The sequence below is a fragment of the Homo sapiens genome, chromosome X (assembly GCF_000001405.40).
Source record: "Homo sapiens chromosome X, GRCh38.p14 Primary Assembly".
NCBI lineage: Eukaryota > Metazoa > Chordata > Mammalia > Primates > Hominidae > Homo > Homo sapiens.
The window spans coordinates 134,429,453-134,958,496 of NC_000023.11; the positions used below are offsets into that span (position 1 = coordinate 134,429,453).

The 529,044-nt window shown below is 42.1% G+C and overlaps 5 protein-coding genes, 3 long non-coding RNA genes, 6 other non-coding genes and 5 pseudogenes across 91 annotated transcripts, besides 25 other annotated features; 7 read left to right on the forward strand and 12 right to left on the reverse strand.

Annotated features, from left to right (window-relative positions):
• Positions 30,585-30,704: a silencer, noted in NCBI's record as "silent region_21008". NCBI's record gives its function as "represses an Ori minimal core promoter by ATAC-STARR-seq in GM12878 lymphoblastoid cells {active_cell/tissue: GM12878}" and the evidence as "EXISTENCE:reporter gene assay evidence [ECO:0000049][PMID:35858748]".
• Positions 30,630-30,964: an origin of replication, noted in NCBI's record as "335 bp fragment for promoter/exon 1; confers replication ability to mouse-human fusion construct as measured by quantitative PCR of nascent strands". NCBI's record gives the evidence for it as "EXISTENCE:genetic transformation evidence [ECO:0005027][PMID:12616531]".
• Positions 30,630-36,239: a biological region, named in NCBI's record as "origin of replication in promoter/intron 1 of HPRT1".
• HPRT1 (hypoxanthine phosphoribosyltransferase 1) lies at positions 30,713-71,216 on the forward strand. Its single transcript, NM_000194.3, has 9 exons — positions 30,713-30,886; positions 43,907-44,013; positions 45,729-45,912; positions 57,013-57,078; positions 60,736-60,753; positions 64,056-64,138; positions 68,938-68,984; positions 69,156-69,232; positions 70,578-71,216. Exons 1-9 carry the CDS (start codon positions 30,860-30,862, stop codon positions 70,623-70,625), a joined length of 657 nt encoding a protein of 218 aa, NP_000185.1. The 5' UTR covers positions 30,713-30,859; the 3' UTR covers positions 70,626-71,216.
• Positions 30,805-30,984: a silencer, noted in NCBI's record as "silent region_21009". NCBI's record gives its function as "represses an Ori minimal core promoter by ATAC-STARR-seq in GM12878 lymphoblastoid cells {active_cell/tissue: GM12878}" and the evidence as "EXISTENCE:reporter gene assay evidence [ECO:0000049][PMID:35858748]".
• Positions 31,029-31,526: an origin of replication, noted in NCBI's record as "amplicons 6 and 7; peak of endogenous synthesis determined by quantitative PCR of size-fractionated nascent strands". NCBI's record gives the evidence for it as "EXISTENCE:fractionation evidence [ECO:0000100][PMID:11948690]".
• Positions 33,819-36,239: a matrix attachment site, noted in NCBI's record as "HindIII/BglII fragment; binds nuclear matrix". NCBI's record gives the evidence for it as "EXISTENCE:fractionation evidence [ECO:0000100][PMID:2841570]".
• Positions 33,819-36,239: an origin of replication, noted in NCBI's record as "HindIII/BglII fragment; supports extrachromosomal replication of a plasmid in yeast cells". NCBI's record gives the evidence for it as "EXISTENCE:genetic transformation evidence [ECO:0005027][PMID:2841570]".
• Positions 34,717-35,289: an origin of replication, noted in NCBI's record as "HPT385 fragment; supports extrachromosomal replication of a plasmid in yeast cells". NCBI's record gives the evidence for it as "EXISTENCE:genetic transformation evidence [ECO:0005027][PMID:2841570]".
• Positions 93,248-93,548, forward strand: RPL36AP54 (ribosomal protein L36a pseudogene 54; annotated as a pseudogene).
• Positions 99,672-99,771: a silencer, noted in NCBI's record as "silent region_21010". NCBI's record gives its function as "represses an Ori minimal core promoter by ATAC-STARR-seq in GM12878 lymphoblastoid cells {active_cell/tissue: GM12878}" and the evidence as "EXISTENCE:reporter gene assay evidence [ECO:0000049][PMID:35858748]".
• MIR450B (microRNA 450b) lies at positions 110,733-110,810 on the reverse strand. The gene has a single exon (NR_030587.1). It is a non-coding gene; the product is annotated as a microRNA 450b (primary transcript).
• A 78-nt stretch (positions 110,811-110,888) lies between these two features.
• On the reverse strand, positions 110,889-110,979 carry MIR450A1 (microRNA 450a-1). The gene has a single exon (NR_029962.1). It is a non-coding gene; the product is annotated as a microRNA 450a-1 (primary transcript).
• Positions 110,980-111,055: 76 nt separating this feature from the next.
• Positions 111,056-111,155, reverse strand: MIR450A2 (microRNA 450a-2). Its single transcript, NR_030227.1, has one exon. It is a non-coding gene; the product is annotated as a microRNA 450a-2 (primary transcript).
• A 733-nt stretch (positions 111,156-111,888) lies between these two features.
• Positions 111,889-111,985, reverse strand: MIR542 (microRNA 542). Its single transcript, NR_030399.1, has one exon. It is a non-coding gene; the product is annotated as a microRNA 542 (primary transcript).
• Positions 111,986-113,924: 1,939 nt separating this feature from the next.
• On the reverse strand, positions 113,925-117,178 carry MIR503HG (MIR503 host gene). The gene is made up of 3 exons (NR_024607.1): positions 117,100-117,178; positions 115,262-115,345; positions 113,925-114,547 (listed from the first exon to the last, which is right to left on the reverse strand). It is a non-coding gene; the product is annotated as an MIR503 host gene (long non-coding RNA).
• Positions 116,876-116,946, reverse strand: MIR503 (microRNA 503). The gene has a single exon (NR_030228.1). It is a non-coding gene; the product is annotated as a microRNA 503 (primary transcript).
• MIR424 (microRNA 424) lies at positions 117,162-117,259 on the reverse strand. Its single transcript, NR_029946.1, has one exon. It is a non-coding gene; the product is annotated as a microRNA 424 (primary transcript).
• Positions 120,023-120,072: a silencer, noted in NCBI's record as "silent region_21011". NCBI's record gives its function as "represses an Ori minimal core promoter by ATAC-STARR-seq in GM12878 lymphoblastoid cells {active_cell/tissue: GM12878}" and the evidence as "EXISTENCE:reporter gene assay evidence [ECO:0000049][PMID:35858748]".
• Positions 120,083-120,362: a silencer, noted in NCBI's record as "silent region_21012". NCBI's record gives its function as "represses an Ori minimal core promoter by ATAC-STARR-seq in GM12878 lymphoblastoid cells {active_cell/tissue: GM12878}" and the evidence as "EXISTENCE:reporter gene assay evidence [ECO:0000049][PMID:35858748]".
• Positions 120,572-130,946, forward strand: LINC00629 (long intergenic non-protein coding RNA 629). The gene is made up of 3 exons (NR_038998.1): positions 120,572-120,773; positions 128,928-129,045; positions 129,934-130,946. It is a non-coding gene; the product is annotated as a long intergenic non-protein coding RNA 629 (long non-coding RNA).
• Positions 120,607-121,236: an enhancer, noted in NCBI's record as "H3K4me1 hESC enhancer chrX:133684089-133684718 (GRCh37/hg19 assembly coordinates)". NCBI's record gives its function as "activates a minimal SCP1, AML or CMV promoter by ChIP-STARR-seq in primed H9 embryonic stem cells {active_cell/tissue: H9 hESC(primed)}" and the evidence as "EXISTENCE:reporter gene assay evidence [ECO:0000049][PMID:30033119]".
• Positions 121,237-121,865: an enhancer, noted in NCBI's record as "H3K4me1 hESC enhancer chrX:133684719-133685347 (GRCh37/hg19 assembly coordinates)". NCBI's record gives its function as "activates a minimal SCP1, AML or CMV promoter by ChIP-STARR-seq in naive H9 embryonic stem cells {active_cell/tissue: H9 hESC(naive)}" and the evidence as "EXISTENCE:reporter gene assay evidence [ECO:0000049][PMID:30033119]".
• A 5,439-nt stretch (positions 130,947-136,385) lies between the features above and the next one.
• PLAC1 (placenta enriched 1) lies at positions 136,386-334,870 on the reverse strand. Of its 7 annotated transcripts, NM_001316887.2 has the most exons (4): positions 334,782-334,870; positions 303,983-304,067; positions 172,599-172,670; positions 136,386-137,288 (listed from the first exon to the last, which is right to left on the reverse strand). In NM_001316887.2, the coding sequence occupies exon 4, from the start codon at positions 137,228-137,230 to the stop codon at positions 136,592-136,594; it is 639 nt and encodes a 212-aa protein (NP_001303816.1). In that variant the 5' UTR covers positions 137,231-137,288; positions 172,599-172,670; positions 303,983-304,067; positions 334,782-334,870; the 3' UTR covers positions 136,386-136,591. The 7 variants fall into 7 exon arrangements, with proteins under 7 accessions (NP_001303816.1, XP_011529559.1, NP_001303817.1 ...); XM_011531257.3 differs by lacking the exon at positions 303,983-304,067; NM_001316888.2 differs by lacking the exon at positions 334,782-334,870 and having other exon boundaries at positions 303,983-304,184.
• Positions 174,504-175,703: an enhancer, noted in NCBI's record as "MED14-independent group 3 enhancer chrX:133737986-133739185 (GRCh37/hg19 assembly coordinates)". NCBI's record gives its function as "activates an origin of replication core promoter dependent on BRD2, BRD4, P300/CBP and CDK7 cofactors, and independent of MED14, by STARR-seq in HCT116 cells {active_cell/tissue: HCT116}" and the evidence as "EXISTENCE:reporter gene assay evidence [ECO:0000049][PMID:35650434]".
• RPL21P133 (ribosomal protein L21 pseudogene 133) lies at positions 177,660-178,219 on the forward strand (annotated as a pseudogene).
• On the forward strand, positions 221,331-221,992 carry RPS7P12 (ribosomal protein S7 pseudogene 12; annotated as a pseudogene).
• Positions 330,754-330,896, reverse strand: RNU4-44P (RNA, U4 small nuclear 44, pseudogene; annotated as a pseudogene).
• On the reverse strand, positions 340,114-367,753 carry PABIR2 (PABIR family member 2). Of its 26 annotated transcripts, none has more exons than NM_001166600.3 (11): positions 367,669-367,753; positions 366,656-366,903; positions 364,363-364,441; positions 360,128-360,184; positions 359,771-359,814; positions 359,633-359,687; positions 359,278-359,379; positions 358,020-358,081; positions 356,434-356,495; positions 352,369-352,465; positions 340,114-341,902 (listed from the first exon to the last, which is right to left on the reverse strand). In NM_001166600.3, the coding sequence occupies exons 2-11, from the start codon at positions 366,751-366,753 to the stop codon at positions 341,833-341,835; spliced, it is 726 nt and encodes a 241-aa protein (NP_001160072.1). In that variant the 5' UTR covers positions 366,754-366,903; positions 367,669-367,753; the 3' UTR covers positions 340,114-341,832. The 26 variants fall into 26 exon arrangements, with proteins under 26 accessions (NP_001160072.1, XP_011529587.1, XP_011529586.1 ...); XM_011531285.3 differs by adding an exon at positions 342,691-342,831 and having other exon boundaries at positions 366,656-367,753; XM_011531284.3 differs by adding an exon at positions 342,691-342,831 and having other exon boundaries at positions 356,434-356,498; positions 366,656-367,753.
• On the forward strand, positions 366,912-435,319 carry PABIR3 (PABIR family member 3). Of its 42 annotated transcripts, none has more exons than XM_005262382.2 (12): positions 367,325-367,412; positions 374,649-374,794; positions 378,088-378,256; positions 385,319-385,397; positions 399,774-399,830; positions 415,753-415,796; positions 415,895-415,949; positions 417,931-418,023; positions 418,431-418,519; positions 419,715-419,776; positions 423,348-423,444; positions 424,639-425,380. In XM_005262382.2, exons 2-12 carry the CDS (start codon positions 374,746-374,748, stop codon positions 424,763-424,765), a joined length of 921 nt encoding a protein of 306 aa, XP_005262439.1. In that variant the 5' UTR covers positions 367,325-367,412; positions 374,649-374,745; the 3' UTR covers positions 424,766-425,380. The 42 variants fall into 42 exon arrangements, 39 of the variants coding, with proteins under 39 accessions (NP_001375375.1, NP_001352673.1, NP_001164251.1 ...); XM_011531295.2 differs by having other exon boundaries at positions 418,434-418,519; NR_158606.2 differs by lacking the exons at positions 367,325-367,412; positions 374,649-374,794 and adding exons at positions 377,785-377,889; positions 409,275-410,151.
• Positions 367,309-367,358: a silencer, noted in NCBI's record as "silent region_21013". NCBI's record gives its function as "represses an Ori minimal core promoter by ATAC-STARR-seq in GM12878 lymphoblastoid cells {active_cell/tissue: GM12878}" and the evidence as "EXISTENCE:reporter gene assay evidence [ECO:0000049][PMID:35858748]".
• Positions 367,449-367,528: a silencer, noted in NCBI's record as "silent region_21014". NCBI's record gives its function as "represses an Ori minimal core promoter by ATAC-STARR-seq in GM12878 lymphoblastoid cells {active_cell/tissue: GM12878}" and the evidence as "EXISTENCE:reporter gene assay evidence [ECO:0000049][PMID:35858748]".
• Positions 378,142-378,301: an enhancer, noted in NCBI's record as "active region_29977". NCBI's record gives its function as "activates an Ori minimal core promoter by ATAC-STARR-seq in GM12878 lymphoblastoid cells {active_cell/tissue: GM12878}" and the evidence as "EXISTENCE:reporter gene assay evidence [ECO:0000049][PMID:35858748]".
• Positions 378,687-379,643: an enhancer, noted in NCBI's record as "H3K27ac-H3K4me1 hESC enhancer chrX:133942169-133943125 (GRCh37/hg19 assembly coordinates)". NCBI's record gives its function as "activates a minimal SCP1, AML or CMV promoter by ChIP-STARR-seq in primed H9 embryonic stem cells {active_cell/tissue: H9 hESC(primed)}" and the evidence as "EXISTENCE:reporter gene assay evidence [ECO:0000049][PMID:30033119]".
• Positions 381,179-381,248: a silencer, noted in NCBI's record as "silent region_21015". NCBI's record gives its function as "represses an Ori minimal core promoter by ATAC-STARR-seq in GM12878 lymphoblastoid cells {active_cell/tissue: GM12878}" and the evidence as "EXISTENCE:reporter gene assay evidence [ECO:0000049][PMID:35858748]".
• Positions 402,618-402,832: a silencer, noted in NCBI's record as "fragment chrX:133966100-133966314 (GRCh37/hg19 assembly coordinates)". NCBI's record gives its function as "represses an EF-1alpha promoter that drives an FKBP-Casp9 reporter gene in an ReSE screen in phorbol 12-myristate 13-acetate-treated (for megakaryocytic differentiation) K562 erythroleukemia cells {active_cell/tissue: K562(+PMA)}" and the evidence as "EXISTENCE:reporter gene assay evidence [ECO:0000049][PMID:32094911]".
• MOSPD1 (motile sperm domain containing 1) lies at positions 458,180-485,805 on the reverse strand. 6 transcript variants are annotated; one of them, XM_017029653.2, is made up of 7 exons: positions 485,730-485,805; positions 484,624-484,846; positions 469,828-470,082; positions 469,638-469,713; positions 467,365-467,582; positions 462,027-462,188; positions 458,180-459,740 (listed from the first exon to the last, which is right to left on the reverse strand). In XM_017029653.2, exons 3-7 carry the CDS (start codon positions 469,979-469,981, stop codon positions 459,709-459,711), a joined length of 642 nt encoding a protein of 213 aa, XP_016885142.1. In that variant the 5' UTR covers positions 469,982-470,082; positions 484,624-484,846; positions 485,730-485,805; the 3' UTR covers positions 458,180-459,708. The 6 variants fall into 6 exon arrangements, with proteins under 6 accessions (XP_016885142.1, NP_062456.1, XP_047298214.1 ...); NM_019556.3 differs by lacking the exon at positions 484,624-484,846; XM_047442258.1 differs by lacking the exon at positions 462,027-462,188.
• Positions 478,967-479,261: a silencer, noted in NCBI's record as "tiled region #6850; HepG2 Repressive non-DNase unmatched - State 24:Quies, and K562 Repressive DNase unmatched - State 8:EnhW". NCBI's record gives its function as "represses a minimal TATA promoter and a strong SV40 promoter by Sharpr-MPRA in HepG2 and K562 cells {active_cell/tissue: HepG2 | K562}" and the evidence as "EXISTENCE:reporter gene assay evidence [ECO:0000049][PMID:27701403]".
• Positions 478,967-479,695: a biological region, named in NCBI's record as "Sharpr-MPRA regulatory region 6850".
• Positions 479,152-479,695: an enhancer, noted in NCBI's record as "H3K4me1 hESC enhancer chrX:134042634-134043177 (GRCh37/hg19 assembly coordinates)". NCBI's record gives its function as "activates a minimal SCP1, AML or CMV promoter by ChIP-STARR-seq in naive H9 embryonic stem cells {active_cell/tissue: H9 hESC(naive)}" and the evidence as "EXISTENCE:reporter gene assay evidence [ECO:0000049][PMID:30033119]".
• Positions 485,469-485,638: a silencer, noted in NCBI's record as "silent region_21016". NCBI's record gives its function as "represses an Ori minimal core promoter by ATAC-STARR-seq in GM12878 lymphoblastoid cells {active_cell/tissue: GM12878}" and the evidence as "EXISTENCE:reporter gene assay evidence [ECO:0000049][PMID:35858748]".
• On the reverse strand, positions 488,858-488,964 carry RNU6-616P (RNA, U6 small nuclear 616, pseudogene; annotated as a pseudogene).
• Positions 504,573-504,773: a silencer, noted in NCBI's record as "peak7431 fragment used in MPRA reporter construct". NCBI's record gives its function as "represses an SCP1 promoter by STARR-seq MPRAs in K562 erythroleukemia cells {active_cell/tissue: K562}" and the evidence as "EXISTENCE:reporter gene assay evidence [ECO:0000049][PMID:32103011]".
• Positions 520,097-523,930, forward strand: LINC02243 (long intergenic non-protein coding RNA 2243). The gene is made up of 3 exons (NR_134925.1): positions 520,097-520,203; positions 520,748-521,083; positions 523,413-523,930. It is a non-coding gene; the product is annotated as a long intergenic non-protein coding RNA 2243 (long non-coding RNA).
• Positions 523,931-529,044: the final 5,114 nt, after the last annotated feature.

The window sequence follows — 529,044 nt, forward strand, 5'->3', positions numbered from 1 at the left end:
TCCATTATTAAGTCTCATTTTAATTGCCACCAATTTTTAAAGTCTCATTTTAATTGCCATAAAAATATGGAGATGGGGAGTTATGTGCTATTCTTTAGCTAATTGAAACTATTTAAGCTGGTTTTTGTTTTTGTTTTTTTTTCCAGCTGCAGTCACCAGCAATTGCTAAGGTTACTCCAAAGGATGGACCTGGTAGAATTTCTTAGGAAAATTCTATGGCCAGCAGATGGCTAGTTTATCTTTTTAAGAGAAAAACCCAATCCCTTTTACATTTACATATTAGACTAAGTCCTCAGTTGTGTAGGCAAAATGGTACTTTATACATCAACCAATGTTACATAATACTGCCTTGTTCAGATAGTGAGGTAACTGAATATTAATGATGTAAAGCAAAAATGTATTTGTGATTTTTATTCAGAAGATGAAAACTATAAAATAACCAATTACTGTACAAGTTAATGGTGGCATTTGGAAAGTGTTACACGATAGCAGACATGCTCTACATACGGTCAGTGTACTGAAGTCAGTCAACCAGACCTGCATCCTCGTCAAAAGACAGCAGATCCGTAAACATCCAAATTATACCTTTGCCTATACCTCTCAGTGGCTGTAAGTGGGTTTTTATGCTGGTTGTGGGGCAGTGGTGAGGAGATAGGGAAAATAAAATGTAGCTGGGCAAAGAGCTAGCTAGCTCTACTGTGTGAACGATAATATTCCAATGAAAACAAGAGTACTGTTTGAGAGGGTAGCCTTTTAAATGGAACCTGAGAAACTAGATATTGAAGACAGTATTAGGAATTGGGAGACAGAAACTATGCTTTTATATGAGACTGGATTTAGAGTTGTTGTTGAGTTTCTATAAAGTAATTGGTACAGAAGGGTAAGTTGTTTCTGAGTGTTTTAAAAATCAGACCTGTTTACAGATTTTGTATTAAAGTAATATATGGTCATAAAAAGGAATGAATTACTGATACATATGCCAGTGTGTATGAGCCTTGAAAACATTATGCTAAGAAGCCAGGCACAGAGGTCACATATTGTATGATTCCATTTATACGAATTGTTCAGAGAGGCAAATCCATAGAGATGGAATACAGATTAATGGCTCCCAGGGACTGCAAACATGGGGGAATGAGAAATGACTTTTATTGGTTATACTGTTTCTTTTTGGGGGTGGTGAAATGTCTGGAATTAGGTACTGGTTGATGGTTGCACGACTTTGTGAATATACTAAAAATCATAAATTATACCCTTTAAAAGAGTGGATTTATTTATTTATTTATTTATTTATTTTTGAGATGGAGTTTCGCTCTTGTTGCCCAGGCTGGAGTGCAATGGCCCGATCTCTCCGCTCACCACAACCTCTGCCTCCCGGGTTCAAGCGATTCTCCTACCTCAGCCTCCCAGGTAGCTGGGATTACAGGCAGCTGGGATTACGTGCCCGGCGAATTTTCTATTTTTTTTAGTAGAGACGGGGGTTTCTCCATGTTGGTCAGGCTGGTCTCGAACTCCCGACCTCAGGTGATCCACCTGCCTCGGCCTCCCAAAGTGCTGGGATTACAGTCGTGAGCCACCACATCCGGCAAGAGTGGATTTTATATTAATTTTATCTCAATTTTTAAAGTGCTATGTAGCCATTTTACAAAATTAAAATACAAAGGTATATAAAGCAAAATGTGAAAACCCCCCCTTCTGTACAAGTCTACTCCCTAGAAGTATTTGATACATATTCTTCTAAATGCTTCTGTACATATATAACATAAACACTTTTTTTACATAAACAGAATCATGCATAACATAAATAGAATCATGCATAAAAAATAGAATATTTTTACCATAAATAGAATCATACATACAGTTCTGCACCTCGTCTTTTTTACTTGAACAACATTACAAGGTGTCAGTACCTCTAGATTTCTCAATTTTTTTTTTTAAATAGCTCCATGGTATTTCAGTATATGGATGAACTGAAATTGTTCTCTCCAGCCTTACATATATCCTTTATGCAAGTAATTTCTTAGGATAAACTTCCAGAAGTAGAACTGCTAAGTCAAGGGTATGTACATTTAAAGTTTTGATAAAAATTGCCAGCCGTCCATTTTTGGCTCACATCTGTAATCCCAGCACTTTGGGAGGCTGAGGCAGGAGGATTGCCCAGGAGTTCAAGACCAGCCTGGGCAACATAGTGAGAACCCCATCTCTACAAAAAAAAAAAAAAAAAAAACCAGAAAAAATAGCCACACGTGGTGGCATGCGCTTGTAGTCCCAGCTGTTCAGGAGGCTGAGGTGGGAGGATCGCTTAAGCCTGGGAAGTCACAGTTGCAGTGAGCCGTGTTGGCTCCACGGCATTCCAGCCTGGGCAACAGAGCAAGACTCTACCTCAAAAAAAAAAAAAAAATTACCCATCCATTCCAGGGATTAAGCTTGCCCACTTCTCCATTCCAGAAGAGTGCTTTTAAGTGTGGTGCCTTTAAGAAAAAACACACACACTCCAGAAAATTCTATGGGGTTTGATTGTATTGTAAAACCCATATAGACTGTATCTGAAAGTGACATATGAATCATCATTGAGAAATGGGGCACTACATTTCATTTGTGAAAAGGCTAAATTGAAAGGTTTATTTCGTATGTATTAACAGCAGTAGCTGGTGAATCACTTCCCTTCCTGCTTTCTGAAAAGTAATAGATTGCTCATCACTGTCTGTTGTTTCCAGATGGACCTGCCCGGTGTCCAGAGTCATATGTAGCTCAGTTCAGGACACCTGAAGGGGCTGTGTACTGTTTTGTTGAAGAACTCCTATGACCTTTATCTGTCATATGATGGTTCTTATTCCCAAAATTATGACTGTGCCTAACAAATGGTCAGTTACATGAAACAAGATGAAGTCATCTGAAGTTTTCACTTCAAGTAGTTGTTTTGTCCTTTTATGAATAAAATCTAAGCCTAATCAGAAAAATTGTCAAGATACTTTCAGCTCATTTGCCAAAAATGAGCTATTATTTTTGTCATTTAGCAATTTCAAGCAACAGTCACCTGCATGTCTGAAAATAAATTGGTAAAAATAACATGGGTACTGAATTATGCTGGTCAGTCAGCATGGAAGTTTTAAAATAAAGAATAAATTGAATGTAGTGAAGGATGAATTAATGCTACATGAAAATTAGTTTTAAAATTCTCAAAATCACATTTGTCGCTAATTAGTATTTATAACATTAGCCAAGCAACAATTTTATTGAAAAAGGTTTGTAACTTAGAACTGTAGCAATCATGGAGACTGCTGTTATTTTTATTTCAGAGGCTAGCCAGACAATTTAACACAAAGGCTTATTTTCAAACGTTCCTGATCCTTAAGCCCAATAGGCTTATGCTCTATATTTAGTATTGATTTAGTATTACCAGGAAGCAATAATTATTTGGACCCTGTTCTCATATGTTCCTGGTTAGAGAGCAAGCACAAAAGATAAGCAGTTTCTGAAAGTTCCAGATCAAAGAGCTGGTATTTTGGCATTATCCTTAAATACAACATTCTTTCTGGACGTCCCTTAGAAGAATTGTTATTAAGCGCTTCAACCTATTCCATGTGCCCAAACAGCTTAGGGCAGCTAGCCAGTGTGCTGGGGATGCAGGGGGGGAAAAAAGCATTAAAGAAAACGTATGTTGCTTAGCAAAGAGGCAGGGTAGGAGAGAAAAACTTTAGGCAGCTTTTACTGTGGTCTTTGGAGCATTTAATAACTGGGGACACACCATTGCATGGAACTTGGAAATGCACCCTACAGTTTATAGGCCACTTCCTAGAAAGATTGATGCAAAACTTCAGTCACAACTTTATTCTTTTTTTCCTTTGATGCCTTCCGGGAAACTCTCTTTCCTTAGTTCCCGTATCTGTACCACCCCTTCAAGACCACTCCTTTTCTGACTCTTCTCCCTACCCCTAACATAAGTGTCACCTGGTTCTGGTCTTTGCCATCTTGGATTATTCTTCCCTATCACCACGATCTGCTTACAGGTGCCACCTGTGTGTTCCACATGATCATCTTCCACTCACTGCAGCTTCAGGCTAAGTCTCAACACTTCTTCTGGACATGTCTACCCAATCTGGTGGCTACCCAAATGTGAGTCCCAAACTAAGTTGTCCTGAGCTGAATTTTATCTATTTGTTAATGACACCATCAGTCAGTAGGGTTACAATTGGTCTACTTGGATTTCCACATCCACTTGCTAAGTTCCACAAAATCTACCACTCTGCCTTTTGGATCCATCCTCTCCATTCTTATTGCTGATAAGCTAGTGTGGTTTCTACTTTTTTTTTTTTTTTTTTTTTTGAGACGGCGTCTCACTCTTGTTGCCGAGGCTGCAGTGCAATGGTGCCATCTCAGCTCACTGCAACCTCCACCTCCCAGGTTCAAACCATTCTCCTCCCTCAGCCTCCCGAGTAGCTGAGATTACAGGCGTGCACCACCACGCCCAGCTAATTTTGTATTTTTAGTCGAGGCAGGATTTCACCATGTTGGCCAGGCTGGTCTCAAACTCCTGACCTCAGGTGATCCACCCGCCTCGGCCTCCCAAAGTGCTGGGATTACAGACGTGAGCCACCGCACCCAGCCGTCCATTAATTACTTCTTGATACTACTGACCTCACCTTTCCACTTCTCTCATTTTACCTCCCCATGCCTAGAATTCACCCCACTCTTATATCTGGGGAAGATGACCTGCTAAAGAAAACCACAACAATGCAGACTGATGCCACCGCAGACATTTGGCATTTGGTCTCAGGTTCTCCACATCAGTCTTCTGTCCTTTTTACCTACTTGTCTTTCCCATTATAGTACCTAGAAACTATTACAAACATAAGCGTGCAGACTCTAGATTTTGGTGGCCCGGATTCAAATTCCATGGAAGCTTGCTTAATTTATTAAGCCTCTCTCCACTTCCATGATCTCATCTTTAAAATGCAGATAGAGGCAAGGCACGGTGGCTCACACATGTAATCGTAGTAATAACTGATTTGGGCAAGAGTCATCAATGGGTGCTAAAAGTAGTGGGTGAAGGCTCGATGAGGAATAGGATACTTACCCCCAAACTAAGCCACAAGTTGTTAATTACAAAGTGGAAAGTAGTAATTTTACAATGGCAAGACACCACTGTAAATGGATAATGAAAGAACATCAACAATAATGGGAAAAAAATGATGCTATTTACCTCCTGCTATGCTGCTCTGAGAACAAATATAATTTCTGTGGTAGTCCTCCAAAAATGCATAACCTGAGTCTGTTCGTGGGGAAGCATCAGACAAACCCAAATTGAGGGACATTCTACAAAACAACTGGCCTATATGCGTCAAAAATGCCAATGTCATGAAAGGCAAAGTCTGGGGAACTCTTCCTGATTCAGGAGACAATTTAATGTGTGATCCTGGACTGTGAAAAAAGTAACTATAAAGGATGGTATTGAAACAGTTGTCAAGATTGGAGTACAGTAGTAACATCAAGGCTAAATTTTCTGATTGTTCTCTGGTGTGTAAAAGAATGTCTTTGTTAGAAAATACACACTGAAATACTCACAGGTCAAGGAGAACAATAGCTCCAATTTACAAACGGTTCTGAAAATATATATATACAGACACATACCGGTAGAGAGACAGAGCGAGAAGGCAAATGATAAAGCAAGTGGGACAAGATTTTTTAAAACTGGTGAATCTGAGCAAAGGGTATTCAGGAATTCTTTGTACTATTGTTGCAACATTTCTGTAAGTTTGACCTTACATCAAAATTTAAAGTTTAAAAAGGAAATAAGGCATAAACAATATTAAAAATAAAACAGAACATTACTATAGATGTAGTAGAGATTTTAAAGATCATGAGGAAAACACTAGAAATAAGAGTGTATCTTTTAGATATACATACTGAAATACTTATTGTAAAGTGGTGGGATAGCTGAGATTTCCTTAAATAATTCAGGGGGCCAGGTGCGGTGGCTCACGCCTGTAATCCCAGCACTTTGGGAGGCTGAGGTGGGCGGATCACTTGAGGTCAGGAGTTTGAGACTAGCCAGGGCAACGTGGTGAAACCCTGTCTCTACTAAAAATACAAAAATTAGCCAGACGTGGTGGTGAGTGCCTGTTATCCCAGCTACTCGGGAGGCAGAGGCAGGAGAATTGCTTGAACCAGGGAGGCGGATGCTGCAACACTGCAACCTGGGCGACAGAGCTCAAAATAATAAATAAATAACTCTAAATAAATAAAATGCAGATAGAAATCATATTTCACTCATAGACTTGTGAGGATTAACGGAGTGAGCATAGACCCAAGACTCTCCCATCCCCCAATACACTGGCCCTTGTACCTGTGTTCCCAAGTCTAGCTTTTCTCCTCTTCTCATATAATTCCCATTTCTCTCCTCATATAATTTTCTTGAAAGTCAAGTTACCACTTGATATCTCCATTTCTCTATTTTTATTATTTGTTCATCAACCCACTGCACTCACTTCTGTCTCCCCACCTTCACTTCTCTCAACTACACAAAAACTGCCCCAGCAAAGTTTACCAATGACTGTTGCGAAAACCAGTAGGTGTTTTTCCAGTTCTTTTTTTTTTTTTTTGAGACAGGGTTTTGCTTTGTCACCCAGGCTGGAGTGCAGTGTACAATCACAGCTCACTGCAGTCTTAACTTCCTGGGCTCAAGCAATCCTCCTGATTCAGCCTCCCAAGTAGCTAGGACTACAGGCATGTATCACCACGCCTAGCCCTTTTTTTTTTCGAGACAGAGTCTCGCTCTTGTCGTCCAGGCTGGAGTGTAATGGTGTGATCTTGGCTCACTGCAACCTCTACGTCCTGGGTTCAAGTGATTCTCCTGCCTCAGCCTCCTGAGTAGCTGGGATTACAGGCGCGTGCCACCACACCTGGCTAATTTTTGTATTTTTAGTAGAGGCGAGGTTTCACCATATTGGCCAGGCTAGTCTTGAACCCCTGACCTTGTGATCCTCCCACCTCAGCCTCCCAAAGTGCTGAGATTACAGGCGTGAGCCACCGCGCCCAGCCTGCTTTTTTTTTTTTTTTTTTTAATTTTTGTAGAGATGAGGTTCTGGTATGTTGCCCAGACTGGTCTCAAACTCTTGAGCTCAAGCAATCCTCTCACCTCAGCCTCCCAAAGTGCTGGGTTTACAGGCATGAGCTACTGCGCCCAGCCAGTTATCTTACATCTTGACTCTACTTGATGTCGCTGACAATCCAAGTGCTGTCGTTTGGTCCTCTGCTAATCTGCTCTTGCAGGTGACCCAAGAATAGAAGTAACACATTTAATAATAAAACCAACGTTGCAAAGTTCACTGGCTGGGACCCTCCCTGAACTATCTACCCACCTGCTTCCCTGCTCGCAGAGATTTAATAGGAATCTACATAAATTCTGCTATTTCCTTGGCAAAGGTAAAATGTCTAGATGAAGGGTGGGGTGAACTATACAGGGAGGTGAAAGGGTAGAAGAGAATTGAGAAAAGTGGGAGGTTGGGGCCAGTAATATCCAGGGGTAATGGAGGTGATTAACCAATTTGCTTATGAAAAATGCCACATGGCAGAGACAACTCAAAGCTCGAGGTGCATTGGGAAACCAAAATGCATTTGTGTACATATGTAGACATATGTAATTCTTGTCTAGTCAAGAAAAGAACAGTTGAAACACATACCTTCTTATGAAACTGTGAAAATCACCAGATGAAAGGTTGTGAGACCAAAATATGGAGAATTTTAGTCAAGATTCCAAGCCCCATATCCAGATGGAGTCAGGCAGCAGACAGCTGAAAAATGGTGCTGCCATTCTTCTCCAGGAGCCCTTTCTGCCACATCCCTCAATGACATCTGCCTTCTACTGCAACATTTCTAGGTACAGAGAGTTCAGCCCATTTCACAATTCTTCAATTCTGCTGTTCAAAAAATCGCCTCCTTATGCCTGTCATCCCAGCACTTTGGGAGGCTGAGGCAGGAGGATCATTTGAGCCCAGGAATTTGAGACCAACATGGGCAACATAGTGAGGCCTCATCTCTACAAAAAATTAAAAAATTAGCCTGGGCAACATGGCAAAACCATGTCTCTACAAGAAATACAAAAATTAGCAAGGCATGGTGGCATGCACCTGCGGCCCCAGCTACTCGGGAGGCTGAGGTGGGAGGATTGTTTAAGCCCAGGAGTGAGGCTGCAGTAAGCTGAGACCATGCCACTGCATTCCAGCCTGGAAAACAAAGTGAGACCCTATCTCAAAAAAAGAAAAAATTAGTCGAGAATGGCAGCACGTGCCTGTAGTCTCATCTACTGGGGAGGCTGAGGCGGGACAATCGCTTAAGCCCAGGAGGTCAAGGCTGCAATAAGCCATGATCACGCCACTGCACTCCAGCCTGGACAACAGAGCAAGACCCTGTCTCAAAAAAAAAAATCAACTTCTTGTAACTTCCACCTGTTGATTCTCCTAGCCCTGCCTTTCAGGAGGCTACACAGGAGCAATGTGAGGTGGAGAAAAATAAGGGTTTTATAGTCTGAAAGACCTGGGTTTGAAAACTAGATTGGCCACTCATAACTGATAACTCTAAGCAAGGTACCATTCCCCTTCTCTCAGCCTCAGCCACCACCCCGTCTGTCAAAATGGGGGTGATATCCCTTAAACGACTGCATTGTCTTAAGGAATATAGAAGATAAAGTGATTGTAAGTGAAATTAGCTGGTTCGTAATAGTAAGTCGTTTTTATTCTTTTTTTTTTAACAGAAAAGTAATTTGTATTCCCTTTTCCACACCGTGATCCTTCACATATAAAATCAAGAAGCTAGCCTCATTTTAAGTGTATTTTTTTTTTACTATTAACAGGTGAATTGATGTTTATTACACATAAATTATACAGATAAGTAAAAATAAAAATTTTAAATATCCCATAATTCTAGTACCCGTAGGCCACAATTGTATGTTTTGTAAAATCTTTCAGACATTTCTACAAAAAATAGGTTCATACCTATTAAGTTATAATCTACTTTTTTCACTTAAAAATTGGAAGTATCTTACCAGGTCAGTATACTCTGTCATTCTTATTGGCCGCATAATAGTCCATTTTGTGGATGTATCATAGTTTACTTAACCATTTCCCTATCATTGGACAGTTGTTTCCAGGTTTTATGGTTGCCATTTTGTTGTTGCAAATAGTGCTGATCTAATCACCAAGAAATAGCCGAGACTCCCAGATGGAAAGATGTTCCACAGAACGACTGGCCTGTACTCCTCAAAAAAAAAAAAAAAATGTCCTGAGAAACAAAGAAAGGCTGAGGAACTGTTCCAGACTAAAGGTGACTAAAGACACATGACAACTAAAAGTAATGCTTCATCCTGAATTGGATGCCAATTCGGGGTCGGGGGAACCCTTGCTCTGAAGGACATTTTGGGGACTATTGGCTAAATGTAAATATGAATTGAATATTACATAATATTGTGTCAATGTTAGTTTCCTGATTCTAATCATTGTACTGTAGTTATATAAGAGAATATCCTTATTCTTAGAAAATGCATACTGAAGTATTTAGGAGTAATGAAGTGTCATGTCTACAATTTAACTGGTTCAGGAAAAAAATGTGTGTGTATATACGAAAAGATAAAGCAAATGGGGCAAAATGTCACAAGTTGGTGAACCTTCGTGAAGGATATACAGGAATTATTTGTGCTTTTCTTGCAACTTTTCTATAATTTTCTTTCTAAAATTTTATTTTATTGATTGATTGATTGATTGAGACAGTGTCTTGCACTGTCACCCAGCCTGGAGTGCAGTGGCATGATTGTGGCTCACTACAGCCTCAACTACCTGGGCTCAAGCCATCCTTCCACCTCAGCCTCCCGAGTAGCTGGAACCACAGGCACGCACCACCACACCCCGCTAATTTTTGTATTATTTGTAGAGATGGGGTTTTACCATGTTGCCAAGGCTGGTCTCAAACTCCTGAGCTCAAGCAATCCTCCTCCCTCAGCCTCCAGAAGTGCTCAGATTACAGGCATGAGCCACCACGCCCAGCACCTTTTCTATAATTTTTCAATTTTGCTTAAAAGTTAAACACACCAGCAGAAACAGCAGCTCTTTCCAAGGGAGTCTGAAGAAGTTCAAAACTAGGGTCAGCAAACTCAAGGAACAGGAATAAGCCTTGAGGAGGTCATCAGGATATTTAACTAAAGAGCCATCTGAAGGAAAGAGTACAAACTATTTGGTTCAGATGAGCTAGAGAGAACATTCTTCTTCCCCAGTACTCAGAATGATTCTCAACCTTTTCCACTGAAGTGCACTCAAAATAGAGGAAATTGACCTTCTGCACTGTTTTCACCCTTAACTTGTGACTGTTTTGTTTTGTTTGTATCTCCTGTCCTCATCTATCTTAGATTCCTTTTTCATTTTGCTGAAGTAACACTTCTTTTTTTCTTATAGGACACGTGGGTAATAAACATCTAAAAATAAACAATGCTGAGATGAACATTCTTGTACATAGAGCTTTCTGCCCTTCTCTGATTTTTCCCTTAAGATAAATTTCTAGAACAGAAATTCCCAAGTCAAAGAGTTTTTGTTGTTGTTGTTGTTTTGAGATGGAGTCTCACTCTGTCACCCAGGCTGGAGTGCAGTGTCATGATCTCGGCTCACTGCAGCCTCCGCCTCCTGGGTCGAAGCGATTCTCCTGCCTCAGCCTCCTGAGTAGTTGGGACTACAGGCATGCACCACCACGCCCGGCTAATTTTTGTATTTTTAGTAGAGACGGGGTTTCACCATGTTGGTCAGCCTGGTCTCGAACTCCTGACTTCAAATGATCCACCCGCCTCAGCCTCCCAAAGTGCTGGGATTACAGGCCTGAGCCACTGCGGCTGGCCACCAAAGTTTTATACATATTTTTTAAAGTCTATTGATTCATATCACTAAATGCCCTGCAGAAAGTTTTTACCATGAACACATTACCCAGCTTCAACAATTATGAACTAATTTCCCATCTGGTTTCATATATATTCCTCCCAATTCCCTGTCCCCACACACCATGGTTTATTTTGAAGCAAATTCCAAAGACATCATTTCATCCTCATATATATCATTATATGTCTCTAAGATGCATACTTTTAAAAAATGCAATCACAATACTATTATTGAACACCCCTTCCCCACCAATTTTTAACAATCATCTCTGGTTGTCTTCAAACATCCGGTGTTTAAATTTCTCCAATGGTGAATGTTATTAAGTGTTTGCCATTGTTATGGAAATCTCTGCAGATGGTGGGAGGAGCAAATGCATGTTCTTGGAGTTTTCTTTGAAATCGAGGTGAAAATTCACATTATATTTACTATCTACATATTATTTGTCATATATATTACAATTTATATATGTAAAGATATGTATGAATATAGGCATATACTACAGGCAATTCTGGTAGACTGTATCAAATCAAATGCTCATTATTCTAGTTTTATACTAATTTAAACTTCCCAAAGACACTTAAGAATATTAGGAGATGCAATCAAAATAACAGATAAAAGACAATTGCTAAATAATTATTAGAAAAAGGTGTCAGGAGGCCGGGTGGAGTGGCTCATGGCTGTAATCCCAGCACTTTGGGAGGCCAAGGCAGGTGGATCACTTGAGGTCAGGAGTTCGTGACCAGCCTGGCCAACATGGTGAAACCCCATCTCTACTAAAAATACAAAAATTAGCCAGGCATGGTGGCGCATGCCTGTAGTCCCAGCTACTCAGGAGGCTGAGGCAGGAGAATCGCTTGAACCCAGGAGGCGGAGGTTGCAGTGAGCTGAGGTTGTGCTACTGCACTCCAGCCTGGGCAACAGAGTGAGACTCCATCTCCAAAAAAGAAAAAGAAAAAGATGTCAGGTATTAAGTCTTTAAAAGTCCACCCACAAAGTGGAAGTAGAAACATTTCTATATCATGTAGTTTTTATAGTTTTATCTAGATTCACCTATTAAAATAAGCTATTTTAAAAGGCTTTTTAAATTCCCTTTTTTTTTTTTAGATGGAGTCTTGCTCTGTTGCCCAGGCTAGAGTGCAGTGGCGTGATCTTGGCTCATTGAAACCTCTGCCTCCCAGATTCAAGTGATTCTTCTGCCTCAGCCTCCCAAGTAGCTGGGATAACAGGTGCCCACCACCATGCCTGGCAAATTTTTGTATTTCTAGTGGAGACGGGGTTTCACCATGGTGGCCAGGCTGGTGTCGAACTCCTGACCTCAAATGATCCACCAGCCTCGGCCTTCCAAAGTGCTGAGATTACAGGCATGAGCCACTGAGCCCAGCCAAGGCTTTTAAAATTTCTAACAAATGGGCCAGGCGCGGTGGCTCACGCCTGTAATCCCAGCACTTTGGGAGGCCAAGGTGGGCAGATCAACTGAGGTCAGGAGTTCGAGACCAGCCTGGCCAACATGGTGAAACCCCGTCTCTACTAAAAATACAAAAATTAGCTGGCCATGGTGGTGCACACTTGTAATCCCAGCTACTTGAGAGGCTGAGGCAGGAGAATCACTTGAACCCAGGACGCATAGGTTGCAGCAAGCCGAATTTGCACCACTGCACTCCAGCCTGGGTGACAAGAGTGAAACTCCATCTCAAAATAAATAAATAAATAAATAAATTTCTAACAAATGGTGGAAAATAGGCATAGTCTTAATTATACAGTACACATAGTCTTTATTAGCATTATATTCATGCAGATATTATTCCTTTAAACTGGTTTCTTATGAAGGTATTTCCAAATATATCCATGGTGACTTATGTTCAGTAGTATCCATTTGATGTAGCCTGTGGACCTGGGTGTAGTAGATGCTATTGGTGCCCTGCCCGGCTCTCTTCACCGGCTAGCACCCCATCCCACATCTGTTTCAAGTGCAGCTTACTTCTGCGACCTCTGATTATCTGCCCTTGCCTGATGGGAACCTAGGAAGCTATACTCCCCTTATAGCCAATGAATGATTCTGGGATACAAAATCCCTGGCCCCTGCCTCAAGCAGGACTACTGCAAATGTTTCCCGCTGTGGACGCCAAGGCTAAACTGTATCTAAGACCATGTCCTTTCTCAGTTCTCTACCGTTCCCTATCCCACTTCGCGTCCTCCCTCATAAGTTTTCTTTAAGTGCACCCCTTCCAAAAATCAGATAACTGAAATATCATACCATCCAAGGAAGGAATTGTGCTTTTAGTTTAGAAGTTTAAGTTTTGGTTGGAGGTCTACTGGTAATGAACTTTTGAGAGAATGTGTTCGTCCCAATGGCATTGTTACAGACTATAAAACTGAGCGTTAGAAATTGAGAAAGAACAGCCTGGGTAACGTGGTGAAACTCGGTCTCTACAAAAATTAGAAAAATTAGCTGGGCATAGTGGTGCACACCTGTAGTCCCAGCTACTTGGGGGGCTGAGGTGGGAGGATTGCTTGAGCCCAGGAGGTAGAGACTGCAGTGAACCATGATTGTACAGCTGCACTCCAGCCTGGGTGACAGAATGAGACCCTCTCAAAACAACAACAACAACAACAAAGAAGCGGAGCAAGAAAGAAAGGGGCTTTGTCTATGCCTGTCAGAAAATAGAACATAAAAACCAATTCCCAGGCAACCACAACTAGATTTCTGTTACTGATTTACTCAGCCCTACTTCGTCTTCCAATTTTAGTAGCAGTCTACCTTCATGAAGCCATCTGCCTCTAGGCTAAAATAGTTCTGGAAATCCTGAGTCTTAGGTGCACTGGAGCAGTCTGTCAGTTTTATGCACCTGGTAGCAGTATCAGCTTACACTGAGAAGCCTGTTTCTAGTATAGTCCTTCCTCCTGAGGTTCTGAGACTATTCTTTGTCATTCTTTCCAGAAGACTGACTCTCTGGCCCAGGGCTGCTGCACAGGATTTTCCACAATGATGAAAATGCTCCATGTCTGCACTGTCCGATGCAGTAACCACTAGCTATAAGTGGCTATTGAACATTTGAAATGTGGCCAGTAGGATTGAGGAACCAAATGTAACATTTTAATTTTAATTAATTTAAACCTAGATTTAAATAGCCATGTGTGTGGCTAGTGGCTGCTATATTGGGCAGCACAGCTCTAATTTTCTAGCAAGGACATTTAGGCCATTGTGAAGGGAAAGCAGAGACCGCCTACTGAAAGGCCAGATTGTTCTGGCTTCTTGCTTATAGTAACCAAAAGTATCCAAATGGAAGCAATGAATGGGCCTACCTGTAACTATTTAGTCTATGATAACCATGGGGGCAAGAACACGGGAACAGAGAAGGCCTAGTGAAATCTTCAGGGTGTTAGAATCTGTCCTGTACAGAGTGTACTATGATCAGTAGCAAACAATAGAAGTATTTTAAACTTAGCAATCACATGTTTACAAGTTGATTTGTTAAGTTACTTTGTTAGCCCTGACATGTGAACGTGAGTTTGTCCTACCCTGCTTGAAAAGATATAATTTCATTATAATATTTTACCTACACAAAATTAACCTAAAGAAAGTTGAACCTTTTTTTTAATTTGATGGCTTTCCCTATATTGTGAGCCTGAAATATAAAAGTTTACTATAGAGTTCATAAAGAAAATGAAGCAGCCAGGCGAGGTGGCTCACACCTGTAATCCTAACAATTTGGGAGGCCAAGGCAGGAGGATTGATTGAGTCCAGGAGCTTGAGACCAGCCTGGGCAACAAAGCAAGACCCTGTCTCTACAAAAAAAAAAAAATCTTTTTAAAAGTACCTGGGTGTGGTAGGGCATGCCTTTAGTCCTAGCTACTCAGAAGGCTGAGGTGGGAGGATCACCTGAGCTCAGGAGGTGGAGGCTGCAGTGAGCCATGATCACGCGACTGCATCCCAGCCTGGGTGACAGAGCAAGACCCTGTCTCTCTCTCTCTGTCTCTCTCTCTCTGTCTCTCTCTCTCTATCTATCTATATATATATATATGCAGACCTATCATACCTATTTATTTACTTATTTATTTTGAGATGGAGTCTCACTCTGTCACTCAGGCTGGAGTGCAGTGGCACAATCTCAGTTCACTGCAACCTCCGCCTCCTGGGTTCAAGCAATTATTCTGCCTTAGTCCGCCAAGTAGCTGCGATTACAGGCGCGTGCGACCATGCCCAGCTAATTTTTGTATTTTTAGTAGAGACGGGGTTTCACCGTGTTGGCCAGGCTGGTCTCAAACTCCTGCCCTCAAGTGATCTGCCCACCTCGCCCTCCCAAAGTGCTGGGATTACAGGCGTGAGCCACTGACCTGGCCCCTAATTATTTCTAATACATGTCCTACCCCCATTTTTGCTTGTGATGCCATTGTGGGTCACAGGATGAGGAAGCAAGCAGCCGTCTAGGAGAATGCAAAAGATGGTTTGGGTGTAAGATACTGTAATAGGAAAAAACAAAAAAACCTGTTTTCCTACTCTCTTCTCTTACTCAGCACAGAACACATCTGTGACAAGATGTGTTGGGGTTTTCCCCACACACCAAGCTATTCTCCAGCAAACACCAGCTAGATGCCCTATAATTCAGTTCAGTTCAATTCTAACACTACCTGGAGATAGCATCAGATGCCACAAGGTAAGGGCTCAGTCCCACAAGACTGCCCCCACCCCACTTCAGACGCCAATTGCAAGTCCCAGGTTGTGACCTTTACTTCTGACCAACCAGCTGTAAACTGGGGATTCCCATTCAATTAATTTGCTAGGACAGCTTACAGAACTCAGGGAAGCATTACTTAACATTTACCAGGATATTTCAAAGGGTACAAATGAACAGCCAGATGGAAGAGTGTCAGGGCAAGGTGTCAGGGAAGGGCATGGAAGCCCCATGCCTTCAACTGGTGCTATCCTCCAGTACCTCCACGTGTTCAGCAACCCAGAAGCTTATCAAATCTTTCAGTTTTTGTAGAGCTTGATCTCTAGCCCACCCCTCTGCACCTGCCAGGGGTGGGGCTGAAAATTCCAACCCTCTAATCACTTGGTCTTTCAGGTGACCAGCCTCATCCTGAGATTATCTAGGAGCTCTATCCAAAGTCATCTTTTAGCCTAAACTCAGGTATGATCAAAAGGGGCTCATGAGGCCAGGCACAGTGGCTCAAGCCTGTAATCTCAGCACTTTGGGAGGCCAAGGCTGGCAGATCACCTGAGGTCAGGAGTTCGAGACCAGCCTGGACAACATGATGAAACCCTGTCTCCACTAGAAATACAAAAATTAGCCCAGCATGCTGGCGCACGCCTGTAGTCCCATAGTTGGGAGGCTGAGGCAGGAGAATCGCATGAGTCCAGGAAGCGGAGGTTGCAGTGAGCCAAGATCGCACCACTGCACTCTAGCCTGGGTGACAGAGGGAGACTGTCTCAAAAAAGGGGTGCAGGGAGGGGGCGGGGCTCATGAATAACAAAAGTCATTCCTATCACTAGGAAATCCTAAGGGTTTTGGGTACTCTGTCAGGAACCAGGGACAAAGACCAAATATATTTATCATACTACAGATACCTTGTCAGTTTTATTCTGAATTTGGGGCCTGATCCTGAAAAAGAGCAACATTCTAAAGAGATGTCTGGTCAGAATACAGATACCTGAGAACTCCAAGTAGCCACAGCCTTATCTATATTAATAACCAAAGTGACGATGCTTTCTGAAAACCACAAGAGAAGGTAACATAACCTTAAGGATTTTAGCTCCTCTAGAAGTTAGGAACCCTTACTATTGTTTTGTTTGCTGATTTTTGTATAGTTTTCTATAGCAGAAGCATTCAAATGCAGCACGTAAACATGAAAACTAGCAGATATATATATATTTTTTTATTTTTATTTTTTATTTTTTAAGGTTTTAGATTTTTCTTTTTCCCTAGACTTCTCAGCAGAATGCAGACCTTTTAAAGAGTACACGTTTAAGTTAGGGGAGGTAAAACCTCTCTGCTTTCTATGTGGAAAGTGAATTCTGTTGGGGGTGGGTGGTGTGCCCCTGTAGTCCAAGCTACTTAGAAGGCTGAGGTGGGAGGATGGCTTGAGCCAAGGAGTTTGAGACCAGCATGGGCAACACAGCGAGGCCCTGCCTCCAAAGGAAAAAAAAAAAAAAAAAAAGACAGTAATTGATTGCCTGATTGACAGAGTCCCACTCTGTCACCGAGGCTGGAGTGCAGTGGCGTAGTCATAGCTCACTGCAGCCTCGACATCCTGGACTCAAGCGATTTTCCTGACTCAGCCTACCAAGTAACTGGGACTATAGGCGTGCACCACCATGCTCCACTAATTTAAAAAAAAATTGTTTTGTAAAGACAGGGTCTCTATGTTGCCCAGGCTGGTCTGGAACTCCTGGCCTCAAGCAATCTTCTGTCCTCAGCCTCCCAAAGTCCAAAAAGGATTACAAGCGCGAGCCACTGCACCTGACCAGGAATTTTTAAAATTGATACATAATAGAGGTACACATTTTCAGGATACATGTCATAATTTTTTTTTTCTTTTTGAGATAGGGTCTCACTCTGTTGCCCAGGCTGGAGTACAGTGGCAGGATCATAGCTCACTGCAGCCTCAGCCTCTTGAGTTCAAGTGATCTTTATGCCTGAGCCACCCAAGCAGCTAGGACCACAGGTGCCCACCACCACGCCTGGCTAATTTGTTATTTTCTGCAGAGATGATGTCTTGCTATGTTTCCCAGGCTGGTCTCAAACTCCTGGGCTCAAGCAATCCTCCCACCTCAGCCTTCCAAAGTGCTGGGATTACAGGTGTGAGCCACTGTGCCTGGCCTTCATGTGATAATTTAATATATTCATATAATTTGTTTTCTTTGGAGTGTTTTTTTTTTTGTTTTTTGTTTGTTTGTTTTGTTTTGTTTTGTTTTGTTTGATGGAGTTTTCGCTCTTGTTGCCCAGACTGGAGTGCAATGGCGCAATCTCGGCTCTCTGCAACCTCTGCCTCCCAGGTTCAAGCGATTCTCGTGCCTCAGCTTCCCGAGTAGCTGGGACTACAGGTGCCCGCCACCACGCCCAGCTAATTTTTTGTATTTTGAGACGGGGTTTCACCATGTTCGCCAAGCTGGTCTCGAACTCCTGATCTCAGGTGATCCACCCGCCTCAGCCTCCCAAAGTGCTGGGATTACAGGCATGAGCCACGGTGCCCAGCCCATTCATATAATTTGTAAAGATCAAATCAGTGTAATTGGTATATCCACCACCTTAGAAAGTAAATTCTTTATTGTCTTACATTGAGAAAAAACTGTATTTTCAATGCAGTCTCAATATTTTTATTGATGAGCTACTAGTTTTCTTTATTGTACATATGTTTCTCTTTTTCTAAATGAATTTAATATACCTCAATATATACATATTTAAATATACGAATTTCAACATACATATACTAAATAATGATAGGGTGCATTATTTAAGCTTTAAACCTTAGTTTTAAAATACAGTTACTCTTAAAAAGCTTATTATAAGACACTGTTAATTTTTACATCATAGCTGGGCGCGGTGGCTCACGCCTGTAATCCCAGCACTTTGGGAGGCTGAGGCAGGTGGATCACGAGGTCAGGAGATGGAGACCATCCTGGCTAACACGGTGAAACCCCGTCTCTACTAAAAATACAAAAAACAATTAGCCGGGCGTGGTGGTGGGCGCCTGTAGTCCCAGCTACTCAGGAGGCTGAGGCAGGAGAATGGCGTGAACCCGGGAGGCGGAGCTTGCAGTGAGCCGAGATCGCGCCACTGCACTCCAGACTGGGCGACTGAGCAAGACTCCATCTCAAAAAAAAAATTTTTTTTACATCATAATTTAAATGTTATAACTACTGCCCAGAGCTTGGTTTCTAATAATACCATTTTCCAATATAAGAAACCAGAGCTCCTGGTGCAGCATCTGCTCTGGCCCCTGGTCCCCTCGCTCCCCACCCACCCAGGCCCCTTCCTCCGGAGCTCACCTGGGGCCTCCATCCCAGAAGCTCAGGGCTTATTTTTCTGATTAAAGAAAATAAAAAGTGCCGTGCCACCATTTTTTATAATAGCATCAGGGTTTATAATTTAAACAACAACAACAACAACAAAAACAGAAAAAAAAAACAGAGCTCTTTGTAAAAATGGCTGACTCCAAGGCTAAGGCAGGAAAAGTAAAAGATGAGACTGGAATATCTTGTGGTGCCAGAAATTAAGTAAGTGCTCAAAGAGTGATGAGGACATATTGAAAGGACACAGGAGCCAACATGGAGGGACGCCCAGTAGCCAAATCTTGGACAACCTGGGCAACAAAGTATTAAGTACTACTAATGGATCATTCCCTATAGGATAAAATCAGAATCCCTGAGTTCATGATGATGTAAATAATTTCATTTAAAAAAATGAGGCCTGTTGGCCGGGCGCGGTGGCTCACGCGTGTAATCCCAGCACTTTGGGAGGCCGAGGCGGGTGGATCACGAGGTAAGGAGATCGAGACCATCCTGTCTAACATGGTGAAACCCTGTCTCTACTAAAACTAAAAAAAAAAAAAAAAAAAAAAAAAAGGCCTGTAATACCAGCACTTTGGGAGGCCGAGGCAGGGCAGATCACGAGGTCAGGAGTTCGAGACCAGCCTGGCCAACATGGTGAGACCCTATCTCTGCTAAAAATATAAAAATTAGCCAGGCATGGTGGTGCGTGCCTGTAATCGCAGCTACTCGGGAGGCTGAGGCAGAAGAATTGCTTGAACCCAGGAGGCAGAGATTGCAGTGAGCCGAGATTGCACCACTGCACTCGACCCTGGACAACAAGAACGAGACTCCATCTCAAAAATGAATAAATAAATAAATACACGGGGAGAAGGGAATTCGCTTCATTGCAGTAACATTACATCTAATAAATGAAGAAAGAATGATGATAATGGAAAAATCAACATTCAACACTTCGGTAATAGTTATTTCAGGCAAGAATCATCAATGGAAATGTTAAGTATGTGAGTTGATGGATTTGTTAGACTGGTTTAATCATTCCACAACATATACCAAAACATCACATTGCACCCCATAAATATATATACAATTATTTGTCAAAATAAAATTGAAAAAAATGAATTTTCATGGAAAATAACAGTGAGCATAGATATAAAGATTAGGGGATAACTTCTGGCTTCAAATATTAAAAATACAAGTGCAAAAGACTTATGGGAAAATAAAAAATAAAAGTAAAAATAAAATATTTAAAATACTTTCTAGTAAACTACCTGGTACACAGTAGAGTTCTAAATGCAGAAAGGATTCTACATGTAATTGGGATTACAGGTGTGTGATCCCAAAGGATTCTAAATGTAATGATTAAGGGTGCATTCCAAAAAAACAAAACAACAAAAACAAAAAAGGTCCATTCCATTGTTTCTCAATTTCTCCTCTCAAATGCATGACCACAGCTTCAGAATTCAACTTGCTTATAATTCACTTCTTCTTCTTTTTTTTTTAGACAGAGTCTCACTCTGTTGCCCAGGCTGGAGTGCAGTGGTGCAGTGGCGCAAGATCAGCTCACTGCAACCTCTGCCTCCCGGGTTCAAGCGATTCTCCTGCCTCAGCCTCCCGAGTAGCTGGGATTACAGACATGTGCCACAATGTCTGGCTAATTTTTTTTATTTTTAGTAGAGACGGGGCCTTATCATGTTGGCCAGGCTGGTCTCGAACTCCTGACCTCAGATGATCTGCCTGCCTTGGCCTCCCAAAGTGCTAGGATTACAGGAATGAGCCACTGTGCCCGGCCTATAATTCACTTCTTAAATTGAAAAGTACACACACAAGAAGAATCATCAATGGATGCTAAAATTAGTGGGTCAAAGTTTGATGAGGAACAGAATATTTACACAGTCTCAAACTATCATTCCTCGTATTAATTACAAAGGGAAAAATAGTATGTTTATACTGGAGATCTGGCAGAGGCTGTCTTGACAAAGTAATCCAGATTAACATCATCATTAATGAAACAAATTGACATCTCGGGCCTCCTAATATGAAGCACTGTGAAGGACAGGCACACTATTACTACTGTTGTATTTCTGGCCCAAAATGGAACACATGAAATTTTGTTGTTTTATTTGTTTTGTTTTGTTTTTTAGATGGAGTATCTCTCTGTCGCCCAGGCTGGAGTGCAGTCGCACAATCTTGGCTCACTGCAGCCTCTGTCTCCTGGGTTCAAGCAATTCTCCTGCCTCAGCCTCCCGAGTAGCTGGGATTACAGACATGTGCCACCATGCCTGGCTAATTTTTTGTATTTTCAGTAGAGATGGGGCTTTACCATGTTGGCCAGGCTGGTCTCGAACTCCTGACCTCAGATTATCTTCCTGCCTCGGCCTCCCAAAGTGCTGGGATTACAGGTGTGAGCCACCGCACCCGGCCCGTTTACACTGGATGTTAACAACACTGAAGAAGGATAAACTGAAAAGTCTGAGAGCGAGTGAGCGTGCGAACTCATGAGCAGGAAGAAATAGGGAAGTACAGAAGGAGGATCAGGAAGGTGGCATTCCAGAAGCCAAAGAAACAGATTCAAAATCAAAGTGGTAAATTTTATCAAATGCAATAGAAAGGACAGTTATATAAGGCCAAAAAAGTGTCCACTGGATTTGGCAAGAAAGCAGTCACGCAGTCAATGATGTCTTTTGCCAACAGTTTTGTACAATGGTGGGTGCAGAAGACAGATCACAAAGAGTTTGAGGAGAAAATGGAAAATGAGGAATTGGATAGAGCAAGTAAGGACAACTCAAAAAGCCAGCTGTAACCAGAGGAAGATGCATCGTCAAGAGAGGGCTTTAAACATGTTCATTCATTCAATTATTTGTTTACTTACCTTATTTTTAGGATAGGAAAAACTTGAGTGTTTACAAACCTAAGGGGAAAAACTAGAAGGAAGGATAAACAAAAGCTATGGGAGAATAAAATCAGCATTTGATAGAGGCAAGTACCAAAGGTGATGGAATGCAGGGCACAGATGGATCTGCTGGCCAGAGAAGGGACACCTCACCCCTAGGCCTGGAGGAAAGCGGGGAAGAAGCAGTGTAGATGTGGATGGAAAGAAATGGATGTGGTTCACACTTGAATCCTTCAATCTCTTCATAAACTAATGGGTTGAGTCTATTTTTCTACAGTGAGGATGGTGGAGGTTGAATGGGGATGCATGTTTACATTACTTTTTAAAAAGTCTTCACATCTGTAATGCCAGCACTTTGGGAGGCTGAGGCAGGAGGATCACTTGAGCCCAGGAGTTCAAGACCAGCTTGGGCAACACAGTGAGATTCCGTCTCTATAATTTTTTTTTTTGAGACGGAATTTCCCTCTTGTTGCCCAGGCTGGAGTGCAATGGTGCAATCTCGGCTCACTGCAACCTCCGCCTCCCGGGTTCAAGCAATTCTCCTGCCTCAGCCTCCCGAGTAGCTGGGATTACAGGCATGTGCCATCACGCCCGGCTAATTTTGTATTTTTAGTAGAGACAGGGTTTCTCCATGCTTGGCCTCCCAAAGTGCTGGGATTACAGGCATGAGCCACTGCACCTGGCCCTCTATAAAATTTTTTTAAAAAATTAGCCAGGCATGGTGGCACACGCCTATAGTTTCAGCCACTCAGGAGGCTGAGGTGGGAGGCACCTGAGCCCAGGAAGTCGAGGCTGCAGTGAGCTATGATTGTGCCACTGTACTCCAGCCTGGGCGACAGAGCAAGACCATGTCTTGAAAGAAAAAGGGGAGAGAGAGAGAGAGAGAGAGAGAGAGAGAGAGAGAGAGAGAGAGAGAAGAGGGGGAGGGAGGGAGGAAGAGGAAAAAGGGAGGGAGAGAGGGAAGAAAGGAAAGAGGGAGGGAGGGAGGAAAGAAGGAAGGAAGGAAGGCAAGAAGGGAGGGAGGGAGGGAAGGTCATGGTTTGGTCCAGGCATGGTGATTCACACCTGGTAATCCCAACACACTGGGAGGCCAAGGTGGGAGGATCCATTGAGGCCAGGAGTACAAGACCAGCCTGGGCAACATAGCAAGACCCTGTCTCTAAAAAAAAAAATTAGCCAGGCTAAGCAGGATCACTTGAGCCCAGGATGTCAAGGCTGCAGTGAAGTGAGCTATCATTATGCCCACTGGACTCCAGCCTAGGTAACAGAGCAAGACCCTGTCTCAAAACATTTTTGCCTTTTTTAACCTTTTTTTTTTCCTTCAGGGAGGTATGGCCTTAGACTATTCAGAACGTTACTGGTGGGAATAACAAAGGGAGCTGACCGAGGATTTATACAGGACCGTGGAGGGGTGTTTAGAGCCAAGTTGAGATCTGAGCCCATGAATCTGTACCAGTCTCCATGGTTGTGGGGTTTTCTCCAGCAGTACTCAGCAGCCTAGTATATGGACAGAGAAAATGGGGTGTGTTTTGAGCCAGGGTGTGGCTTAGCCATCTTGGCAGAGCTGAATCATAGGGTACAAAGGGCTTCCAGGAGTCAGGGAGAGTGATTCAGGTGGGATCCAAACAGAACTGGTAAGTAAAGGAAGTCAGGAACAGGGTGGGAGACCGTAGAATTGGAGATCTCCATGAATCTGAAGCACAATTAGGGTGGCTAGAGAGAACCGGAGAGGAAGCAAATCGCAGTCAGAGATTAGGATACTACAGTTTAAGGGCTGCCATGAGCAGCACTGGAAAGCGTCCCCATACCTTATACCACTGTAGGAGGCTATACATTCTAGTTTCCCTGAGACAGTCCCAGTTTACATGTTATTCTAACATTTTGTCTAATTTAGCATTTGTCCCAAACTTCATTTTCTAACAAAGTTTAAGTATTAATAGTTGCATTTAAATAAGCCAGGATGAGTCTGTTGGGCCACCATATTTTTATTTTTAGAGACAGCGTCTCGCTCTATCACCCAAGCTAGAGTGCAGTGGTGCAATCACTGTAACCTAGAATTCCTGGGCTCAAGCGATCCTCCCACCTCAACCTCCCAAGCAGCTAAGACTACAGGCACGCACCACCATGCATGGCTATTTTTTTTATTTTTTTGTAGAGACAAGGTCTCGCCATGTTGCCCACTCTGGTCTGGAATTCCTGGCCTCAAACGATCCTCTCACCACAGCCTCCCAAAGTGTTGGGATTACAGGGGTGAGCCACCTTGCCCAGCCTAGGACCACAACTTTTTAATTCCAACTTCTGCCTTGGTCTCATCTACTAGTTTGTGAGATGCATATACAGAGAACCAAGTTCTCACTTTAACACAGGGTTAAACCTAAAAGACAACCAGTGATAACCCTTCTCCCTTTCTCTAATCTTTTCCAAATACAATATAACTAACACCTCCCGCTCAAGGATAGCATGTAGGGCGTTCACTGATAACAAAGCAAGTGCAATCAGGCACTAGGGGTTAGGGACAACGAACTCATTTTATTCCCAGGTGGGAAGTGAGAGGAGTATTCACCATTGTGCGCCTTGCTGAATATGTGGTGTACCAGCCAGCTGTCCCCATGCCAAAGCCTGCAAGATACAGGAAGCTGCCAGGCCACCAGTTGGTAAGTCAGTGGATGCAGGAAATTATACATTTACATGTATGTAAAATATATTCCGGAAATAAAGGCAGAGGAGTCCTGCCATAGAACATATATCGAGTAGTCTGAATACTTTTGGTATAACAGTTATTCATTATACAATGTGTATCTACAACTCATGTTTTTATTTTTTTATTTTTATTTTTTTTTCTGAGATGGGGTTTCACTCTCCACCCAGGCTGGAGTGCAATGGTATCATCTCGACTCACTGCAACCTCTGCCTCCTGGGTTCAAGTTATTCTCCTGTCTCAGCCTCCTGAGTAGCTGAGATTACAGGTGCCCGCCACCACGCCCAGTTAATTTTCATATTTTTAGTAGAGATGGGGTTTCACCATGTTGGCCAGGCTGGTCTCAAACTCCTGACCTCAGATGATCCACCCACCTCGGCCTCCCAAAGTGCTGGGATTATAGGAGTGAGCCACCACACCTGGCCCAACTCACGTTTATAATAATTTTTTTTTCTAGAAACAGAGTATCACATTGTTGCCCAGGCTGGTCTTGAACTCTTGGCCTCAAGCGATCCTACTGCCTTGGCCTCCCAACACTGGGATTACAGGTGTGAGCCACTGTGCCTGGCCTATTTTATTGTTTGATAATGCTTTTTTAAATTTTGGAAACAACTTTTCCAGCATATAAGTTCAAAAACTAAAGTGCATAATTAATGAAAAAGTAAATACTGAATCTCTTTCTCAAGAAAGTTGATGATAAATGTATAACATGCATAAATCATTTGTCCGCATTTATCAGCCACTCACAGGGCACAATGATGTCACTGACCACATGAAAATCAGAAGACATAAATCTGCAGAGAAAGCATCAGTATCTACCTCAAAAGTTTGTCGGTTTTTTTTGTTTGTTTTGTTTTTTGAGACAGAGTCTCGCACTGTCGCCCAGGCTGGAGTGCAGTGGCGCAATCCCGGCTCACTGCAACCTCTGCCTCCCGGGTTCAAGCAATTCTCCTGCCCCAGCTTCCCAAGTACCTGGGATTACAGGCGCCCGCCACCACGCCCAGCTAATTTTTTGTATTTTTAGTTAGAGTCAGGGTTTCGCCATGTTGGCCAGGCTGGTTTCGAACTCCTGACCTCGTGATTCACCTGCCTTGGCCTCCCAAAGTGCTGGGATTTCAGGCGTGAGCCACCGCGCCAGGCCGGTTTGTAGTTATTTTAAGACTGTGGCCAAAGAGGTACAGCTGCAGAGAGGTATTTACATACTGCTCTGTGAAGGACTTTTGTTTAGATCAAATGACTTATTTAGATCAAAATTCATTGGCTCATTTTCCATTTTATGTTGCCTTGTACATGATGAAAAGTGAAGCACTACTTGTAATGCGTAGCTCTATTAGCAGAACTTCACAGTTAAATGATGCCAGTTTAATGTTGATATCTTTAGATGGTTCCAATAGAAAATCAGTTGTATTAGTCGGGGTTCTCCACAAAAACAGAAGCAACAGGATGTACCTGGATCTATCTCGATCTATCTATATGTCTATATGCGAGGTTGGGAGAGATTCATTTATTTTAAGGAATTGGCTCACGCAATTGTGGAGGCTTGTTGAGTCCAAAATCTGAAGGTGTAGGCCTGCGGTCTGAAGACTCAGGGAGGAGTTGCAGTTCCAATCCAAAGGCAATGTGCTGGAGAATGCCTTCTTGATCAGGGGAGGTCAGTGTTTGTTCTATTAAGGCCTTTAGCTGATGAGGCCCACTCACATTATGGAGGGTAATATGCTTTCTCAAAACCCACCGATTTAAATATTAATCTCATACAAAAAACACCTTCACAGAAACATCCAGAAGAATGTTTGACCAAATATATGGGCCAAGTTGACACATAAAACTAACCATCATGGCCAGGCACGGTGGCTCACGCCTGTAATCCCAGCGCTTTGGGAGACTGAGGCAGGCAGATCACGAGGTCAGGAGTTTCAGACCGGCCTGGCCAACATGGTGAAACCCCATCTCTACTAAAAATACAAAAATTAGCCCGACGTGGTGGCACACACCTGTAATTCCAGCTACTCAGGAGGCTAAGGCAGGAGAATTGCTTGAACCCGGGAGGTGGAGGTTGCAGTGAGCCCAGATCGCGCCATTGCACTCCAGCCTGGGTCACAGGGCAAGACTTTGTCTCAAAAAAAAAGAAAAAGAAAGAAATTAACCATCATGTTAGTTAATTCCAATTATGGTTCAATTTTACACCCCATTTATGGAATAAAAGTAAAGTTTATGGAGGCCGGGCACGGTGGCTCATGTCTGTAATCCCAGCATTTTGGGAGGCCGAGGCGGGCAGATCACCTAAGGTCAGGAGATCGAGACCATTCTGGCTAACACGGTGAAACCCCGTCTCTACTAAAAAATACAAAAAAAATTAGCCAGGCGTGGTGGCAGGTGCCTGTAGTCCCAGCTACTCGGGAGGCTGAGGTAGGAGAATGGCGTGAACCCGGGAGGCAGAGCTTGCAGTGAGCCGAGATCGCGCCACTGCACTCCAGCCTGGGTGACAGAGCGAGACTCCGTATCAAAAAAAAAAAAAAAAAAAAAGTAAAGCTTATGGAAAGTTATTCTGATGAAAGTGAAACATCTGGCATTATTGAGAAAACCATTATCAACTCATTGAAAAAGTAAACATTTAGTATAAATATTTTTGTGATGATTGTTTTTCATAGAAATACAAATTTTGGCGGAGCACAGCACCATGGTTAAAAACAGACTTCTTAATAAAGAAATTTCTAGAGAAGAAATACAGTTGGACTTGGTTGTGGCGCACAAATAATTCATAATTGTGTTCAAACAAGTCGATTACAAAATTGTTTCTGGCTGGGTGCAGTGGTTCATGCCTGTAATCCCACCACTTTGGGAGGCCGAGGCAGGCGGATCACCTGAGGTCAGGAGTTCGAGACCAGCCTGATCAATATGGTGAAACCCTGTCTCTATTAAAGATACAAAAATTAGCCGGGTGTGGTGGCGTGCAACTGTAGTCCCAGCTATTCGGGAGGCTGAGAAAGGAGAATTGCTTGAACCTGGAAGGCAGAGGTTGCAGTGAGCTGAGATCACACCGCTGGACTCCAGCCTGGGTGACAGAGCAAGACTCCATCTCAAAAAAAAAAAAATTGTTTCTGGAAAGGCATCGGGAAGAGGAATCTTAGGTTACACTCATGCTTTCCTTATTTCTTCCTGCATGCAGATATTCCAGTAAAGAACAGTGACATACCTAGCATATAGGACGTCCAGAGTAGATAATTTTTTAACATTTTTCACCTCTATGACAAAATCATTTTCAATAATAATCATATAATAATTAGGAATAATTATTTTCTTGCTTTTGTCTGTAGTGGGAAAACAATATTTTAGAAGAATACATTTCCACTTTAAATATAATGTGGAAATTCAGTAAACCATTTCATATGTGAACCAGATTTTCACTTACCAAGAAAAAGTCTTACATCTTGCAGATTGCAGTGTTTGCTGTTTTCCATTTTAAATACAAATAAAAAGTCCAAATTGTCACACAGAATGACAAGATTGAAAGAACAGTACTGTTTCTTTGTTTTTACAATCATCTGGCTATCATTATTTGTTTCAAATCCACTATTAAAATACAGGAGTATCTGGTACTGCAGGATTTGGAGAAAGGAACTGCAAGCCAGAGGCAAGCTGGAAGGATTCTGAATTGTTGGGTACCTAATTTAGAAACAAATTTGAGTAGCTGAGACCACATGTGTCAGGGGACGAATATATAACCGGAAGTTCTCTGAATTAACTTCCTGATAGAACACAATGTTTGTTAAAAGGATAAGTAATGAAAATGTTCTAATATGAATTTCAAGTTCTATGCCAAATAGAAATGCATTCATATATTCACCAAAAGATATGTACAAAATGTTCATAGTAGCATTATTTCTAATAGCCCAAACCTGGAAACTGCCCAAATGTCCATCAACAGGGGAATGGATAAGAAGTCTTAGAGGCAGGCTGGGCGTGGTGGCTCACATCTGTAATCTCACCACTTTGGGAAGCCAAAATGGGCGGATCACCTGGGGTCAGGAGTTCAAGACCAGCCTGGCCAACATGGTGAAACCCCATTTTCTACTAAAAATACAAACATTAGCCAGGTCTGGTGTCACACGCCTGTAGTCCCAGCTACTCGGGAAGCTGAGGCAGGAGAATTGCTTGAACCCGGGAGGCAGAGGTTGCAGTGAGCTGAGATCATTCAACTGCACTCCAGCAGAGCAGCAGAGCGAGACTCTGTCTCAAAAAAAAAAAAAAAAGTCTTAGAGGCTAGAAGAAAGTGAACTGTTTAAGGCAAAATTATTATGGAACACGTAACATTGGTATCATCATGTATTGAGCCAAGCTCTATGCTAGGCACTTTTGCATATATTATTTTGTTTAATCTTCACCACACTCTGTGACAGAGATATTAACCTCATTTGACGTATAAGAAACCAAGCACGCAGGGACCAAGGATCTTGCCCAAAGTCAAAATGCTATAATAGTGGGGAACCCAGGATTTGAACTCAGTCCAAAGCCCATACATCCCTTTTCCATTACAGCCTGCTGCCTCTCCAGGATAAAGAGGGAAGACAGGGAAAGTAGGGAAGTATGGACTTCACAAATTCATACATGCTAAAATTATAACAGCTACTGTTTCTTGAGCACCTATTATGTGGCAAATACTATATGAGGTACTTTACATAAATGATTTTTAGAATTCTCGTAAAACTCTTCATGGCAGTAGTTATTATTCTCTCTCTCTCTCTTTTTCTTTTTTCTTGAGACAGGATATTTCTCTGTTGCCCAGGCTGGAGTGCAGTGGCACAGTCTTGGCTCACTGCAGCCTGGACCTCCTGGGCTCAAGCCATCCTCCCACCTCAGCCTCCCAAGTAGCTGGGGCTACAGGCACATGGCCACCAGGCCCAGATAATTTTTCATTTTTGTAGAGACTGAGTCTCACCATGTTACCCAGGTTTATTATTCTCATTTTTTAGATGAAGAGACTGAGGTCCAGAGAAGCTCAATGACTTGCCTAGTTTTACAAATCTCCTGCCATCACATACCCCTCAGCGTCCTTAATAAGAGGGAGGCCACCAACTATGTGCTGGGCACTGTGGTGGATGCTGGAGCTATAGGGTTGAGTATATAAGAAATGGTGTTGCTGGAGCAACTGTTGCTTGCTTACCTGACCTATCTGAGAATTAATTAGCAGGGGAACATATTTTTGTTTTCAGATTCAATATAAGAACTTGTGTGGGCAAAAATAAAGATCAGTAGTAATAACAGTAGTTCCCATTTGCTGACTGTACTGTCCTAAGTGCATATATATATACATACACACACGCATACCTATACTCCTCTAATACTCAAAATGATCCTGTTTATGTATTGTTAATATGCTCATTTTATTTTTAAATTTTTATTTATTTTTATTTTTATTTATTTTTGAGACGGAGTCTCATTCTGTCGCGGAGGCTGAAGTGCAGTGGTGCGATCTCAGCTCAGTGCGACCTCCGCCTCCCGGGTTCAAGTGATTCTCCTGCCTCAGCCTCCGGACTAGCTGGGATTACAGGCGCCCGCCTCCACGCCCAGCTAATTTTTGTATTTTTAGTAGAGATGGGGTTTCGCCATGTTGGCCAGGCTGGTCTCGTACTCCTGACCTTGAGTGATCCACCTGCCTCGGCCTCCCAAAGTGCTGGGATTACAGGCATGAGCCACCGCGCCGGGCTAATATGCTCATTTTAGTGAGGCAAAAATAGAGGCTCAGAGTCTGATTTGTACAAAACTACAGAGCAGTTAAGTGTCCTCTCAGATGTGTACCCTGATCTGGGTGACTCTAGGACTCTAGGTCTCAACTGTTACAACCAGTTAAGGGTTTGGGGAAGCACTGGGCCAAGAGTCAGGAAAATGGAAGCCACAGGTAGTGCAAGGTCTTGGGAATGGGACGTCTGGTCCAAGGATTCACGCGATGACTGGAACCCGAAGAGCCGGGGCCCGGTTTACGGCCGCCATGAAGCAACGCGCGCCGGTAGGTTTGGGAATCAGGGAGCCCTCTGAATAGGAGACTGAGTTGGGAGGGAAAGGGGCTTCGCTGGGGGAGCCTCGGCTTCTTCTGGGAGAAAATTCCCACGGCTACCTAGTGAGCCTGCAAACTGGTAGGCGCCGGCGTAGGCGCGCGGGCGGGGCCGGGGGCGGGGCCTGCGGGGCGTGGCGGGGCGGGCAGAGGGCGGGGCCTGCTTCTCCTCAGCTTCAGGCGGCTGCGACGAGCCCTCAGGCGAACCTCTCGGCTTTCCCGCGCGGCGCCGCCTCTTGCTGCGCCTCCGCCTCCTCCTCTGCTCCGCCACCGGCTTCCTCCTCCTGAGCAGTCAGCCCGCGCGCCGGCCGGCTCCGTTATGGCGACCCGCAGCCCTGGCGTCGTGGTGAGCAGCTCGGCCTGCCGGCCCTGGCCGGTTCAGGCCCACGCGGCAGGTGGCGGCCGGGCCCTGAGGCGCGGGATCCGCAGTGCGGGCTCGGGCGGCCGGGCCCAGGGAACCCCGCAGGCGGGGGCGGCCAGTTTCCCGGGTTCGGCTTTACGTCACGCGAGGGCGGCAGGGAGGACGGAATGGCGGGGTTTGGGGTGGGTCCCTCCTCGGGGGAGCCCTGGGAAAAGAGGACTGCGTGTGGGAAGAGAAGGTGGAAATGGCGTTTTGGTTGACATGTGCCGCCTGCGAGCGTGCTGCGGGGAGGGGCCGAGGGCAGATTCGGGAATGATGGCGCGGGGTGGGGGCGTGGGGGCTTTCTCGGGAGAGGCCCTTCCCTGGAAGTTTGGGGTGCGATGGTGAGGTTCTCGGGGCACCTCTGGAGGGGCCTCGGCACGGAAAGCGACCACCTGGGAGGGCGTGTGGGGACCAGGTTTTGCCTTTAGTTTTGCACACACTGTAGTTCATCTTTATGGAGATGCTCATGGCCTCATTGAAGCCCCACTACAGCTCTGGTAGCGGTAACCATGCGTATTTGACACACGAAGGAACTAGGGAAAAGGCATTAGGTCATTTCAAGCCGAAATTCACATGTGCTAGAATCCAGATTCCATGCTGACCGATGCCCCAGGATATAGAAAATGAGAATCTGGTCCTTACCTTCAAGAACATTCTTAACCGTAATCAGCCTCTGGTATCTTAGCTCCACCCTCACTGGTTTTTTCTTGTTTGTTGAACCGGCCAAGCTGCTGGCCTCCCTCCTCAACCGTTCTGATCATGCTTGCTAAAATAGTCAAAACCCCGGCCAGTTAAATATGCTTTAGCCTGCTTTATTATGATTATTTTTGTTGTTTTGGCAATGACCTGGTTACCTGTTGTTTCTCCCACTAAAACTTTTTAAGGGCAGGAATCACCGCCGTAACTCTAGCACTTAGCACAGTACTTGGCTTGTAAGAGGTCCTCGATGATGGTTTGTTGAATGAATACATTAAATAATTAACCACTTGAACCCTAAGAAAGAAGCGATTCTATTTCATATTAGGCATTGTAATGACTTAAGGTAAAGAGCAGTGCTATTAACGGAGTCTAACTGGGAATCCAGCTTGTTTGGGCTATTTACTAGTTGTGTGGCTGTGGGCAACTTACTTCACCTCTCTGGGCTTAAGTCATTTTATGTATATCTGAGGTGCTGGCTACCTCTTGGAGTTATTGAGAGGATTATAAGACAGTCTATGTGAATCAGCAACCCTTGCATGGCCCCTGGCGGGGAACAGTAATAATAGCCATCATCATGTTTACTTACATAGTCCTAATTAGTCTTCAAAACAGCCCTGTAGCAATGGTATGATTATTACCATTTTACAGATGAGGAACCTTTGAAGCCTCAGAGAGGCTAACAGACATACCCTAGGTCATACAGTTATTAAGAGAAGGAGCTCTGTCTCGAACCTAGCTCTCTCTCTCTCGAGTAATACCAGTTAAAAAATAGGCTACAAATAGGTACTCAAAAAAATGGTAGTGGCTGTTGTTTTTATTCAGTTGCTGAGGAAAAAATGTTGATTTTTCATCTCTAAACATCAACTTACTTAATTCTGCCAATTTCTTTTTTTTGAGACAGGGTCTCACTCTGTCACCTAGGATGGAGTGCAGTGGCACAATCACTGCTCACTGCAGCCTCGACTTCCCGGGCTCGGGTGATTCTCCCCAGGCTCAGGGGATTCTCCCACTTCAGCCTCCCAAGTAGCTGGGACTACAGGTGCGCACCACCATCCCTGGCTAATATTTGTACTTTATTTTATTTATTTATTTATTTATTTTTTGAGATGGAGTTTCGCTCTTGTTGCCCGGGCTGGAGTACAGTGGCATGATCTCGGCTCAGTGCAACCTCTGCCTCCCGGGTTCAAGCGATTCTCCTACCTCATCCCCCTGAGTAGCTGGGATTACAGGCGCCTGCCACCATGCCTGGCTAATTTTTTGTATTTTTAATAGAGACGAGGTTTCACCATGTTGGCCAGGCTACTCTCGAACTCCTGATCTCAGGTGATCCACCCGCCTTGGCCTCCCAAAGTGCTGGGATTACAGGCGTGAGCCACTGCGCCCGGCCTAATATTTGTATTTTTTGTAGAGATGGTGTTTTGCCATGTTGTCCAGGCTGGTCTTGAACTCCTGAGCTCAAGCGATCTGCCCGCCTCTGCTTCCCAAAGTGCTGGGATTACAGGCATGAGCCACCGTGCCTGGCCTAGGTAGACGCTTTTAGCTTTGGGGTGTGATGCCTGCCCCAGTATATAGTGAATTTAATTATTGCTAGAGCTGGCTGTTTGTTAGTTTTCTTTGAACATAAGATACTCATTGTTTTTAGTTTGCAAATCCCTCTTCCTTTTTAAAAAATTTCTTTCCCTTAAATTGTTTGCATGTTAGCAATAACAAATGCTTAAATGGTGCTATGTGCTAGATACTCTTCTAAGCCCTGTTATGTATATTAACTAATTTTTTAAATTACACAAATCAGAGAGGTTAAGTAACTTGCCCAAGATTACCCAACAATACTAGGATTTGAACCTAAGTTTGTCTCACCCCAGATTCTGCTCTTAATCTCTAAACTTTTAAGTTAGTAGTGACAATAGTAGGTATTTATTGAATACTTAACTATGTTTTAGGCGTTGAAGTAAATATTTTGCAGGCATTATCTAATGTAAACACCCTAAAGTTACATAACAGGTACCCTTTAGGTAAATAAACACTAGTATGACCTTGGAGGCACAGATAGTTGAAGTAACTTGCCCAATATCACTTACATGAAATTGGCCCTCAAATGTGTCTGATACAACCCATGCTGCTTGTAACTATCGTTTTAAACTGCCAGGGTAAACTTGGACACACTTGAGCTAAGAAAAAGCTTTTAGATTTTTGCAAATTAATGTGAAAGATATGCTTTATGTGGATATAATATCTTCTAAATTTCGGGGATGGTAGTCCTAGAAATGTAATCCTGCCCTAGCCGAGCTTACCCTGCCAATAATTTTTTACAGAATTGGTAAAACGGAGCACCTTTTTTTTGTCCTTGGCCACACTGTTATCAACAGGGTGTAGATTGACATCAATCTGTAGGTGTAAACCAGAATTACTCTTTGTGACCACCAGGAAATAGAGCAGTTCAGTTCAGGGGTTTCTTTCTGTGAATTTAGCACTGTGACCTGCATACTACAAGTCTACTTTGTTTTCTATCCATTGTTTGTATCTGGGTATTGCAAAAGGTAGGAAAAGGACCAACCAGATCAGCAGAGAAGAGTTGCCTTGGAGTTTTCTTTTAGTTTTCTGCAGTTCATTAGATAGTAACTAGGCCATGTCATTTTACTCCCTTGTAGTGAAGATATGTTGAAGTTGTACTGGTATACTCTTCTACCTTTCTGTAATTTTATATTGTGTAGACTTGATAAAATTTATGTGTCAATCACCACCATTAATATCAATATTGAGCCTCAATTCTTATTTTTCTGCCCAGTGGCTGCCAAATTACTAACATTTACAATAATTCACTACTACTAAGATAATCTACTAGTTCGATCACATACTTCAAATTGTTATGGAACTACTGTCTTCAGCATTGTGCTTCTGATAACTGATAAGTATAATTTTTTTTTTGTCCAGAGTGAACATGTCTATTCTTCCACTGTACACACTAATAAAAGGAAAAATTGTAATATTGGGTAAATTCATGTCCTTACACATGTAGTAGTTATGAGCCCATGTCCCTAGAATGAGTAATAATTTATCCCTCCCTTGGTTGAATAGTCAAGAATGCTGATTTTAATTCTTCTAACAGCTTTATCCCTCAGAAGGGAAGGCAAGCAAGTTATATATGTAGTTTATTTGTAAGACTGATATGAAATTGGAAGATGAATCTACTATTAGCTTTAATTATTTTTACATTTAGGAATATTGCATCAGTAACTCATAATTTTGGTTTTCTGTTATCCTGAGTTAACACAAATTATCCAAGGAGATGGCGGATCATCTGCTTTGAGGTGTTTTTTTTTGAGAATTTTAATGTATCTGAATATAAAAGGTAAAAATATGCCAACTAGCAATTTCTGCCCATTCCAGAAGTTTGGAAATATTACTCATTACTAGGAATTAAATAAAATATGGTTTATCTATTGTTATACCTCTTTTAATTCACATAGCTCATTTTTATCTTTTATTTTTGTTTGTTTTTTTTGAGATGGAGTCTTGCTCTGTCACCAGGCAGGAGTGCAGTGATGCAATCTCGGCTCACTCTAGCCACCGACTCCCTGGTTCAAGCGATTCTCCTGCCTGAGCCTTCTGAGTAGCTGGGATTACAGGCAGGCACCACCACGCCCAGCTAATTTTTGTAGAGACAGGATTTCACCGTGTTGGCCAGGATGGTCTCCATCTCCTGACCTCATGATCTGCCTGCTTCGGCCTCCCAAAGTGCTGGGATTACAGGTGGGAGCCACTACGCCTGGCCCACATAGCTCATTTTTAGACTCACTTCCATTAAGTCTTGTTTGGACCCACGAACATTGTCTTTTTTTTTTTAAGATGGAGTTTCACTTTTGTTGCCCAGACTGTAGTGCAATGGTGCAATCTCAGCTCACTGCAATCTCTGCCTCCTGGGTTCTAGCAATTCTCCTGCCTCAGCCTCCCGAGTAGCTGGAATTACAGGCGCCCGCCACCACGCCCAGCTAATTTTTGTGTTTTTAGTAGAGACGGGGTTTCACCATGTTGGGCAGGCCAGGGGTGATCCGCCCACCTCAGCCTCCCAAAGTGCTGGGATTACAGGTGTGAGCCACCGCATCTGGCCAACATGTCTTTTTTTTTTTTTTCCTTTTTAACCACAAAGAGACTTAAGCAGTCCTTGTCACAGATGATGAATTGATGTTGCAAGTATTGTCTTAGCTTGGATTAATTTTCTTGCTTACTGTAATTTTAGATAATATAGCTTTGTAATTAGAGATTTTATGTGTAAACCACAAAAATGTTTACATGAAGGCCATTATTACAGATGTGACGTGCATAATTATTAGTAATTTGTATGTTTACATGGGTCAGTCTGGCAAAAAATTATGAAGTTTTAAAAATTAAAAAAAATTATAATGCCAGTTTTACTGGAAAGTAAAATTATTTCAGTAATCGATTATAGCAAAAGTATTGATTTTCATTCCAGACAAAAGTCAGAATGAAAGGTAATTTCTCAATACTCTTTCAGATTAATAAAAGTACCTGTAGCGATTTTTATCATTCACAAGTATATCACAAGTAAGTTAGAATTTGAGAACTGTGTTCTAGATCTCTGAGGAGATGCAGTCAGATTTCTGAACTGTCTCAGCAAATGGTAAGTAACTTAGAGCTAGTAATTAATAACCTGTCCTTTGATTTCTGATTCAGCCAAGAATGGCCATATTTGGGAAAGGCAGATCTGGAGAGTAACCACGTTTTCATTCATTTACCACTTCTAGGCCCCTCCAGAGCTCTCAGATATTTTGGGGTTGAGCCCTTCCCCAAAGCCATACAGGACCTTTTTTTTGTGATCTGTTCTAGCCATTTTTATGTTGGGTGCTTGTTATGGACTGAGCATTTATGTCCTCCCACACCCCCCCCATACCTTTTTTGAAGTCCTAACCCCCAGTGTGATGGTATTTGGAGACAGGGCCTTTGGAAGGTAATTACAGTTAGAAGAAGTCGGGAGGGTTGGGCCCAGGTCTGATTGGATTAGTGCCCTTATATGAAAAGACACCAGGACGGGCGCAGTGGCTCACACCTGTAATCCCAGCACTTTGGGAGGCCAAGGTGGGTGGATCACGAGGTCAGGAGTTTGAGACCAGCCTGGCCAATGTAGTGAAACACCATCTCTACTAAAAATACAAAAATTAGCTGGGTGTGGTAGCGGGCTCCTGTCATCCAAGCTACTCGGGAGGGTGAGGCATGAGAATCACTTGAACCCGGGAGTTGGAGGTTGCAGTGAGCCCAGATTGTGCCACTGTACTCCAGCCTGGGTGACAGAGTGAGACTCTGTCTCAAAAAAGAAAAAAAAAAAAAAAGAGACACCAGAGAGCTTGTTAGAAGAGGTCATGTGAGCACACAGTTAGAAGACCTTCAAGCCAAAGAAGAGGCCTGAGATTGAAACCTACCTTGCAGGTACCTTAATTTTGGACTTCCCAGCCTCCAAAACTGTGAGAAATAAGTTTCTGTTAAGTCACTCAGTCTGTGGTATTTTGTTATGGCAGCCTGAGCAGGTAGTTGTTCTTTCAGAAGGTGTTGATAATAACCACATGCAACACCAAGTCACAAATAATAAAACAGATGTAACTTATATTCATACAGAAAGTTGGGCACTGCCATTGCCTTGTTGGTTTACACGGCTGTGCTAGTTCAGTAGCAGAAAGGTGCTGGTCTCCTTTACTCAGTTTACAATCTAGGCAGTAGAATGTAATCACTGCTTTAAACTTGATACTGCTTAGGGAGAGAATCATTGGTGCTGGGTAACTTTGGGTTCTAGGTTTACTTTTTGTGTATATATAACTGTTTTTGGTAAATCACAAGTTTCTGGGCTTGTCGAATTAGATTTTGTTACAGATTATGAGCTTTATTATGCTATACAGTTAGTTGTATGTATATATGCCTTTCCCACTAGATTTTAAGCTTTTTTTTTTTTTTTTTTTTTGTGACGGAGTCTTGCTCTTGTCGCCCAGGCTGAAGTGGAGTGCAGTGGCACAATCTCGGCTCACTGCAGCCTCCACCTCCTAGGTTCAAGCGATTCTCCTGCCTCGGCCTCCCAAGTAACTGGGACTACAGGCACGTGCCACCACACCCGGCTAATTTTTGTATTTTTTGTAGAGACAGGGTTTCGCCATGTTGGCTAGGCTGGTCTTGAACTTCTGGCCTCAGGTGATCCACCCGCCTCAGCCTCCCAAAGTGCTGGGATTTACAGGCATGAGCCACCACGCCCAGCTATAAGCTCTTTAAGGGTTGTAAATTTATAATCATTCTTTTACTCTCCTGCAAATTCTGTTGCACACTGCCTTAATCAAGGTAGATGCTGAATGCATTTTTGTATAATTGAATATGTTGCAATCCCCAACTCTCTCCAACTGTTCCTGTCAAAGCAGCCACTGGATTGTTAACTAATCCATATTAGATGGGGTTAATTAATATCAGATGGGACAAGTAAGGGCTAATAAGATTATAGGCCACCAAGTAGATTTCTGTCTAGCTCTTATAGAGATTGAGTTTATTGGACCTGTTTGATAGGAAGTTTTGGTGTTTGGGATGATTAAAACTGAAGTTCCTATTTATTGAATTATACCTATTTATATTATTTCATATCAGTGGTCCACATGCAAGTGAGGCTTCTGAGACAGAGTTTGAGTTCTCTCTTCAACTACCATAACACTTAACCTGTATCTTTTTTTTTTTTTTTTTTTTTAGACGGAGTCTCGCTCTGTCACTCAGGCTGGAGTGTAGTGGTATGATCTCGGCTCACTGTAACCTCTGCCTCCTGGATTCAAGCAGTTCTCCATGTCTCAGCCTCCCTAGTAGCTGGGATTACAGGCCTGTGCCACCATGCCTGGCTAATTTTTTTTTTGTATTTTTAGTAGAGACGGGGTTTTACCACGTTGGCCAGGCTGGTCTCGAACTCTTGACCTCGAGCGATCAACTTGCCTTGGCCTCCCAAAGTGCTGGGATTACAGGCATGAGCCACAGCGCCCAGCCGTCTTTTTTTTTAAATAGCAATTTAACACTGTTCACAGTTACTCATGTACATGTCATGCCATCTATTACACTGTAAGTTCTGTGAGGGTAGCTGTATCAAATTTATCTAACTCTCTCTAGTATGCATGACATAGTAAGTATTCAATAAATATTTGCATATTAGTGATAAGGATACAGGTTCTGAATAGTGGGTCCTTACCATTTAAGAATTAGTATTTGATGGCCGGGCGGGGTGGCTCACGCCTGTAATCCCAGCACTTTGGGAGGCTGAGGCGGGCGGATCATGAGATCAGGAGATCGAGACCATCCTGGCTAACATGGTGAAATCCCGTCTTTACAAAAAAAATACAAAAGAATTAACCAAGTGTGGTGGTGGGTGCCTGTAGTCCCAGCTACTGCTTTGTGAGGCTGAGGCAGGCAGATCACCTGAGGTGGGAAATTCAAGACCAGCCTGACCAACATGGAGAAACCCCATCTCTACTAAAAATACAAAATTAGCCGGGCGTGGTGGCGCATGTCTGTAATCCCAGCTACTCGGGAGGCTGAGGCAGGAGAATGGCGTGAACCCGGGAGGCGGAGCTTGCAGTGAGCCAGGATCGCGCCACTGCACTCCAGCCTGGGCGACAGAGCGAGACTCCGTCTCAAAAAAAAAAAAAAAAAAAAAATTAGTATTTGATATTTGATCATTAAATATGAATTAAGAGGACTTAGACTTTTTGTTAAATGTCAAGCTGGGAAAAGTTGTCATTTAAATGAATTGCCTCTTATTTAATTTCGTCTGATGATACATTTTGTTTTTATTTTGTAAAAAATTATTTTTTTTCTTTTTGGAGACAGGGTCTTGCTCTGTTGCCCAGGCTGGTCACAAACTCCTGACCTCAAGCAATCCTCCTGCCTTAGCCTCCCAAAATGCTGGGATTACAGGCGTGAGCCACCTCGCCCGGCCTTGTATTATGATACATTTTGAACAACTACAAGTAGACTTGGTATAATGAACCTGCACGTACCCATTGCCAAGTTCTGACAACTGTCTGTCTATAGCCAATTATGCATTTCTTAAATTAGAACCCCCCCAATATACCCAAATATATATATATGTGTGCATATATATAGTAAGTTGTAACAAAGTTGTGAATTCATACCTGAAGTATCTCAAGTGATGCAAGTTTTATGAATTTTTGTTTATGCCTTTTGGGAAGAGTTGTATTGACAAATTTTTTATGCTTAAAGTAAACCATAAATCAAAAAAATAAAATCTAGGATGCAATAAAACAAAACAACTTCTTGACATAAGTATGGTATGTAAATCTGTTTTGATTGGAAATCAATTTGTTATATTGCCAGAATTCCTGTTTTAGAATACATCTCTGCTGATCTGTCTGTATTCTTAGACTGCATATCTGGGATGAACTCTGGGCAGAATTCACATGGGCTTCCTTTGAAATAAACAAGACTTTTCAAATTCTTAGTCGATCTGCAGAACCTGTAGCCAGGCACTGAACCATTTTGATAGATGCAGTAATCGTTGCAAGTGTATATTTCAAGGAGTTCTGGCTGGGTCCTAGTTTATGCTTGTGGCAGAAGCAGTGAGTAACTGGGAGGAAGTTGGTGAGTAAGCTTCAAGGAAGAAGTCATTTTTAGTACTCTGGATCTTCCTGATTTTAAAGCACTACAAAATGGTGCATTTTCATTCTTGTCAAGTGATAACAGATATATTCTGATGAGCCTGAAATGAATATATATTGTATCATTTTTATAATATCTAGCAAGGTTTGTATTTTCCTAGAACTTGAACTAAATTTCAGTTCATAAAATTTATAAAATACTTAGTTGTTGTAAAATATTTTTGGAATGTTCACATAGGTGACACACAAATGTCCCATTTTCATTCTTTCTATAGTAAATATGTTCTGATATGTGAAGGTTTAGCAGATGCATCAGCATTTAATCCTAGAGGATCTGGCATAATCTTTTCCCCCAAGAATAGAAATTTTTTCTGCTTATGAAAGTAGTACATGTTTCTTTAAAAACAAATCAATATTGACTTCTGCCTGCTGTATAGCACTATGCCTCCACCTGGCCATGACCAGGGGCATGTCCTGGTCCACCTACCTGAAAATGTTTGCAACCAGCCTCCTGGCCATGTGCACAGGGGCTGAAGTTGTCCCACAGGTATTACGGGCCAACCTGACAATACATGAAGTTCCACCAAAGTCTGAGAACTCAGAACTGAGCTTTGGGGACTGAAAGACAGCACAAACCTCAAATTTCTCAGCACTGGAAACCTCAAAATATAACTGAATTCCATAAATAAGATTTTAAGTCTTAAATATGTATTTTTAAATGTATTAAAAGTCAAGCTGCTTGTATTTAAGCACCTAATACAATGCTTAGGTTGTAAAAGGAGATGCTCAATAGGTACTAACTGATATATTGAGATTTAATTATGGTTTGACCAATATTTATTGGAAACCGCCAAAGCTTAAATCATCAGCTTCTTGAATGTGATTTGAAAGGTAATTTAGTATTGAATAGCATGTGAGCTAGAGTATTTCATTCTTTCTGGTTTATTTCTTCAAATAGACTTTGAATATAATGGTGAATGGGTATTATAAATTAACTAATAAAAATGACATTGAAAATGAAAAAATATATATATTAAAGTGTAGAAAGTGACCAGGCGTGGTGGCTCACACCTGTAATCCAAGCACCTTGGGAGGCTGAGGCAGGAGGATCTCTTGATCCCAGGAGTTCAAGACCAGCCTGGGCAACATAGCGAGACTTCGTCTCTAAAAAAAAAAAAGAGAGAGAAAAAAATTTTTTTTATTTAAAAAAAGTGTAGAAAGTGTCAAGACCCCACTTCTTACCATTATTTGGTATATTTCTCTATACCCACCCACCCTTCCTCCTTACTCCCTCCCTCCCTTCCCAATCTTTTTATCTTTTTGTATTCTGATTTTTTGTTTGTATATTTTGCTTTAATTTAATGTATCCTTTAAAAATTTCCCATACATTTTATATGTATATATAAAAACGCATGCTGCCAAAGATAATTTATAAGAAAGACCATTGAATTTTTTTAAAAGTGATATATATTCATTGAAAAAAATTTAGAATATATAGCAAAGCAATAAAGAACTAAATAAAATTGCTGTAACTCCTCTTTCAAAGATAAGTGCTTTTATGATTTTGTTGTATTTTTTTCTGTATATAGGTACATATATAGTATTTATAAAGCTGTACTCATAGTACATTTTCACATCACAGGTACCATATCAGTGTTATTAAATATTTTGTATGCCAGGGGCTAGACATACCAAGACAACCAATATGTGGTTCTACTTAAATAATATTAGAGTATCTTTTATGATGACACTTCATGAGTTGACTATAATAATCTTAGACTTCTAAGAGTTTGGGTTTTCAAAAGATCACTTAGCTTTTTTGGGTGATTTTTCCCCCTTACTGTGAGATGAGAGAGGCTGTTTGGATTTGGGATTGGGGTAGCGGGGACAGCAACTTTTCTTTTCTTTTTCTTTTTTATTTTGAGGTAGGGTATTGCTGTGTCACCCAGGCTGGAGTGCAGTGGTGTGATCTCGGCTCACTGCAACCTCCACCTCCCGGGCTCAGGTGATCCTCCTGCTTCAGCCTCCCCAGTAACTGGGACTACAGGCGCGTGCCACATGCCTGGCTAATTTTGTATTTTTAGTAGAGATGGGGTTTCACCATGTTGGCCAGGCTGGTCTCTAACTCCTGACCTCAGGTGATACGCCCACCTGGGCCTCCCAAAATACTGGGATTACAGGCATGAGCCGCTGCATCAGCCAGCAGTTTTTCTTGTGGTTTTTTTTGTTTGTTTTGTTTTGTTTTGTTTTTGAGATAGGGTCTTACTCTGTTGTCCACGCTGGAGTGCTGTGGTATGATCGTAGCTCACTGCAGCCTCAAACTCCTGGGCTCAAGTGATTCCTTCTGCCTCCGCCTCCCGAGTAGCTGGGACTACAGGTATGCACCACCATACCTGGCAAATTTTTACAAAGTTTTTTGTAGGGACGGGGTCTTGCTACATTCCCCATGTCGGTCTTGAACTCCTGGCCTCAAGCAACTCTCCTGTCTCAGCCTCCCAAAGCACTGGGATTACAAGTGTGAGCCACCACACCATGCCAGTTTTTCCTGTTCAGTGTGATATTTTATCTTGTTAGACTACAGTGTGTTAAAACTTGTTTTACTAAATTTTCAAACATACTCAAAAGTGGAGAGAATAGTATAATGAATACCCGTATGTTCATCACCCATGTTTAGAATATTATTAAATATAAAGATTTTGCTGCGTTTGTCTTAGCTCTTTAAAATTTTTCTTTTTCTCTTTGTGACCTAAAGGAAATTCCATATCTTATCACTTTACTTCTACATTCTTGACTAAGATGACTAAGACATATAGTTACATGGTTTTTTGTTTTGTTTTTTGTTTTTTAAAGACGAAATCTCGCTCTTGTCCCCCAGGCTGGAGTGCAATGGTGCCATCTCAGCTCAGTGCAACCTCTGCCTTCTGGGTACAAGCGATTCTCCTGCCTCAGCCTCCCAAGTAGCTGGGATTACAGGCTCCTGCCACCACGCCTGGCTAATTTTTGTATTTTTAGTAGAGACGGCGGGGGGAGGTTTCACCATGTTGACAAGGCTGGTCTGGAACTCCTGACCTCAGGTGATCCACCCGCCTCGGCCTCCCAAAGTGCTGGGATTACAGGCGTGAGCCACCGCGCCCAGCCTGTTTTTTTGTTTGTTTGTTTTGTTTTTTTTGAGACAGAGTCTTGCTCTGTTTCCCAGGCTGGAGTGAAGTGGCGCATTCTTGGCTCACTGCAACCTTCACCTCCCAGGTTCAAGTGATTCTCCTGCCTCAGCCTCCCAAGTAGCTGGGACTACAGGCATGTGTCACCACACCCGGCTAATTTTTTTGTATTTTTAGTAGAGACGGGATTTCACCGTGTTGCCCAGGCTGGTCTCGAACTCCTGAGCTCAGGCAGTCTGCCTGCCTCAGCCTCCCAAAGTGCTGGGATTACACGTGTGAACCAACCCGCCCGGCCTGTTGTTTTCTTACATAATTCATTATCATACCTACAAAGTTAACAGTTACTAATATCATCTTACACCTAAATTTCTCTGATAGACTAAGGTTATTTTTTAACATCTTAATCCAATCAAATGTTTGTATCCTGTAATGCTCTCATTGAAACAGCTATATTTCTTTTTCAGATTAGTGATGATGAACCAGGTTATGACCTTGATTTATTTTGCATACCTAATCATTATGCTGAGGATTTGGAAAGGGTGTTTATTCCTCATGGACTAATTATGGACAGGTAAGTAAGATCTTAAAATGAGGTTTTTTACTTTTTCTTGTGTTAATTTCAAACATCAGCAGCTGTTCTGAGTACTTGCTATTTGAACATAAACTAGGCCAACTTATTAAATAACTGATGCTTTCTAAAATCTTCTTTATTAAAAATAAAAGAGGAGGGCCTTACTAATTACTTAGTATCAGTTGTGGTATAGTGGGACTCTGTAGGGACCAGAACAAAGTAAACATTGAAGGGAGATGGAAGAAGGAACTCTAGCCAGAGTCTTGCATTTCTCAGTCCTAAACAGGGTAATGGACTGGGGCTGAATCACATGAAGGCAAGGTCAGATTTTTATTATTATGCACATCTAGCTTGAAAATTTTCTGTTAAGTCAATTACAGTGAAAAACCTTACCTGGTATTGAATGCTTGCATTGTATGTCTGGCTATTCTGTGTTTTTATTTTAAAATTATAATATCAAAATATTTGTGTTATAAAATATTCTAACTATGGAGGCCATAAACAAGAAGACTAAAGTTCTCTCCTTTCAGCCTTCTGTACACATTTCTTCTCAAGCACTGGCTATGCATGTATACTATATGCAAAAGTACATATATACATTTATATTTTAACGTATGAGTATAGTTTTAAATGTTATTGGACACTTTTAATATTAGTGTGTCTAGAGCTATCTAATATATTTTAAAGGTTGCATAGCATTCTGTCTTATGGAGATACCATAACTGATTTAACCAGTCCACTATTGATAGACACTATTTTGTTCTTACCGACTGTACTAGAAGAAACATTCTTTTACATGTTTGGTACTTGTTCAGCTTTATTCAAGTGGAATTTCTGGGTCAAGGGGAAAGAGTTTATTGAATATTTTGGTATTGCCAAATTTTCCTCTAAGAAGTTGAATCATTTTATACTCCTGATGTTATATGAGAGTACCTTTCTCTTCACAATTTGTCTCTTTTTTTTTTTTTTTTGAGACAAGGTCTCTGTTGCCCAGGCTGGGGTGCAGTGCAGCAGAATGATCACAGTTCACTGCAGTCTCAACCTCCTGGGTTCAAGCGATCCTTCCACCTCAGCCTCCTGAGTAGCTGGGACTATAGGTGTGCGCCACCACTCCCAGCTAATATTTTTATTTTGTAGAAACAGGGTTCGCCATGTTACCCAGCCTCCCAAAGTGCTGGGATTACAGGCATGAGCCACTGGCCCAGTTTCTACAGTCTCTCTTAATATTGTATATTATCCAAGAAATTTCATTTAATCAGAACCTGCCAGTCTGATAGGTGAAAATGGTATCTTGTTTTTATTTGCATTTAAAAAAAATTATGATAGTGGTATGCTTGGTTTTTTTGAAGGTATCAAATTTTTTACCTTATGAAACATGAGGGCAAAGGATGTGTTACGTGGAAGATTTAAAAAAAATTTTTAATGCATTTTTTTGAGACAAGGTCTTGCTCTATTGTCCAGGCTGGAGTGCAGTGGCACAATCACAGTTCACTCCAGCCTCAACATCCTGCACTAAAGTGATTTTCCCACCTCACCTCTCAAGTAGCTGGGACTACAGGTACATGCTACCATGCCTGGCTAATTTTTTTTTTTTTGCAGGCATGGGGTCTCACTATATTGCCCAGGTTGGTGTGGAAGTTTAATGACTAAGAGGTGTTTGTTATAAAGTTTAATGTATGAAACTTTCTATTAAATTCCTGATTTTATTTCTGTAGGACTGAACGTCTTGCTCGAGATGTGATGAAGGAGATGGGAGGCCATCACATTGTAGCCCTCTGTGTGCTCAAGGGGGGCTATAAATTCTTTGCTGACCTGCTGGATTACATCAAAGCACTGAATAGAAATAGTGATAGATCCATTCCTATGACTGTAGATTTTATCAGACTGAAGAGCTATTGTGTGAGTATATTTAATATATGATTCTTTTTAGTGGCAACAGTAGGTTTTCTTATATTTTCTTTGAATCTCTGCAAACCATACTTGCTTTCATTTCACTTGGTTACAGTGAGATTTTTCTAACATATTCACTAGTACTTTACATCAAAGCCAATACTGTTTTTTTAAAACTAGTCACCTTGGAGGATATATACTTATTTTACAGGTGTGTGTGGTTTTTTAAATAAACTCCTTTTAGGAATTGCTGTTGGGACTTGGGATACTTTTTTCACTATACATACTGGTGACAGATACCCTCTCTTGAGCTACATCGGTTTGTGGGGAGTCAAAAGTCCTTTGGAGCTAGGTTTGACAAATAAGGTGGGTTAACACTTGTTTCCTAGAAAGCACATGGAGAGCTAGAGTATTGGCGAATTGAAGAAATCCCCCTTTTTTTTTAACACACTTAAGAAAGGGGACTGCAGGTATACTCAAGAGAGTAAGTCGCACCAGAAACCACTTTTGATCCACAGTCTGCCTGTGTCACACAATTGAAATGCATCACAACATTGACACTGTGGATGAAACAAAATCAGTGTGAATTTTAGTAGTGAATTTCATTCATAATTTGATCGTGCAAACGTTTGATTTTTATTACTTTAGACTATTGTTTCTGATTTTATGTTGGGTTGGTATTTCCTGTGAGTTACTGTTTTCCTTTAAAATAGGAATTTTTCATACTCTTCAAAGATTAGAACAAATGTCCAGTTTTTGCTGTTTCATGAATGAGTCCTGTCCATCTTTGTAGAAACTCGCCTTATGTTCACATTTTTATTGAGAATAAGACCACTTATCTACATTTAACTATCAACCTCATCCTCTCCATTAATCATCTATTTTAGTGACCCAAGTTTTTGACCTTTTCCATGTTTACATCAATCCTGTAGGTGATTGGGCAGCCATTTAAGTATTATTATAGACATTTTCACTATCCCATTAAAACCCTTTATGCCCATACATCATAACACTACTTCCTACCCATAAGCTCCTTTTAACTTGTTAAAGTCTTGCTTGAATTAAAGACTTGTTTAAACACAAAATTTAGACTTTTACTCAACAAAAGTGATTGATTGATTGATTGATTGATTGATGGTTTACAGTAGGACTTCATTCTAGTCATTATAGCTGCTGGCAGTATAACTGGCCAGCCTTTAATACATTGCTGCTTAGAGTCAAAGCATGTACTTAGAGTTGGTATGATTTATCTTTTTGGTCTTCTATAGCCTCCTTCCCCATCCCCATCAGTCTTAATCAGTCTTGTTACGTTATGACTAATCTTTGGGGATTTGTGCAGAATGTTATTTTAGATAAGCAAAAACGAGCAAAATAGGGGAGTTTAACTTTAATATTTTCTTTTAAAAAGCATTTCATGTTATAAGATCAATTCTGAGTGGTAGAAATGCTTTGACATTTTATTTCCATTTTCTACTTTTAGTTTTTTTCCTATTTGTTTAAGATCTTAGAGGATTATTAAGCTGAACTCCTCAACTGATAAAAAGCATGACATCTTAAACATAAGCAAAGCATATTTTTAGGTTAATTTTCACATAGAAAACAGTTTATTTTATGTGAAATTCTATGTAGATATACTATTTTTTTGGTATTTATTGATATGTTTATTTTATTTTATTTTATTTTATTTTATTTTATTTTATTTTATTTATTTATTTTTTTTTTTGAGACAGAGTCTCACTCTGTTGCCCAGGCTGGAGTGCAGTGGCATGATCGTAGCTCACTGCAACCTCCACCTCCCGGGTTCAAGCAATTCTTCTGTCTCAGCCTCCCGAGTAGCTGGGACTACAGGTGCCTGCCACTATGCCCGGCTAATTTTTGTGTTTTTAGTAGAGATGGGGTTTCACCTTGTTGGTCAGGCTGGTCTCGAACCCCTGACCTCAGGTGATCCACCCACCTCAGCCTCCCAAAGTGCTGGGATTATAGGCATGAGCCACCGTGCCCGGCCGACATGTTAATTTTTTAAAAAAGGCTTTACTGGGGTATATTTTATATAATATAATAATCACATGTTTTAACTATACAATTCCAAGCTTTTTAGTATATTTATAGGGCTATGCAAGGAAGATATACTGTTAAACAGTAGAAATTGAGAAAGCTCTTCTGATAATATCTCTTGATTTGATGATGGCTCATGCCTGTAATCTCAGTGCTTTGGAAGGCCAAGACAGCAGAATCACTTGAGGCCAGGGGTTCGAGACCAGCCTGGGCAACACAGCAATACCCTATCTTTACAAATAATAAAAATATCTGTTGATTTGAAGTAAAGTTTTTTTTTAAAGACAAGGTCTCATTCTGTCACCCAGGCTGGAATGCAGTAGCAAGATCACAGCTCACTGTGGCCTTGACCTTCTGGGCTCAAGTGATTCTCCCACTTCGGCCTCCCGAGTAGCTGGGACTAACAGGTGTGCACCACCATGGCTGGCTAATTTTTTTTTATGTTTGTAGAGATTGGGTCTTACTGTGTTGCCCAGGCTGATCCCGAACTCCTGGGCTCAAGCAGTCTTCCTGCCTCAGCCTCTAAAATTGCTGGGATTACAGGCTTGAGTCACCATGCCCAGCCTGAAGTAGCATTTCTACCCTGTTTAATAATTCAGCAGCTTGTCATGTAAGATATTCATATATGCATATAAAACATTAGGCAGCTTAATTTGGTAAAACTGTAAAATGGAAATTTTAAATTGTTTGCAGCATCAATAACATTGATGTCAGTATGATTTTTACATGCTGATCTTGACCAATTTGAAACAGTGAGTTAAAATCTGGCTGATCCGTACTAATCCTAAAGAAATATTCTATGAACTATTAAATGTTTCCAGAATATATAAAGAAACATTATGATGTCAACACACCCATCTATTTTTTTTTGGAAATAAAAACTCCATTTTTCTTATTAAAGAAAACATGCTTATTAGAAAACATACGGCTGGGTGCAGTGGCACACATGTAATTCCAGTGCTTTGGGAGATCGAGGTGGGAGAATCACTTGAGGCCAGGAGTTTGAGACCAGCCTAGACAACATAATGAGACCCCCTCTCTACACAAAAAGAATTAGTTGTGCATGGTGGCGTGCACCTGTAGTCCCAGCTACTTGGGAGGCAGAGGCAGGAGCATCCCTTGAGCCTAGGAGTTTGAGACTGCAGGAGTTCGAGACTGAGTGGAATGCAGTGGAACTGCATTCCAGCCTGAGTGACAGAGGGAGACCCTGTCTTAAAAAAATAAGAAAGAAAACACAACTGCAGAAAATTATAAAGGATTTAAGTCATTCCAAATATCACTGCCACTTTTTATTTAGAATATTCTAAAGAATTCTCTCTCTGTGTACACACACACATATGCGTACTCTTAATCCAAGTAGCTTGGTAGGATTTTATTTACCTAGTGCCTAGATGGGAAATTGCCTGGGGATTCCAAATACCTATTTCATTAAATTAAAGATGTCACTGATTTTAAGACTTAACACTATTTTTCATACTGCCAAGAAAGAAAACACTACCAGTTATAAATGTAAATTGCCATCAATTGTAATACATCAATTTTAGAGCTATTATTAATAAAATGTGAATGTGCATCTTAGAGCAATGAAATATAGTACTATATATTTGATGACCTTTTCTGCCCTGTGATATTCAGAAAGTGAAAGTTAAATATGGGCTGAGCATGGTGGCTCACACCTGTAATCCCAGTACTTTGGGAAGTCAAGACGGGAGGCTGGCTTGAACCCAGGAGTTCAAGACCAGCCTAGGCAATGTAGCGAGACGCCATCTCAAAATATTAAAAATAAGTAAATAAGTAAATAAAAAGAAGGTTAAGTATACAAATGTATTTCCTTTGTTGTGAATTTATTTCAATTTTATAGTGATTTTTTTTTTTTGAGACGAAGTCTCACTCTTGTCCCCCAGGCTGGAGTGCGATGGCGTGATCTCAGCTCACTGCAACCTCTGCCTCCCAGGTTCAAGCTATACTCCTGCCTTGGCCCCCCGAGTAGCTGGGATTACAGGCGCCTGCTACCATGCCTGGCTAATTTTTGTATTTTTAGTTGAGATGGGGTTTCACCATGTTGGCCAGGCTGGTCTAGAACTCTTGACCTCTGGTGATCCACCCGCCTCGGACTCCCAAAATGCTGGGATTACAGGCGTGAGCCACCGTGCCTGGCCAGTGGTTTTTTGTTGTTGTTGTTGTTGTTGTTTTGTTTTTGTTTTTGTTTTTGTTTTGAGACAGGATCTTGCTCTGTCACCCAGGCTGGAGTGCAGTGGTGCCATCTTGGTTCACTGCAACCTCTGCGTGGGCTCAAGCAATCCTCCCACCTCCCTTTCCAGAGTAGCGGGGACCACAGGTGTGTGCCACCACACCTGACTAATTTTTGCATTTTTTTTTGTAGAAACAGGGTTTTGCCATGTTGCCCAGGTTGGTCTGAAACTCCTGAGCTCAAACAATCCAACTGCCTTGGCTTCCCTAAGTGAAATTACAGGCATGGGCCACTGTACCCAGTCTAGTGATTTTTTTATTTTTATTTTTATTTTATTTTATTTTATTTTTTTACCAAAAAAACAACAAAGCCTCAGGAGGAAAAGTTGATACACAAGTAAATTTTATTGGAAATGTTTTTGTGTGGACCTTAAGCAGAGGGAAAATTAGTCTGCATTATGGTGTATCCAGACTAAATGACTGATATTAAAATGAAATTATTCTTAGGATTTGCAATCTTAGAGAAAACTTTTTCATTTTTATTTTTTTGAGTTACAAATTATCTTCATTTACATTTGAGAACAGTGAGTCACAGAGGGATTAAGTAACTTACTCAAGATCATACAAGTCTTTGATTTGAACCCAATCTTTTAACTCTGCAGAACTCAGAGTCACTCTTATTTGGAAAAACTTTTTAACTGATGTGGATCCTCTAATATGGGCTTCCTATTATTCATTCTCTATTAGTCAGAAGTTTTGCAAGCAGACAGAATTCATTTTGCCAATTACGGGATTTTCCCTCAGTTGCAGTCAAGGTTCATAAAACTATAACTCTTTATCTTTAATTAGAAATGTTTTTTTTTTTGAGACAAGGTCTTGCTCTGTTGCCCAGACTGGAATGCAGTGGCATAGTGGCCCATTGCAGCTTTGAACTCCTGGGCTCAAGGGATCCTCTGCCTCAGCCTCCCAAGTATCTGAGACTACAAGTGCGTGCCATCACCCATGGCTATTTTAAAAAAAAAAAAAATTGTAGAGATAGGGTCTTGCTGTGTTGCCCAGGCTGGTCTCAAACTCCTGGTCTCAAGCAATCCTTCTGCCTTGGTCTCCCAAAGTGCTGAGATTACAGGTGTCAGCCGTTGCACCTGGCCAAAACGATAACTTAAAATACACACACACACACACACACACAAACACATATGTGTATTTGTGTGTGTGTGTGTGTGTGTGTGTCTCAAAAGGTATCAAAAGAGAATAGCTATAACTTTAGTGTTGATCTTGATAGTGACTTGATTAGGCTCTGTTTAACATCAAAGATGCAAATTAATACTTTCTTTGAACATATTAAAAATGCAGAAAATATTGGAGTATTTTATTTTAAATAAATTGTATTCTGTATATTTAAGGTATACAACATGATGTTATGGGATACATATAGGTGGTTAAAAGATTACTGCAGTGAAGCAAATTAACGTATCCCTCAACTCACATAGTTACCCATTTTTTTTTTGTTTTGGTGGCAAGAGGAGCTTAAAATCTCATTTAGTGTGAATCCCAAATACAGCACAATTTTATTACCTATATACTTCATGTTGTACATTATATTTCTAGACTTGTTCATCCTACATATCTGCTACTTTGTATCCTCTGAGCTACATCTCCCCATTTTCTCACTTGCCCCCCAAGTAGTTTCTTAAAGTGTCTCATGTAAGAGGGCAGTAGCTTTCAGCTTAAACTTTTTCTCTGTATGTAGTCGATTTCTTTGAGGTATACTTTTCTCTCCAGAATAGTTAGATGTAGGTATACCACTTTGATGTTGACACTAGTTTACCTAGAACTTATCTTCTGTAAATCTGTCTCTATTTCCATCTCTGTCTCCATCTTTGTCTCTATCTCTATCTGTCTATCTCTATCTATCTATCTATCTATCTATCTATCTATCTATCTATCTATCTATCTATCTAAAGCAAATTCATGCCCTTCTCCTATTTATTGAATCGAGACCATAGACAGGGGTGAGAGAAAGAATTTGGCAGGAATGGGGATGTGTATTATCTGTGGCATAAGGAAACTTTACAGAACTAGGTTCAAAAGTATACTTTCTAGTTCTTTCCCATGGCTTTTCACTTTGATGTAGTCCTTATCAGGTAACTGAGGTTTTATATAAGTCCCCTGATTCTTAGAACATGAAGGTGTAGTAGTCAAGGTTGGTCCCTTGAAACCACAAATTTTGTGAAAAAAAATTAAGAAAATTGAATAATTTCCTCAGCAAATACATATTGATCATCTGTTATACAGCCATGAGAAGTGGTTCTGTTGCACACGTTTATTTTATCAGATCCTAATCCCAAACCAGGCATAAAATGGAAACCATGAAGATAGGATGAAATAACTTCTGAATGTTTGAATGTTTGAAAATAGTGTACTTAAAAATACCAGGTGGTTTTTGTTTGTTTTTTGTTTTTTTCTTTTTTTGAGACAGGGTCTCACTCTGTCACCCAGGCTGGAGTGTAGTGGTGCAATCTCATCTCATTGCAGTCTTGACCTCCCAGGCTCAGGTTATCTCCCACCTCAGCCTCCCAAGTAGCTGGGACTACAGGCACATGCCACCACGCCCAGCTAATTTTTTGTATTTTTTGTAGAGACGGGGTTTCACCCTGTTGCCCAGGCTGGTCTAGAACTCCTGGGCTTAAGCGATCCTCCCACCTCAGCCTCCCAAAGTGCTAGGATTACAGGCATGAGCCACCATGCCTGGCAGAAAATACCAGGTTTTTAAGTATCAGCACTTACTCTTCAATCTTTTCTATTACTATGTTGTGCTAAATGGTATTTTTTATTTAATTAGAGCAATGCTGTTCAATAGAACTTTCTTTGAGGATGGAAATCTTTTATGTTTCTGCTATGTGGTACAGAGCCACTAGTGACATGTGGCTTTTGAGCGCTTGACACATCTTGTGCAACACAGGAACTGAATTTTTAAGTAATTTATATTGCCACATGTGGCTACCGTATGGGACAGTGTAGTACTAGATGATCTGTAAGGGCTGTGCTTCATCAGTGTCGTTTTTTAACTGACAAAAACCTTTAGTTTTTTTTTTAGTAATGTGTTTATTTAAAAGAATTCATAAAATACAAGTAAACAAATTAACTTGTTACCTGAGCATATGTCCTTTCATACTTATTTTTTCTGCATACATATTTTGGAAAATGGAATATCTGCCCTTTTTTTTTATCTGAGATACAGTCTACCTCTAAAAATACATGATTCTAACATTCTCACTTTTGTTGGCATTTGATCAGGGTATAGAAAAACAGTTAAAAGGACAGAGAATGGTTGAGAGATTATGATATGAAGAGAAAATGTGATTGAGTGTGGTAGACTTGGGGCCTGCTTGAATGTTGAGAGAATGACTGTTTTCCGATAAAAAAAAAAAGTCCATTCTAGGATCCTAAAAGAAGGGTCTGAAGTTCACTGCAGAAAGCAAGCTACATAGTACTAAGCCACTAAGGGGACATGGAGCCCTTAGTAATTCCTACCTTAGTAATAGTCTCATCATGCCCTCTTGGGAACCCAGCCTTGTTGATTAGCCTCTCTGCTTTCTCTCCTTATAGTTCAACCTCCCTGTTTGTTCCAAGCAGTTCTTTTCCTGCCCATTTATTATGCATTTCTATACAGCTTTCCTCCTCTTTTTCTATACCATGCTGCAGTTCTTATTGCTACCTAGAGGTTTTCAAAATTCCTAGGGGCGGATAAGTAGGCATAAACAAAGTTCTTCCCTATTATCCTTCCTATTTTTTCACCTAGACTGAAGAGGTAGACAAAATAGAAATAAAGACATTAAGGGTATGTGTTTGTAGTCCCAAAGAGCTTCTCTGGCAATTTTATGTAGTTGACAGTGACGCTCTGAGTTCAGGACAGATTGGACTCCTTGGCTGAGAGGAGTGAGGAGATAGGACGGTAGAGGAGAGGGTAGAGCAACTCTGGAGGAAGCTTTCCCCTCACCTTTGCCAGTCCTGTTATCCTAGACTTAACCATAATTAAAGATGAGGGAGGCACTCAGTAAAGGGATCTAGTGGGAAGCTTGTTCCAGACAGCCAAGGAGGGAGGTTCGCGCAGTTCCTTTGGCCACCCAGGTGGGGTAATTGATCCATGTATGCCATTCATGTACAATGTAGGCACTTATACCTGTATTCCAATGTAGTGAACTATACCATTACTCTTAAATTAATATTCTTTATTAGCTTCCATGGTGGCTATAGGCCAGGCAAGAGAGTTAAGAAAAAATAAATAGCCAGGTATGGTGACTCAAGCCTGTAATCTCGGCACTTTAGGAGGCCGAGGCAGGAGGATCGCTTGAGTCCAGGAGTTCAAGACCAGCCTGAGCAAAATAGTGAGATCCTGTCTCTATTTTTTAAAAAAGCCTTGGGGCAAACAGGAGTATGGAGGTTTGGATGCTAATAGAACAGCAGTGTCTTACTGCTTGGAGTTCTCTTGTTTCTTGTCCTATCACCGTAGCCTTTGGATCACAGCAATTTTTCCATGACTCCATACTTTTCAGTTCTTGAATATTTTTTCCTTTATTCCTCTTGTCTCTGTAAAGACATCAACTGGAGTTGGACTGTAATACCAGGTATCTCCAGAAGATGGCACTATTTAACAGATTTTATAAATAATTTGATGTGAGTCACTGTCATCTGAAGCTTGTTGCCTTTTCTTTCTTTCTTCTTTCTTTTTTTTCCCCATCAATTCTGTATGTTTGAAATGCTGGGTTTTAAGTTAGTTAGAATAAGGGATGTCTGTAATTTCCCTAAATTGAGAAGTAATATGCAAAGGTTGATATCAGAAGTCATATGCTCACCTTGCAACACCAAATAATACTGGCCCATTTGTGATTTTTGAAAGTAACACTCCATAATAAATGGATGTATATATAGAAGCATAACAAAAATAGAAGCACATAAAAGTGAAAAGTCTCATAAACGCCATTGTCACTACTCATGTAATTGCTGTTACAAATTTGTTTAAATGTTGAATAAAAATGGTGTCATAGGCAACACAGTGTTCCACTACTTGGTGTTTTTAATAGCATTATTCTGTCTCAGTGTGCTTTGGATTATCAGGTGCTTTTTAATAGTTGCATGGTATTACATTGTGTAGATGAACTTGATTAATTTAAATGGTTCCCTGTTAATGGACATGTTGGTTTGTTTTTGTGAACAACTGATACAGTGAACATTTATTTTTTAAATAAAAAAAAGAGAGACAGGGTCTTGCTGTGTTTCTCGGGCTGGCCTTGAACTCCTGGGGTCAAGCGATCGTCTTGCCTCTGCCTCCCTGGGATTACAGGCATGAAGCCACCGCACCCGGCCCAGTGAACACTCTTGAATGTATCTTTGTATACTTGTCAGTGTTTTTGTAGCATTGATTCCCAGAAGTGGGATTACTGGATTAAGTGACATGCATGTTTGCAATTTTAACAGGTATTGCTATGTCATTTTCAAAAGAAGCTATGCCAATTAATACTCTCACCAACAAGAGTGCTTATTTCCCCTCAGCATATTATCAGGCTTAAGTTTTGCCAGTATGGGTGGGAGAACAGTAGAATCACATTGTTTTAGTGTTTGTTTCTCAGATAGATATAATTTTACACCTTATAACCTTCTCTTCTATAAATTGTCTATTTGTGTTCATTCTCCATTTTCCTATGGGTTCTTATTGTTGGAGCCCAATATATAAAAGGGGGTATTTGTTACAGAACCTCTTCAGTTTTGGTTCATGTCATGCCTGGGTTTTTACCCTTTCTACGGATGTTAAAAAAAATTCTCTATTTTCTTCCAGTCCACTTATGGCTTTATTTTTTACATTTAGATTTTAATCCGTCTGGAATTTATTTTTGTGTATGCTGTGAGGTAGGGACCATACTTTTATTTTTTCCCAAATGGGTTACTAGTTGGCCAAACATCATTTATTGAATAATTCATCTTTTCCCTACTGACTCGAAATACCATCTTTATTGTATACTAAATCCTCATATAGTTCTGGGTCTGTTTCTGGGCTCTACTTTGTTCATTTACTGTGCTGGTACTGCACCGTTGTAATTGCTGTGGCTTTGTGGTATGGTATGGCTTGCTCTCTGCTAGGGCAAGTCGAAGCTCTTTTGTTCACCTGCTCTTTCACCCAAATTTTCTGTCCTGAATCCAGCACAGCCAAATTATGGTCATTGTCACCACCAACTACAGTGGGTGTTGAGCATTTCCCATTGAATCTCCTGTAAGGGTTTTATTGGATTCTGTGATAGCAGTAAAATGGGAGCCTAAGAGGTATTCCTTAAAGGACTACTAATCAGACCTGGTTTCCCAGATGATGCTGAAGATGACGGGGCCTGGGCTAGACTTTTGAGGGACATATCCTTGGGGTTGGGTGTGATATAGACCAGCCCTTACAATTTGCTTGACTCATGGGAATCGTACAGGGCCAGAACCAGACACCTGTCATGCTAATAACTTCCCTCACAATTCAGAAATCACTGTGATTGAAGATGGGTGGCTGTTATAATACTACCCACTTAAAAATGGATGTAACCCATTTTTTAGGACTCTTAAAAACATCAAATCAGTAATGGCCGATTAGGACTTTTTAATTTTTACTAATCTCTACTTGAAAGTTTTCTAGTCATTCATTTCAGGAAACCTAATTCTTATAATTCATATCATTTAGAATATCATAATGCTATGGATATTAGCTAGCTAACTTCTCAAATCTTCTAGTTCTCATTTAATTTGAAGTTTGTGTGTGTACATAAGGATATACATATACATATGTGTGTGTAGATATATATATATATAGTTTTTTTTTTTTTTAACTAGAATGACCAGTCAACAGGGGACATAAAAGTAATTGGTGGAGATGATCTCTCAACTTTAACTGGAAAGGTATGTATCTTGAAAGGGAAGAAAAAAAAGCACTTCATACCGAGTCAATTAGTAACAGTGTGCTTTCAATCAATCACTAAGAGATAATTTACATAGTATAACTAAATGGGTTATTTAACCCTTGGAAGCAGTCTAGGTTAATTATCGTTCCCTAGGTCATGTAGTAAAAAGACAGTAGAATCCAACATTAACCTTAAATGTCCATATTGTCAAGTACTGCTGTCTGCCTCTGTGGGACTCTAATTTGGGATCCTTCAAAAAACATTGATGGGGGAAAAGATAGCCTTTAAAAAAAAAAAAAAAACAAACCTATGTGAGTCTATGTGAGGTAGACTCACATAGTTTCCTAAAAGATAGCAAAGCAGTATTATGTAGTGGCTGAAAGTGTGAGTTCCGGAGCCTGACAACTGATTCAAAGCATGGCTTAGTACTTCCTAACTCTGACCTTGGGCAAGTTACTTAACCTCTCTGTGTCCCATATGTGATTAGGGTGAGGTTGATAATAGCAGCCATAGAGTTAAGAGGATTAAGTGCTATAATGCAAGTAGAGCTCTTACAACAGTTTCTGGTAAATCACTCAATAAATTCAGACATACTATTATTTTAAGAAATCTCAAAGAGTTTTCTTGTACCTTAAAATTCTCCTAGTGTGAACCATTGGTTTTGGTATATTGTGCTTCCATGTAGTTTAATATCAAGATGTTTTTAGATTTCCCTTTTAATTTATTTGTTGACCCATTGGTTGTTCAGGAGCATGCTGTTTACCTGAAAATAATGGAGATATTAAGGTATTTGAATATTTATCTTCTAGTACATTGAAAAACTTTTTGAGAGTAACCAATAATAAATGATGGAATGCTACTGCTTTTTTTTTTTGAAGCTGCCAGTTATTGTTTACTTACACTATGCCAAATATAAAGGCATTAATCTCATAAAAGTTTCACAACAATCCTGTGAGGGAGACGATATCCCCATTTTACAAATCAGGAAATTAAGACTTAATAAGGTTAAAAGACTTGCCCAAAGTCACAGAACCAGTAAGTGGTAGAGCTTGAATTTGAATACAGACCTGACTCTAAAGCTCTTTTCTTTCTTTAGATTTTAGTGTTCATTGCTTACTTGAATGAGTATCTATAAGAAAACTTTAACATGTAAAACTTCTGTGAAATTATCTTGTCCCATATCAGGGTCATGTCAAACTAATGTCCTCCTCAGCATCTTTGGAAAACTTCAGAGGAGAAATGAGCTTTGCCCCTCCTGTTCATTTCATATACCACTGTTAGACCTGTCCTTCCCTTTCAGCATGCTTTGTCCATATTTAGAAGCTGTTGAAGCCATTACTTGTCTGGTCAGTTTTTAGTGCTGGAATGGACCTAGCCTTTTAGGCCTTCTGAGATTTAGTTTGATCTCGTCTTTCCCACCTAATGGCTCTGTTCTACTACATAGATTTGATCTGAAACAGTTCTCTGTTTCTAAAATAACTTTCTTTTCATGATAGTCACAGTAAAGTACATTTATTATGGAAAAATCAATAAGTATAACGAGTGAAAGTTATTTCTTGGTGGTAAGATTATGGGATTATTTGAACTTTCTGTTTCATTGTATTTTATTTATTTATTTATTTTTGTGATGGAGTCTCACTCTGCTGCCCAGGCTGGAGTGCAGTAGTACGATCTTGGCTCACTGCAACCTCCCCTTCCCAGTTCAAGTGATTCTCCTGCCTCAGACTCCCAAGTAGCTGGGATTACAGGCGCACGCCACCATGCCTGGCTAATTTTTTTATCTTTAGTAGAGACAGGGTTTCACCATGTTGACCAGGCTGATCTCCAACTCCTGATCTCAGGTATCCACCTGCCTCAGCCTCCCAAAGTACCGGGATTACGGGTGTGAGCCACCCTGCCTGGCCTCATTTTGTCTTTTGGGGGTATTTTTGTGTGCAGATATATATGTATATAAATATTTTTCCCTCTTTTCCCCAGTTAGTATTTGAGCAGATGAACTTTGGACCCGAATACCTGTATTCAAGTCTCTAATACCACTTCTTGGCTATTTTCATTTTATCAAATGGCCTCTTATCCTCGTTTTTCTCATTTATTAAGTAGAGATGTAACTACTTGATATAATTCAAAAACTCAATAATGGCATTCTTTTGTTTTTTAGACTCTAGTGTCTGTACTCGTTGTACCATGCTGGGATTCATTTGAACAATTGCATGGCTTTTTTAGTGTATTATTAAATTTGCAGTTTACTTAGAATTTACTGGGACCTCATACAAATGGGAAAAAAACATAACTGTGTTACTCATTTGCTGTGTGCCTTTGGATTGACCCTATTTTTTGTATTCATTTTCTCCCCATGTCCTGAGTTCCACTTTGAATAAAAAGTAATTTTTTTCCTGCCTGTAAAATAGGCTACCAATAGGCTGCAGTTGTCTATAGTAGCTGCTTCACTGAGGAGAGCTCAGCATGAGAGAAATAGTATGAATTGCTTGCCACAAGTTATGGGCTAGCCTTACTTCATTCTGTACTTGGACCTGTTTAGGCTTCTAAGAGATCTTACCTCCAACAATAAACTGCTTTGAGACATGAAAAGGTGGAAGCTTTACTTGGTTATAACTTTACTTTTAATACCTAGAACAGTGAGTCTTCAAACTTGTATTTGCATGCCCAATTTATAAAAAGTTTCCTGAGCATTTACCCCTAATATATGCATTTTAAATTATATATGATTTATGGTAATAATAATATATATGTTACAAAATACATACAAAAATATAGATTAAACAAGGTGAGGTAAAAAATTTAAAAGTTCTAATCTTTCTTGCAAACCAGTGGATCTTTTGTGCCTTACTCTGGTAAACACTGTCTTAGAAGAATATATAGAACATTAAAATCTTAATGCTATAGTTATATGACAGAGTATGATGAGAGCTACAGATAAACAACACATCATGAATCTTCTTGTGGCAGTGTTTATAACCATTATGTGAAATGCTGCCTCATTCTTATAACTAGCATAAGAACAGATAGGACTTTCTCGATTTTGAGGGGTAATTATTAGATGGTATTTTCTGTTAAGGACTCTTCCAGCTATAAAATTCTTAAATGTAGAAAGCGAAGTGAGGGTTTATGGTGAGAGGAAGCATTGGTATCATGTTTTAGTGTAGTCCAAGAATATGGACACATCCAGAAAATGCAGATCAAGTTTAGCCTAATGAGAAAATATATTTTGGAGTCCATATGGTAAATTAAATTATGTGATTTTTGAGTTATTGTACAAATATAATTCTTAGAATGTTAGAGTCAGGAGACTATAAGAGACCAACTGCTTCAAGTTTCATTTAACACATGGGAAACTAAGGCCAGAGAAATTTCAAGACTTGCCCAAGATTAGACCTCTTGTTAAGTAATGAAAGTGTTTTAAAAACAGGTGGGTCAAATTCTGTTTTTAAAATTTCCATTATGATGAAAATTTCAGTATTACAGGCTTCCAAATCCCAGCAGATGGGCCACTTGTTTAAAGGAGAGTTTGATATAATAAAGCATCTAAAAACAAGAGTTTGGATAATTCCTTAGGGTTGTTATGATGTGATTTGACTTATAATTGGAAATACCGTTTTATTCATTGTACTGATTTTCATTTCTCTTTTTCTTCTAGAATGTCTTGATTGTGGAAGTAAGTTCACATTTACTTTTAATATAACATTTATGACTTTTCTAACTTAGTATGCACCATCCTAAAGGTAAGCCAGGGAGAGAAATTCCTCTGCATCAGTTTTAATGGTGGGCTTGTGTTCTAAAGGAGTGAGATTGGTTTTTTGTAAAGACTACTTAGTAATTTGTTTTTACCAATAATGGAATGGTATACTTCCTACCTCTCTTTTTTTAGTTTGAAGTATTTTCTTTCTAAACATAACTCTCTCTCTCTATTTATCTATATATAATATATACATATATATCTTATATTTTATGTATATATATATATATCTTGCTTAGATTTTGTCTTATGTAATATTTGGTACATAAAAAATAATATTTATAATTTATAGACTATTTTCCATGTGTTATTATGTGCTAAAGTATTTTGTATCTTAGCACCGAGAGGCTAAGCAGTTTCCTAGGGTTACCAGCTAGTAAACTAAGGGAAACCTTTACTTCCTTTAGCTCAGTGGTTCTCAAAATGTGGTTCCCTAGACCAAAAGTATTAATATCAGACAAGAACCTACCGAATCAAAATATCTGTGATGAGGCCCAGCAAGCTATGCTTTAACAAGTTTCCGAGTGATTCTGATGCATGCTAAGGTTTAGGATCCCTTGTTTTTACTCATAAGTCACTTTCTCATTAAGGCCTTCCCTGGCCATCCTATATAAAATCTCATGTTTTCACACCGTCAACTTCGTATTCCTCCTCAATACTTTTATTTTCCTGATCACTTATCACTAACAGCCTCTCTCTCTCTCTCTCTCTCTCTCTATGTATATATATATATATATCACTTATCACTGTCTAACAGCCTCTCTTTATATATATATAATCTATAGATTATATATATATGCAGCATTGTGCAATCATTATCACGCTCAATTTTAAAACATTTTCATTGCCCCACAAAGAAACCCAATCCCCTTAGCCATCACTCCCCATTTCCCCTTCCCCCAGCACCTAGCAAACTGATCATCTACCTACTTGCTGTCTATAAGATTTGCCTATTCTGGACATTTTGTATAAATAGAATCATACAATATGTGGCCTTTTGTATCTGGCTTCTCTCACTTAATGTTTTCAAGGTTCATTCATGTTGTGGAGTATATCTGCACTCATTTCCTTTTTATTGCCAAATTGTATGGATAGACAGGTGTTCCTCAACTGTGTCCTGATAAACCCATCTGAAGTTGAAAATATCATAAGTTGAAAATGGATTTACTACTTTGATAAATCTATCCTAAAGTCAGAAAAATCTCATGTTGAACCATCGTAAGTTGGATACCATCTGAATTACATTTTTGTTATCCATTCACTGGTTGACAGACGTTAGGTTGTTTCCACTGTTTGCTCCTTATTTCTCGTACCTGAAATGTCCTTATTCCCTCCCTTCTTATCCCATGTTTAAGTCATTTAAGACCCAGCTCAAACGTCACCTCCACAAAACCTTCCTTGATACCCCTTTCCTCTTCAATTCACTTGGACCTTTTGCATTTAATTTTAATTTTTATTTTTTTTAAGACAGAGTCTCACTCTGTCACCAGGCTGGAGTGCAGTGGTATGATCTCAGCTCACTAACTACTCTGCCTCCCAGGTTCAAGCAATTCTCATGTCTCAGCCTCCCAAGTAGCTGGGACTACAGGTGTGCGCCACCATGCCTGGCTAATTGTGTGTGTGTGTGTGTGTATGTATGTATGTATATATGTGTGTGTGTGTATATATATATATACACACACATATATAAATATATATACATATATATATATACACACATATATAAATATATATACATATATATATATACACACACACACACATATATATATATATAGTTTTTTTTTTTTTTAAGTAGAGATGGGGTTTTGCCATGTTGGCCAGGCTGGTCTGGCCTCAAGCCATCCTCCCACCTCGGCCTCGCAAAGTGCTGGTATTATAGGCATGAGCCACTGTGCCTGGCCTGCATTTCATTTTAATTATAAAATATTTTGAACTCAGAAAAAAGGGTATGCTGAATACCTACGTACCCACAAAAGTATTAACATTTTGCCATATTTGCTTCTGATCTTATTTTTTTTGAGAAATTAAAGATCATAATACAACTAAAGCCCCATTTCTTTCCCTTCATTCCCAGAAGTATGACAATTATCCTTAAAGTTGATATATATCATTCCCATGCATGTTTTTTATACTTCCCTAGTACAAGTTAGCTGTATCCTCTGCTCAGGGGCTCATCAAGCTGAATCAAGGGACTCATGATCCTCTTCAAAGTTCCTTCAGGTTGTTGGCAGAATTTAGTTCCTTGTGATTGTAGGACTGAGGGCCCGTTTTCTCACTGGCTGCTGGCCAGGGGTTGCTCCCAGATATTTAAAGGCTCATGCCCTAGCCCATGACAGTCTCACAACATGGCAGCTGACTTCTTCAAAACCAGCAGGAGAATCTTGCTCTAGTCTACCACATAACCTAATCACAGGAGCGGCTATCCCGTTATTTTCACAGATCCTGGTCACATTCAAGGGGAGGGAACCCTTCTGTGTGTGTACACCAGGAGGCAGGAATTTTTTTTTTCTTTTTCTTTTTTGTTAAAAAGTCTTAAAGTCTTTTATCCCTAAAGGAGGCAGGAATTTTGAGAGCCATCAGAATTCTGCCTACCACAGCCCAGAAATCTGCATTTTTCACAAGTCTCCAGCCATGATGTTTCTGATGGCTCACACTGCTTTATTCCATTTTTAAAGAGTATTTTTATTGAAAAGCATTAGGGTTATGGTTTAAAAAATATTTTCCCTAACAAAGATGGGTTTGTTTAGAGTCCTACTTTTGACTAAATAGCTGAGATTCACTTTTATGTAAAGTCATTTTATAGCGTTATTAATTTGGGTGCCTTTAAAAATAGTATAAAGCATGTTTCTCGAGTGTAGTCTGTTAGCCACCTATATTGGAGAGTTGGGAGGAGAGAGTCTCTATCTTGAATTTATGGGAAAAATTCTAAAATACTTTTTATAATGAAGGACAACATCATAACTCCCTAATAAAATGTGCATGTATATATTCAAATTTGCTGTCATTGATCCTGCACCTACAAAATCCAGTCCTGGGGGCTGGCATTCTTACTGCTTGCTGAGGGCCAGATGATATAGATTCCAGAATATCTCCATGTAGATTTTGGTGAGAATTACTGTGCTGAAAAGAATGACAGTATTGCAGTTATACATGGGGGTTTTGGTACTTTATATTGTGACTCTGAATTTAAAGCTATGCAATGTCTTCTTTTTTGAAAGGATATAATTGACACTGGCAAAACAATGCAGACTTTGCTTTCCTTGGTCAGGCAGTATAATCCAAAGATGGTCAAGGTCGCAAGGTATGTATGACATTTTGACACAGAATATTTTCCTCATTTGAAGGGGGATTAAGTGATTGCTTCTTTTTAAGGATAAATGTTTTCAACTGTCATTTTATCTTCGAAAAGTAATGTAATCTCATATAAGACTTAAGATATAATCCTTTTAAATAATTTTGTCATGTGTTAATAAAGCTCATAATTACAGTCACTTCCTTGCCTAATATTAACATTTGGTTTTTCAGCATGCTAATTATATCAGTTTGTCCTGAATAGCATGGCAGAGGATTTTGGGCCCCCTTGCAAAATTAAGAATAAGGATTCCAAAGCGGGTGAGGAAGTGATAGGAAGGGGTGGGCCCTGAAGATCTGGACCTCCTGGAATTGAGTGATGAATGCTGCATCTTCTTTGTGTCTGTAGTGAAATTTTATAATGCCTGCTTCCTTTTTTATTAAGTCGGCCTCACCTCCTCACCTTACCTATGCTGTTTTACTTTTGCTTTTATAGTTCTACCTGTGTTTATTTCTCATTTTCGTTTCATCTCTCAACAACTCTGGGGTGGCATTATTATTCCCACTTTTCAGATAAGGTTACTGAGGCATAGGGAATTGTCCAAAGGTACAGAGCTAGTCCGCTATAGAGATGAGATTTGAACCCAGGGAACCTGGCTCACAGTTTATGCTTTTGCTACCTTAAGTTTTTAATAGAGTGACATCAAACAAACATTTAAGAATATGTTTTTCTTTTCCTTTTATAATTTCATTAAAAACATTAAGTCTCTGATCAGTCTGCAGTTTTTATGTAGGGGTCAGGTAATGTTCTAACTTCTGCTTTTTCCTAAGTGATTAACAGGTTTTTATAAGCCCTTTTGAAAAAATCACGGTATCTGTCGAGCATCTTTGAATCAGAGTAAGCCTTCTAGTGAGTCATATGTCAGCAGTTTGACTGTATGGGCTTTTCTAATATCCAGTTCAAGTGTTTATCAGTGAGTTTTTCTTTTAAATAGATTTGGGACAGGTACTATGAGAGTATATAAGTGATACGTTATAGGACACTAACTAGTATCCTATGAAATGGCAAAAACTGCAATCACTTTTGCACCAACCAAATAGAAACTAATCAGTGCACTTGCTTATTTTTCTACATGCTCTTTAGGGTTTTAAATGTCAACCTACTGTGGCATAGACTTTAATCCTCTGGGTATTCTTTTGTTGTTCTTTCCTGGTATATGCTGTGGAATTGAGATAGACTGGTTCGTGAGCGAGAGATTTTGTGTTGCCACAGGTAGGACATGCTCAAACAATACTTGGGTCATTTCTTGACCCAAGTCATCTATTCACCATAGTTTTGTAGCACCGATCTTGCATACATTTCATGTATCTTCTTTGAACCCCACGTCAGTGCTGCTTATATGATACTCAGAAATTAAACACTAAGGAATAAGATTTTCAGGTAGGATTGAGTTTTGGAGGGTCACAAATCTTGTAATGTCTAATATTTCCACTCTCCCTGCTGAGAATTAGTTTTGGCTTCCTTGGAGGTGATATCGCCTCTGTTGAGTATAAGTGGCCTACTGTGATCACACCACTGCACTCCAGCCTGGGTGACAGAGTGAGACCCTGTCTCAGAAAAAAAAAAAAAAAAAAAGAATGCATGGCCTAGATGACTTCTAAGGTTTTTCCCACCCAGTTCCAGTTTTCATGTTCTAGGCAGAGCAGTAAAGTGAGAAACACATGGACTTGGGAGTTTAGTCTCGCATTTCACTGCCACTTAATCTGAGCGACTATTCCATATTTAATCTCTCTGAATGTATTTACTCATCTTTAAAGGGGAATGATTATTAACATCTTTTTCTCAGGGAAACTATATGAGTCAAGGAGATAATATATTTGAAAATCTTTTTAACTGCAAAGCGCTGTTTCACTGTTGGTTATAATGTGATTGATCTCATTGTAGTGAGCAGCTGCTTAATTGCGTTTTAGAATGTAGGGAAGATAGTAATATTTTTCACATTATATATGTAGCTGGTTCTGGAACTGTAAACATACTCCTTTTTTATGGAGATCTGAGTCACGTACCATAAAATTCACTCTTTTAAAGTTGTACAATCCAGTGGTTTTTGATATATTCAGAGTTGTGCATCTGCTACCACTATTTCATTTTGGAACCCAAAGAAACCTTGTACCCATTAGCAGTCATTCTCCCTTCTCCCAGCCCCTGGCAACTACTAATCTACTTTCTACAGAAAGTCCGTACAGATTTGTGTATTATGGACATTCCATATAAATGGACTCATGCAATATCCTGTCTTCTTTCACTTAGCATAGTGTTTTCAAGGTTCATCTAGGTTGGGGCATGTATCAGTACTTCATCCCTTGTTTTGGCTGAATAATATTTCATTGTACAAATATATCACATTTTGCTTATCCATCTGTTGGTGAACATTTGAGTTTCTACCTGTTGGCTTTTATGAATAATGTTGATTTGAATGTTTGTGTACAAGTATGAATACCTGTTTTCAGGTCTCTTGAGTATATAGTTGCTAGGTCATATAGTAACTCTGTGTTTAACATTTTGAGGAATTGCCCGACTATTTAACAAGGTATATGTACTGTTTTACACCAGTAACATATGAGGGTTCCAATATCTCCACATCCTTGACAACACTTGTTACTGTCCTTTTTATTGTAGCCATCCTAGTGGCTATGATGTGGTATCTCATTGTGGTTTTGATTTGTGTTTCTCTGATGCTGATGATGTTGAACATGTTTTCATCTGCTTATTGGCCATTTACATATATCTTCTTAAGAACGGTTACCCATTTACAGTATGGAAAATGCTTCAGATGCAACTCTAGTCATGCCTTAGAGATGGAGCTTTATTAAACATTCAGATCTCTAGGCATATGAAGTGCTGAGTTCTCTTGAACTCCTAATACAGATTGCACTGAGTTTAGTGATACCTTTTCTGGAGCATTCCTGAGTTCAGGTAGGGAGAAGGGTTTTTGCTGTGATTGGCTTGTTATGTTCTTTCTAAATGGAAATAGAATTGAAGTGTCTCCTCTCTCCATTTATTGGAAGAGTCATGAGGGACATAATTAGATGATCCCTTGGAGTCTCCGGCTTAGGTCAGTGGTTATCTACTTAGGCTGCACATTGGAATCACCTGAGAGTTAAAAAACCAGGATAACCTCTGCCTGTGTCTCATCTCCAGCAATTCTGATGTAATTGGTCAGGGCTGTGGCCCGAGTAGGTGAGTTCTGGTTTTTTAAAGCTCCCAGGTGATTCTGATGTGCAATCCAGGTTGAGATCACTTTGGGCCCTTTCCAGCTCTTTAAACATATATATTTATCTAGGAAGGTATGAAAGCATAAGTTTTCTTGAGACTGCCTTTAACATCTGTAAAGGCTTTCAAAGCAGCTTCTGTAGTTTTTTTTAAATGGCTGAATATTTTTCAACAGGCAGCATTTGGGTTATAAAATTAGCTTTTGGTAGAGTTGACTTATACCACCTCCAGCTTTTGTTCCAAAAATAAATACTGGTTCTTTTGGCACACTAGTTGTTTTACCCTAAAGTTCCTCTTTGTAAGCCAGTTATTAAAAGTTGTGATGCAGCCAGGGCGAAGTGGTACACATCTGTAGTCCCAGCTACTCGGAAGGCTGAGGGGGGAGGATCGCTAGAGCCCAAGAAGTCAAGGCTGCAGTGAACTGTGATTACACCACTGCACTGCAGCCTGGGCCACAGAGCGAGACTCATCTCTTTAAAAAAAAGAATGTTGTGAGGCCGGGCGCAGTGGCTCACGCCTGTGATCCCAGCACTTTGGGAGGCCGAGGTGGACGGATCACCTGAGGTTGGGAGTTCGAGACCAGCCTGACCAACATGGAGAAACCCTGTCTCTACTAAAAAAAATACAAAATTAGCCGGGCGTGGTGGCACATGCCTGTAGTCCCAGCTACTCGGCAGGCTGAGGCAGGAGAATCGCTTGAACCTGGGAGGCAGAGGTTGTGGTGAGTTGGGCGAGCCATTGCACTCCAGCCTGGGCAACAAGAGCAAAACTCCATCTCAAAAAAAAGAAAAGAAAAGAAAAGAATGTTGTGGCCAGGCGCGGTGGCTTACGCCTGTAATTTCAGCACTTTGGGAGACCGAGGTGGGCGGATCACGAGGTCAGGAGATCAAGACCATCCTGGCTAACACAGTAAAACCCCATCTCTACTAAATACAAAAAAAAATTAGCCGGGAGTGCTGGCGGGTGCCTGTAGTCCCAGCTACTCAGGAGGCTGAGGCGGGAGAATGGCGTGAACCCAGGAGGCAGAGCTTGCAGTGAGCGGAGATCGCGCCACTGCACTCCAGCCTGGGCAACAGAGCGAGATTCCGTCTAAAAAAAAAAAAAAAGAATGTTGTGATAAAAGGTGATGCTCACCTCTCCCACACCCTTTTATAGTTTAGGGATTGTATTTCCAAGGTTTCTAGACTGAGAGCCCTTTTCATCTTTGCTCATTGACACTCTGTACCCATTAATCCTCCTTATTAGCTCCCCTTCAATGGACACATGGGTAGTCAGGGTGCAGGTCTCAGAACTGTCCTTCAGGTTCCAGGTGATCAACCAAGTGCCTTGTCTGTAGTGTCAACTCATTGCTGCCCCTTCCTAGTAATCCCCATAATTTAGCTCTCCATTTCATAGTCTTTCCTTGGGTGTGTTAAAAGTGACCATGGTACACTCAGCACGGATGAAATGAAACAGTGTTTAGAAACGTCAGTCTTCTCTTTTGTAATGCCCTGTAGTCTCTCTGTATGTTATATGTCACATTTTGTAATTAACAGCTTGCTGGTGAAAAGGACCCCACGAAGTGTTGGATATAAGCCAGACTGTAAGTGAATTACTTTTTTTGTCAATCATTTAACCATCTTTAACCTAAAAGAGTTTTATGTGAAATGGCTTATAATTGCTTAGAGAATATTTGTAGAGAGGCACATTTGCCAGTATTAGATTTAAAAGTGATGTTTTCTTTATCTAAATGATGAATTATGATTCTTTTTAGTTGTTGGATTTGAAATTCCAGACAAGTTTGTTGTAGGATATGCCCTTGACTATAATGAATACTTCAGGGATTTGAATGTAAGTAATTGCTTCTTTTTCTCACTCATTTTTCAAAACACGCATAAAAATTTAGGAAAGAGAATTGTTTTCTCCTTCCAGCACCTCATAATTTGAACAGACTGATGGTTCCCATTAGTCACATAAAGCTGTAGTCTAGTACAGACGTCCTTAGAACTGGAACCTGGCCAGGCTAGGGTGACACTTCTTGTTGGCTGAAATAGTTGAACAGCTTTAATATACAATAATTGTTGCATTATTATTTCAGATGATAAATGTGGTCATAAGTAAGAAATAAATGATCGAGTTTAGTCTTTTAATTCACTGTCCTTTGAATACCTGCCTCTTACTCTGGAGGCAGAAGTCCCATGGATGTGTTTATGAACATGGTTGAGGAAGATTTAGGAAGACTGCAACAGTACACTACCTAAAGCAGGTTTTTTACTCCATCTTTTTTTGCCACGTACACTGGCCTCCCACTTTGATATGCTTGAAATTATCTCCTTGATTTGTCTTTCAAAACTACATATTGAGGCTGGTTGCGGTGGCTCACACCTGTAATCCTAGCACTTTGGGAGGCCAAGCCGGACAGATCACTTGAGGTCAGGAGTTCGAGACCAGCCTGGCAAACATGATGAAACCCCACCTTTACTAAAAATACAAAAATTAGCCAGGCGTAGTGGTGTGTGCCTGTAACCCAGCTACCTGGGAGGCTGAGGCAGGAGAATCACTGGAACCCGGGAGGCAGAGGCTACAGTGAGCCAACATCACGCCACTGCACTCCAGCCTGGGTGACAGAGCAAGACTCTGTCTCAAAACAAAACAAAAAACAAAAAACTACGTATTAAGACAAGAAACAGACTGGGCGCGGTGGCTCACGCCTGTAATCCCAGCACTTTGGGAGGCTGAGGCGGGCGGATCACAAGGTCAGGAGATCGAGACCATCCTGGCTAACACGGTGAAACCCCGTCTCTACTAAAAAATAGAAAAAATTAGCTGGGGTGGTGGCGGGCGCCTATAGTCTCAGCTACTCGGGAGGCTGAGGCAGGAGAATGGCGTGAACCCGGGAGGCAGAGCTTGCAGTGAGCAGAGATCGTGCCACTGCACTCCAGTCTGGGTGACAGAGCAAGACTCCGTCTCAAAAAAAAAAACAAAAACAAGAAACAAATTAAACTAATGTGATAGACTACTGCTTTGTTTTCAAAAGATACACTCCCCAAAAGTTACTGATCTAAAATACAGTAGTACTATCTCTGTTTAGTAAGAACCCTGACAACTAATAGTGTTCTTATATGTAAAATGCTATTCTTGCCTTTCATTTCAGAATATACTTTTTAAATGTGAATTTCTGGATTTTTTTTTATAGCATGTTTGTGTCATTAGTGAAACTGGAAAAGCAAAATACAAAGCCTAAGATGAGAGTTCAAGTTGAGTTTGGAAACATCTGGAGTCCTATTGACATCGCCAGTAAAATTATCAATGTTCTAGTTCTGTGGCCATCTGCTTAGTAGAGCTTTTTGCATGTATCTTCTAAGAATTTTATCTGTTTTGTACTTTAGAAATGTCAGTTGCTGCATTCCTAAACTGTTTATTTGCACTATGAGCCTATAGACTATCAGTTCCCTTTGGGCGGATTGTTGTTTAACTTGTAAATGAAAAAATTCTCTTAAACCACAGCACTATTGAGTGAAACATTGAACTCATATCTGTAAGAAATAAAGAGAAGATATATTAGTTTTTTAATTGGTATTTTAATTTTTATATATGCAGGAAAGAATAGAAGTGATTGAATATTGTTAATTATACCACCGTGTGTTAGAAAAGTAAGAAGCAGTCAATTTTCACATCAAAGACAGCATCTAAGAAGTTTTGTTCTGTCCTGGAATTATTTTAGTAGTGTTTCAGTAATGTTGACTGTATTTTCCAACTTGTTCAAATTATTACCAGTGAATCTTTGTCAGCAGTTCCCTTTTAAATGCAAATCAATAAATTCCCAAAAATTTAACTGCTTTATGAATTCAATTTAAAAATCCTTAAAATAAGTCCTGTCTCTTTAAAAAAACCTATGCATAGTTATCATTTCTCTACAAATTAACCTAGTTTAGTTTTCTGTTGGTTCCATTTTCCTTGTTTGTTAAGTTTTAGTAGCTAGTTTAATTGTAATCTCAATGATTATGTGGTAGAATGGGTTGGCGGAGCTACAAAAATTCCTAGCTACTTCAGAGACATTAAATTTCAGACACATGGTACACTTTATATTACATTTTACTATGCTAAAATAACACGGCTTTCTTTTGGAATTCTGTTCAGTTTTTCAGATTGTAATCTCAGCTACATCTCAACAGATTGTTCTCAGATATGTCCTATTACCTTCTTTGTGTAGATAGTGCTTTATTGACTAAGAACAATGACAACAACACCTTTTGTTTTCTGGGAATAGGAGAAAAGTTTTAAGCCAAAACTCTTAATTGCTTATCTGCTCCACGTGAGGTATGAACTATCAAACTTAGGAGCCATCTAGCTTACACGTGTTCCTTAAAAAGTTTGCTGTAGGCCGGGCACAGTGGCTCGTACCTGTAGTCCCAGCACTTTTGGGAGCCCAGGGTGGGGGATCACTTGAGCTCAGGAGTTCAAGACCAGCCTGGGCAACATGGCAAAACGCCATCTCTACAAAAATACAAAAAAAAAAAAAAACGCTGGGTGTGGTGGCGCACAACTGTAGTCCCAGCTACTTGGGAGGCTGAGGTGGGAGGATTGCTTGAGCTTGGGAGGTGAAGGCTGCAGTGAGCCTTGACAGTGCCACTACACTCCAGCCTGGATGACAGAGTGAGACCCTGTCTCAAAAAAAAGAGTTTGCTGTAATTCCCAGCAACAAAGTAGGAGACTCAAACTAAATAATTTTCTATAGTCCTAGAACTTCTTAGTTTACAAAACATTTTTACTTCTGTTATCTCATTTGATCTTCATACCCATGTAAGGTTGAGGTAGATGTTACCACATGTGAGTGCAATATCCAGAACTCCTGAATCCCCTTCTTCCCCTAAAATGTCAGCCCGCTGAGGTCCACTTGGCTACCCTCTTGAATACTGCATCCAGCTTCCCACTGCTGAACCTCTTTACTCTTTTTTTTTCAGTTGCACTTACCACCTTCTAGTAAGTTGAACCATATGAAATTACCATTTTTGCAGGTAAAAAATGGCCGGTGATAGGCAGTTTGGCGTCGTATAACCCAATAACATGTTATATAATTTACCCACAAGTGGTGGGTTGCTATGTCCTGGAGGAGTCAGCTTCAGACTCTAGCTAAATGATTGTATAACCTTGCAGCTCTCCCCTAAGTGAGGAGGCAATGTTGAAAGTCCCATGTCTTATCAGAACCAGGGAGGCAGATGAGAAACTGCCTTATGGCAGCTCCCACAACATAGGGAGGTGGGTGACAAATGGCCTTGGGACAGCTTCTTCCCAAGACTGGTTATGTTACAGTGTTCCTGGGAGGATCACATGGCATTCCTCCAAGATGGGTCAGACTGCTGTTGGCCTTGTCTGTGTGGCGTATGTGAAGACATTCATGGCAGAGCTGTTCCCTTAGAAGCATCTACTAAATTGATCTTTTCCTTTCTTACTTACTGTCTGTCTCCCTTAGTAGGCTGTCAGCTCCGTGAGTGCAGGACCTTGCCAGTCCTGGTCACTGCTATATCCCCAGCACCTACAAGAGTGCCTGGAAAATTGTAGTGCTCAATAAATATTTGTTGGATAAATGATAGAATGATAGGAAGTTAAAAAGCAATTAAAATACTTGAAAAGAAGCAAAACATTTTTCATGTTAAGCAAAAAAAAAAAAAAAACTTATTAAGGATAGCTAACATGTATTGAATTCTATATGCAATGGAATGATACTTAGCGCCTTTGAATCCTTATGATAACCCTATAAGGTAGGTTGTTTGGGTTTTTTTAATTGTCCCAACTTTACAGATGAAGAAGTGCAGGTCCAGAGAGGTCACATAATTTGCCCAGGATCACACAGCTAGTAAGTAGCAGATGAGGAATTTGAACCCAGGCAGTTGTATTCCACCATCTGCCCTCTTAGTTCATTGCCACTTAACCTATAATGCCCAGCTCTTGTGTAGAAATTAATACACTGATAACATAGAGGAAAACATTAAGCTCATTGAATGTAATAAGTCCAGATGACTTGTACATTAAACACAGCTTTTTGAGGTCACAGCTGATCTCTAAGAATGTAAACTGATTTCCTCTGGCACTAAAAAGCATTTTCAAAGACTGTTAAGAGAGTTTCTCCAACATTCTCTTCAGATTTTTCTGCTGGCTTATTTTATGATTCTGTGGACAGCTTCAGACAAAATAACTTTCTGGTATGAAGGATTGTGTTTACTCTGCTTTTTTTTTTGTTGTTTTTTGGGTTTTTTGTTTTGTTTTGTTTTGTTTTTGAGACAGTGCCTTGCTCTGCTGCTGCCCAGGCTGAGTGCAATGGCATGATCTCGGCTCACTGCAACCTCTGCCTCCCTGGGCTCAGGCCAGGTGTATGCTACCACTCTCAGCTAATTTTTAATTTATTTTTTTAGAGATACGGTCCCACTCTGTTTCCCAGGCTGGTCTCAGAACTCCTGGGCTCAGACAGTCCCCCGCCATGGCCTCCCACAGTGCTGGGATTACAGGCATCAGCCACCATGCTCAGCTTGTTCTGCCATTTTCAAATGTGAATTTTATAGACACTTTAAACCACTTGAAAGAGTGATGATGTTTTAATGATTTTCATTATTATTTGCAACTTCAAGCATTAAACACTGCCAAATTAAGTTTCAAGTTTTCTCTTTACACAATATGGATGTACTTCATAATGGACTTCCTCATCATGATTAATGAGTGAAGTGACATTCAAACTTGGTAGCTTTTCAGTAGAACTTCCTTTCCCAACATTTTTTCTGTTCCTTTAATTATGGCAATATCTGAGAGCTCTGAACATAAGTCAAAGGTTTGATTATTTTTCATGTGGCTTCCTCTGCTTGGAACTTTCTGCCCCGCATCTTCCCGTTGCCCCCTGTGTCCTCTTGTCATGCCCCTACCCTTTTTTGAGTGTGTCTATTTTCTGGCACTACAAGACATAACAGGCTCATCTTGTGTTTTCCCTACCCTGACCCAGAATCAGCCATTACTTCAAGGAGCCCTGGTTCCATTATTGGAGAATACTATTAGAAACCAGGATCTGGTGCTAGGCATGCTCATTTCTATTGGAGTGTCATACAAACAATTTGTAAATTGTTTGTAGGTCCTCCCAGTGGATAGGATTAGGAAATAAAACATGCATACTAACCATGCATACACACACATCTACGTCTATTTCTGTATCTGTCTGTATACATATTAAAATAAACATGGGTTGATAACTAATGTTTCTGCTGTAATCCACAGCCTTCATCCTAGCCTGCCACTCTTCTTCTTTTTAGCTTTTTCAACAGTGGGAAATGTGGCTCTTGTTATGTACACTTTATTCACTTATTTGTTTGACCCTAGTATCATAAAGTAGTTCCGTATGCCTGTAACAGATCGACTAACTAGAGTCCATTATTTGCGGAAAGATCTTTTTGTCCGAAGCGTTACCGCAGGGGTGTCCAATCTTTTGGCTTCCCTGGGCCACACTAGAAAAAGAAGAATTGTCTTGGGCCACACGTAAAATACACTAACACTAACGATAGCTGATAAGCTAAAAAAAAAAAATCAAAAAAATTTCATGATGTTTTAAGAAAGTTTACTAATTTGTGTTGGGCCACGTTTAAAGCCATCCCGGGTCGCAGGTTGGACAAGCTTGCCTTACAGTATCCAGTCAAAATAATGTTTTCCAAAATTACTTCTTTTCTTTTTCATCCCTTTCAGTGTGGCCGTTATTTATAATGCAGTTTGGTTCATTAGTGTTTTTATTACAAATACACCCTCAGCCTTCATATCCTAGTTTTAATGAATTATTACGGTGAAACATAATAAGAGTCAGAGCTATACAGAAAGGTCTACTCAGAGGTGCTTTGTTCCCTCCTATTCTGTTCCCACTACTCCTACTTTCCACTGACCCTGTAAGCATCATATTTATTTTTAATGGCAGTTACATTTTTACCAAGTGCTTACTATCTGTAGGCACTTGGTGTGTATTGCTTCTTTTGGTGTTCACAGCAACCTCTTGAGGTAAGCACTATTATTATCCCCCCTTTTTCTTTTTTCTTTCTTTCTTTCTTTTTTTTTTTTTTTTTTTTGACAGTCTTACTCTGTTGCCCAGGCAGGAGTGCAGTGGCGCAATCTCGGCTCACTGCAACCTCTGCCTCCCAGGTTCAAGTGATTCTCCTGCCTCAGCCTCCTGAGTAGCTGCGAGTACAGGCACAAGCCACCACGCCCGGCTAATTTTTGTATTTTTAGTAGGGATGAGGTTTTGCCATGTTGGCCAGGGTGGTCTCGAACTCCTGACCTCAGGTGATCTGCCCGCCTCGACCTCCCAAAGTGCTGGGATTACAGGCACGAACCACTGCACCCGGCTATTATCCCCATTTTTTAGATGAGAAAGCTGAATCCCAGAGAGCATAAGAAGCTTGTCCAGAGTGACATCTCTGATGCATAACCAGTACTCAAACCTATTTTTCTGACACCAAGGCCTGTGTGTAAACTGTAAAGGGGCTGCTTGGCACCTACTTTCCTAAAGTTGTCCTATCCCTTCTCTGTCTGGGTCTTCCTGAAGCTTGGCACTTCTGAAGTCACCTCTCTGAAAACATTCTGGTAACTGTTAAATCCCTTGTTCTAGCTATTCATGTGTTCTGTGTGGTTAAACAAGGTTCACAATGGGCCACCTGGCCTTTGGAACTTGGGTGAAGAGGCTGCCTTCAGTTGATCCTCCCCACTCCCATTTTCAAAACATGGGTTTACATGAGTTATTTGTGAATTAGGAAACATAACCATGTTTTGAGCCTTCATAGAAAACAAACGTCTGGGGTCATACAGGTTAAAAGGAGTAACCAAATTCGGCACTATCATTGTTCTATTCAGTAGACAATTCTGGGGCCTTTCTGTGTCTCAGGTTCTGTACTAGTTGTTTCAGGACTTTGGGATAAATACAAACTATCCCTGCCCTCAGGGGGCTTAAGGTCAGGTGTACAAGTGACTCTAATGTGAGGCAAGGCTGGATTCAGTGCTGCATATCTAATGCTATGGGAATTCAAAGAGGAAGTGATCAGAATGAGAAGGGAGGGATGGATCATTCCAGGAGAAGCTTCAGGGAAAAGCAACATTTAAAATGAGACTTTTGAGAGTGAGGGAAATTTGGACAGGTGGATATAGAGGATGCAAGGCTAGAGGAAAGGTTTTAGCCAGAAAGTCTGCTTGGGCAAATGCCTGGGTAAAAAAAGAAAATCCACTTTGGGAGGACAAGGCGGGCAATCGCCTGAGGTCAGGAGTTCGAGACCAGCCTGGCCAACATGGTGAAACCCCGTCTCTACTAAAAATACAAAAATTAGCTGGGCGTGGTGGTGGGTGCCTGTAATCCCAGCTACTTGGAAGGCTGAGGCAGGAGAATCACTTGAACCCAGGAGGCAGAGGTTTCAGTGAGCCGAGATTGCGCCACTGCACTCCAGCCTGGGCAACAAGAGTGAAACATCTAAAAAAAAAAAAAAGAAAATCACAGGGCAGTGTGGGGAATGGTGAGTATTCTAATTTGGTTGTGGCAGAGAGGATGTAGAAGGAAGTGATAAGAGAGAAAGCCGGATAGGAGGGCCTTTGTGCCAGTTAGGATGTTCTAGACTTCCAGCCAGGTTGCCCAGCTCAAACTGGCTTAAACAATGAGGGGGTTTATTGGCTATGTAATTGGGAAGTGCAGAGGTAGCTCAGGCCAGATCAGTTTGATCCACTGCTCCATTATGATGTCAAAGACCCATGCGATTTCCACCTCATTATTCTGCTGTCCATAGAGCCAACTTCATCCTAAGGCCAGTCCTTGTGGTCAGACAAGGGCTGCCAATAGTAATCTGGGTGCAAGTTTCTTTGAGAAAATCTTTCTGTGTCAACTCTCTTAAAAGGGGTGAAAAATCTCTCCTTAAGTCCCACTGGCCAGAATGGGCCCATGCACCCATTTCTTAACCAGTCACTGGCAACTGGGGGTGGGATTGCCGTTTGCCCAATCAGGTCCATTTCTGGAGCTAAGATTAAACTCCATTTCCCTTGGGACACATTGAACAGAATCAGAATTCGATGAAGAAGGAAGAAGCGGAGAATTGGTTTGGTGTTGGGTAGGCAACCAAAAATAACCTCTGTTGCCTCAAGTGCCAAGAAAGTGGTGTTTTGTGCTTGTTAGGGTAAAAATGGGGATCATGGAAAATATTTTAAGTTTCATAGACCAAAAAATATTCCAGTGTTTCATCAAATCTAAGAGGCTATCAATTATAAGATATACCATTATTTTATGTACCACCAAGGAAGAAAAAATGCTGCCAGTGAAGTTAGGATGTATTGCAGGTTGGGTTCTCTGGGAAGCAGGCTGAAAAGGAGGTGAGAATGCAGGACATTTATGGGAGAACACCCTTGGGATTAATACTGGAGGAGGAGAACCAAGCAGGGTTGGTGGGGCACAGGGAGAAGTTGGGATGCCATGCAGTCACAACAAAGGCCTCAGCCAACCCCACGGGGAGCTCGAGAAGCTGAGATGGCCCTTCAGTGTTGCCCTGCCTTGTGGTGAGTGAATTGGGTCTTCATATCCCCATGTTGACTGGTCATTGGATGTGGGCTCCCTTAGGAATGGGCATCTCTTCAGCAGAGGTAGCTTTCTTCAAAAGAGGTGATTCCAAAGAGTCACCCACTCACTGAGGGCTGTCTGCTGGCAGCATTCTCAGCCACTACTCAAAGATGACCTGTCCAGGAAGGGGAACCTAGGTGGCATGACACATTGTCTATTACAACATGCTACTGATTATAAGAGCCGGGAGGTGGGGGGCAACACAATGTCTGAGATATTAAAATGGAAGTCTCTTAGAAGAAATGGATAATTCTATAATTATAGTTAATCAGAAAGGGGAAGAAGTGGGGAAATGGACCAAGGGCCTGAGAGAGAAAACAGACGCAACAGGCCACTAGAAAGATAGGACACTGGAGGGTGGGAAGCCCTAGCAGTTTCTTCCAGGGTGGGCTGGGCACGGTGGCTCATTCCTGTAATCCCAGAACTTTGGGAGGCCGAGGCGGGCAGATCATTTGAAGTCAGGAGTTGGAGACCAGCCTGGCCAACTCCTGTTTCACCCTGTCTCTGCCAAAAATATAAAAAATTAGCCGGGTGTGGTTGCATGCGCCTGTAATCCCAGCTACTTGGGAAGCTGAGGCAGGAGAATCGCTTGAACCCAGGAGGCAGAGGTTGCAGCGAGGAAAAATCGTGCCACTGCACTTGAGCCTGGGTGACAGAGTGAGACTGTCTCAAAAAAAAAAAAAGTTTCTTCCAGGGTGGCTTCTGTGCCAGAGTCAGGTGCCCCAGCTACCTCTAATTTATGGTCCTCCTGCACTGGGAAACAGATTTTCTACTTTTGGTTTCATGATAAATAACATTTCCCCCTGATTTTAAAAGTTATGGATTTGGCTGGGCATGGTGGCTCATGCCTGTAATCCTAGCACTTTGGGAGGTCAAGGCAGGCAGATCACTTAAGGTCAGGAGTTCCAGACCAGACTGGGCAACATGGTGAAAACCCGTGTCTACCAAAAAAAAAAAAAAAAAAAAAATTAGCCAAGTGTGGTGGTACATGCCAGTAGCCCTAGCTACTCAGGAGACTGAGGTGGGAGGATTACCTGAGCCCAGGAGATCAGGCCTGCAGTGAGCTGTGATTGTGCCATTTTACTCCAGCCTGGGTGACAGAGTAAGACCCTGTCTCAAAAATAATAGTAATAGGCTGGGCGCGGTGGCTCAAGCCTGTAATCCCAACACTTTGGGAGGCCAAGGCGGGCGATCAATTGAGGTCAGGAACTCAAGAACAGCCTTGCCAAAATGGTGAAACTCCGTCTCTACTAAAAATACAAAAATGAGCCGGGTGTGGTGGCGCATGCCTGCATTCCCAGCTACTCAGGAGGCTGAGGCAGGAGAATCGCTTGAACTCGGGAGGCAGAGGTTGCAGTGAGCCGAGATTGCACCACTGCACTCCAGCCTGGGTGACAGAGTGAGACTCCATCTTAATAATAATAAAATAATAAAAATTTTAAAAAGTTATGGATCTGGATGGAGGGAAATGGAATGTATAAAAGAAGTAAACATACACAAGAAGATACAAATACAGAATAAAAGTAAAATGCAACCATCATCCCACTACCCCGATACCAGGGTATCCGTTTTTACATCTTTTCTTTCATTCTTTCTGTCTTTATATAATTGTATAAATGCTGCATAAACCTCCTCTTGCCTGCTGCCTCCTCAAAGACCTCCCTCCCTCCTTCACTGCCCTTCTGCTCCTGGAGAGCCACCCTCTCTCCATTTATCCTTCCTATCAGCTTCAGGTTCTTACCATGTTAACAAAAAGAAAATCTTATAAGCCTGTCACTCTCTACATACGCCGCACCTCCTTTCATTCATAGCCTTTAAAACATATATATAGCAGTTATTGTGGTTATTTTTCTGTTCACAAAATAAAAAAACACTCTTTCTAGAAAACTGGAATATAGAGGCAAGCTTTTTTTTTTTTTCAGACGGAGTTTCGTTCTGTCGCCCAGGCTGGAGTGCAGTAACGAAATTACAGCTTACTGTAACCTCTGCCTCCTGGGTTCAAGATATTCTCTTGCCTCAGCCTCCTGAGTAGCTGGGATTATAGGTGCCTGCCACCACACCCGGCTAATTTTTGTATTTTTAGTGGAAATGGGGTTTCGCCATGTTGGTCAGGCTGGTCTCGAACTCCTGACCTTGTGATCTGCCCATCTCGGCCTTCCAAAGTGCTGGGATTACAGGTGTGAGCCACTGCACCCTGCCGAGGCAAGATTTTTTTTTTTTTTTTTAAGAAAACCCAGTTATTCCATTACCCAATGAAACTCTAAACATGTTGATGTACATCCTTCCAAAATTTCTTTTTATGACAACATGCTTTTTATTTTTAATTATTTTTATTTTATTTTAAGGTCCGGGGTACATGTGAAGGATGTGCAGGTTTGTTACATAGGTAAACGTGTGCCTTGGTGGTTTGCTGCACCTGTCAACCCATCACCTACGTATTAAGCCCCACATGCATTAGCTATTGATCCTGATGCTCTCTCTCCCTGCTGGCTCCCCAGCAGGCCCCGGTGTGTGTTGTTCCCCTCCCTGTTTATGAGAACACTTTCTTGACATAAAGATTTCATTTATTCCCATGGAATTCTAAAGGCTTTTCATACTTGTGAAGGAATAATAGTTTAGAAATAAACTGAACTTTAAAAGATACCATTTTGAAAAATAATATACAGCCATCAAAAATTATATTTATGGGAACTATGCAATAATATTAAACTCTATCATCTGTTGACTGCCTCCTATATTCCAGAAACTTTACATACACCAATTCTAATCCTTACAAGAACGCTGTGTAGGCTTTAGCATTAGATGGACCAGGTTTCACCAACTGTATGGTCTTGGATAAGTACCCAACCTCCTGTCCCTAAGTTTCCTCACCTGTGAAAACACGGTTTCTACCAGCTTTCAAATAAGATGATCAATATAAGGCACTTGGAACAGAACCTGACACATCATAAGCACTCTATAAATGTCTATTATCACCAAATAATTCCAGGTGCCTTGAAAATTTAAATGAAAAACAAAATCAAACCATGACAATACTAGAAGCAAATTTAGGTGAACACTTTTCTAATCCGGGGGTGGGCGGGGGCTGGGGGGAGGCAGGGAGAAGACCTTTTTTTTTTCTTTTTGAGATGGAGTCTTGCTCTGTCCCCAAGCTGGAGTGCAGAGGCGTGATCTCAGCTCACTGCAACCTCTGCCTCCTGGATTCAAGTGATTCTCCTGCCTCAGCCTCCCGAGTAGCTGGGACTATACAGGTGCACACCACCACGGCCAGCTAATTTTTGTATTTTTAGTAGAGATGGGGTTTACACCCTGTTAGCCAGGATGGTCTCAATTTCTTGACCTCGTGATCCCATCCGCGTTGGCCTTCCAAAGTGCTGGGATTACCAGCATGAGCCACCGTGCCCGGCTGGGAGAAGACCTTTCTAAGCATGATACCAAAGGCAGAGACAATAAAGGCAAAGAATTGACAGAATTCACTATCCGATAAAAATCACTTCTGTGGCCGGGCGCGGTGGCTCACACCTGTAATCCCAGCACTGGGAAGCCGAGGTGGGCGGATTGCTTGAGGCCAGGAGTTCAAGACCAGCCTGGCCAACATGGCAAACCTCCTGTCTCTACTAAAAATACAAAAAATTAGCTAGGCATGGTGGCATGCCTGTAGTCCCAGCTACTCAGGAAGCTGAGGCATGAGAATCACTTGAACCTGGGAGGTAGAGGTTGCAGTGAGCCAAGATCATGCCACTGCACTCCAACCTGGGTGACAAAGTGAGACTCTGTCTCAAAAAAAATAACAATTAAAATAAAATCACTTCTGAATGGTGGAAAGCACCACAAAGTTAGAGGTCAAGCAATAATTTGGAGAAAAGAATTAGTAATTTGTTGGACAGACAAAAGACTTTTTTAATATAACAAAAACTTTAAAAATTAAAAAAATACACATTCGAGGACATTTTCCTAAAAACACAGGCAAAGGACATAAACAGCAAAGCAAGAAGACAGCTTGATGTGGCCATTTTATCCAGGGGGACATTTTGGTGAGCCCTATGGACACAGCTGCCATGATGCCAACAATGTGACAGCTGTCCCCTTCAAAATGCGTTAGCCCCAGCTCTTCCTCTCCCCCAACCTCCAGTCCAAAGGACTTGCACTTTCTACTTTACTCCTTTCTGCATTGTTTAATTTTCTTTTACAAATATGTTACTTGTCATCAGAAAAAATAAAGAAATAAATAAACTGTTAGAGTGTTAGCCCCTTAAAGGGGAGCAAGAATCACCTTTCTAAAAGAAAGTTTATGTTAAATATAATATTAGCATATGTGAATCCTGAGAGAAAAGTTAACAGTTTAGTTGAGTTATTTCCTCTGTAGTCTGGAGCTAAAAATAGGGAATCTTATTCTGTCCTAAATCTTTTCCTTCCTCCACCCAGTGTCTGTCTGGATCGAATTCATTCATTCACTCAGTAGGCACTCACTCAGCCAGGCATGGTGCTAGGCCTCAGGACCTCGCTGTGAACCAGAAACTGTCCCTACCCCCATGGTGCAGGCATTCTGCTTGGGAGTTGGAGGAGGAACAGGTAAAAAATAATTAAATATTCAGGTTAACGATATATTGTCAGGTTTGAGGATTGAGGAAAGGGCGCAGAGAGTGGCAAGGGCTGCTGTTTTAGATACAGTGGCCAGGAGGCCTCCGATGAGGTGACCTTTGAGGAGAGACATGCAGGAGATGAGGGGACAGTGAAGAGGATTTCTAAGAACACTCCAGGCAGACAGAACAGCGACAGCCAAGGCCCTGAAGTGGGTAGGGGCCTGGTGTGTGTGAGGAACCTCAGGATTGCCATCATGGCTGGAGCAGAGACATGAAGCAAGAAGGCCATGGAGATGAGGGCAGGGAGATCCCGGAGTGGGGAGATCAGATGGGGCTCTGTGTATCATGCAAAGGACTTTGCATTCTGTTCCAAGAGCTGGGAAGGTTGACATAATTAGGAAAAAAGCCCAGAAAAGCAGAGGTATCCATTTTTCATGGTAAAGATGATAATTTCAATTAAAACACGATTCCTGGATATATGTAATTTGTAGGCCAAATGGTGCCCAATCCCTACCTCCCTCACCCCCTCACTTCCCTATCCCTAAAACCTGTACCTCAACTCCCGTTCGTAAGTGATGGGAGTTAGGAATAGAGAAATCTCCCGGTTGGGTTTTCTGAGCAAAGAGGTAACATAGCAGCTCTGTTATTTCTTTCACGTCTCCAAGGGAACCATGACTCACCCTTAGCTATCCCCCGGGAATGTGGCCCTCAGAGTGTTCTTTTACTGATTCGTGATTTTGTTATGTACACCTGGAGTGATGGAACATACCATACCAGCTTGTCAGGGTTGCTTTGTGCAAAGATCGATGACGTGTGTGAACCCGGATCCATGCTTGGGGTCCTGAGTTTCAGGTGCCATGGCCAGTTGCTAGCAGGTTGTATGTGTGTGACCAGCCCCTATGTGAGTCTCTCAGACCCTGAAACTCCAAACAGGCTTCCCTGGGCAGAGACATTCTGTCCATGCTCTGTGGCTTGCTGCTCGAGAGGGATAGATCACATCCTGTGTGGCTTCTTCTTAAATGAAGAAGGACATTGGAAGCCTGTGCTGGGCTTCTCTGGACCCCCCGATGTATATGTATGTATATTAAAGAGAGACCAGGGTCTCACTCTGTTGGCCAGGCTGGTCTTGAACTGCTAGCCTCAAGAAATCCTCCCGCTTTGGCCTCCCAAAGTGCTGGGATTACAGGCATGAGTCACCATGCCTGATGTATATATTTTTCCAGCTCCCTTCTTTTCTGTATCATTTGCTATTACTACCTCTTAGCTATTAGTATAAACTGATCTTGAGTTGTGTAAATCTTTCTGGTGATTCACTGTGATGGGATGATTGTGTCCTCTCAAAATTCCTATGTTGGAGTCCTGACCCATGGTACCTCAGAAAGTGACTGTATTTGAAGATAGGTCTTTAAAGAGGTCATTGTAAATTAATTAATAAGGTCATTAGGGTGGACTCTAATCCGATATGACTGGTATCCTTATAAGAAAAGGAAATTAGCACACAGACACACAATCAGAGGGAGAAGACAGCCAGTCATCTACAAGCCGAGGAGACAGACCTCAGAAGAAACCAACCCTGCCTGCACCTTGATCTTGGACTTCTAGTCGCCAGAACTGTGAGAAAACAAATCTCATGTTTAAGCCAGAACCTAGCACGTGGTACTTGTTAAGGCATCCCTAGAAAACTAATACACTCACTGAATGAGGCAGGTAGCTGTTTCTTTTATTTTTTGAGACAGAGTCTCACTTTGTCTCCAAGGCCAGAGTGCAGTGGAGCGATCACAGCTCACTGCAGCCCCTGCCTTCCAGGCTCAAGCCATCCTCCCACCTCAGCTTCTCAAGTAGCTGGGACTACAGGCATGCACCACCACGCCCAGCTAATTTTTGTATTTTTTTTTTTTTTTTGTAGAGACGGGGTTCACCGTGTTGCCTAGGCTGGTCTCAAACCCCTGAGCTCAAGCAATCTGCCCTCCTTGGCCTCCCAAAGTGTTGGATTTACAGGCGTGAGCCACTGTGCCTGGATATGGTAACTTTTTCATATGCTATTTGCTTGATGATTATTTTTCTGTTTCTGATATAATGCTTTTTATTAGAGAGTTATCTGTTTGTTTTTATTTTTTAATGTTTGAATTTAAAAAATTAGTATAATTTGCATAATTGAAAAATTATATTTGAATAATTGAAATATATTTGTATAACCTTAAATTTAAAAACTATGATAGCGTATACAGTGAAATTTTCCTCTCATCCCTTTTTTCCATTTAACCAGTGCACTTCCCAACAGCCAACAGATAATTTTAGTTTCCTCACTCCCTGAGCTATTTTATGTATATGCAAGTAGATATGTACATACATATTTCTGCCTTGTAACACAAATAGTAGCATACTATACAACTGCTCTGCTTCTTCCTTTTTTTAGCTAAGAATATTAAAAGAGTGAAAAAGATGTACGCTAACAAAAATCAAAAGAAAACTAGAGTGACATTATAAGAACTGATGATGTAGATTTCAGAGCAATGATTACTGCTAGGAAAAAAGGGTCATTTTACATTGATCAAAGAGGTCAACTCATCAGGAAGACATAATAATCCTAAACACTTATGTACTTAACAGAGCATCAAAATACATGAAGCATAAATGAAAGAACCGTGGGAGAAAGTAGACAAATTAATGACTGTAGTTGAAGATTTCAGTATCCCTCTATGAAAATCAGGGTAGTACAAGTACACAGAAAATTGGTAAAGATATATGACTTGAACAACATTATCAACCAAATTGACCTCATTTACATTTGTGGAATGTTCCAACTAAGAACGTCAGAAAACATACTCTTTTCAAGTGCACATGGAACATTTACCAAGATAGACAATATTTTGGGTCACCGCAAGTCTCAACACATTGAAAGGATTCAGATCATATAAAGTATGCTCCATGACCATGATGGAATTGAATTAGAAACCAATAATGTATCTCTGGAAAATACACAAATATTTGGAAATTAATATGCCTTCTAAAAAATTTATGCATCAAGAAGAAATCAAAAGGGATATTTGAAAGTACTATGAACTGATGGCCAGGCATGGTGGCTCACGCCTGTAATCCCAGCACTTTGGGAGGCCGAGAAAGATGGATGAAGTCAGGAGTTCAAGACCAGCCTGGGCAACATGGCAGAACCCCGTCTCTACTAAAAATACAAAAAATTAGCCGGGCGTGGTGGTGGGCGCCTGTAATCCCAGCTACTCAGGAGGCTGAGGCATGAGAATCGCTTGAAGCTGGGAGGTGGAGGTTGCAGTGAGCCAAGATCACGCCACTGCACTCCAGCCTGGGCAACAAGAGTGAAACTCGGACAAAGAAAGAAAGAAAAGAAAGAGAGAGAGAAGGAAGGAAGGAAGGAAGGAAGGAAGGAAGGAGGGAGGGAGGGAAGGAGGGAAGGAAGGAAGGAAGGAAAGAAGGAAGGAGGGAGGGAGGGAAACAAAAAAGAAAAAGAAAGAGAAAAAGGGAGGAAAGAAAGAAAAGAAAGAAAGAAAAAGAAAGAAAGAAAAGAAAGAAACTAACTCACCATTTAGTAACCATAGTAGTAATAACTGATTTGGGCAAGAGTCATCAATGGGTGAAAGCTTGATGAGGAATAGGATACTTATATACCCCCAAACAAAGCCACAAATTATTAATAACAAAGGGGAAAGTAGTAATTTTACAATGGCAAGACACCACTGTAAACGGATAATGAAAGAACATCAACAATAATGGGAAAAAAATGATGCAATTTACCTCCTGCTATGCTGCTCTGAGAACAAGCATAATTTCTGTGGTAGTCCTCCAAAAATGCATAACCTGAGTCTGTTCGTGGGGAGGCATCAGATAAACCCAAATTGAGGGACATTGTACAAAACAACTGGCCTATATGCATCAAAAATGCCAATGTCACAAAGTCTGGGGAACTCTCCCCAGTTCAGGAGACAATTAAATGTAATGTGTGATCCTGGACTGTGAAAAAAGTAACTATAAAGGATGGTATTGAAACAGTTGTCAAGATTGGAGTATAGTAGTAACAAATCAAGGCTAAATTTTCTTATTGTACTGTCGTGTGTAAAAGAATGTCTTTGTTAGAAAATACACACTGAAATATCCACAGGTGAAGGAGAACAATAGCTCCAATTTACAAATGCTTCTGAAAAAATATATATATACACACACACATACAGAGAGAAGGCAAGTGATAAAGCAAGTGGGGCAAGTTTTTTTAAACTGGTGAATCTGGGTAAAGGATATTCAGGAATTCTTTGTACTATTGTTGCAACATTTCTGTAAGTTTGAAATTTAAAGTTTAAAAAGAAAGAGAGGCCGGACTCAGTGGCTCACGCCTGTAATGCCAGCACTTTGGGAGGCCGAGGCGGGCGGATCACGAGGTCAGGAGATCGAGACCATCCTGGCTAACACGGTGAAACCCCGTCTGTACTAAAAATACAAAAAATTAGCCGGGCGTGGTGGCGGGCGCCTGTAGTCTCAGCTACTCGGGAGGCTGAGGCAGGAGAATGGTGTGAACCCGGGAGGCGGAGCTTGCGGTGAGCCGAGATCGTGTCACTGCACTCCAGCCTGGGCGACAGAGCGAGACTCCATCTCAAAAAAAAAAAAAAAAGGAGAGAGAAGGCATAAACAATATTAAAAATAAAACAGAACATTACTATAGACGTAGTAGAGATTTTAACGATCATGAAGAAAATACTAGAAATAAGTCTTTATGTTTTATTTTATTTTATTTTATTTATTATTATTATTTTTTGAGATGGAGTCTCATTCTGTAGCCCAGGATGGAGTGCAACGGCGCGATCTCTGCTCACTACAACCTCCGCCTCCCAGGCTCAAGCTATTCTCCTGCCTCAGCCTCCCAAGTAGCTGGGATTACAGAAAAGCGCCACCACGCCCAACTAATTTTTGTATTTTTAGTAGAGATGGGGTTTCACCATGTTGGCCAGGCTTATCTTGAACTCCTGACTTCAGGTGATCCACCTGCCTTGGCCTCCCAAAGTGCTGGGATTACAGGCGTAAGACACCGCGCCAAGCCCTTTATCTTTTAGATGTATATACTGAGATACTTATCATAAAATGGTGGGATATCTGGGATTTCCTTGAAGATAATCCAGGGCGCCAGGTATGGTGGCTCACACCTGTAATCCCAGCACTTTGGGAGGCCAAGGCCGGAGGATCACTTCAGCTCAGGAGTTCAAGATCAGCCTGGGCAACATGGGGAAACCCTGTCTCTATTAAAAATACAAAAAGTAGCTAGGTGCGGCGGTAGCACATGCCTGTAGTTCCAGCTACTTGGGAGGCTGAGTTGGGAGGATCACTTAAGCCTAGGAGGTAGAGATCAGCTTCAGCAACATGGCAAAACCCCATCTCTACAAAATATACAAAAATTAGCTGGACTTGGTGGTGCACACCTATAGTCCTAGCTACTTGGGAGGCTGAGGTGGGAGGATTACTTGAGCCCAGGAGGTAGAGGTTTCAGTGAACCGAGATCGTGTGACTGCACTCCATCCTGGATGACAGAGTGAGACCCTGTCTCAAAAAAAAAAACAAAACTGCACTCTTTTATGTATTTTTATACTTTTGAAATGTTCTATAATATTTTTGAAATGTTCTATAATAAGAGAATATTGTGAAGACTTTATAGAAATACATTTGAGAACCTAAATAGAGTAAATTACTAGAATCAAACTAAGGAAAAAATGGAAAATCTGAAAAAAATGCAATAATCATTAAAGAGATTGAATTGTCATTTGAAAGTCTGTCCTCACAAAAGACCTCCTTCCTCTACTGTGGTCAGCATCTTTGGCATACATGAGATAAAATGTATGGTCCAGTCCAGCCTCTAAGCCTGTGCAATTCATTCAGTCATTCAGCAAATATCTATTGAATACTACGTATGGGCCAGGCACTCTTCTGGCTACCGGGGATACATAAGTGAACAACAACAACAACAACAACAACAAAGGAAAAATGTCTCTAATTTTGTGGCACTTAATATACAACAAATAATAATGAATAAGTGATATATAGTATGTTAGGAGGAGAACATTACTATGGAAAAATAGAGGAGGATAAAGGAGACTGAGAGGCAGAAGGATGGGCCAGTTTGTAATTTGAAAGGCAAGGTTGTAGGCAAGGTTCAGATTGGAACACTGAAACACGGATTTCCCACAGAAATGAACAGGTCTCCTTGGAGAGATGGCTAATTCAAGGTCTGGGTCAAGAAGTGTACAGGAAGAGCCTGGAACATTTTGTTGCACCAAAAAGATAAAACAGAACAAAACAAAACTCGGTTAATTAGTTACTGTTGGAAGATGCTAGCAAGCCAGTTCTTTAGTGATTTTTAAAAGACAGATAATTATAAGGAAACTTTTTAATAAACAAGCATTTATACTGTTTTCGACACAGACTACCACTGACTACTCAAATAATACATGAGGGGATATTTCTTTTTATGGAAGTATTCTGGCTAATAAGAAGAATAGAATTAATCACCAGTGGCTGCCAGCACCACAAAAAGAGATACAACTAGATCTTATGTGTTTTACAATTTTTTTATATTTGGGGGGCTGGTCTCTTATATGTCTCTTTTGGAGAAACAGCCCACCACCTGGATTCATCTCCTAGGGCTTCCATAACAAAGTACCATAAAATGAGTGTCTTAAAACAACACATGGCCGGGCACAGTGGCTCATGCCTATAATCCCAGCACTTTGGGAGGCCGAGGCGGGCAGATCACTTGAGGTTAGGAGTTTGAGACCAGCCTGGCCAACAAGGTGAAACCCCGTGTCTACTAAAAATACAAAAATTAGCCAGACATGGTGGCGGGCACCTGTAATCCCAGCTACTCAGGAGGCTGAGGCAGGAGAATCGCTTGAACCTGGGAGGCTGAGGTTGCAGTGAGGTGAGATCTCGCCATTGCACTCCAGCCTTGGCAACAGAGCGAGACTCCATCTCAAAAACAAACAAACAACAACAACAACAAAACACTCACGTTTATTCTCTCAAAGTTCTGGAGGCTAAAACTCTGAAATCAAGGTGTCAATAGAGCTGTGCTCCCTCCAAAGGCTTTAGGGGAGGATCCTTCCTTGCTTCCTCCTAGATTCTGGTGGTTTCTGGCAAGCTTTGATATTCTTTGGCTTATGACTGCATAATTACAACCTCTACCTCCATATTCATGTGGCCATCTTCCCTCTATGGGTGTCTGTGTCCAAATTTCCCTCTTATGGACACCAGTCATATTGGATTAGGCTTCCCCTAATCCAGTATGACCTCATCTTAACTTGATTACATCTACAAAGGCCCTATTTCCAAATAAGGTCACATTCACAGATTCCAGGTAGACATGAAATTTGGGTAACACTATTTAACCCAGTATACCACCTATGAAGTATTCTTTTTATTTTTCTCCTCAGCTTTTATTTTAAGTTCTGGGGTACATGTTTAGGACGTGCAGTTTGTTACATAAGTAAACGTGCCATGGTGGTTTGCTGCACAGATCAACCCATCACCTAGGTATTAAGCCCAGCATCCATTAGCTATTTTTTTCTGATGCTCTCCCACCACCCGCCCCGCCCCCGACAGGCCCCAGTGTGTGTTGTTCCCCTCCCTGTGTCCATGTGTTCTCATTGTTCAGCTCCCACCTATAAGTGAGAACATGCAGTGTTTGGTTTTCTGTTCCTGCATTTGTTTGCTGAGGATAACAGCTTCCAGCTCCATCCATGTCCCTGCAAAGGACATGATCTTCTTCTTCTTTTTTATGGCTGCATAGTATTCTGAAGTATTCTTGACAAAAAGAAAAAATCAACCTGAATCTATTCAAGCCTCTAGAGTCAACTAAAAATTTACAGAAAATACAGGAGACTGAGTAACGTGTTAAATGACATCACAGGGATGCAATTAGCCAACTCCAGACTATGGGAAACTCTACAGGACAAACTACCTGGTATCTTCAACAAATAAATTGCAGGGAATAAAGACATGATGGAGGAACCTAGACTAAAAGAGACTTAAAGATGAACCAGTAGCTATGTTTGGACCTCATTTGGATCCCAATTCAAACAAACTTTAAAATACACACCCATTTATGACACTTATGAGACAATTGGAGATTTGAACACTGACTTGAATATCCATTGATATTAAGGAATTATTTTTGAAAATGCGGAATAATACTAAGGCTATGGTTTTTTTTAGAGAGTCCTTATCTTTTAGAAACATATACTAAATTTGCAGATAAAAATGACTTGATGTTGGGGATTTGTTTCAAAATAATATGGGAGTTGGGGGATGTGGGTGCAGATATGGCTGTGACAAGATGGTTCATGGGCTGATAATTGTTGAAGCTGGGTGATGGGTACATGTGGGAGTTCATGATACTATATTTTTATGTGTTTCAATCTTTCCATAATAAAATTTTTTTTTAGAAAAAAGAAAGAAAGGAAAGAAGGAAAGAAAGAAAAGAAAGAAAGAAAGAAAAAGAAAAGAAAGAAAGAAAGAAAGAAAAAGAAAAAGAAAGAAAGAAAGAAAGAAAGAAAGAAAGAAAGAAAGAAAGAAAGAAAGAAAAAATACGGTATCAGGATAAGCCTAAATAAGAAGGTGACATTTGCTGTGGATCGTTCAGCATGTACAGGGCCCCTGTCACCATCTGGCTTTAAAAATACTAAAAAATAAATCTTGTGTAGGGGCTGTGAGAGATTAAAGACGGCCACAAATTCTTTTTTTAACCCAATTCTCCCATACCATTTATTTTAAAATTTATGCATTTTTATTAATTAATTTATTTATGTATTTAGTTTTAGAGACAGGGTCTCGCTATGTTGCCCAGACTGGCCTTGAACTACTGGGCTCAAGTGATCCTGCCTCAGCCTTCTGAGTAGCTGTAACTACAGGTGCCCACCACTGTGACTAGCCTCTGCCACAAATGCTTTTCTAATTCTCCCCTTACCTAAAGCTAATTCCCCTCCCTTTGAATTTGGCCTGGCCTTAGAGACTGGCTTGACCAATAGATGGCAGCAGAAGTGAAGTTCCAGGGCTTCTGAGGCTAAGTCATAAGAAGCCTTCTAGCTTCTGTTTGGCTCTCTTGGAATATCTCTGGATGTCCTGGGCTACCATATGAGAAGTCGGCTTACCCCAAGTCAGTCATTCTGGAGTCCATTCTCCAGTAAACAGTCCCAGCTGACTCAGTCTTCAACTCAACCCCACCAAGCCTCCAGACTTGGGATGAGAGGACTTCACTAGCACTTCCCAGACTGGCCCATCCGCTGTGTGAAAAGAACAGTCACCCAGCTGAACCCTGCCTGAATTCCTAACCCATAACATCAGGAGATACAATTCAATGGTGGATGCTCTAAGCTACTAGGTTTTGAGGTAGATTTTTTGTTTTGTTTTGTTTTGTTTTTCAGAGTCTCGATCTTGTCACCCATGCTGGAGTGCAGTGGCGTGATCTGGGCTCACTGCAACCTCCACCTCCTAGGTTCAAGCAATTCTCCTACCTCAGCCTCCTGAGTAGCTGGGATTACAGGTGTGCGCCACCACGCCCAGCTAATTTTTGTATTTTTAGTACAGACAGGGTTTCACCATGTTGGCCAGGCTGGTCTCGAACTCCTGACCTCATGATCCACCCGCCTCAGCCTCCCAAAGTGCTGGGATTATAGGCATGAGCCACTGCGCCAGGCTGGTTTTGAGGTAGTTTTTAAGGCAGCAATAGGTGGCCAGAACATAGGTTTATAATATGTGACAAACTATGTTTTGTAAGCAAAGGAATAATAAACACAAAAGCCAGGATAGTGTTTCTTGGGGGAGGTAGGTGCAGGTGGTAGAGGCAGGGGCAATGAGATGTGGAAGAACACAGGTTGAACTAAAGGTATTTCCTAAGAGCCTACTTTGGAGGTTGGGTGTTGTGGTAGATTTTTTTTCTCACTGTTGCCTAGGCTGGAGTGCAGTGGGACAATCACAGCTCACTGCAGCCTTGACCTCCCAGACTCAAGCAATCCTCCCATCTCAGCCTCCTGAGTGGCTGGGACCACAGGCAGGCACCATCGTGCCTGGCTACTTTTTTTCTTTTTGTATTCTTTTGTAGAGACGGGGTTTTGCTATACTGCCCAGGCTGGTCTTCAACTCCTAGGCTCAAGTGATCCTCCTGCCTTGGCCTCCCAAAGAGCTGAAATTACAGGCATGAACTACCACACCCAGCTGGTTTTTATTTTTTTATTTTCATTTTTAGAGACAGGGTCTCACTCTGTCACCCAGGCTGGAGTGCAGTGGCACAATCACAATTCACTGTAGCCTCCAACTCCTGGGCTCAAGTGATCCCCTAGCCTCAGTCTCCCTTGCAGCTGGGACTACACTCATGAGCCACCAGGCTTGGCCGAAATTTCTACTTCTGTAACAAGGAGAGCAGGCAGTGAAGTGCTATTCAGCAATGTTTTAATTAGAAAGGAAATGGGCAGGGCAGAGATACAGATAAATTGCTGTTTTACCATCTTGCCCAACACGGTTGTAATCAAGCCTACACAAGTATAAAGGTCATTAGCCAGTAATTGACTGGCCTATTTCTTCCATCTACAAGAGACTAATTTTAAATATAAAGACGCAGAAAGATTAAAAGGATGAGCTTTTTATGCTGATAGCACTCTCGCAAACCTGGTGAACATTCCTAAAAGTCACCAGACTTTCTGTAAGAAGTTTAGGAATCACCAATACCACAAAGTGACACAGTACAAGAAGGGCAAGCATTCTCTTTATGCCTGGGGAAAGTGGCGTTATGACAGGAAGTAGAGTGGCTATGGTGGGCAGACTAAGTTGATTTTCCGGAAAAAGGCTGAAAGTACTAAGATTATACCGAGACATGAGAGCATTGAGCCCAATTGCTTTTCTCAGAGAATGCAAACATTTTGAACTGGAAGGAGATAAGAAGAGAAAGGGCAAAGTGATCCAGTTCTAGCGTGATCTTTTTTATTGTGAAGAAAATACAATCTTGAGGTTATGTTCACTTCATTTGGTTACAGCTGCCATTTAAAAAACATATATATATATATATACAGAGTCTCACTCTGTCGCCCAGGCTGGAGTGCAGGGGTGCAATCTTGGTTCACTGCAACCTCCACCTCCTGGGTTCAAGTGATTCTCCTGCCTCAGCCTCCTGAGTAGCTGGGATTACAGGCATGTGCTACCACACCTAGCTAATTTTTGTATTTTTTGTAGAGATGGGGTTTCTCCATGTTGCCCAGAATGGTCTCAAACTCCTGGCCTCAAGTGATCCGCCCTCGGCCTCCCAAAGTGCAAGGATTACAAATTTGAGCCACCATGCCCAGCCTACAGTTGGCCTTTGGGGAGGGAATAAGCTAGAGCCATCATTAAAATTCCCTTTGTGGAGAAATTTATGCTTCGTGAAAAAAAGAAAGTAAAAGGATGGAAAAAATGTGCAACAAGTGTAAGAAAGCTTCATGGTTATATTAATATAAGACAAAGTAACTTCAAGACAAAGAGAATTACCCAAAGAAAGACGGCCATTAGATAATATAAAATAAACGATTCACTAGGGACATGACAATCCTAAATATGTATGCACCTAACAACAGAGCAAAACAGTTCATGAGTAAAAACTGACAGCATTATATAGAGAAATAGACATATCCACAATCGTAGTCAGATATTTTAACACCAGTCTCTCAGCAACTGATAGAACAAATAGACAAAAAATATCGGCTGGCTCACGCCTGTAATCCCAGCACTTTGGGAGACCAAGGCGGGCGAATCATGAGGTCAGGAATTCAAGACCAGCCTGGCCAACATGGTGAAACCCTGCCTGTACTAAAAATACAAAAAAATTAGCTGGGCGTAGTGGCCGGCGCCTGTAATCCCACCTACTCAGGAGGCTGAGGCAGGAGAATCGCTTGAACCCGGGAGGTGGAGGTTGCAGTGAGCCAAGATCAACCCACTGCACTCCAGCCCAGGCGACAGAGTGAGACTCTATCTCAAAATAAATAAATAAATAAATAAATCTATAAGGATATAATGGAGATCTGAAATTTACTGTCAACCAACTGCATCTAATTACAGAGCAGTATACCTAACAACAGCAGAATAGACACATTCCTTTCAAGGGCACATAGAATGGTCACCAAGATAGAGCATATTCAGGGAGATACGGTAAGTCTTAAAAATTTTTTTCATCAACTTTTATTTTAAGTTCCAGGGTACATATGCAGGATGTGCAGGCTGGTTACAGAGGTCAACATGTGCCATGGTGATTTGCTGCACAGATCTTCCCATCACCTAGGTATTAAGCCCCGCATTAGCTGTTCTTCCTGATGCGCGCCCTTCCCAGCCCCCCCGACAGGCCCCAGTGTGTGTTGTTCCCCTCCCTGGGTCAATGTGTTCTCATTGTTCAACTCCCACTCATAAGTGAAAACATGCCATGTTTGGTTTTTTGTTCCTGCATTAGTTTGCTGAGGATAATGGCTTTGAAATCTAAAGTATGCTCTCTGATCACGGTGAAATTAAATCATAAATCAACAAAATAGAAAAAAATTCCCACATTGTAGTAAGTCAACTAATACTTCCATGCAACTCATGGATCAAAGGAGAAATTAAATGATAAATTAGATTTACAAATAAATAAAATGCTGTACTTATGTTGCTATTTCCTGATTTTACATTTTATTTTTTTATTTATTTTTAATTTTTAATTTTTTTTTTTGAGACAGGGTCTCACTCTGTCACCTAGGCTGGAGTACAGTGGCATGATCTTGCCTCAGTGGAACCTCTGTCTCCTGGGTTCAAGCAATTCTCCTACCTCAGCCTCCTAAGTGGCTGGGATTACAGGTGGGCATCACCATGCCTGGCTCATCTTTGTATTTTTAGTAGAGACAGGGTTTCACCATGTTGGCCAGGCTGGTCTCAAACTCCTGACCTCAGGTGATCTGCCTGCCTTGGCCTCCCAAAGTGCTGGGATTACAAGTGTGAGCCACCACACCTGGCCTGATGTTACATTTTAAATATTACCAATTGACTGGCAAATATTGAAGATGAGGATTTAACTGTCATATAGGCACACACACATTTATCCTCTTTCCATCCTCCCAACAAAGTTTTAGCAAGTTTTGCTTAATTTACATTTGGTGTTTTCATTAAAATGACTAAATAAACATTGTTCTCTGCTGAGTGAGGTACTGTACTATGATAACATATCCTCTGTTGTACATTGTTTTGCTTTTCTTGTCTCCGCCCACCGCTTCCCTCTCTGTCTCACTCTCTTTCCAAATACCAATGAAGGCAATGTAAGGATATAATCATGAAGAGGGCCTTCACCACGAACTATGCTTTGCTCTGATCTTGGCCCTCTAGCATCCAGAACTGTGAAAAATAAGTTGTTTAAGCCATTATGTCTACGGCATTCTATTATACCAGCCCCAAACCACTGACACGGTGTCTTAAATCTTTATGTGTTTGAGGCCGGGCGCGGTGGCTCATGCCTGTAATCCCAGCACTTTCGGAAGCTGAGACGGAGGATCATTTGAGGTCAGGAGTTCAAGACCAGCCTGACCAACACAGTGAAACCCCGTTTCTACCAAAACCACAAAAATTAGCTGGGTGTGGTGGCAGGCGCCTGTAGTCCCAGCTACCTGGAGGCAGAGGTTACAGTGAACCGAGATTGTGCCACTGCACTCCAGCCTGGGCGACAGACCGTGTCTCAAAACAACAACAACAACAACAACAACAACAACAAAAAACAACATTCATGATGTGAGGTATTTTATTATCTTTGATTATGTGTTGGATATTAAATTTTTTCTTTAAAATTTTCTTATTTTTAAAAATTTCTTGTTTCCAGCAGGGCGCAGTGGCTCACGCCCCAGCACTTTGGGAGGCCGAGGTGGGTGGATCACCTGAGGTCAGGAGTTTGAGACCAGCCTGGCCAACATGGTGAAACCCCGTCTCTACTAAAAATACAAAAATTAACCAAGTGTGCTACTAAAAATATAAAAATTAGCTGGGCGTGGTAGTGGGCACCTGTAGTCCCAGCTACTCGGGAGGCTGAGGCAGGAGAATTGCTTGAACCTGGGAGGCAGAGGTTGCAGTGAGCTGAGATCGCTTCACTGCACTCCAGCCTGGGTGACAGAGTGAGCCTCTGTCTCAAATAAATACATAAATAAATAAATAAATAAATATTCTTGTTTCTTATTGTTTCTTATTTTTCTTTTAATAATTTTTTTTTTCTTACAAACCCTTGTGTCAAAGGCTGACTCTCCATAGATCACAGTGAGAGAACTGCCCCGCTGTGGATGAAACCCTCACACAGAAGCAGGTCATCTACAAATGCTTTAGCGCCAGGTTTTGCACAAACATGCATTGCATGACGTAGACATTAGATTTTATTTTAAATAAATAGTTTGAAGCCCAGGATATTGTTGTATTCCTCCAAAGAATACTTGTACTTTTATCCTCAGGTGTCTGGGGCTACTAGCTATCTGAAATCAACTGAATTTAATTTCAGGGTATGAGATTTTTCTGGGTTACTCGGATGAATGGAATGCAGGCTACAATGCATGTGAGAGCTAGTTTACTTCCAAGTCATCTTTACTCCTAGGGTAGAGTGTTTCAGGATACCACCCCAAAGTAGGGATGGTTTCCCAGAGTCTCCATTATTTATTTATTTATTGAGAGACGGGGGTCTCCATATATTGCCCAGGCTGGTTTCGAACTCCTGAGCTCAAGCAATCCTCCTGCCTCGGCCTCCCCAAATATCTGGACTATGGGCATGAGCCACCGCACTCAGCCAGAGTCTCCATTTTTGACTGACCCTGGACCCTGGCTTTTGTTCCCTATCTCTGAGCAAAAGTGATGCCCAAGATTTGGATTCATCTCTCTGGGTTCTTGCCCTCTTTGGAGCTCGATGCACTACCTTCTCACTGTCTTGTTAAGTATTTTATACTTTTGAGGATATTTGTAAATGATTTTGTCCACCTTCTCTGATATTTTTAGCAGTAGTGTTAGTCCAAATTACCTAGCCTGCGATTTACAAAAGCTGGTGTCTCTCCCTCATTTTGCATTCACCCTCCAGTAGCTTCCTGAGAAAGAGTACAATAAAAGGAATTTCTGAGACTGTGCATGTTTGAAAGTGTTTATATTCAAGCTTCACACTTAATTGTTGGTTTGGCCAGGTATAGAATTCTCTGTTAGATGTTAATTTTCCTTCAGAATATTGAAGGCATTGCTTCCTTATCTTCTGTCTGCCAACACAGTATTTCTCTGGAAAAATCCAAAGCTATTCTGATTCCTGATCCTTTGTGTATAACCTATTTTTCCTTCCGGAATCTCTTAGAATATTTTCTTTTTCTTTTCTTTTCTTCTTTCTTTCTTTTTTTTTCTTTTTCTTTTTTTTTTTTTTTTTTTTTTTTTTGAGATGGAGTCTTGCTCTGTTGCCCAAGCTGGAGTGCAGTGGCACAATCTTGGCTCACTGCAACCTCCGCCTTCCAGGTTCAAGCGATTCTCCTGCCCTTAGCCTCACGAGTAGCTGGAATTACAGGTGTACACCACTACGCCCAGCTAATATTTGTAGTTTTGGTCGAGACGGGGTTTTGGAATCTTATTTAAATTCTTGTTTTTGAAATGTACACAAAAGGTGACTTGATGTGGGCTTTCTTCATTCACTCTGTTGGGCACGCAGTGTTTTTATTATTTGAAAACTGGAACTTTATGTCTTTCAGCTTTGGATATTTTAATGTATCATTTCTTTGATAATATTCTCTCACTTTTTTCTTACCCCCTTTCTGGCACTCTTACATCACATCTGGAACAATCCTCTAATGTCCTTTTCCTTTTCCGGTCTGTTTTACTGTTCTTTGCCTTTTTTGTTCTGCTCTCTGAGTGGTATCTTGAACCTTTAATTTCCTAGAGCTCTTTCTTGTTCTTTAAATGCCCCTTTTTTTTTCTTCTTGGTGAATAAATAAATTATCTTATGCCTCTGAGAATATTGTGGATTTCTAAGAATTGCTCTTTGTTGTTTGCATTGTTTCTTTTTCATCTGAGTTTCTTTTTTTCTATTTGTTTGTTTCAACCTTACAGGCTTTTTATTAGTGTCTTGGCCAGAGCCAGGAGTAGGGTGAGGCAAGCAGAGAGCCCAGGGTGCAAAATGTCAGGGGTCCCTCAGGCTCAGGTCCTGCAAGTGCAGGGTTGGCAATTGAGAGTGAAAGCCTCCTTACGTTTTGCACTCAGAGTGCATTGCTTACCTCACTGATGTCCTAGCCCTGGGCCCTGATCTTGGCTGTCCATACTTAGGGTTGAGATATCCATAAGATGACTGGAAGTTCTGTGGCATGAATGGGGCCTGTCCGCCGGCTTCACTCTAAAATGATTGGACCATGCTGGGCGCGGTGGCTCACGCCTGTAATCCCAGCACTTTGGGAGACCGAGGTGAGTGGATTGCTTGAGCTCAGGAGTTCCATACCAGCCTGGGCAACGTAATGAGACCTCATCTCTACAAAAAACACAAAAATTAGCCTTGCATGGTGGCGCGTGCCTGTAGTCCCAGCTACTCAGGAAGCTGAGAGGGGAGGATCGCCTGAGCCCAGGAGTTCGAGGCTGCAGTGACCCCAGATTGCACCACTGCACTCTAGCCTGGGTGACAGAAGGGGACCCTGTCTCAAAAATAAAACAAAATAAAAATAAAATAAAATAATTGGACCAGAACACAGACATTTAATTATGGCATCTCCAAATGTAGACTATCTTAGTTTGGGTTCCTTTCAAAGCAGAGGCTGAGAAGAGGATTTGAGAACAGGTGGTTTATCTGGGAGTTGGTCCTGGGAAATTGGGGAGAGGGAGCCAAGAGAGTGAGACGGGGAAAGAGGAAAAGCCAGTAAAAAGGTGCATTATGAATGAGGTCATCCCTGTAGGAAACAGGAGGCTTCCTTGGAAACATCCACAAGGCTTTCAGAATTGTCCACTGAAGAACAGGAAGCCAGAGCCTTTAAACCAAAGCCCCCACCCCCATCATGGAGGCTTCTCCCTGGGATGAAGGGAGAATGGTTTAGTCTGCTGTTAAAAGTCAGCCAGTTAAGAGAAGGCCTTGAAACTGAAAGCAGAAAGAGACTTAATGCTCCCTCAAGGGCAAACGCTGTGCTGCCTGCATGAGGTCAGGCTGATCTTGTAGAAGACAGTGCACTTCAGCAGCTGAAATCGGTGGGGCTCAAGGGGAAGGGACAAGAGGTACTAGAGACATCTGCTACGGAGAGTAAAAGCCAGCCTACTCCTCAGGGCAATAAGGTGGTTTCCAGGGAGCTCAATGGGGAAGGGCAGCAGGGGTGGGGATGGTGGGGTTGTCATGCGTTTAGACTTTTACTAATTGTCCCGGTTTTCATTTGACACGTCATTCCCATCCTCAGCTGTGTTAACTGTGACTAGGATCGGGTGTTCTAGAATTCATACTAGTCCCACCCACTCTGCATATTGATGGCCTTCTCAGCCCACTTGGGCCAAGATTTGGCCATGCCAGGCTGCCCTCCACATGTACGCCCGCCCTCTGAACCCTGCTTGGGCTCTGAAACAATGCTCCAGGCCACCCCATGGCATGGATACCCTATATGCCCCACCCACACTCTGACACTCTATGCCAGGCTGCCCCCGACCACATGGGTGAGCTACTGACACCTCAGGATCTGACATCAAACACTAGCCCACCCTCCTTCCCCGGTTTGAGCTCTGACACCCCAGGCCAGGCTACCCATTGGCAGTAGTGTCCTCAGCTGGCTTGGCCTTTGACAGCCACACTGGGCCCCACCCCTGACATGGCTGGCCTCACCTCGCTCACCATGCCGACCCCCAGTGGGTGCCTTTCCCCCACACACACACCCTTTTTTTTGAGACGGAGTTTCACTCTTGTCACCCAGGCTGGAGTGCAGTGGCGCAATCTTGGCTCACTGCAACCTCCACCTCTCAGATTCAAGCGATTCTCCTGCCTTAGCCTCCAGAGTAGCTGGGATTACAGGCGTGCACCACAACGCCCAGCTAATTTTTGTATTTTTAGTAGAGACGGGGTTTTGCTATGTTGGCCAGGCTGGTCTCAAACTCCTGACCTCATCAGGTGATCCACCTGCCTCGGAGTGCTGGGATTACAGGCATGAGCCATTGCTCCCGGCCGCCTTCTCCTTTTATCTCAGGTTTGGAAACCTGCAGGAGGCCACCCCACACCCCTGGCAAACACCCTCCTTACTCCACTTGGGCTCTGGCTTTGCATGCCGAGCGGCCCCTGTGTAGATGCCCTCATGACCCGGCTCATGTCTGACACCGTCTTGCCAGGCTGCCTCTTCAGGGAGATGCTGACTCCCTAGCTCCGCCTCTGACTCTCCAGGACAAGCTGGTCCCCACGTGGACATCCTACTGGCTGCACTTGGACTCTGAGTCCCTCTGCCTGGCTGCCTCCGGCATGGATGTCTTCCTCACTCTGCTTGGGTTCTAGACCTCACATCAGGCTGCCCCTCCACACGGATGCCCTCTCCTCCCTGCTCAGACTCAGATAGTCCCCAGTAGACCATCCTGTGTGGATGCCCTATACACCCTGCTTGCAGACACCATTCTTGACCTTCTAGGGTCCTGTTTTTTTGAGATAGGATCTCGCTCTGTCGCCCAGGCTGGAGTGGAGTGGTGCCATCAAGGCTCACTGCAACGACCTCCCTGGCTCAAACGATCCTCCTACCTCAGCCTCCCAAGTAGCTGGGACCACAGGTGCAAGCCACCATGCCCAGCTTATTTATTTATTTTTGTTTAATTTATTTATATTTGTTTGCAGAGATGAGGTCTCATTATGTTGCCCAGGCTGACCTTCTAGGTTCTAACACCTGTGCCAGGCTAGCCCCATGCGTGGACGCCCTCCTCAGGCTCTGTATGCCACACTGGGTGGCCCCTCCACACGGATGATCTCTTCACCCTTCCTGGGCTCTTACTCCCTGCTCCAGGTCATCCCCCTGTAAGGCCATCATCTTCAACCCACTCAAGCACAGACTCCCGTGATGAGCAGACTCTCCCGACCCCCATGCACTTCGACTCCCTCCTCTTGGTTTTGTTTTGTTTGTTTGTTTGTTTTTTAGATGGAGTCTCACTCTGTTGCCCAGGCAGGAGTGCAGTGGCACGATCTCAGCTCACTGCAACCTCTGCCTCCCAGGTTCAAGCAATTCCCTTGCCTCAGCCTCCTGAGTAGCTGGGATTACAGGCGCCTGCCACCATACTCAGCTAATTTTTTTTATTTTTAGTAGAGATGGGGTTTCCCCATGTTGCCCAGGCTGGTCTTGAACGCCTGACCTAAGCAATCTGCCACCTTGGCCTCTCAAAGTGCTGGGATTACAGGCGTGAGCCACTGTGTCCAGCCATTTATTATTTTTATATAAGTATTTTAAAAATATTTAATATTTTAATTTAAATATTTAATTTCTTAAATTAATTATTTAAATTAATTGACCCTTCCAACATATATTTATTTTTCCCCATTTCTTCTTACTGTGGTTATATTTATATGGCATACAATTGACCATTTTAACCATTTTTAAGTATACAGTTCCCTGACATTAAGCACATTAACATTGTTGTGCAACCAGCACCACCATCCATCTCCAGAACCTTCCCATCATCCCAAATTAAAATTCTATACATATTAAACACTAACTCTATTCTCCCTCCTACCCCAGCCCCTGGCAAGAACCACTCTACTTTCTGTCTCTATGAGTTGTGCTACTCATATGGGGACATAACTCTTATAAGTTGAATCATGCGATATTTGTCCTTTTGGTTCTGGATTATTTTACTTAGCATAATGTCCTCAAGGTTCATCCACCTTGTAGCATGTCTCAGTTTCCTTCCTTTCCAAGGCTGAATAATATTCCATTGTATGGATATTTGGTTCATCCATTCACCCATCAATGGACATTTGGTTTGCTTCCACTTTTTGGCTAATGGGAATCGTGCTGCTATGAACACCGGCATACAAACATCTGTTATAGAGCTTAATATCGCATCAGATTTATGCTACAACAAATGATAAATCCACATTGGCAAAATGTCATCAAAATGTATACATTAAATATGTGCAATTTTGTATATCAATTATACCTCAATAAAGCTGAAAAAATTAATACGGGCAAGAGGGAGTGTTCTGCTTATCAATTGTGACATAACAAACCACACCCAAACTTAGTTTGTTAAAACAACAATGATCATTTCTTTTGCTCACAAATCGGCAGTTTGGGAGGGGTGACTTGCGATATCCGGGATCTTAACTGGAATGACCTTCACCGCTGAGGGCTGAAACAGTTAGGGGCTGCCCAGCAGCTCCTTCTCTCCAAATCGTAGTCTCAGGACCTCTCCATGCCATTGCTTCATGTGGTTTCTCCAGCATGATGCCCGTTGAGTAGGTGGATGCCCACGTGGAAGCTCAAGGCTCCAAGAAGCCAGTGGAAGCTACTAGGCCACTTTGGCCACATTGGGCAGCGAGTCACTGAAGCCAGCCTAAATTTAAGAGGAGGGGATGCAGACCCCATGTCTCTATGGGAGGAATGTCAAAGAATTTGTGGCCATCTTTAATCCACCGGAGGGAGGTCTGTTTGTCTTGCAGGTGCTCCACTCTAAAGAATATGAGTATCTCAGGCAAACAGAGCTGCCCAGGTTGAGTGCCAGTAAAACTGCCTTTGCAAAATTATAACTGAGGAAATTATGACAGTGAAAGAAATCAGACCTAACCAACTGCATCTTGCTTCTAACCTTTAAGCTGTCCTTGTTCATTCCTAGGCATAGGCCAAACTAACTTTGGGAAGGAATTCAGTTCATGGTTTGACTCTGAAACAAAATTGATAATATCCCTTTCCCAAAAAGACCCCTTCTTGCCTGGAGACCAGTCTGCCTTTGCAAGACTAACAAATTAGCTACAAGATTAGAAATTACATTTGGGGGTCATGCAGCCTCTGGCTCCAAGAGTCTGAACCTCCCCAAATTGGTCCTGGGGATAACGTCACTATTGTAAAACCTAAGATGAGTGCTTGAGCTATTTTGCAGACCCTGCACTCAATGGATCAGCTGGCACCACCCAGACCAGTAATCTGGCTCAACCAGTTCTGCCATCACACCCAGGAACAGAAGACAGCAAGAAAAACACACCTCGACCCCCTATGATTCTATCTTCAACCTGACCAATCAGCACTCCCCACTTCCCAAGACCCTACCTGCCGAATTATCTTTAAAAACTCTGATCCTTGGCTGGGCATGGTGGCTCACGCCTGTAATCCCAGCAATTTGGGAAGCTGAGGCAGGCAGATCACCTGAGGTTAGGAGTTTGAGACCAGCCTGGTCAATATGGTGAAACCTCATCTCTACCAAAAATGTAAAAATTAGCTGGGCATGGTGGCAGGCGCCTGTAATCCCAGCTACTCAGAAGTTGAGGCAGGAGAACTGCTTGAACCGGGAGGCGGAGGTTGCAGTGCCTGGGTGACAGAATGAGACTCCATCTCAAAAAACAAACAAACAAATAAACAAAAACTCTGATCCCCGAGTGCTTGGGGAGACTGATTTGGGTAATAATAAAACTCCGGTCTCCCGCACAGCAGGCTCTGCGTGAATTGCTTTTTCTTCATTGCAATTCCTCTGTCTTGATAAATCGGCTCTGTCTAGGCAACGGGCATGGTGAACCCATTGGGTGGTTACACTAGGAGCAGGAGTAGGATGAAGCCACAACTCTGGGGAGACAGAGGTAGAAGAGGAAGATGGAAGGGTGATAGGATGAGGGTGTTTTTTCTTTTGGTTTCCCCTGTGAGGTAGACTTTCACAAACTAAAGCCACTCTGAAAAGAACCATGAAGCAACCCTTTGCTTCATCTGCTAGACCTGAGGTTTGTTCATGTTTGTCTTTGAATTCTTTCTGGTCCTGGACCAGGCCCGTGTGCCTTCCCAGTCCTGGAGGTGCATAACGGTGCTATTTTGCATACCCATGGTGTGAAATAAATGGAGATAATATCTGTGTCTTGTGACAGGCTGGACTGTGGCTTTAATGCTTCATGTGCCAGAGAGTGTGTGGGAGCCTGTTGCAGTTGAGTAGACAAGACTTTCCGGAGTTCTCTAAGGAATACGTTCAGTTCCAAGTGACAGAGCATGGAATTGCAACATAATACTGGTTTTTTAAAAAATGGGTTTTTTGTTGTTGTTGTTTGTTTTGTCTGTTTTTTTAAATACAGATGAGATCTTACTTTTTGGCCAGACTGGTCTCAAGCTTCTGGCCTCAAGTTGTCCTCTCACTGTGACCTCCCAAAGTGCTGGAATTATAAAGTGTGAGCCATCGCACCCTGCCACAATGCTGATTTTTTTTTTTTTTAAACAGAATTTCACTCTGTGCCCAGGCTGGAGCGCACGGGCACAATGTCGGCTCACTGCAACCTCCACTTCCTGGGTTCAGGTGATTCTCCTGCCTCAGCCTCCTGAGTAGCTGAGACTGTGGGCATGAGCCACCATGCCAAGCTAATTTTTGTATTTTTAGTAGAGACAGGGTTCCACCATTTTGGCCAGGCAGGTCTTGAACTCCTGACCTCAAGTGATCTGCCCATCGCAGCCTCCCAAAGTGCTGGGATTACAAGCATGAGCCATCATTCTGGGCCATAATGTGGTTTTGATTGTATAAATACTTTGTCCTATATCAGGAATCTCTTCAACTGGGCTGTGACGACAGCCCCTTTAATATCCTCTAAACAAATATGGTTACAATATATTTTATCATGGGACACTTTTGAGAGTGAAATGAGATGCTACTAATAATTATGACAATAAAGTAGGCCTAAGCCAGGACTGTCCCAGGAAAAGGATTAAGATGGCCTTATCCCCAGGCCATCTATATGCTCAATGTCATCAGTCAACCTGGATGGAGCACCCGCTCTGCTGTGCCGGGAACAGCGCTGGGCTCCATGACAGATTTGGGGGTGAAGAAGGACCTGGTTCTTGGTGCTTCCTGCGGATTTGCAGGAGGCACACCTGTAAAAATGGACATGAGCCAGTGTCTGGACACTGGGTATGGCAGGAGGTCAGACGAGGTTCAGTATGAGTGGGGTGGTCAAGGCAGTCCTCAAAAGAAGGAGGCACATGGAATGGGTCTTGAAAGATAAGTGGAGGCCGGGCGTGGTGGCTCATCCTTGCACTTTGGGAGGCCGAGGTGGGTGGATCACCTGAGGTCCGGAGTTTGAGACCAACCTGGCCAACATGATGAAACCCTGTCTCTACTAAAAATACAAAAAATTAGCTGGGCGTGGTGGCAGGCACCTGTAATCCCAGCTACTCGAGGGACTGAGGCAGGAGAATCACTTGAACCTGGGAGGCGGAGGTTGCAGTGAGCTGAGATCGCGCCACTTCACTCCAGCCTGGGCAACAAGGGTGAAACTCCATCTAAAAAAAAAAAAAAAAAAAAAAAGGTAGGTGGATTGGGGCAGGGAGAGGGAAGCCTTCTCTGCAGCTCACATTGTTCCTATCAGTGGCATGTGGACTCCATGTGCAGACATGTGTGGGTTCGAGGGGAGAGGAATCCAGTGCTAGGTCGGCCTCAAAGCCAAGCAGCAGTGCAGCACACGGGCAGAGGGCGAGAGAGTGGAGCAAGCCGGGAAGGCTGAACCAAAGGACCCAGCCAGGAAAGGATGGGAGGGCAGGAAGAGCTGGGCCTGGAACACTTCCTGGAAGCACTTTATTTTCCTCCCAAATTGGGTTTCCTTCCAGAGACCTTGATTCAGTAGGCCACCTTCTTCATGAGGGTATTTCAAAAATTGAACAAATCAGAGTGCCAGCCACTCTGGCCTTTTTGTAGTCACTGCTTCTAACTTAGCCCAGCCTCAAATCTAGACATTTGTGAAAGATCATGTGATTCCTCTCCTGAAAATATTCAAAGCTCACCCCCCAGCCCTTGTTTATAGTAGTCCTCGGGCTAACATGCAAAGTCTCCCTCTTGTTTATAGCATAGTCCTTAGGCCAACATGTCAAGCCTCCCATGGTCTGGTGGGCAGCACTGTTCCAGTTGCAAGTGACAGAGACAGAGGCACAACTCAATGTGGTAGGGAAACACCACAAGAGCAGGGTCTTTGTCTCTTTTGTTCACCGCTCTTTTTCCATTCCTAGAATAGTGCCCAGCATTTAGAAAGTACTTGATAAGTTTTGCTGAATGAATAAATGAGACTAGCTTAAACAAAAGGGACAATATGTGCTCTGGTCACTGAGGGACAGGAGTGGAGCTGATGCGAGAACCACCTGGGTTCAAGGACTCAAGCAATGTCATTAGCTCTCTCTCTGTCTCTGCTCTCTGTCTGTCGTCTCTCTCTTTTATGTGCATGTTTTACTTTTTTATGTGCATGCTGTTCTCATTCTCTCCTGCTAATATTCCTCGGGTGAGAGACATGGCAGAGCAGGGTTGGGGAGGGCATAGCCATATACAGCTTTAGGTTTAGAAGCCACAGAAGAAAGGGAGGCTCTCTCCATTTCAGCATTGAACATAAAAAACAAAAACAAAAAAACAGGCAAGGCTGAGTATGGTGGCTCACCACTGTAATCCCAACACTTTGGGAGGCTGAGGCTGGAGGATCACTTGAGCCCAGGAGTTCAAGACTAGCCTGGGCAACATAGTGAGATCCCATCTCTAAAAAAAATAAAAAACTTAGCCAGGTGTGGTGGTGCGCCTGTTGTCCCAGCTACTCAGGAGGCTTAGGCGGGAGGATTGCTCAAGCCCAGGAGTTCAAGGCTGAAGCGACCCACATGCACACCGTCACACTCCAGCATGAGTGACAAACTGAAACCCTGTCTCAAAAAAAAAAAAAAAAAAAAAAAAAAAAAAAAAATCCCAGGCAAGTACTTTGAGTGGTTAGGCTGGGGTCACGTGAACTTTCTTTACCACAATCATTGTGGAAGAGAGGATGGGATACTGTGGTTTGCCTGACCTGGGTCACGTGCCTGGTGAAAGGCTCAGCAGTTTACAGAGATGGGCAGCCCTTCCAGAATCCCATGATTGCAGTGGAGGAGGGGCAGTTCAGCAAAGGAAAGAGCCAGGGAACTGTTATCAGAAGACAAGGAGTGCTGGCAGGAAAAACAAACAGCCAAATGCCTAGAGACCAGTGCACAAATACTCCCTCAGAATGAGACTGGAGTGGGAGTCCTAGGACGGCCTGGAGGGGCCTGCAACAAACTGGAAATGATTTTGTGAGGTCTCAGTTTTATCTGTTTAAATTTGTGCTTGTTTTTACAGAAAAACAATGCTGTAAATTATTTATTATGGATACCAAGCTGTGCTCTAGGAAATTGTGCCATCTATATTCTGTGGCTTTTGGCAACCCATGGGACACTGTCTTATACCCTCAAGGGCTTGCATAGCCCACGTTGAGAAGGAAGACTTGACCTTAATTTCCTCCAGATTGCCCTGTGGTGACACCACATCCATTCCTCCAGTGCTTATGTCATTACCCCCTGCCTGGAATGTCCACCCCTGTCCTCTCTGCCTCTTCTGGCCCCACCTATCTTTTTTTTTTTTTTTAAAGAGATAGGGCCTTGCTTTGTTGACTAGGCTGGAGTGCAGTGGCCATTCATAGGCATAATCATGGCGCACTGCAGCCTGGAACTCCTGGGCCCAAGTGATCCTCCTCCCTCAGCCTCTGGCGTAGCTGGGCCTACAGGTGAACACTACCATGCCCAGCCCCACCCACTTTTGCAGGTGCTCATCAAGTCCCATATCCTTCATAGAGTCTTTCCAAGTCACTCCCTGTGTCCTTTAGACCCAGTATATTACAATGGAAAAAGCCCTGAAGCTCAAGGTTCAAGTTGTAACATTGCCCAATTCTCTGCACGACCTCTCTGCAACTTATTTTCTCTCTCTGCAACTTGGTTTTCTCTTCTGTAAAATGAGGGGCTGGACTTGTGTAAAATGAGGGTTTGTACCCTGTTAACAAAGGGAAGCCCTCAGCACCTTCTGCACCTGCCCCTCCTCAACCCCTCTTGGCATACTTCCAACTCTGAGAAGCAATCTCTGTACTGGCCAAATTCTAGGACATTTCACTGGTTCAGAAATTCAGCCGGGCGCAGGGGCTCACGCCTGTAATCCCAATACTTTGGGAGGCTGAGGTGGGAGTATCGCTTGAGCCCAGGAGTTCAAGACTAGCCTGGGCGATATAGTGAGACCCTGTCTCTCTGTCTTTCTCTATATATACATATATAGAAAGAAATTCAGGGGCTGAAGATTTTTTTTTCACTGGTCAACGAAAGGGGCTTAAGATCAATGCTCAATTTGGAATGATTTCTCTCTCTCTCTCTTTCTCAGCCCTAGAGGCGAGACCTCCCATTTAGAAAGGGGTCCCTCCCACACTCTGCCCCTATTCCATACATTTTGTCCAGCAGGGACTAGAGTGAGCCCTAGGGGAAAGGAGGCCACTTAGATGGTTGCTTAGCAAAGCAGATTCTCTGTGTGGTCTGACCTGGCTCAGACGAAGGTCAAAGCCTCAGCTGATCCCTGCTCTGTACCCAGTGGCAGACAAAGTATTCGTGTGTTCAAGGCCTCTCTGGCTCAGTATCACCTTAACCTCCGCTTCTCCCCTACCCGCTCCTCTATCCACAAGTAACTAGCACAGAGGTAGGCACCCAGTAAATATGCTCTGATTGACAGAGTGTGGCAGATAAAAATGCTTATGCTCCTTAAAGAGGAGTACACACATTTAAGCATGGGGACCAGTTTGGTTGTATGATTGTATGTTCTTAAGCAGAACAAGGGCAGGGCATCAGAAAATTGGAGGAATGGTCTCCTGTATCTTTGTAAATGGATATGTGTATATATATTTGCCTCACAACTCAGCTTCTCCTTTAAGGAATATGATGGATCTATTTTGAAAGTAATGTCGGCCGGGCACGGTGGCTCACGCCTGTAATCCCAGCACTTTGGGAGGCCAAGGTGGGCAGATCACGAGATCAGGAGATCGAGACCATCCTGGCTAACACAGTGAAACCCGTCTCTACTAAAAATACAAAAAAATTAGCCAGGCAAGGTGGCGGGCACCTGTAATCCCAGCTACTTGGGAGGCTGAGGCAGGAGAATCGCTTGAACCTGGGAGGCAGAGCTTGCAGTGAGCTGAGATCGCACCATTGCACTCCAGCCAGGGTGACAGAGCCAGCCAGACTCCGTCTCAAAAAAAAAAAAAAAAAAAAGAAAGTAATGTCTAGTCATATGGACTTGCTAGAGTGCCAAATATGTCCTTGGTGGGGGAACAGTTTCCCAAAATGCTACTAAAAAGATAGGAAGGAACTTAGATCCTCCTGTAATGTGTCTCTGTCCAAATCAGTGCCACTGAGGAACGCTAAAACCTTGGTAGGTGCCCTTCAGACCATGGGCCAGGTACGTGACCAAATGGTTCCATCTCTTACCAGAACAAGGATCGCCTAAATTGAGGTGTCACATGTGTTCTGCAACACCAGAGTTACTATGGAGCTCAGCTGAATTTGCGGGAAAATGCAGGGGGGGCTTTACCCGCATCTGCAAGAAGTTGGCTGAGTGGAAATAACCTAAATAAGGTGTTTTCCTGACTTGGGCATATCTCAAACTGGCCAATGCGTCTTGAGGCCCTGGGCGAGCATCCAAGTACCACCTTCCTGAATTGCTACTAGAGGAAAAGGAGCCTGTTTCAGCTTTCTATACTTCTTTAAATGTTACTTTGATTAGACATAGATAGCAGTTTGTTTACTAATATTACTATTATAACTCTGTCGTGGTTATATTTTTTAGTTATACTTTCTCTTTTCTTTGCCAAGAGCAAATGAAAACACATTTGCACTGCAGATCCAACTGAAGTTGTACAAAGGTTTCCCAGATATGTTTGAAAAAGTATTCTAGGCCCACTGCTGGCCAAATAGGAAGTCTTCCCCCACCCTTATGTCAGGGGTTCATGCTTTAAAAAAAATACAAACTCTTTTTAAAAATAAAATGTTTTATTATTGCTATAAAAGCAATGCATTTTATTGTTTATGCAAATATTACTTGGAAAATACATAAAAGTATAAAGAGAAAAACAAACATTACCTATAATTTTATACTATAATACTGTTACAAGTTTTGGTATATTTCTTCCTAGACTTTTCTCCATATGTTGATACAAAACTATGGATGCAAAATGATCCCAATACACTTATATTACATATTCAGGAACATATTGCAAAAATAATTCTGCATCTTACATTTATCACAGAAGTAAACCACAGATAGCCGCTGTTAGATTTTTTGCTTATTCCCTCCATCTTTTCATCTGTATATTGATACAAAACTATACATGCAAAATGTTCCCAATATATTTATAGTGCATATTAGGAACACATCGCAAAAACAGTTTAGTATCGTTTTTGATTGCCTATAGTGACACAAGTCAGCGATAACCACCTCTAGACTTTTGGTATACTTCCTGATAGCCTCTTTTCCCCATATTATTGATACAAAACTATGAATGCAAAATGTCCCCAATACATTTATATTACATATTAGGAACACATCGCAAAAATAGTTTAGCATCTTTCTTTGGTCACCTTTATACCACAACTCAGAGATAATCACAATAAAGTTTTTATATGTTTCCTCCTAGCCTTTTATCTGTATGTTGATACAAAACTATTCATACAGAATGCTCCCTATATACCTATATTGCAGAGATGGGAAAATATTTTGCACCTTTTTTCAATCGCTAAATGTTTTATCAGGAGCACATTCTCATGACATGAAAATTACTTTCAGAAACATTATTTTACATGAAAGCATCCTATTCTATTGTACTAGCTAGCTACGCTGTATTTTATTTGTCTAATCCTTTGTTGTTGGTCATTCAGGATGTTCCTAACTTCCATCCTTAAAATATTGAAATGAGCATCTTTATGCATTTTTTTTAACTGGGGCTTTCTGTTCATGTAGTTTTTATGGTTTTTCTTGACCACTTGTGTGGACTCAACATACTAAAAATGACCCTGTGTCTGTAATGCTTATAGCAAAGTGTTTTCCAGTTGTTTGCTTGAGCATAAATTCTTTATTTTAGCATTCTAGCACAAGTATAAAATCATATACCTTATGTAAGTTTCAATTCATTCAACAAACATTTAAAGCAATAAAGACACAAATAAAGGCATTCCCATTACACTCCTATGAAAACACAACTCATCCTCCCACCCCATCCCATAGCAACCCCTTTCTTCTTTGCTTAGGGCCCACTTTCCTCCTGATCTTTTCATTGATTCGTCTTGTAATACTTACCACATGTTTTGCTATGAAGATGAGTGGCTCCCAGACCTTTCAGTTATCAATCTGTCACAAGTGCACACTGGTATCTCGTGACATGATGATCCCCGAGATGTCTGAGATCTGTGCATCCTTGACCGATCCCAAATTTCTGTATCACCCATGACCCCTAAAGACTTTTTAGAGAATTATATTTTGACAACATAACAAGAAAACGTGGCATCTCACACACACACACACACACACACACACACACACACACACACACACACAAAACCATGAAAAAGTAGAGAAAGAAGAAACTTCAGCTCTAATCCCACCACCCTTAAGTAACAAGTATGTCTGTTTTGCAGGTTTCCTCCAGGTTCTGCTCCTATTTTTCAATCATGGTGTCCATGTGATTTTGTGGCCCTGATTTTTTTTAAGTTGATATCATAAGCATTTTCCAGGTTTCTGTATATTCTCTATCATTATTATTTGCAATGGCTGAAAAAGGTTCCATTGAGTGAGTGACTAGATTAAGTCAACCCCTATAGCTTGACACTTCATTTGTTTCCTTAAGATAATTTGATTGAATCTACAGAAAATAACAAACATGGGACAGAGGTTTAAAATGAATTTAAATCATGCTTTTTTGGTTTGTGCAGATTGACTTGTACACGGCTGGGTAACTTATAGTCACTATTTAGTAATCCTGGGGCCAATCTTGGGCCTCACCCAGGAAGTGTCCAATGTATAGGCCAAAGCTCATCATAAGACTAGCCAGTTTCACCGGGAATTTTTGTAACCAAACACATTCACCTCCATTTCCTGCTCTGGTCACTACTGCATAGTCGGTTCTGATGAACAGGTAATGACATAAGGAACACAGTATGAGGCCTGGAGGAAGAGCCCCCAGAGAGTAGCCTCAGACAAATCCTTAACCTCCAGAGGCCCCAGTTTTCTTGTCTGTAATTATTTTTTGGACTGCCTTAACTCTGTTTGTCTTTCAAGGTTGTCACAAATTAAAAAAAGAAAAAAAAGAAAAAACAAAGTATTTGGAAAAGTATGTAAACACACGATACAAAGGCAAGATGTTGGGATACTGATGATTCTGTGGCCACGCCTTTAGAAGGTCTGGTCTTAGGGTAATAGTCTTGTCTGGATGGCAGGTGGGGGTGGACATGGGGGAACAGGTGAGGGAGCTGCCTTGGGAGACTCAGGCTTCAAAGCAACCCAGACTCTCACTGGCAGGTTGCTGCAGTGTTCTGAGCTCCCTGACTCCAGCAGTGGAGCCAAGGCCATGTTTCCAAACACCCACCAACTGCTCAGATTATAGAGCTCAGTAGTGGAAGGGGGAGTGCTCAAAGGCCCAAGCAACCACAGGAAGTGGAAGTCTTTCGGGGCTCCTCCCTCTTGGCTCAATTTACTATCCCCACAGGGGTTTTAAGCCTGGCTGAACTTGCCAAAGAGATCAGCTGTGGAGCTGGGGAGGAGGGAAAAGGTGGCAGATAGGTGAAATATTATGAAAGAGCTAGCCGATCCTTGTTTATTCACTGAGGAGTAACTAATGGGTGGGCCTGAGTGGGATGTAGGGGGGCAGGGAGATACACGTTTGCTACACTTGATGTATATATACTCTTTTTTGCTTAAGAGTCATGTAATAACTCTAAATACAAATGCATATATAAAATTCTAGGGTTATGAGATTAAGTCATACTGCAGGCCAATGGGAAAAAAGATCTCTAAAAACATATGCCAACTTGCATATAGCCAGACTCAAGTCTTTTAACTTCTATCGATAAACTCATTGATCTTCCCCAAACATATTTTTTGAACCTAGTTTTATTTTCATCTTACACAGCCTCAGGAAAGCTGCCTATAACTCCCATCTCATAGGCTCAGGTTTTCTGCAAATGTTGCCCTGAGCTCTATAGCAGTCCAGGATTCAGGGAACGAACCCAGTCCCCCGCTGCCCCATTTGCCTTGATGAGTTGATAGGTATGGTGTTTTAAAACAATCAGCAAAACAATTTGCACTGCAGAGTCCTTAGGAGTTTTTTTTTTAATTGGACAGTTGCCCATATTAACGGAAATCAAAAGCAGCATACAGTCATTCAATGTCCCAGCACTGGAGTACAGCCCACTGTTTTCCTGTGTGGGGTTCCACTTTAGTTCTTGTCTGTGTGCATGCATACATTTTTACAGAGTTGTGACCACTGCCTTTTTCTGTGACCCTGGTTATTGACATCTAGTTTTCCAAGTAACATTGACACACATCTGTTCAAATCAGTTGAGGTTCCCATCATGACTGACTCATTTGGCGGGAAAACCAAATTTACATGCCAATTGGAACAAAGAAGTGTGGGTATGGGGGAACAGCGGGGGGAAAGAAATGGTGGGAGAGGATTCCTTGGACTTACAGATCATAAAACATTTCCCAATAACATTTTTAAAGGATGTATAATATTACACTGAGTGATTGATTATATATTACCCTTCTATTTGGGACACTTGGGTGGTTTTCAATGCCTAGAGTTTTAAAATGCATATAAATTACAGCCTTTGAGAGATGATTGTATTTTCTTGAAACAGGAGTCTTCTGTGTCCAGGTCCCCGCCAACAGTGTTGATGTAGTGTTCCTTTGTTGGGGGGAAAAAAAATCAGTACTGCTAACTGGAGATGCTGGATGCCTTCAAGAAAAACATTCCTGTGATTTAAATTTTTAAAAAATTATGTTCAATTCTGGTTTATCAAACAACCTGGGTATCTTGTCTCACAACTTACCGAAATGTCGAATTTTAGATTTAGAGTTAGACTAAGCTCTTCCTAGTTTAAGGGCCACGTCTGTCTAATAAACTTTATACAATGCCACGTGCACGCAGCTTCCTCACTAACAAATAACATGTGTTGGGGAAAAAATGAGAAAATAGTGGAAAGGTGCCTCCTTGGAGGTGGTAACATCGGGTCAATTAATCAGCTGAGTATAAATTGATTCACTTTATACAAGTCTCCCACACATTATGATGCACATTTAGCAACGCTGAAAAACAATTTAAAAGAATACCTTAGGGAGTTGTTAAAGAGAATTTATAGTCTGGAACGAATTGCAATCTTCTTAATTGACACAGAAATGTTTGGCTAAAATATTGCTTTATTCACATTTTTGTCCTTGGAGGAAAATCTAGGCACACTGCAACTTGGATCGTGTAAATAAAGGTACAAGGAATGTTTTAAGTCAGAAAAGGGCATCACGCAGTCAGGGGGCTGTGTGGACGAGCTCAATTTCGATGCATCTCGGGAGACCCGGGCAAAAGGCCGCTTGGATTCCGGGAGGCAACGCCCCCAAGTCAGGATCCCTTGCTCGCCGCCCCCAACCGGTCAGGATCCCTGGCTCGCGTCCCCAACCGGTTCCGTGTCTCACCTGGGTCCTGCAGGCGTCCACTGGAGGAAGCCGGATGGCGCGGGCTTGGTCTTTCAGGAAGGCTGGCTGGCACCGGGCTTCCTTCTGGCTCCAGGGGGAACCGTACAGGACGGGGAGAAAGGGGGAAGCTGGTGAGAGGCAGAAGGGGCGTCACAAGGTGGCTCTCCCACCCCCAAGTGCAAAGGCAGGCGGATGCGGGGACCTGTTCGCCGTTTGAGCCTGGAGATTGCGGGCCTGAGGGGCCCTGCGCTGGCCGGCCGGGGCGAGGCGGGAGCAGAATGGGGATTTCTAGGCCGCCGGGTCGGGCTGGTGGGCGGCGCCCCGGGAGCCTGAGGGTCCCCGCCGGCCCGGGAGGGACCCGAGCCGCCCCCGCGCACTGCCCCGGCGCAAGGGAGTCTGGGAGAGCCAGCGTCTCGGGCCGCTGAACCCGACTCCCAGCTCTAGACTTCGGAACCCCGGCCCCACCCCAAACTGGGAAACTTCTAGGGGCCCACTCCTGGCCCCGGGAAGCCCAGTTCCAGGCAGCCCATTCAGACCAGAGGAGTTTGGGTGTCTTTTTTTTTTCTTTAAGGTGACAAAAAGTGTGGGAAAGATTCCACACCTCCCTCCCCACGCCCGCCAATGGTCCTTTACCTGTCCATGTTTCAGATTAAATAATTAGCTCAAGAGATTTGCACAGAAAGCGAATTAGCCCTTTTCTAGTCAGACTGTTAAGCTCTCAGGCGGGCAACTCGGAACCCCGTTTCCTCACCGAAGGCTCAGGAGGCCAGCCCAGTGAGGGATGGAGGTGGCTTTAGAGGGCGACAGTTGTGCAGCACTCATGAGCAACAGTGCCCAGGACTTTTGAAGTCACGAAGGGCTCCTGAAATCGACAGCTCAGGTCCCGCCCCTGGGGCGACAAAGGAGTCTTGGGGGCGTGCCGCCGGGTTGGAATTGTGGTAGCAGATTTTTGGGGGAGGAGGGCGCAAAGCAGCTAGAAACGCACATCCTCATTCTGGAACTATCCCAAGGCCCCCATGCTTCTCAGCAGGCCTCGGGCTCAGATTGGGCGGGTTGGAGCCTTCCACCCCACCTTGGGTTCACCCGCCCGCAAGGCCTCGCGCCTCACCCGATCCTTCTAGAGTGCTGGAGCTCCACGGAGCCTCCCTAACCCCCCAGCAGCGGGGAAGGGAGGGCGAGGGAGTGGGGAAGAGGCCCGTTATTTTGATCTTTCCTGAATTCTTAAGTCCCTTCCATACCCAGGACATGAGCGCGTTTACCAGGAACCGCAGAGAGGTGTAAAGACTTCTTGCAGCTGCTCACCCTTCCTCTCCCCTTACTCCTTTTCCAGTCCTCCCCACCCCCCAGCATTTCGTGGGTGGGGACTGAAGATAGGTTTTCTTCGTTGTCCTGTGGGTGGTATTCTGATTGGGAAGGGATTTTTTTCAATTGTTTACATTCTACCTGAGCAGGGAAAGGGGGTGCCAAAATGAAGCATCATTCACGTCCAGTCACATATGCAGAGACGGGGCAAACGTTTGATGCAATCTTGGGTCTCGCTGCTCCCGGGGCCGACACCGCAGGCGATGGCCTAAGACTTACCTGCTGGGTAGGCCCGAACGGCAGTCCCAGACTTACCCTGGCAGCGGAAACAATACCCCAGAGCACCGATCGCTCACTGCAGAACTGTTCCCGCTGCTAGGGCACGGCTGAGCGCGGGCACCGCGTCTCTCCTCGACTCGCACCGCCTATGCGCCCCAGCCTAGCCAGGAATACTGCCCTCCCCGGACTACAGCCCTGCTGCGTGGACAAGGGCGAGGACCCGCCGGAAACAGAGACGCGAGCCCCCGCCCACCTACCTGCTCCTGAGCCGGCCTCGCGGGGAGCGGGCACCTGGTGGCAGGAACACGCGTCCGGCAGACCCCACCTTCTACCTTCCCCACGAGGGGGTATAGCAGCGCCTCACGTTTTGAACCATTTAGAACACTTCAAAACATGAATTGCTGCTGTATCCCCTCGGAGTCAATGAAGGGGGATCGATCTGGGGGTACCTGCGGGTGAATAAAGACTGGATGACTGAAGGAAGCCCCGCCCCACCCCCTGGCAAGGAATAGGGCAAAACTTATGACTAGGCCACTTCACTCCAAGTTAAGGTACTTCTTATAACTTCACCATTTGATTTCCAGGAGCTGCAGGTGGAGCCGAAAGTGTGGCTCTCAATTTTTTCCCCTGAGGATGAATCTTGGAACAACGTAGTGGGTGAAAAGCAGAGCGATGGGGGATACGAATTAGTGTGGAAGAGAATCTAATTACTTCTGAAGGTAGACGAATAAGGTTAAGTAGAGGCAATTGGACATCTGGATCATTCTTGCCAGTTTCAAAGTCTTGGTGAAACTTCTTCCTGCTGCATATTACAAGTCTCATTCATTGTCCCCATTAAAAAAAAACAAAAAACGAAACAAAAAAACAACCTTTATTGGAAATGGACTCAGATGACTGAAAGAAAATAACCAAAACCTCACCGGTAGCTTCAGCTGATTCTTACACTATCGTTGCGACATATACATCTATCTTTAAAAGCATTAGATGTCCTAACTCACTGCTAGTGTTTTTATTCTTAAACACCCCAGCTGAGTTATTTTAAAGAGCTCCAAACAATGACAGAGAACTTTCTGTAGATGAAATACCAGTTTACATATTAAACTGGTTACTCAAACTTATTTATAATTTATACCTATCAATGTCATCTATCAAAACATAAATCAAAAAGTTTAAATACTTGATGTCAAGTCGCTCCTTCCTGTTTCAAGCAGCTCCACAGAAACTTTCATGTCCTGAAATGGCCGGCACTGCGCATACTCCTTAATGATTAACTCATTAGATACCACTTTTTCCTTTTTAAAATGGACACATATTAGCAACAAGTCACATGCATGCCCTCTTTTTGTTTGAATACAATATTCAATTAAGCATTAAAAAAAAAACCCACTCTGAAATCCTCAATCACAAACCTAAAAGTTAAAACAACAAAATCAGCACTAACTGTAATGGTTTTGAAAGTTAAATACATTTCAGCACAAGTAATAGACATTTAAATTATCCAACTGTAAGTATCTTGTTACACTTACAAATTAAGTCGGTTTTTCAAAACCAGTACAATGAATGTTAAGTGTCCTATTTATTAGTTAATAAAATGTGCAGAGTATTTAATAAGATTAAGTATCGAATTTATAACATCCAGACTGAGATCCAGTGGTAACAAATACACTATGTCATGGTAAAAAAAAAAAGTCATTAGTAACAATAACCCCATTCCCTAAATTGCGACAATCAAGTATCTCTACATTCCATCTTGTTTTGGCAATGATATTTACAAACAACTTTTACACTGACTTTGGGATTAATGGAGAAAAATGTCGTTGACTGCCCTTAAAAAGAAAAAAAAAACATGTTTAGCAAATGTACAATTATCATGTAAAACTCCACAACTTTCTCCCAACATTTTGTTCCACACAAATATACGAGCCATCATGTCAGAAGTTAAAGTCATGCCTAATTTAACATTTCCTTAGTTGACTACTTAGAAAAACAAAAGTTCATTCGAAACAGCATCGGTGTCAAAGGCGAAGGTCCCTTCCAGATTGCTCTTGGAATCAAATTCATTTATACCTTTCACCCTAACCCCTTTCATCTCTCCCAGTGATAGTACAACGAGTTACACCCCTAAAAAGCCACCTCGATCCCCTAGTTTACATATTTCCCCTTAGACTGAAATTTACTTACGAAAAGAGATTACAAAGGGGCGTCTTGTCACTTCAGGAGAGGGTCATTCACTGATACAATAGACAAAGAATCGATACTTTCGAGTTGCCATAGCCCCACCCCCTTCTGAACTGCAATGTGTTTGGCTAAATGATTTAAGAGCCAAAGAATACGCCTCTTCCTCTGTTCATACTCTACAACGTTTTGTCTTTTAATTTTGCATATGCCTTCGTCCCCCACACCCCAAACACACGATGTACCTTCTCTCGGCGCATTCTAGCCAAACTTCCACAATGTCAAGTCCCTACGGGGAAAACTAAACAACCTTTAAAGTTTTAATTCGGGAGAGACAATGTGAAATTAATCACACATTTCTTTCCAAGACATAACTAACTTCTTGCAAATAAGAGGAAAAGTTCATTTACATTCTGTCAAAACCAGTCGCTCCCGACCCTAGCGAGGCTGACAGTCGGTCACTGCCCCTTACTCAGTTTTCTCTCCCCGCCCCTCCATGTTAGTTGTTGTTTTTTTTTTCCCAGTCCGTTTCCTGAGAATTTCCCGGCCGCACTCATTTGTTAAACACTTTAAATGTCAGATTTGCCCCCATCCCGCCCGCAAAACGTGCTTTACAACCCCCCCAAACGCCACAGCACTTTTTTCAGAATTATCACCAGATGTTTTTCTGCCTGCCGTAACCCACGTTACAGTCGGGAAAGACGCCAGCCACCAAGTCCCTTTTTAAAAAATCGCATGTCACCTCTGGCTCCACTCGAAAATGGCGCCGAAATCGAAGAACTTCTTAAATTTCATTGCAAGCTTTTTGCAAAGGTTTCTGGGATTTGCCTGCGAAGCTGTTTCGCCGCGTCCGAGAGCGAGCGAACGTGCAAGCCAGCGAGGGAGACAGGGAGGAAGGAAGGGCTGGGGAGGCGGAGAGACAGACCGAGCGAGCGACACACGGACAGCGACGGACAGCGACAGAAGCGGGGCCCGGGACTTGGGAGACGGCGAGGTTGCGGGGCGCGAGGTGCTGGGCACGGAGCTACAGGGACGGAGAGCCGAGAGCCGGGGTCGCAGCGTGGAGGGGGCGCTGGCTGCTGCCGAAGCTCGGAGAGCGGCGTGGCGGAGGCGGAGCGGAGCCGAGCGAGGGGCCAGCACGGAACGCTCCCTTGGAGGCGAGCGGCGCAGCCGGCGGAGAGGCTCCCGGAGCCGCCCTAGAAAAAGCCGGCTCGGGGGGCGTGGCCACGCGCTGTGGCGCTCCCCGCCCCCCGGTGGCCCCGCTCGGCTCCGGGGCCCGGGGGCGGAAGGGGGGAGGGGAGGAGAGGAGCTGTAGGGAAGGGGGTTGTGCAGGCGCTCGACGCCGCAGCCTTGGCCCGCTGCGGGGGAGGGCCGAGAAGGGCACTGGGCGCCCAGAGTAACCAACACCGAGACGAATAGCGAGGGCTCGGGGAGAAAAAACGGAGGATGGCAAACGGCAAAGCCAAGGGCACGAGGTAGCGCAGCGCGCACCCAGAGGCTCCTGGGACGGACACCACCCCACGCTCACGGGTCCTCTGGCGGTGTCCTTTGAGCTGCCGGGACGGCGCAAGGTGGCTGAGCGAAGCTTTTTGCTCGGTGCTTACAGGGAGTACCTGAGATGGTTTGGGAAAGGAAACAGGGGGTCTCAGACCGCTTGGGTGCAGCGCTCTCCCCATGCGTTTGAGTGCAGATCTGTCGAGACGCCCCAGCCCTCGCCACCCCACCAAGCTCTCAGGTAGAGAGGCCCCGGGACAGGGTGAGCCCCATAGTCCTTTGGTGGGCATAACACAGAGGGAGGAGCAATTGTTTACACATGTGCCCAGTACAAGAAGGGAAACTGATATTTAAGACTGAAGTGGGGAAACGGGAGGGAAAGGAGCCCTTATCCTGGATGTTAGACGCTATTAAGGACCATGCTATTTTGTATTTGTGAGAATGATATTGAAGGTAAGGAGGTCCTTATCCTTGAAGATGCATGCTGAAGTGTACAGAAGTGAAATGTCACGATGTCTGCAGTTTTCAAATGATGCAGCTAACATACGCACACATTATGAGAGAGAGAACAGAAAGGAAGCAAGTATTGCAATATGTTAACAGTTGTTGCATCCTGTTGGGGGTGGGGGGTAAACAGACGTTCGTTGTACCGTTCTTTCAACTTGCCTAAATATTTGCAAAATGCCATAATGAAAATTTTGGAAGAGTTCCCTTATAAAATAGTGCCTGAATGCTAAGAAAATGAACGCGGCTTCTTTTCCTTTCCCTGTCCCGGGTGGGACAAATCTGCGAGCAAGCAGGGCTCAAGGCCAGCGGGGTCTGGACGGGAAGAGCAATGGGTAGAGCCGGCCTGCAGCTGCCATAGCCCTGGGCAGGCCAGGAGGGGCCATCGGAGCCTCGGGGCAGATAGGCTGCCGGGCGCAAAACTATGCGGAGGAGCAGCCGAGCGCGTTGGCCCCGGGGGCGGTGCGGGGTGGGGACTTCCTGGCGGCTCTCAGCAACCCCTGGTCCGACCAGACTCGGTGGGCTCGGCTGCACCACGGATGAGCAAAGAAACCGGCGGGCCGCGGGAACTGAGCCGCGCGCCTGCAGCCGTCGCCACGGCGGCCCGCGGCCTTCCCCCGCATTCCCCGAGGGAGGCCGTAGTTGTCGCGGCCTGCAGACAGCGCGCAGGGTAGCCCAGAACCGCGTGCGGGCGCTGGGGGAAAAAAAATTAGGTGCCGAAAGAAAGCAGCAACGCACGCGCGCGCACACACACACGAAATCAGTTTACAAAAATAAAACCGCGGAATCTGCCGTGCTCGGCGCCCGAGTTTGAGCTACTTAACTCTCGCATGCATTTTACTGTCATATTTCTGTAGAGCTGATGGAAAATCTGAAATGTTTTTGCAAGGGCGATCTCGCAGACCCAAGGCGTTGCAAGCGTTGCGCAGCCTTTCGCTGGCGTCTGCGGCTCTTTTCCGGGGCGCGAGGAGGGAAAAGAGTAGTGTCTTTCAGGGTCTGCAAAGCTGTTTTGAAAAGTTAACCAAAAAGGTTTTAAATAGCAAGATTTTCTTTTCAGGAAAAGTTTTTAAAACGGCTGATACTCGTCCAGTTTTGGTGGGCGCTAAAAAGTCTTATTACTAAGCTACAAGTTTCCCTGTTAAGATTTTCAAAACCCCTCGTGGACAGGGCTGAAAGTTTGCCGGGCTGTGAGACGTGACTGAACACGCTTCTAAATCCTCAGATAGATCATTTATAAAGCTCTGGTGCCCTTGGGATGAAAGGCTTCGCTGAGTTTTTAAGACTTGCCTTCGTGGGTAAATTTGCTTGGGTTGCTACACGTAAGCATTCATTTCCCCACCTAAATTAGTAAAAGGGCAGAAGATTCCAACGACGTAAGATAAAAGTTGGGTTTATGGCATGTTCTCTAAAGACAAATTGCAACAGCTTTCTTTATTAAACTCCTTTTGCTACCTCAGCAAATTGGAGAGCCAGTTGAATATTGATGAATTCTTTGAGGGTGAGTAATATTGCTACAGGCCGGAGAAAGTAAGGGAGGACAAGCTTAAGCATTTACTCAAGTGAACAACCTTCAAATGTTTTTCAACTATGATGTCTCAAGGATTTTCTTAGGACCTTTGAAGCAAACCCTGATTCTGCAAATGGCTTCTTATTTGGTAGGCCCTTCCCAACCTGACAAAACTCACAGGATATAAATTGCCCTAAGAAGTGGTGAGAAACTTACCCTAGCATTGGAAACAGGCACAGCCCACCACCTGGGGTGTTAGGGGGGCCTCCAACTGGTAGTCAGGCAACTTCTCACGGGGCAACTAGGAACCTGAAATGAAAATTGCACACCATCTATTGTTTTTTTTGGTCCCTTCTGAAATATTGTTTCAAGGCAGCTGTTTTCAGGAAAATAGCACATATTTTCCTTTCTCTTTTTGTTCCGTGAAACGTTCGGAAATTATATTGATAAGGAATAATCATAGTCCGCCGAGGGAGCAATAGCTTTGAAGGCTCTGAAGGCACAGCTGAGAAAAATAAATTAGCTCTAGACTAGAGATACTCAGCAAGGAAGTTATGCATAACATGGTATTTGGCATAAATTTTGGAAAATGTTTTCTGGAAAGCAACTGTGAATGAATCTTGGGAAATAGATACTGGAGAATCAAGTTGCATTAAAACTTATTTTTTTGTAAATTACAAAGAAGATTTCTAGAACTTTCCATTTTTATTTTAACTAGAAATGGTGTTTAAGATTGTGTTTTTAATGAAGGCCTTGAGTTAGGGAAACAAGATTTTCCTTATGTTGTAAATATCCAGAAGTCTTTAGAGAGATAAAATCAGGATAGAGTTACAAATTTAACAGAAAGAAAACAACTGGAATTGTGTTATGAAGCTTCTATTGTGTTTTTTTGTAAAGGCTTTTTTTCATGGTTCAAGCAGTGGCTAGCAGTGAGTAGTAACTGTATACTATAATATATAATGTAAGAATGCTTGTCCTACTCTCAGATTAAACAAAAAAGACAGTGTCCTTTGGTAATTTTTATTTTATGAAATTAGTTATAAAAATAGTTATTTGCAAAACTCAGAACTTTGGGAGAAAAACTCTAATCTTAACTTCTCCTACCCCCGTGATCCCATCAGGAAAAAGTAGAATGAATTAGTAAATTTTTCCTTTCTGCCAAAGAGAAGCTTAGTAAGTCATTAGTAGCTGTTGCTTTTGATTTCTAGATCTCTTTTCCCTCCTCAAAGACGCAGAATCACTGCCTTCAGTGCTGCCTGGATTTCTTCTTTAAACCAGGCTTTTTTTTTTTTTTTTCTGGGTGTGTACTATTATTGTCTTAATTATTCCTGGATTTTTGCCCATTAAATCAAAAATTGTCTCAGATGACGGCAATGATTGGAACTTTTTGCTAAGGAGGGCGAGAATGAAGGGGTGTAGGACAGTCTCAGCGTCTCTTTACACCGTGCTGGCCCTATAGTGCAACCTGTAAGTGGGCAGGACTTGCTGTCCTTTGCACAGAGCGTGAACTGACAGAGCAAAATGTAATGACAGGAGCATGGAGACCAAAAACCCATCTCTTGTAGGTGTGGTGGCCATAATGGCGGTTCAAGTATAGTACTAGGCTAGATTTAGTCACTTGCTTTCACCATAAAATTATGGTAATCAGTTTCACCTCACACTTCTAGAACTTTCCTCGAACTTCAGCTAATTACGAAAAAGAGAAAAGAAAAACCCCAATATATCAGTGTCAACCTGTCAAATGCAATCTTGTTGAGGGAAACTGAAGTGCCTTTGGAAGGCACTTCATTGATATCAAAAAAATTGAAACAAACAAACAAAAACACCAACCAAAAGTGATCAGCACCAAGGATATCCTGTAAAAAGCACAGAGCTCTGCTTTGTGATGTCTGAATGACATCGCTTTTGGGATCTTGTTATGTGAAAAGAAAACACTCCTCGGGGCAAATAATATCTTGCTGGGTAGAAAGAATAGGAGGGAACAACAAATTGAAGAGTGCTAAGGGATGCTATCCTTGTTCAAAACCAAGATGCAGCTGGAGTGTTTTCCAAAGCATGAAATACATTGTTGAAATAGCAGAGAGAAAGTGAATGTGCATATCTGAAATGTTCACATGAGAGATGGTAACACGGCATCATCCAGAACTGAACTCACTCGTGGTTGCCATTCTTTCCCCTGAAGCTCCGTTTGCATTTTAAAAAATAAAACTTAAGAGATAGAGTGTCAATTCGCCGGGCATGGTGGTGGATGACTGTAATCCCAGCTACTCGGGAGGCTGAGGCAGGAGAATTGCTTGAACCCGGGAGGTGGAGGTTGTAGTGAACCGAGATCGCACCACTGCACTCCAGCTTGGACACGACTCTGTCAAACAAACAAACAAACAAAAAAAACAGCGATAGAGTGTCTAGGACTGATGGATAATGTCATTTCTTTTGCTTCCTGTTTCTTAAAATTATTCTTGGGCTTACGATCGGGTGGGATTTTGCAGTTCATGACCAGAGTAAGTCCCAGCCCTCCGTGTAGAAGAGGAAGTAGAAATCCAGATCCTGTTTTTAATTTTAGCATTTCTCCTAAACCCAGGGCTTGACAGCTTCTTTAGTCCAGAGTCCCCAGGAATGCCTACGCCATAGGCAGGGAAGAGTGAAAATGAGAGTAGGGTGGAGAGCAAGGGCCAGGGCAGAAGACAGAAAGAAAGAAGATGAAAGAAGAGAAAAAAAAAAACAAGTCCTTCTCCTCTGTCCCTACTATCTGTCCTCAAGTTCAGAGTCTCCACTTGCCACCATGATGTCATCAAGGTGACCTTCTCAGGCCCCCCACTGATCTCTCAGTTGAGTTCTGCTCCTCTCCCAGTGGTCCACGGAGTTCTGCTGGGAAAACACAATTCTGGTCATATTAATCCTCGGCACAAAAGGCAGATGACTAAAAAGCTTAACTCCTTAATGTGGCATTCAGGGCATTCTACAATCTGGCTCCAATCTGCGCTTCTGCTTGCATCTCCTACCCTCCAGCCACACCTTCTTTATGTGTTTATGCTGGATACCCCTGTTCCTCCCATTTCCGCATCCTTCTTAGGCCCAGCTCAAATGCCACCTCTTCCTTGAAGCCTTCTCAGATGGCCTCAGAGTTGGAGTTAACTGCCTCTGTCCTGTCCTGTCACGGCACTTTAATTAACTTAGTTGTTCTGAAATTCTCTTCCTAGCAGACAGTAAGCTCCTAGAGGGTAGGGACATGTCTGTCTATAGGTATCTTCTCAGCGCTTTGCACAATAATTTGCATCCGTTGATGTCCAATACATATTTGTTTTTTTGTTTTGTTTTTTTTGTTTGTTTTTTGAGATAGAATCTCACTCTGTCGCCCAGCCTGGAGTACAGTGGTGCCATCTCGGCTCACTACAAACTCCGCCTCCCAGGTTCAAGCAATTATCATGCCTCCCAAATAGCTGTGATTACAGGCACGCACCATCACACTCGGCTAATTTTTGTATTTTTAGTAGAAACGGGGTTTCACCATGTTGACCAGGCTGGTCTCAAACTCCTGACCTCAAGTGATTCACCTGCCTTGGCCTCCCAAAGTGCTGGAATTACAGGCATGAGCCACTGTGCCCAGCCAAGTTAGAAAGAAATCCAATACATATTTGTTAACTGAACGTATACCTGAGAAGGGAAAAAAGGAACCGGAAGAAGTGAGAACAAGGTGCTGTGCTGGCGGTAAAGATGATGGCTAACATCCTCAAGAGTTGGCTTAGGCACCATTTGGTGTTCTTGGTGCTGACCAAGGGTTGTTGAGCTCATATCTAACATGTTGGCTTCACAAACATCCATCTGGGACTGACACTTGGAACACATCCTCTGGAATAATATAGAATTAATTTGCTTTTAAATTAGCTGCTCAGTACTATAAACTCTCTCCTGAAAATCTATCACCATCATTTTATACTTTTAAGCTTCAAGCTGATCCTTGAAGGGAAGGTGGAATTTGGATGGAATGGGCAAAACAGCATTTTCAGAGGCCAGGAGGCAGAGAAGAACTGAAAGGAGATGGACCTAGTTGGACAGAGCCTTTCTACTGGGGAATTAGAGACTGGGCTGGACAAGTAGGGTGATGTCAGATTATTGGGGGGTGGGGAGGCAGGCGCGGTGGCTCACGCCTGTAATCCCAGCACTTTGGGAGGCCGAGACGGGTGGATTGCTTGAGGCCAAGAGTTCAAGACCAGCCTGGCCAACATGGTGAAAACCCATCTCTACTAAAAAATACAAAAACTAGCCGGGCATGGTGGCGTGTGCCTGTAATCCCAGCTACTCGGGAGGCTGAGGCAGGAGAATGGAGAGTAGCTTAAACCCAGGGGGCAGAGGTTGCAGTGAGTGGAGATCGTGCCACTGCACTCCAGCCTGGGTGACTGAGACTGTCTCAAAAAAAAAAAAAAAAAAAAAAAAAAAAAAAAAAAAAAAAAAAAAAAAAAAGAGGCTGGGCATGGTGACTCACGCCTGTAATCCCAGCACTTTGGGAGGCCAAGGCAGGTGGATCACGAGGTCAGGAGTTCAAGACCATCCTGACCAAGATGATGAAACCCCGTCTGTACTAAAAATACAAAAATTAGCCGAGTATGGTGGCAGGCGCCTGTAATCCCAGCTACTCAGGAGGCTGAGACAGGAGAACTGTTTGAACCCGGGTAGCAGAGGTTGCAGTGAGCCGAGATTGCATCACTGCGCTCTAGCCTGGGCGACAGACTGAGACTCTGTCTCAAAAAAAAAACAAAAAACATTATGGGGGGTCTGGAAGTAGGCAGAGGAGTTGTGACTTTAGTTGCAGGATGGTATAGAACCTTTTTTTTTTTTTTTTTTTTTTTGGTGTGATGCTTTTAAAGGGGCAGGGGCGTGATGTAATGAAAGCCGTGTTTTTTAACAGATTCACCTGGCTTATATGGTATAACCCTATGAACTACAAACTATGGTAAACCTAGGACTATTTGAATAATTAGAATATCCCATTCTCCATGCCACACTGGAGTGAACTTTCTTATTTGAGAAGATAAAGAGTGGAAAAATACTATTTATCATATACCTATTATGTATCAGGAGATGTACTGGATTCTTCCCCCACCCCAGGTATTCCCTCCCTCTCTCCCCCTTCCCTCCCTCCCTCTCTCACACACTTGCACTTGCACACACCAGAAATCCCAACTAGGACTTGATTTTAATTGACCTTTAAAGTAATCAATTTTTTGTTAAATTACTCATACAAAGCATGCTATGAAATACCAGTAAATATCGGGTTAAAAATTAACTGAAAGACAGAAACTTACTATTGTGTGCTGATTTGATGGAACAGAGGAGTGAAAATATAGTACGCACCTTCTGGATTGAGACTGTGGTTTTCGTTTTTGTTTTTGTTTTTTGGTAGTGGCAGAGCTTCAAACTGGAGAATGTTCTTTTTCATGCGCAGTTTTTAAAAATTGTCATTAAATATTTTCACAAAGTTAAAACAACATTGAAAGTAACTTGGGCAACTTAGATATTCCCTGTACTTGCTGTAACTCAAATACCAAAACATATTTAGAGTTTAGGTGCATCTATCATTCGAGGCATGTGATTTCTTTACCTGGGTGAAGCGAAAGAAAGTTAAATCGATGAAATATGAAATGAAAATGAGAATCAATTTGTAGAATGAACCATAAAAGAACGAGATTTTTGAAGAGATTATTTTATTTTGATTGCAGACTGTAAATTATCACAGGGAGTTGCTGTAGGAATGACATTGAGGCTTACTTTTGGGTCAATTTGTTCCTGTCCTGACCCACCCTTGGCAGTGGAGACAGCTAGAATTTCTCTAACTCCATAGAAACCAGTCTCACTGTTGCTTTAGGACTCGATTCTCTCCCTACACTGGGCTTCCTTTAGTGCTTTGTTATGTAAATACAGCTTCAAAAATAGAATAAATATTCTGTAGGCATTACTTGGAAAACGAGCTTTTATTTTAAAGATGTGTGCTTATTTAAGTCGCAGACAGAGCTTTAAAGAGCTCTTGATAGAAAGAAATATATTTGGCGAAGAGTCAAAACTTTTAAAGTAACTTTAAAAGGTGAATAATTTACATTCGTATAGTGTTTACATAATAGGGTGTGTACGACAAAGCCAAAACAACATTGAAAATAACCTGAGCAATTTAAATATTCTTCCTAGTAACTGTAAAATAAAAGTGCCTTCGAATGGTACATTTGCTGGCAGGAAATTTTTTTCATGTTCCCAGGTGGCAAGGATTCTTTCATGTTCCCTTATATTTGAAAACTGGTATTAGCGTTTACTTCTCGGACTCAGACCAATTCCCCCTTACCTGTCAGAGAACATCTAGCAATAAATGCTGACAAAGCTACATAGCAAAGGGCAAACCTGTCACTTCCCTTTCAGAAACCTGTTTATGCACCCTCCTGCAATCCCACCACCTGCCCAGGCCAAGTGAGCCCCTCTCCGCTACTGGTGTTTCATAATGCTGGGAGCTACTTTGATTTCATGCATTGCCCTTCAGGTAAGCCACAGGAACCTCACCACTGGCCATGCCAGATGGTTGTGAATTGGATAAGAACAAAGAAAAATGGAAGTAGCAAGTGGTGGGGAGTTTAGTGTACTATATGACTTACTCATATGCAAGTCAATAAGCAAAGTCCCCTGCCTCTTGTCCTTGGATGCTGGATAATAATAAATATAAATATACATAATATATATGCGTACATATATACATGCATGCACACACACACAGACACACATTACCTGGATCCCCCACCTCCTCACCCCACTTTGAAAAACTTTAGAGTATCGTTGGCCTCATCAGAATTACATTACATTAGAGGATTGTTGAAAGATTTCATATTACTGCTAATGTGGGGAACATAATTAGAACCAACGTTAGCGCCTCTACTCAGTATCATCATTGCTATTATTTTATTTACATCTTATGCTTTTTTCCTTTGGCTTTAACTGTCTTCATCAATCTCCTGTTATAAAAATAAATAAAAGCTTCCTATGGAATTATTTTCACCAGTCAAGTCCTGTAACTTGTTTTCCTTGAAGAGGGAAAATATAACTGATGGACACAAGGAAACAGCAGTGGCATAGCATGTCCTTTTCCACCCAGTCTGTGTTTTGACATCAGTTGTATTTACACACATAAACTGAAGAACGTTGCATTTGTGGAGTTTGCCAGTGTGGTAAGATTGAAGGGGTGGTAGGCAGCCTCTATGCTGGTCCCCACTGATCCCTGCCTTCTGGTGTTCCCACTGTTCTGTAATCCCTCCTAGTACGTGCGCTGGACCTAGAGACTCTTCTAACAAGTAGAATATGGCAGAAGCCATGGGATGTCACTTCTGTGGCTTCTAACTTGGGCCTTTTGTCATCCCCTTCCCCTTCTCTCTATCAGCTGCCATGTTATGAGGACACTTGGAGAAAGCTACAGGAGAGGAACTGAGGTCTCCTGCCATCAGCCACTTGAGTGAGCATGGGAGTGGATTCTCCAAACTCCAGTTAAGACTTGAGATGTCCACAGTGGCAGCCACTAGCTTGACTGCAACTTACGAGAGACCCTGAGCCAGAGGCACTCAGTTAAGTCATACACAGTTTCCTGACCCGTAAAACCTGTGACACAATGAAGGTTTGTTGTTTTGGGGGTAATCCGTTATTCAGCAATAGATAACGAATACAGAAGGCTTGTAATTGTATAACCAACGTGAGTTTATAAGCGGATATCTGACCTCATTTGTTTTCTCCTGAAAAAGTTATAGAAAAATCACAAGACTGCAAGTCACTCTCTCTCTTTCTTTTGTGGGGAATAAACAAGTATAATTACAATTTCTAAACCTATTGTTTTATTCTCAAATATAATTACAATTTAAACAGGATATTGTAGAGCTCCATCATAGGGATTAACACTAATTAGAATTAAAGAACGTTTTTGTGAAAGTCAGCTTTTTTTTTTTAAATAAACACTCGTCCCTTGATAATGTATTTCTTTTTCATAAAATTAAAAAAAAAATGTGGGTTGTAGTAGGTGTATATATTTATGTGGTACATGAGATGTTTTGATACAGGCATGACGTGTAATAATCACATCATGGAAGATGGCGTATCCATCCCCTCAAGCATTTATCCTTTGTGTTACAAACAATCCAGTTACACTCTTTTTGTTATTTAAAAATGTACAATTAAATTATTATTGGCTATAGTCACCCTGTTGTGCTATCAAATATTAGGTCTTATTCATTCATTTAACTATTTTTTTGTACCTATTTATCATCCCCATCCCCGGTTCCCTCCCACCACCCACCCCACTACCCTTCCCGGCCTCTGGTAACCATCCTTCTACTCTCTAGCTCCATGAGCTCCATTGTTTTGATTTTTAGCTCCCACAAATAAATGAGAACATGTAATGTTTGCCTTTCTGTGCCTGACTTATTTCACTTAACATAATGACCTCTAGTTCCCTCTATGTTGTTGCAAATGACAGGATCTGATAATGTATTTCTTATAAACGTGTGTGTGTGTGTGTGTGCTTAATTTAATGCTTGACTAAGCCTTCGTTACTGGTGAAGGAGGGACGGGTGTCTTTCTGTGCATCTCCAAAGTGGGCTATAGGTTCAAAGTAGTGAGAAAAGACTTTTTGCCCTTAACATTTACATATAGTTTACACAGTTTTCTAAAAAACCTGGTTGGCTACTTTCAGGCTACAAGAATAAAAATTTAAACGTTACTTTGAGTTTCCTTTTATGGGTCAAAAATCTCGCTATGGCCCTAAGTTTTAAATATTTGACAAGCAATTATCATAACAAACGGTTTCAGACATTTTTGGCTTTCCCAGAGATTGAAAGGTGAAAATGTTCATTTCTTTTGTTCGCAATGAAGCATTTCATCTTATTATCACAAATATGACTAACACTGTTATGGATTTTTATAAATCATGTCATCTTAAAAATTAAAGAACATTACCACAATAAAGGAGAAAAACACTCTTTTGAAGTGGCATTTCAAAAGGCAAATGAATTAGTCAATTTGAAATGCAGTTTTTTCACAAGGTGTTATCTTCCCATCTTTAGAATGGTTCCTTTAGCTTATGGACTCCCACGCCCTTTCTCATTACCAGTCAGTCAGTCAGTCACCTGGATTGACCATCTATTGGGTACCTTCACCAAGTAATGGAAAAGCAAGGCAAAGCAAACAAACAGGCTGGGTGTGGTGGCTCACGCCTGTAATCCCAGCACTTTGGGAGGCCAAGGCAGGTGGATCACGAAGTCAGGAGATTGAGACCATCCTGGCTAACACAGTGAAACCCCGTCTCTACTAAAAATACAAAAAATTAGCTGGGCATGGTGGCATGCGCTTGTAGTTCCAGCTACTCGGGAGGCTAAGGCAGGAGAATCACTTGAACCCGCGAGGCGGAGGCTGCAGTGAGCCGAGATCGTGCCACTGCACTCTAGCCTGGGTGACAGACAAAAAAAAAAAAAAAAAAAGCAAGGCAAAACAAACAGGAAACAGCCCCCACCCTGCCCCACTCAAGACATACACAATCGAATTGAGAAGATCAAACATGCACCTGAAATGTTTGAAGAACACTTTTTTCTGAGTAATGATATGCCAAGCCAACAAGTGCAGATTACTATTGAATTTTGAAAAATTATGCCTAATTATCCTGAGACATTAACCCATGCAAAATATGATCCTTGACCACAATGTTTCTTCGCATCTTTTTTTTTTTTTCTTGAGACGGGGTCTCTCTGTGTCACCCAGGTTGAAGTGCAGTGGCACAATCTTGGCTCACTGCAACCTCCACCTCCTGGGCTCAAGAAATCCTCCCACCTCAGCCTCCCAAGTATCTGGGACTACAGGCATGCAATGCACCACCACGCTCGGCTGATTTTTTTTTTTCCCGTATTTTTGGTACAAAAATGTAAACATACAGGCTGGTCTTGAACTCCTGAGCTCAAGTGATCTTCCCGCCTCGGCCTCCCAAAGTGCTGGGATTACAGGCATGAGCCACCATGCCTGGCCTGCATCTTTGTTCTTACTGCTTCCTTTGCCTAGGATGCCCTCCTCCTACATCTTCACCTGATTCAATTCTACCTCTCACTTCAGGTCCAATTCAAAGGCTCCCAATTCTGTGAAGCCTGTGCTTACTCCCTCTTGGCTTATCTGTTGTACTAGAGGCTATAGTCTACCCAACTTTCCTCCCTAGAATTTCATGAGTCATATTTCTTCCGTATCTCTGATCACTTCTCTTCTATCTATTTTGATGACTGTTCTTCTCCTGTCCTTTTCCTAACAATGCCATGAGGATTGACTATGAAAAAATTCTCTTTCCTGCACTCATGTAATTTCCCCCAAGGCTTTATCTCCCAGTAATTACATTTCTCGAGCTGATTCCTGGATATATCTACTTGGATGTCACTGTCATCTCAAACTCAACATGTCCAACCTAGATTCATCTTCCCGCCATCCTCTACCATCACCCCAATTTCCTTACTTAAATCCAGGGCTTACCATGTCTTCTGAGCTTCTAGGGCTCTTGATGGTGACATCTTCTTTGAGTCAACATCTTCTTTTTCACATATATCCAGTCAGACAAATCAGAGCATAGCTTAAGTCTTGTCCTCCATGAAATCTGTCTCTCTGCTCTAAGGCCAGGAGCTTTCTACGCTCCAAATTCAATTTCTCTCTTAATCGTGAATGAGGCTTATATAGACATTTAACTGTTTCCTGTAGGCTAGAATGAATGAAGTCCTGTTGTTCTTCACTTGAAATGGGTCTCATTTTCTTCTCTTCCTATCCTTCAACTCCTCCCATCTGCTGTCCTTATCTCCTCTCACCTAGGTTAGAGCAATAGCCCCCTAAGCGGCCTCCCTCCAACACAGTGCCCTTGTCCACCCTGTTCCAGGGGTTATGCCCACAAAGAATACTCTTCATCCTCTTCTCTGCTTAGCCAGGTCCTCCTCATCTTCTAACAGTGGGGTCATTGCCTACCTCTACCAAGAAACCTTCCTGGATCTTCTAGTCCACATGGAAGTCTCTCTTCTCTGGGAGTGAGTGTTGAGCATAGAGGGGAAAGTGGACTTTGGCGCTAGACAAACCTGGGTTTGAGTTCCAGTGATGTCATTTCCTAATGGTACAATCTCCACTTCTCTGAGCCTCAGTTTCCTCATCTATAAAACAGAGAAAATAATTTTCATTTTGTAGAGCTGTTGTGAGGATTAAATGAGATCATATATAATGTGTCTGAAACATAGTAACTCCTGTTATTACCATGGAGGTCTTGAGTCTTTTCTAAGGCTGATACATTATGCAACTTCAGGGCAAGGCTCTGTGAATATCACCCTTGCAGTTGTGAAATGCTCAACTTGCACCTCGTAGCCCAAGTCTAATGTATCTAGATCTAGTATTGGTTGTTTGCAAAGTTGCTTGCCTGTGTTTTGGTATTAAACAATTTGTTAGCTTCAGAAGAGAGGATGGGGGAGGGATGTGCTAGCTTTCTTGTACACAGTCTCATATACCACTCATGCTCTAGCCCCATCACTCACCACCATCACTGCCCCGCTACACTGCCTCCATTGTATTGGACCAGACCACTTGCACTTTCTCTGATGACCTCAGCCCAGGTCCTCACGTCTATGCACAGGCACATTCTCTGGACTGGAGTAGCCTCTATAGCCTCTATCTCTGTAGGCCTCTTTACTTGTCTCCCTCACCCAAATTAGATTGTGTCAGTCTTGTTCCCCATTGCATCCCCAGCATCTAACATAGTGCTTGGCACATAAGACAGGCCCAATAAACATTTGTTGCATGAATACACTGTTTTCAGGGATTATTACTTAGTTTTCCTCAAGAAGAGGCAAGGGATTTTTAAATCTAACCGCTCTGTTTCTTCAACTACCATGACTGAATTTCTAAATCTACTCACCTACTGAAGCACTTTGCCTATATTAAATGTGCAAACATTGTGTCAACATTGTGTAATTTTAATTAATTTATCTTCCAGACAGGGTTTCTGTCATCCAGGCTGGAGTGCAATGGCACGATCATGGCTCACTGCAGCCTTGACCTCCCAAGCTTAAGTGATCCTCCTGCCTCAGCCTCCCGAGTAGCTGGGACTTCAGGCACACATCACCATGCCCGGCTAATTTTAAAAATTTTTTGTAGAGATGAGGTCTCACTATGTTCCTCAGGCTGGGCTCAAACTCCTTGGCTCAATCAATCCTCCGGCTTTGGTCTCACAATATGTTGAGATTACAGGTGCGAACCACTGTGCCTGGCCAAATTAATTTATTTTTAATGACAAATAAAAATTATATATATATGTATATATGGTGTACAATATGATGTTTTGAAATAGTCTACTTCTTAATAGGTATGTGGCCTTGGGCAAGTATCTTAATCACTCTGTGCTTCAGTTTCCTTATTTATAAAATAGATATGAGAAGAGTAGTTCTCTCACAGGTTGTAGTGAAGATTAAATGAGATGCTTTTACTATCTGGAATGTGTTCTCTCCAGATCATCCCAGGACTGGCTCCTTCTTCACATTCAAGACTTAGTTGAAATGACAAGTCTTCAGAGGCCTTTCCTACTCTGGTCCCTTCTCCAGTTTATCTCATATCACTTTATTTTAGTTCTCCATAGCATTTGTTGCAGTCTGAATATTTATTTATTTTCTGTGTGACCTCAATTTTTCTGAGTCCCTTTTTTTTTTCTTGAGATGGAGTCTCACTCTGTCACCCAGGCTGCCGTGCAATGGCGTGGTCTTGGCTCACTGCAACCTCCACCTCCTGGGTGCAAGCGATTCTTCTGCCTCAGCCTCCCGAGTAGCTGGGGCTATAGGTGCCCACCACCATGCCCGGCTAATTTTTATATTTTTAGTACAGATGGGGTTTTACCATATTGGCCAGGCTGGTCTCGAACTCCTGACCTCAGGTGATCTGTCCACCTCGGCCTCCCAAAGTGCTGGGATTACAGACGTGAGCCACCATGCCCGGACTTTTTTTTTTTTTTTTTAGACGGAGTTTTGTTCTGTCGCCCAGGCTGGAGTGCAATGGCATGATCTTGTCTCACGGCAGCCTCCGTCTCCCGGGTTCAAGCAATTCTCCTGCCTCAGCCTCCCAAGTAGCTGGGATTACAGGCGACCACCACCACACCCAGCTAATTTTCATATTTTTAGTAGAGACAGGGTTTCACCATGTTAGCCAGGCTTGTCACGAACTCCTGACCTCAGGTGATCCACCTGCCTCGGCCTCCCAAAGTGCTAGGATTACAGGCATGAGCCACCACTCCTGGCCTCAATAATAAATTTCTGTTGAACAATTCACTTACTCTTACTCCTCCCTTTCTCTCTTACTCCTCCACTTTCTCTCTTACCCCTTTGAGAAAGCTAATAGACAGCCAAACTTTAGCAAACATTTTCTGATCATAGATGTTGGGGGAGAAAAACTCCTTTCAAAGCACTATCAGTCTGTGGCTAAAGCATAAGCTCTGGCTCTCGGCATCAGGAATTTGCTGTCTAGCTGGTGGGTAGTGACGTGAGTGCTTCTTAGAACCATTGATGGTTTATAAATCACCAGTGCAACCTATGCTTTTTGTGGATAAAAAGTGACACAGTTGTAGATTGAACTAAGAAACGATGTGGCTGAGTACTAAGTTAGTGGTGCAGAGTGTAAGGGAAATGGGGATATAGACAGAGGGTCAATTGCAGAAGGCTTTCTTAGAGGAACTTGACAGAGAGGGAAGTCATCCTAGAGAGAAGGGACCAGGCACCAATGTTTGCAAACCACTTAGAACAATGTCTGGCCCATACTAAAAATGAGGTATGTGTCTATTAAATAAAAATGCCCAACATATTTTTATGCGATCAGAATTTTATTTTATTTTTTGTTTACACATGAATATAAAAATATAGAAAAAGGCTTAATTCATGAAGTTGCTATAGGTTTCTCTTTCTCAAAAGTGCTCACATGAGGGTCACAAGAGCACTTATTTGTCAGACATTTGTACACTATATACTAATTCTAGAAATAGCATCTTCAGGAGACCCCAAACCTGAGGATCACATGGACCCAATCATATCATCTGTGTGAAGAGACCAATCCTCAGAAATATCAAGAAAGTGAGATGGCTGCAGAGGTTGAGCCTCCTGAGCCCCTGCTTGGTGACAAGGGACCTGGGTATGCTCTTCTTCACTGAAGACACAAGGTGGACAATCGCAGTTGGGCCTTTGACTGGACTGTGACAAGCTGAACACCTCGTAGCATTTCTCATCCTTCTGGGCTGTGGCCCTGCTCTTGCTGGCTACTCTCATGGAGCAGGGCTTGGTGAGCCATGGGGACTTTTGGGGGGCAGCACATGACACTGGGATCACAAACTTAGATGGCGTGCCCTTAGAAGAGTAGTGTATCTCAGTGCTGTAGATAACCATGTCCTGAGAGACAGCTTTGGCCCTGATGCCACATTCAGTAACACGGTAGGTGAACTGGTAGGCGTGTGGCTGAACATGGTTTGGGGGGCAACCCAGGCCCAAGTGTAGTTCATGAAAGTGTACACACACATCGTTGTTTAGCATGAAGGGGTGCACTGTGACCATGAACCAGTCTATGGAGCACAGCACAGTCATTGGACTTTGTCCTGAACCGGCTGAAAACGCAGAGGTGAGGAGGATCATCAGTCCTATGAACTTAAAAACTTTCATCCCTGCAGCCAATCAGATAATGAACCACAGGAAACAGGAAGCCGTCCAGTGAGGATTTCTAGAGCACAAAAAAACACAAGAGGCAAGTCATCTTATTTTCTATTGAAAGTTCAAACATGATATATTTTTTAAGCAAAGGGCTGTTCCTAAAGCATTAAGAAGAGGAAAACACTCATTTGAGAGAGAACTGAACTTTAATTTCATTGTTGGAACTCACGTGTTTATGGACGATTACAATGGCTTTTTAAAGTGACTTTCCCATGCTGTTCTAGCATAAAACACATATCCCTAATATGTAGAACAACAGTTTACACTGATCAGGAGTGGCATCCTTTTGTGTTTAACCTCAAGATGAACCCAAAACAGAACAGTTTTTGTGTCAAACGTTGAATAAAGAGATAGGAGATAGAGTTTAATTCAAGATGGCAATACTTCCCTCTTTAGGGGCCTCCATGTCCTCTCATAGGCCATACTAATGAACCCTTCCCTATCGCTTTTTTGTTGTTGTTACAACAGATTTGATCAAATAAAAACCTATGAAGGAATTGTGGTTTATTCTTAACAACCAGATATTGAAATTTTGCCGAGTGGCTTACTTAAAATGATCAAACGAATGCTTCATAAACTCTGGCAGCAGCATCATAAGTCATTATGACCAATAGAGTCCCTGATAAATTCTTTAGGACACCTTGTAAAATACTAAAATTGTGGAAACATAAAAACATGCTGGTTTTTAATTTTACATTTTTCAATGCATATTACACATGAAAACTACCGTAAAAGTCTTATATTAAAGAAAGGGGCGGCTTATGCCCATAATCCCAGCATTCTAGGAAGCCAGGGTGGAAGGACTGCTTGAGCCCAGAAGTTCAAGAGCAGCCCGGGCAATATAGTGAGAGCCTGTCTCTATAAAACAATACAAAAAACTAGCTGAGTGTGGTGGTGCACGCCTGTAGTATGAGCTACTCGGGAGGCTGAGGTGGGAGGATCGCTTGAGCCTTGGAGGTTGAGGCTATAGTGAGCCAAGAGTGTGCCACTGCACTCCAGCCTGGGCAACAGAGAGAGAGAGACTCTGTCTCAAAAAAAAAAAAAGGGAAGAAAGAAAAGAAAGGAAAGAAAGAGAGAGAGAGAGGGAGGGAGGGAGGGAGGGAGGGAGAGAGGGAGGATTGAGTTTGTACTTTACACATTGATTGACAAGATATCTCCTAAAATCTTTGCATTACGTCTTTTATTTTCTCTAGCTTTTTATTGTTTTCTTTTTCCATAGGAAGCTCTGTGGCCACTTCCTAGTCCTATTGCTTCTAGCTCTCAAAGAGTGACAGGCAGACCAGTGAGGAGAAAAAGCAGTGCTAGGAATAAGTATCTAAAACATGCTATCAGAAGGAGGTAACAGATGAAGAAAGAAGAAAGCAAGAGCAACATCATCCAATGTTTTCCAACTCAACTTTCATTTTACAAGTGAAAATGACATAAATCACATAGTAAAGTACCTAAAGTTTGGAAGGAAATGTACATGCATATAGGGATTCACTTTTGTTCCCTGCTGAGATAAGTAACCCCTGCACAAATTCATTCTTTGACTAATATTTGTTGAATGCCTACTATGTGCACGGCAATGGGCCAAAAAACGTCCCAAGACATTTCTCTCTTCTCTTTTTCCCCAGTTGCAAAAATACAGCTCTTTCTCTTCCCTTGATAGTGACGAATTTGCTGCATTGTTTAATGGAAACCATGGCACAGGAGCCCGCTAGAAAAACGCACTGGCCTGGATGAAATGTTTTGTTTCTGATTGGTACGGATTGGTCTCACTGTCTTTCACTCTGCCGTTAATGATTCCTCATTCTCTCAGGGGTGTTGTGGGTGTAAAAGAGAAGCCCCACAGGTCTGCCAGGCTCCTTCCTCTTTGTTCCTTCTGAAATGTCTCTTCTGGGACAACTTTTTTGGGTTTTTTTCACAAAGCAAAAGTAGAAGCAGCAGCAACAAACAAAAACCTACTCCCTTTCTCTCCCCCGCACCAAAAATCCCCAAAACAAACAAAAAGGAAACAATAATAACAACACAAATAAGTAAATTCTGATGTGAGCTGGTCCTGGATGACTCAACAGTTAAGTAAAGAAACCACCTGCTCTGGAATACTGCATAACATTTGCTGAGGTGCCTTTTGGAAGCTGAGATAATCACCCCATCACTACTGCACTATTGTCTTGATCTATAGAAGACCACCTTGTCTTAAATGTGCTTTAGGTGGGTTTTCTTTCCCTTCCTGCCTCTCTCTTTTTCTCTCTCTCCTTCTTTCCTTCTTTCTTTAACATCATCCCACAACCTGGGCCTAATTGCCCTGAATGAAAACCTCCTCCTTAAGTAGTTCTGGACTAGGCCAAGGAAACAACTGTTTTTGTTCAAACCCCAAAATTAACACCCAAGTTTAAGGCTACTCTTTTCCAGAGAGCTAAGCCATCCATTTCCTCCCCCTCCCTCAAGCATCTTTCCTGTACTCCTTCTCCTCCTTCCCCAAAGATAATCCAAATATAATTATAAAATGTCTAGAATTTCTGAGAAATGAGACTGTTGTCCCTCAAGCAATCATTTTAGACTACCTCACTTCCCACCCCCACACGTTCACTTCTTGTATTATGTTGCACTGAGTCAGTCTCAAAGGAAGGGGCTCAATAATGTCATTGAGTTTAGGGGTTCATTTAGTACAACTCTCCAAATTTGAACACGGCAGAATCTCTTTCCTCTGACTTTCATAAAGCCAAGAACAGCTCACCATGTGATAGGAGAAATAAACGAAGATGACTAGGCATGTGACAGCACACCCTTCAGCTCAGATAAAGCTTAAAGAAGAGGTCACTGAGACCCAGGTTTAAGGTTGCTCATCTCTAAGGGGAGAGAAAGGAGATTAGGGGGAAAGCAGAATGTACTTTCTAATGAGCTTGCGAATGCCCAGCTCATTGGCACACTTTGAGACTTACTCCTTCTTGCTGAGAACAGATCCTCAAAGCAGGGCAGCCTCCCTTCTCCTGCTACCTGCAATTCCTAGGGAAGGGTAGAGTAGTGTGTGTGTGTGTGTGTGTGTGTGTGTGTGTGTGTGTGTGTGTGTGTTTGTGTGTGTGTGTGTGTGTGTTGGGGGACGGTTATTATTATTATTGTTATTATTTGAGACGGAGTCTTGCTCTGTTGTCCAGGCTGGAGTGCAGTGGCACGACCTTGGCTCACTGCAACCTCCGCCTCCTGGGTTCAAGCGATTCTTCTGCCTCAGCCTCCCAAGTAGCTGGGACTACAGGCAGGCACCCGCCACCATGCCCTGCTAATTTTTGTATTTTTAGTAGAGATAGGGTTTCACCATGTTGGCCAGGCTGCTCTCGAACTCCTGACCTCAGGTGATCCGCCTGCCTTGGCCTCCCAAAGTGCTCGGATTACAGGATTACAGGCGTGAGCCACCACGTCCGGCAGGGGGGATGGTTATAAGTCATTCACAACACAGTGTGAATTCATCAGCTGACTTTTCTAACACCTTGCTGAGATGTGCTGGAAGAATGGGATCCCGAACAAGGGAGGGAGAAAGTGGGCTCTAGTTATTGGGGGCAGAGGGAAAAGAAGGCTGAGGGGTTAGAGATGGGAAGGAGATGCCAGAAGAGAGGGCTGTGTGGGGGTGCCCAGCTGAAGGTATTTTTAGCCATCATGCGGGCCATGCACAGTATCCCAGGAGCTGTGGGCAGAATTCTATTTAAAGTCTTTAGAACTCTTTAGAGCTGACGTGGAGTTGGGGACTGGGGAAGAAATAAATGCAAAGAAGGGAGCACTCATTTTGGGACTACTGTCCAGCTTCTTGGGGAGGCCTCTGTGCTGAGAAAAAAAGCAGTCTCAGGGTCTGTATCACTGTAGCCCCATTTTGACTCGATTGCAAATTAGCCTTGCAACATGCCCGAAGCAATGAGCCTAGATGCATTTGTATAGCCAAGTAGGGCTCAGCTGTTGGTACACAGCGTCCTGAACTGAGCTATAGAGAGGTCAGGCAAACCCAGAGCTTCTAATAACACCTGGATGCAAAATGTTTGCTTTCCTTGAAGCTACAGAGTACAAGTAGCTTTCTGTTTTTTTGTAAATGGAGTTTATGCATATACATTTCCCACTAGCTCCTTTAACAGAGTTTTCCTCTTTCCCTTTTTTTCAAGAACTCCCTAATAAGCCTTAATAAATTTTCTACATTAAAAAATCATAAAACATTTCATTTTGGGAATATAAACTGTATTTCCTTTCTTCCCTCATAAACACATATGCTCTTTTAATTAAGTTCAGAAAAATGCCAGTGTTTATGTTTAAGAGCTATCTATATCAGTCACTGACAGTGATACAATCTGATTAGCAAAGCCAGACTGAGATCTCGTAGTACTTGTGAAACCAAGACAGCCCTTTTCTTCTTATAGACAGGAAGAGAATGGATTGGCCAAAACAAAAAAAGGAAAGAGGAAGAAGAGCTGCCACTTAACTCCCCCATCGTTAAATTTTTTATGCTGAAAATGCTGCTTATAAAGTTCAGCAGTTGTTTTGTTTTTAAATTGACAAATAAAAATTGTATATATTTATGGGATACAGTGTTCTATGTATACATGTAACAATGATCTATGTTTACATTGTGGAATGATTATTTTAGATCAAGCTGGTTAACATGACCATTGCCTTACTTTAAGAAGTAGAGAGTAGAATGGTGGTTATTGGGGTGGAGTGGAAGGGGTAAGGGGAGATACTGGTCAAAAAGTAAAAAGTTGCAGTTAGACAGGAGGAATAAGTTCTAGTGATCTATTGCACAGCATGGTGAGTTCAGCCAATAATAATATATTGTATATTTCAAAATGGCTAAGAGGGTAGATTTTAAGTGTTCTTACCATGAGCTCTATTTCTTAATGTTTTATAATGAAGAGATTGAATATTGGTCTAAGCACAGAGCATTTTTAATCTCAGGACCCCAAAAAAATCCTTTTAAAAAGAGACAAAAGCTGAAGTCCAAATTAGTTTTGTGACGTTAGAGAGAGAATTGAGAAGTGTAAGAGAAATCGCTTTGAAAGCAGACAGGATTTTTTGCCTCCCCATCTCCTCTGATGTCGTTAGAGACACGTATGAACTCTTTGCATGAAGAATGGGAAGGGGAATTAGCTAAACATTTCCACATCTGGTTTTGGAACGGTTTGGAAAAAGAATTCACTCCATAGGCTCCTGGAAGCTTTTTGGGTCGACAGTTATTTATTTTTAAAATTCAGTATACTCGTGACAGCATAGTTATCATTTGTATATTGTTTTCCCAGAAACTTGTTGTCAAAACAAAAGGAAACAGCAGGGAAAAGGAAACTCCAAAGCAGCATGCAATTATCTCAGGGAAATGTAACTGTCAGGGCTTTGATTTGCAGCAAAGTTTGTTCACTCTCTTGCAGCTGATTTAAAGAAAAATGAATCTGAGTCAGAATAAAGATTCTTTTACAAGACAAGAACGGAAAAAAAGGAATCCTAACACTTTGTGGGTGCTTTAGTTTAAACATTCAAGCAGTCACATTCTGACTGTGACCTGCAAACTATCTCAAGGTTTGAGAGCCTTTTAAAATGGAGGTTCTTTTTAAAGCCCAGTTTTAAGGAATTAGTTGGTTCACTGCTCTCAAAGAAAGTGACAATTGTGATTAATACTAATGATGTTGAAAGTACATTAAAGCGAGTTAGAAAATTAAATAACTGCTTTTGTAGAATTTACATTAATTTTAAAGACGCTGAGACCGGTTTAGTTTTCCAACCTCATGAAGCACAGTGTTAAAGTAACCGCACATTATTCATCATTTTGTGTGGAAGAAGAATTATGAACTGCTAATGCTTAACAATGTCCATTTTCTCAGCAGAGAAAAACACCTTGACCGAACCCTTAAAAAGGCTTCATTAAAATTAAACTAAAAAGCAGCCATTAAAAATTTATTTCTGATTCTAAAACTAACTGCAGAAAAATTGGGTGGTGTCGAAAAGAAAAAAGAAGGAAACACCCTTCTCAACCCCCAAATAACCATTGTTAAATTTTTTATATATTTCTAATTTGGGGGGAAAGTATATGTCCACATATATGATTCAAAATTATCTCGGGGGAAAAAAGTCAAGGCTTTTTGAAAGCTGTTTTTAATTTTTGACATTGAATTTTAAAGCAATCAAAGCATTATTTTTGTTTGGGCCATCTGGTTTTGTTCTTATAATCTGTTAAGCTATCAAGCATAGTTTAAATGTCATGGTTCATCTCATACACAAATAAAGGTTGCAAAATAAATAAGAATCCAAGCTCCTTGTAAGAGAGAAATTTCCGCTGGGTCGCAAATTTGGTTACTAAAAGGTGAGTAGTCCAATGTGAAATCAAACCATAATAAGGCTACACAACAAGGGTAAACCATGCCCTGACTGAACATAAATATTCCTAAATAAATACAGAAAGCCATACTTTAGAGGAAATTGCAAAGATCAGGTCATGGGAACTCCTCCCCTTTTGTGCAGAGAAGCTGAGTTGGTTGAATTTTAAACTTGAACAAAGAGATGTATTTCATAATTTCCATGAAGTGTGAGGGACATCCCAAATGTATGCCCCTAATTCAGTTTATGTTTTAACTTAACAATTTATTTGAGTTTGATTTTTTTCAGAAAACTACACCCTTTTCCACAAAGCCCCAGAGTCCCTTCTCATTTTAAAAGACAAGGTAGGTTTGTGTCTGTGCAGACCTCTCAACTCCACGGCAGCCACGGCCACATTTTTAACCCATTAGTAGTCTCTGGGAGTCTGCCAAAACCAGATAAAGGCCCATTTGCCTGAGGTGATCTGAAATCATCAGAAGGCAGAGGATTGAATCAGATGTTCCTTCAAGGGCTTCACCACCTCTTTGATACACCTGTGTCAATAAATGAGGGCTCTAGATGGCTTCCAAAAATGGTCAGGCACATTCCCGTCTCCCTTTCAAAATTGGGATTTTTGAGTACAGGTTTTCTTAAAGTGAGGTGCACGCATATGGCCCCTTAGGTGTGGCCTAAGTCCAAAATAAACCACAGTTGACTTTATAGGCTACTTGGCTGATTTTTCACTGACTTGACCAGAATGCATCTTTCCAAAACCCAAAGCTACCTTGTGCATGCCCCACCCAGAATGTGGTCACTTGGTGCATGTGTATAACATCCTGACTGAGGCCATTCACCATCATTTGGCTCCTGAGACGTAGAGAAGGTTTTAGAAAAGGTTCCTTTGATAGGAAGGCTGTTGGTCATTGTTAGCGAGCCTACAATTTGGGAGGCATGCGTGCATATCGGAGTAGGTAAAGATGCATTGCTTTGTGATGAGGACATTGTAGGAAGATAAATTTTCTCTCTCTCTCTCTGTCTCTCTCTCTCTCTCTCTCACACACACACACACACACACACACAGTGATGGAGAGACAGACACACACACACATACTGAGGAGAAGAAAATCCCCAAATCTGTTTCTTACTATTGCCCTGATCCCTACTATTTCTCCCCATTCCTTAATTATTGTACCATAAATTCCTTTAAAAATGGGGTCTTGATCTACTATAGTATCTGGTACACAGTAAGTACTTAGTAAATATTTTTTAAATGAAAGAAGGAAGAAATTAATGAATGACCACCAGAAATCACCACCTGCCCCTGTGCCTCCTTGTCCAGCCCCTAAGGGCCTGAATCTGGTTATTGGCTAACCCCTTCCCCCACTCCTTCTCTAGTCTACCAGTTGAAGGCCTGGGGTAGCAGTAGAGCCTTTCTATAATAGTTAGAGAGTACAGAGTCCTAACAAGCGTCCTGGCCTGTCCACTTGCACACCTGCTTATCTTCTAGGATCATTGATGCCAAGGGCTCTATGTCTGTCCCATCCAACGGTACCCAATGTCCTGTCAATTAGCTCTTAGTCAGTGACTCCAAGTGCAGCCAGCACTCTTTGTACCCCTTTTCCTCCATCCCTGTGATAAGTCGTCCTCTGGAAAGAAGACAAAGTGGAACTCTCCCCTAGTCTGGCCTTTACATGGGAGGAAAGAAGAAATTATCAAGCCGTATCTAGACCAAGTCCAGGCAATTGAGAGACAGCATAATCAGAAGCAGAAGCCTCAGGTTCACGAGGTACTGAAGAATGGTGGGGTGCCTCGAAGGGGCTTGCTAGAGTCCCCAAGTTTACCCAGGCAAATGGACTTAGCCCTGAGGTTGTCCAAGGATTCCCTTAGCTAGAAAAAGGAACCTAAACCACAGGCTGGATATCTGTTCCTCCTGAGAGCAGACCTACACATCCACTCCCAGTTCCATACACAGATACAGAAATCAGAAAATGCTAGAGGTTCTTGGGAAATCAGAGGCAAGATGGGTGAATTCTCCCCTACCCCAACTTGACCCTTGGCTCCCTCTGGGCTGGGCTTTTCACTCTGCCAACTCTGGACTAAAAGAGAGATCCAGGCTAACTTCACGTCAGTTTGAGTGTCCCCGAGCCTGAATGTTCCCAAAAGTGCTTTGCAGTTGACCCCATATCCACATATGATAGAGTATTGTACTGGTAAATATCACTATACACTTCTCTGATCTGGACTTTCTATATAACGAAGATTTGACTTTGGGTGTGATAGCTCCTTATACTAGCAATATCAAAAAACATAACAATTTTTTAAAAACTAGCTGGATGTGGTGGTGCGCACCTGTTGTCCCAGCTACTTGGCAGGAGGATTGCTTGAGCCCAGAGTGAGACCCTGTCTCCAAAAAAAAACAAACAAAAAAAAAAGAGCAAGAACAGGGTGTTGAGCCGGGCGCAGTGGCTCACGCCTGTAATCCCAGCACTTTAGGAGGCCAAGGCGGGTAGATCATGAGGTCAGGAGATTGAGACCATCCTGGCTAACACAGTGAAACCCCGTCTCTATTAAAAATACAAAAAATTAGCCAGGCGTGGTGGCACGTGCCTGTAGTCCCAGCTACTTGGGAAGCTGAGGCAGGAGAATTGCTTGAACCCAGGAGGCAGAGGTTGCAGTGAGCTGAGATGGCGCCACTGCACTCCAGCGTGGGCGACAGAATAAGACTCCGTCTCAAAAAAAAAAAAAAAAAAGTAGAACAGGGTGTTGGTTTGGTGCCTTTTTCCTGAAATTAATTACTTGTTTAAAAAAAAGCAATTGGTTAAACTTGTGTTCATCATTTGCATATTATAATACATAATATTTTAAAATACACCATATATAATGTTAAAAATAAATATAAAAGTCTTATCATATCTAATAATATATACATATATGATATTAATATAATTATTAACAACAAAAAGGAAGTTTCCCCCCACTGGTAATCTATCTTCCCTTAACAAAGAATGAAGGACTTTCTTTCTGAAATTTTTCTCCAGGACTGAGACTTGAACTTACATCACTGGACTACAAATGTTTAGGAATACCTATCTATGTATTCTATATCTATGTATCTAATATTCTATATATACATTATATATCTATATCTATTCTATATCTATATATTCTATATAGCTAGATAATTATATATACATATATATGTATAAAATTATGTCCTCCCAGCTGGGTGTGGTGGCTCACGCCTGTAATCCCAGCATTTTGGGAAGCTGAGGTGGGTGGATCACAAGGTCAGGAGTTCGAGACCAGCCTGGCCAATATGGTAAAACCCTGTCTCTACTAAAAACACAAAAATTAGCTAGACATGGTGGCACATGCCTGTAGTCCCAGCTACTCAGAGGCTGAGGCAGAAGAATCGCTTGAACCCAGGAGGCGGAGGTTGCAGTGAGCCAAGATCGTGCCACTGCACTCCAGCCTGGGCGACAGAGTGAGACTCTGTCTCAAAAAAAAAAAAAAAAAATTGTGTCCTCCCAAAAAGATATATTGAAGTCTTAACCCCTAGTGTTCAGAATGTGACTTTATTTGGAAATATGCTCTTTACAGAGGTAATCAATATAAAATGAAATCATTATGGTGGGCTCCAATCCAATGACTTATGTCTTTACAAAAGGGGAAAATGTGGACACAGAGACAGACACACACAGAGGTAAGACAATGTGAGACATGTAGGAAGAAGGCGGCCATGTGCATCACTCCAATGATGTGCCTGCAACCCCAGGAACGTCAAGAATTGTCAGCAAATACCAGAACTAGAAGAGGCTTCTCTAGAGCCGTCACACAATATGGCCCTGCTGACACCTTGATTTTGAACTTCCAGCCCCCAGAGCTGTAAGACAATACATTTTTTGTTGTTTTAAGCCACCCAGTTTGTGTACAGCAGCCCTAGCAAACTAACAATTATATCTTCCCAACAAATGGAACAGACACACATGCCTCCTTTCTGAGATAGGAGCCTGCAATTATTAATGTTCTGACTCTGTGTTTTGTTACAATCTTAAATTCCATTTAGAATTAGAAATATGATGAAGCAACAAGGAATAGAGACAAAAACTTAGAAAGAAAGGGGCCAGTTAAAAGTGGTATTGGTGCTGATATTTGATGCCTACAGGAGAAACTGAACTAGAATTGCAGTGTAATATCAGGGAGACGTTCCCAACTATAAAAGTTGTCCAAAAATGGATGGAGAAACCTAGAGTGAAACTAAGATCTCTTTGTTCCCTGTAGGCATTCAGTTAGAGGCTGGCTGTCCACTTGTTGGGGTCACTGGAGAGGGAGATCCTGTCCTACGTCAGAGGCTAGAGTAGATGATCTTTGGCCGGGTGCAGTGGCTCACGCCTGTAATCTCAGCACTTTGGGAGGCCAAGGCGGGCGTATCACCTAAGGTCAGGAGCTCAAGACCAGCCTGGCCAACATGGTGAAGCCCCGTCTCCACTAAAAATGCAAAAATTAGCTGGGCGTGGTGGCGCATGCCTGTAGTCCCAGCTACTCTGGAGGCTGAGGCAGGAGAATCGCTTGAACTGGGGGGCAGAGGTTGCAGTGAGCTGAGGTCGCGCCACTGCACTCCAGCCTGGGCAACAGAGAGAGAGACTCCACCAAAGAAAAAAAAAAGATGGTGTTTAAGGTTCTATCACAGAATGCCTCATGTGTGCATGCATGCGTGTGTGTGTGTGTGTGTGTGTGTGTGTGTGTGTGTAGTGGAGGGATAGATTAGCACATGTATTATGAACAAATGCATGCATGGGAACACACACACATACATACATCATGCACACATACAGAGGTTATTTATGTAGGTCTTCTCTTGAAAGTCTTACAATGTCATTGATGCCTGAAGCCTCTAATCCTGAGATACGGAAGATTATATAACATTTTCTAACAGGGACTTGACCTCTCAGCCAGGTTTTTGTTGTGACTGGATGTGACTGTGTATTGGTGGCAATTACAAGGGGAAGGTGGCAGGGGAGAAGGGAGGGCAGGTCATGATATAGAGGAAAATACTCAGAATGATTCTAAGTATTAGTCATTAAGAAAACAAACCAGCTGGGCGCAGTGGCTCACGCCTGTAATCCCAGCACTTTGGGAGGCCCAGGTGGGCGGATCACAAGGTCAGGAGATGGAGACCATCCTGGCTAACACGGTGAAACCCCGTCTCTACTAAAAATACAAAAAATTAGCCAGGCGTGGTGGCGGGCGCCTGTAGTCCCAGCTACTTGGGAGGCTGAGGCAGGAGAATGGCGTGAACCCGGGAGGCAGAACTTGCAGTGAGCCGAGATCGCACCACTGCACTCCAGCCTGAGTGACAGAGCAAGACTCTGTCTCAAAAAAAAAAAAAAAAAGAAAAGAAAAAAAAACTCAGAATGGAGCTTACTGCCCAGCCCTAAAGCCTGGGGGTGGGGCAGTGGAAATGGTCTTTCTTTCTTTCTTTTTTTTTTTTTTTTTTTTTTGACATAGGGGTTTGCTCTTTGCCCAGGCTGGAGTGTAGTCGTGCAATCACAGTTTACTGCAGCCTCATCTCCTGGGCTCAAGCGATCCTCCTGCCTCAGCCTCCTGAGTAGCTGGGATCGCCTGGCTACTTTTTTTTTGAGGAAATGGTCTTTCTAAGCAGCATGGTCTCTGAAAGCCTGAACTGGGGGTTCATGTGATGCCTGTCTTTGGGGAATTTACAGGAGAGCTGATCAAGAGAGATAACAGGAGGGAGTTATCTACTGGGGTGGGGCTGGGGAAATCTCTAGACAAAAGATATCCAAATTAAAGCAAATTTCTTGCACCGAATTTAAAAGGTTGGGGCTCTGATCCTTGGAACTGCAGTCTATGGAGGCCCTGTCACAGTTATAGGGCAAATGTTCAAAGTAGAAATACTTTCTATTTCACCTAGAAAGTAGTAGTAGTGATGACTTTAAAAATATATATTTATGCTTCTTTGCAATGTCTTAAGTGATTACAGAAACCAGGGGTTCTAAAAAGCTTGTTTAAACGTGTATGGATTACATATGGCAACAAATCTCAAAATACAGCACTTTTGCTTTAATTTGGATATCTTTTGTCTAGAGATTCCCCAGCCCTACCCCAATAGAATGCACTCCCTCCTGTTATCCCTCTTGATCCTTGCAGCTCTCCTGTAAGGGCCCCAAAGACAGGCATCACATGTTAAAACTGTGGAAACGGGGGTCCCAGAAGGGCAGAGAGCCTTGGCCAAGATCAAGGTTAGATAAGTCAATCGGGGCCTCAGGCCTTTCCACCAGCCCACCTTGCTTCTCTGCCTTACAACTCAGAGAAAAATGGCCAGACATTACAATAAATTTAATCACCATGAAAGAAAAGGAAAGTCCTGAGGTGGCTTGGCTTCCGGACTATGGCTCTAAAACACTTGGGTGATTCTGCTTCAGTGTCTGATGGCTGAGTTTTTAGGAGAGGGGACAGAATCAACTTTAAAACTGAGCAAACCAAAGCATAGAGGGGCTGTGGGAGCAATTTCCCATGCATGACTCGGGGAAGCTGAGAGAAGCTCTAAGATGGTATGTGGCAGTGAGAGACAGGGACAAATCTTTCCTGAAAACAACAAGAGGAAGAATGGAGTGTTCTCAGGCTTTCACACAAGACTTGTGTCACAAGTTGGAGAGGGGAGACCCAGATAGACTCCAGCTGAGCGGTGGTTTGTGCTTTCCCGGAAAGCTGAGGCCTCTAGAACTTAGGACAGTGAGGGCAGATGCTCATCCCTAGGAGGACACCCACATCCAAGAAGAGCAGATAATTCCTGTATTCCAAGAGCTCTGTGCACTTCTTTATGAACCTGCCCTGCTTCCACCAAACATAGCTATTTCTCAGGCCAAGCCACCAGTTCTAAAATTGATCGCTCTGCATTTACGCTGGGTATAAATAGATATAGATGGGCCGTTTAATTTCCCACGTGGCTACCTTCCGCCAATTGGAGCACCCTTGGGAGTAGAAGAACAGAAAGAGGTTCAAGGTAGGCAGGCCACTGGGATTTTTGAAACTTGGATATTTTGTCTTATACAAAGAGCAACAACTTTTCTATATGCCCTCAAAAATAATCCTACTTTTTAAAGCTTTCTTTTTACACCTAAGTGATGAGAACAAAGACAGAAACTGGGTCCACCCACTAGACAAAACCTTTCATCATAGGCAGTTGCTTAAACGTAGCGACTGAGATTCCCGCAGAAAGAAGAAAGGAAGGAAAACAGGAAGGAGGGAAATGGATATATATTGAGACACTGTATTACTGTGTTTAGGGCTGTACGTGCAGTATCTCACTTAACCCTCATAGCAACTCTGTGTGGTATTATTATTAGCTTCCTTTTATGGAAGAAGAATTGAGGATCAGAAAGGTTAGGAAATTCATTAAAGACACAAAGGTCATAAGTGGCAAAGCCAGAACGAGAAGCTTCTATAGTTCTCTGTCTAGTCTATGCCAGTGCCAAGAAAGTAAACACAGTGAAGGTGTTCATAACAGAGGACATAAAAGAGTGGCAACGGTTGTTTATGGGTATCAGAGTCTAGGGTGGTGGAGAGGTGGGGAAGTTAATAGCTTTTCAAGCAGGGGAAATTGAGAAAAATAGAGGCAATAAATGGGAGACAGAAATTCAAGGGCATTTAGAGTAGATAATTCTGGACCACTGTTTCTATTTTATCACTCTCTATATTTTGGACTTCTTGTCAGCACACAGTCATTCCTTATTTCAATGTAACACATTTATTCCGTGGGTTGCATGCATACCCAGAACACAATGAACCTCGAGACACACTGTATATTCAGGCCTTCTCAATCTGTTTTGACGAGGGAAATGTGTATGGCTTCTGTACAAAGCCACCAGATACGGCAACCCCAAACTAAGAAGAATGGCCTGTAGACTCACCCAATAAATCTTCCTGAATGGAAAAAGGGTACCACACATTCTCCAACTCTTGCATTTGTTATGGAAGTGGAGAATCACATATTCCTGATTCCACTCTGAGGACAGGGATTGTGTGTCTTTCTGATTTCATCATATCTTTAAAAAGAATGGGCTTCTCTTGCCAAGCCTGAATGTTTGTGACACTCCAGACCTGGATGTCAGGGCTTGGATGGGAGGGAGGGAAAGAGTACAGACAGTCAAATGACTGAATCAATGGGCAATGTCTCATTAGTGCCATGTTGGAAACAACCAGAGCTAGGCAGCCCTAGTTCCCTGGCATAAGTTGGGTTTTTACAAACATTTTAATTTGTAAAAACTGGAAAAAGGGTGGGGGGCACTTACTGAGTTTGAAGAAAGCAGCAGGGTGAAAGCGCCCTTCATTCCTGATTAAAACCACTAGCTTGGGTTGCTGAAGAAAGGAACTGAGTTTATTTCCCCCCAATAATACCATCTGGTGGTTTCTCAGACTCTTTTTTTTTTTTTTTTTTTTGAGTTGGAGTCTCACTCTGTCACCCAGGCTGGAGTACAGTAGTGGGATCTTGGCTCACTGCAACCTCCACCTCCTGGGTTCAAGTGATTCTCCTGCCTCAGCCCCCCGAGTAGCTGGGATTACAGGCACCCGCCACCATGCCTGGCTAATTTTTGTATTTTTACTAAAGACGGAGTTTCACCATGTTGGCCAGGCTGGTCTCAAACTCCTGACCTCAAGTGATCCACCCGCCTCGGCCTCCCAAAGTGCTGGGATTACAGGCGTGAGCCACCGAGCCCGGCCCAGTTTCTCAGACTCTTTATGAAGAATCCTATATTGTTCGAGCTATGAACCAGCTCATAATAAGAGCTGAACAACTGTGGCACCCACCTGTTAGAAATCAAGACTGGGGTATTAAAACCAGAAGTGCTGGCCTATTAGAGGGGCCTGACCATTTTGTGTGGAAAGCAAACCTCGCCTAAACCCAGGGATTAGCATTTTCACATTGGGACAATAACTGAAGCAGGTGCTCATTCTATGGGTTGTTCGGAATCATTTTTCTGACTGCATAGAGGTAGAAGCTGAAATAGAATAAGTTCTCAGAGGGCATGACTCCAAACAGGGAATGGGGAGGGAAGTGAGGCATTCCTTATTCTTTGCTTCCTTGGAAAATGGAAAAAGAAACTCTGGCACAAAATGGCAGCTGCCCTGGCTCATTGGCAGTTCTGCTAAGAAACTAGGGAGCAAAGAGCTGATTAAAGAAGGTCATGTTTATCTAGGGATATGGTAATTGGAACACACCCTCACTAGTGATCTAAGTTTAAATCCCCAGCCTCTAAATAAGCAATACTTTCAAAAGGGCCACCTTATCATTATTTATAAAATAGTCTGATTTTCAGGGAGGAGTACTTCTCTTTTAAGCCTCTCCTTTAGAGATTTTGTATGTGGGAGATTACAGACCTCGGGGAGTATTTTTTTAAACTAAGTTTTAAAGTCACCATAGTGTTTGTAAATAAAATAAGATAAAATAAAATAAATACCAAGTTTTAAGTAGTATTGATTATTTTTAAGTACAAGGGCTTATGGTTTTGCTGACTTCTTAAGATTCTGTGAACCTAGAAGGGTGACTGAAAACTTGGTGTTAGTAGTATTCTTGTTCTGATTTCCCTATATGGACACATCCTTGGAACTTCCAGATCTGTCTAATTGGATATTGGAGATAAGAAGTGATTTGGGTGAGGAGAAAAGGCAAGGTTATGGAGAAGACAATGACTTAGCTCACTCATAGGACAGAAATGAGTGCAATGTATTTGGACAGACTTATAAGGACAGAAAAAAAGGTGAGAAGAAAGTCTAGGGAAAGAAGTTTGGAAGCAATGAGGTCCTGGAGGGTTTGAGGCAGGATAGTCTAGTAGTTGAGTGGCTTTGATGTACCAAGAGAGACTTGGAATAAGACGGCGCTAACTAACTTTGGGAATTACTTTCTAAGCATTGTTTTCATCATTTGTTAATGAGGATAATAATAATAACGATAACACTGCATCGGGTCGTTATGATTATTAAATGACACCATGAGTGTAAAACTGTTTAGTGTAGCTCCTGTCATGCAAGTGCTCAGTAAGTGTTAGTTATTATTAAAATTATTATTGTTGAATATAGAAATTAGACTAAACCACACATGGAAACAGAGTTCATAGCACCTTTTAGAAGCTCCTAAGCTCTCTCTTTTTAAAATGTCTGGACTTTTGATATAATGATAAGGAGGGTTTTCTTGTTTTGTTTTGTTTTAATTTTTTTGTAGAGACAGGGTCTTGATATGTTGCCCATGCTAGACTCAAACTCCTGGCCTCAAGCGATGCTTCTCCTCCGCCTCCCAAAGGATAGGATCACAGGCGTGAGCCACTATGCCTGGCTTTTTTTTTTTTTTTTTTGGCTTACGTCTAAACCACATCTGAGTTGTTTTTTTTTTTTTTAAATGCCCAGAGAATTGGAGATATACAGACCTAAGTTTGAATTGAGGCTCTGTCACTTCCTAGCTGTGTGACCTTGGGTAAGTCCCTTCCCTCTCCTGGCCTCAGTTTCCTCATATAAAATAGGGACAGTTATAATAGCAACCTCAATGGGATTGGAGGAGTGAATGAGGTCTGAAAAACTGCACGTACAGGGCCTGGCACAGAGCAAGTGTCCAATCAATGGGAGCTATAGAATAGGCTCAGGCAGACAGCCTGGCTGCAGGGCTCTTTCCGCCCCCACCTCCCTCCACCCCCTGGTTAGTCCCAACTAGAGTCCCATCAATCTGCCACTCTCCTCAGGGGTTGCTGGAAATTCCTGGCGCAGATGTCTCCTACAGAGACGAGTTTTGGATATTCCTTCATCCACCCCTGTTACCACTGAATTATGGGGAGAGAGAGAAGGAGAGAAGACCCATTGAGAGGGAGAGGAGAAAACAAACGACTTCTGTATACTACTGCCCTGGCTAGCCCAGGCCCATGCCTGAAATAGGTGTTTGGTAAATACTTGAGGAATGTATGTACAAGTGAATGAAAAAAAAAAAAAAGAGGTTGCAGGCAGGCATCTGGGCAGGCAGAGAAAGAAATCCGAGTCATGGCAAACTTTTCCTGACTATGCCTCCACGACATCTGTCTATACAGGGGCCTCCCCTGGCTATCGGTTCACTCAATAACTCCAATTTGCTCCTTCCTTTTGCACAGATCACATGCAACACCCTACACACTTCCTTCAAGAGATCCAGATAGAAGCTTGGGGGCTCACCACTTTGGGGTCAGAGCACTTGAATTGCTTAGCTGTGGGCAGAAATGCTGATCGCAGGCAGCCCAGCAAGGGGTATCCAGATATAACCCCATTCATCATTCTGAGATTCCCTTCTTGTCCTGAGACCAAGTAGTAGGGTGCTAGACAACAGGACCCACCAGTCGACTTCCATTTTCCATTTAACACAGGTAAGCAATATGACTATCAGATTTTGACGTGAAGGATTTGCAAGTGAGTGGACACCTGTGCACACAGGTGGATAAACACGAGCATTGAACGTGCACGCTGACCATCCAAGGGACTGACACTGAAGATTATGCTTTTTCTGGGCAACATTTTAAAACCTTATGTGTGAGGGTTTCTCGGTGCCCTTCATAAGCTCAACTTCTGTTCCAACATTTGTTTCAAATAAGATTTCCTTCCATAAAAGTACCACTTAAGGACACACATGCAGAATATGCATTTGGCTTTTCCTGGGTGTTAAATATTTTATTTGATGTGCTGATTTTGTTACTACATCACTGGAAAATTAATCCACAATGAATTGCCTGTGTGACAAGCTCTCACCACAGAAGCAACAGCGATTTTAATCTTGAATCCTGGATTATTTATCTCTTGCTCCCTGTGAGCTCCTAGCCTCAATTTCATACCTGATTTCCTGTTACCCACAAATTCTGCAACTGACACATAAACACAGGCAGAACGTCTTTCTCCCTAAATAAATAAAAACAACAAGGAATCAGAAAAACGGGGCAAGGATTCCACCTTTCATGATGCCACTTAAAATTTAAAAAGTATTTTAGGCCGGGCGCGGTGGCTCACGCCTGTAATCCCAGCACTTTGGGAGGCTGAAGCGGGCGGATCACGAGGTCAGGAGATCGAGACCATCCTGGCTAACATGGTGAAACCCTGTCTCCACTAAAAGTACAAAAAAAAAAAAAAAAAAAAAAAAGCCGGGCATGGTGGCACGCGCCTGTAGCCCCAGCTACTCGGGAGGCTGAGGCAGGAGAATCGCTTGAACCCCAGGAGGTGGAGGTTGCAGTGAGCTGAGATTGTGCCACTGCACTCCAGCCTGGGTGACAGAGTGAGACTCTGTCTCAAAAAACTTTTTTTTTTTAAAAAGAGAACCATTAAGCCAGATCTTTCTAACACGTGTAACTTCTTGATTAGTTCCACATTCACATCATCTCTGCCTTGAGTTGGTTCTGGGGTCTGACTTAGCAAGCTTTTGTTTTTATCTCATTCCACATGTGCTGAGAGTGAGGGATATCTGTGAGTTGCTCTTTATTGTTTAAGTTAAAAAAAATAGTGAAGACCACAGCTGACTTCCAAAGTGGGCAACTCCAGCTCATGGGTTAATGAATGAGCCCCAGGGAGTGTGTTTATGATGTCCTGAGGTGGGGACCCTGAGGTGGGGGTAATTTTGGCCCAATGGCAGCTGGTTAGGCAGCTGGTAGAGAGCAGCTGCAGGAATGGGACTATTTCTATGGGGGGTAGAATTTAAAGTTGGACTTCTGGATAGAACTGTTCAAGTTGAGCTGCCCCTGGGTTGAATTCTCCCTCTCGGTATAGGTTACCAGCTTATGCTTTGACATCAGATGTACAAGGAGTTGGGGGAGGGAACTAGGGGTGAAAAGAAGGACCCCTGCTGACTTCCTGAGTCACAGCATTGCTGGGGAGAAGTTGGGACCCAAAGGTGCCCATTGCCATGTGCCCTTCTTCCCCTCAACATGCTGTTTTGATGGAACTTAGCATTTGAGAATGTACCGCCAACAGGGCTCTCATTTAAAATGTAAAATGTCCTTTCATAACTGTTGGAAAGGAAGTTTGTATACATAGAGAGCATCTAGGATTTGCCCATTTCTGTGAAAAAAAAAATTCTTCCTGACTGTAAATCCTGTGCTCTGTAAATAATTGTTGGGTCCAAGAAGACCAACAACTGGCATTTTCCTGCCCCACCGCCTGCCCTGCTTTTGAAGCCCACAGCGAGGGGAGGAGGAGAGGGCATCTGGAGGGAGGAGAAGGCAAATGGTCCAAACACACATATTTATTTAGTAAACAAGCTCATCATCTCCTCAATTTTAAAATTCCCTGTGAGCAAATACAAGCACAGACTTCATTTGAAAAAAAAATGTACAGCATTCCCCTTAAAGCGATTTAGTAATTGCAGGAAACAGAGAGCAACATTCCACCCAGGTGCTCACTACAGCACACCTGTGAGTCTGGAAACAAAGTCTCAGCTGTTAAACCCGAGGGGCCGTGAAGCCACCTTTGGATTAGGCCGTGAAAGGAAGAGTGGTAGGGGAAGGACGCAGAGGGCAGCTAGGCCCCTTCTTTCCAGGGGACTCCAAGGTCATCTTGCCGCCTTCTCCCTCTCCTCCTCTTCCTTCTCCTCGCTAACATTTTTTTTTCTTTTTCTTTTCTTTTTTTTTTTTTTTTTTGAGATGGAGCCTCACTCTGTCACCCAGGCTGGAGTGCAATGGCATGATCTTGGCTCACTGCAGCCTCTGCTTCCCATGTTCAGGTGATTCTCCTGCCTCAGCCTCCCGAGTAGCTGGGACTACAGGTGTGCACTACCACGCCCAGCTAATTTGTGTGTGTGTGTGTGTGTGTGTGTGTGTGTGTGTTTGGTAGAGATGGGGTTTCACCATGTTAGCCAGGCTGGCCTCGAACTCCTGACCTCAAGTGACCTGCCCGCCTTAAGCCTCCCAAAGTGCTGGGATTACAGGCATGAGACACCGCGCCCAGCCCACATTAACATTTATGGAGTACTAACAACATGCCAGGCACTGCACTTAGGGCTTTGTGAGCCTTGCTTCATGTAGGCTTCACAGTGTTCTGAGGTAGGGACTGTTATTATTCCCATGTGAGAGAGGAGGAAACTGAGGCCTAGAGACTTTGGATGACTTGCTCATGCAGGTCACATCCTAGTAAGTGACCAGGAGTCAAGGCCAGGCTGAGCTCACTCCACAGCTGGTTCTCTCCCCACAGAAGTCAGACATTTCCTTAAGCCTCCCTTTATGGGCTGGGTGCGGTGGCTGGGGCCTATAATGCCAGCACTTTGTGAAGCCGAGGAAGAAAGATGGACCACTAGAGGCCAGGAGTTTGAGACCAGCTTGGGCAACAAAATGAGACCCCTGTCTTTACAAAAATAAATAAATAAATAAATAAATAAATTTAAAAAATAGCCGGTCATGGTTGTTGGCACCTATAATCCCAGCTACTTGGGAGGCTGAGCTGGGAGGATCGCTTGAGCCTGGGATTTCGAGGCTGCAGTGAGCTATGATTGTGCCACTGCACTCCAGCCTGGGTGACAGAGTGAGACCCTGTTTCAAAAAAAAAAGCCTCCACTTGTGGATCCTGTTAAGATGCAGACTGCTCTAGGGAGGCGTAGCCCTTTAAATCCCTCAGTTCTCCAGAACAATTTCATGAAGAGAGGGCCCAGGTACATCACAGAAAATGGTAAGTAGGGGAGATGGCACCAGTAAGATGCTTCCCAATTTTCCTTTTTCTCTCACTTCATTCAAGTGCTATTCATGGTGGCCTCTGCCGTGGCTCGCAGGCATCTTAAGGTTGTTCATAAGACCCACTAGCTTTCAATGAGGCAGGCAGTGCGGGAAGGGGACAGGGATTAAAATCGATGTTGTTCTGTTACCTCCCTTCATAACCTCCAAACTGTAAGAAAAAGGGCACGTTTCATGCAGAATAAAACAACTGTCAAGATATTTCTTATTTCTATGAACTGGTACAGTTTTACCCCCACTTAAAAATGTGATTGACCCTAGAAAAGCCCAATTTATAAGGTTCTGGTACTTGTTGTATTCTTTCTGAGAGCATTTTGAAGAAGGTTTATATACAAAGAGGATGCATATAGGAAAGTGATATAAAAACACCCTTGAATAGATTTTAACTATGATTTGATTAGCTTACCCCCTCTTTAGGGGGAAAGCTAGCGATTTTCTAGCTGTTTTGCTGAAAAATACTCTCATCTTCAAACTCAGTAATATCTGAATCTTGCACCCTTTTTTTCTAGAACTCTTTATTTTATTTATTTATTTATTTATTTATTTATTTATTTATTTATTTATTTATTGTGAGACAGAGTCTTGCTCTGTTGCCCAGGCTGGAGTGCAGTGGCACGATCTTGGCTCACTGCAACCTCTGCCTCCCGTAGAACCCTCTTTTCTGTTATGTGTGTGCTGGAGTTAGACCCTCCTTGTGTAGGGAACCCACAGGAACCTGTGGTTGTTTGGTGATTGCAAAATGCTGGTGAATAAATGACCGCATCTACAGCTGGGGAGCAGGCCCAGGATGGATGTGGGGTGAGGGTGCTGTGAAGAAAATGATCTCACCAGAGCACCATTGGCCAGGAGAGAGAGGAGCCTGGAGAATACTGAAGGATGGAGAAAACACAAGCTGGAGGAAGTGAGAAGGAGACATTTGAGAGAAGGGATGAATTCAATCAAGAGTAGCAGAGAGCAGAAGAGCAGCTGGGGAAAAATTTGACTGATTTAGGGGCCCAGGGAGAAAAATGAGTTCAAGCAATACAGGGCATCCGATCAAGGGAGGGGTTGAGCAACAGCTCCGGTGTCAGGTGGCCATGAGGAGAGCACTGGATACTGAACATGGAACTCAGCCAGAAAGGACCCTGTTTCCCTGAAGGGACTGGGTGGAGGAGATGCGGGGAACCTAGGTGGCCTGGCACTAAATCATGGTATGTTGAGAAGAAAAGGCAAGCTTATGTGTGAGAGGCTAAACAGGTTGGACTTGTCCCTGAAGTGTTCCGACTTTGAGCATGTTCCCCCAACCCCTCCAGTTTCTCCCACTGGTGGAATCTCTATTTCCTAACTGGCTGGCAGGGAGGGCTCCAATGTGAGTGACAGGGAACTGGAAACCTGGAGAAGCCTGAGGAAGAATATTGGGGTCCTAAAGTCAAAGTCTAAAGTGCAGCCTCCTCTCAAATCCTTTGTGCTTGCCTAATTCGCTTGTTCCCTTGGGGAAAATAAGTATGGGGGATGGAAATCGTAATTTTTAGCTTGAGTAGCAAATGGTTCCATCAACCCCTGGGCTCTACTGGATGATTTCAAGGGATATTTTGTGGGTGGAAAGAAACCCCTCCAGTGATGGATACATGAGTACTGATGTCTGCATTTTCATGTGCAGAAGATTCAGGGCTTGGGATTCTGTACCTCAAAGAACATACAATGGGGCCAGGCGCAGTGGCTCATGCCTGTAATCCCAGCACTTTGGGAGTGGATCACTTGAGGTCACGAGTTCGAGACCAGCCTGGCCAACATGGTGAAACCCCATCTTTACTAAAAATACAAAAATTAGCCGGGCGTGGTGGGGCATGCCTCTACTCCCAGATACTTGGGAGGCTGAGGCAGGAGAATTGCTTGAACCGGGGAGGCAGAGGTTTCAGTGAGCTGAGATCACACCACTGCACTCCAGCCTGGGTGACAGAGCAAGACTCTGTCTCAAAAAAAAAAAAAAAAATACAGTGGACCCCCAGACTCAAAGGGTAGGAAACCATTGCTTTCCTATCATTAGTCCATGTAGTCAAACAGTACTTTTTATTCCAGGGCATCCCTGTAGCTATTCAGTCTTATCCAATGTGGGATAGGGATGTTTTTCCTCTTTTGTAAGAGAGAAAATAAATACAAATGGGCCGGGCGCGGTGGCTCACGCCTGTAATCCCAGCACTTTGGGAGGCCAAGGTGGGCGGATCACAAGGTCAGGAGATCAAGACCATCCTGGCTAACATGGTGAAAACCCATCTGTACTAAAAATACAAAAAATTAGCCGGGCGTGGTGGTACGTGCCTGTAGTCCCAGCTACTTGGGAGGCTGAGGCAGGAGAATTGCTTCAACCTGGGAGGCAGAAGTTGCAATGAGCCAAGATCACGCCACTGCACTCCAGCCTGGGCAACAGAGTGAGACTCCATCTCAAAAATAAATAAATAAATAAATAATAAATAAATAAATTAAAAATGAAAGTTTATTTTTCCTTAACATGATTTTGAGTAACTGTGTTTAAGTCAATCAGGGTCTTATTACCTGGCTTCATTCATCCAACATATACGTACTGAGCACCTTCTTTGGACCAGTATTGTGTTAGGTGCTGGGAATATCAAAAAGGGAACTAACACAGGGTTTCTACATTAATGGAGTTTACAGTCCCAAATGGGAGACACGAAGTAAATAGATAAATTCACACATCATTACTTAGTATTAGATAGTTGATCTCAAAAATGTGTAATTACATTTGCGATAAATGATACAAGGGTTATATGCAAGTGTTATAATAAAGAATGCATAACAGAGGGATCTAACCTATTCTCGGGATCTGGCAAGGCCTCCCTGAAGAAGAGACTTTTTTGTTTTTTTGAGACAGAGTCCCACTCTGTCACCCAGGCTGGAGTGTGATCTTGGCTCACAGCAACCTCTGCCTCCCAGGTTGAAGCGATTTTCCCACCAGCCTCCTGGGTAGCTGGGACTACAGGCTCAAGCCAGGACGCCCAGCTAATTTTTTGTATTTTTAGTAGAGACCGGGTTTCACCATGTTGGCCAGGCTGGTCTCGAACTCCTGACCTCAAGTGATCCACCCTCCCCCCCCACCCCACCCCTTAGCTTTTCACAGTGCTGGGATTACAGGCATGAGCCACCACACCTGGCCAGAAGAGACATTTTAACATCAGTTGTCAGATACAGAGTTGGGGCTGCAGATGGGGAAGACAGCACATGTCGAGAGAATGGCCAAGACCAGCACTACAGAGCTGGAGCCCAGGTCAGCACAATCCTCTTCATGCAACTCTGTGTTATCTTCCTTTCTTCCCTGCTATTTTCCTTATGCCACTACCAACCATCACCCTTTCCCCTCATTCGAGCACAGCTCAGGTAGGTCTCTATCTTTCATCTTTGAAAATGAATCAATACAGGCAAAAATCTCATTGCATGAAAATCTGTCATCTTGGAAATGTGTGTGTGTGTGTGTACACATACACATGTGTGAATATGTGTGTCTTGCAGGTATGGGATAATAATATTTAAGAAACATTGCCTCAGAGATTGCCACTTCTCATACACTGCTACAAAATTGAAATCACCTGGGTGCTTCTTTTGCCAATTTGTCTTTTGAATCCCAATGAATCGAAGCTAGCATGTTTGCAATGGCAGAGGAGTGAGGAGTGGAGATCTTTGTGCAAACAATTTTGGCACTCAAGGTAATACCCTTAAGGTCCATCCAAGTTATTGTCCATTCTTTTTTATTGTAGCACGGTTTGTTTAACTACTCACTTATTGAAGGACATTTTGGTTGTTGCTAGTTTTTTGCTGTTAACAAATAACGCTGTTATAAACATTCATGTATGAGAATTTGTGTGGACATAAGTTTTCATTTCTCTGGGATAAATGCCCAGGAGTGTGATTGCTGGGTCCTATGGTAATTGCATGTTTAGTTTTATATGAAACTGCCAAAGAGTTTTCCAGAGTGGCTGTAGCATTTCACATTCCCACTAGCAATGTCTGAGAGATCCAGTTTCTCTACATTCTCACCAACATTTGGTATTGTCACTGTTTTTTTATTTCAGCTGTTCTAATAGGTATGTAGTGACATCTCATTGAAGTATTAATTTGCATTTCCCTAATGATTAATGATGGTGAACATCTTGTCATGTCTTTACAATCCATGTTTCCTCTTTGGTTAAATGTATCTTTATGTCCTTTGCCCATTTTCTAATTGGATTTTGTTTTACTGTTGAGTTTTTTAAAGTTCTTAACGTATTCTAGATATGTGTCAGTTGTCAGATGTGTGGTTTGAAAATATTTTCTCCCATTATGTTATATAACTTGTCTTTTCATCTTCTTTCACAGAGCAAATGTTTTATATTTTGGTCAGGTCCAATTTATTGATTTTTCCTTTCATGGATTGTGCTTTTGATCAAGTCTAAGACCTTTTTGCCTAAGCTCTAGATCCCAAACATTTTCTACTGTTTATTTAAACATTTTAAAATAGTTTTTATGTTTAACTCCATCATCCATTTTCAGATACTTTTTGTATAAAGTATGAGTCTTAGACTGAGCTTTGTGATGGTTAATTTTATGTGTCAACTTGGCTAGGCCACAGTACCCAGATATTTGGTGAAACACCTCTGAATGTTGCTGTGAGGGTATTTTGTTTTTTAGAGGAGATTAACATGTAAATCAGTAGACTTTGAGTAAAGTAGATTACCTTCCATAATGGGGGTGGGCCTTATCCAATCAGTTGAAGGCCTTAAGGAAAAGACTGACCTCCCCTGAGGAAGAGGGAATTCTGTCAGCTGACTGCCTTTGAACTCAAGTTGCAACATTAACTCTTCCCTGAGTCTCCAGCCTGCTGGCCTGCCCTGCAAATTTTGGACTTGCCAACATCCACAGTTCCATGAGCCAATTCCTTAATCAATCAATCAATCAATCAATCTCTCTCTCTGTGTCTCTTTTTTTTTTTTTTTTTTTTTGAGACAGAGTCTCGCTCTGTCGCCCAGGCTGGAGTGCAGTGACGCGATCTCGGCTCACTGCAAGCTCCACACCTCCCAGGTTCATGCCATTCTCCTGTCTCAGCCTCCAGAGTAGCTGGGACTACAGGTGCCCGCCACCACGCCCGGCTAATTTTTTGTATTTTTTAGTAGAGACGGGGGTTTCACTGTGTTAGCCAGGATGGTCTCGATCTCCTGACCTTGTGATCCGCCCGCCTCAGCCTCCCAAAATGCTGGGATTACAGGCGTGAGCCACCGCGCCCAGCGCTGTGTCTCTTTTTCTCTCTCTAAACAGGCCCCCCAACACACACACATCCTATTGGTTCTGTTTCTCTGGAGAACCGTGACTACTACAAGGTTCTTTTTTCTCTGCCATGGATGTGCAATTTCTCCATCATCATTTGTTTAAAAGGCTATCTTTCCTCCATTGAATTGTGTGTGTATCTTTTAAAAAGTCAGTTGGCCATATTTATATGGGACTATTTCTGGGTTCTGTTCTGTTCTGTTGATTTATGTGTCTGTCCTTCTACCAATACCACACAGTCTTGATTACTGTAGATATATGATAGGGTCAACTGATTCCTCCCACTTTATTCTTCTTTTTCAAACTTGCTTTAGCTATTTGTGTTCCTTTGACTTTTCTGTATAAATTTGACATAAAATTGTACAAAAATCTTGTTGCTGTTTTGATGGGAATTATGTCAAACATGTATATCAATTTGGAAATAATTGACACCTTTATGCTTAATCTTTAAAATGGATTTAAAGCATTTAAAGTACATGGTATGCTTCTCCATTGAGTTAGATATTTGATTTCTTTCCTCAGCATTTTGTAGTTTTCAACATACAAGTCTTATTCATGTTTTGTTAGATATACACCTAAGTCTTTTTTGAGCAATTATAAATGGTGTTGTATTTTTAACTTTGGTGTTTATGTATTCATTATTAATATATAGAAATACAATTGTATGCTTATCTTTTGTTTATGCATGTATCTCCTGACCTTGCTGAACTCATTTATTTGTTTTAGGAGTTTAAAAAAAATAGTTTTCTTGCTATTCTCTATACAGACCATCATGTCATCTGAAAATAAGAAAATGTTCTTTCTTCCTTTCTAATCTGTATGCCTTTTATTTCCTTTTCTGGACTTTCTGTACTAGCTAGAATGTCCAGCACTATGATGAATAAGAGTAGTGAAAGTGCACATCCTTGCCTTTTTCCTGATCTAAGGGTGAAAACAATCAGTTTTTCACCATTAAGTAAAATGTTAGTTGTAGGGGTTTTTTTGCAGATGCTGTTTATCAAGTTGAGGAAATTCCTCTCTATTCCCTGTTTGCTGAGAGATTTTATCATGAATGGATGCTGAATTTTGTCATTTTTTTGGCATCAAATGATATAATCATGTGATTTTTCTTCTTTAGCTGTTAATATGGTGGTTCACACTGATTGATTTTTAAATATTGAACCAGACTTGCATACACGGAATAAACCTCTCTTGGTCATGGTGTATAATTCCTTCATATTGCTGAAGTCTGTTTGCTAATATTTTGTTATTAATTTTTGCATTTACATTCATGAGTGATATTGGTCTGCAGTTTTCTTTTACTGTTTTTGCCTGATTTTAGTATCAGGGTAATATGAGCTTAATAAAATGAATTGGGAAATATTTCCTCTACTTCTATTTTCTGGAAGACATTATGTACAATTGGCATTACTTTTTCTTTAAATGTTTATTCTCCAGTGAAACCATCTGAGCCTAGAGATCTCTGTTTGGGGAGTTTTTAAATTATGAATTTAATTTCCTTAATAGTTATGGAGCTACTACCTGTATTTATATTGGGTGAATTGTGGTAGTTTGTGTTTTTCAAGGAATTGGTTCATTGTTATATTTGTGTGTATAAAGTTGTTAACCTTTTGATGTCTGCAGGGTTTGTAGTAGTATCCCCTGTTCTGTTTCTGATGCTGGTAATTTGTTTCTTCTCTCTCTCTCTCTTTTTTTGATCAGTCTTGCTAGAGGTCTGTCAATTTCATTAAATTTTTTATTTTTTGCAAAGGAACAGGTTTTTGTTTCATTAATTTTCTCTATTGTTTTCCTTTTTTTCAATTTCAACTCTTATCTTTATTATTTCCTTCCTTCTGCTTGCCTTATGTTTATTTGTTCTTTTTCTAGGTTCTTGAGGTGGAAGCTTAGATTACTGACTTGAGACCTTTCCTCTTTTCTAATGTATAATTTAGTGATACAAATTTCCCTTTCAACGTGGCTTTTACTGTGTCCCACAAATTTTGAAATATTATAGTTTTATTTTCAATCCAGTTCAATGTATTTTAAACATTTCTCCTGAGACTTCCTCTTTGACCTATAGATTATTTAGAAGAATGTTGTTTATTTTCCAAGTGTTTGGATGTTTTCCTGTTATCTGTCTGTTATTAATTTCTAATTTGATTCCATTATTGTCAGAGAACACACTATGTACAATTGCAATTCTTCTAAATTTGTTGTGGTTTCTTTTATGGCTCAGAATATGGTCTATCTTGTTCTATGTTCTACAGAATGTGTATTCTGCTTGTGTTGGATGGAGTATTCTATACATGTTGATTAGATCCTGTTATTGTTGGTATTGTTGAGTTCTATATCTTTGCTAATTTTCTGTCTAGTTGTTCTATCAATTGTAAGAGAGGAGTGTTGAAATTTCCAACTATTGTGGCTTTGTGGATTTTCTTCTTTCAGTTCTATCAGTTTTTGCTTCACATATTTTGCTTCACAAACAGCTCTGTTGTTTGGTGCATGAACATTTAGGATGGCTACATCTTTTTGGTGGGTTGAGCCATTTATATATATAATATATATATAATGTGTGTATATATATATATATATCTGATAATTTCTTTCTCTGAAGTCTATCTGATATTAATATAGACACTCATGCTTTGTTTTGACTAATGCTTGTATGATAAATATGTTTCCTTCCTTTTACTTTCAGTTGTCTTATATCATTATATTTAAGGTGAGTTTCTTGTAGAGTACATACTGTCGGGTCATTTTTTCTTATCCACTCTGCCAGTCTCTGTCTTCTAATTGGTGTATTTAGACCTTATATACATTAAATGTAATTGGTGATATGTTAGGATCTAAGTCTGCCATTTTATTTTTAATTTTGTTTTCTTTTTCCTGCCTTCCTATGAGTATTTGAATATTTTGGGGAATATTGTAACATTTTGATTTATCTGTAGTGGTTTTGAGTGTATATCTTTGTATAGATTCTGAGTGGCTCTAGGTATTACATTGTATATACATAACTTATCACAGTCTGCTGGTAATGTTATTTTGCCAGTATGAGTGAAGTATAAAAACCTTACTTCTGTTAATGTCTCTTTATCTCCCTAGTTTATGATATAACCAACTTAAATATTTCCTCTACATGCAATTAGAACTATATCAGACAGTATTATTATTTTTGCTTCAACCATCAAACAAAATTTTGAAGACTCAAAGAGGAAGGAAAGTCTATTGTGTTCATCATATTTTTGCTTATTGTATTATTTCTTGCTTCTTGATGTTCCAAGATTTATTTTATCATTGCTGTTCTGTTTAGATAACTTCCTTTAGCTATTATTTTAGAGTAGCTCTGATGGAGACAGGTTCTCTTAATTTTCCTTCATCTGAGAATGTCTTGATTCCCACTTCATTCCTGAAGGATATTTTTGTGGGATATAGGATTTAGTTCTTTTCTTTCAGCATTTGAAAAATGTGCCAATTCCTTCTGGTCACATGGTTTCTGATGAGAAATCAACTGCCATTTAAATAATTGTTTATCAGTTTCTCTGTCAAATTATTGTTTTTCTTTTCTTTTTTGAGACAGAGCCTCACTCTGTGACTCAGGCTGAAGTTCAGTGTGGCATGATCATGGCTCACTGCAGCCTCTACCTCCCTGGGCTCAGTGATCCTCCTACTTGAGCCTCTCGAGTAGCTGGGACTACAGGTGTGCACCACCACACCTGGCTAATTTTTGTACTTTTTGCAGAGATGGGGTTTCACCATGTTGTCCAGGCTGGTCTCAAACTCCTGGGCTCAAGCAATCCACCCGCCTTGGCCCCCAAAACTGCTGGGATTATAGGCACGAGCCACTCTGCTTGGCCAAATCATTGTTTTTCCTCTGTCTGCTTTCAAGATTGTTTTCTTTGTCTTTAGTTTTCAGAAGTTTGACTATGATATGTCTTAGTGTGGATTTCTTTGGGTTTAGCATGTTTGAGATTCTCTAAGCTTTTTGAATCTGTATGTCTTTTGCCAAATTTGGAAAATTTTCAGCCATTATTCCTTGAAATACTTTTCAGTCCTAGTCTCCTCCTCTCATCCCAGGACTCCAATGACATGAATGTTATATCTTTTGTAATAATTCTACAGGTCCCTGAGACTGTTATTTTTTTCCAGTCTATTTGCTCTCTGCATAATTTCTGTTGTTATATACTCAAGTTCACCGATTTTTTTCCTTTGTCCCCTCCATTCTGTTGTTCACCCTATTCACTGAGATTTTCATTTTGGTTATTGTGTTTTTCAGTTCTAAAGTCTACATTTGGTTCTTTATGTATTCTTATTTGCTTACTGAGACTTTCCGTTTTTATTTGTTCCAAGCATGTTTGTAATTGCTCATTGAAGCATTTTTATGATAGCTGTTTCAAAATCTTTGTCAGATAATTCTATCTCATCATCTTAGTATTGGCATGAATTGACTGTCTTTTTCACTCAGTTTGAAATCTTCCTGGTTCTTGGTATGATGAATGATTTTCAACTGAATACTGTTCATTTTGGATATTATGTCATGAGACTCTGGATCTTATTTAAACCTTAGGTTTTAGTGGTTTTTTTCTGACATTGCTCTAGTAGAAAAAACTGGAAGGGTTGCCTTGTTACTGCCAAATTGGGGTAGAAGTTCAGGCTCACCACTCAGCCTTTGCATGGACAGTTGGAGGTGAGGGTTGCAGTTTTTCCTGTGGTGTTTGGCTATAGTAGAGCAGTAATGGTCTAAAAGTTTTCTGTCTTTCTAGGATGCCCCTTTTCTGGTCCTTTGGCTAGAGAGAGTAGGCTTTTGTTGGGACTTTAGAAAAATCTGTTCCCACTGGTGTTTCTGAATTGCTAGCTTCTCTAGCAGCCAGTCTGGGATATTTGAGGCAAAAAGAAAGCTCAGGGAACTCACGAACTCATGTCACTCTTTGAGTCTCAAGGTCCTTAGTCAGTCTATCTTCTCTCCACCTTTCTTGGTTGTCTTATGTTTGTTGTATATATAATAACTAGGGTTTATAGTTGTACTTAGTGAAAGGAATAGGGAAAAGTACATCTACTCCATCTTTCTAAAAGCAGAAGTTGACTTTTAGGATCCCACGTCTCTGATTAGTTATTAGATCTCATTACTTATCTCTGAAGGTATGGTGTTAAAAACTCACATTTTAATACGTTGTCTTTGTTGAATGAGTGGATCATACTCGTGTAGCTTGTGAGATGTTGAAGCAGAACTATAGACTAAAGTGTCCCCTGAGCTGAGCTCGTCAGCTGCTGAACTGGTGACAGATTCCTTGAGTCTGTACTGCTCTTTAACTAACAGATCTTCAGTATGTGCCCAGAACTGCACTGGGTGTTTAAGAAACTATGAAGAAAGATGTGGCCTCGACTCTCAGGGTATTTGATGTCTATATGGGAAAACAAGAAAAGTGAATTCTCCATTTCAGGGTGTAGAATATAGTAGACACTCAATACATGCTTGTTGCATGAGTGAATGCTGCTGAGCACATGCTAATTGCCCCTGAATGACAAGTGCTAAACTAAACTGTGTGATGCAGATTAAAAGTGCTGTATGAAGCCAGAAGAGAGGCAGCAGTATGGCTGAAGTGGTCGAGAAGGGTTGTTTTTTTAAGGAGGTAGAGGTTGAGTTTCCTTGACAATATGTTAGGACCTGGCGGTAGTTTTTGAAGGAAAAAATTGACAGGACTTGTTAACAGACTGTTTGTGGGGGATGAAATTCAGTAAAAAGCAAAACAGACTTTGGTTCAGATCCTGGGTGACAGGGAGATGAGGGAAACACCATGAGTTTGACTTTGTACCTGATTAGCTTGAGCTGTTAGCAAAACATCCAAGCACAAGTACACAGTAAGTATTTGGAATATTTGGAGCTGAAGGAAAGATTATACTAGAAAAACCCATCTTTTCACTTGAGAGTTTCCAGAAGATATGGGAACTATCACAACTTAGCAGCCAACAAATGATGTGAGCTAAGATAGTTAATAACCCCTCTCTGGGCTTTAGTTTCCTCATGTATAAAATGAGGTGCGATGGTAGGTGGTTTTTTATGAGATAACATTTGGATTAGCATAGTATCTGGTATTTGGAAGGAGCCCTATACTTGCTGGAATATTTTCCTTCCAGATCTAAAGGTCTAGGATTGTGTGATTTCTTTGAAATATGAACTGTCCTTAATACATCTGCTGATATGGTTTGGCTGTGTCACCACCGAAATCTCATGTTGAATTGTAGTTCTCATAATCTCCAAGTGTCGTGGGAGGGACCTGGTGGGAGGTAATTGAATCATGGGGGTGCCTACACTCATGCTGTTCTCGTGATAGTGAGTGAGTTCTTACAGGATCTGATGGTTTTATAAGAGGCTTTTCTCTCTTTTACTCAGCACTTCTCTCTCCTGCCACCACATGAAGAAAGACATGTTTGCTTCCCCTTCCGCCATGAGTGTAAGTTTCCTGAGGCCTCCCCAGCCATGTGGAACTGTGAGTCAATTAAACCTTTTTCCTTTATAAATTACCCAGGCTTGGGTATTTCTGCAGAGCAGCATGAGAACAGACTAATATATCTGCCTTCTATGATTGGGTTTTTCCCCCAGCAGAGCCCAACAGTTTATATCACGTGAAGCTAAGAATCTAGGGGAGGGAGAGTTGTACATGTTATGTCTCAATCTTTTCAGACTTCCTAAGTTTTTCTATCTTTTGAGCATTTGCATTTTTCATGTTTGAATCAGAAAAGCCTCCATTTTGGCTGACTCTAGCCCTTCACTCTGGGGAGTAGAATGGGCAGGTAGCCATTAGTACACAGGAAGGGAGGGATTTGTGGTATCTTAAAGCCATTGGATTTTATTTATTTCCAGTTTGCTCAACATTTGTTCCACAGATCTGGAAAGTTTAAAAAGGGGTGGGGATGGAGAGAAAAGGATGAAAATTAACTAGGCCTAGAGAAAAGGATAAACATATTTTCCTTTCAATATCAAACTAAGGCTCAGAGCATTATTATTATTATTATTATTGAAATAATAATAGGCTGGAGTGCAGTGGCATGATCACAGCTCACTGCAGCCTTGAACTCCTGGGCTCAAGCGATCTTCCTGCCTCAGCCTCCTGAGTAGCTCGGACTACAGGCATATACCACCATGTCTGACTTATTTTTCACATTTTTTTCTTTGTTGAAATGGGGTCTTCCTATGTTGCCCAGGCTGGTCTGGAACTTCTGACCTCAAGCAATCCTCCCACCTCAGCCTCCAGAGTAGCTGGGACTACATGTGCATGTCACCAGACCTGGCTAATTTTTTAAATTTTTTGTATAATGAGGTTTTGCCACGTTGCCCAGGCTGGTCTTGAACACCTAGGCTTAAGTGAGCCACCCACCTTGGCCTCCCAAAGTGGTGGGATTACAGGCATGAGCCACTGTACCCCACCCCTCAGAGCATTTAAATCTGAAATGGCTTCTGGGCTTTATTTAATTTTTCTAAAAACTGACCACTGCCGTAACCATCCACATGTCATCTGAAGAGTTGACACTGAGTTCAAGAGTTTGAGGCTACAGTGAGCTATGATCAGCCCACCGCACTCTAGCATGGGCAACAGAGTGAGACCCGATCTCATTTTTTTTTTTTTTAAGGATGAAGATTTGACACTAGTTGGAGAAATGGTTCTACATCTCATTACTAGGATTTTATGAATGTCAGCCCTCTAGCATAAGTAGTAGTTACTTCTTTCAAATTAAAAAAATTTGGATTTTAAAGTAAGATAAGCTCATTACAAAAATAAGAAAATGAAAATGACTCATAATCCCACAACGTAGGGATAATTATAGCTTTGTGGTTTGTTGTTTAGGGACATGGTCACCCAGGCTGGAGCACGGTGGTGCAATCACAGCTCACTGCAGCCTCAAACTTCAAAGGATCCTCACATCTCAGCCTGCTGAGTAGGTAGGACCACAGGCATGTGCCACCATGGCTGGCTAATCATTGTTAATATTTCTATTATTTCTTTCTAGTCATTTTTTTTCTTCACACACACACACACACACACACACACACACAAACACACTTGGGATTTCACTGTATGTTTGTGTATCCTCCTTTCCCCCACTTAAGTTAGACCATGAGCATTTACTCATGTCATTAAATATTCTTCTAAACATGATTTTAAATAATTACATTGCATTTCATAGTATAAATGTTACTGCATAGGATTTCATAGTATGGACAACTTAAGTTTTTTCCACTTTTTCTCTATTTTAAATATTGCCACAATGAATTTCCATGTATTTGTATTTTTTTGTGCATCTCTATTTCCTTTTAGGATAAATCCTTAGAAGGAGAATTACTGGGTGAAAGGATAAGAACATTGTTAAGGCTTTCGAGCATTTTGCCAAGTTGCCCTGTGGGAGAGTTGTACCAATTTGCATTCCTATTAGTGTTTGAGAATGCCTGACTCACTGCATTAACACAGAATATTTTACCATCATATATACATGACACTCTTTTGGATCATTTCAATTCAAATGGCATTTAGTGAGCACCTACTATATGTAGTGTACTGTGCTAGGCATTAGACTCTCTCCTGTTATACAGCATAAGTGCTAGAGGCATAACACATGTACAAAGATGGTTAAAAATGCAAATGAAATATAACAACACATAAATCTCTATGGCCAGGGCTGACATCATTCAGCCTTTAAATGGCTACTCATTGAGTAAAGACACTATGCTAGCTAATTTAAAAATTAATTTAGATCTTGTAAGCACTTAAAAAACCAGAATGCATTAATATGAATCTTGCAAACAATAGAGGTTCCATTGTGATCACTTACACTCTATTTCCTGGTATAAATTAGAGTAGGAATGGAGAGGAATATTACAAATCCACATCTTTAAAAAAATCAACAATCACAACTCATTTGGGTAAAAGGACAATTTCTGCTTTTGTCAGTTCCCTTTAGAAAGTTAACCTGTTGGTTATCAGAGAAGGGGGACACTGAACACACAGAAAACTAACCTTCTTCTGGCAGCTGGGGATAATTTGTCAGTTTCCTTTGAAATGTGGCTTTGTGCTCACTGGTGAAGGCAGCTGGAACAGAAAAAGCATGACAGACAAAAGCTGAAATCCACATGAAGAAAGGTCTTTTTCCCAAAAACTACTGCCTGAGTTAGCAACGGTCAGAACAGAAAGTACATGCGTATCTTCCCAGCAACAAGCATATCTGGTACTAGAGAAGGCCCCCTATGTGACAGGAGGCATTTAGAATGGCTGTAGCCTTGAATAGGGCTGCTGGACAGCATTTGAGCAAACCTTCCCAACCCCATGAAAAATCACACCCTCAAATTAAATCCGTCTAAAACTGTGACTAAAGAAATGAAAGTATTATGTTTTTCAATCAGTCCAAAGCATTTACTATTCTGAAAAAGAAGACCTACTTACTATATAGTGGATGATGGTGCAAGAAGTAGAGGTTTCAGTATATGATTTTCAGTTAAAAAGTAACCAATAGAATAACTAAAAATAATGCTATCAAACTGGAAACAACTGAAATGGTCTGCAACTGGTGAATGGATAAGCTGTGGTACATCCATGCAGTGGAGTACTATTCAGCAATACAAAAGAATGAACAACACATACATGAATCTCAAAATAGTTATACTGAGTGAAAGAAGTCAGTATCAAAGGGTTATATAGTATATGATTCAATTTCTGGGCATTCTGGAAAAGACAAAATTGTAGCAACAAAACAGATCAGTGTAGGGGGTAAAGGGAGAAGCCAATTACAAAGGGCAGCATGAGGGGATTTGGGGGGTAATGGAACTGTTCTATATCATGATTGTGGTGGCAGTTACATGACTTTATGTATTTGCCTAAACTCATAGAGCTGTACACCAAAAAAGTAAATTTTTAAAATAGCATGCTATTTTAAAAAGTGAATTTTTAAAAATCTCATAAAATATTGCTATCAACCATGGGGAGGCAGAAGAAAGAGAGGCAGTTGGGAGTAATGTTAAGTGAGCTAAATCTTCCATTTTTATAACAGGAGTTAATAGATAATGTCCAAAATGGATAAATCAAGAATGGGAACAGAGTAATATTTAGAGATTCAGAAGTAACTATCAGATGAATTGCCAACAGAATCTGTTAAAAAATGGTTGCCTCTGAGGAGTGGGACTGGGGATGGGGAGGAGTGGGGCAGAGAACTGTTGTTTTTTATTATCAGCTCTCTGTATTTTATATATATATATATATATATATATATATATATATATATATATATTTTTTTTTTTTTTTTTTTTTTTTTTTTTTTTTTTCTTTTTTGAGACAGAGTCTTGCTCTGTCACCCAGGCTGGAGTGCAGTGGCATGATCTCCACTCACTGCAAGCTCCACCTCCCAGGTTCACGCCATTCTCCTGCCTCAGCCTCCCGAGTAGCTGGGACTACAGGTGCCCGCCACCACGCCTGGGTATTTTGTATTTTTAGTAGAGATGGGGTTTCACCGTGTTAGCCAGGATGGTCTCGATCCCCTGACCTCGTGATCCACCCGCCTCAGCCTCCCAAAGTGCTGGGATTACAGGTGTGAGCAACCGCACCCAGCTGCCTATTTGATATTTTTAAACCATGCTCATGTATTACTTGATTTAAAAATAAATGTAGTGGAAAATGCACTGGACTGGGAATCCAGAAACCTGATCTCTAACCCTAATTCTGCACTAATTGATCAAATCCCTTCCCCTTTCTGGACCTTGGTTTCTACATCTGTATGATAAAGGGGTTGGACTATACGATGTTTAAGGTCCCTTTCATACCTAAAGAAAATTATAAAATTAGATTACTTACATATCCACAATTCTTTGTTAAATGCCAAGCTATGAAACATGCATTTTTATTTTTAAAGCCGTAAGAGACTAACTCATCAAATTCAACTGTCTCTTTTCAACTGCTGAAGAAACCAAGACACAGATTCACTAAAAGATTCACTTGGAATGACAGTTAATTGGCAACAGAGCTAGGACTAGAGCTCAGGGCTCCTCATGGCTCTTTCTGTTGCACCACACAGCTTCTCCTAGGCCTAATGGAATCAGTCCTGGGCACCAGGGCTGACAAAAATTCCCTTGGACAACACCAGGGGTGTAATTCACATGCTGAAATGGTTTCATTGGCCTGGGAGATGAGTCAGAATTTTGGAAGTGGTCCCTGACATAAGCATGTATGATGCAATACCATAGGCATTCCAAAGTTGATCAAGGCTATGTTAAAATTCCAATTTTAGGATTCCATTCCCTAATAATTGTCCAATAAGCTGCCCTTGGCAGCTACTGCCAGCCTACTGACTTCCCCTTTTGTGTGACAGGAATCCCACTACTCAGAAATATCACCATTCACATTCTGATGTAAAACAATGGGCTCATCCGTTTTTTCTCATCAGCCTTTCATCTCTAGGGCCTCTCAGCTTGTGGCATGATTCACTGAAATACATCAAACATGACAGAAGATGCAAGCATTTGGAAACTTACATCAGCCATCATCAAATTAAAAAGGTATCTTGATATGATTTAGCAATCATCCTTGGAAGAGAGTTGAAACAGACCCCTGACTTTGACCACACCATCTTCCTAGGGAAGACCTTCCATGTTGACCAGTAAGCAAGCTAAAAGTATGTGTTTTGCCAACCATTTCCTCCCCCTTTGCTGGGGCCTGCAGGCTCACTTGCCCCTCATCGCACAAGGTCTGGGGTTTACAGAATAAGGACACCATTATGCAGGGCTATCATTCTTCCTTAGTGGAAACAACACTGCCCTTTGTAAGCTCCCAGCTAACTTCAAAGGGTGTGGCTATCTTTCTGTGCTCCAAGGGAAGCCTCCTCGGGAAACATTGCTCACAGTGCCTTTCCAGTTCTAGAATCTTCTTGAGCTGATAGTCAGAGCAGGCATTTTCAGGCAGCACCCCCACCCCTGCACCCCCCATTGGTGCTTTGTCTACTTTAGAGGCCAGATTGTGTTTTTTAAAACCTACTTGGAAAGCATTTGTTTGCCAACTTTTGTGCTCCCCTCCTATCAGTGCTCCCTCTCCAGCCTGGCTTTCTGCCCAGTTCTGAATCTTGCCTTACCTACTGCCTGGCGTTTACTTCACAACAGCTGGCCCAGGGATCTCAAGTACTTAGTCTCAGCTGCCAGCTTAGGGAAGGAGAGGCCCCTGTAGTTGAGCCTGTGACAAAGACAGCATTTGTTTCCACACCGGTATTTTCAATGTCAACAGCAGTGACAGGCTCCAAAGGGGATCATACCCAGTCACTGCCCACTTGGTGAGAACTCCACAAGCTCAGGGATGTCCATTCATCCAGCTTCAGCTCTCCCCGCAATGCTATGAGATGACTAGAGACCACTAATAAGATTCCCATTTTTATTTGCCCATGGGGAAAGGAGACAAATGGCTGGAGACTGGGGGACTCGTCTAAAGGAATTAATGATCATTTTGTTCACAAGAAGAATCAGGATAGCTGAGTCTGACAAATGTTGGTTTCTGTGATTTATCCATTTGTGTAGCTAAAAAGTGCTATCAGCTGGCTTGCTCATCATTGAGTGACCTGAAGTGATGGATGATGGAGAGGAGGTTGCTGTGAGGGTAGAGGTGGCTCAGTACCCTGCAGGAGCAATGCAAAGAGAGACTGTGCCCAAGACCATCTCCCCGGGGGGGATGGGTGGCATTCCTGCCTTCCTTCCACCAACAAATGTTGACTGTGCCATGCACTGGGATGACAGAGATGACTCAGATGTGCCCTTGTCCTCAATGTGTTCATGGTTGGATGAGGAGAACACCAGTCTTACTCTAGTGACTGAAGGCTAAGACAAAGACTCCAGCCTCAAACTTGAGGAAGGAAGTTCATGTTTCTTCCTGGGTTGGCCAATAGAAAGTGGTATTTGTGGCCGGGCATGGTGGCTCACGCTTGTAATCCCAGCACTTTGGGAAGCCGAGGCGGGTGGATCACGAGGTCAAGAGATCAAGACCATCCTGGCCAATATGGTGAAACCCTGTCTCTACTAGAGATACAAAAAAATTAGCTGGGTGTGGTGGCATGCACCTGTAGTCCCAGCTACTCAGGAGGCTGAGGCAGGAGAATCGCTTGATCCTGGGAGGCGGAGGCTGCAGTGAGCCAAAATCGCACCACTGCACTCCAGCCCGGGTGACAGAGTGAGACTCCATCTCAAAAAAAAAAAAAAGTTGTATTTGTGTAGTTTTTCTAACTGTAGTGATGTGCGTGTGCTGAATTACTCACTTGGATTCTCCTCCTTGAGAGTAGGGTTCATTTTGTCACTAATCTGGCTAGATTGCTTATCATAATGCTTAAAAATATAGCTTTAAACATACAAGTGGCCAATAAACATGTGAAAAAAACACTCAACATCACTAATCAGAGAAACACAAATTAAAACCACAATGAGATACCATCTTACACCAGTCAGAATGGCTATAATTAAAAAGAAAAATAGATGTTGGTGAGGATGTGGAGAAAAGGGAATGCTTATGTACTGTTGGTTAGAATGTAAATTAGCACAACTTAAGGAAAACAGTAGGGATAGTTCTGAAAGAACAAAAAATAGAAATGTCATTTGATCCATTCTCAAAGAACTAAAATTAGAAATATCATTCGATCCAGGAGTCCCACTACTGGGTATCTACCTACAGGGAAATAAATCATTATATGACAAAGATACTTGCACTCATGTTTATCACTGCACTATTCACAATAGCAAAGATAATGGAACCAACCTAAGCGTCCATCAGTGGTGGATTGGATAAAGAAAATATGGTAGCTATACATCATGGAACACTACCCAGCCATAAAAAAGAATGAAATCATGTGTTTTGCAGAAAATTGCCTATTGTGTACAATGTTCACTATTCGAGTGATGAGTACATCAAAAGCCCAAACTCCACCATGGTACAATATATGCATGTAGGAAGTCTGCACTTGTACCCTCTACATCTGTACAAAATATTTTAAAATATAGCTTCAAGATGTAATTAAAGTCACATATCAGCTGATTTTGAGTTAATAAAAAAGACAGATGATCACTTTTGGCCAGAACCACCATCTTCTAGTATTTTGCCAAAATAATGAACACAAAGGGAAAGAGAAGAGGCACCCAATACGTGTTCTCTAGGCCTTTTAGAGAACGTGGGTTCATTCCTTTGGCCACATACCTGTGAATCTACAAGAAAGGTGATATTGTAGACATCAAGGGAATGGGCACTGTTCAGAAAGGAATACCCCACAAATGTTTTCATGGCAAAACTGGAAGAGCCTACATTGTTACCCAGTGTGCTGTTGGCATTATTTTAAAAACACAAGGTTAAGATTCTTGCCAAGAGAATTAATGTGCATATTGAGCATATTAAGCACTTTATTAAGAGCCAAAAAATAGCATCCTGAATTGCATGAAGGAAACTGTTCAGAGAAAAAGGAAGCCAAAGAGAAAGGTACCTGGGTTCAACTGAAGCACCAGCCCGCTCCACCCAGAGAAGCACACTGTGCAAGAACCAGTGGGAAGGAGCCGGAGCTGCTGGAACCTACTCCGCATGAATTCATGGCATAATAGGTATATATGTAAAAAAAAAAAAAAGGCCTCTGGACTGTAACAAAACATAAAAAACATTATCTTGGGTGGGGCTGATGTAATCAAGTGAAAGCTATTAGCCCTCCCTGAAGAGAGACAGCATTTCCTGCTGGACATGAAGAAGCAAACAAGGTTGTGGAGAGAGGGGCAGCCTCCGGGAGGTGAGAGCCTCGGCACTAGAGCAGCAAGGAACTCAATTCTGTCAACAACCTGAACAACCTTGGATGCGGACCCCAAGCTCCAGATCTCCAGATGAGAATGCATCCTAGACAACACCTGGACTGCAGGCTCATGACACACTGAGCAGAGGACCCAGCTAAGCTGTGCCTGGACTGAACCATAAAAATGGAGACAACAAATGTGTATTCCTTCAAGCTGCAAAAGAAAAATACAAATATATATCTCCATATGATTATGTTTTGGTTGTTGAGTTTTTCTTTACAACAATAAAAGTAGTGCTATTTTCTTGTTCCTCAGTAAGTTAAACACAGAATTACCATATGACCCAGCAAGTCTATTCCTAGATACATATCCAATAGAATTGGAAATAGGTGTTCAAACAAAAACTTGTATCCCAAATGTTTAGCAGCACTATTGATAATAGCCAAGAGGTTGAAACAATCCAAATGTTCATCAGCTGATGAACGGACAAGCAAAATGTAGTCTATCAGTACAATGGAATATTATTCAGCCATAAAAAGGAATGAAGTGCTGATACATGCTACAATTTGGATAAACCTTGAGAACATTATGCTAAGTGAAAGCAGCCAGACACAAAAAGACTGCTATATGATCCCAGTTACATGAAATATCCAGAATGTTCACATCCACAGATACAGAAAATAGATCAGTGGTTATGTAGGGCAAGGAGGAGGGAACAACAGGGAGTGAGTACTTAAAGGGGCATAGGATTTCCTTTGGGATGATGAAAATGTTCTGGAAATAGTGGTGGTGGTTGGAGAACACTGTAAATGTGCTTTATTCCATCAAATTGTATCACTCTTCTTTTTCTTTTTTTCTTTTTTCTTTTTTTTTTTTTTTGAGATGGAGTCTTGCTCTGTCGCCAGGCTGGAGTGCAGTGGCGCCATCTCCGCTCACTGCAATCTCCGCCTCCCAGGTTCAAGTGATTCCCCTGCCTCAGCCTCCCGAGTAGCTGGGACTACAGGCACCCGCCACCATGTCCGGCTAATTTTTTATATTTTAGTAGAGACGGGGTTTCACCATGTTGGTCAGGATGGTCTGTACCTCCTGACCTCATGATTCACCCACCTCGGCCTCTTAAAATGCTGGGATTACAGGAGTGAGCCACCGTGCCCGGCCTCTTTTTCTTTTTTTAGAGACAGTGGTCTCACTCTCCCACCCAGGCTGGAGTGCAGTGGTGCAATCATGGCTCACTGTAGCCTTGACCTCCTGGGCTCAAATGATCCTCCTTCCTCAGCCTCTCAAAGTGTTAGGATTATAGGCATGAGCCACCACACCTGGCCTGTGGTGCCATTCTTTCTGCTAGTAATGTCATTGTCATCTCCCACCATGCCCTGGAAAGCGCATGCACACATACAGGGAAGCCATCTCATCCTCCCTCTTCAGGTCATGGGCCCCTCTTATATCTGTTCATAGCTCCTTCACTTCTTCATTAGCACCACATAACAACTGGAAATAACATCACTATTTATAAGATTATTTGTTCAATATCTGCCTTTTCCATTAGATTGTAAGCTACACGAAGGCAGGGATCATGTCTGCCTTGGTCACTGCTTAGAAGAGTGCCTGGCACATAGCAGGTACTCGGTAATTGTTTGCGGATTTTTCTTAAAGAATGAATAAAATATATTTTCTAACGTAATTCTGAGAGCCATCTGAGAAGCATAAACCATTCTTCTCTAACACTTTCAAAATGTAGGCAATCAGTTGAAGTAAATGGCCAGTGTCTTAGTCTGCTCAGGCCACCATAGCAAAAATATATACAACAGACATTGATTTCTCCCAGTTTTGGAAGCTGGAAAGTCCAAGATCAAGGTGTTGTCCAATTCAGTTCCTGGTGAAGGCCCTCTTCCTGCCTCACGTGGCCTTTCCTTGGTGCATCTGGGTGAAGAGAAAGTGAGGGAGTTCCAAGCTCTGGTCTTTTCCTCTTCTATAAAGGGCACAAATCCCAACACGGGGAACCCACCTTCATGACCTCATCTAAATCTAAGTACCTCCCTGAAGCCCCACCTCCAAATGCCATCACATTTCGGGTTAGAGTTTCAGTATGTGAATTTTGAGGAGACAAAGTTCAGTTCATAGTATAAGCATAGCAGCATTAAATAGACATTGTGCATCAGTGGAAGAAATTTTTTTTTTTTTTGAGACAGTCTCGCTCTGTCACCCAGGCTGGAGTGCAATGGCGCAATCTCAGCTCACTGCAACCTCTGCCTCCCAGGTTCAAGCGATCCTCATGCCTCAGCCTCCTGAGTAGCTGGGATTACAGGCGTGCGCCACCACACCCGGATAATTTTTATATTTTTAGTAGAGACGGGGTTTCACCATGTTGGCCAGGCTGGTCTTGAACTCCTGACCTCATGATCTACCTGCCTTGGCCTCCCAAAGTGCTGGGATTACAGGCGTGAGCCACCGCACCTGGCTGGAAGGGATCTTATTTGTGGGCAAGATGTTAGTGTTGATGCTTTCACTATACCTGGTCCCCCTCAACCCACCAATGGTGTCTCTTCACCTTTGGCTCCTGTACCTCCTAAAATCTCTTCTCGGCCATGGTTTTCCTAGGGTTCCAGTATCATTGCAAAGCTTCCAGGAAACTAGATGAGAACAGTTTTCCTTGGTCCCTAATTTAGACTAGTAATGTTAAATCCTCCCAGGAATCCTTGTCAACGTGGAGGGTCACTCTGGCTGCCTTTGCCATGCCCTGTGCTCAGTCCAGATACTTGCTGCTTGCTCCTTACCCATATGAATAAAACAAGGGCATTTTGCATTGGATAGCATAACAATCCATGCAGATCCCACAGCTCCAAAGCTGGTCGAGGGTGACAGGCTGGGGTGCCAGCAAGTAGGAGAGTGACAAGCTGGAGTTTCTGAACTGATATGACTACAACAACCAGTAATCCTGCCTCATGTAAACAAATTTATTTGAAATAATCCATGTTAAGATGTCTCATCCATCTTAAGCACTCAATAAATGTTAATTATTTTACTTTTGTTGAGGCAGGGTCTCACTCTGTTGCCCCGGCTAGAGTGCAGTGGTATGATCAAGGCTCATGCAAACCTCCACCTCCAAGGCTCAAGTGTTCCTCCTACCCCAGCCTTCTGAGTAGCTTATAGGCTTATAGGTGTGCATCCTCCTACCTCAGCCTTCTGAGTAGCTTATAGGATTATAGGTATGCACCACCATGGCTGGCTAATTTTTGTGTTTTTTTGTAGAGATGGGGTTTTGCCATGTTGCCCAGGGTGGTCTCGAACTCCTGGGCTCAAGTGATTTGCCCACCTTGACCTCCCAAAGTGCTGGGATTACAGGCATCAGCCACCACGCTTGGCCTATACTTTTATGATAAAGGTATTTTATACATCCTTAAAATTATGTTATTGAATACATCTAGGCATATAAGAAAGTTATTAAGTGAAAGGACATTACAAAGAATGTATACAGTGTCATCTCATTTTTATAAAAATGTAATTTATGTATGAGAGATATTGTATAGTACTTTACAGCTCAGGATCTGAAGGTAGGCCTATTTTTAAATCTGTGCACTATCACTTATTAGCTGTCTGACCTAGAGTAATTTCTAAACCTCTCTGAGTGCCTTAGTTTCTTTATCTGTAAAGTGGATATAGATATATAGATTATATATATAGATATATATATACACACACACACATACATATACATATGTATATATGCATATACACATATGTATATATATGCATATATACATATGTATATATATATGCATATATATTTGCAATGATATGCTTGCATATCTAGAAACCCAAGAGGTGTAACTGAATTAAAATTTCGCAAAAGAATGAATAAGAGTTCAATGCGGTAGTTAGATGCACAGTGGACAACCCAAAAATGAAAACTTTCCAGTGTGCCAGAAATAACGAGTTAAAAACTACCATGATAAAAAGGCACGAGACACAAGGCAGGTGTAGGTTTAGTGCAACGAGCTGGTTGTCTGCTCTGCCCAACTCTAGGTCACACTTGAACCCCTGGGCTTAGAAGCAGCTCCATGGGTGCTATGGTTTCTCAGGCCTGTCAGCCTCTGGCTCTTGGCCTTCTTGCACTCAAGGGACTCAAAGTCAAACTCCACTCCATCACCTCACCGTACTTGTTCTCTCTTCAGCCGAGATGTAATTGCTCCAATAGCAAACTAGTTTGCAGAAATGCTACTCTGCCTCCCTGGTAGATGACTTTGTATATCTTCCTCCTTGCAAAGCCATTTTTGCTTCTTGTACCACACCTGATTTCATTAGAAAGTATTTGCTTTAAATTTGCAGGGAGAAGAAACTTAAGTAGTTCTCACAAGGATGTTTTGCACAGTCATTAAGACTACAGTTCAAACCCCAGCTTTCCACCTATTAGCCACCTTGCCTTAATCAAGTCCCTCAACCTCTCTTCCCATCACTTTCCTTCTCTGTAAAATGGAGGACAACAATAGTACCTCACTTTTAAGGACACTGTGAAGATTAAATGAGATTATGTATGTAAAGCGTTTAGCACAGTGCCGGACACATAGGAAGCTCTCAATACATAGGAGATGCTATCATTAAAACAGGAAGAGTTTGTCCTAAATGAATATCAAATGTTTCATCTCTTATAAGCTAAAAACTACTTGCAGCAATTAAACAGGATTTCTCCACCCCTAGTTTCTATCCAGCAAAGTTTCAAACATGTCAGGGTCTTAGTTTTAGCCTGGGGCTCCCAAACACAATTGTGCAGATGTTTGTATATAAGGAAATATATCTATATAGAAACATACATAAGGAAATACACAGTCTCCATACAAGCCTCTCTAAGCCCTGGAGCCACAGGGCACTTCATCCAGCAAGGCAATTCAATCACAACAAAGTCATTTTTATATTCCTTTAAAGTTCGTAAAAACAAAATCCTCCTTTTCCAGCCAGATGAATGTATTGGTACCTTTGCTTTGCCCTGCCCCTGAGCCGGAGTAGCTGAATCTGTGCTGAATCCAGCCTCTAAGAGCAACCTTGGTCAAGTGCATGGACCCCCAGGGGGTCCTATTATCCCATTTGTACTTGAGGGTATATGGGGATTGGGCCAGGCATGGGTTTCTCAGGCACACATAGCAGGTAGAAATGATGCTTCAGAGCCTCAGAGGGGTCTCCACATGAAACCACCTCACTCATATTTCTGAAAGAAATGCTCAAATCTGAGATGGGTTGGGTGGCTAACACTGGTAACCCCAGCAACTCGGGAGGCTGAGTTGGGAGGATCACTTGAGCCTGGGAGTTCCAGATCAGCCTGAACAACATAGTGAGGCCCCATCTCCAAAATAAAAGGAAAAACCTCAAATCTGAGAAAGAAATGCACAGGACGATCCAGGGAACTGAATCCTGAGACCCCTTTGCAGATTTCCCTTTTGTACCTTTCATGCTAAAATGTCAACAGAATTGTGTCCATGTGGGATCAGGTTCATGACTGACCTGTGAAGGCTGAGAGAGCATTTTCCCACCTGAAAAGACTCACAAGACCTGTTACATCAAGTAGAACTATGGGCAGAGGCGGAGGAAGGGGACTGTGGAGGTACTTTGTCATCCCACACCCCAAAGCCTCCCTAGGATGCAGGGCAGTAACTTGCACATAAGTTAGGGCAGTGTCTATGTCAAAAGACCCTCTGTGACTCCTTTGGTGAAGAACCATTGTGCAACATGAAAAGTCATCTCCCAGGCTCTCTCCTTTGCAAGCTGTCTTGCCTGGTTTTCTTCAAGCAGGGCACGTGCTCCTGGATGAAAGAGGCATTTCTCATGCTGTAGAAATATAAAGACCAAAAATGGACTTGCTCCTTACAGAGAGAAAGGTCTTTGTGTTACTCCAAGCAAAGGCTCTAGAGACCAGTGAGCGCTTTCATCCTTCCCCTTTCTCTGTTTCTATGGCTTCGTCCTAGCCCAGACTCTGATCATTGATGGCTAGATTCTTACTCCTGGCTCCCAGCTGGACTCTCCCAACTCCACTGCCTTTTCTTGCCGCTCTGTTGCCATACCTCACAGCCCCTCACCGCCTACGAAATCAAGTCCAGTCCCCTTCCCTTGTTTGAGCAATCAATGCCTTCCATAACCTCTTTAATCAAAATTACCACTATTTCCCAAAGCGACCCCCCGGCTGACCACTGTGTGAGCCCCTCCATTCCCCCAGCCTGCTCATCCCAGCCTCTATGCTCCTGCTTATCTGCCTGCCACACTGCTTCCCTCCACCTCCCTAGCAGCCCAGGGCCCACCTCCTCCAGGAAGCCTTCCCTGGATCCTGCAACCGACCTACATCTTCCCTTTGCTACAGTCTCACAGCTCTTAGCTGTACCAGACCACCCAGTGTCTAGTTATACTTTCTTATGATTTTACTTTCACATATTCTTTTAAAATGTTTATTGCATATATATTTGAGGTGTATAACATGATGTGTATATATATATACAGTAAAATAATACAATCAAGCAAATTAATATATCCATCACTTCACATAAGTACTTTTTTGTGTGGTAAGAGCATCTAAACTCCACTCTCTTAGGAAATTACATATAATGTCATTAACTATAGTCCTTATGCTGTACATCATCAGCTCTTTTTAAAAATTCTACATATAAGTGAGATCATTCAGTATTTTCTTTCTGTGCCTGGTTTATTTCACTTAGCCTAATGTCTTCCAGGTTCAGCCATGTTGTCACAAATGGCAGGATCACCCTCTCTTCTAGGCTGAATAGTATTCTGTATATATGATACACACACACACACACACACAATATACATACATACCACAATTTCATTTTTTATATAGAGATAGAGTCTCACTTTGTTGCCCAGGCTGGAGTGCAGTGGTGCCATCATAGCTCATTGTAGCTTCAAACTCTTGGGCTCAAGCTATCCTCCTACCTCCACCTCCTGAGTAGCTGGCACTACAGATGTGCATTATCATGCCCAGCTAATTTTTTTTCTTTTTCTTTTTTTTTACTTTTGTAAAGATAGGGTGTCACTATATTGCACAGGCTGGTCTCGAACTCCTGGCTTCAAACTATCCTCCTGCCTCGGCCTCCCAAAGCATTGGGATTACAGGCGTGTACCACTGTGCCCGGCCACCACAATTTCTTTATCCATGCATCCATCCATGGACACAAATTGTTTCTGAATCTTGGCTATTGTGATTAATGCTGCAATGAACATGGGAGGACAGATATCTCTACAAGGTGTTGATTTCATTTCCTTTGGGTATATATCCAGAAGGGGAATTGATAGGCCATATGGTAATTCCACTTTTAATTTTTTCAGGAACCTCTATCCTGTTTTCCACAATGGCTTTACTCATTTACATTCCCACCAGCAGTGTACAGGTGGGTCCCTTTTTCTCCACATCTTTGCCAACACTTGTTATCTTTTGACTTGTTGACAATAGCCAACCTAACAGATGTAGGGGATATCTCATTGTGATTTTGATTTGCATCTCCTTAATGATTAGTGATATTGTGCACCTTTTCATATACTTGTTGGCTATTTGTATGTTTTCTTTAGATAAATGTCTATTCAGATCCTTTGCCCATTTTTAAATCAGGTTATTTATTGATTTATTTTGCCATTGAGTTGTGTGTGTTCCTTACATATTTTGGATATTAGCCCCTTATTAGATATATTATTTGCAAATATTTTCCCCCAATCTGTAGGCTGCCTTTTCATTTTGTTGATTATTTTCCTTGCTGTACAGAAGCTTTTAGCTCGATGTAGTCTCACTTCTTTATTTTTGCTTTTGTAATCTGAGCTTTTGGTGTGATATCTGAAATATCATTGCCAAAGCTAATGTCAAGGCGCTTTTCTGCTAGGTTTTCTTCTAGCTTTATGGTTTCAGGTCTTATATGTAGGCCTTTAACCAATTTTGAGTTGATTTGTATGTATGGTATAAAAGTCTAATCTCATTCTTTTGAATGTGGATATCCAGTTTTCCCAACACCATTTGTTGAAGAGATGCCCTTTCCCCATGGTGTCTTCTTGGCACCCTTGTTAAAAATTAGTTGACTGTGTATGCTTGGGTTTATTTATGGGCTCTCTATTCTATTCTATTGGTCTATGTGTTTTTTTAATGCCAGAGTTATACTGTTTTGATTACTATAGATTTTTAATATAATTTTTTTTAAGAGACAGGGTCTTGCTCATCACTCAGGCTAGAGAGCAGTGGCAAAATCATAGCACAGTGTAACCTTGAACTCCTGGGCTCAAGTAATCCTCCTACCTCAGCTTCCCTGGTAGCTAGAACTACAGGCATGCACCACCATGCCCAGCTAATTAAAAAAATTATTTTGTAGAGACAGGATCTTGCTGTGTTTCTGAGGCTGGTTTCAAACTTCTGGACTCAAGCTATCCTCCCACCTTGGCTTCCCAAAGCGCTGGAGTTACAGGCATGAGCCACTGGACCACCTGCCTGTAATATAATTTGAAATCAGAAAGTGCCCCCAACTTTCTCTCTTTTTCCCTCTCAAGATTGCTTCACCTTAGCTGGGCGCAGTGGCTCACGCCTGTAATCCCAGCACTTTGGGAGGCCGAGGCAGGCAGATCACGAGGTCAGGAGATGGAGACCATCCTGGCTAACATGGCGAAACCCCATCTCTACTAAAAATACAAAAAATTAGCTGGGCATGGTGGCGGGCGCCTGTAGTCCCAGCTACTCAGGAGGCTGAGGCAGGAGAATGGTGTGAACCCGGGAGGCAGAGCTTGCAGTGAGCCGAGATTGCGCCACTGCACTCCAGCCTGGGCGACAGAGCAAGACTCCGTCTCAAAACAAAAAAAACAAAACAACAAAAAAAAATTGCTTCAGCTATCTGGGGTCTTTTGTGGTTCCACACAAATTTTAGAATTGTTTTTCTCTTTCTGTGAAAAATGCTGCTGGAATTTTGATAGGGATTACATCAAATCTGAATATCACTTTTTTTTTTTAGACAGAGTCTCGCTCTGTCACCCAGGCTGGAGTGCAGTGGTGCGATCTCGACTCACTGCAGCCTTCGCCTCCTTAGTTCAAGCTATTCTCCTGCCTCAGCCTCCCAAGTAGCTGGGATTATAGGCAGCCGCCATCACGTCATCTACAAAGGCATAATTTTACTTCTTCCTTTCTTTTCTTTCTTTCTTTTTTTTTTTGGTGGGGGGGTGGGGAGACTGGGTCTGGCTCTTTTGCCCAGTCAGGAGTGCACTGGCACGTTCTTGGCTCACTGCAACCTCCACCTCCCGGGTTCAAGCGATTCTCGTGCCTCAGCCTCCCAAGCAGCTGGGACTACAGGTACAAGCCACCATGCCCAGCTTATTTTTGTATTTTTAGTACAGGCAGGGTTTCGTCATGTTGGCCAGGCTGGTCTCGAACTCCTGAACTCAAGTGATCTGCCTGCCTCGGCCTCCCAAAGTGCTGGGATTACAGGCATGAGCCACCATGCCTGGCCTACTTCTTCCTTTCTTATTTGGATGCCTTTCAAAAAAGGTGTGTGGTTGCTCTGGCTAGTACTTCCAATACTATGTTGAATAGAAGTGGCGAGATTGGGATCCTTGCCTAGTACTGGATCTTAGAGGAGGAAAAGCTTCCAGTTTTTCCCCATTGATTATGATGTTAGCTGCAGGCTTTTCACAAATGGTCTTTACTGTGTTGAGGTAAGTTCCTTCTATACTTAATTTGTTGAGAGTTTGTATCAACAAAGGATGTTGAACCTTGTCAAATACTTTGTCTGCATCTATTAAGATGATCAGGTGGTTTTTAGCCTCATTTTGTTAATGAGGTGTATCACATTGACTGATGTGTGTATGTTAAACTCACCTTGCATCCCAGGGATAAATCCCACTTGGTCATGATATATAATCTTTTTGATGCATTGTCATGGAATTCTTGCCACACCAATCTGACTATATAAGCCTTTCCATGTGCCCAGCTCTGTGCTATATTCAGTTATACTCAATAAACTCAATATTCAAAAACGAATACCCAATAAACATTTCCTGCTAACACACGAATTTTACTTATTTACAAACCACTGCATTTTCACAAAGTCCTTAAAACTTCTGGACCTGCTTGTATCATTGCTGCAATAAGTGGCTTCTCCAGCACCTGCTCTGCTTACCTCATATGGCTGTTTTGAGGATAAAATGAGAACAGGGATGGGAAGGCCCTTTGGACACTATTATTGCTGCTGGGTCAAAGCACCGACTGGAACTTTTGAGCTGATGTGACTGCACCAATTGTTCCTCCCTTTTCCCTACATAGAACTTCTGGGTTTAATAGTCAAACATGGTTTCAGGGCTCCTCAACAGTTTCTAGCAGAGTACAAGTGTTGAACAGGCCAAACCCTATGTTTTGAATAAAGTGACAAAGGTCCGACTGTTTTTGTTCCCATGCCCATGGATGGACCACTGAGCATGGCCCCGGGCAGCAAGGTAGCTCCCAGACAGAGCTATCCATATCCTCAGGAAAGAGCTTTGGATCTTCTTAAGAACTTGCTTATCAGCACAGGTACCATTGGCATTGCTATTTATTAAGCACTTACTATGTTTCCAGCACATTATATACATCATCTCACTTTTTTTTTTGAGACAGGTTCTCACTCTGTTGCCCAGGATGGAGTGCAGTGGTGCGATCATGGCTCACTGTAGCCTCAACCTCCCAGGCTCAAGCAATCCTCCCACCTTAGCTTCCTCAGTTGCTGGGACTACAGGTGTGCACCACCATGCCTGGCTAATCTTTTATTTTTATTTTTATTTTAGTAGAGACGTGTTTTCGTTATGTTGCCTAGGCTGGTCTTGAATTCCTGGGCTCCAGCGATCTGCCCACCTCAGCCTCCCAAAGGGCTGTGATTACAGGCGTGAGCCACCATGCCCAGCCTCATCATCTCACTTATAATCCTCACAACAACCCTGTTATTATTCCCATCTGCCAGATGAAAACTGAGGCTCAGAGAGATTAAGTGACTTTCCCAAGGTCACAGAGCTCTCTGATTCTAAAGCTGAAGTCATGCAACAAAGATGTCTGCCTTATAGGCTGTACTCTGGGGTTGACAACTGAGGACAAGGAATTAGAAATGTTATCAAATAATACCTTATTTTAGTCTACAACAATTGCCATTCAACTCCTATTAGCATGGTTAATACCCTGCAAATACGACAGAGAAAAAGTCAAAGCTTGGCACTATGTCCCATGGGTACCTATCCTTCAGAGGCAGCAGAAGGAAGAGAACCAGACCATGCAATTGACAGAGACAAAGCCACCTTCTTAAAAAATTGCAGTTGAAGCTGCATACTTTAGGACTCACAAACACAATTATAGTTCCACCATTTTTTTCACCCAGTTTTTCTTCACCTTTTTGGGTGTTAACCCTTTTGAGAATTTGAGGAAAGCTGTAGATCCTCTCAGAAAAGTATGTAAAAGCAAAAACACAATTCTGCACATAGTTTCAGAAAAATTCACCCAGCTTCCCATAGCTAGTCCAAGAGCAACAGACCCCATGTTTAAAACTCCTGCATTAAGAAAACCTAATTCTGGCTGGACGCGGTGGCTCATGCCTGTAATCCCAGCACTTTGGGAGGGCGAGGTGAGCAGATCACGAGGTCAGGAGTTCAAGACCAGCCTGGCCAACATGGTGAAACCCCATCTCCACTGAAAATACAAAAATTAGCCAGGCATGGTGGCATGCGCCTGTAATCCCAGCTACTTGGGAGGCTGAGGCAGGAGAAGCGTTTGAACCTGGGAGGCGGAGGTTGCAGTGAGCTGAGATTGCGCCACTGCACTTGAGCCTGGGTGACAAAGCAAGACTCCATCTCAAAAAAAAAAAAAAGAAAAAAGAAAAGAAAAAGAAAACCTAATTCTGTGTTTTAGAAAATGATAAACTAGAGATCAATGATTTCTTTAAATAACAAGCCGATCTAGGGCACAAAAATAAGGATTTGCTTTATGAAAATTTTGTTTTCAATGTCTAATTGCCTGCATGAGGTACACTTACAATGAACATATCTCTATTTCCCTAGTGCCCCATGCAATTAGAAATGATGATGGCACAGACGACCATCATAACTGTCCAGAACAGAAAGCTGGAAACTATAGGTACAGTAGGCAGTAAGTTTTTTGTTTGTTTGTTTGTTCATTTGTTTTGTCACTGGAGGGTGGACAGTGACTCATCAGATAGGAATAGCTTTACTGGATGGGGACTAGACTATATGACTTTATTAAACAGCACCATTCAGTATCATGAGTCAAAGGTTCTAAGACCCATGTAAACCTGGAGAAGACTCAGACCACAAGTCTGTTCCTGCTAAACAGCTTATGGCTTCATGAAAGGCCAGACACCTGATGGGACAAACTAAGTAGATACTGGCTGACTTACTTGAGTCTACAGTCAACCTTCTTATAGTGGCCCATGTTATTTCAAATAGCAACTGTTAGTTCCTTGCCAACTAGAGGTCCCATTGTTCTTTTACAAAAATATTAGATAATCCAAACCCAAGTCATTCCAACACCATTTCCCCCTGGCCTCTTGTATTTTGAGTTGACAAGTTCTTACCATAATCTTCAATAGCATTGTTAGTCCTAGCCTGATATTTCTTCTTCTAAGCCCACTTCCAGTGTTTAAGCCCTCATATAAAAGGTGCTTAGTTGTAAGTCATAGATCCTATGTGGTGGTCCTATAGAACTTTCTTCTTTAAAAACCTTTTTCATCTGAAAGTAAGAGGTTGTGTGGTACGTTAGAAGGAGCACTGCATGCGGAGCCCCTAGTTCCATCATCTATTGCCTCTCCACCTCTCCGATACTCAATTCCCTCTATCAGACAGGTGACAGTCCTTACCCTGCCTATCTCACAGGAGCCTCGAAAGATTCAAATAAGATAGTGAGTATACAGATAATGTATTAAGCGTAGTGTTAGAAAATGAGAACTCATAACCATTATTTCATTTAAGCTTCAAACCAACTCCATGAACTACGCAAATCCTTACCATTCTGTCATATATTAATTCACTTTCTTGACATATTCATTCATATATTCATTGCTTTCTTTTTCTCTCTCACTCTCACTTATTCAGAAAACATTATTACTAGGCACTATGTGTAGCTAAAGTATTTACTGAATCAGAAACAGGCTTAGAAAAGTAAGATAACACTTCAAAGCTTACACTTCTTGGGTCACCCTTCACACCCAAGGGAACTGGGACACTCCCTCCTTCCTTCTCCCCTCTCCTCTTGCCAGACCAGTTTGTTTTCCATTACTCCACATTGCCTGTTCCAGAACATTTCCCCCATTAGATGAAGAAATTTTTACTTGCTTATGAAAAATAGATCCTTGGCCAGGCGCAGTGGCTCATGCCTGTAATCCCAGCACTTTGGGAGGCTGAGTCTGGCGGATCACTTAAGGTCTGGAGTTCAAGACCAGCCTGGCCAACATGGTGAAATCCCATCTCTACTAAAACTACAAAAATTAGCCAGGTGTGGTGGTGCGCAACTGTGATCCCAGCTACTTGAGAGGCTGAGGCAGGAGAATCGCTTGAACCCGGGAGGTGGAGGTTGCCGCGAGCCGAGATCGTGCCACTGCACTCCAGCCCGGGCAACAGAGCAGGCTCTGTCTCAAAAAAAAAAAAAAAAAAAAAAAAAAAAAGAAAAGAAAATCCTCGGTCTTGTTTGAGACCTCGGAGGCAGTTAGTCCTGTTTTCTCCTTGTGAGCATGAGGGTGAGGCAGGCCTCTTGGACTTGAATCCTCAATGACTGAACTGTTTGAGTTGTATATGGCTTTCAGAATATGGCTGAGTATGTTCACTCTCTCTTTTTCCCTGCTGCCCTTTTCTATTTTGCAAGTTGTAAATAAAATCTGTCACCCCCAAATGCACCAGGTGTCTTCCACTTTCTAATTGAGCAAGGCAGACTCTTTTCCAGCCAACAGTCTTAAAATATTTACCCAAATTTTGGGTTCACTGGATTACTGCTTTAAGCTGGTGAGCAACCCAACTGAAGGTCAATGTTTGTTTCCTGAAGTTGTCCAATGGCCGTGTGGTACTCAGACCTGAAAATGATAACGTTACTCCAGATTGCAAACTCCCCAAGGTGCATCCTGGAGATGGAAGCCAGCCCACAATATTTTCTGATCGGTCAGCATAAGTGATCCTCTCTTTTGAGTTCAAGGTGGGCTCAGAATTGAAACTGTCTTGAGATAAAGCAGATCAGCCCCAATTCACCCCTGGGCTCTGAGCAGAGGAATGTGAAAGGCCCCTCCAGTCAGGGAAGGCATCTGCTCCGCTTGGCTTTGGGCTGTATCAGTTGGCAGATGAAGCTCTGTGCAAATGCTGGCCAGACCAAAATGGTGCCGAGACAGCCACAATGTTGTTTAGAAAAAAGAAAGGAAACATCTGCAAATCCTGCCTTGGTGCTGAGCGGGGACAGCCTGCTGCTTTTCCTCATGGGCCCACGGTGGGCTACCTCCTGACTGATCAGAAGGGTTCCCTGAAACAAATGCATTTGAAAGATATTTTCCATCCCCCTCCTCCCCCCTCCACAGGAAATTCTTGTGTTTAGTCATCCTTACTACATGGGCTGAGTCAGCAAGCTCTGCTTTAACCACAGCTGCTTTCAAATGGTAAGTTAAGACCAGTTAGTTGAATGAGGAGGCTTGGCTGAAACACTTTGACAGCTGGAGCTCCAAAATCGGATGGGTAAACTAGAGGAATTGCAATTTGGATACTGCTCAACACCTTCGAGTCCTTCTGGGTGGGCCTCAGTTACTTTTTTAGTACATTGATACCATGGAGCATTCCAGAACTAGAAGGGACAGCACTTTGAGTGCCTTAAGAGATAACTAAGGTGCAGTGGCAAGCTGTGTTGGCCTAAGATTTAAATCCTGGTCCTGCTAATAATTTGCTATATGACTATAGGGCAATTATCTCCTCCCTCTGTGTATTAGCATTCTCAATCCTTAAAATAGAGGTTTGGATATGATGACCTCTAAGGGTTCTTCCTGCTCTGGTGGTCTATGAAACAATCTAGGACAGATGGCCAGCCACTCTTTTCCCAATTTACCAGGGGAAGACACTACATAACCTGTTTTGGGAATGTGGCCCAGCATTTTATCTGTGTGTGGTAAAAATGTCTTCCCTGGGTCTAACCACAATCTGTTTTCTCTTGTTTGGGCCTCTGTAGACATGGAGCACCCTCAGGGAACATTCTTTTCTAAAGATCCTTTGTCAACTACAAGAGCCTTCACGTCTGAGCTCTGTTAAATCCTCTGCAATGGCAGACAATTGCTTATTGCTGGGGTCTCAATGAGCACACTTTCCCTCTCGTCAGATAGTTTTTCATATTTTTGGTCATTATCACTGACTTGTGAACCCAGGGACACTAAGGCTGGGCTAGTTGGACAGTAGCTCTATAGAAAAGGGAAAGTCATCTATTCCAGAGCAGATACAAGTTGTTCTCACAAAAGTTGTCCTAGACCACAAAGAGTCTTGGACACAAGAGGGAGGATGGCCCTGTGGAATCCAACCTTTCAACTCCTGGATCCATACTTGGACATTTGAGCCCAATGGACAAATAGTTAACATTTGCCGAGCACTTAATATGTGTGTGCTACACGTTGTTCTAAGCACTTTACATGCCCACGTGATCTTATCTAATCCTTGCAACTGTACTCTGCAGTAGTGTGATTATTATTCGTATTTTACAGATTAGGAACCTGAGGCACAGAAAGGTTAATTAACTCACTGGAGGTAAACAGCTAGTAAGCACTCTAATCCAGGAATGCTAGCTCAGGGATCTCTGCTCCACACCATTATGCTTCTGAGTGGGGCCAGCTGCATGGGAGGACTGAGGCTAGTACTGATGATTCTGGCTCCTGTGAGGGACAGCCCGCCCCACATGCCGCATGTGCCTGCATCTCTTGTCAGGTGTTGGTTCCTGCCCTGGTTCCCGTGGCATTCTGTGCCCCTTCTACATAGAAAGAAGCTTCCTCGTGCAGAGCTGCAAAGTGTTGACTTTACAACACCGGAAATGGGTCATGTTTTCCTTTTAAAAGGGAAACACAGGGAAAGAACATTATATAAAATTAGTTTCCCCAAACTAAAGAAAGAGTTGGAAAATAGCCACATTCCTCTCTGCTGATAAGTGCATTAGATTTATCAAGTGTCAGAGTTTGGGGAGAACTTGTAGCTTGTCTAGTCCAAGTCCTTCGTGTTACATATTAGGAAACTGAGGCTGAGAAAGTGGTATTAGATACATGCAGATCGAGGGCCAGGAGAGCTCTTAAAAGGTTGGGAAATGGACAGAAATGACACAGACTAATTTATAATTGCCCTTTAAGCCAACCCTACAAAGGAATCTGAAGGACGGATTCATCCACACTGGAGCCACTTTTTCCAGTGGGCTTCCCCAACCCCTTGCATAACAGGGATTCCATAAGCATGAGCTTCAAATGCACTGAGATAACACCCAGCTACCACATTCAGATGATCAAGGTCCATGGCTAAACGGTAATGTTCCTATAACCTTCCTTAACAGCAAACCTGCTTTCAGAATAGATCCCACATCAACAATCACAAAGGACTTTGGAAAAAGCCACTTCTGTTGAAAAAGAAGCTGATCAACCACTGGACTAATGACTGTGATACAAAGAAAAGATACCTCTCAAAGCCTACTATAATGAGAGCAGAATGGAGCCATCTTACTTTTCAGTATTGAATGTGCAGATGTTACTGAAATATTTTCAAGCCAAAGGCTTGTAAAGTATTACTTTAAAATAAATTATATGATAGTATAAATTTTCACTGATCTTAACACAGGAGTCAATATAGAAAAGCTAGAAGAAGAACCTGGGGCTTTGTATGTGGTTAAAACTGCCCAGGAATTGGCCCAGGGGAATAGTATCTTAATGGCTGTTTTCAAAGAAAGATCCTCTTGCATTCCCCAGTGTCAACCCACAATGTATTTTCCAGTATCTTCCTCCTAAACTCAGAAAAAAGGTGTCAGCATTTAAAAATACAAAGTACACAATGGGAGATCTTGCCTAATTTGCCTGCTAATGAAGCAGATAGATAGATGACAGATAAATGATAGATAGATAGATAGATAGATAGATAGATAGATAGATAGATAGGAGAAACCTTATTAAGTATCATGTCTCCTAGGTGCAACTACAGCTAGACTCAAACAGATCTTTAAAAGATCCACATCGTATTTTGGGGCATGATCTATTACAGCCTACTGACTTTCCCACATAGAAAGTCAGCCACATACCATCTTACAAATAACCAAATGAACTCCCCTTCATTTTATATGATAGCTGAAGCCTGATTACCTTTCATAATCAGCCAATATCTTAATTCATCCCAGGTTGCAGCTGGGCTCCAGGAACATGGAAGAAGCTTGGTTTAGGAGGGAAGGCAGAGGGTGAGAGAAATGGGGTATATGTGTACATGTGCATGGCACACAGAATCACTTTTGAAGATTTTTATAGGTAGTCAGTACTTCTAAGCTAGAAAAAACCTGCCTTTGTAGTGTTAGGGGATGACATTTCATTGCAAAAATAAATGATTTGGTCATTACCATTTCATGGTTGCTGGCAACCACCCTCCTCTGCTTTCTAACAATTTCCATTTTAGGCACTGACAAGCCCTTCAAAGTGATTCAGCCAAATATCCACCCAAAGTTGCGTATTTGGCAGTTTCAAACTGAGAAATCTGGGTCCTCTGGGCAAAAATGTCAGAAAGGGCTCCCTCCTTCTTTGTCAATTGTGAAACAAACAGATCACCATGAACAGTCACTGGGGGCTCCTTGGGCAGCCATGCCGAAGGAAAGGGAAAGAACGGAAGTTGTTGGCAGGGGCTGCTTCCTTGGCTTCAGTTTTTGCTCTCTCTCCATTGCTGCTTGCACTTTTCCTGAAGGCCAGCACTGCCTCAATCTTTAACCCTAACCAAGGCGAGGCACTGCTTTTCCACAGGCAAGTGTCCCCTGCAGAAAGAAAGTGATGACCAGGAATGGAAATCACTGGGAAATGGGTCTCGGAGGCTGTAGGGTTTAAGAATATTTTGGAAGCTCACCTCATCCAACTGGCTGAAACTCGCAGGCTATCACCATGCATCCTCACTGGGGAACTTTCAGGCTGGTCTCTGGAACCCATCTGGTCCTCTGTGCCCTGAGCAACCACAAAGCCTAGAGCACTTTGGTTTGCACAGTGAGGAGCAAAAAGTGGAGCAGATTTCAGGGAGCCTCCTGCCTGACCAGCGACTTCAAGAGCCTGAATCCCAAAAGTGCTTTCACACACGTTCCCTTCAGCCTGAAAGGTGGCTCCCTTCTCTTTATTCAGAACTCACTCTAAATGCCAGGCCACCATGGCGACACCATCCTGACCCTTAGTCCATGCCCCACCTGTATTTTTTCTTTTGCCATCTGTAATTCTATATTTGTGTGTTTACTTGCTTTTCACTCACCTTGCCTATGAAACAGTAAGCTCCCTGAGGGCAGGGGACACTTCTGTTTTGTTCAACAGTTTACTCCCAGTGTTTATCAAAGTACCTGGCACATAGTAGATGCTCAGTAAATATTTGTCAAGTGAATGAATAAAATAGTGGTATTCTGTACCTAGTTCATTTTGTGGAAATTTAAAAAGTAGGCCTATTGTCTCCACACATAGGTCTCTCCAATAAAAGCTTGCATTGGATTCTGTTGTAACCCATCTCTCTGGGAGAGACAGCTTGCCTCAGCTATCTTCTCTCCCCATCTACTCCCTTCTTCTTACTTGGCTCATGACACCCAGGATCTGGCACCAGGGCCTGGTAGCTTTTTGGCCAGAGGCAGTTAGTACTGGGGAGGTGCCAAGCAGAACTGGCTCTGCTAGCAGTGAATCAAACTTATCACTTGGAGGGACAGACCATTATACTTCATAATAACACTTGAGTTTACCTTCCCTTCCCTTTGGGAGCTGTTTTAAAGAAGTTATTTAAATCCCCTAACTAAAAACAATAGCCAACCTTCTCAACTACAAACAAAATCAAGTTGTTATTATTATATCTGAAAATTGCCCTGTATTCAGTTTGCCAATCTTCCTCCTAGAAGCCTCTCAATAGGCTGTCTATTAAATGACAGCCACACAGGAGGATCACTTGAGCACAGGAATTGGAGGCTACAGTGAGATATGATCACACCACTGCACTCCAGCTTGGGTGACAGAGTGAGACCCTTTCCCTTAAAAAAAAAAATGACAGCCACAGCTATCCAGCTGCTCAACACTTCAGCATAGTTCCCCTTCCCTCAAAATTAAGTAATGAAGAGAGATGAGTTCCCAGTTCTCCATTTGAAAATGGTTCCCAAAAGGGTTACTGTGTCTTCTGTTCCCTTTCTTCCTGTAATTAGCTTCGACAACATTGATGTTGTTTGGTAGGAATGGTATGAAAGGCCTTGTGCTTTTTGATTACACTTTTGAATGATGACCAACTAATTTATTTCTGCTATAGTATATCTACCAAGGAAGGTTCCCTCCCACACCCCTAATTTAAAATAATAATCACTCAACTATGAAAATCTTCCCGAAAAAGTCTATCAAAATTTAAAATATGTTTCTTTCAGGCCAGAAATTCCACTGATTGGAATTGATCTTATATACATACCAGTATACAAAGATATACGTATATCCAGCATGCTCACTAGAACAGTGTTTGTCGTAGTAGTACTCCCACAGATTGAATGCCTAAGCAGTCACAAAAGGTACAAGGCAGATTTATATGTCTTATCATAGGAAGATCTCCACGATATCCTAAATGGCAAAAGCAGATCCTGGCACAGTAAGATCCTATTCGTCTTTGGAGTCTGTCAGTTTCTCCTTCCAGTTCTATTTCACAGAATTCTTTATTTTCATTCCCTTTCATTGGTTCTGCCTCCTAACTGGTTCCTTGGTCCTGGGGCCTATCTTTCCAGTTCACTTTTTCCACCAGCCAGAATGAACATTCTAAAATACCACTTTTGTCAGAGGGAGAGTCTCAAGCAACCAAGCTGTCCCAATTACAGAGGCAGGATGGGGGAGTGTTTCTGTGCTCTGGAATTAAGGGAGACCTGGATTTGAGGGGAGGTTCCACCACTGACTAGCTGTCTGACTTAGGGAAGATGAGTTAACCTCTCTGAGCCTTGGTTTCCTCATCTGAAAAATGGAGGTAGTGCCTACATCACAACTGTAGGATGAAATAAAAAAGGATGAAATAAAGGTAAAAGGAGGAAATAAGAAAACCATGTAAAGAGCTCAGCATGGTGCCTGGCACATCGTAAGTGCTCAATAAATGGTAGCTATTATTAATGTTATTATTAAACCAAGAATTGGTTTACTGGAAGCATTAAAATGCTTTTTAACTTCACAACACCTTCAGAATAAGGTTTGCACACTTCCTTCACATTTACTGGGCATCCCATATCCACTGTGTATAGTAAAGCTGCTTTTTTCAGTCTGTTTTTCCTGATAATCACTGCAAAGGCTGTGCATCTCTCTTGTACTCCAGAATCTGATGAATGTGTCTAACTCCCCTGGATCCACGACCTTCAGGAGTTTCTCTATATACTTTGATTATATGACATCCCTTCTATGCCTTCATCTTCCCCAACTATTTTGCTTTAATCTTTCCTGCCTGGCCTTGTAAGGCAGCTTCCCAATGCCCTTGACCCTTTCCTGGTTTCGTCAAGACCTTCTTTGTGGCTGCCTGTTTGGTGTTTCTCTTTTTTGGATTGGGTGACTGTTTTACTCCACTAATTCTTTAAAATGAACAGGGCTGTTAGCTGGTACTGTGGAATGAAAGGGCATGCCAGTTTGGTGTTTCTTGTAGAATCCTAATGTTATGCCTGTATTGTGAAAGGGCAACAATGTTTTCTATATTCCATTTTGATTCTGCCTCTTTCTTTTAGTGGGTTCCCTGAATTCTGCCTGGAGATGAATTTCCTCTATGACCCTGGGCATGTGTAAGAGACTCCTGTGCCTGTTTCCTTATCAGTGAAGTGAGAATGTTGGATCATAGTTTCTAGTATGTCTTCCAGCTCTGATGTTAGGTGTGGATGGAGTACTGATGGCAGACTAAAGTACTAAAGTCCTCTCGTTATATCCACCCCCATACTGGGGCTGGGCTGGTTCAAGTTGAAATTAGCTATTCTGTGGGACAGTTTCATTTATTTCTAAGAGCCCATCTTTTGAAAATTCCTCTAATGTCCACTAAATATCAAAATAATTGATTTTTCCATTTTTCCATGGCTCACCACAGCTTCAATTTCCAAGTCCCACTTACATTGAGAAAACCCCTGCATGCTGAGCTCCGGTTAGATGTGATGGCAAATAACTTTCTATCACCACCTCTATCTCAGTAATTCTCATCCTCACACATGTACATCCCTTGGTCTCTTACAGGCAAATGCTGACTGGTTGATTATTTGCACTGATGATTGCAGCATGCCCTCACTTGGATTTTGCCTCCAAAGTATTTTTATTGAGAGTTTTTATATTAAACATACAGTAAGTCCCAAGCTTGATTTTTAACTGATCCCACATGAAGGAATGATTTTCAACTCAGAACACATGAGGAACATCTGTTCCATTTATTTGAATTCAGGCGGTCCCATTATTATTATTATTATTATTGAAGCTGACTGTTGAGTATCAATATTTGTCTCTTTCAGTTCCATTGAACTTTCCTGAGTGCCGCTCCCATTTGTGAATTTTTAAAACATATATCCTGAAGTCTTTAAAACAGTGGAACAACTCACATTTTCCTTTTCCTTTTTCTTGAGTTTTATTGCAGAACTTGGGTCAAGCCCTTGTGATTTCTTGTACATGTGGTTGGGACATGAGAGTCCCTGTCAGATGCAGCCAGAGTCACTGCTCAAAAGTCCAGACATGAGGTGCACAGCCTTTGAGGCTGCTTCATGAAGGCCACCCCAGACCTTTGACACAATCCGATCTTCAGTCTTCAGGGAGAACTTCACTGATCTGGGAATTCACCTGCAAACTGGAGGTAACTGAGCTGAGGTGTAGCTCTTTGCAGCCTCTAGATGTGTTTGGACCAAAAATTCTCACCTTTGATGTCAGGACACGTTGGTGTTTGATAATCAGTTATTATTTCTTTCTTTCTTCCTCTTCTTCCCTTTTTTTTTTTTTTTTTTTTGAGACAGAGTTTCGCTCTTGTTGCCCAGGCTGGAGTGCAATGGTGCGATCTAAGCTCACTGCAACCTCCGCCTCCCAGGTTCAAGCCATTCTCCTGCCTCAGACTCCTGAGTAGCTGGGATTACGGGCATGCGCCACCATACCTGGCTAATTTTGTATTTTTAGTAGAGACGCGGTTTCTCCATGTTGGTCAGGCTGGTCTCAAACTCCCGACCTCGGGTGATCTGCCCCCCTCGGCCTCCCAAAGTGCTGGGATTACAGGCGTGAGCCACCACGCCTGGCCTCACTTATTATTTATTTCTAATAATCAAATACCAAAGCTTGCATATGATTTACTTAAAAATAAATTTGAGCAGATTCAAAGATTTCTCTATAAATAACTCTCACTAACATACCCATATGCTTTCATGAGTGGGAGAGAAGGAGGTGGGGTTATATTCAGCTCTCTGGGAACTAAAGAAAACTCTGGGTGTGCCCAAGGGCATATGAATACTAGGGGCACTCATACCAGGCTACTAGCCCTGCCAACACATGGGTATTTTCACAAGGGGCTCATGAGATTATTCCCTTGCCTATGGGGTCTGTCACAGTGGGGATTTAAGGGCGGGCAAGATGGGGCAGGCAGCACATACCACGAAGAGAGTATGTTGCTTCTAAGTAAGTAGACTGGCTCTAAGTAGGGCTGAATACATGATAAATAATGGAAGGACTTGAGTTGGAATCTTAACTACTAGTGCGATCTTGGCCAAGCTACTCAATTTCTCTTAGTCTTGGACTACTCATCTTTGAAATGGGAACATTATTATTATCTACTTTAGAGAGTTGTTGTGAAGATTAAACAGAATGGTGCAAATCAATCACCCAGCATGTGCCTTGATTAAGCTAAGTATTCTAAAAAGCAGTAGCTGCTGCACCTGAGGAGGAATCCTCATGTCTATTACAGTGGGTACTCAAAGAATACTGGCTTGACAACAAAGACCACATACTGTATGATTCCGTTTGTATGAAACGTCCAGAATAGGCAAATCCACAGAGACAGGTAGCAAATTAGTGGTTTCCGGGAGCCGGTACAGGGAGGGGAGGGGATGGGAAATGAGTGCTTAACAGGTATGGGGATCTTCTTTGGCGATGATAAAAATGTTCCAGAACTAAACAAAGGTCATGATGGTATAATATTGTGAACGTACGAAATGCCACTGAATTATGCACGTAAAGGCCTGGGCCCTAGCCCCTGTCTCAATGCAGCTGGTGGTTTGTTGGCCCTCTTGGCCTTGCCCCTGACCTGAGCCCATGTAGGAGGAGAAAGAATAGTAGGAGTGGAAAGGTGCCAGCAAAACCCAGAGCTTTAAGCCAAGGCCCAGCAGAAACAGTGGTGTCCAACTCAAAGCCACCATTCCTTAGGCTGCTCCAAGCTGACCAGCCCTGGTGGAAGCCACGGATGGCCCTACTCTTGAAAAAGGTCACTCTCCACACTTCTGCAGGGAGCACAAGGAGGCTGATGTTATTATTAAGCCCTTACCAAATCCTCCTTGAGCAATCACCCAACACTCCAAACACCAAGATTCTTGAGCTGCAATCAGGAATGTCCCTGGAGTGAATTAGTTTTGGCTGGGGCGTGGGGGTTGGATTGAGCAACGAGCTCCAATCTGGGGTCTAGGGGTAACTGGAGCATTTGAAATTTGTTACCCAATAAAAATCTCTGCTAAGGCTCAAGACTGAAATAACTCAGCTGGGCTCTGGACTCAGCAGGGACCATTCATTAACTAACACTTCTCATCTGTGATAGTTACAGACAGGTTTTTTCATGCCCCCCAAAACGGGCTTTAACGTTGCAGCTGGCAGACAGCTGTGGCCTCACAGTGTTTACATTACCCAGACTAATGCAGTCTGCGCAGGAGACACAGAATGAATCTGATTTAGCTTTTGGAAAATGGGATTTTGAAAAGTTCCGTGGTTTTCTCTCACCCCTCCCTTCCTGAGCTGCAGAAAGACTGAAGGTGGAACGAAATAGGCATGGCTAGGAAAAGGAGACTCTTGTTTCTTGGGCTGACACTCTTCTTTATTTTGGACTTCTTTGTGTGACACCTCCAGGTGGTCAGAGCTGAGTTGAGGCCTTAGGATTAAGACAGCCAAACGGTGGTTCATCACTCCTGAGCTTTGCCTTATTGGTCAGCATGAGCTCCCTGGGGACTTAGCACAGCCGGCACAGAGACAGCTGGGCAAAGTCCCCTCAGCAATGGTCTAGTCCCTTTCACCTCTAGACATGAAAAGTACAGCTGTGCTCATAACCAATTGTCCACAAAGTGCAAATGGAGGCTGGTTAATCCTATTGGGGTCTGTAGGACCTACCACACTGCCTCATGGGGAACCTACTTTGGTTCCACAGTCCTTTTGCATTGTTTCCTCAGGTCAGTGTTAACTAAGGTTCCCAAGTCCTGTCTATTCTTCTTTCAAAATACATCAGACATCCTCCCTTCTTCTCTGTCACCATCGCTACTGCTTTGGGTCAGGGCCATATTTCCTCATCTCCCAGGGCAACATCCTTCTAACTGATCTCCTCTTCCTGCCTTCTCTTCCAGATGGCTCCTCCACAGATCTAACCTTCTATCAAGTCCCATCCCGTCCTGTCCCATCCCATCAACACACATTTCCTGAGTGCTGACCACGTGTTAAACCCTTTGTTAGGCATTAGGGATATATGCATCAACCAGATGTAAGCTGTTCCCACAAGGAAATCAGTTTGAGGGAAGAAGTACAAGGAAGCAGTGAATTACAGGAAAATGTGTAAAGTGCTAGGATAAGGCCCAGGGGGTTGTGGGAGCCCAGAGAATACCAAAACCAGTGTTGAGGGGAGGCTGAAGAGAAGGCTCCCCTGATGTGGTTTTCATCTGGCCACTCACCTCTTCAAAATGCTCCATTTTGCCTCCACAATCTGTCTCCAACCTTCTTTTTCAATCAAACATCCCATTAACTCCCTCAAAAGAAATCTCTATTCCAGAAAGACTAGTCCCCTCAATGTTATTCAACATACATCTACTCTCCTAGCCCTTCAGCTTTGCTCTTGCCCCATGCTCTTGCCCTACACCATGCCTGGTTCACCCTATTTTGGGGGTGTATGGCTCCTGTTGGTAGGCATCATTTCTTCCCCGTCTTGTCTCCCCCTAGCACTGGCATTGTACCTGGCACACAGGGTCTGTTGACTGATGGCCTACTAAGCACATTTTCTTTTCACTGTGGTACTAATAGGACTCCAACAAGCATGATCAATGGTTTTGCTGCTCTTAGGGTTATCAGGAAAATCTGTGAATGCAGATGAAGGAGTTTGGAAAATTGCTGATACATTTCGGTCAGACTGTCCCCAGCTTTGTCCTGACCTCCTGCAAAGGTCAGGTTGTGAATAATCAAGTAGAGATTAGCAGTTTCAAGGGTTCCAGTAGGCGTATAGTTGGATATATTTTCCATTCTGATTTAAATATTAAGCTTAATTTGTTTTTGGCTTTATTATTTTTTGTTTTGTTTTGTTTTGGTCCTGAGCCTGTTGGTCAGGGCTAATTTGTACAGCTGCTTTTTCGTTTGATTTCTTCCAAGAAAGCAAGAGGAAATAAGGTTGCCAGCAAATTTGCAGTTACCAAGGTTTTCCTAAGATGAATATTATTTTTCTCTTCTAATACTGCCAAATACAGTATAAAAAGAAGCATGTGATTATTCCACAAATTTAGTTGTACCAGGGGTCAAATCCTGTACTCCATCCACATCCTGATGTTGGAAGACCTATAATACAGATCTTCTGATCTACTACTTAGGAAAATTGTACCATATTTCCAAAATTGTAAATTCACCCTGATTTTGTGCTTGGATTCTCAGACTTGACTCCTAGATTTTAGCAAGAAGGGCCAAAGGGGCTGATTTGGGCAAGGCAGGGGAAAGGGAAGTAGTGGAGAAGCCAGGACAGGAGAAAGAGCACTGGAGTGGGAGTTAGGAGCATCAGGTTCTGGTCCATGTCCTGCCACTGACTAGCTGTGTGACTTGAGCAAGTCACTTCCTCTTTCTGAGCATCTACACAGAGGGATTGGAGTAGGCAAGCTCTAAGGTTCTTGTCTGTCAATTATTATTGGACTCTGTGGCTCTGGGTTGGATGTTTCTATAAAGGGGGAAAAAAACCCCAAAGGCTTATGGGTATTAACAAGGCTTCTTCCCACTGGTTTGCACTTATGAGGCATTTGCCCAAGTTCATGCTTGCCCATTTTGAAGCCTGAGAAGAGCTCTCTGGAAGAGAGTGCCCATGTCCTTGCTAAAGGAGTGCAAGCCTAACTGGGTAGCTGGTACTGAGTCTGAGTTATGCCTGGAGGCCACACGTTTAATGGCTTTATTGAGATCTAAATTACATTCCATACAATTCACCCATTTAAATGGCACAATTCAGTGGTTTTTAGTATGTTCGTGGAGTTCTGCAACCATCACCACAATCAATTTTAGAACATTTTAATCACCCCCAAAAGAAACTCTGTACCATTAAGCTGTCACTCTTCCATCCCTGAATCCCCACCCTGCTCAGTCCTAGGGAACCAGTAATCTAATTTCTATTTGTATGGATTTGCCTGTTTTGACATTTCCTAGAAATGGAATAATATGATGCAGTCTTTTGTGATGGCATCTTTCACTTAGCATTATGTTTGCAAAGTTCATCCGTGTTGTGGCATATATCAGTTCTCTACTCCTTTTCATGGTTAAATAATATTCCCTTATATGGATATACTACATTTTGTTTATCCATTCATCAGTTGATAGACGTTTGAGTTGTTTCCTCTTCTTGGCTATTATGAATAATACCGCCATGAACATTCATGTACAAGCTATTGTGTAGACATATGTTTTCACTTCTCTCGGGTATATGTGTAGGAGTGGAACTGCTGAGTCATATGGTAACTCTATGTTGAATTGTTTGAGAATTTCCAAACAGTTTTGCAAAGTGTCTGCACCATTTTACAGTCCTGCCAGCAGTGTCTGAGAGCTCCAATTCCTGGAGGTGACGTTTTGATCCTGTCCGATTGGTAGAGGATACTTTCTAGGGTTGGTGGCTTGGAGAAGCCCTTTCCCTGGGATAGTCTGACCATGCAATCTTAAGTTGTTAAGGGAACAACTTTTATAAGCAAGTATTTTTTACACTTGCTTATAAAATATATAATTATAAAACATATTGCTGCCAAACAAGCTGGGAGGTCATGTGAATTATCTGCCCAAGCAAAAGGGAGTGTGGTGTTTTTTAATTAGAATAAGGATGAAGGATATTCAGAACCTTGGTCTGTCAGAGAACTTGGAACACCCAAATGCTATATTTCATTCACATTTCTCTCTCTTTCTCTCTCTGGAGACAGGGTCTCACTCTGTTGCCCAGACTGGAGTGTAGTGGTATGATCATGACTCACTGCAGCCTCAGTCTCCTGGGGTCAAGCAAACCTCCCACCTCAGCCGCCCGAGTAGTTGGGACCACAGTTGTGATCCACTACACCTGGCTAGCTAATTTAAAAAAATCATACAGACAGGGTCTCACTATGTTGCCCAGGCTGGTCTTGAACTCCTGGACCCAAGCAATTCCCCTGCCTCGGCCTCCCAAAGTGTAGGGATTACAGGCATGAGCCACCTCACCCAGCCAAGTTTCTCTCCAAACTTCACCTTATCCGTGGAAGCTTTTCTGCAAAAACTTCCATCCCCTCACTGCACCTCACCCCTCCTCTGAAATGCACTTCCCTGCACTTTGAATCTCATCAGGATTTTGTTTCCACTGTGTGCAATCCTGGCTCCCACAGCCATTCTGAAGCTGTCCTTCAGCAGATTTGAAAGCCCGTTCTTTATCCCAGTGAGATAGAAGCTCATCAACTGCAAAACTCTGTAGTCTTTCTAGCTCTGGGTGTGATCCTGTACATTACATATTTGCTGCCTAAAGCTAAGGTGCTGCCTAAAGCTAAGTTTATTGTACAAACTGGAACACTTTTGTGGGTGAAGGGCACAAATGTGCCTTCGATAATGACACTAGGACAGCAGGTGTAACACAGGACTATCCTGAGCAAACCAGTACCTACGTTCCCCCTACCTAAAACACAAAGTTCCTTTTTAACTTCTATTGTTCCTACCCCAAATCCCAGGAAGTACTGGTTGACACCAAGGCTGAGTAGGCAGATATACCAAAAAACCCTCAACTCCCTCTACCCCAGAAATGATACAATGCTTACAGAAAGTAGCCTTGAAAAGGGTTAAAACTTACATGAGCCCACGACAAACCCTTGGCATCTTAACACAAGTCATTTGACAAAGCATCCTGAAAGTGTTTCTACTGAATTCCTATAGGTCTCAAAGGCCAATGATGGCTTCCTCCAAGTCACCTTTTCCCAGGATCCAATTGCCATATAACAAAATGAGCTATAAAGGCTACAGAGTTTCACATCTTGATAAGGTTCTATCTCACAGGATAAAGAATGGGTCTCAAATCTGCTGAAGGGCAGCTTCAAAATGGCTGTGGGAGCCAAGATTGTATACAGTTGAAGCCAAATGCTGATGAGATTCAAAGCGCAGGGAAGTGCATTTCGGAGGAGGGATGGGATGCAGTGTGGGGATGGAAGTTTATGCAGAAAAGCTTCCATGGATAAGGTGAAACTTAAAGAGAAACTTGAATGAAGTATAGCATTTGGGTGTTCCAAGTTCTCTGACAGACCAAGGTCCCTAATATCCTTCATCCTTACTCTAATTAAAAGATATCACGCTCCCTTGTGCTTGGGCAGACAATTCGCATGACCTCCCAGCTCATTTGGCAATGCTTGGGAGAAACCTGGCCTTGCAATCAGACTAAATGATGTGTTACCCTACACTTAATCTCCACCATCCATCAAAATCCAGGGGCCTTGGCCTCAGCCCCTCGACAAGAGGCCCACAGTACCTGGGTAGGATTTCATTCAGCGAATGAATGCAAAGCCCCTAATTCTCCATCCATCTCAGTCCTCCGTAAACAGTTAAAGACTGCAGCCAACAGCAAAAGAACTGCCAACCCAAATGAAAGCAGTGAGTCAGCAAAATAAAGACAGATGGCAATGGATTAACTGTAGCATAGGCAACAAGAAGCAGGCCCTACTTAGTTCTGACCAGATTGCTTTCCCTCAATTTCAGGCAACCCAGCGCTCACATGGAGTCCCTCATGAGCTATGCTGGAGATAGGGGAAAGCAGCCGCTGCACCCAGGGGTGTGTGTAGCCATAGGGGTGCAAGAGAATACTGCTTTAATCCATAGTTTCCAGGTGGTCCAGGCATGGGGAAGGGGACAGGACAGAAGGAAGAAGACATTGACCAGGCTTTCCCCCAACTGTTCCACCTCCCTTGTCAAAGGGCCATTTCCTTCAATAGCCCTATTTGCAAGTATTCTTCTCTGTTGTCCATTAACCATACTTATTGGATCACATATTCCAGTTTGTGGACACACCACTATCGTCACCATAACTTGCCCTGTTCTTGCCCATCAGCTTACTCAAGCTCAAAGTTTAGAGATAGTAAAGGGTTGAAATTATGCTTACAAAGAATTTGGGGGATTGTAGGCTGGGCACAGTGGCTCATACCTGTAATCCCAGCACTTTGGGAAGCCAAGGCAGCTGGATCACTTGAAGTCATGAGTTCAAGACCAGCCTGGCCAACATGGTCTAACCCTGTTTCTACTAAAAATACAAAAATTAGCCGGGCATGGTGACACATGCCTGTAATCCCAGCTAGTTGGGAGGTTGAGGCAGGAGAATCGCTTGAACCCGGGAGGCAGAGGTTGCAGTGAGCTGAGATCATACCACCGCACTCCAGCCTGGGCAACAGAGTGACACTCCATCTCAAAAGAAAAAAAAATTGGGGGGATTGTATGTGAATTTCCTTTATCCATGCCTATGATGGCGCATCCCTATTACTGTATTTCCTGGAACACAGCAGGTGCTCAATAAATTTTTGTGGAATGAAAGAAAAAATGGATGACTGAAAGCTCTTACACAAAATGTGGTCTGAAGCCCATAAACGAGAGTCTACTGGAGGGGAATCCTTTGTTTAAATGTCCTTTTTTGGTTGTTTTTAAAGTAATGCATTTTTATTTCTCAGAAAGAGGATGATGAACATTTAACTTGCACAAAATATTCACTGGCACGTATCGTTTACTCTGGGAGCAGTAGCCGTGTCATTGACCACACAAATAGCAGAAGACACAAAGCATCAGCTTCTACTTCAAAATTCATTGTTACTTTTACAAAGACTGCTTAAAAATGACCATTTTTCACATGCAGCTATGTTGAGATATTATTTTATAAAACAAGACTTGCCATTTAGACTAAAGAGTTGTTCTCCTTAAGTTTTCTAAGATATTTTTTTGTGAATGAGCAAAAAGTGAGTTGACAGTTGTTGAGGTGTTGACTATTAGCAGAAAAATCTTATAAATAGTTCCATGATGCAAGTATTCTATGAATGTCATACGATGATTCAAATAGAAAATCAGTTAATTATATTTCAGCACTAATTCTATTTTTTTCAGATTTTGTTGCCTTGATATTTGTATTTTTCATTTCATCACTACTTTTCCAAAGGATCTCAGTAGCAGAGTTAGGTAAAGAAAGATTCCCATCCTCTATTTCTCCTGAAGCTCTCTGCTGTGTCAACATCTGCAGCATAATTCCGGGTGGTATAATTCTTTGGTCCTGCTCTTACTCTTGCCATTCCCTCTGCTGGGTGTGCCTTCCTGGCTATTGCCATTGCTGGCTTTTTTAAAAAAAAAAAAAGCAAACAAACAAAACCTTTTATTTTAGGTTCAGGAGTACATGTGTAGGTTTGTTATATAAGTAAACTTTGTGTCACGGGAGTTTGGTGTACAGATTATTTCACCACCCAGGTAATAAGCACAGTACCCAATATGTACTTTTTTGATCCTCACACTCCTCCCACCCTCCACCCTCAGTTAGGCCCCAGTGTCTGCTGTTCCCTTCTTTATGTCCATGTGTACTCAAAGTTTAGCTCCTACTTATCAGTGAGAACATGCAGTATTTGGTTTCCTGTGCCTGTGTTAGTTCACTTAGGATAATGCAAATGTCTTTTTTTACTCAATCAAGGAATCAGTCAATCAACAAGCATTTCCTAGCATCCCCCAGGTACCCAGCATTTTGTATGCACCCATCACCTTGGCTACATCAACATTTTCTGACGACTCTCCTCAAAAGGCCATCTTCTTAAGCTGACATAGGTCTACATGATGGTTTCCATATTCCTAAAATCTTTGATATTTGGGGTTTCTTAGAAGGACTCCCAATAAATTACAACTGCCTTTTTCTGATGAACAGTCCTTAGAGAAGTAGAATATTCTTAAGAATAATTCCAGATGATTCTTGGATATGAACAGGAATGGAGATAGGAATAAACACTTGACTTAGCTGAAGAAAGGAACAAGCATTGGGGAGTGGTGGGGTGGTGGGTAGGGAAGGAAATAGTTCCCACTCTACACCCAGCTAGTCTACCCTTCCCACAACTACCCAGTTTGTCCACAGAATTGAGGCTGTTCTACTTTGACTTTTTCCAAAGTAAAATAATTAACTGAGGTGAAATTCACATAAAATTAAACATTTTAAACTGAATAATTAAGTGGCATTTAGTATATTCACATGTTGCATAACCATCACCTCTATCTAGTTCCAAAACATTTCCATCATTCCAAAGTAAAACCTCTTACCCATTAAGCAGATTCTTCTCATTTCTCCCAGACTCTGGAAATCATCAGTGCCCCAACTCTACAAATTTACCTATCCTGGATATTTCATGTAAATAAAATCATACAATATGAGGCCTCAGTGTCTGGCTTCTGTCCTTTAGCATAATGTTTTCAAGGTTCATCCACATTGTAATCCATATCAGTAAGTTCATTCCTTTTTATAGCCGAATAATATTCCACTGTATAGATATACAATATTTTTTTGTTTATCTATTCACCATGTGATGGATGCTTGGGTTGTTTTCACCTTTTGGCTATTGTGAGTAGTGCTGTTGTGAACACACATGTGCTTGTACTCATTTGAGTCCCTGTTTTCGATTTTTGGGGAGTATATACCTAGAAGTGGAATTGTGGGGTCATATGGTAATTCCATGTTTAACTTTTTGAGGAACCATCAAACTATTTTTCTACCCTATTATTTTAATACCTTCAAGGATGAATAAACACTACAATAAAAGTGACCAATTCAAAGTCACTAGCATCTGTGAAGCTGACCTAGGTATGCCTGAGCTTTTGTCCCATGACTTTGGGAACTGCTTCAGGATTCTAGTTGCTTCAGAGACATCTTGACTGGGAGGGTTGTTTCTGGGGGGTCCAATCAATGATCATCAGGGACTCAAGCATTTCCCTGAGATTGGCTCCTATGAAAGTTACTCAACATCATCTCCAGTCAATATGAAACATTTCTGGGACACCTCATCTAGCCCTTTTTCCTTCCGTCCTTCCCTTCTCCTTTCTTTCCTTCCTTTATTCATCTAACAAATGTTTATTGGGTACCTACCATATTTTAAGTAGTGTGCTAGATGTTGGGGGTACAGATAAATGAGATGCAGTTTCTGTCTCTGGGGCCACTGAAAATGCTGAAGAGATGGTACATATTCAAGTCAAGGTGCCAGATAGCATAGTAGCCAGGAAAGTTCCAAATGTGGACACTGTGTCCCACACAGATACCAGACTATAAGCTCCTCAAGGCAGTAACTGTGTCCTGTTCTTTGCTATATCCCTAGAGCCCAGCACAGTGCCTGGAGCACATTTGCTGTCAACAAAACAACCTTAGAAAGGTCTGAGTAATGGGGCCAGGTGCAGTGGCTCGCACTTGTAATCCCAAAGGTTTGGGACGCTGAGGTGGGAGGATCACTTGAGCCCAGGAGTTTCAGACCAGCTTGGGCAACGTAGTGAGACCCTGTCTCTACAAAGAAGTACAAAATTAGCTGTCGATGGTGGCATGTGCCTGTAGTCCTAGCTACTCTGGAAACTGAGGCGAGAGGATTGATTGAGGCCAAGAGTTTGCCTAGCCTGGGCAACATAGTGAGACCCCATCTCTCCAAAATAAAAAAATAAAAACCTAATTAGCTGGACATGGTGGCACATGCCTGTAATCCCAGATACTCAGAAGGTTGAGGTGGGAAGATCACTGAACTCAGGAGTTCGAGGCTCCAGTGAGCTATGATCACACCACTGTACTCCAGCCTGGGCAACATAGTGAGATCCCATCTCTACAAAAAAAAAGAAGAAGAAGAAAGAAGAAAGAAAAGACTGAGATAGGCTGCCTGGCAGCATCAGTCCATTACCTTTTCCTAGCACCACCATGAGCCTGCATGGTTCCCTGTAGCCATCTCTCTTTCCTTAGTTCTGTCTTAGGCAGGTAGCACAGAGTGGGTATCCTTTGGGTCCTGTATTCTCTGACCTCCCTACAATTTCAGAATGAGTTTTCTTTCAGAAGTGTTTTTATATTTCAGTTTCATGATGCCTTCCTCAAAGAGGAACCCAGATGATGTGAGGAAGTGAGACCATCTTTCCCAGGAAGTAAATTCACAGTGAGCAGGAAAACCCTCAGTCACCAGCTTGATGTTTGTCTCTAGAAATAGTCTTCTATCAGCCTGTAGCTTAGGGTGGAGGTGGGAGCTGAGACGTGGGCAGGAGCCAGCCCTGATGCTGATGGTGTTCCATGATTTGGGTATGCCTCTCTTTCAGTTCGTTCTGTGTTCTGCTTTCCTTGGACCTGAGTGCTAACCACATAAGTTTCCAGAAGAAAACTGAGGGCAGCAGAGCACAGATGTTGCCAATTTCATAAACTACTACTTCAGTTCACATTCTCGAAACACCTCCTGGACACAAGTAATAAAAAACTACAGAGTCAATGGCAAATAAGGGGAGGGAATTGAGAGGAAAGATGAACATAGAGGGAAAGGTGTTTCAGATGAGATTGGAAACAAGAGGAGTGGAAGTGGGGGTGAGGTACCCCAACCTTAACTACAGAGAAGGAAAAGGCTTTCATGCAGGAAGCTGCTTTGAAATAAAGAAGCCCTGGGGCAGCCTGCAGACTCTAACTCTAGTCAGTCTCAGCTCCTTTAGGGCCAACTCTTGGCCTTGTGCCCTTTGGGGTTGAAACCTCTAGATCCATGCTGGAGTGCAGAGGTAGAATGCGCAGAACACGTCCCCAAAGGGTAGACAGACCATGGAATGACACATTTGAAGGGATTTGATTATGTTAAAAATCAAGAAACTAAAGCTACCAAGGGTATTTTTTTCCTTTTTAAAAAAAGACCCCAAACTTCAGGCAACAGACTGTACTAGGAGCTCCTTTGTGAGATCTACCTACCAGCTTATGGGTGGGTTGCTACCTCCAATAAAATTTCCATTTGAACTCCTATTGGGGATGGCAAATATTAATACTATGTTAGGAGCTTGGGGGTACAATTATGAACCAGACACGGTCCCTGCCCTCAAGGAATTTGCAGTCTAATAGGGAAGAGAGATAAAGCAGACAGCTAATTATAACATGGAATGATGAGGTCTGGAAGTTGTTGGGGGAGGACAGAGGATGAGCATTTAAATCACTCTGAAGTGTCAGGGAAGGCTTCCTGAAAGACATGATGCATAAACTGAAGAATGAGTAGGAGTCAGCCAAGTGAAAGGGAAGGGGGAAAGGATATTCTAGACAGATGAGCTTTGCAGGAGTAAGGTTTGCTAAGAAAGATTAAAGCAAAAACTTACAAAATACACAATCATCAAAAATGAAATGTTGATCAATACAAGCAAAAGCCAGCTCTTTGGGAAGACCATGAAAATAGGCAAAGATTAGCAAGTTTGCTAAAAACGAAACAAAACAAACAAACAAAACACATCAACAACCACTCAAGAGTAAAAAGAGGCAGAGAAAGGGAGAGGAAGAAGGATAGGGAGAGGGAGAAGAAGAAGAAAAAGAGAGAGAGAGGACAGAACTGTATTTAGAATATATTAAAAATCAGATATGAAGGGTGGGACTAAACAAAAAATAAAAATAAAAAAGACTATATTAAAAAGTATAAGAGAATATTATTCTTAGTAATTGTGTAAGTCCTGGTACAGGTATAAAATTATAAATAATTGGTATTTTGTATTAATATTTATACCAGTAAATTTGGAACGTAGATGAAATAGACAATTTTCTGGGATACTTTACCAAAATTGGCTTGAGAGCAAGATGAAAATCTGACTGTATCAACAAAACTAGAGAAGAAATGGAAATAGAATCAAAGATGTGTACACCTCAGCCCCCTTAACACACACAAGTAGTCTTTAAAGGTAAAGTGTACAACAGCTTTAAGGAACAGATAATCCCTTTACCAAACAAACAATTTCAGAGCATTAAAAAAGATGAGAAACTTCCAACTTATTTTCCAAAGCTATCATAACACCAATGCCAAATTATATGAGGACCGAAAACTAACTCTATACAAAACCCCTAAATAAATTATTACCAAATCAAATCTCGCACTTTGGAAAAAGAAGACTATACCATAACCAAGTAGGGTTTATCTCAGAAATTCAAGGCTGGTTCACCATTAGAAAATATACCAATGTAATTCATTATATTTGCATAATAAAGGAAAAGATAATATGATCATTTCAATAGATGCAGCAAAAATGTTTGATAAAACTGAGTTGAGTACTCATTTGCTCTTAGAAAGCTCTAAGAAAATTAGAAATACAAGGAAACTTTAACTTGATAAAAAGTACTTTCCAGAAAGGTACAGAAAACTTCATACTTAAAAAGAGGCAGCAAGTGTAGCAGGGTAGTTAAGAACACAGTCTCCAAAGCTAAGCAGTGGAGCTTTGAACACTTGTTGGCTGTGTGACCTTGGGCAAGTTACTTAGCTTTTCTATGCCTCAGTTTTCTTATCTGTAAAAGAGGAATAATAATAATAATAATAATAATAATATCTATTTCATAACATTGTAGGAGGATTAAATAGCCTAATATTTGTAAAGTGTTCATAATAACGTTTCACACACAGAAGCAATACACAAGTGTTTGTTAACAAATTTGGAAATATTAGATGTTTTCACCCTTAAAGTCAAGAACAAGATAGAAATGTCTATTTCTACTGCTACTCTGCTATTCAACATTTTACTAGAGCTCCAAGCCAATGCCATAGAATAAAAAATAGAATTAATAGCATCAGAAAGGAAGAAACAAAATTGTCAATATTTGCAGATAATATAATCATCTAACAAAAAATGAGGTCTGTGTCTGTCAGAAAAGAAGTAAAAGAAGGAAATTCTTCTCTCTAGGGTATTCCAGTATCAACTTTTTTTCTAGACATTTCTATAAATTGAACATTGAGTCCATCATCTTCCTTCCATGTCTACTGCTCTTCTTGACTTCCATTTTTCTGTCAATGGTACCACGACTTTCTTTTTTAAAATTTAATTTAAAGTTCTGGGATACATGTGCAGGATGTGCAGGTTTGTTACATAGGTAAACGTGTGCCATGGTGGTTTGCTGCACCTATTAACCTATCACCTAGGTATTAAGCCCTGCATGCATTAGCTGTTTATCCTGATGCTCTCCTCCCCCTGCCCCCGAGACAGGCCCCAGTGTACGTTGTTCCTCTCCGTGTGTCCATGTGTTTTCATTGTTCAGGTCCCACTTATAAGCAAGAACAATGGCACCACCACTTTTGAAGTCACCTAGACTAAAAACTTTGGAAGACTCTTGGACTCTTCCTTCTTGTTCATCTCCCATATCCAATTACCTACTCTATCTGGTTAGTTTTTCCTACAAAATACTTTTCAAATGTTTTCTATTCTCACTCTCATGTCTCTAGTCCAGGCGCATGTCAACTCATGCCTCAAACAATGGATATCCTCCAGTCCCTCTCCAAGTCATCAAGTGCTCCATAGGCCAATCCTATTCGAAGACTACTATCGTCAAGTCACTCTCTTGCTTAAAAATCTCTGGTGGCTTCTCCCTTCCTATCATATCCAGTCTAAACTCCTCCAGTTGGTAGCCTTTTGCCATCTTGCTGCACCCAATCTAACACAGTTTATTGTCTCCTACTCCCTTTATATGTATGTACTCTCTGCTTTAGCAATACCAGTATTCTCAATATCCTCATCCACCTCCTTTCCTTTTTAATTCAGTACCTTTGTTTAATTCAGCGCCTCGTATTGTCCTGTCTCTCCCCCTGAGTGTCTCCAAATCTTCCCCATTTTTAATGGTTAGCTTAAACAGCACCAAATTTTATTTTCTCAAGTGAGATAATGGATACCATACTGTGCTCATTTAATCTTCTCAGCAACTTTTAAAGTACTTATTCATTTTCACCCCATTTTATGGATCACGTATAGTGATTTGCTCAAGGTTCACATTGCTGATAATGGTAGATCTGGAATTCAAAGCCATGTTTACTGCCCAACCTCAGAGGTCATGCTCCTAACCACCCCTCTGTTCTGACTTTCTGGGATGTCTCCCCTGGCTGCCTCAACCCTCTCTGACCTTCTCTTCCTTTTGTTTGGCTGCTACGCATTGTTGTGTAGTGTGTACAAGTTTAGCTCCCAGCAAAACTGTAAGCTTTTGGAGGTCAGGATCCATTGACTCTGATCTCCTACTTCTCTGTCTCTTCCTCCCTGCAAGAGCTGGGCCCACGATGTACAGTTGATTAATTGGTAAGGTTGATCAAATATAGCTAAATATATAGGAATTTGGCCTTGGTATCCAGTCTTCAAGAAACTTTTTGAGTAGCTTGAGGATAATGCAAGCCTTCCCATTCAAGCGTGAGTTTTTAGGCCCAGGAAGGGAAAGGAGGAGTAGAATTATTACATTTCCCAAGAAATTTCCCCTAGTCCCCTTCCCCGATGATCAGGCTTCTCTCTGCATAGCTTAGGTCAATGTTGCATGACAAATCTTCCCTTTACATACGGTTGGACCAGGCCAGATTTTGTTAGCATGTGCAAATAGAGCCAAACCTGTCAACTTACAATTGTGCAAAATCTGACTCCTGGGAATCTTCCAGAAGTGAGCCGGGGAAAACTAATATCTGTCCTACCTACCTCACAGGGTCATGGTGAGAATCAAATGAGATAATGGATATGAGCACATTTTGAAGAGTAGCAATGAAAAGCAGCTTGCTTCTTGAGCCTGGAGTGGAGCAGTAGGAGCTCTTTGGTGATTTCAAGGCCAGGTGAAGGGTGGAGGCTCTTCTGAAATTCTTGGACTCATCATTTCCCAGTGGTTGTAAGACTTGCTTTCCGGCAATTCTTGGGAAATTTTACTTTATTGTGAGACTTCTCCAACTACATGGGAGTTTGTCCTTGACTTCCCTTTTCCGTTTTCTAATTACCCTTACTCAGCTAGTTCACAGTACTTTGAAGGATTCTACAAGATAAGCTAACTTTCCCTCCTTTTGGTGCATTGAAAAGACAGTATTTTGCTGGTGACTTACATTTAGATTTCGAATCTCTCTCCAACATCAGGAGCAAGTGATACGGGAAAAGCACACTCTGAGATTGATGACTTCCACGATGGTCTATAAATGATAATTAGCCACTGAATGTTATTGGATAAATAAGGAGTGCCTCTCTGCTTCCCCTGGAGAGACCAAATTCCCTCAGAATTCAAGTGTTAGAAGACACAAGAGAACCTAGAAATCTAGAATGGAAGGCTAGAGGTGAGAGTTAGAGAAGATATTTTTGTAAGAAAGAAAGTTTTGGTTCAAAAGATTCCAATTCTGAAAGTGAAGGACTTTGGGGAAAGCCAGGGGAGAGTGAGCTCAGCTTGGACAGGGAAGAGGAAAGAGTGCCGACTGTGCAGGGACCTTGGCCAAACGGCCCTGGATCAAGACTAGACCGGGCTTGCAGAGGTAGCCAGAGGTATTCTGACCAGGGAATTGAGCAAGATTTATTGCCTAAGCTGGCCTCAACTGGACAGAGTTTGGCTTTGGGTCTGTTTTGTGTGTTGGGCATGCATACGTACCTCCTTACAGTTGAAGCTTTCAGATAGTGAGCCATGTCCTCAGCAAAATGGGGCCAAAGGGAGGTTGCTGCTGGTGTCAGAAGTGGGGACAGAACCTGAGAAGCAAAGCTATGGAAAGTACCCCAGGCCTCCGAAGGTAGCCGTGTAGGCAGGAAATAGCAGCCCTCTTGTCCCCCACAGCTCCTGGGCCACTGGCTATCCTATCTACATTTGAACAGTATGCACCCAGCAGACTGGGCAGCTGGCCGAGAAGCTCATTATTGTGCCCCATCCCGTGGCCTTCTGGGCCACCAGGTTCCATGCATCTTATTCCACTGCTCTGCTCTACTTTTGCTTCCATAATACTGACTCTCATGAGCTGCTGTGTTGAACTGAGGGAATGTTGTGGTCTTCTATGTGTGGGCATGCATGCATCTGTGTGTGTGTGTGTGTGTGTGTGTGTGTGTGTGTGTGTGTTGGAGGGGTCCCGAGTGTCCCCCAGCCTCAGCCTCTCTGACTCCAGGCTTCAGAGGGTGCCTGTGCCTATGAACTTTGCTTGGCTAGCCTGCTGGATGGAGAGAGATGAGAGTAAACACCTGCTGGTTCCATCCCACACTCCCCGTTATGATAGGCAGTGAAGCAAATCATTTGGGCAATTGCCTGACCTTAATGGGATAGAAAGGGCTCCTCTCTTGCTTGAAAGGAACATCCAAGCATGTGCTTAGTGTTTAGTTTTCCTGGAAAAATAATTTTTCTGGCATGCTAAAGAGGGTGAATTTGCCTTCAGAAAGGATTGTGTCATATCCATAACCTTTGCAGCCTCTCTATCATTTCCATGGATGAAAACTTTGCATTCAGGGGAAGACGAACCAAACATCTGCTAGAATAAGGTTTCAGTTTTCACTGCAGGAAAACTGTGTTGTGTAAAGAAAAATAGAGATACACCCTTGGGCAGTTTTTTGGGGGTAACCTAGCAACCCATCGAAATCAAGAGATTTTTGAAGGATACTGCAAAGTAGAATCAGGTCTGACTGTTCAGTGTTATGATTTTAAGGGCACTGAGTACAGATAGCACCCCACCCCTCACCCCCAGCACCCTGCCTGGAATTTCAGCTTTTAAAAATTCATTCCTTTTATTTGAAAGACCTTATGTGTCTTCTGGAGTCATGTGTTGAAGAGTAAAATACGCCTGGGAGGAATATCACCTAAAACCCTATCAGCTGATAACAGCTATCTCTTCAGTGAAGATGGAGAGCCTGGGATGGGACAAAATGATCTCTGGGAATAGCAGGAATAGGATGCCTGAGTGACAAGAGGGGACAAGGGAATGAAAGGGAAAATGGAAGACATGGCTAACTTAAGATACCATAAACGGAAGGAACCTCATAGACCATCTATACCAATGCCTTTTAAAAAAACATTTAAAAAACGTGGAGGCTGGGTGCTCACACCTGTAATCTCAGCACTTGGGGAGGCCGAGGTGGGTGGATCACTTGAGGTCAGGAGTTCAAGACCAGCCTGGCCAACATGGCGAAACCCCGTCTCTACTAAAAATACAAAAATCAGCCTAGCATGGTGGCACATGTCTGTAGTCCCAGCTACTCAGGAGGCTGAGGCATGAGAATCGCTTGAACCCAGGAGGCAGAGGTTGCAGTGAGCCGAGATTGTGCCATGGCACTCCAGCCCGGGTGACAGAGCGAGACTCCATCTAAAAAAAAAAGGTTAAAAAATAAAAAACATTGGAACCCTCTCCTCAAACACAGAACCCCATTATGTACGAAATGAATACAAGTGGGGCTGCTCTGGTTAAAGTGGGGGCAAGAGCCTTGGGACCCAGTTTACTCAGACTCTCTACTGCTTAAGCTAAGAGAAAAGTGAGGCAGGACCACACTCACCCAGATAGTGAGAATCGATGGTTCAACATGAATTTTGTGGGCCAGTTTGTTAAATATAGCCATTGTTAAAAGTGAAATGATCTAAACTTACAATTAGGTTATATTAAAGACAAAGCAGGCCGGGCGCAGTGGCTCACGTCTGTAATCCCAGAACTTTGGGAGGCCAAGGTAGGTGGATCATGAGGTCAGGAGTTTGAGACCAGCCTGGCCAACATAGTGAAGCCCCATCTCTACTAAAAATACAAAAAATTAGCAGGGCGTGGTGGCGGGTGCCTGTAATCCCAGCTACTCAGGAGGTTGAGGCAGGAGAATCACTTGAACCTGGGTGGAGGTTGCAGTGAGCAGAGATAGCGCCACTGCACTCCAGCCCAGGTGACAGTGGGAGACTCCATCTCAAAAAAAAAAAAAAAAAAGACAAAGCTAATGAATACTCAAAACTCATCACTTCCTAATTATTTTACTACACTTACTGTTACCTATGCTTTTGAGGTTATTTACATCTATTGTATCTGTATGGTGGAAATACGCTATGATGCCTTGCTGTTGCACATGTATTCCGGACTCCTTGTTCAGTGATGTCATGTCGGGAGCTTGAAATTGGCCATGGTGGGAGCATTTACACCATGGAAATCAGCAAACACTATAAACCAGCATTCCCCTCCCTGCTCAACTGAGGGAGGCCAGCACGCCACTGACTATACTATAATGTAAGTCACCACTTCCTTGGAAGCTATACTTCCAGCAACCTCAACCATGTGGAATGAAGAGGAAATACATCCAAATGGCCAACCATTATCACAAAACACATCCACTTTATACTCCGTGGGAGAGAAAAGCCACTGTAAGGCCCTAGCCTAGGCAAACATGTGTTAAATAACATGGCAGATAAGAAGTGCTGGGCCTCAGAAAATGGTAACCCAAACGATGGCGCTTTGGCATGCTGAGTACTTTGAACTAAAGGAGACTGGAAGGTCTCAGAAGCCACCTCAGAAGCAAAGTCTCTCTCTGACCTTCTCCTACCCTCCTGTCTCCCGCCCCGGGGGGAATCACAGAAACTAGAACCTCTCTCCCCCAAGGCAACCCATACAATCTAGAAAGGTCACTTCTTCCTTGTAGACCCTCATGCCAGAGAGTTCCTGCCCTATACCCTGGAGGAAGGAATGCTACACAGAAAAGCCAAGAAGAATCTAAACAGACAGGCCTTACTGGGTACCCTCTGCCTTCAGTCTATTACCATTAGATCATACCCTTTATCCAATCACATTTCTAAACATTCTTTATAGAATCTAAGCATAAAAATACTCAATTTTCCCTGGGTCTTTGGGTCTTCATTTCTGAAATTTCCCATGTCATGTAAAACTTTGATTAAATAAATTTGTTAAATGCTTTTCTCTTGTTAACTGTCTTTTGTTATAGGAGTGTCGGCCATGACCCTTATGATGGGTTAGGAAAGAGATCACATCTTTCTGCTCCTACAGAAACAACACGGTGACAGCAGCACGGAGAGACAGCTGACACTGGGAAGTCTCGGCACCACAATCTGGAGCCTTTTATTACAAGGGTAAACAACCCGACTTATTCCCGAGACCCTCAAAGACCTCACTGCATCACAGCCCAGCACAGTTTAGGAAGTGGAAGTGTTCATTCTCTGACCCCCTCAAAATGGGCCAAATTATAGGCAGAACAAGTTCCATAAGAAGGCTCCAGGTCTGTCGTGTCCACAGCACCCAACACAGTGCTTAGTGCACAGAAGGCCCTGAATAAACAAATATCTATTTAAAGAATGAAACCAATATTCACAAGCAAACTCCTTGCCTCTTTTACCACTGTTTCCAGAAAAAAGACTCAGGATGTTTAGTTTCAGAAAGCAGTGGAGTGTGAATACATTTCAAAAGCTATCTATCCCAAACTGTGAGACTTGGGCTTCTTCCTAAGCCAGCACTCAGCAAGGAGAAGGCCACGTTCAGTTTGAACACTAGGATCACGAAGCCCAACGGCAAGAAGCCAGACAAGTTCAAGTTCGGCATCTCCCAGGCTCTTCTGGAGCCAAAGATGAACGTGGACCTCAAGGCTCAGCTCAGGGAGCTGAATATCACAGCAGCCAAGGAAACTGAAGTTGGTGGTAGTCAGAAAGCTATCATAATCTTTGTTCCTGTTTCTCGACTGAAATCTTCCCAGAAAATCCAAGTCTGGCTAGTATGTGAATTGGAGAAAAAGTTCAGTGAGAAGCATGTTGTCTTTATTGCTCAGAGGAGAATTCTGCCTAAGCCAACTTGAAAAAGCCATACAAAAAATAAGCAAAAGCATCACAGGAGCTGTACTCTGATAGCTGCGTACCATGCGATCTTGAGGACTTGGTCTTTCCAAGTGAAATTGTGGGCAAGAGAATCCACTTGAAACTGGATGGCAGCTGCCTCGCAAAAGTTCATTTGGACAAAGCACAGCAGAACAATGTGGCACACAAGGTTGAAACTTTTCTGGTGTCTTTAAGAAGCTCATAGGTAACGAAGTTAATTTTGAATTCCCAGAGTTTCACTTGTAAACAAAAATGACTAAATAAGGTATATTCACAGTAAAAACAAACAAATAAACAAATAAAAACAACAAAAAAATGAAACTGAGTTCCAAAAGGATTGATACCCAAAGGGGCCAAATGTCTACTCTTGGATAAATCTTTGGTATGAGAACTCTAATGCCCTAATGATGTCTGATAAACAGGAAATGACTTTATCAAGATGCGGAGCTGTCAGCGCCATGGGTTCTCCCAACTGTCCCTACTCCAAACATCTCTGGCGTCCCTCTTCTCTCCCTTCTGTGCCTGTTCCCTTCACTTTCTAGTCTCTCACCCCCTCACCTTTTTCCCCCCTTTCTTCCTCTGTCCTCCTCATGCCCTCGGCCTGCCAGTCATCCCCCACTTGGCCCCAGTCACCCACCAGGCCAAGTCCTGCCTGAGACCCTCAGGCTGGAGAGATTGCTTCCCCCATACCCAGACAAAATGTGTTCAGTAGACAAATGCATTGTCTCCAGCCTTTACAAAGGAAGCTCACCTAGAGCCAAATACTTTCCTTTTCTCATTTCTTAATTTCTACGGGGGGAGGAGGGTATCATGTGGGTGTGTGTATGAGTATCCCAGACGACTGTGCTGTATCCAAAGTACCTTTTATCCCTGTGTGTCCTTGCAGCCTACTTTGGCCTATCTAAAGTTTATAGTATTGCAGCAGAGGAACTTGAGCCTATTTCCTGATTTTAATTAAGCCTTTTTGGGTTACAGTGACCCAGAGGCAAATATCTAGTTAGTTCAGGCAGACTCGGAAAAGAGCTTAGGCTGGAATTGCTGGGTGAACTGAAGGTTTTCCTCAGAAAACACCCACGTTGGCAAGTCACGTGGCTCAAATAGGATGGATAGTTGGTAGGCTGCCCTTTTCTTCTCTGGCGGCATGGTCAGTAATCTGACTATTGGTCTTCACGGACATTTTGGGGTCCTTCTAGAGGATCTTGTGGTTTGCGGCCAACCCTAGTGAAGTTTGTTATTTCTGTTCTCTGGTTCTACAGGCAACTGCTCCCAGGTGAGTGGTGCAGCTGGCCCTTGGTCAGGTTGACTCCATAGCAGGGCTATCCTAGGAAACCTCATTTGAAGATAAACCTGTCACCACAGGGGTTGAATCAATAGGGAGAGAAAATTCAGAAGTGGGCTTGGGTGAGGAAAAGTAATCTGAAAGAGTCTAGCTGGCCAGCTGACTTCCAGAAATTCTGCTGGAGCAGAGCAGTGCTGGCCAAGTTACTTAATCTCTCTGTGCCTCAGTTTCCACATCTGTAAAATTGGTTAACAATAACATCTACCTCACAGTGCTGTGGTGAGGATTAAATAAATGATATATCCAATATGCTTACTCTAGCATCTGGCACATAATATGTGTTTTTAAAAGCATGGGCGGGGGTGGGGGCAGTTACAGAAAATCAAAACTGTGGATTTCTTAAGAGACATGGCAGAGCTGGAATAAACTGTCATGCAAAATCCTTGAGGCCTGATCCCCCAGATGTGAGGTCCGCGGCTGCTCTCTGCTACTGTGGTCCATCAGTCTGTGTCACTGCATAACAGCGCAGGTGGAAGTGTCCCTGGGCTAGCAGGCTCACTGAAAATTCAAAGCACATGCACTCAGCACAGTCATGGTAATAATAGTGGTAAGGAATTGGAAACTGTGGTGATGGCTTCCCGATTCCACAATCATTACAGTCCAGGTGTGCCTGTGGGGCCATATATGAGAAGAGTCCTGGCCCAGGCCCCTCATACACTCTCCCCAGGCCCTCTCCTCAGGCCTGATGGCTCATCTCTCTCATTCCTGAAGGTTCTACCAGTGGCTCAGGGGCCATGTTGGCAGGCCTGGGTCTTCTTGACACCCTTCCCTCTCCTAACCACCTGCTCACCCTCCAGGCTTACAACAAAAACCAGACACATCACTACCCACCCTTCTCCATTTGGTTTTTAACCTTAAGTGAAAAGCTGCTTGTCTTAAAAAAATTAGAGATCCTGTCTTTACCTCTGAGACACTTTGATTTAGAGAAGACAGGGGACGTCAGTGCTTCACACTGAAATGTGAACATTTCAGGCAGTGTGACAAGCCAATGCAGTCCTCTGCCATTGTGGGTCCCTAAAATGACATTGGGCCTTGCTCTACCTTGTCCCAATGCAGAGGGTGAGTTAGATGCAGAGCTGGGTTTTCTAGGACACCTGAAGAGACCAATATGAGGTCAGCATATGGCTTCATGGGTCTGTGGGCACACAAGGCCCCTCAGAGCTCCTGCTCTTGTCTCAGGATTGTTCTTAAAACATTGTGACTGGGAGTCCTAGGGCCGCTTCTAGTAGGAGTTCAATTCCACAGACCATTAAAAAAGTCATTTCTTAGAAATTCAAGTCCATATCAGGAATGATAAAAGGATGGCTGTCTCCCAAGGTCTGCAAGCTGTGTAGGATTTAGCTGCAAATAAATAAAATAAATAAAGGAATCCAGTCCCTTTTTGTTAATTGTGCCAGTGCTTTCATTTTTCAGGCAATTTCAGTTCAGTCCAGATCTGGTTTCTGGAATCACATTTTTCCAATCATCCTTCCCATTTGCAAGGAGGAGTCTTATGTCCAAGTATGTGATTTGAATTTGCCCAGGTGCTGCCAGTTAGGGAGGGTTTTCATATTCAAAGCTGCACATGCTTTGGAAATGTGACCCCAACGATTGCAAGAGGAGGCAATCATCTCTGGAGGGGAGGGGTTGGGGGAGGAAGCTTGTATGGGAATTAGTGGGCTCCATCCTTGGACTTCAGCATTTCTCAGGCATCTTGCCTGCTCTGTCTATTCTCAGGCCTTTAACTAGCACCATTAGTGGAGCTTCCATCTGTCAGTGCAGTCCTGTCGCTGGAGCCCTAGACCTGGTTCTCCAACTGCGTATGGCAGCACTGCCCTAGCTGGAAAGCTTGTTAGACAAATACCCAAATGATTCTTACGATCAGGCAAGTTCAGGAAGCCTAGGCAATGTTTTTTCTACCCAGATGTTCCACCATCTCCCAAAGCACAATATGATTAAAACCATACTCATCCTAAAAGCAATTCATCCTAAAAACTGTACTGAAAGAATGAGACATAACTGTACTGAAAGAATGAGACAGATCTACACGTGGTTATATGGAACAGTCAGGGTGTGCCTGTGGGGTTCAGATGAGAAGAGTCCTAGCCCAGGCCCCTCATGCACTTGCTGACTTCACCTCTCCCCAAGCCCAATGGCTCACCTCTCTCATTCCTGAAGGTTCTACCAGTGGCTCAGAGGCCATGTTGGCAGACCTAGGCCTTCTTAACACCTCCAAGAAGGCTCCTGAAGTGAAACAAAAAAGCAGGCTGCTGCCATTACAGTGGAAGCTCGCTTAGCTGACGTCTGTGGGGCCAACTCTCACAATTAAAGGATGCTCTCCATTTCCTGTGTAAAATGCACTGATTGATACCCACAGTATTCTGGATGCACTTGGTCACCACTCCCTAGTGGGTCCAAGCACTTCCACTTTTACTGATTTTTAATTAACTAACTACTCTCCCAGTTGAATAGATAAGAGAGTCTACTTGTAGCTAACAAAAAGATGCATAGCATGAACCTATCTATTTATTAACAGAATTTACAAACACATACATAGGCTTGTAAAATGCAGATAACATTTCAAGAAATGTGACCAGTGGTTACTTCTGGGAAGGAGTATTGGGTGTCTGGGGCAGAAAGGTTCCCCCCATACCCTTTTTTACTGTTGTTGTTGTTGTTTTTTACAATGTTCATGCATTATTTTTTCCTGAATTTTATTTTGAAAAAATTCAAACGTACAAATAGATCAAAGAAGTAGAACAATGAACATACATATAACCACCAAGATTCCACAATTAACATTTCAACATAGTTGCTGTGTAGTTCTGTTTCTATCAGTCAATCTATTTACACACACACACACACACACACACACACACACATATATTTGAAGGTCACAGGCATCATAACACATTCCCACTAAATTCTTCAGAATGACTCTTTAAAGAATAAGAAGATTCTCCCTCCTAACCACAATATATTATCACAGCTAAGAAAATAAACAATAATTCCTAATATAATCTAATTTCCAATCCATATTCAAATTGCCCCAATATTCCCCAAATGTCTTTCATAGCTTTGTAAAATCCAGAATCCAAAACCAAGGTTTGTGTATTGCATCTACTTATGTCCCTTTAGTGTCGTTTAATCTAGAACAGTGCATGCTCCTAATTTTTGTGTGTGACACTGAATTTTTGAAGAGTTCAGGCTAGTTGTCTTGTAGAATATCTCATATTCTGAATTTGTCTGTTTTCTTATGGTATGTGTGTTTTTAAAAAAATAAAAAGATTTAATAGCAATAATAATAAAAGAAACCAGGCTCTGTTTTATATAAACAGCAACCTTAAAATGAGTATGCTATCCCAATATGCCTAGTAGCAGCATTGCCCAGTCTTCTGGTTCCCATATCAGATTCTTTAATCATCCCGCTGTCCTTCTTTCTCCTTATTCAGCCAGTTCCCAAGTCTGTGAATTTGCCCTTTGACATGCCTAATGGCTTAATGCCTTCTCTAGTCCCACCATGCCCCTACCCTGGATCAGGCCTTCAATACCTCAGCCCTAAAGTATTGCAACTGCCTCCTAATTGACCCCTCTAGTGCCAGAATCGTCCCCTGAACACCTGCTGCACTGTGAATATAGAAAACACACTGCCTTTTCTACGTCACTCCTATCTGGAAAACCATCAATGGCTATTTCCTATTTCTCATCTTTCTTCAGTCAGAGCCAGCTTTGAATGTAGCCTTCAACACCAGACAGAGACCGATCTCTACCTAAATCCTAGTGCTGCCATTACTTGCTGAGTGGCCTTAGAGAAGTCACTAGGCTTATCTGGCCTTCCATTTTCTTATCTGTAAATTGGAAATAACAGTTGTGCCTACCTCTCAAGTTTGACCAGCATTTGCCCACAGAGCTCCCACCTTTTCTAGGGGTCACTCCAAGCCTCATCCTTTCTTTAAGTCTCAGCTGAAGCCTTGCCTCCTCCAGGAGGACTTCTTATTCACAGCAGCACCCCCTCTCTGAATTTCCATAGCACTTGTGGTCTATAGGGAAGAATTTAGCAGATACTAGTCTTATTGCCCACTCATATTTACATTTTCCTCTTTTTTTCTTTTCTTTTTTGAGATGCGGTTGTGCTCTGTCCCCCAGGCTGGAGTGCAGTGGAGTGATGATGGCTCACTGCAGCTTCGATCTCCTGGGCTCAAGTGATCCTCCCATCTCAGCCTCCTGAGTAGCTAGGACCACAGGTGTGCCCCACCAAGCCTGGATATTTTATTTTTAGTTTTTGTAGAGACGGTGTCTCCCTACATTGCTCAGGCTGGTCTTGAACTCCTGGGCTTAAGTAATCCTCCTGCCTCAGCTTCCCGAAGTGTTGGGATTACAGAAATGAACCACCATGCCCAGCCTTTTTTTTTTCTTTTTTAACATTTGTAGACATTTTCATCTTATCTGCTCATTTGGATGGCCAGGGCCCCTTGAGAGCAGGAGTAGATCTACCCATTGTTTCTCCTAGAGCCTGTTAGAGAGCTAGTGCTATGCTGAGCATCCAGCAGCTCCGAGCTGTCACTTGACCGTGAGAAGATGCTTTGTTCATCTTTAGAGTCCTCCTTTAACTCTGATTGTCTCTAACTCCAGTGAGACAGGAAGGACCAAGGGTTGCGACCATCATCCAAATAATCATAGTAATTCCACCTATTTATAGAGCACCAATTATGTATCCAGCACCTTGAACATACGGATGCTCCTTGACTTATGATGGGGCTATGTCCCGATAAAACCATCACAAATCAAAAATATCATAAATCAAAAATGCATTCAGTACCCTAATAAGCCCGTCATAATGTCAAAAAATTGCAAGCCAAACCATTGCAAGTTGGGGACTGTCTGTATATTCTATTTGATGCCAATTAAGCAGATAAAGAAACAGAAGATCAGAGAGGATAAGCAACTTGCCCAGTGTCACTCAGCTATTAACTGCTGAAGCTGGAACTTGAACCCAAGTTTGTTTAAATACAGAGCCCATATTTGTTCCCTGCTGCCTCTGTAGTAACAGTGATCAGTATATTGATAGAAAGAAGGACAAGTTATTAGAGCTGCTGGGATTAGAATGCAATTTATTCTACTACTCTTTTTATAAATGAGAATGTCCACCCTGAGAGTAACATTGTGCTACCAGTGGTGGTGTAGTTTCTGTGAATCTGTTTCCTCTCAGAATCAAGGTCCAGAGACATGCCTCTCTGTGGTCATGGGAGAGAATGAGACAAAGCAGCTCACAATGGATTTAGGGTCCCTGTCTCTTTCTCAAAGAGTCTGAAACTGATCATCTGGGTTAATAGGAACACACAGCTAAAAGCAATGATAAAGATAAGTAGGAGAGTAAAGGAAGAGAGAATGATGAGATGGCAAGTAAACAGGGGAAAGAATAGGCAGTTAGACTGGGAAATATGTGTAGGGGAATCCCACATGAATCCCTAAAAAATACCCTGTGCAGTTGGGGAGTGGTGCATGTGTGAGTGTGTGTGTGTGTGAATGTATGATATTGATTTTAGATCTATGTGTGTGTGTGTTCAATCTTTAGATTTAAATAAAGAACAGACCAAATTCAGAGTCTAACTGCCTCCTTCTCAGCAGCCACTTCATCACCCCCATGTCACATTTCCCAGCTGGAGGGCAATAATTGCATGGCCAGATCTGGCCCCATCTGGGAAACACCAGGGTCTTCCTGAATCGTCATACACCATGCTGGCTGCCAAGGCATAAGGTGACCTAAGCGAAGCTTTCACACAGGCCATGTGCACAGTCATAAAATCTCGAGAGAATGTGGCAACAGAGACAGACTTGACTTACCTGCCAAATTTCCAAAGGGAAGAAGGAACTTGCTGTGTCTGTATTTGCCCCCAGGATTGGAAAAATGTATCTCAGTCACTGGAACTGAAGAGGGGTGGCCTTTACCTTCATAGGAGAGTCACTCTTTATACAAATCCTTCTGATGGTCTGATATATGTGTGTGTCTTTATATAAATAGAGCTATATACTGACTTTGCCAGATTGCATCAGCTACCTGCTTAACATTTTACTCTGGTGCTTTCGAAACAACACTCTGAAAGTCAGAATAATATGTGGCCTCTGCAGCATTTCCCAGTTTGGCATTTTGTTTACAGAGTAAAAGAAAGCTACTCACCCTTGAGATCATCAGTGATTGAATGATACCTACTGTCATGTGTTAGAAGCCATGTCACCTTGACAGAACTCATTCACAGGAAGAAGGGCGGGGAGGAGGGTTACAACATGGTGGTGGTAATTCTTAGAGAAATCAAGCAGTGAGCTGGCCACTTGTAGTGCTTGCTGTTGCCAAGGCAGTCTTTCGTGTCTTTACTCAGTAAACACATATCAGGCATAGGGAATACAAAAACAAATAATATATGTCCCTTCCCACCAGGAATCCAGCCTTTGTCCCCAGTTCTCTCAAGGAGCCCACTGCCAAATGAGAGGTAAGCCTCTTCAGGAAGAATGCTCAGGGAGAATGAGAACACATGGACCCAGGGAGGGGAAAACACACACTGTGGCCTCTTGGGGGGCTGTGGCGGGTGGAAAGCATCAGGAAAAATAGCTGATGCATGCTGGGCTTAATATGTAGGTGATGGGTTGATCGATGCAGCAAACCACCATGGCACATGTTTACTTACATAACAAACCTGCACATCCTGCACATGTACCCCGGAACTTAAAATTTAAAAAAAAAAGAAAGAATTTTTAGGGATTACTGGTCAGTATGGTTGCCTGAGCTGTTGCAGGAAGCTCCTCCCCTGCTCAAAACACATTGTTTTTTCAAAAATTTAAATATGTTGTAGAGAGCAAAAGCAAAAATAAACATATTCTAGTGCCAGAAATGAAGAGGGAGCTCAAAGCCACAGCAGCAACTACACAGCCCACAGAAGAACCAAAGGTGGTCACATATCCTGGGCGAAGGGTTTGAATGGCAGGGTGGGAACGGGAGTGGAATCTGAGCTCCTATGGAAAGTCAGTAGTGGTAAGTGCTGGCCCATAAGTGGGGATGGGGGAAAAAACACAGTTCAGAAGTGTACTGGCCACTTTGAGCTGAGAGTAGGCAGTCACATAACCCAAAGTACATAAGACTCCAAGGTAAAACAATTCCTGCCAAATAACAGTAATTACACTAGCCAAGTGCTTAATTATGTGCCAGATGCTGTCCTAAGTGCTTGGCTTATATTATTTAGGTTGATGCAAAAGTAATTGCGGTTTTTGCCGTTGAAATTAGTGGCAAAAACTGCAATCATTTTCCACCAACCTAATAACTCATTTGTAGAACAGCCCTGATTTCCAGATACTGAAACTGAAGAACAGAGAGATTAAATAACTTACCTAAGGTCACACAGGTACTAAGTGGCAGAGCCAGAATTCAAACCCAGGTGGTATATAGCACATGAATCTGTGTTTGTATCTATGACTCAGGATGAATGCATAGCTAGAACTTACTAAGTCCGTGAGGAAATAAACCACCATAAGACCAGTGCAACCAATGGAAGAATTCATACCTTAAGAACCACAGCTAATAAGAAAATCTAAAAGGGATTTTAAAATAAGTATGCTGAAAATGTTCAAAGATTTTTTTTTTTTTTTTGAGACAGAGTATTGCTCTATCACCCAGGCTGGAGTGCAATGGTGCGATCTCAGCTCACTGCAACCTCCGCCTCCTGGGTTCAAGCGATTCTTCTGCCTCAGCCTCCTGAGTAGCTGGGATTACAGGTGCCTGCCATCATGCCCAGCTAATTTTTGTATTTTTTAGTAGAGATAGGATTTCATCATGTTGGCCAGGCTGGTCTTGAACTCCTGACCTCGGGTGATCCACCCGCCTCAGCCTCCCAAAGTGCTGGGATTACAGGCGTGAGCCACCATGCCTGGCCGAAAGAGGTTTTAAAAAGGAATAGAAACTAGAAGGCAAGAATAGAATAGTTTGAAAAATACAGGTGAATGCAAAAAAGAACCGAAATATAGGCATTGCAATGGAAAAAAGAACACTCAACAGAGGGATTAAACAACAAACTAAACACAGTTGATGAGAGAATGAGTGAACCAGAAGATAGAGCTGAGGAAATTATCCAGATGCAGAGCAGAGGAATAAAGAGATGAAAAATAAGAAAGGAAAGCTAAGCTACATGGAGGACAGAATGAGAAGTTCCAGTAAGTGTCCAGTTGGAGTTCCAGAAGGAGGGAAGAGAGAGAATGAGAAGAGGCAGTATTTGAAAGATAACAGAGGATATTTTCTGGAGTTGTGGGAAACCATGAGTCCTCTAACTTCCTGTCTTAGTATCAGCCTCTGGAGCCTGCAGGTCTGTAGCTAGTCCTCATGAGAGGAGTCAGCCTCTTAGCTCTGCCACTGCTGTGATAATAGCTCAAGAGCACCAAGTTGTTTATATAAACCAATGTTTCTCAATGTTGTTTTAAAAAAATTATCATCCCCTTCATCCCAGGAGCCTTTTTAGACGTCTTTTTTTTTTCTAATTTCTCCCCCCATTAAATTTTAATACCAAAGAGATGCTGTGTATCTGTGTATGTATTGTATGTGTACCTGTGCTTTGGGCAAGCATCCTATAGGATGTCCCCATCACCTGGAAGGAAGGGTGTTCTACTTCTTTTTGCCTCTTCCTTGGCATGGCTTTCTACTCATTCTTCAGGTGTCAGGTTAAATGCCACATCCTGAATCTCCCAGAATAGATCAGGCCGCTATGTTATATGCTCTCCTTTAAGGTACTAATGTAAAGTATAAGTAAATAATGATCTGCGTAATTACTTATTCAGCAGGGGCCATGTCTCTCTCGCGTTCTGCTGTGTCCCTGGGGCTCAGCACACTGGCGGGCAGTTGGTAGATGCTCAAATAGCTGAATAAATGAATGAGCACCATGAGTGGCATTACCTGAGCAGATGAGAGGAAAATCACAGCCCTGGGAGGAGCCTTGGAAAGCTATTTTAACTCTTCCCCAGTTTATGGGCAGAAGTATTGTGTAACTACTTCTGAAAGAGCAAAGTATGTGCTTTTCTTAAAACCACACTACAGTAGTTCCTTTTTCCTTTAAATAGTTTTCATTATTTGGAAGCAAAAGGTGGTCAGGAAGCAGTTGAGAATAGAGACAGACCTCTTTTTGAAAATACGTAAAAATAACATCTAAAATCATTTCCTATTTTAGAAGAGCCAGGGAAACTCCCAGCTTCAAAGAAACCCTGTAGTAAATTCTTTTGTTACAAGGAATAATGGACCAAATTGAGTGAAGATTCTCTTTTTACCTACTCCCCAACAAAAAAAGACAGGTTGAAATTTGTTATGGTCACAATGGTGTGCTCATACCAACTTACAAGAGACAAATTAATTTTGAGAGCTGAGTTGTTAAATTCAGCCATTATTAGAAATTAAATTATATAACCTTGCAATAAAATAAATTATATGAAAAACAAAGCTTGGCTAGGTGTGGTGGCTCATGCCTGTAATCCCAACACTTTAGGAGGCTGAGGTGGGAGGATCACTCAAGCTGAGGAGTTCCAGACCAGCCTGGGCAACATAGGGAGACCATATCTCTACAAAACATAATTTTTAAAAAATTAGCTGGGTGTGGTGCCACACACCTGTGGTCCCAGCTGAGGCAGGAGGATCGTTTGAGCCCAGGAGGTCAAGGCTGCAGTGAGCTATGATCATGCCACTGCACTCCAGCCTGGGTGACAGAATGAGACCCTGTCTCAAAAAACAAAACCAAAAAAACCCACAAAGCTAATACATATGCGAAACTCATCCCTTTCTAATTATTTGACTACACTTTGCTATTATCCATGCTCTTGAGGTTACTTATATCTTTTATATCAGTATACTGGAAATACTATATAATGTTCTGCCACTGGACATCTCTTCCCAACTCCACATTCTGTGACATCAAGTTGTGTAGCCTGAAGTTGGCCATGGTAGGACTATTTATGTCAGGGAAACTAGCAAATGCTACAAAGCAGTGCTTAATCTATTGTTGTGTTGATTGTCTTGACCAAGAGTTGAGAACTTTCCCCACAGTCTGTTTTTGTGTAGCCCACAAGCAAAGGATGATTTTTACATTTTTAAAGGGTTGTAAAAAAAATGACTATGTGGCTACAAAGCCTGAAATGCTTAGCCAGGCGCAGTGGCTCATGCCTGTAATCTCAGCACTTTGGGAAGCTGAAGCAGGTGGATTGCTCGAGCCCAGGAGTTCGAGACTAGCCTGCTCAACATGATAAAACCTCATCTCTACAAAATAATAAAAAGTATCCAGGCATAGTGGTGCACGACTGTAGTCCCAACTACTTGGGAGGCTGAGGCAGGAGAATTGCTTGAACTTGGGAGGCAGAGTTTGCAATGAGCCGAGATCATGCCACTACACTCCAGCCTTGGTGACAGAGCGAGATCCTGTCTCAAACAAACAAACAAAAAGCCTAAAATATTTACTATCTGGCTCTTTAACAAAATATGTTTGACGACCCCTGATCTAGGCTTAAGAAAGATGGAGGAAATGTTAATAGTGCAGCTGAAACTTAAAAATTGTGTTGTCTCAGTAGCTGTTACATTGTAAACAGCACAAAAAATTTGAGGAAATATCCTTCCAGTATTTAAAGATGATTATCTGATTTAGTAAAGAAGTCATTTATGTCACTATGTGAATCAGAGAAATTTTGACATGCATTTTGTTGTTTTGCTTTTGTCTTATTCATAAATGTAAACCAATGTATCAACCAATACTTATGTCAGAACCATGCTTGTTTGTTAATTGCCACCTTAGGTTGGATATGGATACAAGAGTTAGGTAAAAATCAACTAAGGCATGAGTATGAATGTTAATTAGCTGTATGAAATTTACAAGAATGAATATTGTATATTTTATTATTTTTGGATCACGTGCCACACATTTAAAATAAAGATATGTGTGTGTGTGTGTGCGCGCACGCGCGTGCACGTGTGCACACGTGCAGATTGTTAAGCATTTACCAGAACACACTGGTAAGAAGGGGCATAGGTCTGAGAGGATTCTTTGAGTCTTTGAATAGGTTCATGGTTCCTTTTCTTCAGGGGTTCTGAGCAAAGTTCCTAACCTGAAAACAAACACACATCTGAGCCATCTTAAGGCATTTGAGTTACGGCTGCAAGTTCTAACCCTCTTCATTTGATCATGGTGATGGGGGAGGCTGTCTAGTCCTTGAGGCCTTCAGCTGCCTGGGAAAGTCTTCAGGAAAAGATAACATTTCACTTTGGTGACAAATTTGTTGATTTTACAGATAACATCCACATTTTGCCATCAAGGAGCATTCAACAAGGACATTGGTTTTTATGTTTTTCTCTAAACAGTCATTAGTACAAATTAATAAATCTTTTTGTTGAGGGAACATTGGGCTATATTTCATCTTTGCTCTGCTAACAGAAAAAAAAAAAGAAAAGAAATGTGTTTCCTTGGGTTCAGGATATAAAGAACAAGAGACTTTGAAGTTATATGGACCTGGCGTGTGCCTCTAAGTCATACCAAGGACACAGGACACTGGTTATGCACATGAGCAGAGCACATGTGAATGCATCCTTGCTTTCTCTGGCAGTGGAATTTAGAAACCTCTAGAACAGAGGCTCTCAAACTTAAGGGTGCCTCAGAATCACCTGGAGGGCCTGTTAAAACACAGATGACTGGGTCCCACTCCCAGAGTTTCTTTCACTAGGTCCCTGGTGGGGGCCCCAATTTGCATTTCTAATCAGTTCCCCGGAGATGCTAATGCTGATGCTGTTGGTCTGGGAGCCACACTTTGAGAACCAGCAGTCTAGAAAGAAAGCCCCAGTTTTTTACATGCCTGGTTTTGATTATATTCTGCCTTGAGACATTTCCTACAGGGTCACTTTGACAGCTTGTGGTCATCTAAGCAAGCTGGAAGATGCCTTTCTCTCATAATTCACACAACTGCCAGGCAAAAAGCTTGGCTGCTCTGACTGCTCTGAGCCTGCACCACTTCAGCTTTGGGGAGCATCAGGTACATTCCCATCAGAAAGTCCTTTGGGGCCTGAGTTAGCATGTCAACTCCTGCAAAAGCAGAAGACACAGTGAACCTGGCTTCCTGACCTGGCTGTCCAGAAAGGGAGCCAGAGGCCCAGAAGATGCAGTGCAAGGTGATGTGCAGATGAGGACGTTGACATTTTGGCACTATTAAGCTTCAGGTTTTATCTGAGGGAAGGAGTGAAAGAGAGGTGAGAAGCACTATTTCCAAGAAGGTGGAAATGGTGGTGGAACTTCCTTTCTCCATGAGCCAGAGCAGGACCATAGAGAAGTAGAGCCAAGAGGGCTAGAGAATGCAATGCAATATCTAAAATGTCTCTACTGGGTATCTTTGGGAGATGGGGCCATAGGAGATTTTTTTCTTTCTATTTTTCTGGATTTTCTAAATTTAAAAAACTTAACTTGTACATATGCTAATTAAAAATAAAAAACTCCCCGCTATATTTCCATTTGTAAAAATGCAGCCATAACATACATAGGTAGGTGCATAAAGTGTATTAACCTTAATTGCAAGCTTTGTGATTTTGGAGTGTGTGTGTGTGTGTGTGTGTGTATGTGAGTGTGTTTGTGTGTGTGTGTGTTTGTGTGTATGTGTGTTTGTGTGTGTGTGAGTGATATAACCAGAATCTAGATCAAGATAGAGAACATTTCCAGCTTCTTAGAAGGTTCCCTCATGCCCCTGGTCATTATCCCCTAAGGGTCACCACTGAGTCACTGGCCTTTATCATCACTCATTAGTTCTGTCTATTCTTGCACTTCAGAGAAATGGCATCATACAACATGTATTTTTTGTGTGTCTGGTTTCTTTAGCTCAATCTAATGCTGATGAGATTTACCCATTTTATTGCTGATTAGAATTCCATTGTATGGACCCAGCACAATGTATTTATCCATTCTTCTGTTGATGGGCATTGAGACTATTTCTAGGTTTGGATTATAATGGGTACTTCTATTTCATTTAAAAGTTAGGATATAGCCATGGAAATGATAGATTCCCTAGTAGTAACAGCTCCCTTTGATGGAATGCCTCCTTTGTGGCAGGTATTTTACTTAGTTCTAATCTTTTTACCAACCCTGTGGGATGATGCCATTATTCCCCTGTCACAGGGGAGAAGACACAAGCTGAGAGACGACAGGTTGAGTTCTCTGTGAAGCAGATGCTCTGACAGGTGGGAGTGCAAGAGGTTTAGCGGGAAATACCTGTGAAAGAAAAGGGGAGAAAGCAGGACCAGGCAAGAGGAGCCCAGAGCATGATGCAGACCTGTCAAAGTCTGTGCCCAACAGGGAGCTCTGGAGCAAATACTGCCTTTTAGAGGAGTCTTCTGGGTGGTGGAAATGGGCCTTGTATCACCTCCTTCATCAGTCATTGGCTAGGGGCCACCTCAAGAACAGCATGACCTTGGCTCAAAAGCTGAGGCAGACCCTGAAGGAGCTAACAGCTGGAGACTGTCAAGTAACCACACTCCTTTCAGCTGGTCAACGGGTTCTTTCTTGACAGGGGATCTAAGCAGTGCATCTCTGTGTCTGCCATAGCAAGCAAACGCAGAATCGGGGACTCAAACCCAGGCTGTCTGGTATCAAAGCTCGTCTCCTTTGCACTCTGCCATTCTGCCTTCCCTAACTCAGGAAACCTTATAGTCAAGAGGTCAAGAATCTCCTGAAGGCACGAGTCAGGATCGTCAGTTGCTAGGTAGGGCCAAAGCTAGTGGGAGGTCATGTTCCCTTTCTGTCCTGGGCAGTCTGCTGCAACTGTGAGGTGCTCACTTCCCAGCAAAAGCAGGAAGGACGTGTCCAGAATAAGTCCATTGCCAACTTGCTGGGGGACTGCCCAAAGTGTGAAGCTGTGTGACCGGCAAAGAAGATGCAAGCAAGAGCATTTTTCCTTCGAGAAAAAAAAAATGAAACCAAACCTCTCTGATTTCTGAAATTCTGGGCTCTAACTATAGCTTAAACCGAGAGTGGGCAGTCTTAGGAGGGTGAACATGGGATGAACTTCCCAGCTAAGGGGAAAGGAGAAAAGACTTTTCTTAAACTCATGACGGCATGCTCAGAAAGAGGAATGGAGGTCTACACTGAAGCCTAACTTTCCAGAGAAAGGAAGGTTGGTTCTGCAAATACGTGTAACTTTTCCACATGATCTCCTTCCAGGTTGAGTCATTAGACCTAATGTTGGTGACCACCATTTCCCTGGGCAATGATCCTTTCTCTACTGAGTGGATGGAGGGATAAGAGGCTTCTGGGTGTGCTAGGCTGAGATATTGGGACTATTGTAGGCCCTCCATATCTGATCATTCTTTTCTGTCAGTTAAAAATGTTGTGGACCAGAAATAAACCCTCACGTTTATGGTCAATTTACTTTCAACAAGGGCATCAAGACAATTCAATAGGGGAAAGGATAGTCTTTTAAACAAATGGTGCTGGGACAACTGGATATCCACATGCAAAAGAATGGAACTGGACCTTTATCTTACACCATGTGCAAAAATTAAATAAAAGTATATCAAAGGTCAAAATGCAAGAGCCCAAACTATAAAGCTCTTAGAAATAAACATACGTGTAAATCTTAGATTTGACACCAAAAGCACAAGCAACCATGGAAAAAGTACATCTATTTTTTCTTTGATGAAATGGAGACTTCATGAAAATTAAAAGGCTTTCTGCTTCAAAGCACACAACCAAAAAAGTGAAGAGACCACCCATGGAATGAGAGAAAAATTTTGGAAATTACATATCTCATAAGAGACTTGTATCTAGATTACATGCAAAACACTTAAGACTCCATAAAGCAAAAAGACAAATAACCCAATTAAAAATGATCAAAGGATCTGAACAGACTGTCTTCCAAAGAAGATACATGAATGGCCAATGGAGCACATAAAAATATGCTCGACATCAATAATTAGGGTAATGCAATTCCAAGCTACAGTGAGGTACTACCTCACACCTATTAGGATGGCTGTAATAAAAAATACAATGCAAAATAACAACTGACGGTGAGAATGTGGAGAAATCAGAACCCTTATGCATTGCTGATGGGGTTGTAATATGCAGCTGCTTTGAAAAACAGTTTGGCAGTTCCTCAAAAAGTTAAACATGGACCAGGCACAGTGGCTCACACCTGTAATCCCAGCACTTTGAGAGGTCAAGGCAGTAAGATTACTTGAAGGCAGGAGTTTGAGATCCGCCTGGGCTATGCAGGGAGACCCCCATCTCTATAAAAAAAAAATTTTTTTAAATAGCTGGGTGTGGTGGTGCATGCCTGTAGTCCCAGCTACTCAGGAGGCTGAAGCAGAAGGACTCTGGAGACTAGGAGTTTGAGGCTGCAGTGAGCCAAGGCCCCACCACTGCACTCTAGCCTAAGTGACAGAACAAGACCTTGTCTCAAAAAAAAAAAAAAAGTTAACTGTGGAGTTACCCTATGATCCAGCAATTCCACTCCTAGGTACATACACATCCAGGAGAATTGAACATAGATCCACATAAACACTTGTACACGAATGTTCATAGCAGCAGTATTCTCAATAGCCATAAAGTGGAAACAACCCAAATGCCCATCAACAGACAAATGGATAAACAAAATGTGGTATAGTCATATTATTCAGCCATAAACAGGAATGAAGGACTAATGCATACTACAACATGGATGAACCTTGAAAACATGATGCTAAGTGAAAGAAGCCAGACACAAAGATCACATATACACGATTCCATTTATATGAGATATCCAGAATAGGCAAATCCATACAGACAGAAAGAGATTAGGAACTGCCAGAGGATGGAGTGGGGAGAGAATGGGAAGGACTGTTTAATGGGTACAGTTTCTTTCTGGAGTAATGACAATATTCTGGAACTAGTGATGATGGTTGCACAACTCTAAACCTAAAGTCACACATCTATGAAATGGTAGGGCTAAGATGTCAGTCCATTCAGTCTTACTCCAGCACCCACACCCAGAGTCACTCTGTCTAGAGTTGGATGCTCAGACTTATAATTCAGTATTCTGGATCCTGGGCATCATGTTCTAGTTTTATTTTTTTAAGGGATGTCTGCTTTTTTCCTCAAAAGGGCCTCTAAGGGCCCTGGGAAGGACTAGTGATGGGTCTAAATCCGGCCATAATGGCCAGCTCACACTTGTCTATAGGAATTCCACACAGGTGAAGCTTTCACACAAAGGTTTCAAGGCTGAAGACAGAAAATTCTAGGACCGGGAAAGACTTCCTTCTGGCCTCCCCAAATTTCCCTGAGATTGGGGCAGGATGGGCTAAGTGTGAACACTCCACACAAAGAGGAGCCAAGCCCTCTCCCACCCTACCCACCTCCCCCAGTGAGCAAGTACATTGTGGTCTTTAACCAAAACCAAATGAGAAGTAGTGGCTACACTGGGTGGCAACAGAGCAGGCAGGCCCAGCGAAAATGGGTCTGGCCTTTGAAAATGGCCTCCCAGAGGCTGCCTCCCAACGTGGGGCCTTCGGCATTGTTCTGGCCTTTGTGGTTCCTGGAAATCACCCACAGCAGGATCTGTTAGGCCTGAATACCCATCCACAAGGGCAGGAGGGAGAGGTGTGTGAGTTATTAGGGGTTACCTCTTTTTCTGGCCCATCCCATCTTTCCAGGATCTTCCCTATGGTCTTCCTAGTTTCATGTGGTTCAATTAAGTCCGCCCACATCTCTGGAGTGCCCACTCTGAGAATTCAGGGATGATTTGACTCACCTGCCCTCAAAGAGTTCACTTTCCAGTGGGATATATTTTGGAGCCAGAAAGCTTGGGTTCAAATCCTGATTTCATCATTCCCTAGCCGTGTGATGTTGGGCAAGTTACTTAACCTCTGAATTTCCCAGGGCCCTCATCAATAAAATCAAGATACTGATGTTAATATGTGTAAAGAAGGTAGAACAGTGACTTGCGCATTGTAAGCTGGAGATGGGTGTGAGCTCTTATTCTCTAGAGTGAGAAATGCTGTGGTTGGAGAAAACACAACACTTGGTGGGGGAGCACAGAGGAGAAGGCCAAACTCAGACAGACGGAATACAGGAAGGCTTTCCAAATGAGGTGATCCCGGAGGGGAGCCTTGCAGAATGGGTAGGAGTTAGGAGAGGGAAGCAGTGGGGAAAGAGCACTTGGGATGGGGAAAGGGGCATGAGCAGTGGTAGAGTGGCTGAGAACTGCCTGGTGTGAGCGGGATGCTGGGGCAGCTTGGTGTTTCTGGAGCTGGAGGTCCGCAGTAGCGGAAGACAAGGCTGAAGCGGGTGGTGGGCTTGGCGGTGGAGGGGCCGTACACAGCCCGGCTACTCTCCCCGAAGTCTCCTGTTTCTCCCTCTGAGTCAGGCCAGTCTGCTCTTGGCCATGGGGCTTGCCCTGGATCTCGAAAGAACCTTGGCTGGGGTTCACAGGAGGCTGCAACCATCTCCAGGAAATGCCGAGGTGATGAGGATGGCTCTGCATACGGCTAATGTAACTGTCACTCCAGTCTCCCCACCCCACCCCCACCCTGAGAAACACATTTTTGTCTCTGTCTCTGGAAAACATGTGTGCAAGCAAAGTTTGGCTGGGTGGCAGCTGAAACTTTTTTTTTTGACAACAGAAAGGCACCAACAATCTGGCTCTTGCTACCTGGGAGCTCCCAGCCCAGCCTTCTATGTTCACCTGAAAAGCCCAACACCCCTGGGTGGTCCCATGCCACCCTGGGGACTGTCCTCCATGCATCTGTTTCCTGCTGACCTTACAGCAGAAATCCAGCAGGCAAAGGGACCCAACTGCCTCATGCCTGAGGAATGCCTCCCAAGCCCCCTCCCACCTCCTGCCTCCTAGCTTCCAGAACTCAACAGCTTGCCTCTTGTGGGTCAATGTTTGCAGAAAATGTTTGCAGACTTCATATCATGCCATTTCCAGGAATAATTAGCAGTCAGGCAGTCAGTCTCTCATTCAGGTCTGGTGAACTAAAACCTCAAGAATGTGGAGCTGGGTGGGGGTGGGAATGGGAGTGGGTGAGGTTTGGGGTGCTTGCCCATCTTGCCAGCCTGCCTAGCTGGCTGAGTTCACAAGCCACTGGATCCCAGTCCCTGAGCACACCACCAAGGAACCTGCTCTGACTGGCCTCCATGGAACACAGAATGACTGGTCATTTTGTTGTCCCATGAATGCCAAGTCACAGTGTAGCCTCCAGCCCTGCCATGCAAATAAGACAAGGAGATGCCTTAGCTCATGCAACTCATACCAAGAGCAAGCAGTCACGGGCACCTTTGCCAATCATGACCCATTGCCTTGAGGATTTGGTCTCTGCAAACTCCCTTCCCCCATTCTAACCTAACAAAGACCCTGCAGGTTTCAAGTTCCCAGCCCCAATTCAACCATATGGTGAGCAGTTGGGGATCTTTCTGAGAAGGCTGTTATCTGTAACATGCTTGGGAGTTCCTTGCATTATTTTACTGAGCCAAAGCATAATGTGATTGCCTTGCTTCTTCATTTGTTAAAAAAATTTTTAACCCCATGAGGTGAAACTCCTATGACATCTTGGGTGTCAGGCCTTCAACTTTTGGCTAAGACCAAGTTTCTCTCTGTGATAGCCCAGTGTTATAAGTTTTATAAACAGACCCCTGAGTAAATGCAAAGGACTTTCTGTCCTCCTAAATCACAAACTAGATCAATAGACTGGCATGACAGAGTATTTTTAGCAAAATAATATTTAACAGAAATAAATGTAAAATGTTATAATTTGGTCCAAAAAAATCAATTGCACTAATATAAAACAGGAGAAAACTGACCTAATGGTAAAACATGTTTAAAAGTGGGGAACAGGGGGGAAGGCTTAGGAGTGTCTGTTGACAGTCAGGTCACTGTAAGTCAATGTATGATGCGACCAGTTGTATTAGTCCGTTTTCACACTGCTATAAACAACTACCTAAGACTGGGTAATTTATGAAGAAAAGGGGTTTAATTGACTCATAGTTCCACAGGCTTAACAGGAAGCATGACTGGGAGGCCTCAGGAAACGTACAGTCATGGCGGAAGGTGAAGAGGAAGCAAGCACGTCTTACCATGGTAGAACAGGAGAGAGAGAGAGAGAGAGAGAGAGCAACAGGGAAAGTGCCACACACTTTTAAACCATCAGACCTCGTGAGAACTCACTCAGTATCAGGACAACAGCAAGGGAGAAATCCACCTCGTGATCCAATCACCTCCAACTAGGACCCTCTTCCAATCTGACACGAGATTTGGACAGAGACACAAATCCAAACCATATCACCAGTGAAACAAAAAGCAAAAATTGTTGTAAGTTGCATTCATAAGAGTCTAGTCTTCGGAATAAAGGAGTTCTGCCCTGACCTCATAAATCAAGCAAAACCCTCCCAAGTCATTGGGTTACATTTTGGGCACCACAAACCCATGGGCAAAGGCATACAGAGTGATAGAGCTGGGTGGAGAAAGTTCTGTTCCTTTATTATCTATCTCCTCACTAGAATGGAAACCCCAGGAGGGCAGGGAACCCATTTGTTTCATCCACTGCTGTATCCCCAGTACAAAGTACACTGCCTGTCATATAGTATAAGCTCAATAAATGAAACTGAGAGCCTGAATAAATGAAAAAAAATCCTTTTCAGAGCCATTCAAGAGTGTGAAACCATCTCTGGTGGTGACGACCCTACTATTGGAATAGTCCAAGGAGAGGAAGTATAGCTATTTGGTGTGGGAACTGTACAGGGGATTCCAGGATCATTAGATAACCTCGCAGGGTCCCCTGACAAATTCCAAGGGCTTATCATAACATCCTTTGTGGGGAATGCAGGGGCTGACGGGGTATCTCTGGGTGGTCCCAATACCCTAGCTAGCTGTGTGCTCAGAAGTCCATGAAGCCTGAGTTCTCTTGTGTACTTCCTTGTATACTCTCTCTTGCTCTCTCTTCCCTTCTATTTTGACGTTAAGTAGTGTCTCTGGAGCATCCTGTGGTAGCTGTACTAAAATCAGGCAATACTCAGTTATCTTCCTCTTTGATGGTAATGTTGGTGCTACTAATCTAATTAGCTGCTTGGAGGTACATCCCCACTCTCTGAAGAAAAATACCCTTGATCAATATGAACCTCAATAAGAACTGATGATTCTGATGAAACAGAGCAAAGGATTCTTTCATAAGTCATAAATGTTACCCCAAAAGGGGGCTCCATTTGAAAAAAAATCCACAATATACTATTGAACAAGTTAGGGGCTGATTATTTACTATACATAAGTTGCTGCACTAACAATGCCCTGTAATAGGCAACCGGCTGGTGGGTGAGAAGATTTCAGAATGGATCTGGTGTTTTTCCTCCTTATTGAATGTACTTCTAGGCACCTCCATAAATCCTGTCATTTCAGAGACTCCTTCAGCTATATACTATTAGAGGCAAACTCAAGACTTACTGAGTACTTTGTCAAGGCTCAAACTCCTTATGTAAGTCACAAAAATATGGATTTTCCCCCTCTGTGTCTGCTTAAACTGTAATAGCCATTTTGGAGAATCCAGTAAGTGCTAACAGGGGAAAAGGTGAGAAAGAGAGAAACATCTCAGGCTTGTGAACTTGCTGAAATTAAACTGGGTGAGCCTCTGCAGGCTAAAGTATTTTTAAAATGAAAGAAAAAGAGAAAGGAAAGAAGGAAGACAGGGGAGGAGAGAAGGAAGAAGAGGAAAGAGGGAGGGAGGAGAAGGAAAGGAAAGAATGGAGGAAAGGAGAGAGGGAGGGAAGGAGGGAGGGAGGAATGGAGGAAGGGAAGAAGGAAGGAAGGAGGGAGAGAAGGAAGGAAGGAGGGAAGGGGAAGGGAAGGGAAGGAGGGAGGGAGGAAGGAAGGAAGAGACAGAAGGGAGAGAGAGGGGAGACAGGGAAAAGGGAAATTTGAGTGTATTTGTGTGACAGGATGTGAGGAAGAAAATGGCCCATCATTCTGTGGCCATTTCTTTTCAGCCTAGAAACTCTGTCATGTGAAAGTCTCATCATAGTCTCAATTTTTTTTTTTTTAATAAATGGAGAGGTTTAGTAGACCAAATGATTCCAAATGAAAAGTGGCCATAGGATGCAGAGACCACCCCAGTCCCCAAGCCCTGTGGCCTAATAAGGCTGTTTCAGATTGCTGCCTCCCTCACAGAGAGATGGAATTTGTTGATAGTGAGTGTCAAACACTGGAGAGATTTGTGGATGGTTAGGCTGACACTGTCTTTTGATCTCCATCTGTTGAGGGAGGAAAGGGGCTGGCCTTGCTTTCCAACATAACTTAATCCCAGAATGAGAGCCCAAAAAGCTTCCAACAACCTGACCTAGGTACTGCCAGCCATTTTTCAAATGTCCCTCACTTGCCTTCACTCTTCTGTTCATGAGAAGAAATGTGGCTATAATCTTGTGTGGGGCTGGGTAGGACCGTTCACACGGTCTTTATCTATCCTGCAGATGAAAGGAAAAATGTTCAACAGATGGATATTTCTAAAGCCTACCACCCTTTGCTTTTTTGAAGCTACACATCTGTTGGGTATGATCACAATTCCCTACGGAGTGAAACACAAGATGGCCTACTTGAACACCAAAATCTTGGCCCAACAGCCCACTTGGGAGCCATTTAGGATATGGCCCTTTTATGACACTTCACAAGTTGAATGGTAAAGGAAGATACCAAGGTTGCCCAAATTAGCTGATATCATGGATCTTCTTCAGAAATTCTAGATTCAGGATGACATGTTGAGGAAAAATATTCCAAGCACTGAATCTTAAAACTCATTTTCTCAGCCTTATGCCTCAAATTCTCTTGGGAATCCTGAAACAGACCTGTGGAGACACTCTTAATCTTTGCAATGCCAAGAGAGCCTCCAGCCAAAAGGTCACTCAGGAATGAAATGGAAGGGTTGGGGTAAGGGCAGGGATGTTTCTATGTCTTCAGTAGATCCAAATAAGAAAAGTTCACACAGGCAATAAAAGAAGGCCAAAGTGAGAAAGGACCCAGGACAAAATAAACCTGGTTCCTACAGCATTCAACCCATACATAACCTCAATCACATGCACTGTGACCCACAAGCATCTGTGGTGCACAGACGTAGGTAATTTAGAACTGTAGAAAACAAACATCAACAGCCTCTCAAACAGTGGTTGGCTGGGTCCTCCACTTTCCTATGGGCTATGTTGGTTTCATGTAGATGTGGCCCAAGATAGACCACACTAACTGCTTTGGTACTTCCAGGATGTGGAAGAAACTATTTTGGAGTATTCAAGGAAAACTTGAAATGGGTTCTCATTGGTTTCTCACTCCTTCCTCTTCCTGTCTTTACAGCTGGCAATACAGATCAGACCCAATCTTTCAGCAGAACAGGGAAGAAAGAACTCGGCCTAAGCTCTGCTTTCACAAAAAGAACACAGGACAGGAGTTTGGGAAGAGAAAACTCATTGAGAAAACACTCGTTCTTTATTCTCTTCAATTCTTAGCTGAGGCTCTTTGGACAAATGTAACCTTTGGGACCTCAGTTGTCCTAATCATAGTATGTGGTGAACAAGAACAGTGATCCATGTGAGGCAGGGGAGCTCAATCAGTCGTCACTTAATGCATCGAACTCTGGAGTCTAGGATCAGTGGGCTTTGTTCTGAGCCCATAGACAGCCTCATTGTCTCTGAACTCTGCTAAAGGCTGAGTTGGCTCATAATTAAGAAGAAAAAGTAAGCTATTACACCTGGGCAGAGCCTAAACCTGTCGTCAGGCCTCTTGCTCCTTTTCTGTGCTAGTATTCTAGACCAGGTAAGTCCAAGACAGAAGTTGGTGAGATTGCTTTGTCCCCCCACAGGCCTCCCCAAACATCTCTAACCACGTGACCTGGATAGAAATAAAGTGGCCTGGCCGGGCGTGGTGGCTCACGCCTGTAATCCCAGCATTTCGGGAGGCCGAGGCGGGTGGATCACCTGAGGTCGGGAGTTCAAGACCAGCCTGACCAACATGGAGAAATCCCGTCTCTGCTAAAAATACAAAATTAGCCGGGCCTGGTGGTGCATGCCTGTAATCCCAGCTACTCGGGAGGCTAAGGCAGGAGAATCGCTTGAATCCAGGAGGCAGAGTTTGTGGTGAGCCAAGTTTGTGCCATTGCACTCCAGCCCGGGCAACAAGAGCGAAACTCCATCTCAAAAAAAAAAAAAAAGAAAGTGGCCTTTTTTCCCTCCTGCCATTTATGTCCCCAAAGGATGGAGGCAGAGTTAGAACTCATGGTGTGGGCAACCAATACAGAAAATCTGAGCTCTTGAGATCCATTTTGAAGCAGAGATGAAGAGTCTGAATTCCCAGATGGACCAGGTCACAACACCATTGCTCAACCCTCTGCTGTTCTGAGCGAGGCTAGAGTAGCCCTCTTTCCGTCTCCCCAAAAGGTAGAATACGGGCTCGCAGAGGCAGGAGCAAGAGGGGAGGCTAGAACAAAGGAGTCTTTCTTTAGCAGAGTGACCTTCCATAAGTCACTTAACCCTTCCATGCCCCTTGCTGTCATGTGACTCAAGTCATAATTTATTGGTTAGAAACGTTCAGTTGCTCAATGAAAAGTAATGGAAAAAGGGTGAACTCGTACAGTCATTCTACTAAGGAAACTTTGTCTATTCAATGTTAGGTTACAGAGTGGCCTTTATTTTAATTAAAAAGCATCTGGAAATTGAAAAGCCTGTTTGGCCCGGGGCCTCATTGGAGAGTAACTGAGGCATGTCATCTGGCTGGGCCATCCCCTGGTTCTCTCAGTGGGGGCTGGCGGGAATAGGGGAGTGGAGGCTGCCTGCCGAGGCCTGGTGCACTTTTTGTGACCGGAGCAGATAAGCTCCGCCGCACATACTGCTCCCTCCGCTGACATTATGGGGGCTTCTCTTACACCTCCATCCTCAACTAGGCCAGCAGCAGCAGGCTTCGTCGCCCGTGGCTTTGCTAACTGTCTCCTGAGGGAAGAGGGTCTCCCACTTTAAGCTTGTATTGTCCCAGAGATGATAAGAGATCCCAATACCAGGATGTGTTCCTGCATTCCCTGACAACCAGTGCTGACAGCAAAAACATTTCTAGACAACTTCTTGTGACTTAACTTTTATGTAGGCAGCATACTCCCCGGCCCTGCCCTTTACAGAGCACAGAATGACTGGACAGAATGGAATGCTCATCAGATGGAAAGACGCAAAACCTATCTCATTTCTGATTGTGGCTTTAATCAGGTCCATTGTCTAGTCTGGGTCTCAGTGTCCTTATTGGAGCCAATTTTATGTATGGGTCCCAAACAGCACTGATCACAGAACTTCTTGTGCAGAGTCAGCACAGAGTAGTGGTTAAGAGGACATACTGACTGGGTTTGAATTCTGACTCTACTACTTCCTGCCTGGGTGGCCTTGGGCAAAGTTACTAAATGTCCCTGTGCCTTCGTTTCCTTGGCAGTAAAACTGTAATACTAAAATTACTATTAAAAGGATAAAATGAGTTAATATATGTAAAATACTTAGAATAGTAGCAGTAAGTGCTACATAAGTGTTTGTTACAAACTGAACTTGTTCAAAATGTAGATTTGTGGGCCCGCCCCAGGAGATTTTGATGCAGTAGGCTTGGAAGGGGCCCTGGAAATATGGATTGTTTTAAAAGCCCTCTGGGTGATTCCGACGTCCACTCGCTGGATAGTCCTTAAGCTCCTGTCCAGTTGTGCACTGGGAGAGAGGTTCATTCACTCAACAGATATTAACTGAGGGGCTACTGTGTGCCAGGCACTGTACTAGCTGCTGAGGTCATAGCAGCAAACAAGTCAGACATGAGCCCTGATTCAGGAAGCTTACCTTCTAGTAAGAAAAGACAAGTAGTAAATAAGCCACCATATAAACACATAATAAATCAAACAAATACCTGATATAATTTCAGAGAGTAATACATGCTCTGAAGAAAATAAAAGAAAACAGGGTGACAATCAGGATCCTACTTTCATGAGGGTAATCAGGGAGGCCTCCTGGAGGAGGTGACAGCCGCTGGAAAAAACCATATTACCACCTAGAGGAACAGCTGGTGCAAAGTCCTTGAGGTAGGAACAAACTGGAAGGGTTTAAGGAAAGAAGGCCAGAGTGGCTGGAACGTAGTGAGTAAGGAGAGTGGTAGGGAATGGGGCTGCAGGATAGGTGAGAGTCACATAATGGCGGCCATGGCAGAGTGTTTGGATTTTATTTTAAGTGCACTGGAAAACCATCGCAGGTTTTAAGCCCGGGGGGTGACATGTTCTGACTTATGCTTTAAAAAGTTCGATTTGGCTCTTGTGTCACAAATAGACTGAGGAGGCAAGGGTTGAAGCAGGGAGACCAGTTGGGAGGCTATCATAGTGGACCAGGCAAGAGATAACAGTGGCTAAGACTGAGGGGTAGTGATGGAGGTGATGAGAAATGGTCAAATTCTGGATATATTTTGAATATGAAGCTGAGAGGATTTTTCCAGTGGATTAGATGTGGGGGATAAGGGTAAGAGAGAAATCGGGAATGACTCCTTGAGCAAGGGGATGGATGGAGACAGTGCCTCTCCCTTTCCACAAGCTCGTCTCACTGCCTATACACTTGCCCTGCTGCTATGCCTCCTTCTCCACATCACAGCCAGGCTGATATTTTGAAAATGCAAATCAGGTCATGTCACTCCCCTCATCTGTAGACTCGGTCTAATGGTTTCTTATCACACTTGGAATAAAACCAAAGTTCTTTCCATGGCCCACAACACCCTGCGTGCTCTGGTTCCTACCAACCTCTCCAAACTCATTTCCTGCCACTCTTCTGGTCACTGTCTGTGCAACACCCACTCTGGCCTCCTTGCTTTTTCTCAAACATGTCAAGAATAATCCTTTCTAAAGACCTTTGCACTTTCTGTTCCCTCTGCCTCTAACACCTTTCCCTGACCTTCCCATGTCTGGTTCCAGTGCTTCGGTTCTCTACCTGAACATCACCTCTTCCAAGAGGATTTCCCTGAGCGCCCTATCAAAAGTAGCATACCCCATCATTTTCTATCTTCTTACCCTGTTTTCTTTTTCTCTCTAGCACTTATCACTACCTGACATTCTATATTATATAGTTATCCATTTATTGTCTATCTATCTTCTAACAGTATAATGTAATTTCCACGAGATCAAGGACTTTGCTTTGTTCCCCACTGTATCCCCAGCATCTATAACATTCCTGGTGCATAGTAGGAGTGGTGGGTTGAATGATGGCCCCTAAAAAGATACATCTGTGTCCTAACCGCAGGAACCTGTGAACATGACTTTTTTGGAAGAAGGATTTTTGCAGATGTAATTAAGGATCTCAAGATGAAGTCATTGTGGATTATATAGGTGGCCTCTAAGTCAAATGATGAGTGTCCTTATAAAAGACAGAGGAGAACCACAGGGAGAGAAGAGGAAAAGACCATGTGATGACCAATGCAGAGATCAGAGTGATGCAGCCACAAGCCAAGGAGTACCTGGAGCCAGCAGAAGTTGGAAGAGGCAAGGAAAGATTCTCCCCTAGAATCTTTGGAGGAGGCAAGGCCTTGCTGACACCTTGATTTGGGACTTCTGGCTTCCAGAACTATGAAAGAAAACATTTTCTGTAGTTTAGACCACACCAAGTTTGTGGTAGTTTGTAACAGCAGCCACAGGAAATGAATACACTAGGTGTGCAATATTGTCTAATGCAAGAATGAATGAATGAAGGCAAGAATGAGTTGGAGAAAGGGTAGGCTCAAGAATCAGGAGTTCGGTATTGTCTGAGATGCCTATAACATGTGCAAGAGGGATGTCGAGTAGGCCGTGGATATATAAGACAGGAGTGGGCTGGAGAGGTCAAGTCTAGAGCTCCACATCTGGAAGCCATCAGCCACGGGGTTGGATGATATCACCATTGGAGACAATATAGTGGAGAAGAGTGCTGAAAAGAACTCTGAGGAGCAAGCTACATTTACAGTGCTGCTCCTATTCAGCTGTGCTCTCAACATGAAGTTCTGCCACCCCACCTTACCCCTAGAGCAGACATTTGGCAATGTCTGAAGACATTTTTCGTTGTCACACAACTGAGCAAGCAGGCCAGGGATGCTGCTACACATTCTACAGTGCAATGTGTGGTAATAATTTGTAATGATCTGGCTCAAAATGTCAATAGTGCTAAAGTTGAGAAACCCTGGTGTACAGAGACTAGCTTAAGTCTCCTAGATTCATGGAGTTTGTTTTTGAATCTGTTCTATACTGCACACATTTTGTTTCTCAACTCTTATTCATAAAAGAAGCAGTAAAAAGATCAAGAGGTAGAACTGTCCACCACTAGTTTATTGTGTGACCTTCAGAGATTCACTTCCTTTTTTGGAGTTTCTGGGTCCGTTTGGTGTTGGCGGGTGAAGGTGAGCAAGAGGGTGATTGAATTAGCTGCTCTCTGAGCTTAGAGTTTATGTCTCTGTTCTTTCCGCCATGGAGTGGTATATTCCCACTTGATCAAGCCACTGAGCAGAGTTTTCAGGCAAAGAGCAGAGTGCAAACTGCTTCCTAGGCAGAGACTGAATTTTGTAGGACAGCTCCAGTTTCAAACATGCTACCACCCTGAATCTTCAGAAGGACATGGGTACTCTTGTGTCCCAATATTGCAATTTGGACATTTTTCTCCTAACACTCACAGAGCACCAACTAAGAGCCAGGCACTGTTCTAAGCATCCCTTTGTTTAATTGTCACAACGACCCTAAGAAGTAGTATCATTATTATTCCCTTTTACAGATGAGGAAACTAAGGATCAGAGGTTAAGTGACCTGGCTAAAGTCATGCAGCCAGCGCATGACAGAGCTAAGACTAAGACCCAGGTATCCCTGATGCCAGAGCACACCATCATAGCTACTCTATCACACTGGCTGTCACATCACATGCCAGCGTGCCCTGGAGCTGTTAAGCAGTGAATAGAGGGAAAAGAAGAGGGTCCTGCCTGAAATACTGGCCATTTCTTTGCCTTTGAAAGGGCTTCTGTATGAGCAAGTATTCCTAAACTAAACTGAACTAAACTAAACTGAACTAAACTAAACTAAACTAAACTAAACTAAACTAAACTAAACTAAACTAAACTAAACTAAACACCTTCCTTCCCTGATCCCTTCGTCACTTGTGTGTAGCCTCTTGAGAACATTACCCAGCTAAGGGTTTGGAAAATCAGTTCTATATGTGGTGCATTCGCTGCAATTCTAGGCTTTTCATTTGGGTGCCTTAATTAAGGCCAATATTCAAGTGTCTGTGCACTGCACTTTTAATTAGAGCAGGGCAGACATGGTAGTGCTGGGGCCATTTGAGAAGGCACTGTACTTTCTCAAGCATCCTGGCCATATCCTCTCTTCCTGAAGTCAGGAAGAATGAAGCCTAATAGATAGAAAATTGCAAAGGACCCAAGTGCCCAGAGAACAACTGCTTCATTGTACAGGTGAGTCCAGTGAATTTCAAGGGGCTAAGACTTGACCAGAATCATACCGGCAGATTGGGGGCAGAATTGCAATCAGGCTCATGTGACCAGGCCAGGAAGATTCTGCATGACCAAGGTGCTCATCAGAGAAGGGGCCTCATCTGTCTTCTCAGGGCCTAAAATTGTAATAGCTGCTCTTTTGTTAGGGCATCGTGGTTTTCACAGGGCCCCTGGGAAACTGGAAATCATTTTACCTACCCATATTAATTAGTGGCCCTTAACAGAGTTAAATGAATAAACTACAGTCCCCAAGCTGTCACATACTGTGTATGATGAGATTTAAATGAGTGGTAAACACTTTGGTCGTTAAGAGGAGGGGGTCCTCCTGGGAAGTCATCACTAAGGAAATGAGGCTGCCTTGAAGGATAATGTGAGAGAAGTGGAGATGCTATTTCAAGCAGTGGGGGATAGACTGAGCTACAGTGTAGAAGTGAAATGGCATTATATACACAGTCACGACATGCACACACACACAGATACATACATGTGCACATACACATTCCTTAATTGAAGATAACAACTATTTATTAAAAAGCTATGCTGTGCCAGGTCCTAGAGATATAGCTATTTAGGAGTCTTTGTGCAAAGGAGCACAAATTTTTAAAAAAGGTGAAATGGTAATGATGAGGATGAGGATGAAGAAGGTAAAGATGAAAAAGCATGAAAATAAATATAAGCCCCATGAAGGCAGAGATCTTTTGCTTAATTCACTGATGACTCTTGAGTGCCAAGCACACTATCTGGCACATAGTAGAAACTGAAAAAAAAATTGATTGAAAAAACATGAAGGTATCATCATCACCAACATCATTATGGTTGGAACTAGATGGTGCACCAAGACACCATGGAAAAATATTCTAATCCCAGTTTCAGACTCAGTTCCTTCTCCTTGTTGTGTATCAGTTTCCCAATTTGTGTGACAAGATGCTTTTTCTCCAGCTTTTTGTTTTAAAATGATGTTGTGTCCTCATATTGAGTCACATCAGAAGACACATTATGTAATTTTGCTCCATTGTAGGCTTATTTATTATTGTTGTTAGGGTTGTAATTTCAAAGGGGAAAAAGATAGTTTTATAGTGGAAAAATTGAGCCGATACCACCATAACCAAGAAATCAAACTAACGTAGACTTGCACCCTATAGTTTCAGCATACGTTGATGATCATTGTCTAAATCCATTATTAAGATGATGGTTGCGAAATGGTGATATTTTAATTCTATGATTCCTTCTGTATTTATGCCTTGGCATTCTTCTGGGCAAAGTAATTTTTAAGGCCCTTTCTGACTCAGATGTTCTGTGCTTCTATAATTAAACCGGATTTAGTTTGTCTGGTAGCAGGAACTTTGAAGAATAGGAACTTTGACAAATTATGCTCTTCACAGGGCAGCTGGATGGGGCAAGGAGCCCTGGCTTCTGCTCCAGCCAGGGAGACAAGCAAGCTTAGGTGTGTTCTGAGGGGCTCAAGGGGAAAGGAAGGGTCCTTTGGCCAAATGACTCCTTCTCTTTTCTTCACAGTTATTGGATCCTGGTCTTGCCATGGGTGTCTCAAGTACCTCTCTATCTGCTTTTTTTTTTTCTTTTTTGACATGGAGTCTCGCTCTGTCACCCTGGCTGGAGTGCAGTGGCACGATCTCGGCTCACTGCAACCTCCCTCCGCCTCCTGAGTTCAAGTGATTCTCCTGTCTCAGCCTCCTTAGTAGATGTAATTACAGGTGCCCACCACCACGCCCAGCTAATTTTTGTATTTTTAGTGGAGATGAGGTTTCACCATTTTGGCCAGGGTGGTCTCAAACTCCTGAATTCAGGTGATCTGCCCCCCTCGGCCTCCCAAAGTGCTGAGATTACAGGCATGAGCCACCATGCCCGGCCTCTATCTGCTCTTGACTAGAGGATGTCAGCTAATCAGATGGCCTAGGAGAAGTGCCCCTTAAAAGCCAAACTCAGTAAGTGGAGATAAAGTAAAAGAGCATATGGACTCTTCAACTGTGAAACCAAGATGTCATTTCATCCCTGTTCACTTTATAAGTGGTAGAGACAAGCCCAGGAAATATGTGCAATATTATTTTGTGTGTGATTTATTTGTTCAATTTCAATACTTTCTTCATCCTTCCCTCCATCTCCAGAATTTTCTGTGAAGTCTCAGTACACAAAGAAAAATCAAGAAGTAGATAGCTTTAAAGTTTTCATTTTCTCCTGTGATTGAAGCTGCAATTGATTGATTTGGGGTGTGTGGGTTGAGCAATAAAATGAGATTTGGCTTAATCTAGTGGGCCTTGGAATCATCTCAGGCTTTCCACGGCCATTTCTGCCTCCATCTACAGAGATCCTAGAGATGTCAGTTAGGGTATCTTTTCTCTGTTATTGTGGGCCTACTTATCTCCAACATAAACAACAAAAATAGAGAGGTGAATTCCACAAACTGGTTCAGATGGCCCTACTCAGTGAAGACTAGAAGAGACTCTGGTCTGCTCTCACTGTGTGATGGCACAAAGATCTGAGTGTCACAAATCTTTTCCATCATAGATTGCCAGGGGTTTGCAAACAGTGGCCTTGAACCATTTATCTTTCTCTGCTTCCCATCACAGGCTAATTCGGCCCAGATTGAAAACAGATGATGGGGATGGCTTTTGGTAAAGTCAGGGATGTGGTTCTTCCAGAGTGTTGTCCCTGACACTGAGCCCAAACATGGAGTGTCTATGTGGCTTGAAAAATACTGTGAAACCATCCACACTAGCATTGTGACAAGAGACTTGGAATGATGTACACTTCCATGAAAGGCTGTCTGCTTCCGGAGCTGCCACAAAGTCAATACTGGCTCTGTGCCCAACCTCACTTTGTGCCAACATCAGTCTGTGTGGGTACCATGCATAAGGCCTGAAAATTGAGCTGGGCATCTGCAATCATGTTAGACTAGGTCTGAAAGAAAAAGTTAAATTGGCATGTCCACTACAGGCAAGGTATCAGAAGTCCCTTGCACATTCTCTAGCTAGACTGGTCTGGCTTGGAACGCCCAGTCAGAAAGAGAGGGGGTGATCTTTTGTGGTCCTAATGGGAAGCTGGCCACATCAAGTGATGATCAATCTGGGACTACATTTTGGGAGGAGGGGTGAAATGGGAGAAGGAGACTGAGAATGGGACTCTTCTACAGGATGTGAAAGAGATTGGTAGGCTTACCAAAGTCTCAATCAAATTCCAAAGGAAGGGAGCCCACCTGGTGCTAAAAATTTCTCCATATAACCCTCAATAGAAAAACTACCTTTTGCATAGTTCAGCCTCTCCCCCAACTATATGAAGGCAAATGAATGTCCTTCTAAAACTCCTAGTAGAAACTCAGGAATTGGCATCATTCAGGAAGGAAGAGAGTTCTAGGGATTGAATCTTACCATCTCCTCAATATCCTGAATGTTACTGAGTGCTCTGCCACTAAAAAAAAAAAAAAAAAAAAAACACTCTAGGTTTTTATTTAGTGTCTTTTCATTTACATTTCTGCTGCCCACAAACTGAAAATCTCAGTATTTTCATACTTACATCCTCGAAAGACAGGTCATCTGTCCTAGCTACTTCCCATTGTCCTACTAAGTACAGTTTTTTTTCTTGCTAGGCCACTTCATACAAAAGTCATCCATCAGCTTGGGTCAGGTACTCATCCATAATCTAAGAAGTTACCACTTCATTCTCAAGTAATAATTTAGGGCTATTTTCTTCAGCAAGGGACTGTGCAGTTTCCCTTAGAAGGAAATGGTAGAAATGGTAGTCTCCATGATTGACATGACTGGTCTAGGATTTCTGCCAGCATAATGGCTGGAGGGGGGAGATAATTAGAGCCTTATTGGACAGCCCTTGCATTAAAATGTGGACATGGTCATCTATTTCAGCTACGCCTAAAGCTGGCCCTAGGCATATCCCTCAAATCCCATAAAGTGTACACAAGGTTATCCCTGACTTGGACTATGCAGAAGAAAGACAGTCTTATCCCGATTTTCTCTATTCATGGCAAAAGGTGGTAAAGGAGAATAAATGGCTTTTCCCTGTCTTGGGAGACTGACTAGCTGCTCCAGAGGGCCTCAGCAGAGCAGCTGTCAGTCTCTACAGAGGAGTAGCTTTAGCCCTGCTGAGTGAGTGGCTGTGTGTCATGTTCCCTTCCTGAGGAACATGCTCCAACTTGTGTCCCCTGCTATATTTGAGTTGTTGAAAGTGGATCAAACAGGAACTAGACATCTGCAGCATTAGGTAGCAACACAAGATCATAACTTTTACTGGGCTGAGGCTTGCAGTGAAACAAGAGCTGAGCCTAGCACCAGATACATAGGAATCCCTTCTCAAATTCCTCATCCCAATGCCACAGTTCTACTGCTTAGGTTAGCTCCAAAAATAGTGCCCACACTGGGTCACAGTCTGTTGAATAAGGGGAGGTAAAACATGGAAATATATGGAATACAGCAGGCTGGACAAAATGGCGTCCCTTTTTTTTTTTTTTTTTTTTTTTTTGGTTAGTACTTAGGAAATAGTGCTCACTTCATGTGAATGGAAAAAATGGTAACCAGAATCTAATGCCTCATGGAAGAACAGGTTAAGAGCTCCTCAGAGAAGCTCAAGCTTGGGTTTAAAAGCCAATTTTCTAAGAAACGCAAGGCTTAAAAGGCTATTCAAGTCGGGGACTCTATGTACATCTTCTTTAAAAAGGAAAATTCAATATTTTGTGCATTTGCTCTTGTCGGGGAGCAGGAACTAGGCAACAATAGCTTTTTCACACCCTAAAAGCTTGTGTTCCCTTATTGGGGCTTGTGTAACTGATATTTTTTCTTGTCCAGTATCTAAGGAGTCATTTTGAGACAGACATCTGCTCAGCAATCCGAAAGCCCCAGACAGAAGACAGAGACATTCATTTTCGTTTACTCACAGTGCAGAGGCCAGGGAGGATTGATTTTGTGGCACTGTTCCATCCTGGCCTGGATTGCAACTGATCTGGGGAGAACAATCTAGGATGACACTTAGGCACTATCCACACAGCCTTGGATTATCAAGTGAGGCCGAAAAGCCAATGAAGGAATACTTTAGAACCTGACACACACGTAAGCCAAGAAGTCCTTAATCGGATGTCGGCTATTGATGGAGTCACCTTGTGGTGGGGTGGAAGAGTACTCATCCAGGAATCAGGAAATCTGGGTTCTAGCCCATAACTAAGTCACTGCATGACTTTAAGAAAATCCGTCTCCTTCTCTAGGCCTCTCTGTTCCCCATCCATGCAACTAAGTGTGAGAAGAGATGCGTTTGGAATTCTCTTTCAGTTCTGTCATTCTATGGTTTGAAGATGGGAAAGTTGGTGATCAAGAGTATCTCTTGCAGGGTATAATGACAAACCCAGGGTATACTAAAGAGGGCAGAATTGCTGGTTTGACTCTTCTGTGGGATAGTTTCATGAAAAGTAAATAAACAAAGAAAATATGTTTCCCTGGCTAGAAACCCTCCTTCATCTCAGCTAGCCATCTTGTTTGGTACGGGCAATACTAGGTGAGAGAGTGTGACGTGCTCAGTCTGAGTCTTGTCCACCAATGGAAAAACCCCTTGAAACCCAGTCCTGCTTAGGGTAGGTCAGCAGTGATTAGCTTTGTTAAGGCAGGACAGCACTTATGTTATTGTAACTTTTTAAAGATCCTCCTTCAACCTCTTGTGAATCATAGCAGAAGGCAATGGGTCTTAGTTTAAGTCTCTGCATTGGCCACCTGTACAGACTGCCATGTGTTCAGGGCCAGCGCCGAGGCTTGATAAATTTGGGAAGAAGCCCAGGCTTCTCTTGGTTGCTCCCTTCTAGAGCCCCAATTTCTGCTTGTCTCTTGTCCTGTTTCTTCTTCCAATATGACAAAGAATCATGGTTCTTAGCCTTCATCTTGGAAACCAATGGGATGAATTAATCCCGACACAGAATTGGGTGGTAATGCAAGAAGAGATGATAGTCTACTCTTTCAAGAGACTTGCAATCTAACAAGGGGTAAATGCAAATCATAAAGCTTCTCATTGCCCCTCAAATCCTGTGCCACTCTTAAGATCAATGTTTTAGTGGAAAGATATTATGAAAGGGATATTAGCATCATGGCTCTGTCACAGATCAGTCATGGCAGGGCTAGATAGAATCAAAGTGCAAATTCAAAATCATTGGAAATGCCCAAGAAAAAAATGTGTGTTACAATTTCTTAATTCAAAAGCATCTAAAGAGTAACTGTAAACTTCCTGCCAAAACAAAACTCTCCCCTTGCCCATGTTAAGGGTAGAAAACATCTTTCTAGTTTCCTTTAGGCCAAGCTTGTCCAACTCACAGTTCGTGGGCCACATGTGGCCCAGGATGGCTTTGAATGGGGCCCAACACAATTTGTAAACTTTTTTAAAACCTTACGAGTTTTTGTGTGTGTGATTTTTTTTAAGCTCATCAGCTATCATTAGCGTTAGTGTATTTTATATGTGGCTCAAGACAATTTTTCCTCTTTCAATGTGGCCCAGGGAAGCCAAAAGATTGGACACCCCTGCTTTAGGCCATCAGTGGAGTCTGCCTTAGGGGGCAGATGTAAGGGCCTCTAGGAACTTCACTGCTCAAAAAAATGATGTGAGAGTCTGCTGGTTGCTAGGGTTGATCTGGGTGCTTTTGGCTAGCTAGGTTATACCCCTGTCTTTCCTATCACTTTATGATGAAGGTTGATGTGGTGGAAAGAGTGCCAGACTCGGGTTTGTGCCTTAGTGGAATCTACTTAACCTCTTTAAACGTCACTTTTCTAATCTGTACAATGAAGGGAATAATAGTACTTACCTCATAAGTTTGTTTTAGGACTGAGATAACATATATATATATATATATATATATATATATATATATATATATATATATATATAGCACCTAGCACAACGTCTGACACATTGTCAATTCTCAATACACAATCGTTATTATGAGTCTTAGTGACGCCTCACAGTGGGGACCTGGAGCTGTGCTAGCTCTGGGAACTTAGAGCCTGTAGACTATCAAAAGTGCTGTGAGAAGAGAGAAGACAGGAAGAATGGTGGAAGGGCTAAAAGAGAAACTTCACAAGTTTTCCTGATGACCGGCTCAGACTCCAAGAAAGAATTAAAAGAAAAGGCTCCCACAGTCCTTCTCTCTGTAAAAATGTCCAGAACCTCTGTGAAACCTGCTGTTTTCGCCAATTCAGACAGTTTATTGTAGTTTGACTCATAGAAATCAGAGATGAATTTTTTGGGTTAGCAAGTCCAAGAGTTTTGTCAGTTATGCTTAAGGAGGTATAGCCTTTCATTCACTGAGCAAGTATGTAACAGACAACAGAGCAAATATTGTCCACTCTCCCGTTCTCACTTTGTCAAATTATGTGGTATTACATGATGTCCTGATATGAATCATTCAGGCAGCTGCCATCCTGCATTAATTGCAGAAGAGCTGGATTCCATACAAGGTGTTCCCAAAGGTTCATTACTAAATACTCATCCAGCAGTTCTTTGAAAGGTTGTATTGGGTGACAAGGACACTAAATCCTTCTATGCATTAAAGCTCCAAGAAAAGACAACTGGAAATTACACCATGGTTTTTCTCTTTTTTCTTTCCAGAAGAGAAAATTTATAATTACTCACTTGGGCCAATCCCCACCCTTTCCTTGATGTTTTCTGGCTTTTAAGGCATTTAAATGCTTGTTCTCTTGCGTTCAAAGTCTTACACCACAATTTCTTTATGAAAACAATATGTCTTTCAAATTAATGCTAAACAAAAATGAATATGTCACTAGAACACCATCCTTGTGTAAAGTATCCATATTTAAAATGAGAGTTTAACGGCCTCTTTCCTGTAACCCAAGGGCCAATCTCATATTTCAAGCTGCTTGGAAACTACCTTTACTTGGATGTTTCTTTACCACCTCCAACTCTTTATGTCCAAAACCAAATGTTTCACCTTTGCCCCACATTATTTCTTCTTCCTTTGTTTTTCATTTCAGTTAAGGGCACTACTATGACTCTATCGTCCAGGCTTAAGAATCTTGAATCTGTCCTTTCATGAATGACTAAGTTCTGGCTGTTCTGCCTTTGACTTGCCTTTGAATGAGTCACTGATTTACCTTTGCCTCTTTATTCTTATTCCCACCATCCCAGTTCTGGTCCCTGTCATACCATGGCTGGATTCCTAGAAGAGCCCACTCACTGGTCTGGTTTCATTATATGCATCCTGTTGGTCACTGCTAGATTAACCTTTCTACAAGCCTGCTTTCACCATGTCACGCCTGTGCTCAAAATTCTACAAGGGCTGCCTATTGTTTACTATATCAAGTCCAAATTAATGTATTGTTCGAGAGGCTTCTATTACTTCAAAACATAACTGCTCCAGTTAGGGTTCCATTTTCACTATCTCCATACAAACCAGAAACCAAATTCATTTTTGCTGATAGAGTTTTGTGTTCATGCCCGTTTTCATCTCCTCTGACTTACAAATCCTTCCATCTTTAAGGGCCTTCATCAAGTCCTACTTCCTCCATCAAGCCCTCCCCAACTTCTCTAGCACCCACGGGTGTCTCCTGTGTCTGTTGCCGACACCGTGATATTTGAGCAATGAATCAGATGATATAAATTTGAAAATACTGACAGAGTTGGGAGACCTGGATATCAGTACTGGCCCTGCCACTGACTCAATGTGTGATGTTGGGCAAGTCCCTGCCCTTCTCTGAGCCTTGGTGCCCTCCTAAGTAAAATGAGGGAGTCAAACTACAATCATTTCTCAAACACCAGTCACTTGCACAGCACTTTCCTGATTGCCATATCTGCAGTCCGTCTCTACTTTTACCAACTTTAAACTTCTCTATCTTGCTTTTTAAAGTACATTTTATTGTGGTAAAATATACATAACATAAAATTTACCATTTTAAACATTTTAAGTGTACAATTCAGTGGCATTTGGTACATCACAATGTTGTGCAACCATCACCACCATCTATCTCCAGAACTCTTTTTATTTTCCCCAACTGAAACTCTGTCTTCATAAACACTAACTCCCCATTTCTCCCTCCCTGCAGCCCCTGACAACCACCACTCTACTGTCTCTATAAATTTGACTACTCTAGGTATCTCATATGAGTGAGATCCTTCAGTATTTTGTGTCTGGTATATTTCACTTAGCATAATGTCCTCAAGGTTCATCCATGTTGTAGCATGTGTCAGAATTAAATACACTTTTAATGAAAGAAAAGTATCATATCTGGGAAATCATAGTTTTGTGGAATGGTTATGGTCTTTCTAATACACACTAAAATAAACATATAATTAAAATATGAAGTTTGTGTGTTCCCAGTCCCAAGAGTACTGTGCCTCCCACTCTTCCAGAAACACCTGACTTGTTCACATATATGAGAAGATATGGATCACTGGGGCAGTGGTTTTCAAACATGGCTGATTATTAGAATCCCTCAGGTGGCTTTGAGAAAATACCAAGACAATATCCCAGACCTGCTGAGTCAGAATCTCTGGGGATGACCTGGAAGTCTCTGTGTTAACAAGCTCCTGAGGTATTTTTGGTGATCAACCAGGTTTGGAAGTCACTGTTCCATGGCTGACTTGAAGACAGGGCTCCAGGTCTACACCTTTTTTATATTTCCAATAGTGCAGGGCACAGAGGTCACACTCAAAAATATCATATTGATGGCTCATACCTGTAATCCCAGCACTTTGGGAGGCTGAGGCGGGTGGATCACGAGGTCAGGAGATCCGAAACCATCCTGGCTAACATGGTGAAACCCCGTCTCTACTAAAAATACAAAAAATTAGCTGGGCATGGTGGCAATGGTGGCACACACCTTTAGTCCCAGCTATTCAGGAGGCTGAGGGAGGAGACTTGCTTGAATCCGGGAGGCGGAGATTGCAGTGAGCCGAAATCGCGCCACTGCACTCCAGCCTGGGCGACAGAGCAAGATTCCGTCTCAAAAAAAAAAAAAAAAAAAAAAAAAAAAAAAAAAATATATATATATATATATATATATATATATATATATATATATATATGTATATATCATATTGACTGATATATTGAGAATCTCCAGAAATAGAAAGGAGACAAGACTTTAACTTCTTTCTTTTGAGCAGTGTTTCTTTTTTCTTTTTTTTTTTTTCACAAGTTCCTCTGTAAAATGGGGGTAATACCACCTACCTTACAGGGCTGCTGTGACTCAAATCTGATACATGTGGAGAAGCTATGGCTGTTACTATAAAAATTTCTTGTACATATCCTCTGAGGCCAGCATCATGCCAGGAGTTGTGGAAGAGTGGCAAGAAGTTTAAAACATGATTCCTGCTCTCACAGAGCTCAGGATCTGTTCGAGGAAACCAAACCAACCCAGATGGAACAAATGAGGAGCAATGACTTCCGAGCAGGGCAGGAATTCAAGCCAGGTGTGCTCTGGGCAAGCTTCATGGGTAAGACTTGAGCTGAGCCTTGAAGGAAAAATAAGATTTGGAGAGAGAAGCAGGAGAGGCCAGAATATTCCAAGAGAAAGGAACGGCATCAGACGTGGCTGAGGCGGTTACCCATGTGGTATATTTGAGTTGGCCCAATAAGGCTTGTCTCATCACACAACATGCCGAAATAACTCTGGAAATTTGACTGTTTAGAATTCTGTTCCTTAGGACGGCCCTTCTGGAAATGTAAACACACCTGGCTAGTTCGTGTATGACCTCACTTACACCTTAGTGTGCATTAGTTAAATAAGAATGCGTTCTCTCTAGCAGCTAGATGAGATGGGGGGCACTGAGGGATGAGACTCTGATTGGTAGAGGCCTAAGAAGGGGTCATTTTGAGCCATGGAAACAGTTTCTTCTGGGAATTCAGAAAACAGCCTGGGAGCCTGGAGAAGGTGGCAAGTGGGAGAGTTCTGAATTGTCAGCAACGACATCACTTTGAACATGAGCAAGGGACAAGTCCTAACCAGAATCCATTTCAAGCAGCTTCTTTTGTTGATGTGCTTGGAGGCTTTTGCAAACCAGGATAACATGCAGATGTATATTAGAAAAGCTTTGCACTTCCACATTGGACAAATGAAGATTTGTCACAGATGGGTTATTTCATTTGATGAGCATTTGGGAAGACGGATGGTGACAGGCATGGAGTTGTGGTTCTTCTGAACCAGGGTGTAATAGGCTCTTTCCATTCATTACATACCCAGGCTATCCTTCCCAGTCCCTTCAAAGTTTAACTACTTGGTCTTGACCTCAGGTTAGAAAAAAAGTTTCCTTTGCAAAGACTGTCCTTTTCCCCCCTAGAGACTGCTGCTCTCAGCAGAGCCTGTTTCTTGAATAGCTGTGATTAAAGATAGAGGCTGTTTCTCTTCCTTCTCTGGGCTCTGAGGAAGCTGGTCTTCCCCACAGGGCTGCATTTGGGGCATCTCCTTCTGGACAGTCCTCCATTTCCTGCATTTCCTGGTAAGGACACTAGTTAGCCCAGCCAGCCAGCCAGCCAGCCTTTGTTTGGCTTGGCAGATTCCTGGTTAACAAATGTCTTTAGGCAAAGACATTTAGGAAAATGTTCAAAAAACTTGATTCTGGGGCTTCAGGAATGAGCCTATGACCTATAACCCTGTCCACCTTTCGTTTTACTACATTCCTCACAGAGCCAGTACTCATCCTGTCTAAGGGACACGTTGCTTTTGGTGCTCCAATTAGGCATGCCCATAATCAATCATTGAGTTAACTCATAAATTATTCCTTCAGAGTCCACAATGTGCTAAACTCTGTGTGGCAGACAGAGGAAGTGAAAGGCAGGACCCTATCTTTGGAGAAAAATATTTCTCTCTCTCTCCCCCCACACGCACAACTCAGAGAAAACATTTAGCCTTGAGATAAGGTGGTAGATTAAGGGCAAAATTATTAGGGGGAAGGGGAGCAATCGGTGTCAACAATGTTTGGAAAAGGAAGAGTGAGATGCAGTAGGGGGAAGTGGCTGTAAGCTGGATTTGACAGATGAGCTGAATTTGAAAGTATACTAACTGTTTTATCATCCCATCACCCTTGAGTAAAAAATCTCAAACAATTCTTCACTGCTTCCAGCACCACATCCTGGCATTCAAGGCCTTCAATCACATGGCCCTGGCTTCCTCCTCCAACAGCATATTTTATTATTCCCTTCCACAGGCTTTACTGCCCACCCCCATGTATTTCAGGTCTCTAGACATCCTGACTCATCCATGTCTTGGCTTTCTCCCTGCTTCCACCATCACTCCCTTCCTGCCTCCAGCTCTCCAGTATTACCCATATCTCACCAAGTTCAAAAGTGATCTCACCCATGAACCCCTCCCTGCCAATACACTACTCAGTTATGTACGTTATAACACATAAGGCATGTCTCTTTCATTTGACACATCACATATAAACCACTTGCTGTAATAGTTAATATTGAGGCTTTTATGCTACCAGGCATTAGACTAAGCATTTTGCAAATATCACTGCATTTAATCCACAGAACAATCCTGCAAGGAAGATGCAATTATTATCCTTATTTTATTAGTGAGGAAATGAAGGCTCAGAGGGTTCACTGGGCCAACGTCATACAGTCAGTAAGTGGTGAAGCTCGCCTTCGCATAGCTTCTCCTGTCTTGTTACGTGGGTATGGAGAGGCACATCACAAGTACACCATTCTTATATGAGTTGGCTGATATACAGAAGAAATTGAGAGAGAGAGAGAGAGAGACAGAGAGCAAGATCATGTAAGCAATTGAAAATTATGTGGGCAATCCTAACTATTATTCTACTCAACAAGTTTTGCCCTGGAGTTAAATTGAGTTGAGAGACGTGAATCTGATGTTCCTTCAGATGGTGTCAGTTCCTGTGGGTTTCTCATGGTGAGATTCTCATGCTTAAATATGTGCGCTTTAAAAAATTCAACACAGCCTCTAAGTGCAAGCCAATTGGCTTGGTTCTCAATTAAAGAAAAAGTGATCTGGTACAAGGTTGTAGGGGAAAAAAAACAACTGTGTTTGACTTATTGAAAAATGGTATGTCTGTCTCTAATATTGAACCTCTCAAAGGAATTTTCGAGGTGCGTTTTGTCTATAAATGATTTTTTTTTCTCATCAAGAATCTAACCCCTTATAAGACAGGACTTTGCCATATGGGTCTTGTTTCCTCAACTGGTGTGAAAACTCTGTGTGAGTAGAGCCTGTGTCTAAACTTCTTTGTATCCCTGCCCCTAACAGTGCCTAGGAAAGTAACTTGAAACTAATAGGGGCTCAACAAGTCAATATCAAAAATTATTCATTAGACATGTTAATTTTTTTCAGCAAGTTTAAGGTTCCTAAGATACCCTCCAAGCTCCCTAGAAGATGGAAGGGAAGATTTGTGCAATAGCTTATATCCTATGACCTGTTGGCATCCTCTGTGCTATTTCTAGAAATGGAATCTGTCTGTTCCCATCCCTAGCTGGATCAGCTGAGCACCTGGCAATTTCCTATTGATGCCTGTTCAGCTGTCACCTTCAAACTCCTGGTTCTGTTTGCTCAATGCATCTCCTTGAGCAGGCCTGACTATTTTGGGTGTAAGCTACAGCTGTCAGCGTTTCAGGCATACCTCACGTATTTCTAGAATTAGTCGGAAATATTTGAAGCTTGAAAAAGTAACTATAATGTTCTGAGTACGAAGGAAATATTTAGGCAAGTATCAACTGGCAGCATATAATGCCAGCTAAGAAGAATCAAGTCTCTGGTGATAAAGGGAGATGAGAACAACATAGCCAACCCATCTTGGGTTACTTGCATTTTAGTACCACAGGGTGAGTTACCAAACTATTTATATCATTTTTATTAGCATACGATTGAGGAATTGACCAAATGTGAGATTGTTTGCTATAAATCTGAAATGACAGACTGACTGAATACATTTGCTTTGTCCTATTAGAGATCATCATAATTCCTCAACTAAAAAAGTCATTCTGGCTATACATACATCCTAAGGATGTTTTGAAAGTCAGGTTGTACCTCTTGACCTCATTCTTTTTAATGTTTGATAATCATTTCTGTACTCCAGTCTGATAGGATACAATACTGACCTGGAGCAATTACACTGTGACTCTGTACCAAATTATTAAGATATGATTAGTTCTCTTGGAGTCAGGCCCAGGAAAAGTAGAGAATAAATTTTGTGGAATGGCAAGGCCCCAATGCAAGAGATATAGGTGATAGAGAATTCTTCAGATTCCAAGATCCAGTTAAATTTGGTGATTTAATAGAGGCCAGGTCAATCATTTTTTCTTTTACATCTAATGCTTATTTTGGATGCCTTTATTTGGCTGTGCTGGGGGGGATATCAAATCCCTCTTCAATTTTGCCTTTTAATAAATTACCTTTTATAATATGTAATGGCAGAAACAAAAACTAAAATAACCAGAAAGCTCTCTAGCATTGAGACCCTCCAGATACAAGCTGTTAGTGGAACTAAAGGCTGTGGAAATGGAGGAAGTGATTGTGGTGCCTACAAGACAAAGACCAGGAACTCAAACTTTCAAAGGACCCATTACCTTCACTTTCTGTCTGTATCTACAGACTGCTTTCCAGATGATACTGATGCAGGTAGAATAAAGACTACACTGTGAAAAACACTTCTTTAGAGGCTAAGCCCAGTCATGACCATGGAGGAAAGTAAAACCTTAATGCTTGTCACCTTTAGAATCTTTTAAAAATTTACTTTTCATGGGAATATGTACCTTTGTGATCATTCTAATCCTGTTTCCTTACAGCCAATAAATTATTGATAAAAGTTTGCTGAATTAGATCATGTGCTGGAAAACTTGAAAACTTAAATTTTCAGCCCTAGCACTGATTCGCAGTCTAACCTTGACTTAATCAGTTAGTTATTTTCCCCTTTTGTAAACTGAAAGGCCATCTAAGAAACATCTGGTAAGTTTTAGATGAAAAGCACTGAGAAAACCCTTGTATCACAAGAGGGATTTTTTTTCTCCATCTAGGATTGCCAGATTTAGAAAAAAAAAAGACATCCAGTTAAATTTTAATTTCAGATAAACAATGACTTTTTTTGGTATAAGTATGTCCCATGCAATATTTGGGATATACTTATACAAAAAAAATCCATTGGTTATCCAAAATTCAGATTTAACTGGCTTTCCTGTATTTTATCTGGCAACTCTATCTACCACCACCCTTTTCCTGGAGCCTGCACTTTCCAAGACTTGGGCAATAGCAGAGGGACTTTTGTAACTCAAGGCCAGGAAGGAAATGAGCACTCATTTTGCATGGTACAGTACAGGAGAAATGCTAGCAGGAGACTAACCTCCCATACTGGAGAAATCTAAGTCTTTTCTGTTGATGGGGAGTGGGTGGGTAATGAGGGGGAGTGGAGGGGAGGATAGAGAGAGATTAGGCAAACACATACGTGGAATCCCAAAGAATATCCAATCAATTATTCAAAAAACATAATCCAACTTGTTTTTCTTACAGCCTCAGAGAAAAATAGAAAACCAGGGACTTCTTCATACAGAAGACTGCCTTCATTTTCCACTGCAACCACCAAAGGGAATTAGGCATTTCTATACCAAACAGCACAATCTGGGAGTCGTAGCTTGGCTCCTTTATTAACTCCTGTATCAATACACAACTGAGAATCAAGAATTTAGATTGCAAAATTTACTGTGCTCTAAGTGTTCCACAGGCTCTTCTCCCCAAGGTCAGGCTTGCAAGCGGCCCTCAGCTTCTTGTTCTATGTTGTTCTGCTTTGAAAATGTCTGTTTGGCCGGGCGCGGTGGCTCACGCCTGTAATCCCAGCACTTTGGGAGGCCGAGGCGGGAGGATCACGAGGTCAGGAGATCGAGACCATCCTGGCTAACTCTGTGAAAACCCATCTCTACTAAAAATAGAAAAAAAAAATTAGCCGGGCGGGGTGGCGGGCGCCTGTAGTCCCAACCACTCGGGAGGCTGACACAGGAAGAATGGCGTGAACCCGGGAGGCGGAGCTTGCAGGGAGCCGAGATCGCGCCACTGCACTCCAGCCTGGGCAACAGAGCGAGACTCCATCTCAAAAAAAAAAAAAGGAAAGAAAGAAAGAAAGAAAATCTCAGCTCAACTTTCTTCCAAGGCACAAGTCTTTCTTTCTCACAGTTGCTGTTGACCTTCACTCCTAGTTCACCTTTTCTGCCTCCAGCTCTCCAAGAGACAACATATCTCCCTGTTATCATTCTGATATACCTGCCTAAATATGGATTTTCAGTAGCAAAGCAATTGCTTTGCTCTGAATTCAGCCAAATAGGGGTACTTGGAAGTCATAGGTAACTGATAAAGGTGAGGATGGTTTCAAAAATTAAAAGAATGTTCTTCCTGATAAAAAGAATGTATGGTCATTGTAAAAAAAAAATCTAACACAATACAAAAGAAAGGAAAATAGAAGACCTTTTATCACAGGACCTAGAGATAACCACTCTTAATATTTTGGTTAAAGTTTTATATTCATTCATTCGTTCATTCATTCATTTATTCATTCCTTCAACAAATATTCATCTGTGTCTACTGGATACTTAACACTGTTTTAGGCTCAAGGGATACATCTATAAACAAAGTGGAAAAACAAAACACTAGCTGGGCACAGTGGCTCACACCTATAATCCCAGCAGTTTAGGAGGCCAAGGAGGGAGGATGACTTGAGGTCAGGAGTTCGAGACCAGCCTGGCCAACATGGTGAAACCCCATCTCTACTAAAAATACAAAAATTAGCTGGGCATAGTGGCGCGTGCCTGTAGTCCCAGTTACTTGGGAGGCTGAGACAGGAGAATTGCTTGAACCGGGGCAGCAGAGGTTGCAGTGAGCAGAGATTGCACCACTGCACTCCAGCCTGGGCGACAGAGTGAGACTCTATCTAAAAAAAGAAAAAACAAAAAAACAAAAACTACCATCATGACCCTATTTACATACATGCTCTGACACATACACACATATAATTTTACACTGATGTCTTCATACTATATAGGCTACTTTGTAATCTGCTCTTGCATGTAAGAATGTATTATGGACTTATTTATATGTCAATAAATATTGATTGGTATCATCGTTTTAATGTTTGCCTAGCATATTCTGTTATAAATATATATATATGCATGCCATGATTTAACTATCTCTCTATAGACATTTATTTCCAATTTTTACTATTATAAAAATACTGTGGGCCAGGTGCAGTGGCTCACACCTGTAATCCCTGCATTTTGGGAGGCTGAGGTGGGTGGATCACCTGAGGTCAGGAGTTTGAGACCAGCTTAGCCAAAATGATGAAACCTTGTCTCTACTAAAAATACCAAAAATTAGCCGGGTGTGGTGGCGCACACCTGTAATCCTAGCTACTCAGGAGGCTGAGGCAGGAGAATCTCTTGAACCTTGGAGGGGGAGGTTGCAGTGAGCCGAGATAGTGCCACTGCACTCCAGCGTGGGCAACAAGAGCAAAAACTCCGTCTCAAAAAAGAAAAAAATACTGTGATGAATACACTTCTGCATTTATATCTTTACATGCTTGTCCAGTCATCTTATTAGGATAAATTGCTGGTTCTATCCTATCTTGCTTGCTGTTTCTTCTCAGTCTCTTTTGCTATCTTCCCCTTCTGTGCTTGATCTCTCCATGTTAAAGTATTCCAAGGCTAAGTCCTTAGCCTTCTTTTCTAGTGTCATTACACCCTAGATGATCTCATACAATTCTATGACTTGAGTCATTATCTATATGCTGATGACTACTAAATTGATATTTACAATCTTGACATCTCCCCTTGAGCTCTGGACTCACATATCCAACTGTCTTCTTAAAATATCTGCTTGGATAGCTGCTACAGAATTTCAAATATAATGTGACCAGAAGAGAACCCTTAATTCTGCCCCTAAAATATATTCCCATGCTGGTCTTCCATAATTCAGAAAATGGCATCACCATCCACCCACTTAGGCCCAAAATAAGGCACCAACCCGGTTTCTCCTCTTTTCCTTACCCTCAGCCTCCATATATTGAATCTATCAAGTCTTTTCAAGTCTACCTCCAAAATATACTTCAAATCTCTACCTTTTTGTCTACATTTACTATGATATTCACTTACTGTCATCTTAATCCAAGCCACTTCAATCTCTCATCCAGGCTACAACATTGGCCTCTGATATGGTTTGAATGGTTTTTGTCCCCTCCAAAATTCGTGCAGGAACTTAATCCCCAATCCAACAGTATTAAGAGGTGTGGCCTTTAGGAGGTGATTGAGTCATGAGGAGTCTTCCTTCATGAATGGGATTAAATACTTTCAAAAAAGGGCTCGATAGAGGGAGTTTGTCCCTTATTGCCTCCTCTGCCCTTCTGCCTAATGAGGACACAGCATTCCTCCCCTCCAGAGGATGCAGCAATAAGGCACCATCTTGGAAGTGGAAAAAAGGCCTTCACAGACACCAAGCCTGCCAGTGCCTTGATCTTGGACTTCCCAGTCTCCAGAACTGTGAGAATAAATGCCTATTGTTAAAAAGTAACTACGTGAGATGATGGATATGTTAATCTGCTTCATCACAATAACCATTTTACTATCTATATGTGTCCCATACATCATGCTGTAAACCTCAGATGTACACAATAAAATTTATTTTTTAAAATTTCTGTTGTTGGTTAATTACCCAGTCTGCAGTACATTGTTATAGCAGTGCAAACTGACTAAGACAGCTTCTTAACTGGTCTTTTGGCTTCACCTGTTGCCCTTCTAGAGTCCTGACCCTACACATTAGCCAACGTTATCTTTTAAAAAGTATAAATCAGTTCTTGTTATCCCCATCCTGAAATCCCTTGATTTCAAATCACACTCAAGATCAAATAAAAAATCATTACAAGTCTACAAACCCCCTGTTTCTTCTAGCCCTGGTGTAACTAATCTACCCCATCTCATGTACACTCTCTTCTGCTAATGAAACACCAGTCACAGAGTCCTTTCTATTTCTTCAGCACAGTAAGCTCATTCCTGCCTCAGACCAGAAATGTTTCCTCTGCCCAGAACACTCTCCTTCTGAATTTCCAGGTTCCTGCCTCCTAATTTTTCAGATTGTACCTCATATATCACTGCTCAGAAAGGTCTTTAGTGATTACCTCATATAGACTAGCCTCCACCCCTCAGTTACCCTCTATTTTATAGCTCTGTCTGATTGCCTTCATCATACTTATGATTATCTGAAATTAACTATCTGGTTTATTTATATATTTACTTGTTTCTTCTCCCCTAACTCCATGAGAGCAAAAGATTTGTCTATCTTATTTACTATTATAACTTAAATATACCATTTCAGTAATTGGCCCATAGAAGATGCTCAATACAGTAGAAGTTCTTTTATCTAACTTCTTTACTCATTACTCTCCTGATTAATCAACTCTTTCCATTCCTCCTGTAAAATACATTGTATGACACTATGAATGCTTGAGGAAGTCTTGGCCAGAGCAATCAGGCAAGAGAAAGAAATAAATGGCATCCAAATAGGAAAAGAAGTCAAACTATCTCTCTTCACTGACAATATGAGTCTATACCTAGAAAACCCTAAAGACTCTACTAAAAGTCTCCTGAAACTGATAAAAGACTTCAGTAAAGTTTCAGGATCCAAAATCAGTGTACAAAAATCAGTAGCATTTCTATACACCAATAATGTCCAAGCTAAGAGCCAATTCAATAATGCAATTTCATTTACAATAGCCACAAAAAATAAAATACCTAGGAATACATCTAACCAAAGACATGAAAGATCTCTACAATGAGAACTACAAAACACTGCTAAAAGAAATTATAGATGACTCAAACTAATAGAAAAACATATAATACTCAGGATTGGAAGAATCAATATCTTTAAAATTTCCATATTGCCCAAAGGAATCTACAGATTGAGCACTATTCCTGTGAAATTAACAATGTCATATTTCACATAATTAGAAAAAAATTCTAAAGTTCACATGGAACCAAAAAAGAGCCCGAATAGCCAAAGCAATCCTACACAAAAAGGATAAAGCCAGAGGCATCACATTACACGACTTCAAACTATACTATAAGGCTACAGTAATCAAAACAGTGTGGTACTGGTACAAAAACAGACACATAGATCAATGGAACAGAATAGAGAACCTAGAAATAAAGTTGCACAGGTACAGCCATCTAATCTTTGACAAAGTTAACAAAAATAAGCAATGGGGAAAGGAATCCCTATTCAATAAATGGTGCTGGGATAACTGTCTAACCATATGCAGAAGAATGAAACTGGACCCCTACCTTTTACCATATACAAAAATTAACTCAAGATGGATCAAAAATTTAAATGCAAGACCACATACTATAAAAATTCTAGAAGAAAATCTAGGAAACATCATTCTGGACATCTGCCTTGGGAAAGAATTTATGACTAAGTCCTCAAAAGCAATTGCAACAAAAACAGAAATTGACAAGTGGGACCCAATTAAACAAAAGAGCTTCTACACAGCAAAAGAAATTATCAACAAAGTAAACAGACAACATATAGAATGGGAGAAAATATTCACACACTATGCATCCAACAAAGGTCTAATACCCAAAATCTGTAAGGAATTTAAACAATTCAACAAGCAAAAAACAAATAACGCCATTAAAAAGTGGGCAAAAACATGAGCAGGCACATCTCAAAAGAAGACATACAAGCAGCCAACAAATATTCGAAAAAATACTCCACGTCAGTAATCACTGGAGAGATGCAAATCAAAACCACAATGAGACCAGGCGCAGTGGCTCACGCCTGTAATCCCAGAACTTTGGGAGCCCAAGAAAGGCAGATCTCTTGAGGTCAGGAGTTCGAGACCAGCCTGGCCAACATGGTGAAACACAGTCTCTACTGAAAATACAAAAATTAGCTGGGCGTGGTAGTACACACCTGTAATTCCAGCTACTTGCGGGGGCTAAGTCACGAGAATTGCTTGAGCCCGGGAGGCAGAGGTTGCATTGAGCCAAGATTGTGCCACTGCACTCCAGCCTGGGTGATGGAGTGAGACTCTATCTCAAAAACAAACGAACACAATGAAATACCATCTCACACCAGTCAGAATGGCTATTAATTAAAAAGTGAAAAAGTAACAGATGCTGGTGAGACTGTGGAGAAAAGGGAACATTTATACACTGTTGGTGGGAATGCAAATTAGTTCAGCCACTGTGGAAAGCAGTTTGGAGATTTCTCAGAGAACTTAAAACAGAACTACCATTTATTTGTCCAGCAATCCCATTAATGAGTACATATCCAAAAGAAAACTAAATGTTCTACCAAAATGACACACACACTTGCATGTTCATTGCAGCACTATTCACAATAGCAAATACATGCAATCAACCTAGGTGCCCATCAGTGGTGGACTGGATAAAGAAAATGTGGTGCATATACACCATGGAATACTATGCAGCCATAAGAAAGTAAAGAAATCAAGTCCTTTGCAGCAACATGGATGCAGCTCGAGGCCATTATCCTAAGTGAATGAATGCAGGGACAGAAAACCAAAAACCGCATGTTCTCACTTATAAGTAGGAGCTAAAACATTGAGTACATATGGACATAAAGATGGCAACAATGGACACTGCAGACTACTAGAGTGGGGAGTGAGAGAGGGGGGCAAGGGTTGAAAAATTGTTGGGTACTATGCTTACTACCTGGGTGATGGGATCATTTGTATCCCAAACCTCAGCATCATGCAATATACCCATGCAACAGACCTGCATATGTACCCCCTGAATCTAAAACAAGAGTTGAAATTATTTAGAAAACATTGTGAATGCTCGAAGCTAGTAGGCCATTCTCTAGTACATCCCATGCACTTTTGCTCACACCAGTTAAGTTGGATATTTACTAAGAGCCAATTTTATTTGTTCCTAATCTTGTTTATGATAGCTTTGCTATGTAATTTAAATAAATATTCTGTAAACAGATGATATATGGGTATGAAAATGAAGAGTTATTTCTAAGAAAGTTGAATACTTTAGAGAGGCATAATAGAAAAGAACACAACCAAAAAAGGTGTTAAATTGTGTATAGGCAAGATGGCCATAAAAGACTGAGGGAATAACAACGATGGGAAGGCTGCTATGGTTAGTGTCTTTAGATCTTGATCCACTATTTAAAAACAGAAACTGTAAATTGAAAGCAATGTATTATGAATGTAGTCTAATGTAAAACAATAGGAACTCAGATTGAAGAAGCCCAGATCTTAAGATGAATAAAAATAAATACAAACCTAGACAAATCATAGTGAAAACAAATAGAAAATTTTTAACCAGAGAGAAAAGACAGATGGCATTCAAAAACTAACATTAAAAAATAGACTGACAATAGATAATAAATAATACACTTCCCATCAGCAACAATAGAACTCAAAAAACAATGGAATAATATTTACAAAGTTGAGGGAAAATACCCATTAACTTAAAATTTTACATACAGAAGTTATCATTCACAACTGAGGGTCATTAAAATGAGATCTTTTAAACAAAGACTATGAGAGTTTGTCAGTGATAAGCCTTCACTAAAAAAATATTAAATGATGTACATCAAGAAGAAAACTGAACCTACAATAAAGGACTGGAGTTCAAGAAACAATGGAGCAAAAAACTTGGTAAACATATAGATAAATTTAAATAAACCTCAACTGTAAAAAATAGGGTTTCTTTTGAGATGATGATGTTCTAAAATGGTGATAATTGATATCTCAATAAAGCTGTTTTTTCTTAAAAAAAGAATCCCAATAATAATAAGGTTACAATGACCAATTCCGGGGGGTATTGAAGAGGAAAATGCCACCAAAATGTGGCCCAACAGTCCCACTTAAGATAGAGAGTAGAAGATTAGAGTTAAAACATATTTAGCTTATTTTATTACTCAAAGGATAAATCGAAATATATCTCTATCTCTATCTCTAAATGGAGATATATCTCTATGCAATCTGTTTTCTCTCTCTGGTTAATACCTTTAAAATTTTTACATACACCCACGGACTGCACAAAAATTCAAGTTAATATACACATTAACTTGAATTTTTGTGTGTGTGCAGTCCGTGGGTGTATGTAAAATTTTAAAGGTGACCACTAAATTAACAGAAATACAACTTCCAAAATTTCAGAAGAAGGCAGGGGAAATAAAAACATTAATCAACTCAATCAAGGCAGAAAAAAATAAAAAAGAAGCAATGTAAAACATAGTAATAGAAATATAGGCTGGGCGTGGTGGCTTACACCTGTAATCCCAGCACTTCAGGAGGCTGAGGTCGGCGGATCACTTGAGGTCAGGAATTCGAGACCAGACTGGCCAAAATGGTGAAACCCTGTCTCTATAAAAATACAAAAATTAGCTGGGCGTGGTGTTGCATGCCTGTAATCCCAGCTACACAGGAGGCTGAGGAAGGAGAATCACTTGAACCCGGGAGGCAGAGGTTACAGTGAGCTGAGATTGCAACATTGCACTCCAGCCTGGGCAACACAGTGAGACTCCATCTCAAAAAAAAAAAAACAAAATAACAACAACAAAAAAAAATAAAACATAGTAATAGAAATATAAAACAAAATGAAAAAATAAATCTAAGCATAACAGAAATCACAATAATTACAAACATATTAAAGTATTCTACTTTAATATATATTTATATATTATATAATATTTATATATTATATGAAATATAATATAAAGTATTAAACATATTAAAATATATATATATGGCTGGGCGCAGTGGCTCACACCTGTAATCCCAGCACTTTGGGAGGCCAAGGTGGGCAGATCACGAGGTCAGGAGTTAGAGACCAGCCTGACCAACATGGTGAAACCCCATCTCTACCAAAAAAATACAAAAATTAGCCAGACGTGGTGGCGTGTGTCTGTAATCCCAGCTACTCAGGAGGCTGAGGCAGGAGAATTGCTTGAACCCAGGAGGCAGAGGTTGCAGTGAGCTGAGATCATGCCACTGCACTCCAGCCTGGGCAACAAAGCGAGACTCCAACTCAAAAAAATTATATATATATATATATATATACACACACACACACTAATATATAAAATATATAAATATATAATATATATATATTAGAAAAAGGAAAAAATCATAATTGCAGATGATATGATTGCCTATACAGAAAATGCAAGAGAATCGGCCAGGCACGGTGGCTCACGCCTGTAATCCCAGCACTTTGGGAGGCCGAGGCAGGTGGATCATGAGGTCAGGAGTTCAAGACCAGCCTGGCCAAGATGGTGAAACCTGTCTCTACTAAAAATACAAAAAGTTAGTCGGGTGTGGTGGCAGGCACCTATAATCCCAGCTACTCGGGAGGCTGAGGCAGAGAATTGCTTGAACACAGGAGGCGGAGGTTGCAGTGAGCCAAGATCACATCACTGGATTCCAGCCTGGTGACAGAGTGAGACTCCGTCTCAAAAAAAAAAAAAAAAAAAAGCAAGAGTATCTAGAAACTGTTAGAACTAATAAGAGCATTCAACAAAAGTGCTGGATATATTAATATGAAAAAAATCAGTATCATTTAAATATACCAGAAACAATAAATTAGAATATGTAATTCTTAAAGAGGAGTGATATTATCCAAAATACATATTATTAGCAAAGAGCTAGGAGCGTGAGCAGTGTGTGAGTAGCATTCCAAGAAACAGCTTTTAAACAAGTATATGTAAGTGCTTTATTACATGCATTACAGAGTGGTAACCATTTCCATTCACTGAATTAACACTGTTAACAACATAGTATATATACACACACAACAGTTGTATAAGACCTTTATGGAGAAAATTATTAAAATTTTTGAACGTCATAAAAGATGATCTTATACTTCAGTTTCAAGACAAGATGAAATAAAAGTAATTTTCCCTACTCTTTCTGCCAAGTACGGCTAAAAACCCTGAACATTATGTATAAGGCAGATATAAGATGACTCTGACAGGTAGAGAAAAAAGGGCAGACTGGCTAGGGACCTTGGGAACTGAGGCAACGTATTGGTGAGTTTCTTCTGTCCCCTTTTTGCCTCATATATCCCAGACTGGGTACTAGAGAAGCTAGCAACCCAGTAATACCAACAAGCACAGACAAAAAAAATCCCCAACATAAGCCTGCTTTCGCTAGCCAGTGTATCAGAAAAAGAACAACCGTGTAGAACAGAACACCTTTAACAATAACTGCTCTCTACTCCCGGCAAATATCTACAGAAAAAAACACTCCTATTCATGCCAGCAAAGGCTGAGTGGGGAGGCTGACTTTTCCCCTCCCTAGGCTGTAAGGAAGTATCCCAATCACCTAGCCAGTGTGGTGTTGGAGAGGGCCAAGTGGGAAGCTGTGACTGTAATAAATCTCCTTTCTCCACAGTGACAGTAGCGACCACATAGGGAGCTGTACGTCCATCTCCAGCTGGCAGTAATGAGGTGGTGCCTCCTCTTCCACCACTGGAGCAGCGTCAGAGGAGGCCTGCTAAAACAGAAGATTTCAATAAGAACCAGTCTCATAATGTAGTACCCAAAATGTCAAAGTTGAATAAAAAATCACTTATAATACCAAAAACCAGGAAAATCTCAATTTGAATGAGAAAAGACATTCAACAGATGCCAAGACTGAAATGACACAGATATTACAATTACCTGTCAACGATTTTAAAGCAGCCATCATAAGAACCTTTGAACAAGTAATTATAAATGCACTTGAAACAAAGGGCAAAAAATCTCAACAAAGAAAATAGGAGATATAAAGAAGAACCAAATGGAAATTTTAGAATGAGAAAACAACCAAAATTTTAAAACTTCAATGGATGGGCCCAATAGCAAAATGGAGGAGATAGAGAAAAGAAGCAGTAAGCTCGAAGATACAAAAATAGAAATTACCAAGGACAAACAACAAAGAGAAAGTAGACTGAAAAATATGTATGAACAGAGCCTCAGGGATCCGTGGCACTATAACAAAGCATTTATGTCATCAAAGTCACAGAAGGAGAGGGAATAAAAGGTGAGGCTGAAGATGTATTCAAACAAACAGTGGCTGAAATTTACTCAAATTTGGCAAAAGACAAACCTACAGGTTCAAAAAGCTGAGTAAATCCCAAATACATTAAACCCAAAGAAATCCAGGCCAAAACCCAGTGACTGTAGATTTCTCATCAAAATCTGTGGAGGTTACAAGGAAATGACATGGTATTTTTTAAGTACTGAAAGAAAAGAACTGCCAGCACAGAATTCTACAACCAACAAAAATATCCTTCTTAATGAAGGGAAAATCAAGACATCCTTAGATGCAGGAACACTAACAGAATTTATCACTTGCAAACTAACATTTTTTAAAATTATACTTTAAGTTCTAGGGTACACGTGCACAACGTGCAGATTTGTTACATAGGTATACATGTGCCATGTTGGTTTGCTGCACCCATCAACCTGTCATTTACATTAGGTATTTCTCCTAATGCTATTGCTCCCCCAGCCCTCCATCCTCTGACAGGCCAAGAGAATAGGCCAGGCACAGTGGCTCACGGGGTGTGATGTTCCCCGCCCTGTGTCGAAGTGTTCTCATTGTTCAATACCCACCTATGAGTGAGAACATGGGGTGTTTGGTTTTCTGTCCTTATGATAGCAAACTAACATTTAAAGAATGGCTGAAGGAAGTTCTCCAAACAGAAACAAGTGATAGAAGGAATCTTTGAGCATCAGGAATGAGAAAGAACAAAGAAAGAACAAAAAATATGGATAAATACAATAGGCTGTCCTCTTCTATTGATTTTTTTTTAAAATTATGTTTGATGGTTAAAGCAAAAAGTAAAACATTGTTTGATAGTTTTCTCAATGTATGTAAACAAAATACTTAAGATAATTATAAACTGGAGAAAGTAAAGGAATAAAGTTGCTATACTTTAACTGGTAAAATGATGACACCAGTAGATTGTAATAAGTTATGTGTATGTCACGTTAGACCTAGAGCAACCACAAAAAAAGCTACACAAAGACATAACTCTAAAAATCCTGTAGGTGAACCAAAATAGAATTCTAAAAAATATTCAAGTAACACACAGGAAGGCAAGAAAATGAAAACAGAGAAATAAAAAACAGAGGTAACAAACAGAAAACACTCAAACCAGAAACAACCAAAACGTCCCTCAACAAGTGAACGGGTTCGACCAACTATGGTACATCCATACCAGGAAAGAAGAGAACTGCCAGCACAGAATTCTACACCCAGCAAAAATATTCTTCAAAATGAAGGGGAAATCAAGACATCCTCAGATGAAGGAAAACTAACAGAATTCGTCACTAGCAGACTCGGCAATAGAAAGGAGTAACTATTGACACACACAGCAACTTGCATGAATCTCCAGGGAATGAAGAAAGGTAATCTCAAAAAGTCACATACTGTATTATTTCACTTATATAACATTCTTGAAATGACAAAATTGTAAAGATGAAGACTAGATTAGTGATTTCTGGGGGTTAGAGATAGGGTGGGGTGGGTGTAACCATAAAGGTAGCATGAGGGACATCTTTGTGGTGATGGAATCATTCTGTATCTTTTTTTTTTTTTTTTTTTTGAGACAGAGTTTTGCTCTTGTTGCCCAGGCTGGAGTGCAATATGGCACAATCTCGGCTCACCACAACCCCACCTCCCAGGTTCAAGCAATTCTCCTGCCTCAGCCTCCCAAGTAGCTGGGATTACAGGCATGTGCCACCACGCCTGACTAATTTTGTATTTTTAGTAAAGAAAGGGTTTCCCCATGTTGGTCAGGCTGGTCTCGACCTCCCAAACTCAGGTGATCCGCCCACGTCGGCCTCCCAAAGTGCTGGGATTACAGGTGTGAGCCACTGCGTCTGGCCTTCTGTATCTTACACAAATCTACACCTGTGATAAAAATGGCATAGAATTATATACACACATATTGTATCAATGTCGAATTCTTAGTTTTGATACTGTACTCTAGTTATGTAAAATATAATCATGGGAGAAAGTCAGTGAATGGTACAGGGGGCCTCTCTGTACCATATTTGCATCTTCCCGTGAATCTATAATTATATTGAAATAAAAAGTTTAGAATAAAGTAACCTCAAAAAGGAGATATATGCCATGTTCATGTATGGGAAGGCTCAACACAAATATGGCAATTTTCTTTAAATTGGTCTGTAAATTCTATGCAAGTTCAACCAAAATCACAACAGGATTTTTCTGGATTTTTGACAAGGTAATTTACACAGAAGATTTACACAGAGAATAAGATTGTAACAGAATAGTAAGGCATCAAGAATATACAAGACAATTGTGAAGAAGAGTAGTGAAGGGCACATTGTTAAGGCTTATTATAATGTCATGGCATTAAAACAACGTAGGCCAGGCACAGTGGCTCACGCCTATAATCTGAGAACTGTGGGAGGCCAAGGCGGGCGGATCACTTGAGGTCAAGAGTTTGAGACCAGCCTGGCCAAAATGGTGAAACCTGGTTTCTACTAAAAATATTAAAATTAGGTGGGTGTGGTGGCGTGCACCTGTAGTCCCAGCTACTTGGGAGCCTGAGGCAGGAGAATCGCTTGAACCCGGGATCGCGCCACTGCACTCCAGCCTGGGAGACAGAGCGAGACTCTATCTCAAAAAATAAAAAATAAAACTATATAGTATTGGCAGATGGATAAACAAATAGACCAGTGGAATATAAAAAGGGCCTACAAACAACTCAGGTAAGTCTATGAGAACTAGGTAAAGGACAGAGATTGATTATAAATCGTGGAGGATAAGATATAGATTATTTAATAAATGGCATTAAAATTATTCATATGATAAAAGATACAATTAGATAACTTATTCAAACCCTACATAAAAATCAATTCAAAATGAATTAAAGATCTAACTGTTAAAAGCAAAATTTTACAACACTTTGATGCAAATATAGAATACCTTTATGACCTCAGAATAGAAGAATTCATTAATCACACACACAAAACTTACAAATTTTAGTAGAAAAGACTGGTAAATGTGACCACATTAAACATTATAATGTCTATAAGAAAAAATGACAGTATAAAGTTAAAGATAAGCCATATAGTGGGAGAAGACACTTGCCACACATGTAATTGAAAAAGAAACAGAGTCAAAAAAGACATAAAATAAATGCTATAAGTCAATTTTAAAAGGCAATCAACACAATGGAAAAAGGAGCAAAGAATACCAACAGACAACTGGCAGAAGACACTGGAATGGTCTAGAAATATATGCAAAGATACTTAACCTCACTAGTACTCAAGGAAATAAAAACAACAACAAAACAAGATACTGTCTTTACTCATCAGACAGGCAAAAATTAAAACTCAAAAGTTATCAATGGTATGGTGTCATGGGAGCTCATAAACGACTTATGGGACTGTTACTCGGTAGAGCCACATTGGAGAGCAACCTGCCAGTGCCCAGAAAAACTAAAAGTGTATGTACTCTTTAACCCAGAAATCTTACTTTCTAGAAGGTACATACTCTAGAGAAATTCCAATCCAGTGTGCAAAGACACAGATATCTCAGTGTTTATTGCAAGTTGTTTGTTTCTAATACTAAAAATTTGGAAATAAATATCCACCAAAGGAGGAATGAATAAATTAAATGTGCTGTGGTGGTACTATAGGTTACTGTTCAGCAGTAAGAATGAACTAGACCAATAGGCACCCACATGGACTGATCTCAAGAACATAATGCTAAGTTTAAAAAAATACAAAAGTATATCATAGTTTGGAAGAAAACATACCAAATTAATAAAAATGAGTTGACTGGAGGCAGGAGATAAAGGGGGCCTCAACTTTTCATGTAGCACTTTTTTTTTAATTTAAAAAGAATGGAAGACACAGTAAATACAGTAGTGTATTTCTCCTCTGCATGGTGAGAACACAAGTGTTTGCTATACTCTTCTCTGCACTTTTCTGAATTTTAAAAGTTCTCAATATAAATGAAACGTGTGTTAAATACCCAGTTTGGGAAACCACTGTACTAAGATACTAATAACTCTATATGTTAACCTATCCAGAGGCATTTTTTATTTTTAAAGAAGGCTGCAATATTTAATCCAAAAGTTGAGGCACTGTTGTATTTGTTGTCACTTATGAAGTGTGGGTTTCCAAGGCAAAGCTTCAAAGGGCATCATTTTCCTCCTATGTACTAGTCCTGCAATTTGATTAAGTTACCACCACTTTGACAGAATGATAGTCTTCCCTTAGGTTGGACAGCTCGGAGAAAGGGAACAGAGCACACTTCCCCACTCAATTATGCTTTCATTCTTTATAAATAACTCTGTTTTTAAAACAACACCACATAAAATAAAATTTAGAGCAAGATTTATAGAAACACAGACACTTAAGTGCAAATAAATTCTTTCAAATGTTATCAAGCTCTTATTCTATCTTATTCATCAGCCTTGAGTAGATTTCACACAATTTAAATATTTCTTAGCTTGTCTGCAGAGTATCAAGGCTTGTCTGTGGCTTTGAGACTTCTACTCCCTTCACCCCAATCAACTCCACTAGTTGTTTAAACTGCTCAAATCTTTCTTCAGCCACAGTTTTTTAAGTGAGAGTCTTTTTATTGCTTTGGGCATGTTCCTTTTCCTAGCCAGTGCTCAGAATTTTAACTATCTAACTATTCAATTTCTCTCTGTCGCTTTACATGGAGGAGAAACTGGATTTCTGTTCCACACAGTTTGGCAAAGGCTAGCAGGGAGTGAGAGATTACAGCCAGATGTACATCTGCATGTCAGCAGCAAGAAGGTCTGGGATGGTGCTTTTTCAATCAGAAGGGAGTAGTCATTTTCCCTCTCTCTAAGGAGAGGGCCTCCTCCCTCCCATCAGATATTTGGCTGCTAGATGTTCACTGATTAATTACTGAGGTCGCATCTACACACAATTGGTTTCCTTAACAATTCCAGCAGGCTTCCAGCTCATTCTTGAATGTGCTTCTTATTTTTAGAAGAACTATCCTCTTTTCCTCCAGCATACATTTGAAAAAGAAAATGAAAACTAGTTGAACAGAGCAAAGCATAATTTGTAAACATATAAAAAGAGATTCTACCACAATTTCTAATATTAGAAAATCAAGCAGCAGTGGGAGAGTATTTTTAGGAGCAGGGAAACAGTTCTAGTACCCTTCAAATCAGAACACCAAGCTCATCATTTATTCTATTTTCATGAAAGGTGTCATTTCCAATATTCTAGAAATCCATTTTATATTGGAAAGGTAAGGAAAAGTAGACACTCCTTCTCTGTACCCCAACAGCTCCCCATACCCCATCTGACTTCCCAGTAGAAATAGCATATCAAATCCATTATTAGTAAGTTCCTTTTTCTAGTTTGACTCATGACCGAGAATTTCTATCTGTTTTTCAAGACAGATAAATGTGGTCCCGGCACAATCACCCCACGAAACCTAACCTGGAAGCTACCTCTTGGGTCACATTCTCATTTCTAAGAAGCTCAACATGCAACACAGCCAGTGCTAGAAGTACTTGATTCTGAGAAGTATAATTACAGGTTCTCCAAGACAGGTCAAATTCACAAGTATGAGTTGACAGTCACTACTTTACCTAAGATCACATCTCTGTACTTGGGGAAATACTGGAACCTGATAAACAAGCAGTAGCTCTACATTACTGACAATTAGATCTGCAAAATTTGGGGGCCAATCCACCTGAAACTGTGTTTATGCAAGCTCTGAAAAGCCGTATCTACCCATCCTGCCTCTCCCGGTTCATCTCTCTCCACTCTCCCACATAACACACGCCTTGTAGGCCACTCTGATAATCCTCAACTATGATATAACTGACAGATGATGTGCACATGCATGACACACTCCCATGAGTGTCCTTGGGGAATCCGCAGCTATTAATTGGACCCTTTTCTCTAACTCTCATCAAAACAAACTGAAATGCAAGCAGGTGAGAGTGATGCTATTATTGTAAAGATAACCTTGAATCCACTCTAACTTACAACTAAAGTAAATTATTCAGCAACTCTGGTACATTAATTATTATCAGTAACAAATTACTTGTGTCACACTTTCCAACCAATCACAATACATCAACTGTGGTTGACAATGGCTACCTTTGTCCTATCAGTGACCTGCTCTCTCATGCCTCTGCCCATGCTTGCCCCCTGTTCCCCAAAGGTCCCAAACCCCATATGGTAAGTCCGCAAAAAAGTTTGTTGATGGATTGAATAAATGAATGAATGAAGAGCTTCCGACCTCAGATAAGCCTCACATTGCATTTGCAACACTCATACATTGGGATGCAGCCATGCACCGATGAAAAATAATATTCTGTTATGAATAGTAAAGTCCACTGTGATTATGGGCAATTTTCTTAACCAGAAAGCATTGAGTAGTAAGATGCTTTGCAGCTGTAGATTTTTATTAAAGACTGTTTAAATAAACATAAAACATATTTGCCGGGAGAGGGTAAAAAGACAGATGCAAATTTCAGTCACAAAATAGGTACATTCATTATTTTTTGCATTTGCTTTAAAATGTGCCCCTAAAACAGCAATTACCCTTAGAAGTCATATTTGACCAGCGATAGGGACCAGAAACAGTGACTTAATTTGGGCAGGAGTTCGCTGGGACATAATATGGCTACTGTGCCTGGAGTCTTTCTTGGTCATAAAAGCAGTAAGGAAGTATGACATAATGGTGTGACGGTAAATCACAGCCTAAGCCATTTTGGTTGGCAGAATTTGAAAGACAAATAAACATTACTTCAGGAGCAGAGAAGACGGGCCTAATTACCTCCGTGCCTAGGCTGGGATCCCTGCGGCTTGTGTCGTTCCTGGACTCAGGTGTGTCTACACGGCCAGGGTCCACGTGTACAGGGTCCGGATGGTCCCGTGAAGAGGTGGGTCTGCTAGGGATGTAGGGACTGGCAGCCCCACCTCCACAACCTCCTCTCCAGGGAAATCAGGCAGCTGGAACCGAATGAGAAGGGCAGCCTTGAGGGGCCCCTTGTAGCCTGGAAGGAGTGGGATTGGAGGAAGAGAAGAGTCTGGTCCCACCCACTCTGCCTTGGAAGTGGTGGGGAGTTGAAGAGCTGATTGCACTTGCAAATCTCTGCAATTTTTACCTCAGGCCAGTCCAAATTACCTCCTCCTTCCCTTTTGTGGTCTCCCAGCCAGGCTATAGCTGTGGCCCAAGTGGGCTTTGGGGCTCACCTAGGGATGGAGCCTACTCTCCTTGCTTGTTGCATTTTCAGAGCTGAAAAACCTCCAACTTTTGTATTTTTTGTTTTACACTGACAGCCCAGGCCATTCTCCTTTCCCTCCTCTCCTGCTTCTCTCTCTCTCTATCCCCCCATCCCTCTCCCTCTCTCTCTCCCCTTCCCCTGTATGGAAACTGGCTGCCTTCTCATAGCGGAGTAGAAAATAGAATCCCTGGCTTTCACCAGGGCACTAACCTTTCATGGCTTTTCTCACACATATACCCCCAATCCATCCAAAATTGCAGTAAACACACGCAACATAAAATTTAACGTTTACCATTTTAACCATTTTAAGCGTACGATTCAGTGGCATTCAGTACATTCACAATGTTGTGCCACCAGCGCCACCCTCCATCTCCAGAATTTTTTCATCTTCTCGGATAGAAACTCTGTACCCATCAAACATTAGCTCCCCATTCCCCTCTTTCCCAGCCCCTGGCAACCCCCATTCTACTGTCTGTTTCTATGAATTTAACCATCCTAGAAACTTCATGTAAGTGGAATCTTGCAGTGTTTGTCTTTGAGTGACTGGCTTATTTCACTTAGCATAATGTCCTCAAAGTTCATCTGTATTGTAGTATGCATCAGAATTTCCTTCCTTTTAAAGGCTGAATAGTATTCCATTGCATGTGTGTACCATGTTTTGTTTATCCAATCATCCGTTGATAGACATTTGGGTTGTTTCCACATTTTGAACTCGCCTTTGAACTGTGTAAACATTAGGAATGCACACCCAAAGTGCTGAACATTTCAGGAAGAGAATGAGGTATCCCATCCCCCTCTCTCCACAATCCTCGTCTTTGATCATCACACCCCTCTGTATATATTGATAACACAGATCAGTTGCTAAGCACTTGGCACACTTTATGGCATTTAATCCTCACAACAATGCAGTGAGGTAGGTGTTATCCTCATTTGACAGAAGGTTATACTGAGACTCAGAAAAGCTAAGCAACTTGCCCAAAGTCAAACAGTTATAAGTAGCAGAGCTGAGATTTGAAACTCCCACTCAGGCTTGTCTGACTCCAAAGCCCACTCTAAACCACCACTCTAGTGCCTACCCAAAGCCCAGGGGCCCTTTGCCACCAGTCTCTACTTGCTTCTGATTTGGGGTTGGGTTGGTTTTTAAGAAAAGTAGAGCTGGCGTTAAACACTGACAAACCAGTGGCCACGTGCACTTGGAAGGGTCCTTCAAATCTTCAAATCCTGCCCACGGCCCCCCACCCCCCTAACACACTGAGTTCTGAAACCGTTCTACCTTGGGCTACTGCTATTCAAACCGAGCAGAGAGCATTACTGAGATGCTGGGATTTGTTTTAACCTTGTTTGTCAATTAACAGAAAGACTGACCTAGAAGACCAGGGACTTCATTTGTGTCCTTGGATCTGTAGCTCTTTCATAAGCTATTTGTTTCCCTCTCCTGGGGCCCTCTGCTCTTGTCTGCCTTGAATGGACTAATTAATTACAGAGAAGCCCGGCATTTTGAAATGCTAGAAGAATTAAGCTAGAGGCTGTTGGCAGATGTTTACCTGTTAGTGTCTTAGATACCTGAGTGACACTAGGTTCCACTAAGAGGAAGAAGACCTGAAGAACTTTGTGGCTGAGACTGGGGTGTGTGTGTTACGGAGGGGTGTCCCTGGAGGTGGGAGAAGGCCCAGTGGGGCAGGAAAGTTGCAGACATAAAACACAAACTTCCCTGCCTCAGTTTTGCCAGGAGATGGCTGAGTGCACAGCTCACTCTGACACTGCCCCAAAGGCCGGCCAGAGTGGCCATGCACATGCTGGTCCTCTGGGCAGCAGCAGGCCCAGCTGGGTAAACAGAAGTGCAGGAGCAAAACAAGCCAATCAATCACAGCACAGCTCCAGCCTACCCCAGTCCCCTCCTCCCCTTTCCTTTCCAGCTCCCCCGGGTCTCTCTAGCAAGCAAGTGGGCCCAGGTGGCCTTTGATCTGTCTCCTTTGCTCTTTACAAGGGGGAAATGTATCTATAGGAAGAGTGAGCTCAGCCCCACCTGTGACCCACCCCTAGGGTTCCTTGCGGGGAGCCACGAGCTTCACACATTCAGCTGCTAATGGCAAAAAAGACAGGCAGACCTGGGATGCTTGAAAAACTTAATGTTGGCTTATGGTAGGAGGGCCTGGGGTGGTTGACCTTCAAGGGTTACAGAGATCAGTAGGGCATGTTATCCTTCTCAAGCACTGGAGCATGGGCTATAGCCTATGCTAAGCATACAGAGCCCTGTCAGGGTTGAGCTGAAACTTTGCCATTGCCCTTTTGCCTTGTGGCTTGAGTTTTCCATATACTCCCTGTGTTTAGGCGTGGAGCTCCCACATTTTTGAGATCCCTCATCCTGCTAGCAAATGGATGTATTATCCAGTGTCAAGTCACTGATTCCCAGAGGGCCTTCTTCCAGAGGCCCACACAGTGTCATGTTCCACTGGGCGAAGATCTTCTGACTGCTGTATCCCCAGGGCCTAGAACCATGCTAACACAGAATTTGTGCCGATTAAATACTTGTTGAGTGAATGAATGAACTGGCATAGCGTAACGGTTAAGAGGTTAGTCTCTGGAGTCAAACAGACGGGAATTCCAGCCCAGTTCTGCCAATCTGACCTTGAGAAAGTTTACTTACCTTCCCTTGGCCTTGGTTCCTTGTCTGTAAAATGAGAATAATAGTACATAACAAGACTATTGTGGGAATTAAAAGAGATAATGCATGTAATGCACTTACCCAGTGCCTCACCCATAATAAATCCTCAGTAAAATGATAGCAATTTTCATTATCTTGTATACCAACTCCAAGCAACTGGCCCAGGCTGCTGGGAGTGCTGATCTGAGGATTCTGTGGTCTAAACCTGACTCAGTGAAAAAGAGTACTTACTCTAAGGCCTTCTATGGGTAAAGATGGTAGAAATAGGAAGGCATTTGCTGGGTACATGTGCGTGCTGGGTACGTGTGCGTTCTGGGTAGATGGCCAAACTGAAACCATTTGAAATAGTCTTCAGGGAGAAGTACATTGCGCACATATGACAAGTAGCTTTTTTCTTGAGACAGAGTCTTGCTCTGTCACCCAGGCTGGAGGGCAGTGGTGCAATCTCGGCTCACTGCAATGTCTGCCTGGGTTCAAGGGATTCTCCTGCCTCTGCTTCCAGAGTAGCTGGAATTATAGGTGCGTGCCAAAAATTACCCCTGCTAATTTTTGTCTTTTCAGTAGAGACAGGTTTTCACCATGTTGGCCAGGGTGGTTTACAACCTCCTGACCTCAAGCGATCCGCCTGCCTCAGCCTCCCAAAGTGCTGGGATTACAGGCTTGAGACACCGCACCCAGCCAGACAAGTAGCTTTTATCAGCCACACATGTGGGGGTGAGGAAAGAACTTTGCCTTCAGTGGGGACTGTCCCCCAGAGTGAGGCCTGTCTCCTAAAATTCTAGAGCCATTCATTAGCCCATTACTTGCCTAAGGGTTGGAAATAGCATTCTGATTTTTCGTCAAAAAGGCCCCAGTCTGAGTCTGTTGTCAACAAAGAGGCAGGCCCCAATGAGCAGTCACTCACCTAGTCCTTAGTGGAGTCTTTGCTCTGTAAGCAGAATAGCTGCCTCACCATGTGCTTGAATTTGTCAAATGTCACACACTCTATTTCAAACATGTGAGATTTGACATCATGTGAGCAATATTGCACTCATTTCCAACCCTATTTGAACTTCAAAGGGCATGTCAGCCACACTGGCCCTACCTAAATGTGTGACACTTTTGATCAACTGGTACCTGATGGCCAAGAAGACTTAGAGGCCCATGTGTAATCAGAAGTGGAGCCCAGAAAGGGAATTTTGATTAAAGGTAAATGAACTCAAGTCTTGGAAAGTTTGAGTTAAACTGGAAACACAAAGCACATGAGGTCAGAGCAAGTCTTAAATTCTCTATCTGAAAACACTCCAATGACATCACCTTGCATCTGGGAGTGTCCTTGGGGTCTGGAGAAGTGTAAGCCAGAAAGCCTCCCTGGAGAAAAAAAATTCCCCAGAATCTCTCCAGAGACTTAGCTCCTAATAAAGCTGTGGAGTGGGCTGTAAGGCATACTGTGAGGGTGGGGTGTCACCTTTTTTTTCCCACTGCCTGATCCTGCTTCACTAAATAACAAATTTGCCCATGGGCATTACTTGAAAAGTACGTAAAGATCACCCTGCTCTCCAGAAGTACCTCCTTCTTGGACTTCAGTGAGTCACCGTTTTTACAGCTTTGGGGCTTGACATTCCTCACGTTCAGGGAATTTGGACAGGATAACTTAGGGAGGCCTTAGCAAACAAGAACACGTGGCTCAAGCAAGTGGATGCCATCTGGCCAGTTAGTAAGGCTTGCAGGCAAGGGACACCCAACAGGAAACCAATTATGAAAGTAGTCTCAGGGCCTGCAGCCCCGCCTGGAGGGAAGAGATCTTAGAGATATCCTAGGGCCTGGCTACTTGAGGCCACCAGGGCCTGGATATAGCAGCAGAAAGGGGAGATTTGAGGGCAAAGGAGACAAATGTTTATATTTTGCCTGGAGCCATCCTGGGCAGTCCTCTTCTCATAGTCCCCCTTCTCTAGCAGAAGGAGGGGAGACAGTTGAAAGATTGCCCTCTTCCTTTTCCATGCTCACCTCCCTTTCTTGCCAAATGCAGGAGGTTCAAAAGGGGCCTGTGAATAATTGTGTGGGACAGGCTGCTGACTGGCTGCTGACTGATAAAGAATTTGTGATAGTAATTTTCTAAATAGAGGAAATTTCACCCAAACCCTTTTCACCTCACACCTGGGCAAAAAATATTCAGAATAGGCAAATACATAGAGACAGGAAGCAGATTAGTGGTTGCCAGGGGGAGGGGAGAATGACGGCTTAGTGTGTGTGGGGTTTCCTTTTGTCATGCTGAAAATGTCTTGAAACTACATAGTGGTAAGTATTGCACAACACTGTGAACATAACAAATGTCACTGAGTTGTACACTCTGAAATTGTTGAAATGGCGAATTTTATGTTATCTGTATTTTATCACACAAACACAAAAATCCTCAACAAAATACTACTAAACTGAATCCAACAACAAATAAAATGAATTACGCACAATGACCAAATAAAATTTTTCCTAGGGATGCAAGGTTGGTTCAACATAAGAAAATCAGTCAATGTAGTATGCTGCATTAATGGAACAAAAACTACCTGTTAATCTCCATAGATGCAGAACAAGTGTTTGACAAAATTCAATATTCCTTCATGATAAAAGCACTCAGTAGGCCAGGCGAGGTGTAATCCCAGCACTTTGGGAGGCCTGTAATCCCAGCACTTTGGGAGGCCGAGGCGGGTGGATCACTTGAGGTCAGGAGTTTGAGACCAGCCTGGCCAACATGGCGAAACCCCATCTCTACTAAAAATAAAAAAATTAGCTGGGCGTGGTGATGGGAGCCTGTAATCCCAGCTACTCGGGAGGCTGAGGTGGGAGAATTGCTTGAACCTGGGAGGTGGAGGTTGCAGTGAGCTGAGATCATGCCACTGCCCTCCAGCCTGCATGACAGAGCAAGACTCCGTTTCAATGAAAAACAAACAAACAAACAAAAAACACTCAATAAACAAGAACTAGAAAGTAACTTTTAATCTGGTAAAGAACATCTATGAAAAACCCACAACTAACATCAAATTTAATGGTATAAAACTGTAAGATTTCCCCCTAAGATCAAAAACAATACAAGAATGTCCACTCTTACCACTTCTATTCAATATTATACTGGAAGTTCTAGCTGGGCTAAATAGGCAAGAGAAAAAAATTAAAGACATCCAGATTGGAAAGGAAGAAGTAAAAAATATCTCTATTTGCAGGTGGCACAACCTTAGTTAGAAAATCCTAAAGAATCCACAAAAAACTATTAGAGCTAATAATCAAGTTCAGCAAGGTTGCAGGATGCCAGAAAACACAACAATCAATTCTATGACTAAGCACTAACAATGGACAACTTGAAAATCAAATTAAGAAAACAATTCTATTTGCAATAAAATAATAAACTAATTAGAAATAAATTTAACAAATGAAGTGCAAAACTTGTACACTGAAAACTATAAAACACCATTGACAGAGAATAAAGAAGGCCTTAGTAAATGGAATGACATTTCTTGTTCATGGATTAGAAGACTTAATATTGCTAAGATGGCAGTACTCCCCCAATTGTTCTACGGATTCAGTGTAATCTCTAATAAAATCTCAGCTGGCTTTTTTTTTTTTTGGCAGAAATTGACATGTTGATCTTAAAATGTACACAGTAATGCAACAGACCCAGAGCTAAAAGTGTAACAACTAAAACTAAAACTCAGAAGAAAACATAAGTGTAAATCTTCCTGACCTTGGATTAGGTAAGAAATTCTTAGGATGATAGGACAACAAACACGCAAGTGACAAAGGAAAAAAAAGAGAGATAAATTGGACTATATGAAAATGAAACACTTTTATTTCTAGAGCACAGTGTCATAATCATAGCTTAATGCAGCCTTGACCTCCCGGGCTCAAGCCATCCTTCCACTTCAGCCACTTTAGTAGCTGGGACCACAGGAGTGTGCCACCACACCCAGCTGAATTTTTTTTATTTTTTGTAGAGATGGGCTCTCACTATGTTGCCCAAGCTGTTCTCAAACTCCTGGGCTCAAGTGATCCTCCTGCCTCAGCATCTCGAAGTGTTAGGATTACAGGCATAGGCCACTGTGCCTTCCTAGCATGAAGCACTTTTGTACTGCAAATTAAACCACCCAGAAAGTGAAAAGGCAACATGCAGAATGGGAGAAAATATTTGCAAGTCATATATCTGATAATGGACTTGTATCTAGAGTATCTAGAATTCTCACAACTAAACGATAAAAAGACAAATAACCTAATTAAAAATGGGCAAAGAATCTGAAGAGTCATTTCTCCAAAGAAGATATACAAATGGCCAATAAGTACACGAAAAGATGCTCAACATCATTAGCCATTAAGGAAAGGCATATCAAAACCACAAAGAGATACCTAGTGAAGACATCTATTAGGATGGCTATAATCAAAAAGACAGGCTGGGCATGGTGGCTCACGCCTATAATCCCAGCACTTTGGGAGGCTACAGCAGGAGGATCACTTGAGGCCAGGAGTTTGAGGCCAGCTTGGGCAACATAGAATGACCCCACCTCTGAAAAAAAAATTAAAAAATTAGCCAGTATGGTGGCACACACCTTGTAGTCCCAGCTACTCGGGAGGCTGAGGATTGCTTGAGCCTAGGATTTTGAGGCTACAGTGAGCTATGATCGCTGCCACTGCACTCCAGCCTTGGAAATAGAGTGAGAACTTGTCTCTTAAAAAAAAGACAGGCCGGGCATGGTGGATCACACCTGTAATCCCAGCACTTTGGGAGGCCAAGGCGGGTGGATCACAAGGTCAGAAGTTCAAGATGAGCTTGGCCAAGATGATGAAACCCCGTCTCTACTAAAAATACAAAAATTAGCCAGGCATGGTGGCATGCGCCTGTAATCCCAGCTACTCGGGAGGCTGAGGCAGGAGAATTGCTTGAACCTGGGAGGCAGAGGTTGCAGTGAGCCGAGATCATGCCACTGCACTCCAGCCTGGGTGACACAGCAAGACTCCGTCTCAAAAAAAATAAAAATAAAAATAAAAAAAGGCAGATAATAACAGGAAGTGTTGGCAAGGGTGTGGAAGAATTGGAACGCTCATACATTGCTGGTGAGAATGTAAAGTGGTGCAGCTACTTTGAGAATGTCTGGCATTTCCTCAAAAATTTATAAACATAAATTCCCATATGACCCAGTAAGAGAAACGAAAACATGTGCCCACCGAAAACCTTGTAAATCAATGTGTTCTTTTTATTATTTTAGAGATGAGATCTCTCTGTGTTACCCAGGCTGGGCTTGAACTCCTGGGCTCAAGTGACCCTCCTGCCTCAGTCTCCTGAGTAGCTGGGACTACAGGCACATGTCATTGCACTCGGCATAAATGAATGTCTATAGCATTGCTATTCACAGATAGCCAAAAGATGGAAACAACTCAGATGTCCATCAGCTGACAAATGGATAAAGAAAATTTGGTATATCCATACAATGGAATATTATTCAGGTATAAAAAGGAATGAAGCACTGATTCATGCTACAATGTGGATAAACCTTGAAAACATTCAGCAAAGTGAAATAAGCCAGACACAAAAGGCCACATATTACACGATTCCACTTACATGAAATGACCAGAATGGGCAAATCCAGAGGCCGAAAGATTAATGTTTGCCAGGAGTTGGGGCGAGGAGGAAATGGGGAGTGACTGCTAACATGTAATGAGTTTCTCTTTGGGGATGATGAAAATATTCTGGAATTGAATAGTAGTGATGGTTTTACAACTTTCTAAATATACTAAAACCACTTAATCATATAGTTTAAAGGTGTGCATTCTATGGTATATGAATTATATCTCAATAAAAAACGAAAAAGTTATTTTTGCAGGGAGATAACTGATTTTTGGTTTATAGCCCAGATGTTTATGGAATTACATGACAGTGCTATTATAAAACTTTTAAATTTTCTTCTTCTTACTTATGTAAACAAGTTTATTCAGCCCTTAAATATATTAAAAAATTAGAAATAGAATTGATGCTGAAAGGTGAGAGCATACAGTCCAAGCTACTCAGGAGGCTAAGGCAGGAGGACTGTTTGAGTCCAGGAGTTTGAGTCCAGCCTGGGCAACATAATGAGACTTTGTCTCAAAAAAAAAAAAAGACGTGATTCTGAATACTGTCTCTTTCTAGCAATAAGTATTATTTATCCTAGATACCTGAAAAGAAAGTCCCATTCATTTCATTAAGAGATATATTTAAATAAAAATTTCCTTTTCACAAGTAATAATTATTTTTAAAAAACTTTAAATATACTTGTTTTGATCACTGTGTATAATAATCATAATAATTCTAATAGTGCTTTATGGTAAAAATCAAGTATAAATCAATTTCAATTTATAAAGCATATTTTTGTTACAGAGAAGTCACATAGGGTGAGAATTTTAAGCCTTACCTTTTAGGTATAAAATTGTATTACTTTTTTTTTTTTTTTTTGAGACAAGGTCTCACTCTGCCACCCAGGCTGGAGTGCAGTGGCAGGATCATGGCTCAGCGCAGCCTCAACCTCTCAAGCTCAAGCGATCCTCCCAACTCAGCCTCTGAGTATCTGGGACAGTAGGCACGCACCACCACACCTGGCCGATTTTGTAAAATTTTTGTTTTGTAGATACGGGGCTCTCTCTATGTTGCCCAGAGTGGTCTTGACTCCTGGCCTCAAGCACTCCTCCTGCCTTAGCCTTTCAAAGTGCTGAGATTACAGACATGAGCCCCAGCTCCCAGCCAAGAATGTATTACCTTAAGATAAAATTATCTGAGGAAAGTGGACTAGAAATACAGATTCAAGGAGTAAAATGTTAAATGTTTAAAAAAGATCTTCATGTATTTTAAAATAAAATAATGGTGGGTAAAAATGACTTTGCTATTTAGATTCCATTGAATACCTTTAAAAGAGTGAAGTAATTGCATTTCAAATGCTGATATTTACAACAGATTGGAAATAAACATCTTTGCAACCATTTATGCTTATAATTTTAAAATTGCATGATGAAAGCGTTTAAGGGGACACAGTTATTAAAAGACCAGGGAGTGCTAAGAATGGCATAATATCACTTCTCTGATATTCCTCTCAAAAAACGTGTAACCTCAATCTAATCATGAAAAAAAAAAACATAAAACAAATCTAAATTGAGGGACATTTTACAAAGTAGCTGACCAGGATCTTAGAAAGTGTCAAAGCCACAAAAGACAAAGACTGAAGAACTGTCAAATTGAAGGAGGCTAATGAGACATGACAACGCAATGCCAGGTGGGATCCTAGATTGGCTTCTGGAACAGAAAAAATACATTAGTGGAAAGACCGGGAAAATGTGAATAAACTATGGTTTAGTCAATATTATTGTGCCATTGTTAATTTCCTAGTTTTGATCTGGAAACTGTGCTATGGTTAACTCAGTTAACATTAGAGAAAGCTGGATGAAGGGTGTTTAGGAACTATCTATCTGCACTGATTTTTTTTCCAAACTCCTCCACCAGTTCCCTCACTGCGTGCCAACATGATAAGGCCCTCAGAATCCTCTTGCATGAAATAGCGACAAGCCAGGTGCATTTTTCTTTCTGTGGGTCTGCATTGTGCACTGAGAGGATGCTCACATCTTCCTCAAGTGCACATGTTCAATTTCTTTTCTTTTTCAAAAGGGTGTTTTCCCTGATTACAAAAGCAATATAAACTTCTTAGAGAAATTCTGGAAAACAAAGATAACTACAAAAAAGAAATTAAAAATGCCTGCAATTGCACCACCACAATGAGTATGTTGGGCTATTTCCTCCCAGTCTTTTTCCATGCATATATACATGATTTATGGGTTTTTTCTTTTAATAAAAACAAAACTCGGCTGGGTGCAGTGGCTCATGCCTGTAATCCCAGCACTTTGGGAGGCCAAGGTGGGGGGATCATTTGAGCCCAGGAATTCGAGACCAGCCTGGGCAAGATGACGAAACCCCATCTCTACAAAAAAATACAAAAATTAGCTGGGCATGGTGGAGTGCACCTGTAGTCCCAGCTACTTGGGAGACAGGTGGGAGGATCGCTGGAGCCTGGAAGGCCGAGGCTGCAGTGAGCTGTGATCGTGCCACTGCATTCCAGCCTGGGCGACAGAGCGAGACCCTGTCTCAAAAAAAAAAAAAAATTCCCACTTTAATTGTAAACATCTCTCCACATCACACCATATTTTTACCTTTCTGAGCCCCAGTTTCCTCAGCTGAAAAATAGGATTATAAAGTTGTTGTGAGGATTAAGTAGATTAATATTTGTGAAGTTCTTAGAATAATACCTGGTCCGCAGTAAGCTCTTAATAAATGTAAGCTATTATCATGAATGTCACTGTCACCCAGATTCCTTCTGGATGACCAACCATTTTTATATGGCCTGTGGGTCTTAGTTTAGTGTCATGGCTGTTCCCTCACTTCCCGTCCCCTCCCCTTACCCCCTCTCTTCACTGGAGTTTAGAACTTGCCCCAGGTTATATAGTGGGAGAGCTAGGCTTCCAACCTAGGTGGTCTGTGTAGGGAAGTAGTTCTCCAGCTTGAGCACGCATTGCAGTCACCTGGAGAGCTTGTTAAAACACAGCTGACTGGGGCCTATCTCTAGTTTCTGATTCAGTAGGTCTAGAATGGGGCCCAAGAATTTGCATTTTTAACAAGTTCCCCGTGACACTGAGACTGCTGGTACCTGAACTACACTTTGAACATCACTGATATATAGATTCTGCACTCTTAACTGCCTTACTATACTATCTAGGTCATTCCCCTGTGAAATCCTTTGTTGACTCCCTCATAACCTTCAAGATAAAGCACAGATGCCTCCTTAAAACATGCAGGGCATGCCAGGCACAGTGGCTTACGCCTGTAATCCCAACACTTTGGGAGGCTCAGGTGGGCGGATCGATCACCTGAGGTCAGGAGTTCGAGACCATCCTGGCCAACATGGTGAAACCCTATCTCTACTAAAAATACAAAAATTAACCAGGTGTGGTGGCGGGTGCCTATAATCCCCACTACTTGGGAGGTTGAGGCAGGAGAATAGCTTGAACCCAGGAGGCAGAGGTTGCAGTGAGCTGAAATCATACCACTGCACTCCAGCCTGGGTGACAGAGTGAGACTGTCTCAAAAAACAAGCAAACAAAAACTTGCAGGGCATTTCATGATCTGGCTTTATTTAAATTTCTAATCTAATCTCCTTTGGAACCCTCCATACACCCTATGTCCATCCTCCAAAGCTATTTTTCCGTCTTAGAATGTATCAGAATATACCAGAAGCTCCTTCTGGCTTCTGTTCCTTCTCACTAGGATGTTTGCACCCTCACACACTCCTTTGGCCAATGATGCTTGACAAATTTATTGTGCTTTAAGGTTAGAGATTCATCTCAAGCATTACCTCCTGCTAGAAGCCTTATAAATTCTATTTCCTACCCCTACTCGAAGCTGGAGTGAGGGGTCTCCTTGCAGATCCAGCTCCCTGGCCTTCCCTCAGTCACACTTCTGCTCTCACACTACTGTAATTTTCTATACATTACTTTCCCTTATAATCGGGACCTGTTTTATTCATCTCAGTATTTCTAATGCCTGACACTTGGTACATAATTGTTGAATGAATGTATAAGGTTGATGCTTAAGGAATATTTCAAGAACAAAATAACAATATTAAAAACTTCCTGGCCGGGCGCTGTGGCTCACGCCTGTAATCCCAGCACTTTGGGAGGCCGAGGCGGCCGGATCATGAGGTCAGGAGATCGAGACCATCCTGGCCAACATGGTGAAACCCTGTCTCTACTAAAATACAGAAAATTATCTGGGCGTGGTGGCATGCGCCTGTAGTCCCAGCTACTCAGGAGGCTGAGGCAGGGGAATCACTTGAACCCAGAAGGTGGAGGTTACAGTGAGCCGAGATCACACCACTGCATTCCAGCCTTGCGACAGAGCAAGACTCTGTCTCAAAAAAAAAAAAAAAAAAAAAACTTCCTGGTGAAAATATGGAGTCAGGAAGGGCAAACTACCCGTTGCTCTAAGCCTGCCCCAGTGTCACAGAATTTATTGACCATATTTTATCCCATTACCTACCTCCCTTTCCCCCTTTCTCTCCCTCCTCTTTACCCCCATCCAGTGCTGGAGACACTCTGCCCATGCTCCTCAGGCTACCTTACCAGTCCTTCTGGCCCAGTCTCTGATTACCTCCCAATTTCCTAAGGCTTCCTCCTTTGCTCGGAGAGAGAGCCTCACATAGGCACCCCTGTCTCTGGTAACACCACAGGACCTAGACAACTCCGGTTAGCAGGGGTGTGCTCCCCCTCCCTCAAAAGTAGGGAGGCTTGCAAATAGAAGGAAAGGGCTAGTGGCATCTCTCTCAAGTGACATGGATTTCCATTCTCCTTCTGGATTGTGGCTTATTTCACTAAAAAGGGAGCCTTTAACGCCTCTTAGAAGAGTGGAATGCGTTCTTCTCTCATGCCATGTAAATCTCTCATTTTTTTCTCATTCTGACATAAAGGCAGATAATGAATGCTGATTTGCCTTGTAATTTATGAGTTATTTGAATAAAGGTTGCTCCATGAAGATCTAAGAGGCATCAAGACAAGCTTCATATTTATATCTTGCTTCTCTTAATGCCTGGCTTTAAGTTTCATCAAAAGAGTTGTGGGGCAGCCAAAGCAAACAGTAGGGGGAGTTATACTTTGCAAATTGTAGCTATGAGATAGGACTGGCCAACTCTGGTAGAAGTTCAAACAGAATATGTCACTAAACAAATAACTACTACAACAAGCAGCAACAACAACAAACGCTCAGGAGGACAGAGAATCTGATTTCCAGGATGCCACCTTATAATATTCAAAATGCCCAGTTTTCAACAAAAAATGTATGGGATCTGCAAAGAAATAGCCCATACAAAGGAAAAGAAAACAATCAATAGAAACTGTCCCTGAGGAAGGCCTGATGTTGGACTTTTTACACAAAGATTTAAATCAGCTATTTCAAATAGGTTCAAAGAGTGAAAGGAAACCATGTCTAAAGAACTAAAATATGAGAGTGATATCTCAATAAACAGAAAATATAAATAGAAATTATTTTAAAACAACCAAATAGAAATTTTTGAATTAAAAATATAATAACTAAAATGAAAAATTCACTAAAGATGTTCAATGGCGGATTTGAATGGGGAGAAGAAAGAATCAGCAAATTTGAAGATACTTATATTATCCAGCGTGAGAAACAGAAAGAAAAACGAATGAAGAAAAATGTCAGAGCCTCAGACACCTGTGGGACACCATCCAGCATAACAACGTACACTTAATGGGAGTTTCAGAAGGAGAGGAGAGGAAGAAAGGAGTATAAAGAATGTTTGAAGAAATAATAGGCAGAATCTCCCCAAATTTGATGAAAAACATTAACCTACACATCCAAAAAGCACCACCAACTCCAAGTAGGATAAACTCAAAAATGTCCATATCTAGATACATCGTAATCAAACTGTGACAAGCCAAAGGCAAAGAGAATCTCATAAGCAGCAAGAGGGAAGTGACTCATCACATACAAAAGACCCCCAATAAAATTAACAGTTGATTTCTCATCAGAAACCATGAAGACCAGAAGCCAGTGTGATGACATATTCAAAGTGCTGAAAGGCAAACAACTGTCAACCAAAAATTCTATCCCCAACCAAACTGTTGTTTAAAATAAAGGAGAAATGAAGGCATTCCCAGCTAGATAAAAAGTGAGAGTTTGTTGCTAGGATATCTTCACTACAAGAAATGATAAAGGGAATCTCTCAGGCTGAAATGACGGGACACCAGATAGTAGTTTGAATCCACAGGAAGAAAGAAAAGAACACCAGTAAATTTAATATTTAAAGGTAAATGTTAAAGATTTTAAGGTATTTTGTAACTCCCTTTTTTCCTATCTGATTGAAAAGACAATTGCATAAATCAATAATCATAAATCTATGTTGATGGGCACACAATGTATAAAGATGTAATTATGATGCACATTTTTATAGATGAGGAAACCGAGAAATGGGGAGGTAGTGTACCTTTCCCAACATCACACCTCAGTCAGGAGGCAGAGATGATATGCCTGTCTGATTGCAGAGCCCATAAGTTTAAACCCCTTGCTATGCTACTATGTAAGGAAGAGCCGTGGGCCTCTCCACGTGGCTGCTAGTTGGGCTGTTGGAGGAAACTCAAAACATCCTGCCTAAAAAGCTCCTTGAGAACAGTTCTTCCTTCATAGATTTCTCCTGTATTCCTCACAGTGTCCCCAGCACAATGCTAGGCACACAACAGACACTCAATAATTCCAGTTGAATTGAGTTTCTCTAAAGTGACCTACTTAGTTAAGGGACTTAAAAGAAGAGGTAGCTTTAGCAAGGAAATGATAAGACTAGATACCATTCATTAAGTGCTTCCCATTGTACCCGGCACACAGGCACTCTGCTAAGTGTTTATATGTATTCAAGTTATCTAGATCTACCCACCTAAGAACCCTGTGAATTATGTACTATACTTATCTTGTTTTATAGAACGAGAAAACTGAGGCACCACGCATTGAGTAACTTATGAAAAGTGCCACAGCTAGTAAGTAGCAGAGCTAGAACACGACCCCAGACAGTCTGACTCCAGAGCCCATGCACTTTCCATTTGACCGTGTCAGGGGCAGCTGAGACTTTTCCAGCTATAGTTTCCAAACGGGACTGACACTCAGAGCCAGGAGTATGATTTCAGGAGTGGCAGAAAGGTGCCTTCTCTCAATCTCTCTTTATTAATCCACCCACCTGCTGGCTGATGCCTGAAATTCCACTGTTGGGGTTCTTGTCCCCTGAAACAAAGGCCCAGAAAAGAGCATATGAGCCATTATGATATTCTTTCCATAGAGAAAGGTGTTTTCTGTTTCTTTTTCTTTCTTTCTATCTTTTTTTTTGTTTTGTTTTTCGAGACGGAGTTTCGCTCTTGTTCCCCAGGCTGGTGTGCAATGGCTTGATCTTGGCTCACTGCAACCTCCACCTCCCAGGTTCAAGTGATTCTCCTGCCTTAGCCTCCCAAGTAGCTGGGATTACAGGTGTGCACCACCACACCCGGCTAACTTTGTATTTTTAGTAGAGACGGGGTTTCACCATGTTGGCCAGGCTGGTCTCGAACTCCTGACCTCAAGTGATCCACTTGCCTCAGTCTCCCAAAGTGCTGGGATTACAGATGTGAGCCATCACACCTGGCCCCAGAGAGACAGTTTTGTTGTACACATGTGGACAGCACATGAAGATGCACTCTGATCCAGGGGTGAAAGCACAAGCACATGAGGACCTGAAGGCTCCATATGAGAGAAAGGTGTGAGCTTGCACACTGCAACAGACAAATGTTACCATTTTTGAGAGGGCCAGCCTTTGTCAAGAGAAAGTCATTGCTCTGGAAGCTCTTCTTCACAGCCAGCATTGAGTTTCTGAGAAGGAAAGTGTTTTATGTGAGAGTTTAGAGCAAGGTTTCCCAATGGGAGTGGGTGCTGAAATCCCTAGAGTTGTCTATTTACCACAGAATTCATTCATACTCAATAGCTATGAATAATTACTCAAGATGAATTCTTTTTTTTAAGAGATAGGGGTCTTGCTCTGTCACCCAGGCTGGAGCACAGTGATGCCATCATAGCTTACAGCAGCCTCAAAATCCTGGGCTCAAGCGATCCTCCCGCCTCAGCCTCCCAAGTAGCTAGGACTATAGTTGTGCGCCACTATGCCCAGCTAATTTTTTAAAAATTTTTTTGTAAAGATGGGGTCTCATTATGTTGCCCAGGCTGGTCTCAAATTCCTGGGCTCAGGCAATCCTCCTGCCTCGGCCTCCCAAAGTGCTGGGATTATAAGCATAAGCCACGGTGCCTGTCCCAAACTCCTCTGATTGTCAATACTGTTATTGCTTCCTGGGAAATAACTCCTGTCTGACTGTAAAGTAAGAGAAAGGGGGCGAGGAAAGGATGGAGCCGCCTCTTGGTATGGAAGTTGCAGCTGAAGGAAACGGCAATGGGGGAAGTGCTGTTGCCTGGGCCTGGCTCTGTCCTTGATGGCTGTGTGACCTACAGCAAGTCTTTCTGGCCCTTCCTCTCATCTCCCTCAGCTTCACTTGCCTTCTATATGTTGATGGTGCCCATACCTGTATCATCCTCCTAAAGCTCTCCTCTGAGTGACAGAGCTATTTTCCCACGTGAGGCTGAGAGCTCCTCCAGAGAACACTTATGAAAAGAAACATCCCTTAGTTTTACACATTTATCTATAAGAATATGAATATTCCTGCAGCCTGACTTCACAACCTATGCTCTGTGCTACATTGTTTTTAATTCCAGCACCACTACTTTAGAGCTGTGCAACCGAGATGAATATGCCCGAGCATCAGTTTGTATCTCTATAAAATGGGGATATAATTGTACCTACCTGTCACATGAATGCTTTTCACTGTGCCTGGCACATATTTAATGCTCAATATAAAATGCTCAACTTTTGAAGGTGAATAAATGAGCAATGGTTGGATTTGATTCCCAAATTCATGTTTTTGTCAATAGATTAGGTTCTTGCTCCATTTTTGAGACATTTAAATCAAATAATCAAATAAAAGTCCATTCAAGCATTAGCAACAGCCTTCTCATCTAGACTACAAGCTAGACTACCCTAGGGGCCTGCTCATGAACTTGCAAAAGTACTTGGCCTAGCTGGAACTTCATGAATGCTATCTAGCAATATCGTAGGCCTACTACTGCCGGGGTAGAGCAGAGAGATTGGCACCATCTGACTGGAGACTCAGTGTGGTCTATTTGGTGGGATTTCTGGGGCATTGGGAAGCTCTGCCCCTGTTTTCCCAATCACACCCTTCTGATTCCTGAAATTCCTAAAGTGTCTTCTGATAAGACTCAGTCCAAAAATATCTACACTATGAGTTCTTATCCCAGCACTATGGCCTCCATCCTTGGGAGCTTTTGCCTCCTTGAGACACCTGTCAATATACAAGTATAAAAAATTACCCGGGATTGATGGCAAACACCTGTAGTTCCAGCTACACGGAGGGCTGAGGTGGGAGGATCATTTCAGCCCAGGAGGTCGAGGCTGCAGTAAGCTGTGATTGCACCTGCAAGTCATGCCCCAGGATCTTACCAATGAACTCCCAACTTGTAGTTAATTCCTTAACAGGGCTTGACAGAGTGGGGGCACACAATGGCAACATGAACTAGAGGGATGCCTTCCATCAGTAAGGGGAGTTGTGCAGATGGAGGTGGGGGCTGGTGTGTACATCCTCTGACCCTACCTCACTGCATGCAGCCCTTGTGTCCCTTCCTCCAGATTTCCTAAAGCTCCAGACAGAAATTAAATCCAGCATCTGAGAAGCCCAAGATTAGGCCATCAAGTCATATCAATTTGAGCTAATGGGTGCAGAGGAGGCTGTTCTACATGATGGACCATTTTTCAAAGAGATACAGTTTTATGACTGCCCAGCCGGTACAGTAGCATAGAACTAATAGCTAACCAAGGGCTGCCAAGTTCCAGGCCTGCCAGATCTGTTTTAATCACAAGATAAGAACCATTCATAATTAATGCATTTGGTCTGTATGTGGGCTCTACTACACTCCTCGCCAACAGTTTGTTCCCTGGGTTGTGATGAGCATGTGCCCACGATGCTTACCCCATTTTTTAACAGGATCTCAAAAAAACCCCAATCTTTATGAAGCCCAGCCCCTGAAAAATGCTCTTAAATGCTGAGATAGGGCCATTCAAAGCAATGACTGAGGTTTGGCTGTTGCCAGGTTATCAAAAAGCACGACTGTGGGCGAGGAGAAACCTTGAGCTTTATTAGAATGAAACATCAGCCTCCTGAGTCAGGAACGGATCCTACCTTCCTTATCTGCAAGGAATATGTCCAATGTCCTTGCTAGGAATATGTACAACGTTACCCAAACATCAGCTGAACACATTGTTTTTGTGGGCATCAAGTGGAGAGTGGGAGGTAGTCAGAGAAGCCAGAGATGCAACTCTGTGGTTACTTAACCAGCTTGGAGTAAAAGACGTTCCCAGCAAGCTGGGAAGAGAGACGGCGAGGGGCCCACACCACTGCTTCCTAATACTGCTGGGAATAGACACCCACTGCTGTTTCCTCCCAGGAAAAGTGAATGAACAACAAGGATCCTGTGTGCCTTCTCCTGCCATGGTACACACACTCACACACCCCCTCATACACAAGTCCTTTGTTGAGCCCTGAGGCAGGAAATGGGAAATTCAAAAGGAAGAGCCTGAGAAACCATTTTATTTCATTTCAGGGGGCTTCTCACCATCCCTTGAAGGAGGCAGCCCCAAGTGATATAGACCAGAACCCCTCTCACAGAGTCTTAGTTCACATCCTAGATATAAAACAGAGAACTTCCGGGGCTTAGAAGTTTTGTCTGTTGGGGGAAATCTCTGCAGGCTCAAAAAGTAACCCAGGGTTGGCCTTATGGGTGTGGTGGATTTGTGTTTCAGTGAAGTGAACACAGAAAAGAGGTGAGTATATATGTACACACAGAAATCACAGGAAAAAACTCCAAAAACTCACTTGTGCTAAGTCTTGAGGGCCAGTCCAGCAGAAAGATACTTGCCTTTCTCCTTCAGACTTCGTTGTCAGTCTCGTTTTCTTTGTCCTGTGGAGTAGCGGGGAGATTTGGAGTTCATGAGGATGGACGCACAGGCAGTATGTGCCCCAAAGCCCTTGACCAGGCAGTAATGGGGGCCTCAGGAATAGCTAGGGCTGTTTCCTCAGAGAACTGGTCATGTGAAAGGACAAAGGCTTTGGATCCTCAAAGGGCAAGAGGATTCCAGATGGAGCAAAAGCTTAAAGGCAAATCTGAGCAGGGTGGGTTGGCAGGGGTGCTGGGGATGAGGATGAGGCCTGGTTTGAACAGAAGGCTCAAGGCTGGGAGCAGTGAGAGGTGAGAGGGAAAAAAACCAGATTGTACTTGTCAGATACTGCAGGCTGTTGGCATGAGAGCGTTCACTGCCCTTCCCTTAGAAAAAAAAAGATGTTTGCAGACCGATGTGATTTTATGAACTGCAAGCTTTAGGACCCTGTCTGTTTAGTGGCCTCACCTCTGGGGAATAAATCTCTTGTCTTCAAAGATCTGTAGGGGTCCTAGGAAACCTGATTGAAGTTCTTTCCTGGATGAAACACAGTAAACCAGGACAACTGTGCCTGATATCCCACAAGTAAAACAAGGAGGTCTGTGCCTAGCTGTGCCTTGTTTGGGAGGGGAACATTCTGGAGGGAGCCACAACTCCCATCTGCTGCTCAGCCAGCCCTCTCAAATGTGTTGTTAGGTTGAAGGTTTAGAATAAATCCTCCACGTGAGTTTTCTCCAAACTCCATCCAGGGCAAACTTCCACACTTAGCCTGTTGTCCTCAGTCCATTGGCAATGACCTAGGCCTGATCTCAGAGGCAAAGCCTGGCTGGTTTCGGGAGAACTATTAGCACTGGGAACGCATGGGGCCGGGGGGCTCCCCACAGCTCAGCAGACCCAGTGCTCCCTTTCTCTGCTCTTGGGACCTGCAGGAGTTAAAATGCAGGCTTAGTCCCCCACTCCACACCTGCAGAGAGGACAGCAAGCCTAATCTGCCCCCAATGGCTGGCATACAGGGGCCTTATTCACAATTCACTGTGTTTCAAGGCCTCTCACAGGCTGCTCTTCCATGGGCCTCTTTCTAATGACTTGCTACCGCGAACAGCCAGGCTGCTCTAATCTTGAAGATAGGTCTGAACCTCCCTCCCTCAGCACATTTTTAAGGAATGGCGTTCCCTCCCCTCTCTCTTTTTTTTATCATCATCAAAATATATTCACAAAACACCCACATCTCTGTCCATGCTATAAATCAGGGTGGGGAACCTCTGGCCCACAGCCCAGATCTGGCCCTCAGCTTGATTCATCTGGCATGTGGGGGATACTGTACTTACTGCCACAGCTGCAACCCAGAGAATAATGCCTCCCTCCCCACCACCTCCCACCCCCTGGACTGCTGGGGCCATCCCCTTCCAAATGGAGCCTCGAAAATAGCCAGACTCAGATGGGGGGTGGTGGCTCCTGTGGCTATTTCAGTTGCTATTAAACAGGAAATGGGACTACAAAGCCAAGGAGGTGATTTTCATAATGAGAAAAGTCACCATTCTGTGACCATTTTACTAATTTCCAGGACTGGGCTGAGAAAGCATATCACCTATATTTTCTTGTTTAACCTTCCCAACCCTTTCGCACTAAGAACTTTTGTTTTCATCTGGAGGGTAGGAAGCAGGGGCTCAGGAACCTGCCTAGTGCCACGGCTATAAGGAGCACAGCTGGGGATCAAATTCAGGCCCAGCTCACATCACAGCCTCTGTAACCAGTAGCAATCTCTGTAACCTTACTGGCTGCTGGATAACTTGGAGGTGCTTGCTCTTGCAATTTTTGTCTCATATCTTTTGCTTGTCTCTGCAGTATATGCAATAACCATGTGGTTGTTCTGCAGTGACTATAAATTCTACTCCACTTACTTGTGTGACAACCTCTGCTCTAAAGATTTGTTAAAAAAAAAAAGAAAGAAAAGAAAAAAGAACTGGAGAAAGAATTAGAGGGTCGAAATAGTGTTTAACAGACTACTTAGAATTTTAAAAGGCAGTAAAGCTCTTCTCAAGTCCAGAGCCCAAAAAATGGATTTGCCAGGAGGAGTTTATCACAAATATTCCCCTTTTCTATTTGCTGATATAGGTCATGGCTAGCAGGGAAGAGAGAGAGAAAGCAAGAAAGAGAGAGGAAGAGAGAGAGAGAGAGAGAGAAAACACCCTTTGGTCTTACTCAGCAAGACACCTCTTCAAACCCTCCCATGGTATCTCAACTGGTACAACTCCTCATCTCCTAAAAGACTGCCTTGGGATGGCATCTCTGGACAGGTGAGCTGAAGCCCAAAATTTATGCCCCAACATAATATAGTATGTCTCTGGGCACCAAGAAAGAGGTTATAAATCCAGAATTACCCAGTAGTTGAAAGGCTAAAAACAAAAAGTGGGCAGTGGGTAAGTTCAGAGCCCCCAATGTCATATAATCTGTCTACCTTAAAAAAAAAAAAAAAAAAAGAAGAAGAAGAAGTAAAGGGGCTGGGCGCGGTGGCTCACGCCTGTAATTCCAGCACTTTGGGAGGCCGAGGCAGGCGGATCATAAGATTGAGAGATCGAGACCATCCTGGCCAACATGGTGAAACCCTGTCTCTACTAAAAATACAAAAATTAGCTGGGTGTGGTGGCATGCGCCTGTAGTCCCAGCTACTCGGCAGGCTGAGGCAGGAGAATCGCTTGAACCTGGGAGGCAGAGGTTGCAGTGAGCTGAGATGATTGTGCCACTGCACTCCAGCCTGGTGACAAAGCGAGACTCCATTTCAAAAAAAAAAGAAGAAGAAGAAAAGGGGAATGTAAGCTTTTGCCTGATATGAAATCTGCAAATACCAAAGACCCACAAATACCCTTTGCTGACACTCCAAGGCAGTAGACAACTGCTTGGGTTTAGGAAAAATCAGAGGGAAGTCTAGACTGATCCAGGAAAGAGGCAGCTGCTTAGTGACAGAGCCCCAAACCGCCCCCACCGCCCCGACTCCTGCTTCTTAAGGCCCAAGTGACCAGAGGTATAGAATAAAAGAAAGGGTTGGCTGGGCCCCTGACCCCACCAACAGGGTGGTCTCTGAACCCGACAGCTGGTACAAACAGCCCTGGCAGTGCAATACTCCAAATGAGTACATCTTGTCCTCCCAAGATCCTTGGAAATCGAAGCTTTGCTATGCTCATTACTGAGAAGGCTCTGGCGCCCTTCAACCCATTTGTATCTCTTCAACCTCTCACTAAACATTTGTTGTCTGGCCGGCACAGCTGCAGGCTCCTAAAAGCCATGGCCCCAGACCTCTGGGAAGCTCCCCTGAAAGAGGTCAAGGTGAGGAGTATCCCGAAGGGCATTGTGTTTGATTCTAGAAGCAAGTGGACACCAGGACACCACAAGATTGATCACGAGAAATCCATGCCTCTGTTTTCAGAACTTGCTTGCATCTTTCCCTATGTGGCACTCCAGAAGCCAGTAAGTTGGAGGAGTTTGATTCTACCCAGAGAGAAGTCTATGAAGACTGCAAGAGTCTAAGGAAGTAAATCAAAATAGCAGTGTATCTAGCAGCCCGGTGACCTATTTCCTGAATTGGATGTTGGAATCGTCTTCCCACAGAACAGCCAATTGTGATGTGTTAGTATTTTCATGCTGCGCAGCCCTCTGGCATGGAGGCGCTGCCCCATTCCTTCCCAAGGAAATTCCACTGCAGGCAATGTTATGATTAGTGGACTAATAACACTTGTCGTTGGAACACTCAGACAAAGCTGCAATGTGGACTGGCCTCCAAGTCCCTTAATCACCTATTTCATCATCTCGACACTGAAGCCCTGGCAATAGGGATGGACTTGTGGATCCCAATAATTAAGCAAAGGGACAGCTGCTTGCTTGCATGGGGATCTCCCTTCCTTCCATTCATAATCCCAAGCCAATCCGGGGTGTTAACTGGTGTGGTTACCACATCTAATACTGGATGGCAGCTAGAAAAAGAGACGCTGCAAGCTAATTCTGAAGCAAGTCACCTGCCTGTTCACTCCTAACATTCAGGCACACACATTTTCCTTGTGATTAGCTTGCTGGAGTTCTGGACAGGGGCCAGGGAAGAGGCCAGGAAGTGTGTGTGTGCTAATGCACCTGCCCCTAATTGGGAGCACCACTGATCCCCAACATTCTAGAGGTGTGCTCCATTACCCTTCCTTCTGACATTGCATGGGCAGTTGGAAAGGAGATCTGGAAGCTCTAACCATGCTGAGGTCGACGAAAAAGCTAGTTTGGCTTATGGGAAGTCAGGTGGGGGCGCCGAAAGGAAAGTCCACTCTATTCCTTTATTCTGGTTCCTTTTGATTGAACTTTGAACTAAATCAGAGTTAATTCGCTGAAGGCAAATGCTTATGGTGTTTGAATGAACTGATTTAGAAGTGAGCATGGATAAAAGGAGAATGGACAACACAGACAAGTAGGGGAGGGCGAGGCTGATGCAATCACAGAGGGAGGAAAAGAATCTTCAGGGACTTGCGGATTTCTCAGAACTGCCAGTTATCCTCACACCAGTGCACTTAACCTTCTTTGTGACTCTGAGAGCCATCGGGGCTTCTTGGCCACATCTTTGAGGGAAGACATAAACATATAAAGAGAAAACTAAGACTAGAGAAAGGGGGAGAGTAGTGAGAGCAAGACAGAGAGGGTGAGAAAAAAGAAAATAAAAAGGAGAAAGGTCAATTATTGTTGGAAGGTGGCGTGTTAACAGCGATGTCTGCAAGCCCTTAGCAGAAGCACTGGAGCTCTGGGGTGCCTGGAACTGGCTTCAGGGAGAAGCACTTTCCCAGCGCACAGTATTCAATTATTTGAAACACATCAGCAGTTCTCTCGAAAACAAGACACAAGGCAGACAATCCTCAGCTATTTTATTCCCACAGATGTTCTGTTCTATCTCCAAGGTTCCTGACATAACTACACTGTTCATAGGGTTCAAACGGGCTCGTTCCCAGGGTGAGACAACTGCACCCAAGCCAACTGAGCAAATCCCAGGTTTCCAGCCCCCCTGGACCCAGGTACCCAGAGAGAAGAATTGCTTCTGCTCTCTTCCCCACCCTCTCTGGGAAGTACAAACTGTCCGGGTGACCAGACAGCTCATGGAGCAAAGGCTCAAACATTTTCTGGAAAAGTCCCACCCCAATGTCTTTCCCACTGACCTTTCCAAAATTCATTTGGCTTTGTTTTTGGGCTCCACAAGTTATCTTCCAGGGGAGCCAGAGATGAGGCATTCCCAATGTGGGATTTAGAACTCTTCATTTCCACCAAAATGCCAGAGTAGAGTTGTGGGGCTGTTGTTTCTCCCTCATATTTAGACAATGATGCAAAACCTGTTGATTTGTTTAGACACAATTGTCCCTCAGCAGGACATATGGTATTCAACAGAATGGAATAATTAGGAGATTTAAAAGAAATAATTATGTGGGAAAATATGGTTGGAGTCAAATATGCCTGGTAATCTATATGAGGAATTCTGGCTTAAAATGTGGGTAAAATTTATCATTGTAGATTCTGTTGCCTTGTTATCCTGAAGTATAACTCCTTATCGACAAGAGATGTTTCATATCGTGCTGTTAAAGACAAACATGATTTTTTAAGACTCGTGGGAACAGTGACATGAAATGTTCAGTTTATTTTCATCTCTTCCTGGGGAAACTGAAGTTCCTGGTGAAACAACTTTATGAGGCAATGGCTTAATGACACTAAATGGTTTTAAAAAAATAACACAGCAGGGTGGGAGTGTGTGTGAAAGGGACTGTTTTGTTAAATTGATTTTTTTATTCGACTTCGAGGTGACTTTGGCTTTTCATAGCTCAGGGTCCAAAAGTGGGAACTTTTTTTTGAAACAGACACTTCTTGAAATGCAAGCTTCATGTATAATGCCCTTTCCTAGGCAACATCGCTCCTATGCCTACACTAGTGAGGATAAGAGAGCCTGCCTTCAATGCTATCCCAAGCCAGCTGACTGCTAGAGCAAACAGGAAGCCTCAGTGCAGGGAGGAAGCTGGTTAATTCCAGCTAATGCTCTTGGCCACATGGCTTGCCTCTTGCCTCTCTCCATGGCCAATGCTACCAAGTTCTCTTTTACTTGTGTGATCTGACAAAGACAATGCAGCATGTTTTTGGGGTGTCCGTGCCAGAATGGCAATGTAGAATAAGATCTGCCCCTTTCGAAAGGTCTGGGCACCAGGAGAAATACTGTTTTTTGGATTAGTGGATTTGGGATTATTACATGCATTTTATTTAAGTGAGGCATTACTTAAATCTGGTCTCGATTTCAAAGATTAATTATAACTTAAAAAATCTATAATTCTTTGGCACTGTCTACTGAAGCTGAACATACACATATCCTAGGACCTAAAAATTCCACCCCTGGGTATACCCAATGGAAATATATGCACATTTGCCCCAAGACACAAATACAGGAATATTCATAACCACATTATCGTAATGGTAACACTAAAAGTAATTCAAAGGCCCTTCAAAAGTCGAATGGATCATTGTGATAAAGTCATTCAGGCTGTGCATGGTGGCTCATGCCTGTAATCCCAGCACTTTGTGAGGCTGAGGCGGGCAGATCACCTGAGGTGGGAAATTCAAGACCAACCTGACCAACATGGAGAAACCCCGTCTCTACTAAAAATACAAAATTAGCCGGGCGTGGTGGTGCATGTCTGTAATCCCAGCTACTCGGGAGGCTGAGGCAGGTGTATCGCTTGAACCCGGGAGGCGGAGGTTGCAGTGAGCCAAGATCGCGCCATTGCACTCCAGCCTGGGCAACAACAGTGAAATTCCGTCTCCAAAAAAAAAAAAAAAAACTAATTCAATAGAATACTATACTGCAATGAGAGTGAATGATCAACAGCTGTAAGCAACCATGGAGATCTCATGAGCATGATGTTACGAAAAGAAGCCACACACAAAAGAGTATGGCCTCTATGATTCTATTTATAGAAAACTGAATTGCATGCAAAGCTAATCTATGCTTTTAGAGGTCAGGACAGTGGTTACCTTTGACATGGAAGTCGCTGAGAGGGGTATTAGCTTGAATGGCGGCCCCAGAAAAGATATGACCATGTCCTAGAAGTTGTGAATGTGGCCTTCTTTGGGAAAGGGGCCTTTGCAGATATAACTAAGTTAAGGCTCTCAAGATGAGTTCATCCTGGATTATCTGAGTGGGCCCTAAAGCCAATGACAAGTATCATTATAAGAGATGGCAAAGGAGAAGGCACAGAAGAGGGAGAAGCAGAAGGCCATGTGAAGACAGAGGCAGAGAATTCTGAAGTGATGCAGCCACAAGCCAAGGAATGCCTGGAGCCACTAGCTCCAGGAAGGAAGAGGTAAGGAAGGATTCTCCCCTACAGCCCCTGGAGGAAGCACAGCCCTGCTGACATCTTGCTTTCAGACTTCTGGCCTCTAGAACTGCGAAGGAATACATTTCTGTTGTTTTAAGCCATGAAATTTGTAGTAATGTGTTATGGCAACCACAGAAACTAATATAAGGAAAGTGTTCTGTTTCTTGATCTGGGTATTGGTTACACGGGTATGTTCATTTTGTAAAAATCCATCAAGTTGTACACTAATGATTTGTGTACTTTTTGACATGGATATTATGCTTCGATAACAATTTTATTTTAAAAAATCTATGATTCTATAATCCGGTTTCCAATTACCCACCACTTTGGGTAAACAGAAGCTAGCTTTATGAGGTTTTATTGTTTATGTTTAAGACATGCTTCACAATAGCAGAGCCTTTTTACCAAATCAAAAAAGTATACCCGTAACGAATGTATGTTCATAGTCTTTCCCTCCACTGTAGTACGGTGAGGAGAACTTTGGAAGAAAAAATGTCAGAAGCAATGAGCAAACATCTAATTTTCATACTTTCCTTTTTGTTAAATTAAGTAGCAAGGTAGTTTAGGGGTAACAAGTCTCTGAGACAGGAACTGTCTGGAAATTTTGGATAAGGAATAGACATACCCAATCACCGAGGAGGGAGAGAGTAACAACACCCTATTTTTGCTAAAAGCAGTTCAACTGTGACCCCTTTGTGGTAAACAACCACGATAATAAGCCAAATCCTAACCCCACCTTATTTGGCAATTTTGTAATGGGTGGGAGAAGCACTGTATATAGTTTGTCTGTTATTTAGAATGAGATGCAGAGATGGTGTCCTCTGTCTTGGAAAAAAAAAAAAAAAAAAAGAACACACTTGGCAGCCTATAAACAGTAAACCAGTGGAGGTTTCAGATTTTTCCAAAAGAATGAGATGCCTCCAAACCGAGCATGTTTCCCATTTTCCACTCTCTCCAATCCCAGGCAGATGATTTTGAACGTGCACTCTCCTCTCACTGACTTGGAAGAAGTCAGCCCTTGCCAGAACTGTGGACTCAAGAAGAAAGCCAAGTGCAGATGGAAGTGGCTGTGGAGAGCAGGCCTAAATTCCCTCAGCAGGAATTACTGAGGAACAAAGCTGGCAGAGTGGGGATTTCAAACAGTCACAGGTGCAGGGGCTGGGTGGGGGATGGGCAGTGGGGAAGAGCCTTTTTCCACCCTCATGCAGTCAGTTCTCATGTATGGCTGTCTAAAGCAGGCCACTGCTGTCTAAATCCAGGTATTGAATATGTAAGTTCAAAGAGACCTCATCACTGAAGATGGGCAGACAGGCTTACTGTTCCCTCCATAACAGAGTTGACACTTCCTGATTATCCCTGCCCAGGCACTGAGAGCACAGGACTGTGGCTGCACAGCCTGGAGCATGGAGTACGAAGTAAGGAAGACAACAGTGGGCCGGGCGCAGTGGCTCAAGCCTGTAATCCCAGCACTTTGGGAGGCTGAGGTGGGCGGATCACCTGAGGTCAGGTGTTCGAGACCAGCCTGGCCAATATGGTGAAACCCCATCTCTACTAGAAATACAAAAATGAGCTGGGCATGGTGGCGCATGCCTGTAGTCCCAGCTACTTGGGAAACTGAGGCAGGCGAATCACTTGAACCCAGGAGGCGGAGGTTGCAGTGAGCAGAGATCACGCCACTGCACTCCAGCCTGGGCGACAGAGCGAGACTCTGTTTCAAAAAAAAAAAGAAAGAAAGAAAAGAAAAAAAGACAACAGTGGTCTTCTTTCAACTCTGAGAGGGTTTTTTTAAGTCCAAAGTAGGAATCAATAAAGTTTTGGCAATGGTCTCGGTGCTGACTTCCTTAAGGGGCTAAATTAGGTTCAAATTGATGACTCCTCTGTCCCCTCCTGCATTGGAATCCTCAAATGTGTGTGTTTTGTTCCATTTGGATGTCCTGTCTTTCCCCTTTTAGGGTGTAAGCTACAGCAAGGGCTGGTCCTCCTGTTTCTGTTGTCACCTTCTAGCTGTTGTCATCTACAGGCAGTTGTTAATGTAAAAAGAAAGAAGAAGGAAAGAAAGAGAGAGAGAAAGGAAAGAAAACAGAAACAGAAAGACAAGAAAATAAAAATGAAGACAGAAGTGAAATAGCACATGTTTCACAGCAGGCCACTCTAGGATGGCCACAACAGTGACTTCTTCAGCAAGAAGAAAAACCATGCTCAAGGATTTGTTTGAGAGGGATAAATGTGAAATTACAGGACAAAGAGAAAGAAAAGTCCCACCTAGAAGATGTAACAAGAAAGGCAATGTTTGTGAGGCCAGATAATAACTAACTGACTTGAAAAGAAGTCAAAACATTAGGTAATGCAAAATTCTAAGCCTGAAACCTTGACTCTAACATATATTGCATGTTTTTTCCTAATTCAGTTTTGTCTGTATGACATTCCGGCCAAATGTTCTAACCAAAAGCCCTTGGGGAAAGACTGAACATGAGACAATAGTTCATAATTCAATTCCATCAGCATTCACTGAATGCTTACTATGTGCTCCACTTTCTGTTTGGTGCTGTGGGGAATGTGTAGAAAGCAGAAAATACAGTCAATGCCTGAAAGAAGCTTGTCATTTTATTGGGGGGTGGGGGAGAGAAGACTTCCAAACATAAAACAATTAAAATAATTTAATTAGAAAATAAAGACGTAGTAAAAAACCAAAAGAAACATAAGTTACAGCAAAGATGTATGGTTCAGGCAAGAATGAATAATTAAACACCATAAAAATTCTGAAAACAGTAAGAAGAGGTCTGCAGGATACAAATAAGGTAGCCTCCTGGGATGTAGGGACAAGGCCAGCCAATGTCACTCTCCGAAACAAGAAAAACTCTAGCCATCGATGCTATTAAGACTAGGGTACTATCTCAAAATCAGCAAGAGACTGAGAGTGGTTTCTAAAATCTCAACCACAAGGGATCAATTTAAAGGGCTAACCAATACAAAATAAGTTATCTTGATCTGGTTGTGACGAAAGTTTTTGGTAACCGAACGTGAATACTGAATAAGGACATCTGGATTGTAAGACGTTCTCAGCAAGTGTGTGGCATTGTTTAAGGAAGAGGACGTAAGTTCTTTAGGCCATCAGAAAGATACATTTTGGGCCGGGCGCGGTGGCTCACGCCTGTAATCCCAGCACTTTGGGAGGCCGAGGCGGGTGGATCACCTAAGGATAGGAGTTCGAGACCATCCTGGCCAACATGGCGAAAGCCCCATCTCTACTAAAAATACAAAAATTAGCTGGGTGTGGCACATGCCTGTAATCCCAGCTACTAAGGAGGCTGAGGCAGAAGAATTGCTTGAACCAAGGGGGCAGAGGTTTCAGTGAACTGAGATCATGCCACTGCACTCCAGCCTGAGCAACATAGAGAGACTCCATCTCAAAAAAAAAAAAAAAAGAAAAAGAAAGGTATATTTTGGATGGGACCAGAGGAAACAACCTAGATGCTACTCTTCTCCCCGCTCCCTTCGTTATGATTCCTTAAAGAATAGTGGATACCCTAGAATTATATCAGGTGACCCCGCCACTTATTACCCACATAGCCTTGGGGACTGACTTCATTTCTCCAAGCCTCTGTTGCCACTGCTGTAAAATGGGAATTATCATAATACCTGTCCCCGCTGGGTTATAGTGAGGAGTCAATTAAGTAATAAATGTTGAGTGTTTAGCACAGGGCCAGCCACATAGCAAGGGCTCAGTATATTGTTTTTGTCCATCGGAATAACGTCCTGATTGTCACTAAAGGCTAGATAAACTACTTATGAGTTTTGGCTTTGGACTCAGATCAGAGTCTACCTGTTGACTCTCTGTGCTCTGCTATTTACAAGCTACGTGACTTTGGGCAAACCAGGCTATTGGTTATTATTATTTTTGCAGTTTGCTATTTTTGTACTACCAGCCTGGGTTCCTAGGTACCTTGATACTGGGATTGGAAGTTAGAGGACACAAGCATTTCAGGTCCTGGAAAGACACATACTCCTTGTCATTGAATAAATTGGTGTTCCAGATTACAGTCTCTTCTGAGTCCAGTGTGTGTGTATCAGTCTCCCAGAGTCTCCACTGGGTGATCTGGGAGTCCCTGTCTCAAGGACAAGCCAGACTCTCTTGTCACCATCTACCTTCCAAAATGAGAAAGCTTTTGGCTCATAAAACTAGAAATCCAGAGGCACATGGCTTCAGGGCCAACATAATTCTGTAGCCCTGGTTCCTTTTCCCCACTCTTCTTTTTGTCCTGGCCTCCTCCCCCAGTTGACTTTACCCTCAAGCTTGAGTGAGATGTCTGCAGCAGTTGAAGACCTCACACCCATGTATGACAACATATGGAGTGAGAGAGATCTCTTTCTTAACAATGAGGAAGCTTTCCTCAGAAACCCACTGCAAACTTTCCTTCATCTGTCATTGATATGAATTTAGTCATATGCCCATTCCCAAGCCAATCCTTGTAGCGAGGTATAGCTGAAAAATCCAGAGACATGGCATCACCAAGATTGGCTCAGACTAATCAGGCTCCACCCACTGGAGCTGGAAGCAATCCCCAAAACTATACTTACGTTAAACAATGTAAGAGGTAAAATGGATGGTGGGATGTCAAACCACAATGGCTACCATCTTAAGCGTAGGAGATCTGTACTTCTTAATGTTACAGATAATGAAAAATAACCCTACCATAAATAATTGGCCAGTCCCTGAAAGCCAGTTGAAGTTAAGGTCTATCTCAGTGACCTCTTTGGAACTATAGTCATATCCGCAGTAACAGGAATGTCACTGCCTGGAAAAACAGGGTCCTTTTCTAAAATGGGCTTTCCCTTCTGGCCAGACTCCTTGGTCCAGAACTGCAGTTGATAGGATCTTTGGGAGAGGTTTCCTTGGCCTTTTGTTTGAATATTGTGCCCCCTTTATGATTCTATACATGAAAAGGAAACCAGCCCTTTCCAGCTATGTCAGGACCCTGATTAATGCCTCAGTAGCAAGCACTACCCAAACCACAGTGAGTCCAGTTCCTTCCTTTCCCAGAAGGAAGCTAACATGCTCTCCCTTTGTTGCAAGGTGCTGGGTTAGAAAACACCAGCGTTAGTTTCAGAGGGAGGTAAGTAACCCCTAAAATCTGTTCCCCTCCCCACCTCTCCCTTGTTTTTGTTGAATTTAAAATGAATCAGCTTGAGAATTGAAGACTCACCCAAGCCAAGGTTGAGGATAACACACATTGACATAGGCAAAGCCAGATTACTTGCAGTGCTCAGTGTGACACTCTGTTCTGGAGGGTATACAATCAAAGGCCTGTGGCCTGAGGTTCAGTTCCCATCATCAGCTTCCTCCTTGACCTGTTTTTAATTTTTCAAAACTCCCACCCCTCTTGCAGAATAGTTCCACTTCCTTGTCTGACCTCTGCTTTGTCTCGCTGGGCAGGTTGCCTTGTTCTCCTTCAGCTGGCCAGGCTGGCTGGCTGCCTCATTGTCCCAAGAGACAGGAAGGCACCCTTTACATCTCTCTGCTGTTGGTCCATTTTTACTGCCTTTCTGGAGTTAACATCAAGGACTTTAGAAACATCTTGGTAAAGGCAGATGTAGAGGCTAGATAGGATTGTGGTCACCTTGGCCCTCATTTTTCTTGCTGCTTACAGAGTAGGAAAATTGAATGCTGTTTTTGGACTTGACCCAATACCTCTTCTGTCCAGAAAGCCCATAACTCACTCTCCAATGACTTGTTTGGCTCCACTGGCCATATCACGTATCATATATTATAGATGATATATCACAGTCATTGGCAAAGTTAACTGATGCCCAGGCTCCAGTCACAGATCTCAGCGTCGAGACTGCCAGAGGTAACCATACATTAACATTAGTGAGACATGGTGGGCTGTTAAACCAATCTGCACAATTTGAGGTGAAAGGGTGGAAGTGAATAGACTTCCAAGTCTCTTGGATTAGTATCAGTATAATTTCTTTTGGACTGTAAATACTTCAGAAGATCGTATTTTCTACATTGCTTGGATTTTGTTTTTCAAATCATGTGAATATTGTTTACAGAACATTGTGCTCAATGTTCAAGGGGCTACAGGGTTTCACTAAGGGATACAGGCCACATGCTTCAGAAAAAATAAAAACAGCCCAAGGCAGTATATGCTAAGAGGAATGGTATAGAGTAGGCAATAAGGGGGACAGAAGCACAGAGGACTTTAACCTTAGTTGATGTGTAACAGCTTAAACTCATTTCTAAGCATTGCCCTCAGGCCTTCTCATTCAGGACAATGACATACTCTGGGAGAGGTGGGGTGGAACACCACCGACCACCTAGAGTTAAATGAAACCTCTCATTAACCCATGGCCAATCGGCACCAAGAGCAGCCTGTTTAGTTGCTTGTTTCCTGTGGCTAACACCTGCCTATCCAGGAGGCCAAAAGAGCATATGCCCAAAAGTTTGTGTGGCAGCTTGCATTCTGATGGAGAAGAGAAGATAAATGAGGAGGGGGTGGGGAAAGTGGTGACCTGACCTCCCTGGGAAACACCCTGCTATATTTCGAGTTGCCTGGTCACTCAGCTTAATGATTTTAAAAGAAGACATTATTTTGTTCGGTGGCCTGTAGTGAAGTTTGCACTCTGCCAAGGAAGAGAAAATAAATGTGTGTGGGAGTGGGGAAATTGTAGGGACCTCCTTGGGAAATTATCTGCTAGTCACTCAGCTTATTAATTTTTAAAAGAGACATTATGGGATCAGAAAGAGAATCCTGGCCTGAGAGTCAGGAAACTTGCTGTGTGGTGGTCCTGTGAGCAGATGCACGGAGAACATCAGCCTCTGGGAACCCCAAAGAGGCATTCATAATGATGATAATGCCACAAATATTACAATGTACACCACTTAACACTTTTCAAAGCACTTTTGCATTCACTACCATAAAATCATAGAATATTAAGAGCCAGGAAAGGACTTCAAAATTATCCAGTATGGCTTCCCACCCTAGACAAGAAGCCCTGTGAGAAAGCCAGTTTAGCAAGTAGCACAATCTCCATTTTATAGAAAAACAAACAGGATTTAGAGTTTAAGGCCAAGGTGATCCGGTCAGTTAGTGACAAAATTGGCCTTAGATACGCTAATGCCAGGTTCTCTCTGTGCTATCACATGTCTCTTTTGTTTTTAAAGATACAGGTTCAGCTGCATGCAGTGGCTCACGCCTGTAATCCCAGCATTTTGGGAGGCCGAGGTGGGCGGATCACTTGAGGTCAGGAGTTGGAGACCAGCCCGGCCAACATGGTGAAACCCTGTCTCTACTAAAAACACAAAAATTAGCCGGGCATGGTGGCAGGCGCCTGTAATCTCGGCTACTCAGGAGGCTGAGACAGGAGAATCACTTGAACCCGGGAGGCGGAGGTTGCAGTGGGCCAAGATCACGCCACTGTACTCCAGCCTGGGCGACAAGAGAGAGACTCCATCTCAAAAAAAAAAAAAAAAAAGTACTGGTTCTAGTCACCTTCTGGGCCTTACCATGTAAGTTTACATCTAATTGTTCTCGAATTGCTTTAGAAGCTTCAGATCTGTAAACCCAACTAGAGTACAAATCTTTGAGGGCCAGATTCATATCTGATACCGCTACTGAATCGCCTGTCTTCTCCCCACATCACCAATGGTAAGGGATCTTGGAAGATATTTAACAAATGCCTGGATGAACAAATTGAAATTCTAAAATTTCTGAGTGACTCCTTATCTCTTAGAGGCATGCCAAATTCTACTTTCAGCAGTTTTATTCTCATCTTTGAAAACTTAATTTGGTCGTAGCTACTGGTGTTACTCAGGCAGCTTGAATTACTCTGGTATCAGGGTTTAAATGGGGGGAACGTCTTGATATTTTACAGCAGATGGATGAAATGACTGGCAAGACAATTACCTAGGTCTGATATTGGCAGGTTGAGGCTCTAACATCTGTTTTATTTCTCTTTAAATCCCTAGCTGGAACTATAGAGACTGGAGAAGTCGTATTGTCCCTTACTGGCCACTGGAACATATTGAACAAGACACATTTTGCTTACTTTAAATTTTAATGTTAGAAGAAGAGTTCTAATCAGGGTTACTCACTGTCATGGGTTTTTGACACGAATCAGCCTTTTCTAAGAGTGTTAGGCTGCAATGAAAACAAGAATCAGGCTGGGCATGGTGGCTCACACCTGTAATCCCAGTGCTTTGGGAGGCCAAGGCAGGAGGCTCACTTGAGCCCAGGAGTTCGAGACCAGCCTAGGCAACATGATGAAACCCTGTCTCTACAAAAAATACAACAATTAGGCGGGCTTGGTGGTGCCTGCCTGTAGTCCTAGCTACTTGGGAGGCTGAAGCATGAGGATTGTTGAGCATGGAAGATAGAGGTTGCAGTGAGCCAAGATCGTGCCACTGCACTCCAGCCTGGGCAACAGTGTGAGACTCTGACTCAAAACAAAACAAAACAAACAAACAACAACAACAAACAGGCACGGTGACGTTTGCCTGTAGTCCCAGCTACTCGGGAGGCTAAAGTGGGAGGATCCCTTGAACCTGGGAGGTTGAGGCTGCAGTGAGACATGTTCAGGCCACCGTACTCCAACCTGGGTGACAGAAGAAAACAAGAACCAAATGCCTACACAGAAATATCCACAGGACTGACGAGGTAGCCAAAGAGTGCACTTGTTTCTGAAGTCAAAAATTTGAGCTTGTTGAGATATTTCTATCAAAAAATCAAGATTTTAAATTGCTGCCTAATACCTGGATTTTAAAGAAAACTCTGTTCAGTTCATAATTAATTCTTTTCGTGTTATTAACATATAGAAAAATACTAGCTGATCAGTTTCCATTTCTATCTGCTCATTCCTTTAATTTTTCTCCTTTCCCACAAATAGAAGCTGTATTGCAATAAGCATATCTTGCCCCTGGCCTCCATTCCAAGAACATCTGGAAAGAGTGTTAGTTAAATAGCAATGGGCTTACACAGTGCTATAATTTTTCTAGCTATAAGGAAGCCCCCACCATCTCCACTCCTATCACCAGAGAGGCGTGGGTGAGCTACCCGAAAGCTCTTTTGCTTGGAGAACAAGCAATGGAATCTTGCAGATAACCCTAACCAAACACCACCCAGGCAGAAGGGCCCTAACCTGCCTAGTGAGATTCCTCTAAATACATTTTATACTATCAAGGCTTAAATTCATCAGAAAAAAAAACCAATGGAATTTATCAGAAGATGTTTAAGAGAGAGTAACAGAGCTGCTGGGATATACTCAAACATAACTTTCTAAGCCTAAATTGCATAATATCCTTTTTCCAGATCCTTTTAGTTTGTTTCTTATTCCAGAAAGAACCTTATATGGAATTGCACGCATTTGGCTCAGTACAAATTTGGCCCATGTTGAGCCTCTTAGACTTGGCCCACCACAAACTCATGCTGTCAACCACAGTTTGGTTCCCATCACTGCCCAGTTGTTCCTGATATACCGTATGCTGTGAATATCCCAATCTTTCTCCTCGGGTCCCCAAATCTTCTTCCTCTCAACTCTCCCATTTTTAGTAGATGAGCTTGACAATTCGGTTGCTGAAAACATTTACGCTATGGGTCTGAACTCCCCTAGCTATTGGAGATGTGAGAGCATCTCTCATCAGATGAAGATTTTTCCTAAATACTAAGTTACTGCCTCCTACTCTGCTCTAGAATTCATCTCTTCCCATTTTCTTACTCCCACATTTATTTTCTCCTTATAGACCTCTGCTGTCCTAGATAGTAACCTCTTGCCACGTGTAGCTATTTAAATGTAAATGAATTATGACCGGACGCAGTGGCTCAAGCCTGTAATCCCAGCACTTTGGGAGGCCGAGGCAGGTGGATCACCTGAGGTCAGCAGTTCAAGACCAGCCTGGTTAACATGGTGAAACCCTGTCTCTAATAAAAATACAAAAAAAAAAATATATATATATATATATATATTTATATATATATTTATATATATATATTTTTATATATATATATTTATAAATATATATATATATATTTATATATATATTTATATATATATATTTTTATATATATATATTTATAAATATATATATATATATTTATATATATATATAGCCTGGTGTGGGGGCGCCACCTGTAGTCCCAGCTACTCAGGAGGTTGAGGCAGGAGAATCGCTTGAACCCAGGAGGCAGAGGTTACAGTGAGCCAAGATCATGCCACCGCACTGCAGCCTGGGCAACACAGCAAGGCTCTGTCAAAAAAAAAAAAAAAGGAAAAGAAAAATGTAAATGAATTATAATGAAATAAAGCTAAAAATGAAGTTTCTTGATTGTGCTAGCCACATTTCAAGTACTCAACAGCCACGTGGTGCTGGCGGCTCCTGAATGGGACGGTGCAAATGTATGTAATTCCCATCATCGTGGAAAGTTCTAGTGGACAGCACTGCTCACCAGGGACCTCTGATTTATTTCCTATCCCATTGGCTCTTCAATCTCATGCAGACAACTGCATCACCATCAACAACAACAACAACATCAACAACTGCTCTACAAGTGACCCTCCTACCCTTCCAGCTACCAGTCTCTAGAATGCTGCCAAACTTTTAGAATGAATGCTGCATTCCTTTCTTGCTCCTCTGCAATCTGACTTCCGACCTTCTCGACAGAAATAAAGCCACTAAAGACTTTTGGGGCATCTTCTACCATTTTGTTTTCATTCATCACCCTCCTAAAAATGTCTCCTCTCTATCCTGTTCCTCCCATCTCTTGTCTCTGGCACACTACCAATGCTGAAGAAGTGTTGGTTAAATAAGACAATAAGCTTCCCTCCTTGATCATTCACTCCTCCAGGATCTTTCATCCTACATCTCCCTTCTGTTGCAAAAGCCCGGTCCTCTGCTCTTCTTTTGTCAACCCTTCTCTCATTAGCTCATCTTCTCTCACTTGCCTTTAACTATCTGCTCTGTATAAAAATGGGTCTCAGTTTCACAACTCAAGCTGTCAATTTCTCACTTCCATGACTAGCATTACTGGAGAACACCAAGAATAAATGTTTGTATTATTAATGGCTGCTCCCAGTGATGCAAGGAAACCTGCTTTCCAACCCAGTTAATTCCTATGTCCCTTGCAAAACTGTCAGGGCCAACTCTGTAGAAGTTATCAGTGCTTTCCTGTGAGGCTACATTGTGAGGAGATTTCTGGGCTTGTGAAGAGTTAGGGACTCAAGGGGGCAGAAACAAAGGCTGCAAGATGAAAGACATGGGATGGCTCTGGCTAAAGGAACTTTGTCCATATAACAATTCTGCTACAGTCTTTTCTCAGGACTAGTTTCAAAGTCTCAGGATGATATAGAAGTTCGTTTTTCTTTTCATTTCTTCTTTGTTTGTTTTTTTTTAGAGAGGGAAGTGGGTTAGTAACCTCCACATTGCCTCTTCATTGAGAACTACATAATAGCTATAGATTAAAATGAAAAACCCGTCACTTTCAGAAGGGCAATATCATGCAATAAGCCTGCAGCAAATTATACCTTGGTGTTACATGAAGGAAGTTGACAGGACAACACTTTCTTCCCCTTCTCAAAATGAATGTAGAAAGTACACTCTAACCTTTACCAGCATATGATGTCTATAACTAACATGAAGGAAAGTCAAAACTTTTTTTTCTCCCCTTGGCTTTTTTTTTCTTTCAACAGACACATTGCTCTGCTGATAAGAAAGCTAAGAAAGTGGGTAGGTAGAAATATACAGCTCATTCAATTAAATGAAAATTAATGTAATGCAGACAACACAGTGCAGGCTGCTTGATTTTGTTACATTTAACTTAAAGACTACCAGGCCCTGACAAACATCCTTGAAATGTAAATTCAACATTCAAAACCCACAAGTCACACTAAGAGCACTGGGAAACAGGAGAAATACACACTGGACAGATGCAGGCAGTCCCAAAGCTCGGTGATCTTTTACAGCTAGAAGGTCAAGGCAGTTATTTCACAGTGATTTGTATGAAAAGAAAAATAAATTGAAAAGAGGGCATTCATGTATATATGAGATAATTGACATAGCAAAAATAACTCCCAAAGTGAGCATTTACTAGGCAATTTAGGTTAAAATGGTATAAAAGGCAGATTGTTTGGGCCAGCACATCCGCCTTTCTTGCACTTAAAGATAATTTGTAGATGAAGAAACTGCTCTCTTTAAAAAAAGAAAGAAAAAGAAAATCCTCCTCCACAAAGCCTCCTTTCCCACAGCCTTCTACCAAACAGATTATGTTGCTAGGTAAACATAAGCTACCAACAATTTCTGTACCAATATATATAGCAAATTATACTTCAGAGGAAGCCTGCAAGCTTATGAAACAGATGGCAGATTTGTGTCGTGGCCCGAGAAACAATTGTGTTTTGGTAAAATGAGCCACTGCAAGTCTCCCTGACATTTTCCTAGCCTAATCGACATTGACTTTTCATGTCACGAAGTTGCATGAAAGAGCGGGATCATGTAGAAAAGCAGATAAGCATCAGAAGCAATGGCAAAGATGATGCCCTTTTAGAGCTGGAATCATCAGTTTTAAACTTTGAGTTTAAATATACGATAACAGCAAAAAGTAAACCAACACAGCTCCTAATGTATCGCTCAGACCTGCCATCTGGGCTGGAGTCAAATTTAATAAGCCCAACGACATCAACTCTACTTCTCCAGCACTATAACTAATCTTAGGCTGTTTAAACAATCAGGGGCGGGAACGAGATGGTATAATCTTCTGTGAACTGGATGTAACTGGAGAATATATCCATGCTTATTTAGATTTTATAAAAAGAAATTTCGGAGACTTGAGGTCCTTACAGCTCACATTTCTCATCCAAACTAAACTGTTATTTGTTTAATAAGCAACTGGTTCACAACTGGACTTCAACTGTCCCACCACATCCTGGAACAAAGTGTTGAATCACACTCAGATCCACACTGACATCTGCAGGTAATTGAAACAGGACTTCTGTGAATTGATTTCTCGACTCGGGAGTCTCAAACCATTCTCCAGAGTAGTGTGCTAAACCATAAAACTTAAATACCCCGGATGACACAAAATATTTCTTTAAAAAATACTATCAATGTTTAAGTGCTTCCATAGACTAAAATATTGCATATAGCATCTGAGTTCCATCACATAGAAAACCCCACAAACACACAGCTGTCTCTGCCTGGCGTAATTATGGTGATTTTTATTTTCACTTTAAACTTTTTTCTATTTTTCATTACTTTTCATATATTATCCAATGAGCATATGGTACTTTTACAATACGTTATGGCAAGGTTGCTACCTAAATTTTAACCTCAAACTTTCTGTTGTCCCTATCAATTTATATTCACATTAATCAAAGCTTCAACAAAATCCAGCAGAATATTGTTTTATTGTAATAACTGCTGCTATGCAGCACACTTATTTATATAGGCTATCAAAACTCCTAAACATTCACAAGATAGGGAGTAGATTCAAGCTGCTTTAGGCTAATACATGAGATTTTTCTATAGTGCCTTTCCACTGAGCAAAATTTTAAAGTAACATTTATTGGATCGATCTATAATTATAGTATTAGAAAAAAATGGAATCTGCTACCAAGAGACTCCTTTTACAATGACTGTCTAGGGGGAAGCCTATTTTTCTGGGCTTGTAAAAATCAAGTAACTCGCTCAACTTCTGAGGTAAAAGTCAACATAGATGGAAGGCTTTATTCTATGTGTTGAAAATTAGATGTAATAGAAAAATCCATCAAGGATTTCTAGTGGTAGGAGAAAAAGGGGCAATTTCTTAAGGGCTCATTAACAAATTTAATCAACAGGCACTCATAAACAAGCTGTCTTCCAATTTACAAATGTGCTACATTTCGAACATTTATTGTTCTTTTTTTTTTTTTTTTTTTTTGGTGCCTACAATGCATTTTCTTGAAGAGACAAGATTACGCTGGTTAGAGTTCCAATTTGATTCACAAAAGTAAAGCTAAAATACTGTAGGTTTGCAATGAAACGGTAGGAAGCAGTTTTAGCAATAAGATAAATGTTGGAATGACTTTAACAATAAATTATTTTTCAGTTTTCTTATTTTGGTGCATAAGAAAATAATTATAGAAACATAAGAAAGCAGGCCATTTTAAAGCACTTCAGATGCTAACATCCAATTTATCATGTAAATTTGCAACTTTTCTTATTTTTGATCTAGGCACACATTTTATGAGCATAGGCCATGCTGAAGGTTTTACTTTAGCTAGCATGTGGAAATTAGATGGAAATTAGGGAGAAAAAATAGGAGAGAGAGTTTGCCATGGAAAGTGGGCAAGAACTGAAAGAGAAGCGGGGAGAGAGAACTACAGAAAACATAGATTTAGATTCAATTCCTTGCCTCCACGTTACTCATTCATTCATCCAACTATTAAGTGGTAGCTCTTATTGGTGAGTATAAGTACTCTGTAGTTTGTTTGTTCATTGATTTGACAAATGTTAATTGAGCATTTACTTTGTGCGTGGAGCTGGGGATACCAGTGTGAATAAGATAGTCTTGGTCACTATTCTTATACATTTGGTAACTAGTATGGAAGACAGACATTAAACAATCACTGTAATTACAAGTCAGATAAGTGCCATAAAAGGTGAAGCCCAGGGATATCAAGGAGTGCCTAAATGGGAGAACTTAACCTAACCTGGCATTGCTCCTCCTCTCCAAATGATCCAGATGGTCAAGTTGACTGTGTATTTTAAATATATTTGCATCTCTTACTATGTGTGAAGTTGAGTATCTTTTCATATATTTAAGGATCATTTGTATACTTTCTTCTGTGAACTGTGTATTCATGTTTTTGCCCATTTTCCTCCTGAGACTTTTTAGCCTTTTTTCTTTAGATTTAAAAAGTTCTTTATATGTTTGGGATATTGGACCTTTATTTATGTATACATTATAAGTATTTTCTCAGTTTCATCATCTTTCTTTTCTTTTTCCTTTTCTTTCTTTTTTTTTTTTTTTTTTTTTTTTGAGATGGATTCTTGCTCTGTCACCAGGCTGGAGTGCTCTTGGCTCACTGCAACCTCTGGCTCCCGGGTTCAAGTGATTCTTCTATCTCAGCCTCCCAAGTAGCTGGGACTACAGGTGCCCACCACCACGCCCGGCTAATTTTTTGTATTTTTAGTAGAGACGGGGTTTCACCGTGTTAGCCAGGATGGTCTCTATCTCCTGTCCTCGAGATCCGCCCGCCTTGGCCTCCCAAAGTGTTGGGATTACAGGCATGAGCCACCACGCCCGGCCTTCATCATCTTTCTTTTGACTTTGCCTATCTGATTTTTGCCATGCAAAAAAAGGTTTTTACTTTGATTTTTATGTACTTGAAAATACTCATCATTTTATGGCATTTGGATTTGGAGTCATATTTTAAAAGGCTTTCCCCACACCCAGATTATAAAGAAATTAATCGACGTTTTCTTCTAGTGCCTATATGTTTTTTTTTTTAATATTTGGACCACCTGGTACCTATATGGTTTTATTTTTTATTTTTTAAATATTTTATATAATAAGCTCCATTTGGAGCTTATTCTAGGGTACAATGTGAAGTATGGGACCAAATTACCTTTTTGTCCAAATGGCTATCCAGTTGTGCCAATAGAATTTATTTAAAAAGTCCATCTTTGCCCCAGTAATAAACTGTTTATTAAATATTACATTTTCGGCCGGGCGCGGTGGCTCACGCCTGTAATCCCAGCACTTTGGGAGGCCGAGACAGGCGGATCACGAGGTCAGGGTATCGAGACCATCCTGGCTAACACAGTGAAACCCCGTCTCTACTAAAAATACAAAAAATTGGCCAGGCGTGGTGGCGGGTGCCTGTAGTCCCAGCTACTCAGGAGGCTGAGGCAGGAGAATGGCGTGAACCCGGGAGGCGGAGGTTGCATTGAGCCGAGATTACGCCACTGCACTCCAGCCTGGGGGAAAGAGCAAGACTCCGTCTCAAAAAAAAAAAAAAGATTACATTTTCATATATACTTGGGTCTATTTCTGGACTTTCTGCTTTGTTTTGTTGATCTGTCTATTCAGGCACGAGTCCAATAATGGTAACAGGTTATACAGATTAATTTTAAAAAAGAATTTGAAGTGACATGAAAAACAAAAGGGGTCAGCTTCCTTTACAGACGAATGGATAGCTAATAAATGTGGAAGGAACAACAGAATTGGGAAAACGTACCTTTGCAGCCACTGTGTTAAAAACTGATTCAGATAGGGATTATAATGAATGCTAAAACTATCAGATGAAAATTATTGGGGAACAGAATATTTACATGGTCATACTTTAAAGATATTAATTGAATATTAATTACAAAGGAGGAGAATGTGCCTTTACATGGAGAAATCTGGATTACACTACTTTGGTCAAGTGATCCAACTTGGCAATAGGACAAATTGACATTGTATACACCTCCTGACGTGAGGCAATGGAAACCACCTATGTGGTATCTTTGCCAAAAGTGTTTAACCTGAATATATTCATGAGGGAACAATGTGACAAATCCAAATTTTAGGCCATGATACAAGATAACTGGCCTAGAGTCTTCAAAATGAATATTTCATGAAAGATGAAAAAAGTGGGAAACTTTTATATGAAAGACTACTAGAGATATGACAAGTACATGAATTTGTATGACCTTTGATCCTGAATTTGGGATCCTTGATTGAAACAAACAAAAAAAAGCTCTAAATGACATTATTGGGGCAATCGGGAAATTTGAATATGGGCTATGAATAAAATAATATTCTGTCAATCTTAAATTTCTTGGGTGTGCTAACAAAATTGTGATTATGTAGGTAAACACCCTTGTTTTTAGGCAATACAGGCTGAAAAAGTGTCTTGATATCTCCAACTTAATGTCAAATGGTTCATAAAATATGTATATATATATATGTATGTTCTATGTAGTGTTATATATATGTATACACACAGAGAGAGAACAAATGTGGCAAAATGTAAACAAGTGTTTAATCTTCATGAAGGGTATATGGGTTTTTATTGTACTATTCTTTCAACTTTTCTGTAGGCTTGACTTCTTTTAAAATAAAAAGTTGCAGCATACAAAATCAATGTACAAAAATCATTAGCATTTCTATATGATGGCCAATAATGATCTAGACATGAAAGAAAAGAAGGCAATCCCATTTACAATAGTTACAAAAATAAAATATGTAGGAATAACTTCAAACAAGGAGGTGAAAGATCTCTATAAGGAAAACTACAAACACTGATAAAAGAAATTGAAGATGACATAGACAAATGGAAAAAAAAAACCCATGCTCATGGGTTGGAAAAATTAATCTAGTTAAAATGACCACATTGCCCAAAGCTATCTATAGATTCGATGCAATCCTTATCAAAATACCAACATAATTCTTCACAAAATTAGAAAAAACAATCCTAAAATTCATACAGAACAAAAAAAGAGTCCAAGTAACCAAAACAATCCTGAGCAAAAAGAAAGCTGGAAGCATCACATTACCTGACTTCAAAATATATTGCAAGGCTATAGTAACCAAAACAGCATGGTAATGGTATAAAAACAGACACATATACCAATGGAACAGCATAGAGAACTCAGAAATAAAGCCACATACACAGCCAACTGATTTTTGACAAAGCCAGCAAGAACTTTCCCTGGGGAAAGGACACTTTCTTCAACAAATAGTGCTGGGAAAAATGAATAGCCACATGCAGAATGAAATTGGACCCCTATCTCTTACCATATACAAAAATCGACTCAAAATGGATTAAACATAAGACTTGAAACTATAAAAACACTACAAGAAAACCTATGGAAAACTCTCCTGGACATTGATCTAGACAAAGAATTTATGACTAAGACCTCAAAAGCACAGGCAACAAAAACAAAAATAGGCAAATCAAGCTAAAAATCTTCTGCACAGTAAAGGAAACAATCAATAGAGTTAAGAAACAACCTGTTGAATATGAGAAAATATTTGTAAACTATTCATCTAATGGGGACTTAATATCCAGAATATACCAAGAACTCAAATAATAGGAAAACAACAAATATTCCCACTAAAAAATGGGAAAAGGACATGAATAGACATTTCTTAAAAGAAAACATACAAACAGCCAACAGGTATATGAAAAAATACTCTACATCGCTAATCATCAGATAAATGCAGATCAAAACCACAATGAGATATCATCTTACCCCAGTCAGAATGGCTACTACTGAAAAGACAAAAAATAAGAGATGTTGGTGAGGATGCAGAGAAAAGGAACTCTTTTTTTTTTTTGAGACAGAGTCTCACTCTGTCGCCTAGGCTGGAGTGCAGTGGTGCAATCTCAGCTCGCTGCAACCTCCACCTCCTGGGTTCAAGTGATTCTCCTACCTCAGCCTCCTGAGTAGCTGGGACTACAGGTGTGCGCCACCATGCCTGGCTAATTTTTGTATTTTTAGTAGAGAGAGGGTTTCAGCATATTGTCCGGGCTGGTCTCAAACTCCTGACCTCTTGATCCACCCGCCTCGGCCTCCCAAAGTGCTAGGAGTACAGGCATGAGCCACCAAGCCCGGCCAGGAACTCTTATACATTGGTGGTGGGAATGTAGACTAGTATAGCCACTATGGAAAACAGTATGGAGATTTCTCAAAAAACTAAACATAGAATTGCCATTTGATCTAACAATCCCATGTATCTACCCAAAGGAAAAGAAATCAATATATCAAAGGGATACCTGCACTCCTATGTTTACTGCAGCACTCTTCAAAATAGCAAAGATACAGAATCAACCTAAATGTCCATCAACAGATGAATGGATAAAGAAAATGTGGTACATATACACAATGGAATACTATATAGTTATAAAAAAGAATGAAATCATGTCATTTTCAGCAACATCAATGGAACTAGAAGTCATATCTTAAGTGAAATAAGCTAGGCACAAAAAGACAAATATTGAATGTTCTTACTTATATGTGGGAGCTAAAAAACTTGATCATATGTAGATAGAGAGTGGACAGACAGATAACAGAGACTGGGAAGGGTGAATCGGGGGTAGGGAGGAGGATGAAAAAAAGTGGGTTAAGGGGTACTTACAAATATACAGTAAGACAGAAGGAATAAATTCAGTGTTTGACAGCACATTAGGTTGACTATACTTAACAAAAATATATTGTACTTGGGTTATGGACACCCTAAATACTCTGACTTCATTACAATGCATTATATACATGTAACAAAATTTCACTTATACCCCATCAATTTGTACAAAAAAATAAAAATTTTAAATTATGAACTTCCATTTCTTTTTTCTTCATTTCTATTTTTAGTTTAGTCTCCATACAGACTGTCAAAAAATGCCAACGCCAACTATATTTCAAGCCATCATGGCGGGGTACTGGGAAAAGTTTTCAATTAGCAATAATCACTCCTCAGATAAACCTCACTGGCTATGATGCTGCCACTGCACAAAACTGAACTTCTATTTCTTTAGAGTGGAAAAAAAATTACAAAATTTTCAGTTTAATTTGGAAGTCACTATCAAACATAATAAATATATATACCTTTTGACCCAGTAATTCCACCCCTAGGAATTTATCTGACATATGTTCAATGTTATTCATTGCAGCATTGTTAGATAATAGCAAAAGACTGGAAGCAATATGTTTCCTTCAATAGGGGGCTGGCAAAATGAAATAGAATAAAAAACAAAGAAGCTCTTTGTGGACTAATATGAAGTCATTTCCAAGATACAGTGTTAGGTTAAAAAAAAAAGGTTAAGGTACATAACAATACCTATAGTATTGTATTTGATAGAATAAATGGCCCCAGCTCTTCCCCTCCCTAAGCCCATACACCCTGCAACGTGACTTTGCAGCTCCTCACATTCCTTGAATCCGGGCTAGCTAGCCTGTGGCTTGCTTTGGTCGACAGAATAAGACAGTTACGTTGTGCCAGAGCCAAGTCTAGGCCTCCAGAGGCCTTCTGTGCTTCTGTTCTTGTGGAGTCCTCACACTACGATGGGAACAAGCCCAGACTAGACTGCTTGTGGGTAAGAGACCTCATGGAGTAGAGCTGAACAATCCCAGCTGAAGCCATTCTAGACCAACCAATCCCCAACTGACCCATCAACTGACCAGCCAAGATGATCTGAGCCTGGCCCTGAATAGCAGATACTCCCAGCTTACCCATAGGCTCATGAGAAAAAATGAATAATTGTTTTAAGTCACTTAGGTTTTTGAGGGGAAAAGGAGAGGGAGGTCATGTAGTAATCGCTCATACAAATATGCTGCCATTTGTGTAAAATTTCAGGAAAAAAAAAATATATAGATGGATTTGTTTACATATGCAAACTTTCTCCGTAAGAATGCATTAGAAACTGAAAACACAATTGCTCTGGGGGAAAGGAGCTATGACAGCTAGGGGATGAAAGTGGGAGGCAGACGTTTTGCACCTTTTGAATTCTGAAGCACATTAATGTATTGCCAATGGATGAATGAATAAAACCTGTTCCTTTTTACTCAAATATTTTCAGAACCCCCAAATCATCCCTGGCCAGGGTTCGGGATCGGGGGGAAGGGAACTCTTAAACGCTATTGACGAGATTATAAATTGGTACAATCTTGATGGGGTGGTGGTATGGCTTTAAGCAATGCCTTATAAGGATATGTAAATATATATGCAATGTACACAGTATCTCTGTTAGAACCTGCCAGAAGCTGGTAACACTGGTTGCTTCTGAGAAAGGATCTGATGGGACTGGAGGTCAAGGGTAAGAGGAAAACTGACTTTTCCCTATATGTCCTTTTTATTTGCTATTTGATTTTTTTACACTGAACTTGTCTTACCTTTCCAAAAAGAAAATAATAAAATGCACATGTCCTCTGACCCAGCAATTTATCACTTCTAAGAATCTCTCCTGAAGAAATACATACAGAAGCGGACAAATTTAAATAAATAACAACATTTACTTGTGTATACTAAAAAATTATAAAGAACCTCAATGATCATCATTTGAGGGTTAAATTATGGAATGTTCACACAATTGCTAAAAATGAACCCATAAACAGTCACCTATCTCAGTGCAGAGCATTCGAGAACTTTTGAAGCGCCCTCTAATGCCCACTTCCAGTCATTCACTCTATGAATGATCACAAACGCAATCAACCCAAGTAACCATCACCCAGGTCCACAGAGAACATTCCAGAACTCTTGAGGTGCCCCACAATACCTACTTCCAGTCATTCACTCTTTGAATGCTGACAAAGGGAACCTAAGCAAACATCAGTCAGGTCACATAGAACATTCCAGAACTGTTGAGGCACCCCCCCCCCAATGACCACTTCCAGTCATTCACTCTATGAATGATCACAGACTGAATCAACCCAAGTAACCATCGCCCAGGTCCATAGAGAACATTCCAGAACTCTTGAGTTGTTCCCTACTGGCTCACTTTCTGCCATTTACTCTCCAGGAATTATCACAAATGAATAAACCCATGTAACCATCACCCAGGTCACAGAGAACATTCCCCCAGAAGATCCAGTTTGTGATAATTCATCAACCTGTATACTTTTTGTATATACATTACATTTCCATAAAAATTTTAAAATATGCATGTGCATCTATTACAAATATGTTCGCCTATGTATAGAAAAAGATAACTAGGGCCGGGCACGGTGGCTCACACCTGTAATCCCAGCACTTTGGACTTTGGGAGGCCGAGGCGGGTGGATCACGAGGTCAGGAGTTCAAGAGCAGCCTGGCCAACATGGTGAAACCCCGTCTCTACTAAAAATACAAAAATTAGCCAGGCGCAGTGGCGGGCGCCTATAATCCCAGCTACTCGGGAAGCAGGAGAATCACTTGAACCCGGGCAGCAGAGGTTGCGGTGAGCCGAGATCATGCCACTGCACTCCAGCCTGGGTGACAGAATGAGGCTCTATCTCAAAAAAAAAAAAAAAAAAAAAAAAAAAGAAAAGAAAAGAAAAGAAAAAGATAATTTGGTACACAAATCAAACTATTACATTATAGATGAAAACGCTGAAGGGGGAGTATTTTTTTACTTTGCATACTTCTATGAGGTTTCCACTTTTTGTAACAAGCTTTTCTCCTCCATAATTCAAAAATAAATAAAAATGAATAAAGATGAAAAACAATAACAGAAATTAAACCACTGCTATGAGATGTTAATTTTGTCTCTGAGGTAGAAATATACATGGTCAGGATTACAAATCCTAGAATTATTAACCCCTCACCTACAACAGCCACAGCCTCTCTTCCCCTCTTCCTCCCCGCATCCCACAGGTCTCCGAGGGAGATGGATGCTTACAGGGAAGATTCAAAGAAACACTTCACCAGCTAGGGCTTTCACCCCAGACTACTTCAGTAGTCATGAGGGGAACTAGACTAAAAATTCCTCTTGCCCAAAGAAGGCAGGCCTCAGTGATCCAGACTAGAAGCTCCTTTCTCTGAGGGCTGCATGCTGACATTAGCTCTGGAGTTCTAATCACTTTTTTAGTCAGAAGAGATAGGTAAGCAAACCAGGCCTTAAGTGCTCTTTAGCCCCACTTTACCTCAGCCCCTCATGTTCCCCCCAGAAGCTAAAGGAGAGAGGTTCCTGACCTGTCTTACCACACCTCACAGGAGAAGAAAAGTGCAGAATAGGCTGGGCACGATAGCTCACGCCTATAATCCCAGCACTTTGGGAGGCCGAGGCAGGCGGATCACCTGAGGTCAGAAGTTCGAGACCAGCCTGGCTAACACGGTGAAACCCCATCTCTACTAAAAATACAAAAATTAGTCGGGCGTGGTGGCGGGTGATTGTAATCCCACCTACTCAGGAGGCTGAGGCAGGAGAATTGCTTGAACCCGGGAGGCGGAGGTTGCATTGAGCCGAGACGGCGCCACTGCACTCCAGCCTGGGCAACAAGAAAGAAACTCCGAAAAAAAAAAGAAAGAAAGAAAGAAAGAAAGAAAGAAAGAAAGAGAAAAGAAAAGGGAAAGGAAAAGCGCAGAATCCCAAAAAAGAGGAAATCTAAAAAGAACCCGGCAAGAGCATTCCACACAGATTCCACAGCTTCTAACTTCTTCATACAGACTGTTCCACACACCACTGTGACCCAATACTTTCCTGGATCGAAGTAATTATGTATATTTTAAGATTTGGGCCATATCTGGCTATGGATCGTTCATACTATCATTTACTCAAGACGTATTTAAATTAAGTCACTTTTCCTTTACTATACGACCTGCCAAGTTTACTGTAATAAAAAGCTTCCTATCACTATGATAAATGGAACATCAGTATCACATGCCACAAACATAAGGTACATATTAGGTATATATTAATAAAGATTACCAAAGGGTGGCACTCCTTGACAGACTCCTCGTGTAAGTTTTCCTCGGGAATGTCTGGAAGACAAGAAGCTTCACCCTCCTCCTAGAGGTGAGAGTGTGTGGTTAACACTTCCCCGGAGATTTACTTTCAGCTTCTCCTATAGGTTCATTCCCTAGTGATTTTCTTTCAGCTTCTCCTATAGGTTAGCACTCCCTGTGGTTTTCTTTCAGCTCCCTCTATAGGTGAGAGTGACTTTCTTTTACTCCCTCTATAGGTTAGAGCGTGGGGTTACCTTGTTCAACAAAATTTTATTGAGTGACTATTCTATTTCAGATAGGATAACGTGGGGTTACTTAGTTTAACAAAATTTTATTGAGTGACTGTTCTATTTCAGATAGGATAGCGTGGGGTTACTTAGTTCAACAAAATTTTATTGAGTGTTCTATTTCAGATAGGATAGTGTGGGGTTACTTAGTTCAACAATATTTTATTAAGTGACTGTTCTATTTCTGATAGGATAGTGAGGGGTTACTTAGTTCAACAGAATTTTATTGAGTGACTATTCTATTTCAGATAGGATGCTAGCTGCTGAGGATACAGAAGGAGAAAATGGGAGAGTTTGTATTATGATTGAGCAAGGGTTGGGAAAGAAAAGAAGGGAAAAAAGGAAGTCGGCAAGTGGACGTAGACTATAACATACACTCCTTATCTCTGTCTCCTAAGATTTGGGCCATATCTGGCTATGGATCATTCATACTATCATTTACTCAAGATGTATTTAAATTAAGTCACCTTTCCTTTACTATACAACTTGCCAAGTTTACTGTAATAAAAAGCTTCCTATCACTATGATAAATGGAACATCAGTGTCATATGCCACAAACAGAAGGCTTGTTTAAACCACTGCAATTCAACTTTGGCTCCTTCAACCTCTAACAGTACACTAATGAGAGCCTCCAGAGGACCTTCTAATTTTAAGATCCAATGGGAAAATTTCAGTCCTCATTTCAATTGACCCTGTAGACCACCACTCTCTCCTTATGGTTCACTAGGCCATCCCTTCTTATCTTCAGTCGGCCTCTTTTTTTTTTTTTTTTTAATTGAGACGGAGTCTTGCTCTGTCGCCAGGCTGGAGTGCAGTGGCGCAATCTCGGCTCACTGCAAGCTCTGCCTCCCGGGTTCAAGCAATTCTCCTGCCTCAGCCTCCTGAGTAGCTGGGACTACAGGTGCACACCACCACGCTTGGCTAATTTTTGTATTTTTAGTAGAGACAGGGTTTCACCATGTTGGCCAGGATGGTCTCGATCTCTTGACCTCGTGATCTGTCAGCCTCTTAAATGATGATGCTTATCAGGATTTTGTCCCTAACCTTCTTGTCTGGATGATCTTCCTGTTTACATCTACAGCTATAGCTTCCACCTACATAAGCTAAAGACTCCCAAATCCCCAAAGAACAGATGAGGTCTGTTTTCCTCTCCAGCTGCATCTCCTATATTAGCAAATTACTAGCATTTCTGTAACGGTGCTTTAGTCTCTTCTCACCTGTATCTTATTTCCCTCTACCTAACTCCTTGACTCATGCCAAGTTTGTTCTTCAAGATTCAGCCTTAGTGTTCCCTCTTCTGGGAAGCATGGGGGGGAGGGGGGTGTTCTCCCTTGATGCTCTCCAACACACTCTATCAGTGCGCTTCCAGTAATCAGTGTGCCTGACTATTCTGTTCTACTGCTCTCCTTGAAGCCATGCTTTTTTTTTTTTGAGATGGAGTCTCACTCTGTTGCCCAGGCTGGAGTGCAGTGGCACGATCTTGGCTCACTGCAACCTCAGCCTCCCAGGTTCAAGCAATTCTCCTGCCTCAGCCTCCTTAGTAGCTGGGATTACAGGGGCATGCCACCACACCCAGCTAATTTTTGTATTTTTAGTAGCGACAGGTTTCACCATGTTGGCCAGGCTGGTCTCAAACTCCTGACCTCAGGTGATCCACCTACCTTGGTCTCCCAAAGTGCTGGGATTATAGGCATGAGACACCGTGCCCGGCCAAAGGCATGAAATTAATCTGCATTTACAGTTCACAGCACAGGGCTCAATAAATATTTGTTAAATTGATGAATGTAAGAAATTCCCAAGCTGTGAACAGTCAAGCACAGAAGATAAGGAGCTTGTGGTGGTTGGGGTGGGTGTGAACCAGGGATATTTAAAACTTGAGGACTTAGATCCTCTTTCCTTCCTTCCATCCAGGCAGCCAGGACTGGCAGGCCATCAGGGTCAGAGCCAAGGAGATGGATGGGGCTGAGGAGGCAGGCCGGGTAGCCAGCTGGCAGGGTAGGAAATTGGTTACACATAGGAGAAAGGAGTAATTACACTGAGATAAACACTGGAATGAACCCTGTGGTACTGAATTGGAATCAGAGGTATAGTTTGAACTCATTATATTTAATAAACAAATATAGATGTGTATATACATTTACATGGTGTATATATACACATACATGTGTTTTTCTCTGTGATCTGAGGCCTTTAAACAATGATGCCCCAATAGCGATGATATACCTAGTTCCCCACCTTGGTTTTTAAACATTGTTCTCTATTAAAAGGAATCAAGGGGCTCCTCAGAGAAATGGCTGATCCCAGGGGCTGGGGCAAGCAGAGTATGAATCTGGGACATCTTGAGCCAGAAAAGTAAAAAACTGCTCAGAAACTGATAGGGATTTGTCCAAAGGACACAGGGACAAGTTGGAGGGGCCCTCATTTTCCAAATCTGAGGCAACTTGAATATCAAAACAATCATGGTAATGAAGTAAAACTAACTAAAACAGGAGTCCATGAGTCCACACTGATGCAAAGTGGTGGAGGAGAGTGTGTTCTCCTTTACAGTAGAATGTCAACTAATAAATTAATGATGGAATTAGAGCCAGCATTAGGTAGCCATCATGATACTATCAGGCAGCCATCATAATACCATCAGACAAGAAAGATCAATGAATGCTAAAACTAGGGGGTCAAAGTTTAATGAGTAAACAGGATATTTATAGTCTCAAAGTACCTCCACACAAAATACTTTAATTTCAATGGGAAAAAGACAGTAGACACCACCTTATCCAAGGGATCAAAGTTATCATCACTAGTAACAGGACAAAGTAACACCATGTGCCTCCTCTAGAAGAAATAGGGGTCTCTCCCCTATTGAAGTAGTCTGAATAAAATCTGTGTTGCTAACTATGTCTGGTATTGTTCCTCTTTGACAAGGGCAAGAAGATATATCTCAGAAACAGTATGAAAAGTCATGCTGAAAAATTATATGCAAGGAATGAAAGTAAGCAACAAGTCAAGGTTAACTCCTGGGTTCTTGGTTTGAGTAGCTGGGTGGGTGAGGGTGTCAGTTACTAAGATAAGAAAGTCTCCTCCTCCAGAAGAAAAAAAAAAGATTTTTTCCCTTTTGCCAAAAACGGCATTATCACAACTATAGGCAAAAACTGAATGGGTCTGTAGATCAGAGGCAGTTTAAAAAAATCTTTTTATTTAAAAAAAATATAGATACCAGGGTCTTGCTATGTTGCCCAGGCTGGTCTCAAACTCCTGGACTTAAGTGATCCTCTCGCCTCAGCCTCCCAAAATGCTGGGAGCCACTATGCTCAGCTAATAGATGGCAGTTTTGTGTCAGTTAATTTTCTGATTTTGATAGTTGTAATGTGGTTATGTAGAATATCTTTAAGAAATTTACGCTGAAGCATGTAAGGGCAATGGGGCATCATATGATTCAGGAAAAAAATGTATACGTGCATATATATATATATGTATATACATCCCCCCCACACAGAGAGACACAGGGAGAGACAGAATGATAGTGCATATATAGGAGAGACAGATAGACAAAGCAAATGTGGTTAAATGTTAACAATTAAGGAACCTGGGTGAAGGATATATAGGAGTTATTTGAGCTACTCTTACAACTTTTTTGTAAGTTTGAAATTATTTCAAATTTCAAAATGTAAAGGTTTTTTTTTGTTTTTTTTTTTTTAAACAGTCTCGCTCTGTCACCCAGGCTAGAGTGCAGTGGTGCAATCTCAGCTCACTGCAACCTCTGCCTCCCAGGTTCAAGCGTCAGCCTCCCAAGTAGCTGGGATTACAGGCGCACGCCACCACATCCAGTTAATTTTTGTAATTTTAGTAGAAACAGGGTTTTGCCATGTTGCCCAGGCCGGTCTCAAACTCCTGGCTTCAAGCAATCCACCCGCCTTGGCCTCCCAAAGTGCTGGGATTACAGGCGTGAGCCACCATGCCCAGCCCAAAATGTATTTTAAAATAAAGCAGCTCATGTTATTTCTTAAAAACTGAAGATAGGGCCAGGCGAGGTAGCTCACGCCTGTAATCCCAGCACTTTGGGAGGCTGAGGCAGGTAGATCACCTGAGGTCAGAAGTTTGAGACCAGCCTGGCCAACATGATGAAACTCCATCTCTACTAAAAAATACAAAAATTAGCCAAGCATGGTGGCGGGCGCCTGTAGTCCCAGCTACTCAGGAGGTTGAGGCAGGAAGAAATGCTTGAATCCAGGAGGCAGAGGTTGCAGTGGGCAGAGATTGTGCCACTGCACTCCAGCCTGGTCAACAAGAGCAAAACTTTGCCTCAAAAAAAAAAAAAAAAAAAAGAAACTGAAGATAAACTTAATAATCTGAATCACACATAAAAGGCTTTTTGCCTGTTTTTTGTTTTTTTAAGATGGAGTCTTGTTCTGTCACCAGGCTGGAGTGTAGTGGCACAATCTCGGCTCATAGCAACCTCCGCCTCCCGGATTCAAGCGAGTCTCCTGCCTCAGCCTCCCGAGTAGCTAGGACTACAGGTGTGCACCACCATGTCCAGCTAATTTTTGTATTTTTAGTAGAGACGAGGTTTCACCATGTTGGCCAGGATGGTCTTGATCTCTTGACTTCGTGATCTGCCTGCCTCAGCCTCCCAAAGTGCTAGGATTACAGGCGTGAGCCACTGTGCCCGGACCCTTTTGCCTGTTTATCTACCCTCATCTTTTTCTAAAAATAATTTATAGAGGCTTATCAATATGTAAAAATTTTAACAAGATAAACCAAATTGAAAACGAGGAAGAAAGATGTATGACCCTGGCAAGAACCTTCTAAGTTGTCAAATTCTACAAAATACTCTTGAAAATTTGATTATGTGGAGAGGTTTCACTTCGTTTTGGCAAACAGCCCCAACTTCAACATAGCTATTCGTTCTTTTGTGTTTCTGATATCCTTTTATTCAAACTTGACCTGCAATTAGACACAGAGAATAAACTACTGGGATATAGGGGCAGAAAATAATTATTATTAAGAACAAAGGACAGACTTTTAAAACACTAGTAAATTTTATGCATGTATACACACTTTATTAAATTTGCATTCTAAGATATACACAAGGCCAGCATTTCACAAAACTTCCTATTATTCCAAAAGCAGTAATCATGAAACAGTGATTATATAAGTCAATCAAGCAAAAAACATTATCTATAGGGTTGTATCATATCATCTCTTATACCTGTTTTCAAATAGAAGCCTGAAATATATGATATATATTAGAATAGGAAGAGAGAATTTTACTTTATAACAATCGCTTTTCAAATATTAGACTTTATATAAAAATAAAGGGGTCTTAACAAAGTTCATCTGTGAGTTAGCATATCTCTTTATTTCAAAACAATCCCTGCAAAAACTTAACTTTCCAGTCCATTTAAACAACAAAAACTAAAAATGAAGCTTGGTTTAAATAATAAAGTGAATCATCTTGTCTCCTAGTTCTCACACCATTGGAACAACTTCCATTTCCTGACCTAATTCTATCCCACCATTGAATTTCAAAAATTAATGTAAATACCATCATATTTCAGTTATTTCTTAACAGTGTTAAGTTCGAGCCTAAAAATGATGGCCAAGTGTCCCTTTAAGGCAAAGAAGACAGTAGGTGGATAAATATCCTGAAAGACAAAACCATCTATTATCATTATAGAGGCAGAACATTTTGACATGATCTTTTACAAACAGAATAGATACACTGCATACCATCGAAGAATTTTTTCTTTATAATGGCATACTAGGGGACAAGCTTCATAATAGATTTATGTTACGTTTGAAGAAGTAGAGACTTTTCCCAGATGAGAGCAATACAAGAAATAAAGCCATTAATGGCTGTTATGGTTACAATTTAAAATAAAGGACACATCGGATGCTGTAACAGAAGTACTGCACGCTAAGTGATGCTCTCTTGTAATTGAAAGAGAATGGGTTTCCCTTCAAACCATATGCTATTACTAGTCTCTGAGTGCCTTCAAAGCACATACTCTTCCTTTAAAATCCAAGGATCCTTGCCTTCAAAAGACACAAATGCAGTAGTTTTCATTTCTTACATTCACTTAAAAATGGATTATGATTCCAGCAGGCAAATCTGCATATTAAATATAGACAACCCAACCACAGTATCTGAACGTTAAAAGAAATCTATCACGACAGACATTTTACCTAGTTATAAATAACGTAACAATAGATCACACTCAGATTTCTTAAACAGCTCACTCAGGAGTTTCCTCTTTTAAAAATTAAATAACTTATGGTACCTCACACTTATAGCACATACACAGTTCATAGCTGAAACAGCTTCTTAAAAGCAGAATGCACAATCACATTGACTTTTTCAGCTTCTAAAAGCTTCTTTGTAGATATTAAACTGCCCTCACTACAAGGCAGTATGAACAAGAACTGGATTCTGATTCTGGTGGCAACACAATAACTATAAGGCAGTAAGAACAAGAACTGGATTCTGATTCTGGCAGCAACACAATAACTAAAACACCATTCACCACATGACAAAACAAACAAATCCAATGACAAAAAGGAATCGGAAAAAAAGCAGCAACAGAAACAGTATGTGGCAATCATTCACATAAGGCCCCTCTTCCACCATACCTTATGATATACATCCCTTATAGCATGACAATGTACCCCAAGGCACCTGAGGCCTCATAATACCACTCGAGACACTGACAGCTCCATGGACGCTTTTGTACACAGTGGTTTGTGTGTAAATAACTATTCATTCATTTGTAGATGCTCCACACATCTGGTCAAGGCAGGAATTTCTTCTCCTTGATAACACCACCTAGAAATATCAACAATATTTTATATATTCCTTAGGGCAACAGGTTTGAGGAGAAATATATCAACTGTGGTAGCAAAGTCATAAGAACCTGTGATGACTAATCCAAGCATCCTGTAAGTCCGTTTACATTCTCAGCACTAAAATCAATGCTCACTTCACACACCCCAACAGCAAAGAAGCAATAAGAGTAATGAAAGCAACTACGTATTTCTTCCCCTCTGTGAGAAATGGCATAAGCGGCTCAAACAGGAAAGGGAAACAAAATAATGTACTTGAAGCTGATGCAGAAAAATAAAAATTTAATATAATTAAAAGCAATTTATATATCATCATGAAATAAAGAGAGATTTGAAACTATGTAGTCAACAGAGGACAAAAAAAAATCTCTCAAGCAAGAGAATTTCTGATCAAATCTGTCATATCACTGCTGCGGAAAAGGACCATTAAAGGCAATACACATCAGTGCCTTTCTTAAATGTATAGACTCAAAATAGGTGTTTTTTGAGGCACTAAGAAAAAAGATTCCTCTAAGCAATCAAAAATCAGCATTTGAGATTTAATCACTAAATCCAAAATGAGATCAGCAAAACCAGATACTAGTAAGGTCACTAGGCTCACAAAATTGAACTTTGGAGAAGAGAGATGCCAAAGAGTAATAATAGCATCAGAATGTGTGAAATCTGTAAAACTTTAATCCTCATTATGGATCAAAGTTCTCTGCGTTCCCCACTAAACATTTTATGTAGGAAACAGCAGTTAAAACGTTGAATCAGAAATGGTTAAGTCACTTGGGTGAGAGATCATCCATCAAGATGAACGAAGAGCATGAATTGGAGCATGCTACTGGAGACTCTGCGGTAGCGCTGCCTTTAGCCAGCGGGTCTGAGGATAAGCCACTGCTGCTACTACTGCCATCCAAAATATCTGAACTGAAGACAAAGCAAAAAGAATTATAAGCAAATGCAACTATCAGGGTAAACATAACATGCAATGACACAGTTTCAAGAGCTCACAAATCAGTAAATCACTTGTAAATAATAAAAAAGCATAAAGCCACAGCAATGAACTACATAATATACTACATTATAAAGCCACAGAAATCCAAAGTAAGACTCTTCGAGGTCCTGTATCATTTGATTGTCCCCCCTAGAGGCACCAGACCGCCTAACCTACAATAAACGTTCCTCGTGACATGCCATGGTTTTCGGGAGGGAGTTCCTTCACTTCACTTCAGCTCAAGAAATTTCTATTCTTATGTTTACCTTCCCATCAGGCTTGGAGCAAGAGGAATGGTTACTTATTGAGGTAACCATACTCGGACTATCAGAGGTGTTCGATCAAGTACACTGCCTCATAGTTCCTCTACTCTAAAACAAAGTCTTTCAACTCCCCTAGAGTTATCACTTCCCCATTCCCAAAGGGCCTTCAATTCAAACACATTTTTTAAATGATTTCCCCCTCCAATTCTATGCCATTTATAATTCCTTACACTATTTCCTTTCTTCTTGCTTTCAAAACCCAAAGGTCTATTTCTAGAAGAGTCCCTTTCTTTGATCCCTTCAGTTATTCTCCAGTTAAGCTTCTACAATGAATAATCTACACTTGTGGTCTCAATACCCGTTGTCTATTGCCTCTTTATCCTGACAACTGGCTCCTGTTCCTATCCTTCCAGTAAAACTCCAGATCTGGACATCAAGAACCTCTATACCCAGCCCAGGGATTCCTTCCCTATCCAGCCTGGGGGCTCACTGTTCCCCAACCATCAACCTGGCCTGACTCATGAATCTGGCTCCATACTTCAGCAAGGAACTGAGAGCCTTTACAGTCTGGCATCAAGCTGCCTTTCTGGCTTTGGTTTCCATCAATCCAGTAATAAGCTCTATGCTTTATATTTGCCCTGAATTCAATCATTCACTTATTCTAATATTTACTGAGTGCCTGCCAAGTGCAGGAAGCACACTAGATATTAGAAATACAATGGTGTTTAAAACAGACGTGGTCCCAGCCCTCATTGAATTTACAGTATTGTGCAGGAGACAGACATTTAAATAATCATGCTAATAAATATATAATTATAATTTGCAGTAAAAGTGATAAAGGAAAGATACAAGGGGCTATGAGAATATATAACATGGGTAACCTAACCTAATTCGGAGGAATGAGAAAAGGTTCCCCAGAGATGATATTTGCTATAATCTGAAGGATGAGCAGGTATTAACTAGTTAAGATTTGGGAGGAAGCAAGGGTAGTTCCAGGAATCAGTGACAGACAAATCAGGAGAGGTAATTGGGCAGTTTTAGAATTTACACAGACACTTTTTATTTTTGAAAAGGAAAAAAGCATCGAATTGGAGAAGGAATTATGAATCAGGAAACATGGGTTCTAGTTTAAGTTTGGTCACTAGCTCCTTTGAAAAAGCCCATTCCAGTCTAACATGCTCTGAGTCGAAATGTTAGGAGTCTTTAATATTATCATTTATCTGAATGTCCAAGTTAATGTACTTCTAGTGTTAAAAGTAACCTATGGTACATTAGAAAGTTTCTGGGCCCTGTACTACCCTCAGTGAAATATATCACCCCCACCCTTGCTTCTCTACTCTTCTGCTTTTCTTTAAAATGTCATTTCATTCCATTGCTTGTGGATTGTTTTTAGATGGAGACAGACTACAAATAGGCTTCAGAAAAGTAAAAGTAAAAATGGAAACAGTATATTCCACACTACTCCTACTCTACGCTCACTGCTGTCAAATGCATCATTAATAATACCACTGTTAAGTAAGAAGTTTGGAAATTTTAGCTGGCTCCGATATTTTTTCAACCAAATGGCAAAATGGATCTAAAATATGAATTATTCAAACTACTGAAAGAAAGTTGCACAGATAATCCAAGACATTGGAAAATCAAAAGACCTTTCTATTTGCCTTTGGAACATATGTGATTTTTCCTCCTGCAGCTTTTTGCCTAGACTAATATTAAAATGAATTTACTTTCCTAAAGCACATATTGGCCGGGCAAACGAAGGACACGCTCTTTGCTACTTGGCAGGAAGAAATGGGCTTAGATTAAAACTTGGCCACCAAGCAGATAATCTGAATATAAATAAAGAATTCTTTATTCTAACCACCAGACTTACGGTGAGCCCTGGGTTAAAAGATTCCATTTGTAATAAGGCCTGCTTGCTTGGGTGAATCCTGTATTCATTCAAAAACACAAAACATGACTCATGCAGTGAAATTTGACTTCTAACACTGCTGATTACCTTAAGAGAAATAAGCTAATTGAGGAGCAGAAAAAAAAAGCCCTGAACATTTTATTTCAGAATGTCTTCCCTATTATTAAAATATAAATATATATAATTTTGTTCATTAACAGAAAATAGCACACTTACATTTAGTTTCCACTGCAATTTAGATTCAGAACTTGGTAAATCTTTAACCAGACATTTTCACTTAACTAAAATCTAGTTTCTGTTTGAATTAATCTGGTACAACTACTCATGGTCATGGAAGCAGAGACTTCACGTCACAAATCACTCATTGTTATTCTATCCATGTCAAGTAAGACTTACATGATTTTTTAACCCACAGCAACATCACTGCACAAAAGTAATTTTCACAGTCTACTATTAAATCTTCTACTAGAGCTTCTAAAAGCAACAAGTTCTGGTCTAATTTGAGTTTATCTCTTCTTTCTTTCCTAGCTTAAGCTCTGATGGAAGTGCTAATGAGCCTTACTTAGACTAATGGCCGAAAGCCAGACAACAGTAAAAAAGGATCTGGACAATTCAAATTGGACATAGGAATCCTTGAATCAAAACTGAACAAATTAATTCCAGCCACTGAATATACATATTGAGGCAATATTTGAATCACACAACCAAAAGTACTTATGACTTGGCTGGGCGCGGTGGCTCATGCTTGTAATCCCAGCACTTTGGGAGGCCGAGGTGGGCGGATCACGAAGTCAGGAGATCGAGACCACGGCGAAACCCCGTCTCTACTAAAAATATAAAAAATTAGCCAGGCGTGGTGGCGGGCGCCTGTAGTCCCAGCTACTTGGAGAGGCTGAGGCAGGAGAATGGCGTGAACCCGGGAGGCGGAGCTTGCAGTGAGCTGAGATTGCACCACTGCACTCCAGCCTGGGTGACAGAGCAAGACTCCGTCTCAAAAAAAAAAAAAAAAAAAAAAAGTACTTATGACTTAAAGTAATGCCCTCTGTCTAGAAAAACTAAGGATGAAGTATGAGCAACTCATTAAAACAGTCCAATGATAAAGTAATAACAAAGGTAGGATGTCCAGTGTGATTCATGCTATCACCCCATCTGGCTGAGCCACTTTGTGCCTTGTCTAGTCAATAAGCCGGGTCCTATCAGATTAATGACGGGCAGGTAAATGCACTAGAAATTAGTCACAGCCCTATCAAGCCTAGCACAAATTTTGGTATAAGGTATGACTATAGGGCATCCCCACACCCCTTGCTCTGGGTTAAACTGATATATATGGCATGTTCTCTGGTCTCTACTATCTTATCTTAAGGGTCCCAGTATTATCCTTCTGAATAACCTCTAAGTTTTTAAGATCACATATTTAAATATCAGTCTGCAGTCATGCTGAGGACAGGAGTGTTTTTGTTGTTTTTTCTGTTTTAACTTGCTCATTTTTATGGTGAAGGTAGACAGGAGTTTTAAACTATCAGCACAGATGTCTAAGTTGCTCACATAAACATCTCTAAAGTGTGTGTGTGTGTGTGTGTGTATACACATGTACTTTAGAGATGTGTACAGACATACACATTCCTGTTAATTAATGATTAAAACTTATGTTTTGTACTTGTCACATATTCATGATGAAATTTTGACATGACACATATAACATTAAAAATAGTGTTAGAACCACTAAGACAAATTTAACAAAAAATGTGTTAAAACTATCACATTAACACTGAAGCACGGGGTAAGGAAATTTGTAAGTTTTCCGTTCATAAAAAAGAAAGACTATCATTTAATCATCACCGTATGGCCAGCAGCCCTGAAAACTCCTTTATTTTATATAGTATGCTGCAGACACACACAGTCTCACCCCCAAAAGAATGAAGAGCAGATTAAGAGCTCCCAGTGTGCAGAAAGAATCAAAGGTAGACTTCTGAGTTATGCTCAAATTTTGATGTCCATAAGGACTAAATACAGAATGACATAATTCCTGCCTTGTGGTTGATAATGTCCTCCAGATTTGGTTGGCAAAGACTTGGGAATTTTCGTTTAGTAAAAGAAAAGAAAAGAAAAGAAAAGAAAAAAAAAGTATGCCTAACTGGACACAAACTCCAAATGGGTCCACACTCAAATTTCAAACTTAATTTATGCTTCAAAAGATGTCAGATTTTAAAGATTGTTATCTAGTACATAAACTTTAATCTAAAGGCTGTAAAAGCCATCTCTCCTTTTGTTGGGTGGGGCAGGGAATAGACTATAAATATTTAAATGACAAGATAACATCTAATGATCTGATCCTTTTTCTGCTCTCTAAAAGATAGAGGGCAGTTGTTTCTGTAGTTTCATTAAAATAGGAAATCATTAAAACCATCCAATGATAAAAGTAATCACAAAACTAAGATATCCGGTTTGATTCATGTTATCACCCCATCTGGCTGAACCACTTTGTGTCTTGTTCAGTCAATAAGCTGGGTTCTATCAGATTAACAGCAGGTAGGTAAATAAACAAAAAATTAGCCGCAGCCCTATCAAGCCTAGCACAGATTCCTTAGTTTTGTTATCAAGTAGGTTGCCAACCTTGGTAGCAGAAACCAGAACACAGCTGATTCCTATCTCTATCCCCATTTCTAAGAATATGAACATCTGATTCTGATTAATGAAACTACATTAAAGAGATAAAAGAGCCTGGGTGCGGTGGCTCATGCCTGTAATCCCAACACTTTGGGAGGCCAAGGCACGCAGATCACTTGAGCGCAGGAGTTCAAGACCGGCCTGGGCAACATGGCGAAACCCGGTCTCTACAAAAACAGAAAAATCAGCTGGGCGTGATGGTGCACACCTGTAGTCCCAGCTATTCGGGAGGCCGAGGTGGGTGGATGGCTTGAGCCCGGGAAGCAGAGGTTGCAGTGAGCCATGATCACACTACTGTACTCTAGTCTGGGCAATAGACCAGATCTTGTATCAAAAAAAAAAAAAAAAAAAAAAGGCCAGGTGAGGTGGCTCACGCCTGTAATCCTGTAATCCCAGCACTTTGGGAGGCCGAGGCGGGTGGATCACCTGACGTTGGGAGTTCGAGACCAGCCTGACCAACATGAAGAAACCCCATCTCTACTAAAAATACAAAATTAGCCGGGCGTGGTGGCACATGCCTGTAATCCCAGCTGCTCTCGAGGCTGAGGCAGGAGAATCATTTGAACCCAGGAAGCGGAGGTTGCAGTGAGCCGAGATTGCACCATTGCACTCCAGCCTGGGCAACAAAAGCGAGACTCCGTCTCAAATAAAGTTTCTGCAAAAGCAGGATCCAGTTTTTGTTTGTTTGGTTGGTTTTTTTTTTTTTTTTTTTTTTGAGACAGAGTCTGGCTCTGTTGCCCAGGCTGGATGGAGTGAAGTGGTGTGATCCTGGCTCACTGCTACCTCTGCCACCCAGGTTCAAGCAATTCTCCTGCCTCAGCCTCCCAAGTAGCTGGGATTACAGGCATGCGCACCATGCCCAGCTAGTTTTTGTACTTTTAGTAGAGACGGGGTTTCACCATGTTGTCCAGGCTGGTCTTGAAACTCCCGACCTCAAGTGATCCGCCCACCTCGGCCTCCCAAAGTGTTGGGATTACAGGCGTGAGCCACCGTGCTTGGCCAGGATCCAGTTTTTATATAAAAAAAATCGGGCCGGGCGTGGTGGCTCACGCCTGTAATCCCAGCACTTTGAGAGGCCGAGGCGGGCGGATCACCTGAGGTCAGGAGTTCGATACCAGCCTCAACATGGAGAAACCCTGTCTCTACTAAAAAAAATACAAAATTAGCCGGGCGTGGTGGTGCATGCCTGTAATCCCAGCTACTCGAGAGGCTGAGGTGGGAGAATTGCTTGAACCAGGGAGGCGGAAGTTGCTGTGAGCCGAGATTGCGCCATTGCACTCCAGTCTGGGCAACCAGAGCGAAACTCCGTCTCAAAAAAAAAAAAAAAAAAAATCATATTTAAAAATCTCTTAATTATAGGCAAAAATATCAGCATCATTAGTATATAAGGTGTCCCCAAAGTCTTAGCACAATTGTAAGCTTTAATAACCTCAGGAGTACAGTTGCTGCAAACTGACTAAAAACATCAACTGGAAGTTTAATTAATGACTTAACTATCTTTGACACTTAGTTTTGTGAATTTTGAGTAACAGATTTCTTTTTCAGATTATTTGAACCACACTTGGCTTGTTGACACTCTATGAGTGGCTGTGAATAAAGCAAATGTCTCTTGTGTGACGCAACAACTTTTTTTTTTTTGAGACAGAGTCTCGCTCTGTCGCCCAGGCTGGAGTGCAGTGGTGCGATCTCAGCTCGCTGCAAGCTCTGCCTCCCGGGTTCACGCCATTCTTCCTGCCTCAGCCTCCCGAGTAGCTGGGACTACAGGCGCCCGCCACCATGCCAGGCTAATTTTTTTGTATTTTTAGTAGAGACGAGGTTTCACCGTGTTAGCCAAGATGATCTCGATCTCCTGACCTCGTGATCCACCTGCCTCAGCCTCCCAAAGTGCTGGGATTACAGGCGTGAGCCACTGTGCCCAGCCACAACAGCTTTTTACGTTTAAGAATCAAAAGTTGGCCAGGCGCAGTGGCTCATGCCTATAATCCCAACACTTTGGGAGGCCAAGGTAGGTGGATCACCTGAGGTCAGGAATTCAAGACCAACCTGGAGAACATGGCAAAACTCCATATCTACTAAAAATACAAAAATTAGCCGGGTATGGTGGCACGTGCTTGTAATCCAAGCTACTCAGGAGGCTGAGACAGAATAGCTTGAACCCAGGAGGCGGAGGTTGCAGTGAGTCGAGATTGCACTGCTGCACTCCAGCCTGGGCGACAGAGCGAGACTCTGTCTCAAAAAAATAAAATAAAATAAAAAGTTTCCTTCATCACCAATGTTGACGTTCCCAGGGCTCTCCTAGACATTCACGGGTCTACAGGGTAGGGGAGTAGTGACAAGGAAATAGAAGCCTCACAATAGCCACTGCTAGAGATGGTTTAGGTTGTGCTGCTCGGAGGAATAAATGTCTGGACAATGAGATAAGACCCTTCGTAAATACTGCACCTTCTCTTTCCTTTCTTACTTATTTGCATGAACCTGTTTTACAGCATCCTGCACTGTCAGCCAAAGACAATAAAAAAATAAGTCACCTCACCCTGTATGTTTTTAGCTTGGTAAAATGCTGTCATATCTTTTACTTAACTTGGTCACTTGGTTAGTAACTAGGTAAGCAAACCTATTTATAGCCATGTGCCTATTAAAACACACTTTACCATAAAAGTGAGATGCACTTTCCACTAAGGATAGAGTTTCATCCAATAGTCCTCTTGACAAGCTTCAGAAGTTTTCTCTTTGCCATCATCTACATACCTGGAAAGGCACTCTGTACCAAAATCAGCATACTGAACTAGCAAGGACAGACAGAGATGAGAGGAAAAGAGACCATGGAGCTGAAAATAGCTAGAACAATCTAAAAGGCATCTATCTGTTCCAAGGTTAGAATAGTACTGATCAACAAGACTAACAAACTAGAATAATCTGTGACTTCTTGGTCAACTAGAAGTACAGGTTATTTCACACGAAACAATGAACAAGTGATTTGGGAAGAAGGGATCATCCATTCTTATAGCTTATAAGTGGCTTATACACTCCTTCCATTTAAGGGGTATGATCTTGCTATTTTTAAAGTGAGTGCCCTCATGGGCTTTTTAAAAAGATCTTCAGGCCGGGCACAGTGGCTCACGCCTGTAATCCCAGCACTTTGGGAGGCCGAGGTGGGCGGATCACCTGAGGTCAGGAGTTCGAGACCAGCCTGGCCAACATGGCAAAACCCCATCTCCACTACAAATACAAAAAAAAATAGCTAGGCGTGGTGGCCCATGCCTGTAGTCCCAGCTACTCGGGAGGCTGAGGCAGGAGAATCTCTTGAACCCGGGAGGCAGAGGCTGCAGTGAGCCAAGATCACACCACTGCACTCCAGACTGGGCAACAGAGCGAGCCTATCTCAAAAAAACAAAACAAAAAAAATCCTCAGCTGTAAAACTCAGGGAACAAAAAAAATTCTGAAAAACAGTACACAATTGATTACACAAGTATTCAGTGAGTTGATCAGAACATACTGAAATATTTCAAAATATTACCTGGTCACTGCTACTTATCCCTTCCCCTTCCTTCCAATGTGCACATGAGCACTCAAGTGCTCAACTTCAGGTATAGGAAAAGAAGTTAACGTTCTCATGAAAACACTGAAGGCCCTTAAAGACCTAAACTAGGATGAGTAAGATTTAAAAAACATGTGTGTGACTAGACCGTAAGAATCAGGAAATGTTATTATAAAAATGAAACCTTAGCATTGTTCTGAAATATTTCATAATTTTCTAAAAGATAACAATAGATAATGCTAATCAGAGAATACTATGCTTAAGAGAATCCTGGTATCCTCTGCTAAGTCAAAAGGACTGGATACAAAATGCAGGCAGAGCAGCTACAATCAATACACATTACCCACAGCCACCCAGAGACTCTTTCTCACACCAGCCAGCAGTTGGCACTGCCACACCATTGGCAACTAATGACAGGCTGACCTAACAGGAGCTGGGAACGAAAGCGAAGGTGTCAGAAAGACATATATATTTCCAAATGAAATACTGTTGACTTTGAAATAATCTGTTTTTTCACATTATCCTCCATAGAGATTTCCCCTTCATGGGGGCATGGATAAGAAGTTGAAAATATTTTAAATTAGAATCTTTGGACAATTTTGATGGTAAGGAGCTGGGGGGCAGAAAGCATAATTTTATTGAGCTAAACACCTCAAGTGAAGCTTCTTCAGACTTGAGGTGATGAAAAAATTTTAAAACTTAAAAGAAGAGAAGCTTCTTCATTCACTGTAATAATTTTTAAAAATCTGTTAGTTACCAAGTCACCATGTTTTAGGACCACATTTCTGGATTCCTAGAGAATGCCATTTACTATGACTTGATAAAAATCTAAGTCAACTGCTATTCAGATTCATTTGCTATTAACGAAGCACCTGTATCAACTCTTTCTAATCTCTTTGCAATGGTGTTTTGAGTTTTGTCAGGTATCTGTTTTATAATATTGTCACATCCCCAAAATAATGATATAAAAAATAAATATTAACAAAATTCAAAAAAAAATATTTTAAATTATCCCAATATACTTTCAATGTGGCTCTTTTAAAATGGATTATACTCTAATATACTTTTCATTTTATTTCATTTTTTTACCATGAACTGAGATCAGACAGTTGCGCGGCATCTGGAGATAACATATTGGTAGTGCCTTGGAAGAGTCTCTTGGGCTGACTTTCTGTCTCCATTTCACCTAAAACAGAAAGAGATGATGCTACTATAAAACAATTTTACAAATACAGGCGTGGTGCTAACATATGATGACCTTTGTTTAACCAAAGCTCAGAATACTTCTTCAAACCACTTCTTAAAACTATTTTCCCATGTGCTTTAACATGGAAGAAATATGCTTCCACATAAACTCAATCAAAAAGTTGGCAGCCCTAAAAAACTTCTCACTCATTATCCACAGCGTGCTATGGACATATTCACATTAATAGGAAAGTAGAACACTGACTGCATCAGGCAAAATGAAGCAAGGCTGACCACAGTAGAGATAAGGAATTCCCAAATAACTGAAACTCACAGTCAATATTGTATGCTACATGGTTAGCAAGGCCTATTGGTTTTATATATTTTGATACCTGAACATTTCCTGAGATGGTGTCAAACTGGTTTAAAAATGTGTAGTCTGATAAGTAGTGTATAAGTAAAAAGTTGCTTTCACACTATTTAATGAAAATGAAGATTAAAAAGATAAGTTTGAAAACACACCTGTAATCAAAAGCAAATCTTACTCAATTCACAAAACTGGTATTGTACTGACCACCTCAATCATACAGATCTTCTCAGAATTGCTAATAGAAAAACTTTGCACCAACAGGGATAATGCTTAACATTTTGCTACCAGGAGTACAAAGAGTAAAACCCTAAGTTAGAATAATCTCCTTTAAAATCAGGCTCTGATTTTATTTAAAACATACACATTCCTTGGTTCTGAAGCTCTTCATCTGAGCTTGAAAACGGAATGTTCAAGACAATTTAATTCATGAGCCTGTCTATACTCCAGTAGAAAATTAGTAACTTTGAACTTAAAACTGTACAATTAGAATGAAAAAAGATCAAGCAAGAACAAACGCAACATTCATTTTGTCCATGTTATCAACTAATTCATATTATCTTTCCTCTGGGACTATTCTGAAAATTGCTGAAAATCCTCAAAAGTTGTTTTTTTCCATGCTTTAATATGCAGCTTTTAAAAGTTGCTGCTGGGCTTTTGAGTTCGCCTCACTAGCAAAAGACTTTAGCTCTTTTGAGCAAAGAATTCCTCCATCTGCTGGTGTATTTCGGAATAGCTGTAAAACTAAACAACCATACTAATTCCTTCAACTTCCTGCAACAAATTTTAAGTTAGTAATAATAACAACAATAATAGCTTTATTTCCAACTGTTATTTTCACTTACTGGCTACTGAGAACATTCCTAGGACTACAAATAACTCCCTATAAGATTAAGGAAAGACTGTTTATAAAATAAAACTTATAAACTAAATACAAATATTGTCACCATATCAGGAACTATTTTCCAGAGCACACCATCTTTAATTTTAAGTTGTTTGAAATACAGCACTTTTGGAATCTGTGTATGATCCTATGATTGGAAAGTTTTCAAAGCCACAAATACCTGTTCCCCTAACGTTAGAAAAGTTGGTCTGTTTATTGGCCCTGAAGGTGATCCGCACAAAGAAACCACTTGCTGAATTGCTTTTAAAAGTACGGTTGGCCAGGCACGGTGGCTCACGCCTGTAATCCCAGCATTTTGGGAGGCCGAGGCAGGCAATCACCTGAAGTCAGGAGTTTGAGACCAGCCTGGCCAACATGACAAAACCCCATCTCTACTAAAAATACAAAATTCTCTGGGCGTGGTGGTGTGCACCTGTAATCCCAGCTATTTGGGAGGCTGAGGCAGAAGAATAACTTGAACCCAGGAGGCGGAGGTTGCAGTGAGCCAAGATCATACCACTGCACTCCAGCCTGGGTGACAGAGCAAGACTCCGTCTCAATTAAAAAAAAAAAGTTATTGTTAATGACTGGTCTCAATTAAAAAAAAAAAGTTATTGTTAATGGCTGGGCATGGTGGCTCATACCTGTGTAATCCCTGCAATTTGGGAGGCCAAGGCAGGTGGATCACTTGAGGCCAGGAGTTTGAGGACAGTGTTGCCAACATGGCGAAACCCTGTCTCTACTAAAAATACAAAAATTAGCTGGCCATGGTGGTGTACTCCTGTAATCCCAGGTACTTGGGAGGCTGAGGCAGGAGAATCGCTTGAACCCAGGAGCCCAGGAGGCAGAGGTTGCAGTGAGCTGAGATTGCACCACTGCACTCCAGCATGGGTGACAGAGCAAGACCTTGCCTCAAAAAAAAAAAAAAAAAAGTTATTGTTAAGACTCGTTTAAAATGACACGTTGACACTTGCAATCATGTAGTCATATCCCCAGGAATAATGAATAAACCTGTGTTGCCGGCTGGGCGTGGTGGCTCATACCTGTAATCCCAGCACTTTGGGAGGCCGAGGCAGGTGGATCATCTGAGGTCAGGAGTTCAAGACCAATATGGTGAAACTCTGCCTTTATTAAAAATACAGAAAATTCGCCAGGCGTGGTGGTGGTGGGTGCTTCTAATCCCAGCTACTCGGGAGACTGAGGCAAGAGAATCGCTGAGCCCAGGAGGTGGAGGTTGCAGTGAGCCAAGATCACGCCACTACACTCCAGAGTCTGGGCAACAAGAACGAAATTCGGTCTCAAAAAAAACAAACAAAAACCTGTGTTGCTTTTTTTTTTTTTTGAGACAGGGTCTCACTCTGTGGCCCAGGCTGCCATCTCGGCTCACTGCAACCTCTGCTTCCTGGGCTCAAGGAATTCTCCAGCCTCACCCTCCCAAGTAGCTGTGACAACAGCACAAGCCACCAACGCCTGCTTAATTTTTGTATTTTTTGTAGAGACGTGGTTTTGCCATGTTGCCTAGGCTGGTCTCAAACTCCTGAGCTCAAAGCAATTCTCCTGTCTCGGCCTCCCAAAGTGCTGGTATTACAGACCTGTATTGCCTTTTTAAAGAGATGCCATCAGGTGCCCTTTATAAGCATCTAACACTAGTGTTGACTGATACTAAACTAAACTATTTTAGCCTACTGCTTTGTGGTTCAAAATAAGGTAACTGAGAGCACCCTGTTATATAAAAAACTCCATAGAATTGAATATAAGGCAATTCTTGCTTTGATGAGGCATAATTTGATGAGGGGGTAAACCTTACCTTATATTTGAGTATACAGCACATTTATGGATATGTTTGCTACGGCATTAGCATATATTTCTGCAGTTTATAAACTATGCATCTCTTTCATATTTAGATAACAGAGAGGCAATTTTTTGAATATATAATGATAATATGAATATATGAATAAAACTGTTATGAAGTATAAGAAAATATAGATGTATCAAATAACTCATTTACAAAATTGAGAATCAGCACAGCAAACATTTGGAAGAATACTTTTGAGTTTCCCTAGAACACAAGAGAGCAATGCTGTTAGCTCATTTCAGACAGGAGTTCTAGTTTTTAATTCAAGCTTGGCTAGGTATAAGACCAGAAGCGTGATGCTTATCTTTTTCTTTTTCCCCCCAGCTTTACTGAAGTATAAATGACAAATAAATTTATATATATTTAAGGTATACAATGTGATGATCTGATGTATGTACATACTGTGAAATGATGATCACAGTCAATTTTTTTTTTTTTGAGATGGAGTGTCACTCTGTTGCCCAGGCTGGAGTGCAGTGGTACGATCTCAGCTCACCACAACCTCCGCCTCCCAAGTTCAAGCGATTCTCCTGCCTCAGCCTCCCAAGTAGCTGGGATTACAGGTACCTGCCACCACGCCCAGCTAATTTTTGTATTTTTAGTAGAGATGGGATTTTGTCATATTGGCCAGGCTGGTCTCAAACTCCTGACCCGAGGCGATCCACCTGCCTCGGCCTCCGAAAGTATTGGGATTACAGGCGTGAGCCACCATGCCCAGCCCACGGTCAAGTTTTTAACACATCTTTTGCTTCACCTAGTTACCTTTCGTATGTGTGTGGTAAGAACACTTAAGATCTACTTTCTTAGCAAATTTCAAGTATGTGACACAGTAGCATTAGCTATAGTCACCACGCTGCTACATACCTTTTCTTTTAAGAGGACCAAGAACACTGGGTCTAATGCACTTGACTGGACTCTGACTTCTCCTGCTTTGATGAAAAAACAAACAGGATAATGTGAAGAACATCCACGATGCAAGATAAAACAGCAGTCCAGCCCAACAAATACATAAATAAAATGGACAATCTTATCAATGACTGAAATGGAAAATTCTTCTGTAATTGAGTAACTGAAATCCAATACATGATTTGAACCAGCATATGGCAACCTGGAATAATACAGCATTTTAAGTCCTTTAAAAAATATTCTATATGACAAAATACCCCCAACAGTTTAAAGAAAAAAAGATACCCTATTTAAAAAGTATTTTGGGGCTGGGCCGCAGTGACTCACGCCTGTGATCCCAGCATTTTGAGAGGTCAAGGTAAGCAGATCATCTGAGGTCAGGAGTTCGAGACCAGCCTGACCAACATGGTGAAACTCTATCTCTACTAAAAACACAAAAAATTAGCCAGGCGTGGTGGTGCATGCCTGTAATCCCAGCTACCCAGGAGGCTGAGACAGGAGAATCACTTGAACCCGGGAGGCAGAGGTTGCAGTGAGCTGAGATCGCACCATTGCACTCCAGCCTGGGCAACAGGAGCAAAACTCCGTCGCAAAAATAAATAAATAAAGTAATTTGGATTTGATTGATCTATGAACTTTAACATTTTTTCCTTATTCTTAAAAAGGATGTATTATTGTGGGGGGTATGTATGTGTGTCTTTCCCCACTAAATATAAATCAGCATTAAATTCCCCCTAAAAAACTCTGGGGCTGGGCGCTGTGGCTCACGCCTGTAATCCCAGTACTTTGGGAGGCCGAGGAGGGCACGAGGTCAAGAGATTGAGACCATCCTGGCCAACATGGTGAAACCCTATCTCTACTAAAAATACAAAAATTAGCCGAGGGTGGTGGCGCATGCCTGTAATCCCAGCTACTTGGGAGGCTGAGGGAAGAGAAATGCTTGAACCCAGGAGGCAGAGGTTTCAGTGAGCTGAGATCACACTACTGCACTCTAGCCTGGCGACAGAGTGAGATTCCACCTCAAATACAAAAAAAAAGAAAAGAAAAAACTCTGGTTAAAATGTTAATGGTAGATTATAGGCAGTGGGTATATGGTTGTTCACTGTGAAATTCTTTCACTTTTGATGTCTGAAAATTTCACAGTGAAATATTGGGAAAAAGAGTTAATCTTCTTTTTTTTTTTTTTTTTGAGACAGAGTTTTTGCTCTGTTGCCCAGGCTGGAGTATAATGGTGCGATCTCAGCTCACTGCAACCTCCGCCTGCTTGGTTCAAGCGATTCTCCTGCCTCAGCCTCCCGAGTAACTGGGATTACAGGCGCCTGCCACCAGGCCCAGCTAATTTTTCTATTTTTAGTAGAGACGAGGTTTCACCATGTTGGCCAAGCTGGTCTTGAACTCTTGACCTCAGGTAATCCACCAGCCTCGGCCTTCCAAAGTGCTAGGATTACAGGTGTGAGCCACTGCGCCCAGCCACAAAAAGCTAATCTGAGAGATAAATGTAATGAATGGTACTTCAACCACATTTAAAATTCAAGTTTGCTTACCTTGAAAATCGTCTTGGACTGGGAACTGGACTTGGTGGCAATCCACTGCTGCTCACGAACATCTGTAAGAAGGGTGAAAAACATTACTAGAAAAAACATATTCAATATTAAAATAGTTCTAGCACTCCAGTTTTCTTTCTTTTTTTTTTTTTTTTTTTTTTTTAGAGACAGGGTCTCTCTTTTGCTCAAGCTGGAGTGCAGTGATGCGATCATAGCTTACTGCAGCCTCGAACTCTTGGGCTCAAGCCATCTTCCTGCCCCACCTTCTTGATGAGCTAGGACTACAGGTGTGCGCCACCATGCCCGACTAATTTTTTTGTATCTATTTTTTTTTTTTTAATGTAGAGATGGGGTCTCGCCATGTTGCCCAGGCTGCTCTCGACCTCCTGAGCTCAAGTGATCCTCCCACCTTGGCCTCCCAAAGAGTTGGAATGATTACAGGTATAAGCCACCATACCAGGCCCACAATCATTTTCAAAAGGTTCTTTTCAAAATGACAGAAACAATATCTTTAGAATTGCTTGGCTGTCTGTGTGTCTCATAACTAAATTACATATATATATATGTAATATATATGTAATATACACGTTATATATATGTAATATACACGTTATATGTGTAATATATACACGTTATATATGTGTAATATATACACGTTATATATGTGTAATATATACGTTATATATGTGTAATATATACACGTTATATATGTGTAATATATACACGTTATATATGTGTAATATATACACGTTATATATGTGTAATATATACACGTTATATATGTGTAATATATACACGTTATATATGTGTAATATATACACGTTATATATGTGTAATATATACACGTTATATATGTGTAATATATACACGTTATATATGTGTAATATATACACGTTATATATGTGTAATATATACACGTTATATATGTGTAATATATACACGTTATATATGTGTAATATATACACGTTATATATGTGTTATATATGTTATATATGTGTTATATATACGTTATATATGTAATATATACGTTATATATGTAATATGTTATATATATGTAATATATATGTTATATATATATATATTTTAAGAAGACCAAGAATATACATATATATATGTATATTTTCCAAATTACTGCTGTAGATTTTCATTGATTTTCCTTCAAGGCATTGGATACTTTAAAAGTGGGGTGATTTGTGTGTGTTTTAGAGTAAACAGCTCAGTTTGTGAAATACACTTAATATCTTGTCAGTTATCCTACCTTTCCGAATCCCCTGGTGGGTGAAGGTGCTGGAGAAACTGGAGTGAAGTCAATTCTCTTAGGAGAATATAATTTCTCCGGCTTGTCAAAATCACTGTCACTCTGTAAACATAAAGTGTCATCTCCTCATAATAAATTCAGCACATCACAGCTCTTACTTACTACTATAACACACCCAGATTTTCCAAGGAGAAAGGTATAGACTCTAATATTCTGCTGGAAAAGCAGAGATCAAAAAACAAGTATCAATTTGGAAGTAGAAGGGGAAAGAAGTGTGCGAAAAAATTAATGAACCTAGTGAACAACATAAAAGTTTCTAGAAAATGAAAACCAAACAGACATGAGCAAACTTTACCAGGCTCAAGCTCTCATCCCATGATTGGCTTATCTGCATTGCCGTTTGCATTTCCCTAAAATAAACAAAGGGAAGGGCCGTCAGTGTTTACAAACAAGACACTTATTAGGCTAGGCCCTGCTCTTGCAAAGCACTAACCTTTCATGTGCAGTTTCTCTGTTCACCATATCCAGGCCTTCTTCCTGCAAAGACAAACATATATGCTAAAAAGGCAGGATCACTGACAAAATATTAACTCTTCCACACACTGCAATTTTTATCCACATAGTTCTCTGCTTCAAATAAAATAAAAAGACTTTTTCTACCTCATTGACATAATCACAGTAGAGTGGAACATTCATGCCGCTTGTATATTTTATCTACACGCTCCAGAAGAATTATAATCTGTCTCCAACTAACCAGAGTTGCATCCTAATTCATTTTAATATCTACGTCTTTAAAATAAAAATGTAAAATCCAAAAAATTTCCAATCTGAGCTAGTAAGTAAAATTTACCCTTTTGATCTGATGCAGTCTGCTACTAGGAATACGATTAGGTGAGGATGACAGCAACTGGAAAGAAAAAGTAAACATTTACTATTTTCTGAATCACAAAGCAGCAGTCTGCTGTCAGTACTGGCGTACAACCTCTTCCTAGGTAAGTTTTCATATTCTTCTTCAAAATTTAGCTCTTTAGATCACTGAACGTTAATGCACTAAAGGCAGTACATTTAGTCTTCAAAAAGTACACCAGGTGTCCAACCTCAAAGCGCCATCTGTTGCTAGACAGACACTGACTTCAGCACTTTTCCCAAATGAATGTGAAGCTACGTAAATTTAGAGAAATAAAGACTATGGGCCTTAGAAATATCCATTATCCCACTTATCTAAAATAAAGAACAATATGAGAAGGGAAAGAAAAAAAAACACCAATGTTATTAATTTTTATTATCAATGCAGCAATGGGGGAAGACAGGCTAATAAGTCTAGTATATAATATTTTGTCTATGATTGATGATTTTCAAAAACACTTTAAAACTGCAATAAGGAGGTTTTGCTTTCACGATCCAAATCCATTCTAAAATCTCATCATATGCTATCACTACAAATCTTACTAGTTAACAAAAAACAATTTGGAAAGACAAGGTGTATCTTTAAAATAACTGATGCTTTCCCTTAGATCATCATTTTTTAATAACACAAAGCAGAAATGATTTGGAGGCCAAATTATGTTCCTTCACAATAATTACAAGCTGGTCACAAACTGTAAGACACAATTCATATCAACAGGTCTTAGAGAGTTCTAGTGGTCATAATATAAACGACTACTATTTATTCTATAACGAAATGCAAGTGAACTTGTAATACTATAAAACCAAATAACAATTATCCTGTTTAAGAGGCCCTACACTATTAAAACTTATTTGAATACTAATGTAGTGAGCAGTATAAAATAGTGATAAAATGCTCTAAGTTTCTTTTTATTTTTTTTTGAGACAGAGTTTCGCTCTTGTTGCCCAGGCTGGAATGCAATGGCATGATCTCTGCTCACTGCAACTTCCGCCTCCCAGGTTCAAGTGATTCCCCTGCCTCAGCCTCCTGAGTAGCTGGGACTACAGGCACACACCACCATGCCCAGCGAATTTTTACAACCATTAAGGGAGACTGGAGTATAAGATAAATGTATTTTAGTAGAGACGGGGTTTCATCATGTTGGCTAGGATGATCTCGATCTCCTGACCTCGTGATCCTCCTGCCTTGGCCCTCCAAAGTGCTGGGATTACAGGCGTGAGCCACTGCGCCCAGCCACTGGTGAACTCTTAATAAGATCATTTAGAAAACACCAAGCTACAAGGCAAGCAAATACAGCAGGAAGACTCTCCAACAGGAGACTGTGGAAGAGAGCGCAGACGTGTCACTTAGGGAAACCCAAGAAACTGAAGAAGCAGTGAAATGATCAGGAAAGCTGACATGAGGATGGCCAAAAACTAACTGGGGAGAAAGTCAGAAATTTACATGCTACATTTACATAATATACAACTTGACAATTTTAGACAAAACTGGAAAGAAGACCAGAAAGAAGAACAGAGCAAAGCTGTGTGTAGTACCAGAAACAACAGGGCAATGTGTCGGCTTAAAAAAAAAAAGAAAAGAAAAAGCCAGAACTCCAAGGAGGTGCTGGCTAATGGGGTTAAATAAAGCAAAGAGGTCAAGGGGGATAAGCAACGAGGCCCCTGACATTGGCAGTTAAGTGGGTACTGGTGACTTTTGCAAGAACAGTTTTTTAATGGAGTTGTGGTAGAAGCAGCATGATTACAAACTGGCCAGAAATGAGGAGACAAGGAATTAGAGGCAGTGGAGTGTAGATTATGCTTTGAAAGAACTTGGAGAGGGGAAGGAAAAGGGAAGGAGAGACCTACGAAAAAGAAAACAGTTTGTTTTCCCCCATCAGATGAGTGAGTCTGGAGAAGGTGGAAAGAAGAGAGCCCGTGAGGAATAGGGAAAAGATACAAGATAGAGAGGAGATGATAGACCGAGCAAAGCAACAGGAGAGTCAAAAGCATATGAACCATTGGGGAGAAATGCCATATGTGAAGCTAAAGGCATTTCAAGGCAAAGAAAGCTGACATTTACACAAGATAGGTGTCTGTCTTCTTTGTAAAGTAAGAAGGGTCATCTGCTCAAAGTAAAAAGTGGTTACACTGGAAGCGGACAGAATCTTTTAAAAAAGTGAGAATACTGCTTTGAAGAATATCATGGGGCCAGAGGCACCTTAAATCCAATTATGTCCCAAAGAATTCATCTTTTTCCCCTTCAAACTACCAATCTCTACTCCTACTAAAGGCAGCGCCAACCCCCGGTCACCAAAATACAAAATTTCCATCACTTGGAGTCTTCCTTCTCTTAGTCCTTATATCTAATCAGCTGGTGAGCCATGAAGATCCTACATCTGCATATCCAGTCCATTTCATTTGTAAACACCTTACTCATCACAGGTTACCATGGGACACAGATAAACGTACTAAGATTTATAGCACATCCTGTGATAGAGTGTATATAGTGTAATTAATATTATGATAGTTGTGGAAGCCTGCCCAAAGGAGATATAAGGATTAAACTGAGTTTTGGAAGACCAAAAAGCTAGAAAGGAGAGGGGTAGGAATGAAAAGATGATAAGGATCAACAAAGAGCAGTGAGTCACCATGGCCCTTTCAGAAAACTAGGTATTTCAGTGAGAGATGAACCTAGACCATGGTTGATAAGAATCTTCTCATCTTACAAAAGAGGTAAGTGAAGTGTAGAGAGGCAAATTCACTTTCCCTTCTTTGCTATGCTACTGTTATCAGGAGCATGGCTGTATAACATGTATAAACATTTTTTCATATATCCAGCAAAAATAAGTAATATTTTCCAGTGTCCTCAGAGAAGGAGGTGAAATGAATGAAACCTCCAGATAGCTAACATTTCCCCCTGTAAGTATTTTCAGCCATTTCAGTTGGAAATCTTTCTACAATGTGTTCTATTTTTCCCTTTCTTAAACAAATTATACCAAACAGAATTGCACTGGGAGATCTCTATTCTAATCCCAGTTCTACCACTTACTAATTGTGCGATTCTGAGCAAGTGACTTCTAACGTCTTGAGTTTTAGCTGCTGCTTCTTTTAATTGGGAAAAATATCTTTGCCCTCCCTATTTCATAGGGGCTGTTATGACAATTAAATGTGTGAAAGTACTTTGTAATACGTAAAATACTATGCAAGTGTAGGTATTACTAGAATTTATGAATAAGTTAATGACCCAGGTATCCTTAAGAACGTAAATTATTATATGATTCTACACCAGTGACACGCTTGGGGTGTACTAACAGGCTCTTAGCCCTTATACTAATTAGCCACAAACTAATTTTTTAAAAACATCTGTTTTTCAGTTTTTCCCTCTCCTCCCTTGCTAGCAGCTATTAGTATACTTTTAACCAAAATGCATCTCTTCTAATTTGCTGCTTCTCACACACTATTGGATTGGAAGCTTATTATAATTGTGCATACATTTTAGATGATTCAGAGGTCAGAGGCTCTCCTATAAATAAACCGATGAACCTCTGTGCACAGACTATGGAAATCTAGTTCTGCCATTTAGGGATCTATCTTCTTTCACCTCGGATGTCTTCCAGAGAATTGAAGCTGCTTGATAAGTGAGTTCCACATGTGAACTGCTACTATATAAAAAACCTCATCATAATTTCTCCCAATGCGACCAACTAATAAAGCAATCCCTGACAGCTCTGGCTATAGAGATCAGTCACAATCAGTAACTCTTCAGAGAATATAAATACAAGCATTTTAAAGGAGTCTTCATTTTGGAAAACCAGCATTGTTTAACAGGTAAGTGTCAGAAACAAACACTCTGCTACCTTTAAGTGATTTGTGCATCCTACGACAAATGAAGACCACTGTTCTCAGCTATAATTAGGAGTTAATCCTGACTTACCTCACAAGCCTGATGCAAGTAGTGACAAATAATAATGAACAATTTTAAAAAATACAAAGTCACACAGCAAAGAAAAATTTTTAACCATGTATCCTTTTGGTACCAAAAGCTGAATGGCCACAGCATAAGCAGTAAACAACATAGGTAAAATCAATCTTTTCTTTCTTAAACAATTGTGCATAGCACATCATTTTAAGAAAGAACTCCATTTCAAAGTATTTTCCCCAATCTAAATCACTTCAGATACTTACTTCTATACTTACCAGGCTGTGACGGCTCATAATTGTTGTACTATTCCTCCGAGTTCTAAGTGTGTAAGGTTGGAAAACCTGTGAAAGGTCACTGAAAAAAACAAAAACAAACAAACAAAAAAAACAAAATTAGTAATGTTTTCTAATGGAAGATCTCTTTCAAATACATTAGCATCAGTTATCTAGTTAACAACGAAATCTTCCATGGCTCCTCATTTCATACAGAGAATGAACTCCTCACCGTCCTCTCTGCAGAGCTTCCCAAGTGGTATGCTGTGGATTATGGGTTTGCAGAGATACTGATCTCAGTGGTCGGGGGGCAGCTGGGAGAGGTGATGCAGGCGGAGCTCCAGACTGGTTGACTCTAGCTGCTTCTGGTCAGAGCTACGCCCCCAAACCGGTTACCACCAGACCTGAGCAGCCTCATCTGTTTACCCCAGAGAACCAATGAGTACTGTTTTCTGTGTTTGCCATGATGCGAAAAGGGGTGAGGAGCATTGTTCTACAATATGAGCTGGATCAAGACATCTCCCCTCTCACCCTAAACATGTGTCCTACCTTTGAACACTGCTGTTTGATGGAATAAACATAGCTGAGATTGTTGCCCCTTCTGCCTCAAATGCTCTCCCTCCTGCCAACATCTATTAAAATCCTTCCTGTCCTTCCACATCCATCTTGAATGCCATACCCTTCAGTGAAGGCATGGCACAAACCTCTCTTCAATCCACAAACGGAATGCAATCACTCTCTCCTTTGAACCCAAAGAGTACACTGGGAGATGAGATGCTTCTTGAGACACCTACTTTGTCTCTTAATTAAAGAGAAATGTGGATGTGTCTTAAACCCATTGGTAGAGAGGTGTTTTGTTAATCTTTGTATAATATCCCTGCAGTGCCTAGCAGAGGGCGATGCCCACAATAAGGATGAGAATTCCAGAAGGATTTTCAGAACTGAACTGCACTGGGCTTTCAGGGCCCACTGAGATCACCTAATTCAGCTCTCTTAATTTTCAAAGAGAGAACAGCCTCAGAAAGGTTAAATGACTCATTCGTGATCATAGCTAGTTAGTGAAAACTGGGACCAGGCCTGGTCTCCTTGCCCCTTCTTGTGTCACATCATGCTGTGTTTTCAGTGATTATTTAAATCATGATTCAAAAAACAGTATGTTTTTGCTACAATAGTCTAAATACAGGTCAATAGAATTGCTGAAGTCCCTAGCAATTGCTTGCTTATGAGATTTCAAAAGACAATCAGAAAAAGACCAGTTTATTGTTATAGTAACCAAAATAAATGCAGGGCCAAGGACAGCAACAGGAAAGCAAAAAGTCACTCCTACATTCCCTCAGTTTCAAAATTATACTTAATAAATGAAAAAGTCAACCTGTTTTTTCCCCAAAATATGGATGTTATAATCAGTTCAACAGCAAGGATTATCTCTTTCTTTGCCTTCACTGTGCTTGATTAATATGTTTTTGGCTAATTGTACTCTCATCTCCTTTTTTGGACTAATGCCATTTCTACAGGGTCTCGCAAATTGGCTCTCTACCTAAGATGAATTGTCTCCTTATAAAAGTGAAATACAATAGGCTCAGGAGGTGAGCCAACCTAACCTTCACTATTACAAGATGCTACCTTAAAACAGACCCTCGATGACTTATTGACATGAAAACACAAGACCCTACCACTGAAATTGAAGAGTCGATTCTCTCCACCGTTTTCTAAAACCTGCCTTTTCACTGACCCTAAGCTACAGACCACCCTTCTTTTTTATTCACTGCAATGCATTTCAGGCAGTTTTAGAACCTGAAAACATTAGGGCAAATCCAAATCACGTACTACGATGTGAACATACCACTTAATTACAAGTTATTAGATAAATTGTGATTTATTAAAGTAAACATCTGTTAATGCCAGGATTCCTAAACTAAGCTTAGAAATAGCAGCTCTGAGAGACAGGTGTCAAGTTGCACATCTAGTTCCAGGGGCTTCGATCTGACATTCCCTGGTGTAAGTTAGTCGGGGCAAGCAACCTGTCAGAAGAGCCAGAAGCTTTCTGCAGTTCCTTTTACAGAGGGACAACATGGCCCCAGGTAGAGGGGGACCGTTTCCTCCACACTGCCCAAAGTTGGAGATTAAACTTTCACTCCACCTTGGGACCCAAGTCACTGTCAAGCAAACAAGTCGCCACCCCCTCAGGTTGAAGAGCCCAAATGAGCTCAAACGTGCACTTTAAGGAAGGAAGATTGCTTGCATGGGGGCAAGGAGCCCCTGAATCCTGTACTCCATCCTCCCCAACCCTGCTCACCTGAGCCCATGGATTAGGGGAGCGCTGCTGGATCTCCTCAGGGTTCCCCCATAAGATGTGTCAGGCTCAAGGTCCAGCTCCATTTTCTCCTGAGCCATGTCAGACTTGCAGGCAGGCACAGCGGGCAGTGCTCAGCTCCTGGTGCTTAGCTATGGACTCCCAAGACTCTCACTGCAGGACTGAGCTGCTGGGGACTGGCAGCTGGGGGCGGGGGCTAAGGGGCGGAGGCTTGGGGACGGGGGCGGGGGCTGGGGGCGGAGAAAAGTAGGAGAGGAGGAGGGAAGGAGGATGATGATGAGGAAGGGAGGATGATGGTGAGGCAGGAGAGGAGGACGAAGAGGTAGTGGTGGAAGGTGACAGAATGAAGGAAAAGGATGAAGGAAAGAAGGATGGAGGGAAAACAAGGATGGAGGGAGGAGGGAAGAGGGAGGGAAAAGGATAGGTGGAAAAGCAGGAGGACAGAGAGGATAAGAGGAGGGCAGAGGGGGGAAAGGGAGAGGAAGGGGGCGGAGGAGGGAGGGGAAGGGAGAGGGCAGAGGGGAGGGAGGAGGACAGAGGGTAAGGGAAAAGAAGCGCAGGGGCGGGAAAGAAGGAGGTGGTCTGGGAAGAGGAGAGAGGAGGGAGAAGAGGAGGGGGAGGAAACTAGGCAGCGGCGGAACTCATGCTGCTATCTTTCCGGCTGAGGACCACAAGCGGGGCCGGGCTACAGATGCTGCGGCTGCCCGGGCAGCGCTAGCACCGAGGACCTGACAGTCGGGTAGGACCCGGCCGGGCGGCCTTGGCGGCTCCAGCTCCCCATGCTCGGGGACCCGGTCCAGCCCCCCATGCTCCCGGACCCGGTCCCGGAGGCTCCTCAGCCCTGGGATCGGTGCTTCTCCCCTCCCTGCCCCCCTCCCGCCTCGAGGACAGGTTGGGGGTTCGGCCTCTCAGCCGCCGCCGCGGTGCCTCCTCTTCCTCTCTCGGGTTCTAATGGTCTGGGGGAACCCGTTGGGGCCAAGACCAAAATCTACAACCTGCAGTCTCTTCCGCCTCCCACGCTTCAGAAGCGGGAACCTCCGCTGGGCCAGTTCTTCCGCGTCCGGGCACCCATCGGGTCCTGCGCACGCGTCCAGCGGCCACTCCAATGGGCCCGCGGGCACGGAGCGTGCGTGGGAGCCCCGCCTCGAAATCCGCCTCCAAAGGGGAGGAGCGTTTCCAGGGGGCCCGGCGCCTTCCTCGATGGCATTGGCCTGGGGACCCTGGCGCCCAATTTTGAAAAGAACCAATAGTTTGAAAATGCTGGAGCATCAGCTTTCAGGAGGAGTTTGGGCCAATATTCATGGGAAATAGAGAAAAACATGGGGTTTCCATGTTATTTCACTCCTAATTTGTACGCTCCGACCTCTGTGATCCCCACTCATGCCTTAAATCCCTCGATTTTGTTGGTCTTTGTCTGCAGGGGCTGATTTCTTTTTCAGATCATCCATTCGGATGCACTAGACAAAAGAGAAGTGGGAAAACAAACGCAATGGGTAAAAATAAAGCGAATATCATGACAGTTCGTATAGCTAATGAGAAACTCAGCTCCCTTTTGCAAGCACCTTTAGATTCAACAAAACTAGGAAAAGTCCTGAAGAACGGGTAGCAAGCAGAACCAAATGTTTTTTCTTACTAGGAATTACAGAGTCCCTAACAATCATGCCTCAGCGTGGGTGAGATCTGGATTTTTTTTTTTTTTTTTTTTTTAAACAGAGTCTCGCTCTTTCGCCCAGGCTGGAGGGCAGTGCACGATCTTGTCTCACTGCAACCTCTGCCCCACCCCGCCTGGGTTCAAGCGATTCTCTTGCCTCAGCCTCCCAAGTAGCTGGGATTACAGGCGCCTGCCACCACGCCTGGTTAATTTTTTGTATTTTTAGTAGAGACGGGGTTTCGCCATGTTGGCTAGGCTGGTCTCGAACTCCTGACCTCAGGTGATCCACCCGCCTCGGCCTCCCAAAGTGCTGGGATTACAGGCACGAGCCACCGCGCCCGGTCAAGATTTGGATTTTTTATTTAACAAACACCTACATAACACTTGTTATGTGCTAGGCACTATTCTAAGAGTTATAGAAATATTAACTCTGTCGTGGGTGTGACTGGCCAGTGGTGCAGGTGCTAAAGAAATTTACGGAGACAGTCACAGGTAACGAAAGGCAGATTTATTAGAGAATATATGAAAATATGTTGCAAGGATGCAATGGGCAGCACTGCAGAGGAGCTGTCTGCAAAGAGGCAGGGGCTGGAGGGAAGTTTTATAGGGTCATGCTGGAGGCGGGTAGGTGCAGAAAGAGGTCATGCTGCTGGGGCCACTGTGTGGAAGGTGTGCCCTCTGGTTGTTTGTGTTCATTGTTCTTCCCCACCTGGGGCCCACCTGGCCCCTTTCTCATTGTTGCTTATTCTCAGGACTCCACATCCCACCACCGTAACACCCCTCAGAACACCAATGACAAATCTTTGACACTGGGGCTGAGGTCTCATCTTCCAACTGCTTCCTGCTGATTAGGGGTGTGGAGTTGACCCCACCTATGGTTGTTGGTCTGTCAAGAGACCCTGTGGGTCATTGTCCCAGATTGTGGGACTTAGGATATTGAATCTTGCTGGAGGAAGGGACTCATCACAGAGTGGGAGTATGTCAAGGCAAAACTGGTGACCAGCCGAATCCAGGGGAGACTCATAAAGGTAGCAGGCATCACTGGGGAGAGACTGATATCCCATTTACGCATTACTTGAAAGTGAAACTGCTGAATTCTAGAAGATAAAAGTTTGTTTCTTAAGCCAGTTACTGAAAAGGCAAACAAACAAACAAACAAACCCCACAACCATTTGCAGTGTGACTGTTTTTCCTTATTGGAAGCCCATTTAGTTAGCCTGGAAGTTAAACTCAATGAAAAAGTGTTTAAATGTAATTAGACACAAGAAGAGTGTATTCAGGGTTATGAGTATAGCAGGTGAATACATAACTCTTAGGAAAAGCGTGAAAAGTTTTTTTTTTTACATTGAGAATTTAGACATATTTTTTAAAAGCCAAGCGTACAGAATTAAGTTATATTAGAGGAAAACATTGCTTAATTTTTTTGATTTTCAAGATGAAATATTTTAGCATTAGGCCATAATAACAGAATTGGAGGAAAAAGTTACAGGAGCTGACAAAAAATGAAGGAGAGAGTTATTATCTTTGGCATTCTCCGGGAAGAAAAAGCTGAAAGCAGCAGGGCACAGCAAAAGTTGAACTGAGATATTATTCTGTGAAGCTTTAACTTCTTACAGTTTTATTAAGACCAGATTAATATCTTAAGAAAATCTTGTTTTTAACATAGGGGACCAATGTTAGACTATCCTAAATAATTCCCTTTCAGTTATAACCAACTTAAACACATAGAAAATTCCTTTCATAACTTCTCCTTTGCGAACCTTCTCACTACTTGCACAGACCATTTATGACATGGACTTTCTGACTTGGACATCAGGGCTTTCTGACTTGTCCTAAACACCCCTTTCTTAAACAACAGGTCATTTTACTTTAGGACAAAAATTTGTCATACAAGATCCTTTCTTGGCTGGGCGTGGTGGCTCATGCCTGTAATCCCAGCAATTTGGGAGGCCGAGGCAGGCGGATGACTTGAGGTCAGGAGTTCAAGACCAGCCTGGCCAACATAACATGGTGAAACCCTGTCTCTACTAAAAATACAAAAATTAGCTGGGTGTGGTGGTTGGCACCTGTAATCCCAGCTACTCCGGAGGCTGAGGCAGGAGAATCACTTGAACCTGGGAGGCGGAGGTTGCAGTGAGCTGAGATCACACCACTGCACTCCAGCCTAGGCAGACTTGGTGTCAAAAAAAAAAATCCTTTCTCATATAAAATTTTTATTTAAAACCTTCCTTACCGGCCGGATGCAGTGGCTCACACCTGTAATTCCAGCACTTTGGGAGGCCGAGGTGGGTGGATCGGTGGATCACGAGGTCAGGAGTTCGAGACCAGCCTGGCCAACATGGTGAAACCCTGTCTATACTAAAAACACAAAAGAATTAGCTGGGCATGGTGGCAGGTGCTTGTAGTCCCAGCTACTCGGGGGGCTGAGGCAGGAGAATCGCTTGAACCCGGGAGGTGGAGGTTGCAGTGAGTTGAGATCACACCACGGCACTCCAGCCTGGGCAACAGAGCAAGACTCCATCTCAAAAAAAAAAAAAATAGCCGGGCATGGTGGCATGCGCCTGTAAATCCCAGCTACTCTGGTGGCTGAGGTGGGAGAATTGCTTGAACCTGGGAGGCAGAGATTGCAGTGAGAGATCACGCCACTGCACTCAGCCCGGGCAACAGAACCAATATTTCTGGCTTTGGAACCTTCTACTAAAGGTAACCTCCTATGTGAAATTAAGAAGCCTTGGCCAGGCGTGGTGGCTCACGCCTGTAATCCCAGCACTTTGGGAGGCCGAGGTGGGCGGATCACAAGGTCAAGAGATCGAGACCATCCTGACCAACATGGTGAAACCCCGTCTCTACTAAAAATACAAAACTTAGCAGGGCGTGGTGGTGCTCGTCTGTAGTCCCAGCTACTCAGGAGGCTGAGGCAGGAGAATCGCTTGAACCTGGGAGGTGGAGGTTGTAGTGAGCCAAGATCACACCACTGTACTCCAGCCTTGCGACAGAGCGAGACTCTGCCTCAAAAAAATAAAAAGGAAGCCTTAACTGAGGGGATGATTTAAACATGGACACATGAGGTGTCTCCAAAGAGATGGCAAGCAATTTATAAGATCTAGAACTGCCCGAAAGGTAACTCAGAGAAAAGAAAATTTCAAGACAGGAAATAAGAAGCTGTCCATGGAGGGAAAAATAATCAATACATGGCAAAAGTACCACAAGTATTAAACCACAAAGGACTGACTTTCAAAGCCAGGAATTGAACCCAGGCGCCATTGTGATAGGGCAAAGCCTTAGCAACTGACCTACAGCACAAGGTGACTACTGTTGTTTTACCATGAGTTTAGAGCATTTTCAAGTTTGCAAAAGGTTTTAACTGCTCAAGAGAATTTTCTAAGACTAGCCATGTTACTATTATGCATCCTTCTTTTAATTTAACCATTTTCTTTTCATGGTGCACTCAATTCCAATAGTGACTCAATCTAAATAAAAGTCCAGATAGTAATTTTCCAGGTTTTTACCACATAAGCAAAAGGTATTTCCAGAAAGGGGTAGAGGGGGCATCTCCATGATAGGCAGCATTTTAACTCAAAAGGGAAGTTTATAATACTTGCCACCTCCAGAGTTGCCCTTGGTTTTGTTTTGTTGATGACTCATGTTTGATCTGGAAGCTAGCCAAAGCAGAAAGCCCCCATTCAGCTTAAGGCCTGATGATCATCAGGGGTTGGGATTATGTCCCAGGGACCCTTTGGCCCTCCAGGGCAGTCCCATTTCCAGTGGCCGAGCTTGTGGCAGAGGGGGCAAGCCATGCGGGGGTTTTTCGTCATTCATGCCATAGGGCCAGTTTGCCTTCCAGTGGCCTGGGCTTCTGCACTGATGGCAGTTATCTGGAGGAGTATCCTTAGGGCAGCCTGGAATGGAGGCTGGGGGCTTGCAAAGCAGCCAACAGTTGAGCCTGCTTCTTGTCCCTGCATTTTTCTTTCTCCTTAGCCCTGTCCTTATCCTGCTCTTGGTTATAAAAGACTGAGGAGACTGATTTGAGGTTTTCTGCATAGGGGCCATGCTGTATTACAAAAGAAAATTCGACTTTTTTTTTTTTTTTAATCTGAGGGTTACATTTGTCTCAGCGTTTTGGGATGCAACTCATAGGTGAGTCTGACGGAATAGAGGAGGTTTGTCCCATGGTGGGACTGGAAAACGATGAGCTGCCGGGGACTAACGTCTGCTGCAGACACGAACCACACTCTCTCGCCGCCCCCACCCCCCTGCCCCACCAGGAAGAGGGCTCAACTCACATCTGCTGAGGGATTCCAGTGCACTTTCTTTTCTTTTCTTTTGAGATGGAATCTCGCTTTGTCGCCCAGGCTGGAGTGCAGTGGTGGGATCTCGGCTCACTGCAACCTCCGCCTCCCAGGTTCAAGCGATTCTCCTGTGTCAGCCTCCCAGGTAGCTGGGATTACAGGCATGCACCACTACGTCCAGCTAATTTTTTGTATTTTTAGTAGAGATGGGGTTTCGCCATGTTGGCCAGGCTGGTCTTGAACTCCTGACCTCAGGTGATCCACCCACCTCGGCCTCCCAAAGTGCTGGGATTACAGGCATGAGCCACCGTGCCCGGCCTCAAGTGCACTCTCTAAAGGGGCATCCCACCTATTAGAAAGGACATCTCAGCGCTGGGGCCTTACGCTGGATGGTTAGCCCCGGTACAAGGAAAAAGGGTAAAGGAAGAACTCAGCCTGGTCCCATCCCAGGAGAGAGGACCAGAATGGGGAGACTCACTGCTCTGAGGCTGCTTGCTATCACCTAATTTGGGAACGTCCAGAGCAGGAGGTCTGGCTGTTTTTGCAGGACTATTTAGAGTAAGAAAGAGGGGCTCTGAGCTCCCCAAAACATATGTGCCAATTGCACTACATAGGGATTGCAGACCTTTTCGCCAGAAGAGATAGGAGAGGGCCTTCTTCCCTTCTAGGCAAGGCAGCCAAACCTGTTCACACCCGCTGGCCTTGAGGCCACACCAGGAAATGGCCCTGACCAGTTGCCATCAATTGCCAGAGGGATACTAGAATTTGTCCTCTGGAAGACTGAAAAGTAAAGCAAATTCTGAAGTCTCACAGAATCGTGGGACAGCAGTCTGGTGTCTTTCCACCAGGACCTTCTGGTTCCCTGGGGAGCAGCCCCGGCCAGGGACTTAAAATTATCTCAGGGTTTTGACACTGTCCAACGAGAGGTTGGAATTGGAGGAAAGGGAGAAAGTAGGGGAGAGGCCCATACGAACTACCAAAATGTTGCAGGTGCAGCTGGCCAGTGGCGCAGGTGGTAAAGGAATTGACCAAGACAGTTGTAGGTAAAGAAAGGCAGATTTACTAGAGAAGGTATGGAAGTATGTTGCAAGGAGGCAAAGGGCAGCACTGCAGAGGAGGAGCTGTCTGCAAAGAGGCAGGGGCTGGAGGGAGCTGGAGGGGGCTGCATGTGGAAACAAGTCATGCTGCTGGGGCCACATGTGGAAGGAGGTCTTTGTGCCCTAGGTCTCTCAGAACAATTTTTCATTGTTCTTCCCCACCTGGGGCCCCTTTCTCATTGTTTCTTACTTATCTTATCAGGACTCCACAAACTCTTTTAATCCTCACCACTTGAATGGCCCTGGGGAAGAGAAGGCCATTGCATTGAAATGTAATAGTTCTGAAATTGCTTTCAAAATTCAGCCAGAAATAATAATTTTGCCTGCCTCTTTTCAATTATCCCATACTAAACTTGCCAAGGCCAATTATCATTTTATTCCTCACTGTTTATGCTTTCTGCCTGCAGTATGAGGGATTTGTAAGTACTTTTAGATAGTTTCCTTTAAATTGCCTGTATTTTTCTCCCAGCTAGATTAGAAACAACAACCTCTGTTTTTGAGCAACTTAGGTATCTCTTTTTATCTCAAGGTCTCAGCAACCCTTAAGGCCAGCCCCACCTCCTACTCCCTGCTCAAAAGAAATTATAATACATTCTTTTGTTCACAATAGCTACTAAACAATCATTTGTTGACCACATGCATGCACTGACCTCAGGAGCTTAACAATTTAGGAGAACGCGAGGAGAATAATGCTACTTTGGCCATCATTTCTAGGTTTTATTAACATCATTCTTGCCTGCTAGTTTTTTTTTTTTTTTTAACCTTTCATGTAAATCTTTTGGGAAGGTTTGGGGTGTTTGTGGTTTGTAGATTTGGGTTTGACTTGTATTTGACTTGCTCTTGTGGTAACTAAAGGTTACAACGTAGCTTCAAGGTTGTCATGACAACTGGTAAAATAAAGAGCTGATTATCACATGTTTGTTGGTTCCCTTTTATAGGTGAGGGCCTGGGACAGACGCAGCAGACTGGGATATGCAAAGAGAGGAGTAGCCTAATTGTCAAGTCTAGATCTAACAAAAGCAGTGTCCCAAGATCATGGCATATTTCCCTGGAACTGGAAGGACTGATCAAGAAACACAGCTAGGTTGGTATAATAATGTGTGCGTAGAAATGGGGAGAAGTAAAAACAATTTCTTTAATGTTGTGTTTGCCATTGTAGCATATAGAATTCTTGCTGTTTTTGTATTACTTGTTCCTTTTGATATTCCAATTTGTGTATGTACTATGAGTCCTATTTATATCTTTACAGGTTTGGGGTTCCTGACATGTAGCTGTTCTTTTGTAAAAGAGAGCTCCTTCTCTTTGATAATAGCTGTAAACTTATTACCATCTCATATATTTAGTTATTTCATATTACTCCTTTTCTTAGAAACATAGTCCCTTAGTCACTCTTCCCTTGTCATTTTATTATACCTATTTTCTTAGTGTTGTTGTACTTATTTAAAAATTAGATACTTGTAATGCTTAGGCAGGATGAAATTTTGTCTATTTATTCAAAATATACGTATGAAACCTTACTACCTGCCAAGAATACTAGCAAAAGTTGAAAATTAAAATGAACACAATGGAGGTAAGATTCCCTTGTTCACTGGCCTGCTTCATATTTTTCTGTTATTCAGACAATTTGTTTTTTGACTCTGTTCTGTCTTTAATCACTGCCTTCTGCATTCATCCTGAATTTACTCAGCTTTAACCACCATCTTTTATAAACGTTCAGGTACCCTGGGAATTTTAACAGTGGCTTTTAGGACATCTTGATACTAGCCTGAATTCTCCTGCTATCTAATTATGTGCCATTAATCTCTTTGGAATTTTATCCAACTGTAAAATAGAAATGATTTACCTACTTTACAAGATAACTATGAAAGATAGGCTATTTAAACCTGCATTTATTCATAAAATAATTTCAGAAGTATTTATCAAGTGCTTATGAGTACAGAAATTCAAGGAGATATTCTGAGGCATCTCATTTTTTTTTTTACTTAAACAGAAGGGCAGAGGAATCTTGGCTTTGCCACTTAGTAGTTGCAACTTGAGTAAACCCCTCTGGGCTTTGGTTTCCTCCTGTGAAAAATGGGCATTGTGATGGTGCCTACCTCAAAGAATTATTGTAAACTTTAAATGCAATCACCTATTTAAAGTGATTAGGACAGTACCTGGCACATAGTAAGTGCCCAACAAACGGTAGCTATTACTAATCTGTCTTATATAAGGAATGGAGACTCCACATCATCCTCATGTCTGGGATTTAAGTAATCTAATTCTGCCTAATATACTCAAGTTTGTCTTATTCTATTCCCAGAATGAACAAAGAATACATATTTATTACCTTACATGTCATAACTTGTCACGAACTATCTCAAGACTGTCCCATTATTTTAAGTTCACCACTGGGTAGCTGAGCAGGGTTGATGATTGAACCAATCCAGATAAGTATGTGAAAACATTTTGTAGGCCAGGCGTGGAGGCTCATACCTGTAATCCCAGCACTTTGGGAGGCCGAGGCGGGTGGATCACCTGAGGTCGGGAGTTCGAGACCAGCCTGACCAACATGGAGAAACCCCATCTCTACTAAAAATACAAAATTAGCTGGGAGTGGTGGCACATGCCTGTAATCCCAGCTACTCTGGAGGCTGAGTCAGGAGAATCGCTTGAACCAGGGAGGTGGAGGTTGTGGTGAGCCAAGATTGCGCCATTGCACTCCAGCCTGGGCAACAAGAGCGAAACTCCGTCTCAAAAAAAAAAAAATGTTATCCGTAAAGTGCTATACCAGTGTTATGACTATTTTAATTAATAACTCCCATTTCACTAGGTTTATTTGCCTTGTCTGCCAGTTCTCTATATGGTTACTAAAATGTGTGGTTTTACAAAATTATTAGCATGGAGTTAAGATTTCAGTACTCAGTGTGGCTCATTAAGTGATGGTGAAAATTTCTAAAAGAGTAGTTCTTAAAACGATATGAGCCATGGCAGCATTCTTAGAATGTATGTAGCTTCTAATACTACCTGAAATGAAAACACTGATTTGCATTGATACTAAATTCTGAGATATTTGTTTTTAAAAAAGCCTCACTGCTTTAACTCAAATCTTTGTAAATTAGCTGAGGTCTTTATTTTTTATATGAATAGCTGTGAGGAGCCAGATTATATATAATGTAAAAATACACACTGAGGCAGGCGCGGTGGCTCACGCCTGTAATCCCAGCACTTTGGGAGGACGAGGCGGGCGGATCACCTGAGGTCCAGGAGTTCGAGACCAGCCTGGCCAACATGGTGAAACCCCGTCTCTACTAAAATACAAAAATTAACCAGGCGTGGTGGCGAGCACCTGTAATCCCAGCTACTCGGGAGGCTGAGGCAGGAGAATCGCTTGAACCTGGGAGGTGGAGGTTGCAGTGAGCCGAGATCGCGGCCACTGCACTCCAGCCTGAGCAACAAGAGCGAAATTCCATCTCAAAAAAAAAAAAACAAAAAACTGTACGATTATGGTTTAAAAAAGAAAGAAAGAAACCACACTGAAAACAGTAATTCGTTTGCCAAATGAGCTCAGTTAGGTTAGCACCTTAGCAAGACCCTTTGGGACCAAGTGGCCTCTAAGCACTTAGGTAGCAGTATCTTTTTTTTTTTTTTTTTTTCAGACTTTTGCTTTTCTAAAATTACAAAGGTGTAGTGTGTCTGCTGTTACAGGATGGAAAAATGCATCATAGGAGGTTAGAAGCTTGTTGGCCTCAGTCATAAAGGGATAAGAAAAATGAGAATTAGGCATAGGGCAGGAAGGACCTCACTCCTCCCAACGCTTTCATTTCTAAATAATGCTTAAGGAAACCATGCCAGGGTTAGTAAAAGAGTAGAGGCACAACCACGGTAAGTGGGCATTGGGGAAAGAGGAAGGAGGGCAGGACATGGGGATAAAGCGGTTTCTTAACTGCGCGTGCGCCCCTGGCAAAGCTGACTAAGGCGCCTGAAGTGACGTCATTGCCTGCATCACAACAGGCGTCGTCCGGCTGATAGCTTATCGCAGGCTCTGAGGGGCGGGACCCAACTGATTGTCAAAGGCGGCAGATTGTAGTTTTTGTTTTGGCCGGAAAGGCTTACCATGAGTTGCCAGGGCTGAGAGAGATGGAGAAGGATTCGCGGCGGTGACAGATTAAATTCCCCAGTTACATTATAGACTTGGAGGTGGGGGATCTTCTCATCGTTAGAGGCCCCGATCATGGGAGATAGGCGGTTCGGAGCCAGTTCTGCCTAACTTTGTGTTCACTGATGTTAGGGCTGCTAGGGCTGCAAAGGTGGGCACCCCTACTCGCCTAAGAGCTTTCTCCTCTCTTCTCTTTTTCCCCTTTGCCTCTCTCCTTACATCACCTGCCCACTAAGTAGACTTGTCCTTGTGTGGACGGGAGCCGGAAAGCCTTGAGAACTTATTCCTCGACCCGGACATGGCACAGGAGAAAATGAAACTAGGTTTCAAGTCGCTGCCGAGTTCCACTACCGCAGACGGCAACATTCTGAGAAGAGTCAACAGTGCCCCTTTGATCAATGGACTTGGGTGAGCCGGGTTGAGATACTGGAGGAGGCAAGCGGTGGGGAGGAGGTGTTCGGGAAAGTGATTTCCTATAGAATTCCCGTCCCTTTATTTGTTGAGGTTCTGCAGGTAACTCCCTTGTTCCTGGTGTCCGGAGATCCCACCCTCAACCTTGGGTGGGGGTAGTGGGACGGGCTGACCTGAGGGGGAGCGCGCACCCACCCTGAGGTTGACAAACATCTGAATCTGAACATCCTCCCCTGATAGTCCACTCGGACCCGAAAGTAGCAGCCAGTTGGTGTGGAGCACGGCTTTTTTCTAACTTCAACCCATTTCTTACCCACTCCTTTGAAGAAACTTAGTATCCTCCCCCACTCACCTCCAGATCTTCTGCCATGACTGTAATATTTGTCATTTCAGCTGCTTTGTCACCTCTGACCTTCACCTCCAGCCGCTTGAATGGAAATGGTTGTCAAGCAAATAAGCTTTGGACTTTTTTACATTTTTTTTTTTGTCTTTTTTTGAGACGGAGTCTTGCTCTGTCGCCCAGGCTGGAGTGCATTGGCACGATCTCAGCTTACTGTAACCTCCGCCTCCTGGCTTCAAGCAATTCTCATGCCTCAGCCTCCCTAGTAGCTAGGATTACAGGCGCCCACCACCACACCTGGTAATTTTTTGTATTTTTATTTTTTATTTATTTGTTTATTTATTTTTGAGACGGAGTCTCACTCTGTCGCCCAGGCTGGAGTGCAGTGGCGTGATCTCGGCTCACTGCAAGCTCCACCTCCCGGGTTCACGCCATTCTCCTGACTCAGCCTCCCAAGTAGCTGGGACTACAGGCGCCCACCAACACTCCCGGCTAATTTTTTGTATTTTTAGTAGAGACAGGGTTTCACCGTGTTAGTCAGGATGGTCTTGATCTCCTGACCTCGTGATCCGCCCGCCTCGGCCTCCCAAAGTGCTGGGATTACAGGCGTAAGCCACCGTGCCCGGCCTAATTTTTTGTATTTTTAGTAGAGACAGGGTTTCACCATGTTGGCCAGGCTGGTCTCGAACTCCTGGCCTCAGGGGATCCGCCTGCCTCAGCCTCCCAAAGTGCTGGTATTACAGACGTGAGCCACTGCTCCTGGCCTACACCTATTTTTTATTGGAGCAGAAAGTTTTGGTACCACAGAAGCTTGATCTCCTAAATTACACATTCTCACTGGGTGATACTTCCCCCAAGGGGAAGAGAAAATAGTTCTTGGGGGAGTGTGAAAAATTTTTACTCTTTTTATGTATAAAGCGCAGATATACATACAGTATGTACACAGATATATACTATATATGTGTTATTAAAATTTCACGAAGGGGGAGCAATTAGGGGAAAAATGTCTAAAAAGGCTTTTTAGAGGGTCAATAATGAAAAAAGGATTTAGAAACACTACACTAAATGATGGTTAACTGTATTTCTGAAGATCTGGGATTACTAAATCTTGTTTCCTTTTTTTTTTTTTTTTAAGACGGAGTCTCACTGTGTCGCCCAGGCTGGAGTGCAGTGGCATGATCTCGGCTCACTGCAACCTCTGCCTCCCGGGTTCAAGCGATTCTCCTGCCTCAGACTCCCGAGTAGCTGGGACTTCAGGCACCCGCCACCACGCCCACCTAATTTTTTGTATTTTTAGTAGAGACGGGGTTTCACCGTGTTAGCCAGGATGGTCTTGATCTCCTGACCTTGTGATCCGCCCACCTTGGCCTCCCAAAGTGTTGGGATTACAGGCGTGAGCCACTGCGCCTGGCCTAAATCTTACTTCTTAAACTAGACTTTTAAAATGAGATGTTGGATTTCACATTTCAGTATTATAAGGTTTTCTAGATACCGTAAAAATGTCTGAAAAATGCATTCACTACATATGTTACTAACTTTGCTCTTCACCTTTTGTTGCATCATACTAATTGATAGTTGTAATTCACAGTACCATAGACTATCAGGAAGGGATTCAGAGACCAGCTTTACCCTCCTTGTTTAACATATGAGGAAACTGAGGCCCATAAATCTCCAAAATGACGTTTAGTGGCAGAGCCAGTACTAGGAAGCTCTGTTTCCTGACTCCTAAACTACTGTTCTGGCCACTACTAACCAATACCTAAGCTGATTAACTCTAAATGAATGCAGCTTTTGGGTCATTTGAGGTAGGAGAGAATATATTGTTCACAAAATGAAAAGCAAACTAAGATTGACCAAAAAAAAATACATTACCTTTTTAAAATAGGCAGGTAGAAAAACATAGAAGGGGGACTCTGCATGTTGTGCTGAGAACAAGAACATTTTATTCACTCAGGATTTTGCTCTAATTCTGTTGTGGGAAAAAGGAATTATGGGACCCACTCTACTAGTAGAAGAGAGCAGTAGGGAGAATGTTGGATTTATTGAAGACAATATAAAAAGAAGAAATAGGTTGCAAATAGACGATGGAAGATGTGTACTGGAAGGAACCTGTGGATCCTCTTTAATGTATTAAATACACCAGAGAAGGAGTGGACCCTTCCCTAATCCTTAAAGCCCTGGAAACAGAGAGATCTCAGTTATCCCTTCATACCTTGCTTTGTTCTGCAAAGGATTTTTTTGTTTTGTTTGTTTGTTTTTTGCTTATATTAGAGCATAGCTACAGTGTTACATTCCATAGCTTAAGATCCTGATGCATGAAGTAAAATTTGTACAGAAAGATAAGGGTCACTAGCATATTTCTGTAGTAGGAGTTTAAAGATACAGAAACCACAAAGTGGACGGAGTCCAGGGACTCTAGTCTGTCAGAAAGAAGTAACATAGGAATGATGTGTGACATCCCTGAGATTAGGGGACTTGCCCAGATGATCTGAGGGCATATTTTGTGCTGTTGTAGAAAATGTAGGGCATAGTCAGAGAAGTTATTCTGAAGCAAGAAAAATTTAGAGTAGGATTACACTGAGCCTTAGTTGAATTCATTTTCACCTCAGTTCTCATTTGCATATGTATACTGCTCACTTTTCTCCCTTTTTTTTTCCTTCCTTGGCCCTCTAATACTTGAGTACTTCCTCTTTCTAAACTATACCTGGCCAGTAAAGCATTCTTTTCAGAAAGGTGAAAGTCACTAGCATATTTCTTTAGTAGGAATTAAAGATATAGAAACCACAAAGTGGACAGAGTTCAGAGACTCCAGTCCCTCAGAAAGAAGTAACATAGGAATGATGTGTGACATGCCTGAGGTCAGGGAACTTGCCCAAATGATCTGAGGGGATGTTTTGTGCTGTTGTAGAAAATATTTAGCTTGCTAAACATTGTTGCACCTCTTTCAAGTAATTTTCGAACTTTGCTTGATGTTTCTTCTATATAAAGACCCTCTTGCACCAGCATTTGCAGAATTAAATTCCTTAGGTTTGTTTCTTTCATATCAACTCTTTAATACAGTATTACTGTTTTAAAGAAGTATCTGCACTGTTTTATGTATATCTTGAACTAATAAAAATTCCAACGTCAAAAGTTTTGAACCTCTTGGTTCTTTATACTCTTTATCTCTGTAATTGGCTGACTTTATTACTGGTGTCAATAACTATACTTAAAGCTAGGAGTTTTTTCTTCTCTTTCTCTGACCCTTATTCAAAGACTCAGAGATTAGGTTCTTGTATTCCTGCCAGTGCCTCCCTACCTTAAAAACCTCTACCTTGACCCTGCATTTAAACTGTTACTGCCTCAATTCTTTTTTTTTTTTTTCCTGAGATGGAGTCTTGAGGCTGGAGTGCAGTGGTTCAATCTCGGCTCACTGCAACCTCTGCCTCCTGGGCTCAAGCGATTCTCCTGCCTCAGCCTCCGAGTAGCTGGGACTACAGGCATGCACCACCACGCCAGGCTAATTTTTGTATTTTTAGTAGAGACGGGTTTCACTATGTTGGCCAGGCTAATTTTTGTATTTTTAGTAGAGATGGGTTTCACTATGTTGGCCAGGCTAGTCTTGAACCCTTGACCTTGTGATCCACCCACCTTGGCCTCCCAAAGTGCTGGGATTACAGGCGTGAGCCACCACTCCTGACCCTCAATTCTATTTGAAAGGCAAATTACTGCCCCAGAGCCAAATGCAGCCCACCACCTGGATTTGCAAATAAAATTTTATTGGAATGGAACCATCCCCATTTGTTTAGTTGTTATCTATGGCTACTTTCCCACTGCAGTGGCAGAACTGAGGAGTTGCAACAGATACTGTATGGCCCACAAATCCTAAAATATTTACTCTCTGGCCCTTCGCAGAAAAAGTTTGCCCATCTTCTGGTTTATTGAACTTTTACGAACGTGGAAGAATAGCAGCCATGAGAAATGATTGCTTTGGGAATATAAGTGACATAAATCTATTATAGTTTAGACAGAGCTGTTTATTGATCATTTGATGTGGAACATTGAACATCCATCCAGTTATACTACTTCTGCTTTTTCCGAGTTAAAAGTAGCACTTAGTTCAGATATCAGCTAGGGTTTTATAAATTCATGTTGAATGATGCATACCAGTTGAAGTATATATTGCCTGAATTCTTTCTTTCAGTTATAGTCTTACTAAAATTGGCAAACAAATTTAGGGTAGACTATATCATTGTCAGCCCTAAGTATTAAGCCCCCTACACATGTACACAAAAAAGAATGGAAAGAAATAGCCCATTAGTGTCCCTCCAATTTTCTTATGAGTGACTGCCAGAACATATTCCTATTCTCACAAAGAAAATGACTGGGAAAGTAAGTAGAATTAGATACATCCATATACCTTCCATTCACAAAATATTAAGTTACTGCCTGTTATATGCAAATTATGATGTTGCAAAGATGTATCTCAGGGCTCAATAAGCTTTAATAGGGAATATAAATACTAGAAGGACTTAAATATATGGTAGAGTAAGATAAGTGCGTAGGGAGCTTAAGATAAGTGCGTAGGGAGCTAAATAAAGTGCTAGGGGAATTCAAAGAAGGAAGGGAGAAATTACAGCGGGACTGGTGAGGGAGAAGGAAAAGTTTATGAAGAAGTTGGCATTTGAGATGGGCCTTCATGGATTGATAGGATACACCCTGGAAAAGAGGGGGAACAATGGTTGGGATAGTATTTTAAGTATTATATGTAGAACAGACTTGAAGGCAGAAAAGCATAGATGTGTTCCAGAGAACTGAATGGTCCACTTTGCCTGAACCCCTGACTCCCAGATGTTCATCTGCTGATCAGTGCTGATCTCAGGTGAAGTTTTTACCAATCCGTGCTTTTAAAAGAGTTAAGTACAGCATAATTAAAGATGTCATTATGTAGTTGTTAATTATCTTTCCTGGGCAGGACTGTACTGTACTCTGAGATTGTTATTCTCTTATTTTCTTAATACCAAAGGGTCATTTTACAAATGAAATGATGGTATTGGTCAATGGTGGGATTTAAAAAAAAATGACTTGGCAAAAGAAAAAGGTGGCAACTGTATGTTTCTGCCTAGATTTTGTTTTGAAATTGTACTAGTCCTTGAAATTGAAGAGTCTGGAGCCAAACCGTGGATGGCTTTGAATGTCATAGTAAAGAACGTAACTGAATTTGACAGGCACTGAAGAGAGTCACTGAAAGTTGTGAGCAAACTGTTCTTTAGGAAGATGCCCCTGGTAGTCTGTTAGCCTAGAGAAGGGAAAGAAGAGAGGCGAGGAGCCCAATTAGACTATGCAGTCTGTGGAAAAGGAAAAAGACCTTGAATTGGTTTTTGGCAAGGAGCCTGACAAGAATCAGGTGGTTATCAGAGAGCGAGTATAGAGGTAAAATCTAAAATACTGGCAGTTGATTGGATATAGGCAGCTAAAACAAAAGTATTACAGATGATTTCTCACATTGGAGGAACCTGGATGAAGGGTACATGTGAACCATCTGTATTCTTTTTGCAACTTCTTGTGAGTCTTAAACCGTTTCAAAATAAAAAGTTATAATAAAAAGGAAAAGATGCCGGGCACCGCTGGGATCTGTAGTCCTAGCTACTTGAGAGGCTGAGGCAGGAGCATCGTTGAGCCTAGGAGTTTGAGGGCAGCCTAGGCAATATACAGCGGGACGACATCTCTGAAAAAACAATGAAATGATGATTTCTTCAGGATTACAAGGTCAAATAGGACCAAGTTCACTTGAGTGGGCAACCATCAAAGCTGAGGACACTGACCTGTCTTCAGTGGGCATCAGCTGCACAACTTCAGTCCATTGTTATCATGGGAATGTGGCCCAGTGTTGCAAAATCTTGCAACTTTTCAATAGAAGCCAGAACGTTGGAATCTGGGTGTTTTTTTTTTTTTTAATGTGAAATCTTTCAGTGTGCAAAACAAATTCAAAAACATTTTTAACACTGTAGGCCAAACCAAACACATCTGTGAAAAATCTGAGTTCCATCAACCCCTGCTATTGGTTATTCCTCGTATTCATGTGAAACTTTGGGAGTTGAGAGGGAATTGGTATTTGCACGTTGTATCTCTGACCATAAATTTAAATCATTTACAGGTTTACACTGAAAATGATGTATTTCCAAGTTCACAATAAATTATATTCATTCTCCGTAGCATGATTAGGAGTAAAGTAGTGTGCTTGAGAATTCCTTACCTTATATGGAGACTTGTTTAGGCCCAGCCAACCAAGGCTGTATGTGTGTGTGTGTTTTAATTTCTACCTTTGCACAGCTTGCCTTTACCCTTGCTGTTTAGGTATTTGAAATCTTTAAAAGAATTTTGTGGCCGGGCATGGTGGATCACGCCTGTAATCCCAGCACTTTGGTGGGCCAAGGCGGGTGGATCACCTGAGGTCAGGAGTTCAAGACCAGCCTGGCCAACATGGTGAAACCTCGTCTCTACTAAAAATACAAAAATTAGCTGGGCATGGTGGTGCGTGCCTGTAATCCCAGCTACTAGGGGAGGCTGAGGTAGGAGGATTGCTTGAACCTGGGAGGCAGAGGTTGCAGTGAGCTGAGATCGTGCCACTGCACTCCAGCCTGGGCAACAGAACAGAGCGAGACTCCGTCTCAAAAAAAAAAAAAAAAAGAATTTTGTAATGGATTTTATATAACACATGTTTTTGTTTTTCTTTTTAGTTTTAATTCACAGGTGTTGCAAGCTGACATGTTAAGAATTAGGACAAACAGAACAACATTTAGGAATCGACGCTCTCTGGTAAGGAAATGCTTATAGTGGCCTCCCTGTCTAAGACTTGTGCTTATTGGTCTCAACCAATGGTCTTCAAACTTGAGCATTCACAGGGAGGGCTTATTAAAACACAGATGGCCAGCGGGAGTCTCACCCCCAGGGTTTCTGATTAAGTAGATGGGGGTGGAGCATGAGAATTTGCATTTCTAACAAGTTCCCACTTTGAGAAACACTGCTCTAAACATTACTGAAGGAAAAATAAACACATTGACTACAGTTATGATTGCTGCAGCTGCAACAGAATTAATTTTTAAATCCCATATGGATTTAACATCGAGATTTTATGTATAAGACCATCTGGTTTCCCTTTTTTTTTTTTAAAGAAAATTCTAACTTTGAGAGGAAAATTTGCAGACTCTCCTAAAAGTAATTTTCAGGCTTTTAGACTTTTATCTCACATTTATCTTGAATTGTAAATAAGATTTGCTTTTCATGGTATTATCATGCAATCTCTAAATTATAACTCTTTTCTACTAATTATCCTGTAAACATAGGGAATATACTTGTAGATCAGTAAGCCAAGGTGAATACATGATTCATTATATGATTTTATTGAGGTGAAATTCACATAACATTCAATTAACTGTTTTAAAATATACAATTCAATGGCATTTAGTGTATTCACAATGTTGTTCAACCAGTACCTCTCTCTAGTTTCTAAAGTGCATACATATCCTTGTCTTGTTCCTCATCATTGAATATGATTTTAGCTGTGAGTTTTTGGTAAATGTCCTTTATCATGTTAAGGAAATGTCCTTCTACTCCTACTTGCTGAGTATTTTTCTTTTTCTTTTCTTTTTTTTTTTCTTTTTTTTGAGACAGAGTCTCACTTTGTCACCCAGGCTGGAGTGCAGTGACATGATCTCGGCTCACTGCAACCTCTACCTCCTGGGTTCAAGCTATTCTTCTGGTCAGCCTCCCAAGTAGCTGGGACTACAGGCGTGCACCACCATGCCCAGCTAATTTTTTTGTATTTTTAGTAGAGACAGGATTTCACCATGTTGGCCAGGCTGGTCTCGAACTCTTGACCTCAAGTGATCTGCCCACCTCGGCATCCCAAAGTGCTGGGATTACAGGTGTGAGCCATTGAATCCAGCCTTGCTGAGTATTTTTATCATGAAAGTGTGTTGAATTATTTCAAGTGCTTTTTCTGCATCTCTTGGGATGATCATGTGTTTCCCCACCTTGTTCAATTAATATGGTATATTACATTGATTTTTTTCCATGTTGAATTACCCTTGCATTCCTGGGATAAATCTTTTTGTATCTGTATTCATAAGAGATATTGACCTGTTGTTTTCTTGTGGTATCTTTTGCTAGCTTTGGTATCAGAGTAATGCTGGCGTCATAGAATGTATTAGGAGGTACTCCTTTGTCTTCTACTTTTGTAAGAGCTTGAGTAGGATTTTATGTTGATTCTTGTTTTTTGTTTGTTTGTTTTTGTTTTTGTCTTTTTGAGATGGAGTTTTGCTCTTTTTGCCCAGCTGGAGTGCAGTGGCACGATCTTGGCTCACTGCAATCTCTGCCTCCCGGGTTCAGGCGATTCTCCTGCCTCAGCCTCCTGAGTAGCTGGGATTACAGGCACCCGCCACCACGCCCAGCTAATTTTTTGTACTTTTAGTAGAGACGGGGTTTCATCATGTTGGCCAGGCTAGTCTCAAACTCCTGACCTCAGGTGATCCACCCGCCTTGGCCTCCCAAAGTGCAGGGATTACAGGTGTGAGCCACTGTGCCTGGCCTGGTGTTGATTCTTTAAATGTTTAGTAGAGTTCAGCATTGAAACCATCTGGTCCTGGACATTTCTTTGTTGGGAAGTTTTTGATTACAGACTCTATCTCTTGTTATAGGTTTGTTGAGATTTTCTATTTCTTGAATCAGTTTGGTAATTTATGTGTTATGTGTTATGTATTATAGATTTCTCTTATAATATGATTTGTAATGTGATAGAATCTCTAGAATACATTTTAGTGAAATGTTATAGCTTGATACCAATTTAAAAATATTGCTCGTGGCCAGGCGTGGTGGCTTACACCTGTAATCCCAACACTTTGGGAGGCCAAGGCGGGAGGATCACCTGAGGTCAGGAGTTCAAGACCAGCCTGGCCAACATGGTGAAACCCCATCTCTACCAAAAATACAAAATTAGTTGGATGTGGTGGTGCATGCCTGTAATCCCAGCTACTGGGGAGGCTGAGGCAGGAGAATCGCTTCAACCCGGGAGTTGGAGGTTGTGAGCCAAGATCGCGCCACTGCACTCCAGCCTGGTGACAGAGTGAGACTTTCTCTCAAAACAAACAAACAAACAAACAAAAACAAAAAAAAATATTGCTTGCTAATCTTAAAACTGGACATTTTCTTCTTCATAGAATGATATTCAATATTGTTCCCACAAATGCATTAATTTTATAGTGGGAGAAATTATAACTGTTCATTAAATAAATATTTCTTCTTTCTACTCATTTACTCATCCATTCAACGATATTTGTTGAGCACCTGCTTGCCTCTCAAAGCCTTCCATACCTATCCAGTCTTCTACTCAACGAAGCCAACATAGTGGTTTAGGACCCACTATGTATTAGGCCCTGATCTAGTTGCCAGGGTTGATCTAACTGAGTTTGGGGAGGAGATAACATCTTAGTTGAGATCTTACTGATGTGAGAGGGTTAGCTAGTTTGGGATATTGGTGGCAGGGGTAGACAATATTCCTGGTAGAAAACAGCATGCTTGAAGTCCTGGAAAAGGAAGTGTGGTGTATAGATAAAAGAGTGTGTATAAAATTTGAAAGAAGTGCATTTTAGCTACAGTGAAAGCAAAGATACAGTGGTGAGAGATGTGGTTGAAGAAGTAGACTAGTGCAATATCTTGTAGGGCCTTCAAGTCATGTTAAGTATTTTGCACTTTATCCTAGGGTCAGTGAGAAGCCATTGAAGAGTTTTGAGCCAATGATTGACATGATCAGATTTGTTAAAAGATTGCCCTGGCTGCAGAGTGGAAAGTGGATTGGAAGAGGGCAAACGTATATGCAAGAAGATCAGATAGGCTACTGCAATCACCCTGGCAAAGAGCTGATGGTAGCTTGGACTAGTGTGATGGTAGTGGAAATAGAGAAAAGTTCCAGATTCAGGAGAAATTTCAAAGATGGAATCAATGGACGGTGGGAAACAGTGGAGGCAAACCTGACTCCTAGGTCTCTAGCTTGGGCAGCTGATGGGATGGTAGTGACACAGAATAAGAAGGGACCATTGCAAGAAGAGTAGATTTACAAAGGAGGATGAGTTTAGCTTTGTACATGTTACATTGGAGGTTCTCTTGGACCTGTAAACTAGTGATGTTCGATGTACTAGTTTGAAGCTCAGGAGTGAGAGCTGGACTAGAGATAACCATTTGGGAATCATTGGTAGATTGTTATTTAAAACTGTGGGAATTAATGATATGACCTACAAAGAGAGTATAGAAAGAGCAGAGAAGAAGTTGCAGGACAAAACTTTAAAAATCACCAACACTTAAAAATCAGTCAGAAGAAGAGTGATGGACTAAGTAGAGAGGCAGGAGGAGGCTTCAGAAGAGAGTAGTACCATGAAAAAACAAGGAAAAGTAGTAAGTCATATGCTGTCAAGCCGTCAAACAGACTGAAAAGTGTCCTTTGAATTACCAAAACAGATATTACTCATGAATTCTTATATTTGAAAGCACTTTCAGTAGAAGGAGGAGTGGGGTGAGATTAAGCCAGATTTGATTTTGAAGAATAACTGAGAGCCAAGGACCTATAAATGGCACTGTACATCCAGGCTCAGTTATTTGGGAGGCAAATCCCTCATCTGTAAAATGGGAATGTAAAAGTAACTGCTTTGTAGGTTTGTTGTGGATTACCTTGGTCAGTATGAAGCACTCAGCACAGCACTGGCACATACTAAATGCTCAATAAATATGTGGGTTTTTTTAAATCAGTAATAGTACATATAGTCAGCAACCGGTGCACCTGGCTTTTTAAAAATTATAATTTTAAAATCTTTTTTTCTAGTACCAAATACTTAAAGGATATTTTTTCTTTCTTTTTTTTTTTTTTTTTTTTTTTATTTGAGACAGATCTCTTGCCCAGGCTGGAGTGCAGTGACGTGATCTCGGCTCACTGCAACCTTCGCCTCCTGGGTTCAAGCGATTCTTCTGCCTCAGCCTCCTGAGTAGCTGGGACTACAGGCACGCGCCACCACACCTGGCTAATGTTCGTATTTTTAGTAGAGATGGGGTTTCACCATATTGGCCAGGCTGGTCTCAAACTCCTGACCTCGTGATCCGCCTGCCTCGGCCTCCCAAAGTACTGGGATTACAGGCATAAGCCACTGTGCCCGGCGATTCTTGGCATTTTAAAAATGCATAACATTCCTTAGGAATTCTAGGCTCCTAATTTGCATAACGTTCAGTTTAATATAATGTATATTTAAAATAAACCATCTTATATAACAGATTGTGTTTGGCAGAATTGAAGTCATTTTAACTTATTGGATGATGGGGATTTCAAGGCTTGTTGGTTTAGCTTGCTATAGCAATACTATGCATATGCTTTTATTGTGTCTAAGTATCACTTCATTATTATTATAAGACATAAGTAAGTATATACTTACCTTTAGTATAGAACTGCTGAATTTTCTAGGAGAATGACATGATGAATTAGAATGCTTTTGGCAAAAGCAGTAAAATCCAATTAGAAGAGACTTAAACAGCCTGGGCGAGGTGACTCAGGCCTGTAATCCCAGCACTTTGGGAGGCCAAGGTGGGCGGATCACCTGAGGTCGGGAGTTCAAGACCAACCTGGCCAACATGGTGAAACCATGTCTCTCCTAAAAATACAAAAATTAGCCGGGCATGGTGGCATGCGCCTGTAATCCCAGCTACTCAGGAGGCTGAGACAGGAAAATCGCTTGAACCCGGGAAGTGAAGTTTGCAGTGAGCCGAGATCACGCCACTGCACTCCAACCTGGGTGACAGAGTAAGACTCTGTCTCAAAAACAAAAACAAAAGCAAACAAACAAACAAAAAACAGAGAGACTTAAACAATAAGGAGCAATAAGGAGCATTATTATCTCAAATAATAAGAAGCCCCAAGAAAAGGAGGTTCTAGGCCGGGTTAGTTCAGTGGGCCAATGACATCATCAGAGACCCAGGTTCCTTCTATCTTTCCACCCTACCATCTTCAGCAGCCACAGTTAATTATGTAACTAGTAATTAGACCCAGGGTTCAAAATCAATGGATAGCAAGCTCTTATATATATTTAAAGATGTCGAGAAGGATATCTATCAACCTATCTTTAGTAGATATCTCTGGAGCATGACATTATAGGCAGAATTTTATTTTTACTTTATGCATTTCTATACTAGTTGGATGTTTTTCACAAAGCATGAGCAATACAGGTGTTTTCATTTCTAGTAGATATTATATTACAAAATAGAAACATTATTCTTGAAAAAATACAAATATTATTGAATGATATCATAAACTATAAGTTTAATGGTTATGTCCTATACTGGTCTATCCTTAAAATTGGTGCCACAGGCATCTAAAGTAGCCAAATTCATAGACACAGAAGGTAGAATGGTGGTTGCTAGGGGCTGGGAGGAGGAGGGAATGGGGAGTTGTTGTTTAAAGGGTACAGTTTTGCAAGGGTACAATTTTAAAGGGTTTCAGTTTTGCACGATGAAAAGAGTTTTGGAGATTGGCTGCACAACAGTGGGAATGTACCTAACACTGCTGAACTGTATACTTCAAAATGGTTAAGATGGTAAGTTTCACGTTAGTGTATTTTACCACAATTTTAAAAATTGGTGCTGCTTTTCATGTATTTAAATATGGGTAAAACAGGCTGGGCACAGTAGCTCACGCCTGTAATCCCAGCACTTTCAGAGGCCGAGGCAGGCGGATTACTTGAGTTCAGGAGTTTGAGATTAGCCTGGTCAACATAGTGAAACCCCGTCTCTACTAAAAATACGAAAAATTAGCCAGGTCTGGTGGCACGCGCCTGTAATCCCAGTTACTTGGGAGGCTGAGGCAGGAGAATCTCTTGAACCCGGGGAGTGAAGCTTGCAGTGAGCTGAGATCCCGCCACTGCACTCCAGCCTGGGCGACAGAGACAGACTCCATATGAAAAAAATATATATATACACATATATATGTATATATATATATTTTATATTATATGTGTGTGTGTGTGTATATATATATATATATGGGTGTGTGTGTGTATACATACGTATATAGGTAAAACCGTGTTTTAGAAACAAATCACTGTGACAGAGGGCATTGAAGAGCCATGGGTTTTTGTGTTGAATGAACACAAAAATAAAGATGCGTATTTTCCAAGCATTGTAAAAAAAAAAAAAAAAAAAAAAACTGTTCCCTCACAATTATTTTGTTTAATTAAGTGCAAATATTTTCTTCACTTCTCTCAGGAAATTACTTCACCCACTTCTGTTGAACAGAAGCCCAAAGACCTCTTCTGACCTTGAGACTATGCCTTCTCCCAAATCGCCCCTTTGCTTTATCTCCTAAGAACTCTGAAGTTGCCATGCCTGTTCCTTTCTCTCCCACCAGGAATTCTGGCACTTCTGCTCAAGCCGGATGTCACTGCGTCACTTCTCCATCCCCACCCCCTCCTCTTCCAAAGGAAGCAGGGGAAATGTCTCATCTTCCTAAGAGAAAAGGTTGTGCTTTTCTTGAGCAATTCATCTGTTCTAATTTTAGGCCTACTGACATCTGTCTCATTAGGTTTTGCTTTTCCTATTGGCAACCACAAACCCCAAATCTAGTGTATGGCCCACAAAGTTGCAAGCATGTAATACATTCCTGATCCTGCTTTATGCCCTGCACATCTAGCCCATGTTCAGTTCATGTTAAGTAGCATTATAAACCATCTTAAATCATTTCTGAAACTAGGCAGAGACATTTATAAACACAGTGTACAACCCTTTGTTTAGGATTTTCTGAGCATTTTATCTCTAGTTACTATAGTAGGAAATGGCTTAAAAACAGCAAACCTAGGAAAATGAAAAATAATTTTTAAAAATCTTAATGTCTTTACAATATGAATTTTCTGTGATCTCTCTTAAATGGAACTAAGCTTGGTTTTTCCTCCTATCTTAATCCTTTCACTGGAGATAATTCTTAGTAATTAGCTTCACCCAGCACCCTCCCTAACCTCCCGCTACTTCTACTCCCAGCCACCTTCACACCATGACATCATTCCTTGGTGCTGATACTCTTGGTTCCTTCCAAGGACTTTTCTTTCTTCCTGGAGTGTGAGAAAAAGGCACAGTGGGAAATTTACACAAAAGATACCAGTGATGTTTATTACATCTCAGTGAAGTCATTATTTCTATTTTAATACTTTGTTTCATGTGGAAAAATTATCTAAGGTAATTCCTTTGCAAACGCCACTTGTAGTACTTAATTTGGGGAGAATTCTCTTCCAGAAGCCTTGTTTTCTGCAATTAATTTCTCACATTATTACTAAAAGAATCAGCCAATACAAGATTTGATCCACATTTTGTCCAATTAAAAAATTCTTGTAGCTTATGATTCTGTAGCTCAAGTTCAAATCCTACCTACCTCAGACATTTCACACTATCTCCCTGCTGGTGTCATCAATTTCAGTCTATCTTCTCATGATTTCCTGGATGAAGTTTTTCAGTGGGAAATCCTAAGCCTTTGCCTGAACCTAAATTGGTTCCTTCCCATCCCTTAGGTATAAATTAAAAATAATCTCTTCTAGGGAAGTCTTTCATCATTATTTTATGAAGGAAATTTGCCATACCATGTTTTCTCACTTATAAGTCGGAGCTAAATGATAAGAACTTATGAACACAAGGAAACAACAGACACTAGGGTCTACTTGAGCGGGGAGGATGTGAGGAGGGAAGCAGAAAAGATAACTATTAGGTACTGGGCTTACTACCTGGGTGATGAAATAGTATGTACAACAGGCCAGGCGCGGTGGCTCACACCTGTAATCCCAGCACTTTGGAAGGCCAAGGTGGGCAGATCACCTGAGGTCAGGAGTTTGAGATCAGCCTGGTCAACATGGTGAAACCCCATCTCTACTAAAAATACAAAAAAATTAGCTGGGCATGATGGTACGTGCCTGTAGTCCCAACTACTCAGGAGGCTGAGACAGGAGAATTGCTTGAACCTGGGAGATGGAGGTTGCACTGAGCTGAGATTGCACCACTGCACTCCAGCCTGGGTGACAGAGCGAGACTCCGTCTCAAAAAAAAAAAGAAAAAATATGTATAACAAATCCTGGTGACACATGTTTACCTATGTAACAAACCTTCACATGTACCCCCAAACCTAAAATAAAAGTTAAATAAATAAAAAATTAAAAAATAGAAAGTAATTGTCTTATTTATGACATGTCATTATAATACAGCCAAAGTGTCATAATTTCTATAGAAAGTATATGTATACATTTAAGTTCAGGTTATATATCTTTTTCATTAGATTATAAACTTTATAAACCATAGTGTTTCATGTTATATATTGTGAATTTTCTGGGCATTTGATTGATGCAGATGTGAACCTTAGTAGCATGAATTAAACGTATTAAAATTCTGCCTCTTCAAAGGTGTGTGTGTGTATCTGTATATATGTGTATATATATGTATATTTGTATACGTGTATTCTATGTACATATATACATATATACATACACGTATACATATATATGCATATACATGCAAAATGTATACATGTACACATATATATCCATGTGTATATGAGAGTTTTTCAGGAAAACCTAAATTTTTCAGATTCTGTTCATGCCACTGCACAACTTCTCAATTAGTGTTATTAAAGGGAAACACTGAGGAAGAATCTCCAACACTGTATAAATCACAATGTTTTCTGCTTGCTTTGAAAGTTTGATTATTTTTATAGTATGCCTTAAGAATGGGCACGTAAATATTTTTTAAATTAGCAATATTTGGGGTTCAAAGTAAAAAAGAAAAAAAAGTCACAGTATCTAATGTTGAGAGGGTATGAGGAAATAGGTATTCTAATACACTACTGGGAAGTAAATTTGTATAAGTTTTCTGGAGGGCAGCTTGGTGATATGTATCAACAACCTTGCAACCCAGAAACTCCAGCTCTATGAATTGATCCTAAAGAATTAATTAAGGATGTGCACAAACATTAGCTTAAAAGATATTATTACAACATTATTTATAAGAGCTAGCAAAAAATATGGCAACAGCCTGAATGTCTAACAATAGGGAATAGGTCAATCGAAAGAGCCTTCGTTACGTGTATTTGAATTCCAGTTCTAGCAATGACTGCATAACCCCTTGGACAAGTTGCTTAATCACTGTAGCCCTCAGTTTTTCTGAGGCAAAATGAAGGTGATAATAATGCCTACCTCATGGGGTTGCTGTGAGAATTGAGTGAGATAAAACGTGTGGCACATAATAAAAGTGCTGCTTATTATTATGGTACGTCCTTACAGTATAATATTCAGCACTTAAAATGGTGTTGCAGATGAATTTTAACATGGAAAGACTCAGAATGTATTAAATTATATATATTGAGTATATATGCTTTATAATGAGAAAAAATGTGAGCCTATTTCTGTTAAAAACAAAAAGATCAGGGCCAGGCCCGGTGGCTCATGCCTGTAATCCCAGCACTTTGGGAGGCCAAGGCGGGTGGATCACTTGAAGCCAGGAGTTCGAGACCAGTCTGGCCAACATGGAGAAACCCTGTCTCTACTAAAAATATAAAAATTAGCCGGGCGTGGTGGCGCACGCCTGTAATCCCAGCTACTCGGGAGGCTGAGGCAGGAGAAATGCTTTAACCCAGGAGGTGGAGGTTGCATTGAGCCAAAATTGGGCCACTGGCCACTGCACTTTAGCCTGGGTGACAGACTGAGATTCCTTCTCAAAAAAAGAAAAAAGAAAAAAAATAAAAGATCAGGACAAACAGGCAGAGCATAGGGGAATTTTAGGACAGTGAAACTATTCTGTACCATACTATAATGATGGATGCATGTCATACAAAACCCTTAGCATGTCCAACACCAGGAGTGAACCTAAATGTAAACTATGAACTTTGGGTGGTAATGATGTGCCAATGCAGGTTCATTGGTTGTAAAAAATGCACCATTCTGGTGAGGGATGTTGGTAGTGGGAGAGGCTGCACTTGTGTGAGAGCCGGAGGGGGGTATGTGGGAACTCTTTATAATTTCTGTTCAATTTCGCTGTGAACTGAAGAGTGCTCTAAAAAATAAAATATATTAAAAATAAATAAATGAAAGTTCAAATAGGAAAAGACTGGAAACTGCTGGGTAACAGGGGACAGATAGCCTAGTTTTATAAATACTTAGCATATAATTCAAATTGTTTATGTATCATTAAAGGATGTATTCTAGAGTGTTTGATGATGGTAGTAATAATGGTGGTAGTAGTAATAGTTACCATTTATTTAGCACAAACTCTGTGCCAGGTGCTGTGCTAAACACATTACATGTATTATCACCATTATCACATTAAATAGATGCTTAAAACAGCAACTCTAGCATGTTGTTCATAACACTATTGCCTATAGCAACAAATTATATATCCAATGTATCCCTTTAATATAAGTTTTATCCAGAAAAGATTTCTGACTTTTGTTAGAAGGGTCAGCTAGTAGCATTATTGATTTGAATTACAAATTTCCTTAAGATATCAACCCTGGAACATGATTAGTACAGGCCAGTCTGAGTTATGCGCCAGTCAAGAGTCCACAACTGTCAGATTTTTTTTATTATTATTATTTTTTGAGTCAGTCTTGCTCTGTCATCCAGGCTGGAATGCAGTTGATCTTGGTTCACTGCAACCTCCGCCTCCCAGGTTCAAGTGATTCTCCTGTGGCAGCCTCCAGAGTAGCTGAGATTATAGGCGCCTGCTACCACGCCCGGATCTTTTTTTTTTTTTTTTTTTTTGTCTTTAGTAGAGATGGGGTTTCACCATGTTGGCCAGGCTGGTCTTGAACTCCTGACCTCAAGTGATCTGCCTGCCTTGGCCTGTCAAAGTGCTAGGATTACAGGTGTGAGCCACCGCATCCAGAGTGACATGTTTATACCCATTCTCTGGATAGCAATAGAACCAGGCTCAGGGCTGATGATATGTATCTGAGTATATCTATTCCAAAGTTAAATAGATGGTGCTATTAGGTGTAACCTGCTCTTCTCCTATGTATAACAGAGTAGATCATTTTCCCACAGTTCAAACTCTTTGAGCATGACATTTAAAGCTTTCTAATATCTTCACGCTTTTGGCCTCAGAGTCCTTTCTCCCTCCACGAACTTGGTGTGCCACTCACACAGGGCCAGTATCCTGTCTTAAAACATGCCAAGCACTTTCACTTTTCTGTTGCTTATGCTGGCAAACTCCTTGTTCTGAAGGTCCAACTGAAATACCACCTTATGCCTTTCTTATTTGTCTTCCACCTCCCAGCCCCTACACACACCCACTTCATCTTTGCTTTTTATTCCCACCCCACTTTGCTTTCATTTGACATGCACTTCCTTGTCTCTTATATAAAATCTGCTTCCAAGACTGGTTTCTTCAGTGGATTGTAAGGTCTCTGAGTAATAACTGAGGGTAATAACAACAGCTTATTAGCTGTCTTTTTTTTTTAAGAAAAAAATTCTCTCATTCCCCTCTGAGCAGAAAAATAGCTCATTAAACATAGCAAGTATTCAAAAAATAGTGAAATACTTAACAGCTAGCCATATTTTGACAATAGCGAATTATTGTGGTGAAGTAGTTGTTGCTAATTGTCAAATAAAATTTATATGTAGTAAATTTTCAGTTACCCACATACCAATTTTCTATTGTTATTTTTACAACCTTGGCTGTTTCTTCTACTTTCTAGCAAATGATTTGAAAAAAAACAAACTGATTTTAATACTTTAAGCAACATATAATTAGTGAGGTGATATATTCCTTAAGCAGCAATATGATACATTTTAAAACCCAACAAAAATTCAGACTATCTGCTTCATAGAAACATTTATTTATCCAACACATACTTTATTTTATGTATGTATTTATTTATTTATTTATTTGGAGATGGTGTCTTGCTCTGTTCCCCAGGCTGGAGTGCAGTGGCACGATCTCAGCTCACTGTAAGCTCTGCCTCCCAGGTTCAAGTGATTCTTCTGCCTCAGCCTCCTGAGTAGCTGGGGTTACAGGCACCCGCCACCATGCCTGGCTAATTTTTGTATTTTTAGGAGAGACAGGGTTTCACTATGTTGGCCAGGCTGGTCTCAAACTCCTGACCTCAAGTGATCCACCCGCCTCCGCCTCCCCCTCCCGAAGTGCTGGGATTACAGGCATGAGCCACCACACATGGCCCAACACATACTTTTTGAACACTCATCTTCCCTCCACTCACTAACTCACTCCTCTTACTGCCTTTCATGGCCACACTCCATCTATTGGTTTCTACTGGGAACCTTAGCAACCTCTTTTTCAACCTTCTGGTCATTTCTCCAATCTACCTCCTTCTCTTCACTCTCCCTTTTTCATTTAGACCCTCACCATCTGTGACCTGGCCTGTGACCCTGCGTCTAGTCCCTCTTCCATCCACCATCAATGTGTTCTGCATGATGTTGCTAGGGTTACCTTTTTAAAGCAGATATGATCTTGTTTAAACAGCTTTGAGGTTTAAGAACTCAGAGGAATCTATGCTCTGGGTTTCCTATTGTGCTCAAAGGCTAAAGTCCAAAAACTACAATCTGGTTTTAGCCTAATTTCCCTAAATTTGTTTCCTGTTGTACCCTCGCAGGTACTAAGTTTCAGCCACCCTGAACCTTTCTGTTCCCTGAACATTCCTCTCTGCCTGAGTGTTTCCTCTCACTCCTTGAAATGTCCTCCCTCCTCTTCTCTATCTAATGAGTTGCTACTCCTCTATGAAGACTTCCTCAAGACCCACACAGAGTTCTCTGTCCTTTGAACTCTGTCCTTTGAACCCAAATCGTAACTCTGTTCTGCCATTTGGCTGTGACCTAGTTTCTGCTAACTAGACTTAGACTTTGACTTGCTCAAGGACAGGAAAATGTCTTATTTATCTTTCGATCTTCAGAGTCTAGCTCAGTGCTCTCTCTCTCTCTCTCTCTCTCTCTCTCTCTCTCTCTATATATATATATATATATATATGTATATTTGTAAAGGTGGGTGTTTGCCATCTTGCTTAGGCTGGTCTTGAACTCCTGGCCTCAAGTGATCCTCTCAAAGTGCCGGAATAATAGGCATGAGCCTCCCGTGCCTGGCCTCCAGGTCTTTTATTTTTCTTAAAAATCCCAAGTAGCTGGGATCAGAGGCACATGCCACCACGCATGGCTAATTTTTGTATTTTTAGTAGAGATGGGGTTTCACCATGTTGGCCAGGCTGGTCTTGAACTCCTGGCCTCAAGTGATCTGCCTGCCTTGGCCTCCCAAAGTGCTGGGAATACAGGCATGAGCTACCGCGCCCGGCCTCATTCAATATTTTGAATGTACAACTCAATGTGCTCTTAAGATAGAATTTGAAACTAAGATATGGTAAACACATTATCTGGCATTTTAAGAAATAACCACGGTACAGAAAGAGTTTACAGATGAATTCTGAAGGTAATTTTCAAGCCTCATTTTCACACTTAGCTTTAAATCCCTCCATTCTTTCATTCCCCTCTTGTGTGGGTCCTCATAAGCTTTGAGAAAAGACTGAAAAGGAAAAAGTAGCCCCGAAAAAGAGAAAGGACCTAGACAAGAAGTATCTTAGCAACCAAGAGTAAAATGTGCTAAATGACTTGAAAGTGATTACCTTAGAGTCATTTCATATTATGAAAGTTTGGTTTCCCAGCTAGATTCCAGGATATTTGATGTAGTTATTCTGTTTATGATTTTTGGGCAGTATGCTTGGCAAGCTAGCTACTGATTCAATGACTGTTTCAGCTTTTTGTTCTGGGTAATACCTCTACCTAAGCTTTAATGATGGGCTAAAACTGGCAAGAAAAATGAGGCAATTTTAAGATCTAGTGCCTTAGGAAAGAAAAGGTAGAGACAAACAAAATCCTCTATTGATGTTCTGCTCTGTATTTATTATGATAACAGTTATTTTGTTCTGTTTTGGAAAGTGTTGATTTTTGATTAGTATAATTTTCAGTCAAGATCCAGTTGGATCTTTTTTTAACTTTGAACCTAACTGATACTGTTGCTGGCATGCATAAGACACTAAATAAATATTTTAGGTAATTCAACATTGACTTAATGTTGAGATGTAATTAATCACAAACATTAAAGCAAGCTTGACTTCTATATTTTAAATTTCAGTTGTTGCCACCTCCTCCCTTTCATGGTTCCATCAGCCGCCTTCATCAAATCAAACAGGTAAGAAGACTTTCCAAACTGACAGCTGTTCATTTAAAAAAGTAAATTTTATTTTTCTTTGTGAAAATACCTATGTTTCAGTAATTCTAAGTGAGGTCACGTGTAATATTAAGTTTTTATTTCTAGGAATGATTTCTTCAAAAAAAAAACAAAACTAAGAAGCACTTTTTTTGGCTTATTAGCTATTTTAATTAATTAATAATTTCTAGAAATACTGCATACTCTTATACCTTGAGTCTAGCTTCTTTCTTCCAGGGATCTGAAAGTGGAATGCTACACATAAAAATTAATTTTCAGCTTCATAATAACTGTAGTTATTATTTTTTTAACCCTCAGATGAGTTTTTTTGACAGATAAAATGGCCTTCATGCTATTGTTTTGTTCTTAGTGATCTGAGTTCAGGGACACATTGTACCTCACTGGTTTATATTTTGTGCCCATGTGCACGCATGCACGTCTCTGTGTTTGTGTGTTTGTGTTTGTGTATGTGGTTGGGAGGGTGTATGTGGGTGGGTGGGTGTGCACTCATGTGCACATGCATGCTTAATAGCACAAGCATAATACAGAATTCAACCTTTTAATTATCCAAGGATTAGCCACAGAACTCAAAAGATCAAATCACCACTACCCCACAGGTGGTATTTTTTTCTTTGACCCAGCTACAAGCAGACATTTTTTCCCCCAAGAGAGGCTTAACTTATTATTCACTTAGTACTAACAGGTACTTTACATTTGTGGTCTCATTTTATCTTACAACAACTTTATAAGGTCAGAAACTAAAAAGGGGAGAAATTTAGCAATTTACCCAATCTCCAGAGTTGGTGAATGTCAGAGCCAAGATTTGGCCCCAGATTACTGGATTATTTTCCAGCTCCCCTTTCCCTGTTTCAGTGCACAAAGCCCATAATACCATCTTGTAATCCTAGTTATTAGTCCTCCAACTCTTGCTTCTTTTCCCTCTCTCCCTTTCACCCCTGTGGCATGGCTTCCCTAAGGTCAGCTTATCCACTAGCAAGAAAGTATGGTAAAAATGGTTTTTTTCCTTTTTTTTTTTTTTTTTTTTTTTTTGAGACAGAGTTTCGCTCTGTTGCCCAGACTGGAGTGCAGTGGCTCCATCTTGGTTCACTGCAACCTCCACCTCCCAGGTTCAAGCGATTCTCCTGCCTAAGCCTCCCAAGTAGCTGGGATTACAGACGCCTGCCACCACGCCCGGCTAATTTTTGTATTTTTAGTAGAGACGGGGTTTCATCATGTTGTCCAGGCTGGTCTTGAACTCCTGACCTCAGGTGATCTGCCTACCTCGGCCTCCCAAATTGCAGGGATTACAGGCGTGAGCCACCGTGCCAGGCTGTTTTTTTTACTTTTTAGTGGGTAAAACTTGCTTTTACTCCTGTCTTTGTATGTAGCTATTTTAGAAATTCTTAAGGAATGAAACAAGTTCAAAGGAGTAAAGTGACCTCGTGTTTATCTGTGCAATATGTTTCTTTGCTTCTCCTAAATTAAACCAAATATTTGAAAATGGGTTATGTGTTGCTATTTGCTGGTGAAGCTTGATATAAATCCTAATTTACACTGGTTAGGAATATAAGTTTAATGCAGTTTATTTCCATAGTAACATAATATGTATTATAAATATTTAAAAATGAAATATAAGTAGAAAATGAATGAGATGGGAAAAGAGAAAAACATTAATTTTCAATCTGGATACTGATTGAATGGAAAATTAAGACTTATTTTCAGCAGTTTAATGGTCTGATAGATATCTTAAGTTGCATATTTCTTTTTTTTTTTTCTTTGTTTTTGAGATGGAGTCTCACTCTGTCACCCAGGCGGGAGTGCAGTGGTGCTGTCTCAGCTCACTACAACCTCCACCTCCTGGGTTCAAGGGATTCTCCTGCCTCAGCCTCCCAAGTAGCTGAGATCACAGGTGCGTGCCACCACACCCGGCTAATTTTTTTGTATTTTTAGTAGAGATAGGGTTTCACCATGTTGGTCAGGCTGGTTTCGAACTCCTGACCTCAAGTGATCTGCTCACCTCAGCCTCCCAAAGTGCTGGGATTACAGGGGTGAGCCACTGTGCCTGGCATAAGTTGCATATTTCTTTACATGCATTCTTTGACTGACTTCTTTGTCCCTATTAAACTTAACCTTTTAAGTGCAAAACAGAAATGTCTGGTTCTCTCCCCATTACCTTCTGAACTTTCACTTTAACAACATTAATAAGGGCATTGATTTTTCAAAATGGGGGGAATAATATTGGCTATCTCATAGAATCGTTTTGAGGATGAAAAGAATTACAACTGACCCTTCAACAACCTGGGTTTTTAAAAAGTAATTAATTTAATTTTTACAGGTGCCATGGGGTACATGAGATACTTTGATATAGGTATGCAACATGTAATAATCACATCAGGGTAAATGGAGTATCCATCCCTTCAAGCATTTATCCTTTGTGTTACAAACAATTCAATTATCCTTTTAGTTATTTTTAAATGTATAATTAAATTATTATTGACTATAGTCACCCTGTTGTGCTAGCAAATACTGAGTCTTATTTGTTCTTTCTAACTATATTTTTGTACCCATTAACCATCCCACTTCCTCGCCACCCCTCATTTACCCTTCCCAGCCTCTGGTAACCATCCTTCTAATCTCTATCTCCATGAGTTCAAGTGTTTTAATTTTTACCTCCCACAAATAAGCAAGAACATGAGGCTGGGCGCAGTGGCTCACGCCTGTATTCCCGGCACTTTGGGAGGCTGAGGTGGGCAGATCACTTGAGGTCAGGAGTTCGAGACCAGTCTGGCCAACATGGTGAAACCCCGTCTCTACCAAAAATACAAAAATTAGCCGTGCGTGGTGGGTGCCTGTAATCTCAGCTACTCAGGAGGCTGAGGCTAAAGAATCACTTGAACCTGGGAGGCGGAGGTTGCAGTGAGCCGAGATCGCGCCACTGCACTCCAGCCTGGGTGACAGAGAGAGACTCCGTCTCAAAAAAAAGAAAAAAGAAGATAAGTTAGAACATGCGATGTTTGTCTTTCTGTGCCTGGCTTATTTCACTTAACATAATGACCTCCAGTTTCATCCATGTTGCTACAAACGACTGGATCCCTTTTTTTTTTTTTTTTTTTTTTTTTTTGAGACAGTCTTGCTCTATCACCCAGGCTGGAGTACAGTGGCGCCATCTCAGCTCACTGCAACCTCTGCCTCCCAGGTTCAAGTGATTTTCCTGCCTCAGCCTGCTGAGTAGCTAGGTTTATAGGCCCACGCCACCACGACAGGCTAATTTTTGTATTTTTTGTAGAGACAGGGTTTCGCCATGTTGCCCAGGCTGGTCTCGAACTCCTGACCTCAGGTGATCCTGCCTGCCTCAGCCTCCCAAAATTCTGGGATTACAGGCGTGAGCCACCGTGCCCAGCCTGGATCTCATTCTTTTTATGGCTGAATAGTACTCCACTGTTTATATGTATCACATTTTCTTTATCCATTCATCTGTTGATGAACACTTAGGCTGCTTCCAAATCTTAGGTATTGTAAACAGTGCTGCAATAAACATGGGAATGTAGATATCTCTTCTATATGCTGATTTCCTTTTTGGTGGGTGATATACCTTGGAGTGAGATTGCTGGATCATATGGTAACTCTATTTTTCATTTTTTGAGGAACCTCCAAACTTGAACAACATGGATTTGAATGGCGTGTGATGTGAAACCCTCCTATACGTATGGGTGACTTTTTGTATCCTCGGGTTCCAGAAGGCCCACTGTGGACTTGAGGATGTGTGGATTTTGGTATTGCAGTGGGGGGGTGCTGGAACCAATTCCCCACATATACCAAGGGATGACTGTAAGTAATTATGCATAATGCCAAGAGTACTGCATTAAAAAAAATCTTTTTAAATGGAAAATTTAAAACATGGAATATAGAATCTTCATGTACCTAACACCCAGCTTTAACAATTATCCACATTTTGTACATCCTTTTTCATCGATCTGCTTCTCTTTTAGGGGTGGGAGAGAGTGCTTTAAATTTCTGACATATCTTTTTACCCAAGTTTATGGGTATGAGAAGGACTTTTTTTCTCCATAATCACAATGCCATCATTATGCATAACAAATTACCTTATTCCTTAATGTCATCTAAATCCATGTTATATTTTTCCTAATTCTTAAAAATGCATTTTTTAACTGATCCAAACACAATCCAAATATGACATTTAGTTGATATATATCTCTTAGATCTCTTTTATTTAAAACAGCATTTTTATTTTATTTTATTTATGTTCCAGGATACATGGGCAGAATGTGCAGGTTTGTCACATAGGTATACGTGTTCCATGGTGGTTTGCTGCACCTATTGATCTGTCATCTAGGTTCCCTCCCCTCACCACCCACCCCGCAACAGGCCCTGATGTGTGTTGTTCCCCTCCCTGTGTCCATGTGTTCTCATTGTTCAACTCCCACTTAGGAGTGAGGACATGCATTGTTTGGTTTTCCGTTCCTGTGTTAGTTTGCTGAGGATGATGGCTTCCAGCTTCATTCATGTCCCTGCAAAGGACATGATCTCATTCCTTTTTATGACTGCATAGTATTCCATGGTGTATATGTACCAGATTTTCTTTATCCTGTCTATCATTGATGGGCATTCAGGTTGGTTCCATGTCTTTGCTATTGTAAATAGTACTGCAGTAAACATGCGTGTGCATGTGTCTTTATGGTAAAATGAATTATATTCCTTTGGGTATATACTCAGTAATGGGATTTCTGGGTCAAATGATATTTCTGGTTCTAGATCCTTGAGGAATCGCCACACCGTCTTCCACAGTGGTTGAACTAATTTACATTCCCACCAACAATGTAAAAGCGTTCCTATTTCTCCACAGCCTTGCCAGCATCTATTGTTTCTTGAGTTTTTAGTCATCGCCATTCTGACTGGCATGAGATGGTATGTCACTGTGGTTTTGATTTGCATTTCTCTAATGATCAGTGATGTTGAGCTTTTTTTCGTATGTTTGTTGGCCACATAAATGTCTTCTTTTGAGAAGTGTCTGTTCATATCTTTTGCCCACTTTTTGATGGGGTTGTTTGTTTTTTCTTGTTTCAGTTCCTTGTAGATTCTGGATATTAGACCTTTGTCAGATGGGTAGATTGCAAAACTTATCTCCTATGCTGTAGGTTGCCTGTTCACGCTGATGATAATTTCTTTTGCTGTGCAGAAGTTCTTTAGTTTAATTAGATCCTATTTGTCAATTTTTGCTTTTGTTAGAATTGCTTTTGGCATTTTCATCATGAAGTCTTTGCCCATGCCTATGTCCTGAATGGTATTGCCTAGGTTTTCTTCTAGGGTTTTTATGGTTTTGGGTTTTACATTTAAATCTTTAATCCATCTTGAGTTAATTTTTGTATAAAGTATAAGGAAGGGGTCCAGTTTCAGTTTTCTGCATATGGCTAGCCAGTTTTCCCAGCACCATTTATTGAATAGGAAATCCTTTCCCCATTGCTTATTTTTGTCAGGTTTGTTGAAGAGCAGATGGTTGTATATGTGTGGTGTTATTTCTGAGGTCTCTGTTCTGTTCCATTGGTCTATATCTCTGTTTTGGTACCAGCACCATGCTGTAAAACAGCATTTTCTGCCTGTTTTTTGTTCCATGCCTCTTATTTATTGAAGAAACCAGGGAGTCCATTTGTCCTGTAAAATGTCCCACATTCTGATTTTGCTTCCATGTGGTGTTACTATGTTGTTTTATCCTCTATTTCCTGTTAAATAGTTTTTTTAATTTTTATTTATTTATTTATTTAGACGGAGTCTTACTCTGTCGCCCAGGCTGGAGTGCAGTGGCACGATCTCGGCTCACTGCAACGTCTGCCTCCCTGGTTCAAGCGATTCTGTAACCTCAGCCTCCCGAGTAGCTGGGATTACAGGCGCCCACCACCCCACCCAGCTAAATTTTTTTTTTTTTAAGTAGAGAGGGGGTTTCATCATGTTGGCCATGGTAGAGAGGGGGTTTCACCATGTTGGTCTCAAACTCCTGACCTCAGGTGATCCGCCCATCTTGGCCTCTCGAAGTGCTGGGATTACAGGCATGAGCTACCGCGCCTGGCCTCCTGTAAAATAGTATGATGAAATTTGCTTTTAATTTTAAATGAACACACAGCTCCAAGTCAATGTTAGGTTCTGGGCCAATATTTGGTTTATGTTACACCTTTCCTATTAAGCAGGTAATGGACAATTTCTTCTCAACTGTTGTTGTTAGCTGTTTTCTAAGTATTAAAGAGACTGAGACATCAAGCTAGAAGTTAATTTTCTAAACACAGTTATTATTCCTACATAGGAATTATTTTGTGTAATTTTCCTTTCTAATAAAAATTTTATTTTATTTATTTATTTTTCAGACAGGTTCTTGCTGTGTTGCCCAGGCTGGAGTGTAGTGGCATGATCATAGCTCACTGCAGCCTCAACCTTCTGGGCTAAAGTGATCCTCTTGCCTCAGCCTCCCAACTAGCTAGGACTACAGGTGCACACCACTATGCCTGGATAATTTTTTTATTTTATTTAATTAATTTATTTATTTCTGAGACGGAGTCTCGCTCTGTTGCCTAGGCTGGAGTGCAGTGGCATGATCTCGGCTCACTGCAACCTTCGCCTCCCGAGTTCAAGCAATTCTCCTGTCTCAGCCTCCCGAGTAGCTGGGACTACAGGCACCCACCACCACACCTGGCTAACTTTTGTATTTTTAGTAGAGACGGGGTTTCACCATATTGGTCCGACTGGTCTAGAACTCCTGACCTCAGGTGATCCACCCGCCTCGGCATCCCAAAGTGCTGGGATTACAGGCATGAGCCACTACGCCTGGCCATTTTTTTAAATTTTTGGAGAGATGACGTCTCCCTGTGATGCCCAGGCTGGTCCTGAAATCCTGGCCTCAAGTGGTACTCCTGCCTCAGGCTCCCAAAGTACTGGCATTACAGGCATGAGCCACCACGTGTGGCCCCTAATAAAAATTGAGCTTGTATTCCAAAAGATCCGAATGCATTCAGTCTGTAGTTCCCTGTTTCCCAAAGCTCTAAACATAAATTAGTGCCATGCAGAAACAGTTTGTATATTTGCTCAGGCTGCCATTGCAAAGTATCACAAACTGGGCGGCTTAAACAACAGAAATATATTGTTTCACATTTCTTAGGGCTAGAAGTCTGAGATAAAGGTGTCAGTAGGGTTGATTCCTTCTGAGAACTGTGAGGGAGGATCTGCTCCAGGCCTCTGCCCTTGGCTTGTTGATGGCTATCTTCATGTTCACATAGTGTTCTCCGTGTACATGTGTTTGTTTCTAAGTTTCTCCTTTTCATGAAGGACAGCGGTCATATTGGATTAGGGCCCACCCTAATGACCTCATCCTAATCTGCTTGCTTCTGAATATATTCTGTCTCTAAATAAGGTCACATCCTGAGGCACTGGGGATTAGGACTTCAACACAGGAATTTGAGGGGACACAATTCAACCCATAACAGTCTGCTCACAGTTTTTTGTTATATAGCTTTATATTTAATTCCTGATTTGTTAAACAGGATATGAGTCATTGGCACCCAGTAACAACTTAACTTTCTCTGTAGTGTCTTAAGTAAAAATCAATAAGAAGAAATTGAGCTGGGCGTGGTGGTTCGTGCCTGTAATTCCAGTGACTTGAGAGGCCAAAGCAGGAGGATCACTTGAGGCCAGGAGTTCAAGACCAGCCTGGGCAACATAAGAAGACTCCGTCTTTAAAAAAATTTTTTTTTTAATTTGCTGGCCGGGCACGGTGGCTCACGCCTGTAATCCCAGCACTTTGGAAGGCCGAGGCGGGTGGATCACCTGAGGTCAGGAGTTCGAGACCAGCCTGACCAACGTGAAGAAACCCCATCTCTACTAAAAATATAAAAATTAGCCAGACCTGGTGAGGCATGCCTGTAATCCCAGCTACTCGGGAGGCTGAGGCAGGAGAATCGCTTGAACCCGGGAACCAGAGGTTGCAGTGAGCTGAGATTGTACCACTGCACTCACTCCAGCTGGTGTGACAAAGTAAGACTCCTTCTCCAAAAAAAAAAAATTTAAATTTGATTTTAGTTTACAGATTGTTTCATTCTTTCAACAAGCCTTTATTGGGTACTGTGCAGGCACTCAGTAACTAAAATCTTTCAGATGTAGTCTCCTCGGAGAGCAAAAGTTGGTAACTTACAGTTCCCATTTTTACCATGTATCCTGAAAAATGGAAAGCTAACTTTAACATCCAAGTATAACAATTCTCCTTAAACTAGGTTTCTAGTATACTGTACTCTGCTTCTTACAGTTATAATGCATGGCTGTTGACCTTTTATACTTATTTTAATAATCTTATTTTATTATAAACCATCTCAAATCCATTTTGGAAATAGGCAAGACATAAATGAAAAAGAGTCAACACTCTTCTCCTAACAACCTTCAATAGCTGATTTTAGCTAATGCTCCAACTTTCAGTGGGAGGAATATTAAGCAGAATTCTATCTCAGTTTCACAAAACTACCTGCTCTGTACTTGTTGACCGAATGAACTACAAAATACTTTGAGTTTCACACTAGAGGAGACTATCTATATAATATTAAATTGAAGAACTATACTAACAATTACATTTTGCTGAATTTACTGTTATTCCATTGCTTTTAAAAGACTAATTATCTTCTTAAATTACCTTTTCCAATTCCCTCATTTTCTGTACCTCATTGTGTGGTATCAAAATAGTCACAGTTTTAAGACTCAAAGCTCTCGATTTGATACCTCATTGTATGGTATCAAAATAGTCACAGGTTTAAGACTCAAAGCTCTTGATTTTTCTTCAGTTCTTCCTTATTTTTCTACTGTATCCAATTAGGCTTCTAATCCTACTAATTCTTCCTTGACAATATCCTCTTTGTTGTCACTGCTGCTTCCTTCTTCTGTCCCATGGGTCTAGATTACTGAAATAATATCCCAGTAGATTTTCTGTTTCTCCCAGTTTATCCAACTTCCACAATGAAGACCAAGATAAATGTTTTTTTTTTTTGGAACAGAGTCTCGCTCTGTCGCCCAGGCTGGAGTGCAGTGGCGCAATCTCGGCTCACTGCAACCTCTGCCTTCTGGGTTCACGCCATTCTCCTGCCTCAGCCTCCCGTGTAGCTGGGACTACAGGCACCTGCCACCACGCCCAGCTAATTTTAGTAGAGACGGGGTTTCACCGTGTTAGCCAGGATGGTCTCGATCTCCTGACCTCGTGATCCAACCACCTCGGCCTCCCAAAGTGCTGGGATTACAGGCACAAGCCACTGTGCCTGGCCAAATTTTTTTTTTTTAAAAAACATCATTTTCCTCCCTCTCCCTCTCCCCCTCCCCCTCCCCCCTCCCCCCCTCCCCCCTCCCCCTCCCTCTCCCCACGGTCTCCCTCTCCCTCTCTTTCCACAGTCTCCCTCTGATGCCGAGCGGAAGCTGGACTGTACTGCTGCCATCTCGGCTCACTGCAACCTCCCTGCCTGATTCTCCTGCCTCAGCCTGCCGAGTGCCTGCGATTGCAGGCGCGCGCAGCCACACCTGACTGGTTTTCGTATTTTTTTGGTGGAGACGGGGTTTCGCTGTGTTGGCCGGGCTGGTCTCCAGCTCCTAACCGCAAGTGATCTGCCAGCCTCGGCCTCCCGAGGTGCCGGGATTGCAGACGGAGTCTGGTTCACTCAGTGCTCAATGGTGCCCAGGCTGGAGTGCAGTGGCGTGATCTCGGCTCGCTACAACCTCCACCTCCCAGCCGCCTGCCTTGGCCTCCCAAAGTGCCGAGATTGCAGCCTCTGCCCGGCCGCCACCCCGTCTGGGAAGTGAGGAGCATCTCTGCCTGGCCGCCCATCGTCTGGGAGGTGAGGAGCCCCTCTGCCTGGCTGCCCAGTCTGGAAAGTGAGGAGCGTCTCTGCCCGGCCGCCATCCCATCTAGGAAGTGAGGAGCGCCTCTTCCCGGCCGCCATCCCATCTAGGAAGTGAGGAGCGTCTCTGCCCCGCTGCCCCGTCTGGGATGTGAGGAGCGCCTCTGCCCGGCCGCGACCCCGTCTGGGAGGTGAGGAGCATCTCTGCCCGGCCGCCCCGTCTGAGAAGTGAGGAGACCCTCCGCCTGGCAACCGCCCCGTCTGAGAAGTGAGGAGCCCCTCCGCCCAGCAGCCGCCCCGTCTGAGAAGTGAGGAGCCCCTCCGCCCGGCAGCCACACCGTCTGGGAAGTGAGGAGCGTCTCTGCCCGGCAGCCACCCCGTCCGGGAGGGAGGTGGGGGTCAGCCCCCGCCAGGCCAGCCGCCCCATCCGGGAGGTGAGGGGTGCCTCTGCCCAGCCGCCCCTACTGGGAAGTGAGGAGCCCCTCTGCCCGGCCATCCGCCCCATCCAGGAGGGAGGTGGGGGGGTCAGTCCCCCGCCCGGCCAGCCGCCCCGTCCGGGAGGGAGGTGGGGGGGTCAGCCCCCCGCCCGGCCAGCCGCCTCGTCCGGGAGGTGAGGGGCGCCTCTGCCCGGCCGCCCCTACTGGGAAGTGAGGAGCCCCTCTGCCCGGCCAGCCGCCCCGTCTGGGAGGTGTACCCAACAGCTCATTGAGAACGGGCCATGATGACAATGGCGGTTTTGTGGAATAGAAAGGGGGGAAAGGTGGGGAAAAGATTGAGAAATCGGATGGTTGCCGTGTCTGTGTAGAAAGAAGTAGACATGGGAGACTTTTCATTTTGTTCTGTACTAAGAATTCTTCTGCCTTGGGATCCTGTAGATCTGTGACCTTACCCCCAACCCTGTGCTCTCTGAAACATGTGCTGTGTCCACTCAGGGTTAAATGGATTAAGGGCGGTGCAAGATGTGCTTTGTTAAACAGATGCTTGAAGGCAGCGTGCTCGTTAAGAGTCATCACCACTCCCTATTCTCAAGTACCCAGGGACACAAACACTGCGGAAGGCCGCAGGGTCCTCTGCCTAGGAAAACCAGAGACCTTTGTTCACTTGTTTATCTGCTGACCTTCCCTCCACTATTGTCCTGAGACCCTGCCAAATCCCCCTCTGCGAGAAACACGCAAGAATGATCAATAAAAAAAAAAACAAAAAACAAAAACAAAACAAAAAAAACATCATTTTCACTTTCTTCCCCCCATACAAAATGTCACAATGGCTTCCCATTACCTATTGAATAATAATAAAAATAGCTAATATGTGTTAAGCACTGAACTGTTTGCCAGGCAGTGTGATGAGAACTGTACAGCCACCTCATCATCCTCATTCTTATCGTCATCTTCATATGGATGAAGAAACTGACGCTCAGGTGACGTCACCTGCCTAAGTTTGCACAGGTAGTAGGTTATAGAGCTGGGATTTGACTCAGTTCTGTTTGTCTCCAAAGCCGGGGTCCTGACAATGACGTGATTCTGCCCAAATTCTTTAAATTCAAACTGTTTGATTATTTAAGAACCTGTAAAACTGGCCCTGTCTTACCTCTCCTGTTTTCTCTCTCATTACTTTGTAGCACAAACTCAGTTTCAGCCAAGGTAGTCTCACTATCTCCAAATCTGTTGTATTTTTTTCCCTCTCCTAAACTTTTGTTCATATGGGTTCTTCTGCTTGGAATACCCTTCCCTCTACTCACTGCTTGTTCATATTTTATACATCTTTGAAGGACTAGGTCAAATATTTATTTATGTATTTATTTATTTATTGAGACAGGGTCTCATATTGTTGCCAGGCTGGAGTGCAGTGGCACAATTGTGGCTCACTGCAGCTTCAATCTCCCAGGCTCAAAAGATCCTCCCACTTCAGCCTCCTGAGTAGCTAGGTCTACTGACATGTGTACCACATGTGCCCGGCTAATTTTTTTTTTTCTTTTAGTAGAGATGAGGTCTTGTTGTTACCCAGGCTGATCTCGAACTCGTGAGCTCAAGGATTCCTCCTGCCTTGGCTTCCCAAAGTGCTGGGATTACAGGCATAAGCCACTGTGCGTGGCCAAATTTTAATTCTTTCGCACAACTCACACCACTCTTCTATTATGGACTACCCCAAACATGTATTATTTATACTATAGACGAAAATCTTTAAACTCTTTTGATCACACATCACATCAGGAGAAAATGTTTGAGTACATGCCTCCAACATAGGTACACTGCATTTACTTATACATTTTGGACATATACCACTGTGCTATTATGTGAATCATAGAATATATATAAAGTAGAAATATAAAAAAGGATGAGATAAGGATGAAACGATGTTTTTAGAAAATTTAAAAATTTGGCTGGGTGCAGTGGCTCACGCCTGTAATCCCAGCACTTTGGGAAGCAGAGGTGGGTAGATCATCTGAGGTCAAGAGTTTGAGACCAGCTGGCCAACATGGTGAAACCCCATCTCTACTAAAAATGCAAAAATTAACTGGGTGTGGTGGCATGCACCTGTAATTCCAGCTACTCGGGAGTCTGAGGCAGGAGAATCGCTTGAACCTGGGAGGCAGAGGTTGTACTGAGCCGAGATCGTGTCACTGCTCTCCAGCCTGGGCAACAGAGTGAGATTCTGTCACCAAAAAAAAATAAAAATAAAAATAAATAAAAAAATAAAATCCCAGTTACTTAGGAAGCTGAGACATGAGAATCACTTAAACCTGGGAGGCAGAGGTTTCAGTGAGCTGAGATTGCACCACTGCACTCCAGCCTGTGTGACAGAGTGAGATCCTGTCTCAAAAAATATATAAAAGCAACAACAAAAAAACTATCCTAATGGGGGTAAAGTGGCATCTCATTGTGGTTTTGGTTTGCATTTCCATAATGACAAATGATGTTGAGCATCTTTTCATGTGCTTTTTGGTCATTTGTATGTATTCTTTGGAGAAACATTCAGTCTCTTTACTCATATTTTAATTGGGTTGGTTTTTGTTGTCACTGTGTGGTAGGAGTTCTGTATATATTTTGGATATTCATTCCTTTTCAGATATATGATTTGCAGATATCTTCTCCAATTATCCAGTTGTCTTTTCACTCTCTTGATAGTGTCATTTGATGCACAAAAGTTTTTTTAATTTCTCTGGGCGCGGTGGCTCACACCTGTAATCCTAGCACTTTGGGAGGCCGAGGTGGGTGGATCACGAGGTCAGGAGATCGAGACCATCCTGTCTAACATGGTGAAACCCCGTCTCTACTAAAAATACAAAAAATTAGCTGGGCGTGGTGGTGGGCACCTGTAGTCCCAGCTACTCAGGAGGCTGAATCGGGAGAATGGTGTGAACCTGGGAGGTGGAGCTTGCAGTGAGCCGAGATCGCGCCACTGCATTCCAGCCTAGGCAACAGAGCGAGACTCCGTCTCAAAAAAAAGTCCGGGCACAGTGGCTCACGCCTGTAATCCCAGCACTTTGGGAGGCTGAGGCAGGTGGATCACCTGAGGTCAGGAGTTTGAAACCAGCCTGGCCAACACGGTGAAACCCCATCTCTGCTAAACATACAAAAATTAGCTGGGTGTGGTGGCGGGTGCCTGTAATCCCAGCTGCTCAGGAGGCTGAGGCAGGAGAATTGCTTGAATCCGGGAGGCAGAGGTTGCAGTGAGCTGAGATTGCGCCATTGCACTCCAGCCTGGGCAACAGGAGCAAAACTCCGTCTCAAAAAAAAAAAAGCATTAATTTGGCCGGGCGCCATGGCTCACACCTGTAATCCCAGCACTTTGGGAGGCCAAGACGGGCGGATCACAAGGTCAGGAGTTCAAGACCAGCCTGACCAACACGTGAAGCCCCATCTCTACTAAAAATACAAAAATTAGCCGGGCCTGGTGGCATGCGCCTGTAATCCAAGCTACTCAGGAGGCTGAGACAGGAGAATCGCTTGAACCCAGGAGGCAGAGGTTGCAGGAGCCGAGATCACACCATTGCACTCTAGCCTGGCCAACAGAGTGACACGCCATCTCAGAAAAAAAAAAAAGTTTTTTAATTTTGATGAAGACCAGTTTATCTGTTTTTTTTCTCTTGTTGCCTGTGCCTTTGGTATCATATCCAAGAAATCATTGTGAAATCCAGTGTCATGAAGATTTAACCTTATGTTATCTTCTAAGAGATTTAGAGTTTTATCTTTTAAGTTAAAGTCTTTAATTCATTTCGAGTGAATTTCTGCATAGGGTAAAAAAAAAAAAGGGGGTTCAACTTCATTCTTTTGCATGTAGAGCTCCAGTTTTCTAAACATCATTTGTTGAAAAGATTGTCCTTTCCCCATTGAATGGTCCTGGCATCACTGTTGAAAACCATTTGATCATGTATTATGTAAAGGCTTATTTCTTTTTTTTTTTTTTTTTTTTTTTGAGACGGAGTCTCGCTCTGTCGCCCAGGCTAAAGTGCAGTGGCGTGATCTCGGCTCACTGCAAGCTCCGCCTCCCGGGTTCACGCAATTCTCCTGCCTCAGCCTCCCGAGTAGCTGGGACTACATGCCCCTGCCACCACGCCCAACTAATTTTTTGTACTTTTAGTAGAGACGGGGTTTCACCATGTTAGCCAGGATGGTCTCAATCTCCTGACCTCGTGATCCGCCCACCTCGGCCGCCCAAAGTGCTGGGATTACAGGCGTGAGCCACCGCGCCCGGCTTGAAGGCTTATTTCTGTGCGCTCTATTCTGTTCCATTGCTATATGCATGTTCTTTTTTTTTTTTTTTTTTTTTTGAGACAGAGTGTTGCTCTCTGTCATTCAGGCTGGAGTACAGTAGTGCAATTTCAGCTCACTGCAACCTTTGCCTCCAGGATTCAAGCAATTCTTGTGCCTCAGCCTCCTGAGTAGCTGGGATTACAGGTGTATGCTACCACACTTGGCTACATTTTGTATTTTTGGTAGAGAAGAGGTTTCACCATGTTGGCCAGACTGGTCTCGAACTCCCAACCTCAGGTGATTCGCCTGCCTCGGCCTCACAAAGTGCTGGTATGCATCTGTTCTTATGCCAGAACTACACTGTTTTGACTATGTAGTTTTGTAGGAAGTTTTGAAATCAGAAAGTATGAATCCTCCAGCTTTGTGCATCTTTTCAAAGACTGCTTTGGCTATTTGGGGTCCTTTAATATTCCATATGAATTTTCAGATGGGTTTTTCTGTTTCTGTAAAAAATGTGATTGGGACTTTGGTAAGGGGCGCATTGCATCTGTTGATCACTTTGGGTGGAATTGTCATCTAAACATTGTCCCAATCCATGAACATGAATGTCTTTCTGTAGGTGGGTTATTAAAAAAAAAAAACTACCTATGTGAAAATGATACTTGTATATTAATAAAAAGTCAAATAATATAGCAATGTACAAAGGAAGAAAGAACACATTACTCCAGATCTCACTACTCATTGATAACCACTGTTAAGTTTCTGGTGAACATCTTTCTGAGCACCTCTCTTACAATTTTACATAAATAGGATCCATTTGTCTCCCATTTAATATGTAATAGTTGTTTTCTGATGTCAATGACTAGATTTAAATTATGTTTGTCTCATCATTTACTTAAGCAAACTTACCCTGATAGACATTTAATTTGTTGTCTGTGTACTGTGAGTAATTTTTATTAATATCATAGTATTAATGGCCATCCATAGCTATTGTGGACTAGTTTCTTCTCTGTCCTAGTAGACCTTTAAAAAGTTTAGGGAAAACTGTATAATTTTGAATGCTTAATGTTGTTGCTTTTGAATAAAGAAAAGTACAAAGTTTTTCATCTAATCAGTTCCTGCATATCTGATGTACTGTAATGCATAAATAATAGATCTTTGGTGTGATAATTTGTGAAGCAATAAAGGGCAGAGAACCAGATACTTGTTTAGAGATTTATTTATTCTCTAGTTCTTCTATAGCCTAGTGAATAAAAATAATGGTGCATCCAAATGAAATCAAATTTTATAAAACCATAGGAACTGGGTATTCAGTTTATTCTCATTTTCCTACCTTTACAGGAAGAAGCCATGGATTTAATAAATAGAGAAACAATGTCTGAATGGTGAGTACTGTACTTTGAATTACTATTCTGATAATTTGTATACTTAATTATATCTTTTCTTTCAGATAGGCAAACTGCAGTTTTGATTTCTTTTGTAGGAAGCTACAAAGTGAGATACAGATAAGTCACTCTTGGGAAGAAGGCTTGAAACTGGTATGATATTATAACTTCAGTTTTGTAGAAAATTTCAAATTTTTACTGACTTACAGTGTCGGCATATCTAGTTTTGCTGTAATTTCTAGAAATCTAAGCTCTATTTTGAAACAAAAATTGTATCTGTTGCATAAATAATTTTTGAGTGCTCTTTTTAATTTTTTTTTTTGAGACAAGGTCTCACTATGTTGTCCAGGCTGGTCTTGAACTCCTGAGCTCAATGGATCGTCCTGCCTCAACCTCCCAAAATGCTAGGATTACAGGCTTGAGCCATTGCGCCTAGCCCTTGATTGCTCTTCAGAAATACTTCATGATTTACTCATAAAAATAGCTATCATTATTTGAAAGTGGGGTTCAAAGTAAACAGTTTTGTGACACAAAACCATAGCTATTGTGGACCAGTTTCTTCTCTGTCCTAGTAGGCATAATAAAAGTTCAGTTGCACTAGTTAAAGTGCTTAGATAACAAAACAATAAATGATTTCACTCCCTTCTCCATAATTTATGAACTATATATTAGGAGTCTTAAACCACAGACAATAGACTCTCTAGAAAATTATTGCATTTTTATGCCTGTGTGTTAGTCCGTTCTCACATTGCTATAAGGAAATACCCAAGACTGGGTAATTTACAAAGGAAAGAGGTTTAATTGACTCACAGTTCTGCATGGCTGGGGAGGCCTCAGGAAACTTACGATTATGGCAGAAGGCACCTCTTCACAGGGCGGCAGGAGATAGAATGAGTGCCAGCAGGGGAAATTCCAGATGCTTATAAAGCCGTCAAATCTCGTGAGAACTCACTCACTACCACGAGAACAGCATTGGGGAATTTGCCCCCATGATTCTATTACCTCCCACCAGGTTCCTTCCACAACACGTGGGGATTATGGGGATTACAGTTCAAGATGAGATTTGAGTGGGGACACAGCCACACCATTATCAGCCTGTAACACATTCTCCCACTAACATTTTAATATAAAACCTTTAATTTAAACATACTTAGAATTTAGTTTCATCTCTTGTTAACATTTTTAAATGTCTGTGTGCACACTGTGGTTACCTAGTTGTGGTAGCTGAATGATATTTAGTGTTCTTTTCTATGGACATCCCAGATAGTGACAAAACAAGTACTGAGCTGAAAATTGAATAGGAGAGATTCTAACTAATGTCAATCTTCAGATTTGGGAATTATTTGATATGGAAATGGATCATCAGCAGAAGCAATGGCATTTTATTTTCCTTTGAGCCCTGAGTACCTTACATGAGCAGTTATCCCTGATTTTGGAGTAGGTCCAGGAGAATGAGTAGGTCATCTCTGGAGCCTGTCACTTTTTGTGTTTTGGTGCTAATACAATTGATCGATACTGCTGGAGTCCTTTAACTGGCCCAATTCTAATTACTTTAGGTATTGGCATGGATGAGTAAGAGAATCGTAAGTGTGTTAGGAAGAGGAAGGGCACATGTAATACACACTTGGCTTGTTTTAGAAAGAAAAGGGCAGATTTTAAAATCCTGAATTATGAAGTACTGATTTTGTCTATGTAAAATCTAGAGACAATTTCCATAAATGTAGTTATTCCTGCTGTCTCATTTGCTTCTAAGTTCTAGCCAAAACCTTTTTGGTCCTTTCCTGGATGTAGTATTATAGTTTTCAATAACAAAGCACAGGTCAAAGCCAAAGAGAAGAGCTTAAATTTAGGATTTGTGTTTATAGTGTTGAGTACTCACATTCTAGGACTTTCTGGCATGCTGGGAAGCCCCTCAATCACCATATAGCCCTCATCCCCAAAAGGGAAAAGGGTGCCTTTGCTTATTGAAGTGAATTTTGGGTTCCCTGATTGCTTTAGGATGGCGAGAGCTCTTCACCATGGTGCAGCCAGTGACTCAGTAGTAAGGACTCACTTCCCTGTGCAACAGGTATCTCAAGTATTTGATTAATAAGCAATTGGTGCTACAATTGTACACTGCTTTCTGCTTACACAGAATGACAATGGCTTACAGAAATCATCCTCTCTAAAGTGCATTGATTTAACTCCAGTATCCTCAATGGCTTCTTCCATCAAGAAGACTGGGAAGGTAAGAAAGGAGTACCTAAAAGTCTATGTCTCTTGAAATAGTTAGGAAATATTTAGGAACATTAATGGTCACCAAAACAAATATTTTGGGGGATATATTTTGTCACAGTACATCTGATTCTAACTAACATTTTTCCCTTCTTTTTCATTTCTTCAAGTATTACTTACATGTAATAAAATTCACCAACTTTAAAGCATAGGGTTAGATTAATTTTGGTAATTGTGTACAATCCTGTAGCCACAACCATAATCAAGATATTGAACAGTTCCCACACTCAAAACAATTTCCTAATGATCTTTTGTACCCCAGTCTCCCTCCCTACCATCCCTGCCCCTCCCTAGGAAACCAATGATCTGCTTTCCGAGAAAAGTGGCGGTTTTAAAACCTCTGTTCCAATTTGATTTTAGCAGTGTTTCTCTCCATCATTACAAACTTGTGTGAGTTGCACTGGTTCGCCTTCAAGTCCTATTCCCAGTCCTATGCAACAATACATCATGTAAGTTTATGTTATATGAAAATACCAAATTGCTTATAAAATAAGAATTATAGAAACCTAAAAGAAATTATAGCTCCAAGTTTTGTGCCAACCAAAGAAGTGACTTCTTTTTAGGGAAATTAAAATGTCATTGTTTCGGCTGGGCACGGTGGCTCCTGCCTGTAATCCCAGCACTTTGGGAGGCCGAGGCGGGTGGATCACCTGAGGTAGGAAGTTCAAGACCAGCCTGAGCAACATGGAGAAACCCCGTCTCTACTAAAAATACAAAAATAGCCGGGCATGGTGGTGCATGTCTGTAATCCCAGCTACTCAGGAGGCTGAGGCAGGAGAATCGTTTGAACCCAGGAGGTGGAGGTTGTGGTGAGCTGAGATCGTGCCATTGCCCTCCAGCCTGGGCAACAAGAGCAAAACTCCATCTCAAAAAAAAAAAAAAGTCACTGTTTCAGTTTATCATTTTGTATATTGAAAAAGTCAGGTGACTAAGAACATAAGAAGAATTTAGTAATTCCTTCACCCTGCTAATACATAATCTTTCTCTAACCAAGTTTGTTAATAAGGATCAGAGCTATCTCTAGAACTTTAAACAACTTCATCCGTGATTCTCACCTTCATTCAAGGCAAGTCCCAGCCAGGAATGTAGGTTTTTGTAGACTCTAGGATTCAAAATCCTGAATCCTTGAGAATTAGAAGATAGTTTGCTCCTAAGGCATTCCAGTTTTTACCCATATGTAAAGAAAAGCAGTAAAATGGCCGAGCATGGTGGCTCACACCTGTAATCCCAACACTTTTGGAGGCCAAGGCAGGCAGATCACCTAAGGTCAGGAGTTCGAGACCAGCCTGGCCAACATGGTGAAACCCTGTGTCTACTAAAAAAATACAAAATTAGCCGAGTGTGGTGGTGCATGCCTGTAATCCCAGCTACTTGGGAGGCTGAGGCAGGAGAATCACTTGAACCCAGGAGGCGGAGGCTGCAGTGAGCTTAAATCACGCCACTGCACTCCAGCCTCGGTGACAAGAGCCAAACTGCATCTCAGAAAAAAAGTAAAAATAAAAACAAAGAAAAGCAGTAAAATGATGTAATATCCTACACAGAGTCCCGTTTTTGTGTATGTCCTTAGATCTGTTATAATGAAATAGTCATTGTTGATTTTGTTAAAAAAAATTTCTTATAATGATCATGATGATTTTATTTTAGAAGAAGTCAAAATCCTACCAACATTATTAGACCAAGTATCCTTGGACCATTAAAAAGAAAAGGTACTTTTATCTAACAGTAGAAGTAAATATAACTTTAAGTTATTTTATAAAATATCTAAAATCAAATGTTATACAAAAATGTATTTTTAAAGGCTTTATTTATTTAAAATATATTTAATAAGCTATTAGAGGCCTTTCATTTTATGCAACTAGAAATATGTATAAGGACATTTTGAAAACTCTAAAATGCTATATAAATGTGAATTGAGAAATTTAATTCCAATTTAGTTGGCTATTAGGATTTTCAATATAATTCACCAAGGTAGCTATCTTCATTACTTTCTAAAACAATGTAGAGAATAAATGAATGAATGAACAGAGTGAGTCAGTCATCAAGTATTTTGCTGAATGTCAACCCCTGCCTCACTGCCACACACACACATTGCTATCATATGAATAAGTTGACACAAATTAGATCCACTTACAACACTAAAAATATATATGAAGGTGTATGTTCTTTGGTGTTTAGTTTCTTTATGGGAGTTATTTTTGGTTAAATATATGGAAAGTGACCCACCTACTCAGTAATAAAAGGGCAGTGGAAAGAATAAAAGGGCAGTGGAAAGATGTCTTTTTTAAAAACTCCTGCAATCCTGGATCCCACTTCTCAATGGTACCTCACTAAATTATGCTCTTCTTCCTTTTTTTTTTTTTTTTTTCTTGAGACAGAGTCTTGCTCTGTCACCCAGGCTGGAGTGCAGTGGCACAATCTTGGCTCACTGCAACCTCTTCCTCCCGGGTTCAAGCGATTCTCCTGCCTCAGCCTCACCAGTAGCTGGGATTACAGGTGCCTGCCACCATGCCCAGCTAATTTTTTTGTATTTTTAGTAGAGACAGAGTTTCACCATGTTGGCCAGGCTGTTCTCGAACTCCTGACCTCAGGTGATCCACCCACCTCGGCCTCCCAAAGTGCTGAGATTGCAAGCATAAGCCTGTATATTTAGTACAATTTTTGACTACAATGGGGAGGGGAAATGGGTGAATAGGAAAGGAGATTAAACTTAAAAATGTGTATTGTGAAAAATCTATTAAGGTAAGAAAGAGGAGTAAGAAGAATAAGAGGAGAGAAACTGAAATATGCTTTAATGTTCTTTGTATATTTTCGATTAATTAATGGCAGTCTTCCTAACAACATAACTAACTCAGCATGTACTTTTTGTATTCTAAGATTAAGGGCTAGATAAATTCTGGAAAATACTCTTTTCCAAAGTAAGCACATTGTTTTATGAAGATGCTTCGGTTACTAAGCTTAGGGGTCTTTTACCTGTGCTGTGAAATTCGGGCTAGTGTTGAAAAAATATTCAAATATATCAGCAGTTTAAGAGCTGTTAGAAGTCAAGGGTCAATTGAGTATTTAAAATAAAGTACGCTTAAATTGAGGAGTGTTTTACCAGATTAAAATAGTTCTCCTTTTGAGACATGTATACATAAATAGGTTATCACATGAAAAGTATCTCGAGTTTTCTTAGAATTTATGATTGAAAAATTATTTTTATAGATCAATTTTAACATAAAAGATGTAGTTTCTGCCCAGTGTCTTCGGAGATGTGACCTGTCTCACACTTGGTTTTCAGCTGCTCTGAAAGACGACTGCCTTATTCCTTTGAGGTGTCCCTGAGGGAACTCCAAAGCGAATTCTGTATATACCACCTAGTCCATATTTTCAGTCATACCCCACCCTCCAAAGCATGCCCTGTACAAATGTGCTGAAAATTCATTTGGCCATTTTTGGCCAGATACAATAACAGATAAACAGAAATTGAAATTTATTCATATATTTTGGAATATGCATATTCATTTGGGAAACAACAAACTATGTCCTATTTGGACCCCATTAATACAAATGAAATGTGGGAGAAAGGTACCATAAAAATAAAAGAGAGGTCCTGAGGCAGGGGGCGGGGGGAACTAAAAAGAATGATGATTATGTGAAGTGAGATCAAGATTAGAGTCTCCAAAGCATATGATGTCATATTTTATGGTGAGAAGCAGCAGTGACTTCCATTAGGAATAAGCAAGAGCATGGGCCGGGCACAGTGGCTCATGCCTGTAATCCCAGCACTTTGGGAGGCCGAGGCGGGCGGATGACTTGAGGTCAGGAATTCAAGACCAGCCTGGCCAACATGACAAAACCCTGTCTCTACTAAAAATACAAAAATTAGCCAAGGGTGGTGGTGTGTGCCTGTAATCCCAGCTACTCAGGAGACTGAGGCAGGAGAATCGCCTGAATCCAGGAGGCGGAAGTTGCAGTGAGCCGAGATCACACCACTGCACTCCAGCCTGGACAACAGAGTAAGACTCTGTCTGGAAAAAAAAAAAAAAAGGAATAAGCGAGAGCAAATAAGCCTTCACATCGGAATACTGCAGAAATTGGGCAGCTATAAATATCGTTTGACAAGTAATGCTGGTTTTAGCAAAGAAAGATCTAATTTTCTTTTATGAGGAATATGTTTTGATTTGTCATGTTTTCAATGTTAAACCAAAAAAGAGAGCTGAGTAGTTTTTCTGTAGTGACATAAATGTAATCTGGCAAGGCACGGGACACCAGACTTCTTTTAAACTTTATGAGCCATGATTACACTTCTGTGGAAGGTCTATGCAATATCTTAATGGTGACCTTAGGGTTTTATCATTCAAATAGAAGTTATGGGCTTGAATGTCAGTTTTGCTCAGGTCCAGAAATGATTATCATATGAATGTGAAACACTGTGCAGATTTTAACATTTACTTCAAGGCAAAGATTACAAAAATGCAGTTGTTGTTTTTTTTGAGATTAGATGTTCTACCTTAATCTCTAAAGATACAATTATTTTGTTCATTGTGTGCTGTAAAAGAACTTACCTATTTAGTTCATTGTGTACATTTAGCAAAATAAAGATAGCAACAACCTAAAGTTTTAAAATAAGGAATGACATTAAACTCATTAAACAGCCTTACTACATAGCTATATCAAATCATCTTGCAGGCCGGGCACAGTGGCTCACGCCTGTAATCCCAGCATTTTGGGAGGCCAAGGTGGGTGGATCACCTGAGGCCAGGAATTTGAGACCAGCCTGGCCAACATGGTGAAACCCCGTCTCTACTAAAAATATAAAAAATAGCTGGGCATGGTGGTTTGCACCTGTAATCCCAGCTACTCTGGAGGCTGAAGCACGAGAATTGCTGGAACCTGGGAGGTGGAGGTTGAAGTGAGCCCAGATCATGCCACTGCACTCCAGCCTGGGTGACAGAGCGACTTCTTCACAAAATAATAATAATAATAATAATAATATCATCTTATAGAATTTAGTTAATAATATAAGAAAATTATAATCATTGAAAACAAAAAGTAAATCTAAAAACATTATATACGGTACAAACCCAATTTTATTTAAAAAACAATTGTGTATACAACATATTCAAAAATTACTAAAGAATGGTTATGTCTGGATAATGATTACTTAAAATTGTTTTCTTTGTGCTTTTCTGTATTTTATAAATTAATTGCAGTGAATAAGTATTACTTTTGCAATTAAAATAATAATAAACATGTTAAATAAAACATCTACCTTGATCTGCTGTATTGTCATAGGTGAAATGGCATTTCAATATCAACCAAAAAAGATTTTCCAAGGCACAACCAACATGCTTTCTTCTGATACTTCCCAACTGTCAGAAAATAATGTGTAGTGAGTATTAACATGAGATTTTAAACATTCATTGATCATTTTTGCTTCGTTGTTAAGTCTACTTTGGCTATTGTACGTATTCAGAAGTATGGTACATTATTAACTGTTCTTAGAAGTTTTAAAACTAATATTCCAAGTGGATACTATAAACCTGAGTTATTTTATTTTCTTTTTTTTCTTTTTCTGAGGCAGGGTCTCACTCTGTCACCCAGGCTGGGAATGCAGTGGCACAATCTTGGCTCACTGCAACCTCCACCTCCCAGGCTCAAGCAGTCCTCCCACCTCAGCCTCCTGAGTAGCTGGGACCACAGTAGCTGTGCACCACCGCGCCTGGCTAATTTTTGTATTTTTTGTAGAGATGGGGTTTTTCCATGTTGCCCAGGCTGGTCTCAAACTCCTGAGCTCAAGCAATCCGCTTGCCTTGGCCTCCTAAAGTGCTGGGATTACAGGCGTGAGTCACGTCACCTGGCAGAGTGTTTTTCTTATGAGATGTGTGTGACACTAATATATGGTGGATACATTTTTAGAAGTGAGATTTTGGCATTAGATTAAGAGATATTAGAGAAATACATAAAAATGCATCCTTGGAAAAAGTCATCTTCTGCCCATCTTCCTTGGATTTTTGTCTACCTTGTTGGGTTGAGAGTATTATTGAAAAGCATGCCTAAGAAAGCATGTCTTAATGATAAAAATAGGAAATACTGGAATAGATTTCTTTCTTTTTTTTTTTTTGTTTTGTTTTAGACGGAGTCTCGCTCTGTCTCCCAGGCTGGAGTGCAGTGGCACCATCTCGGCTTACTGCAACCTCTACCTCCTGGGTTCAAACAATTCTCCTGCCTCAGCCTCCTGAGTAGCTGGGACTACAGGCGTGTGCCACCACACCTGGCTAATTTTTGTATTTTTAGTATAGATGGGGTTTCACCTTATTGGTCAGGCCGGTCTTGAACTCCTGACCTCGTGATCCACCTGCCTTGGCCTTGCAAAGTGCTTGGATTACAGGCATAAGCCACCACACCTGGCCATGGATTTCTATTTATTGTTACTGGTGGTTTCATTGTATGACTCTTAAAAAACTTTGCTTGTGACAAGTGCCAGTTGTTAGTCATGTATTTTGCATTCATGTGTAGACAAAGCAGAGTATACAGAGAGATCTCTTGAGTTCTGCTATCAATGAGTGGCATTTTCTTCTTCTAGTCTACTTCCAGCTACTTTTGATGGAAACGACAGCAATGCTGGATCTTCTGGTAATTCGTCAGCTGAAATCGGCACTGTCACAAACTCTCCTGTGTCACCTTCTGATACTGGTTCTCATTTGTTCTAGTAGACAAACTTTCAACTAAATGATTCACCCATCCCAAGACTTTCTCACCAGTGGAGAAACACACACATCAAGCAAACCAAGTCAGAGCAATGAGAATTGTACTGTATAATTTAAACTATCTCCTATTTATCTTTTTTCCTCAATTTCCTAAAATTCTATTTATCTACAGAACTTGCGTGTATAATTCTTGTGTACATCCTTAAATTTAATGTAATAACATGTTAAAGATGTTTTCCAAATCAGAACCATGTTGAAGATACAAGCGTAAATTGTTAGGCTGCTATTTTCTAGAAAATGCTGTACCTTGACTTTTTAAAATAATCTTATGAAACATAATTCTGATAAAATATAATTGTTCAATTAACAAAGTAAAATGATGTTTGACAATTATGTACTTAATGATCCATGCTAGTCTTTAATGCTATTTTCAGTAACTACTAGCTTCCACTTGGTAAAGAAAAGTCACATATCAAAGGCAATTTTTATGACTAAGTTATACCATACTGATCCAAGGATTGCTTATTTTGCACATGAATCCTTAGATATTCAATTTGTTGGGAAGCAGTAGGTAGGAGAAGAGCAAGACAAATTAAAGTTAATTGAATAGAAAGAAAATAATATGTAATTGAGGCTTCACTCAATTTGTACTCAACCTGATTAACCCTGATTAATTTTGTATTCTAATTAAGTGTGGGAAAATGTTGATAAGTTGTAGTCTTTTACATTTTTATCACTTACGTTTTATTCATCATCATGACTACCGATTTGATTAAATACAGGCTTAATATGTCAGGGCTTTTCTGCGAAAATCATGTGCTTCCAGTTGTTCCCTAAGGTCTATAAATGTTTGTTTAAACCCTGATTTTCTATTCGAAAATCTTAAGGGTTTTTTTTTTTTAAATAGGAAAAATTATGTGTTAAAAAATTTAAATTTAGGCTGGGCGTGGTGGCTCATGCCTGTAATCCCAGCACTCTGGGAGGCCAAGGCGGGTGGATCACAAGGTCAGGAGATCGAGACCATCCTGGCTAACATGGTGAAACCCCGTCTCTACTAAAAACACAAAAAATTAGCTGGGTGTGGTGGTGGGCGCCTGTAATCCCAGCTACTCGAGAGGCTGAGGCAGGAGAATGGCGTGAATCCGGGAGGTGGAGGTTGCAGTGAGCCGAGATCATGCCACTGCACTCCAGCCTGGGCAACAGAGCAAGACTCTGTCTCAAAAAAAAAAAATTAAATTTAAAATATGTGCTTTAAGTAATTGGGGGTAGTATTAGCATTTTGAAAAATAGAAACATACTCTTATGAAATGAAGCTGAGAATGGTTTAAATTGCCTCAGCTAATAAGACAGGAACAGTTATCTCAAATACGTATAAAAGACTTTTTTTCTTTTCATCGGAAAGAATCAGAATGATAGAAATCTGATGTGGGTATGCTGCCATATGGGAAAAAGACTGTGCCACTAACAATTTTTTGACAGTGACCCTGATGGAACTGATCAGAATTGATATATAAGTGGGAGAAGATTCTATTCAATTATGAATAGATGAAACCAACTATTTATAAAATGACTAGGATCATGATGGTCTCTTGAAACTGGGACAGGATTCTATAAATTGGCTAAGAACAAGGAAACTATAAATATTGCCTTTGTTACTTGCTTCTTTACTTGCCAGCCCTTTAGTGGACCAGTTGTGAGAGGGGCCCCTCATGGAATGAGGTGTGGTTGCAGTGATGTTTCTTGCTGAAACTGTAGATCATTGACAGACAAAGGTTCACATGTACTATTGACACCTTAGCCAAAGAGAGTTTCGCAGAATGTTCAAGCACAAGGACTAAGGATGCAGAAAGTAACTAATGGGGATAAGACTACCACTCAGTTGTATAAGGAACTTTTATCAGCAAATCTTGGTAATCTTGACTATCTCAATATACTTTTCTCAACTCAGACAATTCCTTTCCCTCTATTCAGTTATTTTTTTTTTTTTTTTGAGACGGAGTCTCGCTCTATTGCCAGGCTGGAGTGCAGTGGCATGATCTCGGCTCACTGCAACCTCCGCCTCCCAGGTTCAAGCAATTCTCCTGCCTCAACCTCCCGAGTAGCTGGGATTACAGGCGCATGCCACCATGCCCGGCTAATTTTTGTATTTTTAGTGGAGGTGGGGTTTCGCCATGTTGCCCAGGCTGGTCTCGAACTCCTGGCCTCAGGTGATCCACCCACCTCGGCCTCCCAAAGTGCTGGGATCACAGGCAATGAGCCACCCCACCCAGCCCTATTCAGTTAGTTTTTATTCAGTTAGTTGATTTAGCTGTACACTAGGATACCACAACTCACTGTAATATGCTCAGACTCAGGGATTCCATAGTTGGTTCTCCATTCTGTTACCTTTTGAGCTTGTGTATTGGGAGGATCCATTTCTAAAATGATTTTCCATTTATTGTTGATTTTAAGACCAAAATGATTGTAACTTTTACTTGCTATTCTGTGTTTGATTTTTTTAAATTATGGTAAGGCGGCCGGGCACAGTGGCTCACACCTGTAATCCCAGCACTTTGGGAGGCCGAAGTGGGTGAGTCATCTGATGTCAAGAGTTCGAGACCAGCCTGGCCAACATGGCGAAATCCTGTCTCTACTAAAAATACAAGATACTAGCTGAGCGTGGTGGCAGGCACCTGTAATCCCAGCTACTCAGGAGGCTTAGGCAGGAGAATCGCTGGAACCCGGCAGGCGGAGGTTGCAGTGAGCCGAGATCACGCCACTGCACTCTAGCCTGGGCGACAGAGTGAGACTCCGTCTCAAAGAAAAAAAAAATTATGGTAAGGCTATATTTTGTCTTCCTAAACATGCTGAAGAATTATCATATCAGTTTTCTATAGTGAAGGACATGCATTAGTTTCCCAGGGCTGCCATAACAAAGCATCAAAAACTGGGTGGCTTAAACAATGGAAATTTATTGTTTCACAGTTCTGGAGGCTACCAGCCTAAGATCAAGGAGTCACCTGGGTTGGTTGCCTCCGGAAGCTCTGAGGGAGAATCCATTCCTTGCCTCTCTCCTTGCTTTTGGTGGTTGCTGGCAATCCTTGGCTTACGGATACATCACTCCAATCTCTGCCTCAGAGAGAATCCTGTGATTCTCTCTGTGTCCTGTGTCGTCATATGGCCTTATAAAGATAACCAGTCATTGGATTTAAGGCCCACCCTAATCCAATATGACCTCATCTTAATTCGATTATATCTGCAAAGACCCTGTTTCCAGATAAGGTCAAATTCACAGGTCCTGGGGGTTAGAATTTCAAGATACCTTTTTGAGGACACAATTTAACACACAATGGTATAATTTTAGAATTTTGATTTTGCTTGTTTCATCTTTCCTAAATTAGTTTTTTAAAATTGTCTCTCCTATAACTCGTCTTAAAAATGTGAGAACAAGAGGTGACTATAAAGCATCATTATTAAACCTTAGATATGTGTTCAATCAAGTATTCCTATTTTACTTATAATCTTATAAAAGAGCAGTGCTCCAAATTTACCCTAATGATTCACTGATATTCAACATGAAAACTCACTGTAGTAATGAGTTGGGTCCTCAGATCAGGAAAATATATATATGGTTTTTAAAATTTATAATTACTAAATCAACCAATAACATTTATAATTTTAAATATATTCAATAAATATCTAATGAATACTTTCTGTGTACAAGAAACTGTACTAAAACTTTTATGATATATGAGGATGAGTGAGATACCTTATCTGTCTTCAAGTAGGATAACTAAATACAAAAATAATGATACAAGATAGTCTATCATAACATGACTATAGATACACATAAGAAAAGACACTTTTACTGTAAAAATAGGATATAAAGATAATACTGAGATCATGTAATCTTAGTATTCAGGGATTTTAGAAGTCTTTGAATCTACCTCTCAATGCAGAAATCCTTTTAAGAATTCCAGACAGGTTATTTTTTAGCCTTAGTTTGAAATCTTGTAAGAATGAATGGACTCTGTCACAAGACAGTTCATTGTATTGTTGGACAGCTCTAATATTTAGAAGTCTCTAACATTAAAAGGGGGGACGAGTGTAGAGTTTGTATTTAGGTGGCCTGTTTCATTGGCTCTTTAGAATTGAGACAAATCAAATGAGCTATTAAAAGCACATGAGTTAAGGTTCTAATTCTGCATTAATCTTTGTCCCTACTCCTGGAATTATTAGTACTCCCACTACAGGATATATTTAATCTCATCTCCTAAATGAATTTTGAAAATTCACCTAGAAGCAGCTATATATAAATATCCAAGATGAAAATGCATGTATGATACTTAGGTATCTGTGGGGAAAACTAATTACAATTTGCCTGAAGTGTTTTTAAATATTTTAGATCTTAAAAGTCGAGCTTGAAAAATCTATCATATAGGTAGACTTCACTGTTGGATAGTTACAATTGTGCATTTAGAAAAGGTCAGGGAACCATAAGTACCCCAGCAAATACGTAACTTCGTTTTCCTGAAATTCCGTAATGTCTCGCAGATTTCTTACAATGTAGTTCTTAACCCAAGGGTAAACAAGATTGATTTCCACAAGTGTCTATAACGTATAGGTGGAGAGAATCATACATCATATAGGAATCCCGGAAACTTGCTCAACCCCCTTACTAAAGGGAGACTTGATGACCATGGTCTCTCAGAAGAAATGCATTAAATGAATACAGTCATTAACTAAATCCTATAAGTTGTCCAACAGCTACATATGTGCAGTTGGAGATTTCTGTGGCTTTACTGACAGCAAAGTAAATCAGTAACATAAATGCTCATGTCAGCCTTTTGGGAGAGTGACCAAACTACATTATTAGTAAGTATAGGAGTCAGGAGATCTGACTTGTAGCTCCAGTTCTGCCACTAGCTATGTGGGTCTTTGGGCAGGTCACTTCACTGCTCTGGGCTTCAGGAATCCAATATGTAAAACAGATCAGACTAGTTATTTATAAGGTCCCTTCTGCCTCTAAAAATTTTATGGATTCTCTGAAAACATCTGCCTTCATCTTTGCTAGTATGACAGTAAAAGTCATGGTGGCATTTAAAATATTTAGGAAATTAGAGAGCTTTATACCTAATATTTTTATTCTTTCTGGCAACAAGAAACTCATTTTACTTAGCTTCATCAATAGTTTCCTCTCTTTTCTGAATTATGAATGATTTATGATGAAATATGGAAAGCTAATTTCCCCCTGGTTTCTTGTTTTGTGTGAATAAATGATCCTCTCAGGATTTCCATATTAATAACAAGTTCCCCCTGACACAGCACTCACCATAAAATTTTCATTGTACTGTAACAACAACTTGAGACAAAACAAAGATACGCTTGGTATGTTTGTTTCAGAGAAGCAAGAGAGACATGGCCAAAAGCTACATCAACTATAAAAACATCATCCCAATACAAATTCAGAAGTGCTCAATTCACACTAAAAAGCAGACTACCAGTAAAAGAGCTTTTTCTTTTTCCTTGATAATTATTATATGGCAATAAGAAAAGCCTTCTGACGTTAAGTTGGTACGTTAAGTTGGTTTATTTCTTGGCATGGCTCTTGTGCTTGGTAACTCTGCATTGAACACCAACAAAAACAGACAAACTTGAAAGTTGCAAGTAGCTGGCTTGTGACTTTGTTCTGAGAAAGGAAATACTTTAAAATTACATTATCCAGCAGAGGAACCTAATTATACTTTCCATTTCTAGTCTCCCTCTTCTGAGAGGAAGGGTTTAGTTTGCTTCCTTAACTCGACTTACATTAAACTCTATAAGAGTGGGGTCTTTGGAAAGGATGGTACTGAGGCCAGCATGGTAGGGCTGTGAAGGAAGAAGGAAGTTCAGCTAAAACTTCAAATTTTTTTTTTTTTTAACAGAGTCTAGCTGTGTCACCCAGGCTGGAGTGCAGTGGTGTGGTTTCAGTTCACTGCAGCTTCCACCTCCCAGTTCAAGCGATTCTTGTGCTTCAGTCTTCTGAGTGGGACTACAGACGCATGCCACCATGCTCATTTATTCTTTTGTATTTTTAGTAGAGACAGGGTTTCTCCATGTTAGCTAGGCTGGTTTCAAACTCCTGGCCTCAAGTGATCTGCCTGCCTTGGCCTCCCAAAGTACTGGAATTACAGGCGGGAGCCACCGCACCTGGACCCTTCAACTTGATTTGGAATACACCCATGCCACATTGATTAGCAGAAATTTTTAAAATTTTAAATAATATACAAGGCTGTTGAGAGTGGGGAAAGTGGTGTTTGAATTTACTGTGGTGGAGTCCTATTGTCCTTTAATGAGGAAGTTTGGTAGTGTGTATCAAAAGCCTTCAAAAAGTGCATCTCTTTGGGGATAGCAATTATAGGAATTTTTCTTAGGGAAAAATACGGGATAGGTTGAAAAAGATATTTATTGTAATGTTATTTGTAAATGTGAAAAAATCAATTATGAAAAAAAACTTACTGTCTTCAACAAGTGGTGCTGGGGCAACTGAGTAGTCACATGTAAAATAATGAAATTGGGCCATGAAAAGGAATGAAGTCTTGACACATGTTGCAACATGCATGAAGCACGAAACATTATCCTAAGTGAAATAAGTCTGACACAAACAGGATAAATATTATTTCACTTATATGAAATATTTAGAATAGACAAATTCATAAGGACAAAAAATAGATTACAGGTTACCAGGGACTAGAGGGAGGGAGGAATGGGGAGTTATTAACGGGTACAGAGTTTCTGTTTGGGGTGATAAAAAAAGGTTTGGGCTGGGCACAGTGGCTCACGCCTATAATCCCAGCACTTTGGGAGGCTGAGGCGGGCGGATCACAAGGTCAGGAGTTGGAGACCAGCCTGGCCAATATGGTGAAACCCTTTCTCTATTAAAAATACAAAAATTAGCCGGGTGTGGTGGTGGGTGCCTGTAGTCCCAGCTACTCAAGAGGCTGAGGCAGGAGAATCGCTTGAACCCAGGAGGTGAAGGTTGCAGTGAGCCGAGATGGCGCCACTGCACTCCAGCCTGGGAGACAGAGCGAGAACCTGTTTCAAAAAAAAAAAGGAAATAGTAGTGATGGCTGCACAACATTGTGAATGTAATTAAGGCTACTGAATTGTATACCTAAGCATGGTTAAAATAGTAAGTTTTATGTTAAAAAACCAACAACTAATGTGTAGTTACACTAAGATCAGTTAAATTCGCATTTCTCAGGGTGCTTTTTATTAGGTTGGTGCAAAAGTAGTTGCGGTTTTTGCCTTTAAAAGTAAAGGTTTGCTCTCTACTAAAAATACAAAAATAATTAGCCGGGCGCAGTGGCAGGTGCCTGTAGTCCCAGCTACTAGGGAGGCTGAGGCAGGAGAATGGGGTGAACCCAGGAGGCGGAGCTTGCAGTGAGCCGAGATAGCGCCATTGCCCTCCAGCCTGGGCAACACAGCGAGACTCCGCCTCAAAAAAAAAAAAAAAAAAAAGTAAAGGTTTGCTTTTAAAGGCAAAAACCGCAATTACTTTTGCACCAACCTAATAAAATGCGAATAAGTACACATATCCTGAAGAATTGAAGAGGAAGTCCAGGGGAAGTCCATGGTCAAGTAAGTTTGGAAAATTCAGTTGACTTGTTTGTTTAACATTCTGAAAGCCCAAGAAAGAGGATGTGGTATGAAGCATTTTCAAACTGTTTAACCCACATTCTCTTGTTAAGGGACAGCTTGTGGGATTGATGTTATATAGAATACCCTTTGGGAAACATTGGGTTAAAATAGATTGCAGTACATTCATTCCATGGAAATCTTGGCAACAATGAAGAATGATGGCATAGTCATATATCACTTGACATGGAAAGATGTTTACACTAGATTGTAAAGTTAAAAAGCAGTGTGATTAATGGGATCTCGTTTTTGTTTTTTTGTTTTATTGGCTGTTTTTTTTTTTTTTTTTTTTTTTTTGAGACAGAGTTTCACCCTTGTCACCCAGGCTGTAGTGCAATGGCATGATCTCAGCTCACTGCAACCTCTGCCTCCTGGGTTCAAGCGATTCTCCTACCTCAGCCTCCCGAGTAGCTGGACTACAAGCACCCGCCACCAAACCCGGCTAATTTTTGTATTTTTAGTAGAGACAGGGTTTCACTGTGTTGGCCAGGCTGGTCTCCAACTCCTGACTTCAGGTGATCTGCCCGCCTCAGCCTCCCAAAGTGCTGGGATTACAGGCGTGAGCCACCACACATTGCCTCATTTTTGTTTTTAAGAAGTGTATGTGTCTATATATGTTATGTAGATATATAACAGAAAAAAATTCTGTAAGCTTATATGCCAAAAACTTACAGTTTCTAGGAGGTAGGAAAGTTGATGGTTTTTATTTTTATTTGCTTTTCTCTTTGCCTTGTCTGTACTTTCAGATTTTTCCACATGGACTGTCTATTACTTGTGTAATCAAGAAACAATAGAAGTTAAATATATTTTAGAAACTCATATGCAGTTATTAATTTTGTAAGAGATGGGGTGAGAGGATCCAGAATTTTGCCTCTATTTAAGCTTTTATTGAATTAAAGTCTAAGAGTCTTTCACTGTTGGAAAGCTCTACTCATTTAAACATTCTTTCTGATATGGAACCAAAATCTACCTTCCATCCTTTGGTCCTAATTTGTCCTAGGGAATGCCACAAAATAAGCAAAACCCATCTCCTCTCCAATAGATGGACTTTCAGATATTTGGCAATGGCTATCATGTCTCCATAAATCTTTCTTCCTCTAGATTTTCCATTCCAGTCTTTTTTTCTTTGAGATAGTTTCCAGACCTTGATACTATCCCATTGGCTTCTGGACATTTTCCAGTTTATCAATATGTTTAAAGTGTGGCACTCAGAAATGACCACAACACTCCACCCTTTTTCTACATTTCATTCTCAGTTTCTATAAATTGTTGTGTTAGAGTTCTCTGACTAAAAAGTAATTTCGGAATACTTCCCAGTTCAGTGTGACTGTACTCTGAATCCTATCCTATGATTATGCAGAAGGAGCAGGACTGAAATAATAAAAAAGAAAGAAAAATAATAATGAAAAAATTAAGATTATATGAGAGACACTCAATTATCTATCCCTCCATCTTTTAATTTCTAAGGTTATATAGATGGATAAAGCTTTCCAGATCAATTTCTCATCCAGCCTCCTGCAATTATTAAAACATTAGTAGAACTTTTTACCAAACATTGAAAAAAAAATGAGAGAGCTTCTCTACTGATGGGGAAGGCAAAGGATTCTCTGTAGCTTGGACAAGGAATTTGAAGAATCTCTTGTCCTATACCATTTTCTACTCTTTGTCCCAGTCGTTGGTACCAGTTTTTCTGGCTTTTGATCAACATTAGAGCTGAGTTAGACAAGGTCAAGCTGCATGCAGATTGATTGGCCTCTCAACTGAGAGGCACCCCACAAGATGATAGTGAAAGGCCGGGGTTCATGGTGATGTGTAGAATATCATTTCTTGTCCTTGGCATGTTCTCAGCTCTCCTGCTAAACCCAGTGTACACCCTGATCTTCTTACCAGCCTAATGAGTCCTTTGCTTTTTATTCTTTTTGCCATTCCTCCTACATAGTAGGCACTTGTTATTAAAGTGTGATAAATATATGCACCAGCTCCAAATAATACTGAGCCCAACGACTTCCACCATGCATATGGGCCTGTGTGCTTAGTTTTTCAAAAGAGTACTTGCTTAATTGTAGGTACTGCATCTTCGTACACAGGATGCTTTATATTTCATGCTTGCTAAGCAGAAATAACTTTAAATCTTCAATTTTGAAGTTTTATATTTATGCAGCTTTTATTTTATTTTTATTTTTATTTTTTATTTTTGAGACAGTCTCACTCACTTTGTTGCCCAGGCTCGAGTGCATTGTCATGATCTCGGCTCACTGCAACCTCTGCCTCCTCAGTTCAAGTGATTCTCCTGCCTCAGCTTCCCAAGTAGCTGGGATTAATTTTTGTATTTTTTAATAGAGACAGGGTTTCACATGTTGGCCAGGCTGGTCTTGAACTCCTGAGCTCAAGTGATCCTCCTGCCTTACCCTCCCAAAGTGCTGGGATTACAGGAGTGAGCCATTGTACCCGGCCTTATGCAGCTTTTAAAATCAATTTTATTGAGGTATAATTTACGTAGTACAAATTGCAGCCATTTTAAGCTTACAACTAAGATACAGACCATTTCCTTTGCCACAGAAAATGTCCACTGCCCCTTTGCAGTTAATCCTCCTCCACACTCACTGCTGGCTCCAGGCTACACTGATCTACTTTTCATCACTGTAGATTAGATTTTCTTTTTATAGAACTTCATATATATGTAATCACACAATATGTACTCTTTTGTGTCTGGTTATTTTTGCCTGGAATAATGTCTTTGAGATCCATCTGTGTTGCTTCCTCCATCAGTAGTTCATTACTTTTTATTGCCAAATCATATTTCACTGTATATATGGTACAATTTGTTTATCCATTCATGTGTTGATGGACATTTGGGTTATTTCCAGTTGAGAGTTGTTACTAATAAAGCTGCTATCAACATTTGTGTTTAAGCCTTTGTGTGAACATATATTTTAACTTATCTTGAGTAAATACCTACTAGAATTGCTTTATTATATAGTGAATGCATGCTTAGCTTTATAAGAAATTAGAAGCCTGTTTTCCCAAGTGATTTTACCATTTTATATCCCTACCGGCAGTGCATGTTCATTTATGTAGTTCATATATGTAGCTCTTTTAAACAATGTTTTGATTTTGAGATCCTGATTTTCAAAATAATTTGCTGTGTTAAACGTTGCTTGACAAAAGAAAGACATCAATGAGCGTGAGGGAATATGTTTAAATATGTCTATTTTATTTAAAATGTTGATCTAATTTTTTTTTTTTTTTTTTTTTTTTTTTTTTTGCGACGGAGTCTTGTTCTGTCGCCCAGGCTGGAGTGCAGTGGCACAATCTTGGCTCACTGCAACTTCCGCTTCCCGGTTTCAAGCGATTCTCCTGCCTCAGCCTCCCAAGTAGCTGGGATTACAGGTGCATGCCACCACACCTGGCTGATTTTTGTATTTTTAGTACAGATGGGGTTTCACCATGTTGGCCAGGCTGGTCTCAAACTCCTGACCTCAGGTGATCCACCCGCCTCGACCTCCCAAAGTGCTGGGATTACAGGCGTGAGCCACTGCTTCTGACCAATCAGATTATTTTTGTTTTTAAAGAATTTAATTTATAGATCTTGGGCCTTGGTATTTAACCAGACACAATTATTCATTACTATTTAAAATGATCAGCTAAATGGCATACTTCCTTCAAAAGAAAATCTAATGTGATCTAGAGAATAAACTGACCTTTCTCTAGAGTCTCCTAAAATTCTTAGGAATAGCTTCATATGACATTCTACTTCTTTTATTTAACTTAGAAACTTGTGAAAAAGCATATTCAATTAAAGAAAGGCTGTGACTTGCTGAAGTTCCAGTGATCAGTGACATACTATATATCTAAGTGGCCTCCTGAACTCCCCCACTTACTGACAGGAAGAGAATCTGATTTCATAGATACTTGCCAATGTCCTATTGGTTAGGGGTGGCGGATATCTGGAAAGCCACAAAGCATGGTATCATCCTTTGGATCTTGGTGACAAGAAATGAATAAAAAAGCAAAGCAAAATAAAACAATAGATGTACTTGGTCTATTTCATCATACCAAGATCTAAGGGTTTATAAGAGCACATTGTTACCAAGCAACAAGCTTTTTGCTAATCACACTTTACCAAACTGAAACTCCAGCATAAGGGCCAGGGTTGTCTGAATCTTGTCTGTGGCTCCCCAAATGTGGGCAGGAGAGGGAAGGCATTTGTGTAGTAGATAATGAAGTCCCCCATTCAACAGGGTGTCAGCGAAAGGAATCTGATGTTTCCGTTCCTTAACTGTGAAATCAGGGATAATGTGCTTGCCTTTGGGGATTTCTGTCCTCTCCTAGATGGTCCACACTGAACAGATCCAACATTGTGTTCCTTTGTGTCACAGAGCCTACATAACCCATCACATCTGTGGGCTATGAGGGGTCATTAGGCAATGCCAGCCCTGCACCATCGATCTAACCCCTTCTACTCTTAGCTTTTTAGTTTCCATAAGAAGCTTTTCCTTACCCTCCAATTTCCTCTAAGCGATTTAAAAATATTTATTCTACACATGGGTTCATCTACTCCAATGCTCACATTCCAGGGTTACTACATTATATTGACTTTTTCTTGATTGTAAGTAAGCCTTTCAGGGAACGTGGGTTCGTCTGTGTGACTTCGTGGAATTCTCATTATTCAATGAGAACTAAAACCAGAGAAAGACATATCTCTGGTTCACAGTCTTTTTTTCTTTTTTTTTCTTTTAGACAGGATCTCACTTTGTCACCCAGGCTGGAATACAGTGGTGTGATCTTGGCTCACTGCTGCCTCAACCTCCTAGGTTCAAGTGATCCTCCCACCTCAGCCCCCAAAGTAGCTGGGACTACAGGTGCATGCCACCACTCATGGCTAATTTGTTATTTTTTGTAGAGATGGGGTTTCACCATGTTGCCCAGGCTGGTCTTGAACTCCTGAGCTCAAGTGATCCCTCGGCCTCCCAAAGTGGTAGGATTAACCAGTGTGAGCCACTGCACCTGGCCTGGCTCAAAGTCTTTGACCGAGTAGTTCGGAATCCAATATTATTTCCTATGGATGAAAATGACTTTTTTTTTTAAGATACAAAGATGACTTCTCAGGAAGTCGAATAGCAGTAGTATACTTTGAGAGACTAAGCAGGTTAACAGGACCAAGGTGCTGTCTCTCTAATGATGTATTATTTATTGTCAGTTAGATTCTGCTTCCTCCATAAAAGGACTTGAATTAGAGACAGCTGAAGCTGATAGGGTTCGTCTTTAGTTTCTTTCCACCTTGCTTTCTGCTGCTTCTTTCCCTCCAGCTCCCGACCCCCAACAGCTCAGAATCTACCCTGCTCTGACCTCTTCCAAAAAAGGGCCTATGCTCCCAAGGCACATCATCTTCCCCTCTTCTAATCAAAACCTCCCATCCTAGCAAGGCTGAAATCAATTTGGACATTCTGATTAAAGTTCTTCATAGGAAAATTAAAGTGACTAATAAATTTAACTCTGGGGAGAGGTGTTTTAAAGCAGTAATTTAGTTCTAATCTCAATTGTTGGCATTGGGAAGGCAGTCAGGGAATGCTGCAGCAGGGAGCCTCTGTCCCCTTCCTGTCCCCTCTCCAAGTCTCCCCTAAGCATGACATGGAGTGGGGAGAAGCTAATAGGCTCTTCTCTCCTGTATTCCCATTATTGTCTCCATTTATTTAGGAGGAAACTGAGGTTTGGGAAGGTTAGTCACTTTACCGAAGTTTCTTCCTAAACCAGCGGGGACAATAAAGGTACCTACCTCATAGGGTCATTGTGAAGATGAAATTATCTGCTGCATGTAAAACCCTAAGCTACCTGGAAAATAAGTACATAATTTGGTAAGTGCTTGTTTTTGCTGTTATTTAATAACTGACCTACAAAAGGAAGGGAAGAAGCCAGCGCTAGGTACTCTCCAGTTTCCCTTTCTATGTATTGATTTATTTTTTATTTTTTTATTTTTTGAGATGGAGTCTTGCTCTGTCACCCAGGCTGGAGTGCAGTGGCATGATTTCGGCTCACTGTAACCTCTGCCTCCTGGGTTCAAGCAATTCTCCTGCCTCATCCTCGCGAGTAGCTGGAATTATAGGAGCATGCCATCACGCCCGGCTAATTTTTGTATTTTTTTAAGTAGAGATGAGTTTTCGCTATGTTGGCCAGGCTGGTCTTGAAGTCCTGACCTCAAGTGATCCACCTGCCTCAGCCTCCCAAAGTGCTGGGATTACGTGTGTGAGCCACCGCACCCGGTCTCACTCTGCTGCCCAGGCTGGAGTGCAGTGGCACAATCACAGCTCACTGCAGCCTTGACTTCCTGGGCTCAAGTAACCCTCTCACCTCAGCCTCCCAAGTAGCTGGGACCACAGGTTCATGCCACCATGCCTGCCTAATTAAAAAGAAAAATTGTGTGTGTAGAGATGGGGTCTCCCTATGTTGCCCAGGCTGGTCTTGAATTTCTGGGCTCAAGTGATCCTCTTGCCTCGGCCCCCTCTAGAAAGGTCTTCCCTTTCTAGACATTTGTGACAGCAATCCTGGGTTTCCATTTATGCTAGTCTTGTGAAGTTTCCTTTGAAATAAATCTAAGTAGGGGAGGTAAGCTGATTTAAGGAGAATAATTAGATTATCAGGTATGTGGATTGTGGCAAGTTGGTGATAAGTATAAGTGACGCCTACTTCTTCATCGTAGAGTATGTTCAAAGTCCACAATGGGGTAGCCACTGTACTTCATATCGCAACTCTCAGCACTCCTGATCCCCTTTGGCCTGCTGTACTTTTCCTTTTCTCTGTAGAACTTATCACCTTCTAACATTCCATATATTGTTTGCCACTCTCTGCCAGAACGTAAGCTCCCCCAGGGTAGGAATCTTCTGTTTTTGTTCAGTAAGTGAACAAAGTATCTAAAACAGTACCTGGTCTGTAGTAGGTGGTCAATAAAGATTTGGTGACTGACTGAATAAATGACAGTGACATTCACGGTCCTTCATGATTTGGTCCCACTATATTTTCCTCAACTCTTGCCATTCTCACCTCTGTTAGTCATCAATACTAGCAGTTTCCCATGCACATCATTTGAGCCTCCACCTCTGTGCCCTTACTCATACTCTTTCCTCTCCTCTGGATAAATAATCGTGGATCTATGCAAAGATCCAGTTATAAGAATGTTCTTCATGGTCTGGGTTTGTATCAGTTAAAAATGTGAAACAGCCTCATTACTTCTTTGTAAGTTAAAGAAATCATAGTAACTTGCACTTGATGGAGGCAATTTGACTACATCTATCAAAATTACAAATGCACATAGCCTTTGGCCCAGAAATTCTGCTTTTAGGAGTTTATCCCACAGATATACTTGCTCTTGTGCCAAATGAATGTGTGTTGGTGAGTCACTGCAGTGCTTTAGTCACTCCTATTAGACACTGCAGTGACAGAACTCATTACATTCTCATGTAGAGCTATATTTGTTGACGTGGGAAGATCGTAACAGCTAACGTTAATTCAACTTGCTATGTGTCACTGTGATAAGTGTTTTTCTATATTTTTATCTCGAGTAATCCTCATAACAACCCTGTGAGGTAGTTACTATAATAGTCCTCACTTTACACAGGAGGAAATGGACTCACTCAAAGAAGTGCATTTACTTAACCAGTATTTATACTATGGTCCAATTTTGTAAAAAATACGTAAATGTATATATATATATATATATATATATATATATATATATATATATGCATATAAAAAGATTGAAAAGAAATACATGAATATGTCAATAGTTGGATGGTGGCATTGTGAATAATTTTGATTTTCTCCTTTTCACTTGTCAGTATTTCAGATTTTACTATTAAATTTGGGGGCCAACATGGAAGGAGGAAGTAAAGCCAGGAGCCACATGAATTGCTAAATTTTAAAAGTCCAGGCCAGGCGCGGTGGCTCACGCCTGTAATCCCAGCACTTTGGGAGGCCGAGGCGGGTGGATCACCTGAGGTCAGGAGTTCAAGACCAGCCTGACCAACATGGAGAAACCCTGTCTCTACTAAAAATACATAATTAGCCGGGCGTGGTGGTGCATGTCTGTAATCCCAGCTACTCAGGAGGCTGAGGAAGGAGAATCGCTTGAACCCAGGAGGTGGAGGTTGTGGTGAGCTGAGATCACGCCACTGCACTCCAGCCTGGGCAACAAGAGCGAAACTCCATCACAAAAAAAGAGTCTGGTGGTGATGTGGAACAATGACACAGATATGAGGGAAGTGTTTTTAGGCTGAGAGGAAAAAACTAGTGAGGAGGAAGAGCTTGCCCAAAGGGAAAGAGGATGGCTTCTGGGGCCGAGTGTAGGAGAAAGCAAGAGAATATAGTGCCAAGGACACAACTGGAAGGGGTAACCTTGAGGAGGAAGTACCTCCTTCTCATGAAGGTGGTGTGGGTGGATGAACAGGCATGGGTGAATGTGCAGAGAAGTGGGGGAAAGTGAGGTGAAGAGGGGGACATTGAAGGAGTTCCTGCTTGATAACCTATGTCCTGTCATTGAAATCCAAAGCCAGGCCCAGTACCAAGGGGTCTGGCACAAGGATGGGGTAGGGGATATGAGGAGAGGGAGAGGAGTTGGAACAATTGCTGAGAGAAATTTGATATATAAAAGGACTGCCTTGCAGCCCTTGGGGCCCAGCTGAGGCTGGCTGGCCTGGCTTTGTAGTGGAGCCAACTTCATGACCTTCTCCAGCAACAGCTAGCCGCCTGGGAGCAGGCAATGGAGAGAATGTATGGTGGGGCTTTCACAGGGCCAGGGATTGGCAGAGCAGGTGCTGCCGAAGGTCACGGGGAGAGTGAGTCCGGGAGATCAACGCTAGCAGAGCTAAAATGGCCGATGGTGGGGCTGACTTGGAAAGAGGAGAGGAAGGCAGGAGGATGCTGATGGTCTCTGGAAAAGAAGAGAGGAGGAAGGATAGGCTGGTGGGTGTGGGGCCCAAAATGTGGTTGAGGGAGACCAATAGGAGGCTAAGTTCGGAGGGGCTTTTCTAAATTTGAGATGTGGAAGTGGTCCCTTGACCCTTGGAGTAAGAGGAAAGGAGCAGCAAGGAAACTGTGCATAATGAAAGGGTGTAGACAGCATTCAAACAGCTCTTACCTTTTGGAGGCCACTGGGCAACTGCTATCATAATTACAAATGCACACCCCCTTCTATCCAGCAATTCCATTCTGAGGAATTTTTCCTACAGATATACTTACTTGCTTTTGTGCAAGATGAATGTATAAGGCAAATCACTGCAGTATTGTCTGTAATGGCAACAGGTCGGAAACTGCCTAAAAGTCCATCAGTAGTAATTTGATTAGTTAAATAAATTATGCTTCATAAAATGGAATGCTAGGTAGCTGTTAAAAAGGAGGAAGATCTTTATGTACTGATATGGAATGATCTCCAGAATATATTGTTAAATGGAAGAAGCAAGGTGCAGAACACTGTGAGTAGTTTATAATCTCTTTACTAGCATATGCATAAAACATCTCTGGAAGGATCCATAAAAAAACTGTTGCTGGGTGCAGTGGCTCATGCCTGTAATCCAAGGGCACTGGGAGGCTGAGGCGGGAGGATCTCTTGAGCCCAGGAGTTCAAGGATATGGTGACCTATGATCATACCACTGCACTCCAGCCTGAACAACAGAGCAAGACCCTGTTTTTAAACAAAATAATAAAACTGTTACTATTCATTGCCCCTGAGGAGAGAGAGCTGTTGGCAAGTGAGCAGGGGTTGGAAGGGAATTTTCACGTATCCTGTTTTTTTGTACCTTTTGAATTGTGAACCATCTGAATGTATTACTTACTGAGAAAATAATTAACTAAAAACATATATACACGTAATTTGAATCTCTTAATTTTAATACTATGTGTACATATGTAATTCGAATCTCTTTTATAGATATTAAATCATTAAAACAAAAGCACAACAAAAACTTCCACCAGAGATTTCCTTTATATCAGTCAGTTTATTGGAATAATGGGTGGGGATTTGGAGGAAATGAAATTGACCATGTGTCAATAATTGCTGAAGCTGGGTTATGGGTATATGGGGGTTTGTTTTCACTTAAAACACAAAATTGCCATGTTTGTAGATCAAAAATGGTCAAATTTTGGCAATTTCATGTGGCTTAAACTAATGCTGTTGTCATTATTTTTGTAAACTTTTCATAGCACAAAAGTTTAAAAAGAAAATAAAACTCCCACTAGGTCCTTGCTAACAACATCGGTGTACTTTCTCATCCTGGCTCTTGTATCTCATAATTGAATGGAAATTCCCATTCCCACATCAACTTCTGAAACAGCAGTACTGCCTCCCCTATTTCCCTTTATTACGGGACCTGGTACTGTCCTCAGGATTTTTTCTATTAACAACAATCTCTCCCCATCCTGTTGTGTGTTAATTGGCTACTACCTTATCCTTATTGCTGGTAAAGCTCATCCTGTTCTCAAAAAATCACTTCTTTAGTTTCTTATGATCGCTTGACATTCTCTTCCTGCCGTGACATTTATTATTAGCAACTTAAACTAATTTGGGGTCATGCCCTTATCCAGGTTACTTGTATTTATCAATCTGGGGCCTGATACCTCTCGGGCATCCATTATACATCACCGCAAAGGTCATCAGTAAGCACACTTGTGTTCAACCTTTCAGCCCCAAGCTGTTTTGCTGGTGTCTGTGCTTCTTATGTTACCTTAGAGGCTATAACAACCTCAGCCTGGCCTCTGACACCTGCTAATCTGTGCCTTGTTGTCTGTCCTCAGGAGGCAGGTGGCTTCCTCTTGCTGCTTAGAGGTCCAGGCTTGGCTTCTTCCCCCCAACTTCTTGCATGTCTCACTGGCACCCCAAGCTAAATAAGTTATCCCAACTCTAAGCCTCCTCTTTCCCGCCTCTGTAGAGAGCCCCACTGACTCCCTTGCTTGAGAAGTCTGGGTTTAGCGTACCTCCTCTGTGTGCTCACAGCATCCTTCATCACAAGGAATTGTGCTTGCCACTTTGTCTCCCTGCTTCAGACTGTGAGCTAAAGGTAAAGATCATGTCTTGTTCTCCCTTGAATACCTCACACCTAGCACAGCATCAGGCACATCGTTAAATGCTGAAAATAATATATTTTTTAATTTTTAATTTGAAGTACTTTCAACTTACAGAAAATAGTATGCAAAAACAGTAAAAAGAACTTTCACATACCCTTTATCAAGATGCATCTCTTGTAAGCATCTTCTTACAACTGCTTTATCATTCTCTCTTTCTACTCATACGCACACAGACACACATATTTTTTCTAAAACACTTGAGAATAAATCGCAGACGTCATGTTCCTCTTCTCCTTAATACTTCAAACTGTGTTTCCTAAGAACAAAGACAATCTGTTATATAAAGACAGTAGAGTTATGAAATTCAGGAAATATAGCATTATTGCAGTGTACTAATATATAATCTGCCGTCCATATTCAAATTTTAATTGGCCCAATAATGTCCCACATAGCTTTTTTTCATCCATGATCCAGTCTAGGATCACACATTGTATTTAGTTTTTATGTCTCTTAATCTCTTAAGTCTTCTTAAATCTGGAACCGTCCTCAACCTTTCTTTGTCTTTCGTGACATCAACACTTTGGAAGAGTACAGGCCAATTATTTTGTAGAATGTCCCTCAACTTGGGTTTGCCTGATGTGTCCTCATGAGAGCTAGGTTACACATTTTTGGTGGGGGTGAAACATAAAAACGCATGTGATGGTTGGTGATGTTAACCTTGATTCCTTGGTTAAGATGATGTCCGCCAGTTTTTTCCACTGTAAAGATATTATTTTGTTTTTATGCTTAATAACTAACAAATGGGGAGATAGTTTGAGACTATGTAAATATCGCATTTCTCATAAAAATTTCGCTCTCTAGTTTAAGGATCTGTTGATGACTCTTGCCTGAATCAGTTATTACTTTGTTGGTTGCCAAATAGTAATTTTTCAAAATAAGACATATGCACTGATTAAATGAATCAGCTGTCTGTCCTACAGAAGGGATACCTCCTTTGCTAGGATGGCAGCCTCTGGTTGGTTGCAAGAGTAGAGGAGTCTAGGCAGAGACAAGCTGTCAGCCTGGCTCTGAAGCACATGATACAGTATAGCTGGGTATATTAGTCCATTCTCACGCTGCTAATAAAGACATACATACCCGAGACTGGGTAATTTATAAAGGACAGAGGTTTAACTGACTCACAGTTCAGCATGGCTGGGGAGGCCTCAGGAAACTTAACAATTATGGCAGAAGGGGAAGCAAACACGCCCTTCTTCACATGGTGGCAGGAAGAAGAAGAATGAGCAAAAGGGGGGAAAGCCCCTTATAAAGCCATCAGCTCTCATGAGAACTCACTATCACGAAAACAGCAGCATGGGGGTAATTACCTCCCACCAGGTCCCTCCCACAACACGTGGGGGATTATGGGAACTACAATTCAAGATGAGATTTGTCGGGGGGACACAGCCAAACCATATCACAGAGGTATTCAATCTTTTGGCTTCCCTGGTCTGCATTGGAAGAAGAATTGTCTTGGGCCACACATACAATACATTAACACTAATGATAGCTCATAATGTTTTAAGAAAGTTTGCTAATTTGTATTGGGCCACAAAGCTGTCCTAGACCACATGTGGCCTGCGGGCCACAGGTTGGACTAGCTTGCAGTATAGTTCTTGGAAACCTTAAATGAGGCTGGTTTTCCTGCAAGCCCCTGGCCTTTATCAGGGCCCAGAATGGACCCCCCGGATTTCCCAAGATAGTCTCCATGCTGAGAGCTAGCAGCAGCAGCTGTTTACTCAGCAGTTCCCATGCCTGTGGGTCTCATGCCTGCCTGCTCTTGCTATTTTCCATCAAACTTGAGAACAGAAAGCGTAAAGGAGGGCAACCTTGGCTTCCACCTTGACTTATTTGAAAAATGTGCAATGGCCGGGCACGGTGGCCCACGCCTGTAATCCCAGCACTTTGGGAGGCCAAGCAGGTGGATCACGTGAGGTCAGGAGTTCAAGACCAGCCTGACCAATACGGTGCAACCTTGTCTCTACTAAAAATACAAAATTAGCTGGGCGTGGTGGCAGGCGCCTGTAGTCCCAGCTACTCAGGAGGCTGAGACAGGAAAAATGCTTGAATCCGGAAGGCAGAAGTTGCAGTGAGCTGAGATTAGCCTGGGCAACATTGTGAGACTCCGTTTCAAAAAAAAGAAAAATGTACAATGAAATTCAGAATTCCATGCAAGCTCTTCTGCCATTCTGGTGACCCACACTTTGAGGCTCTTGTATCGAGGCATTGTTTATTATGTGGATTCAAGTGCAGAAAAGGAAGGGGCGTCTGACCACCTGGAGAACAGAGGGAAGGGCTGTGGCTGTTTTGGAACTGTATTGGTTTCCTGGGGCTGCCATAACACAGTGCCACAAACTGGGGGGCTTACAACACAGAAATCTATTCTCTCACAGGTCCAGAAGCTAGTAGTATGAAATCAAGGTGTTGGCAGGGCCGTACTCCCTCTGAAGCTTGTAGAGGAGGATCCTTCCTTGCTTCTTCCAGTTTCTGATAGCCCCGAGCATTCCTTGACTTGTGGCTGCACAACTCCACTCTCTGACTCCATCTTCACATGGCCGCCTCCTCTGTGTGTCTGTGTGTGTCTTCACATGGCATTCTCCTTTATCTGTGTCTGTGTCCAAATTTACCTGTTGTAAGGACACAAGTCATATCAGGCTAGGGCTGACCCTTATGATCTTATCTTAACTGGATTACATCTGCAAAAACCCTATTTCCAAATATGGTCAAATTCACAGGTACTGGAGGTTAGGACTTCAACATTACATTTGTAGGAACGTGGTTCATTTCATAATGGGACCTTATCTGAAATCCAACCCACTTGAGAACACAAAGTGGAGTGCTATTCTCTGTAACACGTAGCCCAGCACAGCATAACTCTCTTTGTTTCTCCTGCTCACTCTGGTTTTGGTTGGCTTGACAACATGTGAGGAAGGAAAATGAGACAGGCAGAACATGTTCAGCCCCCTTGAAATAGACTTAGGACATAATTTTCAAGTGATCACAAGCTATTCATGTAACCATTACATAGAGGACAATAATAGAGAGCAAGCACAGTCTGCAGAGCTCTCGCCCCTGCATTCCCTCATATAATTCTAATAATTACTTTATGATATAAATATATCTGTCGCCATTTGGCAGATGGGGAGCATGAGACCCAGAGAGATGAAGTGATTCCCGCAGGTCACACAGCTACAAATGTAGTAAATTCCATATGGGGCAGGATCAGGTCTGTTATGCATAGAGCCTAGCCCCATGTTAGGCATTCAGTAAGTGTTTTTTGGCTGAATGAGTGAATCTGGGACTCCAGCTCTGGTCTTCATTTCCTGATCCATTACTCTTTCCATTGGACCTCACAAATGACTACTGACTGAGGTATGGTCCCAAGACAGTGATTAGGTATGGATGTAACAGGGTCAATTTCAGATTCTTATGTTAGAATTGATAACCTTCTGAATTCTGTGGCAATAAGCATGTCAGTCTGTAATTGCTTCTTGTTCCTACTTCACATCTGCAATAGATCAAGAAGCGATTTTGTCAAGATACTTAAACCATTGGCTTCTAATTTTACTTGAGCTGCATAACTGGTGTCTAAAATTATGTTTGCACTAAAGGCAGGACTTAGCACATGAGTTTTGCTATAACACTGTATCAAGGAAGTAAAGAATTCAGCATGTTGGCCGGGTGTGGTGGCTCATGCCTGTAATCCCAGCACTTTGGGAGGCCGAGGCGGGTGGATCACATGAGGTCAGGAGTTCAAGACCAGCCTGGCCAACATGGTAAAACCCCATCTCTACTAAATAATACAAAAAATTAGCTGGGCGTGGTGGTGGGTGCCTGTAATCCCAGATACTTGGGAGGCTGAGGCAAGAGAATCGCTTGAACCTGGGAGGCAGAGGTCGCAGTAAGCCAAGATCACGCCATTGCACTCCAGCCTGGGCAACAGAGCGAGACTCCATCTCAAAAAAAAAAAAAAAAAAGAATTCAGCATGTTACCCTCATATCACTAAAATGGAACGTTGGCATTCCCTTATGTTCATTTCAGGTCCCCATCAGCATTACTGAGGCAGCCAGGAAAAGTCCATTTAGCCTAGCCAATGAGGAGTCATTAACAAGTTCTTGTGTGCCCAACCCTAGGCTAGATACTGGGTGAGAAAGAAGGGAGGGAAGCTCCGTGAAGGAGCTTACAATCTAGTGAGCGATGTGCCATTCACATAGGAAACAATGAGCAGAGAAAGGAGAAAGCTAATATCTGCTGAGCACCTGTTAGGCGCCAGGCACCTTACGAACCCTGTAAAGCAAGTTTTGCCCCCATTTAACAGGTAAGCAAACTGAGGGGCAAAAACATTTAGACAACTTGCCCAAGATCACACAGCTAGTAAGTGGTAGAACTGGGATTTGACCCTACGCTCCTCTAACTCAAAATAAGAGAATACTGTGAGATGACTTATCGTCAAGTGCTAGGTTGCATGGGCCAAAGAAGATGCAATGGAATAAATGTAGGAAGGCCAAGATGGGGCCTCTGGGAGCTAGGGTGTGTCAGGAATGGGGCAGCCTGCAGCAGATGCTCCCATCCCAAATCCCTTTATGACCTGTGCCCGTTACAACCACCTGTTCCCATCGAAGGGCTCAGGCTTTGTTCATCTCCTCTTCTGGTGTAGTTAGGGAGGCTGGGAGGGAAAGCTGGTTCAGATTTCTACATTCAACTCAAACTGCTACCCTCTCTGAGGCTAGCTTTCAAGTGCCTGATGTCCTGGGCCAATTTCTCTGTGTGTCTCAACCCCAAAAACACAGCTCCTCCTGAGCTGAGAGAAGCCCCTCTGCTTTGTGTGGTGGCCTGGTGCTTCTCATTTCAGAACCACAAGACCCCACACTCTCCTGGCCTTCCCCTCCTTCCTTCCTACCCTTATGCTTCTATTCACATCAAAGGGATGAAAGGAATTTAGCATGTTTCTGCTTTTATTCCGTGGCAGTAAGAAGAGCTGGCTTAGCTGGCTATAGAAGCTTTCCAGTCTGCTCAAGCCATTACTAGTGGAATAGCTCCATCAGAAATATCGGATCCATAGATAAAATAAAAGAAGGGCACATATGTTCTCTGACTTTTTTTTTTCTCCCAGTGGAGAAATTAAGATGGAAAAGTTTGTTTCTAAGTCTGTAGTCCTAGTTCTCAAGAGTCAAAGAGCTATGGTATATGGGGTAGGGGTGGGATGGGACTCTCTTGAAAGAAAAATTGGATAAATGAAGGATTTTGTAGGGCCCTTAAAACAAATGCAGGATTGCCCAGGCATGGTGGCTCATGCTTGTAATCCCAGCACTTTGGGAGGCTGAGGTGGATGGATCACCTGAGGTGAGGAGTTTGAGACCAGCGTGACCAACATAGTAAAACCCCATCTCTACTAAAAATACAAAATTAGATGGGCGTGGTGGCACATGCCTGTAATCCCAGCTACTTGGGAGGCTGAGGTGGGAGAATCACTTAAACCCGGGAGATGGAGGTTGCAGTGAGCCGAGATGGCACCATTGGACTCCAGCCTGGGCAATAAGAGTGAAACTCCATCTAAAAAAGAAAGAAATGCAGGATTGTGCTTGAAGGTTTAACTCTTTAGATTCACAGGAAGTTGCCCTTCAGCTAGTATCCCCCAATGATTACATCTCACATAATTATAGTACAATATAAAGGCCAGAAAATTTGACATAGGTACAATGTGTGTTGGGGGGTTCTATGCCATTTTTGTTTGGTTGGTTTTTGTTTTGCACTAACTGTTCCTTCTATATGCCATTTTATTACATGTATGTATTCGTGGCACCACCATTGCACTCAAGATGCAAAACACTTCCATCACCACAAAGATCTCTCCCATGTACTCCTTTATAGTCACACGCCTGCCCCCCACCATCCCTAACCTCTGATAACCATTGATTTGTTCTCTATCTCTATGATTTTGTACTTTAAAAGGTACAGTTTCTTTAAGAAAATAGATTGGCACCTCTAGTTTTCACATAATCTCAGGCTTGAAGAAGTGGCTTCTCCAGCCCAGACTTGTGTCCCATACCCAAATTCCCTCCACAATATCCCTGCCAAGTGTCCATCCAGACCCTACCACGTGCAAACCAGAACCTCCTCTGGGATTTTAGGAGTAATGAAGAATTTGATATAAACATTTAGAGCAAGGACATTGTTTCCTTCCATAAACCCATTCCATAATTAGCGAAATTCTTACCTTTAGATTAACTACTACAAAATGGTTTCTCACGTGCTGATTTCCCCATTACACACTGTTCTGTCCCAAACAAGCATCTACTTTTTCTGTTCCTTTTACCTAATGAGAGGGATGAGGTTCAAGAAGTCTGGAAGGCTCACAGAAAATTCCAGAAATCCCCTCCTAATTACAGACTAAATAGCCTGGCCTCTAGCAGTAGGCACCCTTCAAATAAATGTGGTTCATGTGTGGAGTTTCATTCCCAGGCTGATTATGAATGTGTTATCTAAATGATATCTATACTTATTGATCCATGAGATCATTTGAACTGGACCCCAATTCCCCAGCACTCTTTTGTGGTTAGGAGAGCTATACTGGACACTCTATTGCCCATCGCAACAACATCAGAAAGTACTGTCAACAAATATAAAGCCAATCCCTCAAGATGGATCCCAAGTGACTAAATTTTTAATGGAATCAAGTAGCCATCTGCTGACTAGAGGTCAGAAAACCCATACTTCTGTTTAACTTTGGGACTTTCAGAGCTCCCCTGAAGCAACCAATCAGAGCTCACCTGTAGCAACCAGTCGGGGCTCATCTGTATCAGCTAATCAGATCTCAGCTGTGTTGACAAATGAGAACTAATCAAATTTGAATCCTTCATTTGCATAAAAGGAATCTGATTGAGAACCTGAACAGGAAGTTTTGCTATAAAACCTGGACCATCCCTTTATTAGAAGGCTGTGTTTCCTCTCCACCCTCTGCCCCCCACCAGTTTATTCACTGGAATAAAGTCTCTTCTTCCAAATTCCTTATGACAGAACTTTTGTTCACAGTAATGACTCAAAGTCATGTTAAGACTGTAAGAGGCTAGCAGAAGTGAAGCCATGGTGATGCCACAGGTAGGATCAATTTGGATCCCCCACCCCCTCTCCCCTGGCCTCTTGACATCTTTTCACTTTGCACAAACTTCACTTGTTCTTCACTTCAGGAGGAGCACCGTAGTCTCCTCAGCTGCATAGCAGCCCATACACAAAGCCAGGCTCAGATCCATTAGGATGTGGTGCTCTTTGGAAGAAGTGACTTCAGGCTGGGCGCCTGAATCCCAGCCTGGCTCAGCCTGTAATCCCAGCACTTTGTGGGGGCCTGAAGCAGGCGGATCACCTGAGGTCAGGAGTTGGAGACCAGCCTGGCCCCATCTCTACTAAAAATACAAAAATTAGCCAGGCTTGGTGGCAGGCACCTGTAAACCCAGCTACTTGGGAGGCTGAGGCAGGAGAATCACTTGAACCAGGAAGGCAGAGGTTGCAGTGAGCCAAGATCGTGCCACTGCATTCCAGCCTGGGTGACAAGAGAGAGACTCCATCACAAAAAAAAAAAAAAAAAAAAAGAAGTGACTTCAAACTAATGACTCCCTTCACAGTCAGCCCCAGAGGCAGCGATCAGGGCAGGCATCTGCCTTTGATCCAGGAGACACTGCAGCCCAGGAAACAAGGCCCCAGTTCCCTACTTTTTGAGTAGAGACCACTGCTTTCCAGAATACTCCTCACTTCCCCTTAGGTGAGGAGAAGATGAGCAGTGAGGGAGGGAAGGGGAGGATGAAGCTGGCTCTGTGCCCCACTCCAAGGGCCACGGGTTTGGGTCTACGCCACAGCCCACAACCAAGGGCCATCATAAGCACAATGAGTGCAGCTTCTTATGTCTCAAGTTTTCTGCCCCATCAAATAACCCACCAGGTGTAATTTTGTAATTTCCAAAGAGAAAAGGTATTTTCAACTAATTTAGTAAACCTGACATGTTCTCAGTTGCCTTGGTTTTTGTAGGAGGTCATTTTTGTGGCTACTGTCGCGCTGTCTTTTTCTTCAACTTATGGGAAGTGGAAAGAATGCAGGGCTGGCACGTGATCTGCATGCTGGTCTTGGCTCTGCATCTTACTCACTGGGAGGCCTTTTTTCAGAGGGCAAGTAACTTCAACTTCAGAGTCTCAGTTTTCTCAGCTGTAAAAGAGAGATAAATAATAACTGCCCTTCCAATCTTACAATGGTGATCATTGAAATAAAATTATGGCTTAGAAAAGTCTCGTGAAGCTTTGGAGGGAAAATACAGTGATTAATACATTATCAAAATACAGTACTAATAGTACCCTATTTTAAAATGTTCTTCAGTGTTTAGAAAAACATTCTTAGAATAACTCTTAAGGTCTTATCTATTTACCCTATATGTTTTTTGGTTTTGTTTTTGCTTATGTTGACTCTATTAATATTGTTCATTACATTTTTTAGTATGAGGGCAAGGTTGGCCATGAAATATTAAATTCATTAGAATGTGGGATAAAATGACCCAAATGGTTATTTACATGGCAGGGGAGATACACTAAGAATTTGATCTCATGTATAAAGACAATTAGCTTTGTTGAGCCAGTAGGTTTACTACTTTTCCATAGTATATTACTGTTTCACAACAGCATATTATGTCCAGGTCATTTGGTTATAAAGTAGAAAGTCAATCATAACCCCATGGAGTCCTATCATCAGGCCAGTTTGTGAACCTCTTCACCTGGTCTTTTTGATTATGAGAGCAGATTGCCCTGAACTGGATCCCTGGAGCTTTGAGCTAAGAACTTCATCAGATTCCTGCTAGAGGCTAATTAATCATCAAATCAGCTCATTGCAAAACCAAGTAGCCATGCTGATCCATTAATGCAAGTCCCCAGAGTCATTAGGGCAGCGAAAGAGAAGGAAATGGCCTAATCTCCTCCCAGGATTAGAAGGGAGAAGTTCCTGAGATCTAATGAGTTCCTGCTAAACTGGGAGTTGTGCTCCAAGAATTATGCTTTTTCTACCTTTTCCAGTAATATTCCTTTCAAAAAGCTACCCAGAAACAAAAGCGCCTGTTGTATTGCCCTGCAGTGCTCAAGCATTTAAGTTTCTCTTCTTGGTGTAAGCAATTCAACACTCATGCAGAGCTACAGGCTAAGGTCACTCAGTGGGTTAGAAAGAGAAATAGCAATCAACTACCTGCCCTTTCTGCCTACATGAAGTCAGACTGATCTGACTGATTTTTTAAAATGCCTTTACCAGTTATGTGGGACTATAGCAAATCTTCTCTTTGTTCTGGAAGAGCATGTGGTTTGCAATTTGGTTCCTATTTGGGTTAACAGTCACTGACAAGAGAGAAGAACTTTGATAATTGCTCTAGGTTTTTTTCTGATTGCTCTGAAATATTTAGCTGTCCAACATGACACCATAATAACTGGCTGAAATGTGAAAAGCCTTCTAGTGGAGCAAGTAGCATGCAAGTAGCTTGCGTGGTAGCAGTTTGGTTTTCTGCTGTTGTTGCTGAGATGACTGGTTGTTTTGGTGTTATGTATACACATACCATCCTGGTTTCTTTTTTTCACTGAGTTGCCCTAAAAGTAAGCTCCTTTATTTTATTTATTTATTTATTTTTGAGACGGAGTTTCGCTCTTGTTGCCCAGTCTGGAGTGCAGTGGTGCAATCTCAGCTCACCGCATCCTCCTCCTCCTGAGTTCAAGCGATTCTCCTGCCTCAGCCTCCCTAGTAGCTGGGATTACAGGCATGCGCCACCAGGCCCGGCTAATTTTTGTATTTTTAATACAGACAAGATTTCACCATGTTGGTCAGGCTGTTCTTGAACTCCTGACCTCAGGTGATCCACCCGCCTCAGCCTCCCAAAGTGCTGGGATTACAGGTGTGAGCCACAGCACCCGGCCAGTAAACTCCCTTTAAAAAAGCGAACTCTTGGCCGGGCACGGTGGCTCACGCCTGTAATCCCAGCACTTTGGGAGGCCGAGGCGGGCAGATCACAAGGTCAGGAGTTTGAGACCAGCCTGGCCAACATGGTGAAACCCTGTCTCTACTAAAAATACAAAAATTAGCTGGGCATGGTGACGGGTGCCTGTAATCCCAGGTACTTGGGAGGCTGAGGCAGGAGAATCACTTGAACCCGGGAGATGGAGGTTGCAGTGAGCTAAGATCGTGCCATTGCACTCCAGCCTGGGCAACAAGAGCAAAACTCTGCCTCAAAAAAAAAAAACAAAAAAACAAAAAACAAAAAACCACGAACTCTCTGAGAGGAAGCATGCTATAAATCATAGACTCTGAAGCCAGACTGACCTAAGTTTATTAGCTGTGGGATCTTGGAAAAGCCAAATAACATCTCTGCACTGTACTTATCTCATTTTGTAAATCTGACATGATGATATCTGCCTTGTGGTCTTGTTGCAAGATTGTTAGGAGGCTGTTTAGAGCCTACTCTGTGCCAGGCAGTCAGTACTTCCTAACTTTCAATACACAGACAGAGCACCTGGGGAATCTTGTTAAACTGCACACCCTGGTTCAGTCAGTCGTGGGTGGAGCCTGAGGCTCTCCATGGCCAGTAAGCTCCCAGGTAAGCCCATGCTGCTGGGCCACGGACCACACATGGAATAGCAAGGGTCTAGATATCATTTGCAAAGTGCCTAACACAGCTAATGCTCAATACTAATGCCTGTTTACCCTGGAATAATTCAATCACTCATTTTAAAGTGGGTGAGAAGTCCCTTTTCCACAAAAGTAATATCAGTCTGCCAATAGCTATGTACTCATATCCTTTACAAAATCCATCTTGGCCCCGCAGGTGGCTCACACCTGTAATCCCAGCACTTTGGGAGGCGGAGGCGGGTGGATCACTTGAGGTCAGGAGTTCGAGACCAGCCTGGCCAATATGGTGAAACCTCATCTCTACTAAAAATGCAAAAATTAGCAGGGCATGGTGGCACGAGCCTGTAATCCCAGCTACTCGGGAGGCTGAGACAGCAGAATCGCTTGAACCCAGGAGGCGGAGGTTGCAGTGAGCCGACATTGTGCCGCTGCACTTCAGCCTGGGCAACAGAGTGAGACTCTGTCTCAAAAAAACAAAACAAACAAAAAACACCAAAATCCATCTCATCACGATTGGCCATGGTTGGTAGTTTCTGAAGGCAGGTGATAGGTACATAGGCAGAGTTCATTTATGTTATTCTATTGACTTTTGTAAATATTCAAAATTTTCCATAAGAAATATTTTAAGGTAAGAAAGAAAACCCCAACAGAGGATTTTTAGGGCATTGAAACTACTACCTGTGATGCTATACTGGTGGGTGCATGTCATTAAACATTTGTCCAAACCCATAGAATATATTACACCAACAGTGAACCCTAATGTAAACTATGGGCTTTGAGTGATCATGATGTGTCAATGTAGGTTCATTGATTGTAACAAATGTACCGGTCTGGTGAGGAATGTTGCTAGTGGGAGAGGCTGTGCATGTGGGGGAGGGAGGATGGAGTATATCTGAACTCTGTACTTTCTGAACAATTTTGCTGTGAACCCAAAACTGCTCTCAAAAATAAAGTCTATTTAAAAAAACACACAAAGAAACAAAAAACATCTGCTCCCTAGCAGCCTGAGAACAGCAAAAGATACAGGTTATCTAGTACAGTGATTAGCCGCAAAAACATGTTTATTAGGAGAGAGGGTGCTTTTGTTTAATAGATTGCATTCCTGGCCGAGTATGATGGCTGACACCTGTAATCCCAGCACTTTGGGAGGCCGAGGTGGGAGGATTGCTTGAACCCAGGAATTCGAGACCAGCCTGACAAAGTGAGACCCCCATCTCTATAAAAAATAATAATAATAAATTAGCCAGGCGTGGTGGTGTGTGCCTGTAATCCCAGCTACTTGGGAGGCTAAGGTGGGAGGATCACTTGAGCCTGGGAGGTTGAGGCTGAAGTGAGCCATGATCACAATACTGCACTGCAGCCTAGGCGACAGAGCAAGGCTCTGTCTCAGACAAAAAAAAAAGAAAGAAGGAGAGAGAGAGAGAAAGAAGGAAAGAAAGAGAAAGAAAGAAAGAGAGAAAAGAAAAAGAAAGAAACCAAATCCATTCCTAACCGTGCCTCCTGTGACTTATGATTGTGCAAAAGTAATTTACTGTGGGATTTCATCTGTGTGTATGCGCGCGCGCCTGTGCCACATTTACATTCTGCTTTCTATTCCAGGGGTTGGCAGTTCTCTTAACATAATCACACCTCACACTTCGTTTTGTCAAGACAGATTTCGCATTGTTTTCTCTACCCTGGTGGACTAAAAAATCTGTCTGTATTCTTACGAAATAATTTCATTTATTCTTTTCACTTTATCAAATCAAGCCTTTCCCCCACCTACCTGGATCACATTCTGAATTGTCTAGCTTATGTGTTTGTTAAGTCAGTGATTCACAAAGCAATCACCCAGCTAATTGGCAAACGTATTTAGTGAGCTGGACATTCCTCACCATCATCTTCTTTGAACTGGACCCAGTTTCTATTAGGCGCTGAAGCTAACATAGCCCATGGCAGGTGTCACTTTGATCTTGTTGACTATCTTTTGATTAACTAAGTGATGGGCAAATCACAGAAAACCTAAATGAACAAAATAAACAGCCAGCTTGCATTTTTGTTCTCTTGGTCATATAAAGCCTCTCCAAACCAGTGTCAATTTATTCCTCCTTTTTCTGCCCATGGCTTACTTAAAGGGTCTTTGATGTGGTAACTGGACAGGCCTCTCTTAGGTGGTCAACTCTTTGTTATTCTGTTTGGTATTTAATCCCGGAGACTAATGTTCTGCTCTGGTATGTTGTTTATCACTTCCAGATTATAGGTGTAGCAAATACTTTCCTAATGAAATAATCACTAACTTGACATTCTGCTTCTAGGATAATGCAGCTAGGCTGGCTGGGCCCCTCCATTTGAATCTTCTAAGATAGCTCTATGGTCCCAGTTCCTCCCACCCCCTAACTTCCTTTAGGTCTAAATTGTTCCTTTTAGGCATGCTTTCTCTAAATGGCAGGGTTTTAGGTACCACTTGAAATCTTCAATCTCTTTCATAATAGTCAAGTTTTGAAACCTTAGCGTCTATTTCCGTGTGTGTGTGGAAACCCTGTAGATATCACCTCTGCAGCTGCTATAGTCCTTCAACTTACTCGTTCAGTGAATGAAAATACCTGGGAGACACTCGTTTCCAGAATCTTTTCTAGAAACTTAAAACTTCACATGCCGACTTTGTACAACTCCTTTTGAAATGAACTCGGGTGGCAGAACTGTGCTGGCCTAACGATTTCGAGGTGGCAGAAACACCCGCAGTGACAGATAATTGCAACTATTGCCATGTCTCTTGCTGTGTTTCCTGTTTGCTAGCTGCCTTCAGGATGAATCATATTTGTTTTCACGAATTACTTCTTTACCTCCTCTCTGACTAAATTTTGTGATACCTGTGGCCCCTTCGCTAGCTTAGTTCTTTCCTCATGAGCCTGTGTTCATCCCCATGAGTCATGGCAGTAAAGTTTTCTTCACAGCAGACAGGAAATAATGGAATACACAACAGCCTCATCTCCCTAGACATTATTTCAAAACAAATCTCACCTTGTGGCACATCCTTGCCTCTTCTTGTGAATCCAATTCCTCTCTGTATGTGAATTAAACTCACCCTTCCAGAGCCAGCTCAAACCCCAGGTCTCTGACTACTCATGATACTATTATTGTTTCTATAGAAAAGAAATAAGAATATACAGGTTGAGCGCCCCTAATCCAAAACTCCAAAGTCTGAAATGCTCCAAACTGAAACTTCTGGAGTGCTGACATGATGCCCCAAGTGGAAAATTCCACACCTGACCTCATGTGATGGGTCACAGTCAAAAGGCAGGTGCACAACAGTTTATTCAATGTCCCCAAGGGAAAAATAAAATTACCTGCTATGTGTATAAGGTATGCATGAAACAAATTTCATGTTTAGAGATGGGGTCCTATCCCCAAGCTATCTCATTATGTATATGCAAGTATCCCCAAATCTGAAAAAATTCCCAAATCCTAAACACTTCTGGTCTCAAGCATTTTGGATGAGGGATACATTTTGGATAAGGGATACTCAACTTGTATATGTTTTGCATAAAGAAACAGAAGTAGCCTGGCCAACATGGCAAAACCCTGTCTCTACTAAAAATACAAAAATTAGCCAGGTGTGGTGGTGCAAATCTGTAATCCCACCTACTCAGGAGGCTGAGGTTGCAGTGAGCCGAGATTGCGCCACTGAACTCCAGCCTGGGTGACAGAGAGAGACCCTGTCTCAAACACACACACACACACACACACACACGTATATTTAAACTAATAAAAGTGGTCACTTGTAAGGGGCTGGGTGCACCGGGAGGGTGAGGAGTGATTTTTCACTTTATATCTATAGTTTTCTACTTTTGAAACATATGATTGTTACCTATTCAAGAAGTTAAATTACAAAGTGAATTAAATCCCTTGGTAAATCAAGCTGATATATTTCACTGTTTCTATTTTTCCTATGTCAGTCACAGAAATATGAGACAACTTTAGGAAATAGGAGAGCTAAAACCTTAAGTTCCTCAAAGATAAGTCAAATAAAATGTTTAAATCAATGTGAAGCTCAGGTCTCCATTTCTGTTTATTTTTTAAAGTAATTTCTGTTCTTTACAATGTGTTATTACACACACACATGTGCACTTGCACACACGTGCACACACAGGACTTGAGATGGAGAAACAAGAATAGCCTCCACACATCATTTTTACAAAGTTCAAAGTAGATTACATTTATGTGCTTTTCATTCATTACACAATGTACAGACATGATCCGTTTAATGACTTAGGCTCCTCACATGGTTAAACAGTGAGGATTTCCTATGGAAGACTAGACATAGAAGTTTTTAGAAGCAGAGACTGTTTTCTGCAAAAACCAACCTCAGGCATACATTTGTGTTTACATATATTCCTTGAGAATACTACAGTAGCAGTGCATAAGTTCATTCTGTAAAAAGATCTGAAAGATGATTTTCAAGAGACTCAATACATTGTGCTTTCAGGTAAAAATCCTTAGACAAAAGATCAGTTACTATGAAAATAACAGTTAAAACTGCATATGTGTTAGAGATCAGAAGAGGCTATAAAGAAATGTAAATAGTTGTGCTTAGGGGACTTTTTTGGCAAAGTTGTCTTAATAATAAATAAAAACTTAAAAAAAAGTCTCAGTGACTGATATAAAATAGACATAGCTATCAAGAGTTTCTTACACTTGGCTTAGAGTTTAAAGGTGAAAAATCATCTCCACATAAATCACCTGGTATCTGGTAATCCCAGTCTGGGTAAGTCAGGCAGGGAGGGGCTTGGAAGAAAAGATAAAGTGATTTTTCCTTCCTATTAACACAAAGCATTAACCAGAGGTAAAGCCAGGGTGAACCAACTAATTAAACAGATGCCTACCTTCCTTTAGAACTCTTAGACCAAAGAGAGAGGTCACCCTACTTCTATTAGGTTTTTTAAAAAAAAACCCCTATGATTCTTGGTGTCTGGACCACAACCTGTTCTGTAATTCACAAGATTAATTAAATATGTCCTCTCTTCTGTGAGACCCTAGGATAAGCATGATCCCTTAGTACTTTATGCTTTGTTTGCCCTCTACACATTAATGGTAAAACACTTATTTTTAGAAACACCATGGCAACCATTTATAATGATAGAGGGCAAGGTATAATTAACATAATAACGCTGATGTTTGTAGCTAGGGAATAAATGTCATTTTAGTTTTAGGCCGGTCAGTTTGCTCTTTTAGTCCTGTAACTTCGAAGCATACATGACCCCTAGCAATCAAAGTGAATTAGAAAAAAAGGTGAGAAAATAACAAATGTTTTAAAGTTTCTTACACAACAGGTATAGATATAAAAAGAATTTCTTCAAATAATTTCCTAGGTGTCACTCAGAAGCATCCTTGCTGTCTGTAAAATAATGTTCTGCAGTCCTTCAAATTAAATTATAATTTAAAATATATATTATACATTTGCAATTATTTGAAATCATTCAATAGTTTGTTGCATGTTAATGGAGTGAAATAGAGATAAAAGGCAGTCCACATTCATATTTTCAAGACAGATTTACTTCAGAAGTCAATTGAAATCCTTGCTCATGTTCTAAGTATGGCCATTGTGATAAGACCTGAAAGAAGAAAAATGGAGAACAGTTAAAGGTATGCACCTAACAGAATCTTTCATTCAATAAGCAATTGTTTGGACCTCAATGAACAAATACAACATAGCACATAGGCAGGCACTCTACCAAGAACCCAAAGTCAATTTGAATTTTGTTGATATCATAAAGAAGAAATCCAATTTATAGCAATGGGCAGTCACTGGAGAGATTTAATTAAATCACTAATGTCTGGCCATAGCAAATCTATCTATCAAACATACCTCCTACTTTATCCAGTCACATCAAACATAATAATAGCAGATGTGCCATTTTGAAGCATGGGTAAAGCCAGTGGACTTTGTTAACAGAAGCACAAAGAGTCTACCTGTATCCCAGGGCCCTAGGGCCACAAAGAGACAGAAGTATGGCATTCCTACTTTGCTTCTCTCTTTTGAAGAGAGAATATATAAAATATAAAATAGTAAGAATATGCTCAGTCCTAAATGAAGGATGATGAAAGTGTGATAAAAAAAAAGTACAGAGAAGGAGGATAATCACATGGGACTGGGGCAGTCAGAAAAGTTGCCCCCAATGATAAAAAGCTGCTTTAAAAGATGGACAGGGGCTAGGCATGGTGGCTCATGCCTGTAATGCCAGCACTTTGGGAGGCCGGGGCAGGTGGATCACACGAGGTCAGGAGTTCAAGACAAGCCTGGCCAACATGGCAAAACCCCGTCTCTACTAAAAATACAAAAATTAGCCGGGTGTGGTGGCAAGCACCTGTAATCCCAGCTACTTGGGAAGCTGAGGCAGGAGAATCCCCTGAACTGGGGAGGCGGAGGTTGCAGTGAGCCGAGATCCAGCCAGCCACTGCCCTCCAGCCTGGGTGACAGAGCAAGACTTTATCTCAAAAAAAAAAAAAAAAAAAGATGGACAGGAAAGAGAGAGAGAACGAGGAGATGGGCAGGCATTTCAGGTGAGGGAATGGCATGAGTAAGGGCCTGGAGAACCGGGCCGCTAGAGGAGCTTTTCCAGAATGAGTGAATAATCTAAAAGGCTTTATGCAGTGATTTACAGAATGAAGTAGCTAGATAAAATTGGCTCAGAGAGGTCTCAGATTGTGGAGAGTCTTAAATGCCAAGCTATGGCACTGAAGGTTATATACTTCATCCTATGGATTATGGGGAACCACTGAAGGTTTCTGACTAGGGGGTGGTTGTGAGAGCAAAAGAGAAATTAATCTGACAACATGATGGATGGTTGGGGGTGGGAATGAATGGGGGAAAGAAATAGGGAGAGAAGGAACACAGACAGAAGGGAGAGAGACAATCAAGATGATTTCAAAATAAAAAAGAGAGAGCGGCCAGGTGTGGTGGCTCACGCCTGTAATCCTAGCACTTTGGGAGGCTGAGTTGGGCGGATCACCTGAGGTCGGGAGTTCGAGACCACCCTGACCAACATGGAGAAACCCCATCTCTACTAAAAATACAAAATTAGCCTGATGTGGTGGTGCATGCCTGTAATCCCAGCTACTCGGGAGGCTGAGGCAGGAGAATAGCTTGAACCTGGGAGGCGGGGCTTGCAGCGAGCCGAGATGGCAACATTGCACTCCAGCCTGGGCAACAAGAGCGAAATTCCGTCTCTAAATAAATAAATAAATAAGAGAAAGCACATATGCCAGGGAATACTGAAAAGAGTTGGCATCTAAGCAAAGGTGAGAGGAGAACATGAGGAAAGTCATTCATCACCAGAACACTAATCCTCGACACATGGAAGGTACGGAATAAATATTTGTTCAATTGAAACAATTAACTCTAAGATTTCAAGCCAGGATGACTGAAATAGTGAATCAACAGGAAATAAGGGAATTAGTTTAAAGAGAAAGGTTCTGAACATGGTGGCTTCAAAAGTAAAGAAAAAATAATAATAAAAGAGAAACGTTCACAATATTAAACAAGGCTGCACTGTTCATCTTTATCACTGTATGTACTTTGTCTGTTTCCCTAGGAGCAATTCCTAAAAGTAGAAATGCTGTATCATGGAATGCATGCGTCTTACATTTTATACATGTTTTATGCCATTGTAAGTCAGCAAAAGGAAAATAATTGAATATAGTATCAGGTACTAGATAAATAAGCTAAAAAGAACTAAATGTGAGTTAAAAAAGTCTTCAAAGGCACCTGACCTCAATATGCTCTTGAAGCATTTCTTTACCTGTTCTTTGGGAAAAAAAAAAAAAATCAAACCACCACCACCCTACCACACACATAAAGCCCTACACATATGTCCCAAATGCATCTTTAAAACCCTTACCTAAGATATAAGCAGCCACTAATTTTTGATTCACACTTAAGTGGAGGTAGAGAGGCACCAGCGATTCCACATCCCCCAGTGTAGGCAGCATCAGGGCTGCAATGCACACCACTCCCAGGAAGACAGTTAGTAAACTAGGTCCTGAGGATACAGCTCTGTTTTCTGTAAAAAGACAAAAATCCCTAAGCTTCCTTCTAAAAACTTTAAGACAAAAGTTCCTTCACAAACACTGGCCACCACAGACCAGTATTCTGATTTTGTCTAACTTCTCCAATTGTTTCCCCATCATTTTTTCCATCTGAGAGTTAACTGCTGGGCTGATGTGGAAGCCCATGTCTTAACTGGTCTGAATCATTGCAGGATGGAATGCTGACGTGGCATTGTGAGGTAGTGAGTTCTTACTGAAAGGTGGTCACCAACTCCCCCGACCATCCCACCCTAGTCAGTAGAAAGTATTCAAGCATGTATCATCGATGTATGCACATTTTAAAATTATATGCACAAGTTCTGTACTGTGTTATGCTTAATATAAAACATACAAATAGATTTTTGGAAGAATGTGCTAAAAATAAATATAAATTGAAGTTCTGATACTTTCTTCCAGTACCCCAGTGGCTTGCCTGTGTATATTCAATTTGAGCCTGCCACACTAGACCTCCACTACCTTTATGAGAATATTTTAAGGAGCTCCCCAGATAGGTTTGATCCTAATAACTGCACATCCCGCTATCAATTTTGAAAATGTTAAGGAACCAAAAGTGTTTCCCTCTGCTCTAACCCATTTATAGTAAAGAAGAAAACAGCAGAAACAGTATCTGGCAAATACGCTAAGAGAAATAAGCCAGTCACAGAAGGACAAATACTGCATGATTCCACTTACACAGGAAATCTAAAATAGTCAAACTCATAGAAGCAGAGAGCAAAATGGGTGGTTGCCAGGGGCTGGAGGAGGAGGATAATGCAAATTGCTAATCAATGGGCATAGGTCTCAATTATGTAAACTGAGTGAGGCCTAGAAATCTACTCGACAATTGTTCCCACATTTAACCAATATTTTATTTACATGAACATTCATTAAGAGAGTAGATCTCATGTTAAATGTTCCTAAAATAAAATTCTAAAAGATTTTTAAAAAAGGCTGGGCACGGCTCACGCCTGTAATCCTAGCACTTTGGGAGGCCAAGGTGGGTGGACCATGAGGTCAGGGGTTTGAGAACAGCCTGGCCAACATGGTGAAACCCCATCTCTACTAAAAATACAAAAATTAGCCGGGTGTGGTGGCACGCACCTGTAGTCCCAGCTACTCAGGAGGCTGAGGGAGAAGAATCGCTTGAACTCGGGAGGTGGAGGTTGCAGTGAGCCTAGACTGCACCATTGTACTTCAGCCTGGGTGACAGAGCAAGACTCTGTCTCAAAAAAACAAAACAAAAAAGATTAAAAATGTTATCAGACCTGCTATTCTACAGTTCTGGCTCTATGTGTATAGTATACATACTCATATTTTTAAGAAACCCAATAACAGCATTTTCTGTCATATGGCTTTTCCCACTACCTTTCCTTTCATTGAAAGGAATAGCCAACAGCAACACAATCTTTGTGTTTCATTAATGAAATAATGCTGTTCATTCTATTATTAAATGGAACTTTTCTAAATTATTAATACCTTAGCTGTTGTGTGGAGTTTAACTGTACTTCATCAGAGCCAGAGAGGTGAAAACAAATTCAAATTTTATAGTAATTATTGTTTGGAATGAAACAATAGCAGAAATACCTAAAAGAAAAACCCCAAGTCTTGTTTCAGTTAATAGAGTACCTTTATAGTTATCTTTGTTGCAAGGATGAATTCTCAAAGAAAACAGTTATTTATGACAAGTACGCCATTCACTGCAAACCCACAAAAGATAATTTCAAATAATTTTTAGTAGAGAACATTTAGTATTTAGAGAAATTTGGAATTTTTAGTATTCGAAAAACATTTGCATAAATGCTTGAAATTTTTCAAAATGGAAAAAGCTTTTTTCCCTAGTACTACAGGATCGTTGTAAAATATGTTATAAAGATACAGAAAACGTAAATGTTCCTCCATAATTCCACCCTCCTAGAGCTAACACTGTTAACAGCTTGGTATGTATCCTTTTAGATTTTACAAATGCCCATATAAACATGTAGAAGAATCTTTTACATAAATAAGGCCATATTATACATACTGTTATATAACTGTTTTTTTTTCCTTACTTAGAAATATATTTGAAGCTCTTTCTATGACAATGTATAAGCATTCATCATTCTATCAGATCCTTGTAAATGTCTGCCTGGCACACTATCTTATGAATATTTATAATTTAATCAATTCCCAATTGATGGACTTTTCGGTTATTTTCAATTTTGTATTATTATAAACAATAATTAAGACCATAATTTTCTGAAGCCAGAGGGCACTAACTCAAACATTATAGCATAGACACAGCAGTTCATTAATAATGTAATTAAGACAAACCCACTAAGATTCAGATGTATCTTTTAAAATGGCTTTTTAATAACCTGAACTCTAGCATTTTATGAAAGTATACTTTGTAGGTTTCCCTTAATTTAACAGTTAAATTTCTGTTGAATGAAAAAAACTCACAAAATATACTCACAAAATGTACTTATGCACATAGGCAAGGTCTGGAAAGTAACATGGAACACTTATATAAGCAGATTTGTTAAGTGTGTGAGATTACAGGTACATTTTCTTATGTTATTGCTATATGTGTTTTATACAATAAACTTAAATTTTTTTCTCGTTTTTACTGACTTTCAATATATTTCAAAATCCAAATTTTTCATAATGAAGCCATCAACCATTTTCCTGCTAAAAGTGAGTCTCACAACACTGCTGCACCTCTAATACTTTAATAATACGCATTTGTTGAAATATTCTCTAAGCTAAGGACTTGTAAAAGTAATGACATTTCAAAGCCTCCCCAAAACAATCTCAATTAATTTTCAACATTTTAGTTCAGAAAAACTTAAAAACCTGAGTTTTCCACATGTTGGAAACTACACATAAATTCCTGTAAATTTAATAGACAGGAGACTAAATCAGTCATCATGATACTCTATTAAAGAAGAAAACTTTACTCAACTTACTTCCAGGTAATTAGGCACATTGGGGTAACTACCCATAAACGGGACATGTTGGCCAGGACTGTGAATGGGGCTCTGCTGTGGTATCACCTTTCCTCTAAACAGCTGTCATAGCCATGAAAACCTTGTAAGCCAAAACAAAACAAAACAAAAAAACCATTCCCACAGACCCTCACCAGACCTGAAGTCCAGCCTTCCTAGCTCAGCCCATTTACAAGTTCATTATGTAACTTCTCTGTGCCAGGCCCTGTGCTAGGTGCTGAGGATATAAAATTACTAGGAAAAGTGCCTGCCTTCATTGAGCTTCCTTACAGGAATGGATTAGATAATTTTTTCCCTCAAAACAGAGATCACCATGTGTTATGCTAGCATCACCTATCCTCATTCATCTGCCTACTCCAATTTTACTATTAGAAAAATTCTTTAATATACTTTAGATACCAAGGTTTGTTAGAAAACTAAAATAAGGCCAGGTGCGGGAGCTCAGGCCTGTAATCCCAGTACTTTAGGAGGCTGAGGCAGGAGGATTGCTTGAGGCTAGGTAAGACGAGCCTGGGCAACATAGCGAGACCCTGGGTGTGGTGACGAGCACCTGTAGTCCCAGCTACTCGGGAGGCTGAGGCAGGAGGATTACTTGAATCCAGGAGTTGGAGGCTGCAGAGAACTATGATGGCACCACTGCACTCTAGCCTGGGCGATAGAGAGAAACCCTTTCTCAAAAAATAAAAAATAAAATAAGACAATACATACTTTAATTATTTAGCCTTTTTAGCATGATCTTCACCTGAATTTTAATAAATTTAAAAATAAAAGGAATAAAGTTCTCCTTACATATATTTACATACACATATACCCCTAAATCTTACTCCTTATTATTCTTGGTTATTAAACCAATCTGTTAAATACAAAACTGAACTTCAAAGACCATTTTAAATTACAAGTGTAACTTCAAAAAACAAATACAAATTAAATGGCCTTCTTTGTACTAGAGGAAGTATTTTAAAAAGGGAATCTTGCATTTCATAACTATGTTAACTTTACAATATTGATCTGATAAAGTGACACTGGACAAAGGTTCTCTTTCAGCTTCAAAAGATGAAAAGCTGGTCCTGTCAGTTGATAATAGTTGCTGAGAATAAAACAATCCACTATAGGTTGGTGCAAAAGTAATTGCGGATTTTGCAATTAAAAGTAATGGCAAAAATCGCAATTGCTTTTGCACCAACCTAATAGCTACTACCTAGTCACTAGTCCTGGTATTACCAGAAAATCTAGATGGTCCCTAATGGACTAGGAAAAAACTCTTGGCTACAGTAAATCAAAGAGGCACTACTCCCTGTTATTGAAATGAACATCCTAAAACAAACAAACTGATACGACTGAATGTAACAGCAAGTAGATTTTTTTTAATCCTTCATAAAATGTTGCAATTTCAAGGACAGCTGCTATCATATTCATGTACCAGTATCACCATCAAAAAGTTTCCAGTTTCCCTGGTTTTCTATGGAAAATTTTATCATCCTCCTATTACAACAGGTTTAGGAGGAGATAATGAGAAGTTAAGAAGACGGGATAATGACGTCCAAAGAGTTGAATATGAGGGTAGTGTCAATGTTGAAAGAATATATCATAACACTTCTGAATATCTAAGCTGGAAGGAAATGAGGGCTGGAGAGGGATTCAATTAATAGCCCACAGGGGATATCATAATCTACTTAGTTTAATTAACTTCAACTTTAATGAGATTTTTTTTTTTTTCAAAATAATATGAACAGTGCACTAAGCTTGGCCTATTGCCAAACACAATCTCTCTCTTCCTTGGAACTAATTAAATGAGAAAGGATATAGGAAAGTCATGGAAACAAAAGTATAGGAACTGCCAAATTGTACTAGCTTCATAAAGTATGGTGCCTGCAGTCTTAGATATATTTATGTTTATGTTTAAATACAGATATATTTAAAAGGCTACAGCAACATCTACCCGCTCCTTACAGCCTGGTCCAGTGAGGGGTATTCCCTCCTCTCAAAGTCCACCTCCAGGCTTCTTGTTCTACTTCAGGTACCTGATTCTCTAGGTGCAGTTTTGAAGTAGTTGACCATGTTTGAAGTGGTAGATGATTTTTCTAGTAATTATTCTTAGCTGCCTGATTATTTTAAAGTTAATAATGTGTAAGACCTCAAAAGGGCTTTAAAAACAACCCAAAACTACCTGGTTGAAACGACTGCTCAAAAAATAAACTTTCAGTTAAATGTTCCTTTAATCTTTTTTCCTCTTCTTCCTTTTGTTGTTCTTTTGCTGATGGGAGAAGAGTAGCAACAACCTCTTTTCTTCCCAAAGCCTTCCTTTGGCTTTGCTCGGAAACTTGGAGACGGAATTTGTCTATTACACCATAGTGACAGGATCGAACATCTCGATGACGAATCACACTGAAAACAGCAAAAATAACAAATGCTGTTTAGATTTCTGGGGGCCGGCCAAACAGAAGGCAGTGAGATATTTTAATATATTAAACAATATTAACTGACTACAACCAAATACTCAAAAACAGAAATTTGCTAAGATGTTAAAAAATCACAGTATAACCCAAAAGAAATGAGTAATTCGGAAACATTGGATGAAAGCACATAATCTAAAACACAGAATAAAAGTCTTAAGCAAAAAAATAACAGGTAAAGAAAATTCCTTTTTGGTCAGGCGCAGTGGCTCACACCTGTAATCCCAGCACTTTGGGAGGTTGGGGCCTGGAGTTTGAGACCAGCCTATGCAACACAGAGACCCCGTCTCTACAAAAAAAATTAAAAATTAACTGGCTTGCTGGTGTGCGTGTAGTCCTAGCTACTTGGGAGGCTGAGGTAGGAAGATCCCTTAAGCCCAAGAGGTTGAGGCTGCACTAAGCTATGATCGCTGCCATAGCAAGAGAGCAAGACTCTGTCTTATTAAAAAAAAAAAAAAAAAAAAAAGAAAGAAAAAAAATTCTCTTTAGCAATCACATTTTTTTTTTTTCTGGATAACTCAGTGCAGCAACATTTACTAAATAGGAATACATGCAATTGTTTATTCCCCACAAACATCTCATAAATTTCTATTGCTACTTACTTATTGTTTAGGCAACAAACCTCGCCCTACACTTAAAATTGAATTCCATGTATGCAGGTAGAAACAAGCAATCAAATAAGTAAGTAATCCACTATTACCAGTGCAACAGAAGGCCAATAATACACCTCTACTTCTCTAAAGAGAAAAGAGTATACAGCACTGTAATTTTATTTTATTTTTTGAGACGGAGTTTCACTTTTGTTGCCCAGGCTGGAGCGCAATGGTGTGGTCTCGGCTCACTGCAACCTCTGCCTCCTGGGTTCAAGTGATTCTCCTGCCTCAGCCTCCCAAGTAGCTGGGATTACAGGCACCTGTCACCACGCCCAGCTATTTTTTTTTTTAATTTTTATTTTTAGTAGAGACGGGGTTTCACCATGTTGGCCAGGCTGGTCTTGAACTCCTGACCTCAGGTGATCCTCCCACCTCAGCCTCCCAAAGTGCTGGGATTACAGGCGTGAGCCACTGCACCCAGCCAAACACTGTAATTCTTATGGGTTTTCTGCAATTCCATTTATTTTATTTTGTTCGTACTAGGGAACACAAAACAATTAGGTCAAAGTAACACATTTATTTGGCAAGAGACTACATTTCTTTGTAATAGCTCTTGCTTACTGTGTACTGAATGAAAATTTTTAAAAATGTGCAAAAACGTTCTCAAAGATACATCATTTTATGGCTTTGAGCTGGTGAAAAAGTATTCAAAAGAAAAGAATTCTGCTTCTCATTCTCACAGAAGATTTAAACAAATACAGTGTACTTGGTAGCTTAAATTAAGGGCTGGTCAATGGATCCATCTGGTCACCACTAGTTCTAAAATAAAAATTAAATATGAACAGCTTGAACAATCATTTATCTGACACTCTAAGATGAAATTATCTGGAAGAGCTCAAATAATATTTTACAGATGAGTGGTTGCACAACTGCTTCCTGTTTATATAGATTAACTTCCAGGCTTTTAGTTGAATCACTTCAGATGAACTTATATTACCCTTGTTCTTAGACTGTAGTATTACATTTTTCCAAATGTCACTATAATAGCAGTATGTTCCAAGGAAAGCTAAATCCCCTATTATAGCTGGAGAAATTTAAAGGAATAAGTCAGAACTTTACCTTTATAAGCATCCCTGGTATGACTAAAACCACAACAATGAGAAAATGTTCATGGAGATACTAACATATACATGAGCTCCAACGTAATAAAATATTATTAAGTATTTGGCCGAATCTCTTAGAAACAATTTCGATAGACAAACTTTCGGCAAAAATTCAAAATATAATAAATGCCTATGTGAGAACAGCTTCAAGAAAATATCTTTTTTTTTCAAGTTAAAAACATAAATATTAACACACTTAAAACGTGTTACCAGGAATTGATCTTGACTTACATATCCACACAACACTGAGGCTTTACTGCACCTGCAGCATCAACGACAACATACTTATTTGGAGTAGTACACAAAACTGAAAGAAAAAGTCACAATGGCCATTAGTGTTTTTTTTTTTTAATTAGTTTCTACAAGTAAAAAATTAGTAGGGACCAGTTAAAAACCCAGAAAATAGAGCTAGGAGACTCACCTTTGAACTTTAAGGCAAACTCATAGGGATTGTACAGTGTCAACACTTGCTTATGTGTTGACTGATCATCTGCATAAAATATGAGCTCCGTGGGGAACACGAAAACAGGAAGATTTCCTTCCACTAACTCTGGTTGTCTTTTTTGTTGATGCATTGGCACTGAATCCCCCTTGCTGCAGTTTCTGTTTTTACAGTCTCAAATCTATTTTGGACTTTTCTTAGATTCAGTTAAAAACTCCAAAGCATTTTGGCAATCTAGAAATAGAAGGAGAAAGCGAGAAGAAAAGTGAATGATCCCAATTTTCATTAATCTATAGCCCCTACACAAAAAGTATATTTAGCATGCATTAAAACAGGCCCCTGAATCGGCCAGGTGCAGTAGCTCATGCCTGTAATCCCAGCACTTTGGGAGGTCGAGGCAGGCATATCACTTGAGGTCAGGAGTTCCAGACCAGCCTGGCTAATGTGGTGAAATGCTGTCTCTACTAAAAATACAAAATACAAAAATGCAAAATCAAAAATACAAAAATTAGCTGGGTGTGGTGACATGCCTGTAGTCTCAGCTACTCAGGAGGCCGAGGCAGGATAATCGCTTGAACCTGGGAGGTAAAGGATGCAGTGACCCGAGATCACACTGCTGCACTCCAGCCTGGGCTACAGAGGGAGACTCCGACTCAAAAAAAGTCCCCAAATCACTTAAACATGGCTTTTGACTTTTTCCCTTGACTTACTTGTATAGCTTTTACCAAATTATGCAAAGAAGTTTATACATGCTCCTTTCACATTGAGGATTTTAACCTATGATTAATAATCTAAATACTCAAAGGAATAAAGAAGTCTTTCTCAAATTAATGACCCCCTTTCAAAGAGGTGAGATCAAAGGGATATCGCTCTTTTTAAACCTCAGATTTTTTAAAAAGTAGAATAAATTAAGTATCGTCACAACTGATTTTGCATGAGTCCAGCAGAATTCTTAAAGACTAAAAAATAAACACAAAGTAAGTTTCCATGATTTCTGGAGAAAACCATGAGAATCATTTTTACACTCATGTCAACAATACTTTATTTAGTGCCTTCTTGGCAGCATGGGTGGGAGAGTTCTTTTAATCTTTTTTCTACTGAAACCAGAAACAAGCTAAAATGTCTTGAAAGGAGGCCGAATGACCACACATGCTAAGCAGTCCTTGGAATTTTTTTATGAAAATGTGAAGTCAGTAAGTAGGGCTTTGGCATGTGAGTGGCACTGTGCCTCTCCCTCCTACATCAAGTACACATGCTTTGTGAGAGCTATTCTCCAACTTCAGAGGCTTTTTTGGATTCCCTCTGGGTTCCTGAATATGTTCCAGATAGCTATAACTGACAGAAGTCTGAATGCCTGATAAGCGTGATGTTTCTGTATTTATTTCCTAATCTCATTATAATCAATATTCTTATTTACCAAGCACACCAAGTGTGCCTTTTTTTTTTTTTAAGAGACAGGGTCTCCCTATGTTGCCCTGGTTGGATTTGAACTCCTGGCCTCAAGCAATCCTCCTGCCTCAGCCTCTGGAGTAGCTGGGACTGCAGGCGTGCCCCCACAATTGAAACATAGCTTTTAAAAATAAAATGCAAAAGCTAAAATGTACAATCAGAGAAAATATCTGATTTTTACCCTGTGGATCACACCTTTAAAATAGACTATAAGCCATTTAACAGTTTCAAGTTCGGGTTCTCATACATTCAAAGAGAAATAAAACGAATGAATGATTTGGTTTTACCAGCTATTGAGGCTCGTATGCTCTGATTCTGATAGAGGCCTTTCCAACTTCTATCAAATAGGAGCTATATAGTCATGTATGCAAATATTTATTCTTTTCTTTCAGCTGGACATCTATTATATGCCAAGAACTATGTCAGAAGCTGAGCAGAGATACAAAGATGAATAATGCATAGGCTCTACCCTCAAGAAGTTCAAGTCTAATTGACAAGCAAAAATATTGAAGCTACCTCTATTATAATAGATACTTATAAGGATACCATGGTATATATGGTGCTAGAGAATCAGAAGACTACATGAATAATTCTACCTGTAAGAAAGGCCAGGAGTTGGCCGGGCGCGGTGGCTCACACCTGTAATCCCAGCACTTTGCGAGGCCGAAGCGGGCGGATCACTTGAGGTCAGGAGTTTGAGACTAGCCTGGCCAACATGGTGAAGCCCCCGTCTCTACTAAAAATACAAAAATTAGCCAGGCATAGTGGCGGGTGCCTGTAATCCCAGCTACTTGTGAGGCTGAGGCAGGAGAACCACTTGAACCCGGGAGCAGAGGCTGCAGTGAGCCAAGATCACACCACTGCACTCCAGCCTAGGTGATAGAGCAAGACTCTATCTCAAAAAAAAGAAAGGCCAGGAGTTGATATTTGAGGTGGTCTTGGAAGAAAAGAAGGGTACACACTTAAGTGTTGAGGGGAGAGCATTCAGACCAAGGGAACAACAAAGGCACAGAAACATGAAGGTAAAAAGGAAGGCACTTAATGCATAGGCTGCTTCAGATAATCATTCTACTTTATTTCCATACTTTATAGCATGAATGTAATTAACAACAGTGTCGGATGTGTTTTTGTTTTTTTGACTGAGCTGAAAGCGCCTATCAACATTTTCTTAGTAAAGATATCTAATATTTGTATAATTCATAACAGATTATAAACTTTTTAATAATTATATAGACTGAATGAATTAATATACTGTATGTAAAGCTCTTGAATAACACTTACTAAAGGCCAGGCAATGTTCTAAGTGTTTGTTGTTATTATTATTATTTAATTATGAAGAGACCAGACTGAGACAAAAACAAAAACAAGGTTGAAGCCTGGCGCCATGGTGGCTCACGCCTGTAATCCCAGCACTTTGGGAGGCCGAGGCGGACAGATCACCTGATGTCAGGAGTTCGAGACCAGCCTGACCAACATGCAGAAACCCCATCTCTACTAAAAATACAAAATTAGCCACGTGTGGTGGTGGGCGCCTGTAGTCCCAGCTACTCGGGAGGCTAAGGCAGGAGAATTGCTTGAACCCGGGAGGCGGAGGTTGCAGTGAGCCGAGATCGCTGGGCAACAAGAGCGAAATTCCGTCTCATAAATAAATAAATAAATAAATAAATAAATAAATAAAACAAAAAACCAAAGTTGACAGGCCTCCTGCCTCCTAGTCCAGTATTTTTTCCACTGTCTGTCCACTTCAATAAATAAAACTAAGGCTAGATGCGGTGGCTCATGCCTGTAATCCAAGCACTTTGGGAATCCAAGGTGGGAGGATTTATTGAGCCCAGGAGTTCAAAATCATCCTGGGCAATATGGCAAAATCCTGTCTCTACAAAGAATACAAAAATTAGCTGGGGGTAGTGGAACATGCCTGTAGTCCCAGCTACTCAGGGGGCTGAGGTGGGAGGATCATCTGAGTCCAGGGACATTGAGGCTACAGTGAGCCATGACCACGCCACTGCACTCCAGCCTGGGTAACAAACTGAGATTTTGTCTCAAAAAAAGAAGATAAAATAAAACAGAACTAAGATTACCAAGTTCCTGGGTTTATACAAAAAAAAAAAAAACCAAAAAAAAACCAAACTAAGATTATTCTAAAAGGCTTCCGATTAAATAATTCTAATTTTGCATTTTTATTTCTTCTACTCAAAAGCATACACATTTCTATTGGGATAATGTGCTCTCAGAAGTTTGATGTGTTCTCTTTTTTTTTTTTTCAATAAAAAATGGTAAGCTGTATAATTACTATCTTAGGAAGCATTAGGAAGAGAACATCCAAATTTGGCATCACAAAATTATATGCACCATCTCATTCTAAAACTCTGTCGAGATGAGAATTTAATTTAGGATAAAAGGTGGTATCTCTGATTTGTGGAGGATAGATTAATCAATAAATGCTGGCTAAATCAGGTATCTATCTAGAAAAAAAATAATTTATCTTTCACTCCTTAATCAGGGAAAATTCTAAACAGATAAAAGTTTTTTTTAAAAAGTAAAATTAAAAAATAATAATAAAGCCATAAATACTCTAGAAGAAACAATGAGAAAAACAAACAAAAAAACCTCAGGCTTTCTAACAGTGATGTAAAAACAGAAACCAAATTGTTTTTTTTTTCACTTAGAAATTGTCCCTGGCTGGGCACAGTGGCTCACGCCTGTAATCCTAGTGCTTTGGGAGGCCGAGGTGGGCGGATCACCTGAGGTCAGGAGTTCGAGACCAGCCTGACCAACATGGTGAAACGCCGTCTCTATTAAACATACTAAAATTAGCCAGGCGTGGTGGCGTGTGCCTGTAGTCCCAGCTACTTGGGAGGCTGAGGCAGGAAAATCACTGGAACCCGGCAGGTGGAGCTTGCAGTGAGCCAAGATCGTACCACTGCACTCCACCCTGGGTGACAGAGTGAGACTCCATCTCAAAAAAAAAAAAAAAAAAGAAAGAAAGAAAAAGAAACTGTTCCTGAAGGCCAGGCTCGGTGGCTCACGCCTGTAATCCCAACACTTTGGGAGGCCAAGGCAGGCAGATCACGAGGTCAGGAGTTTGAGACCAGCCTGGCCAACATGGTGAAACCCGTCTCTACTAAAAATACAGACATTAGCCAGGCATAGTGGCGTGCGCCTGTAATCCCAGCTACTCGGGAGGCTGAAACAGAGAATTGCTTGAACCTAGGAGGTGGAGGTTGCAGTGAGCCGAGACTGTGCCACTGCACTCCAGCCTGGGCAACAGAGCACGAATCTGTCTTGGGAAAAAAACAAACAAACAAATGAAAAACTGTTTCTGAAGACAGAAACAAACAAAAAATGATAAATTCATCTGTATAACTTTTTAAACTCTGCATGGCAAAAAAACTTTACTTCATAGAAAAGGGACATAGAAATTGTCCTTGAACTTACAAAAGGATGTTTAACCTCACTCACAGCAAAGGAAACCCAAACTAAAGCCATACTATGACACAATTTTTTACCTGTCCCATTAGTAAAACTCAAATTTTGATAGCATATGATGGGAACGATCAAGCATGTGCTTACATTGCTTGTGGGGAGGTGAATTGGCATAACAACTACATGTGCCAAAATTAAATGCACATAGCCTCAGTTCCAGAGATCGTACGTCTAGGGATTTATCTGGCATATATATTCCCCTTTTTGTGTGAAGTCATGTAGGTGAAAGGTTTCTCTGCAGTGCTGAGGGTTAAATAAAATGATTTATGTGAAACAACATGGAACAGAACTTGGCACCCAGTAAGAGCTAGTTTTTTGTTGTTAATAGCAAAAGACTGGAAACAAGCCAGGGGAGGTGGCTCACACCTGTAATCTTAGCGCTTTGGGAGGCCAAGGTGGGCGGATCACCTGAGGTCAGGAGTTTCAGACCAGCCTGACCAACACGGTGAAACCCCGTCTCTACTAAACATACTAAAATTAGCCGGGCGTGGTGGTACACACCTGTAATCCCAGCTACTAGGGAGGCTGAGGCAGGAGAATCACTTGAACCCGGGAGGCGGAGGTTGCAGTGAGCCGAGATCATGCCACTGCACTCCAACCTGGGAGACAGAGTGAGACTCCATCTGAAAAAAAAAAAAAGAAGATTGGAAACAGCCCAACTGTCCATTAAAAGAGGATTCATTAAATAAAGTACAGTCTATCCATTCATTGGGATACCAGATATCAAGAGGAGACTGTGTAGTTGGAGATGGACTGATCTTCAAGTGGTAGTGTTAAGTGAGAAACGCAAGGAGCGGTGCAGTGTGTAATGCATGCTGCCATTTGTATAAAAAGGGAGATAAGGCCGGGCGCGGTGGCTCACGCCTGTAATCCCAGCACTTTGGGAGGTCGATGCGGGCAGATCATGAGGGCAGAAGATCGAGACCATCCTGGCTAACACAGTGAAACCCTGTCTCTACTAAAAATACAAAAAAAAAAATACACCACGCCAGGCGTGGTGGCGGGCGCCTGTAGTCCCAGCTACTCAGGAGGCTGAGGAAGGAGAATGGCGTGAACCCGGGAGGCAGAGCTTGCAGTGAGCCAAGGTTGCACCACTGCACTCCAGCCTGGGCGAGAGAGACTCTGTCTCAAAAAGAAAAAAAAAAAAAAAAAGGGGAGATAAGAATATGTAAACCTATTATCTTGGATATGGGTGAAATTCTTTGGAAGGATATCCGCGTTTGTCCCTGGAGAGAGAAATGGGGGTGGAAGGAATTTTTCTCTGGATATCCTTTTGTATCTTTTGAATTCTGAAGTCTTTGAATACTTATTTAAAAAAAACGAATATTTAAAAAAAAAATTAAGTAACAACTCTACTAGGGCCTACTTTGAAAAAGGTGCCTGTTTTTGAAAACACAAGAGGGAATTTAGAAACAATGTGAAAAATCTCTGTTAACTGTATTTTCTAGTTTATAATCCTCTAAAAACATATTGAAAACCTTAAACTGTGGGCTAAACAGAATAATTTCGATTATTTAAAATAATTTACATGCAACAGAAACATAATGAGAAAAAGATTTAAGATAACTTGCAAACTTAAGAACATGTATAACTCTAATGTGAAACTATTTGTTTTAAAAGAGTATGAAATGGTTCATAAATCTGACTGGGAAGTCAAAATTAACCACACAGACAAATGCTAAACTCTTGGTTCTAACTTTAAGAAGAAGTTAGTCAACAGAGGTCAAAGTAGAAATTTTACTTTTACTATCTTTGAATAATGGCATAGTAGAAATTCTTTTTCTTTTAATTTCAAAGCTTTCTCTTTGTGAGTTGAACATGTACACATTTTCCCATGAATCACGAATAGGCTATCTCCTTGTTACTATAAAAGAAGTGTTTAATAATTTTTGAGCAGTTTACTATTATTTCTTTTCCTATCTCTGTTCCCATTTATCACTTTTTTTTTTTTTTTTTTTTTTTGAGACGGAGTTTCGCTCATTACCCAGGCTGGAGTGCAATGTCATGATCTTGGCTCACCACAACCTCTGCCTCCCGGGTTCAAGCGATTCTCGTGCCTCAGCCTCCCGAGTAGCTGGGAATAGAGGTGCACGCCACCACGCCTGGCTAATTTTTTTTTTTTTTAATTTTTGTAGAGACGGGGTTTCACCATGCTGGCCAGGCTGGTCTTGAACTCCTGACCTCGTGATCCGCCCACCTTGGCCTCCCAAAGTGGTGGGATTACAGGCATGAGCCACCGCGCCCAGCTTATCTTGGCTAAGATATAAGTTGCATCCTAAACTCCAACCAGTGGAAATTAGGGAAGAATTAGCACCAGGTCAACAGAGCAATATTAGCAACTGTGCCAATGAACATAATAAGGTGTAACACCTGCCTTGAATTGATAGTTTTCTGGAGACTAACACTTTCTCTTTGCTGCAGTCCATATTACAAAATGATAAAGTGCAAAAATCCTGGGGAAAGATTATATACTAAACTGGTAAAAACTTACTGCAAATCGGTTTATGAGGTTGCTTTCCAAAAGTCAAGTGCACACCAAGTCAGAGTTAGTTGGTTCCCACTTTTCTAATTTGACAGATGTGGGAAGCAGGCCCAGGATGGTTAAGAGACTTATCCAAGGTTGCACAGGGTATTGGTGGCAGAACTCTGGTCTCCAGGCTTCCACTTCCTTATACAGTCATCCCTTCTATGTCTCAAGTAAGTCCTGCCTCGGCCTGGCACGGTGGCTCACGCCTGTAATCCTAGCACTTTGGAAAGCTGAGGCGGGCAGATCACCTGAGGTCAAGAGTTTGAGACCAGCCTGGCCATCATGGTGAAACCCTGTCTGTACTAAAATACAAAAATTAGCTGGGCATGGTGGTGTATGCCTGTAATCCCAGCTACTCAGGAGGCTGAGGCAGGACAACTGCTTGAATCCGGGAGGTGGAGGTTGTATTGAGCCGAGATCGCACTACTGCACCCCAGCCTGGGCAACAGAGCGAAACTCCATCTCAAAAAAATAAAAAAAATAAAGTCCTGCTTCCCTGATGCTGACTACCACACATGCCCTAATCTGTAGCAATTGTCCCTGCTTATCAAGATCAGAGTTCTCAAAGGATGATCCAAAATTCAAGTCACAACTAAGTCTGCATTATCTTCATTTGTGTTTCCTTTTCAGTTTTATAAAGAAAAATCAAGAGACAATTTCACTTACTGAGTGGCACACACTATTTTCCTGATGATGAAACAGCTATAGTTGTCAGGAACTATTCATCAGGGCATTAATAATGAAGGTTTGCTGCATTCTTCCTCTCTGGACAGCAAAATTTTACTCATTTTTCAAAACCTAATTCAAATTCCCCTTCCCTGGCTGGGCACAGTGGCTCACGCCTGTAATCTCAGCACTTTGAGAGGCCGATGCGGGCGGATCACTTGAGGCCAGGAGTTCGAGACCAGCCTGGCCAACATGGCGAAACCCCGTCTCTACTAAAAACACAAAAAAATTAGCTGGGCGTGGTAGTGCACACATGTAATCCTAGCTACTCAGGAGGCTGAGGCAGGAGAATTGCTTGAACCAGGAAGACGGAGGTTGCACCCAGGCTGGAGTGCATTGGCACGATCTCAGCTCACTGCAGCCTCAAACTCCTGGGCTCAAGTGATTCTTCCACCTCAGCCTCCCAAGTAGCTGGGACCACAGGTAAGTGCCACCACTCCTGGCTAATGTTTTTAAAAAATTTATGTAGAGACAGGGTCTCCCTATGTTGTCCAGGCTGGTCTTGAACTCCTGAACTGAAGCAATACTCCCACCTTGGCCTCCCAAAGTGCTGAGATTACAGGCATGAGCCACTGCACCCAGCCAGAATGGAATATTTTGACATTTGTTTTGTGTGCATTAATTTTGACTTCTCAGTTAGATTTTAGGTATAATGCCATATTGTTGTTTGGTGGGATGCTTTTGTTTTTTGCACCCCTCACAGGCCCAAGGTCAGTGCTGGGCACTTAGCAGATAGCTAAAAGCTTATCAGTTATCCTACAGATGTCTACTAATAACTGTCTCCTCCACTGGGGAACATTCCCCCCACCACTCACCCGTCATAGCTGAACACACTTTGTCTATACAAGACAAGCAAGGGATCCTAATTAGAGGAGCAGTAAATCTTAAGTGGCTGCTCACCATGGGTTGGGGTAAGAGGAGAGCAGAGAGAATCAGCACTCCCAGTTACCTCTCTTCCCCTCTTCTCCCCTCCCCTCCTTCTGTTTCCCTCTGATTTTCCCTGGCTCTTCAGTGCCTAACTGTGCCAGCAAGCATTTAGAAATCTGAGGCTCCAACACACTTCTGACCTCACAGGCAGAGAGCGCAGCTGAGATCTGGTGATACAGGAAACTGTCTTGTCTTCCTCCCCTGTACCAAAGGCACAGAAAAACAATCCTGAATGAAATTATAAAGAAAACCTTATGTGTGCACACCACCTTGTGACCAGTTTGCAAACTACTCTGACACAAAAAGACGCATAAACACTCTGAGATATTCACACATGCCTGCCACTACCATCAATCCAAGGAGACCAGTACCCCAAAGTATGATGGTTTTTTCCATTTTCCTCACTTTGCATTGACCAGAGGAATGAAAAGATAAGACTTTGAGATAAACAGGAATCCATTTTACCACCATAGATACAAAACTTAGAGACCGTTAAGGAGCACTGAAACCACTTTCATAGCATTTTCTCATTTGCACCCTGCAACCTGTTTTTAGAAAGAGGAGGCTGCAGGCCGGGCGCGGTGGCTCACGCCTGTAATCCCAGCACTTTGGAAGGCCGAGGCGGGCGGATCACGAGATCAGGAGATCGAGACCATCCTGGATAACACAGTGAAATCCCGTCTCTACTAAAAATACAAAAAAAAAATTAGCCGGGAGTAGTGGCGGGTGCCTGTAGTCCCAGCTACTCGGGAGGCTGAGGCAGGAGAATGGCGTGAACCCGGGAGGCGGAGCTTGCAGTGAGCCGAGATCCGCCACTGCACTCCAGCCTGGGCGACAGGCGAGACTCCTCAAAAAAGAAAAAAGAAAGAAAGAGGAGGCTGCAAGAAGCAAGTGAAGTAAGTGGATCGAAGTTTGAAAACAGTTAAGGATGATTCAAAGTACAGCCCTCACCCAGAAACTGGTGACCCATCTGCTTGGTCACAGTGTACCAGCTACTTAACTATCTCTCCCTGGCTCTTGCTGTTTACTCTGATTAAGGTTCCCAGCTCCACCTTCAGGTCAGCTCCCTTTTATCTGGGCACAGGGGCTATCTCCTTCTTCCATACTCTGTGCAATCCTTGCCAATGACCAACTAAATACTAAATTGTTAAGAGCGATATGTTATTTTCCTTTAGTCTCACTAGCATTAAAACCTCCTTCCCTCCCACTTCATAAACTCAGTTGGCCTCCTCTGAATTCCCAGTATTGTTAATTGGGGTTTTTAATTGCTGGCATTTTCCTAAAGTCATAACAAGTGATGTTCTAATGTTTACTTTCTACTTTAATGTTCATTGCTTAATATTTGACACTTTTGTTTTTATATATTTTCTAGATTTTTGGTATGCTTTGCTATTTTAACTAATGAGATTGACTGCTATAAATAATATGTAGTGATTGGCTCTTCTATATTCAAGATTTAAAAGTTGAGTAGTATACATTTTAAGATTTTTAAAAAAAAGAATAACCTAATGTCTCTTTGAAAACAATTCATATTTTCAAATGTGTTATTTACAACCCGGTTATAATTAATGTGTTGTTTCCATGTTTTACAACATCTCAGTATGTCATTTCAAGATGCGCAATTCTCAAAGCAAAATCCATATTATATGATTATATATATATGTTGCTACATGAAACACTCAGAAGTTTTAGAATCACAAATTCATGGCCGGGCGCAGTGACTCACGCCTATAATCCCAGCATTTTGGGAGGCCGAGGTGGGCAGGATCACCTGAGGTTAGGAGTTCAAGACCAACCTGGCCAACATGGCGAATCCTCATCTCTACTAAAAATACAAAAATGAGCTGGGCATGGTGGCGGGCGCCTGTAATCCCAGCTACTTGGGAGGCTGAGGCAAGAGAATCACTTGAGCCCAGAAGGCGGAGGTTGCAGTGAGCCAAGATCACACCACTGCACTCCAGCCTGGGCAACAGAGCGAGACTCTGTCTCAAAAAAAAAAAAATCACAGATTCACTCAACAAACATTTCCTGAGCACTTATTATATACAAGGCACTGTGCTAGGGAATATGGAGACAAGATGAAAATATTTTGTCAGCCTTCCAAAAACTCAGACTAGCAGGAAAAACAGATATACAGCAGTAATTAAGATATGATGTGAGCAGTGTTAAACTGCTGATAGATATAAAGTGCTCTGGGAGCATAAAGAAAGTGATCATCTGCCTTAAGGCTAGTCTGCAGTAGAAGTGGAGGGCCGGGTGAATTCCAGGAAGAATGTGTGTAGAAGCATGAAAGGGATGCTTAAAATGAGCTTTGGCATTGCATATGGTTAAAAACAGCAAATATGGGGAGAGGGGCAAGTTTCGGCTAGAAAGGTAAGTTAGAGGCAGATTGTGCAAGATTTTGTGAACGTTTGGGGGTTTAGACTTGATTCCCTATGCCAGTGGTTCTGGCTTGTTAGAAACACAAATTCTTGGTTCTCACCCTAGACCTACTGAATCAGAAATTCCGGGACTGGGGCCCAGCCATCTGTTTTAACAAGTCTTCCAGGTGATTCCGATCCACACTAAACTTTGAGAACCACTGCTGCAGGCAATAGGAAACCACTTAAGGATTTTTTCTTTTTTAAATATAGGGATAAGGTCTCGCTATGTTGCCCAGGCTGGTCTTGAACTCCTGGCCTCAAGCAACCTTCCTGCCTTGGCCTCCCAAAGCACTGGGGTTACAAGTGTAACCTACGATTTTGCCTGGCCTTAAGGATTTTAAGCACAGAACTGACCAATTCAGATTTGAAGTTGGACAGGGGTTGCCATTGACCATTCAAGCACAACACCTGACTCCTGAGTAGTTACTATAAAAAATTAAAAAACTGTTGAATGAATGTGGCATGAAGCAATGATGAGGGCCTAGGCTAAGGCTGCAGGAATGGAGAAGAAACAGATTTTAGAGATGTTTTACATGTGACCCAATTCAACCAGGTGACTAGGATATATCCATACAAAGGTGTAACTGAAATGGTTTTTATATAAAAGAAACCTGTAATTCTGTGGAATATACTAACTGCTAGGCTTGAAAAAAGTGGTCCTCATAGAACCTGGAAAAAGGGGAAGTCAAGAGCAAGTTCTTTGTGTTTCCATATAGTCAATAGCAAAGCTTGCCTTGGCTTGTACGTGAGTCTTCTGGTCTGTTTGGCAGTTCTCACTGAGAGTTAGCAAATTGCCATTCATGCTCATAGAAATCTTTTGAGTTTGGTTGGTGTGAATCAATCAGTGAGACTGACAATTTCTTGATGTGCCAATGAAATTTTGAACCTGGAAAAGCTGAAAACCAGACATTGGTTCTGGTGATCTAACCAAGGTACTGCTAAAGTAAGACACTGCTAGAGCCTTCCTTCTTAAAAAAAATTCTAACTTCATCACTAATAACGTGGTCTGCCTAATCCAGGAAGAAGCTGGAATGAGTAAAAGAATCAGACTTTGTTTTCTGCCCTGAAGGTCAAGAAAGTCAACTGAAACTGTTATTTCTAATTTTGGAGGCAGGATTTAGCTGAGGCCATCTTCAATTTCCCGATGAAAAGAGGTATAGGTCAACCTATATGGTTAAAATACCTAATGAGAATTTTGCACGGTGCAATTCCTATTTCTTTTTCTTTTTGAGACAGAGTTTCGCTCTTATTGCCCAGGCTGGAGTGCAATGGTGCCATCTTGGCTCACCGCAACCTCTGCTCCCAGATTCGAGCGATTTGCCTGCCTCCACCTCCTGAGTAGCTGGGATTACAGGCATGCGCCCCACGCCTGCCTAATTTTGTATTTTTAGTAGAGTCGGGGTTTCTCCATGTTGGTCAGGCTGGTCTCAAACTCCCAACCTCAGGTGATCCGCCTGCCTCGGCCTCCCAAAGCTCTGGGATCACAGGCGCCTGCCACCATGCCCAGCTAATTTTTCTATTTTTAGTAGAGATGAGGTTTTGCCATGTTGGCCAGGCTGGTCTTGAACTCCCTCAGGTGATCCACCTGCCTCGGCCTCCCAAAGTGCTGAGATTACAGGTGTGAGCCACCACTCCCCACCTTTTTTTTCTTTTTGAGACAGGGTCTTCCTCTGTCACCCAGGCTGGAGTGCAGTGGCATGGCTTCAGCTTAATGCAGCCTTGATCTCCCGGGTTCAAGCAATCTTCCCACCTCAGCCTCTCAAGTAGCTGGGACCACAGGTGCCAAGCCACTATGTTCAGCTAATCAAAAAAAAAAACTGGCCAGGCGCAGTGGCTCATGCCTGTAATCCCAGCACTTTGGGAGGCTGAGGCGGGTAGATCACGAGGTCAGGAGATCGAGACCATCCTGGCTAACACGGTGAAACCCCGTCTCTACTAAAAATACAAAAAATTAACTGGGCGTGGTGGCAGGCGCCTGTAGTCCCAGGTACTGGGGAGGCTGAGGCAGGAGAATGGCGTGAACCCAGGAGGCAGAGTTTGCAGTGAGCCGAGATTGTGCCACTGCACGCTCCAACCTGGGCGACGGAGACTCTGTCTCAAAAAAAAAAAAAAAATTTTGGCCAGGCACAGTGGATGACGCCTGTAATCCCAGCACTTTGGGAGGCCAAGGTGGGCAGATCACCTGAGGTCAGGAGTTCGAGACCAGCCTGGCCAACATTGGGAAATCCCTACTAAAAAATACAAAATAAAGTTGGCTGGGCGTGGTGGCTCACGCCTGTAATCATAGCACTTTGGGAGACCGAGGGGGGGCAGATCACTTGAGGTCAGGAGTTCGAGACCAGCCTGGTAGACATGGTGAAACCCTGTCTCCACTAAACATACAAAAAGTAGCTGGGCATGGTGGTGCACTCCTGTAATCCCAGCTACTCGGGAGGCTGAGGTGGGAGATCGCTTGAGCCCAGGAGGCAAAGGTTGCAGTGAGCTGAGACTGCACCACTGCACTATAGCCTGGGTGACAGAGCAAGACCCTGTCTCAAAAAATATATATATTTTTGTAGACATGTAAAATGTCTATATATTCCATTTTAAACTTCTTTAAAAACAGAAAAAGAATAGTAGCAAATTACTTTATTGACCTATTAGGGAATGGAATAGCTTCTCTGATCATTTCTTAACTGTTAGTTTTCAGAAAATGGAGTTAAATGTAAAAGCTCTCTAAGAAAAGAAAAATAAAACACTTGGGAAGCAAATGTACATAAACAATTTAAGGAAGAAGCATGCATTGTTTTACAAGCTATTTGTTCTATTGTCTATTTTTGCCTATAAAGGAGTAACTTTATACTGAATATTGTCCATTACATTTAATTATATATTATTAATACATGTATGGAGAATCTATCACAGCTATCCCTTACAGAGTTGAAAAATTCCAAAATTTCAACTCTCCTAGTATTTAGGTATACCTGTTGTTTTAAGAGTTCAAGAAATGCTTCAGAAACTAGTTTAATCTCGCATCCTGATTGGGTATGTAGACGTGAACAACTTGAAAGACACATTTGGCCGTTTCCTGTTTTCCAAACTTCCCACTACCAACTATAAGTGTAATCTAAAAGTTGGTATCCACTCCATATTCAATATCCTGTATATAGTCTTTTCTAGGCAAAGAGATTTTCCAGTACTCAGAGTAAGTGTGGACAAGATATTCACCAAGAATATTAAATCCCATGTGTGCCTTGCCTGAAAAAGTAGACTTTCTCCTTTCTGTCTGGAATTCACATTAAGAATGCAATGCACTCTGAAAGAACAGGACTGCTTTTTAGGCAAGATCCAAAGGACACAATTTTTCACGTTTGAGTCCTCTTCTTATCTCCCTCAAAGGTCAATTTTCACTTAGCATTTGTCCTCTCGTTCCCCGACGTGAGATCTCTCAGATTCTACTGGGGCAGATCTGCTACTTCAGCTGGAGAGGGCAGATGTCAATTACTTTCTTTCAAAGGGGGAAACCGCAGAACATTGATTAAGGGCAGGAGGGCTGGAGAGGGAGTACAAAATGGACTGTCCTAGGATTTCAGCTCCACCTGACTGGGGCCCAGCCTTCCCAGCCCACGTCCCCACACCGGCCGCTCCATGTGAAACCGGTCATGTGAGCCTGTTTACAGCAGAGCAGCTGGTGCAACCATCAAGATCCGTGCAGAGGTCTGGGGAGGGGGAAGGATACAGGCCACGCACCCCCTACACCCTACCCCATTTTTCCAAGAAGGCGTTCGCTCTCCCCTCCCCGCCTCTCCACCCTACTTTCATCTCCCTCCAGGCAAAGAGAGTAAAGCTGAGGCTATCCCGGGACGCCTCGCTCCAACCCTGCCGATTTCCTTCCAGTTGCTCGCTGGGGCAACCGGCTAGGCTGGAGGAAGGGCGAGGACGGTGTCACCCCAAACGGGGAGTCAACTTCCCTCCCCCAGCCGTCCTCGGTGCATCCACCGAAGAGTTGTCCCGCGAGCCGCATCCCCGGGGCAACCGAACTCCGTCGGGCAGGCACCGAGAGGCTCCCGAGCCTGCCTTTGCCCGGGCAGGAGCGAGCTACACACCAGCTGGCCAGACCCTGGGGCCGGGCGCCGCGGGCGGCGGAGCCACCGCCAGTCACACACGGGACAGGAAAGGATCCCCTCCGTCTCCTCCCCGCCGCCCACCCGCATCCCGGCGCCGCGGAGCCCCGCTGTCAATCACAGAGCCAAGCTCCGGCTGTGCGGATGGGTCATTCTTTGGCGGGGGGCTCTCAGCCACGTAACTTCCACATTTTCCCGAAGTCAGAGGAAGTGGGTGACGGGACGGTGGGGGACTCTCACCTCGGCAACACCGGCTTCCTCGGAAAGCAGCTGCGACTGCTCCTCCGCTCCTTTGTCAGCGTCTCTAGGCTGCACTGCCTGCTGGGATACCGGAGGACTCAAATGCCACCTCTCTCCGCCCTAGAGGATGAGCCGCGGCTCGGGGGTGGGAGGCGAGAGGAAGAAGAGGTGGGGCTGGGGGCGGGGCCGGAGCCTGGGGCGGGGCTTCGGCCTTGCCACCTGGCCTCTTGGGGTTTCTTCATTCATGCTCTAAACTTCTTCCTTCTCTGTCCTCTGATCTGCCCCTCCCCTCCCGCCTCCCCTTGAAGAGACAGACTGGAGGCTCTCACAGAGGGCCATCTCTGTCTGCGCTCCTTAGGCAGTCCCTCTTGCCTCCTGTCCTGTCTCACTCTCCTGCACACACGCACCCAGTGAGTACTCAAGGCTAGTGGCTTCTATTCATACTTCCGAGACATGTCTTGTTGACCGCCTCAGGCTCCACCCCATCCTCAGAACCTGTTTAGGCCCCATGACTTTTTGCTTGGACTCCTTCAGTAGCCTCCTGTTTGAACTCTGCTTCCACTCTTACCTCAGTCTAAACCATCTCCCAGAAAGCAGCCAGAGGTATCGATCTAAGATGTACACATGACCACGTTACTTTTCTCCTTAAAATCTTTCAGTCTCAACAGTACCTACGACACCTTAGCATGGTATATAAAGTGGGCCAAGGCAGGCAGATCCCTTGAGGTCAGGAGTTCAAGACCAGCCTGGGCAACATGCTGAAACTCCATCTCTACTAAACATACAAAAATTAGCCAGGCGCCGTGGCTCACGCCTGTAATTCCAGCACTTTGCGAGGTTGAGGTGGGCAGGTCACTTGAAGCCAGGAGTTCGAGACCAGCCTGGCCAATATGGCAAAACCCATCTCTACTAAAAATACAAAAATTAGCCAGGTGTGGTGGTGCATGCCTGTAGTCCCAGCTACTCTGGAGGCTGAGGCATGAGAATCGCTTGAATCTGGGAGGTACAAGGCTGCAGTGAGCCAATATCATTGTGCCACTGCACTCCAGCCTGGGTGACAGTCAGATGCTCTCTGAAAAAAAAAAAAAAAGAAAAGAAAAATAGAGGTTGTACATATTTTCGGAGTTCAGGTGATATTTTGATATCTTCATATAATGTGTAACAATCAAATCAGAGTAATTAGGATACCCATCACCTCAGAAGTTTGTCTTTTCTGGCCGGGCACGGTGGCTCAAGCCTGTAATCCCAGCACTCTGGGAGGCCAAGGCGGATCACGAGGTCAGGAGATCGAGACCATCCTGGCTAACAGTGAAACCCCGTCTCTACTAAAAAATATAAAAAAATTAGCCAGGCGTGGTGGCAGGCACCTGGAGTCCCAGCTACTAGGGAGGCTGAGGCAGGAGAGTGGTGTGAACCCGGGAGATGAAGCTTGCAGTGAGCCGAGATCACGCCACTGCACTCCAGCCTGGGCCACAGAGTGAGACTCCATCTCAAAAAAAAAAAAAAAAATAAGTTTGTCTTTTCTTTATACTGAGAACATTCCAATTTTTCTCTTCTACCTATTTTGAAATATACAATAAATTACTGTAAACTATAGTTACCCTACTGAAGTATCGAATACTAGCTCTCATTCCTTCTGAAACTATGAAACAACTAGAAAAACATATTGGGGAAATGCTTCAGGACAGGGCAAAGATATTTTGGGTAAGACTGCAAAAGCACGGGCAACAAAAGCAGAAACAGACAAATGGGATTACATCAAGCTAAGAAGCTTCTGTGCAGCAAAGGAAACATTCAACGAAGAGAAGAGACAATCTACAGAATGAGAAAAGATATTTGGGATCTTGGCTCACTGCAGCCTCAACCTCTTGGGCTCAAACCATCCTCCCACCTCAGCCTCCCGAGTAGCTGGGACTACAGGCGCATGCATTCATAGCTAATTTTGATATTTTCAGTAGAGACGGGGTTTCCCCATGTTGGCCAGGCTGGTCTTGAACTCCTGGCCTCATGTGATCCACCCGCCTTGACCTCCCAAAGTGCTGAGATTACAGGCGTAAGGCACCACGCCCAGCCTGGAGGTCATTATCTTAAGTGAAATAAGCCAAGGACAGAAAGACAAATATTCAATGCTCTCACTCATTGTGGGAGTAAAAAAGTGGATCTCATAAAGATAGAGAGTAGATTGGTAGTTATTAGAGGCTGGGAAGGGGAGGGGAGAAGGGTGTATTGAAGAGAGGTTGATGAATGGGTAGAAATATTTTCTCCCATTCTGTAGATTGTCTCTTCACTTTGTTGAATGTTTCCTTTGCTGTACAGAAGCTCTTAAGATTGATGTAATCCATTTATCTATTTTTGCTTTTGTTGCCTGTGCTTTTGCAATCTTACTCAAAAAAATCTTTGCCCTGAAGCATTTCTCCAATATGGTTTTTTTTTTTTTTTTTTTTGAGACAGAGTCTTGCTCTGTCGCCCAGGCTGGAGTGCAATGGTGTGATCTCAGCTTACTGCAACTTCCACCTCCTGGGTTCAAGCGATTCTCCCGCCTCAGCCTCCCGAGTAGCTGGGATTATAGCCACCCATCACCACACCTGGCTAATTTTTGTATTTTTTTTTTAATAGAGACAGGGTTTCACCATGTTGGTCAGGCTGGTCTTGAACTCCTGACCCCAAGTGATCCACCCGCCTCAGCCTCCCAAAGTGCTGGGATTACAGGCGTGAGCCACCGCACCCAGCCTCCAATATGTTTTGCTAGTGGTGTCATAGTTTCAGGTCTTAGATTTAAGTCTTTCTTTTGATTTGATTTTTGTATATGGTGAGAGGTAGGGGTCTAGTTTCATTCTTTTGCATATGGTTATCCAGTTTTCCCAGCACCATTTATTGAAGAGGCTGTTCTTTCCCCAAGGTATGTTCTTGGGATCTTTTTTCAAAAACGAATTGGCTGTAAATGCATGGACTTTTTCCAGGGTTCTCTATTCTGTTCCATTGGTCTACAGGTTTGTATTTATGCTGGTAGCAAGCTGTTTTGGTTACTATGGCTTTGTAACCAAAGTATACTTTGAAGTAAGGCAGTGTGATGCCTCCAGCTTTGTTCTTTTTGCTCAGGATCTCTGCAACCCTCTTCTTCTTTTTAAAAAAATATGGAATGCTTCATGAATCTGTTTGTCATCCTTGTGCAGGGGCCATGCTAATCTTCTCTATGTTGTTCCATTTTTAGTATATGTGCTGCCAAAGAAAGCACTGCAATCCTCTTCTGATGTACCCTATACTCTAGCCCAATACATTTGGCCATCCGTAGAAGAGAGCAGGGTCTGGGACAACTCAACCAGCACTGGCTACCTCAAATACTCTCCCTTGAAAGGAGGCCACACTATCAGTAACTTCCATAGGTCCCTTGGAGTATAACTAAAGATACAATTTTCAAAATTAAATTGTATTGATGCTCACAGGAAGAGTAAGGTGAAGTGTTGACCGATCCCCTCTCCATAAGAAAAAGGCCCAAAGAATTCTCCCCAGTTGCCCTACCCAGGCTGCCAGTAGATCTTCCTTAAGCTCATGCCTCTGATAACTTTGTTCACAGATTTCCTCAATTTATAATGCCCTTCTCTGTCTTTGGAATACCTACTTATCTTTCAAGGCCCAGTGGAAATGCTCCTTCCTCCACTAACCTTCCAGGATCTTCCATGAGAACTATTAACTCCTGCTCCATCACCATAGAATGTTGCTTATTCTGCTTTACAATTCATCTTAGGTAATCACTAGCCACATGTATATCTTCCTTTCTCTCCTACCTAGACTATGAATTCTTCAGGATGCCAGCACAATGCCTGATCCAGAAATGACATTAATACCATTTGATGAAATAAAATCCGTCATCTCCATTGCATCTGAAGCCCTAAGTAGGCCCAGAAAGGACCCTAGGCAAGGCCTCATACAACAACCATCCACCCTTCCCTAGGACATCTCCAACTTAAACTGGCCATGTGTCACTTTTGCAAATACAAACTGGTTAGGCAGCAGGGCGTTGCAAAAGGACCAATGCTTGTACTTCCCTTGCAGGTCAGACTGGTTTGTGGTATAATATGCGGTTGTGGAAAATGTAACTGGTACAGCTCACATAAGAATCCAGTATGGAAGGCCAGGCACAGTGGTTCACGCCTGTAATCCCAGCATTTTGGGAGGCCCAGGCAAGCAGATCACCTGAGGTCAGGAGTTCGAGACCAGCCTGGCCAACGTGGTGAAACCCCGTCTCTACTAAAAATACAAAAATTAGCCGGGCCTGGTGGCAGGCGCCTATAATCCCAGCTACTCAGGAGGCTGAGGCAGCAGAATTGCTTGAACCTGGGAGGCGGAGGTTGCAGTGAGCCGAGATCCCACCATTGCTCTCCAGCCTGGGCGACACAGTGAGACTCCGTCTCAAAAATAATAATAATAATAATCCAGTATAGAAAAATTGTATGGTGCCATAAAAAACAACTGAATTTCCAAAAGGAGACACGTCTCCCACCTCTGGGAGGCTTTTGACTCCTATTTGCTTTAGACTACCCTTGGGCTTGTTATCTCTTCAGATCTTATAAATTGGAAGATTTCTTCTTTTGCAAAAGTGGGCATCTTGTTTTGTGTTGTTCTTGCATCATTTAAGATACATTTGCTTTCTTTCCAATTATATCACAAGTTACACTCTGGAGGGTTTGCAGGTTGCAGTGAGCCAAGATCACACCACTGCACTCCTGGGCAACAGCCTGGGCAACAAAGAAAGACTTTGTCTCAAAACAAACAAACAAACAAAAAGGGTGAATGGTCTCCCTTTTAGTAAAGCCTGTGTTAGTTACTTCAGGAAAGATGCAGAGTCCGCTAGGCATTGGCACTGGCAGTCTTGGGATTAGGACTCAGTGAGAGCCTACTGTTCATAGCCTTTATATACGAGTGCTATTTTTGAGCTGAGGTGAGTTTGAGAGGGGCCTTATGAGAGGAGTGGGGAATATTGCCTAGTTCTCCCATTACCTTGAGGCAAGGGCTGGAGACCAAAAGATGTGGCTAAAACAGGGTTGAACACCAATAAGGCTTCGGCTGCATTCTCATTAGCTGACAATCCAGACACATGGTCAATCCAGCCATAAAAAGGTACTAAAAATCACACCTTTAATTCTAGACTGTTCAGACATGTTGCATTGCCAGTCCATTTTAGTAGCCTTTGCCCAGAGCTCCTCTCCTGTTATTTCTTGCCATAGCTCATTTTGGAAAAAAATTAAGGAACAGGAATCATAATTGCAGTCATTCAGTGGCAGAGCAGACAATAGAGACCCGTTTTAATTCCCTAGAGCACTTTTTGCAAAAGTAGGAACTGATTTCCACTGTTGCACTAACTAGCTGTACCTTTTTTCTTCCTGGGCCTTGAAATTCACTTCATAAAATGAAGCTGCTGGACTAGAACGAGTCTGTGGCAGGCCTGGTCAGAAATTTCTGTTCAAGGTCCTGGAACTAGCCTTTCTCCTGTCTTGATTCCTTGTGCAAGTTTATAGAATCAAGCCACAGAGAAACTGCCCTGTATTTCTCATCACTCCTACCCCATGACCCATATAAGTTAAATAAAAATGACTAATCAAGTTAATCAAGAGCACTTGAATTGCCTGCTAGACGTCAACACTATGTATGAACAACTTTGTTTTATTCTTTAAATAGTGGGAGCATTTTCCATGCTCCAGAGCTTGGGGTGGCCTCAGGGATGCCAAGAACCCTATGACTTAGTGAGCCTGTGGGCAGAGCTAAGGATGGTTTTTCACCTTCTGTAGTAGCAACCAGGGCACCTGTACTCTTTGCACCTGTCAGGTTACAACACTGTTACACAAGGCTATCTATTCACCATGCTAGAGAAAATTGACCAAGACAAGGAGACTGTCTTGGGCATAGTATTAAGGGGAAAGAAATAAAAGTCAGGAATTCCTTGTGAATGTGGAAAATAACCATGGAATGAGGCATATGAGGCAGTGTGGTTCACTGGAAGAAACATAGAGTCATGAGCTGTGGAAACTGGCGTAAGTTGCTTAAATTCTCTGAGCTCAAGCCTAGGCAACATGGCAAACCCCTTTCCTGCTAAAAATACAAAAAATTAGCCGGGTGTGGTGGCACACGCCTGTGATCCCAGCTACATGGGAGGCTGAGGCACGAGAATTGCTTGAACCCAGGAGGTGGAGGTTGCAGTGAGCCAAGATTGCACCACTGTACTCCAGCTAGGGGGACAGAGCGAGACTCCATCTAGAAAGAAAAAAAATTACCTGAGCTCAGATCCTTCATTTGTGAAACTTTCCTTCATAAGGTAGCCTGAGTAGAGGAAATAATGCATGTCTGTAAAGTGACTAGAACACAGAAGGCACTCATATATATGTTTATATTATGAAGAAGCTGGGACTTGATGAAGAATGAAATAAAGGCCATGGCCACTGAGATTAGTCAACTTTGTTGTAAAAATTCAAGAGGCTGTTGATAATGGGGGAGGCTGTGCATATGTGGGGGCAGGGGCTAAATGGGATATCTTGGTACCTTCCTCTCAGTTTTGCTATGAACCTAAAACTGCTCTAAAACAATAATGTCTTTAAGAAAAACTATCAAGGGGAGGACAGGCAGTGGCTCACACCTGTAATCCCAGCACTTTGGAAGGCCGAGGCGGGCAGATCACGAGGTCAGGAGATTGAGACCAGCCTGGCCAACATGGTGAAACCCCGTCTCTACTAAAAATACAAAAATTAGCCAGGCATGGTGGTGTGTGCCTGTAGTTCCAGCTACTCGGGAGGATGAGGCAGGAGAATCGCTTGAACCCAGGAGGTGGAGGTTGCAGTGAGCTGAGATCACGCCACTGCACTCTAGCCTGGGCGACAGAGTGAGACTCCGCCTCAAAAAAAAAAAACAAACTATCAAGCGGAAACAAAAACAAAACAAAACAAAAAAGCAAGGGAATCCATCTTATCTAATGATGTTGTAGACCAGATACTGTCTTAGGTCACCCTCAATTGCAGCTCATGTCTCAGCATCCTCCAGGGATTTCCAAGTGGTAATTCATACTTGGTGTCTCCACGCTCTTGGACATTTGTGCATGCTATTTTCACCCTGTCCGGTACCAAACCCTGATGAGTGTTGCTATTTTCCACAAGAAATCCAGATACAATCAGCATTTTCTAAATTTGTCAATTTTACTGCAATTCTTAAGGATTGTGGGGGAGATCCCACATCATACCCTGAGTAGCTTTGTACTATCCCACTGTCTCTACTCTCTTCCACTCTGTTCCTTTCCAAAGTCTGTACTTCCTGTGGCCTTATCCTTTATACTTAGCTCCTTGGCTTCTCTCATAAATGGCAGGCCCACAAGGTTCATCTGGAATTCTCTATCTAGCAATCTGGTAGGTGCTCAATGAAACATATTTAAAACTTAAAACTGGACTGAGACTTTTGAAACACCCAGTTGAGGGAATATGCCAAAGGGCATCACTGAAATTTCATTAAGCATCCAAGATGTATAACTTACCACCCTCACCTACTTACCTACTTTCTTCATGGGCAAACTTGGAAGGCAGACTGAACTAATAATATACCTAGAAAAAACCCCACAAGTTTGTTGTTGTTGTTGTTGTTTTTTGAGACGGACTTTCACTTTTTTTGCCCAGGCTGGAGTGCAATGGCGCCATCTCTGCCCACTGCAACCTCTGCCTCCTGGGTTCAAGCAATTCTCTTGCCTCAGCCTCCCAAGTAGCTGGAATTATAGGCACCCACCAACCATGCCCAGCTAATTTTTGTATTTTAGTAGAGACGGGGTTTCACCATGTTGGCCAGGCTTGGTCTTGAGCTCCTGACCTCAGGTGATCTGCCCACCTCAGCCTCCCAAAGTGCCGGGATTACAGGCATGAGCCACTGTGCCTGGCCAAACCACAAGTTTTTAAGGTAAGCATGTGCGTCACAGCACTTCTGGGAATATGTCCTCACAGAGGCACAGATGATTTCAATGACTGGGGTGAGCAAGCCACAGCAAGGGGAGATTCTGCAATAACATATACTTAAGATATAGCTTGTATATAATTATACTCCACTTCAGCCCATGTGATTTTGTACTTCAAAAGTGACCAGCTCTATAATCCAGCTGTAAGTATTTTCCCAAATGTCCACTGCAAGAGGCAGGTATACTATACTGCAGTGCAGTGGTTAAGAGCGTGGATAAGAGGCATTCAGACCTGGGTTAAAACTTCATTTTGAAACTTACTAGCTGTGTGTGACCTTGGGCCAGTTTGCCTCTTGTAGCTTCAGTTTCCTTATTTGCAAAATAGGGGTGATTATATAAATGTTGATGTTCTCAGTATAACTCTTCAAAACACATTTTTAATGTTGGCATTTGGAGTAACACCAGCATCTAGATACATATTTAGAATCAGTAACTTTCCTAAATACATGAAATTCAGCATTTGAAATATCTAAACTACATTTTTAAAAGCCAATTCTAGTTTAAGCTGGTTACGCACACCCAAACAAGTTCCTAGTCTTTGAAGTAAAACCCCCAAATAAAAAACCAGTAAAAAACTAAGTTACACAAGATTATGTCCCCAGAATACACTTTCACCAGTGGTACTTTATTATTAATTTTTTTTTTTTTAGAGACAGGATCTTATTCTGTCTCCCAGGCTGGAGTGGAGTGGCACGATCATAGCTCACTGCTGCCTTGAACTCCTAGACTCAAGGGATCCTCCTGCCTCAACTTCCCGACCTGCCTCAGCCTTCCAACCCACCTCAGTCTTCCGAGTAGCTGGGACTAAAAGCACATGCCATGACACCTGGTTAATTTTTTATTTATTTTTTCTTTTTCTTTTTTTTGAGACAGTCTCATTCTGTCGCCCAGGCTGGAGTGCAGTGGTGCGATCGCAGTTCACTGCAACCTCCACCTCCCAGGCAAGCGACTCTCCTGCCTCAGCCTCCTGAGTAGAGGGGATTAGAGGCATGCGCCACCATGCCCGGCTAATTTTTGTATTTTTAGTAGAGATGAGGTTTCATCATGTTGGTCAGGCTGGTATCGAATTCCCAACCTCGTGTTCCGCCTGCCTCAGCCTCCCAGAGTGCTGGGATTACAGGCATGAGCCACTGCGCCTGGCCTAATTTTTTATTTTTTGTAGAGATGGGGGTCTCCCTTTGTTGCTCAGGCTGGCCTCAAACTCCTGGCTTCAAGCAATCCTCCCACCTTGGCTTCCCTGCCTCCTGCTTGGGATTACAGGTGTAAGCCACTGTACTGGGTCTACCAGTGGTACTTTTAAGCTGGCATGCTTAAACTTGCCTAACTGTATATGCTCAGCAGTGATAGTCCATGATTGCCTGTCCCCTTGTTCAGAACACTTGGGGCAATTTTTGTTTTTTTCAGAACAAAGGCATATCTGCCTCAAAGAAGTGTACAATTCCATACTTCTTAAGATACAGAAAATGCTGGCTGGGCATGGTGGCTCACGCCTGTAATCCCGGCACTTTGAGAGGCCGAAGCGGGTGGATCATGAGGTCAGGAGATTGAGACCATGCTGGCTAACACGGTGAAACCCCGTCTCTACTAAAAAATACAAAAAATTAGCCGGGCAGGGTGGCAGGCACCCATAGTCCCAGCTACTCGGGAGGCTGAGGCAGGAGAATGGCGTGAACCTGGGAGGCGGAGCTCACAGTGAGTGGAGATTGGGCCACTGCACTCCAGCCTGGGTGACAGAGCAAGACTGGTTTGGTCTAGCTCCTGTTTTCCACCGCACAGAAAGCCAATCATTGACACAACAATTATTGCCAAGGAAGAAGGAAGAAGGCTTTAACTGGGTGCTGCAGTCAAGAAGATGGGAGCTCAGTCTCAAACCCATCTCCCTGACCCACTAAAACTAGGGGTTTATATCGCAGGGAAAAAATGTAACAATGTATAAGAAAGTAGGAACTAAGGAGAAGCAAGGAAGCAATCATGACTAATGAGGAGTCCCACATCTCATTATCTGGATGTGCTTATCTGATGAGTTTCAGTTCTCGATACTTTTCCTGAGAGGCCTGAAGGTCATCTCCTGAGGAAGTAACTCAGATAAAACAAATATAAGTTTTATGCTTTAAGATCAGAAGGCTCAATTTCTGTTTATCAAAAAAAATAAAAATAAAAATAACTATCTATGAGACTATTGGGTCAGTTTCACTTGCAGCTTTGAAATGAATGTTGTTGTTGCTGTTTCAAACCTTAGCTGTATTCTGGAGACCTGAGTTTGCTCCTCCCAGAGGCTGTCAGGACAAAATCTAGGATAGCTTAAGCCCCTCTAGTTACATATTACTCCCACTGAGAGGTGACAGCGTGCTGGCAGCCCTCACTCGCTCTCCGCACCTCCTTGGCCTCGGCGCCCACTCTGGTCCCACTTGAGAAGCCCTTCGGCCCGCTGCTGCATTGTGGGAGCCCCTCTCTGGGCTGGCTGAGGCCGGAGCCGGCTCCCTCTGCTTGTGGGGAGGTGTGGAGGGAGAGGCGCAGGTGGGAACTGGGGCTGAGTTCCAGGTGGGCGTGGGCTCGACGGGCCCCAAGCTCAGAGTGGCCAGGCTGGCTCCGCAGGCCCGGGGCACTGAGGGGCTTAGCACCCCGGCCAGCAGCTGCGGAGGGTGCGCCAGGTCCCCCAGCAGTGCCTGCCCACCAGCGCCGCGCTCCAGTTCTCCCCGGGCCCCTGCTGCCTCCGGAGGGGCAGGGCTTGGGACCTGCAGCCCGCCATGCCCGAGCCTCCCCCGCACCTGGGGCTCCTGCACAGTCCAAGCCGCCCCCTGCTCCGTGGTGCCCCGTCCCATCGATGGCCCAAGGTCTGAGGAGTGCGGATTCACTGAGTGCTGGACTGGTGGGCAGTTCCGCCTGTGGCCCCTGTGCAGGATCCACTAGGTGAAGCCAGCTGAGCTCCTGAGTCTAGTGGGGACTTGGAGAACCTTTGTCTAGCTAAGGGATTGTAAATACACCAATCAGCACCCTGTGTCTAGCTCAAGGTTTGTAAATGCACCAATCAGTGCTCTGTGCCTAGCTAATCTAGTGGGGACTTGGAGAACTTTTGTGTCTAGCTCAGGGATTGTAAACACACCAATCAGCACCCTGTCAAAATGGACCAATCAGCTCTCTGTAAAATAGGCCAATCAGCAGGATGTGGGTGGGGCCAGATAAGAGAATAAAAGCAGGCTGCCTGAGCTCAAGTGGCAACCTGCTTGGGTTGGCTTCCACGGTGTGAAAGCTGTTCTCTTTTGGTCTTTGCAATAAATCTTGCTGTTGTTCACTTTTTGGGTCTGCACTACCTTTACGAGCTGTAACACTCACTGTGAAGGTCTGCAGCTTCACTCCTGAGGCCAGTGAGACCACGAACCCACCAGAAAGAAGAAACTCTGAACACGTGTGAACATCAGAAGGAACAAACTCCAGACACTCCGCCTTTAAGAACTGTAACACTCACCACGAGGGTTCGCGGCTTCATTCTTGAAGTCAGTGAGACCAAGAACCCACCAATTCCGGATACACCACCATCTCCCAATTATGCTTCTTGCCCTAATTCTCTGCTTGTCCTATTACTTGAAGTTCCACTCTTCCCTCAGCAACCAAAAACTTCTATCATGCCTTTTCTGGAATGGCTGCTATATAACTATGACGTACCTTTATATCCTCAACACCTTTTATGAGCATTTTTCCACCTCCTTAGTGGAAATCTGATTTTCCTCTGAGAACACCATTTCCTCTGTAGCCCCGTTCAATGGTAGCTACTTAATCTCTCAGCACTCCACCTTCCATAGTCTGGGAGGTGGGGTTGGTGTCTTCCACACTGGGGAATGCCACTTTCAAACCATTACTCCTTCCTTTGAGTTACATGCTGTTTGGCTATGATAATGCTTCCCCATCTTGGTCCTTGTTATCTACTGAACTCCTGGCCACTCCTGTGTATTCACTGGAGACTTTAGCAAGTGGCTTTTAGTCTTGCTGTCTACTGTAAGTCCTGCTGCCATCATTCTGGGGGACTTAAGTGTCCACATGGTCAACCCACCCATTAACCTGGCCATTCTGTCCGTTGACCTAATTTTTTTTTTTTTTTTGAGATAGAGTCTCATTCTGTTGCTCAGGCTGGAGTGCAGTGGCGTGATCTCAGCTCACTGCAAGCTCTGCCTCCCGGGTTCATGCCATTCTCCTGCCTCAGCCTCCTGAGTAGCTGGGACTACAGGCGTCCGCCACCATGCCCGGCTAATTTTTTGTATTTTTAGTAGAGACGGGGTTTCACCGTGTTACTCAGGATAGTCTCAATCTCCGGGTCTCGTGATCCACCCTCCTTGGCCTCCGAAAGTGCTGGGATTATAGGCGTGAGCCACTGCGCCCAGCCTTACCTCCTAATTTCTAATGACCTTCTCCTCCACACAGCCACCCACTTCAACTGTTGCACCCTAGACCTTATAAACAGCAGAAACTTACCCTACCTAATTCAAGCTTGTCCAATCCATGGTCCATGGGCTGCATGCAGCCCAGGATGGTTTTGAATGCAGCCCAAGACAAATTTGTAAACTTTCTTAAAATGTTATTTTTTTGTGATTTTTTGTAGCTCATCTGCTGTCTTAGTGTATTTTATGTGTGGCTGAAGACAATTCTTCTTCCAGTGTGGCCCAGGGAAGCCAAAAGATTGGACACCCCTGCCCTAATTTGAAATTCTACTTTCTGATCAAACCTCCCCGTATGCCATTTTCCCTTCAATTACTCCACTATACCTGTTTTTTTTTTTTTCTTCGACGAGGAGATACTTGGCTGGCTATGAACACTAATTCTGTTCCTCTTTGATGCTAACAGAAACCCACTTTTTTTCCACGATCCATCTTTTAGGGAATGTGATTCTATTTATCAGCTTTGGGGTCAGTCCTGATTAATCTAAAATGACAATTTTCAAATTGTGGTCCATATTGGTCCCTTTCCAAGGTTTCATAAAGTCAAAACAACTTGCAAAATAATAGTCATTATTTGCCTTTTTTTTTCTTTGTGGGCAATTTCACTGATGGTGTAAAAGCAATGGTAAGTAAAACTGCAGGTGCACTGGCACACAAATCAAGACAGTAGCATCAGCCTACTAATGGTCATTATACTTTTCCCCACCACACACTTGAAGAAAGAAAAAAAATCAAATTTTACCTGATTAAGCAGTGAAAATTACTAATTTTATTAAATATCAACTTTTGAGTACAGGTGTTAATATTCTGTGTGACAAAATAGGAAGTATGCATAAACCACTCTGTATACAAAAGTATGATGGTTATCTCAAAAATAAAAACAACTTGTTATTTGAGTTGCAAACTGAACTAGCTGATTTTGTCATGGAACTCCATTTTTACTTGAAAGAATAGCTGACAGACAAACTATGGTTATTTAGACTTGAGTATCTGGCAGATTATTTTTCATAAGTGAATGAAGTGAGCTTGTCACTTTAAAAAAACAACCTTTGTTCTTCACTGCTTTCAACTGTGACAAATGCTCCTGAGCAATCAAAGAAGATGAAAAACAAAAAAATCCATTAGATTTAAGAACATGAAGGTACTGCTCACCTTCTCAAAAGATTTCACTAGAATGGTGTGGGCGGAATACAGATTAAGGTAGATTGAGAAATGAGTGGGAAGTGAAAAAAATGGAAGCAGTAAGAATAGACAACTCTTTGAAGAAGTTTAACAATGAAGGGGAAAAGGATAGAATGGTAGCTGGAAGGAGGAGTGGGATCAAGGAAAATTATCCTAAAGATGTGAGAGACTTGAGCTTGTATAAACAATGATGGAATGGAGAAAATATTAGGTTGGTGCAAAAGTAAGTGCGGCTTTTTCCAATTAAAACTAATGGCAGGCTGGGCGCGCTGGCTCACGCCTGTAATCCCAGCACTTTGGGAGGCCAAGGCAGGCTAATCACGAGGTCAGGAGTTTGAGACCAGCCTGGCCAACATGGTGAAAACCCGTCTCTACTAAAAATACAAAAAATTAACTGGGCGTAGTGGCAGGCGCCTGTAATCCCAGCTACTCGGGAGGCTGAGGCAGGAGAATCATTGAACCTGGGAGGCAGAGGTTGCAGTGAGCCGAGATCGTGCCACTACGCTCCGGTCCAGGAGACAGAGTGAGACTCTGTCTCCAAAAAAAAAAAAAAAAGTAAAGGCAAAAATCGCAATTACTCTTGCACCAACCTAATAAAAAGGGAGTGACCAAAGATACAGAAAAGGGAGAGAATAGTGGGTAAGATTCAGGAGAAGAGTTTGGGATCTGGGGCTCAGTTGATGATGATGGTAGTGGTGGTGGTCGTGGTGTGTGTTTGTGTGGATTGAGTAGGGGTGGTAGAAGTTTTGAAGAAGGTGGAAAAGGTAAATTGTCATTGTAGAAAGTGGGAGAGCAAACAGACCAAAGAAACAAAGTAGTCTTGCTAGGCAGTGTTGATCTTGAGCTCATTCTCTCCCCTTGCTTCTCCCTCCCTCTATAAGTTGCTGGTTTCCAGATCTGTACCTCTAGTCCATGCACTCACTGCCTCTTGATACCAGTGGGCTAGGTGAGATCCCCGAACACTGGTGGGACCTTGACCCTGCCCGTTGTCCAAGCTCTTGACTGTGTCTTGAGAAAGAATTCAAGGACAAGTCAGAAAATAGTGAAAGCACACTCTCAAGAAAGGGGCGTGCAAGTGTACTCAAGAGAGTCGCACCCAATAGGCTTTGGGGCTTCTATTTTTATGGGTTTCTTTAACCAAGGGATGAAATATTCATGAAGACTTCTGGAAAAAGGTGAAGATTTCTCAGAACTGTGGCACCACCCATTTTTACACCAAATATGGGTGTTCCCAGAACTGTTATGGTGCTGGTGGATGTGAGATTATGTTAATGAGCATATAGTGAGATCCTATAGGTCAAATCCAGGGCCATGTTGGGTCCAGTCATTCTTAGCCAGCTTGGCCCACATCCTGTTATTCAGGGTCTTATGGGTCCTTAGCATATGCAGCTGTTTCAACAGTTTCCTTTTACTAGTCATGTAAAACTGCTGCCTGAAATTTTCTATTCTCCTGCGACCACCTTATATTATTCCTGTCCCACTCTGACCTCTAGACCCTCATATCTAACTAACAACTGGATATCTCCACTTGGGTGTCACACAAGTGTTTCACTCACAACATCCAAAAGCGAACTCGTGATCTTCTCTCCCAAATCAGGTCTTCTCTTAGTGTTCCTTATGCCAGTGAATGATGTTATCATCCATCCTGTTTTACAAGACAGCACCCTAGGAGTCATCTTGTTTTGTCAATTTTCTTCTCCCTCTATATTCAACCAATTACCAAGTCCTATTCATTCAGTTTCCTTCACAAATCTTAAATCTATCCATATCATTCATTACCCCTACTACCACTTTAATTCAGGCCAGTATTATCATCTGCACTACTGCTATATCCTCCTACCTTCCTCTCCCACCCTTTTATTTTGTTATAAGCAGTCTGAGTGATCTTTTTCAAAAGCAAATATGTCACACCTCTATTTAAAACCCTTTAAGAGCTTTTCATTGCCTCTAGGATAAAGAGCAAAATCTGTAGCTCTTCCTCTTTCCTTCCGTCTGCACCTCCACCCTCTGTCACACGGCTCATATTCCCAACCCTTCATCCTTCCCTACGTTATCTTTTTTTTTTTTCCATAATCACCTTCTTCTTCTTCTCCTTTTTTTTTTTTTTTTAGGGTTTTGCCATGCTGTCCAGGCTGATCTCGTTGAACTCCTGGCCTCAAGGGATCCCCCCACTTTGGCCTCCCAAAGTGCTGGGATTACAGGTGTGAGCCACCACACTCGGCCTCCATAATCACTTTCTAACAGTCTATATACTTTATTCGGACTATTATTTGTTGTCTGTCTCCCTCCCTCCTCTAGAATGTAAGCTGCATGAGTCCATGGATCTTTGTTTTGCACACAGCTATATCGCTAGTTTGCACCAAATTTGCCCCCTCAAGCCTGCCCCCCACCCCGCCAAAATTCGTATGTTTAAGTCTTAACGCCCAGTACCTCAGAATGTGACTATATTTGACATAGGGTCTTTAGGAGGTAATTAAGTAAAATGAAGTCATTAGTATGGGTCATAATTCGATCTGACTGGTGTCCTTATAAGAAGAGATGAGGGCTGAGCGTGGTGGCTCGTGTCTGTAATCTCAGCACTTTGGGAGGCCAAGGCAGGTGGATCATCTGAGGTCAGGAATTTGAGACCAGCCTGACCAATATGGTGAAACCCCGTCTCTACTAAAAATACAAAAATTAGCCGGGCATGGTGGAGTGCACTTGTAGTCCCAGCTACTCGGGAATTGCTTGAACCCGGGAGGCAGAGGTTGCAGTGAGCTAAGATTGTGCCACTGCACTCCAGCCTGGGCAACAGAGTGAGACTCCATCTCAAAAAGAAAAAAAAAAAAAGAGATGAGGACACAGACACATATAGAGGGAAGATCATGTGAAGACACAGGATGAAGGTGGCCATCTACAGGCCAAAGAAAGAGGCCTCAGAAGAAACCAACCGTACTGACACCTTGATCTCAGACGTCAGCCTCTAGGACTGTGAGAAAATAAATTTCTGTTGTTTAAGCCACCTGGTCTGTGGTACCTTGTTACTGGGCAGCCCTGACAAACTAATACACTCCCAAACACCTAGGACAGCTCCCAGCGCATAGTAAGCACTCAGCAAATATTTGCTAAAAGACTAGATAAATGTGAGGCTGTTTTGGAAAACTTTCAAACTGGTTTTTTCCTCTGCTTTCACACCACCACAGCAATCATCACAACAGAAGAAGAATTCTATGACCAAAAGTGGTGGGGGGGTTCCCCCACACACTAAGTCCTCCAATTGAATTCCAACACTCTCTACCTGGAGATACTGTCAGATCCCACAAAGGGAGGGCTCGGTCTCCAAGGCTGCCCCTCCACACACACTAGGTGCAAGTCCAAGCCTCCAGAACTTCTGACTGACTGGTTTAAGTTGGGGTTCCCACAATCACCTCTTTGGGTTCCATTAATTTGCTGAAGCAGCTCAGAGAACTCAGGAAACAAGTTTACTGGTTTATTATGAAGGGTATTGAAAAAGATACAGGTAAAGAGATGCATAGGGCAAGGTATGGGGCAAGGGGCGCGGGGCTTCTACGATCTCCCTGGGTGCAGCACCCTCCAGGAACCTTTATGTGTTCAGCTATCGGGAAGCTCTCCAAACCCAGTCTTCTTGGGTTTTGACGGACGTGTCATTATGTCAGCATTCCTTCCCCTAAGGTATGTGGCAAGACTCTGTCAGGAGAGGGTCTTAAGATCCATAATCAGAAAAGTGGGGGAAGGATTCGAGTTCTGCCTTGCGGCAGGTGAAAGGAGAGTGGGAGAAGATCAGATTCTGTTTCCTGAGGCCAGCTTCTGAGGCCTAGCACACCCAATATTATAACAAGAGTGTAACAAGGGCTATGGGAGTTATGAGCCAAGAACCATGGGCGAAAACCAATATATATATGTACATCATAACACCGCAGAGGCCCTCCTTGATCTGGCCCCTGCTGTTGTCTCCCAACATCCCCTGCAACATTTCCCTTTGATCTCTCAACTCTATCCAAACAGGACTTTTCCGAAGTCCTGAAACATGACTTGCTTTCCCCACTCAGAACCTTTACATACTGTGCTCTCTGTCCCGGAGTGCTCTCCCCATCATCCCACCAGCCCTCCCCCACACCAGCACCACAGTTTGGCATGATTTATCCTTCAGGTCTCAAATGAAATTCAAAAAAATATTTTCTCAAGCAGATTAATTGGCTCTCAAATGAGGTTAGTTAGGCCTTTGTGTTCTGCTCTCCCATCTATTCATCTCTTCTCTGTGTGTACGTTGCTTAGAAGGAATGTTGTGTTGGTTTGGAAGAATGACTGATAAATTACTCAGAGGAGGGAGTAAGACCCACAGTGAGACATAAGGAAAGTAATTTTTTCTCTTGAGTGGGGTGCAGATAAAAGGAAGGAGAGAATAAAAGCTTCAGATTCATCTGCTATAACTTGTTTTTGTTGTTGTTGTTGTTGTTGTTTTTTGTTTTTTTTTTTTTTGAGACAGGGTCTCTGTCTCCCAGGCTGGAGTGCGGTGGTGCCATCACGGCTCACTGCAGCCTCGACCTCCTGGGCTCAAGTGATTCTCCCACCTCAGCCTCCCGAGGAGCTGGGACTACCCATGCCTGGCTAATTTTTATATTTTCTGTAGAGACAGGGTTTTGGCATGTTGCCTAGGCTGGCCTCAAACTCCTGGGCTCAAGTGATCTGCCCTCCTCAGCCAGGATTACAGGCATGAGCCACCGTGCACCCACTGGTGCCCAGTCTCATCTGTTATAGTTTGACAAATACCTGGTATTGGGACCATTTCTGAGCTGTTTGTTTGAGAGACTGATGGAAGATATTGAGATAAGTTTTAACTACACTTTTTTTCTAAACAAGGAAAGGGTCTAGCACTGTGATTTCTGCTTGTTGTGGGGTCCTATCATTTATGGAACTTTCTTATATCTTTTATATTTTTTTTGAGACAGAATCTCGCTTTGTTGCCCAGGCTGGAGTGCAGTGGCATGATCTCGGGTCACTGCAACCTCCGCCTCCCGGGTTCAAGCGATTTCCAGATATTTTTTGTATTTTTAGTAGAGACGGGGTTTCACTATGTTAGTCAGGCTGGTCTCTAACTCCTGACCTCAAGTGATCCACCCGCGTCTGCCTCCCGAAGTGCTGGGATTACAGTCATGAGCCACCGCACCCAGCCCCTTTCCTATATCTTTTAACCCAACATCCACTAGCTATGACCTTCTACTCACTCCATTCTCCCTGTATTCACCCCTCCCCAGACAAACCCCACCTCCTTTCACTGTTCCAATCTGCTTCTCTCACAGCTCTCTGTCCATTTCTGTGACTGGCTGCTGGATTTGATCCAGCAGCACAGAAACCAGCAACCCAGTGAAGGTAAGATACCCACCCAGCAGCCTGGCTCAAGTTCCAGGCATACAGAGCCCTGTTTCCAATCCTGTTGGTCCTAAAAATATACCAACCCTTGGCAGGTGGCTGGGCTATTTTCAACCTTGGGGGCCGCAGGAATCAAGGGATTCGTGCCAGGTCAGGAAGCAGAAAAGCAGGCTTTCATTGGTGGGCTTCATATAGAAACAGCTGTCTTGTGGCATGAGTTCAACTGATTCTCAATTGTCTATTTACTGGCATTGCCATTTTGCTGTTTCCTTTTTAAAGCTCAATCACATTTTCCAGTTCCACCCTAAAACATGAACCTGGGATAGCAAATGCAGATATTGGGAGGGGAGGGTGAAAGTCCAGAGAAATATCTTTTTAAAACCTGTCCACCTTCATGTAGTTCTGGAATTACAGAGGAGCGCTGAAGGAACACTGAGTGACTTCTAGTTTCTCAGCAGTTTCAGGCTTAAACATCATGTCTAAAAAGTGGGTCATGGTGCCTGTTTCTGCTGGCAAAATTAAAGTACTATTATTATCCCCATTTTACAGGGGAAGAAACCTGAGGAACAGAGAGGTTAAATTACTTGTCCAAGCTCACACAACTAGGAAGTGGCAAACTCAGATCTGTCAGGTTTCAAAGCTTATGCTCTTAATCACTAGTGTTTCTGACACTGTGGTCCTCAAGTTGTCCCACAGAATGGTATTAAGTCAATGACCATCTTATAACCAAATACTGTCATGCAATTTCAGCACTAAAATTTGCATTTCTGTTTACAATCATAATGGTACCAAAGATTACTACTTTAATTCTTTTGGATCCAAGGGAAAAGAACAGAGGTAGACATAAAGTATAAGTGATATATTTCCTTCAAACGAAGCCAGATAACATCAAAGTTAATTCAGAGGAATTGTTTTAATAATGCACATGCTAATATTCAATTCACACTGGGGCAAGTGATTTCATTTTAGCAAAACAACACCATCCATTATATTAAACTAGTGTTAGTGATTTGAGTTGTATTGATTTTTTAGTTTTGTTTGCATTTAATATGTGAAATCATTCTGGATTTACAGTTGTTTAAATGCTATGAGTATAAGGAGTTTATGTCTTGTTTTATGTTATCATATATGTAAGTAATATTATAATAGAAGATCAACACTGAGGGCCTGAAATAATTATTTTCTGATGGAAAGTGTCCACACATTGTTCCTATTTGAGAATCTGCTGTACAGGGCATTGAAAACTGTAAAGAGCTGCATGACTGTCCAGGAATTCTTTTTGTTAGAATTTTGTTTTTGTTGCTGTTATCACCTTGGAGATATGTGAAGGACTCAAGGTGACCCTAACCTCCCTTAAACCACTGGCGCATGTAGGCAATAAAACTAGACATCTTTGGCATGTCTTGACTATTCAGTCTAATTACTGTATCTTGGTAATTTGTGTTTTAAGCTATTGCTAAAAGATCGGACAATTTTCTCATTTGTTTCTCCAAACAAAAAGGATGCAGTGGCAGGTCTTAAGGTGAGGAAAGAGAAAAAGGGGGATAATTTCTATTTTCTTTCACTTCCTCCAAATTGCATATCATTTTCAGCTCCTTTCAAACCTGAACGTAGTTATGAAATTGGGCAAATTGGTTCAAAATGATTGCCCACTCCCTATTCTCCAAAAAGAAAGAAATGGAATGAAATCAAAGCTCCTCACTCCATCCCCAGAGTAAAGGGAAATGTTTGATGCAGCTCAGACTGGAACTCTAATTCTGGCTTTGCAATTTAGAAGCTCTGATCCTCAGTTTCCTTACATGCAAAATAGGGATAAGATAATACTATCTTCAACCTCATAGAGCTGTAGTGAAGATTAATGTAAATGAGATAATATGTGTATATCATCTAGATGGTGCCTATCACAAAGGAGGTACTCAAAAAAACTTGATTTTTTTTTTTGAGACAGAGTCTGGAGTGCAGTGGCGCAATCTCGGCCCACTGCAACCTCCGCCTCCCGGGTTCAAGTGATTCTCATGCCTCAGCCTCCCAAGTAGCTGGGACTACAGGTGTCCATCACCACGTCTGGCTAATTTTTGTATTTTTTGTACAGACAGGGTTTCACTATTTTGGCCAGGCTGGTCTCGAACTCCTGGACTCAGGTAATCCTCCTGCCTCGGTCTCACAAACTGCTGGGATTACAAGCCTGAGCCATCACACCCGGCTGAAAAACAGTGATTATTATCATCTTCAAATCTCTCTCCCAGCAGGACTGCACAAATGTTTTATTCTTTTTTACTTTTGTAAAAATTATTTTGTTACTACTTTAATGCTTTCAGTGGAATCAACAAATGTTTTATTAACTTACTAATTCCCTCTAACAACAGAGCCTATTTTATTTTTTTTGTCCACATTCTTTCAGGGCAAACACATGGAAAAATGCTTAAGATATAATGTTAAGCCAAAAAAAAAAAAAAGGGAAACAAAAGTACGTGTACATGGAACTTACAACCAAGGCTGGGCCTCTGTCTTCCTCTTTGCTGTATCTCCAGTCCTTAGAACAATGATTGTTGCCTGGTAAGTGGTATGACTTAATAAATACCTGTGGAATGAACAAACTATGGAAAAATTTGAAAGCAGCTGAACAAGGTCAGAAGGAAGCATCTAGGAGTGAAAAATACTGGGATTGGATTAGAGCAGAAATGTGACTCTTTTCCTTCCTTCCTCCCTCCCTCTCTCCCTCCCTTCCTTCCTTCTTTCCCTCCTTCTTTCCTTTTTTTCTTTTCTCCCTTCCTTTCTTCTTTCTTTTCCTCCTTCCTTTCTTCTTTCTAAAATTTTTTAAAGTATTAAAATATATTTACAGTTGAAACATGGGAAAATGAACGTATCCTGTTTGCCTTACAGAAAAAATGCACGTTAAAAATTTCAGTCAAGCTGGCCAAAGGAGCCACAGATGTATTATTAAATTGTAATCTGGCATTATAAATTATAAGCAGGCTTTGCTGGGAATGTTCCTTGGTCCTTTTATTGCACTGTAAGGAGAAAATATTCAGAACACTTTGAAGCATTCGCACTTCAAATAAACATAAAAGAAAGGGGCAACTTGGCAATGGGTGAAATGCCATGCAGGCTTCAACATGTGGACCTAATAGAGTTGCTGTAGAGAGCTTGACAAGTAAATTTATTAGAATTTGTTCATGAAATAATTTATTTATAGTGTATGGACAATGAACCACATTCAACTTTTCTATTTAAACTCTTGGAGTTTTGAATGTACCTTGAAAGAGTTCAACTTCTTCATTTTACAGATGAGAAAAGTAATCCCAGTTTGGGGATGTGACTTCTCCAAAGTCACATTTGTATTTCTATCCCTCAGCAGCCTCATCCCAATCAATCTCCACACTTGCATAGGGCTTGAGTTCTCTTTTTTTTACTTTTGAGACAGAGTCTCACTCTTTTACCCAGGCTGGAGTGCAGTGGTGGGATCTCAGCTCACTGCAACCTCTGCCTTCCAGGTTCAAGCAATTTTCCTGTCTCAGCCTCCCAAGTAGCTGAGACTACAGGCACACACCACCAGGCCCGGCAAATTTTTGTATTTTTAGTAGAGATGGGGTCAGGCTGGTCTCGAACTCCTGACCTCATGTGATCCACCCACCTTGGCCTCCCAAAGTGTTGGGATTACGGGCGTGAGCCACCTTGCCCGGCCACCAGGTTTGAGTTTTGTTTTTCTTTTTTCTTTCCTTTTTTTTTTTTTTTTTTTTGAGATAGAGTCTTGCTCTGTCACCCAGTCTGGAGTGCAGTGGCGCGATCTCGGGTCACTGCGACCTCTGCCTCCTGAGTTCAAGCGATTCCCCTGCCTCAGCCTCCCACGTAGCTGGGATTACAGGTGCCTACCACCATGCCCGGCTAATTCGGGCTTGATTTTTCAAAGTGCATTGACACACATCTTGGTGTCTCAGGTTCTCCATGTACAAATTGGGGTTAATTATGGAAACTACCTCGTTCAAGACTACTGTGAGAATTAAATGAAATAGCCTCCAGTAAGCATTAACAATTGTTATTATCTTCTTAAATAAAAATTGTGGGAAGCCAATTGTTTTGGACTGAGATCCTGGACTAGGCCTAACAGAGCAAACCAAACCAGAATGGAGTCACTAGTTCTAGGTGCCATGTAATCAAACTGAACTTTAAAATGAGCCAACTTTCCAAAAAATAAGATATTCACAGTGGCCAATCAGAAGGGGCCCAGTTTATCTGAGCCAGTATGATAATGAAGTCCCCTCTATTCTAACCCTGTAAGGAAAGTAACTTTGAAATGAACAATTTGCTGGGTGTGGTGGCTCACACCTGTAATCTCAGCACTTTGGGAGGCCAAGGTGGGAAGATTGTTTGAGCCCAGGAGTTCCAGACCAGCCTGGGCAACATAAGGAGACCCTGTCTCTACAAAAAACTAAAAAATTAGCTGAGTGCAGTAATGCGTGCCTGTGGTCCCAGCTACTTACGAGACTGAGGTAGGAGGATTGCTTGAGCCTAGGAGGATGAGGCTGCAGTGAGCTGTGATCACACCACTGCATTCCAGCCTGGGTGACAGAGTGAGACTCTATCATTAAAAATAAATAAATAAATAAAAACAAGTGAAAAAAATGAACAATCTACTTTTTGTTCTCTATTTTTGCTTCTTTACCACTTTTCTGCCTATAAAACCAACCCTCTCTGCTCTGCTCATTGGAATTCCTTCTATTTTATGGATGGGATGCTGCCCAATTCATGAATCATTAATAAAAGCCATTTAGATCTTTTCAACTCAACTTGTTGAAAGTTTGCTTTTCGACATCATTATTGTTATAATTACTATCTTGTGGAATTTCCTCCACAGCTTTGGAAGACAGGCAGCATACGCCCTCCCATCATTTTACCTGTGAGCATATGAAAGACAGAGGGGTTAAGTGGCTCATCTAGCTTGTAAGTACCACAGTCACATCTGGAACTCTGATATTCTGCCACCCCATGCATTGATCAACTCCTTCAAGATCCTTTCCAACTCTAAAATTCTGTGGTTTCAATATAAATGAATCTCAGGGTCAGCATTTTAAAAACTTTGAGTTTTTTGTCTCAAGAAAGTAGCAAAGGGTAGGGCTCACATTAGATAGAGTCGTCCCTCTGTATCTACAGAGGATTGGCTCTAGGACCCTCATGGATACCAAAATTCTCAGATGCTCAAGTCTCTGATATAAAATGGCGTAGTATTTGCACATAACTGATGCACATCCTTCTTTATATAAACCATCTCTAGATTACTTATAATACCCAATACAATGTAAATGCTATGTAAATACATACACTGCATTGTTTAGGGAAGAATGACAACAACAACAAAAAATCTGTACATGTTCAGCACAGGCATTTTTTTTCAAATATCTTTGATTTCAAGTTGATTGAATCCACAGATGCATAACCCACAGATACAGAGGGCTGTCTGTACTAATAAATCAGTGGTGTCCCATTTAGTGCATTTAATTTATGCAGATTTAACTGTGTGGGTATGCTCTACCAATACAGGAAAATAAAAGAAATAGAAAAAGCAAATCCATTTGCCATTCCATTTAGTAAGTATATGCCACAGAATGAGCATGAGACAGGAGTAAATCAGTTGGACAGCATATATGCAAGGGCATGGATAGTATACTTTATGGGAAATTATTGGAACTTTCAAGAAATATATATATATATATATTTTTTAGACAGAGTCTTGCTCTGTTGCCCAGGCTGGAGTGCAATGGTGGCATCTCGGCCCACTGCAACCTCTGCCTCCTGGGTTTTCAAGCAATCCTCATCCCTCAGCCTCCCAAGTAGCTGGAATTACAGGCATGCACCACCAAACCTGGTTAATTTTTGTATTTTAGTAGAGACAGGCTTTTCCCATGTTGGCCAGGCTGGTCTCGAATGCTGGCCTCAAGTGGTCTGCCTGACTCGGCCTCCCAAAATGCTGGGATTACAGGTGTGAGCCACTGTGCCTAGTCCTTTCAAGAATAATTTTTTTTTCTTTTTTATTTTGAGATGGAGTCTCACTCTGTCACCCAGGCCAGAGTGCAATGGAGCAATTTCGGCTCACTGCAACATCTGCCTCCCAGGTTCAAGTGATTCTCCTGCCTCAGCCTCCAAAGTAGCTGAGACTACAGGTGCCTGCCACCACGCCCGGCTAATTTTTTGTATTTTTTAGTAGAGACGGGGTTTTGCCATGTTGGCCAGGCTGGTCTTGAACTCCTGACCTCAAGTGATCTGTCTGCCTTGGCCCCTCAAAGTGCTGGGATTACAGGCATGAGCCACTGCGTGTGGCCTGCTAGTATCTTTTTTTTTTAAACGCTTTTTTTTTTTTTTTTTTTGAGACAGAGTCTCACTCTGTCACCAAGGCTGGAGTGCAGTGGCGTGATCTCAACTCCCTGCAACCTCTGCCTCCCGGGTTCAAGCAATTCTCCTGCCTCAGCCTCCCGAGTAGCTGGGTATACATGCTCCCGCCACCACGCCTGGCTAATTTTTGTGTTTTTAGTAGAGACGGGGTTTCACCATGTTGGCCAGGCTGGTCTCGAACTCCTGACCTCGTGATTCGCCCACCTCGGCCTCCCAAAGTGTTGGGATTACAGGCATGAGCCATCGCATCTGGCCAAGAATAATTTTAATGTGATTTTTGGCTTGACATGCTGACTCTGTAACTTAACTTTCACATTAGATATGACACTGCAATACTACTGCTACTGCTACTACTAACAGTATAATCTACAGATTACTACATGTTGAAGTGTTAAGTTATTTTTAAAGTGCATTACCTTATTTAATTACCATAAGAATCCTATAAGAACAGGTACTTAATTATCCCCATTTTCTTTGGGAATTTATGATACTAGTAATAATAGTATTGTAATAAAAGCTGCAAACTTTTGAAAGTCTAATAGCTCAGAAAGGTCACTTTGTTCAAAATCTTAACAGCTCTTAAGTATCAGACCCAGAGTTACAACCCACATTGGTGAAGTTACACAGACAGAACTCATAAAATGTGACAGGCATTGAGAAGTGATTTCTTTCTTTTTCTTTTTTTTTTGAGACAGGGTCTTGCTCTGTTGCCCAGGCTGGAGTGCAGTGGCACAACCTTGGCTCACTGCAACCTCCGCCTCCTGGGTTCAAGCGATTCTCCTGTCTCAGCCTCCTGAGTAGCTGGGATTACAGGCACAAGCCACCACGCCCAGCTAATTTTTGTATTTTTAGTAGAGATGGGGTTTCGCCATGTTGGCCAGGCTGGTCTCGAACTCCTGACCTCAGGTGATCCGCTCGCCTTGGCTTCCCAAAGTGCTGGGATTATAGCGGTGAGCCACTGCACCCAGCCGAGAAGTGATTTCTTATTGGTCATCATATCTCCATGAGAAGTTGTATCTAAAAGCCCTGGAATGTCATTTGGAATGGATGTATTTGTTTGAGAACATGCATTTAAATCCTGGCCAAGACCAGAATGGCTTTGCTGTCACCCTGACGGTTGTTGAGCCGAAGTATTTGTTTCTCTAAAATTATTTGTATAGGTTCCTTTTAAAAAGTTATTGGCTGGGCAAGATGGGCCTGTAATCCCAGCACTTTGGAAGCCAAGGCAGGAGGATTGCTTGAGGTCAGGAGTTCGAGACCAGCCTGGGCAACATGGTCAAACTCCATCTCTATAAAAAATACAAAAATTAGGCCAGGTGGGGTGGCTCACGCCTGTAATCTCAGCACTTTGGGAGGCCAAGGCTGGCAGATCATGAGGTCAGGAGTTCGAGACTAGCCTGACCAACATGCCAAAACCCCGTCTCTACTAAAAACAACAAAAAAATATTAGCCGGGCATGGTGGTGCACGCCTGCAATCCCAGGTACTCAGGAGGCTGGGGCAGGAGAATCTCTTGAACCCGGGAGGCGGAGGTTGCAGTGAGCAGAGATCGAGCCACTGCACTTCAGCCTGGGCAACAGAGGCAGACCCCGTCTCAAAAAACAAACAAACAAAAAAACACAAAAAAAACCCAACAACAACAACAAAAAACAACAAAAATTAGCTGGGTGTGGTGGTGCACACTTGTGGTCCCAGCTATTCAGGAGGCTGAGGTAGAAGGATCACTTGAGCCTGGGAAGCAGAGGTTGCAGTGAGCTGAGATTGTGCCACTGCGCTCCAGCCTGGGTGACAGAGCAAGACCCCATCTTAAAATAAATAAATAAATAAATGTCATTTTGTAAGGTAGCTATTGTTTTATCTAAAAATGAAAATCTGTTCAACAGAAGCAATGCCTGAAGTTTCAAAAATCATGTAACTTTAGAAACTCTGATAAGAGTTTGTCCATGAGCTTTAAACTGATTTCCCTTCTACAGTAAAGTAGAAATTTGGAGGCCAGTTTCTGCAAATGCTCTGGGTGACTGTGGCCAACACGCCTCCTCTAGATGGTCCTCAGTTTTTTTCCTAAATTTGAGATGTTATTTTAGGATTCCATCCAGCTCTATTATATGAATTGAAATATTCCTGGTTTCTCTTAAATACTTGGATAATTCTGGTCCTTATAAATGGCTAATTTTTATTTCATCAGTTACTAAGTCTAAATATCACCTAGAATATGAAGAGTAAAACTTTCAAAGAGCTCTTCAAAATTTGAGATGTTGTTTTTCACAGTGATATGTTTGTGCCAACAAATAAGAAAACAAGTTGTAGGTATATAAACCATTTGTAAGAGCCCATCGACACTGAATGCAAAAGTGGGGATTCTCCTAAACAACTGTGGAAACCACTTTGAAAATAAATATTGTTCTCTTTTATAATACAAGGTTGAGGCCAGGCGCGGTGGCTCACGCCTGTAATCCTAGCACTTTGGGAGGCTGAGGCGGGCGGATCATGAGGTCAGGAGATTGAGACCATCCTGGCTAACATGGTGAAACTCCGTCTCTACTAAAAATACAAAAAATAAGCCGGGCATGGTGGTGGGCGCCTGTAGTCCCAGCTACTCGGGAGGCTGAGGCCGGAGAATGGCGTGAACTTGGGAAGTGGAGCTTGCAGTGAGCCGAGATCGCGCGCACCACTGCACTCCAGCCTGGGCGACAGAGCGAGACTCCGTCTGGAAAAAAAAAAAACATACAAGATTGATGTTAAAGACAAAATCTATTTCATACTTCCTATGCATTCCTAAAAGTCAACTTTAACTCTTGTGCTGTCTCCTTAACATTTGTTGTATTTTCAAGTCATATCTTTATTTTCCCAGAACTTTCTCATTTTCTGATTGCTTTTTCTGGTTTTATGTTTGTAATATATTTTTTCATCTTTCTGGGGGTCGTTTTTGATTTTTTCATTATCTGCTTCCTTCAGGATCAGCTGTTTCTTTGTTCTTTTTTTTTTTTCTTGAGATGGAGTCTCACTCTGTCATCCAGGCTGGAGTGCAGTGGCGTGACCTCAGTTCACTACAACCTCCACCTCCTGGGTTCAAGCAACTCTTCTGCCTCAGCCTCCTGAGTAGCTGAGACTACAGTCATGCACCACCATGACCGGCTAATTTTTGTATTTTTAGTAGAGATAGGGTTTCACCATGTTGGGAAGGCTGGTCTCGAACTCCTGACCTCAAGTGATCTGCCTGCCTCAGCCTCCCAAAGTGTTGGGATTACAGGCGTAAGCCACCACGCCCGGCCTTGAACTTCTTTTATGTTGTTTTCCTTCAAATTGTTGGTGTTCCTTAGTTGACCATTTGTTTATAATTGGAGGACTTTGATGAATAGGTGAAATAGCTTGTCTTTGAATAGATCTATTTACCCTAAGGTCATCATTCCTGTAAGGACTATCTGCCTGCAGCCTCTGTAAGAGCAGATGGGTCCCTTAATGAGCAGGCTTGCCTTTGGGTACCAGGCAGTGAGGCCAGCTCAGGTCATCCTCCCAACATATTCATTGCTAAAGCAAGGAGGACTTTATTCTTTGTGTACTTTACCCCTGGGTGCTGCTTCGTTTCCTTTCTTCCCTCTGGGTCTGCCGTGGAGGCTGGAAGTAACCACAGGCTCTGTCTGCCTCTCTCCTTTGTCCCAATACCCATTTCTAGGGCTGGCAAGATAAACTACCTACTCCAATAAAGAAGAGGTTATTGAGTGGGTGCTGGTTACAGATGCTGCTTCATATACCTTGGAAACAGGGAGGAACCTTCAGTCCTAGATGTTCCACCCTGATTTCTGATCCTCAATCTACTTTGCTTTCTGTACCTATGAACTTCAAGACCTATGAGTTAGTCCTATGTACTTTTTGATGGTGGGGGACATGTCTCATTCACTGTCGTATCTCCAGAATCTAGAATAGTATCTGCCACAGAGTAGGTGCTCGTGAAGTTTTCATGATTCAATGAAGGGGACCAAATTATGGAGGGCCTTGGTGCCAAATTATTTTATCCTGAAGAAAATGAGGAGTTACTGAAGATTTTTTGAGCAAGGGGAAGTCATGATTGGATCTGCAGTTTTGAAAGATCATTTTGACTGCAGAATGGGCAGTTAGAGGAAGTCTAGAGACCTGTTAGAAGACTGTTCCAATTATCCAAACCAGAGATGATGATCAGTGCTTAAACTAAATTTGTGGCAATGGGGATAAAGAGATGGGAATTGATTCAAATGTAAACCAAAAATAAAATTCTAACCCCCCCCCCCCCCACCGCCCCCAATCATCTGAATGGACTTCTTCCTCGGCCAGGGCACTCTCAAAATATAACCTGAGAGACTGGCTCAGGCCTTGACGGGAAGTGGGGGCCAGACATGCCTTCTTATACTTCTCTGGTATTAACATCAATGCAGTCTGGTAAGAAGCATTTATGGCCAGGCACGGTGGCTCATGCCTGTAATCCCAGCACTTTGGGAGGCTGAGGTGGGCGGATCACCTGATGTCAGTGTTAGGTCTCTGAGCCCAAGCTAAGCCATCATATCCCCAGTGACCTGCACGTATACATCCAGATGGCCTGAATCAACTGAAGATCCACAAAAAAAGTGAAAATAGCCTTAACTGATGACATTCCACCATTGTGATTTATTTCTGCCCCAGCCTAACTGATCAAAGTACTTTGTAATCTCCCCCACCCTTAGGAAGGTTCTTTATAATCTCCCCCACCCTTGAGAATGTACTTTGTGAGATCCGCCCCGTGCCCCCAAAACATTGCTCTTAACTCCACCGCCTATCCCAACACCTATAAGAACCAATGATAATCCCACCACACTTTGCTGACTCTCTTTTCGGACTCAGCCCGCCTGCACCCAGGTGAAATAAACAGCCATGTTGCTCAAACAAAGCCTGTTTGGTTGTCTGTTCACACGGATGCGTGAGACAGTCAGGAGTTCGAGACCAGCCTGGCCAACATGGTGAAACCCCATCTCTACTAAAAACACAAAAAATTAGCTGGGCGTGGTGGTGCATGCCTGTAGTCCCAGCTGCTCAGGAGACTGAAGCAGGAGAATCGTCTGAGCCTGGGAGGCAGAGGTTGCAGTGAGCGGAGATCTGTCACTGCACTCCAGCCTGGGTGACAGAGTGAGACTCTGTCTCAGTAAAAAAAAAAAAGAAGCATTTACAATCTATTCTCTCTGAAGCCTGCTACCTGGAGGCTTCATCTGCATGATAAAACTTTGGTCTCCACAACCTCTTATCACATCTCAGACATTTCCTTTCTGTTGATACCAGGTCTTCAGATAAACTCAACCAATTGTCAACCAGAAAGTTTTAAATCTACCTATAACCTGAAAGCCCTCCTCCCTGCTTTGAGTTGTCCCACCTTTCTGGACCAAACCAATGCACATCTTAAATGTATTTGATTTAAGTCTCGGGCCTCCCTAAAATGTATACAACCAAGCTGCACCCTGAGCACCTTGGGCAAATGTTCTCAGGATCTCCTGGGGGCTGTGTCACAGGCCATGGTCACTCATATTTGGCTCAGAATAAATCTCTTCAAATATTTTAAAGAGGTTGACTCTTTTTGTCGACACAAACAAATATTTATTGTGCACCTAGCAGGTGGCAGGCTTAGTCCTAGATGCTGGGGATGCAGCAGTGAATAACACAAAGTTTTACCCTTATGGAGCTCACATTCTAGGGGCGGAAGGAAGAAAAATAAACAGCAATTTCATATATTACCTTTGTGAGGTCATAGTAAATACTAAGAAAGATAAAGCAGAAGAAGAACGCAGAGATCAAGTAGGGTAGATGTCAGGCCTCAGAGTCCAGGCTAAGCCATCATATCCCCTGTGACCTGCACGTATACATCCAGATGGCCTGAAGTAACTGAAGAATCACAAAAGAAGTGAAAATGGCCTGTTCCTGCCTTAACTGATGACATTACCTTGTGAAATTCCTTCTCCTGGCTCATCCTGGCTCAAAAGCTCCCCCACTGAGCACCTTGTGTTCCCCGCCCCTGCTCGCCAGAGAACAACCCCCTTTGACTGTAATTTTCCTTTACCTACCCAAATCCTATAAAACAGTCCTACCCCTATCTCCCTTCGCTGACTCTCTTTTCGGACTCAGCCCTTCTGCACCCAGGTGAAATAAACAGCTTTATTGCTCACACAAAGCCTGTTTGGTGGTCTCTTCACATGGATGCGAGTGAAAGTAGAGACATGCCATTTATGATATGGTGTTCTGTGAAGCAGTGGAGAAAAGACTGAAGGAAGTGAGGAAGCCGCAAGAAAACCTGGGGAGCCTGTGGTGGTTCACGCCTGTAATCCTAGCTTCTCAGGAGGCTGAGGTGGGAGGATTACTTGAGCTCTGGAGTTTGAGACCAGCCTGGGCAACATAGTGAGACCCTGTCTCTACAAAAATAAAAAATTAGCCGGGTGTGATGGCACATGCCTGTAATCCCAGCTATTTGGGAGGCTGAGGCAGGAGGATTGCTTGAGCCTAGAAGGTTGTGGCTGCAATGGGCCATGATCTGGCCACTGCGTTCCAGCCTGGGGACAGAGTGAGACCCTGTATTAGTCAGTTTTCACACTGCTATACCCAAGACTAGATAATTTATAAAGAAAAGAGGTTTGACTCACAGTTCAGCATGGCTGGGGAGGCCTCAGGAAACTTAAAATCATGGTGGAAGGCAGAGGGGAAGCAAGGCACCTTCTTCACAAGGCAGCAGGAAGGAGAAGTGCTGAGTGAAGGGGGAAGAGCCCCTTATAAAACCATCAGATCTCGTGAGACTCACTCACTATCACAAGAACAGCATGGGGGAAACCACTCCCATGATCCAATTACCTCCACCTGGTCTCTCCTTTGGCATGTGGGGATTATGAGGATTACAATTCAAGATGAGATTTGGGTGGAGACACAAAACCTAACCATATCAGACCCTGTCTCTAAAAAATAAAAATTTAAAAAAAAGAAAAGAGGCCGGCGCGGTGGCTCACGCCTGTAGTCCCAGCACTTTGGGAGGCCGAGGCGGGCAGATCACGAGGTCAGGAGATCGAGATCATCCTGGCTAACATGGTGAAACCCTGTCTCTACTAAAAATACAAAAAATTAGCCGGGCATCGTGGCGGGCACCTGTAGTCCCAGCTACTCGGGAGGCTGAGGCAGGAGAATGGCATGAACCCGGGAGGCGAAGCTTGCAGTGAGCCAAGATCGTGCCACTGCACTCCAGCCTGGGCTACAAAATGAGACTGTGTCTCAAATAAAAAAAAAAAGAAAAAAGAAAAAAAAGAAAGTTTGGGGGAAGAGCATTCCAAGCAGAGGGAATAGTAATTGCAAAGGCCCTGAAGTGTATAAAAGCTATTTAGAAGTTCAATGTGCCATTCAATAATGAGAAGCTGACCTCAGGTGGGTTGGTTGGTTCTATAATCTGAGCCCAAAAAGCAAGGACCACTTTCTCTTTCTTTCTTGCTTTCTTCCTTCCGTCCTTTCTTTTTTTTTTTCTTTTTTTTTTTGACAGAGTCTTACTCTGTTGCCCAGGCTGGAGTGCAATGGCACTATCTCAGCTCACTGCAACCTCCGTCTCCTGGGTTCAAACAATTCTCCTGCCTCAGCCTCCCAAGTAGCTGGGATTACAGGTGTCCGCCACCATGCCCAGCTAAGTTTTTGTAATTTTAGTAAAGATGGGGTTTTGCCATGTTGCCCAGGCTGGTCTCGAACTCCCGACCTCACGTGATCGACCCGACTCAGCCTCCCAAAGTGCTGGGATTATAGGTGTGAGCCACCACACCTGGCTGCAAGGACCACTTTCTAGGCAAGAAAACCAATAAAAGAAGAAATTCTGAGAAGACAACACTGGCTAAGTAGGGAAGGCTCTGTTACCAGAAGGCTCTATTGTAGAAGGGCCCAGATGCCAGAAAATGGCCCTGAGCCAGGGAGCCAATGTCACTCTGGAAACAGGTCAGTAGTGTGAAGGGAGAGGCTCTTTCAGATGTCCCTGGCATGAATATTGTGGCAAGCAGAATAATGGAGCCCCAAAGATACCCATTTTGTAACTCCCAGCATCTGTGAATATGTTACATGGCAAGGAGGTGTAAGCTAAAAGAATCCAAAGTCCCTCCACCGACTGAAGGGACTCCTTCTTGGCCAAGGAGACCTCTCACAAAAACCTTAAAGACTGAATTCCTGGCCATGACAAGAAGTGAGATTGAACGTGCCTCATTATACCCCCACCCCTTTGGAGCTTAGGCACAACTGACCAGCATTAAGGTTAAAATAGAGATCATAACACTGACAAAACAGACTCTTTATGACTAAGATACCCAATTATAAACAAGACCTAAGGCTATGCAAGTCAAAGGTTAAATTGCAGTTGCCAGTCATTGATCTTGTGACATAGCATCCTTATCTTAAAACATTCCTTTCTGTTGACTCCCAAGTTTTAGACAGAGCTTTACTCCTTTAACCAACTGCAAGTTAAAGAATCTCGGAGGCCACCTATGACCTGTAAACCCCCACTTCAAAATATCCAGCTTTTTTTGGCCAAACCAATGTATAAACTCTATGTACTGATTTATGACTTTGCCTGTAACTTCTACTTCCCTGAAATATATGAAACAGAGTTGTGACCTAACTGCCTCATGACCACTTACTCAAGGCTTCTTGGATTTGTGTTTCTTCCTGGGCCCCAATCACTCATGTTGGCTTAGAATAAGTCTCTTTAAAATATTTTAGAGTTTGTTTTTTTGTTAACTGAAGAATTAAGTTTGTAGGTGGAATTAAGGTTGCTGATCAGCTGACTTTGAGATGGAGCGATTATCCTGGATTATCCAGGTAGGCCCAATATAATCATAAGGATCCTTATAAATAAACAAAGGAGGCAGGGAAATTTGTGTCAGAGTGATTTGATATGAGAAACGCTCAACCTATGCCTTTGAAGATAGAGAAAGTGGGTCAGTCATGAGTCATGTGGTGACCTCTAGAAGCTAGACAAAGCCAGGAAACGGATTCTCTTCTGCAGCCTCCACAAGGGAATGAAGGCTGGCATCTAAACTCAATCAGCAAAATAAATTCAATAAGGAAGATTTGAAGATCAAAGACCTTCCTCTCTCTGGCTTCACATTTCTCATCACTAGGTCAGTGATGTTCAAATCATTTTTAGGTGATAGTTTTATGTGTCAACTGACTGGGCCATGGAGTCAAGAGGGTTTGGTCAAGCATTATTCTAGGTGTGTCTGTAAAGGTAGGTAGGTGTGTGTGTGTGTGTGTGTGTGTGTGTGTGTGTTTTAATATAGAGATAGGGTCTTGCTCTTGCTCTGTTGCCTAGACTGGAGTGCTGTAGCATGACTATAGCTTACTGCAGCCTCAGCCTCCCAGGCGCAAGCAATCCTCCCATTCCAGCCTCCCAAGTATCTAGAACGACAGGTGCATGCCAACACCTCTGGCTAATTTATTTTAATTTTTTTTTTGTAGAGACAGGGTCTTGCTCTGTTGCTCAGGCTGGTCTCGAATTCCTGGGCTCAAGTGATCCTCCTGCCTCAGCCTCACATAGCCCTGGGATTACAGGTGTGAACCACTGCACCCAGCCTGTAGGGTGTCCCTGCATGAGAATAATATCTAAATCAGTAGGCTGAGTAAAGCAGATTGCCCTTCCTAATATGAGTGGGCCTCATCCAACAGTTGAAAGCCTGAAAGAACAAAAAAGCTGACCCTTCCCTGAGTAAGAGAGAATTCTTCCTGCGTGATGATCTTCAATCTGGGACATTGACTTTTTTTCTGCCTTTGGCCTGAAACATTGGCTCTCCCTGGGTCTCGAGCCTGCGGGCCTTTGGACTGGAACTAAATTATCAGCTCTCCTGGGCCTCCAGGTTGTCTATTCACCCTGCAGATCTTTCAACTTGCCAGACCCCATAATTATGTGAACCAATTCATTATAAAAATAAATCTCGATTGCTGGCAAGATGGCCGAACAGGAACAGCTCCGGCCTGTAGCTCCCAGCGAGATCGACATAGAAGGTGGGTGATTTCTGCATTTCCAACTGAGGTACCTGGTTCATCTCATTGGGACTGGTTGGACAGTGGGTGCAGCCCACGGAGGGCGAGCCGAAACAGGGTGGGGCATTGCCTCACCCGGGGAAGTGTAAGGGGTGGGGGAATTTTCACCCCTACCCAAGGGAAGCCATGAGAAACTGAGCCTGAGGAACTCCAGCACAGATACTGCGCTTGTCCCATAGTCTTCACAACCCACACACCAGGAGAATCCCTCCGGTGCCCACCCCACCAGGGCCTTGGGTTTCAAGCACAAAACTGGGTGGCCATTTGGGCAGACACCCAACTAGCTGCAGGAGTTCTTTTTTTTTTTTTTTTCTTGAGATGGAGTCTCACTCTGTCGCCCAAGCTGGATTGCAGTGGCGCAATCTCGGTTCACTGCAAGCTCCACCTCCCGGGTTCACGCCATTCTCCTGCCTCAGCCTCCCGAGTAGGTGGAACTACAGGTGCCCACCACCATGCCCGGCTAATTTTTTGTATTTTTAGTACAGATGGGGTTTCACCGTGTTAGCCAGGATGGTCTCGATCTCCTGACCTTGCGATCTGCCCGCCTTGGCCTCCCAAAGTGCTGGGATTACAGGTGTAAGCCACCGCACCCGGCCTGCAGGAGCTCTTTTTTTTTCCATACCCCAGTGGCGCCTGGAACACCAGTGAGACAGAACCATTCACTCCCCTGGAAAAGGGGTGCAGAAGCCAGGGAGCCAAGTGGTCTGGCTGAGCGGGTCCCACCCCCATGGAGCCCAGCAAACTAAGATCCACTGGCTTGAAATTCTCGCTGCCAGTACAGCAGCAGTCTGAGAGCGACCTGGGATGCTGGAGTTTGGTGGGGGGAAGGGCGTCCGCCATTGCTGAGGCTTGAGTAGACCGGTTTTACACTCACAGTGTAAACAAAGCCACTGGGAAGTTCGAACTGGGTGGAGCCCACTGCAGTTTAGCAAGGCTGCAGTGGTCAGACTGCCAGATTTCTCTTCTCTGGGTGGGGCATCTCTGAAAAAAAAGGCAGTAGCCCCAGTCAGGGACTTACAGATAAAACTCCCATCTTCCTGGGACAGAGCACCTAGGGAAAGGGGTGGCTGTGGGCGAAGCTTCAGCAGACTTAAAGGTCACTGCCTGACAGCTCTGAAAGAGAGCAGCAGACTTCCCAGCACAGCATTCAAGCTCTGCTAAGGGTCAGACTGCCCCCTCAAGTGGGTCCCAAATGGAACCAACCCAAATGCCCATCAATGATAGACTGGATAAAGAAAATGTGGCACATATACACCATAGAATACTATGCAACCATAAAAAAGGATGAGTTCATGTTCTTTGCAGGGACATGGATGAAGCTGGCAACTATCATTCTCAGCAAACTATCACAAGAACAGAAAACCAAACACTGCATGTTCTTACTCATAAGTGGGAGTTGAACAATGAGAACACGTGGAAACAGGGGGGGGAACATCATACACTGGGGCCTCTCGGGGGGTGGGGAGCTAGGGGAGGGATAACATTAGGAGAAATACCTAATGGAGGTGACGGGTTGATGGGTGCAGCAAACCACCATGGCATGTGTATACCTATGTAACAAAACTGCACGTTCTGCACACGTACCCCAGAACTTAAAGTATAATAAAAAAGAAAGAAAGAGAAAAAAGAAATGATTGATGGTGTTTTTCAGAGGACCCCAGTCCCATTATCTGCCTTGGAAATGGGACTGGGGTCCTTTGAAAAACACCTTTTATCATTTCTTACGTTTTTTTTTTTACACAATTAATACCATACCACTGCAGAAAATGTGTATCAGTAAAAAGGAAATAAAACCACTGGCATTTCTACCACCCAGAGAAAAAAATAATAATAAATCTCTTTTGGCCAGGCTCGGTGGCTCACACCTGTAATCCCAGTACTTTGGGAGGCTGAGGCAGGTGGATCACTTGAGGTCACGAGTTCGAGACCAGCCTGGGCAACATGGCAAAACCCTGTGTCCACTAAAAATACAAAAATTAGCCGGGCACGATGTTGTATGCCTGTAGTCCCAGCTACTCGGGAGGCTGAGGTAGAAGGGTCACTTGTGCCTGGGGAGTGGAGGTTGCAGTGAGCCGAGATCGTGCCACTGCCCTCCAGTCTGGATGACAGAGTGAGACTCTGTCTGCCTCCCCTAACAAAAAAAATTTTGAACAAATGTAAGTGCATTCTTCCAAGGACAATTCCTCTTTGGAGAGTTGGTGGACCAGAAGATGTTGTGAAATGTGAGCTCGCTGGATGTTGAGTTTTCCAGGTGCTTAAGTCCTCACTGTGCTGCCCTTGTGACCTTCAGGCCTAGGTCATCAAGATGCACAGCACAGGACAGAAGCCCCTCTAGTCCTGCACCTGGTGACATGGAACTGCTGTGCTGGTCCACACAGACACAGCCTCCAACCAAGCCTGGCTCCTACCCATCACAGTTCTGTAGGCTGCCCATTTGCAGAAGGCCTTCCATCTGACACTCCTCCTCGCCTGCTTGTTCTCCAGCCATGTTGTGGCCAATTTGCCATGAGGAGGTTGCAGTGGCCAAGACTGTTGGAAACTGTGCGGTGTAGCTGGGAGAGAAAGGACACACTCTAAATGTTCTTACTGCCTGTGACGATGCAGCTACAGCGATGTACTAGCTGCTCACAAGCCTGTTCCTTCTTCCATTGTAGGGCATGAAGAATTCCCTTATCACTGGGTAAGAAGGGGGAACAGAAGTTTTTCTCATGCCTAATTTTGCGTTTTCAGTAAGGTCTTTTTCAGCTTGTCCAGGAGAAACTGGAAAAAAAAAGATACTTGAAATAAACTGAAGGACATTTAAACAAAGAAACACTTGAAATAAATTGAAAAGAATTTTTTTTTTCTTTTTTAACATTAACATATTTTGCAGGAAGAAAAAATATAAAGGACACTAGGGGCAAATAAATTTCTGTGTTTACAATAGCAAAGACCTGGAACCAACCCAAATGCCCATCAATGATAGGCTGGATAAAGCAAATGTGGCACATGTACACCATGGAATACTATGCAGCCATAAAAAGGAATGAGATCATGTCCTTTGCAGGGACGTGGATGGAGCTGAAAGCCATCATCCTGAGCAAACTAATGCAGGAACAGAAAACCAAACACTGCATGTTCTCGCTTATAAATGGAAGCTGAACAGTAAGAACACATGGACACAAGGAAGGGAACAACACACACTGGGGCCTGCTGGGGTGGCAGGGGGAGGGAGAGCATCAGGATAAATAGCTAATGCATGTGGGACTTAATACCTAGGTGATGGGTTGATAGGTGCAGCAAACCACCAAGACACACGTTTACCTATGTAACAAACCTGCATGCCCTGCACATGTATCCCAGAACTTAAAAAATATGTGTGTGTGTGTGTGTGTGTGTGTGTGTGTTTAAATGGAAAACCATCAACCAAGAGAGAGCAGTATCCACTCGCAGATTCGGATCCCAGAGTCCTGAGGCCTTACATGTCTGGAATCAATGCATTCTCAACTGGTCCTGTAGTAAGATGCTCATGGGGTTTGTCTTCAAACTCACTGTTAGAGGACTTTTTAAATCACAGGCTTAGCAAACCGGCCAAATTACTGCCACTCTTCTAGGTGGGAACTCTCAGCTGTTGCTGAAGGCCCCAGATGTTCCTGTGCTACTCATTCAGATTCCTCACGGTCACTTACACTCCTTCCTTTTTTGACTAGCAGGAAACAGCAGGATGGGCCAGATTCTCACTTGCCTATCTATCGCTCTTGGATGATTCTTCTCAATTGTGATGCTTCTGTGGCACATTGACCATCTGTACCTCTAGAACCTACACAAGGGATTGCTTCTTCTTCTCCTTCTCCTTCTCCTTCTTCTTCTTTTTTTTTCCTGAGAGGGAGTCTCGCATTGTCGCCCAGGCTGGAGTGCAGTGGCAGTCTCGGCTCACTGCAACCTCCAACTCCCTGGTTCAAGTGATTCTCCTGCCTCAGCCTCCTGAGTAGCTGGGATTACAGGCATGCACTACCATGCCCAGCTAATTCTTGTATTTTTAGTAGAGATGGGGTTTCACCATGTTGGCCAGGATGGTCTCGATCTCCTGACCTCATGATCTGCCCGCCTCAGCCTCCCAAAGTGTTAGGATTACAGGCTTGAGCCACCGCGCCCGGCCAGGGCTTGCTTCTTTTAACCAGCCACGGGCTGGCTTTGTCTGGTGACCTTATCTGCCTGCTATTTCACTGTTCCTGCTTCCATTCACCAATTCCAGTGGTGTAGCATGCTTTCAGCCCTTGGCCGGCGGACCAGCAAGAAGATGGACCTTTACATTCAAGCAAAGGTGGCTTTATAACAAGAAGAACTGAAGGCTGAAACAATCTCTTGCTGCTGCAAAGAACAAATTTTGTGTTTCTTTTTCTAATCTTGAAAAATGACCTCTTGAAGAGATTCCATGCTACTTTCTCTTTCTCCCTGTATGGGACCTTAATGTAGCACAGTGAGACTCAAAGAGGTGCACATTTTCTATTACCAGTGCTCTGGGCTGTGGGGCTTTCAGCTGCTGCTGCCAAAATCTGGTCGTCTAAAATTCTTCCAGTAGAGGCTAAAAGATGATACAATTCCTTAGGGTTCTTAATCGCCACCTGGTTGTTTTCCTATTCTTTGCTATCTACCTGCGCTGGCTTGGAAACCTGCTAAGAAAGGCACAATGTGGTGCTTAGGGCATCTCCAGAAGCCCAAGACCATCAGGCAATTGCCATGTATTCAGAGGGAAGTTTTTTTTTTTTTTTTTTTCATCTGCAACTCAGGAGCTGGGCCTCTGCTACAGGCACTTACAAATGATGTTTTCATTTTAAAAGACTTAACAATCTGATATTCAATATGGCTCATGGTGGAGCTCCAGCATTTCTCCCTCCCTCCTGGTTTACCTACAGAGGTAGACTCAGAAGGAGATTGTGGTCTGCGTTTCCTGTTAGGAACGTATCAGTGCTCATCTTATTATTATAAGCCCCTTACTTTTGCGAATTTAAAGTAGTACTGACAAGCCTGGATTGTGAAGTGGGCTTTGCTTGGTCCTTAGGAGGCTAGCCTAGATTTTGCCACTGGGGAAGATCAGTTTTCAGTTTCCCACAGTATGCTGTTTTTTTTTTTTTTTTTTTTGGAGACAGAGTCTCACTCTGTTGCCCAGGCTGGAGAGCAATGGCATGATCTCAGCTCACTGTAACCTCCACCTCCCGGGTTCAAGCGATTCTCCCTGCCTCAGCCTCCAGAGTAGCTGGGATTACAGGCGACCACCACCATGCCGGGCTAATTTTTGTATTTTTAGTAGAGACGGGGTTTCGCCATGTTGGCCAGAATGGTCTCCAACTCCTGACCTCAGGTGACCCTCCCAAAGTGCTGGGATTACAGGAATAAGCCACCATGCCCGACCAGTATGCTGCTCTTGTAGTGGCCTTCTTGAGTCCACTCTTACCTCTTGGTGTAGAAGTTACACTGCTATGTCAGTGTAACTTCTGAGGTCAATGTTTCCAAGTGAGATGAAGCCAGTGCTTTGAGCTGGGCTTTGAGCACAAGTGAGCAAACACCAACATTCTCACACTCTTTTTTTTTGAGACGGAGTTTTGCTCTTGTCGCCCAGGCTGGAGAGCAATGGCACGATCTCGGCTCACTGCAACCCCCATCTCCCGGCTTCAAGTGATTCTTCTGCCTCGGCCACTCCAGTAGCTGGGATTACAGGCTCCTGCCACCACATCCGGCTATTTTTCTTTTCTTTTCTTTTCTTTTTTTTTTTTGTATTTTTAGTAGAGACAGGGTTTCACCATGTTGGCCAGGCTGGTCTCAAACTCCTGATCTCAGGTGATCCACCCACCTCGGCCTCCCAAAGTGCTGGGATTACAGGCATGAGCCACCGTGCCTGGTCCCAATTTGCTGTTTCCCAGAAAATCTTATTTCTTTTTATTTAGAGAATGCATGTCTTTTGTGTTAAGAAACCAAAGAGAAATAAAGAACACTTCTTATATATATATATTTTCTATATAATTCCATATAGATCCACCTAAGGTTTTATTAATTAAATGAGAAGAGAATTACTGTTTTTAACCCTAAAGGGTATTGATTATGGTAAAACTGTCAATAAAAAATGGGTTGCAGGCTGGGCACGGTGGCTCACACCTGTAATCCCAGTACTCTGGGAGGCAGAGGCAGGAGGATTGCTTGAGGCCAAAATTTTGAGACGAGCCTGGGGAACATGGCAAGACCTCATCTCTCCAAAAACCTTATTTATTATTTACTTTTATTATTATTTTTTTGAGACAGAATCTAGCTCTGTCACCCAGGCTGGAGTATAATGGCACAATCTCGGCTCACTGTGACCTCTGCCTCCCGGGTTCAAGTGATACTCCTGCCTCAGCCTCCTGAGTAGCTGGGATTACCAGCACCCACCACTGCTCCCAGCTAACTTTTGTATTTTTAGTAGAGACGGGATTTCACCATGTTGGCCAGGCTGGTCTCAAACTCCTAACCTCAAGTGATCTGTCTGCCTCCCAAAGTGCTGGGATTACAGGCGTGAGCCACTGTGCCTGGTGCCAAAAAACTTTTTTAAAAAAATGTTAAAAAAATAAAAATTATCACGCCACTGTACTCCAGCCTGGGTGACAGAGTGAGACCATATCTCAAAAACAAAACCAAAACACCTTTTTAATTTAATTGTAGATTCACATGCAGTTGTAAGAAATGAAACAGAGAGATCCCATATACCCTTCACCCAAATTACCCCCACAGTCACATCTTGTGTCACTACAGGACACTGTCACAACCAGGAAATTGACCTTATTTGATTTAATCAGTTTTACGTGTGTGTGTGTGTGTGTGTGTGTGTGTGTGTGTGTATTTAGTCCCATGCAGTTTTATCACATGTAGATACATGTGACCACCACCGCAGTCATGAGACAGAACAGTTCCATCACAAAGATCCCTTGTGGTAACTTTTTTTTTTTTTTTTTTTGAGACAGGGTCTCACTCTGTCATCCAGGCTGGAGTGCAGTGGCATGATCTCAGTTTACTGCAACCTCTGCCTCCTGGGCTCAAGCGATTCTCCAGCATCAGCCTCCCAGGTAGCTGGGACTACAGGTGCACACCACCATGCCTAGGTAATTTTTGTATTTTTTGTAGAGATGCAGTTTCACCATGTTGCCCAGGCTGGTCTCGAACTCCTCAGCCTCCCAAAGGGCTGGCATTACAAGCATGAGCCAACATGCTGGCTGATTGTGCTAAGCTTTTCTAGCAACAGCCATCCCCCTCCCTTCTCCAACATCCTTGAGCCCTGGCAACCACAACCCTGTTCTCCATCTCTATAATTTGCCATTTCAGGACCATTATATAAATGGAATTGTACAGTATGTAACCTTTTGAGATTGCCTTTTTTTCACTCAGCGTAATTCCCTGGAGAGTAATTTGGGTTGTTTTATATGCCAAAAGTTCTTTCCTTTTTTATTGCTGAGTAATATTCCATGGTATGTGTGTACCATGGTTTGTTTCACCATTTAAAAAGTGAAAGACATTTTGGTTGCTTCCAAGTTTGGACTGTCATTAATAAATCTGCTAGTTCATTTTCCTACTTAAAAAAAGTTGACTTATTGTCTACATCAGTGATCTTTATACTTGAGTCCATGAACTCTTAGGGAGTCCATTAACATCCTAAAATTCTATTCAAACTTGTTGTTTTTCTTTGAAGAGGGTCCATTGCTTTAGGTGAGAGAGACTCTTACTCCAGTACTCATGTTTCCATAGAGGAGAGGTGACTTCAGTACTCTCTAGGAGACACATTTCTTTTTTTATTTTAATTTAATTTTATTATTATTTTTTGAGACAGAGTCTTGCTCTGTCACCCAGGCTGGAGTCCAGTGGTGCGATCTCAGCTTGCTGCAACCTCTGTCTCCTGGGCTCAAGTGATTCTTCTGCCT

Excerpts from the sequence above, each read along its gene's own strand:
- HPRT1 (NM_000194.3), top strand. The coding sequence starts at position 30,860 with ATGGCGACCCGCAGCCCTGGCGTCGTG. Across the intron at positions 30,887-43,906 it reads CCCGCAGCCCTGGCGTCGTG|ATTAGTGATGATGAACCAGG; the intron begins GTGAGCAGCTCG and ends TTTCTTTTTCAG. Across the intron at positions 68,985-69,155 it reads TGTTGGATATAAGCCAGACT|TTGTTGGATTTGAAATTCCA; the intron begins GTAAGTGAATTA and ends GATTCTTTTTAG.
- PLAC1 (XM_047441789.1), bottom strand. The coding sequence starts at position 137,230 with ATGAAAGTTTTTAAGTTCATAGGACTGATGATCCTCCTCACCTCTGCG.
- PABIR2 (XM_011531282.3), bottom strand. The coding sequence starts at position 366,753 with ATGGCTCAGGAGAAAATGGAGCTGGACCTTGAGCCTGACACATCTTAT. Across the intron at positions 360,185-364,350 it reads ACAGCCTGGTAAGTATAGAA|TTGCTGTCATCCTCACCTAA; the intron begins GTAAGTATCTGA and ends TTTTCTTTCCAG. Across the intron at positions 341,903-342,690 it reads ATGGATGATCTCTCACCCAA|GTGGTGTTATCAAGGAGAAG; the intron begins GTGACTTAACCA and ends TGATATTTCTAG.
- PABIR3 (XM_005262382.2), top strand. The coding sequence starts at position 374,746 with ATGGCATATTTCCCTGGAACTGGAAGGACTGATCAAGAAACACAGCTA. Across the intron at positions 415,950-417,930 it reads GGGAAGAAGGCTTGAAACTG|AATGACAATGGCTTACAGAA; the intron begins GTATGATATTAT and ends CTGCTTACACAG. Across the intron at positions 423,445-424,638 it reads CTGTCAGAAAATAATGTGTA|TCTACTTCCAGCTACTTTTG; the intron begins GTGAGTATTAAC and ends TTCTTCTTCTAG.
- MOSPD1 (NM_019556.3), bottom strand. The coding sequence starts at position 469,981 with ATGCATCAACAAAAAAGACAACCAGAGTTAGTGGAAGGAAATCTTCCT. Across the intron at positions 467,583-469,637 it reads CCTCAGTGTTGTGTGGATAT|TGTGATTCGTCATCGAGATG; the intron begins GTAAGTCAAGAT and ends TGCTGTTTTCAG. Across the intron at positions 459,741-462,026 it reads AGTGGCTGCTTATATCTTAG|GTCTTATCACAATGGCCATA; the intron begins GTAAGGGTTTTA and ends TTCTTCTTTCAG.